This window comes from Dermacentor andersoni, chromosome 9 (genome assembly GCF_023375885.2).
Source record: "Dermacentor andersoni chromosome 9, qqDerAnde1_hic_scaffold, whole genome shotgun sequence".
Classification (NCBI taxonomy): domain Eukaryota; kingdom Metazoa; phylum Arthropoda; class Arachnida; order Ixodida; family Ixodidae; genus Dermacentor; species Dermacentor andersoni.
The window spans coordinates 137060888-137637603 of record NC_092822.1 but is presented as its reverse complement, the minus strand read 5'-3'; the positions used below and the strand labels follow the sequence as shown (position 1 = coordinate 137637603).

General features: G+C 46.7%; 1 protein-coding gene, 2 long non-coding RNA genes and 2 pseudogenes across 7 annotated transcripts in view; 3 read left to right on the top strand and 2 right to left on the bottom strand.

The window, feature by feature from the left end:
• LOC129384443 (uncharacterized) overlaps window positions 1–41 on the top strand; it is a 3280-nt gene extending 3239 nt beyond the window's left edge. Inside the window, exon 2 of the long non-coding RNA XR_008612163.2 lies at window positions 1–41. This exon is cut by the window's left edge and continues 126 nt beyond it. This is a non-coding gene — a long non-coding RNA (uncharacterized lncRNA).
• An 87690-nt stretch (window positions 42–87731) lies between these two features.
• Window positions 87732–97288, top strand: LOC126529717 (uncharacterized; annotated as a pseudogene).
• A 27249-nt stretch (window positions 97289–124537) lies between these two features.
• LOC129384442 (uncharacterized) lies at window positions 124538–128912 on the bottom strand. Its single transcript, XR_008612162.2, has 3 exons — window positions 128334–128912; window positions 127381–127492; window positions 124538–127173 (listed from the first exon to the last, which is right to left on the bottom strand). It is a non-coding gene; the product is annotated as an uncharacterized lncRNA (long non-coding RNA).
• A 51283-nt stretch (window positions 128913–180195) lies between these two features.
• On the top strand, window positions 180196–573119 carry LOC126529757 (inactive histone-lysine N-methyltransferase 2E-like). Of its 5 annotated transcripts, XR_008612213.2 has the most exons (23): window positions 180196–180700; window positions 241498–241678; window positions 241739–241871; window positions 258313–258721; window positions 289566–289696; window positions 291555–291605; window positions 302288–302461; window positions 352805–353031; window positions 360712–360945; window positions 391469–391546; window positions 408193–408358; window positions 426299–426406; window positions 445506–445756; window positions 461168–461411; window positions 474723–474908; window positions 479936–480056; window positions 493119–493294; window positions 516199–516462; window positions 522648–522737; window positions 529406–529691; window positions 543962–544138; window positions 559115–559185; window positions 572061–572078. XR_008612213.2 is itself a non-coding variant. In XM_050177258.3 (22 exons), exons 2-22 carry the CDS (start codon window positions 241608–241610, stop codon window positions 572139–572141), a joined length of 3552 nt encoding a protein of 1183 aa, XP_050033215.1. In that variant the 5' UTR covers window positions 180200–180700; window positions 241498–241607; the 3' UTR covers window positions 572142–573119. The 5 variants fall into 5 exon arrangements, 4 of the variants coding, with proteins under 4 accessions (XP_054925995.1, XP_054925996.1, XP_054925997.1 ...); XM_050177258.3 differs by lacking the exon at window positions 543962–544138 and having other exon boundaries at window positions 180200–180700; window positions 572061–573119; XM_055070020.2 differs by lacking the exons at window positions 543962–544138; window positions 559115–559185 and having other exon boundaries at window positions 180198–180700; window positions 572061–573119.
• Window positions 485245–488014, bottom strand: LOC140213136 (uncharacterized; annotated as a pseudogene).
• Window positions 573120–576716: the final 3597 nt, after the last annotated feature.

Here is a 576716-nt window from a genome sequence, read left to right as displayed (position 1 = left end):
AAAAAAACATGTGTGCTGAAAATAAAGTGTTCTTACCCACATTCCTCGTTGTCTATTTATTTATTTATTAATACTGTCAACCCTCATAGAGGGTCATAACAGAAAGGACAATACAATTACATAAATCAAATATGGACAATGTCAATGTACGTAAAGTTGCTTAACACTTGTCAATTCACAGTTAATAACATGTTCACTTGAATGCAGTTCAGCACACTTCTGACATTTATCAAAATACGTACAATGAATATCAAGTCGGACATATCACTTGGCACTTCAAAACTAAATCGAAAACTCCCATAAATATGCCTCAGCAGCATTTTCAAAGTCGGTGACATCTTTTAGGCTAACAATAGCGTTTGGCAATTGGTTCCACATTTCTATCGCATCCAGGAAAAATGAGTATCGATATGTATCGCTGTTGGTATGGTCCGGCTTTATGACGTAGTCGTGGTTAGTTCGCGGGTATCTTTTGCCTGGAGCATGTAGATATTTGAGCTTATCAATCTTAAGTTGATCCTGCATTATTTGATAAAGCACCTTCAGCCTATATTTTTTCCTACGTACCTCAAGAAGATCGAAGTTGCAACACTGTAACATAAGCGTGACCGATTCCTTCCTTCGGTATGTCGAACAAATAAAACGCGCCGCCAGACTCTGTATCCTTTCCAACTTCCTCTTAAGCGTCACTTGATGGGGACTCCAAACAACGCTGAATATTCTAGTATCATCCTAATGAAGGCGGTGTACGCAATAAGTTTTACATTACGCGATGCACGTTCCAGTTTTTTTTTATAAGAAAATATAACTTTTGATAGGCAGTCATGCAGACGTTATCTATATGTTGGTTCCATGTCAGTGTTGCTCATATTCCTGTATTCTCTTTAGCAAAACCACTTATATGGGGAACTGATCATGATAAGTGCTCATGAGCATTTTAAAGAACAGCCTTGAACCCTACTCATGCACTGGTAAAATGTATAGATGCAGTGAAATTGAAACAGAAGGCAAAACAGCAAACATGATGCAGTATTTGTCAGACAATTATGTCAGCAATTTTTGCATAAAACGATTTACTTAGAGCATACTAGCACTACAAAGCACCCATCTTTCTTGTTAGGCATACATTACTACAAGGTCTTTAAAGGTGGCCACAAGAGAGATGCTGGCTTTAATGAGGAACTATAGAGGTTAAAGGCAGCCATGAAAATGTATTAAGAAATTATGCAATGTATAGCATTTACTCAGTTCAGAGAGCTTCCAAAGTTGCCATAAGGCCTTGATAGCTGTGGATCAGGGAACAGTTGTAGCCCTATTTGGAGCATGAGAAATGAACATTAAGATCGGAACTTAAGTAACAACTCATAATGCAATAAAAAAATCTTGCTATACTTTTAAAAAGACAGTGAAATGAAATTAGTGACACAAGTTCCTTGTCTTTTTACTTCATTTAGGTTCAATATACTTATTTTAGTAACACAAAAAAGCAGAGTGGTGAAGCACATAAAAAGATGCTAGTCTGTTTTTATATTCTGTTTTCTCTAAATTCAAAGTACAGTAAAGTTAACTTAGAAAGCTACGGTGAAGCCATTGCTTCAGCCTGTATGGTGCATAACAGCAGCAATCGCCAGCCTAACTGCTTGGGTTTACAGTGTCTTATTTGTATTGTATACCTTTTAAGTGCTGAGCTACTGGAAGATTGATTAAGGTGCTGAACCAGTAGTTTACTGAGTAAAATACATGGAGAAGGGTGGAAAGATAGGACAGAGAACAGGGGATGTATTCTGTGTCCACCTAGTGGAAATGTCCATTTCATCCGCTCCTGAAGTTCTGATTGGCTGGGCTGGGGTATGCATGAAAAGGAGACATGCTCCCCCAGCTAATTTGCACTTCAGCAGAAGAGGATATGGACATGTCCACTAGATGAATACTTACAAAGCTATTTAATAGAGTATTTCTGTAACCAACATGCCTGTTATGCCATCCTTGCTTTCAATGTCTGTCTTAGTAAAAGTGTGAAAGAACCAGGTTTGTGCATGAAAAGTTTTCCTGAGGGTGTGTGCCTTGAAGCCCGTAGTGGTAATCACAGGAAACGGGGGTGGATCCAGAGTAGCACCAAAGAGCAAGCCTTCGTCGAAGCAAATATGGAGGGAAGTGACTGCATGCTCAAACTTGTCAGCTCACAAGTTTGCCAAGACCAAGTGATATCAAAAGTTGATGAAGCCTACATGGTTAATGTATAACCGCTTAGGCCAAAATTATTTAGATACTTTTTATGAGGACTACATATTTACTGGAAATCTCAAAATAATTATGTTAGTGCAGAATACCTTCCACTAGTTGTGACGTCCTTGAAAGAATGAAAATGTTTGAGTTGTACTTGTCTGGTGCATGAAGTTACTCAAAAAAAGAAAAAACTCAGCAATGGAAAAAAAATGCGAAGAGTAGTATTCGAAATGAATTGCCACCTCTTTAGGGGAAGATGAATTCAAATAATAATAATAAGCAAATGAAGATCGGGCATACAAGATAGATGTTTCGGCTCCCACTTGAAAGCCTTGTTCACAAAGATTGTGAACAAAGCTCCACTTGAACCAGTTCTCATTTTTCATTTTTATGGTTGGCATCTCATTTTAAACTACTTACCGTGCCTCTTTTGAACAAACCAGACAGGCTGCCATCAAACTCTTCACTACTTCAATGCAGATAATTGGAGGTTGGCAAATACATTTTTCTAATAGGAATAGTAGGTAACGAATAGTCAAACACTGATGCATACAGTTACAGCAGGCATATTTATCTTGGAATTAAGCACCATGCTTATATTGTCTAGTAAAAAAAGGACAGCTATCAAGGAAGATTAGGATTATTTTTAAGCAAAAGTAATTATACCTCATATACTTGAAGCAGATGTAGTGCTTCTGAAGAATCACGTCCAAACTGCACACACTAAAACATTAAGCTGGGATATTCAAAAGGACAAGTACATGTTTTGCTCGCCAAGTGACTTTTAGTGTGCTCAATTATGTAAAGTGTGCTATTATATGATTCATGTAATTTGCTAATGTAAAGAAAGAACAAGCCAGGATCTCTTGCTTCATATATATGCGCTGAATCAAGAAGGTAATTAAGGAAGAAGAACACCAGAAATAAACACGAATATTTGTGTGCTTTCTGGCATAAAATAATTCTCACGTAAGCCACATAACATGCTTTCCAAAGCATCCCCTACCTTAACTTACAGCTGCATCACGTGAAGGCACTTTCTAAGAACACACATGCTTCATGATCATTCACTGTGTTAGTGACTCCCACTGAAGTAGACTGAGAACATATCTGGGCATTGCATTCAATAGCTGATGTAAAGTGAAAAGACTGCTGCTTGTAGGTATGAATGAACCAAGTGAATAAGAAATATAGGTTCTCAAACTTCTAGTAGTAGGTGTGGCAGCACTTAAGAAAAACATATTGCAACTAAAAATTGCAACACATGATGAAATAACTGAAATAGCTAGGGAGAGTTTAATAGACCAATAAACAGGAAACTGCAAATTCGCAACGTTTCTGAATACTTTTATTCACATGTACTCACCTCATAAGTATGACTTCCCTTAATGCTCGAACCTCTGCCTTAATTTCATAATTCCCCATTCTCGCTGCTTTGCTCATGCTAATTGACATATAGCACAAAGGTTGGCAAAAGTAGCTGAGCATGTGCATGTGTTGTGAGGCAAGCTGCCCACATCTGGTAGCCACATGCCAATTTCTCAGAATAGATGAAAGGGAGGCCTTGAGGGTAAACCATAGAGAAGACGGATACCTTGGTTCAATGATAACTGAAAACGCCAACGTGGAAAAATTGGACAGCCCACAAAATCAGCAGAATTGACATAGTTTGGAAAAACTGAAAAGATGCATTATGATATTTATGTTACACAGGTTTCAGTTAAGTTGAAGATTTTCACTGTCTAATAAACTTATAAGACAGTACATGACCAGCAATACTGTATGGAACCTAAGCAAGTTTAATAAAGTCACCTAGAAGTCAGGATGGAGAAGTGACTGAATTGAGGATGCCAAAATGGTGGAGGCAGATTGTGAAGACAGGTCTTAAAAAATTAACATTCAACACACACTTAAGTTGGCAAAGATTGGACTCAACGTTCGAGAAGAAATTGACTAAGATAATTTATTGGTATACGTACATGAGAGAGCAGCAACAATACAGCAGAGATAACTGTCATGCAAGAGGAAAGGACGTCAGTCTAAATATTAACATTTGATCAGAAGAATGGTTAATGCATGGGCTCAGGCTCATGTACAATTCTGTATGGTACGCATGATGTCAGAGCTGCATAGCATAAGGAACTGTGGCCTTACATGCCTCGATTATGAAATGATGTGGGCCAAGAGTGGAACAAGGATAGCATCAAGAGGGGGCCTCCTCCAAAAGGAGAACCGTAGGGAAACGGGGTGAGAGAGGTTTCCTATGCAACAGATACAGAGTCATATGAGTCATAGTCATAGAAACCATGACCCAAGGAGCTGCACAACAAGGTATATAAATTCAAATCTCTATACTAATTAAATCTCAGTATAACGAAATTCTCGATATAACGAAAATTTTAACTTTTCATAACCTCTTCTCCATAGAACACCATGCATTTAGAGCCTCAATATAAAGAAGTGTGTTTGTGTGCAATTTCAATGTAACGAAATTTCGCTTCTGCCGCAGAGTGCCAATTGAGACAATCAATGGTCTCTTCCGCGGACGCAGATAGTCAAATGACTGAATTACAAGCGGCTCCTTGCAAACGCACCTCTCAAACTGCGTGCAGCGCGACAAGAACAACAGCTTGGAGCCGCATCATGTTCCGTATAAATTAAGTCCGAGTGCGATCAGATCCTATCGCACCCCGCGCACTTGTGCTTTAGGTGCGAGTGAAAGTGTGCGAGGGTGAGACAAGAAAGATGGTGGCTTCATAAGTGCGGCCTTTCCACACGAGCAATGGCAAAGTGGGGAAGGAAAGCGAGCTCGCGGTAACGCGATCAAGCGCGCGCGAGGGGGCGGAGTGGGGGGGGGGGGGGGGTAAGTTGGCGCGCGTCTCGGCCATGACTGGCCGAGACGCGGCTGTAAGCGCGGCTGAGTGCATACGCAGCCGTGCACCCTGCTCTAGAGGTAATCTGCTGCGTGTGGAAAGAGCGGGCATGTCAAGACGGCGTGGCACCATGTAAGCTGTTTTTCCGCACGTTTAGAATTGAAGGTTGCGCAATCTCGAGTTTTGATGACCCGTTGGAACGAGAAGTAGACGAAGCATTCGTTCCCAGCTGCCGGAGCTTTTCATGATAGCGTCGTCGCAGTGCGACCGGGCGACGCTTTGGGGGCGGAGTGCACGCGAAAGCATGGAGTCACTCAATTCGTACCGCTGATGTAAAGATATCAACGTGGCATGAAACCGCATCATTCATCGCTGACTCCTATATTCGTCAAAATAAAATGTTTTCTCATTCAACTTGCTTTTTTTTATTGCCCAATATTTCGGAAAATTGCATGGCCCCTTTCCGTTCAACAAGAACGATGAGCGACTGTACTCATTTGCATAACAGATCGAATTTCAATACAAGGAAATTTCTATATAACGAAGCGAATTGACGATTTTACCTACTTTGTTATATCAAGGTTTAAGTGTATAAAGAAATTTCCTGTTCTCTACACGGGGGTGGCAATGTGGGCTTGTTCGTTGATCATCATGGAACGGCATGTAGTGTAGCGCAGCAAAAGCAAGAACATAAGAAGAAATGAAACACAGACACAAGCGCCTAATTATGTCTGTGTTTTCCTTTTTCTTGTGTCCTTGTTTTCGTTGCATGACACTACATGACATTCAATACTTTCACTGTCACATTCATGAGCACTGAAAACCTAGAATCAACTAATATCTTGCCTGATTTGCCATAATTAAAGAAGAAAAATGTGGGTATAGTAGGTCTAATTGAGTTCTGGGGATTTTAGTATCACTGACATATAGCTTTTAAGAATGTTTAATCGTTTCTTCCGTTAAGGCAGAGTACATGCTCAACTGCTACAATAAGTGTGAACGTAGGCAAAAACGACATTTTTGGCCCTTGCATCAATTTTATGGCATGTTGCGTGATCTAATCAAGTGGTTTCAATTTGACGAAGTTCTCGATTTAACAAAATAAAACCTCACATCCCAATAAAATTTATTAACTAGACTTACTGTACTTTATAACTATAAGCAGCTACAGCCGCCATGAGTGGTGAGCAGAATTGAAATGAAATTGCTTTAGTCGAAACACACCGAGCGCTGCTGCTAAAGAATGCGCCACATGCATTGGGCAACTGCGGGAACCACACGCAGTTATTCAAAGCAGCACATAAAAGTGCCGTGGACTCAAATTGGTTAGTAAATGCATTCGGAACCAGTCTTTCGATTACTCAATTAATATATCAGCCACACACTCGCATAGCACGGCCACGTGGCAAACGCGGCCATGCGGACGCTTCACTATGCGCGGATCGGCTGGTTGCAATATTGGGGCACTCTATGGGTGCATGTTTAAAGCACAGCGTTTTTGCCTATCGCATCATCGTTGCGGGTGCTCTATGGCTGAGTGTATTGCATGGTACAGAATTGGCCCCAGTACCAAAAGTACACAGGGAGGGCGGTCCGTGCAGATGAAGCGTGAACGCGAGCTCAACATAACCACGTCGTCATTATTCTGTAGCGATTATTTATGCGAAAGCGTCAAATGGCCCATTGAGCGAAAAAGCTGGCGTCTGCCGTCTCAGCGAAACAGCGCCTCAAATCCCATTGGCTGCGACCACGTCACGAGCGCGCATCGACGAAACACAGCGGGTGAAAGGGTACACCTGCTGTCGCTATAGTGCACCAGGTGTTGCGTGAGGGGAGAGGGCATCGCCGCGATGCCACGTCATTCTTGCTCTCGCAAGCCGCCGCCCGGTCCGTATCTCCCCCCTCCACTGGGCTTAGCTGCTGCGCGTGCCTGCCGGCCTTGGTGGCCACTGCTGTTTCCTGGTCTCTGGTCGTGCAGCACGTCGGTGGCATGCGGTGTTGGCACCGCAGGCTGCTGCTGCTTGCTAGCTCGGGCCCAATCCCAGGTAGCACACAAAGTCTTGAAAACGTCGTATTAAGGGATTCAACGTCTGAAACGGATTTTTGACCAAGATCGACGCATCAAAGACGTTCCAAACAAGATAGCTTAAAAACGAGGGGTGAATACGTTTTGATAACGTTGGAAGCCAGGCAGCTTATAAACGAGGGGTGAATACGTTTTGAAAACGACTCAAGGCGCCACCGCCACGCCACGGCGCGTCAGCCTCTTTAGCGGCTTCTACAATATTCAACAAACCATCAACGCGATCCAACCTTGCGCAAGGTGGCGATACCGTCGTCAAATCATGTGACCAAGGTGGCCACGTGATTCGTGATGCCGGGCGAGCCGGGCATAGTCGCGTCCTCATGGCGTCGTCGCGTCACCGCACTCGCATTGCGCTGTGGTGTGTTTGCGGCTGTTCTGAATGTGCTGCCGCTGCCCTTTGCTATGTAAGTGTTGCAGTGTTTTGCTGTCAAGAAAACGATATTCTGTGATCAGTTGGGGTTGTGCGATATGTTTGTGTGGTTTTAATTTGGAAATCAGTAGTGTTTTCAATTGTTATGTGACCAAGGCGGCCATGTTGTTCGTGAAGCCGGGCATAGTTGCGTTATCGCACTCGCATGGAACTATGATCTGTTTGCGACTGTTCTGAATGTGCTGCCGCTGCCCTTTGTCATGTAAGTGTTGCAGTGCTTTGCTGTCAAGAAAACGACATTCTGTGATTAGTTTGGGTTGTGCGATCTATTTGAGCCGGGCATAATAGCGTTATCGCACTGGCATGATAGCGGCTGTTCTGAATGTGCTGCCGCTGCCCTTTGTCATGTAAGTGTTGCAGGGTTTTGCCGTCAAGAAAACGACGTTCTGTGATTAGTTTGGGTTGTGCGATCTGTTTGTGTAGTTTAATTTGGAAATCAGCAGTGTTTTCAATTGGAGGGCGCAGAGTGGAGGGCACTAATCAGCTCTTCAAGTTCATTGTCATGTTATGTGAGGCGCCTTTTCACTGACGCTGTAATTAAGGCGTTAAGGGCAGTATAAGGACGAAAGTTAGAGGGACGAAATCGTGCCTGTGTGTCCCTAGCGTCGGGATCGGCCGCTATGCGTGATCCTAACAAGAAAGCATTTTGCAGAATGCGAAGAGAGGCGGCAAAATTTCTGTCTGTGCGCACCTTGCCGATCTCCGCAATAGAGCCGTCATCGTGGTATTTTAGTCTCCCGTTTAGCAAGAGTGTTGCAGACAAGGGAACTGGTTCAAACAGGCTTTTTTTATGATTCAGTACTAGTGCGGTATCCCAAAAGGTGAGGTCAAGTGCTCGCCCTATTTTCTTCCCTCGCGCTGCAGCGCACTGACAGAATTTTGCGTGCACCATACCGTGCTTTTATCATTTGCGCTTCAGGTTCTCGATTGTGTTTTCGCCCCCTTTACCCACGTGATGGGTATTTCATGGTATTACCGGGTACCACATGTGTCCATATATTGTGTCCAATATATGAAACGGCCAAATTCGATTTTATTTGATGCCTCAAATGGTAGTAATGTATTGAGTCCCTTGTAGCTTTGTGCGTGTTATCAATTTTACTATTTGGCGAATGGATACAGCATGTACGCTGCATAACTCGCTTGTGGATACTGCATACGTGAGTCGAGTATGCCCTTGGTATAAAATAACTTGTATGCTTTAGGTAGTACGATTGTTTGCAGTTTGGGACATGTGTCGGAATGTACGCTGTGCGCCCTTCGCGCTTTACGGCGGCCTGCCGAGTTCGTGAGGGTGACATGTGTGCGCATGGAGTTCGCGAAGCGCTCTCGCAGTTTTGTTTTTTTTATATATATATACACGTGTTCTGTTCGCGTGATTCGCACAACAGGGCATGTCGCAGTTCTTTGTCCTTGTGCAACACATTTTCCTAGCGTACGTCTGTGCATTATTTGATACCGGTTTCACACGGGGCTCTTTTAGCCGCTTCCAGTCCGTTACAAATCGAATTTCTCGGTCGTGATTGGCTCCTCTGCGCAAGCTACGAGAGTGAGCCAGTCGCATCGATAATTTCGATCCGGATCGGGCGTGATCGCGATCGAGAGTGGTCGTGTGACACCGGTTTTACACATGGCTACCACATAGGGAACACTTTAAGTTCAATGCTACTGAGTGAAGAGCAAGTGCATATATATGCCAGTGGTGGTATGTGGGCAAGTCTCTCTGGTGAAGCCAATACTTGTGCATTCAATACATTTCAATTACTAGCGTAGTGCATCAATGTGTCTACTTCGACAAAATGGAGCACCAGTGCAGATAGCTGAGCATACGTGTCCAGGGCAGCAAGTGTGTCTACATTGAAACCACTACCAGCATGTGCGGCAGTTCTATTTCCAGCATCGGGACTGCACAATAATCAGTAGGGTGCTCTCAAGCTGTTTATCTATGAAGCCTTGCCTGGACTGTTTGCCAAATATTTTTGGACGTGAAAGTGGGGGTGAATTGGTAAACATCAGTGGAACTGTGCCTGGACTTTGTGGCAAATGTTTTTGGATGTGAAAGTGTGAGTGAACTGGCAAAGAATTTGCTCTGGGCTACATGTGTTAAACGTTTTTCTCATTCAGAGTGCTTTTTTTTTTACTTTAGGAGACTGGAGATGTACGCAAAGTGTGACATGTCAGTGTGCTAATTAATGTATTTGCTGGTTTGCAAATTATTCGTTGCAACTTTGTTTTTGCCAGAGAGGTACAACTTTGCCTCTTGTGAAGGGCGTTTTAGATAAAACACATACTATTTATTATGACCATTGCTTCCTTTGTTACACAAATGCAGCTTCCAGTGCATTCCAGTTTATTTCCATGTTTATGTAAGTTTCTAATATGAGGCTTGCATATTCATTTCTCACGTTCTGGAGTGGCAAGATGCAGCATTACTGTCTCATCGTTCGCTGTACTACAGTAGTGTTCACTTGTTGCACTGAATCCCCCGTTTAAGTATTCTGTACTAATTTCACTTTTTGCTTTTTTGTTGTATGGTTATTTTTTCTCGCCATTACCTTCTTTGATATATCCTAAAGGCAATATTTCCAATTTTGCATTGTTCCCATTTTTTTTTATTTCTGTCACAGGAATGGTATGCGGTGGTATTTCTTTTTGTGCTCTTTTCAAGCTTCTAGCTGATAGGTAACATTGCTTGGAGGCAGTTACCATCCGATTCATACTCTAGCATTTTTCAGTCTACTTCTTCCATTCGCTCCGATGTCACTTCTGCATAACTCTAGTCCATCTAATAGCACGTGCACTTTACTATGATAAATTAGACACTTTAGAACACTCCAGGTTTTTCTGTTCATTTTTGTATGTGTACTTGGAATTTTGTTTATGTGCTAGTGAATGTTCACTTTCGAGTTCATTACCAATCTTTCTGCGACTTTTGTCATTGTTGATGTACCTTTACTTCTATTTGCATTTCTCACACAGTTTGTTCGAACCTTGCATAAGCATTACATTTTAATAAAGTGCTTTTGCTTTGTCACAATGTTCTCATTTCGTGCACTCTTTGCATGAAGGGCTTGGTCTGGCCACCTGCCAAGACGTGGCAATTTGTTCTTTGCAGGATGTCATTCCCATTGTGGTTGTAAGCACCGTAGCTTACTAAAGGTGGTATTAAGGATTTATTATTCCTAACAGGCTCATTTTCGTGCGACTTGGTAGAGGATGCGCCGGCCATGCGGGGAACAGTGCTTCGCACAGCGCCGTGGCTCTTAGTCAACACCGACGCTTCCACTCATCTGGGGCGCGATTGGAGATCGATGTTCGAAACGCCCGATCAGTTTCACCTCACGCGATTGGCCTAGGCCGTGCCAACGGGTGCGGCTGACGACGTCTGCGCGGCATAGGCCAGTCGCGTGAGGCGAAACTAAACGCGTGTTTTGAACAACGATGTCTGATCGCGCCCGTCACCCGCGAAAATTAGCTTCAGATGATCGTAAACCTTTCAAGACCACTTCTAGACCAGCTTTCTGATAACGTCCTAAAAACGTTTAGAAATTGGTTACGAATAGTTTTGCCAAAGGGATTACTTGTGTCTTTCCCAATCCTATTTCTAGACCAGCTTTTCGAATACGTCTTGCAGACCTGTTCTAGATCGTCTCAAGAAAGTAATTAAGCCGGACATTAGCAGAGATATACGACGTTTTCCCGCCGAAGTTCTCTCATTCGTGTCTTCTTTAACCCGTTTTTATCGTCTTGGATAAACGCTACGAAAACTTTACGTATCTCTTTTCTGCTACCTGGGATGTAGCTCTACGGTACATCAGTCGCAGCGCAAAACTCGAAGGACTGCTCAGTGGCGTTCAATTGGGCATTAATGCTTTCGCAATCACAACTCAGATAAGACATGCTTAGCTGTCCTCATATGTTGTTCTTTAGTTGCCAAGTGGACGCATCATTGTTCACCATTCACAGTCTTCAATGTGTCGTCATCATTGCATTGTCATTTCAAATTAGTTGTAATATCACGCCGTCGGATGCTGCCGCCTTCACGCTGTGTAGTAGATACGCAGTCATTGCCATGCATGCACTCATCATCCCAAAGTCGTTATGCCTCAATCGTGATGACTCTAAAATTGTCATCCCATCGTTGTCACCGCATCAGCATCATACTGTTGTCGGCATTCGACAGATGCATTACACAGATTAGCATTACCTTTTCAGCTTCTAGAACAGAATGCACGTGGTGATCTGCCGCAGTAATATTATGAGAGACACTTGGGCGGAACAATTGCTGGCCTCAATCGCCAAGCCTCCCCAACATCATTTATTTCAATCTCCATAATAATCCTAAATTGTGTCACAAAACTTCTACAACAAATGTCAACATGGTTGCCATAAGACCTTGTCTCTCATGAAAAACACAACTATATTGTCATGTTCACTAACTTGATCTCCTCCATTGAACTTAGTTCTTGCGTTGAATGGATGCTTTTAGCGTTTTAAATTCTGCTACTTTGTGCCACTGCCTCCTTCTCCTGAATAAGCTAACTTAATATTGATCCACATGCAATTACTAAAATTCACTGAATGCTTCCTTCATGACTAAACACAATTTGTATGTTAAAAACTCCAATTCACAAATCTGTCTTTTGTCACTTCTGGCATGCCACAATGGTGAGTGTTTAGGCCCTTGATTTTTCTCATTTTAGATCTTGCAAAGAACTTAACGTAGAAAACTAAACTTTCTGTTGATGACTGTGTGTTTTGTGGTGAAACAACCAAACTCTGGCAGGTCCGTTTCTGTTCAAACAGACTAAGCAAATGGCCCACTGAGTAAAAAAGCCAGCGTCTGTCGTCTCAGCGAAATGGAACCTCAAATCACATTGGTTGTGACCACATGCGAGCGTGCCTCTACGGAGCAGAGCGGGTGAAAGGGTACATCTGCCATCACTCTAGTGCGCCAGGTGTTGCGTGAGGAGAGAGGGCGCCGCCGCAATGCCACGTCATCCTTGCTCTCGCAAGCCGGCGCCCAGTCCATATCCCCCCCCCCCCCCCCACTGGGCTTAGCTGGTGCACGTGCCCAGTGGGGCAATGTCTCCACTAATGTCTCTTCGAAGTGCCATCGCTAGTTTAAAACCTAATATCAGTACCCTAGCAAAAAAAACTGATAGAAATTTCTACAAGTCTCTTAGGAATATGTATAGGTTGTATGGGTCCTTCTAAGAGTGATATATATTCCTACCTGACCCATAGAACTCTTTACCAGACTGGCAGGCAGCAGATAGATCTCACTGTGCTGCCTACAAGACCAAATAGCATGATGTATCAGTCTTTTAAACCCAGATAGAGATCATCATACCACATGCAGAAATCTAATTGAGGCACTGATAAAGCATGTTAGAAATAGCACACACGCCGGTGCCCACACGCCTGAAGAGACGTTTTTAAAATGAACCGAATATACAACCCTGAATGCATTGCCTGCCACGTGAACAGATTAACAAACACAGTTGGGATATTAGAGTATCAAATAAAAATGAAGTGTGTAAACTGTGCAATTATCAAAACTTTTTACAGCTTGTATGCAGATATATTATCCTAAACATGTTTCAAGATAAATTAAAGCACACGTTTTCAAAGCACAGCAGCGTTACTTAGCCTGTGAAACTACATTGGGGAAGTTGCATGAGAAAAGTATCACTCCATCTTTGTAGCAGGTGTGCTCCAGTTCTTTTAATACAAAATTACATTTACAAATTTTGCGAGACGGATGTGCAACATTTAATGCATATCCAAAACAGGATTACTGTCATCATCATCATCATCATCATATTTATGTCCACTGCAGGACGAAAGCCTCTCCCTTCGATCTCTAATTACCTCTGTCCTGCGCCAACCGATTCCAACTAGCACCCGCAAATTTCCTAATTTTGGCGCACCACCTAGACTTCTGCCATCCTCTACTGCACTTCCCTTCTCTTGGTACCCATTCTGTCACCCTAATGGTCCAACTGTTATCTAATCTGCGCATCACATGACCTGCCCAGCGCCATTTTTTTCTCTTAATGTCTATTAGAATATCATCTATACCCGTTTGCTCTCTTGTCCAAACTGCTCTCTTTCTGTCTCTTAAAGTTATAGTTAGCATTCTTCGTTCCATCACTCTTTGCACGGTCCTTAACTTGTTATCAAGATTCTTTGTCAGCCTCCAAATCTCTGCGCCATATGTCAGCACCCGTAAAATGCACTGATTGTATACTTTCCTTTTCAATGATAATGGTAAGCTCCCAGACAGGAGCTCACAATGTCTGCCGTATGCGATCCAGCCCATTTTTATTCTTCTGTGAATTTCCTTCTCATAGTCAGGGTTTCCTGTGATTAGTTGACCTGGGTAGACGTACACCTTCACAGACTCTAGAGGCTGACTTGCGATCTTGAACTCTTGTTCCTTTGCCCGGTTATTTATCATTATCTTTCTCTTCTTCATATTAATCTTCAGCCCCACTCTTACCCTCTCCCTATTAAGGTCCTCAATCATTTGTTGTAACTCGTCCGCAGTGTTGCTGAATAGAACAATGTCATCGGCAAACCGAATGTTGCTGAGGTGTTCGCCGTCGATCCCTACTCCTAAAACTTCCCAGTTTAATAGCTTGAATACTTCTTCCAAGCACGCAGTGAATAGCATTGCAGAGATTGTGTCTACTTGTCTGACTCCCTTCTTCATAGGTATCTTCCTACTGTTGTAATAAAGTTTATTTACAAAAGCAAAACAAAGCACTTTCAAGACTGTGGATGCTAACTGTAGCTCTAACATGTCAGGCTGAGTTTGTGAATGCCATAAATTACACTACCAACGTGATTTCATTAAAGCTACTTTCTGGGCTAGTTGGTGCATACTTGATTTGGAAATTATAACAACGCTAATGCATCCATCCACAAACGAACAAGGACAAGAAACAAGCAACATGACTACAAACATGACTAGGGTTTATTTTACACTCCATTATCTAAAGAATAAGCAAGCAACTTTAGCCACATTTAAACAAGCACATAAGAGGAAGAACACAGACTGAAGTACCAACTTCACCATGCCCATTTGTGCTCACAGATGCTGGATAGAACGCCAGGTCTAATTGGCACATGCTTTTATAATATTACAACTTCATATGAAGCTATTTTCTTTAGACTATGCACTTTTGCATTCATCCCAAAAGTGTTGTGATATGTGACAGAACACAAGTGAGCTTGCGCAAAAAGAACAAACTGGCATGGCACACTGACAGGATGCAAGGAAACAGGACAAGCATCACTATTGGTACAAGATCTACAGCAATATATCAGAACATGACAATACAGCAATATTATTTAAGCAAAAGTGAGTACAGATCTGAGAACTTATTCAAGTAAGAACATGGATTTACCATTTTTAAGACCACATATTCATGAACAAAAACCGCTAAACATCAGTGCACATATTGCAAAATCAGAAGACACAATTCTTCACTGGGTGCTAGTTCAACCACCGCTCGTCGAAATGTGTAAGAGCAGTTTAACCTGTGTAGCCTTCAGCACGCGGCAGCAAAGAAGACTATCAGCAACAGGCTTCATATATAGTGTTTGGAGTCTTTGGTTCAAACCCTATTACACTGTTAAAATAAAATTTCAGAGTTTGCTTGTTTCGTTCAGAAAAAAGATAGTGTCTTAGTCATGCCGCCACAGTTAACGGATAAACTTGCACCAGCTACATTGAGTCAAAGGAGAAAATAAAGTGAGGAAGACAGATGCATGGTGTGAAAATGATGCTGTTGTATCAAGTAGCATAACTGCTCACTTAACATTCAGCTGCTTTCCATGCCTCTGCATACAGACTGAGAAGCTTTACCTCTTCACAATCTGCTAGTGAAGCACTGTTCACTGTGATCACCCACTCAAGACAGTCACTTGGTTAAGTAGGGCCCTTCGCTACATGTAAGGACACCGACCCGAAACTGTGCATAAGTCCTGTAAAATATTGTCATGTTTTGGCTACTACAACTGTTCATCAGCAGCTGCATCACTACTGCCAACATGCAGACCATGCAATTCCCCAAACACTAAATCAACAAGAGTACAATAATGAAGAGTGGCAAATTGGGCTAGCTGGTTCATTAGGAAAACAAGAAGCTATCGCAAGAAAAAATAAACACTCTAGAATTTTGATGGCTCTGGCTTGTGTAATATATTCAAACATCAAAAAGCTGATTATTACAGAACGCCATAAAGCGTGGTGCACGGTTACCAACTGTTGCTTTTTAAAGCTATAACCTGTTATTACCAGACATTCATGTACCATGGCTGAAGACATACTGTTCATCGTTGCCATGTCTTGAGCACGGGAATTAGTCTCTTTCATAATGGTTTCGTATTTTCCATTCAAAAATATTGTTGTCTATTTCTATAAACACATAAAGGCGCATAACTTCGCTGGGTGTTACGTAAACTAGTGACTCCTCTCTTCTGACGCAGACTGAAAGGTGCTTTGCATGGAGAATTTCAACAGGAAATAGTTTCTTGCCTTTCAGAATTATACAAGAATTCGCTCCAGTAAGAATTCTACAAATGAGAGAAAACGCACCTGAGAAGCTGACAAATGCACTGTTTTTAGTCTTTATAGTTCAAACTGGAGAGAGTGGAATGTTTGTTGGTTGATGACCATTCGGTAATATTCAGTGACACTTGTTGAGTCACCGCCACGGTTGTGGACTACAGCCTGTTTTTCACTTTCATCCATGTTCAAGAACAGCTTTCCAGTGCCTAACAAAACTGTCTGCTGACCAGCTCTCCTCTCCTGTACACCAAAAAAACTCACTGCTTCTGGTGAAAGATTTAAACTAGCTTTAGCTGCCTGTAACTTTCGAGCAAGTACATAACATTCCAATATTTGTAAAGGAACATCATTAGCTCCGCGTACCAATTTCACAAGAAGTTCATTTCCGCCTTCGAATACAAATGAAGAGTGCGACCAATGAGGTCCTAGTTTAGCCGCACTTTTAGGAATATGCAGGTTTTCGTGTACATTGTATGTCATTGCACCCAATCCATACAAAGACTGTGCTCTCACAACAAACTCCGAGAGAAGATCAGATGATCTCATTATGGTCATATGAAGTGACGGTGTCCAGCAGAAGTATATATAGACACCCTCCACAAGCAAGCTGGAATGTCTGACATACTTATCCGGCAAAAAGCCATGAAGGCATGGTAATGAATAATGAAGAACCCACCACTTCAATTCACTAGCTTTCCAGATTGTGAAGTCTGATAATCTTCGTGGTGTACGTGTGAACCAACTCGGTGGCTTGACTGCCAATAACCTCCTGTTTAAAGAGGCTAAACTTTGTTGTGAACCAATGTAAACATCTTTTCTCTTTTAAATGTGATCACATTTTTATTCTTTTTAAGCTGTTGTATGGTGTATAGTTGTTCCAACAATCTTTCCTTTCTGAATCCTGGGCTTCATATTTGATTTGTATGTATTGTCTTTTGTGATAATATAAATGCATTATTTCTGACTCATTTTTTGGGCAAATGAGGAAGCTTGCTTCTCCTTGAAGCACATTACACCTATACAACGCAGATAGATACTGATAGACTATAGATCTGGCAAACTAATATGAATACATTATTACACTAATAAAAAGAATACACTAGAAGACTTGTACAAGCAGAATAGCACAAATACGTCCAGAAAAGAACTAAAAGTAGTTTTATCAGTGTATCAGTTGTATCGTTTCATAATGCAATAGAAAAAAACTGATATAACTTTTATTAGGCTGCCCTATCAGATTTTTTGCTAGTGAGCTTTCAGTGTAAATGCATATAAACTTTTTGACTAATGCTAATAACTGAACACATGGCTTTTTGTGCTGCAAGTTTTCTTTGACTCCTGCTTCCCTTAAACTTATACTGTATAATATGCTTGCAAGATCAAAACTGGAGTATGCTTCATCAATCCGGGATACACCGACAAAAAACACAACTCTCATATTTAGTTGAAGCTATACAAAACCAACCTGTAAATTTTATTGTAGCGGCTTATTCCCATACCACAAGCATATTAACAATTCAACCTTGCCTTGATTGGCCAGGCTTGTCAACAAAAAAACTTACCCATTTATTTCATAAATTCTCAATTGAAACATATGTTATTACCTCCTTGTATCTCATTGAGAATGAACTACAACCTCAAGGTACAGGTGCCAACTTGCCAAACCAATCTTTACTATTCCTGTAAAAGGCAGCCTCAGAAAACACACACGCACACACACGCACACACATATATATCAATGAGCTACAAGGAGATAATAAAAACATGTTTCAATTGAGAATTTGTGAAATAAACAGGTAAGTTTTCTAGTTGCCTAGCCAATCAAGGCAAGTTTTAATTGTTGATATGCTTGCGGTATGGGAATAAGCAGCTACAATAAAATGTACAGGTTGCTTTTGTATGAAAGTTGTATTTTTTGTAGGTATATCCCGGACTGATGAAGCATACTCCAGTTTTGATCTTACAAGCATATTATACAGTATAAGTTTAAGGGAAGCAGGAGTCGAAGAAAACTTGCAGCACAAAAAGCCATGTGTTCAGTTATTAGCATTACTCAAAAAGTTGATATACATTTGCATTGAAAGATTATTAGTAATATGAATACCTATGTACAAGGTGCTTAATAAGAGCAGAGTGTTTAATTTTGTAGGTAAATGTGTTAAAAGGACTAGTCATGATGTGAAAATCTCTTCATTGTACTTTTACCACCCCACCTTACCACCATTTTAGCTTTACACACACACACACACACACACACACATATACATATATACCATGGCATCCATTCCGTAACTCTAATGCAACATACGATAGAAAATACGATAGAAAATTGGGCACGTTGTTGAAGCTTCATGGCAGCTACTGCATGACAGATGCCGACAAAAGTAATAGAACGGGACAGGATACAGCACTATCAAATGAAGTTTATTGAAAGAAAACAACCAATATATAACACACGTCACGTGACCAACACCCGGCCCCCTAGTATATGCAGAAACATACCAAAACAACCTTCACATCACCGAATGCACATGTTTTGACGGCAACACAGATGTCATGGCTGATTAATCAACGTAAAAAAACAATTACTAGGACACAATGCAACTCAGTGGCTTTACTTAAGATCTAACACGGCAACCTCGCTATCTTGCAGCGAGATGGATGGCTGGCTAACACATAGTGAGCCTTTCTTTCTAATGTGATAAGCCTCCATTAATTCATGTCAGAGCTTTGCACAGTGTGTGAACAGCAGAATAGTACTTTCAAAAACTGGATGATGCCCAATGCTGCAACAATGCACAGAAAGGTGTAGATGCGCAAAAACCCTTAAAAAAACTATGGTACTTCCTTAGTTGAATGTTTAAGCACCTTCCAGTCTGACTGATATATTTTGTAGGCTTCAAAAAAAAAGGAATCGAATAAACAACATTTCGTGTGCAAGAGACAAACTGTATGCTAAATTTCACTTTGCAGTCCTCCCTGCTCAGACACCGGTTGTGAAGAATGTGCTTGTTTTTTGCTTCCCATATTCCCTTCAGCTTATCTTTAAATGAAAACCCAATCCTCTCCTGGAACTTGGAAGCCACCTTTTTCTGCCTGTGCGACAATTAATAGAGGGGATAATGGCAACTTTGATCCACTCTTGCTCCTTAAGCTTCTTCCACCCTGGTTGAACCTTAAGTTTCTTAATTAGCATGTTTCAAGATAAAAAAACCACTGAAACTGAATAACCTGCCTCATTAAGCCTTGTCACCAGATTCCTTACACTTTCAAGGATAAGGCGAGAATAGCTCTTGGTTGGGGCATCTCTAATTGTGTGAGTGGCAATACTGTAATTAATAAGTTTTGAATGGCTAGACCTATAATCAAGAAGGGGCTTAGAAGTTCTCGACTGATATCCCCAGCATACGTGATCCCACATAAAAGTAAGCCTGATATAAGAATTGCAGCACATTTTTTTTCTGGAACTTCTAAAGTGAAGTTGAAACCTTGCTATTGTTCTCTAAATAGTTTCAGTACTTCGATGACAGCTCTGCAAAAGTTACCATTTACTCATGAAAAACAAATAATCATCCACATATCGGAAAATTTTAAGAGCAAGCCCACTCAGGTTTTGATTATCTTCTGGTCAACATAACTTAAAATATTACTGAGCACTGGTGCAACACCGGAACCTATGCAGATGCCAGCATTCTGGACACATATTTTACCTTCCCACCAGACCAAAATTGACCTTAAATAGAAATCAAGAAGCTCCAGAAAGTTTGCAACAAGAATTTTACACCGTTCAGCAAATTCCAGCTAACCTATTTGATTGTGTATGCAGTCCTTAACAAACAGCAAGAGACGCACCTGCAGCAAAGAATTGTATAGATCTTCTGCATCTATACTAAAGCCTGTCCATTTTCCCAGATTATGCTCCTGCAGGAAGTGTACACCAGTCTGAGAGCTGACAGCAAGAAATTGGTCGTTGATTCCCAGCCTGTCAAGGTGTGTCTGCAGAAATTATGAAACATGAAGCCATGATTTATATTCCGACACAATGGTTCTGAAATGGATTCCCTAAGCTTGTGTGTTTTGCACTGAAGAAGGCGCATAAAAGAAGACCTTTTTCTACCTTAACATCATTTGAGGCCGTTGTCAAACCAAACTGATTCAACTTTGTGACAGCTCAACATTTTGTCAGCTATATTGGTATAAATTTCATTAAAATTTATGTCAGTGGCTGACACACCCTCCTCCGGAAAAGTGCTTTCCAACATGAAAACACAATGCCCTTTTTTGTCTCCAAGAAACCTCCAAGTTTCTGCCCCATACGTTAGCACAGGTAGAAGGCAATGATTCTATGCTTGATTGTACACAATTATATATATATATATATATATATATATATATATATATATATATATATATATAGATACTTTGTATTCACCATCCAGGGCCAGGGAACAAGAGAAGCCAGACACCACTGACCAATTTCTGACTAAAAGAATTAATTTTTGACCTTATACATCTTGTTTTTACTGTACATGTCCCTCACCTCCATCCAGGTTCCCAACATTTATATCTAAAAAGCTTGTCTATCACCACATACAGGGTCTGTCCTGAAAGTAATGTCAGTAAATTTATTGTGATGTGACTGTATGTCAGAGCGGTCTAACTGGTTGAAACTGGTAGTGACGGAATCCAGCTAAGCAGCGCTCAGTCACTCACTGTGCTCCGAACATCGGAGAGTGTTGGACGGGCCTGTTCGTGAGAGCTGTTTTTTATTCTTGTGCAAGTGAAAATGCAGCGCTCATTAGAACAAAGATTTGCGATCAAGTTTTGCGTGAAACTTGGCAATACCACTGCGGAAACTGTTACTATGCTCAAGACTGCTTATAAAGAACATGCCCTGTCAGATCGGCAAGTGTTTCGGTGGCACAAGGCCTTTTGGAAGGCCGGGAAGAGGGCGACAACAAGTACAGCGCTGGATGGCCATCCACGACCACTACGACTGACAATGTGACACGAGCGAGGGAACTGTTGAACTCAGACCAACGATTAAGTGTTCATTTATGGCCGACATGTCAAACGTTCCGAAAACTCAAGTTCATGAAATTGTTACAAACGATATCGGCATGCAGAAGGCGTGCACAAAAACGGTTCCAAAAGTGCTAACTGAAAACGAAAAGTCACGCCGTGTTGAAACGCGCCAAGAAAATCTCAACATGTGCAAACGTGAGCGAAAATTTTTGGACGTCATTACAGAAGACGAGACTTGGGTATTTGAATATGACCTGGAGACCAAAAGGCAATCATCTGAGCGGCACACACACTCGTCCCCTCCCCAGAAGAAAGCCAGGATGAGCAAATCAAAGATCAAGATCATGCTCATCGTTTTTTTTACATCCACGAACTGGTTCATCATGAGTTTGAAGAACCTGGAACCACTGTGAACTCCAAATTTTATGTGGATGTCCTCGAAAGACTGAAACGCAGGGTTCAACACATCCGGCCGGACATTGCACACAACTGGAAGTTGCACCACGATAATGTGCTGGCCCACAGTGCCTTCATCGTCACCGACTACCTGGTTAAAGCAGGGGTGCCAACGATCCCCCAGCCCCTGTACAGCCCGGGCTTGGCTCCCCCCCCCCCCCCCCCGACTTTTTTCTGTTTCCATGCCTCAACACACCCCTGAAAGGCAATCATTTTGGGACAGCGGACGTGATCAAAGCAGCTAGCACCACAGCATTAAAGGCCATTCCGGAGGAGGACTACCGCAACGCATTCGAGAGCTGCAAGTCTCGCTGGAGCCGATGTATTGACGCAAAAGGAGAGTATTTTGAAGATCTTTAAACTTTTTGTAACAACAAATTCAATAAATGATTTTTAATCGTCTTACTGACACTACTCTCAGGACAGACCCTGTACATGCACCTTGAAGGTACGTATGTGGAAAGCATTTCAACCTATGCTTGCTTTTCTAGCATGGAATAAAACGGCCTTTTGTCTCTAAACCACTTACTTTTAAACTATTCCATTTGGTTCATTGTTCTAACTTCTGCAGAGTTGCATTCACAACTTTCATAGTTAACTGGCTGCGTTTTCATTCTTGCTTCCTAAAATATGCCCTCCTGTCATGCATAATTTGGAAGGCCTTCTGTTAGCAATGGGTATTGTATTTCAAGACTATCAGTGCAATGTTGCATGAAGAAACCTATTCTTGGAGTGAATTATTGTTCAGCTTGATATCATGATACTGCTGCATGGTTGTTATTTAACTCTGCAAGGGAATGGTCCTGCCATCCTACCAAGAGCGCATTTCATGGGTATTACTCTCTTTCTTTTGACATTAGTTTATGAGGCTCACAGATATGTATCTGTGTCAACAATAACACCTGACATTTAATTTTGTGCAACATGCACTACATTTAATCAGATAAAAGTTGCATGTTTTGTCTCTTGGACCAGTCTGGTCAGTGGTAGGAGGTCGAGACCACAAATGAGAATGGCTGGCCAAGATTTGTGGTGTATGTCCCGTGTTATGCATCTGACAAGATTTCATGGTGGCAAGAAGACATGTCAGACATGATGTGATCTTTCTCGTTATTGTGCACAGAGTTATGAGCATGATAATATCCTTAATACTATAAAGAGTACCTCCAGCAAGCAGTCTATATGCTTATGCCTTTTTGTTGCTTATGGCAACAAAATCCAACATCCTTTGAAACATGCTCACTTGCTGTCTGATGCACAAAATGAAGAACGCTGCCTTCTCTAAATTTATTAGCAACAAGAAAGCCACTCTGGAAGCAATTATATACATACACAGCAACACACACTAAAATCTACAAATGGGAGAAAAAACACAAACTAGGCTAACAATAAAAGAAACCTGCCACCCAACAAGTGTTACATGTTACTCAAGTATGCACATTCAACCTGAGTTGGAGAGATAGATGGTTGACTCCCGCACTCCTGTGCATGCATGTGGATATGTTAGGCCTCAGCTACTCTTTCTATATAACTATCCATGTTTGTGAAATCTGGTGTACAACCGCGAGAACAATGATGGCTTGACAGGTGGTTCACCTTTCAATGAGCTCTATAAGGAGAATGCATCAACTCTTCCAGCCAATGTACACATTACCACATGAAAGCAACAGCTTATAAACAGGACAACAGCATACAACACAAATTATATATTTGCCACGTGCTATTAAACTTATTATGCTTTATTATGTTAAACTTATTAAACTTTATTATGCTTCATCAATCCGGGATATACCTACAAAAAATACAACTCTCATACAAAAGCAACCTGTACATTTTATTGTAGCTGCTTATTCCCATACCGCAAGCATATAAACAATTAAAACTTGCCTTGATTGGCTAGGCAACAAGAAAACTTGCTTGTTTATTTCACAAATTCTCAATTGAAACATGTTTTTATTATCTCCTTGTAGCTCATTGATATATATGTGTGTGCGTGTGTGTGCATGTGTGTTTTCTGAGGCTGCCTTTTACAGGAATAGTAAAGATTGGTTTGGCAAGTTGGCACCTGTACCTTGAGGTTGTAGTTCATTCTCAATGAGATACAAGGAGGTAATAACATATGTTTCAATTGAGAATTTGTGAAATAAATGGGTACGTTTTTTTGTTGACAAGCCTGGCCAATCAAGGCAAGGTTGAATTGTTGATATGCTTGCGGTATGGAAATAAGCAGCTACAATAAAATTTACAGGTTGGTTTTGTATGGCTTCAACTAAATATGAGAGTTGTGTTTTTTGTCGGTGTATCCCGGATTGATGAAGCATACACCAGTTTTGCTCTTGCAAGCATATTATACAGTATAAGTTTAAGGGAAGCAGGAGTCCAAGAAAACTTGCAGCACAAAAAGCCATGTGTTCAGTTATTAGCATTAGTCAAAAAGTTGATATGCATTTACATTTAAAGATCACTAGCAAAAAATCTGATAGGGCAGCCTAATAAAAATTATATCAGTTTTTTTTCTATTGTATTATGAAAGGATACAACTGATACACTGATAAAATTACTTTTAGTTCTATTCTGGACGTACTTGTGCTTTTCTGCGTGTACAAGTCTTCTAGTGTATTCTTTTTATTAGTGTAATAATGTATTCATATTAGTTTGCCAGATCTATAGTCTATCAGTATCTATATGTGTTGTATAGGTGTAATGTGCTTCAAGGAGAAGCAAGCTTCCTCATTTGCCCAAAAAATGAGTCAGAAATAATGCACTTATATTATCACAAAAGACAATACATACAAATCAAATATGAAGCCCAGGATTCAGAAAGGAAAGATTGTTGGAACAACTATACACCATACAACAGCTTAAAAAGAATAAAAATGTGATCACATTTAAAAGAGAAAAGATGTTTACATTGGTTCACAACAAAGTTTAGCCTCTTTAAACAAGAGGTTATTGGCAGTCAAGCCACCGAATTGGTTCACACGTACACCACGAAGATTATCAGACTTCACAATCTGGAAAGGTAGTGATGGAAGTGGTGGGTTCTTCATTATTCATTACCATGCCTTCATGGCTTTTTGCCGGATAAGTATGTCAGACATTCCAGTTTGCTTGTGGAGGGTGTCTATATATACTTCTACTGGACACCGTCACTTCAGATGACCATAATGAGATCATCTGATCTTCTCTCGGAGTTTGTTGTGAGAGCACAGTCTTTGTATGGATTGGGTGCAATGACATACAATGTACACGAAAACCTGCATATTCCTAAAAGTGCGGCTAAACAAGGACCTCATTGGTCGCACTCTTCATTTGTATTCGAAGGCGGAAATGAACTTCTTGTGAAATTGGTACGCGGAGCTAATGATGTTCCTTTACAAATATTGGAATGTTATGTACTTGCTCGAAAGTTACAGGCAGCTAAAGCTAGTTTAAATCTTTCACCAGAAGCAGTGAGTTTTTTTGGTGTACAGGAGAGGAGAGCTGGTCTGCAGACAGTTTTGTTAGGCACTGGAAAGCTGTTCTTGAACATGGATGAAAGTGAAAAACAGGCTGTAGTCCACAACCGTGGCGGTGACTCAACAAGTGTCACTGAATATTACCGAATGGTCATCAACCAACAAACATTCCACTCTCTCCAGTTTGAACTATAAAGACTAAAAACAGTGCATTTGTCAGCTTCTCAGGTGCGTTTTCTCTCATTTGTAGAATTCTTACTGGAGCGAATTCTTGTATAATTCTGAAAGGGAAGAAACTATTTCCTGTTGAAATTCTCCATGCAAAGAACCTTTCAGTCGGCGTCAGAAGAGAGGAGTCACTAGTTTACGTAACACCCAGCGAAGTTATGCTCCTTTATGTGTTTATAGAAATAGACAACAATATTTTTGAATGAAAAATATGAAACCATTATGAAAGAGACTAATTCCCGTGCTCAAGACATGGCAACGATGAACAGTATGTCTTCAGCCATGGTACATGAATGTCTGGTAATAACAGGTTATAGCTTTAAAAAACAACAGTTGGTAACAGTGCACCACGCTTTATGGCGTTCTGTAATAATCAGCATTTTGATGTTTGAATATATTACACAAGCCAGAGCCATCAAAATTCTAGAGTGTTTATTTTTTCTTGCGATAGCTTCTTGTTTTCCTAATGAACCAGCTAGCCCAATTTGCCACTCTTCATTATTGTACTCTTGTTGATTAAGTGCTTGGGGAATTGCATGGTCTGCATGTTGGCAGTAGTGATGCAGCTGCTGATGAACAGTTGCAGTAGCCAAAACATGACAATATTTTACAGGACTTATGCACAGTTTCGGGTCGGTGTCCTTACATGTAGCGAAGGGCCCTCCTTCCCCTGCTACACTTCCCCTCTCTTGGAATCCAGTCCAATAACCTTAATAACCATCGGTTATCTTCCCTCCTCATTACATGTCCTGCCCATGCCCATTTTTCTTGATTTCAACTAAGATATCATTAACTTGTGTTTGTTCCCTCACTCAATCTGCTCTCATTTTATTCCCTTAACGTTGCACCCATCATTCTTCTTTTCATAGCTCGTTGTGTCGTCCTCAGTCTAAGTAGAACCCTTTTCGGAAGCCTCCAGGTTTCTGCCCCATCGGTGAGTACTGGTAAGACACACCAGTTATACACTCTTCTCTTGAGGGATAATGACAACCTGGTGTTCAGTATCAGAGAATGCCTGCCAAATGCACCCAAGCATTCTTATTCTTCTGATTATTTCAGCCTCATGATCTGGATGCGCGGTCACTACCTGCCCTAAGTAGATGTATTCCCTTACCACTTCCAGTGCCTCGCTACCTATCGTAAACTGCTGTTCTCTTCCAAGACTGTTAAACATTACTTTAGTTTTCTGCAGATTAGTTTTCAGAACCACCCTTCTGCTTTGCTTCACTAGTTCAGTGAGCATGCATTGCAATTGGTCCCATGAGTTACTAAGCAAGACAATATCATCAGCGAATCGGAAGTTACTAAGGTATTCTCCATTAACTCGTAGCGCCAATTCTTCCCAATCCAGGTCTCTGAATACCTCCTGTAAACGCACTGTGAATAGCATCGGAGAGTTCGTATCTTCCTGTCTGACGCCCTTCTTTATTTGGATTTTGTTGCTTTCTTTATGGAGGACTGCGGTGGCTGTGGAGCCGCTGTAGATGTCTTTCAGTATTTTTACATATGGCTCATCTACACCCCGATTCCATAATGCCTGCATGACTGCTGACGTTTTGACTGAATCAAACGCTTTCTCGTAATCAATGAAAGCTATGCATAAGGATTGGTTTCTTAATTAGATCTTTCGTCTCCTGCGATAGCTTACCGGCATCCTGTCTAAAGAAGTTACAACCGACTTCTATTGCACACTCCTTAATGATGCCCATAAGATTTTCGTTCATTGCTTCAACACTAAGGTTCTCTTCCTGAGTTAAAGCCGAATACCTCTTCTGTAGCTTGATCTGGAATTCTATTTTCTCTCTTACCGCTAACTCATTGATCGGCTTCTTATGTACCAGTTTTTTCCGTTCCCTCCTCAGGTCTAGGCTAATTCGAGTTCTTACCATCCTATGGTCACTGCAGCGCACTTTGCCGAGCACGTCCACATCTTGTATGATGCCAGGGTTAGCGCAGAGTATGAAGTCTATTTCATTTCTAGTCTCGCCGTTCGGGCTCCTCCACGTCCACTTTCGGCTATCTCGCTTGCGGAAGAAGGTATTCATTATCCGCATATTATTCTGTTCTACAAACTCTACTAATAACTCTCCCCTGCTATTCCTATAACCTACGCCACATCCCCCCCTCTCACTGACTTGTCTCCAGCCTGCTTCTTGCCTACCCTGGTATTGAAGTCGCCCATCAGCATAGTGTATATTGTTTCGACTTTAGCCATCGCCAATTCCACATCTTCATAGAAGCTTTCGTCTTCCTGGTCATCATGACTGGATGTAGGCGGCTAGACCGGTACGGCCTTCAATTTGTACCTCTTATTAAGTTTCACAACAAGACCTGCCACCTTCTCGTTAATGCTATACAATTCCTGTATGTTACCAGCTATATCCTTATTAATCAGGAATCCGACTCGTACTTCTTGTCTCTCCACTAAGGCCCGGTGGCACAGGATGTGCCCGCTTTTTAGCACTGTATATGCTTCATTTGTCCTCCCAACCTGACTGAGCTCTATTATATCCCATTTAATGCCCGCTAATTCCTCCAATAGCACTGCTAGACTCACCTCACTAGATAACGTTCTAGCGTTAAACATTGCCAAGTTCACTTGGGAATGTTTAACGCTAGAACGTTATCTAGTGAGGCGATGCCAATGGTGGCCCGTCCGGATCCAGAGATTCTTATCACCCTCTGCTGCGTCACAGGTCTGACCGCCGCCGTGGTCAGTTGCTTCGCAGCTGCTGGGGACTGAGGGCCGGGGTTTGATTGTTCTATTCATATAGGAGGTTGTGGCCAAGTACTGCACCAAGGTGGCCAATCCTGCTCTGGTGAGGAAGTGCATTACCGGTTCTGGTCACCGGGGTCAGGCCACCAGGCCTGTTTATACAACTATATCAACATGTGGCCTTTCTTCATCCGGTGGAAAATTGCGTGGCACCTGGATTTGAACCACAGTCCTACTGCACGTGAGGCGGATGCTCTACCTCTACGCTATCGCTGCATCAGGGCGCAAGTAGTAAGTAATTATACAGGAAGCGTTTAGTTACTGTAATTGGAGGATTGGAGTTGATTAGTTCGACTACTCAGAGAGTGGGAACGGTCCAAGGGTCAGAATTCCGACGATTTATAAGGACTGGAATCGCATAAACCACAACTCTGAAGGAATGGAGTGGGAATAGAATGGAGTGCCCCCACTTTGCAATTCTGCACCATGCCGATACATCCTGTTCTTGGGCGATGCCAGCGCAGCTCTAGAACCACAAACACGACCGCACTATCAGGGCGAAACGCATCGAAGGCCCGTCAGCTGCCGCATGATCGCGTGCTGCCAACGAGCAATCCTGCACAACCTATATATATATATATATATATATATATATATATATATATATATATATATATATATATATATCAGAGAAAAAGCAGTTCTGGGTCCGGGTAAATATTCACAGTGAAGCAGACGCGCGTATGAAGCGGTTTATTGACGTTTCGGCCGGGGTCCGGCCTTCATCAGAAAGGCCGGACCCCGGCCGAAGCGTCAATTAACCGCTTCATACGCACGTCTGCTTCACTGTGAATATATATATATATATACACGTAGTGCACGGACTGGTACCCTAGGTAGGGGCTAGGACTCGCAAAAACTATAGTGTTCTCCACAACTGTGACGAGTACCAGGCCACCAAACTCCTTGCCTTGTGCATGTTGCTGTCTATCTTCATGAGCCTGTGATGTGTGTGGTGCGCGATATGGTGCGGTGGTCGGGACGGAGAGAAGCAGACGACAAGGAGTGCGCGCGCCGAGGCGAATTCCGTGCTGGAAGGAGAAAACGACAACGCCGAAGAGCGTCCGGCACGTGAACGCGCGCCGCAAGAAAAGGAACCAAAAGAAGAAAAGCCAACCAATTAGGAAAGACCACGGGGCGTCAGGCAGCCAATCGGAAGATGACTAATCGGCCAGAGCAGAAGAAAAAGCGTGGTGTGCTGGCAGAAGGGGGGAGACGCCGGGAGAGTTCCAGGAAGCGACGCCAGGAGAAGGTCGGCCACCGGACCGGGAGTTGAAGACGGGCCGTCGGGTTCCGGACCCGAGCCACCAGGATTTCACCCGACCGGGGTCCTCCTGCCAACCTGTTCCTGTGTGTCGCCAGTCTACACGAGCGTGCCGCCAGCTGCTCAAGGCCGGCGAGCTTCTGTGCCCGTGTGCAGGACGAGAGCAGTCGGGCTACGGGCCCGAGTTCTATGCCCAGCTGCCCGGCCAGAACGCCCCCGCCATCTACTCGTGCCGCCTAGCCGCCTGCCTCTATCTTCAAGCCAGAGCAAGGGCGCTCCCGTTGCCCGGTCAACCATCCTATACCCTGACCTTTGGTGAGACCGGCGAAATTCCTTTCGTCAGCTTGTCGCCGCGTCGAGACTGTTATGTGTCCCTGCCATCGTGGCAAGCCCGGACACGCGCACTATTTAACGTCATACTAGCCCCAAGTGTGTTTCTTATTGCTGTGATGTCTATGTGAGTGTTTATTTTATGGTTTCTATTCCCTTCTATTTATTTTAAGCCTCTTTCTAGTTCCATGAAATGTTTGTGTGTGTTTTCGAAACCAACAGCTTTGCCTTCAATTAGGTTCTCGGAGGTGCCGCCTAAGAGAACCGTTAAAACCATTGAGTAGACGAACATTGCATCACAAATTGGCGTCCGCGACAGGACAAAGCCGTTGGTTTGGATTTTCTTTTTTTTATAACGGCTAGGAACTATGGCTAGCACACGAGACCTGTTAGCCTTAGCCGAACGCATGGGGCTAGAAGGTGCGGAGTTGAGGGCATGGTTAAACAAGCAGGAAGCGCGTGCGCGAGAAGAGCGGGCAGCGGAGAGCGAGGCTAGAAAGGAGGAGCTTGCATTGAAGGCGAATAATTTACAATTGCGGCTAAAGGGACCCTGAAACGCTTTTGACGATTTTCTACAAGCGTACTGAGTCGTTAGAGTAGGTCCTTCTGATCATTAATTGACACATCTAAGTGCTCTGCGTAAAGCGTGTAATTTATTATAAGGTTTTAAAAATGCACATCGCTGCCGATCGCAGCGCACTGCTCGGCGGAATTTTAAGCCGCCCCTACCCATATGACCGAAATAACCCATATGACGTCAGTGGGGCGAGCTATCCGATTGGCTGACCAAGGCGCGTGATCGATAATTTTTCCAACTTTATGGTAAACAAATGATCTTCGTAATAGTTGGAATGTTAGTTAATTTGTTTTTATAAAGAGAAAGTAGCAGAAAGAGAATGCACAAGAACAATTTTTCAGTACACTTAAGCACTTCCGGCACACAGCAAGTGTCGTCTGCTTGTGTTACAACGTACTCCATTTTGACGAGAGCTCCGCGGTCAGAGTTGGTCTCAGTCTTTTCGCGAGCACTATGATTCGACTTTGTTGCCTTGTGGACTGCAAACGTAGCGACTGGCAATATGTCAAGCTGTGACATCGTGTCCCTCTGCAGGGCAGCGTACGAGCGAACTGGCTGCTGCGCATCGGACTGCCGCTATCCGATCGGCGTCAGGATTTGCACGTTTGTAGCCGTCACTTTACACCGGAAGATTACTAACGCTCTAGCGTTTCGCGAGTCCCGTATTAAGGCAAACGTAAGCGCAAGGGGACAGGGTCTGGCCGCTTGACTGTGCCGTAACGGGATGCGTATTTCCAACTGCTCGTAGGTACAACGGGGCGTGGAACTTGCGGAGACGACGGACGTTTGCGCGCATGCGCGAGTGAGAGCGGGTGCGAGAGAGGAAATGTGGGGAGTTTTGATTCTTGAAAATACGACTCTGCCTAGGTACTACGGAGGAGTCCCTTGGGGCGCGCTGTATGCGCTTGTCCCTAGGCGCGCCGTGCCGGCAGAAGTCGCGGGGCGCGGTTGTGCTGAACTTAGCATCGCAAGTTGGCGGCTCGACGCAATCATACTTAATCGATCATGTTTTTACTAATGAAAACAACGTGTCATTATTTCGCATTATTGGCGGCGCCTCCAGGACACCAAAGCGGCAACGGGGATATCAAAGCTGTAAGCCGGACTGGTCCGTGGGTTGGGGCTCGCAGAGGCCTGCGCGTGCCAGGGGAGTATAAGATCGGCTGTCCGCTATCGCGGACAGCCAATGTTTTATGCGAACACCCCCAGGCACGCTTCGGCCTCTGCGGCCCCAACCCACGGGCCGCCCGGCTTCCAGCTTTGATCCCCCCGCTACCGCTTGGGTGCCCCGGAGATCCTGCGCCGCCTGCTTTAATATAACCTCAGGTGCTCTCCTGAGGCCTCCGTTTGCCGGTTACATGTGCCCTCCTGGAGCAGTGCTTGTAAAAAATCCGATCTATCGTCGCGACGAAAAATTCGACCCGTGACTTATAAAACACCAATCAGAACATTGTCCCTTCAGACACAGCGATCACCAAGCGGCGTCCGCGCCCACTGCCTCACCGCGCGGGCAGCCAGCGGCGGAGCGTATAAACCAACTCGACCGAACTCCGCAATGCCGGCATGTCAGGGGACAAACGAATACAACGCAATCTAAGAAACCTCCTCCGTAGTGCCTAGGCTGAGTCATATATTCAAGGAGCAAAAGCCCCCAGATTTTCTCTCTCGCGCCCGCTCTTACTCGCGCCTGCGCAGAAACGTCGAGCTCCGTCAAAAGTGGCACGCCCCGTTGTAGCTGCTAGCGGATGAAAATACGCTAACGGGATGAGCCGAGATGAGCAGAAGGGCAAAGGTGAATGGTCTGCATGGTGCAGCCACCTGGTGGCATAGAGCTCAACCATACACAGTAGCAGCAACGAAGCGTATTCTTTTTTGCTGCTCGTGCGTATTTTTCGCAGGAGTGTAATCATCAACACGGTGTTTTTATAAATGTTTAAAATGTTTTACACTTGGCTAGAGCAATATTAGCGCTTTGTTTGGCTGGTTAAGCGCTGCGCCAACAAGTGTCTGGACCGTGCAGACCGATCAGGCCGCTCACGTACGTCTGCGCCAAAGTTCCTTCATCAGCTTGAGTTTATGCCTCCAGTCATTTGCCGACATGACCAGCTTGCCTGTGGCTAACGGAATACCAGACACGTTCGGCGCTACGACAGAATGCTCGCAACGCACGCTGCTTCGATAGCTCTCGCTTGGCGTCGACAGCCAAGCGGCTAGCGGAGAGGTTTCGCGCGGGCGGGGGCGGGCTTCAAAACAACCGGAAGTTGACGATGTGACGTCGCATCGTGACGCAGGACCAGTGAAGGCGGAGCTTAGCCCCACTCGCTCGGCGAACGAGTTGAGGAGGAAAAGCATGGCTGGGGAGGAGGGTAACTTCTAATCGCGTGTAGCTCCATTAATACGTAACGCCTCACTTAAATTGTGGTGCGAATGTTCTACTTAAGCTGTACCCTACGCGTCTACAAAATTTGTCCGAACCGTTTCAGGGGCCCTTTAGCCTTAGCCGAACGCATGGGGCTAGAAGGTGCGGAGTTGAGGGCATGGTTAAACAAGCAGGAAGCGCGTGCGCGAGAAGAGCGGGCAGCGGAGAGCGAGGCTAGAAAGGAGGAGCTTGCATTGGAGGCGAATAATTTACAATTGCGGCTAAATGTCGCAGAGGCTGAGGGCGCATATTTGGACAAGAAACAGCCAGAGGTGGGTTTGATGGACTTGGTCACCGTGGCCCAGCGGTTGGGTTTGCATGGGGCGGACTTGAACAAGTGGGTGCAAGACAGATGGTTGATAATATGCGGGAAAGCTCGGAGGGAGCGCGACAGGCCAGTGGCAGAACAGGCAGCTGAGAGGGAACGCCTGGAGGAAGAGCTTCGCAGGGTGCGCGTTCACATCAAGGCACTCACGGATGCTTGCTCCGAAGGGACGAGTTCCATTGTTGAGGATGCAGCACAGCAGTGCAGGGGCGACCCGAGGGCTCTCTCCGACATGGCGTCAGGCCTTGGCGAGCACAAAGTGTCTCAAGGAAAGACAACTTGTAATCATGCCATTGTAGGCAATGATATTATCTTTTTCAAAGGGTATGTTTGGTCACAAGGCAAGGAGCATATTGCTTCCGTACCTCAACCAGTGCTGCGCGAGCCCATGCAGCGCAGGCGATGACTGGTTCGTGCAGAGTTCAGAGCTGCCGTGCATGGGCCTGGTTGAGAATGTTAGAACTGAGCACCTCCTACAGGCTAAAGATAGCACGTCGGAGGGTTCGCACCGTGGTCAAGATGAACCTGAAGATATCAGGGCTTCTGAGGAACCGTGTTTGGTTTCCACAAAAAGTATTGAGGTGTCTGTACTGCGTTCCTCGAATCCGACAAAAGCAACTGCTATGCGCGCTTGGGAGGGCTCAGGCCTGTGTACCAAATCAACACATGGCTTTGAGAATTCAGAACATCCTTTGTGTGCTCATGCACTCATGTGTGGTTCGACCATTGGCACTGATGCTGCAACCCCACATTACAACGTTGTCTACCTTAGAACGCAGGCAGTGACTTGGTCGACACCATGCAGAGACATTAATGCTTGGAGCGGTATTATCGCGGACTGGCCAGTGGACTCTAAACGAGAAGATAGATGTCTAGTTCGTTTGATGTGGGAAAGGGTCACCTAAAGGAGCCGTAATGTTCCACTTATGGCTTATCTAGGACCTTTCACCTCGGACATGGTGACTTCCACTTGATTGTGTTCTTCAATCGCGTGTTGTGATAGCCTTTGATGCTAGTTTCTTTTAATTCTTTTCAGTTGTCGTGGTTTCTTTGAATTGTGTTTTCCTTCATGGTTATATCGCACTCAGTTTTACACAGACGATATTAAGGAAGGACAGGACGTCGACGGGCGTTGCGCTACGTCCGTCCAGGTCCTGTCCTTCCTTAATATCGTGTGTGTAAAACTGAGCGCAATATCACCATGAACGTTCGCCAACTAGCCCCCTTCATTGCTTTACTAAGTGTTTTCCTTTAATGTTTTTATCTGTGTGCTCAGTGAACTGTGCCATGGAACCATACAGTGCGTTCTCGTGAACGGACCATGACTGTAGTGTTCAGAGCACACGTGAACTATGTCGCGCACTGAGCGGCAGTTGTTCTTCAGAAAAGCTTTGAAAAAAAGGGGCTTATGTGATGTGTGTGGTGCGCGACATGGTGCGGTGGTCGGGACGGAGAGAAGCAGACAAGGAGTGCGCGCGCCGAGGCGAATTCCGTGCTGGAAGGAGAAAACGACAACGCTGAAGAGCGTCCGCCACGTGAACGTGCGGCGCAAGAAAAGGAACTAAAAGAAAAGCCAACCAATTAGCAAAGACCACGGGGCGTCAGGCAGCCAATCGGAAAATGACTAATCGGCCAGGTCAGAAGAAAAAGTGTGGTGTGATGGCAGCAGGGGGGAGACGCCGGGAGAGTTCCAGGAAGCGACGCCAGGAGAAGGTCGGCCACCGGACCGGGAGTTGAAGACGGGCCGTCGGGTTCCGGACCCGAGCCACCAGGACTTCACCCGACCGGTGCCTCCTGCCAACCCGTTCCTGTGCGTCGCCACTCTACCTGAACGTGCCGCCAGTTGCTCAAGGCCGGCGAGCTTCTGTGCCCGTGGGCAGGACGAGAGCGGTCGGGCTACGGGCCCGAGTTCTACACCCAGTTGCCCGGCCAGAACACCCTCGCCGACTGTTGTGCCGCCTAGCCACCTGCCTCTATCCTCAAGCCAGAGCAAGGGCGCTCCCGTTGCCCGGTCAACCATCCTATACCCCGACCTTTGGTGAGACCGGCGCAACTCCTTTCGTCAGCTTGTCGCCGCGTCTCCGCGTCGAGGCTGTTATGTGTCCCTGCCGTCGTGGCAAGCCCGGACACGCGCACTATTTAACGTCATACTAGCCCCAAGTGTGTTTCTTGTTGCCGTGATGTCTATTTGAGCGTTTATTTTATGCTTTCTATTCCCTTCTATTTATATTAAGCCTCTTTCTAGTTCCATTAAAAGTTTGTGTCGTGTTTTCGAAACCAACGGCTTTGTCCTCAATTAGGTTCTCAGAGGCGCCGCCAAAAGAACCGTTAAAACCACTGAGTACACGAACCTTGCATCACAGAGCCTAGATCCTGATGCAACCACTGGTGCCACACTGCTATTTTCAAAGGCCACCACTAGGTGAAGCGCCAGGGGACATCGGCTTGGTCCGATACACAAACGAGAGATCCGGTGTGCCACGAGGCTCTGTATTGGGACTAATTTTATTCCACCAAAAACATGGATGCACACAATAGTTTTGTTTGAAAACATATGTGAGTGCACATGCTTGTATCGGACAGTCAGAATAAGTAAGAATCAGTAAGCAATGTGAAATACATGCAATCTGGCTTACAAAACAAAAGAAACTGGTCACTATTCAGTAATAGTTTTCTTTTGTGTGAATCACTATATAAACCTTTGTAGAATGAGGAACTTTTCAAGGGTGAAGTTGTAATATAGAAATATTTGGATGCATTTCAGTTATCACCTGGCCCATGGAACTTCTAGTGGCAGCCTGTCTCGATCTCGCAATTCCTGGCACTCCCCAATATACAGCATGCCTGACTGCTGCAGTGGTAAAGTGCTCTGCAGCTGTAGGAAACCGAGGGATAAGGGTTGATTGCACAATTTATGGCATTTCCAGATTTTAACTTGGTACCATCTCTACACTTGTCGACACTATGCCACTAGACTATTGCTGTGCTACAGTCATTATAATATTAATTACTCATTGTGTACAACGTTGGAAGCCAGGCAGCTTATAAACGAGGGGTGAATACGTTTTGAAAACGACTTCACATGACTAGCTCTATCTCTTTAGTTATCAAGCGTACCGGGTACATTTTCGACAGCGCCGTTTTTGGCGGGAGAATTCCTCGCTTGTCAAACAGCACTCGTCGTGTCAATTGCTCCTCTATTCGACCTACATTAGAATGAGTGCGGCAAGAAAAAGAAATTCTTTAGTGGTGTCAACCTAACGTCAGAAGAGACGAAGGATTGCAAATTCAATTCAATTTTATTTCCAGAATTACAAGTGTCCTGGTGGATACCAAAGGCTAAAAGCTGTTGGAAAACAGCTTGACTAGGCCGATGGTCCATTACAAGGCATACATAGTGGTTGCATCAAAATTGTAACATTGTTAGACACTCAGAATAAATTAATAAAAAAAACACAATAACAAGACCAAAAATAATATAAAGACTAAGAGAAAAGACATAATTGATACATCAGAAAAATGGAAGTATGTGTGTAAGGGTTACTAACAAAAGTAATACAAGTCGCTCTGATATAGAGAGTAGATAATACAGACTAAAATATGAAAAAAAAATATTCGATACACCAGAAGATAGAAATACATGTGTATGGGTTACAAAATTAGTAATACGTACAGTTGTCTCTGAAAGAACGATAAACAATCACTGATCACATGTTTACAAAATGCATTCGCTGTTCCTTCGATGAAGAGGTATATGTACCTTTATATTTATTTGATATATGTGGTAGATTATGTTGTAATGACTGTAGGCTATATTTATTACGAAATGAAGTTGGCATCCCAAAAGGAAGTGTTTTGGGCCAGGAGAAACTGGTCACCATTCGGTAATAGTTTTCTTTTGTGTGAAACAACTTCACCCTTGAAAAGTTCCTCATTCTAGAAAGGTTTATATAGTGAAATATAGAAATATTTGGATGCATTTTAGTTATCACCTGGCCCAAGGACCTTCTAGTGGAAGCCTGTCTCAATCTCGCAATTCCTGGCACTCCCCAATATACAGCATGCCTGACTGCTGCAGTGGTCAAGTGCTCTGCAGCTGTAGGAAACCGAGGGATAAGAGTTGATTGCACAATTTATGGCATTTCCAGATTTTTAACTTAGTACCATCTCTACACTATGTCGACACTATGCCACTAGACTATTGCGGTGCTACAGTCATTATAATATTAATTACTCATTGTGTACAGAAGCTATACAGCTGGTTAGGCAAAATTTTAAACTCCGCGAGGGAGATGGGACGTGAACTGAAACATAGACGCACACAAAGCACAGGCTTCCAACTGGTTTTATTTCGTGAAAGCAGAGAATATATAAGGTACTTCAAATTAGCAAAACAAGGAGCAATTGCAAATAATTCGTGCACGAGGCAGTGACGAAAAATATCAAGGCCATGTATGCATTGAGAGTGCAGGAGAGTCTTAATGTGCCCATCTAAGACTAATTCTTTCCTTGAGAATCTCCTCTTGAAGTGCAGGAGCTGCGACAGCAAAAGCTGCCTGCCTCATCTGGAACAGAATAAATTCCTTTCGAAGGCAAACTCAGAAACAGAAAGAGAAGTCATCAAGGCATTCCACATCGCTAAAAGGTGTGACAACTAACTTAGCTCACCTTCTTGATCCCTATCAAGGAAAGAAATAGAATTCTTAGATGGGCCCCTTGGGACTCTACTGCACTCTTAATGCACAGGTGGCCTTGCCATTTTTCGTCGCTGCCTCGTGCACAATTTCTTTGCGAATGTTCTTTGTTTTGCCATTTTGAAGAACCTTATAAACTCTCTACCTTCACCAAACAAAGCCAGTCGGAAATCTGCACTTTGTGCATGCATCTATGTTTTTGTTCATGTCCTGTCTTCCTCACACAGTATAATATTTTGCTGAAGCTACGAGCTGACTAGCTCAACAACATGCCTTACTTCAGTGTACAGCTGGGCTTGTTGGTGAAGCTACACAATGCCAGCTCAAGTGACCACCGTGTGTGTCTGCTCTTCCGTGTTCTCATGATGTGGCTCAGCCTTGAGTGCATGAGTAGTTTCAATAGTGGCTACTACATTTTAACTACTAATATAATTTCTATCTTCAACTTCCAGCCAGACATATTACGTCATACTACATTCTGAACATTGCTGCAGTCTAGCAGGATTTCTATCTAGTGCACTGGCCTCTACCACCAAATGCCTGAGAAATTAAGAAAACTTTTGTAGATTCCAAACACATTGGGGATTTATGTTACAGGAGGCATATTGCAGGTAAATGGCTACGTAGTGTTGGTTCGGGTTCTTCAAAACATTGCAGTGTTGACCAATGTGTTTGTGTATGGCGAATGAGTGCATATATGACACAAGCTTTGTGAGGAGATTACGAATGCAGAGGCATGGTTTCTTTGCCTCTTTCCTAACACTTCGTGGTTGCTGCTGTTTTGACGAGTGGAAAACTTTGCTTATGCAGTATGCGCAAATGGGCACGTGCCTATTCTCGGCCCATCTCATAGAACGGGTATGTGTCGCTGCGACACAAGTATACAAGCCTTACATGTAGTATTAAGATAAGTGTCACATGTCTCTGTGCACACACCTCTTGTCAATGTTCTTCACTAAACAAGCACATGTCACCTTCATCCTCACTGCAAAGAGAGCAGCTACAGGTGATAAGGTGGCTTCCCTGCATAACATGCCTGTGACATCTGCTACTGCTAGCTTGCCAAGGCAAATACGCTTTCCATCATTTGGATTGCAACAATGCATTAAATATGAATGTTTCATAGATTCTGATTAACCACCTTTAACATGTACGTTGGATCTACATGATTCCTTTTTATACTCCAATGAAGAAACATTACAGCGTAAAGGTACACTGTCCATGTTGTGCTAGCTGCTACAGTGAGGGGGACTTAGAAATGTGAGCGAATCCCAAAGGTGGTGCATTCTAACAAAGCACCTCGAAGTCTAGCCACAAAGGAAGAATGGGAGAGACTGACATGCTCACAGTTTGATAAGCAACTTGTATATGCACACATGCTCTGACACGTATTATGCACTGTAATACACGTGCCACTATCCCATACACACAGCAATGCTTTGGCGAGCAATAAGTATGTGCACGACAGTGGTCAAATGGTTAGAGCGTCAGGTTGTTATGCTGGGAGACAGGTTCGGACTCACTGTAACATATTTCTGTTTTCAATGCAGAAGACCGAAACGAGTCGGGATGTAAAATTGCCTACTGCAAAGTGCTTGGTTTGAAGAAATAATTATTTGCATTAAAAATGCCCAAATCTAGCACATGCAAGTGTGCATTCCCACATACCTGAAATGTTTTGAGGAGCAGCACATTGCAAATGCAGTGGCTTTGCCACAAGGTTGACGTGTATAATAGTAAAGAGCGTAGCAACAATGGTAGCTTTTCCACATAACCAAGGTACATTGCGGTGCAGCACATTGCAACAGCTGTGGCTTCCACGCAAAGCTAATGTACATAATGCTGCAGCATGATGGAGCATGTTTTTAACAGACACAACATAGAGGCTCTTTACATGCACTTCAATGATTTTATGAGCAGCTAAAGTGGTTGTGAATGCCGCAACGATAATGTTTTTGTTTTCACTTTTCAGACTGCAGAAGGCCCATTTCTACAATATACCCCAGGTAGCACACAAAGTCTTGAAAACGTCGTATTAAGGGATTCAACGTCTGAAACGGATTCTTGACCAAAATCGACGCATCAAAGACGTTCCAAACAAGATAGCTTAAAAACGAGGGGTGAATACGTTTTGATAACGTTGGAAGCCAGGCAGCTTAAGAACGAGGGGTGAATACGTTTTGAAAATGACTCAAGGCGCCACCGCCTCGCCACGGCGCGTCAGCCTCTTTAGCGGCTTCTACAATATTCAACAACCCATCAACGCGATCCAACCTTGCGCAAGGTGGCGATACCGTCGTCAAATCATGTGACCAAGGTAGCCACGTGATTCGTGATGTCGGGCAGCCGGGCGAGCTGGGCATAGTCGCGTCGTCATGGCGTCGTCGCGTCACCGCACTCGCATTGCGCTGTGGTGTGTTTGCGGCTGTTCTGAATGTGCTGCCGCTGCCCTTTGTTATGTAAGTGTTGCAGTGTTTTGCTGTCAAGAAAACGATATTCTGTGATCAGTTTGGGTTGTGCGATATGTTTGTGTGGTTTTAATTTGGAAATCAGTAGTGTTTTCAATTGTTATGTGACCAAGGCGCCAAGTTATTCGTGAAGCCGGGCATAGTTGCGTTATCGCACTCGCATGACACTATGGTCTGTTTGCGACTGTTCTGAATGTGCTGCCGCTGCCCTTTGTCATGTAAGTGTTGCAGTGCTTTGCTGTCAAGAAAACGACATTCTGTGATTAGTTTGGGTTGTGCGATCTGTTTGAGCCGGGCATAATAGCGTTATCGCACTTGCATTGCGCTGTGGTATGATAGCGGCTGTTCTGAATGTGCTGCCGCTGCCCTTTGTCATGTAAGTGATGCAGGGTTTTGCCGTCAAGAAAACGACGTTCTGTGATTAGTTTGGGTTGTGCGATCTGTTTGTGTAGTTTAATTTGGAAATCAGTAGTGTTTTCAATTGGAGGGCGCGGAGTGGAGGGCACTAATCAGCTCTTCAAGTTCATTGTCATGTTATGTGAGGTGCCTTTTCACTGACGCTGTAATTAAGGCGTTAAGGGCAGTATAAGGACGAAAGTTAGAGGGACGAAATCGTGCCTGTGTGTCCCTAGCGTCGGGATCGGCCGCTATGCGTGATCCTAACAAGAAAGCATTTTGGAGAATGCGAAGAAAGGCGGCAAAATTTCTGTCTGTGCGCACCTTGCCGATCTCCGCAGCCGTCATCGTGGCATTTTAGTCTCCCGTTTAGCAAGAGTGTTGCAGACAAGGGAACTGGTTCAAACAGGCTTCTTTTTTAATGATTCAGTACTAGTGCGGTATCCCAAAAGATGAGGTCAAGTGCTCGCCCTATTTTCTTCCCTCGCGCTACAGCGCACTGACGAAATTTCGCGTGCACCATACCGTGCTTTTATCGTTTGCGCTTCAGGTTCTCGATTGTGTTTTCGCCCCCTTTACCCACGTGATGGGTATTTCATGGTATTACCGGGTGCCACATGTGTCCATATTTTGTGTCCAATATATGAAACGGCCAAATTCAATTTTATTTGACGCCTCAAATGGTAGTAATGTATTGAGTGCCTTGTAGCTTTGTGCTTGTTATCAATTTTACTATTTGGCGAATCGATACAGCATGTACGCTGCATAACTCGCTTGTGGATACTGCATACGTGAGTCGAGTATGCCCTTGGTATAAAATAACTTGTATGCTTTAGGTAGTACGATTGTTTGCAGTTTGGGACATGTGTCGGAATGTACGCTGTGCGCCCTTCGCGCTTTACGGCGGCCTGCCGAGTTCGTGCGGGTGCCATGTGTGCGCATGGAGTTCGTGACGCGCTCTCGCAGTTTTTATATATATATATATATATACATGTGTTCTGTTCGCGCGCTTCGCACAACAGGGCATGTCGCCGTTCTTTGTCCTTGTGCAACACATTTTCCTAGCGTACGTCTGTGCATTATTTGATACCGGTTTCACACGGGGCTCTTTTAGCCGCTATCCAGTCCGTTACAAATCGAATTTCTCAGTCGTGATTGGCTCCTTTGCGCAAGCTGCGCGGGTGAGGGAATCGCATCGATAATTTCGATCGGGATCGGGCTTGATCGCGATCAAGAGTGGTTGTGTGACATCGGTATTACACATGGCTCCCACATAGGGAACACTTTAAGTTCAATGCTACTGAATGAAGAGCAAGTGCATATATATGCCAGCAGTGGTATGTGGGCAAGTCTTTCTGGTGAAGCCAGTGCTTGTGCATTCAAAACATTTCAGCTACCAGCGTAGTGCATCAATTTGTCTACTTCGACAAAATGGAGCACCAGTGCAGATATCTGAGCATACCTGTCCACGGCAGCAAGTGTGTCTACATTGAAACCACTACCAGCATGTGCGGCAGTTCTATTTCCAGCAGCGGGACTGCACAATAATCAGTAGGGTGCTCTCAAGCTGTTTATCTATGAAGCTCTGCCTGGACTGTGTGCCAAATATTTTTGGACGTGAAAGTGGGGGCGAATAGGTAAACATCAGTGGAACTGTGCCTGGACTTTCTGGCAAATGTTTTTGGATGTGAAAGTGTGAGTGAACTGGCAAATAATTTGCTCTGGGCTACATGTGTTAAACGTTTTTCTCATTCAGAGTGCTTTTTTTTTTACATTAGGAGACTGGAGATGTGCGCAAAGTGTGACATGTCAATGTGCTAATTAATGTATTTGCTGGTTTGCAAATTATTCGTTGCAACTTTGTTTTTGCCAGAGAGGTACAACTTTGCCTCTTGTAAAGGGCTTTTTAGATAAAACACTTACTATTTATTGTGACCATTGCTTCCTTTGTTACACAAATGCAGCTTCGAGTGTATTCCAGTTTATTTCCATGTTTATGCAAGTTTCTAATATGAGGCTTGCATATTCATTTCTCACGTTCTGGAGTGGCAAGATGCAGCATTACTGTCTCATCGTTCGCTGTACTACAGTAGTGTTCACTTGTTACACTGAATCCCCCGTTTAAGTATTCTGTACTAATTTCACTTTTTGCTTTTTTGTTGTATGCTTATTTTTTCTCACCATTACCTTCTTTGATATATCCTAAAGGCAATATTTCCAATTTTGCATTGTTCCCATTTTTTTTATTTCTGTCACAGCATTGTTTTATGATGGTATGCGGTGGTATTTCTTTTTGTGCTCTTTTCAAGCTTCTAGCTGATTGGTAACATTGCTTGAAGGCAGTTACCATCCGATTCATACTCTTGCATTTTTCAGTCTACTTCTTCCATTCGCTCCGATGTCACTTCTGCATAACTCTAGTCCATCTAAGAGCACGTGCACTTTACTATGATAAATTAGACACTTTAGTACACTCCAGGTTTTTCTGTTCATTTTTGTATGTGTACTTGGAATTTTGTTTATGTGCCAGTGAATGTTCACTTTCGAGTTCATTACGAATCCTTTCTGCGACTTTTGTCATTGTTGATGTAATTTTACTTCTATTTGCATTTATCACACACTTTGTTCGAACCTTGCATAAGCTTTACATTTTAATAAAGTGTTTTTGCTTTGTCACAATGTTCTCATTTCATGCACTCTTGGCATGAAGGGCTTGGTCTGGCCACCTGCCAAGACGTGGCCATTTGTTCTTTGCAGGATGTCATTCCCATTGTGGTTGTAAGCATCGTAGCTTACTAGAGGCGGTATTAAGGATTTATTATTCCTAACAGGCTCATTTTCGTGCGATTTGGTAGAGGATGCGCCGGCCATGCGGGGAACAGTGCTTGGCACTGCGCCATGGCTCTTACAGTCAACACCGACGCTTCTACTCAACTGGGGCGCGATTGGAGATCGTTGTTCGAAACGCCCGATCAGTTTCACCTCACGCGATTGGCCTAGGCCGTGCCAACGGGTGCGGCTGACGACGTCTGCGCGGCATAGGCGAGTCGCGTGAGGCGAAACTAAACGCGTTTTGAACAACGATTTCTGATCGCGCCCGTCACCCGCGAAAATTAGCTTCAGATGATCGTAAACCTTTCAAGACCGCTTCTAGACCAGCTTTTTGATAACGTCCTAAAAACTTTTAGAAATTGGTTACGAATAGTTTTGGCAAAGGGATTACTTGTGTCTTTCCCAATCCTATTTCTAGACCAGCTTTTCGAATACGTCTTGCAGAGTTGTTCTAGATCGTCTCAAGAAAGTAATTAGGCCGGACATTAGCAGAGATATACGACGTTTTCCCGCCGAAGTTCTCTCATTCGTGTCTTCTTTAACCCGTTTTTATCGTCTTGGATAAACGCTACGAAAACGTTACGTATCTCTTTTGTGCTACCTGGGACTAGGCCAAATGACCTAGGTAGCACACAAAGTCTTGAAAACGTCGTATTAAGGGATTCAACGTCTGAAACGGATTTTTGACCAAAATCGACGCATCAAAGACGTTCCAAACAAGATAGCTTAAAAACGAGGGGTGAATACGTTTTGATAACGTTGGAAGCCAGGCAGCTTATAAACGAGGGGTGAATACGTTTTGAAAACGACTTCACATGACTAGCTCTATCTCTTTAGTTATCAAGCGTACCGGGTACATTTTCGGCAGCGCCGTTTTTGGCGGGAGAATTCCTCGCTTGTCAAACAGCACTCGTCGTGTCAATTGCTCCTCTATTCGACCTACATTAGAATGAGTGCGACAAGAAAAAGAAATTCTTTAGTGGTGTCAACCTAACGTCAGAAGAGACGAAGGATTGCAAATGAAGTTGGCATCCCAAAAGGAAGTGTTTTGGGCCAGGAGGAAGTGGAGCGTGAGTACAGAAACATCGAAGCCGCCCTTACGGCAATGGTAGTCGGCCGAGCCTTCAGCAGGAAGAAAGGTCTGTATGACGACCTGGTTCCTTCCAGTGTCTTTGGCATAGCAAAGGTGTCATCAGTAAATGTGACAATGAGCTCCTGGAAAATGAGCAGCGTCGCATGCAAATGCTTCAAAATTCTCGCTGGACAAGGTAGTTTTGCCGTGTTTCCTCTTATTCACAATGCAGGGATGTGAATACCTTACCGCTGAACTAAATTTTTTTTTTACTGCTGAGATTAAAAAATACCTGTTTCTTGCGTCAGTTAGCGAAGTTGAAATATCACTCTGCTACATATAATACGCGAAATTTTGAAACATGGGCAATAGATACTTGTAGGACAACATATGGCTTACAAATGTTAAAAAAACCGGCTGCCAAGGTTATTGAATACACTACAGAAACAAAATATAGAGCCCGACAAAATTACTTTTGTGGACCTTCGAAAATACTTTAGTGCGTAGAAGAAAACAAGAAGGGAAACAAGAATAGTATAGTTGGTGTATAATTTTGCTGCACTTTTACTGCGGAGTTATCTGCGCTTTCTGCGGTGCATTTTGTGTGCGCTGGCCTCTGGTGGCGTTCTTGTATGGATAAACAGTCTTGAAAGCTGAATGTTTGCACTTCATAATTGTATAACTTCAAATTGTATTGTATTAATTGTATTGTAATTGTATTAATTGTATAACATAATTTGTATAACATAATTTGTATAACGATGTCTGAATATGGAATGAGTTTTATCTTTTTGTATGTATGGATTTCAGTGAGTGCTGATCATAACTCACATATATTTTATAATTTGCTGACTGTTACGTGAAGTTGCCAGTGCGGGGGCCTGCGGCCTTGTCAAGCTGCAATGCGACAGCTTTTTCTGTAGGCCTCCGGCATCGTGTATTTCGGATGCAAATAAAGTTATTATTATTATTATTATGTCGGTAAGAGTACGCTTTAACCGCTCTGTCAGGCCATTGGTTTGAGGATGGTATGAGGTAGTCAGCTTGTGTTAAATAGAGCAGGAACGCACAATGTCGGCGATAACTTTCGAGAGGAAGTTACGACCACGGTCAGCAAGCAGCTGTCGCGGGGCGCCATGCACTAAGATAATGTCACGCAAGAGAAAGTCTGCGACGTCAGTGGCGCAACTGGTAGGAGGAGCCCGCGTGATAGCGTATCGGGTGGCGTAATCAGTTGCGACGGCTACCCATTTGTTCCCAGAGGACGACGTGGGAAAGGGACCGAGGAGGTCTAATCCAACACGAAAGAACGGTTCCACAGGGACGGTGATCGGCTGGAGATGACCGGAAGGTAGCACCTAAGGTGTTTTCCGACGCTGGCTGGGATCACAGGCAGCAACATTGCGTCGGACGGAGCGAGCGAGACCAGGCCAATAGAAGCCGCGGCGGACGCGGTCGTACGTGCGGGTTACCCCAAGATATCCTGCAGTGGGTGCGTCATGCATCTCAAAGAGCACAGTCTGTCGTAGATGTTTTGGCACGACAAGAAGAAGATCAGGGCCATCAGGGAGGAAGTTCCTTCGGTACAGAATGCCGCCTTGGAGGACATATCGGCGAACGGATGCGTTGGTAGGTGTAGAGCGCAGACGCTCGATGAGTACTCGGAGCGATAGGTCTCGGTACTGCTCATCGGCGATGTTAGCGAAGGCAGGCACAGAGAAAATGCCGTCGGCGGTACTACTGTCGGCGTCGTCAGGCTCGTCTACCGGGTAGCGAGACAGGCAGTCAGTGTCCTTATGTAGTCGGCCAGATTTGTAGATGACAGAATACAAATATTCTTGGAGGCGTAAGGCCCAGCGACCAAGTCTTCCTGTAGGATCTTTCAGTGAGCATAACCAGCAAAGTGCGTGATGGTCTGTGACAACGGAAAAGGGTCGGCCATATAAGTATGGGCGGAACTTCGCAACCGCCCAAACTATGGCCAGACACTCACGCTCAGTGATGGAATAGTTACGCTCCGCGGGCGAGAGGAGCCTGCTGGCGTAAGCGATATAACACGGTCGTGGCCACGCTGGCGTTGTGCCAGTACTGTGCCAATTCCGTGACCGCTGGCATCAGTACGGACTTCGGTAGGCGCAGAAGGATCGAAATGGGCCAGAACGGGAGGCGTTGTGAGAAGGTCGATTAGAAGCGAAAATGCAGAGGCCTCGTTATCGCCCCACTGGAAACGGGCGTCTTTTTTCAAAAGCCCGGTTAGTGGTCGTGCTATGGCCAAGAAATTTTTGACGAAACGGTGGAAGTACGAGCAAAGGCCGATGAAGCTGCGCACATCCTTGACACACTTTGGAACAGGGAAGTGCATAACAGCATGAATCTTGCCTGGGTCCGGTTGCACTCCGTTCGAGTCAACGAGATGCCTAAGGACGGTAATCTGGCGACGGCCGAATTGGCACTTCGATGCGTTGAGTTGCAGACCGGCTCGCCGAAAAACGTCCAGGACTGCTGAGAGGCGCTCGAGGTGCGTAGCGAATGTTGGGGAGAATACTATAACGTCGTCCAAGTAGCACAGGCACGTGGACCATTTGAAACCGTGAAGAAGAGAGTCCATCATGCGTTCAAAAGTGGCAGGGGCGTTACATAGACCGAACGGCATCACTTTGAATTGATAAAGACCGTCGGGTGTTACAAAGGCAGTCTTCTCGCGGTCGAGATCGTCCACGGCAATCTGCCAATAGCCGGAGCGAAGGTCAATAGAGGAGAAATAGCGAGCGACGTGGAGGTAGTCAAGGGCGTCATCAATCCGAGGTAGGGGATACACGTCCTTTTTGGTAACCCTGTTAAGGTGCCGATAATCCACGCAAAAGCGCCATGAGCCATCCTTCTTTTTTACCAGCACAACAGGTGACGCCCACGGACTACATGACGGTTCAATAATGTTCTTGAGAAGCATTTTGCAAACTTCGGTGTGAATAACTTGACGCTCAGCCGGTGATATTCGATACGGGCGGCGATGAATAGGAAGGGCATCGTCGGTATTAATGCGATGTTTGGCAGCTGTTGTTTGGGCCAAAGGACGATCGTTAAAGTCAAAAATATCGTGGTAGGAAAACAGAACGCGGTAGAGTTCACGAGCGTGCTCGGACGGCAAGTCGGGTGCAATCATTTTCTGTAAGTCAGCGATGGTACAATTTGCCGACTGCGATGGTAGAGGAGCATCGGATGAAGTGTCTACTGCAATGGATGCTACTGAGTGATCCTCGAATGAGCAAAGCTGGACCAGAGACATCCCGCGTGGCAGCACTTGTGTCGTCAAGCCAAAGTTGACCACTGGCAGGCAGACGCAATTCGCCGTAATAGATAAAACTGTGTGAGGTACTGTGATCCCGTGTGTAAGGAGGACGTCTGGCATAGGAGCCGCGATGTAGTGACCGTCGGGGACTGGTGGGGATGACACGAAGTCAACGTAAGTCAGTGCCGAAGGTGGCAAGCGAACGAAGTCGATGGAACTGAGGCGAGTAGGGTGTTGTTCAGCGGGATCCAGAACAGGCAGGTCGAGGCGGAGAGTACTGGCGGAGCAATCGATGAGAGCAGAATGTGCGGAGAGGAAGTCTAAGCCGAGGTTGATGTCATGGGGACAGTGAGCGATGACTGTGAATAGCACGATTGTTGAGCGATCGGCGAAGGAGACGCGGGCGGTACACATCCCAATTACGGGGGCTGTTCCGCCATCGGCGACACGGACAACAGGCGTCGTGGCGGGCGTGATAATTTTCTTGAGCCGGTTACGAAAGTCAGCGCTCATTACGGACAAATGCGCCCCAGTGTCTATGTGTGCAGACACAGAAACACCGTCGACTTGCACGTCAAGAAGGTTCAGATGAGTGGGCAACGTCAGTAGAGGATTTGGCGGCGTAGGGAGCAATGCAGCGTCACCTCGAGGCGCTGCATCGTCTAGTTTTCCGGCTGGGAGCAGCGTCCGAAGGGAGTCGGCGAATAGGAGCGACGGGGCTGGGGAGAGCGAGATTGTAGTCGTTGGGGCGAAGGTGAACGAGAATAGAAGCGGTTCGGTGCAGGAGAATCAGCGGCGGCGTTATCGGAGCGTGCGGCATAGGGACGAGAAGGGCTATCTGGGGGGGCGAGAATAGGCAGTATAAGTAGGCCGGGTCGGGGAACTCCAGCGACTGCGACAGTGCCGAGAAATGTGCCCGATTCGATGTCAGTGGAAACGAATGGGCTTGTCGTCATCAGTGCGCCATTCAGATAGGTTGCGGGAACGTGGTGGGTAAGAAGATGCGGGACGGGGCGGAATCGAAGAAGCCGGGCGGGTATCAGGACGATGGGCCGAGCAGATGGTGTGAATCAATCAATGAATCAATCTTTATTTTCATTCTGTCAATGATACAGAAAGAAGGACTGTGACAAAAAGCTGTTTTTCAGAACAGCTTGACTAGGCCACAGCCCCATGGAAAAATTTCGGAGCGGTAACAGCACTACCGTAAAATAAATCAAACTAACACACACTAACAAAGTAACACACTAAGTAAAGGAAATGCTAAGGTAATACAGAAAGGCAGTTTTTACAGTCGTCAAAAAAAAAATGAATACAGAACAGTTTCTTAGAAAAATGAAATATCTGAAATGCTATCAGATTACAAATGTCTAGAATAAATACACTGAATGTACAGAAAAAAACAAAATAGAAATCAATTTGTTACAAACAGTTACATACAACCAGATGAAACAATTCAATACGGTTATGGATTTGATGAACGAAACAGCTTGTAGTATAACCAGTGTTAAGTAGTAGAAATCCACATCCACAGTAGTAGAAACCTATCCACATGGTCCAGGAAGACCCATGTTTTCGAACTCTTGGCGGACAACTGCCTGGATCAGTGAAACCATGACTGCAGATGTGTTGGTGGGACTGGAGTCGAAGGCAGCCGGATAGGCGGCCTCGATCTCACGCCGGATGGTCCTGGTAACATCAGCAGTGTTGTTGGGACGAGGAGTGTCGGCACAGGAAGATGTCGCTGGGGTGTTGGGCAGACGGGCAAAATGCTGGTCAATACGACGGCTTTTAGCGAGTTCCAGGCGGCGGCACTCTTTTATAACAGCATCCACCGTCACTACGTTGTTGCAAACGAGCAAGTTGAAGGCGTCATCGGCAATGCCTTTGAGGATGTGGGCAACCTTGTCTGACTCAGTCATGTGGGCGTCAACTTTGCCGCACAGAGCCAAGACGTCCTGAATGTACGTGACATAGGGCTCTGTTGACGTCTGCACACGGCCGGAAAGCGCCTTCTGTGCGGCAAGTTGGTGACCGTAGGGGTTGCCGAACAAGTCTCGAAGCTGTGTCTTAAGTGAATCCCAACTGGTGAGCTCATCTTCGTGCGTGCGATACCAAACTCTAGGTGTGCCACCGAGGTAAACGACTACGTTGGCGAGCATAATAGTAGGGTCCCACCGGTTATTGCGGCTGACGTGTTGATACAGGCTGATCCAGTCATCGACGTCTTCCCCATCTTTGCCCGAGAATACGCCAGGATCACGGGGAGCGGGGAGAGTGATGTAGGTTGTCGAGGTGGCAGCAGCTGTCGGAGCCGGCGGAGTCGGGTTGTCGTCGCCGGGAGCCATGAAGGAAGGCTCGACGTACTGTCCACTGCGAAGCTCCGTGACGAGGTACAGGGAACGTCCACCTCCACAAGATATGTTACGTAGGAAGACGCAGACAAAAAGCTATGTACAAGTATATTTACAAGAAAATACGCTGCTCTTGGCCAAGAGGCAACAGCCCGCGCTAGCTTCTAATCGTCGTCGTCGTCTTCTTACTGCTCGGCTCTTCGTCATTGGAAATACTATCCCGTAGCAATATATATATATATATATATATATATATATATATATATATATATATATATATATGGGAGCCCTGTCTAAATATTTCTAAAGGCGCAAAAGCCGACGCATCAAATGTTTTTAGCAGTTACGGTCACTTTTGTAGAAACCTGTACGTTGCAACATAGCATTCTAATAGGCACGCTTCTCGTCCACTTTGTTGTCCCGTGTCTCGCGCTGGTAGCATACTCGGAACTTCTAACAAGAAGAGCCTATCAATACGCGCTATCCATAATGCAGGATCGTAGGCCCACGGCAGGCACACTTGCCGTAGTTTTTCAGCTTTCTGCTCAGCCTCGCACGCCGCTCACGGCTAGCCTGTTTTGTGGAAATAAATATTAGTACTATATTATTAATGCTATTAGATATAGTAGTTTCTTCACTGTAATTTATATAAATCATCCAGATTTCTTAAGCTAGTCATGCATTTAAACTGTATTTGATAAACATGGTTACGACATGCCGATGGGAGTCGTTTCAAACTAGATTGCTCAGCCAGAGAAAGTACAAATGAAAGTCGCAATGTTTATTCGAATTTGGTATTCCTAAACAGATTATATTGGCAGAATTTTATGCCTGCTTGCATCTTCTGCAATTCAATTTTCAGAGCTGGAGAAACTGATTACTTTTCTTGCTGTCGAAAGGCTGCTTCAACGTCGATAGCAAGCTGTAAGTATTCATTTCGAAAGTGTTAAGCAATGACTATATCTCAGCTTATCAATGCGTTTTTGTTCCACAAACACAATTAAGTTTTCTTTCTCCCTCATTGACAGCCATGGAATGAAACTGTTCACTTTCATAAGTATCAGGATGCAAACATTTTGGAGTTTGTCCTGAGCATTTGTCTGCATCATATTGTCACGTGGTAGTGACGTTAAAGAACACAGTCGCAGTACTGTGAAAGACAAAACTAGCTGTTATTGCGCGAACCTGTGCCCACAAAACAGGCTACACTTAAAGCACAACGATAGCGGCGAACACAGTCGGCGATCGTCGAAAATCTGATCAGCAGGTCAAGCGCGTCGGCTTTTCTACAGAATCGTCGAATGTTCCAGACTAATCGTTGGGACCCGCGTGCCTTCCACAAAGTTCTACACCATTCGCGTCAGGCGAATAAATCAGATAACACAAGGTTCGGCGACAACAGACTGCGGATAGAAGCATCGATAACTTTCCAGAAACTTCGGATACATGCAAGCGCGTCCCGCGCTGTGCGATAAGATTTGTTAGGCGGCGAAACGTGGTCGCCCGATAAATATAAGTACACGTGTCAATACCCCCTCTTAAATAGCATCGTCCCGATGCTACAAATATAAGAGAGCGAAACACAAAAGGACACTTATTAAACATAAGTAACAAAACAACGAAAAGAAATCAAGTCCAAAGGTCAGTTATGCGAAGTCCCAAACTTCGTCAACGCTGGTGATACGGCTTGAGTCGCACAACGTGGGCAATTTCAGGTAGTGAGCGACGCCGCTGTGACAGCGAAATGCCGTCTGGCACGACCTCATAGTCCAGTGCGCCAATACGTCGGATGATCTTGTACGGTCCGAAATAGCGACGCAAGAGCTTCTCGCTCAGTCCTCGTCGGCGTATAGGGGTCCAAACCCAAACACGGTCACCGGGCTGGTACTCGACAAAGCGTCGTCGGAGGTTGTAGCGTCGGCTGTCGGTCCTCTGCTGGTTCTTGATCCGCAGGCGGGCGAGCTGTCGGGCTTCTTCGGCGCGCTGGAGATAGCTAGCGACGTCAAGATTTTCCTCGTCAGTGACGTGCGCCAGCATGGCGTCGAGCGTCGTCGTCGGATTCCTGCCGTAAACCAGCTTAAACGGCGTGATCTGTGTTGTTCCTTGCACCGCCGTGTTGTAAGCGAATGTTACGTACGGCAGGACTGCATCCCAGGTCTTGTGTTCGACGTCGACGTACATTGCTAGCATGTCGGCGAGGGTCTTGTTCAGGCGTTCCGTGAGACCATTCGTCTGCGGGTGGTAGGCAGTTGTCCTCCTGTGGCTTGTCTGGCTGTATTGCAGAATGGCTTGGGTGAGCTCTGCTGTAAAAGCCGTTCCTCTGTCGGTGATGAGGACTTCTGGGGCACCATGTCGCAGCAGGATGTAATCGACGAAAAATTTCGCCACTTCGGCTGCGCTGCCTTTTGGTAGAGCTTTAGTTTCAGCGAAGCGGGTGAGGTAGTCCGTCGCCACGACGATCCACTTATTCCCGGATGTTGACGTTGGAAACGGCCCCTACAAATCCATCCCAATCTGCTGGAATGGTCGACGAGGAGGTTAGATCGGCTGTAGTAACCCTGCTGGCCTTGTCGGTGGGGTCTTGCGCCGCTGACAGTCTCGGCATGTCTTGACGTAACGGGCGACGTCGGCGGTCAGACGCGGCCAGTAATACCTTTCCTGTATCCTCGACAGCGTCCGGGAGAATCCAAGGTGCCCAGCGGTTGGATCGTGGTGTAGGGCGTGCAGTACTTCTGGACGCAGCGCTGACGGTACAACAAGAAGGTAGCTGGCGCGGACTGGTGAGAAGTTCTTCTTCACGAGCAGGTTGTTTTGTAGCGTGAACGAAAACAACCCGCGGTTAAATGCCCTAGGGACAACGTCGGTGTTCCCTTCCAAGAACTCGACGAGGCCTTTTAGCTCCGGGTCTGCTCGCTGCTGTTTAGTGAAGTCTTCCGCGCCTATTATTCCAAGGAAGGCGTCGTCGTCCTCGTCGTCGGATCGATGGGGGCGCGTGATAAGCAGTCGGCGTCAGAGCGTTTTCTTCCGGACTTTTATATTACGGTGACGTCATATTCTTGCAATCTGAGGCTCCACCGTGCCAGCCGTCCTGAAGGGTCCTTTAAGTTAGCTAGCCAACACAACGCGTGATGGTCGCTGACGACTTTGAATGGCCTGCCATAGAGGTAAGGGCGGAATTTTGCTGTAGCCCAAATGATGGCGAGGCATTCCTTTTCAGTCGTGGAATAATTGCCTTCCGCTTTTCACAGCGACCGGCTAGCATAAGATATCACCCGTTCAAGTCCGTCTTTCCTCTGGACTAGGACGGCACCGAGGCCTAGGCTACTGGCGTCAGTGTGGATTTCAGTATCGGCGTCCTCGTCGAAGTGTGCAAGTACCGGCGGCGACTGCATGCGTCGTTTGAGTTCTTGAAATGCGTCGGCCTGCGGCGTTTCCCACTTGAACTCGACATCACATTTCGTTAGATGTGTTAGCGGCTCCGCGATGCGTGAAAAGTCCTTGACAAAGCGCCTATAGTAGGCACACATGCCAAGGAATCTGCGCACTGCCTTCTTGTCGATTGGCTGCGGGAACTTTGCGATGGCAGCTGTCTTCTGCGGGTCAGGGCGTACTCCAGATTTGCTGATGACGTGGCCTAGGAATAGAAGCTCATCGTAAGCGAAGCGACACTTTTCCGGCTTCAGAGTGAGCCCTGATGACTTGATGGCCTCTAATACTGTCGCAAGCCGCTTAAGGTGATCGTCGAAATTTCCGGCAAAGACGACGACGTCATCCAAGTAAACAAGACAGGTCTGCCACTTCAATCCTGCTAAAACCGTGTCCATCACGTGCTGGAACGTTGCAGGCGCCGAGCACAGTCCAAATGGCATAACCCTGAATTCATAGAGGCCGTCCGGCGTGATGAAGGCGGTCTTTTCGCGATCCCTTTCGTCGACTTCTATTTGCCAGTAGCCAGACTTGAGGTCCATCGATGAGAAGTATTTAGCATTGCAGAGCCGATCCAATGCGTCGTCTATCCGTGGGAGGGGGTATACGTCTTTCTTCGTGATTTTGTTCAGTCGACGATAATCGACGCAGAAACGTATGGTTCCGTCCTTTTTCTTCACTAAAACAACTGGAGACGCCCACGGGCTTTTCGACGGCTGGATGATGTCGTCGCGCAGCATTTCGTCGACTTGTTGTCTTATAGCTTCGCGTTCTCGCGTCGAAACTCGGTAAGGGCTCTGGCGGAGTGGTCGAGCGCACTCTTCGGTTATTATGCGATGCTTTGTGACTGGTGTTTGTCGAATCCTCGACGACGTCGCAAAACAGTCTTTGTATCGTCGAAGCAGACTTCTGAGCTGTTGCTGCTTAATCACGGGGAGACTTGGATTTATGTCGAAGTCTGGCTCGGGAACTACGGTCGTCGGGGTAGATGCAACAGAATCCGAGAGGACAAAGGCATCGCTGGTTTCCTGAATTTCCTCGATGTATTCGATCGTCGTGCCCTTGTTGATGTTCTTGAACTCCTGGCTGAAGTTTGTCAGCAACACTTTCGTGTTTCCTCCGTGCAGTCGAGCGATCCCTCTTGCGACGCAAATTTCACGATCGAGCAGTAAACGTTGGTCGCCTTCGATGACGCCTTCTACGTCAGCGGGTGTTTCGGTGCCGACCAAAATAACAATGCTGGAGCGAGGCGGGATGCTCACTTGATCTTCGAGCACACTCAAGGCGTGGTGACTACGACAGCTCTCCGGCGGTATCGCTTGATCTTCCGACAGCGTTATTGACTTCGACTTCAGGTCGATGATTGCGCCGTGTTGGTTCAGGAATCCATGCCGAGAATGACGTCTCGTGAACACTGTTGCAGGATAACGAAGGTGGCAGGGTAAGTCCGGTCATGAATGGTAATTCTTGCCGTGCAGATACCACTCGGCGTGATTAGGTGTCCTCCAGCGGTCCGAATTAACGGGCCTTCCCATGCAGTCTTAACTTTCTTCACTTGGGCTGCGATGGGTCCACTCATCACAGAGTAATCGGCTGCTGTGTCTACTAAGGCGGTGACTGCGTGGCCGTCGAGAAGCACGTCGAGGTCGGTGGTTCTTTGTCTTGCGTTGCAGTTAGGCCTCGGCGTAGGATCACGGCTGCGTCGCGTTGACCTGTGGTTGGTACGTGGCGTCGTCAGGTGGTCTTTCGTCAGCGTGTTCTTTCCTGCCAGACTTCGTCGGGACGGCGGTGTGTCGTCGTTGTTATGTCGTCGAGATAGGCTTTTCGGCGTCTTCGTCGGCGACGGAGGATCTTCGTCAGTTCGACGAACAGCAACGGCACCTCCATCGGTTGCTGCTTTTAGTTTTCCGGATATGGGCTGACGGACCGGCCCCGGGCTGGGCCAGTGTATGGTCGGTGCTGTGGCGACAGGTAGCGGCCTGGTGACGGCGAACGGGACGGTCGTCGAGGGCTCCACTGAGTAGCGGCGAGGTAGTCGGCGATGTCACGAGGGCGTTCACCTTCCCTCGGGCGCTGTGCGTTGACGGCGAAGCCTCGCAATCCCATCTCCCGGTATGGGCATCGGCGATACACATGGCCGGCTTCTCCGCAGTGGTAGCAGAGCGGGCGGTGATCAGGAGCGCGCCAAACGTCGGTCTTCCTCGGGTAGCTGCGCTGGGCGATGGGTGGGCGTGCTGGCGGCGGTGGTCGACGGAATTGCGGCATTACAGGGCCCTGGCGCGGAGGAGGACCTTGACGGCGGCGTAGGTCATCGCTTCGGGCTGGGGTTGCGGTAATTTAGGTTGCACGTCCGGAACTCCAAGCGACCGCTGAACCTCATCTTTGACGATGTCAGCGATCGAGGCCACTTGAGGCTGCGACGACGGGAAGATCTTCTGAAGCTCCTCTCGTACGACTGCCCTAATAGCCTCGCGCAGGTCATCGGAGGCCAGTGATTGAACTCCGGCATAGATTGTAGAGTTGGTGCGGCGGTCGAATTGCCGGTTTCGCATCTCGAGTGTCTTCTCGATGCTAGTGGCCTCGCGAAGAAACTCGTCGACGGTCTTCGGTGGGCTTCGTACCATACCGGCGAAAAGTTCCTCCTTTACGCCACGCATTAGCAGCCGGACTTTCTTTTCCTCGGACAGTTCCGGGTCGGCGTGGCGGAATAGGCGGTTCATTTCTTCTGTAAAAATCTAGTAGTGCTTGGGCTCGTTCTCGGCGTACGACGCTTGTGAATGTCTGTAGGAAGCCGCTTCGGAAAAGGTCCCAGGTCGTTAAGGTGGCTTCTCTGTTCTCGAACCACGTCTTGGCAGCGTCTTCCAATGCGAAGAAGACATGTCGCAGTTTGTCGTCGCTGTTCCAGCTGTTAAATGCAGCGACCCTCTCGTACGTCTCGAGCCAGGTTTCCGGGTCCTCGAATGTTGAACCGCGGAACGTCGGAGGCTCCCTGGGCTGCTGCAGCACGACGGGGGATGCTGGGGCTGCCATTGGGGTGGACTTGGTGGCAATCTTTCTGCTCGTCTCAGGTAGAAGTCCGTGCTCTGGGGGCAGTCCCTGCAGTCGGCGGCTAGCACGCTGGTCTTGGGCGACGTTGGTTTTGTCCTCGGGCTTCGGGCTTGCATCGCGGCTTTGCGGGGGCGTTAGGTACATGAACGCACAAGCACCTCCACCAGATGTCACGTGGTAGTGACGTTAAAGAACACAGTCGCAGTACTGTGAAAGACAAAACTAGCTTTTATTGGGCGAACCTGTGCCCACAAAACAGGCTACACTTAAAGCACAACGATAGCGACGAACGCAGTCGGCGATCGTCGAAAATCTGATCAGCGGGTCAAGCGCGTCGGCTTTTATACTGAATCGTCGAATGTTCCAGACTAATCGTTGGAACCCGCGTGCCTTCCACAAAGTTCTACACCATTCGTGTCAGGCGAATAAATCAGATAACACAAGGTTCGGCGACAACAGACTGCGGATAGAAGCATCGATAACTTTCCAGAAACTTCGGATACATGCAAGCGCGTCCCGCGCTGTGCGATAAGATTTGTTAGGCGGCGAAACGTGGTCGCCCGATAAATATAAGTACACGTGTCAATATATATTGTGCATGTTTGCATCAAGTTCTGGTGTTGCAATCGCAGTGATCTACGCATATTTTTATATTGCAACAAACGAATTTATTGAACTTTGTCTTCAAATCTACAATGTGGCCATGCAGTAACGACCACATTAGTATGCAAAAAAAAAAAAAATCTGCAGATTCAGTGCACGTGTTGGAATCTATGCGAAGTGAAGTTTTTGTCAAGGGCTCAATTAAATGCTGTTAAGTAATGATGTTAAGTAACTGCGATATAGACAATTTGTCTTATTTTCAACTATCCAACATGTCATCTTTTACAAGGTTTGCTTATGCACTGCATAGGTCACAACCTTAATGTCATGTAATCTTTATGCACTACACTGTTCACAAACCATACCGAAATGCGAACGGTAGTTAATGTAGATGCAGACTGCGAGACATCAACACAGTGACATTGGTTGAGCAAGGAATGGTGCGAGGTGTATGCAGATGAATGAATGACATGTGCTTATGTACTTATTTATTTACATACCTCGCAGGCTGCAAGGTTGGAGTATTAGGTGAGGGGCAATAAAGCAGTAGTTACGAAAGAAAGAAGGGTACAACATTAAGAAAAAAAACAACAAAAAAAGCAGCACCAATACAATGCACCAACTAGCCCAACGTGTTTTACTGGCACAACATATGCAATACTTAACAAACAATAACAGAAAAAATTACTGCCCATGCAAACTGTACAGATGGTAAACCAGCGAAGCTGAAGTGTGCGGCCCCAGTGTTTATCACTGGGTTAATTCCGACGGTTTATTCAGTCTTTCTGTATTATTGGGTATGTCTGTGTTTCTTAATGATGTTACGCATAAGTTTGGCTTGGGTTTATCGCATTGTTTATTTGGAATGTCACACATCACGCTTCGCAAGATTACCATCATGGAAAGTGCAATGGGAGTGGTTCATAGTGTTAATCCACCGGGTCCATCAAAGTTTTTCTGAATTATGTTACGCATTCGTCTTTGTAATACGTTAATGATAGTATTTATGACTGGGTTATGCACTGTAGTGACTAATTGACACACCGGGGCTGCACATTTTATTTAAATAAATACAGGGACACATTTTCGAACGTATTGGGAAGTCGAAGAGACTGAAGCTCTGCTGCGAGAGAAAAACGACGTCACTGTCGGGGTAGCCGATGGCTCACCACACCTTTGCTGCGAGAAAATTATGACATCATGATCTTGTCTTAACCCCGTCCCACTCTGTGTCTCTTCCTTGATAATGCGTAGATAAATGTATGTTTTAAATGCATAAGCATTTCTATGTCTACCCAACAAGAAATTTCTCCGTCCACCATGTAAGACGAATAATGGCTCACAACCCCCTAAACAATGGCTCATACCCCTACACTAGGGTTTTTGTGATCAGACCACGAGTGTTTCGCCTAGGCATATACAGCTTCACTGTAAAAAGAATAAACCCCTGTCTAACAGAGACCAAGACAATCATGAGGTGTATTAACCAATAAAAGTTTATTGAACATGCCGAGTAAATGCTGGTCGACAAGCAATAAATCGAATTTACACATAAAGCAGAAGCAAAATCTCATGTGTGTCCATACAGATCCCAACAGGAATCGCATCCATCTCTGAAAGTGTAACAGCGGCCATGCTGACACAAGATTGTCCCAGTGTCCTTGCATCTACAGCTTCCATGATTTCTCTAGGCAGCCGATCTCCACAGAATGCTAGCTTCTTCCTCTACAATGCACTCTCCACATCTGAGCGTGCATTGTAGCGGAAGAACCTAGGATTCTGTGCAGATCGGCTGCCTAGAGAAATTATGGATGCTGTAGATCTAAAAATGCTGGGAGAATCTTGTGAGCACGGCCTCCATTAGAAATGGATGCATTTCCTGTCAGGAAACGCACATGAATTTTTGCTTCTCCTTTTTGTGCATGTTCGGTCTATCGCTTGTCAGCGAGCATTTGCTCGGCGTGTACATTAAAATTTTGGTTGTTAGATCATCTCGATTTTCTTGTTCGTCCTATCTGTTCTCTGGTGCCATTTGCAACCAGGCTATTCATTATTTTTTTTAGACTGCAACAAGTCACTTTAATGGCTCTTATGATGCTTGTGTACCTTATGAAATCTTTTATTTGGCCAATGTAGCAAGGATGTATAGTGTGAAGCAGTAAGAACAGGGTACGCTAACTTCTAATTAAAAGGTTTATTGTGAAAATGCAGTGATCTATAAAGGTTACCAGAAAGTAGTACAGCAATAAAACTTGATAAAGACTAGTGCTTGATGAAACCAAACATAAAAGCGGGAAAGATAGAAAATACATATAAATATACAAGTCCAGGGAAAAAGACAGTGTGATCAAGTGTGCATGTGGCTACCTTCCAGGAAACTCTTTTTTTTTTTCCAATGGCATGAAACTGGAAGAATGTGCTTGCATAAGCAAGCTGTCAGTCTGTCTATTGGAATAACAGTGTTTCTTGAAAGGTGCTGGCATGCAGGATCGGCAATTGTAATGATTTTTTTACTGCATTTGGAATTTTTCTGTATTTTTTTTTCTGTAGCATTTTTATTTGTTTGGCTGCATCAAGCACCAATCTTTATCTATCCTTCAAAGATGTCTTTCTTTTTCTGGGGAAAACACGGGGAAGGCGGGAGATGGAAATTCAAGACGATGAGAAAAACGAGAACAAGGTGAAAGTAGGAGCCAACGTTTCCACAAGTGGACCTTGAAGAAGACAAGTCCACTTGTCAAAACGTTGGCTCCTGCTTTCACCTTGTTCTCGTTTTGCTCATCGTCTTTTTTTTTTCTGGTAATTTGTATAACTCGTCACATTTTTACGAATGAACCTCAGTTGAAAGTTAGACCTCATCCATCTCTAGTGTCGTCCTGTTGATACTGCTTCATGCTATGCACTCTTGCAACATTCTTGTGTGTGTGTGTGTGTTTGTGCGTGCGTGCGTGTGTGTGTGCGTGCGTGCGTGTGCGCGTATGGATTGGATGTGAAATCGGGCCCTTGGGCAGAGGTATCATTGTTCTCCTGTGCAGCCTTATGAATTCATTAACTACAGGGCAACAGAAATACGATGGACAAGAACAAAGTGAACACACAGAGCGCTTCGTTCTTGTCTGTTGTCTATCTGTTGCACTTTAGTTAATAATGAATGCACACAAACTCATCCTGTTTTCAGTTATTATGTCGGGCTTATAAGCCCGCTTGTGTCCTGGAATATCTGCATGGCTATGTATCCTGTAATTTAATTTCTGGCCATGTGCTTACAAGTCGCGTGTCAATCTCCTGATTTTCCTGACAATCTTGTGTGATGTGCAGGCCCAGACAGTTTCTGGTGAATCCATGCAGGGTGTTGTGCAGGGTGTAATCTGCACTACAAGCGCTGCTTTGATTGCTTTCAGTTCAGCTTTTCTAGGTGTAGGGTGACCTGGAATGGTACTCACTTATATGGGGTTTAGTTTATGTAGTGTCATACTACTGTTAGACTGCTACTGCCACATCACTGTACTATGTGTGCCTGATGTTTGCTTGCATATTCATGTTTAACAACCTCCTCTGTGTGTTTGGCAGTAGCATAGTCTGCTGGCCTAATTGTTTGCCCCCATATTTCACGGTATGGGCCTGTTGTGTTTCAAGTTCAGGTGCTCCCGAGGTTGTTTCTGAAGGAAGGGGTAGTCGTCCTTGCACCTCAAATGCGACCTGCCATATTATCTTGGGACCAGGTCTGCGCTCTGGAGGCAAAGAATTTGTGCTGCAGGCTGCAACTCTACTATGTCTAGGTGCTTGTACGTTTGCTCTTTCTCATAGAGGTCTTCAAGCATGGCAAAATTGGAAAGACTTGTTATTACTACCCGATGCCTGTATTCGATGAGTTGTCTTCTTTGTGTGCTGCTGGTAATTCATACCGTATCATACCTTGGACACAAGCACGGCATCTGCGATTTTCCATAGTATCCACTCGTCCACCTCCATGATTTCGAGATTATTCTTTCACCAGGTGTGGAAGTTGCGTCCAGGCATTGCATAATTGTTTCACCCACGTGCTGGCTCTGCCGTCATGGGCTTACACTACCTGAGGATTTGTGGATGTTGACTTGCGGGTATATTTGTCCCGCTATGTGGATCACAATGTGCAATCTAGGGTAGTTCTTGATTCTAGTCGTTCTTTTTTTTTTCCGACGTCGATATAAGCTGACTTATCAGAAAGCGAGAGGCCAGATTGGCCAAGAAAGTCTGCAGTATTGTCGAGGGCTTGTTGCATCATTCTTGATTTCTGTATAAGATAGCTTTCCCATAGACTGTAATACACCATAGGCTGTAGTGTTTATTGTAGTATGCCCGTGTTGTTGGTGTGTGTGGGCCAAATGTACCTCCAACTCTCACCTGGAATTTTCTGTCTTTCAGAAAGTTACTGCTTAAGTGCTCTACCAGAAATATTTTTGCACATCGTTCCTCTTACTAGAGTAGCATGAGGTACTGCTGTTAAAAGCCTCTTCACTCTCTTCATCCTTTCATAAGCGGTATTACACAATGTCCTGCAATAAAGTTTCTGCTGCTTATGGCCCACTCATATCTGCCATAAGGGATAACTCTTGAAAAAGGTTTTCTTTGTGCTATGTGTGCAACGTAGTATGAGCATTCATGCCTTGACATTTATACATCTGTAGAACCAGCTTCCTGACAGAGTACTTGCTATACCTAATCATGCTTGTTTGTGCAGTGCTGTTGAACAATACATATTGATGCAATGAATATTTACACGCTCAAATTAGCACGAAAGATGGTTGTTTTGCAATTCTGCCATTTGCTTTCAAATGGTGTTAGATTTTGCATAAGCATGCCCCCCTATGAAATAGTATTTTGAAGTTTAAGGGTTCAATAAAAGGTGATGAACTAAATCTAAGTGCAAGAGCTTTTTTTTTACCTATGACTTCCGTCGAAATGCGACTTCCATGGCTGGCAAATCAAACCCTCGCCTTGTGTTAGCAGATGCTATAGCCACAGTGGCAGGTGAATAAATTGAAGAACAATATTTTTGTCTATAGATTTCTTTTTTTTTCGTGTATGTAAGTAAAATTTGGAATAAGTTTGTCATTGCAAAAAAGCCCAGTTTGTGGTCCTTTATTGAATAAACCACATATTGTGTATAGTTGAAATGCAGAAATTTGTTCTAAAATCCTCGAGTGATATGTTCTTGCAAGTAGCATGGTATTTCATTACTTATAAAGAGTAATCGCAGCAGATATCGTTACATGGGTTTAGACACTAATGTATGTGATCACGAACTTAATAGAAACATGTAAGGCATGAATGTTTCTGCACACTTGATCAGCTGTGAACGTGCAAGAAATGCTTGTACTGGCTGAACTGGCTCAACTGGCTGACTTCATTGCACAGTTCTGATTTACTTTTCTTCAGCGTGTCGTTTTATACTGTTTTATCCCCACGAGAACAGGCCGTTTGCCTGCTTTTCGCATTGTTGTACAAGTTTTCCATGACGGTGCAGGAGGGTACGTTGTGACGGTGCCACTATAACAAGCAAGTAATTTACTTAATCTACTAGCTGTAGAGTTAATTACCTTTCAAAGCAAGTGTTAATACCGATGCAGTAAGGATACAAAGTCCGCAACATAGCCAATGTTTAGTGGTTTTGTGCAAGAAAAAAAAAATTCGCCAGAGAAGAGGTGCAACTTAACGTGCATGTAATATTTTATTCAAGACACGGATTTAATGCTATCGTAGCAAATTCATTACGATAGCCTACACTTTTGCTCTGTTAAATTTATTAATAAATAAGCTTTCAAGATGCATCGGGAAATTCACGCTTGAAAACTGACAAGAAAATGCAACTGAACGGTACCGCGTTCAGCACAACGTTGAAACTTCGGGTACTTTGCTGTCTTGTCATTTGCCCTTACCGAGGTTGAAATAATTCAAGCTGCCCCGTAAGCGCGATTCTTGCATGCTACTGAACGAAAGAAAATTGTGACGACCTCGTCGTCTGGTGGGGATCGAACACCTCCTAGTACTGACAACTCGCAAAGGCGTACGACGCAAACTTGAAAATGCACTTCATTTGCTGCGTAGCGTGTCAACAAACGCATAGAAACGGGAGAATGGAATCTGCAGGACAAGTTTTTTATTCTCCCTTTCCGTACGTACCGAATTCGGCAATCCACGTCTCCGCGCATTGCGAGACGCCATTTTCCAAAACAAACCGGCGAAATAGTTCCGCGATAGCTCTCCGCGCAATTTCGATGGAAAATAGCAGCGATCGCTGCGACGGTGCGACTGTGCGACCAACCGGTTGGTCGCAGCCGAAAATCGGCGGGTCGGCACTGCGACTGCGATTTTCATCTCAAACGACGGAAATCGCACTTCCGGTGCGACGAAAATCGCATCATATGAAACAGGCCTCAGATTTTCATCGCAAATGACGGAAATCGCACTTACGGTGCGACGAAAATCGCATCATGTGAAACAGGCTGGACTCTTTATCTCGCCTCTGCGGCTCGAAAAGAGCCTTGCCGCGCCGACCCTCTGCCCTAGCCCTAACGCCAGCGTGGTCAGAGTCGCCCGTCCGCTCCGTCACGAACCCGAGCGCCGGCGCCGCAGAAGTCCGTCGCGCGGTCCGTTGCACCCAGCCTTCAATAATGGAAGTGGTCGTAGATGGCGAGAATATTACCGAAGACGAGTATCACAGTGGCAGCTGCACGAAGTTGGAGGCGCAGCGCTAGTGCGCACGCCAATCGCCCGGAATCGAGACGGAAACGACACAGACCGATACCGCTACGGGCTCCGTGCATGGTGTTACGAACGGCCGGCAAGGGTACCGACCTTCGAATTTTCGCAGCCAGACGCAGCTGCGGGTTGGCGAGTTCCAGAGAAGCGGGCATGGAACGTTTCCCCACCTGCCACGGTGACTCGTTTTGTAGAGACGACGATGTGCCGCGTCAACACCCCCTCGGGGCCGCTATGACTAAACGCGGTCGGCGGACCAGGTATTGTTCATGGATTCGCCCTGGCCGCTGTTTGAAGTAGGGGAGCCCCTGGAAGATATCTTACGCTGCCGTCTCACGCAGCTTAGAAGACGCAAAAGAATGGAGAACCAAGGCGGCCACTCTACGGAGGTCAGCTCGGGGATTATGTTGCGCCTCCTTAGGGCAAGACCCAGTTCTGCGAAGGCCGTCTCGCTTCGGTAGGGGCAGTGAAACCTGTGCGGAAGTGAGTGTGTACCCCTCTCCCTGAAAGGCGGGTCGGCTACGATGGCGTTGGACGCTCCGAATTGGCGGTGAACTTCCGTTTTTCCCTCACATAGGGATCTAGGGAGGACAGAGTGTTTATAAGCAGCTGTTGTGCGGCTGGTGTGTGTGCTTTTCTCTCGCAGTCATGCTAGACTGATGTACAGCAACGTCCTTATATAGATACTGTAAATAAACCCATATTCCTCGTTCTCGATTAGAACAAGTCTCTCACTTCAACAACGTCCTCTGGGTGGATGAGTTGGACGACGGCATGGGCCAGCTACCATCTAATTCATGCCCGACTCCAATCCTACAACTACAACTGGATGGCAGCGGTGAGATCATCCCTAATACCTTACAACTGGCTGACAGCGGTGAGACGGACTTTGCAACGTGGTGATGTGTCTGTGGTGAGTGCTTGGTTCTTGCTTTGACTCTCTAGGCTTCATTTTGTGGTTTTTCTGTTTAGAACAGTAGGAAAGCTAGATTGTTGATTGTTAGCTAGGTTGTGTTTTCCTAGGTAGGTTTAGCGAGCAGGACCGAGGCAGTAAAGCAGCAATCATGGAGTTAAGAACACTGCTGAGAGACGAATTGTTGATTGTTGGTGAGGAACTGGGTCTAGAAGTACGCAAGGAAATGCTAAAATCGGAATTATTGCACCTGATTTCCGAACGGGCCAGTGAGGAGGATATAGAAATTGGGTTGGAACTTCTTAGGAAAAAAGAGAAACGGGACAGAGAGAGAGAGAGGAACGCGAGCTAAGAAAGATGCAATTTGAACTTGAAAGCAAACGCTTGGAGTTGTCTCAAGAAAGTGTAGGGGCTCTGGGACGATCAAGTGAGGCAGAATCATACTGCATGGAGAGGCTGTTAAAGCCATTTGAGGTCGGGAACGACATAGGCTTGCTCCTAGGAAATTTTTAAAGGACTTGCGAGAAGATGAACTTCGGTTCGAGTACATGGCAACAGCGGTTGCTGTCTATGTTGCCATGTGAGGCTGCGGAAGTTTTCGCCAGACTCAGTGCACAGGATGCATATGATTATGCGAAAGTTAACGCTAGTCTTTTCAAAAGGTACCGCCTTTCAGCCGAAGCTTTTTGGTAGAGGTTTAGAAGCACAGGCAAGAAGAATAGCGAGGGATATCCGGAGTTTGCATATAGCTTAAAGGCCAACCTAGTCGAAAGGTTGGAAATCGCGGTAGCGTACGACAGCAGAGACATGATCATTGAATGCATGTGTCTAGAGCAGTTTTACAAAAGCATCCCTCAATCTGTGAAGCTGTCGGTGCAAGACAGAGGAAATCTAAACACTGTGGAAAGGGCGGCTGAATTAGCCGAAGAGTACCCAACGCGTAGAAAGCTGAACGGCGAGGACGGAAATTGGGACGGTCGAAATGGACCGCGGAAACCATTTCCGTTCAAAAAGGGTTCGTGGGCTAAAGGACCGGAGCCTGTAGACGTGGAGGAGAAGCACTCAGAAAAGAGCGAGGAGAAATGGAACGGGGAAACCGTACAAAAAGAGCATAAAAGAAAATTCGAATCTTTCAGACCAATCCGCTGCTATAAGTGCCACAAACTGGGACATATCGCTGTAAATTGCGGGAAGCCAAGCGCAGTTTTCTCCTACGTGGATGAAAAAGACGAGAATAATATAGAACTTTAAGTCCATATCTTCACGACTTGCAAGTTAATGGCAAACCATGCCGGGTGCTGCGAGATAGGGCTACCAGTATGGACATTATCCATCCGTCTTACGTGACGGTAGATGACTTCACTGGAGAAGTAGCTTGGATCAAACAGGTTGTAGAAGAACACAGCATGTGTCTGCCCATGGCCAAAGTCGAAATCGGTGGACCGTTCTGGAACCTCGTGACCGAGGCTGTAGTTTCCAAAATTTTGTCACTGTAGTACCCTTACATTTTTTTCAAATCGGTCAGATCAGTTTTGTTCTTTGGGTGACAAAGGGCTTAAACTGGGAGAGGGCGTAGTACAGGCATTGACCCGAGGCCAAGCTCGTAAAATCGCGTCACTTTTGTCTGAAAATGTAAAAGCTGCTCCAGCGGAAGTACGAAAAGAGGTAACTTCAGTAACCGAATCCGAGCTAGGCTCGAGGGACGGAAAAACGGTTGAGGAAAGCCTGCCAGCTGACCAGCTCAATGAGCGGGTATTACTAGGGTGTCAAAGTTCACGCCTGCAGGAAGAGCCAGCTGACGCACCCGCAAGCGAGACAGGGTTGTTACTATCACCGGCCTCAAAGAACTTTGATCAGCTCTTACGTGTAGAGAGTGAGTCACTGACAGCCGAGCAAAAGAAGGATGACAGCTTGGCTAAACTGCATCACACAGCTAAAGAAGGCATTGCTAGGCGCAACGTGACGATACAAGAGAGAGGAGGATTGTTGTATCGGCACTACTGAAACCGAAATGGTAGGATTCTACATCAGTTAGTGGTACCTACTAAGTACAGGGAGGACCTTTTGAGTCTCAGTCATGGAAATGGGTGGTCTGGCCACCTAGGCATAAACAAATCAAAGGAAAGATTGCTTATGGAATACTACTGGCCTGGCTGTTTCAAAGACGTAGAAAATTTTGTAAGATCATGTGACGCCTGTCAGCGCTCGGGTAAACCAGGATAAACATGGAAAGCTCCACTAAAGGTAGTGCCCTTAATAACGGAACTTTTCAGACTAGTGGTAGACACGGTGGGGCCTCTACCAAAGACAAAGTCGGGTTACAGGTACTTGTTTACCATGCCGTGACCGGCTACAATGTTTCCAGAAGCAATCCCTCTGAAAGAGCTCAGCTCCACCGAAGTAGTAGACGCGCTTTTGACAGTATTCGCCCGAGTTGGGTTTCAGCCGAAATTCAGGCGAATCAAGGGTCAGTGTTCACTAGCGCACTGACTTCCACATTCTTCCAAAAGTGCGGGGTAAACTTGATACACAGTTCCGTATATCACCCTCAGTCAAATAGTGTAGAGAGGTGGCATTCAGTGCTTAAGTGAGTTTTGTGGGCGCTCTGTTACGAGCACAAGGACTGGAAGAATTGCCTTCCGGCCACTTTGTTTGCTTTGAGAACGGTTCCTCATGAGGCTGCAGGGTTCTCGCTAGCAGAACTAGTGTATGGGAGGACAGTCCGTTCTCCACTGAGAATGTAAGAGAGATGTGGGAGGAAAAAGGAGAAAGTCCAACAGTGGTAGAATACGTGCTAAATCTACTGGAACGGCTAAGTGCAACCCAAGAACTTGTCGAAGAGAACATGGGAATAGCTCAAACGAACGCCAAATTCTATTACGACAAGAATGCGAGGCTTCGTACATTTAATGGCGGAGACCAGGTAATGATCCTCAAACCTTCAAGAAAGAACAAGCTTGAAGTTCATTGGGACGGGCCCGTTAAAGTGTTGCACAAACTTTCAGATACTAACTATGCCCTGAAAATGCCCGGTCGCAAGAAGGAGGTGGGGATATACAACTGCAATTTGATGAAGCCGTACGTAGAGCGGTGCGGGGTCGGTAACTGTACCCTCAAGAAGCAGGATGACACTAGTACCAAGTTTAATGAGTACAATGCAACCTCCAACTCTGAAATCGCCCTAGAAGAATTAGTGAAACATTCGGTAAGCTCGCACGCTCTTAGACCCGAGCAGCTAGATGAGCTAAATGGGGTGTTAGGGGAATATCTCGACAGATTCAGCGATCGGCCAGGTAGAACCAGACTAATAACGCATGAAATAGAGCTGACATCAACCGAACCCGTAAGATCAAGGCCTTACAGGGTGTCTCCAAGACAGAGAGAGATTATGGAGGCAGAGACACACGGCATGCTAGAGTTGGGAGTTATTGAGCCCGCTGAGAGTGACTACACGTCACCGCTAATACTGGTAGAAACCGTTAACAAGGACCCTCGTCCTTGTGCTGACTACAGGAAGTCAAATGCCATCACTAGGGATCAGCTCTACCCGATACCCAACATTGAGGAACGAATTGAAAGAGTTAGCGCTGCTGAATACCTTTCGCCTATAGATCTCGTGCGGGGGTACTGGCAAGTTCCCCTTTCAGAAAGCGCCAGCCGCTATGCCGCATTCATCTCACCTGTAGGCACTTTTCGCCCTCTCGCTCTCAGCTTCGGGCTGAAGAACGCGCCGTTTAGCTTCTCTAAGTTAATGGATATTGTCCTAAAAGACTTGCAGGAGTTCGCTTTACCATATCTTGATGATGTAGCAATTTTTTCGGACAGCCGGGAACAGCACGTATCGCACCTCAAACAGGTGTTCTCATGGTTGAGGGAAGCCGGCTTAACGATGAAGGTGGAAAAGGGTAGGTTTGGCTACTCGCAGGCTACTTATCTGGGCCATGTTGTCGGTCAGGGCACGAGACGGCCGGCCGAGCTGAAAATAGCTACGATTGGAGAATTTTCTCAGCCGCGCACGAAAACAGACATTCTTTCATTTTTGTGACGTGTGGGGTACTATCAACGGTATGTTCCGAATTACTCGCAAATGGCGAGTCCTTTAACGGACGCCCTCCGAAAGGGAGCACCGAAGAGCGTGCACTGGGAGGAGGACAAAGAGAACGCTTTCCAAAATTCGAAAATGCTATTGGTTTCTCGTCCTGTGCTCCGCGCGCCAGGCTACGCAACGGAATTCATAGTTCAGTGCGACGCAAGCGACAGGGGTATGGGCGTGGTACTTAGTCAGGTCGGCGACTATAACGAGGAATATCCTATCCTCTATGCCAGCCGTAAACTAACTGTAAGAGAGGAAGTGTACAGCGCTTCGGAGAAGGAATGTGCTTGTTTAGTTTGGGCAGCCCAGAAGTTGTGTTAATTGTACGGAGCGAAGTTCATCTTCGAGACCGACCACTGTCCTGTGACGTGGCTCAATCAAATGTCACACAAAAATGGCCGCTTGCTCCGATGGAACCTCACTCTCCAAGAGTACAACTTCTCCGTTAGATATAAGAAGGGAAAGTTACATAGCAATGCGGATGGTTTGAGCAGGCTAATTTAAACTCTACGTTTAGGTATCCCGCCGAAATTTTGGGGTGGTTATCGTTAATTTCGTTAGGCCAAGAAGATCCCCTCTCATTTAGCAGCACTCCCTCCATGAGTGCCCAATTTGTCATCACAAAATTCCTTCCAAATTGGCGTAGCGAAATGTAGCATTATTTTTTCTGCATTTATGTTTTCTTTGAAGCCTAGGAGGTCTAAAGCGAGATCCAAGATGCGTCATCGCGGCGCAGAGCTGTATTGTGGAGTTCGTTTTGCGGTTGCCTGTCCTTGTTGGATGTTTTGGGGCGGTGTCATCATTTCACAGCTTGTCGCTGCAAGCCAAGCCATCCCCCCTTGCCACCAGCCATTCTCTTCCTGGCCAGCGGTTATCAGCACTGGCCAGTCGAGATTTTCCGGGCCATGGAGGAGCTGTTACGAACGGCCGGCAAGGGTACCGACCTTCAAATTTTTCTCAGCCAGACGCAGCTGTGAGGTTGGCGAGTTCCCGAGAAGCGACCGTGGAACCCTTCCCCACCTGCTGCGGTGACTCGTTTTGTAGGGACGACGATGCGCCGCGTCAACACCCCATCGGGGCCGCTATGACTAAACGCGGTCGGCGGACCAAGTATTGGTCATGGATTCGCCCTGGCCGCTGTTTGAAGCAGGGGAGCCCGTGGAAGATATTTTGCGCTGCCGTCTCACGCAGCTTAGAAGACGCAAGACAATGGAGAACCAAGGCGGCCACTCTACGGGGGTCAGCTCGGGGATTATGTTGCGCCTCCTTAGGGCAAGACCCAGTTCTGCGAAGGCCGTCTCGCCTCGGTAGGGGCAGTGAAACCTGTGCGGAAGTGTGTACCCCTCTCCCTTAAAGGCAGGTCGGCTACGATGACGTTGGACGCTCCGAATTGATGGTGAACTGCCGTTTTTTCCTCACATACGGATCTAGAGAGGACAGAGTATTTATAAGCAGCTGCTGTGCGGCTGCTGTGTGTGCTTTTCTCTCGCAGTCATGCTAGACTGATGTACTGCAACGTTCTTATGTAGATACTGTAAATAAACCCATATTCCTCGTACTTGATGAGAACAAGTCTCACTTCAACAACGTCCTCAGCGTGGGTGAGTTGGACCACGGCATGGGCCAGCTACCATCTAATTCATGCCTGACTCCAATCCTTACAACGGCGATAGGGGGAGACCTCGGTTCCGCGCCAGGCCGCCACCGCTCCCTAAACGTAAGCCGCTGCCGAGATTTCCGCCCGAAGATTATAAAATCATCCTCCGACCGCAAACAGCTGTCAGTCTGTTAAGCTACGTTGCGACAGAACTATTTAAAGCAGTCTGCGCCGCGACGCAAGTGAATCCCACCGAAGTCGTCACGGAGGATCAGCTCCGGGTGCACCCTACCACCAATACAACGCTGATTAGCAGCCCTTCTCGGGATAGGGCCGACGGATACATCAGATTGCAAGAAATCAAAATCGGGCAGCAAGAAATGCAAGTTTTTGCCTACGCTCCGGCGCCTGAGCACTCTACCAAAGCGATACTGTACCACGCGTGTTCTGACGAAGATGATGCAGCCATCTTTGACGAACTACGAGCCAGAAATAAGGGCAACCAAATCGTCGGAGCCAGGCGACTGGGGAAATCCAAACACATTGTGGCGATATTTGCCGGGGTCGTCTGCCCAGACTACGTAAGGTACTGGGGAGCCACGTACGTCATTTGCCCTTTCCAGGACCTGCTCGAAGCCTGTTTCAACTGTCGGAAAGTAGGCCATCGAACGGACGTGTGTCCCCAAGAACGAAAGGCAAAATGCAAGAGATGTGGTGATGAGACGCATCCCACGAAACACAGAACCTCTTAAAAACTTCTTGAAACGGCTACAAACGGCTATAGACGTCTTGGTCTATGACAAGACTGAAAATAGAATTTATTCTAAACATAACCTCCGCACTTGGAATATGCTAGTATATATTCTATCTGCGGCAAAACCCACTACTGGTGTCACTAGAGTGTGTTTTGGTAAACACATTCAGAATGTCTAACTCAAGAACTTTTCTAGATCTTTTTGTCTAAAAGTGCATAAAATGCCAAACGACGTGTTAAAAGTGCGGTTACCGTCGGCCGTCGGCGTTAGCGAATAAAAGACGCCACAGACAAATCGAACTCGTTGGAAGCAACATAAGTTAATTGGCTTTGATATTAAATAATTTCACATCAGAACTTCAACAATCAAGGGCGTGTTATTGTTTTTCATACGGGGCGCGCACACGACGCCAGGAAGCCATTCTATGCTCGCGCAGCAGGTATACTGATAGCAGCAGGAGCGAAACGCCGGCGTTGCACAGCGGTGTCACAGAGCCACCGCGCTGCGATCACTTCGGCGACACAATCCAAATTTGTCGGACATCTCATTCTGTGCTGGAAACACTGGGAGGCAGGAAGTTTGAAAAAACGGCCACTGCCGCCCCCAATGTCGCGGTCGTGGGTTCGTTATGCCACTTGTGCGTCATTCTAAGCCGTTCTGTACATTTATACTGGATATTAATTGGAGTCATTTAGCTGTGCTGATTCTGCTTGCCGTGTGTTTTGCATCAGTGCTTCGTGACATCGGCTGTAATGCGTGTTTTCGCCGACGGCTTACTACCACAATGGCGTGATCTGCGTTCGCCGCCTTCGTGTCTCGGTGCGTCTTTGTATACGTCGCACGTTCGGACAACACTTCTTCCGGTAAATGAAATACATTGCACTTCGTTTTTCGTCAACAATGTGAATATTTTTAGGTGTTACCCGCGACAATTCTTGATATATGGGCTCTTCTGCCCTGCGAGTTTTCGTCATTACTTTTATACGAGGGTTCTTCTTGTGTTTAGCGGTTCAGCACTACCGCGCTCCACGACTTTCGCAACACCAGTCAGAACTTTGCCCTGCTTGTTAGTCTTTGTGGTTAACGTAGCACGAACCAACCGAAAGGAGTGCATTCGAAGACGACGCGCTGGCTGTAATGCTGAACCAGACTGAACTCGCCCTATTTTGTGTCCTTTTGTTCTTGCGTGTGCGCGCGCGTGCGTCAGTGACTATGCAGTTTGTAGCGTTCCCACTTTATAGCAAAACAAAAATATTACTGCAATGTTTACTTCATCTATACAATTCCAAATTAAATCGTCTGCTGATGTACTAATTTCACTTGTGTTCTAAATAAGCAGCAAAACCTTTAACCTAGTAGGTGCTTCATCTGGGAGTGAAAACACGACAGCTTGGCATTTATTAATGAATGACTGTGACTGGGTCACCTTATTTGTAATTGCAAATCTGCCTTTCAACTGACTTGATGCTATCTTATTTTGTTCCTTTCACTCTATAGACGGCTGGACATCCTTCTTGTACCTTGGCGCTAGCTGGATGACGGGACCTCATCATGATCAGTGTAAGCCAATGTACTGTACCCTCTCTGGTCCTCCCAGTGCTTTTTATATGGGTTAAGGCCAGGTAGCGCTTCGTGGTAAAATAGCTAGTTGGTGTCTCACAAACGGGCATTTTTTTTTTGCACTGGTCCATTATAAACTGCCACTATTATAACCAATTTCTCAGTGCCAGTGTACATACGCAGTTCTAGTAATAATTAGTTTCCCTAAGCCTTACAAAATGTACCTGTAGGTAGTCATTGCTATGTAAGAACTCAAAAATTAAATCTGCTGTGTCATACAAGTATACCATACATAAGTAAAAATTTGCTACAACAGTCTACATTACACCTTGCTTCCCTAATGCACAAATGTATTCAAGCCAGTATTTGATTAGTTTGGTATTCTAAATGTTTTCTGTGTGATATAGTTTCTTTACGGGAATTTACTGTACAGCATCAGCAAGCAGTCTAATTTAAGATTTATGTGTGCTGTAAAAGGTGTGCTTTGCCGCTAGAATTGATAAAACATGGGCCGAGGCTTCCATACAAGGACAAACTTCAATTTCGCTCTACCACCATCAGCACTTGGCTGGCGCTTGCAAAATGCCAGACTGTGCCAGACTGTTTTTAACCTTATTGTGAGGAGATCACAAAGTGATGCGTGGAGGCGCCTGCGTCTGAGATGTAGATTGCGCTGCAACATATGTGCATGTAGAACAGGCATGATGCTGAGGGTTCCAGCAGTTTGCTGAGGTGCTTTTAAAATTTTTTCATAACTGCAATTTTACCTGTGCTGCTTTTTATCACCTATTTCAATAATATCATTGGAGGTGTTATCAGAATTTAGCAATCTATTTGCCCTAGCCCATTAGCCTGCCACATTTGCCTTTTCACTAGGTGGGAAATTATTCAGCATGGACCATTACTTGAATACACCTTTTTGTGTGCAGTGGCTTCTCAATTGCGAGTCAACATAGATTCTCAGAATTACCTGAGGCTATAGATGCACTGATGAATTTGCTACCTATATGAATAACTTTGCACTTTCTTGCGCAAACAGCATGTTAACACTTCCAAGACAGTGGGCAATGTTATCGTTTGATCACATCATGAGATACTTTCAATTTTGTATGACGCATCATCTAAAGTGTTGCATCATTTGTGTGAGGTATTGCCCTAATCCAATTAGGGTCACATGAAAATATATGGAACAATACTTTATCACCAGTCCACCTTTGCACGCTACCTGCTTACTGTGTACTGTGTCATGTTTAAGTTTGAAAGAAAGGCAACAGCTAGGCAGCGCGAAATGCCAAAATTGCTTTTAGTTCAACAATTTAAAACGCTATTTAACTTTTTAATTAAGTTAGTACATCATTTACCTGCAGAGTGAATTACTGTTTTAAACTGATTATATTTTGCAGGAAGCTTCTCAGAATTGTGTGACAGGTTGATAAGTGGCTTTTTAGCCACAAAACACCATAAAATAATTTAAAGGCTGACTCTGCTATGCAACTTAATGACTATATGCGAGGAACAAGGTCTCCGAGTTGTGGCGCTGGCTGACACTCCCAGGGTTCTACTAGAACACATAAATACCCAGGAAAGTGGATGGGAAAACGACGCCGCTGTAGCTCAATTGGTAGAGCATAGCACGCGAAATGCGAAGTTTGTGGGTTCGGTTACCACCTGTAGCAAGGTGTTTTTTCATCCACTTTAGTTTTCATTCATTTATAATTTCTTTATTTCATTTATTAAGCACAAGTAATTTCCCCTATGTTGTCCTTGGTGTCAGTGTTTGTTGGCTTCTTATGATAGGAAATATACTAGTCATTTTAAACATCATCGCATACATACCTTATGATACCCGTAATTTAAGAGAAAGGAGTGCTTAAATTTATTTTTATTGTGAGCCAAACTTCTTACTTAGCACATATTACTAATTGAAGTTCCAATTTCAATATTCCCATTTCCTCCCTCATCTTTTTTTCCCTCTTCTGTGCAGGTATTGCTTGCCTATGTCTGCAAGAACCGTCACGCGTGGCCTGTGACAGCAAGCTTTTGTGGGCAGCAAGTGCTCTCCTACGAAGGCTGGCCTACTCTGGCAGCGGCGGCAATCATCTTCAAGATTTATCCATGATCACCTTTGCTGCTATTTGTCACTCTTGTTGATTAGACTTTCTGCATCTTTTCTAATTTATTAGGTAATAAAGTATGAGTATGTGACATGGTGTGAAGTTTATGTCTTGCTGCATTTTCGCGTGCAATCATCTTTTATGCATGAAAAGCTCATCATACAGTTTATGAAAAAAATAACAGCATATTATGATTTATCTTTCAGTTCTGGTAACATGCAATGTACAAGGAATTCACTAATGGATGGTATGCCGAAGAACGGGCCATTATTTCTGCGTGATGCTGTGCAAGCATGTGGCGTTACTTACAAGAGGCACCCACAAAGTAAGTTACAATTTACTTTTAAATGAAGCATGGACATCAGAAAAAATATATTTATATTGCTAGTTAGAGTGGTTCGCAGAGTGTTTTTCCAGATGTGTACTATCCATTATTTTTTAAATCATTGCAGCACAGTGTTCTGTTTCGTATACTGGTGTAAGGCTATTGTGCCCCCTGTAGCTGAAACCAGGATGTAATTTTTGCCTGAACTGCAGCATCACTGACAAAATTTTTCTTTGCTAGAAGCTATTTCAATTTGGTGGAGACCCAGCAGGGCGAAGTTTTGTCAATATGACGTGTTTCACGCAGAGATGTTCTTGTTTAGATCAAAGGGTGAACATCCGAATGATATCAGCGTACAATACAGATCTTGTTTTATTTGCAAAATAATTCTGACAGGCGGCATTCAATTGATTGGTCTAATTAAAAAGCACTAATTGACCAATGAGACAGTACTACACCATTCCCATGGTACAGATCTGGAAAAACTACCTGTGCATCACTCTATCCGACAACATAAACTTTTTTGCTGATGTCCATGCCTCGTTTGAAATAAATTGTAACTGTGGGCAAACGTCGTGCTACTGTAACAGCTGCCGCAAAAATTTGAGGGAATGTCTAATAAAAGTCTTCAGTTGTTCTTGTCAAGCTGTCCATTAGCCAACTTTTAGCGTAACGTTAGCAGGGCTTACTGAAGTACTTCTAGACATCCATGGCTACAAAATGTCTTGATCAAGACAGCTACTAGGCTTTTGAATTAGCCGTTCAAGACATCTTTTAGACATCAAATAGCTGCTTGCGTGTTTCGTGGGATACCGCACCGGAGTGGGGCACCAAGCCCGCATGCATAGCTCGGTGTATAGTATGTAAGGGTGGCCACCCCAACGGTGGTAGGAACTGTAAGTTTAAGTACTAATCCCAAGTACAACAGCACAGCAGCATGCTGTGCTGTTGCAGCAACAACAAGCAGCAGCAGCATATTCCCAAGCAGCTGTATATTCCCAGCAGCAGTATTCCCAAGCAGCAACAGCACAGTCCACGACAAGCCAGTGACCTGGAGCGCACGGCTCGCATCACCTCGGTGTCCCAGTCCAGCCCGCAGAACACGGGTTACAGGGACGCGGTACGAGGCACACGAGGGACCAAGGTGACGCAAGACCGACAGCAAGACGCGATTCCGGGGCAGCAAGCCCCCTCGAGCTCCCGAGATCAGACTTCCAGCAGAGGGACGGCCGCAGCACGCGGTCGCTCCTCCAGCCACGGCCGCGGGACCAACCGACCGACATCGCTGGCCAGGGTCCAGGACGGACAAACATAGCGATTGGCCTGGCAGTCCCCTGCTGCCAGCACAGACCGGAGGAGAAAGCCTGGCGGAGCAGAAGTCAACGAAACGGTGAGAGGGCAAGCCGCAGAAGTAAAGGAGCTCAGAAAACAGCTGGCAGCCGCTAACAATAAAATCCGAGCGCTAGAAAATCCCACGCCCATCCGGGTAACAGCTACAGCTGGAGAAACTGCCGCATCCGTACACAAGAACGCAGAGGTGAGCATGGAGGTGGATAAGGCACGTAATGCTAAGTGGAAACTAACGGAAGATATAGACACCACTGCACAACCCGCGAACAGCCTCGAACAAAGAGTCGAAGCATTCGAACAAACAATGACAAGCCTAGCGATAAGCATAGAATAAAAATTCAACACAATACAGTGTGTAATACAAGAAACACTCAAAGCCTTCCACGACATGCTTAAAACAGAAATTATTAGCATGCTACCCACCTTAGGCAGCAACACAGAGACTCCGCGATCCTCGCTCCCACCATTGAACACGGCTACGAGTCACGCAGGACGACCTCACGACGGGCACGGCATCCCCACAGATGCGCCCGACGCCAAGTCCATGGTATTCCGCATAGGGGATGGCGGAACAAGGTAGGATATTACAGGTGGAACTGCAGGTCGTTTGCCAAAAAGAGGGCAGCGCTGCAGTTCGCAATGACGGACTTCGACCCCAAGGTCGATGTCATCGCGCTACAGGAAACAGAATCGGCAATCAAAATACCGGGCTATACCTGTTTTAATCAGCTCTCGACAAGCAAGAAACAGAGTGCAAGAACAGCCATTGCTGTGCATCGAAAAATCACCGCAATGCAAATCGACTTAGAAATAAAAAATATACACTATACTTTTGTGCAGCTAATGCCCAAAAACAGGAAGCATAAATGCCTCTATATATACTAAACATATATAGCCCACCAAAGTGCAATGCTATCCCCTTCCCCACAATCATCAGAAAAGCGAGAAACGAGGCGGCGCAAGCCCAACGCGTCGTCCTGGGAGACTTTAATTCAAGCCATACCATGTGGGGCTACCCGCGAAATACTAAGAAGGGAGTGTCGATAGCAAATGGAACCAACAACCACGACTTGACCCTGCTCACAGATCCCACGCAGCCGACACGTATTGGCAACAGTGGAGGGAGCGACGTGGTCCAATAGAGGCCTCAATTTGGGCAGTGATCATTATATCCTGGACATCAGGATACCTGCAGCGGGGTATAATAAAAAGAAACTGCTCATCAAACATGCCAAGTGGGACTAGTTTAGATTCAAACGCAATCGTCAGGCAGCAACAAAAATCAAAGACCTAAACGAGTGGACGGCGCAGCTCCTCCAAGATGCGGAAGAAGCCACGATGGAGGCGCCCACCGAAGAAGATGGCCCCAGGCCCGACTCTAAGCTGATCAGCCATTTGACCGACCCGCCGTCAGGAAACTCCGAGCCGAGCAGCGTTTGCGTACACACGCACAGGACACGGGTGAGACATTCACCAGCTATATAGAAGACGTTCTCGATTTGTGCAGGCGCGTGAACGCTGCCATGACGGAAGCGGAAAAGATCAAGCACGTCATGAAGGGAATCGACGATGACGCGTTCCAAATGCTTCTGGCCAAGGACCCGCGCACTGTTGGCGACGTCATCAGCTTGTGCCAGAGCTATGATGAATTGCGTAAGCAGTGAGCTCTGACAAGGCGACATCCCACACCAAATGCGGCATCACTCTGAAGCCTTACCACCGGCCCAGAACAAGCCTCCCTGATAACGCAAATCAAGGATTTCGTCCGCGAAGAAGTCGCACGACAGCTATCTCTGGTGTCCGTCACTCAGGAGTCTGCCAGCACTTTGCCGTCTCATATCCGTAACGTGATCCATGAAGAGGTCGCGGAAGCGCTGCCGGCTATTCACCAGCAGGATGTCATGGCTACACCAGTCACTTATGCTACGGTTGCTGCAATGGCCCCTCGCACTGTGCCCGTGCGTCGCTTCCAGCAGCCTGTGCACCGCCCTCCACCTCCCGTCCCCTGGACCACCACTGCCGTCGCTAACCCGTGGCGTACGCCGGACAATCGCCCTATATGCTTCGCATGTAGGTGTCCCGGTCATGTCGCAAGGTTCTGCCGCCGCCGCTCGCAGGCGTTCGATTACGATCGCCGAGCGCCCTATGTGCCGCCTGATTCAAATGCGCCTTACGGCCCTTTCGACCCATCACCAGCTCGCTCCCAGACTGATCGCCGTCCTCGCTTCGAACGCCTCCGGTCACCCTCCCCACGTCGTCGATCGCTTTCCCCTATGCGTCGACGACCCGTCTCTAAGGAAGAGGGAAACTAGACGACGCAGTTCCGGAGGCAAGAACTGCGCAACTGTCGACATGCCGAAGTCCTCCTCCTTTACCTGCCAATGTCATTGATGTGCTTATCGAAGATGTCGCTACAGTCGCCTTAGTCGATACCGGTGCCGCTATTTCAGTTATGGATGCCAGGTTTTGCGTTCGCTTCGTAAAGTGACGACGTCTCTGTCTGGATTGTCGCTCCGAACGGCGAGTGCTCAACCCATTTACCCTACCGCGGCTTGTACTGCCCGTGTGATCATACAGGACGTTTTGTACACGATTGAATTCATAGTTCTTTCATCGTGCTCCCACGCCGTTATTCTAGGATGGGATTTTCTGTCACGTCACAATGCCATCATCAATTGCGTTCGGGCTGAGATTGAACTTTTCCACCTTGGTGACCTGGCCTCCGTCGATGCTCATCCTGCCGCTAAAATTGTCGTGAAAGAAGACACCTGTATCCCCCCGTGCTCGTCAGCATTCGTACCAGTCTTCTGTAGTATCATATCCGACGGGACGGTCTTCTTCATGCCCTCTCATCACTTTGCTACCCGAAAAGCGCTTCCTTTGCCCTTTGCAGCTCTTGACCTTGCCGCCGGTGTGAGCACGATGCCCATTTACAATCATCTTTCATCGCCGCTATCACTGCTCCGCCGCGAATGCCTTGGTTACGTCGAGTCGGTCGATTCAACACGAATTGTCTCCGTCCTCAACGAAGTGTCTTCTACTGCCACCCATGAACTGAGTGCCCTCTCCGTACCAGACTCAACATCGACTGGTGTGTTCAGCCCATTCATCGCTGAAGATCTGACGCCTTCGCCGCGATCTCAACTTGTCGCAATCCTTCAGCACTTCTGCCTTTCTTTCGACGTTGCGCAAACCTCTCTTGGCCGTGCATCGACAGTCAAGCATTACATCGACACTGGCACTCACTCACCCCTGCGACAAAGACCATATCGCGTGTCCGCTACGGAACGTCGCGTCATTGCAGACCAGGTCGATGACATGCTCCATCGAGGCGTCATTCAACCTTCCCAAAGCCCATGGGCCTCTCCCGTGGTCCTCGTCACAAAGAAAGACGGTTCCATCCGCTTCTGTGTTGACTTTCGGCGATTGAAGAAGATCACGCTGAAGGACGTCTACCCATTACCACGCATCGATGATGCTCTGGACTCTTTGCAGGGAGCCGAGTTCTTTTCTTCGCTGGATTTGCGGTCAGGCTACTGGCAGGTTCCGATGGCAGAGGCCGATCGCCCGAAAACTGCCTTTGTTACAAGAGACGGCTTGTATGAATTCACCGTCATGCCTTTCGGACTTTGCAACGCACCTGCTACGTTCGAAAGAATGATGGATAATGTTCTGCGTGGCCTCAAATGGAAAATATGTCTTTGCTATCTTGACGACATTGTGGTGTTCGCTCCTGATTTCCCAACACACCTGCTCCGCCTCCAGCGCGTACTCACTTGCTTGACCAACACCGGGTTGCAACTTAACTTGAAGAAGTGTAGATTTGCTGTTCGTCAGCTAACAATTTTAGGCCATGTCGGGTCAAAGGAGGGCATTCGCCCGGATCACGAGAAGCTACGTGCTGTTACTGCGTTCCCAAAACCTACTACTATGAAAGAGCTACGCAGTTTTATCGGCCTCTGCTCTTACTTCCGGCGATTCGTTCGAAACTTAGCGTCAATTATATCGCCTCTCACGCAGCTCCTTGGCGGCGCTAGAGATCTCTCATCATGGTCTCTAGAGTGTGACGACGCCTTCACAACCTTGCGCCGTCTTCTCACGACGCCACCCATTCTTCGCCATTTTGACCCACAAGCGTCAACCGAAATCCATACCGATGCAAGCGGTGTAGGCCTTGGCGCTGTGTTGGCACAGCGTCAGCCTGGCCACCCAGAATACGTCGTCGCATACGCGAGTCGCACGTTAACCAAGGCGGAGACCAATTACAGCGTTACAGAAAAGGAGTGTTTGGCCATTGTGTGGGCGCTTGGCAAGTTTCGCCCATATTTATACGGCCGATCTTTTGACGTAGTGACCGACCACCACGCACTATGTTGGCTGTCGACGCTCAAAGATCCATCGGGCCGCCTTGCCCGCTGGGCATTGCGAATCCAAGAATACGAAATCCGCGTGGTGTACCGTTCCGGGCGAAAGCACTCCGACGCTGACGCGCTATCCCGATCACCGCTTCCCCCGAAGGCCAGTGACGACTCCCCTTGCGAGTGCACATTATCCTCTGTGGACGTTGACACTATCGCTGCTGCACAGCGTAATGATCCCTGGACTGCATCTCTGTTCGACCTTCTCTCGGATACGTCGAAAGTTCCAGCGTCACGTACGCTTCGGCGCCGAGTGCCTCATTTTGCGATTCGCGACCAGCTACTGTATCGACGCAACTATGCCCCAGAGGGACGCACCTGGTTACTCGTCATTCCGAGAATCTTGCGAGCAGAACTCTGCTCCTCGTTCCACGTCGACCCTCAGTGTGGCCATGCGGGAGTCTTCAAGACCTACGAAAGACTTCGCCACCGCTATTACTGGCGGGGAATGTGTAATTTCGTTCGAAAGTTCGTCCGCTCTTGTCATGATGTGCCAACGCCGGAAAGCGCCACCGCACAATACCGCCGGTGAACTCCAGCCTTTACAATGCCCATCCCGACCCTTTGATGGCGTGGGCATAGATCTCTACGGGCCGCTTCCGTTGACTCCTGCCGGCAACAGGTGGATAATGGTTGCGGTAGACCACTTAACCCGTTATTCGGAGACTGCTGCTCTACCAAATGCTACAGCGCAGGAGGTCGCTAATTTCGTACTTCGTCGTTTTCTCCTTCGTCATGGAGGTCCACGTGAACTTTTAAGCGATCGAGGCCGCGCCTTCTTATCTCAAGTCATCGAACAACTGCTTGCTGAATGCGCTATTGTTCATCGTAAATGCACTGCTTATCATCCACAGACTAACGGTACCACGGAACGCTTTAATCGAACTCTTGGTGACATGCTCGCCATGTATGTCTCACCTGATCACTCTAATTGGGACCTAGTTCTTCCGTTTGTCACCTACGCCTACAACACCGCGACTCAGGCCACTACCGGATTCTCACCCTTTTACCTTCTTTACGGCCGTCATCCTTCGCGCACCATCGACACCATTCTGCCCTACCGGCCGGACCCATCTGAATGCCTGCCGATCTCGGAAGCCGCCAGACAAGCAGAGGAATGTCGCCAGCTTGCCCGCCGATTCACCTCGGACGACCAGAACCGCCAAAAAGCCGTTCACAATGCCCAGAACTCGACTCCCACTTTTCTCCCGGGCGCTCTCGTCTCGTTGTTAGTGCCACACCGCACGCCTGGGCTCGCTTCAAAACTCCTTCCGAAGTACGACGGTCCAACCGCGTTCTCGAGAGAACATCACCCGTTAATTATCGGGTTGAGCCGCTAACGCCACCGTCCGACATGCGACGTCGTAACCGCGAAGTCGTTCACGTTCAGCGTCTCAAGCCGTATCACAATTCTACCATCCTTCCAGAAAACTAAGTCGCCAGGATGGCTCCTTTATTTACGCGGGGCCATTGTAAGGAAGATGAGGAACGTGCGCGCAGTCAGCAGCATCGGCAGCATCAAGCGCGCAGCAGAGGCTCGAGCTCGGGGACTGTGCTCGGTGCATCGTAGAACCGGCGGTCGCTACGAACCCCAATAAACCTCCTTTATAATATATATATATATATATATATATATATATATATATATATATATATATATTGTCGCAGTACAACGCGGACGTAGACAGAGAGACGTTCAAGAACCGCAGGGCAACTTGTTCAAATACAAAACAGGACAGAGACACGTCTTCTTCTTCGTCCTCGCCGAATCTCACTGACCTACTAGATGAAGTCCGTTAATGTCCCTATCTTCGTTGTCGTCTGCATGGAAGGATAGACGCATCATTGGTCCCTCCCTAAGAGAACATCGTCCCGATGCTAGACCAGAAGTGTCACTTGTGGAAGTAAGGGCCTCTCGCATAGTTATTCGCTCACATACGGCTTCATGCGGACAACGTGCACAAGTTCAGGACGGGGCGTGCGGCGCCGCGTACAATTTGGACTATCGGGGACGACCTCGTACGTGACGTCACTGAGTCGGCGCAATACTCGATATGGTCCGAAGTATCGCCTTAACAGCTTCTCGGAGAGGCCTCGTTTCCGTATGGGTGTCCAAACCCACACTCTGTCGCCGACGTCATAGATTACTATTCGACGGTGAAGATCACAGCGCCCTGCGTCGTAGTCTTGCTGCTGGCAGATCCGCAAGCGCGCGAGTTGCCGAGCCTCTTCTGCGCGTTGCATAAATACAGCGGCGTCCGTATCAGTGTCGTCAAAGTCATGCGGAAGCATCGCATCCAACATCGTTTGTACATCGCGCTCATGAACAAGGGTGCACGGAGTCATGCCCGTCGTCTCTTCTTTCGCCGTGTTATATGCAAAGGTGATATACGGTAGAATGTCGTCCCAATTTTTATGTTCAACATCCACGTACATGGAGAGCATGTCTTCAATTGTCTTGTTTAGGCGTTCTGTTAATCCGTTGGTTTGTGGATGGTAGGCGGTTGATTTCCGATGCGCCGTTCCACTTAGCAGCAAGACGTGATCTAAAAGCGCAGCCGTGAATGCGGTTCCTCGGTCTGTTATTACGACGGTTGGTGCGCCGAGTCGCAACACAATGTGTTCAATGAAAAAGCGCGCCACCTCTGCCGCTGTGCTTCTCTGGATTGCCTTTGTTTCAGCGTAACGTGTGAGATAGTCGGTTGCTACGATAACAAAGCGATTCCCTGCAGTAGAAGTAGGAAGCGGACCCAATATATCCATTCCGATTTGGTCAAATGGTATTCGAAGAACCTGGACGGGTTGCAGGAGGCCGGCTGGTTTCGACGGAGGCGACTTGCGCCTGTGGTAGTCGAGGCAAGTGCGGACGTGATGTTTCACGGTGGTGTTAAGTCTCGGCTAGTAGTACCCCTGCTGCACTCTGGCCAACGTTCTCGTGTAGCCTAAGTGACCAGAAGTCACCTCGTTGTGACAGGCTTGAAGTACTTCCGTACGAAGAGCTGCAGGAATGACGAGCAGATAGGGGGGGGGGGGGGGGGGGCGGTCGAAGGAAAGTTTCTTTTGTGGAGGATTTTGGCCCGCAAACAAAAGGACAACCGGCCTCTTGCGAAAACTCTAGGCGGTCTCGCAGATCTGCCCTCTAAGTAATTGATGAGTTGAAGCAACTCGGGGTCGTCCCGTTGTTGTTGAGCGATGGTGGATGTGTCCAGAACACAAAGAAATGCCGAGTCTTCTTCTGGTGGAGCAGACAACTCTATCGGCGATCGAGACAGGCAGTCGGCATCCGTATGGCGTTTCCCCGACTTGTACTTGACAGTCATGTCAAACTCTTGCAGCCGTAGGCTCCAACGCGCCAGTCTTCCCGAAGGGTCTTTAAGATTTGTCAACCAAAACAGTGAATGGCGGTCGCTGATAATTGTGAAGTGGCGGCCATACAAATATGGGCGAAATTTCGTAACCGCCCATACTACGGCGGCGCATTCCTTCTCAGTTGTAGAGTGATTAGCCTCTGTGCGTGAGAGTGTTCTGCTTGAATAGGCAAATACTCTTTCTGTGCCGTCCTGCAGCTGCACAAGTACAGCTCCCAAGCCAACATCGCTGGCATCAGTGTGGAGCAATGTAGGAGCGGTCTTATCAAAGTGAGCAAGCACTGGAGGTGTCTGGAGACGTTCCCGCAAGTCATTGAATGCACCTTGCTCTTCGTCGCCGCATACAAAAGCAGTGTCGTTTCTCGTCAGGCAAGTGAACGGCGACGTAATGCGAGAAAAGTCCGCAATAAACCTCCGGTAATAGGCACCGAGGCCGAGGAAGCGCCTGACAGTCTTTTTATCGGATGGTACGGGAAACTGTGCTACGGCGGCAATTAACTCAGGATCTGGGCGAACACCTGCGTGGCTGACGACGTGACCGAGAAACTGTAGTTCCCCGAAGCCAAAGTGGCACTTCTCCGGCTTCAGGGTGAGGCCGGCGGACCGGATGGACTGCAGAACCACTTCAAGCCGTTCGAGGTGTTCTTCAAAAGTTGCGGAGAACACGATGACGTCGTCCAGGTACACTAAGCATGTTTCCCACTTCAGACCCGAAAGCACACTATGCATGAGGCGTTGGAATGTAGCAGGGGCAGAGCACAAGCCGAAAGGCTTGTGCTCGAAGTAACAGCAACTCGAAGTAGGCTCAGGAAAAGGTCCCGTATCTAACAAGCCCTGCGAAGTCGCCTCTTTTCGGATTAGAGCTGCAAGATGGCAGCGGTGAGCGTGGAAGGAGAGGATATAACGAGGGAAGAATATGAGGACGAAGCAGGTTGGCGTGTTTGTGAAGAGAGGAGGATGTGCCAACGAGCAGACAAAACCTCACGTAACCAAGGATCAGGCAGCGCGCTTCTGAAGCGAGAACGCATTCAACAATAAGTCGAGCAAGGGACAGAAAGCAAGACAAATCATGGCGGCCAGCAGGATGCCCAGTTTGCCGAAGGCAGAGTACAATAGTGCGCCCACGTGATGGCTTCAAGGTCCCCGACTATGGGATCAATTGCCTAGAATGCTGCGTCGCCAACGCCGCGGGAACCCCCAGGAAGGAATCGGAAGATGACACGGTGTGTGCCAACTACAAACAGAACATTCTAGTGATCAGCACGCCATCGGGGGAGCGCGCCAAAAAATACAGGACTATCACTCGACTGAGGATGGGAGACAAGGAGTTCGAAGCCTACGCGTACAAGACTGCTCCGGAGGATACATCTAAGGGAGTGATAAGCGGAGTAACGCACGAGGTGTCTCCTAAAGAAATAGTGTAGATGCTTGTAACACCAAGGAATCCGACGGTCCTCATGGCCAAAAGGATCGGAAACACCACAAACGTCATCATCCTTTTCGACGGGCATCACGTCCCAAACTACGTGAGATACGGAAGGGCACTGGTCAAGTGCTCACTATACCGGAAGCAAATAGACGTATGCTACCAGTGCGGACGCCTCGGTCACAGAGCCGATGTCTGCCCGAACCCGAACAGCAGGATATGCAGCGGCTGCGGGATGGAGAACCCGCCACAGGACCACGAGTGCGAAGCGAAGTGCCAGCCTACGACGGATCGCCGATGTAATGCCAGATACAAGTTACCGTACTTGGTAAAGAGGCGCCGCTGGGAGCGAGCCAGACGAGAGGAAGAAGCGATGTACAAAGAAAAAGAAGCTGAAAGGCTTTACAGGCCTGGAGACAACGGTCGAAACATCGGACAAGGGACGGATCTGGACTGGAAGATTTCCCCAAGCTCCAGGCAAGGGAAAGGGGCCGCTTTAGGTACAACAACAGAGCCAGATCGAGATCCAGACCCAAAACCAGTAATACCGGATCTCCCAGAGCACAGGGGGGAGGAGGATCCCAGAGTCCAAAAGGAAAGAGCAACGTCACCGGCGCCGTGGGATAGGTGAGCTGGGCGGACGCGGCTTCCGGGGTGCGTGCGGAGGCAGAGGTTGCTTTTCGAAACAGAGTTAAGACGCTAGAGAAATAATTGGCGCAGATCAGGCAGAGCAATGTCGCGCTTATGGATGAAATTAAAAAACTCAGGGAAGAGAACGACCGTTTGAGAAGCGGGAAAGTGCCATGCAACGAGGAAACCTCGCGAGTTACAAGGGAGGAAAAAGACACAGCAACGGGAGAAGACGTAGCACTCACCCCCATTAAACGTAAAACCGAGAACGCTCCGATTGAAATCCGAGTAAAAAAACCCAAGCCAGGCACGACGCTCCAAGGAAGACAGGAGGAATTTGAACAGAAAATCGAAACCAGCATCAAACAGAACGAAACCAAATTTTAAACTAAACTAGAACAACTGGAAGTGAGGCTTGAGGAAAGGATGGAGGCAAAGATAGAGGCACTAGGAAAGGCGATACTACAGCAAGTGCAACAAATGATGGCTGACTTCGAATCGAAGCTAGCAATATGGGGACCGCAGACAAGTAGGGGGGGGGGGGACCGGTTAAGACGGCCATCAAGCCGTACACTAGGCCCCCGGTGCCCGCCGACGGATTGTAGAACCTGTAACGCCGCCATGGACAGACGAAATAAATGCACGATTTGGCAATGGAATTGTAGAGGATACGATCGAAAACGATACATTTTGCAGCAATACCTTAAACAAAGAAAACCCGGATATTATAATGATGCAGGAAACGCACGGGCTGTCGGGATACAAGTCCTGCAAAAGGGGAGACGAAGGTGCTAACGACGTTGGTAAAGCGAAATCACTCAATCGTGCAACGCGGCACGGAGGTTAAGTCAATCGATCACATTCTTCTAGAACTCATACCCGTGCGGAAAACGAAGGACAGTCTCCTTGTATTAAATATTTATACCAGTCCAAAGTGCAGACACCATAAATTTCCATCGCTCTTTAAATAAACCCTAGCCATAGCGGACAACCGAGCGGTAGTGATCGGAGGCGATTTTAACCCCCGAATGCAGAGATCTAACTTGGCTCGAACTTGAATTCTGGCAATCTCAGGGACAGCCTCGCCGCTCGATCGTGCTCGACCTTGCAGACAACTTGTGAACGACTTGGCTGGGTCCAAGTCCGCTCGAGTTTCAAGTCTGCTCCCAGGCTAGCTTGAAACTAATTTCGTGCGGTATTCCAATATGGCAGCCTCCCGAACGGACGTCGTGCGGAGGTTATCTTCTTTCGAGTTTGCTTGCTACGCCATGGATACAGCATTTTCAGAGGCGCATCCCTTGCCGAAAATTCCGCGACCCGCCCCACGTGACCGAGGGAATCCGATGGAGCTGTACGACGACGAACAATTTCTCTGTCGCTACAGATTCACGAAGAACGCCGCGCGACAGCTTCTCGCTATGTTGCCTATCCGGGAAAGCGGAGACAACAGACAGCCTGTGCCTCCCATGCTGCAGCTGCTGATGGCGCTGAGGTTTTACGGCGCTGGCACGTTTCAAACAGTCACCGGGCATCAGGTACGCATTCCTCAGTCAGCAGTGTGCCGCGCAGTTGGAAAGTTGACACTGCTCATCGCGAAGCACCTGCGCCCGATGGTGGTGCGCTTCCCGCAGTCGTCGAGACTTCCCATGAAGTGATGCGGGATTTTTATGAAGTGGCTGAATTTCCTGGCGTAACCGGATGCGTTGAGTGCACACACGTGCGCATTAAAAGCCCCGGTGGTAAAGACGCGGAGGTCTTCCGTAATAGCAAGGGCTTTTTCTCCATCAACGTACAGGTAAGCAAGGAAAATTGAAACGCTCTGAACAGTTTAGCTCGCCTGCATTTCGTGCACTGCACGTGTTGTGCTTTCTTTTTCTTTTTTATTATTCTTGCAGGACGTACAGTCGTGGACAGAAAATTATGGACCATGAAATCTAAGAAAAAGCTGAATATCTCCGCAACCTCACAACGCAATCTGGTATTTGCATTTTGACCTCGACTAGAATATGCTAACAACATTGTCGTGGGCAGTTTTACTGGTTACGGCTACAGGCTGCTCGGGAATTGAACGTTTTCGGAGATCCCGTGGTCCATTTTATTCTGTCCGCGACTGTACATTCATTAGCTCGCTTGTATCGAGCGCTGGCGGAGTAAATAAGAATAAATATTAATGCAGCTAATATGTAGGGGCCTGGAGCTTATACCTTCATCGCATGTTTCGCTGCGCTGGAGGTCCGTCATTTTATTTTGAACCCAGAGATTGTATCAGAATGTACCTTCGTTTCTTATAAAGTGCATGACTAGAACGTTGTAACACTTTATTATTTTCTTTTTCTGCTTGCCCATTAATGCGGGTTTCGCGGGGGTTTTCGAATAAAGACTACTGTCTGCGGTTTGTGATCGAAAGAATTTCTTGTCGACAGTGATTGAGTGCAACAACATGCATCCGTACTACACGGGTAGTTCTCGTCTAGCTTGCTGTGTGTTGTTTTTTCGGCGCTATAACCCTCTTCTGGAAATAGTTATCCCAATTGTGCTGACTGATATGTTGCTGGTTTGATGCAGGCTGTCGCCGGACCAAAATTGCAATTTTTTGACATCGGTGCCGGCTGGCCAGGCTCGGTGCACGATAGCCGAATTTTTGACAATTCCCGCTTGCGGGTGCTCTACGAGGAGAGCAGGGTGCCTGGAGTGTTGCTGGGAGATGCGGGGTATGCATGTCAGCCATTCTTGCTGACACCGCTCTCAGACCCTGGCCCAGCACACCCACCACAAGGAAGGTAAGTTCACATGTCGGTGACGTTGCATGACGGAAACATGGACCACGTTGTTGAGGTGTGGCATCGAATCGTAAGGCTTGTAGGGTAACTTGTAATAAACATTTATACAAACAGGTACCAGAAAGCCCACATAAGGACACGCAACATTGTTGAAGCGTCTGGAAGCGCCGCTTTCTTTGCCTGGATATGGGGCTGCAGCATAAGGAAGGAAACGTCGTCCTCATTATAACAGCCTATGCAGCACTGCACAACTTGGTGTGTCTGCTGAAGGAGCCGCAGCCTCCTGTTCACAGAGTTCTCCCAAGCCCCTCCAGCATGACAGCGGCAAAGCGAACACTGCAATTGCCACGAGTTGATCGCCTCATTGACAGCTTTTCAGGAGTGCAAGCACGGCAGCTGCTCATCCAGAAGAGCTTCACTTGGGTAAATACTGCAGATATCTTTTGTATCTTTCATACCTGCTTCACTATATGTCTGCATCTGTATTTCAATAAACGTCAGCTGAAAGTTAGCGCCTGTCCTGTGTCTCTGTCACCTCCCTGTCTTTTTGAATTGGTGCTAAAGGCTTTGCGATATCTAGCAGTCCCTTTGGCGAAAGAAACTGCTCGAGAACTTTTTTAACGTGTAACGCAGGTTCCATGTACGCGCAATCTTCGCGATAAGACAACAAACCTTGCGGAAAGCGTGATTACGAGCGTATTTCCTCATCTCCAATGATTACACATGCCATCACTAGTTATTAGCGCTCACGACCATATTTACGCTCAGCATGCCGAACTGTCACGCACTCATCCACCGAATACAAGACATGCGCAAGAGCATAATAAAAAGTAGCCCAAATGAGCCAGTCATGCAGAACATGTGCGCTTACCAGTTTTGTGGCACTCTCGCTTTTCTTTCGCAGCTTCCTCTTTCCACTTTTGCTTAAGGTTGTTCCATCATTTTTTCTGTTGGAAGTGATCGCGCCGCGTAATCCCGTGGTTGGCATTATATTGTTTTGCTATTTCCATGTCTCATTATTCTTGGTCAACGACGCGACATTAGTTTTCTTGCATTCTACAATATGCTTGTAGTCGTTCACGAGCGCGGTCAGTAGGCTCTTTTCGTCTTCTGTAAAACGGAGTGCCGCATTGCGTTGCGGTGCATTCTCTTGGGAGGAGAGCGTACGTGAGTGCGACATTTCAGCATCAAAGCCTGTTGACAGGACAAGTTCGTACCAAATGCAGCGCGCGGCCGTCTCGCGAGCCCCACAACTTGTTTTCCTAACAGACCACACTTTTCTAGCAGACGACACGCGCTGGCGATTTGCAATGTCTATCACTGTGCCACACTCTCCCTCTCGTTGTTCTCGACAAACCCTACATGTGCAGTAGACAAATCGTTTGCACGTGTCATTTTATTTATTTATTCATTTAGTTTTTTATCGGGTGTTCGTCACCCATATGGGTCCGGACAGGGGACTCTACTGCGCTCGGTACTCTTCGTTCGCAGCACATGTTGCTGTTTTTTTTTTTTTTTTTTTTCTTGTTTATGACTCCGGCCTAGCGCGTTCGAATAGGTTGGCCTTTTCTTCAAAGGGTCACGTAGCCCGACCAGAACAAGGGCTGTCCCCTTCCTGCTGGAATGCCTATAAGGGATGCGCGAGCTCCCTCAGAAACCGACCGTATGCGTCGTCTCGGCCTTTTGCATCCGGTTGCCGGCCCAGACGGCGCATGAACGCCTTGCGGCAATCGAGAACAAAAGCCGTTGAAAGCCCGCCATACGAACCAACCATTTTGTTCGCTTCTCTACAGCCATTTATACAAACGCTCCACAAAACCTTTAGGTTGAAATGAAGCTAAAACCGAAATAAATGTGACTATAAAATTATTTTGCACTCAAATACACTGTCGCGTAAAAGTGGAGCACCGACTTGAAATAATGGTGATACCTGCAACTAACAAAACGCGCCAAAAAACCGAAACTTGAGAACCACTTAAACCCACCGGTAACGGCGCCTTCCGCAAGCAACACTGCGCATCGCAGCGGCGGACGTCGCCAGATGAAATAAATTTACTCAAACTACATTTCAGCACTTATGCTCTTATAGAAATCTGGAAAGGTACATACTTTTTTGCTGTACAACGTGCCTTACGCTAATGAATTTATTGTTAACCTCGAACACAGACGAGCAACCTGCTTTTGCATTGAAGCACAGTCTTGACTTGACGAAGCAAATCAGCTTGAGCGTCTATGAAACGCGAAAGCCGACTTGGGCGTTTTAAATCCCGCTTCTTGCTTCGGGCCGACTTCGTCAAGTAAAGTCCAAGACCGATCCAAGTTAGACCTTTGCATTCGGGGGTAACGCCCAACATGCGGCATGGGGCTACAAAATCTAAACTAAAAAAGGCAGGAACCTATGGCTAGACGCGCAGCAGGAAGGCCTGACCCTCGTGACCAACCAATCGCTTCCCACGAAAATAGGTACCAGCGTTTGCGCGGAACTCCGCCAGATTTAACATTCACCAAGAACATACGGGACACGCAGTGGACAAATACGCAACACGACTTTGGGAGCGATGACAATATACTGGAAATAACAGTAAGGGAAGGACCGCGCAAGACAAAGGGTAGACCACTTAAGATTTGTCGACTGGGACAAATTCAGGAAAATAAGGGAAAAGGCCGATAACACGACACAAGGTATTGAGGAATGGACGGAAAAACTGAAGGGAGATGTGGCGGCAGCTACGAAAACGATCCCGCCGGAGGCGCGTTTAGAGAACGTAGACAGTAAGCTTCTACACATGTGGGAAGCTAAGACAGGGTTGCAGCGGAGATGAAAAAGAACAAATACACAACCTGACGCTTCGTAGAAAGATAGCCAAATTGAATAGGGACTTAGAACAGTACGCCCAGCAGCTATGCAGACAACAGTGGGAGGAAAAATTCAACGACATGGACAGTCAGATAGGAATGGCAAAAACGTGGAACATCCTTCGATATTTGTTAGATCCGAATGGGACCAAGTCGGCGTATAGGCAAAATATAAATCGGCTAATACAAACGTACCGAGGGACAGAGCAGGACTTCCTCAAGGAAATCGAGAAAAGACACACCTCGCTAGCGATGCCTGTCATACACCCCGACTACACAGGGCAGGTAAATGACGAATTAGACAACAAAATCGACGAGTCAGAGGTCAGGGCAGCCCTACAGAATCCAATACCAAGTCGGCTCGCGGACAATACGGGGTTTATTTATTTATTCAATTTATTAACATACCACAAAGGCCCGGCAGGCATTACATAGGGGGAGGAACAACAGTAAGTACAAAGCAACGCAGTACTACGATGTGTACAGAAGTCGCTGACCATTAACAGCATGTTGAAAACAAAAAGAAAATATAAAGACACATAGAACAATCATCAACATACATTCAATTGTTACAGAGAGTAGCGTTATTATACACACGTATAATATGGGGAGAGGGGAAGAATGAAGGTTACAGCTCAAGGTAACGTTTCAGGCTGGCTACAAACGCTTCGTAATCAATGACAGATGCAATGGCGCCAGGTAGAAGATTCCATTGACGGATGGCTAGGACGAGCGGCGAATGAAAGAACAGGTTAGTGCGAGCAAAGATGGGTTCGACTTTGAGTTGGTGGTCAATGCGTGGGAATATGCGGTGCGCTGGCGTGAGACGGGACATAGCAAAGGAAGAGTGGCTGTGATATAATTTGTGGAAAAAGGACAGTATGGAAAACGTTCTACGTCTTTCAAGAAGAGGTAACTCGAGAGCTTTCTTTATTTCAGTCACGCTTGCCGTACGCGAGTACTTCTTCGATATGAATCGAGCCGCTTTATTTTGAAGAGACTCCAATTTTGTTATTAAGTATGCTTGGTACGGGTTCTGCCGTATCGCGTCATTACAAGCCAGCCTATCGCATCACGAAGTGCGCATGCACCTACTGACTCGTACGGTCTGAAAGCAGCCACGCTATCTTCAATAAACCATTCCATTGCTTGCACATACTGCGTCTGTTGTTGTTACTCGCGCTACAGCAGTGGCGACGAAGATGGGATTTCATGTGAGCATGGTCAGCGACTGACAGGATCGAATGATGGCATCTCGCCCAGCGGTTTTCGACGAGACGGTGAGCAGCTGGAGCACGTACAGAATACGGCTGGAAGCTTATGCCAAGGATGCCTTCCAACCGTGTCGGTTAACAGCCAGACTTACGATGAAGTCGTTGAATACCTCGAGGAACATTACAATCCTCAAGATAATGAAATAGCGGCGAGTTTCTCGCTCTTCATACGCAAACAAAGGGACGGAGAGAGCGTTCGGGAAAACATTGCCGACCTTCGGAGACTGGCGGAAAGTTGCAACTTCGGCAACTCGCTGCACCGTATGCTGCGAGACCGCATAGTATGCGGAATCAGGGACGACGACGCACGACGCTGCCTATTAACGCGGAAGAAGCTAACTTTTGAGGAAGCAGAAGAATTTGCCATAGCTTCAGAGAAGGCGCTAGGCGACGTTCGTGACATGCGAGAAGCAGACCCAGTGACTACGGGAACCAGCATCAATGTTGTACAGTCGCAGCGAGGACGACGACCCTGGACGAAGTGGAACACGGCAAAGAACAAACATTCATGTGAGCGTTGCGGCGGCCCCCACGCAACACACATGTGCCGTCATCGAAACAAAAGGTCATCTGGCGAAGGTTTGCAGCAGTGGCCGCCCTCGAGAACGTGGTGCCTTTGCCGTCGAGAAAATGGAAGGTGAGAACGAAGAAGAAATGTTACTTGCTCTTGTCACTCACAGCTCCGCCGACAGAGCTACGTTGAAGCCTCTCGAGGAAGAGTTGACATGGCAGGGCCGGAAATTGCGAATGATTCTAGACACGGGTTCTCCGTTCAGCGTCATACCGAAGAACATACTTAAGAAACATCGCAAATGGTGGCCGGCACTGGAAAAAACGTCACTCCGCTTAACATGCTTCCTCGGGCCATTGCCAGTTGTCGGCGAGATAACCATGAGGGTTCAGTCTGGATCGGCTGTTGTGACCAGCACGCTAATCGTGGTGGCATGTAATGGACCACTGCTGTGCGGCCTTAACACGATAGAGGCCTTCCGTAAGGCGGGTGTGTCCTTCTGCGACACTAGAACCACCTCAAGTGTAAATGTTCTTCGGGATAACAAGATGACGCCTCTGCTCGATGAATTTTCGGATCTTTTTGAGAACAAGCTTGGCTGTTGCAAGGGCCCCGCTGTGCAATTACACCTCGAAGAAGGAGCCCGCCCACGTTTCTGTAAGGCACGTACAGTGCCTTATGCCATGCGCTCCAAAGTTTCGGCCGAGATCGACCGTCTTGTGCAAGACGGAGTGCTTTTGCCGATAAGCATTTCAGATTGGGCAACACCGGCGGTTCCGGTAGCAAAAAAGAACGGCGATATACGATTGTGTGGCGACTTCAAGTTAACAGTCAACCCGGCGGAACAGTATCCCCTGCCCAAAGTTGAAGACATATTTGCGGCGCTTTCGGGAGGCGAAGTCTTCAGCACTCTGCACCTACGCAACGCGTACAATCAGCTGCTGCTGGACGACGAAGCTAGAAAGACGGCGGTACTCAACACACACCGGGGCCTTTACTGCTACAATCGCCTAGCATTTGGAACTGCTTCAGCCCCCGCCTTGTTCCAGCGACGCATGGAATCGATTTTGCAAGGTCTGCCGAATGTTCAAGTGTACCTCGACGACATCATTGTGGCGGAAAAGGAAAACGACACATCGGTACTGCGGAAGGTGTTTCATCGGCTTCGTGAACACAACCTGAAGTTGAATAAAGCCAAGTGCCGGTTTAGGGAAGCACAAGTGTCGTTTCTGGGGCACCGCATCGATGACAAAGGTCTTCATCCTCTGCAAGATAACCTCGAAGCGGTACTGGCCGCGCGGAAGCCAACATCGGTAAGCCAGCTGAAATCGTTCTTGGGCTTGGTTACTTATTCTCCACTGCGCGCTGACGTGCGTCCTGCAGGACTTCTATTAAAGTTTTTCCAATCCAATTGGTTACTTATTATGCTAAATTCTTGCCCAACTTGTCAACGACGCTGGCTCCCTTATATCGCTTGCTGGCAAAGGGGGTGTTGTGGCAATGGGGGCCATCCCAGGACAGAGCATTTGGAGAAGCAAAGAGAGCCTTAGGCAAGGCAAAATTTCTGGTCCACTATGACCCGCGAAAACCCCTTCGCCTGGAATGCGATGCCTCATCGGTCGGCTTGGACGCAGTGCTGTCCCACCGCATCAAGGACGAAGACTATCCGATAGCTTTTCGCTCCAGAACCTTGACGCCGGCGGATCGAAATTACTCGCAACTGGAAAAGGAAGCGCTCGCCCTAGTTTTCGGTGTGACAAGGTTCAGAGACTATCTTTTCGGCAATAAATTTTGACTGACAACGGATCATAAGCCGTTGACAGGGCTGTTCCATCCCGAGAAACCAATTCCGCAGATGGCGGCGGCCAGGATACAGCGTTGGGCGCTCCTTTTATCAGCGTATCAGTATGACATAGAATTCCGGAAAGGACCATTACACGCGAATGCCGATGCTTTGAGCCGTTTGCCGCTGCCGGAGCAAGGGCAGCTTGGTGAAGATGATCCCGTCGAATACGTGCTACATGCGCAAGCTTTGACAGATTTTTCTCTTAGCGCAGATCAGTAGGCAGACAGCACGAGCGAGGACATGCTCCTCCGACAGGTGAAGACGTGGATCCTTTGTGGTCGGCCAAACCAACTGGGGCCGGAGCAACAGTGCCTTCAGCCGTACTTCACCCGCAGATACGAACTCACTGTGAGTAAAGGACTAATATACTGGGGTCATCGCGTAGTTTTGCCCGAGACCGTGCGGGCACTTATTCTGAGAGAACTTCACGACACCCACCCAGGCATGACTGCAATGAAGCGCCTGGCCCGTACGATGTTTTGGTACCCCGGATTGGACCACGACATAGACAAGCTGGTACAAAGCTGCCAGCAATGCGTGCAATGTTGGCCCATGCCAGCGGTACAGGTCCCTTCAAGCTGGCCGAAAACCAACAAGCGTTGGTCTCGCCTTCATATCGACTATGCAGGGCCAGTGGAAGGTCACATGATCTTGGTGGTGGTAGATGCAGAAACGAAATGGATAGAGGCAGTACCTCTTAAAACAGCAAGTGCAGAAACTACAGTCGAAGTACTGCGAGAGATCTTCGCGCGTTTTGGTCTGCTCCATACAGTCGTTTCCGACAATGGGCCACAATTTAGCAGTTCAGTGACTGAAAGATTTTTCAAAGATAACCATGTGTGTCATGTTACCTCCGCTCCATACTATCCGCAGTCAAACGGATTGGCGGCGCGTGCAGCGCGCACCGTTAAGGAAGGTATCAAGAAAAATAAGGATGGAAGTCTGCTCAGTCGTATTTCCAAGTTCTTGCTACGCTATAGGGCAACACCAACTCGATATGGCAAGTCGCCCGCGGAGATGTTGCTGGGTTTTCAACCCAGGACCCGCCTAAGTGCACATTTTCCAGAGGAAGAGGCGGCACGGGATCCCACGGTGAGCAGACCCCCGGCACCGTTGCCACAAGTCTTTTCACCGGGAGCGCCTGTTTGGTCGCGGCAGTGCCAGAGATGGTTACCCGGCACGGTGACGTCAACAAGAGGTACGCGTATGGTCACGGTGGACACCACAGGAGGGGTGCAGCGCCGTCACGTAGACCAAGTGCGGCCACGACTCGCAGCGGATGAAGTAAAGCAAGAATTCTACGCAACTCGACCTGGAGACAACCAAGTCACAGAGAGTAATCAACCCTCTACAGTGGAAGACGCTGAACCATCGTCAGACGGATCACTTGGTACATCCCATGCTTCCAGTCAAGCAACCTCAAGCGTACCGGCGGGCTTCGGACTTCCTGCGTTCTACGCGCACAAGGAGACCACCCGACAGGCTAGGCTTCTAAGGGGGAGGAAGTGCCGTATCGCGTCATTCCAAGCCAGCCTATCGCATCACGAAGTGCGCATGCAACTACTGATTCGTACGGAATGAAAGCAGCCACGCTATCTTCAATAAACCATTCCATTGCTTGCAACTACTGCGTCTGTTGTTGTTACTCGCGCTACAGCAGGTTCCAAATCAAGGAGGCGTAATCGAACGGCGAGCGCAGTAATGTGGTGTATGCTAAATACTTAAGGCCCAACCACACGCAGCCCGGGATACGCGTCTCGCTACGCGTACACGTAAGCGTACGCGTCTGCGTGCGCGTACGCGGGTGATGAAGGGAAGGGCATCCATCCTCACGATACGCGCACACGTGCGCGCTTCGCTGCGCGTAGCACAGGGCTGACAGACCAGCGGCCCAGCGATGGCAGAAACGGTCGTCTTTGGCCTTGAGAAAAGTTTATCTTCAATTTCATTGTGGCTAGCCATTTTTATTTAATTTATCAATGCTAGAGCTAGTACATTGTTTTTAAGTTGAGAAACGCACGCTGTTCGTATCAATACATCCTTATGGCAAGAAAAGCTACATCAATTATCAACATCACGCGTGATAGCATCTGCTTGCTCACAACTGCAGCTGACATCTGCGCGCGACCACGCACGACGTTGCTGCCGAGCTCTTGCTTAGCCGCTTGCTTCGCGGGCATCAGCGTTCTCTCCCCGCAATGTACCACATGAGAAAGAAGCTTTTGCTGCTGCTGCTCTTGCAAAGGCGGCGGGAGCGCAGAAAGCGTCTGCGGCCTCTACGGCGACGTTGGTGGGTCCGGCCAGTCTTTCAACTGTGCAAAGAAGGACTTTACGGCTGTGAGTAGCTTCTTTCCTTTCGATGATCTACAGTGGTAGAACTAGGAGCCTGTGTTTGGACATGGGGACTAATCTTCGTTAGGACAGCAATTACTTATCAGTGTTATTAGGTGCGCGCATAATTGAAAGGGTTATGCGGGGATCGTACTCGAAGCGCGCGAACGCCCAATTCGCAGAACAGCATCGCGTCGTCGTGCAAGGTTCGTCCAGGTTGACAGCACCGATCGAAACGATAACGTGACGTACGCGAACAGGGGGAACGACAGGCGCAGGGTGTAGTTCGGAAAGCGCGAAAGCATAGGCGAAGATCGGGCTGATTAGCCGCCGGAAGCATACAGACAGTATATTGGATACGTGGTGACCACACCTCACGACGTTTCAACCGCCGTCAGTCTAACCCGTGTATGCCGTACGACATACGGTCATTAACTGTTCAGCTTCAGAGGGGAAGAAGCGCTTGATTCTATTTAACAGACAATCTGTAATACTAATTTGGAGCTCCCTTCATTATTAACAGTAGACCATACTGTTTACACAGAGCTTGTGTAGCACCCTCTTTTCTTGCACAAAATTTATAAGGATTAAGTTTTGTAATACATTTTCTGCTATTGGATATTTTATTTGATATCCAGATTATTTTTTCTTCATTTGATTCGATTCTAAACCTACTTTTCGGTATTAGCACACCCGTACAAAAAGCTAAGGACTGCTAGTTATATTTGTGCCATTAGTATAGCACATAGATTCAAGAACACCTTTTTACACGTGTTGGTTGTCTTATATGAAGCTTGTGGACGAGATACGATTTCCTATATTTTCTGTCTCTCAGAAGTGTGACTGTAGAATATGAAGTGTAATGTAATTAAATTGTGACCTGGGGGGCAGGTTAAAATTCTGTGCGACTAATTTCTGAAGTTTCTTGGCAGTGGCCGCACGATTTTAATATACCGTTGACTGGCTCTCCTGTTTTGCCGAACCACTGTTTGTATTCAAGCACATAAACAAAGCAGGGGGTAAAATGAATGATGGCTAGTGGCTATACGTGTGTGTCAGTGAAAAGTGTACAGCTCCTGATACCTGCGCGTGTATGTGGGCAGGGCATGGTCTTGCTGCCAGGCAATAATGCAGCATTTTTTACAGATGCAACGGATAGGTCAGGATGACCACGGATTTTTCAACAAGTTCTTTCGCAAGGCGCCGCAGCTCTTGGACAAGCTATTGAGCTTTTTAGCAGAGGACCTCACACGGCAGCACCACATTCGAGAAACCCCTGGAGCCTGGAGAACGACTTGCTGTAGCATTGAGGTTGGTAAAGGACAGTTGCCCCTAGAGTAATAATGTGCGATTGGAGGAATACAGAACACCGTTTCTTTGTCATTTAATGTATAATCTATTTTGTTTTATTTACATATTACTGCCCGCCGCCTTTTGAAAGCCAAATCAGGAAGGAGTCACAAAACATTGAAGCAAAACAAAAGAAAGAAGGAAACGACTGACAATGAGCGTGCATAAAAAATACTAATACAGAATAATAATAATATATTAATAATCACAGAATACAGAATTATAAACAACTAACTATTTATTAACTCATAAACAAATAAAAAAAATGGGACACGAAATGCTGATAGAAAACGAGAAATAGTAATGATGGTACTGACAATGCGCGTGAAAAGAAATACAAGAAAAAAATGATCGCATGATCACAGAAACTGAAAGTTTCCACTTACTGCATCACCAGTGTAACAGTTACGGCTAACTCTAAAGAAAACTGCCATCGACTGGCATCGCACAAAAGCTACCTCAGTGCTTTTGACCTTGCACAACCTGTAAAACATGCACTGAGGTATGCTTGCACATGTAGTATTAAACAAAGGTGGTAGCTAACCTACGCAAATGAATTTTGATCGTATGTCACCCGAAAAGGGCCCCCACAGCCATGTAGATCATTGTCAAGAAAAATCAAGTCATCATATTTAGTATTCAAACAATTGAGACATGCGTACAAATTTTTTTTCAACTTGCATTCAAGCTACTTGGCATCCCGGTAAGACATAAAAGACGTTGCCTTGACTTAGTGTGGGGATTGAGGCGGCTAGACTCTGCAGGGGTGTGTAAGTGATATAGTGGCGATCATGCCTGCAAAGTATTAAACAACTGCAGAACAGCACGACAGCCGCAGAAATTTCTTAAATTTTTTTCAGCTTAAGAAATTTTTTAAAGCTCACATGCTGTTCACGGCTCCCATCAGGTAGCCCTGCTTCCTGCCAGAGAAGCAGGGTCATACGTATAAATGTCTCATTTACACACTGCCTTCAATGTCACTGACTACGTACGAAGACTTTGGCCGAACATCCAATGCAGAACATGTAAAACCAACTCTGGAACTGAGCCACGGAACACAAAGAAAAAAAAATGCAAGGAATGTGGCTTGTGGATGATAGTTGTGGGAGAGGTAGAAGTTGTCTATGTTGGCAGTGAACCTCGCCTCCTGGCTATGTGGTGGCAAGAGTTTTCCCTTTCCGCTATCTCTTCTAATAATAATAAAACAATTTAAAAAATGCTTGCGCTGCTAGAATGCCCCGACAGGCTTTACAACTTGCAGCATATAACCGAAATTTTCAATGGGGTCTGGTTGAAGGTTCATTACATTTCTTTTTATTTACAGGCATGTACAGGCATCTCTAGATGCATGCACAAACTCTACATGCACAGGTGGTGAACTCAAAAAGGTTCATTGCTGCAAGACAAGCTGAATGAGTAAACACAGATAAAAGCGATAAACATCTGTCTTGCAACAACAAACCTTTAGTTGCAAGTCAGTGCTTCTTTATCGTAGGTGTGTTGCTAAAACATGTTCACACATCTCTACAGCAGCCATGGCCGGCCAACCAGGCCCACAGATATCAACTTTATGAAATTCTTGAATACCGCACAAAAATATGGATACAACACAATGTAAAATGAACAAAAAAGAAGAGTTGAGGGGCTTTGACATGACAACAACAGACAAGGAAACGTATATAAAGCATAAAGGAAAATAACTGTCATTTTATTTGTAATGTCAACACCAGAAGGAGAAGGGAAATGAAAGTGGACAAAACATAACTTGCCACTGGTGGGAGCTAAAACCAAAACCAATTGAGCTGGAGGCTATTCCACCGTCAATTTCATACAATGTTTATGTGTACTAGATTAGGCTCTTGGAGTGTTCTTGCACGAGTAGCACTGGCGAACACTACCAGGGTGACATCTAGTACATGCACATACAGGCCCAAGAAAGTTTGCAGAGGGATAGCCATTGCTGCAGCTCTACTGGTAAAGCAATGCAAGCATAATTCAAAGGTTGTGGGTTCGTCTCCCATTAGTGGGAAGCTACCTTTTCATATACTTTCATTTTCCTCCTTATTTTTCCATTTCGATGTAAAGTAATTACATTCATCAATGATTTTTTTTTGTTTCATTGTCTCTTGGCTTTATTATACAAAAAGTATACATTAAAAAACATTAATCTTTGAATTACTCTCCTACTTGCATCAATTTAATTTTCAAGTTGAGATGCGTATCCTCACTGACCTCTCTAATGTGTTTGAGCAGAGAGACGGCAAAAGTTCGAGGTCGTCCCGTGGTTTGCATCTTTTGATTGCACTTGAAACATTGCCTAATTCCTCCAATATTAACTGACTCTAATTTTTCTTTTTCCTTTTCCTCCCCCTTGACTTTGCTTCAGAAGCAATGCTTCCTAACGTATCCAGCCTACGAGTGCCAGCTGAAGCCAGCGATGCTTCTGACTGCGGACTGCTGTGGTGTGCCTCAGAATCCTCAGGAACCAGAACTTCTTGAAACATCGGTGATTCAAGAGATTCCAAAATGTCCTGAGACTCCACAGACTCATGCGACGCCGAAGACAGAGTCGATGCTGGCGCTTGTGACTCTTCACTTGACGGTGATAGCACTTCAAGTGTTGCCAGATCGGAAAACTGGCACATTTTTTGTTAAGATGTCTGCAGCACTTCCCTCCTCACTCGATGGGGGCACTGGTGGAAGGTTGGTGGACATCCTGCATGTGAGCGTAATAAGGTTTGCACATACTGTCAATGTGTAAATAATGTGCCAATCTGGATGCAAAAATATCATCATCATCATCATCAGCTTAGTTACGCCCACTGCAGGGCAAAGGCCTCTCCCATACTTCTCCAACTACCCCGGTCATGTACTAATTGTGGCCATGTTGTCCCTGCAAACGTCTTAATGTCATCCGCCCACCTAACTTTCTGCCGCCCCTGCTACGCTTCCCTTCCCTTGGAATCCAGTCCGTAACTCTTAGTGACCATCGGTTATCTTCCCTCCTCATTACATGTCCGGCCCATGCCCATTTCTTTTTCTTGATTTCAACTAAGATGTCGTTTACCCGCGTTTGTTGCCTCACCCAATCTGCTCTTTTCTTATCCCTTAACGTTACACCCATCATTCTTCTTTCCATAGCTCGTTGCGTCGTCCTCAATTTCAGCAGAACCCTTTTCGTAAGCCTCCAGGTTTCTGCTCAATATGTGAGTACTGGTAACACACAGCTGTTGTACACTTTCCTTTTGAGGGATAGTGGCAACCTGCTGTTCATGATTTGAGAATGCCTGCCAAACGCACCCCAACCCATTCTTATTCTTCTGGTTATTTCAGTCTCATGATCCGGATCCGTGGTCACTACCTGCCCTAAGTAGATGTATTCCCTTACCACTTCCAGTGCTTCGCTACCTATCGTAAACTGCTGTTCTTTTCCGAGACTGTTAAACAATAATTTAGTTTTCTGCAGATTAATTTTCAGACCCACCCTTCTGCTTTGCCTCTCCAGGTCAGTGAGCATGCATTGCAATTGGTCTCCTGAGTTACTAAGCAAGGCAATATCATCAGCGAATCGCAAGTTGCTAAGGTATTCTCCATCAACTTTTATCCCCAATTCTTCCCACTCCAGGCCTCTGAATACCTCCTGTAAACATGCTGTGAATAGCACTGGAGATATCGTATCTCCCTGTCTGACGCCTTTCTTTATAGGGATTTTGTTGCTTTCTTTGTGGAGGACTACGGTGGCTGTGGAGCCGCTATAGATATCTTCCAGTATTTTTACATATGGCTCATCTACACCCTGATTCCGTAATGCCTCCATGACTGCTGAGGTTTCGACTGAATCAAACGCTTTCTCGTAATCAATGAAAGCTATATATAAGGGTTGGTTATATTCTGCGCATTTCTTTATCACTTGATTGATAGTGTGAATATGGTCTATTGTTGAGTAGCCTTTACGGAATCCTGCCTGGTCCTTTGGTTGACAGAAGTCTAAGGTGTTCCTGATTCTATTTGCGATTACCTTAGTAAATACTTTGTAGGCAACCGACAGTAAGCTGATCGGTCTATAATTTTTCAAGTCTTTGGCGTCCCCTTTCTTATGGATTAAGATTATGTTAGCGTTCTTCCAAGATTCCGGTACGCTCGAGGTTATGAGGCATTGCGTATACAGGGTGGCCAGTTTCTCTAGAACAATCTGGCCACCATCCTTCAACAAATCTGCTGTTACCTGATCCTCCCCAGCTGCCTTCCCCCTTTGCATAGCTCCTAAGGCTTTCTTTACTTCTTCTGGCGTTGCCTGTGGGATTTCGAATTCCTCTAGGCTATTCTCTCTTCCACTATCGTCGTAGGTGCCACTGGTACTGTATAAATCTCTATAGAACTCCTCAGCCACTTCAACTATCTCATCCATATTAGTAATGATATTGCCGGCTTTGTCTCTTAACGCATACATCTGATTCTTGCCTATTCCTAGTTTCTTCTTCACTGTTTTTAGGCTTCCTCCGTTCCTGAGAGCCTGTTCAATTCTATCCATATTATAGTTCCTGATGTCCGCTGTCTTACGCTTGTTGATTAACTTAGAAAGTTCTGCCAGTTCTATTCTAGCTGTAGGATTAGAGGCTTCCATACATTGGCGTTTCTTGATCAGATCTTTCGTCTCCTGCGATAGCTTACTGGTTTCCTGTCTAACGGCGTTACCACCGACTTCTATTGCGCACTCCTTAATGATGCCCATGAGATTGTCGTTCATTGCTTCAACACTAAGGTCCTCTTCCTGAGTTAAAGCCGAATACCTGTTCTGTAGTTTGATCCGGAATTCCTCTAGTTTCCCTCTTACCGCTAACTCATTGATTGGCTTCTTGTGTACCAGTTTCTTTCGTTCCCTCTTCAAGTCTAGGCTAATTCGAGTTCTTACCATCCTGTGGTCACTGCAGCGTACCTTGCCGAGCACGTCTACATCTTGAATGATGCCAGGGTTCGCGCAGAGTATGAAGTCGATTTCATTTCTAGTCTCACCATTCGGGCTCCTCCACGTCCACTTTCGACTAACCCGCTTGCGGAAAAACGTATTCATTATCCGCATATTATTCTGTTCTGCAAACTCTACTAATAATTCTCCTCTGCTATTCCTAGAGCCTATGCCATATTCCCCCACTGACTTGTCTCCAGCCTGCTTCTTGCCTACCCTGGCATTGAAGTCGCCCATCAGTATAGTGTATATTGTTTTGACTTTACCCATCGCCGATACTACGTCTTCATAAAAGCTTTCGACTTCCTGGTCATCATGACTAGATGTAGGAGCGTAGACCTGTACAACCTTCATTTTGTACCTCTTATTAAGTTTCACAACAAGACATGCCACCCTCTCGTTAATGCTATAGAATTCCTGTATGTTACCAGCTATTTCTTTATTAATCAGGAATCCGACTCCTAGTTCTCGTCTCTCCGCTAAGCCCCGGTAACACAGTACATGCCCGCTTTTTAGCACTGTATATGTTTCTTTTATCCTCCTAACCTCACTGAGCCCTATTATATCCCATTTACTACCCTCTAATTCCTCCAATAACACTGCTAGACTCGCCTCACTAGATAGCGTTCTAACGTTAAACGTTGCCAGGTTCAGATTCCAATGGCGGCCTGTCCGGAGCCAGGTATTCTTAGCACCCTCTGCAGCGTCACAGATCTGACCGCCGCCGTGGTCAGTTGCTTCGCGGCTGCTGGGGACTGAGGGCCGGGGTTCGATTGTTGTATTCATATAGGAGGTTGTGGCCAAGTACTGCACCAGGGTGGCCAATCCTGCTCTGGTGAGAGAGGGCGTTACCGGTTCTGGTCACCGGGATCAGGCCGCACTCCAGGCCTGTTTGTGCAATTTTCTCAACACACGTTTTTTTTTTGTATTTTCCGGTGGAGAATTGCGCGGCACCGGGATTTGGATCGCGGTCCTCTTGCACTGGAGACGGATACTCTACCGTCCCCGTAGGAGTTAAATAAAAAATTATTTATGGGGTTTTACGTGACAAAACCACTTTCTGATTATGCACGCCGTAGTGGAGGACTCCGAAAATTTCGACCACCTGGGGTTGTTTAACGTGCACCTAATTCTAAGTACACGGGTGTTTTCGCATTTCGCCCCCATCGAAATGCGGCCGCCGTGGTCGGGGTCCGATCCCGCGACCTCGTGCTCAGCAGTCTAACACCATAACCACTGAGCAACCACGGCGGACCCCGCAGGAGTTGTACGCCTCATTTAACCTACAGTGGTGCCCTATTTGATCAGTCAAGGTGGACCAATCTGAGCTCGGTTATACCGCATGGATGGCACTCGGCTAGAGAACCTGGTATTTATGACCTGCACATGTGAGGCCATACATATTTGAAGATATATATCTTTCTTTTTTTTTTTAGGAGGGTTCCCGTACAGTGATAAAATAAAGGAAAAGACATTAAAAGAAACAAAAAAAAAAGAAAGAGAAAGGGGCGAAAAAAAAAGGAACATAACAGGTGATTTGAACTCGTGACCCTTCGATGTTGCCCGGAAACATAGCTCAGTCGGTTGGTTCGTCAGGTCCCAGGCTACTTTCAAGCGCCACAGCTCCTGCTCCGAGCCTCACACTTACGTGGAAAGAGACTCATGTTGTCCGCGATAGTCGGTGGTTGAGTGGTTGGAAGGCATACTTTCTAGGAAAAATGGCCGCTCGAGGAGAAGAGCGAACTCGAGCGGCTTTAGAGGCTAGGAAAACTGCCTTAAAATATTTAGACTTGAGGGAAAGCTTCGTTAACAAACTATAACACGGCAATCAGCACTCGAATACGACGAGAGAAATTACTGAGACGTGGAAAATTCCCTTGAAAAAAATCTGGTTTGCGAGACAAATGCTTGTATGTATTGAACCTCTTAAAAGATGAGGGGGGAAATATGCGCTTACCGAGAGGGCACCGTCAGCAAGAGACCATCACAAGGCACCTTACAGAGATGTGGAGAGCTTCGCGGCCGGAACGAAGCCTCCACTCTCCGCCGGCCAAGAGGGGAAAACGCGCTTTCCGATCGCTCAAGGTTGCGCGGACAAAGCATAACTCTAGCGTCTAGGAAAAGCTTAACCAGGTGCAATGGCGGCACGCATAGCGCGGGAAGCTAGCCGCCAGAATAACTATACCAAGGACTGCTGCTGACGAGGGCGAAATACCTTCGTGTAATTATAATAACCCTAATAGGACTACTTTCGAAAGAAAAAAAAAAGGAAACGGCCCAGAGGGCTATACTACGAGAGCTATGACTGATAGTTTTCTATATATATATATAGATGTATGGGATCGCATGCGCGCGCTGTTGCTTTGTCTCTGCGTGTATTAGTTAAGAGAGCCAGTTTAAGGGTGGAGAAGAAGAAAGGAAAGAAAAGCAAAAACTGAAGCGCCGTGGTTTTAAAGCGCACCCGTGGTAGAGAAACGGAGTGCGATATAAGCGTGCGTAGCCATGATACGCACACGACAATCTGCCTTAAAATATTTAGACTTGAGGGAAAGCTTCGGTAACAAACGATAGCACAGCAATCAGCACTCGAATATAATTATAGCCCTAATACTAATTGTAAATATTCATCTCATCTATAGACCTCAGACTCTGCCCAGGCGGCGCTGCGAAAAAACCCGTCACCAGCGCCCCCATCGGAGCCTTGGCGCGAACTGAGTAGTGCAAGGAGAGCTGTCCGCAAGCGAAGGTGCATAGACCACAATGGACCCTTCTCTTTCGTTTGTGTTGAGGCACGGTTTCCTAAAAATCAAGGACCTGGAAAGCTTCTTCCGCCTATCCACGCTTCGGAAAGGAAGCTCAGCAAAAATATAAAATAAAGTCTCAAGTGTTATTTCGGCGTGCTGCAACTCGCAAGTACAGAGAGTATCAGGTTGATCTATAGGCATATCAGCATAAAAATCTAAGCATTTCAAATTGGTTCAATTGAATATGTCCTGAATACAAGACTTATTAAGTATCTCCTATATTTTTATGTATTTTATCGTAATGTTTTGTCTCGTAATTATTAACAGAGAGTAAATCCTTTCATAGCCTTTTCCAGGGCAGCAAACAGAAAACGTTTTCCAAGGCAGCAAATAGCGTGCGATCATAACGAAAGTAAGCTTCCTACAGTGCCTACGCGCTGCATCTTTCTTTCTCGCAGGAGCTACAGCATCGCTCAGTGCCTTAATTTGAACTTTTTGCAGACGCTTCGAGCAGCAAGCGCGCACACATAAATATAAATAAACGCTACATTTTTTTCTTTACACACGTGCGTTATTTCGCAATTACTCATCCAGTGCTCCTACAGCAACATTATTGCTCACATTTGAAAAACGCAGTTGAGCAGGCTCAGCACATTGCGAAGCGTGCTTGTTGTATGGGCACAGGACATACAAAATACCGAAAGTAGAAATGAGCTCGCGATACAACGATGCTCCAGAAAGGATTTTGAATTCATAAACGAACTAAAATGTTTGGTTAAGCTGACCTGCCAAATCTCTCCGTCCCACTTGTTGAGTCAAGCGGAGGCGGACGTCTGTTAAAAGGCGCAGATATCGATGGCACATAAGCAGGATGGTTCGCAACGTTGTTTTCTGTTACCAACGAAGTGGCGGCTGCAGATTCTCGAGTTTTCGCTTGGTTACCACGGTCCTCCGTCAGGGCTACGCAACACAATTACAGAAGAACAAAATTGTCGCACTTTCTCATGCGAGCCGATGTGTTGTGGGGAATGCAAGTAATCCGATTACCCAACAGGTTGAACGGCCCGTATCCAGCGCTCTCGCCTTTCCCCTTCCTGCGATCGCGGTGGCAATCGGTAAAACTGAACGTTGTTATTCCGTCCTTCACGTTCATGGCAATTTACAACACAACAGTAGCGTCGATTGCGGCGTTTCTTCGTAGCGCGCGGAGCTATCGCGGTTGCCGTCATCAGTCTGATGAGTGAGCAAGCAAGCGCTTTATGGCAGTTCGGCGGCGCGTCCGACTAGAGTAGAAATTCATAGCTCTCTGTCTGGTTGTCAAATGCGCAAAACACTCGCCATATGGACCAAAATCTAGTTAAATCGTTGTTTCGCAGTCACTAGCGGCATAGGCAACTTAGCAAGGGAGTCGGGCTTCGCACTACCACGGCCGCCGTGCGCGCGTGATCGAGGCGGCCGTGGCACTACTCAATTACTCTCTCTTCGCACCGGCAGGTGGCGCTACGTGTCTTGCAAAACTCCAGAGTCTGACGTCCATGGGATCGAATGCGCGCGCTGTTGCTTTGTTCTGTGTGTAGTACTTAAGAGAGCCAGTTTAAGGGCGGAGAAGAAGGAAGAAAAGGAAAGTCTCTGAAGCAAAATTACAGCGCCGTGGTTTTAAAGCGCATCCGTGGTAGAGAAACGGAAGGCGATATAAGCGTGCGTGGCCATGATACGCACACGACAAACTGCCTTAAAATATTTAGACTTGAGGGAAAGCTTCGTTAGCAAACGATAGCACGGCAATCAGCACTCGAATATAATTATAACCCTAATAATAATTGTAAATATTCATCTCATCTATGGGATCTAATGCGCGCGCTGTTGCTTTGTCTCTGCGTGTAGTAGTTGAGAGAGCCAGTTTAAGGGCGGAGAAGTGGGAACGAAAGGAAAGTCTCTGAAGCAAACTTGCAGCGCTGTGGTTTTAAAGCGCAACCGTGGTAGAGAAACGGAAGGCGATATAAGCGTGCGTGGCCATGATACGCACACGACAAACTGCCTTAAAATATTTAGACTTGAGGGAAAGCTTCGTTAACAAACTATAACACGGCAATCAGCACTCGAATACGACGAGAGAAATTACTGGGACGTGGAAAATTCCCTTGAAAAAAATCTGGTTTGCGAGACAAATGCTTGTATGTATTGAACCTCTTAAAAGATGAGGGGGGAAATATGCGCTTACCGAGAGGGCACCGTCAGCACGAGACCATCACAAGGCACCTTACAGAGATGTGGAGAGCTTCGCGGCCGGAACGAAGCCTCCACTCTCCGCCGGCCAAGAGGGGAAAACGCGCTTTCCGATCGCTCAAGGTTGCGCGGAAAGCATAACTCTAGCGTCTAGGAAAAGCTTAACCAGGTGCAATGGCGGCACGCATAGCGTGGGAAGCTAGCCGCCAGAATAACTATACCAAGGACTGCTGCTGACGAGGGCGAAATACCTTCGTGTAATTATAATAACCCTAATAGGACTACTTTCGAAAGAAAAAAAAAAAGGAAACGGCCCAGAGGGCTATACTACGAGAGCTATGACTGATAGTTTTCTATATATATACAGATGTATGGGATCGCATGCGCGCGCTGTTGCTTTGTCTCTGCGTGTATTAGTTAAGAGAGCCAGTTTAAGGGTGGAGAAGAAGAAAGGAAAGAAAAGCAAAAACTGCAGCGCCGTGGTTTTAAAGCGCACCCGTGGTAGAGAAACGGAGTGCGATATAAGCGTGCGTAGCCATGATACGCACACGACAATCTGCCTTAAAATATTTAGACTTGAGGGAAAGCTTCGGTAACAAACGATAGCACAGCAATCAGCACTCGAATATAATTATAGCCCTAATACTAATTGTAAATAATCATCTCATCTATGTGATCTAATGCGCGCGCTGTTGCTTTGTTCTGTGTGTAGTACTTAAGAGAGCCAGTTTAAGGGCGAGAAGAAGGAAGAAAAGGAAAGTGTCTGAAGCAAAATTACAGCGCCGTGGTTTTAAAGCGCATCCGTGGTAGAGAAACGGAAGGCGATATAAGCGTGCGTGGCCATGATACGCACACGACAAACTGCCTTAAAATATTTAGACTTGAGGGAAAGCTTCGTTAGCAAACGATAGCACGGCAATCAGCACTCGAATATAATTATAACCCTAATAATAATTGTAAATATTCATCTCATCTATGGGATCTAATGCGCGCGCTGTTGCTTTGTCTCTCCGTGTAGTAGTTGAGAGAGCCAGTTTAAGGGCGGAGTAGTGGGAACGAAAGGAAAGTCTCTGAAGCAAACTTGCAGCGCTGTGGTTTTAAAGCGCAACCGTGGTAGAGAAACGGAAGGCGATATAAGCGTGCGTGGCCATGATACGCACACGACAAACTGCCTTAAAATATTTAGACTTGAGGGAAAGCTTCGTAAACAAACTATAACACGGCAATCAGCACTCGAATACGACGAGAAAAATTACTGAGACGTGGAAAATTCCCCTGAAAAAAATCTGGAGGCTCAAATCCGTCCACATTTGTTTTAGTGTGTGATTTTATTAGAGTACACTGAAGCTCTGAATCAGTTTTGTAGGGACAAAAGTGGCTTGCCTACACAACCAGAATGAACAGTTTCTGCATGCGCGTAAGTGTAGCTTTTGTATCTTTTTCTGTTTTTGCTTGTGATGCATTTAAGCAGTTCTTACGAGATCAGCATGCCTAAAGCCTCGTGATTACTTCTACTCAAAACAGTTTATGATATTTGGAATGTTTCAGTTTTGAAATAATTAGCAGGAAGCATTCCACTACATTTACTCAGTAAAACCACTTAATAAATTTCATGTTGAAAGACCTATGCTTGCACTTTCTAAACATAGAGTAGTAGTACTGTTAGGTCTTGCTTTAGCATAAGGCTCTCTCCTGTTCTAGTTCTTCTACTTGAAACGTTGTTGTTGTTGTTGTCCTATGTGGCCGTGGCACATACCCACAGTGGGGGATTGGCCAAGAATCGGGCGGTTTAATTAGGTGCCTAAAAATAATAATGATAACAAGGGAGTTAACAATTTGGGCGTGTGAGCTTAAAAGTAAACGTTTTGTGTCTGGAGAAAAAAAAATAGATAATCAGATGAAAACCGGGTATAAGAAAATAATAATAATAATAATAATAATTAATAATAGATAAGAAATAAAAGAAAGCTATGGTAGGGAGGGAGAACGATCAATCTAACATGGAAAACGATTGGTTTCAATTAGGTAATTTTGGATCGCCAAGCAAACATTTCTGTGGCTGAACCCAACAATGGAGGCTCCAAAAGATAGGATCACAGGCACTGATAAAGTTAGACCAATAGAGCGAAGCGGCATTTCGAGTAGTCGTTTTCTTATAATAGAAAAACGTCTGCAAAACAACAAGAAATGGTCGATTGTCTCCGCTTCACCACAGAATGAGCATAATGGTGAGGGGACCAGACCAGACCTATGGAGGTAGAAGTTCAATGCAGGTATACGGCAGCGCAGCTTCGGGATGGACACTTCAATTTTCCTTGTTCGGCAAAAATCTCTGTTCCAAGGGTGCAGATGTCCGTAATCCTCAGAGTTAGTAATTGCGGGGCCTGATACGGACTGTATAATGATACTCCTGCGAAATCTAGCTGCAGTAACATAAGCAGTCAAAGGGCAACAAGGAAGAATCGGGCCACTTATCGATGCCTTGGCTAGAGAGTCTGCAATTTCATTAATGATTAGTCCTTTATGGTCAGGCACCCAAATCAAACGCACGCTTCTCAAGTAACCAGGTACCAATGATTGAAATGTCCTCATCACGCGAGAATCACTAGAAGCAGTAAGGGATGAGCACAATGATAAAGAATCAGTGACTATCACGGCTGACCAAAAACAAGAAAGGGGCTGACAGATGGAATAGCACACTGTGGTATAAAGTTTCTAAACAGGGATGAAGTGCCTCAGACAGGCTGGCCAACGTTTCGATAGGAGGACCAATCTTCGTCAAAGGTGGCCTCGTCATCCTCGGCGTGTTAGTTTTAAAGGGTTAGTGCAGTGACGTCACGTGCGGGTGTTGTCGCTGGCGGCTGGTTTTAAAGAGAGAGATTACAAGAGGAAACAGGCGCTGTCGTCCGACGTCTGTGAGCTTCATTCTCAAGACGAGGGGACAAGAGCGTGAGAGTGGGCACGCGGGAGAAAAGAAAAGAAATAGAAGCAGAAAAAAAGGGAAAAAAATAAAAAATAAAAAAAGGGGGGGGGGAAACAAGGGCGGCACCAAGACAGACAAAAAAAGGGGGAGTGAAAGAAAAAGAAGGAGAAAAGGGAAATCTTTAAGAGATACGGGGGCTTGGGAGCGTGTTGGGGATGCGAAAGGTTAGGAGGTATTCAGGGGGAGTCGTTGGCGGCATGTTTTTGAGGAATTAAAACGGCCGGTCAAGGGGTCAGCGCGCGAGTAACACAAAAGACAAAAAAAAAGAAAAAAGGAGAAAGGAGAAAACCCAGACGAAAAAAAAACATGAGTTGAAAGTGACTTGAGTAGCATAGTAGTAATACGTCGAGTAATTTTGAAATAGTTAAGGTGGCGACGAGGAGTCTGCGGTGCAATGTATGGGGTGACTGAAAGGCAGCGGCATGGTCTTTCAAGGGGCACTGCCCCACGCGCTTAACGTAGGTGTCGTTACGGCGGCATCCAGAGATGGCGATACTCTGGGTTGAGGCGCCGAAAAAGGCATATTGACTTCGGAATGTGTTGTCGAGGGGATTTCAAGAAAAAAAAAAGGATAGAAAAAAAAGGAGGGGTGGGGAGGGAAGGGAGAGGGGGAGGGGGGCCGAAACCGGTATAACAAACAGGAGGGTGACGCACGCAGAAGGGGGCAAGTGTACATGGAAGAAGGGGATCGCACAGTTGGTATAGACGTAAAAACCTGAAAGAGTACGTTAAATTAAGTAGTAGGCAGGGAAAAAAAATTTTTTTTCCTTTTTTCCCTCTCTCTTCCCGAAATGGAAGAGTAGGTGAGGTTAAGAATTAAAGTTGGCTGGTGGCCTAATGTGTTTTGTGTATTGGTTGATGACATGAGAGTTTCAGATTTAAGTTACAGCTTTTAAAGATTCTAAGTTGCCGCGTGCCAAATTAATTCCTGTCGGGTGTAGGCAATTAAACTTGTGTATGAGGTATGATTCCGTATACTTCCTTTCGCGAGGGGAACGGAAATTTGTTTGTAGTATATAGAGCCTTGCTTTGTCAAACATGTGTCCATGTTCATTAAAGTGGCTGGCTACTGCTTTGGGTAAATTGTGTTTTGTGTCCGCGCGGTGACCATTGAGTCTTGTATTAATTTGTTGTCCAGTCTCACCTATGTATTGTTTGCTACAAGCGGCGCATTCTAGACAGTAGACTACGTTGCTTGATGTGCAGCTGAAAGCCGAAGTTACCTTGTGTGTGTAATTCGACGCTGTACTTTTTATTGTAGTAGTAGATTGAATGTGTTTGCATGTAGAGCACCTGGGGCGGCCACAGGGATTGGTTCCCAACTTCTTCTTTTTCTGTAGTTTGGCGTGCACAAGAACATCTTTAAAATTAGTGTTGCGTCTGTAGGCCACTCTGGGAGGGTCGGGGAAAATCTTCTTAAGTTTCTGGTTGCTGGTGAGAATCGGGTAGTATTTACTTAGGATGTTATTCACGTTTGGGAGTGCGTTTGAGAATTTAGTAGTAAGAAGAGGCGTTGTTGTTCTTGTGATCCTCGGGCGGGGCTTGAGGTCCTCGGTTCGATCAAGTTTGGTTGCAGCGATGTAAGCTGTTTCAAGGTCACTGTTTGGGTGGTTCCTGTTTGATAGCGTTTCTTTAAGGTGATCGAGTCTATCTATGTAGTCTTGGTTTTCAACGCAAATGCGACGTAGTCGTGTGGCTTGTCCTTTAAAGATGCCTTGTTTGCAATGTCTGGGATGGTGGCTGGTATATTCTAGGTACTGTTGTTTGTCGAAATGTTTCCTATACAGCGTAGTCTTTAGTTCACCATTGTCAATGTATATTGTTGTGTCCAGAAAGTTTATGCGCTCAGTTGAGGATTCTGATGTGAATTTTATTGTTGGGTGAACAGAATTTAGAAAGGCTACATATTTATCTAGACTGTCTTGACCATGTCCCCAGATTATGAGTATGTCGTCTATGTATCGTAGGTATGTGTGGGGCTTGGTAGTGCAGCGCGACAGGAAATCTGTTTCTAGAATCCCCATAAATATGTTCGCGTAGGTTGGTGCAAAAGGCGTACCCATGCTTGTACCATGTATCTGTAGGTAGTAACTCTCTTCGAATTCGAAGTAGTTATGTGTGAGAACTAATTCAAGGAGAGACAGGTAGACTTCAGTAGAGTGTTGTGCACTGTGTTTAGACAGCGTTTGTTTTATCGAAGATAAACCATCAGGGATTGGAATGTTGGTGTACAGCGCCGTGACGTCTAGTGTTGCGAGAATTGTGTTGTGGGGTAGTGTGCCTTTAGTATTAATGTCTTCTATAATTCTCAGCAGGTGGGGCGTATCTTGTACAAATGACGGAAGTGCTTTTGGCAAGTCACCAAGGTAGTGGTTAAGGAATGTGGAGATGCTCTCTGTCGGGGTGTTGTTGTTTGATACTATCGGACGGCCTGGGATAATAGCAGTGTATAGTTCAGCGGATGGAATTTTATGAATTTTCGGAAGGAGGTAAAAACGTCCGGCAGTTTTGTTGCTTGGTTTAAGAAATTTGTATTCTGATGGTGTTATCAATTCATCAGCCAAAAGTGATTTCAGCCTGTTGGTAATTGTCACTGTGTAGGAAAATGTCGGATCGTTATCTAGTTTGCGGTAATGTTCTGGGTTGTTTAGTTGTCTGTAAGCCTCGTGCTTGTATTTTTCTATTGGCCAAATAACTATACTTCCACCCTTATCTGCTTCCTTAATAACAATGTCATTCCGGCAGCTCAGATTTTTGTTATTAAGGAAGCAGATAAGGGTGGAAGTATAGTTATTTGGCCAATAGAAAAATACAAGCACGAGGCTTACAGACAACTAAACAACCCAGAACATTACCGCAAACTAGATAACGATCCGACATTTTCCTACACAGTGACAATTACCAACAGGCTGAAATCACTTTTGGCTGATGAATTGATAACACCATCAGAATACAAATTTCTTAAACCAAGCAACAAAACTGCCGGACGTTTTTACCTCCTTCCGAAAATTCATAAAATTCCATCCGCTGAACTATACACTGCTATTATCCCAGGCCGTCCGATAGTATCAAACAACAACACCCCGACAGAGAGCATCTCCACATTCCTTAACCACTACCTTGGTGACTTGCCAAAAGCACTTCCGTCATTTGTACAAGATACGCCCCACCTGCTGAGAATTATAGAAGACATTAATACTAAAGGCACACTACCCCACAACACAATTCTCGCAACACTAGACGTCACGGCGCTGTACACCAACATTCCAATCCCTGATGGTTTATCTTCGATAAAACAAACGCTGTCTAAACACAGTGCACAACACTCTACTGAAGTCTACCTGTCTCTCCTTGAATTAGTTCTCACACATAACTACTTCGAATTCGAAGAGAGTTACTACCTACAGATACATGGTACAAGCATGGGTACGCCTTTTGCACCAACCTACGCGAACATATTTATGGGGATTCTAGAAACAGATTTCCTGTCGCGCTGCACTACCAAGCCCCACACATACCTACGATACATAGACGACATACTCATAATCTGGGGACATGGTCAAGACAGTCTAGATAAATATGTAGCCTTTCTAAATTCTGTTCACCCAACAATAAAATTCACATCAGAATCCTCAACTGAGCGCATAAACTTTCTGGACACAACAATATACATTGACAATGGTGAACTAAAGACAACGCTGTATAGGAAACCTTTCGACAAACAACAGTACCTAGAATATACCAGCCACCATCCCAGACATTGCAAACAAGGCATCTTTAAAGGCCAAGCCACACGACTACGTCGCATTTGCGTTGAAAACCAAGACTACATAGATAGACTCGATCACCTTAAAGAAACGCTATCAAACAGGAACCACCCAAACAGTGACCTTGAAACAGCTTACATCGCTGCAACCAAACTTGATCGAACCGAGGTCCTCAAGCCCCGCCCGAGGATCACAAGAACAACAACGCCTCTTCTTACTACTAAATTCTCAAACGCACTCCCAAACGTGAATAACATCCTAAGTAAATACTACCCGATTCTAGTAAATACTACCCGATTCTCACCAGCAACCAGAAACTTAAGAAGATTTTCCCCGACCCTCCCAGAGTGGCCTACAGACGCAACACTAATTTTAAAGATGTTCTTGTGCACGCCAAACTACAGAAAAAGAAGAAGTTGGGAACCAATCCCTGTGGCCGCCCCAGGTGCTCTACATGCAAACACATTCAATCTACTACTACAATAAAAAGTACAGCGTCGAATTACACACACAAGGTAACTTCGGCTTTCAGCTGCACATCAAGCAACGTAGTCTACTGTCTAGAATGCGCCGCTTGTAGCAAACAATACATAGGTGAGACTGGACAACAAATTAATACAAGACTCAATGGTCACCGCGCGGACACAAAACACAATTTACCCAAAGCAGTAGCCAGCCACTTTAATGAACATGGACACATGTTTGACAAAGCAAGGCTCTATATACTACAAACAAATTTCCGTTCCCCTCGCGAAAGGAAGTATACGGAATCATACCTCATACACAAGTTTAATTGCCTACACCCGACAGGAATTAATTTGGCACGCGGCAACTTAGAATCTTTAAAAGCTGTAACTTAAATCTGAAACTCTCATGTCATCAACCAATACACAAAACACATTAGGCCACCAGCCAACTTTAATTCTTAACCTCACCTACTCTTCCATTTCGGGAAGAGAGAGGGAAAAAAGGAAAAAAAAATTTTTTCCCTGCCTACTACTTAATTTAATGTACTCTTTCAGGTTTTTACGTCTATACCAGCTGTGCGATCCCCTTCTTCCATTACACTTGCCCCCTTCTGCGTGCGTCACCCTCCTGTTTGTTATACCGGTTTCGGCCCCCCTCCCCCTCTCCCTTCCCTCCCCACCCCTCCTTTTTTTTTTCTATCCTTTTTTTTTCTTGAAATCCCCTCGACAACACATTCCGAAGTCAATATGCCTTTTTCGGCGCCTCAACCCAGAGTATCGCCATCTCTGGATGCCGCCGTAACGACACCTACGTTAAGCGCGTGGGGCAGTGCCCCTTGAAAGACCATGCCGCTGCCTTTCAGTCACCCCATACATTGCACCGCAGACTCCTCGTCGCCACCTTAACTATTTCAAAATTACTCGACGTATTACTACTATGCTACTCAAGTCACTTTCAACTCATGTTTTTTTTTCGTCTGGGTTTTCTCCTTTCTCCTTTTTTCTTTTTTTTGTCTTTTGTGTTACTCGCGCGCTGACCGCTTGACCGGCCGTTTTAATTCCTCAAAAACATGCCGCCAACGACTCCCCCTGAATACCTCCTAACCTTTCGCATCCCCAACACGCTCCCAAGCCCCCGTATCTCTTAAAGATTTCCCTTTTCTCCTTCTTTTTCTTTCACTCCCCCTTTTTTTGTCTGTCTTGGTGCCGCCCTTGTTTCCCCCCCCCCTTTTTTTTATTTTTTTTCTTTTTTTCTGCTTCTATTTCTTTTCTTTTCTCCCGCGTGCCCACTCTCACGCTCTTGTCCCCTCGTCTTGAGAATGAAGCTCACAGACGTCGGACGACAGCGCTTGTTTCCTCTTGTAATCTCTCTCTTTAAAACCAGCCGCCAGCGACAACACCCGCACGTGACGTCACTGCACTAACCCTTTAAAACTAACACGCCGAGGATGACGAGGCCGCCTTTGACGAAGATAGGTCCTCCTATCGAAACGTTGGCCAGCCTGTCTGAGGCACTTCATCACGGCTGACGTAATTGATGGTCCTAATTTGCGTAATGCCAGCACCACGGCCATGAATTCAGCTAAAAAAATCGGTATGAAATCTGGCAGCCGAAGAGAAAATGTCCAATCGAGAATCGGGGAAAATATTCCTACACCTGACTTTTCTTCACATTGTGAAGCATCTGTAGCAATTACAACGTTTGTTTGAAGGTATTTCAGGTGATCTTGTAATATACCGTCGAGAATACGGTGTGGAAGTAATTTTGCATTATTAGGAAAGATGTCATCAAATTGAATATCCGTGGCAACAGCTCTGTCGGTAATAGGAAGTACATCGCATCTTGGCTTGTAACTTCGTTTTCCTTTCACTTGTTTATAAACTTCATCTCATTCTAAACTGTTTTTCTTAACTGAATGTACGTCTAAAGACAGTGTGAAGCTGTGTACGTAGTAGTCAGTGCATTTGTTGTTTGTATTTAGGAAGTTACGTCTAATAATGTTTGTCTTCTTGCCATCTGCCTTGTAAAGGGTGATTTGGCCCAGCAAAGCTGACCTTAGTGAGCAAACCCTTCCAGAAGGTTTCTTACAGCCAAGCTTTTTTTTGCCTCTTCTCTGGACTTTCCTACCGCTGCTCCTACTGTCTTGCCAAATAGCTCGCCTCATACTGATATTAATGTAGTCGTTGAACCAACCAAAAAACCAAAACCAACCAAAAAACCAACAAGCTCAAGTTCGGCACTCGCGTGGTTACTGTGGAGGATACATAATAAAAAGCACAAGGACAGAAAACTCCAGGGAAAGAATAAAGCACCATTTAACACTTAGTATTGCTGCAGCTCACCACCTTTTTTTATTTTGTCTGGTCGTGCTATATTTTATTTTACTTATATAGACATGAACTTCTCCTGTGCACAGCTTACTGTAGAGAGCATAGGTGATGTTCCCAAGCTCAATCAGCGTCTGATTTTTATATACACTATGTGCTGGCTCACAAAGAGGCTTGAAACACTTTAATGGAAGCTTCTAGTAGAAGAGGTGCCTGGAAGAAAAAAAAATGCTGTGCTGTGACTGTCTTGGCAACATCTTGTCCCCTTAATAAAAATTGTGCTTCCATATCAACTTCAGGCCTCCAGTTTAGATTAAGTACCAGTGCATTTATGAACAACGAATCAATTTTCAAAGAGTATGTGCAGTCCAGCCAAAAGCATGGGCATGAATCCGCATTGTGCTCCTGCGTTGAAGGTGAATAATCCATTCCATGATGGTGAATGTGTTTTAGTAAGCTTCTCTGCAATATGAATTTGTAATGTAGAAAGAATTGTCAATGAATTACCATGAGCACAGACAGATGCACTTCAATATTATATCACAATTGAAAATAATGAGCATAGTGCAAACCTATGTGAACTTCCACTCTTAGTATGCTTTACTGCACGATGCTTATTTCCAACTATGTATTGCGGTGTAGCAAGCCACAAAATAAACGTTGCATAACTGGGCTTTTTAAGATGACCTTTCTCGCAACACACCAATGTTTCGCGGTGAAGCCTAAGCAATGTACTGGGGTGAAGCATACTAAAAGTGAAGAGTGGCCCACTTGACATTTAATTATACACTCGCGCACCCGCCGCCTCTCAGGTCGCCTAAGTGGACATACTATGCTGGGTGATAACGGCCCCCTCCCGCTTTTAGTATGCTTCACCGCGTAACTAAAATGTACTGCGGCGAAGAAGCAGTGAATAAATAAATGGTTTTTACAATAGTACAGAATTAAACGCGCACCATGCATTAGTCTACCAAGCGGAAGAGCGTCGCAACAAAAGGTAGCTGATTCACACAGGCTGTGCAGCCCACTTATCAGCCGTATTATGGTTAATTCAATATTTCAGACACAGAGAAATATGTTTATATGTTTACGTTCGTACTCCTTGCGTAATAAGACTGCCAGGAGTTCCACAATAGAAAGTAACTTACAACACACAAACGCAAAGAACACAGACATATGCCTCGTTTTCAACTCGGTCGTCACGCAAATGACACATAGCACGGAAAAGCATCAACATGCTGCGTGTTAGCATCGTAAATTTCATACTAGGCAAGGAGTACACCACAATCCCGCGACAGCCGCTAATGAGACCAAAACGGGAGCACATGTCTGTGAACGCACCAATGGAGCACCAAACCACTTAGCTCCTCCACCACTGCACGGCTGCACCACTCGTTTCAAGCACAGCACACCAAACACACATTCAGCGCTGAACAGTGCGCAGTTGACGCAGTCGCATTTACATGACTTGTAGCGAGCAGCACATCCCTCGATGTCCGTTAAGCAAAGTCGGACACGGCGACGCCACATCGCGGTTCGCAGAACTTCGCTGCCGAGGCGCTAGGCCACTTCGACATTTCAATTGTCACCACCACCGGGTTCCCAAGGAAGCACGAGTCACACAACGCTGATTCTGCACAGCCAGAGCTCACCGAGGCCAAAGCCGCACTGCCGCACCACCACTGATCACGGCTTTCCGCCAAGTAACACAGAACCTACAACCAACACACAAGCAACGCACGTACAATCACATGAGCAATGTTGAACAACGCGTGATCATAGAATAAAGAGCGGTCAGGAGAACGATGACATAGAATGACCTTTATTCTATGGAATGACGAGAAGGGAAACTGTACCTTCCGCAGTGGTTCGAAAATAAGCAGCGGCAGCGCATGGAACTTACCTAGGTGGACGCCAGATGACGCTGCTAAAACAGGAAGCGGAAATGCGCATTTTTTTTAGAGCAGCATTCAATATGGCCGCTTTCTGCCGGTCGTGTACGCTTGTATCCGCTCGTACGCGCCGTACTCGCCTCGGCTGCCGCGTAGCCGGCGCGTTCTAATTGCCAGGAGACCAAAGAGCCTCTACTGACGCCCATACAAACAAGCCACAAGTGAGTGAACAGAACGTGCGACTTTATTGGCAGAAGACAAGCAGTGTATGTACATTCTCGTGCAATAGCAGAAATAAAATGTGTATGTCGAGATACACTGGAATCTTTGACGCGAGCTCGTAAACGGCTCACCGTCGTCGTCACACATGGCGGTCTAGTAACGAGCGACAACCAGCGGCTCATGCAGATTGGTCAGTGTCCCGATGCAGCGGCAGTCGCCGTTAAAGATGAGCAACTTGCACTGCGAAACAATCGGGTGAACCAGGCATCTGCTGCCGCAGCCAACACAGCGACATGGACTACCCGGCATTTTAGCCTTAACTCCTTTCCAACCTGCACGTTACTTTTCTTTCGGAGGCCGCTAATGTGTGGCTCGCACTTGGTGTCCCACATTGTCTCAATATGGACAAGTCGCTTTCGTGGGCATCACTTTCATCAACCATTTCTGCGGGCCTTTGCACCCAACTTCACACACGTCGGACCATGTAAGCACGTATGCCGGTCTCCGTTCGTGCTTAATCGCGGCCGAGAAAGGCAACAGGCACAATTTGCCCATGGCTGCAGCAGGAAAGGCTGAACGTGAACGGGGAGCACGAATCACGGTGTGTAAATTGGGAGTCTATGTCGCTGTGCAGATTGCAGGAGCAAATGCTTACTTCGAGAAACTGCTTTCCAGTGCAACTGACCAGGCCGCCACATCCGATAAGCATAACACGGCGACCGTAACCAAGTGAGATAACAGCAAAAATAAACGGCAATCATTCACCACATAGTGTTCAGAGAATACGTTATACATTGGCTACAAACCATATGGCAACAGTGAGCATTCACATACACGGGTCTCTTAGGATACATTCAGCCGCCTACTTACAGGCATAATGCTTGCCTTCGTCGCATGTGGTGGTCTCGTAACGAGCGACAAACAGCAGTGCAAACAGATTGGACAGAGCGTCGTACCTGTTCGAACCGACAGTTGCCGTTGAAGATGAGCAACTTCCATTGTGAAGAAATCAGGTGATGCAGGCATCTGCTGCCACAACCAACACAGCGAAATGGACTATTCGGCATTTTAGCGTTAACTCCTTTCCAACCTGCATGTTTCTTTTCTGTCGAGGGCCACTAATGTGTGGCTCACATTTGGCGTCCCACTTTGTCTCAATATGGACAAGTTGCTCTCGTGGGCATCACCTTCGGCAGCCATTTATGCGGGCCTTTCCACCCATGTGGCTATGAACTTCAAACACGTTGGACCATGTAAGCACGTATGCTTGTCTCCGTTCGTGCTTAATTGCGACTGAGAAAGGCCGCAGGCACAATTTGCACATGGCTGCAGCAGGAAAGGCTGAATGGGGAGCACGAATCATGGTGTGTAAATTGGGAGTCTATGTCGCTGTGCAGATTGCAGGAGCAAATGCTTACTTCGAGAAACTGCTTTCCAGTGCAACTGACCAGGCCGCCACATCCGATAAGCATAACACGGCGACCGTAACCAAGTGAGATAACAGCAAAAATAAACGGCAATCATTCACCACATAGTGTTCAGAGAATACGTTATACATTGGCTACAAACCATATGGCAACAGTGAGCATTCACATACACGGGTCTCTTAGGATACATTCAGCCGCCTACTTACAGGCATAATGCTTGCCTTCGTCGCATGTGGTGGTTTTGTAACGAGCGACAAACAGCAGTGCAAACAGATTGGACAGAGCGTCGTACCTGTTCGAACCGACAGTTGCCGTTGAAGATGAGCAACTTCCATTGTGAAGAAATCAGGTGATGCAGGCATCTGCTGCCACAACCAACACAGCGAAATGGACTATCCGGCATTTTAGCGTTAACTCCTTTCCAACCTGCATGTTTCTTTTCTGTCGAGGGCCACTAATGTGTGGCTCACATTTGGCGTCCCACTTTGTCTCAATATGGACAAGTTGCTTTCGTGGGCATCACCTTCGGTAGCCATTTATGCGGGCCTTTCCACCCATGTGGCTATGAACTTCAAACACGTTGGACCATGTAAGCACGTATGCTTGTCTCCGTTCGTGCTTAATTGCGACTGAGAAAGGCCGCAGGCACAATTTGCACATGGCTGCAGCAGGAAAGGCTGAATGGGGAGCACGAATCATGGTGTGTAAATTGGGAGTCTATGTCGCTGTGCAGATTGCAGGAGCAAATGCTTACTTCGAGAAACTGCTTTCCAGTGCAACTGACCAGGCCGCCACATCCGATAGCATAACACGGCGACCGTAACCAAGTGAGATAACAGCAAAAATAAACGGCAATCATTCACCACATAGTGTTCAGAGAATACGTTATACATTGGCTACAAACCATATGGCAACAGTGAGCATTCACATACACGGGTCTCTTAGGATACATTCAGCCGCCTACTTACAGGCATAATGCTTGCCTTCGTCGCATGTGGTGGTCTCGTAACGAGCGACAAACAGCAGTGCAAACAGATTGGACAGAGCGTCGTACCTGTTCGAACCGACAGTTGCCGTTGAAGATGAGCAACTTCCATTGTGAAGAAATCAGGTGATGCAGGCATCTGCTGCCACAACCAACACAGCGAAATGGACTATCCGGCATTTTAGCGTTAACTCCTTTCCAACCTGCATGTTTCTTTTCTGTCGAGGGCCACTAATGTGTGGCTCACATTTGGCGTCCCACTTTGTCTCAATATGGACAAGTTGCTTTCGTGGGCATCACCTTCGGCAGCCATTTATGCGGGCCTTTCCACCCATGTGGCTATGAACTTCAAACACGTTGGACCATGTAAGCACGTATGCTTGTCTCCGTTCGTGCTTAATTGCGACTGAGAAAGGCCGCAGGCACAATTTGCACAAGGCTGCAGCAGGAAAGGCTGAATGGGGAGCACGAATCATGGTGTGTAAATTGGGAGTCTATGTCACTGTGCAGATTGCAGGAGCAAATGCTTACTTCGAGAAACTGCTTTCCAGTGCAACTGACCAGGCCGCCACATCCGATAAGCATAACACGGCGACCGTAACCAAGTGAGATAACAGCAAAAATAAACGGCAATCATTCACCACATAGTGTTCAGAGAATACGTTATACATTGGCTACAAACCATATGGCAACAGTGAGAATTCACATACACGGGTCTCTTAGGATACATTCAGCCGCCTACTTACAGGCATAATGCTTGCCTTCGTCGCATGTGGTGGTCTCGTAACGAGCGACAAACAGCAGTGCAAACAGATTGGACAGAGCGTCGTACCTGTTCGAACCGACAGTTGCCGTTGAAGATGAGCAACTTCCATTGTGAAGAAATCAGGTGATGCAGGCATCTGCTGCCACAACCAACACAGCGAAATGGACTATCCGGCATTTTAGCGTTAACTCCTTTCCAACCTGCATGTTTCTTTTCTGTCGAGGGCCACTAATATGTGGCTCACATTTGGCGTCCCACTTTGTCTCAATATGGACAAGTTGCTCTCGTGGGCATCACCTTCGGCAGCCATTTATGCGGGCCTTTCCACCCATGTGGCTATGAACTTCAAACACGTTGGACCATGTAAGCACGTATGCTTGTCTCCGTTCGTGCTTAATTGCGACTGAGAAAGGCCGCAGGCACAATTTGCACATGGCTGCAGCAGGAAAGGCTGAATGGGGAGCACGAATCATGGTGTGTAAATTGGGAGTCGATGTCGCTGTGCGGACTGCAGGAGCAAATGCTTACCTCGAGAGACTGTTTTCCAATGCAACTGACCAGGCCCCCACATCCGATAAGCATAATACGGCGACCGTAACCAAGTGAGATAACAGCAAAAATAAACGGCAATCATTCACCACATAGTGTTCAGAGAATACGTTATACATTGGCTACAAACCATATGGCAACAGTGAGCATTCACATACACGGGTCTCTTAGGATACATTCAGCCGCCTACTTACAGGCATAATGCTTGCCTTCATCGCATGTGGTGGTCTCGTAACGAGCGACAAACAGCAGTGCAAACAGATTGGACAGAGCGTCGTACCTGTTCGAACTGACAGTTGCCGTTGAAGATGAGCAACTTCCATTGTGAAGAAATCAGGTGATGCAGGCATCTGCTGCCACAACCAACACAGCGAAATGGACTATCCGGCATTTTAGCGTTAACTCCTTTCCAACCTGCATGTTTCTTTTCTGTCGAGGGCCACTAATGTGTGGCTCACATTTGGCGTCCCACTTTGTCTCAATATGGACAAGTTGCTTTCGTGGGCATCACCTTCGGCAGCCATTTATGCGGGCCTTTCCACCCATGTGGCTATGAACTTCAAACACGTTGGACCATGTAAGCACGTATGCTTGTCTCCGTTCGTGCTTAATTGCGACTGAGAAAGGCCGCAGGCACAATTTGCACATGGCTGCAGCAGGAAAGGCTGAATGGGGAGCACGAATCATGGTGTGTAAATTGGGAGTCTATGTCGCTGTGCGGACTGCAGGAGCAAATGCTTACCTCGAGAGACTGTTTTCCAATGCAACTGACCAGGCCCCCACATCCGATAAGCATAATACGGCGACCGTAACCAAGTGAGATAACAGCAAAAATAAACGGCAATCATTCACAACATAGTGTTCAGAGAATACATTATACATTGGCTACAAACCATATGGCAACAGTGAGCATTCACATACACGGGTCTCTTAGGATACATTCAGCCGCCTACTTACAGGCATAATGCTTGCCTTCATCACATGTGGTGGTCTGGTAACGAGTGACAAACAGCAGTACAAACAGATTGGACAGAGCGTCGTACCTGTTCGAACCGACAGTTGCCGTTGAAGATGAGCAACTTCCATTGCGAAGAAATCAGGTGATGCAGGCATCTGCTGCCACAACCAACACAGCGAAATGGACTATCCGGCATTTTAGCATTAACTCCTTTCCAACCTGCATGTTTCTTTTCTGTCGAGGGCCACTAATGTGTGGCTCACATTTGGTGTCCCACTTTGTCTCAATATGGACAAGTCGCTTTCGTGGGCATCACCTTTGGCAGCCATTTGTGCAGGCATTTCCCCCCGTACGGCTATCAACTTCATACACTTCGAACCATGTAAGCACATATGCTGGTCTCAGTTTTGAGCAAATCATGGCCGAGGTAGGCCACAAGCACAATTTGCCCATGGCTGCAGCAGGAAAAAATGAACGGGGAGCACCAGTTATGGTGTGTGTACACTGGGAGTCCATGTCGCTGTGCGGACTGCAGGAGCAAATGCTTACCTCGAGAGACTGCTTGCCAATGTAACTGAGCAGGCCCCCACATCCGAGAAATGTAACACGGCGACCACAACCAAGTGGGGCAGCAAAACCAGATTCTGCAATCTATCATTCAGTGTAGCTTGCGCAAAGACCCAGGCTACCGAGGAAGAAGAGCAACCATCAACGAGACTAGGAATATGGAAAATGAGAAAGCTTGCATTCAAGAGAGAAGCCACCCTGCTCTGCAAGCATTGAAGGCCAAAAACATCAAGAAAAGTAAAATGGTGCATAGCAAACAGTGCGTAGGCTAATGCAAGAAACATGTCGATGTTGCATCAGCTATTTCAGGAGAGGAATTGTGCATGACAACATGCACTAAAAGGTACTGCTACAGATATGTTATGCTACTAGACAGTGACTGGTATTAAGTATCAGCGAAGAATCGGTTGACCTTTATGTTTGGATGAGGATGAATGATCTCTAACGAGAATGGGCAATGAAAAAGCTTGCATTTATAGAAGAAAAATTACACTTGGCACAAATGGAATTGACATGGCCAGGAAGCTGATTAAGGGCAAACTGATGGAACCTTTTGGCCAGCGTCGTCCGTGCTTGATCAGAAGTTGCAGGCGCATCTGAAGACGAAGAATTTCCATAAAGTCCTTTTTGAGTTACCTGGATGACTCAGCCAATTTGTCCGCGCTGGTGGAATGGTGGCTGAAGCTCTTTTCAGTCTTGACACAGTGCTCTGCAGACTTGATATCTCATGTAAATTCTTCTGCATGCGCTTCTTTGTTCGTGGTGTAAAAGCCTTGCAAATTCAGCTCCAGCCCCTTTCTGTTGGTGTGGATAGGAGCTCCTGTGATGACCAAGGTATGCTTGGCATGGACTCTGTTGGGGCAGAACGGTGACACATGAGATACAGCACAGATTAGCCAAACTCATGTGTGTTTTCTTTTATGTTCGAACCAATTATGCTGAACCATAAACATGAGCAAACATTCATTTCTGCTGCAAACAAATGACATGTATCTCAAGACTAGCAAGACAATACAGCATATATCAGGCATACTTATTTCTGAACCACATGTTGTTTACCTTGTAGTAGCAGCCAATGTCCACACAATGGCCTTGTTGTAGCAGGCAGCAGCTTCTGTTTAGTGTGTGGAGTGTGTTGCTTTATACTGGTGCCATCCTCATTACTGCATGTCTGGAACAGAAATTTCGACTGAATCAGAAATTGAAAAAAGCACAATTTTGCAATATGAAATGCAAAAAGGTGTGACATATATATTGTAATGGTTTGCGACTACAGAACACATGCAAATATACCCTGTCTGTTCTACGGCGCTTAAGCAGCACGTTAAATAAATATTGCTATTGTCCATAAATTTATGCCTGCCTAACTATACAATGCATGTAAACAGTTTAAGTATTATTAAGATCACAAATGAGAACATTTGTGCGTTCATTTATACACTGGAAGAGATCACACTGCTGGTTCCACAAGCAAATACATGAAAGTCATGAAGCTATTAGAACTGATGCATTATTTTTCTGCACGAACGTGATGCAATGCTGCACTACTGCAAAAATAAATGCCCTACGGTAAACCAAACTGAACAGCAAGAACATTTGGAACCAACAAGTACGAAATATGAGTGAATTATCACGCTTGCAACTGTTTTAATACATTAAATTCTGTTCTTTCACATCATTTTACCAAAGGATTATTCGATTTTGTGGGCGAAAAAAGTTGCCGGCGGACTCGAAAATAAGTTTTATATGTATATTGTTAAGGCTAACCAGTCACCTATGGCCACGGCTACAATAAGATGAAAAATGAGGCGCGCGTTCCGATATCGCTCTTTCTTTCCCGATTGTGTGTGTATAACGACAGCCTCGCAAGTAACAGTTTATTTAGGAAACAGCAACGGAGGATCCCGACTGCCATATGCTGTGCAGGATCTAGTTCGTTAACTTGTCTCCGCCTGTAAGTTAATGAGACGAATATTATATAACGATTCAAGCAGCGGTGTTAAACGACTCACCGTTATTGCCGTTGTCAGCTGCACCAGAATCCAGCTCCCGTTTCGATGCAGACGTGTTCCGAATGGCTCACGACTGATACCCAACTTTCAGGCTTACATGTCCGCTTGCAAACACGTCACTTCACCCCAGGTTAAATAACGCGTGACATCGAAGCGCAATAAACTAGTTTTAGCGAAAAAGAAGCAACCAGCCTGAGCGCACGAACGAATGAATCCGTGCCGCCATGCACTCGAAAGTACCGGTAAAAATTTTAAATCCAGGCCAGAGGTCACGTGAAAGATCGATGATGCTGAACGCTATTTGCGTTTATAATGACAAAGAAACAATAAACTTACTTACAAAGAATACAATATCAAATTAGCAATGATAATTTCGCCCTCTTTTTCATGTAACAAACGTGCTTCGGTAATTGTAGGAGAAAGTTTGCAAAAAAAAATTGCGCTTATTACGGCGCCTCCAGCGGAAAATGTTCAAACTAACGTAAGCATCACGAAGTGATATTACTTTGCTGGTTTTGTTAGCAGCAGCGCGCGGTCGATTTTTTCGCCCTCTGTGGCCATTTGTTGAACTTGAGAGTGTGCGGGGCCTACGATGATCACGCCGAGGACGAACACGCCACGGCGTCGTCCGGCGCCACTATCGCGCTTTCTCAAAAATCCCTAAACGGTTATGTCCCTAGGCACCTAGGATCAGGTCACGTGAGGGATTTTTGTACGACATTAATATCGTCCTCGATCACCTTGCCCCGGAGTTGCCCCGAAACCAGAATGGTCCACTTTACACCGTCGTGGTGGCGCACTGCGGAGGGTCAACATAGGGTGTCTCGATGCGCACCCGCGCTCCGCTTAGGGTGAGGACAACCACGTCGTCTGCTAGCGCGGCCGCCATTTTCATGCATACGCTGGTCGCGGTGCACGCGTTGGCAGCGTGACGTGCCTTGATAGTGCTGGCCCCGCTAGCAGTAGGGGCTTGAATGGGCCTTTACGTTTGATAATTATTCCTTTTATATTTTAGATGAAAAGTAGGAGTAAAGATTCGGTGACGCATTCGCTATTTCGAGACGATTAGAGAAGGTATATCGGATATCCTTTTTTTTACGTTAGCTGAGCACGGCGGGCAACTTCTCGCCGTCGTGAACTTGCTGTCGTTGCGCTTACATGTGGACATAGCAGTAAGTAGGCGAAGGAATTGAACTGCTGCATATTCAAGTACGGATGCACGGCAAGTTTACGTCCACGAGCAATATTCTTCGCCGTGGGGACATAGGATTACCTGGCTGCAAACTGCCATGCGTACACCATGCAATCAAAACATGAAGGCTTAGGCGCACGAAAAAACAATGATTTAATAGCTTGATGCACAAATATTGATGCACAATACCTTGAAGCACAAATGATGTTTAAAATGATAACGAACACACTTAACTGCAGTTCTAATGCTGCTTATGGTTACTACGCTTAACATTTTCTCATGCTTATATGGGCATGTATACAAAAAGTTCACACTTATTACAGCGTCTTTAAGTTACGCCAGCACAAGTTTTGCTTCCGTGACCTCCGGCACGTGTGGCTGGGTACTGACGTAAATAGCTACGTAACCGCAGTCTTGTGTAGGTGGCTATCAGCGTTTTACTTTTTGCTTCCCTGTGGCCTGCACATGTGTTCAGGCATGGCCGGTCTACCTTCGCAAGGTATTCCGTAAGCGATTTCAGCGGGGACTTCATCGTGTGTATATTGTTTGTACACCGCGCGATAACACCCGTGAAGTGCTCCTCGTAGTTCTTTAGAGTGCGGATCACGTCACTGCTCGGATAGATCAAGTTCCGTCCATCACTTACACACCCCTTGACAACTGCCAAAGAGGCATATTCATTGCTTGCTGCTCCAAGGAGGGCATCCTTGCATTGGGAACAGGATACGTGCTTTACGACGCTTTTCAGGATGAAGCCACCAAGGTAGTATAAAATACAACATTCCGTTGCGTCAGCTCCTCAATGAACAAACTCTCAGAGTCGTCGATTTCTTCGGACAAATTTTCTGAGCACTGCTTCTTTGCTTGAGAAAGGAGGTCGACGAGGTACTCTCGATCATCAACCTAATAGTTTGTTGTTCGCGGTGTGTGGAGAAACTGGCTCACGCTCACAAGCCTCAGAGCACATTTTAAGTCATATGCCATTGGCACTGGCTTCATTAGGCGTACTACAGAAAAAAGATTTTCGAGGCAGTCTTGAAGTAGCCTGCTCGTTAGGAAAATTTCTGTGGCTCGAAAACCCGAATTCTCGTCACATTGCTCGATTTGCTGATCCCATGTCACATGTCACTGCACGGAATATTAGGGAAATCTGGCTACAGCGCCGGGTGATGGCGAGCACATAGTCTTTGAGCAGGGCACCTTCCACGTGTCGGCCAGTGAATTCATATCCGATGGCCTGCTTCCACCGCTGATTAATTCCGCCCAACATGAACACCAACGCGTGATTGGCACGCTCCTCTGGCTTTGAAGGAAATGTTGTACCTCCAAGGAGAACGTCTTCAGTTCTATCCAATTCAAACGCTGTAGCTATTTCCATCTCGTCTAGAAACAGCACGCAGTCTTTCTCCACGTTTTCCATAGTCTCAGCCTTGCACTTCATGACATCAAAAACTTCTTGAATTCCTGGCAGGAACCTCAGTCCCTGGATACTCCGTGCCAACATCCTGCTGGACGGAAGAGGGTAACCCAACTTCCTCAGTGTCTCATAGCTAGTCGTTCCGCAAGCGAACTTAATTTGCAAACCTTGTTTAACTGTCTCCGCAGACCATGCGCGACCCTGGGTGCTATTTTAAGAAAGAGCGTAAATCTGATTTGAATTCAAAAACCGCGTATATTTTGCGAAATTATCCGCCTTACTTTCAAGCTTTTGCACTAGGTTTTTGAGGTTTTGGATTGCGTTCTCAGTAGTTGCGTAATCGTACGTCTGGTTTTTAGAAACAGTTGCACAGACAAGCTGTGCGTAAGCCCAAAAATGGATTTGGCGCTACTGAGAAATTGGGTACTTGCACTGCAGATACATGAGTAGTTCGTCGGCTGCCACTTGTCCCGCTTGATTTTCACAGTGCACAGAAGTCGTCTTTCTTGGTCTCTAGGAAACGAAAACATTCTCCAGTCATTCTTAGCGCTGTTAGTGCACTGGGGAACGCAGCAGACGGGCATTCCGTAAAGAGACTGCGTGAAGAATGCCGCTTTCCGTGTAGCGAAGGAGTCGGCGGGACGGCGGGAACGGAATACAAGAAAATGGCCGCGGCGCCTCCCGAAAAACGGTCTTGGCGGCGACGACCCCTTCCAAGAGGCGTGCGTCTATTTGGCGTGCGTCTATTTGTAGTACAAAAATTTCTCGCGTGACCTGATCCTAGGTGCCTGTGACAGCATCGTTTAGGGATTTTTGAGAAGGCGCGATGCTGGTGCCGAGCGTTCTCTTCACCGCGCGTTGTTCAACATTGCTCATGTGATTGTACGTGCGTTGCTTGTGTGTTGGTTGTAGGTTCTGTGTTACTTGGCGGAAAGCCGTGAGTAGTGGCGGTGCGGCAGTGCGGCTTTGGCTTCGGTGAGCTCTGGCAGTACAGAATCTGCGTTGTGTGACCCGTGCTTTCTTGAGAACCTGGCGGTGGTGACAATTGAAATAATGAAGTGGCCTAGCGCCTTGGCAGCGAAGGCAGCGAACCGCGATGTGGCGTCGCCGTGTCCGACTTTGCTTAACGGACATCGAGGGATGTGCTGCTCGCTGCAAGTCATGTAAGTGCAATTGCGTCGACCGCCCACTGTTCAGGGCTGAATGTGTATTTGGTGTGCTGTGCTTTAAACGAGTGGTGCAGCCGTACAGATGAGGTGGCGGAGGAGCAGAGTGGCTTATGGGGCTCCGTTTACGTGTTCACAGACATGTGCTCCCGTCTTCGTCTCATTAGCAGCTGTCACGGGATTGTGCTGTGCTAGCTCCTTGCCTAGTATAAAGTTTACGACGCTAACACACAGCATGTTCACGTTTTTCCGCGCTAAATGTCATTTGCGTGACGGCCGAGTTGAAAACAAGACATATGTCTGTGTTCTTCGCGTTTGTGTGTTGTAAATTACTTTCTATTGTGGAAGTTCTGGGAGTCTTATTACGCAGGGAGTGCGAACGTAAACAAACACATATGTGTGTCTGAAATTTTGAATTACCCATAATACCCTTTACGACTGATAAGTGGGCTACACGGCCTGTGTGAATCAGCTACCGTATGTTGCGACGCTCATCCGTGTGGTAGACTGATGCATGGTGCGCGTTTATTGCTGTACTGTTGTAAAAACCATTTGTTTATTCACTCAATACAAATGTACGGATATGTACGGCTTCTTCGTCGCAGCACATTTTAGTTACGCGGTGAAGCATACTAAAAGTGGGAGGGGGCTTCTATCAGCCAGCATAGTATGTCCACTTAGGCGACCTGAGAGGCGGCGGGTGGGCGAGTGTATAATTAAAGAACTGTTATTATGTCCAGTGAGAGTGGCCCCTTTTCACTTTTAGTATGCTTCACCGCAGTACATTGTTTAGGCTTCACCGCGAAATATTAGTGTATTGCGAGAAAGATAATCGTAAAAAGCCTAATTATGCAACGTTTCCTTTGTAGCTTGCTACACCGCAATACAGGGGTGTAAATAGCCATCGTGCACTAAAGCATACTAAGAGTGGAAAGGGCACTGTGCTCGTTATTTTCAATTGTGACATCATTTGCAAGTGCATCTGTGCGCGTGGTAAGCTTCATTGACAATTCTTTGTACATTACAAATTAATATTGCAGGGAAGCTTACTAAAGCACATTCGCCATAATGGTGCGTGTTATTCACCTTCAATGCAGGAGCAGAATGCGGATTCTTGCCCCTGCTTTTGGCTGGACTGCACAAGCTCTTTGAGAAATGATTAATTTCATTGATTCATTCTTTGATTAAGCGCGAGACCTAGCAATGGGTAGCCCAAATATAGATTTGAGAAAACCAAAATGAATTCAGCAGTAAGAAGCTAAAGGGTTGTTTCGGTGTAGACCAGTGGCAAGGTCTGGATATGAAAGAGGAAGAAGAAAAGCCGAGTCTTTCCACTTCAACACTGGGAGGCACAACTCCCACAAATAAATACGACTCTTACTTATTTTACTTTTTTAAGGAGGTTACGGACTTGCATTGGCAGGTGTTCAACAAACACTGGATGAAGTAAGCTTCCAGCGTATATTTCACCACCTACTGCATCATTGTTTCACATTATGAGTGAAACTGCAATTTTCTTTATGCCACAACTTGCCCAATTTTGTGTTTTGCAGTAGGGTGTTAGCAGTGCTATTAAGGCAATTAAATACTCATTAATAGTAGTAGAGAGAAAAAAATAAAAGTAAGAAAGCAGTGGCTTTTCGTCCATAGACTATGCATACACCTGGTGCTCTTATGGTCATTCTTTCCCTATCCGCTAAACCATTCTAAACAAGAAAAGTTTATACACAATTAGTTTATACACAGATCACAACTAAACCACAGGTGTCGTTGGTAAGCATAGTATATTTATTCGGTGACATTTTCTGCAGCCCTGCTATTAGGCTTTCCTTCCTTCCTTTTCAGCTGTGCTGGTTCATTAGGAAGTGATGAGAAAGTTTGACAATTTTAATCGTTGAAAGCCTTAGCGAAGCCTTTTTCGGGTTGTTCATTCTTGGTTTCAGACTCTGCACATTGCATTTAAGGCGTGTTTTCTGTGTTTGTTGCTTTTTCTTTAAGGGTAGGGCATGTCAACATTTTTTACACCATGTCAAGTATGTGGTGCCATAGACTGTTCTTAGATGGAGTCTTGCCCTTTCATTCTGTATAATATGATGTCGTTTTTTTTTTGTCCAAGGCCGTTTTACAGCGTGATTGTAGCATTTTGCTAAGTTCTGCCTCTGTCACCCAAGCTTGAAAGATTGCTACCTACTGCTGGTGGCATGACACATGTGAAATTTCTTTTTCAATAAAAGGAAGTTTGTCAGGAAGTTATCCTGTGCACTGGTTCTCTCTTTGAATTTCAATTTGTTGCCTATATTTGCTCTTTTGTTGCATTTCAGATAAGGAATGGCTATCCTAATTGACATTTAACCATATTGCACACAATGTGGATGATATGTAATTGCAATATATGGCCACCATAAATATAATAGAAGTTAATAATTCAAGAATAGTGCCTTTGCATGGAGATGCAGCCATGAATTGTGGCTATAAGGTACCAGCTCTGCAGGTAGCACTGCTTGTGCAGAATATAGTTCAACTCTACTACTTTCAAACATCGTTGTTTTTATGTGCATTTCTACAGCTCCAGTTTCTGTGAACAACACACATCTGGTGGAAGAGTGGCTTGCACCTGCAGTTGGGTCCAATGAATAGCCAAATTTCTGCCCGTTTTCATGTTATTAGCACATTAGTAAAGGCAGTCGTTTTTATAGTAGCCTGTTTGCCCAGTGTAGAAGCCGCTGCAGGGTGTCAGGATCTCATACACATCTTCAGCTTTGCAGGGGACACAGAATCTGGCACATAGTTTGCCACAGGCCATGTATTCGGGGCAAGTTGAGTTCACTCACATGCAAAGGGAGAACCAAGCTTGTTGGATTTGAAGCCGCCTGTATACTCAGTGGCCTTCTTCATTTCGTGTGACACATGTGGTTATAGCGACCCTTGTTTTAAGCACTTCTTGTCCAGCAGCGGTCGTTTGCTTTTGAAACACTCAGGATAGCCTTCAGCAAGCTGGACAGGAATAACACTGAAAAACCAGCAGATGTTAATTCTCGCACTTATCATGCAAAGCTTCGTACAGTATGATGAGGGCGTAAATAAATGAGGGTGTTCCTCAAGGCCTTGTAGCACATGTCACGAGTTTGGAGCAACATGATGTATAGCACTTTTTTGATCGCATGCTATAGGTTTAGCAGGTGTGGCCATGGTTGAAGTGCAGTGCAAGGTCAAGAAAACAGATATTTATGAGCAGCACCCTGGTAAAGGAGACTCTGGGAAAACTAGTGGGAAGCCTGTTGAACATCTGGTTGACCCACTTGCTGGCTCCATCAGACAAAGTATGATAAAGAGAAGGAAGTCAACACATCAGAAGGTCTTACATATAAACACTGTGCTAAGGTCATAACATGCCAACAAGTCTTAGTGTGCAGGCTATGCACGACCAACTACATATGCCTTCTGTTCGGACATTGCTCATTGTAACTAACAAGGATGGAGTGGACAAAAAAAAAAGAACAGCAGCTCCATTAATTTGGTTTCACTGGTATCAACAGTGTTTTGTAAGTGTACATTGCCATACTCCCCAATGCCTTCTTGGGTGACATCAGCAAGGAAGGACCAGCTTGAGGCAAGGGGTAATAGACGTCTTTACAAGCTAAACATGCATGCATGCATGGAGAGCACATTGTGTCCAAAAAGTAGGCACTTCACAGGGGCACTGGAGAAGGAAGAGATTATTAACAGTGGGCAAAGACAAGCTACTAAACACCCAACACTGTTGCCATGTAACAACCCCTGAAACAATCCCTCTTAAACAGGAAATCATCTTTGTGTATCCATAAAGAGGGCAGATGGGCAAAGCCCCTTCAGTGATGCTGCCAGCTTCAAAAGCCCACTTTGCACATCCTGAATGCTTCCTTCTTACGACTTTGCTGGGTGCAAGCATTCTATTCTCCAAAAGCTGTCATTGAGAGCACTGTTGGTTTGGTGGCAATATAGTTCAGAAGCGATTGCAACAAACCTCCCTTCCTAGTTGGCCTAGCTACTCACGGTGCTTATGAAGCAGCACCATGAGGCAAGCAAGGCGAACGGATGCCTCCAAGCCCTTGTTTGTTTATCACACTGTTCTGTTAGTAACAACCATGAGACTTGAAACCAACAAGCTCAAATTCGGTGCTCGCGTGGTTACTGCGGAGGATCCATAAAAAGCACACAAACAGAAAACTCAAGGGAAAGGATAAAGCACCATTTAACACTTAGTATTGCTGCAGCCCACCCCTTTCTTTTATTTTGTCTGGTCGTGCTACATCTCTTTTAATATAGATAGGCATGAACTTAGGTGATGTTCCCAATCAGTGTCCAATTTTATATACACTACGTGCTGGTTCAAAGAGTCTCGAAACACTGCAATGGAATCTTCAAGTAGAAAAGGTGCCTGGAAGAAAAAAAAAATGCTGTGCTGCAACCATCTCGGCAACATCTTGTCCCTTTAATAAAAATTGTGCTTCCATATCACCTTGAGCCCTCCAGTTTAGAGTAAAGTACCAGGGCACTTATGAACAATGAATCAATTCTCAAAGAGTATGTGCAGTCCAGCCAAAAGCAGGGACAAGAATCCGCATTGTGCTCCTCCATTGAAGGTGAATAACACGTACCATAATGGCGAATGTGCTTTAGTAGGCTTCCCTGCAATATTAAATTGTAATGTACGAAGAATTGTCAATGAAGCTTACCACGAGCACAGATGCACTTGCAAATTATGTCACAATTGAAAATAATGAGCACAGTGTAAACCTATGTGCCCTTTCCACTCTTAGTATGCTTTACTGCACGATGCTCATTTACACCCCTGTATTGCGGTGCAGCAAGCTACAAAAGAAACGTTGCATAATTAGGCTTTCTACGACTATCTTTCTCGCAATAGACTATTATTTCGCGGTGAAGCCTATGCAGTGTACTGCGGTGAAGCATACTAAAAGTGAAAAGGGGGCACTGTCATTGGACATAATAAGAGTTCTTTAATTATACACTCGCGGACCCACCGCCTCTCAGGTCGCCTAAATGGATATACAACGCTGGCTGATAGCGGCCCCCTCCCACTTTTAGTATGCTTCACCGCGTTACTAAAATGTACTGCGACGAAGAAGCCGTACATAGCCGTACATTTGTATTGAGTGAATAAACAAATGGTTTTTACAACAGTACAGCAATAAACGCGCATCATGCATCAGTCTACCACACGGATGAGCGTCGCAACATACGGTAGCTGATTCACACAGGACGTGTAGCCCACTTATCAGTCGTAAAGGGTATTATGGGTAATTCAAAATTTCAGACACACGTATGTGGTTATGTTTACGTTCGCACTAACTGCGTAATAAGACTCCCAGAGCTTCCACAATAGAAAGTAATTTACAACACACAAACGCGAAGAACACAGACATATGTCTCGTTTTCAACTCGGCCGTCACGCAAATGGCATATAGCGCGGAAAAACGTGAACATGCTGTGTGTTAGAGTCGTAAACTTCATACTAGGCAAGGAGCTAGCACACCACAATCCCGCGACAGCCGCTAATGAGACCAAGACGAGAGCACATGTCTGTGAACGCGCAAACGGAGCCCGTAAGCCACTCTGCTCCTCCGCCACCCCCGCTGCACGGCTGCCCCATTCGTTTCAAGCACAGCACACCAAACACACATTCAGCGCTCAACAGTGGGCGGTCGACGCAGTTGCATTTACATGACTTGCAGCGAGCAGCACATCTCTCGATGTCCATTAAGCAAAGTCGGACACGGCGACGCCACATCGCGGTTCGTAGAACTTCGCTGCCGAGGTGCTAGGCCACTTCGATATTTCAATTGTCACCACCGCCGGGTTCTCAAGAAAGCACGGGTCACACAACGCAGATTCTGTACTGCCAGAGCTCACCTAGGCCAAAGCCGCACTGCCGCACCACCACTACTTACGGCTTTCCGCCAAGTAACACAGAACTTACAACCAACACACAAGCAACGCACGTACAATCACATGAACAATGTTGAACAACGCACGGTCCAGAGAACGATCACGCCGAGGACGAACACGCCACGCCGTCGCTCGGCGCCAGTATCGCGCCTTCTCACAAGCTAACCCCAAGGAATGAGCTCGTAGCCATTGATATGCATAACCTGGAAGTTAGGAGGGAGGGAAAGAATGCCCTAGTACTTATCGGTGGTGATTCGAATATGAGGAGGTGCAAAAGAGCTATAATGAAGCGTGCAAAGGGTGATAAGCGGGTAGCAGTCGGGACGCTCCCAGGCAGGACAATGGACGCAGTACTGAGAGAAACAAAAAGCGAACTTTCTGATAACGTTGCAGAGCGCAATTTGGTAGTGGTAGCGGCGGGGCTAAATGATGTCTTGAATGGTGAAGCCGCAAAAGTAGTGGAAAGATTAGCGGAGGGAGTTGACGATTTAAGGGCGATAGCACAGCAAGTCCAGATCGTGGTATGCACTGTGCCGGAGGTGCAAGGAAGGAACGGAGCAATTGCCAAGGACGTTGTGGCTGTTAATCGTGAGATAAGAAAGCTAAGCCAGGAGAAAGGATTTGAAGTGGCAGACATAAACAGAGAAGCGCATAGAGCAGGCTTTGGCGGAGGCTTTACACGAGATGGCATCCACTTTAATGGAAGGCTAGGAGCCGAGATCGGCTGGCCCCTGGCAGGTCGGGCAGTAGCTTTTTTATGGGGTCCACTGGGCCTCGGGGCGTAGGAGTAGGTAGAAACAGTGTAGAAAGTGCAACAATAGAGGCTGACGCCAATAAAATGGCCACTAGGAGGCCCTGGAAGAAAACTACAAAGAAATTTAACACCAGGATCAGGTACATAAACATGCAAGGCGGTAGAAAGAGAGCGAGGTGGTTAGAAATAGAACAGCAGTTAAAGGACGAAGAAGTAGGTGTATACGCGCTATGCGAAACACATCTCAGGGATCTAGAAGACACACCGTTTATTGGTGGCTACGTCTGAGAAGGAAGCAATTGAACAACAACGGAGAGGAAGGGAGGAGGAGTAGGTATGCTCATACACCAAGGAACAAATTGGCAAAGAATAAAGTTAACTTGCAAAGAACATTTGGGTGGCAGGTACAATTGTCGGTAAAAAGGCATGGCTAGGAGTGGTTTATTTAGTGACAGGGGACAAATGCAGGCAAGAGAACAAAGATCTAGGGAAGTGTCTCGATGACGATATAAAGCAGTTTGGAGAAGGTGCCGATATTTGTCTGCTGGGTGACATGAATGGCCACATCGAGGATCTGGATGGATAGATAGATTGTAATGGGAAGTTGATGCTAGACTTCTGTGAGCGACACAACCTAGTTATAGTAAATAGAGAAACTAAGTTGAGGGAGAAATCACGTGGGAGTCCCGTAACAAACGACCAATGACTACTGCTTAATGTCGCAGGGATTGTATAGCAAGCTCGCAATAATGGAAATAGACGAAGAGGGGAAGTACAGCCTCGGAAGTGATCATAAGCGTATTAGTCTACAGTTGGGAGCCCTACTCAAAAGAGAAATGCAGGGAAGTAAAAAAGAGTACGCAAAATTAAATGACGAACAAATAGCACAAATAGCGGCTGGCATGAGGAAGCAATATAGAAACATCCCATGGAAAGGTGGGATGTTTCTATATAGGTGATCAGTTAGAACTGCTCATTAGTACAAAAATAAAAGAAGTAAAAGGAGTAAACTGCTGGAGAGGAAAGAGGAAGCCACGAAGTTTGTGGAATAAGGAAATTAGACAGACCATCGAACAACGATGGTGGGCATCTCGGGAACACAGAGAAGCAAAGAGGGCGCAGTTATCTGAAGAGGAAATAAGCCAAAAATGGGAATATTATCGACAAAAGAAACAACAAGTGCAGGTCCTCGTCCAGGCTAAAATAAAGCAGTCCTCTGACCGCTGGCTGGCTGAAGTTCGCGATGCAACTAAAGGGGGGTCAAGAAAATTCTGGAACCATATAAGCTGGCTGGGTAAAGCTAATCACAGAAAACAGGAACAGATTCACGATGCTGAAGGAAATTGTTTAGAGGGAGATGACGCTGTGAACTACATTGGTTCAGTTATAGCAGAGTCATTTAGGAAAGACGATAGGGTAATCGGCCCAAATGAAGGAGCAGCACAGAATAGCATAATAGAAAACAGCTTAGAACTGACCAATCTTGACTGGAAAAAGGCGGAAGCAAATGTTCCAAAATGCACGTCCGCGGGTATAGACGAAATTCCAATCAAGCTACTTAATGAACTTGGCCCAAGAAGCAAGGAAACGCTGATAAAAGCACTGGAGGCAGTCATAACAAATAAGCAAATTCCGCATAGCTGGAAACAGAGTAAAATGAATTTGATTTATAAAGGGAAAGGTGATAAGAAGAACATAAGATCCTTCCGACCAATTACGATAACATCAGTTATATATAGGCTGACGATGCAGGCGGTGAAATTAAAAATGCAGTCATGGGTAGAAAGTAATAGAATACTCGGAGAACTTCTGAATGGGCTCAGAAGTCGTAGGCGCTTAGATGATAACCTGTTCGTGCTTACCCAGTGCATAGAAATAGCTAAGGCGGAAAATAGACCTCTGTATTTAGCCTTCCTGGACATAAGTGGTGCATATGACAACGTGAATAGGGTACTCCTGTGGAACATATTAAAAGCTGAAGGTATCGGTCATGAGGTAATTGATTTTCTACAGGAAATATATCGAGAAAGTAATGTTGAAACAACATGGGAAGGAATTAAGAGTACGACAACTGCCGAGGTTCACAAAGGATTAAGGCAAGGTTGTCCTCTATCACCGCTGCTGTTCATGCTTTATATGATAAGCATGGAAAGAAGGTTACAACGAAGCAATCTAGGGTATAATCTGTCGTACAGATTATGCGAAAAGGTTGTTGAGCAACGACTACCGGGTTTAATGTATGCGGACAATATTGTACTGTTAGCAGATAGCCAGGAATATTTGCAAACTCTGGTTAATTACTGTGGAGATGAAGGAGACAGTTTAGGTTTAAGTTTTAATGCAGCTAAGTCCGGTGGGGTGTTTTTCAACGATAACACTCATCAGGAGCTTACACTACAAGGCCATGAAATACCCCGAGTGGCCGAATACAAATATCTCGGGGTATGGATAAACAAAGGGCAGATGTACACGGAAAAGCATGAACAGTCTCTCATAGCAAAAGGGCGAAGAGATGCCGGAATAATGAAACATAGGGCATTGTGGGGGTACAACAGGTATGAGGTACTGAGAGGTATCTGGAAGGGAGTAATGGTGCCGGGGCTTACTTTCGGGAATGCGGTCCTGTGTTTAAGGGCAGAGGTTCAGTCGAGACTAGAAGTAAATCAGAGAGCTGTGGCAAGGTTAGCATTAGGTGCCCACTGGAAAACCACAATCGAAGCAGTACAGGGAGATATGGACTGGGCATCGTTCGAAGCACGGGAAGCTCAGAGTAAAATCCTATACAAAAAACGTCTGAGGAAATTGGACGATAACAGGTGGGCAGCTAAGGTGTTTAAATACCTATACAGAAAGAGCGTTGACTCACAATGGCGGAAAAGAACTAGGAAGCTAACCAGTAAGTATGCCAGACACGAGGACGAAGAAAGACAGAGCATTAAACGACAGGTCAAAAACGCGGAAGGTAAAAATTTGATAAATTCAATGGAAAAGAAGCATAGTGTGGAATTATATCGATACTGGAAACAGCAGATCAGGAAGGAAGCGTTTTATGATAACTCAAGAGGCAGTGCCCTACTCTTTGAAGCTAGATCAGGATGTCTTAGAACGCGGAGCTATAAAATGAAATTTAACGAAGAAGAAGACACATGTACTGTGTGTGGTAAATATGTAGAAACAATGGAACACCTCGTACTAAAATGTGATGGTATCAAGCCCGATGTCGATGCGGCCACGGTCACCCTTCCTGAGGCCCTAGGGTTCAGAGATAATAATAGCCATGTAAATAAATATGCGGTGGAAATTAGCAAAAGGCGATTGGAGGATTGGTGGCTCAAAGGCAGAGAGGTGACATAAGGTTAAAAGGGTATATAGAAGACGTATTTAAAGAAAATCGAGAAATTCAATAACACAGAACACAGATAAAAATAAAAGGCAAAATAAGAATCTGAGCATGGTGGCAGCTGCCATCGCCCCGTTTCAAAGGGGACGCTCCTACCTTCCATCCACCATCCACGAGATGGTGCTGTAGGAACATGGGCTGTACGGAACGGACGGCACAGCGGCAGCGCTGCATGTTGATATTTTGATAATCATATTCTGTCGCAGTCAAATAGACGTGCAAATGCTCGGCGTATGTTAAGATGCATCCCCGAAACGCCTTTCATATAACAGATGAATTATATGTGCACTCCTAGCGCATCTCAACGCCCGTTAGACGGATTTATTAACCTGACAGCAAATGTTTTGCAGACACCGAAGTAGTGGCGTAAAGCCGTTAAATTTGTTTTGAGCCACGCTGCCACGTAACCAGAAATTATTCGGACGGAAAACTCGGCTGCAAATAACGCCTTAGTAAAGGAAATCGAATTGATTACAACCAACTCGGATTCCAGGTACACACATTTTCTTTTGCGGTTCGCATTCATAAAAAAGCTGCCGCGGCATCCGCGACCCAACGTCAAGCGCTTATGTAGTTCCTCAGCCGCTGTTGTAGAAGAGAAGGCAAAACAATATGTATGTACATAGCCCAAAGCCAAAGAGCTTACCTGCTTGGCATTTACCTTCTTTCGCGATAAACATTTGTCACTCGTTCTTTCATTCTGTTTCGAGAACCTCCCGTAACTACATTTGCACAGTTTATTCATGAATTTTTTATTTACATCATGAAGCGCTCCCGAACGTCAGGCTCATGTGCGAGTATGAGACACTCCGACATCCTACATTTCTATGAAAGGACAAAACAGGTAGAAAAGACGCCAAGTAAAAGGGATCTCTGGAAAACTACACGCCATAACACAGAAAAGCAGTGCGAGTACATTCCATCCCAAACAATGGAGACCTACAGCGGAATTAATATGCGCAAATGAATTCCTTAATTCATTTCTTAATTATATTCACAAAATTACCTTTTTGAATGCACCAGAAAAAGTTGCGCATTCTAGTTGAGTTTTTGTTTTTTGAGTTGAGCTTTTTGTTGCACCAGCCAAATTTAAAGTGCAATTTCTTTTTTGCATGTAATTTGCAGTCTATGGCAGAGCCAATTAAATTTCAAGCGTTCACTAGAATCATGACATCAACTATGATGTCGCTGCAGAGCTCCTCTTTGCTGAAGAAGGTTGCAAATATATTCCCTCAAGTTTTTTTAGTGCTTCAAAAAGCAACTTGGAGGTATACAGCAATCCTCCCCCAGCTGTAACAAATTTGTGAATTTTGAGACTCTGCTACTGACATTAGAGTTCTGCAAAAGAAGAGAGCGGCAGTCCTCACATTTGTTGCGAGCAAAAATGTCTGCGCGACGTACCCTGCCATATATATCATGGATGAGGCGGTCACCGCTCCTTTTCTCCGCATAAGCCCGGTGCTCTGCCGGAGTACTGTTTAGCTCTGCTCTACCAGCGTTAGATTTGCAGCTTCACTAACTCAAGTGACGCAACGTCCCCTTCCTTGTCATAATTATGAGGTGAGTGAAGTAGCGATACCAAATCTTTACTGACCTCTTGCGTTCCCCGTTTGCATTGCCTTCGCCAATTTATAAAAAGACAGGCAATTCACATGCAACAATCAAAAATTGAGACGGCGCTGGGTGACCGTTGGATCCTCATGACTACCTCCCAAGAAGTTCTACAACTTATATTGGCTTATTCTAGATATCAATAGGTATTTAAAACCCTCTCCTTCCAAGTATTCTAACAGAGCCAAAGTGCTGCACAATGTCACACGGAGCCCATCTGCCGTCGACTGGCTCAAGAAGCCGCAAAGTCCTTTTGGACTGGAAAGCATATTTAGCGCCAGCGAACAAGCACAGAGGGGAGACGACACCACAATGCGCTAACTTCAACAACTTGGTTTTCAGGAAACACCCACCTATTTAACCCATGCACAGTTAAATAGGCGGGTGTTTCCCGTAAATCAAGTTGTTGAAGTTAGCGCATTGTGGTGTCGTCTCCCTTCTGTGCTTGTTCGCTGGCGCTAAATATACTTTCCAAGTCAGTTTACCAACACGCCCAACAAGTGGCAATCCTTTTTCATGTGACTCCCAACGAGACAGAAACTCGAGGAATTCCTTCAGAGTCCTTCAGAGCAAGCACGCTGCAACCGGCCGCAACACACGGAGAACGCGTCCGTACAGCCCGTGCGACTGCAGCGCCGCCGCATACATCCGGGACCTGTCTACGCTCCCGGCTTCAAAGCAGTGCGTGGCGCGCTCCGCCGTCTGAAGACACCGAAGTAGGTATTCCGAATGTGGTATTCTAGTACACTGTAACCCTAGGTCAGCATGGAGGACAAAACTGCACCCCGTGCAGGGTGCTTATATGCAGCGCTACTTTGCCCCTGGCGCGCAAAACGTGTGCGAACCCATTTTATTCTTTGCAGGTGCTGAGCATCCGTAGCAAGCGCTCGAACCTTGTCAAAGTGCCTGCTCCGACATACCTGGTTGCAAGCAAACACCAATGGATTTTATAATTAATCCTGACGACCCGTTCAACGAACCTGTCCACTTTCGGCCGCTCTTCACCACATTGTTTCTGTACGAGGTCGATCGGCATGTCGTCTTCGCTCTAAGACGAACTTGAAAAAAGCTCATCGATTGCGGCAATTAGCAGCGCTTCCTTTCTCATTGCCGACATTTGCACTAGCTAACTCCGTCAACTCCGTTGCAACCGCAGCTATCGGGCCAGAGCGTCCACGGTTCTGCAGTCGGCAGAGCGCGCGCGCATGGCGCATCCTGCAGTGCTTGCTGGGATTGCACCCCAGCGCACCGCCGATTTTCTCCGTGCGAGACGGGGCAACGGAAAACCGCTCCAACAGGGTGCGCTTCCGGTGATCGAGGATGGTCGGTGCGCACCGGTGCGGTTGATTGAGGATGAAAGCATAGAGAAAGATTCTGTAAAGCAGTGATTTGGGCTTGTTGGTAAGACATCGTGAGGCTTATAGAGCGTTAAAAAGACAAGGACGAAAGTGAGACGTGACACACACAGGCGCTAACTTGCAACAATCTTTATTTCGAGCAAGGGACCCATACATATATACAACTTTTTCGCGTACATCATACATGCGCTGTTAGCAAGAAAACCCTTACACACTATTGCGCAGGTACGATAACTCTTTGCGGGAAAGGGCAATTGATGGTTTAGAGACACAGTTATCGCCAAGCCTATCAATCATTTCTGCTTCTATAATTTCGCGAGTTATCCTACCTCGGGCTTTTCCCACAATGGAGCAGTCTCTGTATGCGGTAGCACACGTCGAGTGGTCGCCATCATCCACCCCGGCGACAGTGTAGCTGCAATGCCTGCAGTGGGCGTCAAGGAACCCACCCCGCTTTTCTGCTACATTGTACCGGTGTTCCTTGTCTTTTTAACGCGCTATAAGCCTCACGATAGAGAAGGGAAAAAAAAGTTAAGAGTGGACACTCCCATACACCCCCAGCGGCCCAATCGACCCTAGCGCGCCTGGCGGTTGATGAGAGCAACTGGCCTGCACTTCCTGTTTCGGTTTCGCTGGCGCGAAATTTGGTTTACCCCTCGTAACCGACGTTGGGCTGTGGCGGAAGCTTGTCATTTCAGACAACTCTTCTTCACCCAAATGGCAACGCTTTTATTTGTCGCTTTGATTTAGCGATTCACTATTTTGTCTAGTTCAATATTTGGTGTGAATTGAGGTCGTGACGCAATTTTTATTTCGATTAAGTTGTAACAGGTGGAGATAGAAGTAATCATAATTCACTACGGCTTTATCTATCGCGCTTGTCTTCAGTGTTTTGGTACAAGCGCTCATATGTATCAAAGAGACAGAGTTTCCGCAATGTTTTTATTCCAAGGCAAGATAGGCTTCTTCTGGGTTCTGCCGTTGTCAAAGCAGCACGACACACAGCAGTAGCTGCCGTAGCTTGGACCGCCGGACGGCATGGTATCAGCACGGTCTGAAAATGTCAATAGTGCACGCTTCGTTAATTACCAAAAACATATGTACACGTCATAACTGTACCAGGAAACCGCTTTGAGTGAATAGCGAGCCGATGCACCATATAAAACCACCGACACATCCTGACATCTGACCCATATGGACAAGAACGGCACCGAGAGCGGCGCTGCTGCGCCGGCGTTGAGAGCGCCGCATGCGACGCAAAATTCTATTAGCGGGCGGTACCCCTCTCCCATCTCTCGTTCGCGCCGCCTTGATTGCTTCCTGCACTGCGCGTGTTTGGGCACGTTTCGCGCCGCGCGCGTTGGGTGCCTACGTGTGTGCGCGTGGAGATTTCGTTCGAAGGGCGGTGTACAGTCTGTTTCATTTAGGGGAAAACTCGGAGCGCATTGCATCGCGATGCGGCGAGCGCTTGAGTCAGGCGGCGGCAGCAGCTCGCGCAGGTGCTCGAGGGGCGGGATCTTGAACGGCATCGTCTGCTACGGCGGCGCGCGCTGGCCGCATTGTCGGGAAACGTTCTATCAGTTGCAGGGCGCCGATCTCATCGTTACGGCGTGAAATGAGCCGGTATTCTTTACTATGCGTTGTGCGACGCCAACTGATACGCCTAGAAGGTAAGTTCATCGCTGCAGGGCAGTCATAGACGACGTACTGATTCCATACATTATTGACGGCCCGTTTCTGGAAGGCGACTGTATATTCTAACGCGATAGGTCGCCGATCCACACTGCACGTGTGGTGCAACAACAGCTAGAAGAGCGCGCCAGTCACTCTCTTGGAGTGGCCGCCTCAATCCCCGGGCGCCAACATCATTTAAAAAGTCTGGGGCTCGTTGAAAGTATCGCTGGTGCACCATCCCCTCAACCAGTCGCCCGAGGATAGGCTTCGATCCACCATCGTCAGCGACTGAGACGTGCTGCGAATGAACACATCCCTGATCAAGTCATTCTGCACTTCACTGCCTTCCAGGATGAGCGCTGTCATCGCTGCCGCTGGGGACATGACGAGATACTAACTGAAGTTCCGAGCGTGACGTGTCCAATTCCCCGCCAGCGGGCAGAGTCTGTCTGGTGTAGCGAATGATTGTCGAGAAAAATCATTTCCAGCTCATTGTCTGAACCTAAAACATTCATTTAATCGTATCCGTTTGTTTCATCGTGTTCGACTCCCATAGTTATCATTGTTGAGTGCTTTGTTTTCCTTTCGAGTCAAACAAAGACTGAACACGTTGCGCGCACATCTTGGTGCGTTTTGTCGCTGCTTATTACGGTAGCACACAGTGAAGAAATATACGTGCACTGCCCCTGACAGTAGCACGCTTCCCGACAAATGCGGCCAGCGCGCGCCGCCGTAGCAGACGGCGCAGATCACGACTCCGCCCCTCGAGCGTCTGCGCCTGCTCGAGCTGCTACCACCGCACGACTCCATTGCTTGCCGCATCGCGATGCAATACGTTCCGAGTTTTCCCCTAAGTGTGAAACAGACTGTACACGCTTCTATTTGCGTTTAAGAAGATCGGTACGCTTGACGATTATTTTTATGGCTGCAACGCGGCCAAAGGGCAGCGTCTGCTTAACCATGTAAGTGACGCTGAGCAGGTGATTGGAAACGACATCGTATGTACCGCCGGAAAAATCGTCAGCACATATGATGCGGCACATACATGCGGCACATACGAGCTAAAGTAATTTTTGCAGTTTCTCAAAATATGTTTGCTACAAATCCGTGTTGTCTCTGATGGCGACAACGGTCTTCCATCGACACTGTGCGGAAATAAACAAAATATATCGCTGCATAGCACAAGTACGACATGCGCACACAACTTTAACTAGTGCGTCCCCTACAATATGGAATAGAAGCAGCAATGTAGACAGCTTGGCCATTCTTTAACAGTGCTCAAGAGACGGAAGCTGAAAGTATTAGTAATCATTCCTGCTTCAGCAATGTCGGCGCGGCCAAGACGCGGGCGTGTATCGTCCAGTAATTCGATCGATCGGTGCAGTGGTGAAGCGGGAATGAATTCCGGTCATGTTCAATGCATCGTGCACATATTCAATTTCTCGGCACGCGTGAACTTCGGCCACTGCTAGCGCATACAACAAAAGTGGTTTCCATTCTTGGGCAGCGCACACATAAACGAAACACGAGAAAGAAGACAGGACAAGCGCTCGTCGAAAAACTTAGTTTTTATATGAATAAAAGGATTATGTACCGAGTAATTATTAAATTCATGTGGGTTACATATAAAAACCGTCATACACTCAGGTGTGATCAATGAACGAGCTCGCTTCGTTTGCCAGTTGTTTACTTCGCTCGGCGCACCGCAGTAATCCATGTGTGTCGTCTGCTTTTTTCGTACCATTTTCTTGTGAATCGGCAGAATTTCACTGGTGGCATCAATCCTTTCGTGTTTACATTGCTGTCGTGACAGTTAACAACAAAATAATAATTTCCGGTCATCCGAAGTGGCGCCGTCGCAGACAAGAGACGTTTGGCGCGCAGCGCGAACTGAACGCGGGCGCGACCGCTAAGGGAAGCGGCGGCGGAAACCTACACCCGTTGGAGATGAAATCGTTCCGCCAGGGGAGAAACGAGCGCTGGCGTCTAGGATGAAACTTGGCGTGCGGTCGTCCATAATTCGGACTTACAAGGATAAATGTTAAGACCCCTGTGCGTACTCAGTATAAGGAGCACATTGGTAGGCAAAATAGCAGTTCACATAAGCGTGATAAAGATACATTCGAAACGTCCAAATACGAGGCCTTTGTTCAACTGCGCGCCACGCCACGCCTACGCGACAATACGTTGTGCAATGTCTTCTGCCACGAAACAATTATGATCAGGAACCGAAAATTACTAGAATGCGCAGTACTTCCCAACACGGCCGCCGCAATAAGTACATGCAGTAGTCATTGGCGACTTTTCCCCACCGTTACTTTTCTGTATAAATAATCCGCACGGACGTATACACCAGCGTCCGTCCGTGCGCCGTAGATACACACCTCGCTGAAGTACCAAACGCAATAAGCTATACTCGCTGTTTATGTCACATGCCATTGTTTGCGGGCAATATAATTAAAATATTCAGGAGCCCTTACTCTATAAGGGAAACGAGCAAACAAAGCTTGGCTACAGCGTGCCTAACGTGCTGCTTTTCTTTATTTAGGCAGCGCCCGTCCCCGGAACGCCGTTTTCGGTCTGAATCGGCGTGGCGTCTTTCATGTTCTTTCCAGCGTTCGTCGGCCTCTAGAACGGGCCAACGAAAAGACCGTCAACCGTGACGCGATCATATAAACGCGGGTTAGGAATTCAATTTTCTCGAAACCGGAATTTTCCTGAAATGTGCAATTCATGATATTGACCTTAAGCGTTGTCCAGCAGATCGTTTTTAGTCCGCCAACACGAACTATTTCAATGGAACGCCGATACCGTGGTTATCGCAAACAGCGCTGGGCAAGAACGGTTTACCCTCGCAAACCGAGACGCTGCGTCTCGATGGCGTCTGACAAGCTGAGAGTCGGTGCAGTGCACAGCCGTGAACCGGTGCAAGTTAATGGCAGCTTCGCGTTGTAATGATTTTTCACGGAACGCAACCAACAAAGATTATTCCGTTCTCGGTGGGGGTGGCAAGAAAGTACGTGGTACAGCCCTCTCGCTACGCGTTTCTTGAGGGGCATGCTTTTCGCATTGTTCGCGTCTAGCCGCCTCATATATATAGAGCCGCAAACTGGTTTTTTTAGCGAATCTCATCGCCCTCAGTTACTCCAAGCTTCGCTTGAAAACGTGGCTCACCTGTCTCACACATGAAAACATCGCCGCAGCCGACGTTCACGAAACCTTCCCGCTGGCACGCCGCTGGTACACGAATCGTTGATTTTTTCTTGATGGACGAATGGTGATTGGTGTTGATGACAGTACGAATGAAGGAGAAAAAGCACGGAAAATGCCTTGGATAAATTCTGTTTTTACGCATCAGAAACACGCCAAATTTGGGAGTATAATTACTATTTTGTAAAACGATTGAGCGGAATTCATTACAACATTTTCTTTTTTTGCGCCTGTCTTCTCTGGCGTTTGGTGAGAGCACTAGTTCGTTACGTAGCCGCGTGACGTAGTTCCTGGGGCTAGATTTCTCGAAGTGTCCGCTCATAGTATTTTTGTTTCTCTGTGATGAAAGTGCGCTCCAAGGCGCCCCGGTGCACACCGGTGCGGGTGAGAGGACGCTATTAGACGCGCGCATAGTTAAGGTACAGTGAACTAAAAAGTATTCTAGTACACTGTAGTTAAGGGCATAGCGTTTCTAAATAAATACTATGGTCAGTGTAGAGTGTGCTAGACAATGGTCGAGTGTGCTGAGCGGCGCTTTCCCGCTGAGGCGCCGAGTGTAGAAAAATTTTGCGAGGGCGCTGCGAGCAAACTGGATTGGGGCGGAGACGCGCTTCGCGGTATAATAAACGAAATTTCGCTGCGGGCGCTAAGACCGATTACGCACGTACTCTCTTATTTCATTTATTTTCACCTTAAAGACCCGGAAGCATTACATAAGAGATGGCTTTAATCCTTGTGAGAATCTTAGAACATATGTAAAGAGCAGTAAAGAAACAACAATAAACAAAAACAAGCCACGAACAATTGTGAAAAGTGGGAACATCGTGTTGGAGTAAGGGTGGGTAACGGTAATTAAGCAGTGTGATTATTTAACATTTCGCGGTACGTTTTACGTCAGTGCGTGACACAATATCTTCTGGGAGACTGTTCCAATGGGTTTCAGGGAAGAATGAAGTGTTCATGGCAGATGATCGGGTGTTAATGTGTGACGACTGTGGCTTAAACGAGAAGTACCTAAGGGTGGATTTAAGGAGGATATATATAATTCTATATATCCTCCTTGGGTGGATTCAAGGAGGTTATATTAACTTCCTTGGGTGGAATTAACAGGGAATGCATGGAGTGTGGATGGTAATAAAAGGTGTGAAGCAAGCACAGACGAGAGATGATCGAGCGGGAAGAAATTAAGTGATGGTAATTCAAGTGTACGTTTTATTGCGGTTATGCTGGTTTCACGAGAGTAATTCGAAGTTATAAACCGAGCAGCGCGATTTTGTATTGCTTCTAGCCATAGGTAAGATATGATACGGAAGGGTGCCAGATAGATGACACATATATATTCTAAGTGCGGACGTTCGAATGTTAGATATGCTAGCTTTTTTATTTCTGGTGATGCGGCTTTCAGGTTACGTTTTAAATATCCAAGGGCACGTGAAGCATTGGAACAGGTGGTGTTAATATGAGTTGATCATGATAGTGTCGATGTCATGTTAACGCCGAGGTATAAACATGATTGATAGGAGCTGAATTTATAAGTTTCACTGGAATCGAGATCCTGCTGTAGTGCGGTGATGTCATTCGAGCCTTTGATAGGGGAATATAGGACACAGTCGTCCGCGAAAAGACGTAATTTATTCTTATTGTTAGCAAGTAAGTCATTAATGTAAATGGGGAAAAGTAGAGGCGATAAACCAGCGCCTTGTGGCACACCCAATGTTACGCTGCTAAGGGACGAATTATGGTTATTTGCAGAGGTAAGCTATCTGTGTACGCCCTTTTAAAAAGCGTTCAAGCCAGGTAGGCAAGCTATTTGGGATTCCGATAGATGCGAGTTTTTGATGTAGGTGATTGTGGGAAACGCGGTCCTTTGCTTTCGAGTAATCCAAGAAAATGGCATCAATCTGCAATTAAGGTCCATGAATTGCAGAATGTCATGGGTGAAATCGGCGAGTTGGGTCTCGCATGAAAAGAGCTTTCTGAAGCCGTGCTGGCGAGGGTAAAAGAAGTTGATAAATTCCAGGTGAGCCAATAGGTTGGATGAAATTATATGTTCTAGTAGTTTGGAAGGAATGCTGGTCAAAGAAATTAGGCGATAATTTATAGCGCTGGAGCGGTCGCCAGTCTTAAAGATTGGTACGATATGGGCCTTTTTCCAGCCGTCGGGCAAGTTCTCCGTCTTTAAGGATTGCGTAAATAATAGGTGTAGTACCTGGCTAGAAATGTTACTGGTGTTAACATGTATTTTGGCGTTAATGTCATCCCACCCAGATGAGGTGGTTAGTTTCAGTGAATAAATGAGGCTACATATGCCATCAGGGTTGATCCTGATGTATGGCATTAATTTTACTGAAAGCGGTGGTATTGGTTTAATGGGAACGTCATTAGTGTGGGAGAAAACTGAGGTGAAGTATAGTCGTTAAAAGCTGACGCACGTTTCTCAGAATTAATAATGGTGCTTTATTCGAACTGCAGATATATATTGACACCTTTTTGCCACGTATATATATTTCAGGCATGTGTTATACAACACGACGTCTTCAATTTTGCTGTCGTTTTCTAGTGCGTCGTCTGCTAGCGAGAGCGTGTTCGTTGCGCGGACGCTGGAGGACCAGTGGCGTAGCTAGGTCGTCTGGCACTCGGGGCCCATAGATATTCTGTCACCCCGCCCCCCCCACCCCACCTGGTGTAGTCGAGGAATGCGAGGATATCAACAAGTTCCGGGTTTCAGCACCAGTACAGCCGCCTTGGATACCACGCACGTCCCCCGGGTCCCCCTCTCCTTCGATTTCTTTCCCAGAGATGGCGATTGAAGCAGGTATACACGTTGTTTTTTTCTGCGCCAAATAACACAGGGTGACTACGAAGGGTTTGGGTGCTGCACTGATAATTTGTGATAATTATATATATAAGCGCATGTGCGCATCTCCTGTGAGACTGTAAGGCTTGGCAGCCAATACAAATGCGGCATCGTGGCAAATACGGCTGACGTCACGAGTAACAAAAAATATCTTTATAACGTTTTAATTACCAATTTTAGCGGCAACATTGCATTTGCAAACTTGAAGGCCGACCTTCATATCTTGCCCAACAACAACTTCACAAAAATCCTCGTAGGCACTATATGGCGCGCAGTATTTTGTCTGTGGACAGCCCTGAACGAAAACGAAAATTAAATTGTGTGTCAGTGACGCTGATCTCCCCACCATATTAGAAAAACGGAAAACGCCACCTGCCTCGCTAATACGTGGGCGTCACTGCTATGACAATTGCGAGTTCTCTTCATTGTGATCAATAAAGCCTTGTTTTTCATCATCATCATCATCATCATCATCATCATCAGCCTGGTTACGCCCACTGCAGGGCAAAGGCCTCTCCCATACTTCTCCAACATCCCCGGTCATGTACTAATTGTGCCCATGTCGTCCCTGCAAACTTCTTAATCTCATCCGCCCACCTAACTTTCTGCCGCCCCCGGCTACGCTTCCCTTCCCTTGGAATCCAGGCCGTAACCCTTAATGACCATCGGTTATCTTCCCTCCTCATTACATGTCCTGACCATGCCCATTTCTTTTCCTTGATTTCAACTAAGATGTCATTAACTCGCCTTTGTTCCCTCACCCAATCTGCTCTTTTCTTATCCCTTAACGTTACACCCATCATTCTTCTTTCCATAGCTCGTTGCGTCGTCCTCAATTTGAGTAGAACCCTTTTCGTAAGCCTCCAGGTTTCTGCCCCGTAGGTGAGTACTGGTAAGACACAGCTATTATACACTTTTCTCTTGAGGGATAATGGCAACCTGCTGTTCATGATCTGAGAATACCTGCCAAACGCACCCCAGCCCATTCTTATTCTTCTGATTATTTCCGTCTCATGATCCGGATCCGCCGTCACTACCTGCCCTAAGTAGATGTATTCCCTTACCACTTCCAGTGCCTCGCTACCTATTGTAAATTGCTGTTCTCGTCCAAGACTGTTAACCATTACTTTAGTTTTCTGCAGATTAATTTTTAGACCCACTCTTCCGCTTTGCCTCTCCAGGTCAGTGAGCATGCATTGCTGTTGGTCCCCTGAGTTACTAAGCAAGGCAATATCATCAGCGAATCGCAAGGTACTAAGGTATTCTCCATTAACTTTTATCCCCAATTCTTCCCAATCGATGTCTCTGAATGCCTCCTGTAAACACGCTGTGAATAGCATTGGAGAGATCGTATCTCCCTGCCTGACGCCTTTCTTTATTGGGATTTCGTTGCTTTCTTTACGGAGGACTACGGTGGCAGTGGAGCCGCTATAGATATCTTTCAGTATTTTTACATACGGCTCGTCTACACCCTGATTCCGTAATGCATCCAAGACTGCTGAGGTTTCGACAGAATCAAACGCTTTCTCGTAATCAATGAAAGCTATATATAAGGGCTGGATATATTCCGCACATTTCTCTATCACCTGATTGATAGTGTGAATATGGTCTATTGTTGAGTAGCCTTTACGGAATCCTGCCTGGCCCTTTGCTTGACAGAAGTCTAAGGTGTTCCTGATTCTATTTGCGATTACCTTAGTAAATAGTTTGTAGGCAACTGACAGTAAGCTGATCGGTCTATAATTTTTCGTCTTTGGCGTCCCCTTCCTTATGGCTTAGGATTATGTTAGCGTTCTTCTAAGATTCTGGTACGCTCGAGGTCATGAGGCATTGCGTATACAGGGTGGCCAGTTTCTCTTGAACAATCTGCCCACCATCCTTCAACAAATCTGCTGTTACCTGATCCTCCCCAGCTGCCTTCCCCCTTTGTATATCTCGCAAGGGTTTCTTTACTTCTTCCGGCGTTACCTGTGGGATTTCGAATTCCTCTAGACTATTTTCTCGTCCATTATCGTCGTGGGTGCCACTGGTACTGTTTAAATCTCTATAGAACTCCTCAGCCACTTGAACTATCTTATCTATATCAGTAATGATATTGCCGGCTTTGGCTCCTAACGCATACATCTGATTCTTGCCAATTCCTAGTTTCTTCTTCACTGCTTTTAGGCTTCCTCCATTCCTGAGAGCATGTTCAATTCTATCCATATTATACTTCCTTATGTCAGCTGTCTTACGCTTGTTGATTAACTTCGAAAGTTCTGCCAATTCTATTCTAGCTGTAGGATTAGAGGCTTTCATACATTGGCGTTTCTTGATCAGATCTTTCGTCTCCTGCGATAGTTTACTGGTACCCTGCCTAACGGAGTTACTACCGACTTCCATTGCACAGTCCTTAATGATGCCCACGAGATTGTCGTTCATTGCTTCAACACTAAGGTTCTCTTCCTGAGTTAAAGCCGAATACCTGTTCTGTAGCTTTATCTGGAATTCCTCTATTTTCCCTCTTACCGCTAACTCATTGATCGGCTTCTTATGTACCAGTTTCTTCCGTTCCCTCCTCAGGTCTAGGCTAATTCGAGTTCTTACCATCCTATGGTCACTGTAGCGCACCTTGCTGAGCACGTGCACATCTATTATGATGCCAGGGTTAGCGCAGAGTATGAAGTCTATTTCATTTCCAGTCTCGCCGTTCGGGTTCCTCTACGTCCACTTTCGTCTATCTCGCTTGCGGAAGAAGGTATTCATTATCCGCATATTATTCTGTTCCGCAAACTCTACTAATAACTCTCCCCTGCTATTCCTGGTGCCTATGCCATATTCCCCCTTGTTTTTATTTGTTGTTATACGGACAAACGTGATTATCCGAGCTGCGGTATCACCAAAGGATTGGAAACAGAATAGAGCACGCTTCGTGGTGATTCTTGGCGTCACTATAAAAAAAAAAAGGCCGCGATGAAGCCCGTGCCAGCGAAAGCTTGCGCTACTGTTGGTCTTCACTCGCAATGGAGAGGATTAAGGGATCAAAGTCACTGGTCCACTATCTCATATTTCTTTCGCTGGTGCCGTATACTGGGCGCCGCCCGCAGTGCCAAAGTACTGTAGGTTGTAGAAACCAAAACGATATTGTTTAAGAAGCTTTTGTTGAGTTAATAATATGACTTTGAGTCCTCAATTCTCGAATTGAAGTGCTTCCTGTATAAGTACTAATTAATGGATTGTTAAGGATATGGTTATTACTTATCTGCCATATTTTTCGCGCTACCGAGTTCCTAGTAATCACAAAAACACATAACTTCATAGAATCTCGATCGGGAATTATCCTTACAAAATTCACCTTTCTTTAATAAAATTCTGCGCAGCTGATACAGACACTGTACTTGTAACATGAAGTCACGCAACAACAAAAGTTTTCTGAAAGTTTCGAGGGTAAGAAGGAAAGCGCGAAACATAACGGCAGGTTTCGCCAACGTTACTAGGGGTTTCGCAGCGGCTTCTCGGAGCGAGCGGGAGAGGGGAAGTAAAAGCGAGCCGAACATCGCGGCGGGCCCATATGGCGGGCCCGCGACTACAGCCTGTCGAGTCATATGCCGAAAACTCTTCGGCCGAACCAAGTCTGAAGACGATCCAGAGAATGCCTCGCGACTTTTGACGGCCGCACTTATGCAACATCGCTCTCAACGAACGCTTCGCCGTAAACGCGAGCGCCGGGCGCGCTGGTTGAACGCCCTCTTGCGCTGTCTTTGTTCGCTGCGCGTTCTGAACGGAAGAGGGACCCAAGAGTCTCCATGCCTTACAGCGCCTGACTACGTTTAGCGACGCCTGCCCCAGCATGAACGCACGGCACGAGCGCACCCCACACGAAACGTTCCGCTAAGGCGAGTAGTTTAGCGACCATTTCGCGAATTAAATTTTTTTAGCCCGCACATTCGTGCAATTATTTCGTGGGGTGCACATGTTGATAGAGCTGCAGCCGACAATTCTGCGGTGCAACGCATCGGGTGCATGAGCTCGGGCTACTGGATACTGGAGCATTCTTTGCCATTTGAGCCCAGTCAAGCCGGCGGAAAGAAGGGTGTCTTCAGGCGTATATGACACCTCCCCCCCCCCCCCCCACTGGCCCCTTGCACCCGGGGCCCCCGGCGCCCCCTGTTGCTACGCCACTGTTGAGGACGCCCAGTTTTTCTCGCAGAAAGTCTGTGCAGTAAATTTATTTATGGTTTTACTTGCTTTGGTGCGCCCTTGTCGGCCGGTACAACTGTAGTTTTAGGCAGGTAAACGGCTACTTTTAAGATTGTTTCCTAAAAGTAACACGTAATTTTTGCCACAGAAGTGGCCTATTTGCAACATGAAGCTACGTAAGAAAATTTTATTGATATTGTTGCAAATGGGTCGCAAGCCCCAAGGGCAGCGTTGGCCTGGCGGCCTAGGGAACAGCTGGAAGCATCCGAAGGTCCTGGCAAAGGATGAGTCGACTGCTAACAGAACAACTTGTTTATTCTAGCATCGCAAAAGAGCGGCCGGTAAGGTCGACCGAAGTGGAGAAACGGGAGAGCACGTTACTCGACTGAATAAATCGAAGCTTCTCTTTCGGCGTCCGGGGGCAGCTGCTTTTATACTCTCGGAGTCGAGGGCAAGCAGGAACGGCTCGGATGAGGCGTACGTGACGGCGGCGCACGGACACGTTGTGACAAGAAGTGACGTATCCGCCGGGCCGGCGCCGGTCAGACCTCCTCGCTTCACCGTTGGGGAGCTCCTCTCCCCGGCTGCCGCGCTTTGACAAGCGTGGGAACCAACATGCACACACACACACACGCACACACGAAGACACGTGGCATTGAAACATGCCTGGACGCGCTTGGCAGAAGGCGCTTGGCAGTAGGCAGCGCTGAACTGGCCAAAATGTCCGCCGCTTTGAACGAAGCCCCGGCGTCCGTTGCATCCGCGCCGGCTATACCGCACGTCGGAGGCGAAACGTAACAGTATCGTGTCATTTTACGCGCGTTTCTTGTTGACAGAATATCGACAACGAAGATCGAATATCGACTATGATGACAGAAAACAATATTATAGTGGAATAAATTAAGTTTATTAACTGCACGGCGCGAAGAGATGCAGTGACCGATGCACTTCTAGGTAAAGCTAAGGATACACAAGCATATATATCCACGACATATATGTAAGAGAAAAATTGTAAAATAATATAAGCGCGCTGATTTAAAAAGGGAAAACTACCGTCAGGATAAGCGTGTTTCTTTTAAAAGCTGCAGTCCTGCAGGTGAACCAATCTACTTTCCGAGAAAAGGAATCAAGGCAATTATTGGACGTTGATGTGAACGACAGTGTTATGGAGAAGATATTGCTTATGTGCTCAGATTGAATCGGGGATACCGGAAAGTTTTTGCCAATGTGAGCTCCGTGGCTTGTCTGGCGATCTCCTTCAACCTGCCAGCAGGTGAAGTAGAAACATACAGTCTAATCGAATGGTATTTGCTATTCAAATCGTATTTGACTTCAAAATTCACTATTAAAAAAGATCTAATAACCGTTTCCGTTCGAATGTAACGCTTAACAGCATTCGAAGGTGAAGGGTCGAAGCTCCGAATGATTGTGCTGCTGGAGCGTCGTGGCTGTCAATTGCGCAGAGGCGCACCGGTTTCCGAGAGAGAGCACGGCTGCTAACATGGCTTCTGCCTTCCTAGCTGTCATTCAATATGTTTTGGGGCAGCCTGGAAATCTGCGAACTTGATTCTGGCAAGGAAACCAATTTTCTGACAGTCTCACTATATATGCAACCCACTAAAACTGGGTGCCCGGTGTGGTACCACATTTATCTTCTTCAACAAACGCAGCAAATCTACAAATATATCTACGTGTGTGTGAGGCATACCGTTCCTTTAATTTCTTACTTATTTTTCTTGTAATGCTGCGCACCGGATCAATGAAAGCAGCCGTATTTAAAGGGCCTCTGAAACGGTTCGGACAAATTTTGTAGACGCGTAGGGTACAGCTTAAGTAGAACATTCGCACCTAAATTTAAGTGAAGCGTTACATATTAATGGGGGCTACAAGCGATTACAAGTTACCCTCCTCCCTAGCCATGCTTTTCCTCCTCAACTCGTTCGCCGAGCGATCGGGGCTAAGCTCCGCCTTGACTGGTTTGCGTCACGATGCGACGTCACATCGTCCACTTCCGGTTGTTTTGGAGCCCGCCCGCGCGAAACCTCTCCGCTAGCCATTTGGCCATCGACCCCAAGCGAGAGCTATCGAAGCAGCGCGCTTTGCGAGCATTCTGTCGTAGCGCTGAACGTGTCTGGTATTCCGGTAATCACACAATAGCTGAAGTTTCGACGGAACGGTGGGGCATAAACTCAAGCTGATGAAGGAACTTTAGCGTAGACGTACGTGAGCTGCCTGATCGGTCTCCACGGTCCAGCCACCCGTTCGCGCAGAGCTTAACCAGCCAAACAAAGAGCTAGTATTGCTCTAACCAAGTGTAAAGCATTTTAAACATTTAAGTATAAACCCCATGCAAGCGATCTTGCACGCGACAGCGACAAGCGACGCGATGGAGATGGCTGTCGCGTTCGCTCGTCGCCTACAAGTTGCACCCCATGCGAGCGATGACTTCGAGCGACGTCTCCCCAGTGTTGCCGGTATGAGGGCAGCAATATAGGCGCCGAAACTAGCGTGACGCGTGCTTTATTAACTTAAGTTGATGTATTTTACTGTAAAAAGCAGGATAAAATATTTCTGAAAGTCTTGCAGTAGGTTCTTATCCTTGCACGTATAAAAATTCAGTCGTTTGCTCGTTCCGTGCGACAATCGGAAGTATTGGAGTTATGTACATCCAGTTCCGGCTTTGCGCTATTGGCTAGTCGCTCATAGCACTTCCGGGCGACGAGCGACGAATTCTAGATTTGCAGAACCGAGCGATCGCGCGTCAACACCAAGCGATCTGTTCACGCGACGGCCCGATCCGTCGCTCGAAGCCGTCGCTCGTCGCTGTCGCGCACAAAATCGCGCTCATGGGGTTTAGCCTTTACAAAAACAAAGTGTTAACGATTACACTCCTGCGGAAAATTTACACCAGCAGCAAAGAAGAATACGTTTTGTTACTGCTACGGTGTGTGGTTGAGCTCTATGTCACCAGGTGGCTGCACCATGCAGACCATTCACATTTGCGCTTCTGTTCATCCCCTGAAACGACACGCAAGGGGAGACAGCCTTGCGCTTGCGTTTACCCTAATACCGGACTCGCGAAACGCTAATACGTTAGTAATCTTCCGGTGTAAAGTGACGGCCGCAATCGCGCAAATCCTGGCGCCGATCGGATAGCGGAAGCCCGATGCGCTGCAGCCAGTGCGCTCGTCTACTGGCTTGCAGATGGACACAATGTCGCAGCTTGACATATTGCCAGTCGCTACGTTTGCAGTCCACAACGCAAAAAGTCGAATCATAGCGCTCGCGAAAAGACAGACCGACACTGACGGCGGAGCTCTCGTCAAAGACGGAGCACGTTGTAACAAGCAGATGACACTTGCTGTGTGCCGGAAGTGCTTAAGTGTACTGAAAAATTGTTCTTGTCCATTCTCTTTATGTTACGTTCTTTTTATAAAGACAAATTAACTAACATTCCAACTATTACGAACATCATTTGTTTACCATAAAGTCGGAAAAATTATCGATCACGCGCCCTGGTCAGCCAATCGGATAGATCGCCCCACTGACGTCACATGGGTGAATTGCGTCATATGGGTAGGGGGGGGGCTTAAAATTCCGCCGAGCAGTGTGCTGCGATCGGCAGCGATGTGCATTTTTAAAACCTTACAATAAATTACACGCTTTACGCGGAGCACTTAGATGTGTCAATTAATGATCAGAAGGACCTACTCTAACGACTCAGTACGTTTGTAGGGAATCGTCAAAATCGTTTCAGGGTCCCTTTAATGCAGAAGCTGTTCAGTTGAGCGGACGTATGTTTGGGAACGGCATTACATTTAGGCACGGAATATGAGATAAGCGCAACATGTTTTTCTCAGAAAGCAAACTTGAGAATAATTTCTTTCGTTTACACCCCCAGGGAAAAAGCCGAAGGACGCAGCTACCTTCTATTGTTTTTCTTTAATTGAACAGTTCGGGCGTGTTAGGTCTGGCGATACGATGCGGGCGAAATGCGAAAACGCCCGTGTACTTAGATTTAGGTGCACGTTAAAGAACCCCAGGCAGTCGAAATTTCCGGAGTCCTCCACTACGGCGTGCCTCATAATCAGAAAGTGGTTTTGGCACGTAAAACCCCATAATTTAATTTTAATTAAGGTCTGGCGATACGATTATATGAGACAGCCACCCTTCAGTTCTCACCACTTGGGGTTCTTTAACGTGCACCTTAACAATAGTACGTTTTTTTTTTTTTTTTTTTTCATTTCATCCCCATAGTATTTCGCGACCTGGTTTGAACTTGTGAGCTCGAGTTTAGCTGCGCAACGCCATATGCTCTATGTAGCCAATTATTAGGCTACCGTGCCGCTTTTTTCCTTTTTTATTTTTGTTAAAAGCATGGACTGGACAAAAATTTTACGCGGCTTACGAACCAACGGTTACCATATATAATGGCTTCCTAAAACAGTTTTCAGCGCCCGAGGTCCGACCCCAACAAAAGAACCTGTACCAATTACTCCGCATTCTGTTATGCGAGGAACACGGAAACATGAACGGAATGTTGCACTGTAGTTTTTTCTTATGGGCGTCTTGCGCTGGAGTTTGAGGTATAGTAGCGGCGCCTGGTGGCCGCGCGGGAAACGACCTCTGGGTCGTACCAGCTTGGGTCGTATGGGGCTCTTGCATTGCCCAGGGGGTGCTGCGAAAAAGGTGCCTAAAAGCGCCCTCTGTCCTAAAATGGGTCGTACCAAGCTCGGTCGTCTGCTTCGGAAAGCACGTTTACAATATGGACCCGCCACTTTCGGTTGTGTTGTATCACGGCGTGCAGCGAATATCGGGCGCCGAAGATTTTTTCAGGAGTGGCACGCTGCGTAAAGGCAAGAAATTATGCAGTGCCGAATACGTGTATGCCGTTCAAGAATTAAGCGGCGAAGTTTTAGCGCGGTGTCAATCGGAAACTAAGCGAGTCGCGTACGAAGTGGAACTTCAGGTAAGGTTTGCACGCTGCTTGATTCAGGCGCACAAACGCGAGGAAATGCTTGCTATAAATGAATCCACAGCAGCGATAAGCAGACATCATGTGTACGGAACTGCTCGAGCACACGACGGTACGCGCCGCGACGGCAGCGGTCTTTCAGCATGCCGCGATGTACGAAGTGCTCGAGCGCACGATCGTACGCGCCGCGACGGCAGCGGTCTTTCGACATGCCGCGAAACGGCGGGTCTCCTGCAATCTTTGTTGACTGCATGCCGCTAAACAAGTAGTTAGGCCTGCGTTGTAGTAGCGGCATCTGTCCCTTTTAGTAACTGGTAATAACTGATGCAATGCATATGAGCTCGCACGTACGTGCGAATCGCGCAGCGCGAGCTCGTGCGCTGCTCGCTTGATGTAGCTTTTAATGACAACGCTCGAAAATCGATCTGCTGTAATCAATACTATCTTGCTGCGCTGCCTCAACATGCTGGCTTGAGGTCAAGTATGAGCACATTTAACTCTCTAACCTGTGCTGCTCGTAGTGGGGTAGTGAATTATCACCGAATCAACCCGGCCATTTGTGGTCATTTGCACACACCTGGGCACTTCACCACTTCGCACCGGTCGAATTGTTAATTGTTGCTGTGGCCGGGTTTCGAATCGTGAATCACCAGCAATGCCTGCTGCTATGTCGGTCTGCCGTCGGGACTGTAGGTGCAAAAGACCTAATTTTAGAACGCAGATCTATAATCAAGCAAGCTTCAAGACAGGTGAAGCAGCCAGCATGGCGCGAAGTTTCGCTTACCCAGCGCGACGAACTGCAGTTATACAGCGCGCCCGACGCTCCGCTTCGTGAGGCCTCGAAGGGAAACGATAGAATTGGATGTTGGGATTCAGGCCTTGTTCATGGGAGCCCACGACGCAGCAGTATCGACGGTGACGCTTTTTTCGATGCTGAGCTAGGTCCCTCCAGATCGGCGTCGCCGATTCCTTCTGCTTCCAGCATTACGTCCCACGACACACGGAGAGTCCGTTTTCGTTAAACTATAGGCTGCGACCAGCTCGCAGCGTGATCGATGTGGTCTGTGAGAAGTGACGAGCCTTTTCGCACTCGCAACAGGGCAGAAAAAAGTGCGAATCGACGCAAAACTCGGCCTAGAAACGTGCTTCGCCACAGCCAGGGCTCAATACGACCCAAGCTGGTACGACCCAAATGTCGTTTCCCGCGCCGCCACCAGGCGCCGCAACTATACCTCAAACTCCAGCGCAAGACGCCCATTGAGCCCTGGCTGTGGCGAAGCACGTTTCTAGGCCGAGTTTTGCGTCGATTCGCACTTTTTTCTGCCCTGTTGCGAGTGCGAAAAAACTCGTCACTTCTCACAGACCACGCCGACCACGCTGCGAGCTAGCCGCAGCCTATAGTTTCACGAAAACGGACTCTCCGTGAGACGTAATGCTGGAAGCAGAAGGAATCGGCGACGCCGATCCGGAGGGACCTAGCTCAGCATCGAAAAAGCGTCACCATCGATACTGCTGCGTCGTGGGCTGCCATGAACAAGAAGGCCTGAATCCCGACATCCGATTCTATCGTTTCTCTTCAAGGCCTCACGAAGCGGAGCGTCGGGCGCGCTGGATAACTGCAGTTCGTCGCGCTGGGTAAGCGAAACTTCGCGCCATGCTGACTGCTTCACCTGTCTTGAAGCTTCCTTGATTATAGATCTGCGTTCTAAAATTCGGTCTTTTGCACCTACAGTCCCGACGGCAGACCGACATAGCAGCAGGCATGGCTGGTGATTCACGATTAGAAACCCGGCCACAGTGACAATTAACAATTCGACCGGTGCGAAGTGCCCAGGTGTGTGCAAATGACCACTGTTGTGTCGGCAGCGGCAGGCAAGCGGGGGGCCCCGACGGGCGAACGCGCGGCTAGCGCCGGCGCAGTGAAGGAGACACGGAGCTAACTGCTCCCGATGAAAACCGGAACGAAGACTCGACCGACCCACGGCCGTTTATTACTTATAAAGGCTTCACATGCTAGATGACACCTCCCGATTGGTCCAAGCTTGTCACATGACAGAAGGGGGGTACGCCATCTAGCTAAGCAATTACAAAACATACATGTGCGATGACACAGAAATCTGACAGGGGGCGACACTATACTACATCATCCCCCCCTGGAAACAAAGCAAGCATACAGTGAAACGCGCACACAAGACGCGCACTTAAGGCCAAAGGCAATTTCAGTTCGTTTCCCCCCACGTTCACACACGCGCACCAGTCGCACACAAAGCACGCACTTAAGTCCACAACAAATTCAATCCGTCCCTGCCCAAGTTCACATATACGTGCACCAGTCTTGGGCACCAACACACAGGCAGTCACTCAAACAAAATCTGACAAGGAACACGGCACAAAACTCACTGCACCGCAACAAGGAGCACATTTTATACCTGTGTTAATGAAACATGTGGACTGTCTCAACGAGGCCCCTAGCCGTGGCATTTCGAAGACGGAAATACACTCTACACTACAGAAACAAAATCATCGAGCCACGGAAGCCGTTTTCTGTCACGATGAGGACGCGTGCGTACCTCAGAAGAACTTTGGGGGTTGCGACGCGTATCGGTCGACTTTAAAGACCCAGTCGTCCCACTACTATTTACCTCCCCCTGGTTGGACAATTGAATGTGGTTATCGCTCAAAGCTGGAGAGGGTTGCCCAGGAGGCTCCTCTCGAAGTCCCAACAAGTCCTGGGAGGCTACCAATTCCCCAACGGAATCGGAGACGACTGCTGACTGTGTAGACTCGAAAGTGATACAGTCAGACGCACAACTTAACTGAAGCTTATGACTATGAGAAGACGCTGTCACTACAGACAAGTCATCGGAATGACTATCCAAGTTTGAATATGAGTACAAAAAGTCCCTATTACTTGTACACAATGTACTACCTGCTGGATCCTTCATCACTACGGTTAACTTAGACACATGCCACGTTTTCCCATCACTGAGTAGAAAAGTAGATGGTCCTATCTGGGCCTTGACTTTACGAGGTTTACTGTACTTAAAGAATCCTTTCCTGTTAAATCTTATTCTGACGGTGTCTCCCACCTTGATACGAGTTGCCTGAGCACCTCTACGTTTGTCTACGTACTGTTTAGTCTGCCACTGTTTCTGCAAGACCCTTTCTTGAACTTGAGACACAAGACTGTCCTGTTCTCGCAGGTCAACACAGAGCCGCATGGTTCCATCCTTCTTGTGCACCACCACGAGTGGAGACACCCACTCGGAAGCCTCGACGCGCTCGATGACGTCGCAGTCCTCGAGACGTTGCAATTCATTTGTTACCTGGTCACGGAGAGCCAGGGGTAGTCGGCGCAACTTTGAAGATACTGGTTTCGCATCTTGCTGCCGATGAATTCGGTGCACAAAGTTGTTGACGAGGCCCAACTCGTCACTGGAAAGGTGATCAAAATCCGGAGGCACACCTGTGGGGCTCTGCACTGAAGGAAGCGATGGTAGACGACATGTCAACGATGTACCGTCGATCTGTATGCCCAAGCGTTGGATGGCGTCTAAACCCAGCAGTGATGTTCCTGTAGTCGTTACGTGGAACGTGACGGAGCGTGACCTTTGGAAAAACTGGACAGTGGCTTGAAACAGGCCTTGAATGTCGATGTGTTGCCTGGAGAAATTCCTCAAGTCCACTGCTCTTTTTGACAGTCTGTGCTGTCGCCCAAAGTGCTTTCCAAAATCTTCGGCAGTCATCATTGAGACAGACGCTCCCGTATCCACCGGCAGTCGCATGGAGACGCCGTTCACTACGACCGGAACTTCCAAATCTTTTTTAGTTTCGAAAGCGCTTACCGTCAAGACAGACGCGGACGGCTGCCCTGCGGAAGTTGAAGACAGCGTCTCTGCGGAAGAGACGTGTTGAACAGTACGGGTTTTTCGGCATACTGATGCAAAATGGCCCAACGTGTGGCAGGCGTTGCACCGCCGGTTCCTTGCTGGACAATTCCTATACGTTGCAATATGTTTCGTGCTGCCACACCGATCGCATGCACCACGGTTCCCGGAGGAGCCCTGTGCGAAATGTCGGCCCTCTCGGCGGCTTCCCGGAAGAAGTCGATCGTCTTGGCGGCTCCCCGGAAGAAGTCGGTCGTCTTGGCGGCTCCTCGGAAGAAGTCGGTCGTCTCGGCGGCTCCTCGGAAGAAGGCGGTCGTCTCGGCGGCCATCTTGGCTCGTCGATGGAGCGCCAAGTTGAGCTGCCTCAATTCTTTGTATTTTCTCCGAGTCGAACGCGCGGTTCGCTCGATGTAGGGCTTCTAACGAGCGTCCAATTTCTTCTGCCTTGTCCAAGGTCAGGGTTTCGCCATGAGCCAGCAACTTTTCGCGAACGCTGACGTTCGCTACCCCATGTATGATTTGGTCTCGGACGCGTTCGCCATAGGTTGTGCCGAAGTTGCACTGTACCGCCTTCTCCTTCAATGCGGTCACGAATTCCAGGAATCCTTCTCCGTCGTGATGTATCGCCAACTTCATCGTCATCTTCATCGTGCCTTCATCGGCACTGCCATGGTCATGAGGACACGTGAGCAGCGGAACACAGGGACGCAGGCTGCAATAAAGCTGTGGTGCTTGCGGCGTTATGTCTGGCTGATGTCAGTGTTTTTAAGCCTAGTGCGACATATCAGTGGCGACGAGGCCTAGCGTCGCTAGGTGAGAAGACCCGCGTCAGCATGAGTGCTGGACGGCCACCGGAATTTGCCGATGCCGAAGGTACGTGGCCTACGTATCGCGTTCGCCTGGAGGCGTACTTTGAGGCTCATAGCATCGTGGACCCAACGAAGAAGCGAGCGCTGCTCATCGCTTCGCTCACGGACAGTGCTGTGCGTGTGGTGCAGGGCCGGTGTCAACCAAAAAAGGTGAATGAACTGAGCTATGAGGAAGTCGTCGGGTATCTGGAAGATCATTATGCTCCGGAGGTCAACGAGATCGCTGCAAGTTATGCTTTCTTCATGCGTTCGCAACAAGACGGGGAAGCTGCTCAGGACTTCATTGCGGACATTCGACGCCTAGCTGAGAAGTGTAACTTCGGCACGTCATTGGAGCGCATGTTGAGGGATCGAATCGTTTGCGGAGTGCTGGATGAAGACGTTCGGCGCCATTTACTGACGCGACGGAAGCTCACCTTAGAAGAGGCTGAAGACTTTGCTGTCTCGGCACAGAGAGCTGTTGAAAATGCCAGGAGCATGAACTCGGCACACTCAGAAGTACATTTTGCCCGACAAAAGAGCCATTCCTCGAAGCGACGTCCCAAGCCGGAACAACGCGACGTGTGTGGAAGGTGTGGAGAAGCGCATGCTGAGGACGAGTGCAAACACCTTCGCGCGGTGTGCCACCGGTGTGGAAAACGAGGACATCTACGTCGGATGTGCCTGTCTAGCACAAATAGTGACCGTCGGCAGGGATCTTATCCAGCAAGACAACGGCGCCAGGGTTCGTACGCCATGGCAGCCGGAGAGGACACAAGCTCGGACGACAACGACGCCTTGCACACGATTACAGCGGTTCTCCATCACGCAGCCAGTATCCGCAAGGTTAGGCCTATTTACAAGGACATCAGTTGGAATAACGTTCCGCTCCCTATGTTGGTGGACACGGGGTCACCGGTAAGCGTCATTCCCGTAACGGTGCACCGCAAGTACAAGCAGCTCTGGCCTCCGTTGGAGAGTTCACAGCTCAAGCTCTCTTGTCTCTTGGGAGAACTTCCAGTTGTCGGCCAGCTTAGCATGACCGCTACGTGCGACGGGAAAGATATTCCTGGTACTGTCATAGTGGTCGACAGCTCCGGACCATCTTTGTGCGGCAGAGACACCATCAAGGGATTTAATGAAGTTGGAGTGGCAATGTTGTCGAATGTGGTAGCGAATCTACAACCGGTTGGAATACAGGCTGTCAGCACAGGTCTGCAACAGCTGCTTGACGAATATGCCGACGTGTTTGCTCCGGGACTCGGCCTGTGCAAAGGACCACCGGTCACATTTCAATTGAAAGAAAACGCGTGTCCACGGTTCTTTAAGGCCCGTACTGTACCCTACGCTCTCAGAGATAAGATGTCTGAATCGGTGGATCAGCTGGTCGCGGAAGGCGTTTTGACGCCGGTAAAAACCGCTGAATGGGCAACCCCTGTGGTACCCGTTTTGAAGGGCGATGGGTCCCTCCGACTGTGTGGAGACTTCCGTATGACTGTGAATGCGGCCACTGTGGTAGAACAATACCCGTTGCCTCGAGTGGACGACATTTTTGCTAGGTTAAACGGTGGCGAAGTATTCACGACCTTGGATTTGCGTCAAGCCTACAACCAGTTGCCATTGGATGAGGAAGCAAAGAAGATAACAGTCCTCAACACCCAGAAGGGTCTCTTTTGTTTTAACAGATTACCGTTTGGCGTAAGTTCTGCTCCAGCCATATTCCAAAGGCGAATGGACGGACTGCTGGGGGATATTCCTGGAGTGCAGGTGTACCTGGATGACATTATCATCGCCGAGAAAAAACATAATTCATCTAGGCTCAAAACCGTGCTGCAGCGGCTGCGGGAGTATGGTCTCCGACTGAACAAGGGAAAGTGCAAGTTTCGGCAAGACGAAGTCACATTTCTCGGTCATCGTATCGACGCGAAGGGTCTGCGACCGAAGGACGACAATATCAAAGCCGTTGTTGAAGCCCCAAAGCCCACCTCGGTGAGTGAGCTGAAAGCTTTTCTCGGTCTCATAAATTACTATGGCAAGTTCCTGCCCAATCTGGCCACCATGCTAGCTCCGCTACATGCTCTCTTATCCAAAGGAGTCAAGTGGCAATGGAGCCAGGAACAGGAGAAAGCATTTCAGCAAGTTAAGCAGGCAATTGTGGCTTCCAAGTTTCTGGCTCACTTTGACCCGGATAAGCCACTGCGGCTGGAGTGTGATGCATCATCAGTAGGCATTGGGGCCGTTTTGTCGCACCGCGTGAATGGTGTTGACTACCCCATCGGATTCCGGTCCAGGACACTTACCAAGAGCGAGCGCAATTACTCGCAGTTAGAAAAAGAAGCTTTGGCACTGGTATTCGGCGTCGCCCGGTTTAAAGACTACCTGTACGGACATCAGTTCGTCTTAGTAACAGACCACAAGCCTCTTACTGGTTTATTCAATCCAGGTAAAGCCATACCACCGATGGCGGCCGCAAGAATACAGCGTTGGGCCTTGTTTCTTGGCAACTACAACTACACATTGCAGTACCGGAAGGGCAGTGACCATTCCAATGCTGATGCCCTCAGTCGGTTGCCCTTGCCAGTAATGGAGGAGCCGCGGGACTCTGCTGCCGACGAGTACGTTTTGTATGCCCACTCTCTGGAGGAAACAGCACTTTGCGCCCGCGAGGTTGAACATCTGACTAATCGAGACACCAGCCTTCTGCAGGTTAAAAAATGGATTTCCCAGGGATGGCCGTCATATCTTCCGCAGGGCCATGAGCATCTCCGGCCGTACTTCAACAGAAGAACAGAGCTTACAGTCAGCCATAATTTGGTGTACTGGGGACATCGCATTGTTCTACCCCTGGCGGCGGCAAGGCGTGTGTTGCGTCTTTTGCACGAGACACACCCCGGCATGACAGCCATGAAAACCACAGCGAGAACGTTGTTTTGGTATCCGGGACTGGATTCCGACATAGAGCGACTGGTGAACTCATGTTCCACATGTGCGCAGGCTTCAGCGATGCCACCAGCACAGATACCTTTGGCCTGGCCAGCCACCGGGGAAAGGTGGAGCCGGCTGCACGCAGATTTCGCAGGCCCGTTGGACGGACAAATGGTCTTAGTCGTCGTCGACTCGGAAACGAAATGGATGGAAGCCATTCCAATGAAAACTGCCACTTCGCAAACCACGGCCAACGCGCTAAGATCAATATTTGCACGGTTCGGCCTTCCAAAAACCTTTGTTTCTGATAACGGACCACAATTTGTGGGCAAAGTTTTTCGGGAGTTTCTGGCACGGAACAATGTGCAACAACTCACAACAGCCCCTTATCATCCACAGTCGAATGGGTTAGCCGAACGAGCTGTGCGTACGCTCAAGGAAGGACTAAAGAAGAACCCCGGAATAGACCTCAAAATACGCATAGCGCGGGTTTTATGTCGATATCGCCGAACGCCCGTCAAGGATGGAAAGTCGCCGGCGGAACTCTTATTGGGGTACCAAATAAGAACAAAGCTGGACTGTATCGCTCCCGATGAAAGGTCACCAGAAATCCAACCACGAGTTGGAGGGTCTCCAGTTCAGGCAGGTGACCCAGTCTGGATGCGCGATTTCCGAACAAGTCGTCGCAGGTGGATACCAGGAGTAGTGAGAGATCAACTGGGGTCCAGAATGGTCACTGTTGATTCCGGGAAAGGAATTCAGCGGCGACACTTGGACCAGGTGAGACGTCGAACTGTCTCAGACTCTTTCTCGACACAGAGGGTAGCCGTAAACCCTGCAGATAGCACTCCAATCACGTCGCGACATAGTCCGGAAGTGGCCCAGACGGATAGCCCGCCACCGTTACGAAGATCGACCCGACAGCGACGGCCTCCTGAACGCTTGGACCTGTAAGAGGGGGAGAAGTGATGTATCGCCAACTTCATCGTCATCTTCATCGTGCCTTCATCGGCACTGCCATGGTCATGAGGACACGTGAGCAGCGGAACACAGGGACGCAGGCTGCAATAAAGCTGTGGTGCTTGCGGCGTTATGTCTGGCTGATGTCAGTGTTTTTAAGCCTAGTGCGACATATCACGTCGAACTGCTTCCGACTGGTGAATTCGTGCCGTTCCGCCAGGACATTTGTTGACGCGGCGAAAAGCCGGTCAAGCCGCTCCAAGAGTCTCGGAAACTGACGCTGGTGGGACCGCATCACTTGACGCTGCGCCGGTTGACTGCCTTGCTGCTTCGCTTGAAGCTGACGCTGCGCTGGTTAACTGCCTTGCTGCTTCCTGCTCCTCGTCTGCAAAGTACTTCCGTTGTCCCTCACGCCCGAGAGCGCTGACGAGCGCGGACGCTCGTCGCGCGTCCGTCCAGTCGCCACCGCCGGCCGCTTCGAGGTGGGCCTGAAAAATTTTTTTCCAGCGATACCAAGGGATTAACGGTGGGCCGGGCACTTCAAGAAAAACGGGAAGGTTCGCCGTAAAAGCCATGGCGGGTAGCGTGCAGGAGACAGTGCAGGAGGTAAGCCGGAGCTCGCCGCAGGAATGGGCAAGGAAGAACAAAGGGGGCGAGAAGGCCTAGGCTCGGAAGCCTCGCGACGCCAAGTGCGTCGGCGGCGTTTGCTTGCCGTGCGGACACGGGAAGGGTCGCTTCACTTACGAAGCTCGTTGGTTTCCCGGGGCTTCGGTCGGAACCGCTGCGGGAATCCCATCCTCGTCGCCAAAAGATGTTGTGTCGGCAGCGGCAGGCAAGCGGGGGGCCCCGACGGGCGAACGCGCAGCTAGCGCCGGCGCAGTGAAGGAGACACGGAGCTAACTGCTCCCGATGAAAACCGGAACGAAGACTCGACCGACCCACGGCCGTTTATTACTTATAAAGGCTTCACATGCTAGATGACACCTCCCGATTGGTCCAAGCTTGTCACATGACAGAAGGGGGGTACGCCATCTAGCTAAGCAATTACAAAACATACATGTGCGATGACACAGAGATCTGACAGGGGGCGACACTATACTACAACCAAAAATGGCCGGGCTGATTAGGCGACAGTTCACTACCCCACTACGAGCAGCGCAGGTTAGAGAGTTAAATGTGCTCATTTTTGACCTCAAGCCAGCATGTTGAGGCAGTGCAGCTAGACAGTATTGAGTACAGCAGATCGATGTTCGAGCGTTGTCATTAAAAGCTACATCAAGCGAGCAGCGCACAAGCTCGCGCTGCAGCGCGATTCGCACGTACGTGCGAGCTCATATGCATTGCATCAGTTATTACCAGTTACTAAAAGGGACAGATGGCCGCTACTACAACGCAGGCATAACTACTTGTTTAGCGACATGCAGTCAACAAAGATTGCAGGAGACCCGCCGTTTCGCGGCATGTCGAAAGACCGCTGCCGTCGCGGCGCGTACCGTCGTGTGCTCGAGCAGTTCCGTACACATGATGTCTGCTTATCGCTGCTGTGGATTAATTTATAGCAAGCATTTCCTCGCGTTTGTGCGCCTGAATCTAGCAGCGTGCAAACCTTACCTGAAGTTCCACTTCGTACGCGACTCGCTTCACTTGCGATTGACACGTACCGCGCTAAAACTTCGCCGCTTAATTCTTGAACGGCATACACGTATTCGGCACTGCATAATTTCTTGCCTTTACGCAGCGTGCCACTCCTGAAAAATATCTCCGGCGCCCGATATTCGCTGCAGGCCGTGATACAACACAACCGAAAGTGGCGGGTCCATATTGTAAACGTGCTTTCCGAAGCAGACGACCGAGCTTGGTACGACCCATTTTAGAACAGAGGGCGCTTTTTAGCACCTTTTTCGCAGCGTCCCCTGGGCAATGCAAGAGCCCCATTTTCCTGTAAATCTGAGTACAGCGTGCCGGATGGGGCATATAAGTACAGTGGCTACAAGGGGGAAGTGTGAGGAGCGCGCCCGGGCAGGCGAAGCGCTTTGGAAGGAAAGGGGCAGATGGCGCTGCAGCGCGCATACACGTCAGATTCTTCGGCTGCAGCGTTGGTAAACGCGTGTTTTATACGCGGCGGACGCAGTTTTTCTTTCGTCATGTTTCCATGGCTCTCACTATATTACAGAAATCGGTTCTGCTGGACACTTGGTTGTACAAGAGAGCCGGAAATATTACTGAGTTAATTCCAAATTGAGCAGAATGTCAAGAGAAAGCAGACTTACCGTTTCCATGTTGGATCGCCCAACAGCGTAGATTATTTCGCGACGGGTTGATTTCTGCTGTACTCGGACAAAGCACCACATGTTCAAATGCGCAAAATTTCTGAATAAAGCTTTATTTTGCTAAGCTGCTCTGGTAGCGGCAAAATAAAATGATTTCCTGGTACTTGGGAGTGAAACCTCTTCCAAACAGTCCTTAGGTAACCCGCCTCAGTTTCAAGTGCTTCTTTTTTTCCCGCGATGATTCCCTCTCTTTGTTAAGGGATTTCATGTAGAAATGAAGGCGTGTTAGCAGGAAAAACTTGGTGATGTGGTTGGTAATACTCAGCCCATGAAGTTCACAGCCAATCAAGACATTGTTCTTCCTGAGACAGCATGTCAGCTGATCAAGGCTGTCATAGTGCAGTTGGTTGTTGCTAAACCACATAGAAAAGGTGAGTTCTAACGCCTCTACAAACGAGAAAAGTTCGTGGGATGGGTAGAGCAGACCACCTTTGTCACAAAATTTGGTAAATGTCGAGAGTTCTTTGTTAGCATTCTCCGGATTCACGAGAAGCTGATCAAAACAGTCTTTGCAGTGAGTTTTCAGGATGGTCTTTCGTGCAACATACCCTGCAATGTAAAACACCAGGCGGCTGTCGCTCGTTTTTTCATTGTACACATGGTCAGAGAGAAGCTCAGATTTCTGGAGCCTTTGTGAAGCATCTTCTATCTGTCCTCTGTCAAGAAGTTCATCCACTTCACCGCCTGCTTCCTTCTCACCCAGCAAAAACTGCAGGGTGCCTCCTTCACAGTTTCCGCTGCTCGGCGCTTTCACTAAGTTATAAAAACTTAGGCAATTAACAGTGATGAGGAACTGGGTTGCGTTGGGGTGGTCATTACAGCCGGAAAACTGACGTATGACGCCAAACAGTTTTTCCAGGCTATCCTGACAAAGGCGGCTTGTCAGCAAGTACTTGTACCCAAGCTTGTCATGGACATACTTTAACAGATCTAATGTTGCATGGAGGGTAACCCTCAGTCCTTCAGCTGTGCTTGCTGACAAAAAACCTACTCTGGAAGGTGCCAAGGATCTTTCCCATTTGTTAAGGTACTCGATGAAATCTTTGATGTTTTTCTCTTGAATGGACCCAAGTCTTAGAGCTTCGGATGGAATACGTGCTGTCATCGCCTCTATTAGCTTGGCCATTGTGCTGACAAATGCCTCAGTTGCTGCTGGGTCACCCCAATTCCTTTGAATTTCATTCTTGTAAAAGAAAAGGCCACGAACGACTTCTGAGCTGAAAAGTTGGAATGCTAAGTTCACCCTCATTTTCTCAAAATTATTGGGCTTCACGTGGCATGCACTAATTTTTGGCATGACCTTGAGGGTGACTGCACATTTATCTTCCTCGTGTGCCACCCTGATGTGCTCAATGTAGGCAGCACCATCCGGAGTTTTGTAGAAGCACTTCAGGAAACCGTTCCTTACGCATTTTATCAAGTGGGGAAAATCTGACATAAAAAAAAGACGTCTTTCTTTATCAACAGGATGAGCAACCGACGACTTCACACAGCTCGAGGAACCAGATATTCCAAATATGCGCCACATAGAGCGGTTCCATGAAGCGCCATCAGCTGTCACAAAATCAACCTTCAGGCCAGCTTTTTCGGCAAGAATCACAGCTTCTAGGACGATTTTCGACAACAGAGCTGCCTTCACATTGCCCCTTGAGGCAAAAACACCAAGTATTTGATGCCAAGAACCGCTTAGAGGTTGAAACATGACCACTAGACCGTGATCACAAGGCACATGTTTCTCACTTTCGGGGGTGAATTTTCCTAAGTCCACAAGTCCCTCAATCTTTCCCCCTCCAACTACACTGAAACACTCCGACAGTTTCATCTCATCTATTATCAGGCCACCGTGGCACCTGAATTCATCCATGGTCTTCGTTTTCTTGCCAATCCCTGCAAGCACAAGGGAGTTGAAGCCAAACCCGCTCTTATACTTCCGCATATATGTCTTCAAGCAGGTTCTGTTCGGGAGTGTTAGTATTCCCTCTCTTCTGACGTGCTCGTAGAGTCTTGGACTCTTCATGCGCATTATAATGCACTCGAGTAGCCAATCTGGGTTGTATTTCATCCCTCTCAGTGATTTGCGACGAGCTGCCTGAAAACACTGCAGTACCGCGAGCCTTTGCTTAGGTGGAAGAGCTTTTAATCTGTCTTCCAGGACGCTCTCTTCCAGTTCTACACTCTGCCTCTCAAGATCCTTGATGGTTTGTGTGTAGACTGACAACTTGGCCTTGAGTCGCCGAACAGTTTGCGTTTGAAGTTTTTTCTTCCTTGAGAGTCTGGGAGCTGAATTCTGGCTACGACGCTTTTTTGATCGCTGGTTCAAAAGAGCTTTTCTTAGATGCTTGCACATCACACATGGCCTACTGTCATGCGCTACACCACGACACTTTATGCTTGAAATGATTGCGTCAAAAAAGTGAAATTTCTTGCTTCCCAACGCAAACGGAAATTCATCGACTGTGCCGGCTCCAACACAGACTTCCATGCTGTCGACCTCTTTCAAAAGAGATGTAGGATCGGTGGATGACAGCCCCGACTGGCGCACTCCCTTTAAAAAAACATCTTGTTTCACACAGTTCGCTTCTTGTGAAAACACAACCAGCTTGCTTGCATATAGGACCCGTTTATCCTTCCCTGGTTTGCACACACTGTAAGCCACAGTCAACGGCGAAGGGTTCAACGTGTGCATGCCCCACGAACACGACGGTAAAGTGAGGTCCTGAAACGAAGCTGTGCAGTACGGAACCTCCTCGAAGCCCACACTCACAGAAACGGCACTGTCTTCTGCACATTTCTTCTTGGCTGGAGCTGTGGGTTCAGGCTTTGCGGGCCGCTTCCTGTCAGGCGGCAGTTGCTTCGATAAATACTTTGGTAGGTTTGGGAAAAGCGTGGGCACAGCTCCAGGAAGCAACAGAGGCCTGCTTCTTTCGATTCGGACGAGCTCTCCATTCACTGTGTGCTCAAAGTACCTTGAAATGTACCTTGTGTCGAAATGAAGCTCGCACACCGCAGAGTTCTTCTCGAGTTGTTTGTCAGCACGCGGTATAGCCCGCTGCCACTGCGCCAACGCCAGTTCATTCTTGGGTACACCAAACAGCGACAGTTTCATCTTGCACGATTTGTAGCCAGTAGTGCACCCAGGCACAAAACAGTGGCTCTGTTTTCTGGGCATCACCACACATACAGCGCACAAGAAATAACTCACACAACTGCCGGCAAAGCCGAGAGAAACACGTGCAGCACAGCTCACGCCAGCGTATGCCACCGCGCCTTGCCCATCGACTGACGTGGATGGATGGATGTTATGAGCGTCCCCTTTGGAACGGGGCGGTGGCTTGCGCCACCAAGCTCTTACTACTATGCTGCCTAATATCCTACCTATGTTCACCAATGAAAAAAAAAAAAAAAAAAAAAACACTATGAACTACCACGTCCAAATTTTCTGATACCCTATTGCGAACTGTGCTTTTGTACGTCTCCGTCTTTTGTCGTTTCCCTACTTTTCTTCCACCAATCCTCCAATCGCCTCTTACTGATGTCTATTGCGGACCTGTTTGCTTTACCACTGCTCCCGCTGAACCCAAGGGCTTCAAGGAGGCCAGTGGTGCCTAAATCGACCGCTGGGTAGACGTCCTCACATTCTAATAAAATATGTTCCGTCGTTTCCCTAGCTTTACCGCAGCAAGCACATGTTTCTTCTTCATTCTTATATCTCGCTTTATAGGTGCGTGTTCTAAGGCATCCCGATCTCGCTTCGAAAAGTAATGAGCTTCCCTTTGAGTTATCATAAATGGTTTCTTTCCTAATTTCGTTTTTTCCCCTTAAGTAGTTACTCATGGCAGGTTTCTTTTCCATTGCCGCCACCCATGAGATTAATTCAGCCTCTCTGACTTTCCGCTTGACCTTCTTTGTTGCTGTGTTGCCCACCCCACAGGCCGCATACTTGCTGGTAAGCTTCCTAGTTCTTTTCCTCCACTGTGAATCAATGTTTTGCCTGTACAGATACCTGAACACTCTCCCAGCCCATTTACTTTCCTCCATATTCCTCAGCCGTTCTTCGTACTCAATTTTACTGCGGGCTTCCCTCACTTCAAAACTAGTCCAGCCCATATCCCCTTGCACAGCTTCATTTGTAGTCTTCCCGTGAGCGCCCAATGCGAGGCGACCCACTGACCTTTGGTTCCCGTCGAGTCCTGATTGTACCCCTGATTTAAAGCAAACAACCGCATTTCCAAAAGTAAGTCCTGGAACCATTACCCCTTTCCACATACCTCGGAGGACCTCGTACCTATTGTATCCCCATAGCGCTCTGTGCTTCATTATGGCTGCATTTCTCTTCCCCTTGACTGTTATGGTTTTTTCCTGTGTTTCCATATATCCGTTGCCTTCGTTTATCCATATACCAAGGTATTTATATTCTGTTACCCGAGGTATTTCTTGGCCCTGTATCTCCACTGTCTGTTCACTGTTTTCATTGAATACAATAACACCTGATTTTCTAACACTAAATTTCAAACCTAACTTGTTGCCCTCCTGTCCACAGATATTAGCCAGACGTTGCAAATCACTTTGCTTGTTTGCGAGCAACACAATGTCGTCCGCATAAAATAAACCTGGGAGTTGCTGCTCTATTACTGTACCTGCCTGTTTGTATGAGAGATTAAACCCGATATTACTTCCTTCTAGCGCCCTCTCCATCCTCACCATGTACATCATAAACAGCAGCGGGGATAAAGGGCACCCCTGCCTCAGTCCCTTGTTGATATGAACTTTCTCCGCGCTCCTCATCCCTTCCCATTCAACGCAAACAGTATTTTCTAGGTAAATCTCTCTCAAGAGCTGTATACAATCGTTACCTAAGCCTTCCCCTTCCAGAATATCCCACAAAATGCTGCGGTCTACGTTGTCGTATGCTCCTGTAATGTCCAAAAAGGCTACATACAACGGTCTGCTTTCTGCTTTTGATATTTCAATACACTGAGTAAGAACAAACAAGTTATCATCCAAACGCCTACCTATTCTAAAGCCATTCTGAAGCTCTCCCAAAATGCCATTATTTTCTGCCCATGCTTGAAGCTTTAATTTCACTGCCTGCATTGCTAGCCTGTATATTACCGATGTAATGGTCAACGGTCTATACGAGTGAATTCTGTCTTTCTCCCCCTTACCTTTATAAATTAAATTCATTCTACTTTGTCGCCAACTGTCTGGTATTCGTCTATCTTTTAAAGTTTTTTCAACTGCTTTCACGAGAGCTTCCTTACTTTTTGGTCCCAGTTCATTTATCAGCCTAACGGGAACCTCGTCTAGCCCTGTGGCTGTGCGCTTAGGAATTTTCTCTTCCGCTTTCTTCCAGTTTAAATTTGTAAGCACTAGCTCCTTTCCCCCTTGGGTCTCTTTCATGCTCTTTTTTTCTTCAAATACAACCTTGTCCTTGCCTTGGAAAGATTCGGCTGTTACTTTTTGGATGTAATTTATTGCTGCTTCTCCTTCCAGTCTGTTTTCATCTTCGTCTAGGATATGTTGTTGTATTGTTGTTGCCTTCCTGCCTAATAATTTTATGTGATTCCAAAATATTCTAGGTGCAGCCTTCTTTTTCTCACGTATTTCTGACAACCAACGTTCACTTTCACCTTTTAATTTTGCTTGCACCAGTATTTGAACCATGGACTTTTTCTCCCGGTATATTTCCCATTTACTGGTTACTTCATCCTGTGGCAACTGCGCCTTCTTTGCCTGCCTGTGCTCTCGAGATGCTTTCTGTCGTTCGGCGATGGCTTCTCGTATCTCCTTGTTCCACCAGCTTTTCGGTTTCTTTTTTCCTTTCCAATAAACATGTTGTTTCTCTTTCCGTATTTCTGTCGTTACTACACTTAGAAGCTCACCATATTCCCACCCCTTACTTGGCAACTTGCCAATTTCTTCCTCCACTCTAGTGACTATATTTGCTATTTGTTCAGCGTTCAAATTTGGACTGGCCATTTTGCTTTCGTTGCTCTCTTTCCCAACTACATATCCCATTTTCAAAATGATGCGTTTATGGTCACTCCCTATGCTGCTAAACCCTTCCTCATCGATGACCATTTCTCTCAACTTATCATGAATTCCTTCTGTCATCAGACAGTAATCAATGGTCGATTGCCGGTTTCCCACTTCCCACGTGATCTGTCCTTCACACTTAGGCCCTGTATTCACGATCACGAGATTATGTTGCTCGCAAAGGTCTAGCATTGACTTCCCGTTATTGTCGGTATAGCCGTCTAAATCCTGTATGTGGGCATTCATGTCACCTAATAGGACTATCTCAGCACCATTCCCGAAACCCCTGATATCAGCGCTTATGCATTCCACTAACTCTTTATTCTTCTCTGTGCAATTGATTCCGGTCCACAAATACGTAACTCCAAGCCAAGTTTCTTTCCCACTCATTGTACCTGATAACCAAAGATGCTCTTGACATTGTGAATTTACTCTTTTCCATTTGGCTCCCTGATGTGCAAACGTGCAAACGTCGTCGAGCGCCGCCTGTCGGATCCTCCTCAAAGGCCTCAGTGGACCGCATACGGCGAGCGGCGCGCTCCTCACACTTCCCCCTTGTAGCCACTGTAATATAAGCTTTATTTGTTTGAAGCGGCAAGGAGGAAGTTTGCATATGTCTTTCCGTCTCGCACGAGCTACTGATGGAAAACTATATGCAGAAAAATACACACGAGAGGTGCATACTGCTTGAAGAACAAGAAAAATATTTGTTCTCCAAAGGGAACCATCGATAACATAGTAGAACGAAAGCTGGCACTGCGGTTGCAATGCACGCTCAATCACAGAGCGGCACTTAAAAAAAAACGAAACAAAGAAACCAAAGAAAAGGCACCTATCCCTAAGGCATAAATACATGTCATATCCAATTATAAACGCCGTTTGAATTGTCTGAATGCATATACCAGCGCGCGAAGTAATACGAATGACCCTTCTGAGAAGGATCACCAGCAGTTTCAGTTTCCAACGGCACGACTTTGTCGACATAGAGTTACTATACTTTGTTGAGGCCCAATCCAGTTCGATCGCAGCGCCGCCACAGTATTTTTCGTCGTCGCGTGCACAAAGCATGCGCCACCCCAGCCGCTCGTTCCACTCGACCATATTCTTGAACACTCTGTGTTACGGACATCGAAACTGAATATTTATGTATCGGTACTTTCGTTCTTGTTTTAAGAAAAGTGTGTACATAGATACAAAACTTATCTTATTTCTATTGCACTACATTTAAAATAACTATTGCAATATAACAAGCCGTATAGATGTACGTGTTAGGCAGCGCAGCGTCCTTGCAAGTAGATAAGGGGGCCCCGCGCAGTTAAACACAGAATGGCCGCCATTTGTGTAGTACGAGTATTTGAATGTGTGTCTCCCAAGTGCCTGGAGAGCTTGGAGCGCTAAAGTGTTCCTAAGTGCGTGACTTTGGAAGTGTGCGTTCGCAATCTTTCAGCTAAAGAAGACATCCGGAGACCATTCAAGTGATTCGGCTCGGCGAGCAAGTCGTAAGCATCGGTGGTGTAGCCGAGTGGGCGCTCGCTAATCAAAAGAACAGCCGATTGCGTCTGAGGGAGCGATTTTTGCTCACAACTTCGTGCACAAGGCATGTATGCTCGACCGTAGGCTGCGGCTCTTCAGTGCTCAGGTGAGCAGACTTGTACGATGCCTGCGTTTTGAGCCTTGACGCTTCGCTCGCTACAACCATTTAGCTCAAGCGAAAATGTCAAGCATTGACGAATGGAGATAGTTTTGCTTATGCTGCACGTTTAGATTCTTTTTTCAGTTGTCTGTCGGCGTCATTGAGTGTCTAAACTGCTCTGCTGGTTGTAGCGACAGCACTGAATTAGGTGATGGATCCATGCACAAGTGCCTCTGCTGTGCTGTCATGAAAGCAGTTTCACTTGCGATTACACACTGCGTAAGCACGTCTGACAACGTCTGACACACCCGTGAACCTGCTTGAAAGACAGCGCAGTCGACGGCCTTGCGATTCGTGTTTCTCTGTCTTAGGCTTAAGGGGCCAAATGCAGCATAGTGATCGCATCATGCTGTCGAGACGAACGTTGGAATGCACTTTTTCACATTGACATATCATGTAATATGCGCTTTCAGACATCGCATTCGGCGTGCATGTTCGCCACATACAGCAGCACCTGTTCAGAGTATGTTCGTAGACGTTACCATTTGTACTCCTGTAGCTTTCGGAAACGCTTTCCCACTTGGCTGCAAAAGGGAGTCGCGGTGTGTAAGCAGCTGAGACGTACTTCACAGACATCGTTTTTTCGCGAGTCTTTCTACTGGCAGGAGAAAACAGTCTTGAGCGCTTGCTCCATAGTCGGGATAGACATTCTTTGCACTGCGACCGCCATTGTTGTCGCATCATTACGGGATCCATGGTAGCAGCTGCGTTATCGTTGTATGCATAGTAAACACTACTGTTGCTGCGTGCCTACATTCACTCGCGCATCTGCGGCCACGGGTCTCCACTGTCTTACCACAATGTCACCGCTTGGGTTCGATTCGACCCACGTCACCTGTTAGTTGCAACCCTTTAATGGGTGATATTGCCTTCCGCGACACGAACCCAGCTCTTTCGCTCGCTTGTTCCCGGAAACGCTGACTGAGGCCCAAAAAAGTTGAAGCGTGGGAATGTCTGTGGCGCCATCTCTCCACTGTTGCTGCAATTACTGTCGTCTGCTCGTTTCGGGCAGCCGCTTCACACACGGCGCCAGTGCGTGCGACATGGACGCGCTGCGGGAAACAAAAAAGCGTTTCACGCAAATTGCATTCTGTTCTAATTGTGCATTTCTAAGCGCTGCCCACATTTTGCATCCGTGTGGTCATTTTCCGTGGCGGCGGGCTTGACGGCAGTCTTGCCCCCTCTGTGAGCCCGGCCCATCGTGAGGGGATAGCCGCCATTGTGTTCCGAACAGTGGCTGCCCCCTTTACGTATGGACGCCCCCGAAAGCCGGCTTTTGTCTGTTACCGCCTGTTCGATTCGTCCCTGCGCCTTTCCACGCTCGCGTTGTTGGTTTCACTTTGTCGGATCGATGTCCGCTTGCGTTGATGCTGTGTTATCTCGAGGGATAAATGGCTCATTGGTACCTCACGGTTGCTCGTGCCCCAGGGTGGGCCCCGAGATTCTTGCGCGCATTCATGATGCTGGCGAATCTGCGTGTTAAACAAATGAAAGGCGCTGCTGACGAGCCAAAAGTAAGCTCGTCAACAGCCACAGAGTTGAACTTGCATAGCCCTGTGCTCTCTGTACATGGCTTCATTTATAAAGTACGCTGGGGCTTTTTTTGTGTTTCTTGATGCTTGCTTCGCAACTTTTTTTTCTTCTTTTTTTGAGGAGGAGAGGCGCTACAGCTTCTCCTGAACAACAGAAAGTGATCTCGAATGCTATTCTTTTGCAAGGTTTCACGCCCCAGATGTGATAGGTGATATCTAAAATATTGTGACCATGATGTGTTTCAGGCTCCTGCAATCGCTTCCAGTGCGTGCAGTACACAAAAATATGGCCTTAGACATTGGCTGCTGTTCATGGAGGCCATAGTATGAAGCGTAAAGTGGCAATTTGGAAGCCCATTCATAATAAAAAAGTGCGGATACATTGCAGTGTTGGAATCTGCATGATGCGAAGTTTGCTTGAGTTAGCGAGGTAGCAGCAGTGGTAGTTGTCACAAGGTTGGAGGCATTGTATGATACTCTATGGGGGAACGTTGATGAGTGTGACTATGTCGCACATAGTCACGCCAAAGCCATCCCCGAGAGCCTGTGCAATGGAGCTGCACTTCGGAGTGTGCACGCTGATGTGAGCGCACCATGTCACTGCCTGGATCACTTGACTGGATGCCATAGTCCTCCTCTACCTCGGCCTACTTAAGACCAGCTAGCCATCAACACATTAGTGGGCATGTCAGCTGGCCATCTGTCAACGTCATGACAAACCCCCTTGCGTTTTCATGCAGCTTAGTAACATGTATTCAACCATAAAATCTAGCAACTGATTTTTGGTCCAGCTGACATCCCCCAACTATGTTTGCTGCTTTCTGACGTGCATATGAAACATTGTACTGTCCTTGCTTATGCTTTGTGGAGACATAGTCTAATCCTGGTCTGAATGCTGTACCGGTTTTACAACAGCTACTTGACGGTCAAAAAAGCATGCAGCAAATATTTTACGCAATAGAGAGAAAACTTAAGGACGTCTCTGGCTGTGGTGAAAGAAGTTCATGAAAAAATAACCTACATGGAAATAAATTTAGTTGACCTCGAGGACCGAGGCAGAAGAAATAATACCCAATTTTACCAAATACGAAGTACCAAATTTTTTCTTCAACTTCGAGGCTTTTCTTTCGAGGAACCTGTATGGGTTTTCTTTGTAGCAATTGTTATGTTTGGGTGGATGTCTCATTTCCCGTTTATTAATTACTTCTCTCCACCTTGCGGGTTTCCGCAGAACTATTACGCCAAACTCTTGCCTTTGCTTCGAGTTGTCGATAAATTTGACTTCACCCTGCCATCTTCTAGCCACCTGGTTAGCTGAGATGGTAGAGCGGCTGCCCCGGAAAGGCGGTGGTCCTGGGTTCGAGTCCCGGACCAGGCCGAATTTTTCTTCAGCTACGAGGCTTTTCTTTCGAGGAACCTGTATGAGTTTCCTTTGTAGCAATTGCTATGATTGGGTGGATGTCTCATTTTCGGTTTATTAAGAAATAATCTAATCATATTTGGTATTCCAGAAAACGCTCGGAAAACGGCTGAATCTTTCACAGAGAGCGTGGTTGACCATCTATTCTGGAACAAACTGGGCTTGCAAGTGCTATATGTCAAAAAAATTCACATATTGGGAACGAGGAAATCGAATAGACTGTAACTTTTGATACTGAAATTGTTCAATCATTGCGAAAAAATTATGGTGCTAAAAGATAGCTTTAAGCTCAAAGAAATCAGTGTATTGATCCCTAAAGATTTTTCAGCCGCAACCAGACAGCTTAGGAAACACCTTTGGGATAACACTGGTGACGGGAGACGTAAGGGCAAGAAAGAGGTTGGTTCACAATAAAGTCAAAATTGACAATGAATTATTTGAATGAAACACTGCTGAAAATAAAATTGTCCCTCTTCATAAACACAGAAAGGTGTGTGCACAGCCAAAATGACAAGGAAGTTGCAATGAAAGAAAACTTTGTTGTGTGAACGTAAATACCCACAGCAATGTCAACAAATTGGCAGACCTTGAAACTATTGTGCTTACTCATAACCCTGCGACATTAACGACTCGGGAATTGCACCAGTTAGGTACAGAATTTACAGGAAAGATAGGGGCTGCTGTGGCGGTGGTGTAGCAATTACGTTTCGCAAATCTGTGACGAGGTTACCAGATATCGCGCATGTAGAATGTGGCATAGTACAATTTCTTTCAGGAGATTATCACCCACTGAGTTCAACCAGTGTTTTCTGGTTGAATTCCTGTGTGTACGTAGAAATGATAAAAGTAATTTATTGTTAGTCGGAGATTTCTACTTCCACATGCCAGCTGGCCAGACGAGTTCCCTGATGCACTTTGTTTCCCCTGAGCCACTCCTTGACATCAACTGCTGTTGTCATTGTCAACTGCGATGTTGACATCGTCAACATTGCCATGCTTTAACCTAACTCATAAAACTGCCAAAGCGCATCGACGGAAACAGTGCCTCAGTTTTAGATTTATTCCCCGTTAATGATACACTGTTCAAGCAAAACCCGACAGGCCTCTTTTTGAGGGAATATCGGATCGTAGGCGCCGACTATGATCTAGGTGCCCGGGGAGGTGGGGACTGAGCCCCCCCTGTTTCGCCATTTCTCTACATGAGTAGTCGCTTCGTGGTCTGTTTCGCTTTTTATTTTTTGACATGAACCTGTTTTTGCACCATGTATAGACTTTTATGAAAAATAAAACGCTCCCTTTAATTGGGCTTTGGTACGAAGCAAGTTTCTGGTGCGAAATATAACTTTGCGCGCACTCTTACGATGTGGTGCGAGCAAAGCTGGGATTTTGAAACATTCTTTGCCTATTACATTGCTTTTTGGCAAGGTGCGCTGCGGTGACCATAGGATGATAAGATCTCGTATTAGCCTAGACTTGAGGAGGGAATGGAAGAAACTGGTACATCAGAAGCCGATCAGTGAGTTGGCGGTAAGAGGGAAAATAGAGGAATTCCGGATCAAGCTACAGAACAGGTATTCGGCTTTAACTCGGGAAAAGGACCTCAATGTTGAAGCAATTGATTATGGCCATCATTAACGAGTGTGCAATAGAAGTCGGTGGTAACTTCGTTAGACAGGATACCGGTAAGCTAACGCAGAAGACAAAAGATCTGATTAAGAAACGCCAATATATGAAAGCCTCTAACCCTACAGCTAGAATAGAACTGGCAGATCTTTCCAAGTTAATCAGCAAGCGTAAGATAGCTGACATAAGGAAGTATAATATGAATAGAATTGAGCATGCTCTCAGGAATAGAGGAAGCCTAAAAGCAGTGAAGAAACTAGGAATAGGCAAGAATCAGATGTATGCGTTAAGAGACAAAGCCGGCAATGTCATTACTAATATAGATAGGATAGTTCAAGTGGCTGAGGAGTTCTATAGAGATTTAAACAGTACCAGTGGCACCCACGAAGATAATGGAAGAGAAAATAGTCTAGAGGAATCCGAAATCTCACAGGTAACGCCGGAAGAAGTAAAGAAACCCTTGCGAGATATACATAGGGGGAAGGCAGCTGGGGAGGATCAGGTAACAGCAGATTTGTTGAAGGATGGTGGGCAGATTGTTCTAGAGAAACTGGCCACCCTGTATACGCAATGCCTCATGACCTCGAGCGTACCGGCATCTTGGAAGAACGCCAACATAATCCTAATCCATAAGAAAGGGGACGCCAAAGACTTGAAAAATTATACTGATCAGCTTACTGTCCATTGCTTACAAAGTATTTACTAAATGACTAAATTTACTAATTCGTAATGGCTACTCAACAATAGGCCATATTCACACTATCAATCATGCGATAGAGAAATGTGCGGAGTATAACCAACCCTTATATATAGCTTTCATTGATTACGAGAAATCATTTGATTAAGTCGCAACCTCAGCAGTCATGCAGGCATTACAGAATCGGGGCGCAGACGAGCCGTATGTAAAAATACTGAAAGATATCTATTGTGGCTCCACAGCCACCATAGCCCTCCATAAAGAAAGCAACAATATCCCAATAAAGAAGGGCATCAAGCAGGGAGACACGATTTCTCCAATGCTATTCACAGCGTGTTTACAGGAGAGTTAATGGAAAATATTCTAGTAACTTGCGATTCGCTGATGATATTGCCTTGCTTAGTAACTCAGGGGACCAATTGCAATGCATGCTCACTGACCTGGACAGGCAAAGCAGAAGGGTGGGTCTAAAAATTAATCTGCAGAAAGTAAAAGTAATGTTTAACAGTCTCGCAGCAATTTACGATAGGTAGCGAGGCACTGGAAGTGGTAAGGGAATACATCTACTTAGAGCAGGTAGTGACCGCAAATCCAGATCATGAACTGAAATAATCAGAAGAATGGGCTGTGGTCCGTTTGGCAGGCATTCTCAGATCATGAACAGCAGGTTGCCGTTATCCCTCAAGAGAAAAGTGTATAACAGCTGTGTCTTACCAGTACTCGCTTCTGGGGCAGAAACCTGGAGGCTTACGAAAAAGGTTCTATTTAAATTGAGGACGACGCAACGAGCTATGGAAAGAAGAATGATGGGTGCAACATTAAGGGGATAAAAAGAGAGCAGATTGGGTGAGGGAACAAATGTGAGTTAGTGACATCTTAGTTGAAATCAAGAAAAGGAAAGGGGCATGGACAGGGCATGTAATGGGGAGGATAACCGATGGTCATTAAGGGTTACGGTCTGGATTCCAAGAGAAGGGAAGTGTAGCAGGGGGTGGCAGAAAGTCAGGTGGGCAGATGAGGTTAAGAAGCTTGCAAGGACAACATGGCCACGATTAGCACTTGTCAGGAGTAGTTGGAAAAGTATAGGAGAGGCCTTTGCCCTGCAGTGGGTGTAGCCAGGCAGATGATGATAATGACGTCGCTTTTCACATGACCAGATGAGCCAAGGCAGCACCGAACTCCGTCTTGTGGAGGTGGTTCAAAATGTTGGGCATCTATTTCGCACACAATGGCCGATAACCAAGGTGTTCATGTATTATGGTGTGAACCGAACCGTGACTGATGTTCACACACTGTGCCAGTTCATCAGTGTTTATCCTCCTTTCTTGTCTAATCAGCTCATGCACCTTTGCAATTGTGTTGGGGATGATTGCACGGTGGCTTTGGCCGGTCTTGGATCGTCTTTCCAAATTTCACATCTGTTTTTGAACCGTTTGCTCCAACCCTTCACAGTGGCCAATGAAATGCAATGTTCAATGTAAAAGGCAGCCATACAGCTACTAATTTTTTCAGAAACACCTTTACATGTCAAAAGCCTCACAACACCATGCTGTTAAAATTTTTATAAATGAGAGATGCCTGGTTGCTATGCGCATGCCTCGCAGATAAATGAACTGAACAATTATTGGGCGGGGTGGGTTGTGTCACTTTCATTGCCCACGTTCATTAGAAATGCGAAGATACAATGGAATGTACAAATGCGAAGGTACAGCTTGATAAAAGGCAAATGAGTGTCACTGGAAACAAAGTTCACTGCATGTATACACAAAACCTTGCACGATGAAAATGGAATATACGTATAAGTCTCCGATAGATCTAGGTATCTAAGAAAAAGTCACTATATATGATGCGTCAAACAAGGCAAGTAAACATGTTGGGAAATCAGATTCACAGATCACAGAATCCTAAGCCCCCCCGCCCCGCCCTCCACTCTCCCTGATAATTGCGTGTGACGGAAGGCGATGCGCTTCCTCCCCACTTTTCTCCCTTGCGCACACAAGACTGAGCCACTATCGTCTGCTCACCCATGCCACCTCCCCCCTCCCCACCCGCCGTGGTTGCTCAGTGGCTATGGTGTTGGGCTGCTGAGCATGAGGTCGCGCGATTGAATCCCGGCGATGGCGGCCGCATATCGATGGGGGTGAAATGCGAAAACAACCGTGTACTTAGGTTTAGGTGCACGTTAAAGAACCCCAGGTGGTTGAAATTTCCGGAGTCCTCCACTACAGCGTGCCTCATAATCATAAAGTGGTTTTGGCACGTAAAACCCCATTATTTAATTTTTTTTTAACCTCCCCCACTTTCAGTTGCACATGCAGCATGCAGCGCATGGTCACGATGTTATCATCCTTGGACTTTATACGGACCATGAGGGCGATGGCAGGTATGCACCTGGAGTGTCCATATAATTGCTGTCACAATAATATAATAAGAGTATCCGGCAACTGAAGTGTCCCGTGGCCCATTATTTTCCGCAAGAGAAGTAACAAAATTGAACTTTCACCATGAGACAATTCGCTTTGCTGCAACAATGCCTTTTTTTTTTCTTTTGTGGGGCGGGGCACCGAAATTAAAAAAACAAAGGAAAGTATGTTGGCCACAATCAAATGCCTACATTGGGCACCTGATGTGGCTACTGAAGAGATGTCGAAGAAAACTGGAGACGCTTGGTCCACGGAGAACCATATGCATATGCTTGGTATCCTACACTGGCAAGACGAAGACTTTCCAGAGAGGTGGCGCTCAAGTGAGCACGTTACAATCCGTTGAGTCCCCACAGTGATGGTGGTGAGTGACCATTGTTGGTTTCACTCGTCTGCTAGCCAGAAAGCGTCCCAAACTCTGCCAGGGGAAAATCGACTCAGCCAGAGAAAAACGAAAGCGCACCGAAGTGTTCCCCGCGGTGGTTGAGGCAACACAAGAAAAATGCATGCGCTCTAGCGGGCTCTGGCAGCCTGCGGGTAGTGAGAACAAGCAAATTGAAAAGGCTCAATGTGTCCTCACGAATAAAAGTCAAATTAGAAATATAAATGAGAACCTAGTTACCTTTGTTGGCTTTAGTGCCTTCACATGGATGCTTTGGAGCAGGTGAAAAAAAATGTTGATATTCTTTTCTGTGACATGACGGCACAAATGAACCACCACAGTGCTTTGTCTCGTGAAACCTCACTGTGTACTTTGTCAACTTTGGATTAGTACACTCTTGTCAACTTGTCTGATAGTGTGTTGATTTGGCTTGTCTCGTTGTATGGCCTGATGTACGACTTCAGAAAAGTCAATGCACGTTTGGCGTCATGTGTTCATAACAACATTAAACACACAAAGTTCCCGAACTGAAAATTTAAACCATGACTTTGGAAATGTCAATGCACCTTTTGCATCAAGAGTTTATAAAAACTTTACCTCCATAAAGTTTCGGAATTGAAATGCAATGTCTCTGTATATTCCGTGGCCTCCGCGAGATGCCGCGACAAGCCCGCTCGCCATCGAAATGTCCTTGAAATTTCGTACTTGGATGGGGGCTCCTTGCTTTATGTGACTCCTGGTCTATACGCATTGCCACAAAATCCAGAGTTCGCAGTGATCGCGCCAAAATGTCTTTTTGAGCATAAAAAGACATTCTAGACAAAATCTGGAATGATTTCCGGCCACAGGGGCTGTTTTGGTCGGCGGTGAATGACAGCATGAAAAAAATTTGTAGGGGGGTGGGGCTGAAGCCCCCCTCTGGCTGCGCCCCAGGTGAGAACACTGCGCACGCAAAGATACGCGCCATCGGCCCACCTACACTGTGACCCCAAAGCAGATCGCTTTGGGGGTCACATTGGCCCACACGACTGTGTGCAGCTGAAGTACGCCTCCCTCCCTTCCCTCGCTGCCGTGCGTACCACAGAATAGGGTGTGCTTCCTCCTCCTTTGTAATGCGAGGTTGAGCGACTATCATAGGCTCACTGTGGTACGCTTTCACTGGCATACACAGCGTATGGTTCGCAAGGATGATGTTATCACGAGATAAAGCCGGTACATCCTGCCTTTGCGCCTTTGCTTACCTTCCTCCTCTGCGATGCTTCGCCTCGTTTTTCGTTTTTCTATTCAGTTTTCTATTTACTTCAGCTAAATAAATGCTTTTTATGTCATTTTCCCCCCTTTGTAAGTCTACTTCATTTACTGTTTTGAAGTCAGATATTGGGATGCACCTGGTCATATTGCCAATTATTCTTCTGATAAGACGAACAAATTTCATATTCAAGTTCGTCTACTGTAGATACGTTAGATTTTTAATTTTCTCTTTTTGTGTCGCTGTGTGAATCAAGCATATTGTTGCAGGAAGAAAGCAGGCCCACGTGTGTAAACTAGTGTATATTTACAACTGGTGTATAGGCGTTCAGGCAACTACCTGACTTCGTCTTCCTCTAGTCCATGTCACCTTCTTCTTTCCCTTCACCGTAACATCACCCTCCCGGCGGGGTTAGCGCAGTCCCGGTTTGGCAACGTGAACAACATCGCTGGTGACGTTGGGAGTCACTGAAGGCTGACCGACTGGAGCGATCTCGTATGTCACGTCGGACAGTTGACGTAAGATCTGGTACGGACCAGAATAACGGGAAAGTAGTTTTTCCGACAGGCCGACGTGACGTAAAGACGTCCAGAGAAGGACAAGGGAACCAGGTGAAAAATGGTGGTCTCGGTGCTGAAGGTCGTAGCGTCGCTTTTGTGAAGCTTGCGAGACTGTGAGGTGATGATCGGCGACATCCCGGGCCTGGATGGCTAAGGCAATAGCATCGCGAGCGTAACCTGTGCTGGGTGACTGTACTGCGGAAGGTAGCAACAGGTCGAAGGGCAAGGTGGGGTCGGGGCCATACAATAGGTAAAATGGTGAAAATCCGGCAGTGACGTGACGGGATGAGTTGTATGCGAAAGTGATGTACGGTAAAGCGTCATCCCAGTCGCGGTGATCGTCGGAAACGTACATGGCCAGCATTTCAGTTAGTGTGTGCTTGAGTCGCTCAGTGAGGCCGTTCGTTTGAGGGTGGTACGCGGTAGCAAGCTGGTGTTCTGTAGAACAGGAGTGGAGCAGTTTATCGATGACCTTCGACAAAGTAGCGGCCGTGATCCGTGAGTAACTGGTGAGGGGCGCCGTGGTGCAGGATGACGTATAGTAAGAAGTCGACGACATCTGTAGCATAGCTGGTTGGCAGTGCTCGTACGATGGCATATCTCGTGGCATAATCTGTTGCTACAGCAATCCATTTGTTTCCTTTGATGGAAATTGGAAAGGGGCCAAGGAAGTCAAGGCCCACACGGAAGAAGGTCTCTGTAGGGATATCAATTGGTTGAAGCAAACCAGCAGGAGGCCTAGCAGGCGTCTTCCGGCACTGACACAGGCCACAAGAAGCGACATAACGGCGCATGGAGCGATAAATGCCAGGCCAGAAGAAGCGGCACCGCAGTACGAGGAATGTATGTACGAGTGATACCAAGATGTCCAGCAGTAGGAGCGTCGTGAAGTTGCTGAAGCATGGCCAGTCGAAAGCGCTTGAGAATGACTAGGAGGAGCTCCGGGCCATCAGGACGAACGCTACGACTGTATAAAGTTCCATCGCGCAAGGTGAACATCCGGAGGGATGGGTCATTGGGCGAGGAGCTTAGGCATTCCATAAATGTTCGAAGAACATGATCTTGGCATTGCTCATCACCAATATGGAGGAAGCAGAAGAGGGATAGAACACTGATGTCCGAGTCTGCGTCGATATTGACACGTGTACTTATCTTTATCGGGCGACCACGTTTCGCCGCTTAACAACTGTAATCGCACAGCGACGGACGCGCCTGCATGTATCCGACGTTTCTGGAAAGTTATCGATGATTCTACCCGGCTGTCTGTTGTCGCCGAACCTTATGTTATCTGATTTCATCGCCTGACGCGAATGGCGTAGAACGTTGTGGAATACGAGCGGGTCCCAGCGATTAGTCTGGAACATTCGACGACTGCTGTATAAAAGCTGACGCGTTTGACCCGCTGAGCAGATTTCCGACGATCGCCGACTGTGTTCGCCGCTTTCATTGTGCTATAAGTGTAGCCTGTTTTGTGGGCACAAGTTCGCCCAATAAAGTTAGTTTTCTCGTTCTCGGATTCCGCCGCATCTACCCCGACGACCATGGTTGCCGAACCAGACTACGACATTAATCCAAGTCTCCCCGTGATTAAGCAACAGCAGCTCAGAAGTCTGCTCCGGCGATACAAAGGCTGCTTTTCGACGTCATCGAGGATTCGACAAACACCAGTCGCCAAGCATCGCATAATCGCCGAGGAGTACGCTCGACCACTTCGCCAGAGCCCTTACCGAGTTTCGCCGCGAGAACGTGAAGCTATAAGAGAACAAGTCGACGAAATGCTGCGCGACGACATCATCCAGCCGTCGAAAAGCCCGTGGGCATCTCCTGTTGTGCTGGTGAAGAAAAAGGACGGAACCCTTCGTTTCTGCGTCGATTATCGTCGTCTGAACAAGATCACGAAGAAGGACGTATACCCTCTCCCACGGATAGACGACGCATTGGATCGGCTCTGCAACGCTAAATACTTCTCCTCGATGGACCTCAAGTCTGGCTATTGGCAAATAGAAGTCGACGAAAGAGATCGTGAAAAGACCGCCTTCATCACCCCAGACGGCCTCTACGAGTTCAAGGTTATGCCATTTGGACTGTGCTCGGCGCCTGCAACGTTCCAGCGCGTGATGGACACGGTTTTAGCAGGATTGAAGTGGCAGACCTGTCTCGTTTACTTGGATGACGTCGTTGTATTCGCCGAAAATTTTGACGATCACCTTAGGCGGCTTGCCACAGTACTAGAGGCCATCAAGTCATCAGGGCTCACTCTGAAGCCAGAAAAGTGCCGCTTCGCTTACGATGAGCTTCTATTCCTAGGCCACGTCATCAGCAAATCCGGAGTACGCCCCGACCCGCAGAAAACAGCTGCCATCGCAAAGTTCCCGCAGCCCACCGACAAGAAGGCAGTGCGTAGATTTCTTGGCATGTGTGCCTACTACAGGCGATTTGTCAAGAACTTTTCACGCATCGCTGAGCCGCTAACACAGCTAACTAAATGTGACGTCGAGTTCAAGTGGGAAACGCCACAGGGCGACGCATTTCAAGAACTCAAACGACGCATGCAGTCGCCGCCCGTACTTGCGCACTTCGACGAGCACGCCGATACCGAAATACACACTGACGCCAGTAGCCTAGGCCTCGGTGCCGTCCTAGTCCAGAGAAAAGATGGACATGAACACGTGATAGCTTACGCTAGCCGATCATTGTCAAAAGCAGAAGGCAATTATTCTACAACCGAAAAGGAATGCCTCGCCATCGTTTGGGCCACAGCGAAATTTCGCCCTTACCTATACGGCAGGCCATTCAAGGTGGTCAGCGATCATCACGCGTTGTGTTGGCTAGCTAACCTAAAAGACCCCTCAGGACGGCTGGCACGGTGGAGCCTCAGGCTACAAGAATACGACATAACTGTAACCTACAAGTCCGGACGAAAACACTCAGATGCCGATTGCCTATCCCGCGCCCCCATTGACCCGCCGCCGCAAGATGACGAGGATGACGACGCCTTCCTTGGAATAATAAGCGCGGAAGACTTCGCCGAACAGCAACGAGGAGACTCGGAGCTAAAAGCCCTAATCGAGTATTTGGAATGGCACACCGACGTTGTCCCAAGGGCATTTAAGCGTGGATTATCTTCGTTCACGCTTCAAAACAACCTACTCGTGAAGAAGAACTTCTCACCAGTCCGCGCCAACTACCTTCTTGTTGTTCCGTCGGCGCTACGTCCAGAAGTACTGCACGCCCTACATGACGATCCGACCGCTGGGCACCTCGGTTTCTCCCGGACGCTATCGAGGATACAAGAAAGGTATTACTGGCCGCGCCTAACCACCGATGTCGCCCGTTACGTCAAGACATGCCGCGACTGTCAGCGACGCAAGACACCACCGACAAGACCAGCGGGATTACTACAGCCGATCCAGCCTCCTTACCGACCTTTTCAGCAGATCGGGATGGACTTGTTGGGACCGTTTCCGACATCAGCTTCCGGAAATAGGTGGATTGTCGTGGCGACGGACTATCTCACCCGCTTCGCTGAAACTAAAGCTCTACCGAAAGGCAGCGCAGCCGAAGTGGCTAAATTTTTCGTCGAGAACATCCTGTTGCGACATGGTGCTCCAGAAGTCCTCATCACCGACAGAGGAACGGCCTTTACAGCGGAGCTCACTCAAGCCATTCTGAACTACAGTCAGACAAGGCACAGGAGGACAACGGCCTACCATCCGCAGACGAATGGTCTTACGGAACGGCTGAATAAGACCCTCGCCGACATGCTAGCGATGTACGTCGACGTCGAACACAAGACGTGGGATGCCGTCCTGCCGTACGTAACATTCGCTTACAACACGGCGGTGCAAGAAACAACACAGATCACGCCGTTCAAGCTGGTCTACGGCAGGAACCCGACGACGACGCTTGACGCCATGCTGCCGCACGTAACTGACGAAGAGAATGTTGACGTCGCTAGCTATCTCCAGCGCGCCGAAGAAGCCCGACAGCTCGCCCGCCTGCGAATCAAGAGCCAGCAGAGGACCGACAGCCGACACTACAACCTCCGACGACGCTTCGTCGAGTACCAGCCTGGCGCCCGTGTTTGGGTCTGGACCCCGATACGCCGACGAGGACTCAGTGAGAAGCTACTCCGACGCTATTTCGGACCCTACAAGGTCATCCGACGTATTGGCGCTCTGGACTATGAGGTCGTGCCAGACGGCATTTCGCATTCACAGCGGCGCCGCGCACGATCTGAAGTGGTCCACGTGGTGCGCCTTAAACCCTTTTACGGACGCTGACGAACTTCGTCATTTTTGTTCTTTTCTTTGCTACGAGTGCTTTTGTTTATTAACTTCGTTTGTTTGCAGCATCGGGTCGATGCTTTTTAAGAGGGGGGTATTGACACGTGTACTTATCTTTATCGGGCGACCACGTTTCGCCGCTTAACAACTGTAATCGCACAGCGACGGACGCGCCTGCATGTATCCGACGTTTCTGGAAAGTTATCGATGATTCTACCCGGCTGTCTGTTGTCGCCGAACCTTATGTTATCTGATTTCATCGCCTGACGCGAATGGCGTAGAACGTTGTGGAATACGAGCGGGTCCCAGCGATTAGTCTGGAACATTCGACGACTGCTGTATAAAAGCTGACGCGTTTGACCCGCTGAGCAGATTTCCGACGATCGCCGACTGTGTTCGCCGCTTTCATTGTGCTATAAGTGTAGCCTGTTTTGTGGGCACAAGTTCGCCCAATAAAGTTAGTTTTCTCGTTCACAGTATTGCTACTGTGTTCTTCTACGTCACCACCACGTGACAATATCGACTGGCTGATCCATGGGATTGCTGGACAGGCAGTCAGTGTCTTTATGCAGGCACCCTAACTTATACATAATAGAATATGTATATTCTTGTAGATGCAATGTCCAACGTGCAAGTCGTCCAGTTGGGTCCTTCAAACAAGAGAGCCAGCAGAAGGCGTAATGATCGGTTACGATGCAGAAGCTCCGGCCAAAACGGTGCGGTCAAAATTTTGCGACCGCCCATACAAACATGAGACATTCTCTCTCAGTAATGGAGTAATTTTGCTCGGGCATGGAAAGAAGGCGGCTGGCATAAGCGGTGACACGGTCTTGGCCCTGTTGATGCTCAGCAAGGACAGCGCCGATGCCATGACCACTCACATCAGTTCGTACTTCATGGGCGCAGAAGGGTCAAAGTGTGACAGAATCGGGGAAGTTGTAAGCCACTCAATCAGGGTAGAGAAGGCTTTCTCCTGCAGTGGTCCCCAAGAGAAAGAGACATCTTTCTTAAAAAGGTCAGTGAGAGGGTGAGCGATGTCGGCAAAAATTTTAACAAACCGCCGGAAATAAGAGCATAAGCCCAGAAAACTACGGACATTGTTTGTTGAACAAGGTACAGAAAAATTTCGCACGGCGTGTACTTTCTGTGGATCAGGTTGGATGCCGGTGGCGTTTTGGATTTCATGGCGACCGAAATAGCACTTGGAGGAGTTTAGCTGAAGGTCAGCCCTGCGAAAAACGGAGAGTATGGTTGTGAGGCACTGCAGGTGGCTCTCAACGTTCGGTGAAAACACAATCGCATCGTTGAGGTAACAGAGGCATGTAGACCACTTTATGCCATGCAAGAGAGAGTCCATCATGCACTCGAATGTAGCTGGCGCATTGCATAATCCAAAGGGCATGACTTTAAATTGGTACAGATTGTCTGGTGTGACGAAGGCGGTTTTCTTGTGGTCCATCTCATCGACGCTAATCTGCCAATAGCCGGAGTGGAGGTCAATTGATGAAAAGTATTGGGATCCGTGAATGCAGTCAAGAGCGTCATCAATGCAAGGCAGGGGATAAACATCTCTCTTTGTTATCCTGTTGAGGTGACAGTAGTCAACGCAGAAGCGCAACGAGTTGTCTTTTTTCTTCACTAAGACAACTGGTGATGCCCACGGGCTACTGGAAGGTTCAATGATGTCCTTGTCCATCATCCTGTCTACCTCTTTCTGTATGATGGCCCTTTCTGTTGTGGAGACAAGATATGGCTGCCTATGAATGGGGCTGGCATCACCAGTGTTGATGCGATGCGTGACAACAGATGCCTGGCCCAGTGGACGGTCGTCCAAATCAGATATCCCGATAAGATGACAGGAAGTGACGAAGAGCAGTTATTTGCTCGGAAGGAAGGTCAGGGGCAATCATCTGCCAGTAAGAAGAGATCGTGAAAGAGAAGAGATCGTGATCGTTTCACGATAAAGGAAGGAAGGAAGGTGGCTGCCAGCCACCATCTGGCTGGCAGCCAGATGGTGCTTCTTATTTTGACCCTAAGGAGCTGGGGTCGCGGCTGCCACATGAAAATGCGTGCAGCCTGTGACCAGCGTAATGTTTCACACGAAAAACAATATTGGTTGTGATCATGAGAGCAATAAGCCAATGTACGTGTGTCTAATGTACTTGTGCCTATTACTCAACCAGTGCATTTTCACATCAACAGCCTGCAGTTCGAACACATATCGGTTTCCAGCTGCCACCCAAAGATACGACAGAAAGAGGGAGTGAACACGGGCTAGCTGCAATGCCTTCGCTAAGTGCAGAGAAAGGAGATATCTTCGCATACATATGCGAGATATGTGAAAAGGAACACCACTAGAGAAAGACAAACCGAACATGTACCGCAATATGTGTGAATGAGCATCTACAACTTGCATAGAACACGATGCAGATAACATGCACGCCTGAGAGCGTGGCGTGCTGATCACTGCTACGAAGAAGCCTTGGGGACACACACACATACTGTGGGGATGCGCGATTTTCACGCTTCCCTGCTATGTTGTTTTCCCGCATAGCTCCTGTCTCCTGTAATCCGGCTTCGCCGCGTGGTCTGGTGCCCGCGGCAGTCGGTATGATTGAAGCGCCGTGCGAGAGATGGCGCGAGTGTTGCGCTGCTAACGCCACCTAACGGCGGGATTACTTCGACGTGGAAAGGAGAAGGCTCTTCCTCTTTGGTCCGGGTTCGGAAAGCAGTGCGGACGTTTCGCGCTTGCCCCGATCCATGCTTCTGCAAGATCGTCTTGTGAGGGCTCGTTTGAATGCGCCGCCGTTCACGTGACTGCGTACGCGCGAGCGACCAACCGTTGGTGTCCAGCATGGGGCGAACATATTTGCTCGCTATCCGGTTGCGGTGAGTCGGACTTCCGCGATTGGTCGCGGTCCCATCGGAATGTTTTGTGGATAGCAACTCGGCTAGCAGGCATTGATCTATGAAAGGTGCAATAAATGCCCTTGTGATTGTTTGCACTACTGTGTTGTCGTTCCTTTGTCCCAAGAGCACAGGTGAAGACCCCACAATACACACAAAAGCTTCAAACAGTTCACCACTGCTCGTATCACACCGCTTCGCAATGTGGAACAGTGCGTTAGCATCAGAAAGATAATGCTAGAAGTAAGGAAATCCGAAGATGACCGTAGACAGTTGGCTGAGCGAGGTAAATTTGTCCTCAAGCGCCCGCATTGCAATCCGTGAAGTCCCTGCAAAGATGGTGGCAAGCGCCCATCGCCTCTTTTGGTCGTCTGCTAGCCAGAGAACTTCCACAGAGCAGCCAGACCAAATCGTCCTGGCAGGTTCTGGCAGCGCGCAGGTAGCCAGAACCGTCCAGCCCAAGCAAAACGAACGCCCGGCGGAAGTGCGTGGCGCAGTGGGCTGAGCAACCCGACAAAAACGAAGACGCTCTGGCTGGCTCTGGCAACCCACGGGTAGCCAGAATTGAAAAATTGAAGAAGCCCGCTATTAGGCTGCAACCCAACGCTACGCCTTTCTCCTTGAGCGTACCCCAGCGCCTTCCACTCCCTCTCCGTGATGTCAAGACTGAGCTAGACAAGCTAGAAGCAGAGGGCGTGATTGGTTGGGTGAACACACCCACTGACTGGTTTGCTGGACTGGTTGTCATCCCCAATGTCTCTGCATCGGCCGGCTATCGGCTCTGCGTGGACCTGACTGGCCTCAACAAAGTCATTCTCAGAGAATGTCGGGTCCTTCCTACTGTAGAGCAATGCCTCAGGTTTCTCGGAAAAGCCACAGTTTTCTCCAGGTTAGATGCCATGTCGAGCTTCCACCAGGTCAAGCTGTCCCCTGAGGCCCAAGAATACACCATATTCATAACCCCGTTTGGACCGCCACTGCTTCCTCCAGCTGCGGTTTGGGATCGTGTCAAAATCCTTTGTTCCAGCTCTCTCAGGTCTTCCAGAGACGACATCGGAAATCGGAAGTGCATGCTTGGCTACAGCAACACGAACCCTGTATCACGTGTAAATGCGTAATTTCATTTTCGATGCGCTTGGTTTCATTTTGACTAGTCAAATAAATACCAAAGCAGTTGGACAGGAAACCACACAAAAACGTGTAGCCATTTTCGCAGAAATACTTTAACACTTTGGAAAACATGAATCCCAGAAACATCGACTTGATAAACAAAACCTACGGCTGCACTTGTCTGTCTCCCACTAGTGCCGGCCTATAATCGCTATCGCGCTCACCTATCTCAGTTTTCAGCATGCTTTGAGTGAACATCATCCTCACTGCATATCGAAAAATTCTGATAAATGTTCCACGGTGTTTTTCACTTTACTGCTTCATGATTAGACGCTCAGGCTAGTAAGCTTTCCATTGCACTAAAAAATGTGCCTACCACGAAAATTGGTTGTCGGTCCCTTTAAGTCGAAGCAGGGGAGTGGTATGTTGCACAGGCCATAACTGCCCTTTACTTTTATCGCTGAGTAAAATGGCACTTGTTGGATGACACTTCGGTTTCGGGGGGGAAATGGAAACGCTCGGCCATGGAGAAACCAAGCCAAGGCAGAGCGTCGAATTCACCGCTGCAGCTGCTCTTGGTCAAGTGGCGTGGACCGTTCGGCCAACCCGTGGCATTACATGGACCACATTCTCTACTGCTTGCAGTTTGTGTGGGTTTCATGAGCCAGCAAAACCAGTGCAGCACTATGTGATAACAAAACTACTGAAGCACGAAAGCAAGGGCAGCGCTGAGCCGAGCGAAAATGAAACCTTTTGACCGATTGTGTCGTTGTCAACTGTAATGTCAATGAACCATTACAAAAAAATTTTGTAGAACTAGAGAAGTAAGATTTTCTTCCATCCTATTATAATAAAACGGAATGATCGTTTGGTCATGAGCGGTTCAGTACTTTTGACACAATTATAGTTAGGAGTGCCTTTGTCATCGGGCTAGTACTTGAATGTCCCGGGAGAGTCTGAAATCGTGTCCTGTATTTAACTCGATTTCTCAATAAAGCTCTTTTCTAGATAATTTTGACGCCTTAGATGTTCTCTAGCATTATTCTATCACTTTAGCATGACTTAATATTTGCCTTTAGTGCAGCTTTAAAGCCTCTATTCTTGTGTTTACTGCTGCACATAACCTCGCATTGGCTCGGTCAGGGTGTCTACCTACCGGGAAAACCGGGAATTCTCAGGGATATTGAGTAGTCTGGAAAAAGTCAGGGAAAACTCAGGGAATTTGGGCCTCTATCAGGGAAAATTAGCGGCAATATATTGAAAGGGTCGAAAGTCGCGGTAATGCTGGCTCGAGCAACAGAAAGGAGTCGTAATGAATAGTCTTTGACGCGCTGTCGTCGGCTGGAGGAGTTGCCAGTGTGCAGTCAACGACCGACTTTCCGGATTCCCGATAATTTGGACGGCTTCGCACCACCGCCACGTAACCCATAGAGTCAACGTATTAGACCGTGTGAAATTTTGGATGCAAGAACTCTTCGCCGTCCGATTTTCCGGACGTTTTGCAGTGACCGCAGGTCCGAAACGGCAATAATCAAAGGCACCACCGCTGCCGTTTTCATTACTTCGCCACCTCAAACCGGCACTCTCGCACGCAGATCCGCTGGCAGCAGTTGCCACCACTGCGGCAACGCTAGGCCTAGCTCTTTCGACGTTCGCTATGAAGCTTTGTGCCGTTGGGTGCCGAGTTTTTTATTGAAAGAATTAGCTGCTGTCAGCAATGGCACGGACTCCGCATTTGTGGCCCTCGCGATTGGCTTAGGAACTTAGAAAACACGGTGCGTTGCATAATGTCTGTTCCCGAAAGTTAGCTTGGCCTTTGTACAGGAATCTTACATGGTGAAGCATGCGCAAAAGTATTGCAGTGAAGCATAACAAGCGTGGGAAGGGGCTATTGCCACGGAACACAGTATGCATTCCTTAATTATACACACGTGCACCCGGTATTTCCTGTCACAGTACGAGCGCCGATATGCCTAATATGTGTACCGACAGGCCTTCACAGCGTTTTCAAACGTGCCTGTCGCTGTTTGAGCCCCTAAGGGCAGTAAATGATACGCATTTATTTTTTTTCCAACTGGCCTATTTTTCGAACGTTTTCCCGACCCCTAGGGAGTTCTAAAAATCGGTCGTGGTCTCTGCAACTGACCAAGATGCTTCAAATGGTCCTTGGGGCGAACGAGTGGCAGAAGGAGGACAAGAACAGAAATGATGTACGCATTGAGGAATAAACGGGAAAGGAAGCTTTCTGCCGCCGTTTTGAAGAAGCATGAGCTCAAAAAACAAAATTTTGGCTGATACCGAGATGCAGGTGTCCCTCATCCAAACCAGAATAAACTCTTTAAAGCTGTGAAGCACAACACTCAGGCATCGTGCGCGGGCTGAGAGTATGTCAGGACAGTTGAGGTTGACTTACGAGCGGTTGAGAGAGAATCTCAATGGTTACAGAGTTCGGGCCTCATACCACTGAGCTTGCTATCAGTTGATAGAAATAGCTCATATTCGAATATTTGCTTCTATGTGCATCTCCTTTTTATTCGTATTCGTGAATGTCCGACTTCATTTGCAATTTTTTTTCGAAGACACTTTATTTGCTGTGCATTTTACTAACCCCTGCCTTCTATTCTCTTTTTGAATAACATAAACACTACTCCTTAGTATTCAAATTGAATTAAGTCGCTTTTTTTATTTTTTTTCATGTGCTTAATAGAGAGTGACAGCATCAGGCGATATGGTTTCAGCCCGTCTTGACATAAAACATAGTTCTGCATCACTCAGGGAAATGGGCAAAGGCACTCAGGGAAAACCTGGAAAACTCAGGGAATTTGGAAATGTCAACTTGGTAGACACCCTGTGGGTGCCTTCATAACTGCATAGTCGTCATCCATGATTGCATCGATAGCCACCACGGTTTTGTCCACAGTAGTTGCGGCAAACAGTAGGTACATATTGACTCCGTGTGCGAGTAAGCAAAACCGCGAGGCCACCGCCGTCCATGATTGCGTCGATAGCGGCTGTAGCTTCTTCCACAGCGGTTGCGGTAAACAGTTGTTTTGGACTCTGTGCAAAGCTGTTGAGGATGAAGAGCACCAGTTACATTGCAATGGATGGATGATATGTTGGCGGCAGCTCAGTGGAGAAAAAAAATGGTTGGGATGTGCACACAGTGGTTAAAACCGTGTCTCGGATAAAGGAAGCGTCTCTCACTGCGAAGGAATTCGCAAGGGCTTTGCCACAGCGAGAGCCAAATAGTCGCAAGACGATGAGCATTGCAGCTTCTGCATTGCTTTTGTGGAAAATTGAAACAGGGTCTGCTCATTAATTCAGTAAATAAAAGCTAATTCAGTAAACCCTCGTTAATTTGACATGCGGTTAATTCTGAAATTTTTTTAAGCCCCTTGAAACCTGAAGTAAGAAGGTTTTACAGTATGTCTAACCTCTTTCTCGCCAGCTTGGGTCATTGGGTAGCCTGTGGCCAAATGGGTAGAACATCGGCTGCTGTGTTGAGGGAATCAGGTTCAAAAGGAACCCTTGGACCAACTTGGTTTGCTGGATATATTCCACTATAGTCGGATGCAACTTTAGAAAAAAGGGGGCGTTTACTCTTCCGAGGCGGAGGCACACGAGCATCCACCTATGGGCGCGCATTCTGGATAAACGTCATGAGCCAGACGGCTGGTGACCCCGCTGACGGAGATGGCCGCCCGCGCTTCGAACAGGGCGAGGTCGCGTCAGCTGTGTGCTTCAGCCCCTCGTCAGAGTGAATTCCAGAATTGTTTGTGATGGTCTATCATGCCGGAAGTATTACTGCGAGCTTACGATGCGCCATTTCTGCCACGTTCATTTAATCTGAGCCGCGATCCGCCTAAGGAACATTGCAGCGAGCATCGCTGGCGCTGCGCCACGCTTTGCCTGTAAACAGGATCCCGCGGCGACCGCTACGAACACACATCCTGCGTGCTTGTTCCATGTTGTTTTATTTTGCTCCCGAGTGAAGTTAGGGTGAGAGTTCCAAAGACTGGTGCCTACGGTAGCGGCGGGTGTGTTCGTATACTGTGTCGCTGCGTTTTTCGTCGGACGGGGTGAAGTGATGGAGCAAAACCATTTTCAGGAGAAATCAGAAAAGTGTGCGCGCAACAGAAACTATTTGCAGAAGAAGCCTTCAACGCAAAGATTCGTCGCCGTCAACTTATCGTGAACTATCAATAGAGAGGTTTAGCTTTCCCGGTATTCCAGTAAAACGCATGGTACGGTAGCTAGGGTACGCTGGCTATCATGGTACGGTGGCTAGGGTTGGGGCGGAGGCGTAAATGTGAGCGGTCTGCATGGTGCAGCCACCTGGTGGCGCAGTGCTCAAACAGACAAACAGTTAATATTGCGTTAACCGAGCGCATTCTTCTTCGCTGCTGGTGTAAATTTTCGGCACTGGCGTAATCATGTTGCTGCCCCAACGCCTCGTCCGCCTGTGTTTTACCGGTACACCGGACAAGCTAAACCTCTCTATTGTGAGCAGTGAGATAACCGAGTGCCTAGCGACGGTGTTCGAGCATTGTGTAGCACCGTCGATTGATTGCTGTCCACCAGTTCTCACTGCACGCGCAAGCTGTAGAATGCGTGCTACGAAATTGTGAAAACACGAAACCAAAAAAATATATATTTTATGCTATTTAAAAGGAAGAGTATTTATTTAAAACGATGAATGAAGCATTTTTGTACCTTCCTGCCTCGACCTTATTCTCGCCCCAGGTTTGTAATGCTTGCGATAAATGCATTGTTTTATATAAGTACTTTTTCAATAGCAACTGATTCATTTTAAGCTTGAAAAATGAGTAGTAGATACGCCGCGTACACGTGAACAAGCACAAAAGCATTTCAGAGCTGCTCTTTCTACTTTTGTCACTTGCAATGAACCTAAAGAGCAGATGATGGGCAGTGTTGTGGAAGGCACGGGGTTATTTTTCTGCCGCTATCTGGCATGTGCTGTAGCACATGAGAGCTCTAATAAACCAGCCATCAAAATAGAAAAGTCTTTATTTATGTCGAATTACGCGTTTCAGGAGCATGATGTTTCGAGCGGGACTAATTTAGTCGCGGAAGCAATCGGCTGTCGCGCTTCGGTCATCTGGGCAGGGCCTCCCCTTTTTTCTAAAGTTGTATCCGACTGTAGGTACGTGCTGCTCTTCAGTGACCTTCTTTCATGGTAAGGCTAGTGTACACAGAGAACAAAACAACAGGTAGTTTACAAACTAGTGCTGACTTGCAGATGAGTTTACTTCGGGAAAAAATTTTACGTACTCCCGCTAACTGCAATGAGTATGTGCACCATATTCACAGCCCCGGCTACATTCCAGCGAATGATGGACACTGTCCTCACTGGACGGAAATGGCAGACTTGTGTACCTCGATGATGTGGTCGAATTTCCTGAAACGTTCGAGCAGCATCTTCACTGCCTGTGGAGTGTGCTAGAAGCCATCCGATTGGCAGACCTCACGCTTAAGTCTGAAAAGTGCCACTTCGGTTATGAAGAGCTGAAGTTCCTCTGGCGCAAAAGATGTTCGACCCGATCCAGACAAGCTTGCCGCTGTGGCCTCATTTCAAACTCCTGCTGATAAGAAGGCCTTCCGGCACTTCCTGGGTTTATGCGCCTACTATCGTCGGTTTATTAAGGGCTTTTTGAAGGTAGCGGAAAGCCTGACTCGCCTTACAAGGGACGACACACCATTTGTCTGGCATAATGAGCAACAGGCAGCTTTTGCTGAAATACGACACTGCCTACAGTCAGCACCGATTTTGACGATGATGCCGATACAGAGGTGCATACTGACGCCAGTAGTATTGGCCTTGGCAAAGTGCTTGTCCAGAGCCAAGATGGATTGGAAAGAGTTACAGCCTATGCCAGCTACTCACTGTCCCACGCTGAGGTAAGTTATTAGACTATGGAGAAAGAGTGCCTCGTAGTCATGTGGGAAATTATCAAGTTTCGCCCCACCTCTATGGTCATCTCTTCAAAGTAGTGACTGACCACCATGCCCTCTGTTGGTTGGCAAGCATGCACGACCCTTCAGGGCGACTTGCACGGTGGAGCTTGTGGCTACAGGCATTTGACATCACCATCGTTTATAAGTCTAACTGCAAGCGCGAAGGCGCTGATACACTGTCCCACACACCCATTGATCCTGTCAGTCCGGAAACAGAGGACGATCACAGCTTCCTGGGCTCCATTAGTTCGTCGGCCATGATCAGACGGCAGCGTGACGACACTGAGATTCAGTCGATCATCAATTGTCTAAAGGGCCGTGGCACAGCCGCACCATGTCACCTGTCCCGCTATTTGACATCCCGCTCTTTGACATTCTGTCTAGGAGACAATGTGCTGTATAAGAAGAATGCCCGTTCAAACTGCTATGCTTACCTACTCGTGGTTTCAGAAGACATGCAAAACAATGTCCTCCTTGCTTGCCATGGCGAACCCACATATGGCTATTTAGGCTTCTCACGAACACTCGCTAGAGTAACTGAGATGTACTATTGGCCTGGGCTTTTGGCAAATGTGAAACAATGCATTAAAGGCTGTTGTCAATGCCAGCAACAAAAAACACCGTCCGTTAAGCCGGCTGGCTTACTCCAGCCAATTGAAGCATCTGACACACATTTCGATCAAATTGGCATGGTCATTATCGGCCCGTTTCTTCTGTCTGCCAACACCAACAAATGGGTGATCATCGCGACTATTTAACACGCTATGCTGAAATGCAGGCGATCCCATGAGCCATGGCTTCAAAGGTAGCGCAATTCATGCACCACATCTTATTGCATCACGGTGCGCCTGCCACTGTCATGAGAGAGGGACAGCATTTGTCCACAGCGCAGCATATGGACAAAGTTTTTGAATTAAGCAACACCAGGCATCTAACGACGACTGCATGTCATCCACAGACCAACGGACTTATAGAGCGACTGGATAAGATGGTCACAGACATGATCTCAATGTACATCGACGTCCAACACAAGATATGGGATTGGATCTTGCGTGACCTTCGCATATAACCCCTCACTGCAAGAGATGACGCGATTCACACCATTTCGCCTTCTCTGTGGTTGTGAAGTCCAGACGATGCTGGAAGCTATGCGGCCCTGTCAAGACACTGACCCTATGGCAACTGACACCAAAGAATTTGCTGACCGTGCCGAGGAAGCTCGGCAGCTCGTGTGGCTGCACGTCAGCCAGCAACAGCAGACAGATGCACGACGCTACATCTGCCACAGGGACATATCCTACAACCCCGGAGACCAAACTTGGGTCCCCTGTTCGCTGCCGTGGCCCTGAAAAGTCGCTGAGGTGGTATTTTCGTCTCTATAAAGTACTCTGCCAAGTCACTGACGTTAACTACGAAGTGGTCCCAGACACACCATCGCAGACGCGGACCAGTACATAAAGACAACTGAGCTCAGACATAGTTCATTTTATGCGCATGAAACTGCAAATTGTGCATTTGTTATTTTTTTCTATCATTCACTCTTCTTTGTTACTCCTTTTCATTTATCTTCGTGAGCTTGCCTCTTTGTTCATTGACTGAGTCAGTGAGATAATAATTTTTTTTTTTTACTTTCGCTTTGTCTGCATTTACTTCGTTTACTTACGTGTATTTTACTGCATGGAGACTATGCTTTTGTTCAGAAGAGAGGATAATGCCACATGTAGGTAGTGTGTCAAGGGCAAGAGTGAGTCGAGCCCAAAAGAACAAAGATCACGTGGCTCCTTTCTGCTCGTGAGCCAGCCCCAACAAACGCGCTTTTCAGGAGCCAGCGGTTCTACGGTTTATTAAACCCCCAAGAGTACTTCTGAAGGCTCGTTACAATATGTGTCACTAGGTATATGTGCCGCTAGGTATTTGCTGCTCTTCAGTGACCTTCTTTCATGCTAAAACTAGTGCGCACAAAAAAATGAAGGAGCAGGTAGTTTACAAACAAGTGCTGACTCGCAAATCAGTTCACTTCAGGAAAAGATTATATGTACGTATTCCCACTAACTGCAATGAGCATGTGCACAATATTCACAGCAATAAAATTAAAATGCCACATTCAAGGTGTTTTTTGTTAATGAGTAGAACGCATGGATCACTCACGCTCAAGGGCGTCCGCAGAATTTTTTGCAGGGGGGGGGGGGGGGGCATTGGTTGTTGGCGCCGGAGGGGGAGGGGGCAGCGGTATTTTTGCAGCAAAAAGGCACTATTTGCAGAGTAAATGTATTTATTTATTTATTTATAAATAAATTAGTAAAATACACACATGAAAGCAAAATTACAAACAGCAAATTAATGCGTGGTTTGGAGAGATACATTAGAGTTTATTAATGAACAAACAATTAAAACTAATAAAGAAATGCAAAAAGATACTAGATACTCCTCGAGTGCTTTTACTATGGCCACGTAATGCTGAGAGAAGATTTTAATAGACTTTTATTTTGCAGACCATCTTGTCTCACACAGCATCGAAATGTTGGGCTCCAATTTTTCCCGGAGCATGCTCTTGCGGAAGAAGTTTGTAATTTGTTTGATTATACCAAATTGTGTTTCGAATTTCAGAGACGTCATTCAAATCGTTGATGACGAGATTTAGTTTGTGATTTGTGCATTGGAAAAATAGTGCCTTCGGGAACTGTTTCTGTATTATTTTGTTCACTCCAGCTTCTTTTCCAGCCATTGTAGAGCATCCATCGTACCCCTGTCCAATGAGGTTCCAAAGAATCAGCTTGGCATTCGTCAAAAGCTTCAACGTTGCTGTGGCGATGCAAGCGGAGTTTAATTGCTCCAGCTCTGCAAATCCCAAAAACTGCTCTCAAACGCACACTTCGGCTCCCACCTTGTCAATAAAGCGAACACCTATGGACATCTGCTTTTTCCTGAAATATCTGCAGTTTCGTAAGCAAGAACGGAAAAAGTAAACACTGTGTTAGCTTCGGCAACTATCTGCTCGCTCAGGATGTCACCACAGATTGTGATGATCTCGTTCTGGATGCAGACAGAAGTGTACTTAGCATTGCCAGCAGAAGAAGCGAAGTGCTCCTGAAGTCTAGTATCTCCAGCTTCTACCCGAAATCAAGGACATCATCTAAGACTCCACTATCGGATTGCTTGCCGTGAATTGGCAAGTCATGCGTCGCGCAAAAGACAATGGTGGAAACTATTGGAATTAGTTTCTTGCGATTCCTCTCAACTTGCTCGTGCAGTACTCTGTTCAGCTGCTGTACAACGGGTAGCTGCTTGCCTTTTATTACATCCATAAAGTTCTGTGAGGCTGTCATTGCCTCCTGGTGCCATTGGGATTTTACGTGATCCCTGCATGCCTTGTGCATTTTTCTGTAGTTACTGAAAGCGCGCATGATAAAACTACCTTGAGTACCCCGGTGAACACGCAGAGGAAAAGTGAAGCAAAAACGACAAAGGGCGCCTTTCGCTGTTGCTGAGTACGCAAGCCAAGGGGCGTAATCTCCCAGCCATCGGTGGCGAAAAGGCCTCTTTCCAGTGTCACATCCTTCTTAATGTCGTATGTAACATTTGGTGACCATGGCTTAGTAAGAAGACGTAACTTCAAAAAGTCTGGGATGCCAGTGAGTTTAGCTTTGCCTAGACACTCTCCTAAGTCATATTCTTGAGGCAAGTTTTCTTGCTGTTTTCTTGCTGTTGTCTCTGGACTTCAATCCCAAGAAAGGAGAAAGGGAGTCATCTCCGCTTACTGCGTGACTGGCGCTTGCTGTTGGTAGAGTGTTGGTGGAATTGTTGGTGGTGTTGGTGGAGCTCGCTGTTGGTGGAGTCGACATCAGCTACTGTCCTGTGATGAAAGCGTGCGTCACTCTGGTCAAATGCTACACCGTTGTCACATGTTACACCAGAATCTTCAGGGGCGCAGTTGGATAACGCTTCGTCAGACAACTGCTGATCCTTGAAGAAGCGTCGGATGTCGATAATTCGGGATCGTGCGAGACAAAGCTGGCTATGGAGTTCGTCGTGGTTGATAGTGTTAGAAAATATACACACATTGATTGGAAAAACAGTTGAATGCTCACTTTGAAAACAAAAAATGGCTATATATACAATGAAAACTTATTTACAGGATAAATGCACGCCCACAGCTTCATACACCTCGCTCGATCTTGCTTACACATCCGCACAGTCGAGCAACCGCACACACACTGCACGCCGCTTGTCGCTCTCTCGTACACTGTCTTGGTTGTTCTCAGCTCTGTTGACAACCGGCCACTTAATAAGACCGAAGCACAAACACAGAGGCATGCATACATGCAAGGGCTTACTTGCCGCAATGTCCCCGAGTGCGCACTTTGAGGGTATGTCTGCAACAGGTCGCCTTTCAGCAGAGCTAACGATGACGTCGTTTGAAAACAGCGGAACGATGCGTGCCTGGACCCGGCATTTCGCAGGTGTGACCCAAAGCATGGAAGTGGGGCTGCTTTTACCCTTTTGGCTGAGTGCACCGCCACCCCTGGCGTGCGGCGCTTTCCCCTACGTTTTCGCCATTGACGCAGCCATCACTCACGGTTCGAGTGAGGAGGCGCGTCGCAGTAGCACTCAACGCGAGGATGACATTGGCGATGTGCGGGGGGGCGAAAGAGAAGGCTCCCGACAGGAGAGGGCTCAGATGCCTTTTCAGGAAAGTGGGATCTTGTATTTAGTCATGGTGTACAAACATAATGCACCATGTATTTGGTTTTACTTTGATTTGTGTTATTGGCCAGGCGCTGGGTTTGAGGCTGTAGTGTGGCGGCCGCTTCGAAAGCAGGATCTGCTCATTGTCAGTCCCCTCAGCTCCCTGTTAAGTCACTGACTCGGTGGTCATCAAGAGCGTCCTGCCATTTGCCAGCGCCCGTTCTCGAAGAGTGCCGGCTATGTTCTATGGCCATCATTTCCCCTCTTTCGCCATTTCATATGCTTTTACTTGTTCTCTCCGAAGCCTAGCTGCGGCGTTCCTTTATACCAGTTTTCATTACAGTACGGAAAAAGCACGCGGGCCTCCATTTTTGGTGTTTCTCTCGAACACTTATATATGAGAAAAAATGTTGCCTCCTTCCCTTTTCTCCGGCAAATCATACCGCAGACGCACTGCAGCCGTTTCCATGGCAGTGTGGCTCTCTGGGTGTTTACACTGTATAAATTCGTCCAAAGCACCTGACAATCGTTTTCATAACCAGAAAATGAAGCAAAGCATAGACTCCTACAAATTACACTTTTCCATTAATAAAAAAGCTTATTTAATTGACTATCCTATTTTGATAGTAGCCATACACAAAATTTAGTTGCGGTTGCATTTATCTGGGACCAAAATAATAATGTGTTCCTATCTTAATTCATTGAAATGGATCGCATAATGACACTACTGGCCTCGGCTTGCAGTGCACTACAAGCGTTCAAGCTTTTTGAGGGGCGGATTTATATAGGCTTGGTTTGGGTGACGGGGTGGTTGAAATTTCGTCATTTCGGCAAGGAGTGTTTACAAGCAAATGTGATGCCACGGGAAGGTGTCACACTTTTCTTACTAAGTATGGCGGTCTAGACTTTTTCCTTAATTTAGCCGGCAATTTATGAGAAAGCGGAAGTTCTTGCGATAATACAGTGTAGATCTCGAAGTTCAAGATAGAAAAGCTCAAGCGTTCCTCTCAGAATTGTTCACTATATTCAGCCTGTCATTCTTTCACTGCCGTGCCATCACTAGCAAGATTATGTCATAGTGTGCAGAGTGCAAAGTTTGCTTGCAATCCTTAATGGTGCTTCTACGAATAGGAGGAACCTGAGTGTGCTAATCAACTTTTTAGCTTGAGCAAAAAAAATTATTGTCCAAATTTCCAGGGGGGTGCAGCCGCGCCCCCTCTTGCCCCCCCCCCCCCCCATCTGGACGCCCATGCTCACGCTTATATCTGCATACATTTGGTATGGGAGGCCTCTGTTATTTCAGGTGCTAGTTTATTTTTAGGTACAAACAGAACCGTTGTCTCACAGATAACCAGATTGCAATGACGGCATTTGTAGTGGTTGGCTAAGTGTCAATGGTTATCTTTTCCAAGTGATTGAAGATGCTAAGGCATGAATTAATACACTGGCCAGTTTGCCCTCTGCAAACATAGCTGTAAGGTTAAGGCAACAAGTACACCACACCTGTTTTACATTTAGTGAACTTTGAATATTTTTTTTTTTTCAGAGCACATACACATTGACTTTCCGTTTTGCAAATATTTTTGCCACAACTTGGGAGAGCTGTAGCTTGTTAGAGGCGCTGAAAAAATCAACACCAAGCCGGTTAGCTACGCTCAATATGCCACGAGAAAAGCAGTGGACATAAGGCATGACTGCGACATGCTTTTGCTCTGTGCCTTCTCTGCGCTTTCCTGACCTTCTTAGTCCCACACCTTTGACCATTTTAACTACTTTCTTTGCTGTTCTACAAATAATGTGCTGTGGGAAACCTGCCGATTTTAGTTTGGTTACTTGATTCTAAAAGCTTTTTGCTGTCCCGATACGAATTGAGCAAGGCCGCAATTCCGCTTTTTACAATTTTCGAATGACTGGAGTTGTAGAGGCTGGGCGGCCGTTGTAAGGTGCCAGCAGTGCTGCCAAACAGTGCCGTGAATGGCAGCAGTAAGAGCACTGGCATATGAAGCAGAAAATACAGCGAAGGTATACATAGCGCTTCCAGTGATTTTGCACTTTAAATTTTAGGGTCTGACGCACAGGAAAATCCATATTCCTATGTCCGCTCATGAGAAAGAGCGCCGCTTTTACGAGGCCGGTCACATTTTTGGCATCATGTAGTATATAAAGTTGAAAGAGCTAATTGCGATGCAAGTATACCCCTTAAACAGCTCACTATAGCAACCGAAGATGCAGAAGTGCGGCAGTTATATTCCAGATAGTATATCTCTGTGCACGTGAACATTGTCACGCATTTAATCATGTTCATTGGGGAAGCAGCACAGAAATTATGGACTAATTAAAAGACCGATGTCTCCCTTTTTTATTTTTTACTTTGCTTCACTTATTGCACATTTGTCGGTAAGTTCCCATTCTGTGTCCATAGAAAATTTTTTTTTTGAAGCTTCTACCAGTTTTCATGTCATAAAATCTAACTCACTCTTAGTCTTGGTCTATTTCACACAGCTTAGCATGACGAGAGCTGTTGGTGGCAGCCAGTGCACGCAAAAACACAGTGTTGTTGGCAAAGGTGAACACGCTCCTGCGTTTGCGTTTGCCATCTATGCAGAGCAAACAGTCATGCGCCAGACGTAGCCAGAGCTGCGAAGTGTGAGGAAGTATGCCATAAAATAAAAAGACTGAGCCACTGAAAGGACGTCAAATTGACGACTACAAATCTGAGTGTTCGCCTTTGGTGCCCAAGCTTCAGGTCTGTCACTCCTGTGGAGGTGAAGGTACACAATTCACATGGAACACAAAGCTTTTGCTTATGCATGACTTCTTTATTAAGGTTGGAGCAGCTATCCAAAAGCAAATCAGTGTCGGAAATGTACAGTGCTCAGCGATTGAAACGCGATACTCTGGGCGCGGGGCTGCTACTGCTTTTTTTTTTTGCACCACCGGTGAGTGCAGAATGATTACCATAAGAACAAATTCAGTCACAGTGTGTCAAAAAAGGCTCTCGCTTTCATTGTATACCGCGACGCATAAGCTTGGTATCCCCAGCACTCGCAGTTGGCACAAGAAACGCCCGTGGCCATGTGCTCTGCGTATTGTGTTTCGATTGCTGATCACTGTACGTAACGTTGCCTATAGGCCGTGCATAGCCAGGCTTTCCACTGTTCCAACTGGTGAGGCTTCGATGAAAACCCATTGAACTGAATGGTGTTTACAGCTTCAGTCACATTTCAATAACTGGTCGTGCGCCCAATAATGCAACGTTTTTGTTCGGATTGGTTGCACGGGATATGTTGTCAGTGCAAAATGGAAGAACCGACGGAAAAACACCTATGATGGTTGCTTAGTGGCTTTGGCATGGCACTGCTAAGCACAAAGTTGTGGGATTGAATCCCGGCCACATAGGCCGCATTTCAATGAAGGAAAAATGCAAAAATGCCTGTGTACTGTGCATTGGGTGCACAATGAAGAACCCCAGGTAGTCAAAATTAATATGGAGTCCCTCACTATGGGCACTCCATATTGTGGTTTTGGCACATAAAACCCCAGAATATAATTTAACGATGCATCACATTCAACCAATGTAGCAGGCAGCACCGCCTGCTGTGCCCGGCCCTGCCGTCACATGCAATTACGTTTGTGGCACCGCCGCATCAAAGTGGCACCAGTCCAAACTCATCCTACGCCTGATGCCTATAGTGAAGAATAAATGATCTAGCGCTATACATCAAGCAAGGGTGGTCTGAGCGTAATTGCAGTGTCAAGTTCAGAAATTGAGAAATATGAGAACAAGATGAACGAAGGAGCCAACGTTTCTACAAGTGGATGTGTGTTTTTCAAGCTGACATATGCTCTCCTCGGCACAGTATATAAGGGGGGTTATTCTAAAAGGGAGAGAGTAAGGCACGTGGGCGATGCAATGATCAAGGGTATGTTAGCGACAAGGATGTAGAATTGAAAAGAAGGATGTGCTACTCAATGTCGTTGGAGGAAAGTGGAGTAGCACCGTGTGTCAGCCGGTTGGCGAGTCACTGGAGGCAAGCCTGTGGCATGTGACGTGTTTCGCATCCAAGCCTTGAAGTGTCGCCACCATTGAAACGACGACAGTGCATTGCTGGCATTGGTAATCGAAGCGCCAGCTAAGCCTTTATATTGTAAATTTTATTCATAACACTTCAAACCAATACGTACACAAAAACATATTTTTAAATTTTAAGGTGTTTGAAGCTAATTCAGTTTAAATGCTTAAAATTTTTATATCATGACAACCTCTTGAATGGGTAATGGCAAGAGACAGAGTAGTAGTCTGGACTAGAAGACGAACAGTCACGACAGAATTCGCCCTTGTGAAAGCTATGCGTTTATGGTCAAATCGAACTGCAGTATGTTGAATATTGTGAACGAAGTGGTGCGATGTCTTCAGCTACAAAAGTGGAGGAACTGTACTAACATTAGCAACCAGCCTGCGATGGTTCTATGTGGTCGAATGTATTTGTTCATTGGGTGGCGGGCAGCTTGTGTTCTCCATAAATGTGTGGCGAGACTGTACATAGTATATTTCTGCACATAAACACTTATGCATGTTACACTCCAGTATATCTTCTGAAACGCTATTCACGTGCCTTTTATTTCATTCAAACATCGATGCTATTATAATAAAGATGTTTATTTGCAGCAAGTTGATGTAATTAGCACTTTGATTTCACTTGGCCCATGCAGCAGTGCCACTATTCAAAGGTAAATGTACAAGCTAATTCTGAGTGCCAAACGAGAAAATACATTTATGTGAACAAGATAAACTTGGGATATACCTGGCCAAAGCAAGCGGCCAGTGCAACAGCAATAGCAGAAGTAGATGAGGCCGGTGTCGGTTGTCTGCTGTGCGGTACTCCTCAGAACCGTCATTGCACTTTTGATACTTTTCACTTTTGAAGCAACTAGAACTTATTTGGACATTGCCCATCATATTTAAATTTAGATTGTAAGTGAATAATATTCAGAACATCGTCTATTATTAGTAAGTAAACATTTTTCTGGTATCAGTGCAACTACCATTAGAATCCAGGTGGCGCTAGCATCGCCTGCGAAAATCGGCCCCATTCGCCCTATAGGAACATCACGGGCTTGCTAGAAATTCGCTGATGCGTGGTGACGCTTCGCTGGCGTGCACCAATCGGAGGCTGTGACCCGTCGCCGGCGTCAACCAATCGGAGGCTGCGAGGCCTCCAGCTGCTATGCCTATGATGGCCACCGCTGCGAAGGTGCCAACACCAACGATCGTCCGAGTTCTTTGGACGCACCACGCACGCAACAGTATTCCTGAAAGACAGTGTTGTGATAGTGTGCCAACAACGATACGACTGATGACCATGGGTTGTGGCAGTGCGACGTGGATCCGAACCAACTTCGAAGGACGCTGACTGATACAACCTGCCCACTGGGTTCCGCCAGTCTCAGTGCGATCACCTGCTAAAACAGCCAACCAAATCACGATTGCTGCAACGTCTGTGCTTGGTGTATGTGTATTTTGCTGTGCTCAAAACGGATGGAAATGTGCTTCCGAACACTGAAGTCTGGATAATCGGCACTCACCTACCGCCGATGTTGTTTACGTTATGCGTAGGCCTAGCGCATCCATAGAGTTTGAAGTGGCAAGTGAATGAGCCCAGCTGAGAAACTCTGTCGAAGCAAATGAATTTTCAATTCCGTTCCGTGCAGCGGTGTAAAATATGGCACTGCTGACTTCGTGTGGTGTGTGATGCGGTGAATGAACCGTGTGGAACTTCGGGTGGTCAACCGTGGTGTGTTTCATCTGGTCTCGAGTGACTCAAGTTTAACTCTTTGAAGGTTTTTGCCGTACATGTACGGCGGCGGTTTTCTGTCCCGCAAGGTCTTTGCCGTACGGGTACGGTTCCGACCCTACATTTGAAATTTCGCGCCATAATGATGATGCGTGCTCACCGGGAGGTGTTGCCACCTCTTAGCACTTACAAGATGCGTTTCAAATTGGTGCTACTTTCTTGGGGAGATAAACAGAACCGATTGCTAGCTTCAGCACGTCGCTCAGACTGTGGCAACGCCCCTTTGGCGGTTTCGGTTTCGCCGCGTGATCGCAACGGAGGCGCGCAAAACGTCATTTTTTTCTTTGTTGGCACTCTCTTGCAGGGTGGTGGAAGTTGATTTCTATCTTGATTGGCGCTGCTCTTAGCTTGTTTATCACCGCCGCTCACGAGGTATTCTCGCTCTGCGGCAACGCGCTTACGCGAGAGGGTGCCTGAGACCTCTGCCCAAGGCAGCCGCGCGCAAAGATGTCATGTGTGCGCCAACACAACTCCTCGCTTCGAGAGAACAGACACGCATTTTAGGTGTGCAGACTGCGATAAGGCGCTGTGCGTAGACCCGTGTTTCAAGGAGTACCACGTTTGGAAATACTATTGAACATTTTGCAGCTCTGAGTGATGCCGAAACCAAAATACTCTTCCTAATTATTTTTTACTATTTATTCCTGTCTTTATACATTTTGTACCTTCAAGATCCGTAATAAAGTAATTTGACCACCTGGAAAAGCTTTTTTCATAATAATTCTACCCTCAAAGGGTTAATGGGCGAGCTCTGCGCTGTTTCGAGAGGTAAAGATAACTTTCGAAAGCAAAAGACACTAGTAGCTGAACAATGGGAAGTACGTATGAATCATCCGCCATGCCGTCCGTTTCGACTGACAGTGCACTCTTCTATTTGGCGTATGAATCCAGTTCAGTACAAGTTCGCTGTACTCCTTCACTCACTTCTTTCAAGTGAATGTGTCTTTTTTGGCTAGTTGGGGATAAATCGCTCGTGCAGCCCTCGGGAACACTGACGCATTGAAGCATATGTGACACCGCGCAGTCATGTTTGAGTTGTGTCCTTGTATTTGAGCACTGCAAAAAGCAATTATCTGTTTGCAACGTGTGCACCGTGTGCAGTGCATAGCAGGACCCGCATCATGCAAGACCTATGCATGTAGCAGCATATACCAGGATTGCTTTGATGCCTGCTTCAGAAGCAGCAAGTACTGGGTCAATGAAACTGTAATTGATTTTTTATCTCACTTTTTGTTAATGGAAAGTGCAGAAGGTGTGTGTATTGCGGGGAAGGTGAAAAGGTGTCATCACTGCTATGTGCAGTTGGTATGCTTAACCTGCCCAAATCTCTTCAGCTTCTACAAAAAATTTTCTTGCTGCGATACTATAAACTGTATTCAGGAGAAAGAGCAACTCAATAACAAGTTCCTAATGCACCTTTGCAGAATGTGTTTGCAGGGTGTCTACCAACCGGAAAAACCGGGAATTCTCAGGGATCTTGAGTAGTCTGGAAAAACTCAGGGAAAATTCTGGCAATTTGTGCCTCTACCAGGGAAAATTAGCTGTAATTTTATTGAAAGGGTCGAAAGTCGCGGTAATGCTGGCTCGAGTAACAGACAGGAATCGCAATGAATCGTCTTTGACGTCCTGTCATCGGCTGGAGGAGTTGCCAGCGTACAGTCAATGATTGACTTTCCAGATTCCCGACAGATTCCCGATAATTTGGACGGCTTCGCGGCACCACCATGTACCCCATAGAGTCAATGTATCGGAACGTCTGAAATTTGGGACGCAAGAACTGTTCGCCGTCCAAGTTTCTGGACGTTTTGCCGTGACTGCAGGTTCAAGACGGCATTAATCATAATCACCACTGCTGCAAGACGGCATTAATCATAATCACCACTGCTGCCACTTAGATTACCGTGCCGCCTCGAACCAGTGCTCTCGCACGCAGATCCGCTCACAGCCGTATCCACCACTGCGGCAACGCTAGGCTTAGCTGCTTCGAAGTTCGCTATGAAGCTTCCTGGCGTTGGGTGCCGCTTTTTTTATTGAAAGAATTCGCTGCTGTCAGCAATGGCAGGGACTCCGCCTTTGTGGTCCTTGCGATTGGCTTAGAAGCTTGGAAAGCATGGTGCGTTGCATAATGCTGGTCCCCAAAAGTCAGCTTTGCCTCTGTACAGAAAGGTTACTTGGTGAAGCATATGCAAAAGTATTGCAGTGAAGCATAACAAGCGTGGGAAGGAGCTATTGCCATGGGACACAGTATGTATTCCTTAATTACACGTGTGCACCTGGTATCTCCTGTCACAGTACGATCACCAATATGCCTAATACGTGTGCCGACAGGCCTGCAGTGCGTTTTGGAATGTGCCTGTGGCGGATTGAGCCCTAAAGGGCAGTAAATGCGTAAATGCAGTAAATGCGGTTATTTGCGGACGACTGCGTCCTCTATAGAGTAGTCACTTGTGACCGTGATGCTGAGATGTTTCAGGAAGAATTGAACAGAATCTCAGAGTGGTGCGTCAAATGGAATATGAATTTGAATTTGTCTAAAACTGTTCATATGAAATTTACAAAAAAGAGAAACTGATATGCAACCATATGTTATTAGGAATGTAATGTTGGAACTGGTATTCGAATTTAAATATTTACATGTTTATTTTACACCTGCTTTGAATTGGCACCATCAAGTCGATTATGTTGCTACTAAAGCATGCAAAACCCTGGGATTTCTTCGCCGAAATGCAAACACTTTTCCACAGTCATGTCGGGACATTTTGTACAAGACTTATGTGAGGTAAATTCTGTAATACGTGTGAACGGTTTGGGGCCCGCCTACTCGTAGAGATAAAGATAAGCTGGAGCGGGTTCAGAACATTGCCGCTCGTTTCGTATCTGGCATACGCGGGGCTCAGTACAGTGCATCACGTACGAAGGAAGCACTCGACTGGGAATTGCTAGGCACGCGCCATAAGAAATTGAGTCTGAAGTTTTTTCATGCTATTTATTATTCAGCTGTTCGGGTTGATCCCGAAAAGTTTGTGCAAGAGCCTTTTTGTAGATCCAATCATGTTGACCATAATTTTAAGGTCCATGAATTTGCGACAAAAATTGAATTGTTTAGAATGTCTTTCTTTCCTAAAACCATTAGGGAATGGAATATACTGCGAAGTGATGTTGTGAGGGTTGAACCAAATGCTGCTTTCTTTTTGATGTTGTAGATTGTAGATGTGCATTGCTAAGGGCTTTGCCTTTTTTTCGTTTTTCCTCTTTTGTTATCACTTTTAACACTGTCCAGGAGCAGAGGTGTCGTATGTATTTCTTCTTGTACCCCCCCCCCCCCCCCCCCCACTGTGATGCCTTGGCGCTGTGGGTCCCTTAATAAATAAATAAATAAATAAATTACATGCATTTATTTTTTTCCAACCGGCCGATATTTCGGACGTCCTTACGGCCCCCTAGGGAGTTTTAAAAAATCGGACGGCGACTGTGCAACTGACCAAAAAGATGCTTCAAATGCTCCATGGGGCAAATGAGTGGTGGAAGGTGGACAAGAGCAGAAAGGACCTACGCATTGGGGAATGAACGGGAAAGGAAGCATGCTGCCGCCGCTTTGAGCTCAAAAAACAGTGTTGGCTGATGCTAAGATGCAGGTGTCCCTCATCCAAACCAAAATAAACTCTTTAAAGCAGTGAAACACAACATTGAGGCGTCGTGTGTGGGCTGCGAGTATGTCAGGACAGTTGAGGTTGACTTACGAGCAGTTGAGAGAGAATCTCAATTGTGACAAAGTTCGGGCCTCATACCACTGAGCTTGCTATCAGTTGATGGAAATAGCTCATATTCGAAAATATTTTGCTTTTGTATGCATCTCCTTTTTATTTGTATTTGAGAATGTCCGACTCGTTTGCAATTTTTTCGAAGACATTTTATTTGCTGTGCATTTTACTAACCCCTCCTTTCTATTCTTTTTTTGAATAGCATAAACACTACTCCTTAGTATTCATTTTTTTCATGTGCTTACTAGAGAGTGATATCATCGGGCGATATGGTTTCAGCCCGTCTTGACATAAAAAATAGTTCATCACTCAGGGAATTTGGAAATGCCAACTTGGTAGACACCCTGGTTAGATTAACAAGTTAACATTTCCACTGCAATATTATGCCGATGTACAGCATATATGCTTAAATAAATATATTCTGTAAAGGTGAACGACTGGGTCTACAATAACAAACTTTGTAGTAGTACTGCAAAAAGCGCTGCCATGCATATCAGCCACAACAAAACCATTGCATGTCCAACCTACTTCCTCGGAGGCACCTCTATAAAGACTGTTCAGGTCCTTCCCATTCTGGGTGTAACATTCAGCTTTTCTCTTGAATTTTCCCCATATGTCACCAGCACTCTATCTAAGAATCGGGTTTCTGTCCTGTGTCTCCCTTCCCTTATGACATGAGGTTTTCTGAGCACTGTACACTTCTACCATTCTGCCACGGCTTGCGTACTGCTCATCACTATAGTTCTCGTACGAAACTCGCGTCGCTGACAAACTTGAGCTTGTTCAGTGCCGGACAACACGCACCCTATACTGTCTTTTCTGTCGTCACAAGCTCATGCCAGCCTACGAGGATTGACCCAAAGCACTCAAGTGGCACAGCCTGCAATACCAGTGCTACATAGCAGTAGCATCTATTCTGCAGGGTGCTTAATGGCTCTTTGGAAGCACTCGTCTTTCTTATTCAGTTCGTCTGAACAAGTGGTCAGCACAGCCTAAGCCCCATCACGCCTGTATGGACCGACACCACAACTCCATGATTATACCTGGCATACAGAACTTTCTCCCCACCCCCTCGGCCATTTGGACTTCCCTTCCTTGTGACCAGACTGAATTGGCACTCCTGCATACTGTGCACCTGTCGACTGTGTGCGTGTATGCCGTTCTTTGCGATTGAGCAAATGTACGTCTGTGTGCGCGAGCATATGGAGGGGAAGGGGGTGTCTTCTGCACCCTGCAAATTCGTGCTCTAGATGGCTGGCTATCAGATGCTCTAGCATACAGGCATCAGCCTTTTCTTTATTCTGGAGTGCCATGTTACCACTAAGATTATTATTATCATTAGAATCGTCACTACAACCACATTGATTTTGTTGAAGCCAGTGTGACACATAATTCAAAATATTTCTGGAGCTTCGTGCACTCTCACTCTTCTAAAATGAGTGCCAAATATGTATGTCTTCTTGATGAAAATGGTGATGTACTGTTGATGCCTTTGCATAACATTTCTGTTCGCATATGGTGTGAAATATGCTTCAAGTAACCTTCCTTCGCAGTCTTGCATGGTGTGTGCGCTATCAGTCATTGAAAACCTTGTTTTCAAGTCTATGAAGTGACTCAAACCTTCCCTTCTTTGTGGTGCTGGCAGTATTCCTCCCATACTGCTTAAGATGTGCAGAACCTTACTTGTTCTCTGTTCTGACAAGCATCTTCAATAGTTCCCTGAAGTATAGTACATTTTCTAGCACTCGGAAGGTAGCATGACTATTGCCCGTGCACAAATAGGGTGCTAGATGTGCAGTTACCGTATTTATTCAAATGTAGGCCGATAGTCTTTTTCAAATAATTATATTCCAAACTCTAGGGTCTGCCTAGATTCGAGGATTTAAAAAAAACGCGCCAGTTTTTCATTGAAACTGCTAAACATGCTGTTAAATATGGTGCATAGCTAGCGCCATCTAGAAAATTCAGTATCGCAGCCGCTACTAGCCGTGCCAGTAGCCAACCGTACAAAAGCGAGGTCGCCATTTTGACCTGTGTCGCCGTATCGGTGTGCGGCGTGGTGTTATCGTGATGGCACCAAGCTGGAGATGCCACTGCAGTGCCGCTTTCAAGCGAAAAGTTGTGATAGCTGCAGAGGCATCGTCGACCCTTCAAGCCGGGCGAGACTTAGGCGTCGACGAGAAAAACGTCCGTCGTCGGAGGGGACAATGGCAGCAGCTTTTTGCGTGCGCCGCAACGAGGATGGCATTTAGCGAACCAAAGAAAGGCTGTCACTGCGAAGTGGAAACAGTTTTGGCCGAGTTTGTTCGGGCGCAGAGAGCAGCTGCCCTTCCAGTGACAAGGGAAGTGCTCCAAGCGAAAGCTAGGGAACTTTCGAGGGAGCTAGGCCTAACGCCAAAGGATTCCAAAGCCAGCCGGTGCTGGCTTCAGAAATTCATGAAGCGCTTCAGCATCAGCCTCCGACGTCGCACTTCAGTCACCCAGAAGCTGCCAAGCGATTTCAAGGAAAAGCTGATAGCTTTTCAGCGCTACATGCTGCGAAAGAGAGAAGTGGCAGGCTCCAACCTTGAGCAAATTGGCAATGCCAACCAGACTGCTGTGTATTTTGATATGCCAGTGGCGTACACCGTGAATGAAAAGGGTGCCAAGGAGGTGAAGGTGCGCTCTTCGGGCTACGAGAAGCAGCGCGCAACTGTGATGCTGTGCTGCACAGCTGTGGACATAAACTCCCTCCTTATATGATATTTAAAAGGAAGACACTGCCTGCTCAAGAAACTTTCCCAAGAAATGTCATTGTGCGGGCAAATGGGAACTGGTAGATGACGGGTGAGATGGTAGAAGAGTAGGTTAAGATTGTGCGGCGACGGCGTCCAGGAGCCCTTTTGACAAAGAACTCGCTTCTTGTCGTCGACTCTTACCGTGGGCACTTGACCGCAACGTAAAGGCTGCGCTCGCCCAAGCAAACACAGACCTCGCTGTCATACTGGGCGGCATGACGGGCCAGTTGCAGCTACTTGATGTCTGCATCAACAAACCTTTCAAGGATCGTTTTGCGGAAATATTACACGGACTGGCTGACTGATGAAGACCACATGCTAACGGCAACCGGCTGCATGAAATGTGCATAGCTATCGCAGCTGGCGGGCTGGGTAGCTGCAGCGTGGGACGACATCCCAGGTACTTTGATCGTGCGCGCCTTTAAATAGTGCATCATGTCTAATGCGCTTGACGGTACCGAAGATAGTGCACTGTTTGAAGGTGACAGTGACAAGGAACACAGCGACGAGCCTAGCAGTGACAACGACATTGAATGAGCTCTGCACGTTCAGATTCAATAAATGCTGTTTGCATTTTGTGAACATTATCCTCGCCTTTTTGTTCGGCCTACATTCGAGGTAATATGTTTTTTTGTTGGCTTCGGACTTTAGTGGGTCGGCTTAAAATCGGGGTTGGCCTAGATTCGAGTAGATACGATGCTAACTGCCGGCCTATATCTATCCTCTGCCCTTTAACAAAAGTCTTTAAATTGGTATTGCACTCCTTGCTTTCTCTTAGTGCTAGGAACCTTTTAATAAATGAGCAGCATGGTGTTGTGTGCCGACAACTTAAAGCCGTTTGGGGCGGTCAACAGTGTTTCACCACTATATCGACCTCCAAAAATAAATTTTTTGAATGCATCCAGAATAAATTGACATCCATCTTCAAGCACCACTTTTGCCATTCTGGCAACCATAGGCCAACCTTTTCGAATATACCTCAGCTCGCACCTCTAGACTAAAGTCTTACATTTTGCACCCGTATAAGGTGGTCCATGGCATTACACATTCCCCAAAGCTTCTTGATCATATGCATTTGTTTGTGCCGCAACAGTACATCAGGCAGCATTCCACATTGTTTGCCTGGCCTTATTGCAAGACTGTGCTATATATGACTCGACTCTAAAACACATGTAATAACTGTGCCTGTATTGACATACTTCAGAGCTCATTTCCTGTGTTTTGTGTATCTGTAGATAATCCTGTGTAACTCCCTTTTCCTCTTCCTCGTTTTATTTTTTGCCTATTTGTTTCTCTATCGCATTTTTTTTGTCTACCACATTCATGGTTTCTATACGTTTTGTCTCGCATATTACAAATATTATTTGTCCCATCTTGTCTCACTTTAAGTGCATCAGTACAAAGCCTCTGTAGCTGTTCCTGGGCACATTAAGAAAAATTTGATCAATTGATTATTATTGTAGTATAAAATCATGCTTTTTAAGTATGTACTAGTATACTATTCCAGTGCAGTAGCTTTCTTGCAATTAAAAAAGAAGGCATGAATTAAGAAAGTCCAGTAAAATGCTATGTGCCTGATCATATGCATTGTGCTATTAATTTCTTCCGAGTTTTAATAATGGTGGGCTACTGTATCCAGTGTTGTGCAATAAAATAATATGCCACAGCAATTATTGCGTGCTTCACAGACAAATTGAATGTCTTTCTCAGTGAAAAAGGTCATAGTAGGCTGAAAACAATAAACTGGTATTTTTTTTTGTGTGTGTGGTGACGAAGTGTATAAATTGTGAAAGAAAACTGTTTATATATATATTTCTTATATTTGCAAATGAGCTGCCCCATAAATTAGAATAAGCACTTCAATAGTACGTATGTACTATTGAAGTGCTTAGCCGCCTGTAGTTGTACTTCTTGTGCTTTATTGAGTGCTTTTTATGACACGTGTACTTATCTTTATCGGGCGACCACGTTTCGCCTCCTAACAAACATTATCGCACAGCGCGGGACGCGCCTGCCTGTATCCGAAGTTTCTGGAAAGTTATCGATGCTTCTATCCGCTGTCTGTTGTCGCCGAACCTTGTGTTATCTGATTTCATCGCCTGGCGCGAATGGTATTGAACTCTGTAGAAGGCACGCGGGTTCCAACGATTAGTCTGGAACATTCGGCGACTACTGTATAAAAGCCGACGCGCTTAACCCGCTGATAAGATTTTCGCCGATCGCCGACTGTGTTCGCCGCTATCGCCGTTCTTTGAGTGTAGCCTGTTTTTTAGGGCACAAGTTCGCCCAATAAAACGCTCGTTTCGTCTTTCCCCGTTTCGCTGCTTTCTTCACCGTCACTACCCCGCACCTCCACCAGATGTCACGTGGTAGTGACCGTGAAGAAAGCAGCCCAACTGGGAAAGACGAAACTAGCGTTTTATTGGGCGAACTTGTGCCCTCAAAAACAGGCTACACTGAAAGTACGGTGATAGCGGCGAACAGTCGGCGATTGGCGAAAATCTGATCAGTGGGTCAAGCGCGTCAGCTTTTATACAGCAGTCGTCGAATGTTCCAGACTAATCGTGGGGACCCGCGTGCCTTCTACAGAGTTCTACACCATTCGCGTCAGGCGAAGAAATCGGATAACACAAGGTTCGGCGACAACAGACAGCGGATAGAAGCATCGATAACTTTCCAGAAACTTCGGATACGTGCAGGCGCGTCCCGCGCTGTGCGATAACATTTGTTCGATAACATGGTTCTCTTGACCAACTTATAAATCTGATGGTATGTCCTTTCATTAATGTCCAGAAAAACAAACCTGACATAGTGAAACCAGTTACAATAGAACATGGCCTTTACACTGTGAAATTTTTTTCTAGCAATACACTCAATATGAAGGCCTCCCAATGTGGTGTTGATGCATCAAAACAACCTAGAATAATATTGAGGTGCTCCATGGGCAAGATTTGACAGAATCAAGCATCTGATACACGGGTACTTTATCTGTATCCATGTATCTGTATCTGTATCTGTTTTCACCATGCCTGGCACATGTGTATGGTTCGATATGCAACACTTAATGTTTGTTTTTTGCTGTCACGTTTGTTTCCGCTCATACAGTATACATACATCGATGCGTGTGAAAATAAAATCTATAGTTAAAAGTGAAGCGCTGTCTCTATGTATCTGTTTCTTTCTACACCCTCGTTCAGTCGTACTTATACACTCTATCATGTATCCGGCGACCGTGTTTCACCTGCTAAAAAATGTTGAACGTTACCGCTTGGTGCAGGACGCGCTTCCATGTATAGGAAATTTCATGAATGTTATCGATGGTTCTGTCGGTTGTCTGTTATTGACGAACCTTGTATAATCTGATTGCATACGCGACATGAATTGTGTAGTAGTCTGGAAGGTGCAACAGCACCAGCGAATATGCTGGAACTTTCTACGACTGATATATAAAAACTGACGTGCTTGACCCACAGCTGAAATTTTTGACGATCACCGACTTTGCTCGCCGCTACCGTTGCGACTGAGTGTTGCTTTTGCTGTGCACAAATTAGCCTAATAAGGACTTAAATTTGTAACTCCCAGTTATGACTCTGCATCATTTTCACCGTCACTACTATGTGGCCATATTTCTAACCCACATTGTTTCAGTGTTACTTTGCACGCCTAATTTTTACATAGTTGGCTGTGCAATGAGGTACATAAAGATAAAACGGTACAACAGCTTTTGATGTGATATGGCATCATTGTGCAGGTGTTTGTAAAGCGATCTTGTAGACAGATGGGGGAGGACGCGCGAGCGTTGGTGTCAATATTTTGTGCACTATTGTTACTTCAAAGATACAAAGAAACTGTTGCGGCAGGCGTACATTCATTAATCAGATGTGTTTTTATATCTAAAAGAGCATGCAGATCACTAACTTATTGTTTCAAGTGTAGTTTACAGTAGGCTGTTTAGGCCGGACTTGGACGGTTGAAGACAATAGTCCAGCAACAGTGCGCCGCAGCCGAGAAGCGAGCATCGGCGCGCGTCAGCACTTGTGTTCAGTTCTTGTGGGCCCTCTTCCTTCGACCAACGCGAAGCGAAGCGTTCGCTTGTCGACGCGCGCCAGAGCTTGCCAATGCGTGCCAGTGGTTGGGCCTTTAGGTATGCCAGCATGTGAGCAGGTTTCCATGCCAACACTTGAATTGAGCACGATGTGTGCAGGATGTTGCTTTTTCAGAATTGAGCTTGCATTAAAAGAAATATGCCATCAAATTGACTGCCTATTTAATTGTGAGGTCATGGAGTGCATGCTCGGCTAGCGTCACCCCCAGCAAAACTTTGGTAGCCCTAATAAGGTCCGTTTCTTCATCAATAAGAAGGTGTTATGCTTTGAGCGGCTCAATGCCAGACGGCTCGCAGTCAGAGTGGCTTTCTTCAGCGTCATCTCCACCCAGAGGATGGGTTGGATTTGGTCATTCCCAGACATATCAAGTCTGAATGTTACTTCTAGACCCATTATATGCTGAATGTTCTTCCTCCACTCTTCCTCCGTTGCATGCTTTTCTCCCTCAAGATGTCTTTGACCATGGACAGCTGAAGTCTTTGTTGTTCACAGCCATGCCATTTCTGACCTTTGTCTACATGAGCTCGATGGGATTAAATGCACAGTGGTATGGCGGGAGTCGGAGTACAGTGCAACAGGGCCCCAGCAGGGGTGTCTGCGTGAGCAGGTGTTAAGTGTGTGCGACACCACGTACCCAAGCACATGAGGGTCGGACCCTCCCGCGGGTAGCCTTCCGTGGCTTAGCCGTGTCTGGGAAGTGTGTGTGTGTGAGCTGATGCTGGGTGTTCGGACCTTTATGGCCCCCTGGTGGAGGCAACGCACCTCTTTGACCTCTGCTTCACATATACTCACTTCCTTTTATTTCTGATTTTCTGGGCGGCAAGGGTTACCTTTGTGTAGGTAGCCAACCTTGGGTATACCATATTTGGTTATAGCAATAACACGGCTGGTGCTTGCAGGTCCTGTTTTACACATTCTGTAGCGTCCTCTTGGGCTCGATTGTGGGTGGCCGCCAAAAACTCAACATATCCTTATGGCTAGTCACTTTCCACTACTCTCTGATCGCTTTAAAAAAGAGGGCACACCGAAGATGTGTTCCAGTTCATTGAACGTAAAAAACAATTTCCACGATTCTGTCATTCACTAAAAAAAAAATCGTACAGAAATACAAGTACCAACCATCTCCACTTTCTTTGTTTTTAAATCTCTGAGGCTCATTTCAAGGAATAGTTTCAAGGAATGTACTTGCTTATTATCATCATCATCATCAGCCTGGTTACGCCCACTGCAGGGCAAAGGCCTCTCCCATACTTCTCCAACAGTCCCGGTCATGTACTAATTGTGGCCATGTCGTCCCTGCAAACTTCTTAATCTCATCCGCCCTCCTAACTTTCTGCCGCCCCCTGCTACGCTTCCCTTCCCTTGGAATCCAGTCCGTAACCCTTAATGACCATCGATTATCTTCCCTCCTCATTACATGTCCTGCCCATGCCCATTTCTTTTTCTTGATTTCAACTGAGATGCCATTAACTCGTGTTTGTTGCCTCACCCAATCTGCTCTTTTCTTATCCTTTAGCGTTACACCCATCATTCTTCTTTCCATAGCTCGTTGCGTCGTCCTCAATTTGAATAGAACCCTTTTCGTAAGCCTCCAGGTTTCTGCCCCGTAGGTGAGTACTGGTAAGACACAGCTATTATACACTTTTCTCTTGACGGATAATGGCAACCTGCTGTTCATGATCTGAGAATGCCTGCCAAACGCACCCCAGCCCATTCTTCTGATTATTTCTGTGTCATGATCCGGATCCGCCGTCACTACCTGCCCTAAGTAGATGTATTCCCTTACCACTTCCAGTGCCTCGCTACCTATTGTAAATTGCTGTTCTCTTCTGAGACTGTTAAACATTACTTTAATTTTCTGCAGATTAATTTTTAGACCGACTCTGCTTTGCCTCTCCAGGTCAGTGAGCATGCATTGCAATTGGTCCCCTGAGTTACTAAGCAAGGCAATATCATCAGCGAATTGTAAGTTACTAAGGTATTCTCCATTAACTTTTATCCCCAATTCTTCCCAGTCCAGGTCTCTGAATACCTCCTGTAAACACGCGGTGAATAGCATTGGAGAGATCGTATCTCCCTGCCTGACGCCTTTCTTTATTGGGATTTCGTTGCTTTCTTTACGAAGGACTACGGTGGCTGTGGAGCCACTATAGATATCTTTCAGTATTTTTACGTATCGCTCGTCTACACCCTGATTCCGTAATGCCTCCATGACTGCTGAGGTTTCGACAGACTCAAACGCTTTCTGGTAATCAGAGAAAGCTATATATAAGGGTTGGTTATATTCTGCACATTTCCCTATCACCTGATTGATAGTGTGAATATGGTCTATTGTTGTGTAGCCTTACGGAATCCCGCCTGCTCCTTTGCTTGACAGAAGTCTAAGGTGTTCCCTGATTCTATTTGCGATGACCTTAGTAAATAGTTTGTAGGCAACTGACAGTAAGCTGATCGGTCTATAATTTTTCATGTCTTTGCCATCCCCTTTCTTATGGATTAGGATTATGTTAGCGTTCTTCCAAGATTCCGGTGCGCTCAAGGTCATGAGGCATTGCGTATACAGGGTGGCCAGTTTGTCTAGAGCAATCTGCCCACCATCCTTCAATAAATCTGCTGTTACCTGATCCTCCCCAGCTGCCTTCCCCCTTTGCATATCTCCCAAGGCTTTCTTTACTTCTTCCGGCGTTACCTGTGGGATTTCGAATTCCTCTAGACTATTTTCTCTTCCATTATCGTCGTGGGTGCCACTGGTACTGTTTAAATCTCTATAGAACTCCTCAGCCACTTGAACTATCTTATCTATATCAGTAATGATATTGCCGGCTTTGTCTCTTAACGCATACATCTGATTCTTGCCAATTCCTAGTTTCTTCTTCACTGCTTTTAGGCTTCCTCCGTTCCTGAGAGCATGTTCAATTCTATCCATGTTATACTTCCTTGTGTCAGCTGTCTTACGCTTGTTGATTAACTTCGAAAGTTCTGCCAGTTCTATTCTAGCTGTAGGGTTAGAGGCTTTCATACATTGGCGTTTCTTGATCAGATCTTTCGTCTCCTGCGATATTTTACTGGTATCCTGCCTAACGGAGCTACCACGGACTTCCATTGCACACTCCTTAATGATGCCCACAAGATTGTCATTCATTGCTTCAACCCTAAGGTCCTCTTCCTGAGTTAAAGCGGAATACCTGTTCTGTAGCTTGATCTGGAATTCCTCTATTTTCCCTCTTACCGCTAACTCATTGATCTGCTTCTTATGTACCAGTTTTCTCCGTTCCCTCCGCAGGTCTAGGCTAATTCGAGGTCTTACCATCCTATGGTCACTGCAGCGCACCTTGCCGAGCACGTCCACATCTTGTATGATGCCAGGGTTAGCGCAGAGTATGAGGTCTATTTCATTTCTAGTCCCGCCGTTCGGGCTCCTTCATGTCCACTTTCGGTTATCCCGCTTGCGGAAGAAGGTATTCATTATCCGCATATTATGTTCTGCAAACTCTACTAATAACTGTCCCCAGCTATTCCTAGAGCCTATGCCATATTCCCCCACTGACTTGTCTCCAGCCTGTTTCTTGCCTACCCTGGTATTGAAGTCGCCCATCAGTTAGTGTATTTTGTTTTGACTTTACCCATTGCCTATTCCACGTCTTCATAGAAGCTTTCGACTTGCTGGTCATCATGACTGGATGTAGAGGCGTAGACCTCCACGACCTTCAATTTGTACCTCTTATTAAGTATTACAACCAGACCTGCCACCCTCTCACTAATGCTATAGAATTCCTCTGTATGTTACCAGCTATATTCTTATTAATCAGAAATCCGACTCCGAGTTCTCGTCTCTCCGCTTAGCCCTGGTGGCACAAGACCTGCCCGCTTTTTAGCACTGTATATGCTTCTTTTGGCCTCCTAACTTCTCTGAGCCCTTCTATATCCCATTTACTGCCCTCTAATTCCTCAAATAGCACTGTTAGACTCGCCTCACTAGATAACGTTCTAGCGTTAAACATGGCCAGGTTCATATTCCAATGGCGACCTGTCATTCAGGTCTGACCGCCGCCGGGGTCAGTTGCTTCGCAGCTGCTGGGGACTGAGGGCCGGCGTTTGATTGTTGGGTTCATGTAGGAGGTTGTGGCCATGTGCTGCAGCAGGGTGGCCAATCCTGCTCTGGTGAGGGAGTGCGTTACCGGTTCTGGTCACCGGGGTCAGGCCACACTCCATGCCTGTTTATGCAATTTTATCAACATGCGGATATTTTTTTTTCTAGTCCGGTGAAAAATTGCCGGCACCGGGATTCGAACCACGGACCTCTTGCACGCGAGGCGGGTGTTCTACCTCTATGCCACCGCTGCACCTATCATAACATTTTATTACCGATATTAGTATTTTAGTAGTAAATATGCAGCAGCATATTTTACTGCTTTTATGATTGGGGCAGCAAAAATTCATTCTACGATCAAGCCGTAGCTGGGGGAAGGATGAGTGCAAGAAGGCACAGAAGAAGCAAAATAAAGCGTGGGGCATACTTTGCCGATCCTCAACTGCAGAAAATTTGATTGAATTTAAAAACATTAAATCACAGGAAAGGCAGCTAGGAGGTCAAGCTAGAAGAGGTTCCTCTCCGGCATTAATACAGACTCACAGGAGGCAAAAGTATGGAACAGGCTAAGGAGCCATAAGAGGCAAAAATACATCCATTGCCCCTGGTGGATGAAGAAGAAAACAAGGTGGAGGACCAGGCCGACGCTCTTGGTGAACACTTCGAGCATCTGTCTAGCTCCACCCACTATTCGGAGAACTTCATGAAACAAAGAAGTGAGCCGCTGAAGCAGAAATGTAGCCCAGATAATCCTTATGAGCATCGTTTTAGCATTGCCGAACTTAAAGCTTCCCTGGCCGCATGTTGTAGCTCTGCACCGGGTCCCTTGACAGGGTCGTGTACAATATGATAAAGCATCCCCACTCTGACACGCAAATCACACAGCTTGCATTTTTCAATACTATCTGTGCTGCTGAGTATCTTCCATACTCGTAGAAGAAACCTATTGTTATTCCAGTTTTAAAGCAGGGTAATGACTCTTCCTTGGCAGCAAGTTACCACCCGATAAACTCTCACAAGTTGTAAGCTCTTTGAAAAATGAATAATCGTCCCCTTATACATTTCCTTAAACTGAACAAAATGCTTGATCTGTATCATTGTGGCTTCAGAGAAGGGTGGCTCACAACTGATTGTGTGCACATCGGAGGAAGTATGTGTTGTGTACAGATGCTGGTTGCTGAGTTCAGCGGATGACGTATCTTCATCAGTCAGCCCTGGTGTTGAAGAGCGCCCTTTTCCGGCCCCAAGAGTGTATATATTCCAGTTGTTATCAAGTTCCCCTGTTCCGTGTTTTGTTTCGTGACGGCAATAAAAGGTTATTGCCGATATGCCTTGTAGTGATGGTGCCTCGCGATATGACTCACATAGCAACATAACACTGGCGGCGAGGGTAGGATTAAATGAGACCGCCGCAATGGGAAGCTAGCTCCATCCAGTACGTACTCGTTCACAATGACGGCCACCACAATGGAGGGGCTCCAGCCTTTCGACATCACTCACCTTGAAGAGTGGGAGGACTATGCAGAACGTTTCCAGTTCTTCCTCGAGGCACAGGATGTTACGGATGCCAGTAAGAAGAGATCGACATTCCTCAGCTGCTGTGGTCCCGCCACTTTTCAATTAGCCTGGGTGCTCGTGGCACAGGCCCAGCTGAAGGATACACCGTTCAAAACAATCCTCGCCATTCTGTGCTACCACCTAGCGCCGAAACCACTGGAGCTTGCCACACGATATGAATTCCATCGCCGCAGCCAGGCACCAAGTGAGTCTGCTGCCGCCTACCTCGCTGCTCTTTGAACGACGTCACAACACTGCAACTTCAACGACCTCGACAGGATCGATTCATGTTCGGACTGCAGAACGACACGGTGAAGCGGTGACTACTGGCGAAAAAAGAGCTGTCTTTTACCAGTGCTGTCGAGGAAGCAGTCGCCACTGAGGCCATTGCCTAGGAAGCCAGCTTACCCTCGTTTCAAACCACAAATATGCCGCCTTTCGAGCCCGTGCATCAAGGGACGACGACTGGCGATGATGGTGAGCAAGACACTGCCGAAGATGTTCTTCGGTTACGTGCAAGCCCCACTCAGCGACGGGACACCGAGAGATTGGTGGGCGGCCCCTGCGCCAGCTGTGGAGGCCCGCACGAACGGCACCTGTGTCGGTTCCATGGTGCCCAGTGCAGGGTATGTGGAAAAACCGGGCACATTGCTAAGGTCTGCCACTCCTGGAGGTAGCTTAGCCCACGTCGAAATTCCAAATACCAAGCCCGGACTCAACAATTCAAGACCACTCCTCGCACAAACATTTCATACTGTGACGACTTGACAGTTACTGCTATCAACGAAGTGTCTAAACCCGCCAAGAGGAAGATACATGTAAGTGTAAAAATCGAAGGCACACAATGTCAGATGGCAGTGGATTCGGAATAAATCTTTTCCATTATCTCCGGTGCCACAGCCAGACGCATTTTTCCAAAGGGGCGTGCCCAAAACCTACAGCCACTTGACGTTATCATGAGGGACTATCAAGCCAACCGTATCGCTGTACGTGGAGTTGGTTCCGTCTGAGTGCAGTTCAAAGATGACCAGGCCCATTGTGCCTGGTCATTGTTAAGGGCGAGCGCCCAAGTCTTCTTGGGCTGGATTGGTTTCCGGCATTTGGTATCAATATCACGCGAGTGCAACGCATCGATCAGCAACCATCCTCACTTGATAACATATTCCGGGACTTTGCCTCTGTGTTCGACGGGAAGCTGGGCTGCTACAAGGGTTCGCCCGGGCAGTTTGCACTTAACCCTGAGTTTGTGCCTATCCACCTGAAAGCAAGAAGGGTTCCTTTCGCACTGCATCCAAAAATCGGCGCCGAACTGGACAAACTGATACAACAAGGAATCCTTGAGCTGGTTGACTACTTCGTTGGGAAATCCTATTGTTACGCCATTGAAGGCAAATGGGGACGTCTGCATCTGTGCAGACTACAAGTGCACCATCAACAAAGCCTTGCAGCAGCACTCGTATCCAGTACCAGCTGTCAACCACCTGCTGACATCCCTCTGTGATGACCCTAATATGGGAGCAAAGGTTCGTGCACTCAAATGTTTTAACGGTTCTCTTAGGCGGAGCCTCCGAGAACCCAATTGAGGAAAAAGCCGTTGGTTTGAACACACACACAAACTTTTAATGGAACAAACAAAAAGCTTAAAATAAATAGAAGAAAATAGAAAACATAAAAGAAACACTCAAATAGACATAATCGCAGAAAGAAACACACTTGGCTAGTATGGAGCTACCTAGTGCGCGAGTCCGGGCTTGCCACGCCCACTCCGGTGGTTGACCTCCTCCTGCCGTCGCTTCCTGGGACTCTCCTGGCGTCTCCCTTGCGTGTCCTCCCGTTCTGCCAGCGCACCGTGCTTTTTCTTCTGATCTGGCTGATTTGGCATTTTCCGATTGGCTGCCTAACTCCCCGTGGTCTTTCCTAATTGGTTGCTTTTCTTATTTTTGTTGTTTTTCATGCGCCGCACGTTCTCGTGCCGTACGCTCTTCGGCGTCGTTGTTTTCCTTCTTCCAGCATGGAATCCGCCTCGGCGCGCGTGCACTCATTGTCATCTGCTCTTGACCGTCCCGATCACCACACCATGTCGCGCACCACACATCACACCCTCTCTAGTGGAACTGTCCTTGCGAAGCTAGACTTAGCACAGACCTACCAACAGCTCCCAGTGACTGATGAATCTGCAGAGGCGCAGACCATTGTGACGCATCGGGGTGCTTTCTGCATTCGACGATTACAATTCGGTGTCAGCATCGCACCTGGCATTTGCAGAGCTTAATGGAGAGCCTACTGCGCAAACTACCAGGCGTCATTCCATATTTTGATGATGTCCTCATTTAAGGTGCATCGCACCATGAATTGCTTATTGCCTTCAAGAGGTCCTTCAGCGGTTCCAAGATGCAGGGCTTAAGGTCAAGAAGGAGAGATGCCAGCTAGGAGTGACTCAAGTGGAATTTTTGGGTTTCCGAGTCGATGCTAAGGGAATGCACCCCACACTAGCCAAGACGCAAGCCATCCTTAATGCACCGCGGCCGTTGAAGCCGAGCTAAAAGCCTTCCTGGGTCTTCTCAATTTCTGTCATGCATTCCTTCCACACAAGGCCACTGTCGCTGAACCCCTTCACCGTTTGTTGGACAAGAAGGTCCCCTGGCTGTGGGGGAACCAACAACAAACTGCGTTCGACAATGTGAAGAAGCTACTGGCATCCAACCAGTTGCTGACGAGAAGAAGCTGGTAATCCTTGCCTGCGATGCGTTCCCGTACGGAATAGGAGCGCTGTTGAGTCACAGAATGCCGGATGACATAGAAGCACCAATCGCTTTTTATTCAAGAACCTTGTCCTCTACGGAGCGGAATTATGCCCAGATTGACAAGGAGGCAGTCGCTGTGATTGCCAGAGTAAAGAAGTTCCACAACTACGTATTTGGCCGCCCATTACAGATCCATACAGACCACAAGCCGCTCCTGGGGCTCTTCACATCAGACCGGCAAACGCCACAGATGCTTTCACTGCAAATGTTGCGTTGGTCCATTTTTCTGAATGGATAGCAGCTTACTCTCCACCACCGACCAGGAAAACAGGCCACGCAGATGGTCTCGGCAGACTGCCTCAAATGGACCAGTGCCAGGATGAATGACCCTTTGCCAGCAGAGGTCGTCATGCTTCTGTACGTACTTCCAGAATTTCCTGTCCATGCAGACGATGTGGCTAAGTACTCCACCAAGGAAGCTATCCTCCCATGTCCTCAACTGGGTGTGGAAGGGGTGGCCAAGGTGTGCTCTGAGTTTCGAATTCACACCATTCGTGTCCAGGCAACATGAGCTGTCCGCCCACAAGGGATGCTTACTGTGGGGTGACCGTGTGGTGATTCCACAGAAGTTCCGTTTCCGGGTCCTCGAAGCTCTACATGTCGGACACCCCGACATCGTCAGAATGAAAGCACTTGTCCGCAGTTATGTATGGTGGCCTGGCATAGACACAGCCATTGAGGAATGGGTGCGGCGGTGCTTTCCTTGCCAGGAAACACTGCCCGAGATGCCTCGGGCACCTGTGCACCCATGGGAGACGACCCAGACTCCATGGTCACGCCTGCACTTTGATTTCGCTGGTCCATTCCAAGGACAGACCTTCTTGATTGTAGTGGATTCTTATTCCAAATGGCTGGACGTCGTACCAATGTCGTCGATGACATCGAGTGCTGTAATCACTACCTTGTGAAGATTGTTCGCAACTCATGGCCTGCCAGATACCCTCGTCTCAGACAATGGCCTGCTATTCACATCCACAGAATTTCAAGGGTTCCTGGATGCCAACCTCATCCCCCAAGTGACATCTGCACCGTTCCATCCATCCACGAACGGGCAGGCTGAGAGGATGGTGCGGACCACCAAAGAGGCATTATCTTGGATAATCCAAGGAAGCTGGGCACAGCGCCTGGCAGACTTCACTCTAAAACAGCATGTAACTTCACACACAGTCACGGGATGCTCCCTGTGCGAGTTGTCGATGGGCCGCCGACTGTCTACCATGCTGGACCGGCTGCACCCTGGGCCCCTCACAAGTCCTCTCAGTTGGCAGAAGCTCTGCCTACACACCACACACCACACACATTCCAGCCCGACGACCCTGTATTTGTACGTAACTACAGCCAGGGCCCACCATGGGTATCTGCTGTGATTTCCAGAGCAACTGGCTCGATCTCTTATGTGGTTGCTCTTCTGGATGGCTGTGTGTGTCTCCGGCCCGATGGCCGGAGTTCAGCGGATGACGTATCTTTGTCAGTCAATCCTGGTGTTGAAGAGCGCCCTCTTCTGACCCCAAGAGTGTATATATTCCAGTTGTTATCAAGTTCCTCTGTTCTGTATTTGTTTCGTGATGGCAATAAAAGGTTATTGCCAATAGGCCTTGTAGCGATGGGGCCTTGCGATATGACCCACGTAGCAACATAACAGTATCTGTGACACATTTGTTGATGAATAGTTTTTTTATCGGTATTGCTCGATTTGGAGAAGGTGTATGACGCAACGTGGTGTTACAGAATCTTGAGAGACTTGTGGGAATGGGCATCCATGGAAATATGCTAAATGTAATAGAGAACTATTTGTTAATAGTACCTTCCATGTCGAAATTGGTAATGTATAGCCGGTGTCTATTTATACAGGAAATTGGTGTAACCCAGGGGGGGGGGGGGCATGCTCAGCTGCACACTGTTTTTCTTTAAGATGAACATGCTCCATTCTTCATTACCACCAGTTATTTTTTGTTCCATCTACGTAGACATACAAATAGTTTTCAATGCCTATAACCTTGGAGTGTTTGAGAGGCAAGTACAGCAGGGCTTGAACAAGGTGTTAAATGGGCAGACAAAAATGGGTTTAAAGCTACCCCCACAAAAGCTATTGTATTCTTTTTACAAAAAAGAGAGCCCTAGTTCCAGATCCTAGTGTACAACTGTATGGACAACAAATACCTGTGAACAAAAAGTGCAAACCATTTGGCAAAATAATTGGCACTAAACTTACTTTCATTCCACACATAAAATATCTCAAGGTGAAATGCTTGAAACCTATGAACTTACTGTAAATGTTATGTTGCACAACATGGGGCAGTGACAGGAAGTGTTTCATGAACCTTTACGAGAGCCTCATTCAGTCACGATTGGATTATGGTGCCGTGGTATATCACTCTGCCGCCCCGAGTATGCTAAATATGCTTGACAAAAGAGGCCCCATTGAAAGTTTGTACGTTGAATCAAATGAGTGGTCACTCCATCTGCAGAGTATATACATCAGCTTCATATATTTTCTCAAAGTGCACTCTAATAATGAACATTCATGTTCTACAACCATTAATTATTAACGCGACAGCGTTAAGGCGCTCGTGTCGCAGAAAAGCCGGTGTTGGTGTTGGCGGCGTTGGCCGTGAGCGAAAAATCCCGGAAGGCAATTCATAAATGAAAAACAACTTGCAAGATGGGCTGGGTGAGAATCCAACCAGGGTCTCCGGAGTGCGAGACGGAAACGCTACCACTCAGCCACGAGTTTGATAGTTCAAAGCAAGACAAAAGCGCCTCTAGTGAATGCGGTGTTGCCTTAGAAACGTGCTGTAGAAAGTTATACTGCGGTGTATATCGGTAATTATGAGAATGTAAATTACAGAAGTCGCAGTTACACGAGTAGCGAAGTAAGTTTCCACTATATTTCTTCTGCGCTCTGCGCACATGCAGAGCCATCTTGCGGCAAACACAGAAGACCCCCTCCTCGCAATGTACGGCGCTGCCCTGACACGTTGTGTGCCACTCGCCCCATGACCGCGTCCGCCTTCATGACGCGTTGCGGCCCTGCTGTCCGTGACGATCATGACGTTTGGCTCGCGTAGGTCGTTTTGAGTAGGCGGTGCGAACGGGGTGCGATAACGCTATCGCGTTCCACTCTTGAAGGTGAAGCTTAAGGGTCCTCCAATTTTTCGACATACGCTACACTTTTCATAATCAACATTCTGTGAGACAGCCTTTCTCACTGCGTGAGGGGGAGCTTCGCGAAGAAATGGATGTTCCACTCCTCAAAGATTTCTTAATGCCTCCACCTAAGCTGTTACTGCCTGGGGAGTGGCAGGTGATAGAATGTGGTCCGTCTCAAAGTTGTAAAGCATGCTCTAGAGCTAGAAATTCGGATGCATTTCTTTGAGCTGGAGTTGAAGTATTCTTGCTTTGAATTCTACACCAACACATCAGAGTCGCATGGCAGCGTAGCTTACGTGGCTGTTGGTCCCTCTTTCTCTATATCTGGCATATTGAACCCCCAAACAAGTATCTGTACTGCAGAAGCCTATGCAGTCCTGTCTGTGGTGAAATGCACAAATAAAACTAGAGAAGGCAATAATATTCACAGACTGGTTAAACGTTGTAAAAGCGGTAATAACTTTACAAAAACATAAAAATACAGTTTTTATTGAGCTTTGTTCACTCTTGTCTGCATTGTACGTACATGAGATTCTTACCCTTGTGCAACATTTATTCATCTCGTAGTATGTAATAGGATGTTGGGTTCCTGGGCACAGAGGAATTGAGGTACTAGTGTGCTTGCCGATGAAATCGCCACAGCAGTAGCATTGCATGGTATTAATCTTCCCACTGCTACTCTCGTTGCAGATATAAAGCCTTTTCTACAAACAAAACTGCAAAGCCACTAACAACGCTTGTGGGACGTTGAAATGAACAATAAGCTTCACGGGATTAAGCCGCAGTTAGGTTCCTAGCTCTCCACAATGAAAACATGACAAACTGATGTCCTATTCTGTCGTCTCAGAATAGGAGACACATATGGCATCCACAGTTTTTGGCTGTTTGGTAATGAACCTCCAACTTGCGGTAGATGTGCTGAGAGGCTGATCGTCCTCCACGTCATCCTGGAGTGTCAGGAAGCAGAAGCTGAGTGAAAGACTTTCCTGTAGCATACCGGCAGCACATCCCTTTTCATCTATTAATGTTTCTTGAATAGCAACCAATAGCACGTAGAGGACGCGACAGCGAAAATCAGACACACACGAACAGTATGAGCGCTTGTATTGTTCTTGTGTGTCAGGTTTTTACTGTCTCGTCCTCTGCGCACTACTTGTTGCCATTCAAATCATGCACCAACAAGCCCAAAATGTTCTGCTGAGTGCTTTTTGGTCGAGAACTTTTTTTTGACACCAGAGCAGGCCAAATGCCTAGGTTTCTTAAACAATGTTGTCTTACATGTTATTATACATAATTATTACACACAGTCAGCACTAAAAAACGCGGACGAAGAATAAACACGAGCGCTGACTCACGACTAAAAGTTTATGGCATTTAAACACCCATATATATAGGAAAACTCAACACGCGTACACCCGCACACCAACATTCCCCAAACCAAAAGCAAAGCAAGAAGTCCGATAATTTTAACGATTATATGCTCCTAAAAAACATTTTTCTTTGTTGTGTAGTGTGAATGACGCCCTGCTTACACACGTGTTGCCACATTTATTGATTGGGTAGGCCTCTGAAATGAGGTGGCCCTTTTCATTTTTGTTTGTCGAGACTACGTGTGTGCATTCAAAAATGGGCTTGCAACTGCAAGCTGCGCAATGGGTGGCCAAATTTGATAGACCAGCATTCTTTAATCTGGAGGAACGTTCATGCATCACATTTGGCCACTCATTGTGCAGGTTGCAGTTGCAAGCCCATTTTTGAATGCACACACGTAATCTGGAAGAACAAAAATGAAAAGGGCCGCCTCATTTCAGAGGCCTACATAATCAATAAATGTGGTGACGGGTGCGTAAGTCAGGCGTCACTCACACCACAGAACAATGACAAATGTTGTTTAGAAGCATCTAATCATTAAAATTATCGGACTTCTTGCTTTAGTGCTGCCTTTGTTGCTTCGCTTTTGGTTTGGGGAATGTTGATGCACGGGTGTATGCATGTGTGAATTTTCCTATATATATGGGTGTTCAAACTGAAAGACTGAAAGTCTGAAAGCCTATATAAAAGAAAGCCAATGGCACAGAGTTTAAACATTCATAATATTGCACCAAAAGCAGTTGCTATCATCTGTTCGAGCTTCTGCAGTGGACAAGTGTGTGTGCATATGAATTGATAGCTCATGTGAAGTTGTTTACGAGAGTTCCTTGCTATTCTAAAATTATAGATGCATACCACATCAGTTTTGTCGCCTTAAATGTAAATTAGGTGCACTGTACAGAATTGTGATGTCTTTCCCATTTATGAGTTACATTTGTAATTTGATAGCTCCATTTTTTAAATTTAGCAATTTTTTAACAGTTTTAATAAATTAATCGGTAGTTTAAATGCAAAGTTCAGCAGCATGCCACGCTCCTGTAACGCATGAAGGCGGAAGCCTGCTGTACACTTGGTAATGCGCAGTCTCGCATCGTTGTGTTGCTGCTTTTGCAGTTCGGCATCTTCGGCTCATTTTCTACGCTTAGCTGCGCCTTCGGGCGCCCGTGTAGCGGGGTCAGACTTGCACCAACGATGTTTCTCTTCGACCTTATGTTGCATCCTCTCAGCAGGGTATTGAAACGTATGCTGTTCTGTGTGTTATATAGGTGATTTCAATGAATGCACTTGCACTGTTCGCTTCACTTTGTTGAGCGCTTGTAGCCTTTGCATTACTAGAGGGATGAGCCATTGCATTTTTTGTTTGCCTGTTGGGTATGAGCCATTGCTGATAGCAGTTTTTGTACCATTGGACCAGACAATGCATTTTTCTCAAGGCCATTGGGGTATGAGCCACTTGAGGCTTTCGCCTTAAAAAAATTTGCTTCCTACTGTCACTAGATGTAACTTTTTCTTTTAAATATAACAAGCCTCATAAATATTGGCACAGTGGCTGCTGAGAAAAGCAATTTCTCTGTTCCCATGTATTTAGATAGGTGCCTCCAAGCTAAAGCTTCCTCTTAAAACTCTTCGGTGGCCCTTGTGGCAAAAATTAAGAAAGCGCTGCCGCATAAACCATTAAAGCTTTCTGGACTTTTTTTTTTTAATGGAAGAAATGAGTAGTCGCTGTCAAGGCCAGCAATGCTATCGTGAAAATGTGTGCAGCCACTTTTCATGTTGTGCAGTTATGGTGGCCATTCCAGTATGAAGAGAATTAAGCTAGGTATGGCGCTTCAATTGTTAAGTACTCATAGGTCTGTTACTCATTTATGCCTAATACAGAAATACATTCGTAGCATAATGCTGTTCCCATTGCCACATGAAAAAACATTTTAGGCACAGGCAGGCATCTTAATAATCAGCTTTGCATCAGACTTATATCTGGCAAATGTTTTCACTTGTTTAGCGTAGCCATCAACAATTACACTTTGGAATGATCTTCCAGATAACATTGTTTCAATACCAACCATGGTCTTTTCTGTGAACATTTGTAGGCACATTTCTGCCCTTAAACACCTATGCCTGTGCCCTTGTTTTGCTGCTAATAATTATTTTTCTTTGCCTTGTGGTCATATGTGTTTAATTTTATTACCAGTAGCTTAATGCTTTGACCATGTCTAAAGCTGCACAGCCGTGTACATTTGCACCAGTCAGGTCTGGGTGGGTTCACAGTGCCACATGACCGACAGTGGCAGTCCGTGTGTTTTCTGGCGAGCGGGTCTGGCGTGGTGGTTCAGTGCCAACAGAATGTCTACTCCACCCTGGTATGAATAATGTAATGCCTTTGCTTAGGCTTTGCTAAAACAGCTGTGTTTTTCCTTGCAGACCACCATGGTGGTGCGACCACCCTTGAGGCCTGGGCAGGCCCGCTGGAGCGTGGCGGCAGCAGCAGCGGGCTGCTGGCTGCGGTGGCGGCGGCCGAGGAGCTGGGCAGCATGAGCCTGGCCCTGACGCAGCAGCTCCGGTGCCTGGGGGGGCCCGACTTCCTGCTCGACACGGTGGCGAGGTGAGCTCTTGCATCAATGTCATGAAACATGTCAACATCTGTTTATGTGTTTTGTTTCAGCGTGGTGGACGGTGTTCCAGCGGCCATGGGTGCAGAGGAGGAGGCCTCGTCAGTGGAACCAGTGGCCTCGCCCCCTCCACCTGCTGCCAAAAGCCGCACTTCACACCACAACTGCTTTGGCCTGCCCTATCAGGTGTGTGTAGTGCCGATCTTCACATTGCATTGAAGATGCATGTGGCAAGCAGGACTCCAGTAGTGGCCTGTGTGCACCTAGTAGAGTCGAAGAGTTGCCAGGGAAAAGGATCGATTAATGCCCACATGCTTACAAATTCATGTGGGTTGGTTACCTCACAAATCTTTTAGGTTCCTTGCAGCACAAGAATTTTGTTTTCAGTCTTCGTAATAAAGGCATTGATTAGCAAATTATAGGTGCAGCACTGGCTTCCATCTTAACACAAGTGCTCACTTAGCCTCTGCATGCGCCTGCAAGACTGCACGACCTTCTACCGCAGTAAAGTTGCTTGTGTGCAGAGCTTGCTGTACGTAAAGTATATTGTATGTCGTGGTGAACCATATTGAGAGTGGCAGGGGTGAACGTGCCATTTGGGTTCCCAGGATGAACTGAAGGTTTTAGTTTCTTTAGAAGCGGTTTCCCTATTTTTTGGGGAGTTGGGGCCGTATAGCAGCTACATCGTAGCCAATAATATGCACTGTTATTACAGACAGTTCTTGTTAGATCCAGTGGGGTCAAACTGAGCATTGGAATGGTAATGGGGAGCCGTGCCTCGTGGCACATCGACTCTGGGTCGTGTTAGAGAGGTCAGGATGGAGACTGGCGCAGAGGAGGCGTGTCAGTACGGTGGTGGAATACTTGAGGTTCAGGCTGATTGCATTCAAAGGTTGCATAGCCATGGTGTTAGTCTTATTTGCATAGAACAAAAAAATGGTAAGCATGGTCTCTGATCCCACATAGTAGCACATTGGGCATCGCAGTCACCAAGCAGATGAGTAAGGTGGTCCAGACGCTTGGACCCTCAAGGGCTCATTCACACTGGAGGTTCGCGATTAAGTGCTTTGCAAATGGCCGCTTAGGTAGGAAAGCAACTATTTTGAATGAGTTGCGCACTGTGCAGTTTTCAGTGGTGCAGTTGTTGCAAACCCTTATGAACAAATTAGCAGCACAGGAACAGGGTGTTTGTGTACGCTGATGTTACTTTTATGTGGCAATGGCAGTGCAGCATCAATCTGAAGACATTTCAGCATCAGTTGCGAGACATTTCGTTATGACAATGAGCAGGTTGTACTAGCTGGTGTGCATACTGGTCACCCAACAGTCACTCCTTGGTTACCAGTTGTGGTCGGCCGAGCAACCTCTGTCAATTGCTAGTGGTGAACAGGCACAGGTGACGTGACTGGAAGGCAGGCAGATGGCATTGAAGTTGTCTGGGTGTACAAAGCTTGTACAAGGCAAGGGGAAGTGTCCGACTTATTGGTGCTGGTCACAGAAGCCGATTCCTCTGTAGTTACGCCACGTACACCTGCAGCAGCAAATTCAAAAGGAGCGCCGACGAGAATGGTCACGTCGAGTGCTCACAATTTTTTATGAATTTGAGCTTGAATCAAAGTTGAGAGCTTTGAACTACTGACGAAGTGGGCACCAGCCATTTCGTATTGTAAACAGAGAACTATAGCGTATTGGGGTACTGGCACATAAAAGCGATGTTGGTGACAATAGTTAGATTTTGCGCTGCAAGGGCATTGAAAGCAATAGACCCAATGCCTATGAGAAAGATGCTGCACTAGATGAGTTTTCAAGGTAGTACTGTCAACACAGTGGCAAAGTGCGAGAACATCTTGCACAATGTGTATGATTCACTGTAATACTTGGTGTACTCGGACAGCTTCCTTTTTGGGATCTCTGAACGGACAATGGGCACTCCAAAGATTATGTGGAGATTCTCCTCGATAGAAGGCATATTACAAAGTCCCACTCGTGGTTGAGAAACCAGGTTGTCTGTGAGGAAGAAGGCAGCGTTAAGTAATTTTGTAGCATCATCCCATTGGTTGTAGTTGTCCAGCCAATCTTCCATGTCATTGCCAAGAAGCCCCTTCAAGGTTGGGGTGGCTGGGACTTGATATTGTGGCTTCTCAAATGCAGGGAAGAAATGAGGTTTCTCATTTCATTTATTGAAGCCTTAAAGGCCCGGAGGCATTACATAAGGCGGGGGCAAACAAAGTGTGAGGAACTGTTCATCACGCAAAGGAGGGAAAAGAGGAAGAAAAGATAGATGAAGAATAGAAAAGGAAACAGCGCTGAGGAGGGAACCGAGCAAGCGGTACTATCATCAAGATCACTCTAAAAAACTATATAATACAACAAAATACATACCACATAAATACTACTAAATACATACTATGCATGAGAACGAATCACTATCATTTAATTACTTAAAAGGGGTCAAGTAGCAAAAGCATTTTTAACAAACATTTCTAGGTGCAGTGGATTGTTAGTTTCTCACGGAAAGTCGTGTGGTCGGCGGAAGAGACACTACAGTCGGGCAGAGTGTTCCGCAGCGCTATTGCGTTTGGAAAAAAAGAATCCTTCATCGAAGACGTACGGCACTGAATGTGCGCGATTGGACAGCTGTGGTTGAGGTGGGGAGAGATTCTAGGCGGGGGTTGTTGTCGAGGGTGTCTGGCTATTGGGTGATAGTAGAAAGAGTGAAGCATGCGGAGACGCGAGATGATACGACTTGATTGGAGACAGGGAAGATCGAGTGTGCGTTTTAGTTCAGTTATGCTGGTTTTACTTGAGTAGTTTGACATGATGAAGCGTGCAGCACGATTCTGAATGGCTTCTAATTCGTAGCATAAGAAGCCAGCAAACACTGACACCAGTGTCAGTGTTTGCTGGCGTCTTGTCTAATGAAAATCGGGCCCCTCGGTTAACCCCCTTTCTGCTTGTTCTAATTCGTAGGTGAGATGCTTGCGAGGGGTGCCAGATAGATGATGCATACTCCAGTTTCGGCCGAACCTATGTCTGATATGCAAGTTTTTTAATAGCAGGCGATGCAGATTTCAGGTTGCAACTTAAAAAACCAAGTGTGCGCAAGGCGTTTGCGCATATTGTTTCAATGTGAGTAACCCATGATAATGACGATGTTAAGTGAACACCTAGATACTTATACCAGTCTGTTCGTGGTATTGTAGTTGAGCTTATGTGGTACGCGTAATTTCTAATGCTGCGCTTACATGAAAAGGACATACATTGGCACTTATTAAGGTTAAGAGGTATGAACCACTTTTCACACCATGAAACAATAGTGTCTGTCTTTTTGTAGGTCAATGGAATCACCAGAGTTATGGATGGCGTTGTACATGACACAGTCAGCAAAAAGTCGAACTCTGGTTACATGGCAGGTCATTGATATAGATTAAAAATAACAGGGGGGATAAGCCTGCTCCCTGGGGGACACTGGATGTAACATCAGAAAGGTGCGAATCGTGAGAGTTAGCGGATGTGTATTGTACGCATCCTTTTAAGAAATGTTCGATCCAAGTAATCAGTGATGGGGGGATTCCAACAGTAGATAATTTAGCAAGTAGGTGATTGTGGGGGACGCGGTTGAAGGCCTTCGAAAAGTCTAAGAAGATGGCGTCAATTTGTAGGTGATCGTCCATGTGTTGCAAGATTTCATCGGTGAATTTAGAGAGCAGAGTTTCACACGATAATAGTTTTCTAAAACCATGCTGGTATGAATACAAGAAGTTAATTGATTCAAGGTAGTGCATTAGATTGGTTGCTGTGATATGTTCCAGCAGTTTAGAGGGGATACTGGTTAGAGAAATTGGACGATAGTTACATGCTTTTGTTAGATCACCAGATTTATGGATGGGAATGACTTGACCCTTTTTCTCGTGGATAACATCACCAGTACTGATTGATTGCTGGAAAAGTAAGCAAAGGACTGCACTTGACAGGGAACTGGTGTTTTTAAGTAATTTGCTGCTGATTTGATCGCAACCAGCCGAGGAGGATAATGTTAGAGTCTGTATTAGCCCAGCTACTCCATCAGCGTTAATCTGGATATCGGGCATTGTGGTCAGCGAGTGGTATGGTAATTCGTCGGAACTAAATACTGATGTGAAGTTGTTAAGGGCTGTAGCACATTTTTCAGTTTCAGTTAGTATGTTGTCGTCGTTTGATAGCTGGAGCCGAGTTTGGCGCTTAGGCAGGGAGATAATCTGAAAGAATTTATGAGGGTTAGACTGAAGGATTGACAAGAGGTCAGATGAAAAAAATGTGTTTTTGGAAGCTTTCAATTCCTTCATGTATTTTTTGACACTTAGTTCATACCTATCCCAAGCTCTGTGGTTATTAGTTAACTTTCCTTTCCGATAATGGAGTTCTTTCTTATTAAGTAGACGTTTTAGTCATTGCAAAAATCACTGGTTATTTTTGTTGATATTTATAAGGATAGTAGGGATATATATGTCTTTTAAGTTTAGCGTAGTGTTTTTATATAATTCCCAATTTGCGTTGACCGAGTGAGCATAGTATGACTGTCGAAAATCTTCGTAGAAGAGTGCAAGTTCACAGTTAAATGTGTCGAAGTTAGCTTTCTTGTAATCAGTGATTAATTTTTGCATGGGGGCTTTCTTTTTTAATGGCAATGAAATGCCGATATGAAGTACGTTGTGGTCGCTAAAGCCAGGGAGTGAAGTCACATTTTTTGTTTTCCAGGCTAGATGTTAATAAAGAGATCCAGGGTGTTCTCGCCCCTAGTTGGGCATATTATTGCTTGGTGGAGGTTAAAGTCTAGTGTAGAAACTGTTTAGGTTCACTATAGGGTGTTCTGTTGGGTACTGAAAGTAGTGGCCAATTGATGCTGGGATGATTAAAGTCTCCAAAAAGGAAGATAGGTGCAGCGGGCATATCTTTTTTTATTTGTTCTAAAGAGAGGCGTAAGAAATTACAAAATGAGGGATTATTATCTGGTGGACGGTAAAGATTCCAAACACTATTTTGCCAATTGTACTGTGCAGGCTTACCCATGTTAGTTCGATGTTGTCGTCATGATTTATCAGGGATGATGGCAAGCTGTCTTTAACGGCGATTAGTACACCTCCCCCTCGCCTATCAAGCCGATCGCGTCTGTAAACTGTAAAGTTAGGGTAGAATAGAAAAACTTCCTGGTCACCGACGTCCTTATTTAACCACGTTTCCGTTAGTAAAATCATATCGTCTGTGGTGTTGTCTATGAAGCTTTCGAGTTCGTCACGTTTTGGAATTAGACTGCGGATGTTAATGAAAGCCACGCTAATGTTAAAAAATGAATCAGGCCGGTTTTTGAATGAAGCAGGCACGGAATTTCTTGTTTGTCACTGGGGCTGGTCAGATAAGGTATCACTTGCCGACTCAGAAGATCCGTTGCCATCTACTGCAGGGCTAGACCAGTTAATGTTCGGGAAATTGAAGTCACCAAAAATAAAAATAGGACGATCAGGAAACTTTGTTTCAATTATGTTCAGAGTATCATGAAGGTGGTTAGAAAAGCTGACGGGCGTAGATGGTGTGTGGTAGCATGCACAAAATAAAAGAGCTTTATTGTTAATTGTAACCTGTACACATTTGAACTCCAGTGCAGTATCAACACTAACCTCAAAGCATTCTAGATTGGCGGACACAGCAATTAATACACCACCGCCGCGATCAAAAGAACGGTCACAGTCAAATACACGGTAACACTTTTCTGTTGAAAATATTTCATTGTTATGCACAGTTTCTTTGAGCCAAGTTTCTGTTCGTACAATGTCAGCTGCTGTAGTATCGGCCGTGCAAGATAAGCTATCACGATTGCCAATGACACTGCGTATATAAGTAAAAAGAACTGAGACGTTACGAGGTGCCTGTGCAGGTTGGTGCTCATGTTCATTGAGCTATCTCGGAGACCAAGGATCAGAGTTAGTTACAGCACATTTTTCATCTTTTTCTTGAACGCTATCAGTTATGGGGCAGTAGGCATAGCATTTTTTCTTCAGAATAAGCTTGTTAAAATAAAGACTAAACGATTTACCAGGCTCAGTTTCCTTTGCGAATTCAGCAAGCTTTTTTCCGTGCATGCCTCGTGTCCGGGGCAAATCTTCACTAATCGAGAAATCGGACTCTTTCAGCTTGTTTTTTGCGCCCATGACCCGTTCTTTAATTTTCTAGTGTGTGAACTTCACAATTATTGGTTGCATTTTCCCAGTTACAGCCTTACCGATCCTGTGCTTTAGTTTTCTGCAGATTAATTTTTAGACCCACCCTTCTGCTTTGCCTCTCCAGGTCAGTGAGCATTGTGGAGCTCTCATCCCGGGCTCTTGGGACAAAGGAACGATAACACAGTAGTGCAAACAATCACAAGGGCATTTATTGCACCTTTCATAGATCAGTGTCTGCTAGCCGAGTTGCTATCCACAAAACATGCCAATAGGCGCGCGACAAATCTAGAAGTCCAACTCACCGCGACCGGATAACGAGTGAATATGTTCGCCCCATGCTGGATCCAAATGCCTGGTCGTTCGCTCGCACGGTCACGCGAACGGTGGTGCATTCAAAGGAGGCCACGCGAGAGGGTCTCGCAGAAGCATGGATCGGTGCATGCGCGGAACGTCTGCGGCGCTCGCCGACCCGCAGCCAAAGCGGAAGCACCTTGTCCTTTCCGCGCCCAAGTAGGCGGCGTTAACAGCGCAACACTCGCGCCATCTCTCGTGCTGCGCCTCAACCAAACCAACTGCCGCGGGCATCACGCAGGCCACGCGGCGAAGCCGAATTGCAGGAGACAGGAGCTATGCGGGAAAACAGCATATCAGGGGACCAATTGCATTACTGCAATTGGTTCCCTGAGTTACTAAGCAAGTAATGTTTTAACAGTCTCGGAAGAGAACAGCAGTTTACGATAGGTAGCGAGGCACTGGAAGTGGTAAGGGAATACATCTATTTAGGACAGGTAGTGACTGCGGATCCAGATCATGAAACTGAAATAATCAGAAGAATAAGAATGGGCTGGGGTGCGCTTGGCAGGCATTCTTAGATAATGAACAGCAGGTTGCCATTATCCCTCAAGAGAAAAGTGTATAACAGCTGTGTCTTACCAGTACTCACGTACGGGGCAGAAACCTGGAGGCTTATGAAAAGGGCTCTACTTAAATTGAGGATGACGCAACGAGCTATGGAAAGAAGAATGATGGGTGTAACGTTAAGGGATAAAAAAAGAGCAGATTGGGTGAGGGAACAAACGCGAGTTAATGACATCTTAGTTGAAATTAGGAAGAAGAAATGGGCATGGGCAGGACATGTAATGAGGAGGAGAGATAACCAATGGTCATTAAGGGTTATGGACTGGATTCCAAGGGAAGGGAAGCGTAGCAGGGGGCGGCAGTAAGTTAGGTGGACGGATGAGATTAAGAAGTTTGCAGGGACAACATGACCTCAATTAGCACATGACCGGGGTAGTTGGAGAAGTATGGGAGAGGCCTTTGCCCTGTGTGGCCATAACCAGGCTGATGGTGATGATGACGACGATCCTGTGCGCGTGTTCAATGTCGAGTTCGGCTAAGGTTAAGGACATGTTCTTTTGAATAATACCTCTTATTTTCCCCATGGATTCTGCCCATGTTTCATTGGGTCCCTCTGGAACATTATAAAACACAATATTGTTTGTACGAGACCTATCCTCAAGGTCATTTAAACGGATTTTGAGTATCTCATTTTGAGGTAGTGCTCTTTCAGCGTTTTCCCTCACTGTGGTCATGTCATCCCGAACTGCGTCGAGCAACTGCAGTTTATTTTCAACAGCGTTAAGGCGGGCTGAGATGTATGTAATATTTTTACTCAGTTCCTTCTGATTTGCTGTAAGGCTTTACAGGGAATCAAATATGCGCACCTGTCCTTGTTCAGTGTTGGCGGCATGGTCCCGAAGATCATGAAGCAATGTCAAAACTTGACTATCATCACCTTAAGCTTTCGCGGATTTAGTATTAGAATTCGGTCCGGGATTCAGCTCGACATCCCCGCACAGCAACATTTTCATCACGCAGAAACACTCATGCACGTGGTTCAAGAACAGCTGTGGGCATGGGAACACGACAAGGAACGCGTTATCTGAGCGTTTAGAACATGTGTAACAAACCTTAAACAGGCAGAAGCGGAAGATATTTGTCAGCCGCATTGTAGCATTGTTCCCATGCCCACTGAACTGCTGCGGACGGTGCCAGTCGTTTAAGTAGAGCGGGTGCGTTGATGTCGATGATGATAGAGTAAACCATCCAGGGAGAGTCACAGGAACTGGCGCTGGTGTGGCAACTCGTGGGTCAACGGAGGATGTGTCTCATGGCGCTAGATTTTCAATCTGCGACACGTGTGGCAAAGCGCCATTGCAGCACCGATAAGGCGCTGCAGCGGTGCTTGGGCTGGATACTATCACGAGCTAAAACATGCAGAAGCGGAAGATATTTGTCAGCCACATTGTAACGTTGTTCCCATGCCCACTGCATCTGTAGATGCTCTCATTGAATTTTTCAGCATAATCTGGGAATCTGCTATAATGCAGTCCTGAAATTGAATGATGCCATACAGCTGGTCAAACTAAATTATAAGTTTTTAAGAGTAATCTTTGACACCTAACTAAACTTCCTAGCCTATATAAGAAGACGCAAGATTAAAGCAAATAAAGCATTGAATATCCTCAGAAGTTTCATCTTATAAGCCCTGGGCTTCTGACCAAACCTGTCTTTTATGTATTTACCAGTCTCTTGTGTGTAGCGTTCTAGACTACGCCTGCATGGTTTATAGCTCAGCCAGACAGTCTCACATTCGCTAAGTGCATCCAGTGCATAACCTTGGACTGCAACTGGTAAGTGGTGCCTACAGAACATCACATGTCCCAAGTTTATACGTTGAGTGTGATGAGTCTTCTTATAGCAGCGCAGAGCATTACTCACTTTTTCCTACACACTCAAAATTCAGTCCTCATCGCAGCACATATTTTGTTATTTTATTTCACTTTACTTTACAGGCCCCACGAGGAGCTTTGAGTAAGGGGGGCATCACTGCAAGAAAGTTGTACATGAGGATACCGTCAAGATGAGTGGAAATAATCTCTGCAAAACAGGGTTACAAATGCAGAGCTGTGGTAGTAAACGAACATCGCATAAATTTTATCCCACACATTGCTTACACACGTAATCAAACATTCTGTAAAAAAAGTGTAGTTTAAAGCATCATCACACAACATCATCACACAATGCAACTTGCGCTTGCACTATACAAACGAACATAACATAATTAGGCTGCTTGTCCTGCAATATGAGGAATATTGTCGAGATTATGACACTCCTCATGAAGTCCTCCAGGTTGCCAAAAAGCTACAACAATTGCCCCCGGGGTGCGATTTCACACAGTTATGTGACTGAACATAACACATCTAAAGAGACACCGTGCATGAACATATACAAGAGTTCCGTGTTCTTCAAGATAAATATCAAAATCGCATCTAATTTTACACTGATGGCATAAAACAAAAGAACGTGTAGGTGTGTGGGGGGAGGGGGGGCTTAACGGGAAATTGGGAAACAAGTATTTGACAATCATCAGCCTGGTTACGCCCACTGCAGGGCAAAGGCCTCTCCCATACTTCTCCAACAACCCCGGTCATGTACTAATTGTGGCCATGTCGTCCCTGCAAACTTCTTAATCTCATCTGCCCACCTAACTTTCTGCCGCCCCCTGCTCCGCTTCCCTTTGCTTGGAATCCAGTCCGTAACCCTTAATGACCATCGGTTATCTTCCCTCCTCATTACATGTCCTGCCCATGCCCATTTCTTTTTCTTGATTTCAACTAAGATGTCATTAACTCACGTTTGTTCCCTCACCCAATCTGCTCTTTTCTTATCCCTTAACGTTACACCCATCATTCTTCTTTCCATAGCTCGTTGCGTCATCCTCAATTTAAGTAGAGCCCGTTTCATAAGCCTAGAGGTTTCTGCCCCGTACGTGAGTACTGGTAAGACACAGCTGCTATACACTTTTCTCTTGAGGGATAATGGCAACCTGCTGTTCATGATCTGAGAATGCCTGCCGAACACACCCCAGCCCATTCTTATTCTTCTGGTTATTTCCGTCTCATGATCTGGATCTGCCGTCACTACCTGCCCTGAGTAGATGTATTCCCTTACCACTTCCAGTGCTTCGCTACCTATTGTAAATTACTGTTCTCTTCCGAGACTGTTAAACATTACTTTAGTTTTCTGCAGATTAATTTTTAGACCCACAATTCTGCTTTGCCTCTCCAGGTCAGTGAGCATGTATTGCAATTGTTCCTCTGAGTTACTAAGCAAGGCAATATCATCAGCGAATCGCAAGTTACTAAGGTATTCTCTGTTAACTTTTATCCCCAATTCTTCCCAATCCTTGTCTCTGAATACATCCTGTAGACACCCTGTGAATAGCATTGGAGTGATCGTATCTCCCTGCCTGACGCCTTTCTTTATTGGGATTTTGTTGCTTTCTTTATGGAGGACTACGATGGCTGTGGAGCCGCTATAGATATCTTACAGTGTTTTTACATACGGCTCGTCTACACCCTGATTCCGTAATGCCTCCATGACTGCCGAGGTTTCGACAGAATGAAACCCTTTCTCGTAATCAATGAGAGCTATATATAAGGGTTGGTTATATTCCGCACATTTCTCTATCGCCTGATTGATAGTGTGGATATGGTGTATTGTTGAGTAGCCTTTACGGAATCCTGCCTGGTCCTTTGCTTGACAGAAGTCTAAGGTGTTCCCGATTCTATTTGCGATTACCTTAGTAAATAGTTTGTAGGTGACTGACAGTAACCTGATCGGTCTATAATTATTCAAGTCTTTGGCGTTCCCTTTCTTATGGATTAGGATTATGTTAGCATTCTTCCAAGATTCTGGTATGCTCCAGATCATGAGGCATTCCGTATACAGGGTGGCCAGTTTCTGTAGAACAATCTGCCCACCATCCTTCAACAAATCTGCTGTTACCTGATCCTCCCCAGCTGCCTTCCCCCTTTGCATAGCTCCCAAGGCTTTCTTTACTTCTTTCGGCGTTACCTGTGGGATTTCGAATTCCTCTAGACTATTCTCTCTTCCCTTATCGTCGTGGGTGCCACTGCTACTGTATAAATCTCTAAAGAACTCCTCAGCCACTTGAACTATCTCATCCATATTAGTAATGATATTGCTGGCTTTGTCTGTTAACGCATACACCTGATTCTTGCCAATTCCTAGTTTCTTCTTCACTGCTTTTAGGCTTCCTCCATTCCTGAGAGCATGTTCAATTCTATCCATGTTATACTTCCTTATGTTAGCTGTCTTACGCTTGTTGATTAACTTCGAAAGTTCTGCCAGTTATGTTCTAGCTGTAGGGTTAGAGGCTTTCATACATTAGTGTTTCTTGATCAGATCTTTCGTCTCTTGCGGTAGCTTACTCGTATCCTGTCTAACGGAGTTACCACCAACTTCTATTGCACACTCCTTATGATGCCCACAAGATTGTCGTTCTTTGCTTCGACACTAAGCTCCTCTTCCTGAGTTAAAGCCGAATACCTGTTCTGTAGCTTGATCTGGAATTCCTCTATTTTCCCTCTTACCGCTAACTCATTGATCGGCTTCTTATGTACCAGTTTCTTCCGTTCCCTCCTCAGGTCTAGGCTAATTCGAGTTCTTACCATCCTATGGTGACTGCAGCGCACCTTGCCGAGCACGTCCACATCTTGTATGATGCCAGGGTTAGCGCAGAGTATATAGTCTATTTTATTTCTAGTCTCGCCGTTCGGGCTCCTCCACGTCCACTTTCGGCAATCGCCGCTTGTGGAAGAAAGTATTCATTATCTGCATATTATTCTGTTCCGCAAACTTTACTAATAACTCTCCTCTGCTATTCTTAGTGCCTATGCCATATTCTCCCACTGCCTTGTCTCCAGCCTGCTTCTTGCCTACCTTGGCATTGAAGTCGCCCAGCAGTATAGTGTATTTTGTTCTCGTCTCTCCGCTAAGCCCTGGTAGCACAGGACGTGCCCGCTTTTTAGCACTGTACAGTCGACTCCCGTTAATACGAAGTTCTCGGGCACCGCAAAAAACTTCGAATTAAACGAACCTCCAATTAAGCACAAAGCACAAAAACAGCACTTTATTGGTAGCGAAATCGAGTACTTTCCCTAAGAAAAATAGTCGGTCATCTTGCTCTGTTTCTTCTTGCCGAATCGCGCTGCTGAAAGCAAGTTCTGCAGGCTGTAGATGTGGCGGAACGCTTCTTCCGCGTTACCTTCAGCGGCAAGGAAGCGCTCCGCGAGACCAAGGCCCGGCCCGCAGCTACATCGGCAGCCTTAGGTGGCAGCTCGTCTTCAACGTCATAGTTGCTTTCCTGGGGCCGAATAATCTCCACAATCTCTTTATCCGTTAGTGCACCGCACGTTTCGACCGCCTTGTCTACGGCGACGTAATCTTCAAAATTGACGTCCCCGAGAGCATCACCAAAATCAGTGCTGTCAAGCTCGCTTGTTGACGCTTCCTCCGAAGAAGCTTTCACAAAACCGTAAGCCCTGAAGCAGTTTGCGATTGTTTCTTGCTTCACACGATCCCATGCTCGCGCTAACATTTGAATGGCACTGAGCAGGCTCACCTCGTATTTTGCGGAATTATTCATGCGCTTGAGGAGGTGCCACCTGTACAGGACCTTAACATTCTTGATGATGCCTTGGTCCATTGGCTGCAATACAGCTGTTGTGTTTGCAGGCACAAATGCGAGGCGTATTGCACTTAAGGCTGGCACATTCACGTGAGCACTGCAGTGATCGACAAGGAACAACACCTTGCGGTTCGAAGAAGCAAACTTGCGGTCCAATTTCGTTACCCAGTTCTTGAAGATTTCGGCCGTCATCCACGCTCTCTTGTTCGACTCGCAGTCCACAGGCACCGTCTTTATGCCTTTAAAAACACCTCGGCTTGGCGGCTTTCCCTATCACAAGTAAGCGACATCGTTCCGTGCCAGTCATGTATGCCGCGATCAGCACCGACACCCTCCTTGGGGGGGGGGGGCGAATAGTTCCCTAGCCTGCTAGATTTTATTAGGCTTCACTACATCTTGAAGAAGTTGCAGCCACTGACCAAGTCAAGGTGAAAAAATATGCAGACATTTTGGAACACGTATGGGTTGCTTGGTCCGACTAAATTGGGCAAGCAGCATGTGTAGTTTTTTAAGCCAATATGCCTAAATTTGCTTAAATGTGTGTATAGCCCTATTTGAACATATTCGGCTTAAAAATTGACTCACGGCTCTTGCCTGCTTTGTGTGATCAAGGAATCCATATGAGTTCCGTATTGTCTCAGCCCCACTAGAAGAAAAACGTGTGCGGCGCGCTGGCAGAGGCAAAACGTGCACCGAAAAAGCTGCATCATGTCAGCTTTCTTGTGCTGTGGGAGGGATCAGTTCGGGGGTCGATTTTTTGTAGCTTGCCATGGTGGTGAGTGAGCCATTATCGAAGGATACAAATGAGAGCGCCCCCTTCAGCGATGGGCGTGCAGGAAACCGGTATCGTGCAGATCCGTCCGAACGCTCGATTGTGGCTTGTGTCCGGAGTCAGCCAGATTGCATGTTTCTCACCATCGTCTGCTTGCATAATCTCTCGCTCCCACTTGTTTTGTCTGGCTTGGTGTAGTCTCGTTCGTGCTTGCTTTGAGTGCTTTCTTTACAATGATGAGTTTAAACCGAGGTGTACAGGTGGAAAGGTTTTCATATCCGATTCTGTACGACCACACGGACCCTGAATACAAGTATGCGGAGGCGACACCGAGTATGTCATTCTCCTTGTCTTTTGAATGTGGCGACACTACTACAGAAGGGAGCACACCAACAGGATTATGATCAGTGGAAACGACGTCTGCACTTTCATAGGACATGACTCGCGTTAAGAACGGAGGACGTAAACAGAGTGCTGATCTGTCAGCAGATAAAGCATGCGACATCTCGCACCTACGCGCAGAGGCGAGAATTTTATGCTGTCCTGCCGCAGCGCCTCACCACCAGTCGGTGTGGCTGTGCTGCTGCAGCTGAGTTTTAACGCCGCTAGTATGGATGGGTCCTTGCATGGTTTTTTCACCTTGACCTGATCAGTGACCCTATCTTCTTCTTCATCATATTACCTGACCAGACAAACTTTTGTCGAACTCTTGACTGTATCTAGCATTTTGCCTACCTGATCTCGATCTTAACTTTCATATTTAAAACCTCTATCACTGTGCTGTACCATTACCTGCACTTAGAGTGATTCTGGTTCTGTCAATCTCTCATGCTTTTCTTGCACCAATACTCTAATCATCTCTAATAGTCTCGACTGCTGACCAGTTAAATCTTCCATCTTTGAACAGCAGCGCTTCTGGAAGATGGTACACTTCCTGTGCATCTTGCTGAGTCAATATCTTGACATTCCATTACGATGTGCCGAGTCAGTCCCAGGCATTTTCCTTTTTTTGTAGCACGCACATGCTTCATCCTGTGGTGTATATTTGCTCCAGTATGTTTTTGTCTGCGGGCAGCCAGCTTGGGCCTCAAATTGTTTTTAATTTGTGGGCGCCATGCGATGACGGCTGTGAGCGTTAGGCATGGTCAGCCATGGTTCCAAATCTCGGACACTGTGCACCATGCCGATGCATTGCTCTTGTCAGGATTTGTACCGCACGTGCTGGTGCTATTATAGCCCGACCTTCTTGCAGTTTGTTGACAAGTTTTTGCGGACAAGACACTATCCAGCAGGAATGTTCAGTTGTTTTTACTGCTGAAACTTTAAAACCTCGAAATAATGAAAGTTGCTATTTAACCAAGTTTTTCGCTGCAAGTACAAGTTTTATTATATCGAGGTTTGACTGTATTGCATAAAATTTGGAATGCAATAGTTCCTTCAGAAAAAGAAATCTAGCCCTGTGAAATATGGCCATTTTCCCCACGTCAAAAAAAGAATTAACCATTTCAAAGTTATACTGAACCATGGGAACTGTGTACGAGTTTAGTAGCATTTCAGATTTAAACATCTGCGAGTTTGACTCGATGGAGTGTAAGTGAAAAAAAGACATAATATGGCTCCAGAACTTGCAATTCATTATTTGTGCTCGCATAGTCTCCTTTGTTATAAAGAGTAAGCATTTTCTTAGTTGTTTTGCTGGAAAGCAGATTACAAGGAAAAGTATTATGGACGACATTGTAATTGTAAATTTTTGCTAAGTATGTGAGATAGAATTTATCTGGGTGTGCTGCTTAAAGCAGGCTGCTGCGAGTGTTGGAGAATGGGTAGTCATGCATGTTGATTCACTGAACGATTGGGATAAGCCAAAGTTTATACATGGGCTCAAGAACTCATTAGCCAAGTTGTTCCTTGATAGTGTAGACATTAGATGAGACCAGTCTATTGAAGGGAAATCAAAATGGCCAAAAAGCATAACAGGCAAATTTGGGTATGTAGTAGAAATAGTGTCATGGAACAATGACATTAACGGCAAGTCATGCGTAGAAGGGTAGCTTTGCAACATACCCAGACCATTTCCAAAGGTTTTGATAAGTTAACAGGCATTGTGCAGCGATGGGTACACCATTATCAGCCCATAGACTGCTGTCTCTATCTCTACGAAAGATGGCATAATTATAGAAGTCTGATAGGATCATTCATGAATCAGTTGAGCCATTATTCTGTTAGAACTAGATGAATGGATGAGATCACATAAGGAGCCATGCTTAGGAATGATGCTGCATATATTAATAAAAAAAGTAGGGACTGGGTCTGGTTGGGAGTGATGTTTGTGCGACAGTTGGTTGAGAGTTGCAGGCTGGGTTCTTTTTGTAATGGTTCTTTTTTTAGGTAGCAAGGTCAAACACATAAGTTTTGTTACCGCATAAGAGTTTGTCAAACCGGAGTGTAAATGGGACTTGCATGTATTTACTCAACTTAAATGAGTGTTTTCAAGCAAGGCGTATACGAGGCCAGAAACATTAGCTGATGCTGAACCACTTAGCTTACTTCCTAAAGACATTAAGTGATTTTTGGGCTTGAAAAGGGGCAAATTTGGCAACGATTGGCCTTGACGTACCCTGGCGAAACGACCCTAGATGGTGAGCATGCTCAGGGTTATGAGGTGCACTTTGCCATGTTCAATTAGGTGTTTTTCAGAATACATCCATGTTTTGTTTTGTGTGTCCTTCAGGCTATAAAGCATAGGATTGCACCGCCGAAATCTGCAGGGACTGCCAATATTCAGACTGGGAGCATGCAGTCTTTATTCACTTGCCTCTTCAAACAGTGCATGTTCACTTGTCTTTGTAATACTGTTAAAGACACGCAATCCAATTCAATTTTAGTCAGTACAGTTTCAAGTCGCTGAATCCCTTTCATGGTCGTTGAACGTCTACTTGATTTAATTGATTGATCAAGTTTTGCACGTTTGGCCACACGGCAGTTTTTTCAATATATTAAACAGTTCATAAGGGTTGGGTCCAGGGTTTACTATTACTGCATGAGTTAGTCCTCTTATCAAGGTACATTTGGCCTTTTTGAGATAAAGCCTACACTGTGCAGGATCACAACTATGGTGCTCCACCGCCTGTGACGCCCCCCCAGAGCCCACCACCATCACCACTGTCTCCACCCAGCGAAGGACAGCCAGCCCTCAATGGCACGCCCCCCCCGGGACTTCTGCTTGAGGTGGGCAGTCCTCCCCCGCTGACTAATGGCGGGTCGCCTGCCGACAGGAAAGAGGAGTGCGCCCCAAATGAGGAAAGTGTGACGCGCTGCATCTGTGGCTTCAACCAGGACGACGAGTACATGATCTGTTGTGACCAGTGCCTGGTTTGGCAGCATGTGGACTGCATGGGCCTGGACCGCAGCCGCATACCTGAGACATACCTGTGTGAGCGCTGCTGCCCAAGACGTGTGGATCGGCAGCGGGCCCGCTCTCTCCAGACACGCAAAAAGCACCAGATGGCCCGTGAGTGTGATCGCTAAAACATTGGCAGTTGTTTCTTAAATACACTGGAAGCATAGCGCGCAAAGGACCATCCACAAAGACTAGACAGGACAAGCGCTAACTTTCAACACAGCGTTTATTGCGAACCAGGAGTATATATACGCAACTGATTCTGCTAAGGGAAAGAAGGACATAAAAGCTTGACAAAAAATGCCATGTCGTCGTGCCATGAACTCAAGCTCTATAGGTGATAATGCAACAGATGGCTTGCTGACGCATAGATCACCTGCCCGTGCAATCTTGGATGCTTCCTTGATTTCCCTTGTCAGGTCATTGCGGTGCCAATACAAAATGACTGTCTTATCGAGCGAAGGATGGCAAGGTGGTTGTGCAATACACTTATTACAATGGGCTGACAGTTGACCGTCTGTGGAAATATTGCCCACTTTATTACTGTGCTCTTGGAGACGCACATTCAAACATCTGAGCGTTTGGCCAGTGTAGTACCTTCCACACGAGAGTGGAATTTTGTACACAACCCCCCTCCTGCAAGGCACGTAGGCATCTCTGTGTTTAATTATGCATTCAGGCATCCGCATTCGACTAGGGCAGCTCTTTTTGCAGACACTCAACAGCTTTCTGGGCGCTGTGAAAACCCCTTTTATGTCAGAACGTTGCCCTACCTTCCATAGATTGCGTACACCTTATGCAGGTAAGGTATCATGGCTACTTTTTCTTTCTTCCTTTTTCTTCCATTTTCTTTTTCTCTTCCACTCTCTGCTCGTCTTTCATGCGTGATGCAATTTTCTTTCTGCGATGCAAGCCTTTGGCGACAGAAACATTAATATGTTTGGGATAACCCGCTGCCTCCAAACGCTCTACCTGCTTTTGTACACTTTCTTCGACGGCATGTTTGCATGACTTGCAGAGTGCACTCTACAAGAAGGAAAGAACGATGGTTCTCCCTTACGAGCTTCGAGGGAGCAGAAATAAACGGCAAAGGAGGCTTGTTAGCCCTGGGCTCATACACCCAGCAAGCATGATCGTTGTTAAAACGGAGCCACATATCTAAAACCTAATGCTGTCCTGCCCGGGCAACTCATGAGTAAACGTAAGCGGTCTAAAGCACGCGATAAGTTAGTCTAAAGTACGAGCGACAATAGGGTCTGAAAAAAAAAAACGGTCCATTTAAAACAATTAAAAAGTCATGAACATAACGAAATATTTTTAAAACCCTCAGATCATCTAGTCGCTCAAAAAGAGCCTTGCCATAATGAGCTAAAAACAAATCGCTTAAAACCGGTGCAATACATGATACTATGCAAACACCCTGCTTTTGCAGGTAAATGTTATTGTCAAAGGCACCAAAAGTTGATGTCAAATACAAGGATAAAAGCTCTAAGAAGCCTGCCGTACTCATATCACAGGCATTCTGGAAATCGACGGCACCACATTCATCAATTGCGGCCTCAACACAGGACAGCAGACCATCGTGCGGCAATGAATAAAACAAGTCCTTGATATCAACAGAAAAAGCTTTGATATTTTTGTGGTCACTAGATCTGATAAGTCAATAATGGCTGAAGAATCTTTTGTGAAGAAAGGATCAACCACACTAAGCAATTTAAGGTGCTCTTGCAAAAAACTTGCAACACACTTCTGCCATGTACCTGACTCTGACACGATGACGCGAAACGGGCGTTCCACTTTGTGAGTCTTGACCGAAAAACATGTCTAGACAGTCATAGTCGCCACCCTTCATTTGCTTCAGAACGTTCATCAGGTTGAGCTGCTCGCACAAATTCTTCACTGTGTGGAGTTGCCTTAAGTGGGGAGGCTACCCTGAAGACAGAACTTTCTTATTTTTTAGGATATCCGGATGGAACTTTCAGGGTATGTTCACACCACTGAACTAATAGGAACTGCAAAGTTTCATGAAGACGAGTTTATTAGTTCCACAGTTATTGAGGTCTAACTAGGTGGTTCATGTATATGCCTGAGGAAGAGCCTGGAGAAATGCCAGGACATTGTAGGAAGCTGAAATTCTCTGTGATGATCCCTTGATAGATATCCAAGAGGGCTTCAGAGCCCCTTTTCTTCAATTTCCCCTCCAAAAAATTTTTAGACAACATTGAATTTGGTGTCGCCAGTAACGACCACATTCATCAAAATTTAATTGCTTACTATGAATTAACTGCACGAGCTTTAAAAAAAAGAAGCCTGTTACCCCCTGGCAAAGTCATTCAGGGACAGAATAAAAAAATGGCATAGAAATCTGAAGAGCGATTCTTGAGATATCATCTTCCCCAGCACCACTACTAGTGAAAAAATCCATTCTGAGAAAACAGGCCTTAAAGTTGAACACGTGGGTTTTTTATTATAAAGCTGCCTGTATAAGCTACCTGTTTATTATAAAGCTCCTGTATAGCGAATGTGACGTTGTGGAGGGCATCTCCGATCACAAGGCGGTAATTGTCCACCTAGATATTGCTCTACAGCCCAATAAACCAACATATAGTACTGTCCATGACTTTTCCCGAGCTGACGACAATTCTATTGTCGCCTTGCTTGCATCACACTTTGATGAGTTTATGTTTTGGAGTGATGCCTTAGGTGTTGACTTGTTAGTTGAAATGTTTCACAACATTGTCAAAGAGTGCATAGCTAATTTCGTACCAAAAAAATGTGTAAAGCGAAACCCGAAGCACCCTTGGTACACTAGGGAGATTATACAGTTGATTCGCCGGATAAAGCGCTTCCGCCGTGGCTCTCGCACTCGGAATGTCCGAGAAAACTCAATGCTCACATCACTCAAACAAAGTCTTAAGACTAAAATGCAGCACGCTAGAGACTACTACTATAACAACACTCTGACGACATTCCTAAAAGACAACCCATCCAAATTCTGGAAAACGGTTGTTCCTCCTGTGTCCAACTCAACTTCTATGGTCATTAACGGACAGTCGTGTTCAAATGCTGTCATGATCTCTGAAGCGTTCAATACATATTTTAAATCTGTTTTTATTGAAGATAACGGCATTATCCCTACGTTTCACTGTGGTAGTGCTTCGGCATGTTTTCCAAAACTTCAGATAAAGCTTAGCGGAGTTCACGGCCTCTTGTTAAACATTGATACTAGTAAAAGTGCAGGACCAGATAACGTTCCAAACACGTTTTTAAAGACATACTCAGAATACTGTGCACGGTATCTCACTATCATCTTTCAAAAATCTGTCGAATCGCAAACTGTTCCCAGTGTCTGGAAGGTTGCTCAAGTTGTACCGATACACAAATCTGGCATTAGGCAAACAATTTCTAATTATAGACCAATTTCATTATTATCTACTTGTTGTAAACTACTAGAACACATAATTCATAAGCATATTATACAGTACCTCAACGATAACAACATTCTTTCACATCATCAGCATGGTTTTAGATCGGGATTTTCCTCGGTTACGCAACTAATTGAATTCACTCACGACGTCGCTACTACACTTAACAATCGTGGCCAGATTGACGCCATATTTGTTGACTACTCCAAAGCATTTGACAAGGTATGTCATGCTAAGTTACTTATGAAGCTTGACTCTTTATTTAGAGGCATACACGGCAATCACTTGCTTGGCTGGATAAGAGACTACTTGCATCTGCAGTCCCAGTTTGTCTCATTTAATCAGGCGCACTCATCTTCAGTCGGTATTTCTTCCGGCGTACCACAGGGCTCCGTATTGGGACCACTTTTATTCATTATTTACCTTAATGATGTCGAGAGTGTTGTTAATAACACTGCTGTTAAGCTCCGTTTGTATGCAGACGACTGTGTCTTGTACTCTAACATCGTCAGTGTCAATGCCCAGGAGATGCTGAATAACACGTTCAATGCCTTCTGCAACTGGAGCAAGACCTGGCAAATGGAAATCAACTTCGATAAAATGGTATCGATGACCTTTTCGAACAAAAAGGAACCCCTGAAATTTGCCTACAGTAATGACGAGAAGATTTTGACTTCTGTCACAGAGTTCAAATATCTTGGCGTAATTTTTTCTTCCAACTTAAAATGGCACAAACACGTCGACTTCATTTGTTCCAGGGCTCTAAAACGACTTGGATATTTAAAAATAACAATAAAACCAGCAACCAAGGAATGCAAACTAGCAGCTTACAGATCCCTCGTGAGGCCCACTCTAGAATATGCATCTGTTGTCTGGTCACCCCACTGCGTATCTGATGTATCAAAGCTTGAGGCTGTGCAGAAAAAAGCTATTAGATTTATTTATAATCGATACGATCGCAATTTCTCCCCTTCTCTGCATGCTGGCCTGCTATCGCTTGAGCCGTTGGCACATAGGCGCACGTGTGAATGGATTATAATGTTGCACAAAATTGTATATGCTTCTGTCATTGTAGACGTACCTGTGACATTTGTTGGCTCCTCAGCGCGTGTAACGCGAAGAGCCAATCCCTTGAATATTGTTCCCTTTCGAGCTCACTTAGATAGCTTCAAATTTTCTTTCTTGCCATTTACCATTGAATTGTGGAACACGCTACATACTAATCTCCGAGCATTGCCACTTGAGCGTTTTGTTGACGAAGTTCGTTTACATGTGACATGTTGATTGTATGTTATCTTGATGTACTTACCCACTCCTGCTATGTCTCAATTTTGAGACAGCAGTATTTGTAAATAAATAAAATAATAAATTATTATAAAGCTCCTGCATAGCTTCTAATTAGCTCTTGCGGCTCCAGGCACACTCAATGTGTCGGATTTTTGACTGGCGACAGCCGACAGCACAGTTCCGCCGCTAAAAAGCGTCTACACAGTCGGCACTCACTACGGAAGATCGGACGTTCGATGCTCGTACGGTAAAAACTCGTTAGTTCTGACTTCTAGGGACTGTAAGTTATGTCCAAATTAACCGAATATCCGAATTATCGAACGGACAACAAAAACAATAAATGCACGACTTTCATCAACATACCTTTACTGCGCAAAGTAATCGAAGATGCTCGTCTGCTTTTGCGCAGAAACCCGTGTGGATACTATTTTTCGAAGTCCTTCCAGGTGCTTAGCAGCTCGCATGCTGTCTGCAACGTCCCAACAAAACTCTCCCAACACAGCGAGTGCTTGCGCTGCTTCCTTCGCAGTGCGAGGGGGCCGAGGCTGCTCCTCTCGCGGCTCCTCTTCCTCCTCAGGATCTTCGCCGTGCAGCACGTCCCTGACAATTTCTTCTTCGGTAAGCGAGCCGGCTGTAGCAACGCCGCCATCACTGCCGACGCAATCAACGAGTGTCACCGCATCTGGCAGAACTCCTCCGAAATTCTCGCAGTCATCTCCATTGTCGTCTAGCGACACTTCGGCCACTGCATCATCGCCAGGCTCACACACAACGAAGCCACTGTGTCTAAAACAGTTGGTGACGACGTGCGCGGGCGTGTTGTGCCAAGCGTGGGCAAGAATATTGACCGCACTCAAAAGATTCACGTCGTACCGCTTGCCGACTTCATGGCACAGGGGCATACGTTCCAGCACATGCCTGCGGTATTTGGTCTTGACATACTGAATTATGCCTTGGTCCATTGCTTGGAGGGCCGATGTTGTGTTCGGCGGCAAGAAAACAACTTCTATGTTGTCCAGTCCGGTGACATTGTTATGCGCAATACAGTTGTCCAGCACCATTAACACTGCGGTTCTTTGCAGAAAAATGTCGGTCTAACTTCTGCATCCAGCCTTGAAAAATTTCCGACGTCATCCAGGCCTTTCTATTCGCTTGGTATTCCATCGGAAGAGCAGGCATGTTCTTAAAGCACCATGGCTTTTGTGCCTTTCCAATGACGACAAGTGGCAAGCGCTCTGTTCCTGTCATGTTGGTGGCTAAAAGAATGGTGACGCGTTCCTTGGATCTTTTGCCACCGATGCACGGATCTCCTTTCATGGTCACAGTCTTGTCTGGCAAAGCCTTAAAGAAAAGTGCTGTTTCATCAGCATTAAATATGTCATTTGAATCGTAGGCGGCGATGTGTTCGAGCAGCTGAGCGTTCTTCCAGTTGTTGGCAACGTCTTCGTTGACAGCACCTCTTTCACCGCACACAGTCTTAAAAATGAGGCCATGTTGCTCTCTGAAGCATGCACACCACCCTTCCAATGCTTTGAATTCATCAATATGCATCATCAGTGCAAACCTCTTGGCTTGCGCCATGATGAGGGGTCCACTCAATGGCAGGCTTTCATTACGCGAGTCAACCACCCACCGAAGCAAAGCCTCTTCCAACTCTGGATGAGCTGCTGTTCGCAGACGCCTTCGTGACGCTCGGAACTTCTCGCTTTCGAACGCTTGAAGATTTCGTTCATTTTTCACATACTTGCTCAAGGTACTTCTTTTCACGTCGTACTTCTTCATGGCTTCTTGTCGAGAGAGCCTGTTCTTCAGGGCCCGCAAAATTTCCACCTTGGTAGCCAAGTCCTTGCCTCGTATTTGGGCCGCTTCGCCAGCGTTGCCATCGGCGGAGAATGCAGTGACACGGGCGCACAACAGAAACGCTTCGCTATTTCCCGGACACAGGTAAGAAGTTCCGCTGCATCTGTTCTTGGTTGGACAACGAAGTAGCGAAGCGTACGCCAACGGCCGAAAGTGATTCCTGCGTGTCCCAGGGAGTGAATGTTCTCTTAAAATGTGGACAGGAGCGTCCTGATGTGCAACTGAAACAAGTGGCTTCTTCCCTTCAGGAGAACTGCCTGTGTTCTGCCAGCGGATAAAGAGGGTGTTTTTGCAGTCCTGAGGCACTAGGTGTTCCGTTCAAAGGCATACGAAGCCGTCCATGCTGTCTTTAAGGCAACTCCACGCGTTTCGCTGAGGGAGGTCAAGTCACCAGCGAAGAAGTTGTGCGAGCAGCTCAACCTGATGAGCGTTCTGAAGCAAATGGAGGGTAGCGACTATGACTGTCTGGGCGTGTTTTTTTCGGCCAAGACACGCAAAGTAGAATGCCTGTTTCGCGTCATCGTGTCAGAGTCAGGTACATGGCAGAAGTGTGTCGCAAGTTTTTTGCAAGAGCACCTTAAATTGCATAGTGTGGTTGATCCTTTCTTCACAAAAGATTCTTCAGTCACTATTGACTTTGTCAAGTCTAGTGACCGCAAAAATATCAAATCCTTTTCTGTTGACATCAAAGACTTGTTTTATTCATTGCCGCATGGTGGTCTGCTGTCCTGTGTTGAGGCAGCAATTGATGAATGCAGTACCGTCGATTTCCAGAATGCCTGTGATATGAGTACGGCAGGCTTCTTAGAGCTTTTATCCTTGCATTTGACATCAACTTTTGGTGCCTTTGACAATAACATTTACCTGCAAAAGCAGGGCGTTTGCATATTATCATGTATTGCACCGGTTTTAAGCGATTTGTTTTTAGCTCATTATGGCAAGGCTCTTTTTGAGTGACTAGATGATCTGAGGGTTTTAAAAATATTTCGGTATGTTCATGACTTTTTAATTGTTTTAAATGGACCGTTTTTTTTTCAGACCCTATTGTCGCTCGTATTTTAGACTAACTTATCGCGTGCTTTAGACCGCTTACGTTTACTCATGAGTTGCCCGGGCAGGACAGCATTAGGTTTTAGATATGTGGCTCCGTTTTAACAACGATCATGCTTGCTGGGTGTATGAGCCCAGGGCTAACAAGCCTCCTTTGCCGTTTATTTCTGCTCCCTCGAAGCTCGTAAGGGAGAACCATCGTTCTTTCCTTCTTGTAGAGTGCACTCTGCAAGTCATGCGAACATGCCGTCGAAGAAAGTGTACAAAAGCAGGTAGAGCGTTTGGAGGCAGCGGGTTATCCCAAACATATTAATGTTTCTGTCGCCAAAGGCTTGCATCGCAGAAAGAAAATTGCATCACGCATGAAAGACGAGCAGAGAGTGGAAGAGAAAAAGAAAATGGAAGAAAAAGGAAGAAAGAAAAAGTAGCCATGATACCTTACCTGCATAAGGTGTACGCAATCTATGGAAGGTAGGGCAACGTTCTGACATAAAAGGGGTTTTCACAGCGCCCAGAAAGCTGTTGAGTGTCTGCAAAAAGAGCTGCCCTAGTCGAATGCGGATGCCTGAATGCACAATTAAACACAGAGATGCCTACGTGCCTTGCAGGAGGGGGGTTGTGTACAAAATTCCACTCTCGTGTGGAAGGTACTACACTGGCCAAACGCTCAGATGTTTGAATGTGCGTCTCCAAGAGCACAGTAATAAAGTGGGCAATATTTCCACAGACGGTCATCTGGCAGCCCATTGTAATAAGTGTGTTGCACAACCACCTTTCCATCCTTTGCTTGATAAGACGGTCATTTTGTATTGGCACCGCAATGAGCTGGCAAGGGAAATCAAGGAAGCATCCAGGATTGCACGGGCAGGTGACCTATGCATCAGCAGGCCGTCTGTTGCATTATCACCTTTAGAGCTTGAATTCATGGCATGACGACATGGCATTTTTTGTCAAGCTCTTATGTCCTTCTTTCCCTTAGCAGAATCAGTTGCGTATATACGCTCCTGTTCCACAATAAAATGCTGTGTTGAAAGTTAGCACTTCTCCTGTCTTGTCTTTGTGGATCGTCCTTTGCGCACTATGCTTCCAGTGTAACTATGTTTTACCAACCAACCCAAGCCTGTACTCTTCTGCTTCTTGAAGTGGATGTGTATATGGTGAAATTATATTGTAGGTCACGTATTGGCATATTGGGGCCGGGTTTTGGCTCGCTCACTTTCAGTGAATTTAGGTAAGGTAGGACCGCTCCGTAACATTTGCATCAAGGTGTGCCAATCTGAAAAACCAGCCACACTCCACTAAAACACAAAGCACTGAAATTGAGGATTTCTGTTTAGGCTAATGTTGGTGGAAAGTGCAGTAGCCATGTAAATATCCTTCGCTCTTGCTTTTTTTTTACTTCTTTTATTATTTCATTTCCCCCCCAAAAAATGGGAGTTGTCGTAGTCGTCCTAGAGCCACGTGTGATTGCGGCCTTTGTTACGCTGCATTTACAATGCCATGTGCAGCACTCCGTTACGGTGCCTGTGAACCCATCGCCATTTTTTGTTGAGGATCGAAAATCTTCTCTTGATGAATGCTAAATGTCATTGGCCCACACTGAATAACATGCAGCATGTATAATTTGTTCGTTCGAGCATGAACACAGGACGAGGTGGAAGTAGTTTGGCATGCAACTTACTTTTTTTGAAAGCGTGGATAGAGGAGACAGATCGATGCAAGATCTCTAGCAGCAGTGCAACACACATGATCTAAAGCAAATGAAATGTGCATCTAAGGTTCACATATGATGAGAGCTGATGGTAAAAATTCCAAACAAAGCCATAGGTGTCTTGGAGTGAAGCCCACTTCCGGTTTTCTGCTCTGGGGCTTCCCCCCTATTGCAAAAAAGTTTCCACAATATACATTTTTCTTTTTTTTTTGATTAGGTCTATTCTCAATGTGTTGTGCACATTTAGAAAAACGTTCTTTCCAGGTATTTATATGCATCGTCATTGTAGGGTTAAGGGCATATTTTTACACTTATCATTCAAATGCGTGTATAATGTTATACTTCGTGTCCTGCCAGTGGTCTTGTCCTGCCATGTCATGTAGGCCAAATGGGCTTTATTGGGTCAGCCAGCATGCTTCAAAATATTTAGTCTGTTTTTTAAATTTGTGTATGGTTTTGCTTACACGGTTGCAAATGCGCTGTGCACATGTATTAAGGCGGCCTTGAAACACCCCTTGGGCTTGGTGAAAATTCCGCCTGCTGATGACATACGCTGCTCTGAACATCTTAGCCAAATTTCACAGTCTTGCGCAGCACGTGGATCTCAAGCGGAGTGCGAAAATCCTCTCTTCTCAACAGAAGCCTGCTCCTCACTCTTTTCTGGATGCTTTATTTCCTAGTACAGCAGATTCCCATACGAGGCTGCTATTGGCCAATTGCTGACATCAGTCAAGAGCGGTGTATGGATCAGTGCACTGGTTCCTACTGTTATTGTGTATATTGTTATGGTGGGAAAAGAGGACAAGGTCGTCGATGGTGAAGACGACGAAGTGGCAACTGTCTCTCAGGATTCTCGGCTGCTGTTTATATATGCCTTGTAGATACATCTTGTAAATAGTTTTATACCCGTGACATTTTGGTGGAGATAAGGGTACGAGTCTTCGCCACGGAACTCTGCAGCGGATGTCTCACCCAGCCTGTGACCATGCTTCCAGTGGAAAGCACCGCATCTGCAGCTGCAATGCTGACTATGCACACCCAGTACGTTGCTCTACCTCAGCTGCAAGACCCCGGCAAGTTCACCGGCCTCGATGGTGTTGACGTTGAAGAATAGTTGAAGATGTGTGAGTGCTTCAGCAAGGTGAGGAGGTGGGATCCGACCATAATGCTGGCCAATGTCGTGTTCTACCTCGACGGAACACCGCGAACGTGGTTTTAAACACACGAGGAAGATCTAACCAGCTGGGACTTGTTCAAAGAAAAGCTCTCCGACGTTTTTGGTAATCCGACCGGTCGACAACTAGCTGCCAAGCAACAACTCGCCACGCATGCCCAAACTGCTACCGAGTCCTATGTCTTCTACCTTCAGGACGTCCTAGCCTTCTGTCATAAAATCGACACGTCCATGCCAGAGGCGGACAAGGTTGGACACATTATCAAAGGCATTGCGGATAACGCATTCAACCTTCTGGTCTTCAAAAACTTATCGACTGTCGACCCATCATGAAGGAATGCCGCCGCTTCGCGCAGGCGAAGAGTCGCCGTATATACAATCAGTTTACACGGCTTCCAAATACTGCAGCGACCTCTTCCTGTACCGACCCCACTGACCAATCTAGCTCTCCACCACCAAGTGAAAACGTGACCCGAATTGTACACCGGGAACTCGAAGTAGCATTTCCTGCCTCGCCTCAACAGACATCATGGAACAACAGCGCTGAGACGATATCGCTCATCCAGTCTGTGGTTTGCCAGGAAATCGCTAATATGGGTTTTCCCAGCACCTGCTCCTTGAGTCGCCCTGACACCCGCCCTGCTCCTACGCCTCGGTCCTATCGCACTCCACCTCACAGTGTCCGTTATTCCTACACCACCAGGAATTCATCGGACTGGCATACACCTGACGACAGGCCGATCTGTTTCTGCTGCGGCCGAATCAGTCATGTTTCGCATCACTGCCGGAGCCGTTGGCCGTCCCCTCCTCGAAACACCTTCCGGAATTCAAGTTCGCCCCGAAGTTCCTCACCCCATCGCTTCTACGACGTTCCCGACGCCACTATCTCAACTCGCCGCCATGCTCGCTCGCACTCGCCTCAATGCCGCCAGCCACGTCCGCCCCAGCTTCACCGCTCGCCGTCACTGACCTACCCAGGACCATCCCAGCAGGAAAACTAGGCAATGCGGCACCTCGAGGTGGTGCTGCAATGTCAGATTCGCTGCAAAATCCTCCTTCGACACTATCTACGAGAAGTAACCTTCTTGACGTCCAAGTTGATGGCACACCCACCACAGCCCTCGTAGATACCGGAGAACACATATCGATTATGACCAGCCGCCTACACTGCCATTTAAAGAGAATTGTTACGCCTGTCATGAGTACTCGGTTTGTAGGAACGCCGACGGTGGCACGGTAACCATGGTCGAAATGTGTACCGCACATGTGAGTATTTCCGGCCGCCATACTGTCGTCCTTTTCACTGTGCTTGACCAATGCCCCCATGACCCCATCCTAGGCCTAGACTTCCTTTCCGCCCATTCAGCGCTCATTGATTGTTCCTCAAGTACTGTGCATCTTGACCAGCCTCTACTGGACGTTCCTCCAACACAGCACGAAATTCGCCTAAGACCGACTGATTTTGTTCACGTTCCACCACAGGTCTTGACATACATCGAAATGTCGCCTTCTGTGTCAGTTCCCGATGGTGATTACATTTCCGCTCCCATAACTGCCATCAATCTCACCCACAGCGTTACTGTCCCGCATACAATACTAAGGGTCATAGACAATCACACACACCTCCCTGTGGTGAATTTCAGGCTTGCTAAGCAAATTCTGCCTAAAGATATCACCCTGGCTACAATCGCTGCTTTAGACGTTAGTTGCGTTGAGGCTTTTGCCGTCGACGCTTCCTGTGAGCCTTTTCGGTCTGCCAAATGTACTGACAACGACATTAGGAAAATGATCGCCCCAAATCTCACTCCTGCAGAGACTGAACAACTGTGCAGTCTATTATTTTCCTACAAGGATATATTCGACCTGAACAATCATCCCTTAGGCCAGATGTCACTTGTCAGACATCGTATACATACAGGTGATAATCCACCCAACCATCGGAGACCCTACTGAGTTTCAGCTTCGGAGCGTCACATCATCAAAACAGAAGTAGACAAGATGCTAGCGAAAGACATCATAGAGCCATCTTCAAGTCCCTGGGCATCCCCTATTGTACTGATCAAAAAGAAGAACGGCTCGTGGAGATTCTGCATCAACTACTGCCACCTGAACTGCATCACGAAGAAAGACGTTTACCCACTACCTCGTATCGATGACGCCCTAGATTGCCTATACGGTGCACAGTACTTTTCGTCCGTCGACCTATGGTCCGGATATTGGCAAATCGTTGCCGATGATCTGGATGGTGAAAAGACTGCCTTTATAACGCCTGAGGGTCTTTACCACTTTAGAGTTATGCCTTTTGGACTATGCAATGCTCCGGTTTCCTTTGAGCGTATGATGGACTCATTACTTCAAGGATTCAAATGGTCGACTTGTCTCTGCTACCTAGATGTTATTGTGTTCTCATCCTCATTCAGCACACACATTGAGCGCCTTTCAGCTGTACTTGCCGTTTTTTGCAAGGCCGGTCTACAGCTAAACTCCAAGAAATGTAACTTCGGCCATCGTGAGATTACTGTTTTTGGACATGTCGTCAATGCAACTGGCATCCGACCAGACCCAGAGAAAATTCGCGCCATGAAGAGTTTCCTGTTTCACGGTCCGCAAAAGATGTCCGAAGTTTCGTGGGCCTTTGCTCTTACTTCCGCCGTTTTGTTAAAAATTTTGCCACCATAGCACGCCCTCTCACAGATCGCCTGAAGAAAAGTGTGCCATTTTCATGGGGATCCTCTTAGGCCACCGCCTTTTTTCGCCTTACCTCCACGCTCACTACCCTACCAATTCATGGACACTTCGTTACTTCAGCCCCTACAGAGATGCGCAGCGATGCCAGTGGCCACGAAATCGGTGCCATCTTGGCACAAGTTAAACACAGCCATGAACGTGTCATCATGTACGATATCCGTCTTTTGTCACCTGCAGAGCGAGTTCCGCTCCACAGGTGACACCGAGCGCGAATGTTTGTCCGTTGTGTGGGCAGTGGTGAAATTTCGCCCCTATTTATACGGCAGGCTCTTTTCTATTGTCACGGACCACCACGACCTCTGTTGGCTTTCGTCCTTAAAAGATCCCACAGGGAGGCTTGGACAATGGGCTTTGCGGCTACAAGACTATTTGGTGGTGTATAGGTCTGGTCGCCTACACATAGACGCCGACTGTTCGTCCCGTTACTCTGTACACACGCCCGCCAACGCCGACATGAATGCTTTCGCAAGTGTTATTTCCATTTCCCAGCTTTTGGACATGGCCAACGAGCAACACCATGACGCTACTTTGAGGACCCCTCATTGACAGACTGGAATCTGCTCCTACTGATCCATCGTACGGTGGTATGATCTCAACGATGGGATATTGTACCGACACAGTTTTCATTTGTCGGTCAAGCTGGTGCAGGACATAGCCAGTCTGCACCACGTAGCACAGCCAGCTAGACAGGTCGAGCCTTTCACATCAGACCAGACAGGAGTGACAAAGGCAGCATACATTTCGGAAAGCGCGAAAGCAGGTGTGGTGATCGTGCTGATTAGCCACTAGAAGGCTTGCATATATCGAATACCTGCGTGGTCCCGGGTTCGAGTCCCGGACCAGGATGAATTTTTCTTCAACTGTGAGGCTTTTCTTTCAAGGAACCCGTATGAGTTTCCTTTGTAGCAATTGCTACGATTGGGTGGATGTCTCATTTTCCCTTATTTAATTACTTTTCTCCACCTTGCGGCTTTGCGCAGAACTATTACGTCAAGTTGTACTTTTGTCGCACTTAAGTATCAATAATTTGAGTCACCACAAAGGTAGCATTGTAGCTATGTTACCTGTACCATCGCCCGTACTTACTGCCAGCAGAACTACAACAATATATTTGCCCAGTGCACAGAGTTTTGTACAACGAAGACGCAGTTTACGAGCACAACACGTACAGATATGTGGGGTGCTTGCGTAGAACCCGACGGGCATGTGGAGTGCACTGCAAGGTATCAATTTTTGAAATGTGCCATGTTACGGCTGCTCGAAAAGCTTGCCCTGCGTCCCAGTGATGAAAAACGCAGCCCACCTGTGCCGCCGTTGCTACAGCCGCTCGTCGCTCACCTGTGAAAAAGAATTCTCATTTGTCTCGAGTCTTTCCCTTCCCCCGCTTTTCCTTCAAGTATTCCCAGCATGTTCTTTAGTTGCTGCCATGTCCTCAGAGGCATTGTGTGTTGGCTGTTGAACTCAGTTGCCAATTCTTCCCACTTCTCTTTCTTTCTGGCAAGTGACACCGTGTCAGTTCTCTTGTTTTCCAGAATGTCCTGGTATTTCCACTCCAGGTCAATGAGCAGAGCATAATCTTCTTTGGAAGAGTTTACTTTCTTTTAATCCATTGAGACGATATGCCGCACACGCATCGCACACAAACACCCGCAATGCTCACAAAGCTGCTCAAAGGATAATGGAAAGGCAGGAAGCATGTGGCAGTCAAAAAAGAAGAAAGAAACAAGAAACAAAATGCAGGCGTGAGCATGAGCCACTCAAAGAAGAAACGAAGCACATGCAGTGCACAGGAGGCTTTCACAAATACTAATAATAAACAAACAAAACACACTTGAAGCACATGAGACTCCTAAAAGAAAAATAACCAGGAGCAAAACGCATACAACGCACTCAAGGTTGGATAGGCACAAGTGACGCCAACAAAATGACCACTATAGTGACGGCCAAAGTCAATTCACATGGTCGCAAAAGCAAGGCTGAAATATGGTTCCAAACCAATGAGTGGCCACATCAATAATGGTCGTGCAATTGAAGCGTAATTATGTCTTACGGGGCAAAACACATGCTGATGAAAATTACACATCCAATACATCGCCAATAGAAACATTTGAAAAAAGTACAGACAATGTGATTGGAATAGGAAAATATGTAGTCACAGGCTGTTTTCCTCCATCCACGAATACTTATCAGTATGAAACTGTGCAGGCATGCTCAAGTTTGCTCATGGTGACGTTTGTTGAGTTAAGCCACATTGTACAGTAAAACCTCGTTAATGCGTTCCCATCCCGTACGTTTTCCCGCCGCGAACTTTGCAATCGTGAACACAAGAACGATCCAATAAAGTTATGCTCATTTTTAGCGGTTCATATGTTCCCCGAAATGCAATTTTTCGGCACCAGAGGTGCGATCGGAGATCTTTGTTTGATACACATTCTGTTCGGTCTGCAACGTCACAAAGGGGACAGTATGCAAAATTTGTGAGAACGGTAGGTATAGAGCAGCCAATCGACAAGCGGTGAACTCTCTGGAAGTTTACTTCACTTGTTTGTCGTCCGGTTGCAGACAATATACTACAACATGAAATATTTCTTGTCTTCCATATAAAAAATTTATTTTTTTCTTCTCAAGCTTAAACACATTCTCAAATAGTAATATGTATGACTACTACAAATTATAGCTATTAGTTTCCCAGCGTGATCCTTAGGTGGCGTCGTGCACAGTCAGGGGGGGAAAAAAAAGAACAAATGACTGGAACAGTGACACAAATTTCAAGAAGCAACAGCAACATTCCACTGGCTCGCTGGCACCTGATGATGGGGTTGAATTCCCCATGCAATCAACACACTGTTTGTTTCGAGAAGCGAAAGCGGCGCCGGAAATCGCTTTCTGTCATCTCTTCAAATGCATTTCACACCTCCAACCACTCTCCTTCACCTTCGAGCAGCGCCAACGCAACAACCGAAGTTCCCATCGCAAACACCATTTTCTCGAATTCGACTATGGATTTGATCCAAACGTGCCATTCCGTGCCTGCAGCTGCCGTTTGGATCCAATCTAATCCACCAGACGCACCATGCGAAGCCAGTCTCGTAACGAGCATATGATTATGGTCCCTTGTATATTCTAAGAACCATAGTATGATCACTCCAACTTCACGACTCCCGTCACGTTTGGCTACTAGCAGACGACGTGCTCAGTTGACAAGAGCGTATTGCCATTTTGATGTCGCCAAAAACGTGGCCGCGCCGGCAGCCGAGCAAACGTGCTGAACAACGCTCTTTGATCATGCCCCAACGTTAAGTACGTTGTCAAGCTGCGATCGTATGATACATTTTTTGGCCACTAGATCCCATATAAGAAAGAGAATGCATGAGGCACTTGCGATCGAGAACAGTATATTGTCGCTTGGTAGTAACGGTCAAAAACACTGCCAAAATTGAATTACGAAATGAAATTTTTATTGGGTGAACCTGTGCCCACAAAAGCAAGTTACACTCAAAGCACAACGATAGCAGTGAAAACAGTCGACGATCACCGAAAATATGATCTGCTGAAGATATGCATGAGTCATTGAAGTTTCCAGAGTAATCGCTGGTGCCCACATGTCTTTCAGAAAGTACTACACAATTCACGTCGCTCGTACAATCAGATTACACAAGTTTTGGTGACAACAGACACTGGGTAGAGCCATCGATAACATTCGAGGAACTTCCGATACATGCAGGTGCGTCCTGTGTTGAACGATATGACGTTCTACATTTGTTGGCCGGTGAAAAGCAGTCACTGGGGAGAGATAAACAAGTAAATGTGCCAATATTCCCTTAGAAATCATCGTCCCGATGCTGCAAACACAAAGTGAAAAACAAAAACAGCTGTATAGTAAAGAAAGAAAGAAACGAAAACAAGCGAACGCGGAGTGCAGCGGGGAATGTAAGACGGCGATAGTGAAGAGAGCACAAGGAGGAATTCAGAGGAGGAGGGTGCAGCGGAACCATAGCTGATTCTAGTAACGTTGAGCGGAACCATGAGGTGGAAAGCGGAGGAGAAAAGTACGGCGAAAGCGTGAGAAGAAATTACCGTATTTACACGATTGTAAATCGACCCCCCATATCGCATGACAGGAAAAAAAAGAAAGCATACCCGAGGGTGCATTCTATAGCGAAAATTTATTAGTAGCTGGCATGGTCAGTATACTCGTCTTCGCTTGTGCAATCGTCCTCACTAGTGCTGCCATCGTCATCGCTGCTACGATCCCACAGCGCGTCGTCATCTAGCGAAATTCCACATTTGGCAAATGACTACATCTTGTCGAACAGCAGCCCATGCTGAATGCAGCCAACCACACACAGCAGCCAGGGAGGCTCTTTTGACAGGTCCGGTTGGCGTAAGTTTGCAGTCTTCTGCCGCCAGCCACTCGTACTCATGGCGGAGCAGGTCCTTAAAAGGCTACAGCTCCTACAGGTCCTACAGCTCCGGAAAGCGTCCTGACTACGGCTCATGGGAAATGCTTCGCTTGCCGTCACAGGCGAGCATTTTGCTTCGCTGCAGTCGCCACTCTCGCACCACCCTTTCAGAAACATTGAACTTGCGGCCCGCTGCGCAGTGATTTGTTTCTTCGGCATAAAGGATGACAGCCCTCTAGAACGCTGCTGGGAATGAGGGCCGAATGTTTAGTGGGCCTGGAGCACTCATGACAACTGAGGAAGCATGGAAGTAGCACGTAGCTGGCAGTCGAGTCGAATGCGTCTCTATGCTAAGACAATGGCTAAGAGCTACAGGGAAATTGAAGCACGTGAGCAGCGTCTGCTCTTCCATGAACTATCGATACTCCCTGCAAGTGCTGCCGTTCTGGGTGTGCTGCCACGAATGGACCAGCGTCACTTCCATCGACTATCGACACCCCCCATGAGTGTTGTGTGTGCTATAAAACTCTAAAAAATTTTAAAAACCCTTCCGAAAAGCGAACAAACGCACGGGATAGCAAAAACTACGGGTAGGGCCATAGAGCAAACATAAAATTGTAACTACGTTGTAGCTCCCCTGATATCTCGTTTGTCTCGCTTCTTTGGCGGTGCAATGTTTTGGTTTCGATTGTAAGTTGACCCCTCCCTCCCACTTCAGATTTCCAAATTTAATAAAATAGGTGGACGAATCGTGTAAATACGGTATGCAGATTTCACGCACGTGTTGTTTGCTTTGGTTGACGATACTTAGTGATGATGTTGACAGCGAAAGTTAAATTTTTCAATGTTTTGTTCAACACGAGAGTGGCGAGTTGACGTTAAACATTGCCTTGCATGCACCACTGCTGTTTGTCTGCATAGTTGCTTGAGGCGTTGTGGTGCGTCATAAGTCATGGCCTCTGAGAGGGTTGAGCATTGTCATTGCCTCACATGGCACATAGCATTGTCGCAGAAGCATTAAACTTGAATTGGATTATGGAGCTGTAGATGCCATAACTACAATCGGATTATGAGGCAGGCCGTAGTGGTGCACTCCGGATTAATTTTGGTACTGTGGTGTTCTTTAATGTGTCTGTAAATCAAAATGCACAAGCGTTTTTTGTTTCGCCCCTGTCGAAATGCGGCTGTCTCAGTCAAATTTGCGACCTCAAACAATGCCAGAGGTGCAAAGCTATCGCGGCGGGCACCGACGTGTTGATGTGACGTGCGGCCGCTTCCGTTGTGTTGCCTAGACCCTGCGATGCGCTTTAATTAATGCGGCTCTACTTCTGCTTGCCCAGCATGAGTTGTCCGCTACACATATTTCCATGGTTTTATTTTTCAGAAATAGCACAAATGCACCGTACCGTATGTTGAACCTAAGTTTATCCAGCATTTCCTTGCCTTCTCACATCACATTTTCCTTATTCCCCCCCTGTCTCTGTATTTGCATGGGAACTGTAGCGAAGAGTGGCAAGGCTGCTATTCACTCGTTTCACGACTGTGTCGGTTCTACGGTTCTACCCATTCTTTGCCTCCTCTCCCCTCTCCTAGCTTTCAATCTGTGTAGCTTCCCTCTTGACTTGCGTGTTGGTAGAAAGGTAAGTGCTTGTGGGGGGAGGGGGGGGAGGTCACGGATAGTTATACCTGTCAAGAGGCTAATGTGGTGACGACCCGGGAGCTCCAGAGGGACCACTTGAGGTCGTGCACGGTGTCGCTGTGATAGCGAAATGCCCTCTAGCACCACTTCATAGTCCAGTGTGCCAATATGTCGGATGATCTTGTAGGGCCCGAAATAGTGCCGTAATAGTTCCTTGCTCATATTCCAATGGCGTTTAACGATAGAACGTTATCTAGTGAGGCAAGTCTACGAGTGCTATTGGAGGAATTGGAGGGCAGTAAATAAGATATAATAGGGCTCAGTGAAGTTAGGAGGCCAAAAGAAGCATATACAGTGCTAAAAAGCGGGCACGTCCTGTGCTACCGGGGCGTAGCAGAGAGACGAGAACTAGGAGTCGGATTCCTGATTAATAAGAATATAGCTAGTAGCATACGGGAATTCTATAGCATTAACGAGAGGGTGGCAGGTCTTGTTGTAACACTTAATAAGAGGTACAAAATGAAGGTTGTACAGGTCTGCGCCCCTACATCCAGTCGTGATGACCAGGAAGTCGAAGGCTTCTATGAAGACGTGGAATCGGCGATGGGTAGAGTGAAAACAAAATACACTATACTGATGGGTGACTTCAATGCCAAGGTAGGCAAGAAGCAGGCTGGAGACAAGGCAGTGGGGGAATATCGCATAGGCACTAGGAATAGCAGGGGAGAGTTATGAAATAAGTAGAGTTTGCGGAACAGAATAATATGTGGATAATGAATACCTTCTTCTGCAAGCGGGATAGCCGAAAGTGGACGTGGAGGAGCCTGAACGGCGAGACTAGAAATGAAATAGACTTCATCCTCTGCGCTAACCCTGGCATCATACAAGATGTGGACGTGCTCGGCAAGGTGCGCTGCAGTGACCATAGGATGGTAAGAACTCGAATTAGCCTAGACCTGAGGAGGGAATGGAAGAAACTGGTACATAAAAAGCCGATCAATGAGTTAGCGGTAAGAGGGAAAATAGAGGAATTCGAGATCAAGCTACAGAACAGGTATTCGGCTTCAACTCAGGAAGAAGACCTTAGTGTTGAAGCGAAGAACGGCAATCTTGTGGGCATCATTAAGGAGTGTGCAATAGAAGTTGGTGGTAACTCCGTTAGACAGGATACCAGTAAGCTATCACAGGAGACGAAAGATCTGATCAAGAAACGCCAATGTATGAAAGCTTGTAACCCTACAGCTAGAATAAAACTGGCAGAACTTTCGAAGTTAATCAACAAGCGTAAGACAGCTGACATAAGGAAGTATAATATGGATAGAATTTAACATGCTCTCAGGAACGGAGGAAGCCTAAAAGCAGTGAAGAAGAAACTAGGAATTGGCAAGAATCAGATGTATGCGTTAAGAGACAAAGCCAGCAATATCATTACATATGCATGAGATAGTTCAAGTGGCTGAGGAGATCTATAGAGATTTATACAGTACCAGTGGCACCCACGGCGATAAGGGAAGAGAGAATAGTCTAGAGGAATTCGAAATCCCACAGGTAACGTCGGACGAAGAAAGCCTTGGGAGCTATGCAAAGGGGGAAGGCAGCTGGGGAGGATCAGGTAACAGCAGATTTGTTGAAGGATGGTGGGCAGATTGTTCAAGAGAAACTGGCCACCCTGTATACGCAATGCCTCATGACCTCGAGCGTACCAGAATCTTAGAAGAACGCTAACATAATCCTAAGCCATAAGGAAGGGGACGCCAAAGACGAAAAATTATAGACCGATCAGCTTACTGTCAGTTGCCTACAAACTATTTACTAAGGTAATCGCAAATAGAATCAGGAACACCTTAGACTTCTGTCAAGCAAAGGACGAGGCAGGATTCCGTAAAGGCTACTCAACAATAGACCATATTCACACTATCAATCAGGTGATAGAGAAATGTGCGGAATATAACCAGCACTTATATATAGCTTTCATTGATTACGAGAAAGCGTTTGATTCTGTCGAAACCTCAGCAGTCTTGGAGGCATTACGGAATCAGGGTGTAGAGGAGCCGTATGTAAAAATAGTGAAAGATATCTATAGCGGCTCCACTGCCACCGTAGTCCTCCGTAAAGAAAGCAACGAAATCCCAATAAAGAAAGGCGTCAGGCAGGGAGATACGATCTCTCCAATGCTATTCACAGTGTGTTTACAGGAGGCATTCAGAGACCTCGATTGGGAAGAATTGGGGATAAAAGTTAATGGAGAATACCTTAGTAACTTGCGATTCGCTGATGATATTGCCTTGCTTAGTAACTCAGGGGACCAACAGCAATGCATGCTCACGGACCTGGAGAGGCAAAGCGGAAGAGTGGGTCTAAAAATTAATCTGCAGAAAACTAAAGTAATGGTTAACAGTCTTGCACGAGAACAGCAATTTACAATAGGTAGCGAGGCACTGGAAGTGGTAAGGAAATACATCTACTTAAGGCAGGTAGTGACGGCGGATCGGGATCATGAGACGGAAATAATCAGAAGAATAAGAATGGGCTGGGGTGCGTTTGGCAGGTATTCTCAGATCATGAACAGCAGGTTGCCATTATCCCTCAAGAGAAAAGTGTATAATAGCTGTGTCTTACCAGTACTCACCTACGGGGCAGAAACCTGGAGGCTTACGGAAAGGGTTCTACTCAAATTGAGGACGACGCAACGAGCTATGGAAAGAAGAATGATAGGTGTAACGTTAAGTGATAAGAAAAGAGCAGATTGGGGGAGGGAACAAACACGAGTTAATGACAGTTGAAATCAAGAAAAGGAAATGGACATGGGCAGGACATGTAATGAGGAGGGAAGATAAACGATGGTCATTAAGGGTTACGGACTGGATTCTAAGGGAAGGGAAGCGTAGCAGGGGGCAGCAGAAAGTTAGGCGGGCGGATGAGATTAAGAAGTTTGCAGGGACGACATGGCCACAATTAGTACATGACCGGGGTTTTTGTAGAGAGAGAGAGAGAGAGATAGCAAAGAGAGGGAAGGCAGAGAGGTCAACCAGACGAGCGTCCGGTTTGCTACCCTACTCCGGGGGAAGGGAAAGGGGGAAGAGAAAGAGGAAAGCGGGATAGAGGGAACACTGTCTGTGCACGCAGCAAAATGCGTGGAAATCAGTCAAGTCAAAGCAACTGCTCCGTCGATACTTTAGGCTGCCGTCAATCTTGGTGGCTCATAGCTGGTGATGCACGTTGAAGTCACCACTGAAGACCAAGGATCCGGTGGGCGTCAGCAGTACGTTGCAGTGCGTGGCAGTATATTTTTTTTTAAAGCAAAGCCCCAGCCGTTCTGACTTCAGTGCGAATATAATGATGCGGGTGAGCCATGATGCTTACTCAAGCGTTGCAAGTACTGAATTGAGAGCATCCAGCACTTGCATTGCACTTCGCGCTGACAGAGTGTGGAGGTTATTTAAGAGCATTCGAAAGGTATTCATCAGAGACTGGAGCATCGTAACCACGTACCGGTCTTCTTCGGGCAATTTGTCAGGAACATGCGCTGTTCGCTCTACATGCGTGCGCAGCTGTATCACTTGACGTGGCTCCGACTCTGGCTGTGGCATCAGCTCCGGCATCGCCTCTGGTTGTGGCATCGGCTGCGGTATCGCCTCTGGCTGTGGCATCTCCTCCGGCTGTGGCATCGAGTGCGGCATAAGCTATGGCTTCGGTTGTGACTTCCACTGTTGTTCTGGCTTTGGCTGTTGCTTTAGTAGTAAGGACCAAGTTATATTGTTCTCTGCCATGGCCTTGTCAGATTTAGATTGAATTGCCCCAGGCCTAGGGGGCAGAGGACGAGGTGTTGTCGGATGGGGCGTACTTTTCACAGAGGCATCAGCGTTCTTTGAAGTCCGGCGACGTCGGGAGCATCGCTTTCTAACGGCCGCAACAGCTTCCCGACGAGTGGGTTTTTTGGAGAAGTATGGGAGATGCCTTTGCCCTGCAGTGGGTGTAACCAGGCTGATGATGATGATGAGTTTCTTGCTAGGTCCTCATCGGCATATCGGAGTCCAGACCCAAAGACGGTCGCCAGTCTGGTATTCCACGTATCGTCGTCGAAGTTTGTGGTGCTGGCTGTCGGTCCTCAGCTGATTCTTGGTGCGGAGGCAGGTGAGCTGTCTGGCTTTGGTGCACTGGAAATAGGCAGTGACGTTGACATTTTCTTCGGCAGTGACATGCTGCAGCATGGCCTCGAGAGTTGTCGTTGGGTTCCTTCCATAAACCAGCTTGAACAGCGTCATTTGAGTTGTTGTCTTGTGCTCGACGTCGATGTACATTGCTAGCATGTTGGCGAAGGTCTTGTTCAGCCACTCTGTAAGACTTCCTGTGGCTTGTCCGGCTATATTGCAGAATCATTTGGGTGAGCTCTGCTGTAAAGGCCGTTCCTCTCTCGGTGATGAGGACATCTGGGGCACCTTGTGACAGCAGGATGTGCTCGACGAATTTCGCCACTTCGGCTGCACGACCTTTCGGCCGAGCTTCCGTTTCAGTGGAGCAGCTAAGGTAGTCTATCGTCACGATGATTCACTTATTTCCGGTTGTTGACGTCCGAAAGGGTCCCAACAAATCCATCCTGATCTGCTGAAATGGTCGGCAAGCAGGCTCGATCTGCATGTCATATTGACCGCAAATAAAGGTGGGGACAGTGGAAGAGAATGCAAGAAAGAGGCGTCTTTATTTGCAGTGAATAATGATGAGCAGCAAACACCAGCTACGCCAAACTGAAGTTCTTCTGAGGCTCGATCGGCTCTAGTAATCTTTCTGGCCTTCTCAGATTGTCCTATATTGGCCAGACAGGTCGTTGCATTATGACCGCATGCGTGAGCATCGCTGTTTGCTATCTACAGGTACAGGAGGTAACTTTCCATTGCATTGCAAAAAACACGATTGCCAATCAGTTTTTGATAGTGTATGGATAGTGGGAAGAGAGTGCAGTAAACTGGAAAGAGAAATTAGCGAAGCGTTCCACATGAAAAAGTTGGGCGCGCATACATGTGTGAGTGAACCTTCGGTTCCTATCAATGATAAAGAACTTGAATTTCTAAATTTATCATGTTAATCCAAGTGTTGTTGCCTTTGTCGGGAAGGGGTGTGAATTGGCTTTTGTGTATGTGTATATCTTTTGACTACAAACCTTGTTATTGTTCATGGGTATATATGCATGTGTGGCGGAGATTTGTGGAATGTATTCACAATAAATTTCAGTTGTAAGTCCAGCGTGGTCCTGTTCGTTTCCACTTCTTGTGCTCGTGTCCATACTTGCTGGAAACCGTTATGTATGTGTTTATCATGCACCAACTGGCCCTGCAAACTACTCTACTAAACGCTTTTGAGAAAACGTCACGCAAAGTTCTTGGTGCAGTTCACATCTAACAAAAGGCACCAGGATTGTAGTTTTTGCTGTATTTGCTTACAGGTGACTTTTTGCGTCGCTACCCTTTTATTCGCACAGTTCGAGGTGCCGACGTGTGAAGTACCTAGCCGCGCAGTCCGAGGGGCCGATGCGGGAAATGCCTAGTCGCGGGGTCGAGGAGTCGACACTTGATGTGCTTAGTCGCGCAGTCCGAGGTGCCGATGCGCGAAATGCCTAGTATCAGGCTCGAGGAGTCAACACTAGTCGCGCAGTCCGAGGTGCCGACGCACGAAATTAGTAGCCGCGGGCTCGAGGAGTTTACATTTCATGTGCTTAGTCGCGCGGTCCGAGGTGCTGATGTGCGAAATACCTAGTCATGGGCTCGAGGAGTCAACACTTGATGTGCATAGTCGCGCAGTGCGAGGTGCCGACACGCGAAATGCCTAGACGCGGGCTCGAGGAGTCGAAGCTCGATGTACGTAGTCGCGCAGTCGGAGGCGCCGATGCACAAAATGCTTAGGCGAGGGTCCGAGATGACCGCGCGCGATGTGCTTAATCGCCGAGTTTGAGACACTTATGCGTGAAATGCTTAGCGGCGGGTCCGAGGATTGCGAGCGCGATGTGCTTGGTCACGAATTCCGAAACACCAAGCGCTGAAAGGCTTAGCCGTGTGTCCGGATTCCGCGCGCGAATCTTGGTCGCAATGTCCGCGTCGCCGATGCTCAGTATGCTTAGCCGCGGGTCTGAGACGTCCACAAACGTAGGGATCAGCCACGCTACTACCATGTCCGCGCAGTGTCCATTTTTACACGTCGACATTACGGCGAGTAAAGACTTCCAGTCCAGACTCGCGAGGTGCAAAGAGCCGAGCGGACGACGCAAGCGCCAATGGCGAACCGCGCTGGAGTCACGTGGTGCGGCCAATTGCAGACTCCGGCACGACTTTCAATCATTTGCTTTTTGTATGCTTGTTTCAGTATGGTCCTAGGGTGTAGCTGAAACGGCAGATTTGAAGACAGAGAAATGCGCTTTCCAACGAGACCAAGATGGCGGCGCTCGGTTGCGCCGTTCCGGAGATATTGTGGCTCGAAAAATGCAGTTTTTTCTTTATTTCCGCCAAATTTTTTGCCACCTTGGCTGATAAAACAAATTTTTTAGATCACTTCGTGGTTTACAGTGATGATATTCCGGAATAAGATAGAAAAAGAGTAATAGAAATTGAAAATCTGATTTTCACAAATTTGTTTTGCTTGGCCATTTTTTGCGATGCGAAAGCCGCGTCCCCCCTTGTTAAAGCTTAGTGGGCCTTCCTAATTTGGTTGTACCTGGATTAGTATAATCACACTCGCTCTCGGCATCTTTTGCCGGTGACAGGTGTCAGCCCAAGCCTGCAGATGTTGTGCACTGGAGGAGGTGAATTTTCAAGCTCACTATTGCACCATTGCAAAAAAAAACAAAGAAAACCTTTATGGAGGGCTTCAAGCTTCCGACTATGGCAACCGAGCATTCGACATAGCTCGTCAGATAAATCCATAGGCAGCGAGGCTATCCCATCATCGACAAGTACAGCCCAGAGGGCCCTTCTTTGATTCATCCGCGATAAAAGTTTTCCTTGGGTAACTCAATATAGAACGACTTCTAAATGGTTCTGGCCTCATAGTTCCGAAATTCCACATGCGCAGACTGCCGTGAACTTGGCTAGGCAAACCCTACAGGCGTACCGACAACCATTCACAGTTGCGAATACATGCTCGTGATCTACAGGAGTACAAACGGAAACCCGCGAGAACGAATGTAAGTGCAAATGTAGAAGAAATAACTGGATGTAAACTACGACGTTTTTTTGGTACTTGATGAAAATCTGTATGTGAGCTTTGCAACTGTTGACATTACATTATTCATTTCTTACTGTTTGCGAGCTACTGCAAGCCTTCTCATCACTTTTTCTCTTCCCTTAGTGCTCCAATTTTTTTGGGGGGGGGGTTCTTGTTAGAAAGCGTGAGACATGTAGGTAGAATCAGTTTAAGTCCATTTAGTATATCAAGTGCCTGAGAAGATCTGCGGTATGGAGTTTTTGATGATCGCGGCAGGTGGCATGGCATAGTATTTGTCAGTGGTTCTAACATCGTGGTTTTGGAGTCCCTCGTGTGCAAGCGGCCATGAACGCAGCTAGATACACAATATATTTTCAGCGGAATTGGACATCACTTAACAGTAGTGTGTAAAAAAAAAGAAAATTTGAAAATGAAAAAGTTTTCGGCGCTTACCGCGAATTCACTAGTTCTTGTCTGGAGGAACGTACACCAAAGAGCGGCTGCCTGTCTCATGCATCGGAGAAGTCTTTCTGAACGAGACGGAACTGGTACTGTTCTCCGCGCAAGGCTGAGACATCAGATGTGTGGAGGGTGCATTGACAGAGACTTTCGCTCTAAGGCGAATTCTCAGTGGCGAGACGGGCCGCCAAACAATAGTTCTGAGCTGCGCGTAAGATAGGTGACCTTGGAAGTGGCCTATACGATGCCTCTGTTAAGCTACGATATAAGCTTCTGCCTGCGATCAGTTAGACATTGTTTGTACACTTCACGCGGGAAACCTATTGACGTCCCGTTTGCCGCTGAACTTGAAATACATACAATTTAGCAGTTGCTCGTGATCTACAGGAGTACAAACGTAAACCATGAAAACGAATGTATGTACATATATATGTGGTATATATATGTACACATATATACACTGTGGGATTGTCACACCCATCCTCTTGGGACAAAGGAAAGACAACACAGTAGCACAAACAGTCACAAGGGTATTTACTGCACCTTTCATAGATCAATGCCTGCTAGCCGAGTTGCTATCCACAAAACATGCCGATGGGCGCGCGACAAATCTAGAAGTCCAACTCACCACGACCGGATAACGAGCGAATATGTTCGCCCCATGCTGGACACCAATGCCTGGTTGTTTGCACGTACGGTCACACGAACGGTGGCGCGTTCGCACGAGGCCTCACGAGACGGTCTCGCAGAAGCATGGATCGGCACATGCGCAGCACGTTTGCGCTGCTTGCCATCCCGAACCAAAGAGGAAGAGCCTTCTCCTTTCCGCGTCCAAGTAACCCTGCCGTGAGGCGGCGTTAGCAGCGCAACACTCGTGCCATCTCTCGTACTGCGCTTCAACCACACCGACCGCCGCGGGCCCCAGGCCACGCGGTGAAGCCAGATTGCAGGAGACGGGAGCTATGCAGCGAAAACAACATATCAGGGGACACGTGAGAGTCGCGCATCCCCACAACACACACGTATATGTACAGGGAAACTTTCGCTCATGAACGAATCGGAAGACTCCGCCACCATCTAGGTGGGCTTGCATCAGCAATGCAAGCCCAACTAGCCCAACCATCGGTTCTTGGGTAGGGTGTGCATGTGCTGAGAACTTGACTTTTGCATTACAAAAAGAAATGAACAACAGTTGTTTTCCTAATCTTGTCCTATTTTTCGTGCAGTTTTCAAGAAGTCCTTTGTACCAACAAGCTTGATTTAAAATTAAAGTTTGATGTTCGCCTGGCATCCAATCTGTTCATGGTTATATTGCGCTCAGTTTTACACAGACGATATAAGTGAAGGACGGGACGTGGACGGATGTAGCGCAAGCTACCAACTCAATGGTAGTTTGCGCTACGTCCGTCCGCGTCCCGTCCTTCACTTATATCGTCTGTGTAAAACTGAGTGCAATATAACCTTTAATGTTCACCAACCAGCCCCCTTCATTGCTTTACTAAATGCAATCTGTTGACACATCCATCGGAACGTGTTGGAAGTCGCTGGTGTCGGTATGACTAATCAGATGCCAGATTGGACGCCACATCGTATCATGCATGTCCTATTTGTTGTGGCAATCAGCAAAATGAATACATGTTTGAAGCAGGTACTTTCCATACACCAATAATTTTGCTGGCATCGTTAAAAGCACTGAATTTGATTTTACTGGTCAGGTTGCTACCCAATTATGTGGAAGTTTTTGTTGCCCCCTGCAGGAATACAAAAGTTTGGATGACAACATTGCATTCTAATAAGTTTTCACATGTGTGCCTTTCTTGATGCTTATAGCAAACTTAAAAGAGCGTATATAGGACATGGGCAAGACAAAATAACACAAGCGCGTCTGTCGTTCTGGATTGTCCAAGTCATTTTCTGTGCTCTTTCAATTTTGCTATATGTCACCATAAACCAACAGCTATCCTAGCAGTGAGCCTATTTTGCCGTTGTTGCTTTTGCAGCGACATAGTTTCTTGCGCAAAAAATGGGAGTGCAAACATCAATACCCAGACCTTAATCCCGTGACCCTCCCGTCGAGATGGCACGCCGCCCTGAGCAGCTCCCATCTCGACGACCAACCCTGGGCGACCCAGCAGGCCTACGAAGCGGCGAAGAGGCAAGACCTCGACGTCCCATCGTGGGAGGCCTAGGCCCAGCCGACTGAACTGCTTGTGCTCATTAAAGTTCACTCTCTCTCTCTCTTTTAGTGGAAGAAAGACAGAGCAGCGCTTGTCTTAAGCTTACAAATTTTAGTGAATAAATAAAAAGACCAACTTGCTGCACCGGTGTGGGCCCATGTGTGTACTTTTCTGCTGTTACTAGTGTTGGGCTTTGGAAGAGTTGATTGCTGGTCTAGTTGGTTTTCCATAGTTGAAATAGTAACTTCGTGCGATAAAAATCACAGAGACAAGAAAGGTGGGCAAAGACAAGCACTTGTCTTTGTCCACCTTTCTTGTTTCCGTGGTTTTTATTGCGCTAAGTTACTACTTCAATTATTGGGCTTTGGCAATGGCTGCCTGTTGATTCATAGCCAACATGTTTGGGAAGGAAAAGTGTTAAGCTCGAAAATTGGTTCATTCCTTGGTAAAAGCAGCACAACAGTGACAGTTCTTACCTGTTCTGTGATAGTCAACATGGCTTGGTGTACGACACCCGTGTCTGTAAGGGAGTAATTTGACTTGACAAGTGTGAAAGCGTTTTGCTCTTGCTCAAGAGTGCTGGGCAAATACTGATGAAGAACAAACAAGGGACGAGAAAGGAACACGACACGACTGCAGTTGTCATTCTGCATTCGTGTCATGTTCCCTTCGCGTCTCTTGTTTTCTCATGCTATTTTTTCGGCAGTTTACTGTTACTGTGCCTTATTCGTTGCTAGATTACAAATGTGAAGTTTAAACATAGCCCCAAACAATAGTTCTTTATTTAAGGTCAGACCTGCTTTTTTCGAAAGATAAGCACTTAGACAGCTTAAAGGGCCTCTAACCAGGTCTGGCCATTTTGAGCTGACAAGTGTAATGCATACAATGTGTGTCCATGATCATGTCTGCTTAGAATTACCTCACTACTTGTTGTGGAAAGAGCTGCAATTTAAAACTAAATGTCGTTTGCCCTTCTTCTCGAGGGCGCTGTGTTCCAAGAGGGTGGGGTGACGTATATAGGCAAGTGTGCCTACGTACATGTATATGCTGTGATGTCACTCATAGTGACCTGTGACTCTTCGAGAATTATTCGAGGCAACATCTGTTATTTGTGTAATCTGTTGGACAAATTAAAGTTTAGAGAAATAATAAACTACACAAACCAAATATCTGCACATTTTTGTTTTACTTTGCCCTGCAGCAGGACTGTTTCCGTTTTGTCTGCTTGTTCCCACGTGATGCAGTCATGTGCTCGGACAACGAAACATTTTTTACCATGTTCCAGCATGCAGTCATGCTCTGTAATTCGGCTGCGTTTACCTCAGTGTTCGTATAGCACTGATTTATACCACTAGTCTAGTGTTCTCATGCACAGCACACAAGATCGTGTGCTGTGCAAAAGAGACAAACACAACAGCTTGCATGCGCAACCGTGAGTGAAAGTTCGCCACACAGCAAAAAAGTGTGGGAAAAAAGAAAAGCAAGAAGAAGGCAGGACCCATGATGTCTGTATCACACGATCTTCGAGCTGTGGTATGAGAGAATGTGGGGAACGAATTTCGCTTCTGGAGGCCAGATGGGGGCAAGTAGTTAGTGTCTGTGTTGGCAGTGACACTCACCCCCTGAAATCGGGGGTTCGCGGCACTGAAATATGCATATCTTGACTATGAATGAACCAGTTTGAAAAATTCTGGCAGAACGCTCCCGAGAGGGCACGTAATAACTTCCAGCGTATAAACAAAATTTGCTATGTGGCTTGGTGAGGGGCCCTTTAATGCTCTGAGTCTTGTAAGAAACACAATGCTGATGACTGCATTTGGCTGTGATGCAGGGCTGCTGAGCCGACTTGAGTCAGCTCCCGAAGAGGACCCCAAGGGGGCCGAGCCTGCCACCAAATCGCGAGTGGTGCGACGCAAGCGGCAGCGCTCAGAGTCATCGCCTGACCCGCCAGTGGTGCACAAGGTGCATGCTGTTTCTCTCACCATTATTGTGCATTTATGGGCAAAGTGAGCTGTCTTTCTTTTGTCAAGTGTGAAAGCAGTTATGAGCTCTTCAAGTCTCATACTAGCATTGACTTGAGTTGGAAGGGCAGTGCAACTTTTGTACTTTCTTGCCTGATTGCTACTTCGAGTGATTTTAAACACACTTTGTAAAAGCCATCATGAGGATATCTCCTCAGTATTTAACTAAAGAAGCATATCTTAAAGGGGGCATTACACACATTTTTCGGTCATAATTTATTTTGTGCGAGGTAATGCTTGTGTGTTCAAGAACACGTTGGCAAAATTTTAGCGCACTTGAGCCAGCACGCAATTTGTGATTAAACTTTTTATGTTACGCTCAAACGGCATGACAGTCGAGCAACACCGGCATGCTCATGTTACGTCACTAGCTGCATGCTTGCCGAGTGAGCATGTGTATTCCTGCGAAGTATCGGCGTTTCAGCCAGGAAACTTCTGGTTTGTTCAGCCACCATGGTACCTATGCTGTGGGGTGCCAGAGCTAACGGAGAAAGGAGTGCTGCATTTCGTTCTTCAGTTTCCCCAAGGAGCCCGTCAAGCATAAGGCTTGCGAGATGAATGTGGGCATGAAGGACTGGCGCTCTTCTGATGTTTTTATTTTGTTCTGGAAACACTTTATGCCAGACAGCTACAATGACGATTTGCACCTGCCCGCCAAGTTTTGGATACCTGTCAAAAAGCTGAGGCCACGGTCAGTTGCGATGCCTACCGTGCTCACGCACTGACCCATCCGGCAGGCAGTGGCCTGGCAAACATCAGCCTTGCTATATTTTTTTTACCGATATTGGGTGCAATAAAGCAAGTTGAAGTAAAGGTTCAGCCAAAGCATACATTATGCAAAATTCTTGCGTTGCGGACACATTTGCTTGGGCATTTGTTTACGTATGCTGCACGCAACTACAGAGTGGGAAAAAAAAAATGTTTGCAATGCGTGGCAGCTTAACAAAATTGTAGTTTTGTTGAGTACAGATCCGAGAGACGCATGCATGGAATGCATACCAGCAAACAATCTGCGGGCATAACAATTTGCATTGTGCAAAGCAGCACCAGACCTCATCTCCCGTAAATGGCTGACTAAGCAGTGCCGCGTGCATGAAATATGACGAAATAAAGCTGTAGTGCTCAAGAGTGTGGAAAGACATAAACAGCATTTCGCGCAACACCTATGTCGCCATCTATGTTAAGTACGTTTACTATGCTGTCTTCATCCATTCCTCCAAGATTTGCATGTGCCAATCTCGGAGGCCGTGTTTCATCACTTGAGCTGGGGGCTATAGGGTTGAAGTCAAAATGCACGTCGTTTACGACGTCATCGCTGCTTTTGCTCCTCAAAGATTTGTCGCTTGGTCCTTTGCGCAAAGTTGGCAGCATTGAAGACATGGCACGCGTTATCTGGAGCAAATATGGAAACAAACGACCGCCGTGGTCCAACCTTGCGTGGTGTGGTGGCTGATTTTGTAGCGGATGATAGCTCGGTTACATGCAGCACACGATGTCGCACATGGCATGGCAATAGGCCGGTTGGCATTGGAGGGCGGGGCTTAGAGTCTGCGAGTTCTGGCTCATATTTTGGACCGAAATGTGCTTTTACTGCCCAGTTTTGACATGTGTATAGCCATGATAGACCCTCTATTACAATTCCTTGTGGTAAACCGCAAATTGTTGGGTGAAACATTTCGCGCCCCCTTTAAGTGCTCGGTAAAACCCAGGTGTGCATCATGTTCACAGTTATGCTTTAATGAATACTAACCCTTGATGCGAAGAGTGCCCGACTGTAACAGTGGTGTTTCTTTTTACAGAAGGCCATGAAAGAGAAGATTGAACGCAAAAGGGTCAAGTTAAAAGGCATGGTGAGTGGCCTGTGGCTGGGTTTTCCAGCAGTATGTATAGGATGAATACATACAGTGAAAGCTAAATAATTTGCACCTCCTCAGTTCTGATTATCGGATGATGGGTAACAATGGGAACTGTGCTTCCAGCTGTCAGGCAGCAGCCGCTTTTCAATTCGATTGACATGTTCTAACCACCGTGAAGTCTGAAGGAGCAGATGGTGCCTACCAGGTGCTTTTTAATTCTACAGTGAAACATCGTTAAACTGTAGTTGGCCAACATAAAAATTGTAACAGTGCAAACACATGCAACCACAAAGTAACGACGTAGTTGGCTGGAGCTCGGAAAAAGTATGTGCTATACATTAGTACTGTTTAACCGAAAATAGCATGAGACCGACCACTTACCCATCAAAAACGGAACTCACAGAGGGTGCGATGAAAGGGGGAAAAAACATGCAGTATTTATTAACTTTGCGCGATAAGCGTTATTTTCGTTGGATGCCGCGGTGGCCTAGCAGCGACAGCGGCCTCGAACTTACTGAAGCTGCGAGGCAGCTTTTTAGCCAGCCCCTTCTTCTCGGCAAATACTCGCATGGCAGATTCCTCGTTGGCGTTACGTATTCCCCGTGCACGCGCACGGTAGCACTGCAGAAGTCGCGGGGCGCCTTTTTTATTGTGGGGTGCTGTTCTCGTCGCGCCGATTGCATTCATGAGGCTGACGTAACGTGCAGCTTCTGCCACTGTCGGGCCTGAATCACCCGTGCTGTCGCTTTCTGTGTCGTCCTCATCACTGTTGCTAGCTGACACTTCGGCAACAACAGAGGCAACGATGGCGAAAAGTCAAACCTCGCAGCCAGCATCTCTTCACGGTCGCAGCAGCGCTGCCGCGCAACTTCTTTGCATTACAAATGCCACACACCGTAGTCAAGTGCAGTCCAAGCGCACGCGTCTGCCGGCCGTGAAGACGAACCGTGCATCAGCAACGGTCGCACCATACAGTCACATCTTGAGCCAGAGTTAATCTTGTCTGAGGAGTTGACTGTGACCACCGCACCGCCACTGTCCGCGCGTCACTTGCTTCAGTGCCGGCAACCAAACCGAAGATAGGGTTGATGGCTGGAGGAGCATGCTCGGTGGCGATGGACTCAAGTGAGCTTTTGCTTGTGCAAGTTGCCGCAGTGAGTGCACTTCTCAGCAAAACACCGTGCCATCAGTGCTTCCAGTCAGGGATAGCGGTAGTGCCAAAAACCAGGCTTGGCCTTGCCGTGAAAATGGTTTTACATTGCTCAGCATGCGGTGCTTTGGAAGCACAGTGGTCTTCACTAAGAGAACAAGGAAGCCGGGCCTTTGAGGTGAACCTGAGGTCTGTGCAAGCAATAACGAGCATAGGGAAGGGTGCCACTGCCCTTACAGACCTTTGGTCTGTGATGAATGTTTCGTACAGGGGGCTTCATCAAAAGACATTTCAGGGGCACCTGAAAGCTAAATCAGGCCTGCTGCAAGCACATCTGCAACAAACGTCTGCGCTGATGCTGTTGCAGCTGTGAAGAGAGTCTACACCGAAATGGACCCAACATTCCATAAGAACACCACAGTCATTTATGATGGCACGTGGGTGACCTGGGGTCACAGTAGCCACATTGGTGTAGGGGCTGTAATTGAATTTTACACTGGCTTGGTACTGGACTTCGTAGTCCTCCCAAACTACTGTCATGGGTGCACGTTGGGGCCAAAGCCAGCTGACAGTGATTATGATGTGTGGAGGCAGGTGCATCAATGTCAGAAGAACGCGAACGTGAAATCCGGCAGAATGGAGGTGGAGGCCGCACTTGAGCTCTTTCATCGTTCCTTGACAAAGAACAGTCTGCATTACACCAACATCGTGTGCAATGGGGACAGCCGGATGTACTTGGCGCTGTCTGAGGGCCAAACCTACGAGTTTATCCAGTCCTCTAAAGAGGAGTGTGTAAATCACGTTGAGAAAAGGATGGGGACCAACTTATGCACTTTGGTCACCAAGAGCAGTAGAGACCAACCACTTGGTGGCCGAGGGGGCCTGACACAAGACCTCATAAAGAGGCTGACAAGCTACTATGGAATGGCCTTGAGAGGGAGCGAGAATGTGAAGGATATAAAGAGAGCAGTCATGGCAACATTTTATCACATCACCTCTACAGATAAGGAACCGCACCACGAGCTCTGTCCTCTGGGGCCGTCAAGTTGGTGTAGGCATCGAGCAGCAGAAGCAAAAGAGGAACCGCAGCCTGCTCACAAGTACAGGTTGAAAGTGCATGTAGCTGAAGCCATGTAGTCAGTTTTCCAGTGTCTCTCTGAGCCTCAGATGCTGGAGCATTGCAATGGGAAAAAAAAAACTCAAAACGCAGCAGGAAGCCTGCACTCCGTGATTTGATCAATCATGCCAAAGGATAAAAATGCTTCCCTGATTGCTGTACAGACAGCTGTAAGTGAGGCAGTGTGTCGCCTCAACAGTGGCACCCTTCGAGCTTGCACAGAGTTTTGCACCTTGCTTGGCATAAAACCTGCAGGACATGGTCTCCGTCGAGCGGCTGAGAAAGATGCCTTGCGCAAGAAGAAGGCATACAAAGCACATGAAGGCTGGCATAAAAGATCCAAGAAGCCAAGAGATCAATCAACTTGACGCCTGCAACTACAAGGCCGGTGGTTTCTAGCCTAATAAATATGGCCCAAAACTTCGTACATATTTTTCTCAATACTTTTTTCTACCACCAAGGTCAACTTGCAAAGCCAATATCTCAGCCACCGTTATGAATATTTTTACAGCATTTGTTTTTTACACTCGTTGTGCATCACGGCACACAATGACATGCTTTGTTTTCAAAATGGTTGCTTCAATATAATTCGTTATCTTTTGTTTTCACGGTCGAGATTTTCATGTAATTGGAGTAGCTGCCAAAGAATGAGAATATAAAAAAATGCTGTTAGGTTAAATATATTGCGGGAATCTCATTGTGTGGAGAATACATACAGGAGTGCTATCAATGTTTGCTTGAACTCCTAGCATCAATTTACAGGTGTGTAGGCATTTTGCAAAAATGGAAGCAGAAAAATTTTGTAAGCAAGAAAGCACTTGAGATATTACAGCCATATATTCAGTTTTGTTTATGTGATATTACTAACACCTGTGCAAAACTTCATCAAAATCGGCTGGTAAATAAAAAAGTTAGCTTTAATCCCCATGTCCCTCCGTAAAGAACCGTATTGGTATTCAGTAGAAAAGAATGTCACTAATTCATTGGTTTCAGAGGAACAAATGCACTTGATTCTGTTAAACAAAAATTCTATTGAAGAAAAAAAAATGTTCCATATACTATTATTGAGCTGTCATCAGTGCTAACATACTAATTTGGTGTTCCCTTTAATAAGTGTAGACTGTACTATATATCTTGATTTCTATGTACCTAAGTTACTCGTGGCTTGCTAAATTCTTGTTATGCAATGCATTCTTATTATGCAATGCTAAGAGACTTCCAAGCATGTACAGCACCTTGTTTTCTTGCCCAAAATTTGTAACTATTAAATTTTGTAAAAGAATTTTCTGATATTGGGGATATTTGATTTCATGTTTGGATATTTTTTAAAATTCAATTCGGTGTTCGATTTGAAACCTACTATTCGGTCTGCACTGTTACGAACGGCCTGCAAGGGTACTGACCTACAAAACTTTCCCAGCCAGCCACAGCATCGAGCATGGTGAGCTTCCCAGAAGCGACCATGGAAGCCTTCCCCACCTACTGCGGCGACATGACAGTGTGCTCATGAACACCCCCTCGGCGCCGCTATGACTAAATGCAGTCGGCGGACCAAGTATTGTTAATGAAATCGCCAACGCCTTCACGGTTCGATTGAAGCAGGGGGAATTCCCGGAACGAGATACTTTGCGGTGCCTTCTCATGGGCCTTTGAAGACGCCAGACAATGGACAGCCACAGTGGCCACTGCGAGGTCAGCTCGGGGATTAAAGGGAAGCTGAAGAGTCTGTCGAATTCAATAAGACGCTCATATGCGAATGCGGGAACCTTATAAACCATGTAGGTAAAATTTGGTTTTCTTTTTTCAATTAGGAGCGACGTAATCATCGGTTGAAATTGCGCGGTAGCTCCGCCCCCCGTCGAATGCCGCGCGCTGCTGCTGACGCTGACGATGCGAGCGAAGACCGGAAACCGCGGTGTTGTGACGTCAACTCTAGTGTTTCGTTCCTTCGCAGCATCCGCGACCGTGCCTGACCGCGCTTGTTTCTGCGTGCGTGCCATCGTAATCTGCTTCGATCGACCCTGCATTCCTTTGTTGGTGCGTCTGCGTGTATGTAGAGTGGTAGTCAACGTGCGTGGGAGCCAACGTGAGTGGTAATCAACGTGAGTGGTAGTCAACGTGGTAGTCAACAGATGAAGGTCACTACACGTACCGCATAAACCGGGAAGCTTTTCACGCGTTTAAACCGTCTTTGTAGATTGCCGACAGCTTTGAACAGCGCACAAATGCCGACGACCGCATCCCCGCTTACGTTCCACGAGGAGGCATGCAGGAACACAACACTACAGTTGTTTGACCGGAAACGAGCTCACTAGATCGGCGAAAGATCGGCGAGATCACTAGATCGCTTTGCAAAAAACATACTCACCAAAGAGCATTTCCAACACGAGGAGATCCCAAGACTTTGCTTTCGTTCGCGTCGAAAGCACTGCTCGCACCAGCATCGTTTGCTTCTTCGAGAGGCCGGCTCTTCGCAATCGGCTTGTACATGTAGGGAGTAACGCTGAACTCCTCAGAAAAACGCAGTCTCTCTAAATTTTCCATTACCGTCTCAGAAAAACAGCACCAAACTACCTGGCACCGCGCTTCATGTGTAGCGGCAGCGGTCGGTTCCTAGAGTTGACGTCACGAGGCGCCCGACCAATCACAGGCGGAAACGAGACGCGCGAGCTGGGTGTGTCCGCTGCTGCACTTTTCGTCGAAATAAAATATATTTGCGCTTTCTTTCGCTCAATTTCGATACGATATTCGAATTCGGAGGGTTGAAAACCATTATGTACAGATGTTCACTCATTTTTCTGGAAAACCTTTCAGCTTCCCTTTAAGAGGCACCTGCTTGGGTCAGGCACCGTGTTTGTGAGAACCCACTCACCTCAGCGTGGTCAGTGAAACCTGTGCGGAAGTGTGTGTGTACCCCCCCCCCCCCCCTTCTGAAAAGGCGGGTTGGCTACGATGACTTTGAATGCTCCGAATTGGTAGCAGGTTGAACGGCCGTTTTTCCCTCATCTAGGGAGGACAGAGTGTTTATAAGCAGCTGTTGTGCGGCTGCTGAGTGCGCATTCCTCTTTCAGTCATGTTAGACTCATGAACTGTAACGTTCTCATGTAGATACTGTAAATAAACCCATATTCCTCGTTCTCGAGAACAAGTCCCTCCTTTCAACAATATCCTCAGCGTGGATAAGTTGGACGACGGCATTGGCCAGCTACTATCTATTTCATGCCCAACTCCAAACACAACAGCACGCACCCCTGATTCAGACAATTGTGGGGATTCACACACGGACTTAGTTAAGACAGCACTGCTAGACGGTGCGCTATAAAGTCCAAGGTAAAGTTGGAAGCATGATGCCCAGCTGCATACCCGTCTCATACTTGACTCGTTTAGGCGTTGGCAATATGATGCGTCGTTACACTTATTCAGTGCTAATCGCATTAAGCTTGATAATCATCGGGGGAATGGGTTGTGCAAATTTCTTTTCTTTTCTTCGGATCTTTGCTATTTTTAGGCATGTGTGATTATTTTAATTTTAAATTTCAGTTCATTTCAAGCAACAATTGTCCAGGAGTCCAGTACTAAAGGCAGCATACCATATTTACACGATTGTAAGTCGACCTCCCTTTTAAAATTTGAAAATCTGAAGTGGGGGGGTCGACTTACAATCGAAACCAAAACGTGGCACCGAAAAAGAAAAAAGTGAGACCAACAGGATATCAGGGGAGCTACAACGTAGTTCCAATTTTATGTTTGCTCAATGGCTTCACCCCGTCGCTTTCCACTATCCCATGGGTTTGTTTGCTTTTTGGAAGCGTTTTTCAACATTTTTGCGAGTTTTACAGTGCACACAACACTCATGGGGTGCGGGGTTGATAGTTGATGGAAGCGCTGCTGTTCCATTCGCGGCGGTGCCCTCAGAACGGCGGTGCTGGCGCGGAGTATCGGTAGTACATGGAAGGGCAGACACCACTCGCGGCTTGCATGTTTCTCTTCCCCTGTAGCTCTTTAGTTTCATGCGTTCAATTTGACTGCCAGCCACGTGCTACTTCCATGCTTCCTCAGTCATCATGAGTGTTCCGAGTCCACTAAACATTCGGCGCTCGTTCACGGCAACGCTGCTGGGAACGGGCTGCCATCCTTTATGCTGAAGAAACAAATAACTGCGCAGAGGGCCGCAAGTTTGATGTTTCTTAATGGGTGGTGCGAGAGTGGCGACGGCAGCAAAGCTAAATTTTCACCTGTGATGGCAAGCGAAGAGGTTTCTGCGGGCCGAAGTCGGGACACTTTCTGGAGCTGAAGGCTATTCTTGCGGCGTACATCGCCGAAATGCGTGATCGGTCCCTGTCAGTGGCGTGCGACATGGTCACGAGACAAGCCTGGGTCTTCGCCTTTTAAGGACCCGCTCCGCCGTGAGTACGAGTGGCTGGCGGCAGAAGGCACCGAACTTATTCCAACCGCACCTGTCAAAAGAGCCTCCCTGACGGCTGCGTGTGGTTGGGCGCTTTCGCCGTGGACTTATGTATGTATGTATGCGAATGCGGAATTTCGCTGGACGGCGATGTGCTTCGGGACCGTAGCAGCAATGACGATGGCAGCACTAGTGAGGAGGACTAGTCCAGGGACCATGCCATCTAGTACTAATAAATTTTCATTATGGAATGCGCCCACGCGATATGGGGGGGTTGACTTACAATCGTGTAAATACCATATGTGCCTGATGTGCATTCGCCATTGTGTGGCTGAAAAAATATTACTCTATGAAGTGTCGAAAGGACAGTGAACCCTAGTTGTTTATTCAACGTGCACTTTACATACTTGCAGATAAAAGACAAGATGCATGGTTAGTGAGATTACTGTATGATTACTTATTCATTGATAGCTGGTGGGCTCTCAGCCTGTGCACATAATTGCGACACATCCTGTTCATTTGCAAAATAATAAAAGTGCACCTTTCATTATCTTCAACTGCACCCCCAATATGAAATTGTTTTAATCCTTTCAGGGTCACTTTGTTTTTTAATGTGTCCCCCAGAGTCACATGTCTTCAATGCAGGTTTAAATGCTTCAGAGTGACTTATTTCGAAAAAAGGAGAGCAATTAATATTTTTGAGGTCTCAAAGTGACAAGCATTTTTTTAGTGTCTGCAGTTTATACGTTGTTTATTGTTGAACAAATGGGTAAATGGTTAAACTAGCATAATTATTTTTACATGTGTAATAAAATTCACAGGACATTGATAAGCTGAGCTAGTGAGTAATCCTTGATAAACTGCTTCAGAGTGCAAGAGAACACACATACAGAATGCACAAACACCTGGAAAAAAATGAAACCTACCCTATTACAGCACAGCTCTTAGTGCCCATTCCTGTGTTGAGCGTCGACAGCGTCCGTCGGTGTAACCGAGAGAAAGCGCACAGCAAAAAATTAAAGAGCGAATGGGGAGCCCTGCGCTCCCCATTCGCTCGGAATAAAGACCGCAAGAGCAAAGAGAGCGCAAGGAGGAAAATTGAGGAGGAGAGTATGGCAAAAGGGGGAGGAGGAAAGCGAAGTGCTGCATGAAACGTGGTTCATGGTGCCGCCCAGCCATGTGGCGAATGTGTCCACCGCTACCATACATGAAAACAAAGGGCTGGCTTGGGCTTCGGACCCACTGCGCCAGGGCCAGTTCGCCTGTGTTGCAGCCGCCGCCACTAGAGAATGTGCTCCACACCAGCCACACATTCATGCTTTCTTTCTGAACACTGAGAGTCGCAACCGCTTGAAATGCTTTCGCTGCCGCTGCTACTAAATGAGCTGCTTGAGCAGAGAGTATCCCGTCTCTCAGACTAAAATTCTTTGCCACAATATATTGCGAACTCAAAACACCTAAACAGCTAGGCTCAAAATTAGCATTAAGGATTATTGTAATTGTCGCTAAATTTTTATCTTGCAAATACTGCTGAAGTAAAAATTCACATGATAAGCTAATGCCATTTATTTTTTCTGGCAAGCACTCGCACAGGACTTATTTGTATGTTTTGAATAGGTTTCACTGTCCATATGTCGAGGTATTTCATCTCATTTTCCACTTTCATCATATGTTGTGCCGAGCATAGCGTTTCCAACTTAAACCACTAGAGGGAGCTCTGGCACTGCGATTGGAAATGCAGTTGTTTGCTTTAAATCAAAGGTACAATCAGGACTCGACGGGAACCAAAGGTCAGTGGGTCGCCTCGCTTTGGGCGCTCATGGGAAGACTACAAATGAAGCTGTGCAGGATGATATGGGCTGGACAAGTTTTGAAGTGAGGGAAGCGCGCAGTAAAATTGAGTATGAAGAACGACTGAGGAGTATGGAAGAAAGTAAATGGGCTGGGAGAGTGTTGAGGTGTCCGTACAAGAAAAACATTGATTCACAGTGGAGGAAATGAACTAGGAAGCTTACCAGCAAGTATGTGGCCTGTAGGGTGGACAACACAGGAACAAAGAACGTCAAGCAGAAAATCAGAGAGCCTGAAATAATCTCATGGGTGGCGGCAATGGAAAAGAAACCGGCCATGAGTAACTACTTAAGAGGAAAAAACGAAATCAGGAAAGAAACAATTTATGATAACTCAAAGGGAAGCTCATTACTTTTCGAAGCGAGATCGGGATGCCTTAGAACACGCACCTAAAAGTGAGATATAAGAAGGAAGAAAAAGCGTGTGCTTTCTGCGGTAAAGCTAGGGAAACTATGGAGCATGTTTTATTAGAATGTGAAGACGTCTACCCAGTGGTCGATTTAGGCATCACTGGCCTCCTTGAAGCCCTTGGGTTCAACGAGAGCAGTTGAAAAGTAAACATGTCCGCATTAAGGATTAGTCAGAGGCGATTGGAGGATTGGTAGATGAAACGTAGGGAAACGACAGAAAATGGAGACGTACAAAAGCAAAGTTCGCAATAGGTGGTCAGAAAATTTGGTTGTGGGAGTTCATATTGTTTTTTTTTTCTTTATTTCTTTTTTAACCTAGGTAGGACATTAGGCATTCCTCCTAGTTATACCATCAAACTTGCACTCGACTGTTCTTCATGAGCTTCATGACACCCCAACTGCTGGCCACCTTGAGGCTACTCGGACACACGACTGCATGCGCTGCCTCTGCTATTGGCCTAGATTAGCCTGCTCAGTGCGGTATTATGCCAGTGCCTGCGAGCTCTGTCAACAGCGAAAGAAACCGTGTATGCTTCCTCCTAAGTATCTCCAGTTCATCGACGTCTCACCTTCGACGTCCCAGTCCCAGCACCCATGTTTGTCATTTCTTTCTTTCTCATCTACGTCTTTCTCACGCACTTTTTCGTTAAGGTGTTCCCGCCTTAGCCCTTCTATGTCGGTTTGGACCTTCTCGGACCGTTTTCTACATCTACTTCTGGAAACAAATGGGTTGCCATCACTGCTGATTATGCGATGCGCTACGCAATGACATAAGCGCTGGTGACCAGCTGTCTGACCACTGTCTGACAATTGCTGACTAACCGTGGCCGTACCTTCCATCCCTAGACGAACAGGCTCACTGAGCACTTGAATCGGACCTTAACAGACGTGCCTTCAAAGTACATGTCCGCTGACCACTGTGATGGGGACCTAGTATTTGCATACGCGACATTCGCATATAATTCCTCAGCATGACATTGCGGTATACTTCCCCTTTTACCTTTTGTTCCAATAGGAATCAACTTTACCGTTGGACACATTTCTTCCTTCCGCTGTTACTTCGACTAGGGAATATGCACGCAGGGCCATTGCAGGGGCTGATTACGTGCGGCAGATAGCCCGTAATAGACTTGCTGCTTCCCAAAAGAATCAGAAGCGCCTTTACGACCAGTGACACTTAGACAAATGTTTTGCTCTGAGTGCCCTTGTGCTGCTTTGGATCCCGTCCCGACATGTGGGCGTTTCTCAAAAGCTTCATCCTTGCTACACCGGCCCATACCGCATCCTTCGACAATGACTGACGTCACATAGTTTGAGGTTGTGTGCCAGTTGCACAACATTTGTTCTGTTGTCTATCGATGTCATTCACATTTCAAGACTTAAGCATTACCACCCGTCCTCTGCTGTGGATACTTAGTGGCGCCGGGGGTCATGCTACATGTTATTCAAACAAGATGTTGTAGACACTTGGATTTAGTGGGACATACCCATAAGTGGGCTTTGGCTGGTCTGAGGATGACAACTTGTTTTGCTGGATGTTGGCTGGCTTCCATGTTGGCCAGTGCTTCTACCCCTTGTAAATACACCGTGTAAATAGCTTACTTACTGTGCTTCCACATAACAATTTTGTTCCAGGTTGTGTGCACTGTAGAATCTTGACTCATTTTGATGATTGTTTGTGGTTGTCTGATATCATAGCCGCAGCTTGACATTGACACCCTCAGTGGCATTTGTTGTGTGCAGGTGAAGCGAGCTGCCAGCCGGCGTTTGGCGCCTTCAGCCGAGGAGGAGGAGGCAGCAGTGGGAGACCCATGGCGGGGGGGAAGCGGAGGTAGCGAGGGACCCCCCAGCTACGAGCAGGCTCCCGCCAACCAGTACAGCCCCGAGGTGCAGCTGCTTGCATCCAGCCTGTCCCAGGTGAGAATGCAGTGGCACATCAAGCCAGCTGTGCTCATTCATTTCCATAACATCGTAGCACAGGCTGCATTTGGGAGCATGGAGGGCATGTGCTGTGCAGTTCTTTTTTTTTCATAGTCCCACCCAATTTGTAAATTCCAAATACAGTGAAAAAATACACATACACTTAAAGAAGACATGACAGATACGGATGTGTATGTGTATTTTTTTGCTTTGTACTTGAAATTATTGAAATGGTAGATCAAGTAGCCCAACTGACAGTCCTTCCATCCAAGTTCATATCCCATTGCTGTTACACCGAAAAAGTGATTGTATCTCTCCAGGAAATACCTTGGTGCAACAGACTGGATTCTAATGGATTAACATTCTTGGGGTGTTTCACGTATATACGTATGTACGGGTGTGTGTGTATGTATGTATTGTTCAGATAGGTTTCCACAAGGCTTACACTACGAGCAACGGTTGGGAAAAGGCACAATGCTCCTCAACACTGCAACGCACAAAAGCGCTACGGCAGGGTTCATCGACTCTCCAACGCGACGCAGAGATGGCTCCCGAGTCAGATCGCCAACAAGTGCGGCTTTATCCACCCAAGATACAGCACAGTGCAACAGTCGCAGAGCTTACGGGAAAGGCTCACTGCAAGAATGATTGAATATGCGCGTCTGCTGTGCTAGGGCTAACCAAACAAGGAGTAGCGGGAGCAAAAGTCCCATGTAGCGAACTCGTTGCTGGCCTGTGTGCATCTGCCGCGGCGATGAAGCGCTCCGCGGAAGAGAGCTCGGGTGGAGAGGGCGCCCGGGGGCTGCCACTCGGGAGGCCAATGAGGGCACGTCTTGGTGACACTTACTCGCCCAATGATTCGTGCGAAGGAGTCAGAAGCACAGTTTGTGCGGGAAATTACCTCCGGCGTGCTCGCCATGTCCGCCATGTTGCCGTGACGGCGGCAGTTCCTAGAGATCGAACTAAGTGTAACGCACGAGCTGGGGGAACGAGGCCAGCCTGCAAAGGAGGCTGACCGAGGCCAAGTGGCAAGGCTGACTCAGCAAAAGTAGGCTAAGCCACCAGGGCAATATCCAAAAGGGTGCCGCCGTCATCATCAGAACCAGGTCCTGGAGAAAGTGCCACAGTACAAAGAGGCGAAGGTGTCGCTCCTCTTGATGCGAAGCCAGGGGAGCTAGCCTTGGTCACGAAAGTTCCACACCCCAGTAAGCGCCCACAGCCAGAAGGAAGGGTTGCCAGCCCAGGAAGCACAGGGTGGGGCAGCACCGTGGGGCAGCCAGCAATGCTTAAGGTCCGCTGAACAGGAGCTGCCAACGATGCGCGAGGTGTGGCTGCCATTTTGACGCAGTGGCCACAACGAGTCACTGGGCTCCTCTGATTGCGTGCTAATAGGAACGGCAGACCGGGATGACGGGCAGGCAGGCTAGGAACTGCAACCAGAGTAACCACCCTCGGCCAGGGGCTAGCGCTTGACTGGGCACACCAGCCGAAGTGAGCGGCGGCCTAGGCACCAGGAATCAAGGCTGGCACAAGTTCGTAGCCCCCCAAGGTAGGAGTCAGTCAAGGCGGCAAGACCAGGGACAGCAGGCCTCGTGGTCAGCAAGACTGGTGGCACAGTTTGACCAGGCACAGGGAGAAGACTCGATGACACTGGGAAAAGGACAGAAAAGAGCTTGCCAAAAAAGTGCCCGGCCGGCTGATTTCCCAAGAAGGGACGTTTGCCAGGCTGAGACTTGGGCAACACATAAGACGGTATACTAGGCCACAAGGGTCTGTCACTGCCTCGATGTGTTCCCTCGCACTGTAGCTGCATTTCTCTGTTCACCTGCCTGGTAGGGAATGAAGTCCAGCTGCGAGATGGTGGGAGAAAATTTGTCTAGGTGCGTTTCCGCAGGTTGTACCGGTGGCGTGGCTCGGGGCCAGCCATTTCATGGTTTGCCTGTGATTCGTTGACCGCCTCCCCCTCTCCCCAGTCGCTTCTTCTGGCAACGAAAGGTTTCAGGTTTGAGACGTGAACTGCACCACCGACAGTGACTCCCTTGGAAGTCAGCCAGCTTGTATACCAGAGGGGACATTTTGGTCTCCACTCGGTACCTGCCCGACCATCTGGCCGACAGGGAATTGGAGATGCCTTTGGCAGCGTCACTCAAGACATGGTTGCATCTGAGGACAAGATTGACAACATCGTAGTGCACGTTCCTATATGACCAGTTGTATTCAGCCTTCTGTGCAGCTCGCGCTTTTGCCAGGTTGGAACGGGCCAGGTCAAGGGCCGCGTCCATCCGTGAGCGCAGTTCTGCCGCACAGCCGGAAAAGCCGGCTTTCGTGGCGCCCACCCTGCTGCCGGTCCGCAAAACATGGTCCATGGAATTTGGCAGCTCTCTCCCGAAGTTGAGGAAAGCGGGCGTGTGCACAGCCGAACAGTTCACCGTAGACTGCAAGGGGAAGCCTGTCTCATTAAGATAGACATCCCAATCCCTGTGTTGCTGGGCAAAGGCCGCGAGCAAGGGCTTGAGGTTCCGTTTAATTCGCTCTGTCGGGTTGGCCTGTGGGTGATAGGTGGTTGTCTTGCGGAGCCTAATGCCAAAGGCAGTGCACGCATCCAGGAACACCTTGACCGTGAAGTAGGACGCGTTCGATATCAGCTCCGCCAGAAAGCCGAAGCGGTTAAAGACCTCGGTCAGCTTGTCCCAGATTGCACGTGCCATTAACTTCCGAACTTGTTATTTTTATATGATATTGACTATCCCAGTGCATTTTTCTGATAGTGTGAATATCGTCCTTTGCAATACAAAAAAGCCAACTTGTTCCTTTTTTTCTTTTGCTCTCTTCCTTTACCTGTTTCATATGTCTAGCACAAGAGCACATATTATTCTTGTCCTACATGAGTGTTTGCAGAAATATGCCCACCTGCTTTGTTCGTATTGACTGCAGTATGTACAAATAAATAATAAATAAAGAAGTCTCCCCTTCCTTATCAAGCAGGCAGGTGATAGCACAGCCAGTGGAGGTGGTGGTGGCAACTTCCTTCACAAATCCGGCGTGCTCAAAACACCGTCAAATAACCGTGGCCTCCACTTTCCCCCACACGATGAAGCATATCGCACCAAGGAGGTCAGTGACATACTCCTTGCCATTATCGTAGCAAAGGAGCATTCGCTTCAACAAATTGTAGCGATAGATCTTCCTCGTGTGAAGTATAATGCCTTGATCCATCGGCTGCAATAGTGACATTGTGTTAGCAGGCAGAAATACCAGCTTAATTGCTTGCAGGTTCTGAATGTCGCTATGCGGTGGGCAATTATCAATGACAAACAGAACATTATGCCCCGTGGCTGCAAACTTGCAGTCAAAGTGCCGCACGTATTCTTCGAAAATTGTCGCTGTCACCCAAGCTTTCTTATTGTTCTTGTAAATTAGGTCGGCCTTGGGTGGCAGTCGTGCATTTTTAAAACAACAAGGCTTCTCCATCTTGCCAGCAACAAACAGCGGCCGTTTGTCCTTGCCGCATATGTTTGCATCGAACAAAACTGTGATTCTGTCATTGTTTTGTTACTGCCTCCTTCACAGCAAGCGTCTTCGTAGGCAGCGTTTTGTATAAGAGAGCAGCCTCATTAAGATTGTACAAATCTGCTGCATCGTACTTGGCGAGTAGTGGAATCAAGGTGTGCTGCTTCCAGCCATCGACAACACTCTTGTCCGCGCTGCCACTCTCACCACAAATAGTAACGACCGTTAAATTGTTGCCGTCCTTGAAGCGACAGAACCACCTATTGCTGCCTTTGAGCTCTTTATGGCCAAGTTGCAGTGTGAGCTGGCTAGCTTTCTCTCTGAAAATGGTCCAGGTGATGGGTAGGTGGGCTGCATTCTCTTTCTGCAGCCAAGCAGTTGAGGCAGCTTCGACGTCAGCGTATGTATGAGCGCGTACTTGTGTACGCTTTGCCGAGTGCGTCTTGCTATATGCGTCAATGTATTTTCTGCTTGTTTTTGAAGATGTTACACAACGTTGACAAGGGCATGTGGTGCTTTTCAGCGAGAGCAGTTTTTGATGCCGTTGACTTGCTGGCCTCTTCAATCAAACAAACCTTTTCTTGTGGGGACAAACTCTTGTACTTGGGCATCTTCTGAGCACACCACAGTTGAACAATTCATAATGAAAAATGCGCAGGCGCTGACAAACGCAGCAGTTGCACAACATTTGCCAACTGAGATCCAACCAACAAGACCAATTAAGGCCCACAAAGCTGGAAAAGCACGGCCTTTGTGATCCGTTCTTCAGAAACTGTAGATTCAAATTTAGTTGAAGCCTTTAAGATTGGTAACTGCTATTGCATAACTCGGAAGTCACATCCAAGTATGCAAATTAAAACGGTGAGCGGCAGACTGGCCGCACCAGTTATCCGGTTAAATATGCATGTAAAAGTTCAGGACAGCACATATAATACAGATTATCTGGGATTCCCAATTAACTAAGTATGAATTACCAAGACTCTGCTCTATATATTAGGCTATAGAAGCGATGCGTGGCTGACATCTACGGGTATTCTTCCAACCAGTAGCGTCTTGTTGGGCTCGGTGGTACGCAGCTAGCATTGCCGCTGAATGTTTCAAGGCTTACATAGCAAATGCTTTTTGCCCCCTTCAAGCTTGCCCCCTAACAAGTAGGGGCTGTGGTGTTCTCACCTATGCTCTTGGGACAAAGAAACGACAACACAGTAGTGCAAACAATCACAAGGGCATTTATTGCACCTTTCATAGACTAATACCTGCTAGCCGAGTGGCTATCCACAAAACATGCCGATGGGCGAAACAAATCTAGGAAGTTTGACTCACCGTGACCAGTTAACAAGCGAATATGTTCGCCCCATGGTGGATCCCAATGCCTGGTCGTTCGTGCGTACGGTCATGCGAACGGTGGCGCGTTCGAATGAGCCTTGCGAGACAGTCTTGCAGAAGCATCGATCGGCGCACTCGCGCAACGTCCGCGCAGCTTGCCAACCCCGAACCAAAGAGGAAGAGCCTTCTCCTTTCCGCGCCCAAGTAACCCCGCCGTTAGGTGGCATTAGCAGCACAACGCTCGAATAAATTTAATTTATAAAGGTAAGGGGGAGAAAGATAGAATTCACTCGTATAAACCGTTGACCATTACATTGGTAATATACAGGCTAGCAATGCAGGCAATCAAATTAAAGCTTCTAGCATGGGCAGAGAATAATAGCATTTTGGGAGAACTTCAGAATGGCTTCAGAATAGGTAGGCTTTTAGATGATAACTTATTTGTTCCTACTCAGTGTATTGAAATATCAAAAGTAGAAAGCAGACGGTTATATGTGGCCTTTTTAGACATTACAGGAGCCTATGACAACATAGACCGCAACATTTTGTGGGATATTCTGGAAGAGGAAGGCTTAGGTGACGATTGTCTACAGATTTTGAGAGAGATTTACCTAGAAAATACCATTTGCATTGAATGGGAAGGGATGAGGAGCGAGGAGAAAGTTCATATCAACAAGGGACTGAGCCAGGGATGCCCTTTATCCCCACTACTGTTTACGATGTACATGGTGAGGATGGAGAGGGCGCTAGAAGGAAGTAATATTGGTTTTAATCTCTCATACAAACAGGCAGGTACAGTAATAGAGCAGCAACTCCCAGGTTTATTTTATGCGGACGACATTGTGTTGCTCGCTAACAAGCAAATCGATTTGCAACGTCTGGCTAATATCTGTGGACAGGAAGGCAACAATTAAGGTTTGAAATTTAGTGTTAGAAAATCAGGTGTTATGGTATTCAATGAAAACAGTGAACAGACAGTGGAGATACAGGGCCAAGAAATATCTCGGGTACAGAATATAAATACCTTGGTATATGGATAAACGAAGGCAATGGATATATGGAAACACAGGAAAAAACCATAACAGTCAAGGGGAAGAGAAATGCAGCCATAATGAAGCACAGAGCGCTATGGGGATACAATAGGTACGAGGTCCTCCGAGGTATGTGGAAGCCTCAAAGCCTCAAAGATGGCAAGTGGAGACCTCCCCAACTGATAAAGAAAGAAAAGTTGAAAAGCTTGCTGAACTCGCCAGTATCAGTGACATTAATCAGCGAATCTCTGCACATTGTTCGCTCAACACAAGCAGGGGCGGAATATGAGAAGCTTACTGAACCTCAGTGACAAAGAGCTCCCTGAAGGATTCCAGGAACGAAACATTATTAAGGTACAAAGAATTACGCTCTAGTGAAATGACCAACAGATCCCCACGAAACATGCAGGTTGTATACCAACCAGAAAAACAGGGAATTCTCAGGGATGTTGAGTAGTCTGAAAGAACTCAGGGAAAACTCAGGGAATTTGTGCTTCCGTCAGGAAAAATTGGCTGTAATTGTATTGAAAGGGAACGAAAGTCGCAGTAATGCTGGCCCGAGTAACAGAGAGGAAATGTAACGGATGGTCACTGACGCTTCGTCGTCGGCTGGAGGAGTTGCCAGAGTACAGCCAACGAGTGACTTTCCGGATGCCAGATAATTTAGGCGGCTTCGCGGCACCACTACGTACCCCATACGGTCAATGTATAAGAACGTCTGAAATTTCGGACGCAAGATCCCTTCGCCATCCGATTTTCCGGACTTCTTTGCTGTGACCGCCGGTCCGAAACGGCATTAATAAAAGCCACAACCGCTGCCATTTTGACAACCCCACTGCCTCTAACCGGCGCACTCGCACGCCGATGTGTTGGCAGCCGTAGCCACCACCGCGGCAATGCTAGGACTAGCTGCTTCGAGGTTCGGTATTAAGCTTCTTGCCGTTCGGTGCCGTGTTTTTAATTGAAAGAATTTGCTGCTGTCTGCAATGGCACCGACACCACCTTTGTGGTCATCGCGATTGGCTTCGAAGTTCGGAAAGCACAGCGTGTTGCATAATTCCGGTTCCCGAAAGTCAGCTTCACCTCACTACACCAGTGATACGCTGTGAAGCAAAACAAGTGTGGGAAGGGGTAACTGTCATGGGACCCTGTATGTATTTCTTAATTATACACGTGTGCATCTGCCATTTTCTGTCACAGTACGAGCGCCGATATGCTAATAAGTGTGCTGGCAGGCCTTCAGAGCTTTTTCGGGTGTGCCTGTGGCGATTTGAGCCCTTAAGGGCTGTAAAAGAGATGCATTGAATTTTTTGGACGTTTTCGCGGTCCCTAGGGAGTGTGAAAAATTGGGAGCTGACTGTACAACTGTCCAAGAGTATGCTTCAAATAGTCTGTGTGGCGAACGCGCAGCCAAAGGAGAACAAGAAGACAAAGGACCTACACATTGAGAAATAAACGGGAAAGGAAGCAGGCCGCTACTTTTTTGAAGGAGCTTGCACTCTGAAAGCAAAGTGTTGGCTAACACCGAGATGCAAGTGTCCCTCACTCAAGCAAAAGCACTCTTTAAAACAGTGAAAGGCAACACTGAGGCGTTGTCCGTGGGCTGAATGTATGTCAGAACAGTTGAGGTTGACTTACCAGCTGTTGAGAGAATCACACTTGTCATAAAGTTCGGGCCTCATACCATTTAGCTTGCTATCAGTTGATAGAAATAGCTCATATTCGAAACTATTTTGTATGCATCTCTTTTTTATTCATATTTGAGAATGTTCAACTCAATTCGCAATGGGTTTTACTATTTCTTTCATCATCATCATCATCAGCCTATTCATGCCCACTGCAGGATGAAGGCCTCTCCCTGATTTCTTTCGAAGATATCTTATTCGTTATGCATTTTACTAACCCCTCCCTTCTGGTTTCTTTTTGAATAAAATAAACACTACTCCTTACTATTCAAACTGGATTAAGTTGTTTTAATTTTTTAACATGGTTACTTGAGAGGCACCATTGGGCGACATGATGTAGGGAGCTCGTCTTGGCATAAAACAAAGTTCTGTGTCACTCAGAGAATATTGCAAAGGCACTCAGGGAAAACCTGTAAAACTTGGGGAATTTGGAAATGTGAACTTGGTAGACACCCAGACATGTGATACCGTATTTACTCAAAGGTAACGCGACGGCTGCAATTGTAACGTGAGGGTCTACTTTCTAGTCACATGAAAAAAGAACTGTGAATGTAATGCAAGATGAACGGAAGAAGAAATGGTACCTTTATTCAAGAACTCGCAATTCTGAAACAAGTTCTCTTCACTTGTCATAGTTTTAGGTTGAGACAGCTTTCCTTGGGCGGCATTCTTGGGCGATCCCTTTGGGAGATGCACTCAAACCTTGTTACAACGAAATTGAAGCGGGAGCCGTAATTACTTCGTTATATCTGTCACTTCTTTATATCCATTATTGCCATTTAATGCAATACATGCCAAATAGGGTGCACAGTTGTAAACAATGAAATAAGACTGCTTTGCGGCCCGTGGAACCGCTACACGGCCACACTTGTGATGAAGTTTCAATAAAACAAACAAAAGAATCTTCGACGGGATCAATGCACAACTTCCAGCTGACACAACAGCCTTTAGATAGGTGCCTTCTGTCCATTGGGATGGTCTTTCACATCCGCTTTCCTTTTCACTCGTCGCGGTCGAGCAGCACGTGGCGCACAACGGAGCGCTACGCTCGCTTGGCTTGGCCGGCTCATGGCCTTCGAGATTGCACCGAATCCAGTGCGATCTCGGAGGCCATGGGCGTGACCCCCGATGTTGCGGCAGGAGGTTTCTGAGGCCAGGCCCAGCTATGGCTGCCTGAACGGTGTGCTGTGGACAAAAAAGGAATTGAATGCACTAATCTTTCGCACCACTGCACGTAGCCATGCAGTATGGCATGACTCGTGCAAAGTAGTGCGTCTGCAGTAGAAGCGAATGCACTATATTTCACAGTGCTGCGCGTCACGCAGCCAGGCACGCGCAAGAGAGAGAGAGAGAGAGGTCACTTGAGAAGTACGATAGTGCGCTGCTGCTTGTGCACAAGTGCGCAGCTATGCGCGGTGGCTAGAAAGACCACTCTTGCTTGAAGACGTAAGATGTGGCGATGCTGGAGTTTTGAACCGCCACCACGAACCCTGCGGAAAGTGATGTACTCGGCATGCAACGGTCGGCTATTCTTTAGAGGCGAATCTAGTTCGTTATATCCATTGGCAGGACAATTTCAGCTCATTAAAATGAGGTTTTACAGTCCAACCCGGCTAAATCGAACTCGCCAAAAAACACCTATCAGTTCTATATAGATCATAATTCGATATAAGCCTGCTAAATAATTGGAAGTCATAAAAGCACATACCATTTATAAAATCACTTTATTGATGAAACTAGCTTTGTTTCGCACGAAATAGTCCAGAATTTTCTTCTGCGTGGGCTATTTCGCTGCTTGCGACGCACGCACTTTTTCACTTTGCTTAAGGAGTCGGAGCGGCCGCAACATTCCGCATTCACGCAGAAGCACCGGACTAGTGCGAGCGCATCAATCACTTCGGAGGATGTGGGCCAAAGATGGTCATTGCTTTTCTCATTGTGCCCACTTTCACTTGTGGTCGGCACGATGTTGGCAATGTAGTCTTCGTTTCAGGGCTCTCCCGTGCTCGTGACACCATCGTTTGCGCTCACAAACTCGTCCATTGTTGATTTGTCAACAGCTTCCGGAAATTCTGACAGCTCGCTCCAAACTTTGGCAACACCGGGAATGGCTTCGTCGCATTAATCAGAATTTACAGTCATCACCGAGCACGCGGAAGTCGGTACGGCTGAAGCTATTTTGGATGAACCCGTCGTACATGGCCGTGCGTACGTGTCGGGCGCCACGGGCACTACGGGCACTGGGTCGCGAGTTAGGCCCCTTTATCCCTAATTTCCCCCTTCAAGATCCTGCCGAGAGTGCACCTCGGAATCTTGTACGTTGCGGGGACATCCGACTTCTCACCGCGTTCGACCCGATTTATGATTTCGAGCTTCACGACGAAAGGCGAATGCTGCCGCTTCATCACGGCAACACTGCGAGGGAAGGTGCACAAGGCGCACACAATGAACCGGAAAAGCAGCGAGACAACTCGCACTTTCGCCATCTTGCACGACGAGGGCACAAGAGCCTCTGATTGGCTGTTTGAGCAAGCGCTGCGCGCGGGCCAGGATCATTTTTTGCAGGGGGTGTCAGCGGCTCCGAGGTAGCGCGGTCATGTAGGGAGAGCGGTTGGATGGAGCCGTGCCGCCGGGTTTTCCCGTCATCCCGAGGGACAGCCAACTTCCGAGGGCACTTTCCGCCGCTTGACGTTCGATACATCGGGAGCCGCTACTAGTTTTGTTCGATGTAAGCGTAAGTTTTGCTATATATACTCATTTTAACTCTGCCGTGTCCAGAGATTGTTCGACATATGGAATAATTCGATGTAAACGGGTTCGATATAGTCGGGTTCGACTGTGTATACATGGATCTCTATGGGGATTTAAAGAGAATTCCATTTACTTTGCTGTATCCATTATTTCGTTATATCGTGTTTAGTTATAATGAGGTTTGAATGTAGTTTCACTGTTGCTGCATTCCATGTGACTCAGCATTAAAAGAATCCCCAACAAGTGTGTTTGGAATTGTGCCAACCTCTTCATTAGTGCAAAGAGCAGTATTAGCCATATACTTCGAGGGGTTCAGTGCCGGGACGAGTTAAGTCTCATGAAAGTTAAACTACCTTCATAAGTAATTGAGTGAGATCATGTCATCTTCGAGCTTGTTTAAGATTAAGTACTTCTTAAGAGGGTGCACAACCATTTCATTCAGGGATGGCACAAGGCCACTACGAGGTCCACAGAGCCCTTCCAATTGGCCTTGCATTTAAGGAGGACCTCTCGTTGGTCCTGCCGTCCGCAAATCGTTGACATCAAGTCATCGCGCCAGGGCGGAGTTTCGCTTTTCTTCGCCCATCAAAATCGCTCGTCTCTCAAAGTGGGCATCGTATTCTTGTAAGCTATTCTTGTAATGTCCTCTTGTGTGGCAACTTCATTATGCCTTCAATCGACTGGAGTACCGATTTTCCTGAGCCCCTTTCTTGTGCTGCTGAACCTTTTGTTGACTTCGTAGTATTCCGTGATTTAGCTCAGTTGGTAAAAGAGCCCATGTGCATTCAGAACGATACAGCTTCAATTTTAGATTTATTCCTTGTGCAGTGCTCAATCGGCATTCCGAAGTGCATATTTTTGACGGAATCATCATCATCATCATCAGCCTGGTTACGCCCACTGCAGGGCAAAGGCCTCTCCTATACTTCTCCAACTACCCCGGTCATGTACTAATAGTGGCCATGTCGTCCCTGCAAACTTCTTAATCTCATCCGCCCACCTAACCTCCTGCCGCCCCTTGCTACGCTTCCTGTCCCTTGGAATCCAGTCCGTAACCTTTAATGACCATCGGTTATCTTCCCTCCTCATTACATGTCCTGCCCATTTTCTTGATTTTCTTTTTTCTTGATTTCAACTAAGCTGTCATTAACTCGAGTTTGTTCCCTCACCGAATCTGCTCTTTTCTTATCCCTTAACGTTACACCTATTATTCTTCTTTCCATAGCTCGTTGCGTCGTCCTCAACTTAAGTAGAACCCTTTTCGTAAGCCTCCAGGTTTCTGCCCCGTACGTGAGTACTGGTAAGACACAGCTGTTATACACTTTTCTCTTGAGGGATAATGGCAACCTGCTGTTCATGATCTGAGAATGCCTGCCAAACGCACCCCAGCCCATTCTTATTCTTCTGATTATTTCAGTCTCATGATCCGGGTCCGTGGTCACTACCTGCCCTAAGTAGATGTATTCTCTGACCACTTCCAGTGCCTCGCTACATATCGTAATCTGTTGTTCTCTTCCGAGATTGTTAAACATTACTTTAGTTTCCTGCGGATTAATTTTTAGTCCCACTATTCTGCTTTGCCTCTCCAGGTCACTGAGCATGCATTGCAATTGGTCCCCTGAGTTACTAAACAAGGCAATATCATCAGGGAATCTCAAGTTACTAAGGTATTCTCCATTATCTCTTATCCCCACTTCTTCCCAATCCAGGTTTCTGAATACCTCCTGTAAACACGCTGTGAATAGCATTGGAGAGATCATATCTCCCTGCCTGACTCCTTTCTTTATTGGGATTTTGTTGCTTTCTTTATGGAGGACTACAGTGGCTGTGGAGCCGCTATAGATATCTTTCAGTATTTTTACATACGGCTCGTCTACACCCTGATTCCGTAATGCCTCCATGACTGCCGAGGTTTCGACAGAATGAAACCCTTTCTCGTAATCAATGAGAGCTATATATAAGGGTTGGTTATATTCCGCACATTTCTCTATCGCCTGATTGATAGTGTGAATATGGTCTATTGTTGAGCAGCCTTTACGGAATCCTGCCTGGTCTTTTGCTTGACAGAAGTCTAAGGTGTTCCTGATTCTTTTTGCGATTACCTTAGTAAATATTTTGTAGGCAACGGACAGTAAGCTGATCGGTCTATAATTTTTCAAGTTTTTGGCGTCCGCTTTCTTATGGATTAGGATTATGTTAGCGTTCTTCCAAGATTCCGGTACGCTCGAGGTCATGAGGCATTGCGTATACAGGGTGGCCAGTTTCTCTAGAACAATCTGCCCACCATCCTTCAACAAATCTGCTGTTACCTGATCCTCGCCAGCTGCCTTCCCCCTTTGAATAGCTCCCAAGTCTTTCTTTACTTCTTCCGGCATTACTTGTGGGATTTCAAATTCCTCTAGACTATTCTCTCCTCCATTATCGTTGTGGATACACTGGTACTGTATAAATCTCTATAGAACTCCTCGGCCACTTGAACTATCTCATCCGTATTATAATGATATTGCCGGATTTGTCTCTTAACGCATACATCTGGTTCTTGCCAATTCCTGACAATGACAATATAATTGATCCCAGGCAGCATGGGTTTCGGAAGGGACTCTCTGCAACAACACAGCTACTTGAAACTATCCACGAACTCGCAGCAGTTCTAGACAGACAGGGCCAAACTGATATAATATTCATATACAGTCGAGCCCACTTATAACGGCCCCACTTAAGACGAACGCTCGCTTATCACGAACAAGTCCGGCGTGACCGTCAAAATATACGTTTAGGCTATGGCGCTCGGTCTCAGCTACAACGAACGCCTGCGAGCCTAGCCGATCGGCTACAGCGAACGCCTTGGTGTCGCGGACCACTTTCCACGTGGCAAGATCCGCCGACCCTGTGCTGTGCGCGCTCCGAGAATTGGCTTTCCCGCAGCGTCTCGCCGGAGGCAAGGAGGAGCGGCGATGCGGTGAGGGGATCACCGCGATAACGAGAGAGAGAGAGAAAAAAAAATGACGGCCCAACACGCATCAGCAACGTGAACACACAAGTCGAAAGTGCCAGCTCATTCGCCACGGGACCCCACTCGCCATCGTCGACGTCAGGGCAGCGGCGAAGTTTTCCACCAATTGACAACGTAGCACGTGATCACATGCTTTCGTACCCCCTCTTCTCCCTTCCCCCCCCTTAGCGCCGTGCCTCACACCTCGCACGACTGCGGGACTGTCTTTTTCTTACTTGTGGTTGTGCTAGCGTTGTCGGCGTTGTTTCCTACTGGTGTGCTCCCGTGCCTATCCGAGATGGCAGATTCGCCGGCGTCTACTTCGACAGTGAAGCGAAAAGCTTTGGACTTGGCCACGAAACTGTTGATCTTGAAAGACCTTTCCCAAGGCGCAAAAAACCACGAACTGGTGAAAAAGTATGTTTTGTCGAAATAGACAATATCCACGATACTAAAAGAGAAGGACAAAATCTACAAGAGTGCCGCCACGGACTCCGCGACGAGGAATCGCCTACGGAAAGCCACATATGCAGACGTTGAAGACGCGCTTCTAAAGTGGTTCCTTGATACTCGAGCACGCAATGTTCCCATCAGCGGGCCGCTGATGTTGTCCAAAGCAAAGGACATAGCGTTCCTCCTGGACTTCCCAGATTTTTCTCCTGGCAATGGCTGGCTCCATCGCTTCAAGCTCCGCCACGGAATTATTTTCAAGACCATGAATGGCGAATCGGCATCGGTAAGCGACGAAGACATCAACACGTGGATGTCTAAAAACTTGGCCCGTGTATCAAGTTATGCTGAAAGGGATGTGTATAACGGCGATGAAACGGCGCTATTGTATCAAATTCTGCCTGGCAAAACGCACGCTATGAAGGGTGACAAATGTGCTGGCGGCAAGCACAGCAAAGTTCGCATAACTGTGCTTTTGTGCACCAACATGGATGGAAGCGATCGATGCTTGCCATTTGTCATCGGTAAATCAAAGAGGCCACGTTGCTTCCGCACATATGTACCAGTGCGTTACAGGCATAACTCGAAGTCGTGGATGACACGCGAGTTGTTCGCGGAATGGCTTATTGACTTTGACAGCAACATGGCGAAGAAAGGGCGCAAAGTTCTTCTGATTCTCAACAACTGTACCGCCCACCATGTCCAAGCTGTCTTAACGGCAGTTGAGTTGCTTTTTCTGCCGCCAAATGTAACTTCAAAAGCGCAACCGCTGGACATGGGTGTAATAACGGTCGTTTAAAGCGGCCTACAGGCGCCGTGTTGTGCAGCGGATGCTGATTGCAGTTGATCGCCCCGCTGCCAATGTGCCTCTGCAGGTCTCGCTGTACTCGGCGATAGAAATGATCAAAGCGGTGTGGATGGAAGTGACACCCGAATGCATCCGGAATTGTTTTCGCAAGGCCGGCTTCGCTGACGCACCTGAAGCAGGCATTGAAGACATTGAACAAAGCCAGCCTGACGACGACTTGTGGCGACGCGTTGTTGACGCTAACCTGGCTGGCTGCGATCTTGATTGGCAAGGTTTTGTTGATGTGGACGACGCTGCTGAACTTGCGGAGTCGTTTTGCAACGAGACCGCCGTCCGGAAAGTGCGGGCATCAAGCGACGCCGCAGCATCGGACGATGACAACGATCCGTCGGAGCCAGCACCCGTAAGCGCGACCACAGTAGTGAGCCATATTGAGGCACTTAGAAATCTTGTGTATTTTAAGGCCTTGGGTGACGAACACATCACAGCTTTGAACAAGCTTGAAACCGCCGTCATTGAGTGTGCTCTGATGAGGCAGACAACGATCACCGATTTTTTTTCTCAATAAATTTTTGTTTTTATTGATGTCAATTTTTGTGTGTGGCCCACATACCACGAACTTCTGGATAGAACGAATGAATTCCGCGTGATGCTCGGGTTCGTTATAAGCGGGCTCAACTGTATTTCAAAAAAAGCATTCGACCGTATGTCTCACACTAAACTGCTATTAGAACTATAAACCATACTTAAAAATGATTCTTTGAGTTCATGGATTTCTGCATATCTGTCGTTAAGGCGGCAAAGCGTGTTTATCGACGGTGCGCATTCTGGATCAGCACCGGTTCGGTCGGGCATTCCACAGGGGTCCGTCCTTGGGCTTCTTCTTTCTAATCTTTGTCAATGACTTAATAAAAGAAGTGAACGTGAAAATACAATAATTTGCAGATGACTGTATACTATATCAAGAGGTTAGTAGCGTAAATGATCAGGTCTATTTGAATTCTTCACTAGGCAAGGTAGTGCGCTACATGGCAAATGAATAATAATGCAGAGAAAATGGTAGCTATGTTAGTAACACAAAAACACCACCCCTTAAAATTTTCTTACAGTTCCAGTGGTAATAATCTATCTACGGTTATTAGCTACAACTGCTTAGGCCTCGTAATTTCATCTGACCTTAAATGGAACAAACATATATCTCACATTACAAAAAAAGGTAATGCACCAACTTGTTTACTTGTGAAGGTCTCTACGACAGTCCACACAAGAAATCCATCTTTTAGCATACAAAACGTATATTAGATACGCCTCAGTAGTGTGGGACCCGTACACCCTAAAGAACATTACACAATTGCAAAACATTCAAAGAAAATCTGTTAGATTTGTATTTAACTGTTATAGCTGGCACGTATCTCCAAGTGTTCTTATTAACAAAACCAACATGGAAACAATAAAATTAAGGTGATATAAGGACCGACTGAAATACATGTATTTACTTTATTATGATATGCTGGGGATATATAAGGATATGTATATTACTTTAGTCACCAGTTGTGTAACACGATCTAATCATCCGGAAAAAAAACATTAAGGAATTTTCTTGCAGAACAAACATATTTAAAATCGTGTTTTTTCCTCGGACGATAGGTGAGTGAAATGCGCTTTCCACCAGTACGGTGGAATGTCTTACTGCCCAGTCATTCTGCAACATGCTGAATAGCATTTAAACGTGATATTATATGTATGTGTATGCATGTGTATATATATGTATTTGCTACATGTATATGTATGTATAAGTGTAATTTTTCTTTTTTCTTTTTGATTTACATTATATGCAAGTGCTTTTTTCGCTTGCTTGTCATTCTTTGTAGATTCTTGCTGCTCAACCAACCGAGAATGCGCAACGTCTTTCAGCATACCAGTATGAATGCTACTCTTTCTTTTTTACTCCTTCTTTTTCTCCATGTTATCAGTACCGCGTTGTCATCAATATGCTCTGTACAGCTCGTGCTGTTCAGTGAATATGTGTATTATAATATATATTGAAATTTTGTAAAGCTTTTTCGTTGGAATGCTCTGTACTCTTCGTGTGGATCAGGGAATATGTCTATTGCAATGTATTGAATTCTTGTAATGATTTTTTGCTGATCGTTTTTTTTTTTTTCATCTGTATCTAGCGCTGTCCACTCCTGCCTGATGCCTAAGACTAAGGCCGGCAATATCCTTTAAATAAATAAATAAATAAATAAATAAATATTGAATGCACTACGAAGCCATAATGTCACATATGAGTGAAGTCAAACAATGGAAGACCACAGGGAACTGCAGGACCTTTAACACCAGTCACAAGTACAGTGAAAAGTGGTGTCGGTTCCCCCCAAAAAAACAATAAAAAATCACTTTGATTGACTTTTCTACGGATTGGATCAAGACATAAAGGTACAGGTTGTCAACGTAATGCTAAAAAACGTGGAATTTAGGATATTTCTCTTAAAATTGAGAATTTTTCTCTTATTCAAATGTGAGCATCGAGTTCGTGCAACGAAAATCATGAAAAAAATAAAAACTCTCATTGCGATCGAGTAAATACGGTACTCGTATTTCTTAGAAGTACTGTGCTCAGTCCACTTGATGCAGGATATTTGAAAACCAATGTCAAACCGTACATACTGAATCCAAGGCAGTGCTCAAAGTGCCCAAAGTTCAGGCATGCATCACAATCATGTGGAGGCAAAGATACATGTACAAAGTGCAGTGCCAACAATCATCTTGCTGACGATGCGATGCTCCTGCACAATGTGTCAATTGCAAGGGAGACCATCCACCTTAATCACGGAACCTCCCTTGCTGGAATAGAGAAAAATATATCATCGCAATCACCATAAAGGTAAAGCTGCAGCGAGGAAAAGGCTAGGACACTTGCCTCGAATAAGCTATGCCAGTGCGATGCAGCAGGGGGCAGCGCCACACCAGTTTCCGGGGTCTACGAGGGGTCGACACATGATGTTCCTGTAGAAACTCCATTTGCTCCCTTGGTGGCAGCAGCCAGTGCTGTTCAGTCATCATCGAAGATGGGCTGGTAGACTGCAGTGTCACAGGGCCAGAAGCAGAACCAAACTCCATTGTCCGAGATATGCCTCTCAGCACCTGGCTCTAATCAACCAGCGCCTCAGAGAAGGTGATGAAGGTTGATCCAAAAACCTCAGCATCACTGATGCCAAAAGCGCTCCTTGGAGCTTGCCAAGAAGGGCAACCTTCTTGTAACTGCGTCAAAAACGGGACAGGTGACCTAAGTGGTCACCATCTTTGTATACATATATAGGGTGTCCCATGTAACTTGAATCGAAGGCATACTATTTGCTATAGCCTATAGTAACTTGGGCAATTTTTTTTTGTTTTTCCCATAATTCACTAGTTAAGTTTAAGTACTGAACTTTGTAATTATTGGCTGATGACCCCAGGAATGGTATACAGATTTTCAGAGCACCTTCAGGAACCACCGATCGAGTTGCTTCCTCTACGATACGTCTCACATAGTTTTTTTTTCCAGGTTGCAAAAGATACCTGTGAAATATGAAAAAAGCCACAATGGAGCGCTTGCGCAGTGGTATCTTGCTGCTCTCAAGCGTGCGTACGGTGAACAAGGTTTGCTTCATCATGACTGGTGACGGGGAAGTGGCAGGGTGTTATGATTGTTATACGCTGCTGGGCTGGCGGCCCCTGTCGGATGACGGCGCAAGAACGTGTTGCTGGCCGAGCGCTGCCGAGGAGATAAAGAATGCCTTGTTGCTTCCCCATCGCCAATCACAATACAGCCGACAATAATTTATGAGTAGTAACTGGGTACATTCTTACCTCTTTGAGGGACGCTATTATAATTCCTATCCTTAAGGAGGGAAAGGACCTGTCCTTATCAAGCTGCTACAGACCTTGACTAGCTGCGTCTGTAACGTCCGAGAAAATGATAGACCGGTGCCTAATACATTTCTTAGAAATGAACAAGTGATTAGATCCATTCCAGTTCGGTTACAAGGAAGGTGGGTGAACAGCTAACCACCTTGTCTGCACGGAGTCAAGCAATGGAGACTTGTTCATACACAAACAACCTTATCACTCAGTGTTTGTTGACATAGAAAAGGCCTATGATACAACTTGGCGCTATGGAAACCTGCAAGATTTCTCTGCCATGGGTATCCGGGGAAACTGGGCTAACTGTAACAGAGAGCTACCTCTCAAACTGAATATTTTGTGTAAGAATTGGCAATACTCTTTCTCGGACCTTTTTTCGGGAGACTGGAGTGCTACAGGGAGGTGTATTCAGCTGCATCCTCTTCGTGGTTAACATGGATTATTTGCATACACCATTACTACCAATAGTGTTTTACTGTGTGTACATATATTATGTTCAGTTGGGTTTTAAGTACTGTAATCTTGCCACCTGAGATACAGGTTCAGCTCGGTCTGAACAAAGTATGAAAATGGGCAAATGAGAATGTGCTTAAGCTGAATCTGAGTAAAAGCTCCTGCATTTTCTTCCTGCCTGGTCCCAGATCCCAATGTAAAGCGTTATGGACAGCAGTTATCTCTAAACACACAACACAATATTTTAGGTATCATATTAGACTCGAAACTAACCTTCATTCTGCACATAAAACACCTTAAAGAAAAATGTCTAAAAACAATGAACCTTCCTAAAATTATATCACATAGGACACGGGAAGTGATAGGAAATGCCTAACGGAGCTGCACAAGAGCCTTGTATGTTCACATTTGGACTATGGTGCTGTAGTGTATCAGTCTGCTACACTGAGCACCTTAAACATGATTGGTTCTGTTCACCACTTTGGCATCCGACTGGCCACAGGTGCCTTCAGGACAAGTCCTCTGCAAAGTCTTTATGTAGAATCGAATGAGTGGTCACTTTATCTGCAAAGATGTTATGTCAGTTTCATATATTTGTTAAAGGTACATGTCAACTCGGAACATCCTTGTTATCCAACTGTGAGCGAACTGACCTGTAGTGATTCAACCCTGTTCAGGGAGGCGCCGAATGATGACACCAGCCACTCTGCCCGTAACAGCAAGCAGAACCTTTATTGCTGCCTGCCCGATAGATACTGACCGTAAGGAGAATACGTAACTTGTTGTGAGGTGGCACCCCTTGCTCTCAGCGCCATCTTGTAGCTGCAGACTCAAGCAGAAGGTGGTGACCACTAAATCTTCCTTCCTGAGATAGCTACTGATTCAACTTGTGTGGTAGTCTCACTGCACGGCCGTATTGTGTTCGCTTCCATCCATCATGTTGAGGCAAACTTGTTTCCTTAGGCAGCCCCTGTATTATTCGGGCGAACGCGTCCGGGTCTACCTCGGCAACATAAGCGCACGTGCCAGCCCGTTCCCGGTACGTCACGCACACCTTACACGTGTTGGCGTCCAGGTCGAGGCCTTAGTTCCTATCGTTTAGCACTTTAACAAACTCATCCGGCGCTGTGTCAGGGGCCACTTGGGCCACCCGCGCCATACTCGGCCTTGACCTGGAGAAGGCGTTCGATAACATCGGGCACTCGGCAATACTTAAGGCGATTGCGGTTTAACAGGCCTGGAGTGCGGCCTGATCCCGGTGACCAGAACCGGTAATGCACTCCCTCACCAGAGCAGGATTGGCCACCCCGGTGCAGTACTTGGCCACAACCACCTATATGAATACAACAATCAAACCCTGGCCCTCAGTCCCCAGCAGCTGCGAAGCAACTGCTGGGGACTGCGCCGGCGGTCAGACCTGCGACGCAGCAGAGGATGCTAAGAATCCCTGGTTCCGGAGAGGCCGCCATTGGAATCTGAACCTGGCAACGTTTAACGCTAGAACGTTATCTAGTGAGGCGAGTCTTGCAGTCCTATTGGAGGAATTAGAGGGCAGTAAATGGGATATAATAGGGCTCAGTGAAGTTAGAAGGACAAATGAAGCATATACAGTGCTAAAAAGCGGGCACGTCCTGTGCTACTGGGGCTTAGCAGAGAGACGAGAACTAGGAGTCGGATTCCTGATTAATAAGGATATAGCTGGTAACATACAGGAATTCTATAGCATTAATGAGAGGGTGGCAGGTCTTGTTGTGAAACTTAATAAGAGGTACAAATTGAAGGTCGTACAGGTCTACGCCCCTACATCTAGTCATGATGACCAGGAAGCCAAAAGCTTCTATGAAGACGTGGAATCGGCAATGGGTAAAGTCAAAATAAAATACACTATACTGATGGGTGACTTCAATGCCAGGGTAGTCAAGAAGCAGGCTGCAGACAAGTCAGTAGGGGAATATGGCATAGGCTCTAGGAATGGCAAAGGAGGGTTATTGGTAGAGTTTGCAGAACAGAATAATATGCGGATAATGAATACCTTCTTCCGCAAGCGGGATAGCCAAAAGTGTACGTGGAGGAGCCCGAATGGCGAGACTAGAAATGAAATAGACTTTACACTCTGTACTAACCCTGGCATCATACAAGATGTGGACGTGCTCGGCAAAGTGCGCTGCAGTGACCATAGGATGGTAAGAACTCAAATTAGCCTAGACTTGAGGAGGGAATGGAAGAAACTGGTATATAAGAAGCCGATCAATGAATTAGCGGTAAGAGGGAAAATAGAGGTATTCCGGATCAAGCTACAGAACAGGTATTCGGCTTTAACTGAGGAAGAGGGCCTCAGTGTTGAAGCAATGAACGACAGTCTCATGAGCATCATCAAGGAGTGTGCAATAAAAGTCGGTGGTAACTTCGTTAGACAGGATGCCAGTCAGCTATCGCAGGAAACGAAAGATCTGATCAAGAAACGCCAATGTATGAAAGTTTCTAACCCTACAGCTAGAATAGAACTGTCAGAACTTTCCAAGTTAATCAAGCATAAGACAGCTGACATAAGGAAGTATAATATGGATAGAATTGAACATGCTCTCAGGAACGGAGGAAGCCTAAAAGCAGTGAAGAAGAAACTAGGAGTAGGCAAGAATCAGATGTATGCGTTAAGAGACAAAGCCGGCAATATCATTACTAATATGGATGAGATAGTTCAAGTGGCTGAGGAGTTCTATAGAGATTTGTACAGTACCAATGGCACCCACGACAATTCTACTTAAATTGAGAACGCCGCAACAAGCTATGGAAAAAAGAATGATAGGTGTAATGTTAAGGGATAAGAAAAGAGCAGATTGGGTGAGGGAACAAATGCGAGTTAATGACATCTTATTTGAAATCAAGAAAAATAAATGGGCATGGGCAGGACATGTAATGAAGAGTGAAGGTAACTGATGGTCATTAAGGGTTACAGACTGGATTCCAAGGGAAGGGAAGCGTAGCAGGTGACGGCATAAAGTTAGGTGGATGGATGAGATTAAGAAGTTTGCTGGGACAACATGGCCACAATTAGTACACGACCAGGGTAGTTGGAGAAGTATGGGAGAGGCCTTTGCCCTACAGTGGGCGTAACCAGGCTGATGATGATGATGATGATGAAGAAGGCGTTCGCGGACCTAGGGCTCGGACGCCGGTTCTACGAGTTCGTCTGCTCCTTCCTAACCCGTCGCAAGGCTGTGCTCTGTGCCAGAGACCTCATGTCAGAAAAAGTCGAGCTCGGACAGCATGGCACCCCCCAGAGCTTGCTACTTCTCGCCGATGCTGTTCAACCTGGGCTCTCCGAACGCTTCTCGAAGATACAAGGCCTCAACCATACGGTATATGTGGACGACATCACCGTCTGGTGGTCGACGAGGTCGGACGGCTTTATCAAATCTGCTCTGCATGAGGCAGTTGAAACCGCCGAGTCTTACCTCGACCACACGGGCCTCAAGTGCTCCTCAGTCAAATCTGATCTTTTGCTGTACTTTCCAAAACGACAAGGCGAAAGGCCTAAAGGGCGGAAACCCCCGACCCAGCCCAACATCACTGCACGCACCAGAGACATTCGCCCAATCCCCAGGGTCGACTCCATCCGAGTACTGGGAATTATAATTGAGACGGGCGAATCAAACATCCAAGCGGTCCACAACCTGACGACAAAGACGGATAATGCGATACGACTCGTACGCAGATTGGCCAACCATCACCACGGCCTTAAAGAAGACAATCTGCTGCGTCTCGTACACGCGTTTGTCCTCTGCCACTTAACCTACATCGCAGCAATGCGGAAGTGGAAACAATCGGAGCGTGACAAGCTCAATACACTCATCCGAAAGGTAGTGAAGCGGGCCCTTGGACTCCCGATCACCATGCCGACGTATCGACTCCTCGAGCTCAGGGTGCACAATACGGTCAAAGAGATCGCTGAGGCTCAGGAGAAAGCGCAGATGATATGACTGACGACGACCAAGACGGGCTGTCGCGTCTTGTGTGAGCTCAGCTACTTCCCACCGAACACCCAGGATCCACCGAAGTTACGCCAGTTCCCTGCAAGCTCCGCGACCTGATCACGATCGCACCCATTCTGTAAAACATACATCCGGAAATCAAGGCAGGCACCTAGCCTAGGCGACCACATTCCTCAAACGCATGAACAAGAAAACGGACGACGTCGCTTTTGTGGACGCTGCCGGCTACTGATGCAAGCGAGACTTCGCCGTGGTAGCGGTCTCGTCCTCGCAGTGGACCCTAAACGCAGCCACGGTACTCACACGCGACCCCGAGGTGGTGGAGCAAGTGGCCATAGCCCTGGCAATGCTCGACGACAAGCAAAAGAACTTCAAGCAAAAGCAATATTCAGCGGCTCAAGACCGACCACCAAAGCATTTGAGAGAGGAGTCGTCTCCGACCAGGCATTACGCGTCCCCTGCAACGCTGATCTGAGCACCCTCAAGCACCACACCGTCATCTGGTTTCTCGCCCACCTGGGTCGGATCCCAGGCGCCCTGCCCAACCTCAACGAGACAGCCCACGACACTGTGCGCGTGCTTACCGACCGCGCCGTCACCCCCGGGCAACCGTGTCTCGATGAGTTGGAGGCAAACAGGGACACCCCAGTAACGTACAACGGAATCACTAAACACTTTTACTTGGGACGACGTCTCTTTCCACCCCCGCACCCCAAACTAAGAAGGCCGCAAGCACTAACGCTATGCTTGTTACAAACACACACCTATCCCAACCCCGCCACACTACACATCATCTACCTGACATCTACCTCGATGATGCGTGCCCCTCGTGCGGGGCCACAGCGACACTCGTACACCTGCTCTGGGAGCGTAGAAACGCATCGCTCGACTCAACCTCCAACAAGTGGGAGAAGACCCTACAGAGCTCCTACAAGACCAGCAATGGGCCATCCAGCAGGCTCACGCTGTGGCTTCCAGGTACTGCCTGTCGGTCCCTGCGTAGGAGACGCCCACTGTGCACTGACGTGCGTCCTGCAGGACCTTTATTAAAGTTTGTGTAATCCAATCCCTGTATTTCAGGCAAGGAAGGTGAGGCCGCAGGTCGCACAGGCAAGTGCAGGAAGAACTTTGTCGCGATGTTCCAGGAGTTGATGGCGAGGCTGCTGCCTGTACTTGGATATTCTGCTCTGCTGAGAAAGGCACCAGATGGTAACGATTTCTCTGCAGAACGCTGCTAGGAGTCTCAACTAGATACGATTGAAGTCACCGAGCAGGATTGGGGACACAACCGCTGCAACCAATGTCCTTGATCTGCACATCATCTCCTGGTTTTAGAGGACTTGGAAGGCCTGCACTGTGACGGCGATTGTAGTTTCTTGGCTGTTCCACCCTGGCCGTAGAATCCTGTGCTCTGAACTCCCCGTGACCCAACAAAGCCAGGAGAAGTCGTTCTGGCAGTCTCGGATATCGAGTTTGCAGTTTTTGTCCCATAAGTAATTGTGCTGGAGAGATGCCTGAAACTCCAGATGCATCTCGGTAAGCGAGTAGGACCAGGTACATATTGGAGCTTTTCTCAAGCAGGTCCTTCATGGTCCACACCATCTGCTCTTCTTCTTCATTACTTTGAAGGTATCGAGGGCAGCTTGTCTCATGGTGGAATCTGTAAGATTGAGCGAACACGGTGAAATCTTTGGTCGCGAACTGAGGTCCGTCGTCTCTCCGCATGGCGTCTGGAATCCCAAAGCGAGCAAACAACTCCTTACCGCAGCAATGACCTCCGGTGCTGACCTCATTCCCAGTGTGGCTACTACAGGGAACCTGGAGTAGTAATCAACGATCAGGACATAGTCGCATCCTTTCAACTGGAACAGGTCGATTCCCAGGCGTGTCCATGATCTTTGTGGTGTGGGAATTCGTATCAGTGGCTCGGAAAGCACGGCTCGAGTCTCGGCACACTTGGCACATAAATCCACAAAGTGTTCAACATGCAGATTGCAATTTGGCCACCAAATGCACTCTCTGGCACATTCTTGACAGCAGCGTACCCCTTGATGCCCTTCAGGCAGCAGTGCAAGGATGTCCTGGGTTTGAGCAGATTGAATGATGATACGGCGATTCGACAAAAGCAAGCCATCGTACACACTCAGTCTGTCTGTCTCTTTCCAGTACGGTGTATGTGGATGAGTACTCTATTCTTGCATGGCCAGCCTCTCTCACAATATGTCAGAACTGAGGAACATCCTGAACATCCTCCATCCTGAGCTTGAAGATGATGGACATCGTCTAGTCGACTTGCCACTAGTGGAGGTAGACCCTTGAGTATCTCACCTACGTAGGTTTCCAAGCTGTTAATGGCTTTTCTGTTTGGTGAGTTGCAGGGTGCTCGTGATAGTGTACTGGCTGTAGCTAAGAGTTTCCCAGGTGCACATTTGACATTGTACTGATACCGCACAAGCTTGATCCACATTCGCTGTACTACTTGAGGTGGCAAGACTTGCAGGTCCATGCTCAAAAGGAGGGCTACAAGCGGCAGATGATCTGACTCAACCTCAAAGCTTAGACCACAAAGACACTGGTTGAACCTAGTCATGGTCCACGTGCCAACCAGAGACCCCTTTTCCGTTTGACTGTAGCGTTTTCTGTGGGAGTGAGGGATCTAAAAGCATAAGCCACAGCACGTTGAATTCCACAAGGTTGGTCCTGCAGGAAGACGGCTCCTAAGCCATTAGAGCTCACACCAGCCGATACTATAGTTGGGTAATGTGGGTGGTACTTTGCTACACATGTATTAGAGCTGTACAATGACTTGATGAGGGTGATAGCTTGCTCTTGGCTGTAACCACAATCCCAGGCATTGTTCTTGTTTAAGAGTGAATGAATGGGTGCAGAGACATCGGACAGCTATGGAATGAAGCGAGCCACATGCTTGGCCATTCCAAGCAATCAGCAAACACTGCTGGCATCAACTGGCAGCGGGAGGTGCATGATAGCCTTGACCTTATCTAGATCTGGCGAAATTCCCTTCGCGTTCACAACAGCATCTAGGAACGTGACTGAAGACGCTCGGAACTGACATATTATTATCGTTGAGAGTAACGCCTGCTTAATTTAGGCAAACCAGGACGTCGGCTAGGTGTTGGTGTGCTCTTGGTGGTCCCTACCGAAGTCTAGTATATTGTCTACCATATTGATGACTCCAATGGTGCCTTCTAGTGGTCGTCACATGACACCTTTAACCCTTTGAAGGTTTTTGCCGTACATGTACGGCGGCGGTTTTCTGTCCCGCAAGGTCTTTGCCGTACGGGTACGGTTCCGACCCTCCCTTTGAAATTTCGCGCCATAATGACGATGCGTGCTCACAGAGAGGTGCTGGCACCTCTTAGCACTTACAAGATGCGTTTGAAATTGGTGCTACCTTCTTGGGGAGATAAACAGAACTGATTGCTAGCTTCAGCGTGTCGCTCAGACTGCAGCAACGCCCCTTTGGCGGTTTCGGTTTCGCCGCGTGATCGCAACGGAGGCGCGCGACACATCATTTTTTTCTTTGTTGGCACTCTCTTGCAGGGCGGTGGAAGTTGATTTCTATCTTGATTGGAGCTGCTCTTAGCTTGTTTATCAGCGGCATTCGTGAGGTATTCTCGCTCTCAGTGGCAATGCCCTTTCGCGGTTTTGGTTCCGCCGCGTGATCGCAACGGAGGCGCGTGAAATGGGGTTTTTCTCTTTGTCGGCACGCTCTCGCAGGGGCTGTGGAAGTTTATTTCCATCTTGATTGGCACTGCTCTTAGCTTGTTTATCACCACCGCTCGCGAGGTATTCTCGCTCTCTGCGGCAATGCGCTTATGCGAGAGGGTGCCTCAGACCTCTGCCTAAGGCAGCCGCACGCAAAGATGTCATGTGTGCGCCAACACAACTCCTCGCTCCAAGAGAACAGACACGCATTTTAGGTGTGCAGACTGCGATAAGGCGCTGTGCGTAGACCCGTGTTTCAAGGAGTACCACGCTCAAAAATACTATTGAACATTTTGCAGTTCTGAGTGATGCAGACACCAAAATACTGTTCCTAAATATTTTTTACTATTTATTCCCGACTTTATACATTTTGTACATTCAAGATCCGCAATAAAGTAATTTGACCACCTGGCAAAGTTTTTTTCAAAATAATTCGACCCTCAAAGAGTTAATATATTCGGGCACTGTCGCAATGCCGAAGGGAACATGTCTGTAGCAATTGCAGCCAAAAGGAGTAATGAACGTTGTCAGTTTTTCGCCCTCGCAACTTAATATGATTTGGTGGAAGCTGGATCTTGCACCGAGCTTGAAAAAGACTTATGCGTCACCAAGCTGGCCCAAGATGTCTTCAACTGTTGGTAGAATGTAGTGTCTGTGCTGGATGGCCTTGTTAAGCTTCGTTGACACCGAGCCCGACGGCTTTTCAGATTACCCTTTGGGTTTCCATGTCATCCAGTTCCTTCTTCACATGTTCGAGCAGAGGGAGGGGTATTCATCTTGGAACACTCTGTGAAAAGGGACGAGCACCAGGAGAAAGGCTGATGCGGTATTCAATTCAAGTCTTCAATTGCTGGTAGTCCGAAAAGATTCTTGACAACATACAGCGTCTGCACAGTCACCCAGTTATGCCACTCCAATGTTGCAGGGAAAGTTCCCAGCATGTGCTATCTTAGATTTTGGGGACTGGATACTTTGGCTTCCACTTCATTCCACAGGGCAGGGAATCCCAGGAAAAAAGGCAAAACTACCGTTGCTTCTGGTCCCAAATCTATTTCGCACTGTGCAAGGTGGCCATTCACATGTATGTCAGTGTATCTTGCCTGATGTGTACTGAGCGCATGAAGTTCTACAGAACCCAACAGCTCTTTCCGCTTCTTGGCCTTGCAAACGTCAGCGAAATGACCTTGCTTCTTACAGAAATTGCATGTAGCCTTACTAGCGGGGCACTTGTTCTGTGGGTGGAGACAACGGCCACAGTAGCCGCAAGTTGACTGAGTTGGCTGCGCTGACTTGCTGCAGTGTGATAATGCGCCTGGCGCCATCTTCTTGCGGTGCGCGGCGTCGAGGTTTAAGCTGTCTAAAGCTGCACTCTCGCAGAAGTTTGTGCAGGGGAGACGCTCTTTCTTGGCTTCCTCATGCACAAGCACTTGGCACAGTGCCTCTTTTGCCGAAAGTTTCATACATCGGCACAACTAGTCAGATAGCTTTTTGTCTCGCAATCCTACAATGAACTTGTCGTGAACAAAGCAGTCTTGCACCTCGATGTTTTTGTACCCAGAACACTTGACAAGATGCCGTAAAAAAATTGACTGGCTCCTATTGCTGTTGTATTCAGCAGTGAAATCGGCAACTTTCATAAATTTTATTGTTTGGATGGACAAAATGCAATGCTAGCTTAGCCTTGACATCTGCAAACAAGGGTATTTCTGGAGTTGACGTTCCCATTGACAACATCCTGCGTGCTTTAGGCCCTATAGAATACAAAAGCGTGCACACCTGCACCTCGTGGGTGGCTGTGTTGAGACCGGCAGTGAAGGCGTAGTGTTCGTACGTCACTATCCATGTTGGCCACTCCCCCAGGCTTGTGAAGGTAAACGGTGGTGGGGGTTGAAGTCCGGGTGTTCCAACACGCAGGATGTTGACCTTGGTATCCCCGGTGTCCACACCGGCTGCCTCATTCATAACCACCGCGTTATGTGGCTTGCACTTCTGACACCATGTTCAGGGAGGCGCCGAAACATGGCATGAGTGACTCTGCCCGTAACAAAAACGTTTATTGCTGTCTGCCCATTAGATATGTACTTGTTGCACGGCGCCAATCCTTTCTCTGAGCGCCATATCATAGCTTCAAACTCAAGCACAAGGCAGCAATCACTACAAACCCTTCTCACTGCGTCTGAGGAAACGTGGTCAAGAAAATGGGTGTTTCACTCTTCGAATATACTCTAACGGTTCCGGCCAAGCTGTTGCCACCGTGGAAGTGGCAACTTGTCGAACGTGATACATTGTTTAAGTGACGAAGCAGGTGTGAGAGGCATACATCCAAATTCACTTTTTAGAGCTTTCAGTTGAAGTGTTATGTCCTGAATTCTACTGATGCATCAAAGTCAAGCCTGGTTGTATTTTCTGCAGCAGTCTGACCATCTTTTTCAGAATATGATGTCCTGCACCCACAAACAAGTATCTTCAAAGCAGAGGCCTGCGCTGTGCTGTCGGCGATTAAACACATAAACAAATTCAAACTACAAAAAGCAATCATATTTACAGACTCCTTAAAGGGACACTAAAGGTTACTATGAAGTCAAGTTAAGGTGATAAAGCAATGCTCTAGAACGTCTAAGGCATCAATATAATCGCAAACAGAGCTTTAGTAATCGAGAAATTGAGGTAAATGTATGACACGATTTGAGACCCCCCAGCAACATTCCGGTACTAGCCCGATGACGAAGGCACTCCTCATCATGATTTATGTCACTAGTACTCAACTACTCGTATTAAAAAGATAATTTCATAAGGTTATAAGACGGAAGAAAATGCTACTTGTCTACTCCTGTTTGATTCTAAGAAAAAATAACATTTTGACGTTACCCTGACTCTGCGCGCTCGACTCTGCACCGCGCATGCTTTGGAGTTTCAGCTGTTTCGTTATCGCGTCATGCTACGCTGGTTCTGCTGGCTCGCGAAACTTGCATTTGGAACAAGCAGCGAGAATGCTACGTCCATGTGATGTCGTGGGATGCACGAACGGTCCGCAAAACTTGGCCAAGGGCAGTTGCAGCGGCGAATCCAACGTTACTTATCACTGTGCGCCAATGAGTGAACCTCTCCATTCGAAGTAGTTAAGTGCCGTACCTCTGCCACAGCGTGTTGGCAAAGAGCCAAAAAATCACATAGTGGGCTTGCTGCACTTTCGTCCAGAGAATTAAGAGTTCAACGCCGACTTACTGAAGTCGTGTGGAGTGCCTTTCAAAGCAATGCTTTCCCGTAGCGCTGTTCCGTCAGTCTTGCCTGCATTTTCCAAAGCGCAAGAACAACTGCAGGTCGAAGACGGGGCAGTGAGTGTGGAATTTGGTTTTCACGAAGGAGAAGCTACAAATGTGCGAATATGTACAGCCATGACATACAGTTGCCGTCGTAGTAGTACGCAACGATGCCGGCAGCGCGAGCACTTAGCAGCAGTTCACATTCATCAGTGCTTAAATCGCTGAAGTTGAGCCCAGCATCGCGAGCCAATATGTCATTGTCAGGGTCATCCATTGCAACGAGCATCGAAGTTGGCGTCATAAAATAAAGAACCAGCTTATCGTCGCGCGCTCTCCCTTCCGCTAACCACCATAGTTGTGCTCTCACGCTGCTGTCTGCTCCTTCTTGGCTCTGTTTCCGACCGCGCGTTTGCATTTTGCGCCGAAAAGCCGTAGCGCCATCTGCGGGCACTGTTTTACTCACCAACGGCGCAACATGACTATGACTCATGTTGCGCCACCAACTGTGAGATCATGACGTCGTCAATCCTCAGTCGGAGGGCGGGCGATTTGAACTGCGCTGGAGGTACGCGGATGCTTCATAACACATTTTTTCTTAAAATAAGTCTCTTCTTTGCATGAAGCAAGCGTTTTGAGGCTTCTGGAAGAGTATTTCAACAGTGCACGTTGAAATAATATTAACCTTTAGTGTCCCTTTAAGCGTTGTGAAAGCTTTAGTGTATTACAGAAAACATAAGAATTCTGTAATTATTGATCTTTATTTGCTACTGTGTGCAACCTATGTGTCAGACCAGCATGTCATAATATGCTGTGTGTCTCGCCGTCGAGGGATTAAAAGTGACATGCTCGCAGATGAAATCACCACATCCATAGCAAGGAAAGCTAGCAACTGCTCAGTGGCTATCTCTACCCCAGACTTAAAAATGGTCTTGCGCAAAAAACTTGGAAGTTATTGGCAACAGATGTAGCATAGTTTAACATCAAACACACTCCATTTAATTAAGCAGTGTTTAGGAAACTGGCCACCAAAAACAAAAATATGGCGAACTGAGGTCATTTCCTACATACCTCAGATAGGCCATACATATGGTACACACTCCTATCGTTTGACTGGGGATGAATCTCCTATTTGTGGTAAATGTGGCGATATGGTAACTGTCCTTCATGTCCTGTTTGAGTGTTGGGAGGAAGTTGAAAGGAAAAAGCACTTTCCACTAGCATACCGATGGCACATTCCCCTTCATCCAGGATTGTTTCTTGTATCAGAGTCGTTTTGCGACAATAAATCAGTTTAAGCATTTTACATGACATTGACTTAATGCATGTTATAAGTTGACAAGATTTGTAGCACACCCTCTCACCAGAGGCTGCTGCTGCAATATTAGCTTCTTGTATGACACAGTCCTTCTGCTTAAGGGCCCTGTTAAGGCAGTAGTGCTACTTACACTGACATACCTTAGTGTGTCACCTTTCCGTAATATGTACTTTGTTCATAGGACATATATTTTACCTGCACAAAAAAACGACACATGAAAGAAGCACACACCAGACTACAAGCGCAGTGGTGTGTGTTTCAATCATGTGTCCTCGTTTTTTCGCGCAGGTAAAAGAAACGACTAAAGCTATGAACCAACTAGCCTGCCAAAACGTCCTATTCATAGGACATGTCATATGTTATTGTCATTAGCATATACATGTACAGTCGAAACCTGCGATAAAGCCTACGACAACAAAATTCTCATGACAACGAAATATTTTTCTTTCCTCGGCGAATGCCTATAGGATCCAGTGCAAATTGTACCTGTCGACAATGAGATGTCACTGCTACAATCCCCCATTAACGAAATTTGCCTGAACGTAACCCAGAGGTGGGCCTCCTGCGCCAATTGTGCTATTCTGATGCAAATGCCAATTCCTGCCCCAAACTGCACCAAACTTAGAAAATTGACTGAAATTGCGCCACACTGCACCAGAACGGCTTCTGAATGTGTGCTCCAGCAGTGGCCGCGTACAGCGAGCAGATTCGTTCTCTGAAAAAGAGTGCAGTCGTTCACATTCCGCACACCACGCGATGGCGCCTCCCACACAGTTTCCAGGTAATTTTCGTGCTTGTAACGCTAGATTTTCAGCGCTTCCAGCAAGTGGCTGGCACATGCACAGCCACTCCCGGCTGTCACTGTCGGAATGGCCAGGGTGGCTGTGTTGAGTTGAGCGGGCCGAGCGGTCGCGGTGCTCCCTACCTGAGGTGCAAAGCAATGAAAAGTAGGCTGAGGGCATTGCGAACGATCTAGGTATTAGAGAGGCGTGTACTGCAGCAGGTTCAGCAGGGCTGGTATTATGTAAAACTATTCCAATCTGTTTTTATTCCCCCGTATGGGCATGGCCTGAGCCATTTTGACCTATCACGAATGATTAATGGCGGATTTGGAATCGTTTCACATCACATCACTTTTCTTTCCTTGAGGACCCCTTTTGGGGTGTTGCATAAGGGGTGTGGTTTACAAAATGCAGGAGTTTACAGTGGCTGAAAATGTTGATGGGGAGGTTATGGCAGTGACGGGATGGGGAAGGCTGTTCCAGTCAGTTGCCACTCATGAAAAAAATGAATTCATGAAGCTGGTGGGTACGAGCTTGTGGATGCGATGGAATCTGCGTGGTGGGGGTGCGTGGATGTATGGTTTTTGTCTTAGTGATGAATAAAAGAACTTGTGATACAAGACAACACTGGCAATGCGGCGGCAAGCAGAAGGATTACACAAACCTGATTGCAATTTTAAAGGTGATATGCTAGTGTTATATGAGTATGAAGAGGGAATGAACCTGGTAGCCCGGTTTTGTATAGCTTCGATGGCATTTGTTAAATATGCTTGATGAGGATTCCAGATGGCCGATGCGTATTCCATTTTAGTTCTGATGAGTGAAATGTAAGCTTGTAGTCTGACACATTGTGGAGCTTCCCGCAGGTGACGTTTTAGGAAACCTAGTGTTCTATTAGCTGATGATATCAGGTTAGTCGTGTAGCCACCAAGATAAATCTTCAGAAATGGTGATACCTAAGTATCTGTAAGACTGGATGAGGTCAACAGGGGAGCTAGAAACAGTATATTCGAAAACAAATGGTTTGCGACTGTGGTGAAAAGACATGTACTTGTATTTGTTAGGGTTGAGTGTCATCATCCACTGCGAACACCAGTTTAGCACATGGTTTAAATCTACCTGAAGGGATTCTTGGTCGGAAGGGTTGGTAACTGAGCAATAAATAATGCAGTCAATGGCGAACAAGCTGATCCGAGAAGATACCTGCTGGGGTAAGTCGCTAATGTAAGTGAGTAATAATAGGGACCGAGTGACTTCTGGCAACCTTGCGGGATGTCGGAAGTCACTGGCAGCGGGTTCAAGCGTTGGTTATTAATGAAGACAGACTGAAAGCAATGCGCGAGCAACTCGTTAATCCATGTGGTGATGTTTGGATGTAGGTTCAGCTGGTAAAGTTTAGCCCTGTGGGTCGATTTTTTTCACCATATGCGACTGCCCAGAATAGATTTTTTTTATTGCAGACTCCAATTCTTCTTAGAGACTTATTTTGAAAAAAATTTACCGCAATTTTTCTAGGGTGACCAAAGGTGAGAAAAAAATATTTTGCATTGGTATTGGGGGCGTGGACTTATGGAGTCGCCATCTGTCGGAAGTGCCTCCCTTGTGTAGTATGAAGGATCACACGGCGCACTCCTCATAGGTTTCGCTTACGGTGCTCAATAAGAATGCCACGAGGCAGCCCTCCTGGACATTAGAGAGTTTTAGTTTAGTGGACGCAAGCGACTTGCGTACGCAAGAACTAGGGGCGGCGGCACTGCGCACGCGCAGACCCAGACGTAGAGGTTGCGCATGCGCGTTACCATGGCCCCTAGTTCTTGCGTGCGCAAGCCGCTTGCGTCCCCTAAACCAAAGCTCTCTATTTATGTAAATAATCTCAAAACGAGGGAAGTTTTTGACTATCGATATAATAATAGCTTGGGCAAACTGAAAGCACAAAATCGTTTACCAGCGCTATCTCTTTACCGAATACGTACTGTGAATGCCATTGTGCGAGGTCGCCGCGATGGAGTCTCCCGAATTGGCTTCTTGTGTGAAAAGTAGACATGTGAAATATGTTCTTATAGTGGGCTGTCTGTATAACCAAATGGAGCATAACAGAATTAAGCCTCAATGCAGCGATCGCTCAGGTTCGCGGCAGCCGACTGCACGTCTACATGCATGTCCACGCACAATGTTTCGCTTTCGCTGTGAATGCGTTTTCGCACCGTGCCGTGAGCTTTAGGCCGCAGCATATGAACATTTGACAGTACACTAGCAACCATTGTTGTGTGGATGCTATCAGAACTGTTCCAAAATATTTCTTTATAGAGACTTCGACGCCTACGGCGACTGTGATGTGCCGTCGCGATGATTCAATATTTTTATTCTTCTAAATTCTTGGACGTTTCAATGTTATTTCTAAAGTTGCATTGCACTGTACGCAGTCAGCGGGTGATTTCGCACTGCTTCTTTTTCATAATCCAGTGCGTTAATTCGTAACACAAACATGACCATATGCCATGCCTTTATTTAATTAGCTTCTTACCACTCCTTTTCCATTCCAGTGAACTTGCCAGTGTCTAGCATCAACAAGTTCATAGACCAAACCATCGTGACATTAGCCGGGCAGGAAGCGCGGGCGCACGTCTCAGTGCGCGTTTTCTGCTACTCACTGAACATCGCGCAGTCCCGGCGCCATAGCACAAATCTTCCTCGCATCTGTGCTTGCTACATACCCGAGTTGTAGCCAATGGCTGTCTGCCGGTTCTAAGTTTTGTGAGCCAAGCTTCACGCAGCTTCTTGTCCTGTGGCTAAGTGTGAATAAGGCTGACAGCGGGCTCGGTTGCGTACGTCCGGCACAGCGGCACCGAACAGTAGCCTACCATGCTGCATGCCTCCAAGGCAGCCACTACCTATCATAGTGATTTCAAATGTCAAGCAGACACCCAAGGCGGGAAAGCTTCACCACTTAATCAGAACCGCAGTGCCTTTCGTTTTCAACTCACAAATGTTTTTATTTTATCTATTATGCACAAAATTCCACTACTTATAACATAGCTACTAATAACAATACTAATCACTAATAAAAACAGATTGGAATAGTTTAATTTATACCAGAAATTTACGCATTAGGTTTTATGAAATCGCCCTAGTCTAATATGTAAAAATGGCTTTCAAGAAAAGTCGTAGTTTTGCCCTAAAGGCGAAGCATTGATTGCGATAGCAAATTAGTAGACAGCTATACGAAGTAAGGATAGTAATCTTAGCGTCGTATAAACATTGTGGGGTTCTCAAACCTGCTCTTGGGACAAGGGAACGATAACACAATAGTGCAGACACACAAGGGTATTTATTGCACTTATTGTACACTAATGCCTGCTAGCTGATTTAATATCCGCAGAACATTCTGATGGGGGCATGAGAAATCGATGAAGTGCAACTCACCAGCGAATGTGTTCACCCCTACGCTGGACACCAATGCCTATTCACGTGACAGTGGCATGTTGATTGTGTTTGTCCATTATGGTGTCTCGAGAAGTAGATCGGTGCATGCGCAGAGCGTCCCTGCCACTCGCCGACCCTCTAAGCCCAAGAAGAGCAGCACAACACTTGCACCATCTCTCGTACCACTCTGCAACCACACCGACCACCTCCGTAAAGCCATGTGGCAAAGTCAGACTACAGGAGGAGGAGATATGTGGGGAAAATATCGGGCAACGCGTGCGAGTCGCGCATCCCTAAACTTGGAATTGTTCACTTAAATTAACAAGCATTGTGTCACGTGCACAAAAGCAAATGTGAAGACATCTCACTCGATCACCACGTGCACTTGCTATCAAAACACTGGAGTGAGGAGGCGCGACAGCAACAGTGGATGAATTGATCTTCGTGCTGCCTCTCGCTTCAATGCGAACTAAGCGACGAAAACACTACACACATGAAGCCATCAGCACTCCGTGCACGTGCTCTGTCCCCATCGCAGATCGCTTTCGAGATGACGTTTGTGCCATGCGCAGCAGTCGCCGGAGCATAACGCCTCCCCTCTCCTTCCCTCGGTTCCTTGGGCACGACTGAAGACGGTGCGCTATCTCCTTGCTTTCCCCCCTTGCAAGTGTGAGATTGAGCCGCCATTGATGGCTCACGCTTGCACGCTTTCAATCGCACATGCAGATACGGTGTGTGGCGACAATGTTATAACCCTTGGACTTTATATTGCCACGGCCTCGACACAGCTGACAGCCACTCGGTGCGATTCGGTGCCACATGCTAGGCATGTTGGGTGGCTCCGAGAAGAAGAGAACGACGAGGGTGCCAGGACAGCGATATATATAAAAAGATCTTTAGCGTCGACCGAAGTCTTTTGTGGCTTTGTCTGTGACAAATTGGTGGAGGTGCTGGGTACACGTCTATGTACTCTGACCCCCAGGAACAGAGCTCGGACAACCTACGCAAAAGCCGACGGCTTCAAAGACTGCCTCCGGAATACGGCCTCCAAGATCTGCCGAGGATGTCCACCACAACCGCAAGCCAGACACAGGAGACGTACGGTACGGGACAGCCTCCTGCGTCGCTGGTTCTCCACACCCCACGCTGGCCGCGGCCGTTCCATGGTGAGCCTTTTGAGGACGTGGAAGACTGGCTCGACGAATTCGATCGTGTGGCTGACGTCAATAATTGGGACGAGCAGAAAAAGTTAAGGAACGTGTACTTCGCCCTAGAGGACTCTGCCCGAACATGGTTCGCTAACCACGAGCCATCCATCACCACCTGGCAAGAATTTCAAAGGCAGATACGCGACACGTACAGCAGCCCCGCAAGAAAAGAGCGAGCAGAGCAAGACCTTCAGAATAGGGTTCAAAGGCCGAACTAAAGCGTAGCCATGTTCGTAGAAGACATGACGCGGCTTTTCAAGCGTGCTGACCCTGGCATGACAGAAGCGAAGAAAGTACGCCTACTGATGCGTGCAGTTAAAGAGCAGCTGTTTGCTGGACTGATGCGAAGGCCTCCAGCTACAGTAGCTGAGTTCGTCAGTGAGGCGACAACAATGGAGCGAGCCCTTCAACAACGCTCCTCGGTCTACGATCGCCAAATCAACCTGGGATCAGCATCTTCTGTCTCGTTACCCTATGACACCGATGCGCTTCGAGAGCTTGTGCGTAGTGTCGTGCGTGAGGAGCTCGACCGGCTACAGGGAGTGCGATTTCAACCGACCCTAACATCCCTCACAGATATCGTCCGCGAAGAAGTTCGCCAGGCAGCACAGCCATTCGTGCAAACCAGACCTGAAGCCGCCCCCGTACTGACTTATGCGCAAGCAGTGAGGCTACCTGCGCAACCCGGGAACCACCGTAACCCGCCTTCTTCTGAAGAACCGCTGTGTCACTTCCAGGGCCAAGGTTCACGTACAAATATGTACGGGTCCACGAGCCCCCGAATCAATACGCGAAAGTCAGACGTGTGGCGTACACCTGACTACCAGCCACTCTGCTTCCACTGTGGCGAAGCGGGCCACGTGTACCGTGCCTGCTACTACCGAAGAATTGGACTCCAGGGCTATCACCCCGGCGCTCGTCGCCCACGTGAGGGAGAGCGCCCGAGAGAAATCCAGCAATATCTGGCCAGTCAACCTTCGTTGCCGTACGCGCAGTTCCCACCGGTTGAACAGTCCCTGCCAACGACCCGATCTCCGTCTCCGCAGAGGCGCCAGTCACGATCACCACCTCCTCGACGATCGGCGTCACCTAGCCGCTACACTACGTTCTCCGCTTCCGTGGGCAATCGGCCCACGAGCCCAAGTCGGGGAAACTGAGAACAGCGACCTCCGGAGGTGGGGCCGCTGTCCAACGCACTTCGAAAGATCCTCCGCTGCGACACCCCGACGACGACGATAACGACGACGACAACGACGACTGCGCACCTTCGACACCTTTCTTCGAAAACCCTGAACCTGTTTCAGCCGACATACTCGTTTCTGTAGATAACCACCCGGTCACCGCTCTTGTCGATACTCATTCGGACGACTACCACCCACAGTCCACGGTGTTGCGCGTTTCGGGTGACTGGGCTACTTTACCACCCCGGAGTACTGCGTTGATCACCGTAGAAACAGACGATGATCCTCCCCATCTCGGAATCGCTGAAGGCAATCTGTCAGTCTTGTTGGCTCGACAGGTTTGCGTAGCCCGCGGCATCTTGCAGCTGTCGTCACGGACTGCTCAGATTTTAGTGACCAATTTCAGTCGTGAATACCAGCACTTCGCCCCACGAACTGCCATCGCCTATTTGGAGCCAGTCAGTGATTTTCCCGCTTGTTTAACTGTAGGGCAAAATGATGGAGATTCTAACTGTGACGTACCAGCCAACAGCAATATTGATGTGAATTCTAAATTATCAGGTGAACAACAGGCTAGCATTCGAAGCCTTTTACAGTCTTTTGCGGACTGTTTCGCTTCAACATCGAAGGTCAACCAAACGCCTACTGCGAAACACAGAATTATTACAAATCCCAATGAAAGACCCGTGCGCCAACGTGCCTACCGTGTTTCTCGTAAAGAGCAAGACGCCATCCGGAATCAAGTCAAACAAATGCTTACCGACGACATCATACAGCCCTCCACCAGTCCATGGGCGTCACCTGTGGTTCTGGTGAAAAAGAAAGACGGCACACTGCGTTTTTGCGTTGACTATCGCAAGCTTAACAACGTTACGAAGAAGGACGTTTATCCCCTTCCCCGCATCGACGACTCTTTGGACCGCCTTCGAAATGCTCGATACTTCTCATCGATGGACCTTCGCAGCGGCTACTGGCAAATAGAGGTTGATGAGCGTGACCGTGAGAAAACGGCATTTATTACGCCTGACGGACTCTACGAATTCAAGGTCCTTCCTTTCGGATTGTGCTCTGCGCCTGCCACTTTTCAGCGCATGATGGACACGGTTCTATCAGGTCTCAAGTGGCAGTCATGCCTTGTCTATTTAGATGATATCGTTGTCTTTTCGGAAACTTTTGAGCAGCACCTCCAGCGCTTACAAGCAGTTCTTGACGCAATTCGTACTGCTGGCCTGTCTTTAAAGCCTGAAAAATGCCATTTCGGGTATGACGAACTCAAATTTTTAGGCCATGTCGTCAGCTACGAGGGCATTCGACCAGACCCCGACAAAACCATTGCTGTTGCTTCGTTTCCAACACCTTCGAACAAACACGAACTCCGCCGTTTTCTAGGGCTTTGCGCTTATTATCGACGTTTCGTGGCAAACTTTTCACGGATAGCCGAACCTTTGCAGCGGCTGACTAAAGATAATGTTCCGTTTGTCTGGGAGCAGGAACAACAAGAGGCCTTCTGTGAACTCCAGAATCGTCTGCGCACACCTCCTGTTCTAGGACACTTTGACGAAGACAGTGACACCGAGTTGCACACGGATGCCAGCAACGTTGGCCTTGGTGCCGTCCTCGTACAGTGGCAAGATGGAGCCGAACGCGTCATTGCGTACGCAAGCCGCACTTTGTCTCCAGCTGAAAGTAACTATTCCACTACGGAGAAGGAATGCTTGGCCGTTGTGTGGGCAATTGCTAAGTTCCGACCATATTTGTACGGCCGATCGTTTCGAGTTTTGACAGATCACCATTCATTGTGCTGGCTAGCCAATCTGAAGGATCCATCTGGCCGTCTTGCACGCTGGAGTCTTCGCTTGCAAGAATACGATATGACAATAGTGTTCAAGTCCGGGCGTAAACACACCGACGCCGACTGCCTGTCACGTGCTCCACTTCAACCGTCGCCATGCGAGTTTGATGAAGAGGACGCATTTCTGTCCATTATCTCAGTATCAGACATCAGCAAGCAACAGCGCGATGATTCAGAACTCCGGCCTCTCATCGACTACCTTGAGAACCGTCTACCGGAGCCGCCTCGTATGTTCATCCGCAAGTTCTCCTCGTTTTTTCTCCGCGATGGCGTTCTCTACAAATTGGGTTTTCACTCGACCGCAACCGCCTGCCTCCTTGTAGTGCCTTCTTCACTACGTGACGACATCCTGCGGGCATCTCACGACGATCCATCTTCGGGCCACTTGGGATTCGCACGGACGTTTTCACGCATACGCCAAAAGTACTTCTGGCCTAACCTTCGCCGTGACGTCAAGCAATACGTGAAGACATGCCGCGACTGCCAGAGACGCAAGACACCACCCGTGCGTCCCGCTGGTCTTCTCCATCCCGTGGATCCTCCGCGGATCCCTTTTCAGCAGGTTGGAATAGATTTGCTTGGACCATTCCCCACGTCGAGGGCTGGTAACCGTTGGATTGCTGTTGCCACAGACTACCTAACACGTTACATTGAAACCCGAGCTCTCCCACGAGGCACTGCAAATGATATTGCGACCTTCTTTGTACATGGTATCGTACTCCGCCACGGTGCTCCAAGAGTGGTTATAACCGACCGGGGCACAGCATTTACAGCGCAGCTCACAGAAGATATCATGCTTCTCAGTGGTACCGTTCACCGCAAAGCCACTGCTTACCATCCCCAGACGAACGGGCTCACAGAAAGACTAAACAAAACGATCGCTGATATGATTTCCATGTATGTTGACGTCGACCACAAAAACTGGGACGACGTTCTCCCATATGTTACGTTTGCATATAATACTGCCGTTCAAGAAACTACCGGCTTCACCCCTTTTCGCTTGGTGCACGGCCGGGAAGCTGTCACAACGTTGGACGCAATGCTCTTACCCACCTACTGTTCTAATGTTGTCAATGATGCTGCCGAATTCGCTCGATGCGCCGAAGAGGCACGCCAGCTCGCACGAATGCGTATCCGCTACCAACAACACAACGACGCCGACCGATACAATCTTCGTCACCGCGACGTCACTTATCAACCCGGTGACAAAGTATGGGTGTGGACACCGATTCGCCAGCGTGGTCGGTCGGAGAAACTTTTGCGCCGCTACTTTGGACCTTATCGGATCGTTCAACGACTCAGCGACGTCACATACGAAGTGATTCCTGAAGGAGGAGGCACCGCTCGCCGTTCCCGACGCCCAAGCCTGTCCGATGTCGTTCACGTCTCTAGATTGAAGTTATACCACTCCCGCTGAACGCAAAGTCCCACGCCTCTCTCACCATCTACGTCCCTCTTAACAGCATCCCCGTGGCAATCTCCAGTGCCTCAATGTTCCGCATCGAGACGATGCTTCTAGGGAGGGGGGTAATGCCACGGCCTCGACACAGCTGACAGCCACTCGGTGCGATTCGGTGCCACATGCTAGGCATGTTGGGTGGCTCCGAGAAGAAGAGAACGACGAGGGTGCCAGGACAGCGATATATATAAAAAGATCTTTAGCGTCGACCGAAGTCTTTTGTGGCTTTGTCTGTGACAATATGGAACATCGCTCCGACACCTATGCCGCTGGTATAAATGCGCCCGGAGGAACCATATAATTGCTTTCGCAATAATAAACCACAGTAGTTCATAACTCTGGCTTCTCCTTACGGTCTGTTCGTGAAGCAAATTTCCAGGCACTTCACCCACACTTTTGTAAAAACATAAAAAAATGCACTTATAAAAAAAATGTCTTGGACATTTTGAAATTTTGGACTCACTATTGCAGAATGTGTATTTTGTGATTGCTATCACTATTTAAAAATCTACAGGCACTATTACCAAAATTTGGATGCACTAGGCGGTTTCAGTATCGGAGTAATCTGCCTCAAAATGTTGCTTGGACATTGCTTAACTCTTTCCCTACCATGTGGAAAATCGCTATTTTTTGTAGCTCACGCCTCATTTTTTTTGCTGAAGATATACTGCACTAGATATTTTATGTAATACATATACAAAAAGCAATATGACTGCAGTTTTCACACATAAAGCTTTTATTAACACTTTGAGGGTCTATTTATTTCGCCATGTGCGACCGCCCAGGGTCGATTTTTTTATTGCAGATTCTAATTCTTCTTAGGGACTTATTTCGAAAAAAATGTACCATAGTTTTCTAGGGTGACTGTAAAGTGAGAAAAAAGATATCTTGGGTTGGTATATATGTACTCTTCATTCATGAATAACAGCAATAAAAAAAGAAATGATCTTATAGGAACTCAAAATTTTATGCATTGTTATACACATAGTTCAAGGCTCTGAAAATGCACAAACGAATTATTTCACAAGACTTAAATGTTCCTGCTCTTACACTAATAAGTAAATCCATAGCGTAATCAAACTGCTTAGGTGCGCGCGCTCAGGAAAACTGTGTGTAGTGTGCCCGTCAAAAAGGCAAAACATGCGACAAACTTATGCTAATCTTAATCTTATCACCAACCAAAGGCAATTAGTTTTCTCGACTGTCAAAAAAAAAAAAAAAAAGCACTGGAAATTCATGCACGGCGACATCCTTCCTATGCACACCCCTGTGAGCACTAAACGAGTGAGAAACAAGCGGTTGCCCTTTGAGCAATTAGTAACAAGATAGCCATCAGTTTTGCAAGCGCAAGAAGCCAAAACTGCCCGCTGAACAAAACCCAAATTGCCGCCTGCTCACGCGTGCGCCAATGCGCGAGCGGTACTATATGGATGCGCGGGAGCAAACTAGCTTTAAAACAAACCATGCAACGAAAACAGAGAGAGGGAGTTCATTCATTCATTCAAATAACTTTATTCAGTGCCCTCTGATTTGGTGGGGTGGGCCTGGACCCCGCCTAGGTTTCAGCCAAGGGTTGTTGGCCCTTGGCAGCTTCCTCGGCTCACTGGACGGCCCAGAGTTGGTGCTGTAGGTCCGAGCTGAGCAACAGACTCCCAGCGCGCGCGGAGGCTGTCGCTGTGTGAGGCTGCATCACCGTTACCCTTGATTACAGCCATACATTCCCATAGGATATGCTCCAGGGTGGCTCTAGAGTTGCAATGTACACTTGTCCGTTGGGTATAAATCTGGGTATATTAGGTGCGTAATAGCTGGACTTGGATAGGATCTGGTCTGTAACTGCCGCCGTTCTACAGACTGGTTTTTGCTTAATTTTGGGTGCGGAGGCGGGAATGTACGCTTCTGCAATCTATGGTGTTGTGTAATTTCGTGAAATCTGGTCATTCAATCTTTCCACTCCCACTCATCGGTAGTCGGTGAGGCGGGGCTAACTGAGGCTCAGTCGGTAACCTCTCAAGCCATGCTGTGCGCCACCTCATTGCTACTGTCTGGTAGTGTGTGAGCGGGTGTCCAGATGAGATCGACACTTTTGTCGCGGTTATTAGCTAATTTTAGGAGTCGTAGTGCCTCTGGGAATATTTGACCGTTGGCGAAGTTTCGTATGGCCATTTGGGAATCACTGATGATTACGCCCGCTAGTGTTTGTGCTATGGCTAGCGCAATAGCTATTTCCTCTGCGGTTTCTGCATGTGGCGTTTTGACTGTAGCGCTCATTGTGCATTTTCTCTCGTAATTTATCACCACTGCTGTGTAGGCGTGCTTGTGTCTGTATCTAGCTGCATCTACAAATGTGGTGTCCTTGCTGTTGCTGAATTTCTTCTGTATATTGCGTGCTCTGCTTTCCCGTCTACCCTGATGGTGGGTAGGATGCATATTCTTGGGTATTGGAGGGATAGTTATCATGTCTCTGATGTGTCTGGGCATATCTACTTTGGCACCATGTTGGGTATAAAACCTTATACCTAGGCGATGCAATATTTGCCTACCTGTTTTAGTTTTGGACAGGCGTTTGTATTGTGCTATTTGTTGTGCCTCAATTAGCTCATCCAGTGTATTGTGGAGACCTAGCTGCAGTAGTCTTATCGTTGCTGGTGGTGATGGAGAGTCCGATTGCTTGCTTGTAGATTTTTCTGATTAAGCAGTCTAATTTGTATTTTTCTGACGAGTACCATCGTAGGTACGGTGCCACGTATACTATTCTGCTTATTACGAACGCTTGAAAACTAGTTGAATCAGATTGCCTTCTTTCATTCCACTATGTTTGTTGGCTATTCGTTTAAGTAGCCGCATGATTTGAGATGTTATAGCGTCTAATTTGCACATGGTCTCCATTGTAGCCGTTACTTTCAATGATGAGGCCCAATACTCTGATCTTGTCAAGCTTGTGTATGGGCGTACCTTCTGCCGTAGTTAGGTGAATTTCCGGATTGTTTCGTTTCTCGTAGTTGCGTGGTTTTCGGCCACGTCGCGAGAGTACATAAATGAGGAGCTCAGATTTCTCTGCTGAACACGCCAATCCGGTTCCTGCTAGGTATTGTTCAACTGCTTCTATGGCATGTTGTAATGTGTTTTCAACCTGTCCATTGTTGCCATCACTCACCCAGAGGGTGATATCATCAGCGTAGATGGTATGATTGAGGCCATAGATTTCCTGTAGCCTTGCTGGTAATCCAATAAGAGCCAGGTTAAACAGCATCGGGGATATTACTGAACCTTGGGGCGTACCTGCGCTTCCGATCTGTAGTTCTTTGGAGTTAAGGTTTCCTATCTTAATGTGTGCCTTTCTGTTGGTAAGGAAGTCTCGTATATAACTGTATACTCGCTGGCCTAGGCCTAACTCATTTATTCTGTTTAATATTGGTCTCTTGAGGAGATGAAAAATTCAAGAGACACAACAGGACGCTCCGACGCAGGCTGGCCCGGCTTAACAGAGATATAGAAGCATATGCACAACAGCTCTGTAACCAGCAATGGGAAGCAACATGCAGCAATATGGATAATCAATTAGGATTGTCCAACACGTGGAACTTCCTCAGGCACCTTTTGAATCCTGAGGAAAGTAAAGCCACGTACAGACAAAACAAACAAAATCTTACATGCATATGACAAAACTGAAGCAGCTTTTATCGATGAGATAGCCGCAAGGTATTTATCTCGGGCTAAGCCAACAATTCACCTAGATTACACAGGCACCAAAAACAGACAATTGGACGAAGAGATTAGCAAGGCGGAATTGAGAGCTCTACAAAAGCTTAACACTACATCCACGCCGGGACTGGATGGAATAACAAACAAGACGATCCAAAATCTCGATGATGCCTCTCTAGAACAATTTAACAAGTATATGAATGAATGCTGGAAATCCGGTACAATACCACAACAATGGAAAACGGCCCAAATTATTCTAATACCTAAACCAGGCAAGCGGCTACAGTTGGAGAACCTGAGACCCATTTCACTCACATCCTGTGTGGGCAAGCTCATGGAGCTCGTTGTCCTAACGAGACTGACCAACTATTTCGAGGATAATAACGTTCTCCCCCCTACAGTGTTGGGCTTCCGGAGAAATTTGTCAACACAGGATGCAATGCTCCAACTTAAGCATCAAATTATAGATAAGACAAGTCGGAACACCAAAGCTATCCTAGGATTGGACCTAAAGAGAGAGGGAGTTGCGCGAAAAAAATTTGCTGTATTCCCATATAGTGGCAGCTCATGAAAGAAAAGAAAAAGTTTGGAAATTGGCGCACTTTTTAAACGTACAGACGGCGCCGTGAATATACGGCATCGACCATTTTCGGACTTGTTCCCTGCGCCGTATATTTACGTCATTGACCCTGAAAGGGTTAATGAAATGTATGTCATAAAAAAGACATTAATTGCCAGAATCAAGATTGTAAGATAAAATTGAACAATGTTTGTAAAGACGTGCTTATATCTACTAAGAAAAATATGTAACAAAGGTTATGAGATATACAAAATGTATTACCGTCCAATAGGCGTTATCTCCAAAAAAAATCAATTTTTCATTGAACCACCTTTGTTCCACTATTCCACTACAAAAATTCCACTATAAAAAATTTAACTGCAAGCACAACAGTAGGGCGTGCCAGGCTGCGGCTGCGGATTTTCTGGGCTGGTTTCCATTGTCGTTGCTCTCAGAGTCAAAGTCCGAGGAATAGGCAGCATTCTGAGACTTGCTGCTGCTTGATCCATCGATTAAATCAGCCGTAAACCCACAGGCATAGCGACATCAGCAATCTTTAGAACCGCATGCGCCACTCCTGGAGATAGCCATCTTTGCTTTCTTTGACGATCACAGAACTTCGGAGCGCATTCAAAAATTACCACCTGCTGCGAAAGAAACCTAATCGCTCAGAAAACTAAAATGTAGTTCTCCTTTTTCATGTCCAATGGCGCAGTGTGTCCGTGAGCGGTGCCTGAGGTATCTAAAGTGGCGTTTCAAACAATTGATAATGGGTGGCCATTCTTGCTTTCTACTTTGACGATCGCGAAACATCAAAGCACATTCAAAAATCACTTCCTGGTCAGAAAAAAGCGAACTGCTTAGAAAACAAAGATATAGTTCTCCTCCTTCATGTACGATAGCGCAGTGTCCGTGAGCAGCGCGGAAAGTCTTGAAAGTGGCGTTTCAAGCTATCGTTAGCTGGCTAACTATGTCCAATGGGCACGGTACGGGAAGAGTTTAAGGGGCTGACAACCGATTTTTAAGGACCTAATTTTCTATGGTACAACGCAAAGGTCACCCTCGATAGTGTTTACACCTGCAGTAGCTACTTCCAAAAGGGCGTATATATTTTGTAAGCAGAATTTTTCGATCTGTGCAGCCTCTGAAAAAGTAAGAATCCCTCCTCCAGCAACACGGAAAAGTGAGAGCACTGTCGATAGACCGCCTCGCAAGTTGTGGAAGTCGTCCACTGTTCTGCTTTCACAGGAGTGAGTGTAACTGTGATTGACCACCTACATTATGCCCTTTTCAACCACTTTTGAAAATAAAAAGCTAATACAATAAGTATGTGTTGCTGTATACAGAACTTTCCTATATTTGTACGGTATTTCCCCAAGTACACGTTATGGCTGGCTGGCCCCTGTCGCCACTATACTGCCGATAGACTAGTTCCAGCTGGTCCTTCTTCGCCTCTCTCTTTGCAGCTTGTTCCTCACGCGCTCGCGCCTCTCGCTCATAGAACCATGCTTGCAGTGCCGCTCCTTCCAACCCCATGCGTTTTGCCAGCGCCATTAACTCCCGTGTGCAATTTTTTTTTTCTTTCTTATGAAAAACAACAACTGTATGAAACGCTCAAGTCCTGTCACTGACGCCAATTTGTCATGGTTCACTTATGGAAAGCGACTTAAAATAATATCGCTATCATGTTTTCTGTTCAAATAAAGGATGAGAGCGTTTGATTTCAGAAGGGAAAGGAGAATTTATATTTACATATAAAAAGCGGAAAGAAAACATACATAAACAAAGGATATATAAAAAAGAACAAAAGGCTACAGAGCACTCTACACTGCTTATAACAAACACAGTTCTCATTAATCAAAGTTACTGCTATTCTAATCCTATAGTCCTGCTAAGCTAGCCTCACTCGAGAGGGTTCGGGTGCAACGTTTTAACACCTGAACCCTCTCGAGTGAGGCTAGCTTAGCAGGACTCATCAAAGAACTATCAGACATTGTTTGGGATATTATTGGCCTTAGTGAGATTACAAAAACTGGTGAAGCTTACACATTGCTGAATAACGGCCATGTCCTCTGCTATAGAGGTCTCCCAGATAAGAAGCAATACGGGGTAGGATTCCTAATCCATAAGGACATAGCAGACAACATTAACGAATTCTACAGCATCAACTAGAGGGTAGCAGTAGTCGTAATCAAACTCAATAAGAGGTATAGATTAAAGGTAGTACAAACCTACGCTCCAACGTCCAGTCACGACGATGAGGAAGTAGATCAGTTTTATGATGATGCTGAATTAGTGATGAGAAAAGTGCAAACTCGGTATACAGTAGTAATGGGTGACTTCAATGCAAAAGTGGGGAAAAAGCAGGCAGATGAACAGGCAATGGGCAACTACGATGTCGGTTTTAGAAATGCTAGAGAAGAGATGTTGGTAGAATTCGCAGAAAGAAATAAGCTGAGAATAATGAACACCTCTTTCAGGAAACGTAGCAGCAGAAAATGGGCCCGGAAAAGCCCTAATGGTGAAACAAGAAATGAAATTGATTTTATACTTTCTGCCAATCCCAGCATAGTTCAGGATGTAGAAGTAATAGGTAGGATAAAGTGCAGTGATCATAGGTTAGTGAGGGCCAGGATTCACCTCAATTTGAACAGAGAAATAGTAAAATTGGTCAAAAAAAAAATTGGTCAAAAAGAAACAGGCAGTAAGGGTAAAATGAGACAAATTTAGGCTGGTACTTGCAAACAAATATGCAGCTTTAGAACAGAGAGATGAAGATGATGACAGAGGTAATGAATGAAACCGTAACGAGGCTGGCTTCAGAGGCAGCAATTCAAATGGGAGGCAAGGCACCAAGACAACCAGTAGGCAAGCTCTCCCAAGTAACAAAGGACCTAATAAAGAAACGATAAAGAATAAAAGTGTCCAACTCAAGAGATAAGATAGAATTCGCGGAACTGTCAAAACTGATCAGCAACAAAACGAAAATAAGCGATATTAGAAATTTTAATGTGAGAAAGACTGAAGAAGCTGTAAAAAATGGACGCAGCCTGAAATCAGTGAGAAAGAAACTTGGCATAGGACAAACCAAGATGTATGCACTGAAAGATAAGCAGGGTAACACCATCAGCAATCTCGAAGGTATAATAAAAGCAGCGTAAGTATTCTATACTGACCTGTACAGCACCCAGAGGACTCGGGAGTACTCTATTCGAAACAATAAGGAACAATATACAGAAACTTCTCCTGTAACTAGAAATGAGGTCAGAAGGGCCTTGCAAGGCATGAAACGGGGAAAAGCGGCAGGAGAGGACGGAATAACAGTCGATTTAATCAAAGATGGAGGAGACTCGTTAAAACAGACGTTTGGGCGAGTTGGTAAGACATATTTGAAACGGAACAGTGCGTTATTCACGGGGACAAGCAGGGAGACAAGGACAAGCAGCGCTCGTCCGTGTCGTTTCTCCCTGCTTGTCCCCGTGCATACTGTGCTGTTCCGTTTCAAATGGAGGAGACATAATGCTAGGAAAACTGGCGGCTCTCTGTACGAAGTGTCTATAGACTGCAAGGGCCCCAGAAAACTGGAAGAATGCAAACATTATACTAATCCACAAAAAGGGCAACATTAAAGAATCGAAAAATTGTAGGCCCATTAGCTTACTCCCGGTATTATCTCCAACAAAATAATCTCCAACAGAATAAGGGCAACATTGGACTTTAGTCAATCAAGGGAGCAGGTTGGCTTCAGGAAAAGATACTCTACAATGGGTCACATCCATGTCATTAATCAGGTTATCGAGAAATCCGCAGAGTACAATAAGCCTCTCTATATGGCTTTCATAGATTACGAAAAAGCATTTGATTCAGTAGAGATACCAGCAGTCATAGAGGCATTGCATAATCAAGGAGTACAGAACGCTTACGTAAATACCTTGGAAAATATCTACAGTGGTTCCACAGCTACCTTAATTCTACACAAAAAAAAGGAGGAAGATACCTATAAAGAAATGGGTCAGACAGGGAGACAGAATCTCTCCAATGCTATTCACTGCGCGCTTGGAAGAAGTATTAAAGCTATTAAACTGGGAAGGCTTAGGAGTAAAGATTGACAGCGAATATCTCCGCGGTGCTTCAGCAGCCGGGGGTCATGTTACGGTAATATTTCTATAGAGGAGCGTCAATGAAGAAGACGCTTTTGATCTGGCGCACACATTCGACCATATAGCTCATTTTTCACTCTCCTTGTAAATATACTGTAAATATTGCTGCCAAACTGACCCGACGCAATAATCCTCTTCTGACCTTGCCCACACATCGAAAGCTCGTTGAAGTGAACGTGGATGATGTACCTGCTAGGGCTCTGATTGACACTGGCGCGCACATATCTGTGATCGTCTCAAGAAAGTCCTCACTCCTGCTCCGTCGCCTGTGGTTTGAGTCGCCGACGGTGGAACACCAGCCATTACTGGCATGTGTCCGGCTCACGTGAGTGTCGCCGGACATCATACTTCTGTTTTATTTTATGTTCTAGAGCACTGCCCTCACGACCTCATCCTGGGCCTTGACTTTCTGTCTACACATTCCGCTTTGATAGACTGTTCTGCTGGTGTTGTGCAACTCGTTCTACCTGCTGCTATTGACACTCCCAATAGTGCTCCGATTTCCCTGTTGTGTTCCCTGTTGTGTCAGCCTCCATGTAGCAATATATACTAGTACATTAATTTAGGCTTGTGTATTCTGTGAACTGCTTCGCCAGTCGCTCTTTGTTTTGCAACGCACAACATTAAAGTTTGTTCGCAAACAACCTCACGTGGCCACTTGTGCCTGCAGTAGTTTTCCATTTATTCCCTAAAAGTTCATTCACAACAGCAGTTGCAAGCCATTGCACTCTTTTATAATGAGGATACATGATGTTCAGTGGACTTTGGTGTGTCAATGCGCGTTGCACTTTCTCCAGGTCAAAGGTGGGCAGGAGCAGCAGCTGGCCGAAGAGGAGCTGTTGCGGGGTGGCTGGGAGGGCGCCTGGCAACTGGACGAGTGTGCCCCCCCTCGGGGCCGCCAGGAGGGCCGCCACCGCCTGGTGACTACCCGTACAGTACCTGCCCAGCAGCCACTGCTTGAGGTGCGCGGGAAGTTTTTGTCGGCCAGCCAGTTCCGCCTGCAGAACCCTGTGTTCCAGAAGAGGTAATTATTGCACTGCACATGCCCCCCACACAATATCTCACTGTTCGGGTCAGGTCGGAAAAATCATCCACTATAATCCAGTAATACAAAGCTTAATTTCAGATAACATTGCAAAAAATCATCTTAAAAGCAACACCACAGTGCAACCGTGTCTTGACCTCCCGACTTAAACATTTTTGAGAGGTGGCAGTGCATGTTGAACCCAACAATGGAAAGGAGCCTGTTGTCTGTGCCGACTGTGGTCGACCAGCACAGCACTAACAATGGCTGATCGAGTCGCTTGGTGGGCAGTCTGCGCTTTCATGGAGGCGGGCCTTACAGTAATCCAGCTGCCAGAAAGATGGGACAGCCCTTCAGTATTTTGGAGAAAAACTGGAAAGCAAAATTTTCTGTGCAATAAAAGATTGAAATAAAACTCTGGCCCGCTATTAACCCGAGAATATCATTTATATTCAGTACGGTATAACCTCACTAATTCTTTAGCTGCAGAAGGAAAAAAGGAGCGCTTGATTCTATGCAATGGCCAATCTAATGATAAAAAATATTTTCCAAAGCTTCGTCTGCTGGAACTGAGCTGTAATCAATGCTGGTACACTAATTTGGAGTTCCCTAAAGAGTACACCCTACTGTTATGGGACCTTGAACCTGCTTTGGGACAAAGGAACACAGTACTGCAAACAGTCCAAGGGGCATTTATTGCGCCTTCTATTCAGCAATGCCAGCTACCCGAATGTCAGCTAATGGAACATGATGGGTGCTGACGAATCTCAGAAGGCTGACTGACCGTCACAGATTATTGAGTGAATATGTTCGCCCCATTCCGGACATCGACACCTAACCACGCAAATGGTGGCGCATTTGAACGAACGAGTTCATCCATCCCTGCACCCAGCTCCAAAGCTTTTTGCAGGACGGTCCCACAAAGTGCGCAACACGTCTGTGTGCGCTGCTGACCCCAAGTTTAAGAAGTAGTTGCCCTTTCCCTATGCGCCCGAGTATTCGCATAGTCAGGTGGCACCAGCTTTGATACACTAGTGCCATCAGTCGGCGCACAGCTACACAGGGAAACCGGATTATACGCGTCATGAGAGCCATGCAGGAAAAGCAGCACCAGGGAATGCAGAAGAGTCGAGCCTCGCTACACCGTACATTTTGACTTCTATGCACCCAAGAGGCCTGCTACATTCATGTGGTGCAATGCTAGGAGACTCCCGAGCATGTACAGCACCATGTTTTCATGCCAAGAATTTTTTAGCAATAAGCTTTGGGATAAATATTCTGATATTTGATTCAACATTTGAACTTTTCCTGCACCCTATGTGACTGCAGTAATGAATCACGACGCAAGGTGAGATCACGCATGTGTCTGCCTTTCCAAAAGCTTGCTTTCCCTCCTATGTCACGGAATAGACACTGTTCTATTGGTGATCCCACCTAGCCATGGGGACAACTGCTGACAAAAGTACAGTGCCAGCAAATCAAAAGTGCACAAACAAATGTTCCAAAAGCAACATGCTTGTGCGATCTCGCCCCTAGTTTTCTATTTACTTCTTTTATTATTTGTCCGCATTCGCCTTTTTTTCTTCTATTTTCGCATAGATAAATACGCATTTATACGAAGCTCCGATCTCTCATGTTTATGGCGGTACCAGGATGGCAGTGCTGCGTCAATGAAAAGCCACATTATCAGCGGTGCAGTATAAGTATGATAGCACACCCGTACTTATAGTTATTGAATAGACGTGCCAGAAACTATTAAAAAAAAAAACTGCAGTCATCTCATCTTTTTCAACTATAACTGGAAATTAAGCAGTCTTTCGCTACACACATTAACATTTGCCATGGGTAGCACTCGTGTCTTTGCCTCATAAATCAGTGGTGGAACAGTTTGGTGTCAATTGTGCCAAACTGCGCTGTGCGCAATTCTTTGTGCCATCCTGCCAAAACAACGGCATTTTAGCGGAAAATTACACCAAACACTCCTTCTGTCGACGCTTCGCAGCTAGCAAAAAAAAAAAAAAATCAAAACCAGCAGCACGCTATCATCATTTTCATGGAAAGAAGTAGTGGCCTGTCCATAGAGTTTCTCACTATATAGGGAGAAACTGTATGCCCCTGTCGGAGTTGGCCGGCTCATCATTCTCGCATTTTTGTCCAACGGACGTACAATTCAGTGCCCTGCTGTCACTTTATTTCGGTGTTCGTCAAACCCGCCCATGTGGTACCGCAGAGTTTGCCAAATAAGGATGTCATATTTTAGGATTAAAGGTAAGCTTTTTCAATGTTTATAGTTGATAGCGGGGCTTTGCAAAAGAGCCACTGCGATCAGAATCACACGTGGTGCATAGTTAAAACTGGTATTAGCGAATGAGGTCGAATGTGGCACACACCAATAGCCAGTGCTTCGATGTGTGCCGTCATGTTCGTTGATACAAAACTTTTGCGTTGAGCTCGGGTTGCTGCACTATTTCACTGAAATTTGTGTATCACGCATGCACAGTGGCACTGACGCTATCTTTTTAAAAGTTTTTTTTTTGTGGCCCCTATTCGAGAATTCCCTGATGTGCATGGCATTGCATGAGTATATATTGCATGATGTCATCTTCAGTGCAGGCACGCATACTCGATCGGTCTTGAGGTGAGCCTTCGCCCACAAGCTGTGACTGTCACACTGTGTTGCATAATGGGTTAATAAACACGAGTTTGTTGACGATCTGTCTGGTGCCTCCTCTACGCCACATCGATGAACCCGCCCTTACTGCCCTTTGCGTCGCACTTGGAGGAGCATCGCATCCTTTCCTGACCACACTTGCAGGGCAAGCCTCACGCAAACCGTCTCCACAACATATTGACTATATCACTTAAAATTTGCATGGTATATGGTAAGCAGATGTGCATTGAAGCACCAAAAGTGCTTGCTGCTCGCTGAATCGGCATTATCCCTGCGAGGCGACCTGTACCATAAGCTGAAATGGCTGTTCCACCACTAATAAATAGGTTGGCCATACTAAGCCTTACCACTTTAGTGTGTATCTCATCGTCGTTTAAAACCCACCTCAGCTTTACTCGCCTATAGTAAGTACACCGCATTTCCATGTGCACTTGTGGATCGTCAAACAGGTGTACAAAACAAAAGTTCCACCAACTCATTGAGATGCAAACTTTATTTTAGCCCCTCCCTCGGCCCCCTATCATCTACACCTACCACATCCTTGTGGAACTTTTTGGTTGCTGCTTTGATATGGTCTTTCCTTAATACTATTGAATCTCAATACATGTAACATGCATCTTTCGGGACAGCGCAAAAAATTTGTATTGCCCAAAAACGTAAAAGAAAAGAAAAAAGGAATCTTTAGTGGGGATGTGGCAATGAAATGGCCGACTGTCAAAATTTTCTATTTCTTAATTAATCTTTTTTCTCCGCAATCCTAATGCTTCTCATTATCTCATGGCAATATATATTTGCAAAAGTTGCAGTTCTTTGGTGTGTTATCTTTGAAATTGGGAGGAAAATCAGGCTTCTGGAAGTGCTGATTACATTGATTACATGGCTTTCCGTTAACACAGCGCAGCCATCTTGGTATCGCTGGCACCGTGCTTTCGTCAGTGGTCTTCAGCACAATGGGGGAGTGCCACTCGGACAGTGCCTACTCAGTGACGTAGCAGGCGAAGCAAACATTGTGCGCAATCTTACCCTAGCGTCACAAATCATTACTGCAGTCACATTCCACTCAGGGAGCGCTCCTATTGGCTGACGCTGATTTGAATTATGGGTGCCCTTGTTTGGCGCAAATTTTGACAGTAGTGAGCTGTGCATTTTACATGTTCTGGTGTCAACATTTTAAGATCTGCCTGGTTATCATGAGTTTCTTTTGTTGCCGTGTCCAAGCTGCTACCTCATGGGTGCTAGCGACATGATTTGCGCAAGATAAAGGAATCTTCTGACGTTTCTTTTGCAGTGATATCACACGTGCTTAGAATTAAAATCAGCTGCTGAAGAGGATCAAAGTGTGTAGTATAGATATACCGTATTTACTCGCATAATGATCGCACATTATTGTAAAATAAAATTGATGCAAATTCAGGGGTGCGATCATTACACTGGCTAAATTTTCCGCGAAAAAAAAAAAAATTGTTTTTCATCTCACATTTACTGCGGGATGACAACAGGACAACAAACAGGCAGCTGCCGCTGTAACAGTGCGGGACACCAAAACAAACATGGCGGCCGGTGGAGCAAGCCGAACACACCAAACGCAATCTTTTTCTTCTTGTGTGTCTATTACGTGCATTTAAACAGTTTCTTCCGTGTCAGTAATGAAGAATATCGTTAATATCGGCAAGTTTACGGCAATAACGTAGCCATGTCCACTTTGAGGTTACAGAAATGGAGATGGGCGCGCTTAGCTGCCAGTAACATAGAAACACATGGCAGGCATGTTGTAAAAACTGCGGCATTTGTCTTCACTGCTATCCTAATACAGCATGCTTCCACTAAGGGTGGGCAAATATCTTAGCTGTGTTACAAGCGTCCGCATATGAATAGGGTACACTTCTAACGTATTGACACGTGTACTTATCTTTATTTGGCAACCACGTTTCGCCGCCTAACAAATGTAATTGCACAGCACGGGACGCGCTTGCATGTATCCGAAGTTTCTGGAAAGTTATCGATGCTTCTATCCGCTGTCTGTTGTCGCCGAACCTTGTGTTATCTGATTTCATCGCGTGACGCGAATGGTGTAGAACTTTGTGGAAGGCACGCGGGTCCCAACGATTTGTCTGGAACATTCGATGACTGCTGTATAAAAGCCGACGCGCTGGACCCGCTGATCAGATTTTCGACGATCGCCGACCGTGTTCACCGCTATTGTTGTACTATAAGTCTAGCCTGTTTTTGTGGGCACAGGCTCGCCCAATAAAAGCTAGTTTTGTATTCCACCGTATTGCTGCTTTCTTCTCCGTCACTACCACGTGACAGTATCAGTGTAAACGTGGCTACTATCATTGCCGCTCGCGATTTGTTGCGTGCCCACGAGTGCAGACGAGAGGAATCGAAAGGCGCCTTTTTTGTTGTTGTTGACCACAACCATTATAAAGCCTACAAGTAATAAAGCGAAGGCAAGCTTGGTTGTAAATTTTTATTTTTTTTTTCATGGTAGCACGGAAAGTGATTAAAGAAGAAAGTGATTAAAGAAATGAAATGGGGCATCTGCTTTGAATCTTTTGGTGAGTGCAGAATGCTTGGTATGTCTTGAGTCGTTCGCATAGCATTTGACAACATTCGGCAGATGGTAAGCGCAATCATCATTAGCTAGACTTGGCACACGATACATCACTACGGCAAGTTCGGGGTGTGATCATTACGCAGCAAGAAAACATACTCTAATTTTCACGACAAAATTCAGGTGTGCGGTCATTATGCAAGTAAATACGGTAAGACAACCTACGGAAGCCAATGCAGCTCATCTTGCTGATGTGGCAAGACTCGGTTACTACACTCAGCAAGCTGTGTGATACTGCTAAACAAACAAAAAATTGCATAGAAATGTGAACAAAAAAGGTCCTCACTGGCAAAAAACTACTGTCCTAGCAGGTTCCAATTGCTCTCTTGCGATACAGTTTTTGTAAAAGTTATTTATGATGCAGTGCGCAAAATAAAGCTGAAATTTTTTTTCTTGAGCTTACTATACAGTTGAAAATAAAGCAATAACTTTGTAGCACCAAATAACGCTTTATAAAGATTAGAGACTGTAGAGAGTGTGCAAAAAGCATTTTGGGGGGACGAGCGAAGGTGGACTCAAGGAGCAGTGATGCAACGAAATTTCTATATAACCATGCAAATTGCTGATTTTACCGACTTCACAATAGTGAGGTTCAAGTGTATGGTACGCTAGTTTTATAGGAGGTTTTCCCAACAGCTTTTACTATGGGGTGTATTTTGCTAATTTTTTCATGTAGTTTTTGTAATGTGATATTGATCAATAAACCGAAAGAGCAAGAATCTGTCGAGCTCCTGTTGTTTTAATCAACCGGCACCTCACTTGTAGCTATCCTTGCCTTTTTCTTCCAGGGAATGTTGGTGGGAGACTTCCATGCCTGGCTGCAGAGTCTTGAGGGTTTTGTTGTCTCAGGTTTGCTGTTTGTAGGTGTGCCAACTCACTCATCTTTGTGCTTCACTTGTGGCTGCTTTGTAAGGGACCATTTAGTCTACTGGTTTCCACGCACAAAAGACTACACTGGGAAGGGCAAATGACTGTTCTTCAACTCACAGAGGGTCACAATTGGGAAGAAAAAGAGAACCCAATATGACCCCTCTCATTTTAAAGGGTGTCCCGGCTAACTTTAGCCAGAGTTTAAAAATATGCCAATGCACTCTAAGGCAACGCCACCAAATGCATGTTGCTGATTATTGTATGGAGTAAGTCACACTATCTTTTGTGTTCTGCTTAATTACATAATTAGTTGATATTAATTAACCAAGTTCTGAAGCAATGAAATTAGGCAAAAAATTCCAATTAGAAAGTTGTAGAGCGCTTTGCAAAACGTCCGATTAGACAGTTTCTCACGTTCTGTCTATTAGGTAATAGTGTTTTTCTGTATACTGCACATGCCCACGAAATAAAAAAAAATACCATGTGACATGCTGCAGCGCTCCCAGCGTTTCTCGTACCAACGAGCATAGCATCTAGCAGGGTGTGTGGGGCAGTGATGCAGGCACTGGCAGTGCGATTTCCGCCCGCTTCCATCGCGGTGGTTCGTGATAGCGGGAAGCAGGTGCAGTGGTAGCACACCCAGCTAGATGCTATGTTCGTTTGTGTGCGGAGCATTTGGGAGTGCTACAATCCTGCCGCGCAAGCAGACATGTCACGTGGTATTTCCTTGTATTTCGCAGGCATCTTCAGTAAGCAGAAAAACACTAATTCTTAACAGATAGTAAGTGAATGAATGAATGAAACCACGTTTTCTCCACATTAAAATGCGCCTAAGACGCTGCTTTGGAAAGGGGAAGGGTGTTATTGCAAAAGGGGAACGATAAGGCTGCCTCCGTTTTATTAACGAACGTCCTGGAGGCAGCTTAATGGGGGCCGCATGATGCTTGTGGCTGTCGCGGAGCCGATCGCCGACGAGTGGTGCCGCCGGGTCCTGGAGGAACAACAGCAGTGCTCGCCAGAGCTCGATGGCATGGTCTGGAGACATGGTATCCGGGCAAGCCCAAGTCCGGAGAGAAGAACGCCCGCTGTATGGTGGCCAGGGCACGAAGCCTTGGTGGGATGTAGAGGGGGCACTCCCAACAAAATTGGTTGAGATCAGCACGACATGTGCACATGGAACAGAACCCACTTACCGGTGGTGGTGTGCCACCCTGTGGTGCCACCCCTGTGGTGCCACCCCTCCACACAATAGTGAGCAACATGCATTTGTTCGCATTGCCTTAAAGTGCATCGGCATAATTTTAAACTCTGGCTAAAGTTAGCTGGGACACCCTGTACATTTGACATGCGCTCACAAATGATAAGCAATTATTCTTGTCATTCGATTTTCTGTGGAGACCAGTGAAGATAAATCGAATGATGTCTACCAGCTTAGGTTTCAAGGGCGTACATATATAGGATTCTGGCTATGTGAAATTTGCACTATTCGTACCAGGTGCAGCAGTGCCTAGCCTTCTTCTTGCAGGCTGTACCCATGTGTGCTCTTCTACAAGGGCTGGGCGGATAACGAAGATGGGGTTTGTGTGGATGCCCGAGTGTATGGGAACGAGGCACGGTTTGTGCGCCGTTCGTGCCGTCCCAGTGCGCGGGTGCGACACACCTTCCAAGAGGGCCTGCTGCGGCTCTACCTGGTGGCTGACCGAGACCTGGCACCTGCCGAGGAGATCACCATCCCCTTCGACTTTGACTACCGACACTGGTGAGGACCACTTGTGACGCTTGCACCTTGATTGCTCTCAGTTTAAGTGGTTTTCTGCAGATATAGTTCAGAGCTTTTAGGCCTTATGTCCACATGCCAGCTTCTGCTGTTCCTACCACTACGCGCACTTGGAAGCTTGGTAGGCATTCACAGTCGTTGCAGCTGCTGATCACCCGAAAAAGCAGACTCGGTTTCACACGTGCCGCTGTCAGTTCAGCCTATGTGCGTAGTCGCATGCCCGACCTCTGTGTTGATGTCTACAAGTACGAACGTACCAAGGGCAAGCTTTCCGCAATGGCCTGCTGCCCAACACCCTTGCTGGCTAAGTCTAACCACCTCGCCTTTTCGCGAGTTGGCAACCAAAGTTGTGGTTTGATGCCGATTTACAGTCAACGACCTATTTTACGGACCCTCTAGGGAACGTAAAAACGTCCGAAAATTCAAGCAGTCCGGAAAAAATGAATGCATGCAAAAAAACGCACCCTTTTTATTTTTTTCTCAGATCTAGAGCTAAAGGGCGAAGTAACAGGCTTCCGAAACCCTGCCACAGCATCAGTGAAGTGGCCATAAAAAGAGGCGTTCAAAAACTTTGTATGCAGCCGACTGTCGGTTTATTATGTACATGTGCATCGTCGGGCAGCCGGTGTTATTGCTGCAGTGGCTTGAAGAACTTATTGATTGTTGTTTTGACGGCGTTCTGGTTGCATGCGATCATATTCGCCTCGATCTGAGCAAGGGTCATGTGAGCACTGTACACCAATGAAAGAGTCAACAGTGCTCGCGTCAACTCGGCGCTTGTAGGTGGCGCAGGCATTGGCTCCTCATTTTCAACATCGGAGTCTTCTGAATCCCCCACAACCGGACGGACTATTTCCTCGTCAGTCAGTTCTGCGCGGAAGTCGAGCTCGTTGTCAGCGTCAACAAACTGTTCAAAAGTTATTTCCGTGGGTATGGAAACCCCAGCAGAGCGGAGGTCGTTGATCACGTCGTCCGACGGTACTGCTTTCCCCGCTTCGATGCCATCGGCGAGGACGACGAAGACGGAGTGGGTGCCATCGAAGGCAAGCGAAATCCTCAAGTTGCGAACAGTGGAGTTCGCTGACGAGCGTCGAAGCACCTAGGCCTAGCGTCGCAGAGCACACTTGACACAACAGACAACCACACACCACGCTAGCCAAAACGTGGCCTGCACAAACAAACAAACAAAATGGCGCCGCTCCGGAAACTTCGCCGGAGGCGGAAGTGCGGCGATGAACATAGCCAGCGTGGCCAGACCAAATCGGTGTGTGACGACTAGATTCGGCTAATTGTGGTTCAAAGTGGTGATATGCTTCGGCTGCAAGTGGATTTCCTTCTCAAGGCCGCTGCGCGAGGAGCCAAAAGACCTTCCGTCCGCCAAAAAGTCCGGAAAATTGGACGGCGGGGGTTCGAGCGTCCGAAACTTCAGATGTCCTTATACATTGATTCTATGGGGCTCGTGGCGGTGCTGCGAAGACGTCCGAAATATCAGGCATGTCCGAAAATTTGGGCGTCCGAAAATTCAGTCGTTGGCTGTAATAAAGATGCATCACAGTGGCTGTACGGCACTTGGATTGTGGAGAAACCACCTCAAGAACGAGAAGGAGGGCACAGATGGCACGAGCAACATTCGTGTGTCAGGAACTTGGTTTGCGGTCGCCATGTTTCCGACATTGCATGCACGTGAATTAGTCCAAGCAGTGGAATGAGACTCTGTACAGATTCGAAATTTCGGTCACCATTCTACAGTTAAACCTGGATGTAATGAACCTCTATGTATCAAATTCCTCGATTGAATGAAATTTTTAACACGAAAGTGTTTTAGGCTGGCATCCACGCTTGACTTCCTGTAATGGATGTGGCGTCAGGATCAAAAAGTAAAGTAGCTGGCTGGTTGCAGCACTGTGGAAGCTACATGAATTCCTAGCCAATAGGAAGGCCGAATGACCCTTGAGATGTGCTCATCTGCGATACGTCATCTGCTCAGCGTCTGCTTGTCATCCTGTTTGTCACGGTCTCAGGGTGGTAAACACGACGCAAGGAACGCTTGAGTTAGGAAAAGCCTTTATGGGGCATGAGCATAAGAAAAATATATATATCCAGAAAGCATGCGTTGCCAACCTAATGGCAAAACACTAACATACGACAAACTATATACAAAGCTAGTTAATTGAAAATATTGTCTTAAGTCCTCGCACACGACGTATTATGAAGTTGGAAATATTTACATAAAGTCTATCAACGTGGCGACGTCACCTCATCGTCGCTGTTTTCCGGCAACACGTCGTTGGGCCCGCCGATGCGTTGTAGACTCGACGTCACTGTGTCCGACGTTCGGACACTGGACACGCCCCCTGGTCAGGAGGTCAGGAGAGTGGAGTGACCTAGGCGCCTGCATCGCCTGGTCAACTCCGCAAGCTGCAGATCATAGCTGCAGGGAATCGGGGAAGCAGCGCCGTCAGCCTGTAGCTGCGGCTTCTGGTGGGAGGTCCACTCAGCTCGCGGGTCGTGGCCGTGGCAGCTGAAGAACTGCTTCCACTGGGTTGCTGCTGTCTCCGCGATCCACCCGTCCTGTTCGGCCTCCAGCCCCTTCTCCCCCCCTTCGGCTACGTGTCCCTTCTCCCATTGGCCACGTAGCTGCGCGTGCACTTTTGTGCTTCTTCTGCTTTCATATTGTATTCTTTTTATTCGTACGCTCTTATTTTCTATCTTGTTTTTTTTCTTTATTTCTGCCATCAACTCCTCGTGTCTTCTTGTTTTCTTTTTACCTTCTGCTTTTTCTTCTTTCTTTCTTCCTTTATTGGCTCATGACACTGTTACATGCTCTAAAGTTGGTGAACTGGCGAAAAAAAAATGTTTTGACACCGTAACCATAAAGCTGTGTTTACATGCATGCAAGAACAGGGCTTCGCTTTCCCTGCACTTATCTTGCACCCTCCTTCGCAAGTAGTGCGGGTGAATGCCCTAACAAATGTTCAGCTGCGCCACAGCATCTGCTCAGCATCTACTTGGCATTTGCTCGCTACCGTAGTCACGTACCATGATAGAGCGTGGCAGTAAATTAATGATACCATGAACAATTGTGCTTTTATGGCATTGAGCATTGTCATTGCATCACTGCTAATGCTGTGGCGTCATCCGCTAAGTAGATATCAAACCAATTTTATGGCTCGGTACCGTGTCTGTAGTAGTTGCAGCTGAAAGCAAACAGCCGATCTGAATAATTACGACAAAACATACCTAATGTTTTAACCTCAGCTTGAGATGAGACTTAGTGGTGACAGATTTTACCGCGTGTTTCTTGCTGACGGCGGAGAGCAAGTAACAAGCGTGAATTTGGATTGAAGCAGGCGGTCTGGGCTGTATGGGTACTGTCATGTTGGTTGCGTAATCACGGTTAGAGTGGCTACTGTGCTTAACGGCGGTAACTGCCACAGTAATTCTTGGTATACAATGTGCATTTGTACACGTGCATGTGCATTTGCATAACATGTCACTTGTCGCTGTACCGTTTCATGTAACAATCAGAAATGAAACTTTCTAGTGTATACCCAATAATCAGCCACTTGCACCTGGAACTATATACTGCTGCACAAGGATATTGCCTGTGTACGCCTTGTACCTTCGGCAGCGCTGCAACCACCTTGTGAGATGGAGGTAGCAGTGGTGAAGCGTAACTGCATCGTGACATTAGCAAGCGCTAACAGGGAGCACTTTGGTAGTCACAGCCATAGAGTTTATAGAGGTATTTCTCAAGCATGCGCGTGCGCACCTGACCCATCTCTGGATCGCACCGCAACGGCGGAGCAGCAGTCGCTAACACTTTCGCAGCAGCCCTAACAGTCAGAGCTGTGACCCCCTAAGGCGCGGCTCGCAGCGAGTTGCGGCCTTGGCGAGTTCAGGCCAAGGGGGCCAGGGTGAGCCTTTGACTTAAGGTGTTTATTCACCTTAAGTGTTTAAATGTCACTTAAGTGACATTAAAACATTTAAATGTCACTTAAGTGTTTACTTAGAGGGGTACACGGCCCTTGAAAACCGGTAAATTGCGAAAAAGTCTATTTTTGAAAAAATAAAGTTATTTTTAGTTCGTATGTCTCTTAAACTACCTGTTCTTTTATTATCAGAACCTAATTCAACTGCAAAGTACAAAAGAAAACAGCTTTTTAGGCCACCACGTCCTACAAAACACGCGCAAATGCTGAAATGAAGACAAACTTAGCGCTCGGGCCATTCCTGGCCCATGCGGCCTGCCTGCGCCATCTTAGTGTCCTTTCGACCGTGAATTCTTTGTCTCTGTTTTGCCGCTTTACAAAATCGCATTGGCGGCGTGGTTGAGGCGCCATTGGCATTTTCCCGTGATGTGATGAGGAGTGCGCCTGCCATTGGCTGCCGCGCAGGCGGCGGTGGCGGCTGCTCCCTTCGCAGCCCCCTCCCGCTGCGCTCGCGTTGTTGTTGTCCCCCCCGCTCTGTCCGCCTGAACAGATGTCTGCTTGGGAGCAGCTCATTGCCTTGCGTGATCTTTTAGATTATTTTCTCAGCTTCTTTTTCTTTTTTTTCCCTAGTTTTGGGGCCTTCATCTTCATTGTTGCACGCGATGCCGGCAGTAAAGCCCAAGACAGTGCGGATGTTTGGTGTACGGTAGCGCGATACCCAACTTGTACGAGCATCGAACATCTGATCTTCCGCTGCGAGTACCAACTGTGTAGACTGCGTAGACAGCGGTGTAACTGTGCTCTCGGCTATCGCCAGTCAAGAATCCGACACATTGAGCGTGCCTGGAGCCACAAGGGCTAATTAGAAACTAGCTTTCTAATAAAAGCATGTGTTCAACTTTAAGGGCTGTTTTCTCGGAATGGATTTTTTCGCTAGTAGTGGTGCTGGGGAAGGCGATATCTCAAGAACCACTCTTCAGATTTGTGTGGCGTTTTCTTTATTCTGTTCCTGAATGACTTTGCCAGTGTGTAACAAGCTTCTTTTTTTGAAAGCTGGTGTAGTTAATTTATAATGAGCAATTAATTTTTGATGAACATGGTCATTGCTGGCTACATCAAATTCAAAGTTGAGTTAAAATATTTTGTAGGGGAAATAAAAAGAAAGGGCTTTGTAGCCCCCTGGGATATCTCAAGGGATCATCACAGAGAATTTCAGCTTCCTACGATGTCCTGGGATTTCTCCAGGCTCTTCCTCGGGCATAGACATGAACCACCTAGTTAGACCTCAATAACTCTGTAACTAATTAACGCATCTTCATGAAACTTTGCAGGTCCTCATAGTTTGATGTTGCGAACGTAACCTGAAAGTTTCATCCGAATATCTTGAAATATAAAAAAGTTCGGTCTCCAGGGTAACCTCCCCCCTAAAATGTGTTTGTTTGCTGTTGCTGCTTTGTTGGTACATGTAACTGCATGTACCAACAAAGCAACAACAGCAAACAAACACATTTACAAAACCACAGTGGCGGAGCGTTCCGCACATACGAGACAAAAAACCGCACAATGTTGGAACCAGAAAAGAGGCCGACAAGAGTTCAGCTCACCCAGAGTGCTCGGGCCCTGGGGCAGTCAGTCGCTCGCGAAGGCCATGCGCTGCAGGGGACGGCGGTCTCGCAGCCGCATGGAGAGGCGGTCAGTTGCAAGCATCTCAGCTGAATGATGACGCATTGGGGGAATGACACTTCTGCCCGTGCGACGGAGAGGGAGTGCCCCTGGTTCCAAGAAAGGGAAAAGGAGGGAACGGGGTGCCTTGGCTGCGGCACCGCGGCCAGGTACGAAGAGCAGTGGGAGTGACGTAACATGGCCTTTCCCTGCTACCCTCAGCGAGTGAGCACGTGATCATCGCCTGATAACCGCGGTGCCACTCCGGAGATAACGGGCTGCGCGTGTGATCCCACAAGTTTCATGCATTAATTACTAAAGGGAACTCTGGCGCTAGTATCTACGAGAGCTGCAATGGGAGCGGTTGTTGAGCCAGCATGGAAAGTGGATGGATTTGCCTAAACTTTGTCCGTCTGTCTTCAAACGGCTTCGTGACTTTGTGAACTCGTCATTTTCAAGAATGTACCGAGTAATGAGGAATTAAATTAACATTATTAAAATACTCACACGGTACGATTCAAACATGGGACTGCTAGCACAAAAGCCCGATATTGAAACCATTACACCACGGAGGCGTGCATCAACAAGCGATGTGAAATGTCCTTATGAATTTATCACAGGCCAACAGGACGCCGCGCACCAAGAAAATCTGCAACACGGTCACCAAATCTTTATCGTGCACCTTTCGCTGTAGCGGACCGTGAGTCCACGAAGTAATCATGGAACAGCTTCTGTGAAGACATGTTTCACTTTCGTGTTCTACCGATTCCTGTAAAAGAGGAATTAGCCCTATTTTTTAAAGCGAAGCTTTCTTTTCTTGTTCGACTTTCCCACTGCTGCTGCTGCTGCTGTCCGGCACACCGTGTAGGTGCGGGTGGGGGGGCGGGGGCGCTTCAGAGGGTGCATATACATGACAGGACCAGTCAGAGCGGAAAGGCGACACAAGAAACTCGTTTTCACCCCACCGCGTCGAATGTGTACAATACCCTCCTCAGCTCCCTGGTCATTGCCACATTAGCCTCTTGACAGTTGTAATTATCCGTGACTCCCCTCAGAAGCATTTGCAGAAACTGCAGTGCTTCCCTTTCTGGGAAGCGCTGGTCTTCCTAGAAATTCTGGGCTGTCCAGCAGGCTCATGACGTGGCCGTGAGGCTTGGCCTTCTGGTCCCGATGTGGGAGCGGCCCGCTTAGTGGTTAATTTATCACTACTTGCAGGACCAAATAAAGTTTTCCATCCATCCCTTTCTACTAAGGTGTGAGTCCAGAGGGGACTTAGATAGAACTGCAGAGAGCAGTGAGGAGAAGGGGCAGCTCCCATACCAAGGGAAGAAAACCGTACTACAATATGACAGCGGTTGCAGGGAAATTGGATAAGGTAAAGTTCAAGGTACAGTGCAGTACGTTGCTGCTATTTCTTAAGGTTACCACCATGCAAATATGTCCAGCGGACAAACTACACAGGGCGTGTAGAAGCAGAGCCGTATTAATTAAAGCACACCGCAGGGTCCTGGCGACACTATGACACTATTGAAGCGGTCGACCGTCAAATCAACACTTCTGTACCCGCTGCAGTAGCTTTGCAGGTATGGCATTGCTAGAGGTGGCAGATTTGATCCCAACCGCAGCAGCCGCATTTTGACGGGGGTGAAATAGAAAATGCACATGCATTTAGATTTTGTAACACCTTAAAGAACGTCACAGTGTCAAATGTAATCCAGAGTCTGCCACTACGGCATGTCTCATAATCCAATTGTGGCTTGGGCACGTACAGTCCAATAATTCAAGTTTAATACTTCTGCCACGGTGGGATGTGCCATGTGAAGCAATGACAATGCTCAACCCTCTCACAGGTTATGAAATATGGAGCACAACAACGCCTCAAGAAAACACCTCTCCCTATGTGTTCTATGTACTACGCAGACAAACAGCAGTGTTGCATGCAAGCTAACGTTTAACATCAACTCACCACTCTCGTGTTAGACTAAACGTTGAGGAAATTAAGCTTTAGCCGTCGACATCACCGCTAATTATCGTCAATCAAAGCATCCAACACGAAAAGCTTTGCTTACATCGATTCCCACTGTGCGTGGGATCTGCGTAACATTTTTTTTTTTTTAATTCCTCAACACTGCCCCCATATAAGCCCGTGTATTTCTGACCTCCAAGTAATGTAGGTATTGTGGCAATTGACCTTATTTTAACGAATTTTCGATGCTTGTCATATATAATCGCGAGCACTTGCTCTACCGAAAATTTTGGTAAATAATGCGTAGCTTTAGTTATTAATAAATGAAGCGGCCGATCGCGAGAGGATCGCAGCAAGCCAAAGTAATCGATCCAGTGTGCCGCAATGATGATGATAGAAGCTGCTAGCTCCCCTAGCGCTGCTCTGTGACAGGTGCATCAGCCTCTGCATTTTTTGCTTATCCTTTGGGACAGCAGGTGTCGCTAATGTGCCTGTTTTTTAGTTTATTTAGGCTTATGTATGTTGGCGTGGCACAGCGGCAGGTGTGTGAATGTGAGAGCAGACGCGACGCAAGTGTTAACTTGAGCAGTGTATTGCACGTTTCTTACAGTGTATGTTTGCTTCGAAAATGAGTTCAGTGTGGAAGCACAAAGCTTTCTCTTTTGAGGACAAGCTTTCAATTTCAAATGTGGTTGCTGAGGGTGAGAAGAAGGATGTCACTGCCCTATTCAACATGCACCCTGTTGACTATCCTAAATGCGAAAGGAAGCCTTCACAGTGCAGTGGAATCGTGCACGAGTTCGAAGAAAGAAAGGATAAAGTAGTCGACTTACGCCGATGTAGGCAAAGGCCGTGTTTACGTGGTTTTTGGACACACTGTCATGAAACATGCCCACAAGTTGTGCGATCTTGCACCAGAAAGTGAAGGATTTTGCATGCATCCTGGGCCACGAGGGCTTCAAACCTAGCAATGGCTGATTGCAAGGATTGAAGAGGCGAAACGGAGTTGTCGTGTTAATCAGCGGCGAGTCTGCCTCTGCCTACAGCGATGCTTCTGCATCGATGATTCCCGAGAAGCTGCCTGGCATTTTCAGCCATTATGAGATGGCTGACATCTACAATACTGATGAGATGGCTCTGTTTTATCAGGTGTTGCCAAATTGCACGCTGGTGCTTAACCCTTTCAGGATCAGTGACGTAAATATACGGCACTGCGAACAAGTCCAAAATGGTCGATGCCGTATGTTTACAGCGCCGTCTGTACGTTTAAAAAGCACGCCAATTTCCAAATTTTGTTTTTTCCTGGCATGTGCTGCCACTATGTGGGAATACAGGGAATTTTTTTTCGCGCCTCCCTCTCTCGGTTTTCGTTGCATGGTTTGCTCTAGAGCTAGTTTGCTCCACCACATCTATATACTACCGCTTGCGCGGGCAAGCAGCGGTTTGGGTTTTGTTCCGTGGGGGGTTTCGGCTTCTTGTGCTCGCAAAATGATGGCTATCTCAATACTAATCGCTCAAAGGGTGGCCGCCTCTTTCTCGCTTGTTTATTGCTCACAGGGATGAGCATAGGACCTTTGCTTTTTTTTATTTACATCAATGATCTGAACAATAACATCTCATCCTGCATGCGTGTTTTCGCTGATGATTGCATATTATATCGACCAATTTGCAGCCTTGATGACTATCGCATTCTTCAAGAGGACCTTCATCTCGTTACCAAATGGTGTGAAGACTGACAAAGGAAACTTAACTCATCTAAATGTCAGCTGATGACATTCACGCGAAAAACATCAATTCATAGCTTTTCCTATTATATAAACACAAATATAGTACCTCAGGCATTCAGGTGTAAATCTTACACCGAGCCTTTCCTGGGCCTTTCAAATTGCAACCATATGTGCAAACGCTTCCGAATCTCTTGGGTATATTCGTCACAACTTGCGTTAACCGCTCGTCTAACATCAGTAAATTAGCATTCCTATCATTTGTATGCCCTCAGCTTGAGTTCGTGTCTCCTATATGGTCTCCCTACCATGAATACTTAATCCACATGTTAGAAGCCATCTAGAACCTAGCTAGTCGATTTATTTCCCGAAATTACAGCTACCAGTCAAACATTACTCAAATAAAACTCGACCTTTCCCTTCAATCACTGAGTAGCCGACGTGACATAGCACTCCTGTCCTTGCTCCTTAGCTATGTTCACACCAAATGAAGCCATCAAACTTGCCACTGGAACACGCATCTTGCACATCACGACGACTTTATTATGATTTAAGCCTCACTCGCATTTATGGCAACACTAACGCATTTAACTTCTCGGCTCTACCACGAGCAATTCGGTTATGGAATTCGCTTCCTAACAGCACTGTCGTTCAAATGAGCAATGATAAATTCAGACAACTACTGAACCTGCAGTCTTCATCATAACAAGTATATTCATCCGTACATATGTCATGTCATCTAATACGTGTCAATATGGGCCATATCTTTCATTTTTTTTTTCAGTTTTGTTTGCTTTATATGCTCGCGCCATGTACATTATTTTGTGCGAGTGTTACATCTCTTTTTATGTTACCGTGAATTGTACATTTCATTCCTTTCCCGACAACTCTTTGCATTGATATAGCGTTTTTATTTTTTACACTGTTTTGCAAGCACGTGATCATTATAAACATTTTCACCTCTTTTTTCAGTGCTCATATATCTGTTTTCTCTTGTCATTTGTTCAATGACGCCCACCTTACTCAATGCGCCCCTTGGGGCCTGTAAGGTACATTAAAATAAAGTAAAAATAAACCTTTTCTTTTCTTTTTTTGGGGGAGACTCGTGATATCTAATTGCCTCTGGTTGGCGATAAGATCAAGATTAGCGGAAGTTTGCCACACGTTTTGCTTTTTTGACGCGCACACAACCACACAGTTTTCTTGAGTGCACTCACCTACGCAGTTCGATTACGCTATGGACGTAAATATTAGTGTAAGAGCAGGAACATTTGAGACTTGCGAAATATTCTCGTGTGCTTCTAAGCCTTAAACTATAACAATGCATCAAATTTTTAATTCTTATTTGTTTATTTTCTTTTTTATTGTTGTTATTCAATAATGAAGAGCACATACATACCAACGCAAAATATTTTTCACCTTATGGTCACCTAGAAAAATTATGCTAAATTTTTTTCGAAATAGGTCTCTCAGAGGAATTGAAACCTGCAAAAAAAAAATTTACCCTGAAAAGGTTAAGGGAGAATAGTGCTGTGGTGGCAAGCAAAGCAAGCTCCGCATGACGTTTTTGCTTTACACCAGCAGCGATGGCATATAACAAATGAATCATGTTAATTAACTTAAAAAAAAAATTGCTGCAAATTCAGGGGTGCGATCAATGCGGGTTAAATTTCCCGCAAAAAGACAAATTTTTTTTTTTCAGTATGACAACAGGTCAACAAAGAGGCAGCTGCCGCTGTAACAGTGCAGGACACCAAAAGAAAAATGGCAGCCAATGGAGCAAGCCAAACACGCCGAACGCGATTTTTTTTCTTTTCGTGAGTACATCACACACATTGAAACAGTTTCTTCCACATCAGCAATGAATAATATTGTTAATATCGGCAAGTCTGCGGCAATAACGTAGCCATGTCCACTTTGAGGGGACATAAACAGAGATGAGCGCGCTTAGCTGCCAGTGACAGAAACACATGGCGGGTATGCTGGGAAAACTGCAGCATTTGTCTTCACTACTATTCTAATACGGCACGTTGCCGCTAAGAGTGGGCAAATATCTTAGCTGTGTTACAAGCGTCGGCATATGAATAGGGTACACTTCTAACGTATCAGTGTAAAAGTGGCTACTATCATTGCTGCTTGTGATTTGTTGCGTGCACACAAGTGCAGACGAGAGGAATCGAAAGGCGCCTTTTTTGTTGTTGTTGTTGTTGACCACAACCATTATAAAGCCTACAAGTAATAAAGCCAAGGCAAGTTTGGTTGTAACTTTTTTTTTTTTTTTTTCATGAAAGCGCGGAAAGTGATTAGAAGAATGAAATCTGCTTAAGAATCTGGTTGGTGCGTGCAGACCGCTTGGTATGTCTTGAGTCATTCGCATAGCATTTGACAACATTCGACAGATGGTAAGCGCGATCATCATTAGCTAGATTGGCACACGATACATCACTAGGGCAAGTTCGGGGTGCGATCATTACACAGGAAACAAAAAAAACAACAAATTTTGACGTCAAAATTTAGGGTTGCGATCATTACGTGAGAGCGATGATTATGCAAGTAAATACGGTATGCGGCCAATTCTAAAGCATGAAGGTCATGGGTGATCTTTTCCAACTGGTTGAAAGAGTGCAGAAGATATCAAGCGATGAGGCCGCCAAATCTGCTTACTGCTCGACAATTGCTCCGCGCACCACGTCGACGGCCTTCAGCTATCAATCAAGTTGATATATTTTCCTTCCAATTGCACATCCCTGATACAGGCATTGGACAAAAGAATCAACAGCTTCAAATGCTGCTACCGCTGTCGGGTGATAGATAAAATCCTGCTGGACATCCATTTTGAATGGCAGATAAAGGTAAACACATATCACGCGATCGAAATGCTTGCTGCGTTGTGGCAGAAAGTTTTAACCAATATGGTTTCAAATTGCTTCACCAAAGTCCAAATAAAGGTTGTTCAAGCTGGAATCTGCCACGTCAAAGCATGGCCTGAAAACTACCTGATGTCACCGAAGCATGAGATGCACTACAAGCGAATGGTGGAGTTCCCGACGACGTTGAACTCGGCATGCTTTTGTATGCTGACAATTGCGCTGCATGTACTGAAGAAATGTCAGATGCAGTGCTTGTTGAAATCATGCAAGATCGTGGTGACGAGGAAAGTGCGTCACTGGCAGATCCGCTGTTTGCTGTCCTGACTGGGAGAGAGGTGATGGACGCGTTAGATGTCTTGTGTCGTTCCATCAGCACTCAGAATGATGAAGCAGCATTGCATGATTTAGATTCTTTGTAGCGCCACTTGATGTCATCAGTCATGCAGAATAAAGAAGCTAAAATCAGTTTTTTTCTCCTGAATAAACGTTTGAGAGGTGAGCCCACTTGAAATGTAATCCGTCTCATTTTGTTTTTGTTTTTTCATGATACTTGCCCTTTTTCACAAGAAACTGCATCTAAGCAAAACCTGTATATTGTCATTTAGTGACGATGAAGAACAGAAAACTGTGAATGGTCAAAACTAGCATTTTATTGGGTGATCTTGTGCCCTCAAAAGCAAGTTACACTCAAAGCACAGCAAGAGCGGCAAACACGGGCGGCGGTTGGCAAAATCTTATCTGCCGGTCAAGCATGTCGGCTTTTATGCATTAGTTAAAAGTTCCAGAGTAATCGCTGGTGCACACGTGTCTTCTAGAAAGTTCTACACCATCCGCATTGTGCATACATGAAATCAGATTGCATGAGGTTCGGTGACAACACGCAGCGGATAGAACCATCAATCACACTCAAGAAACTTCCAATACATGAAGGTGCATCCTGCGCTGTGCAATAACATAAATGGTCACCCAAAAAAGATAAAGAAGTACACTTGTCAATGCCCCCTCTCAAAAAACATCCTCCCGATGCTACAAACACAACAGGAGAATGAAAAACAAGGACAGCTATTAAACAACAAGAAGGACAGTTATTAAACAAAACTAACAAAAAACAATGAAATGAAGTCCAATGTAACACAGTAAAAAGAAAGTCCAAAGTTCAGCTATGCAAAGTCCCAAAGTTTGTTAGCACTGGTAAAACGGCTTAAGTCGCATAACATGGACTACTCCAGGCCGTTAGCCGTGATAGTGAAATGCTGTGTGGAACGACCTCATAGTTGAGTGTGCCAATGCATCGGATGATCTTGTAGGGCCCGAAATTGCAGCATGAATGCTTCTCGCTAAGTCCTCGTCGGCGTATTGGGGTCAAAGCCCAAACATGGTTGCCGGGATGGTACTCAACGTAACGTCGTCGAAGGTTGTAGTGTCGGCTGTCAGTCCTCTGCTGGTTCTTGATCCGCAGGCGGGTGAGCAGTCGGGCTTCATCGGCACGCTAGAGGTAGGTGGCGACGTCAAGATTCCCTTTGTCGGTGATGTGCGGCAGCATGGCATCGAGAGTCATCGTCGGGTACCTACCGTAAACCAGGTTGAATGGTGTGATCTGTGTTGTTTCTTGCACCGCCGTGTTGTAAGCAAAGGTTACATACGGCAGGACGGCATCCCAAATCTTGGGTTCAATGTCGACGTACATTGCTAGCATGTTGGTGAGGCTCTTATTCAGGCGCTTTAAGACCATTTGTCTGCAGGTGGTAGGCCGTTGTCCTCCTTTGGCTTGTCTGGCTGTATTGCAGAATGGTTTGGGTGAGCTCGGCTGTAAAGGCCGTTTCGTTGTCGGTGACGAGGACTTCTGGGGCACCATGCCACAGCAGGATGTTCTTGATGAAGAATTTCGCCACTAATGGTTCACTACTTTTCGGCAGAGCTTTCCATTCGTAAAGCAGTGTAAATGGAACAGCAGCGCTTTCATCAACTATCAACACCCCCCCCATGAGTGTTGTGGGCACTGTAAAACTCAAAAATGTTGTAAAACCCTTGCGAAAAGCAAACAAGCACGCGAGATAGCAAAAAGCTACGGGTAGGGCCATAGAGCAAACATAATATTGTAACTACGTTGTAACTCCCGTTGGTCTCACTTTTTGGCGGTGCCATGTTTTGGTTTCGATTGTAAATCGACCTCCCCACTTTAGATTATTAAATTTACAAAAATAGGTGGACTTACAATCGTGTAAATACGGTGCTTCTCACTGGCTTGCACAAAAAAAGCCTATGTTCGTCGGCCGTGCATGCTTTATGTGAAGCTTGCCGACATCCTTCTCCAAGGCATCCAAGTGCTCCACGTAGTACAGTGGAAGGGTTGTCGTGAAAAGGAAGCCCGGAGGTACTGAAACATCTGCGGGGCCTCCTGTGAGGACAACGTTGAGGCAGCCTGCTCTACCGCATCATCGTTGCTGTCGCTATCCAATGCAAGCACATTCACGACAATCGCCTCATCGGTTTGAAGCACTAAGTTTCCAAATATATAGCCGTGTGCTTTCTTTTCACCGGCAATGTCGTGCAGCATCGATGATCAGCGGGCAGATCAGCCATCTTCCATTTTGGCGGTGAGTCAAACGAGGCTGAGAAACCATGTGGCCAGGAACGAATTAGACGCAACCAAACAAAGACGAACGCAAGCAATTCAGCTGTTTGCAGAACTGCGCTGAATGAGGAGCCAGCAAGCATGGCCAGGAACGAATTAGACGCAACTAAACAAAGACGAATGCAAGCAATTAAGCTGTTTGCAGAACTGCGCTGAATGAGGAGCCAGCAAACAATCTGGGAGCAGCGCAGTTCCATTGAGCGGTCCATTCGTGTTTCGGAGGATGGTGCAGCATAGGGCTATGGGCGATCCGTGTTCAGAGAGGTGGATGGGCGACTGGAGATAGGCACACGGAGAAGGCTGAAAAATGAGCACAGGGCGGCTGTTGGGGAAACGGGCCATCGTGCAGCCGCTCGAATTTCTTGTTTTGTTTTTTCTTTTCAAGGATTTCACGTTTAACTACCTTTCGGCATGGACACACAGCAGCCACACTTGATCGTTGTAACCGATAATGCAGCATTGGGGCATTGTAGTTAGCGGGTTATTTCACCATGGAAAACATACAAAACTTGACGGTGCAGCAGCTTCTTATTGTTATAAACGATATATTGTCAGAACCGGTATCGTGACAAGTGGGTTCTACTGTACAAAAGCCAACATGTTTGACCCGCTGACAATATTTTCTACGATTGCCATCTGTGCTCGCCGGTATCATTGTACTTGACTGTTGCTTGTATTTTTTCTGGACGCAGGTTTGCCCAATAAAGAGTTTCTTTCATGATACACAGTTTTCGCTACGGTGTTCTTCTCTATCACTACAACATGACAATGTGCACTCCCTGGAAATGCATCCTGTAATGAGGATGCACTTTTTTTACATTGCTGTAACAATAATTTACTTAACTTCTTGCAAAAGTTTTTCATTGCTAAGCCACGCAGCTACTTCACATCAAATTATGCTGTCATCCTTATGCTATTTTTAGATATAAATTTAAAAAAGGGACTATAACATTTCATTTACAGATTGACGCATTTATAAAGGTATGTTAATGATTTAGTTGGTACATGACTTGCAAAAACTAACCGGACCAAAAAAGACAATAGAGCACACTGTCTTGTGTCTTCTTGTTTAGCCCCGTTTTTAGTGCTCTTTCCTTTTCTAAGCATTTATATAAGCACCAGTGTTTACACACACATAGTAAACAACGTAATGCATTCTGGCCCAACTTTTGCAAATGTATTCTGTGCCTGCGTGAGAGATGCATTTTCTGACCACATTATTCCTCTACACAGACTACTAGTGAAACAACTTATTCTTACTGCACAGCTTCACTTTTACCACTTCAAACCCCACTGCTCTATCCTTTAGGTGTCATTGATGGCAAGAGCACTTGAATTGAAAGGATACATCTCTTGGCGGCTAGGTGTGAGGTCGAGAACCATGAGAACCACAAATTCTTCTAGGAAGTCTTAAGCCTTTGAGCTTTTTCTTTTGAGAGACCGCATTTAGATGGAGGGATAGTGTCTGTAGAGAAGAGTTAAAATCCCCGTCAAGATTGGCAGTACGTATTAAAGGGCCAAAGAGCCACCCATTACAGCAAACTTGGGTTTTTGCAAGTGGTAATTCGCCGTCGATCTCTGCTCTGTGAACAGAAAAAATGATTAATGTTTCCTGTAATCATTACATGACGAAAAAAAATCTGAGGTGAAAGAAAGGTACTGGAAAGAAAGGAAAAGCGCAAGAGGCTGATTGCAGCCCATGTAGCAGTGCAGATAAGCGTTGTTTTCCAACCAGGTCTGCTAGTGAGTGGTTCGGCCATGGCTACGTATGGAAGAGATCAGGCACTATTTTGCAAGTCGCCTGTTACTTGGTTGCGCTTCCGGAATTGTGAGCATATACACAAACGAATCTGCGCTAGAACTTCGATATTGTGCATCTTTTATTTATTTATTTATTTATTCATACCTCAAATACTCCATTTGAGGTTTTACATTAGCAGTGGGCATTTAGAGGTCATATTTTCAATGAATGCCTTGAACGATGAATGACTGGAGTGGTTCACCGCTTCAGCAGGTTCCAGTCTTTCACTGTTTTTGAGAGAGTTGAGAGAGTTCTTTATTTGCATAATAATAAGGTTACAAATGGGGATTATACATACACACAGAGGGATGTCCCATAGTCAACAGACTGTACACGGGACCTCCCATTACAAATGAATAGGATATATAAATACAAAACAGCTATATGCAAACGCAAAAGACACCATATTAAGCTAGTCACTAGCTTACGCTGTAAAATATTTAACGACACAAAGCACTTATTAATATAATGATAATGATCAAATTGTTATATTGAGTGCAAAAATTTACTAAGGTTTGATTTGAATGTGTCAAAATGAGAGAATATCTTAATATGACACGGTAATGAGTTCCAAAGTAGTGTGGCTGAAAAATTAGTAGTAAATTTACCATAATTAGTTCGAGGTTTTGGTAGTAAATAGCTGTTGGTAGAAGCGAAACGGGTAGACGTGGAATATGGATACTGGCTGGTAGTAATTATAGAGAACGAGAGCTTTCCGTTAACAGATTTATAAACAAGTATTCCAAGTGAGTATTTATTTAGTTTCTGTAACGATAAAATGCCGTTAGATCTGAGCAATGGAGATGCTTCCGATGTGTAGCAACTACGTGTAATGATGCGAATTGCTTGATTTTGGGTATGCTGTAGTGGGGATAAATGTGTGGCATACGTGTTTCCCCATGATGATATGCAATAATTAATATGCGTGTGAATAAAAGCATAGTAGAAGGAGACGAGTGTCTTCATATTAAAGAAATTGTGATTAATATTGTAATTCCATATGCTGCCTTCTTTGTTAAGGATAAAACATGCTCGTCAAATTTTAGGTGTTTATCTAATATGACGCCAAGAAACAGTACACTATCAGTAGGATAAAGTACACTGGAAGCAAAGGTTAGTGATGGATACACTGAGATATGTTTTTGTTTAGCTGAGAAGATGACGAAGTTAGATTTGGCAGTATTAATGTGTAGTCTGTTTAGTTGGCACCAGGTTACAATAATTGCCGCGTCGTGATTAAGCTTACGCATCAATGAATCAAGACTTTTGTCTGAGGAGAAGATGGTAGTGTTGTCAGCGTAAAGGATACAGTCAGAGGACTTTAGGTACTTTGGGAGGTCATTAATGTATATTAAAAACAAGAGAGGCCCTGATATAGATCCTTGTGGTACACCAATGTTAGTTGTTTCAGGGTGCGAGTAAGTGCTGGAGATTCATACAGTGTATTCGCTATCTTTCAAATAGTTACGTAGTAATTGCAGTGCCGGGACAGTTATACCAGTAGAGTCTAATTTAGCAAAAAGGATGTTATGAACAAGTGAACCGAATGCTTTAGAAAGGTCAATAAATAATGCGACAGCGAAATTTCCTGTGTCAATTGCCTGCGGAACCTTGTCTGTTAGAAATATTAATGCCAAATCAATTGAGTAACCTTCCCGAAACCCAAATTGATTTGGTGATAGGATGCAAAATTTTGATAAATAGCTTGATAAGCGTGTTACGATTAGTTTTTCGATAATTTTATTGAAGAATGAAAGTATAGCTATAGGGCAGTAATTAGATGTTAGACGCTTATCTCCCTTCTTGAAAACGGGGATTATTTTGGCTTTCTTCAAAGAACTTGGATAGATTCCTGTTTTAAAGATAACGTTCACTATGTGACAGAATATTTCAGATATTAGGTAAGCTATCATTTTTATGAGAGATGGGCTGAAGTAATCGAGACCAGGTCCTGTATATTTTAGACTGGAAATGACTGTGACTGTCTTCAGGTGTTGCGGGATGAAGGAAAAAGCTATGGGGCACACAGGGGTAAGTCTCTGTCAATGAATCTTCGCACTCTTCATTATCTGTGCAGAAGGAATTCATGAAGGAGTTTGCAATGTCCAAGGGGTTATCAAGGAGGAGATCCCCCGATTGTATCATAGTTATTTCGGAATTATGATTCGACCGACCTAAAGAAGAGTTTAATACTTTCCATTGCTTTCTGACATCATTACCTGCAGACTTAATTTCATTTTTCATAATACGTCGTTTTAGCCTGTTTGAGTAGTTTTCCTAGTAAGTTAGAATATTTATTATACCTTTCCTAAAGTGGTGTGTTAAATGGCTGTTTTTTTTTTTGTTTTTCTGTAAAGGTTATCTTTTTTCCTTAAGCAATTTAGCAAACTGGTGGATAACCATGGGTTACGAGGAGCTGAAAACGTGTTTTTTTTTTTTTTTTTTTTTTTTACAATTCATTAGTACCGTGGAATCTGAAATAGCTTTAGAAATTATTTGTGAGCATGTATTATAGGCAGTTTCAGGATTATCACATACCACAACTGGGGACCAGTCTGAAGCGGCAAATAATTCAATAAAAATTGACAAATTAAACTTCTTTCTGGTGAAGCTTGCATCGGTAATGCGAGCAGTAGAAGTTAAGCGCACAAATGTTGGGTAATGATCGGTTATTGAAGCTTCGACAACACCACAGTCAGGGTTAGTAAGAAGATTGGATTCTATGTGGTCAAAAAGCGTGCCCTGTTTATCCGTGGGACGAGTTGGAAGAGTAATTAGGTTTTCATATCCGAACCCATTGAGGCAGCTAACGTAATCATTAAGTAGTGTGTTGGATGTATCTAAAAGGTTAATATTAATATCGCCCATGATAATAATGACATTTTTCTGTTCGAATGTTAAATTATGTAGCAAATTACCTAGGGCTAAGCAAAACGCACTTCCACATGATGAGGGTGAACGATAGATGCAGCCAACTATTAGGTTCATCTTATCTTGTGAAAAGAATGTATCATCAAATTCGACCCAGACAGATTCACAGTTCGCCACGTTGAGTGTCAAGTCAGATCGCCTGTGAAAACGCAACTCTGAGGACACAAGAATAGCAGCACCACCATGATTACTGTTATCACAGTGGCAGTATTCGGCTGAGTACGAAGGAAAGCAATACAAGTTATTGTGGGATGCGGAGAGCCAGGTTTTACTAACGCAAATAACAGAGAAATTATGACAGGTAGATGTTAAAAAATTTGGAATGCCATCCGGGTTTTTTTTTTTTTGCAGACTTCGCGCATTGAAATGGATTAGTGAACGGCAGTGCGATGAAAAATAAGCCTCAAGTTCTTCAGGTAAAAAGTACATAGCCATTGGACAGAATTTAAAAATTGAAAGTTGGAAGGCTTATGCAAAGTTAGGTAATGATAGATACATCAGAATCAGAAGCGATGCGAAATACCCGACTATCGGGAGATTTCCGCACTTTGATTTGACAGTTTTCTGTCCAGATGAACTGCCAACCTTTTTCCTTCTTTAAGGCAAGCGTCCTGGAGAACAACCGCTTATTGTCTGGCGATAGATGCTCATTGATGAATATCGCCTGTGAGTGTTCTCCTGAAAGCCCTATACTTCGGGTATTCAGTCGGGCCTTCCGCGCCTTCTTCGTGAATTCAGTTCTTTTTTATCGAGAGCAAAACCGCACGATTATATTCTTTTGGCCAGACTTTGCTGGTACGCAATGAACTGTGTCGACATCTGTGGCTGAGACTGTGCAGTTGATTTTGTCGGCAATGGCAGTCAGGATTGCGGTACAATCCTCCCCCTGGGTACGGGGCACCCCCTTTATTTCTAAGTTATTTAATCATGAGTATTGCTCAAGGTCAGCGACTTTCCTTTGAAAGGCCTCATTTTCTGCTTTCAGCACGCGGTTTGCCGCAGATAACTCAAGCTGTTGAGATCGGGTTGACTCGACTACTTCGTTTAGAAGCTTTAGGCTGTCATCCACGCGACCAACTTCACTTCTCATTGCACCGTCATCTAATCCTGTGTCCTGAAGCTTATTGTATGCTAATAACAAGCCGGTCGACTAATTCATTCAACCAATGTTTGAATATAGCTTCTAGCTCGTCTATTCGCTTCCAAAGTTCAGCATTTGTCGGCATTATGAGGATGGCTAAATAGTGAACACAATGTGAGCACAGAAGCAGAGAAAAACGATAGCAACAACAACAGTAGCAGCAGCAGTTGCAGGACTTGAGAAATTCTTAAAAAATATTGAGAGGAATAAAAGCAACCGACCTGTGAAACCAAGGAAGTTTGCTTAGATGCGTGCTTGAGAATGCAACTGCTGCTGCTACAACAGTGATGCTCTCGTCGGGACGGCTTTTAAGGCCGGACTGCGCAGAGTGCAGCTTGGGGGTGGCTTCAGCGGAGTGTGCACCGAGATCAGCAGGGCAGTCAGCGCCGCGCAGGCACGTGTACAATGTAAGGATGACCAGCCAGGTAGTCACCGCACCTATCCAAGGGACAGCCGATGCAGCTAGCCTGTGAAACCAAGGAAATTTGCTTAGATGCGTGCTTGAGAATGCAACTGCTGCTGCTACAATGAAGAAAGAGTTCGGATGAGTGGCGGTGCCAGCTGGAGAGGGATGAACAGCCTTCGAATGGCTACGATGGAATGAAGTGCGATGTGATGTTGGTCTGGTGAAGCAGCGAGTGATAAATCTTGTAAAAGAGACACAGTCTTGCTGGTTTGCAGTGGTGCTTGAGGGCTGGAAGGTTCAGAGTTTAGTGACGCTAGTGGGACAAGAGTTGTCGGAGCAAATAAACCTTGCTGCACGATTCTGTATGGATTCCAGTGTTGTTGCCAGGTTAGATTGGTACAGGTGCCACACTGAGCATGCGTATTCCAGTTTGGGTTGAACAAGTATTAAATATGCTAGTAGTTTTATTGAAGGAGGAACAAAACGTAATTTACAGTGCAGGTAGCATAGAACACAATTGGCATCTTTGCTAATGCTGCAAATGTGTGAGGACCAACTGCGGTTACTGGACAAGTTAATACTCAAGTACTTATAAGAAATCACAGCATATATTTCACCGCCAGCAATAACATAATTAGCTGGAATAAATTATTGGCAGCAGTGTAAAGTAGCATCACGGTTTTTTTTACGTTGAGGGGACATTAGCCAGTTATTACACTAGACAATGAATACAGTATACGGAATACAGAATACTGACACATGGACTTGTTTATCTTTTTCGGGTGAGCGCTTTTCACCGTCTAACAAACGTTATACCTCAGCGTGGAACATGCCTCTATGTATCAGAAGTTTATAGAAAGTTATCGATGGTTCTATCCGCTGTCTGCTGTCACCGAACCTCATGTAATCCTATTGCATGTATGCACGATGCAAATGGTGTAGAACTTTCTGGAAGACACGTGTGCACCAGCGATTACTCTGGAATGTTCAATGGATCATGTATATAAGCCAACGAGCTTGACCGGCAGATCAGATTTTGCTGCTATCGTTGTGCTTTAAGTGTGGCCTGTTTTTGTGGGCACAGGTTTGCCCAAAAAAAGTTTGTTTCGTCATTCACAGTATTGCTACTGTGTTCTCTACCATCACTACTACATGACAATGCAGTATACAATGTATACTGTATTGTATACTGTATACTGTAAGCTCATCAGTTCATATTCCACCGCGTAACTTCAATAAAGTGCACGATGCTTTCATTTTTTTTTCCAGTTATCTGCTCTCTTGTTTATGAGCTCATTTCGCTTATCATTCTTGTATTTTTAGTATTGTTTAGTATTTGTACTGGAGTGGCAACATTATTTTTTGTTTATTAAAGGAACTGTATCGTTTGTCTTTTTCTAATACGTACATTCCAGACCTTGTTATTTTGTACAATGCTTTTAATACTTGTATAAGATATGTATACATTTTTCCACTGTCAATTAATAATGTATGTCTATTATGTTTTTTATATGCTCTATATGCTCTATATACTCTTTTAATCTTATTGTAACGCCCCCCTTACCCAATGCTTCATACGAGGTCTGTAAGGACATTGTTAAATAAATAAATAAATACAGGATGAATAAGGTTAGTGACATTAAGGTTGGACTGGAGAGCATGAGAATCAGCGTCGTTAGTTAAAAAAAATCATCGGCAAATAAATGAATTTTTGTAAAAGAACCTCTCAGTAAGCGGTTAATGTATATTAAAGAGAGGAGTCATCCCAGGACAGTGCCTTGTGGCACGCTGGAGATAACAGGCGATAAATAATACGAGCATTGGTTAGCGTAAACGAACTGCTCACGGCTAGTGAGAAAGTTGCGTATCCCTTGGAGAACTCAAGATTTAAGATTAAGACGCGATAGCTTTAGGAAGAGAAAGAGGGCATTTATAGGTACGTCTTGATCAAGATGTGAGCTGATGTCATTAATGAAGAGAGATAGCCGAGTCTCGCAGGACATGCCTTTCTGAAAACCATGTTGATTAGGATTAAAGAAATCAGCAGATGTTGGATACTTGACAACATGAGAATAAATTATATATGCTCGATTAGTTTGGAACAAACACTGGTGAGGGTATATCAGACGGTAATTCTGGCACTATGACAATTATCCTTTTTTTGGTACTGGAAATATTATACCTATTTTCCAGTCTTGTGGCACCACTCCAGATAATGATTGCTGAAAGATATGACAACAATGCACTAAAGATGTGTGCAGTGTTCTTAAACATTTTGGAATCGATTCTATCAATGCCGGCCTACGTTAATTTCAGGCATTCTATTAGTTTGGTGTGATACCGTATGCCTCAAATGTTATGTCTGGCATGGTTGTAAGGACAGTCTGGGAGGTCAGTGTTAGGTTCAGAAGTGAACACAGAAGAGAAGACAGAGTTTAGTACTTCAGATGCTTTATGGCCAGGAACACTGTTATTGTCATCATAATATAATAATAATGGTTTATAGTTATTTAGGTTAATGTACTGTATTTTCGCGATTCTAAGCACCCCCCCCCCTCTATTTTCGCGAAAAGGTTAGGAAAAAGGTTTGCATGCGAATCTAAGCACCCCCCTTTTGTTAGGAAGAGCGCGTAGCCAAGGTCGCCAAACGCGCTTGCTCACTGAAATCATTGCTCGGCGAACCTGAAGGCACGCGGTCGATGCTTCTGTTGAACGCGTTTCGCGGCCATCTGACCCCGGAGCTAAAGACAAAGCTTCAGAAACATCAATAGCGACATGGTTGTAATTCCGGGTCGCATTACGCCAGTGCTGCAACCCCTCGACGTTTCAGTCAACAAGCCCTTTAAAGCCAATCTCCGACAGGAGTACGAAGAGTGGGTGCGAAACCCTGACCGGAAGAAGACGCCGACGGGAAAGCTGCAGAAAGCGTCCCCATCAACCATCGCAAAGTGGATTTCGGACGCGTGGAAGAGGGTCCAAGTGGACGTTGTGGTCAAATCATTGAAGGAGTGCTCGATCACAAACAACTTTGACGGAACGGAAGACGACCTGCTGTGGGATACTGAGAGCAGCGATTCAAGCGGTGCGACGAACTCGAGTGGCAGTGATGGTGACTAAGCATCCTACACAAGCGGTGGGTTCACTGTCTGCACCGATTTTTCTTTTGCAAAATAAAAGGTTATTTCTCGCACCTGTCTCGTCGTGATGTTGCAGCGACAAGAGGGAGGGGGTCATTATAAATTTTTCGAATCTACCCTCACTTTGGGCATCGCGATCGTGAAAAAAAGGGGGTGCTTAGAATCGAGTAAATACGGTATTTCCAGAATAGTTTGGGATTGTTTTGTAGCATGCTAGTGAGTGTTGTTGAGTAAAAGGTCCGTTTAGCTGTTGCGGCCATAAATCAAGAACCTTTTCACTGGCATGATATTTTTCCCAGGCAGGAGTGGTATCGGAATGTTTGGCTTTGCAAAATAATCTTTTATTTTTATTGTTTAATTATTTTAATGTGCTGGTGAACCTTGGGGATGAAGGTTGCTCGGTTAAGGTGATAGTGTGCAAGTTTCAGCAAGATTGGTCATTTTATTTTTAAAAAGCGTCCAGTTAGCGTCTACTGTGCTTTTTGGGAAATCTATAATATACGAGCTGTAAAATTTTTTTAATGCATTGTTAATACTGATGTAATCACCTTTATCGTAAAGTGTTATTTATTAATTTTTTTGCTCTGAGGTAGTTGCCAGGATAATTCTGCATGCAGTACTGAGTGATCACTTAGTTCTGGTAGACGTGTTAAAGAAGAAACACTGCTGAGATGGGATGTTAAGATAAGGTCAAGTATGTTAGAGCACTGTTTGTTTTTTCACGTTGGGCAGATACTAGCTGCGTCAAACGAAAGGTGAGGCATGCATTAAGAAAATTGCCTTCGAGGTTATTTTAGACAGCGTTATGGCTTGTAAGAGTCGAGGAGGACGTCGGGATGAAAACTTGGGAGGTTTATTTTCATTATTTACAGTGAGAGTCAATTAACAGTCGTAGAGTCATTACGGGCCGGCAGCAACTCAGATGCTGCGGCCCGTGGCAAGAAGCTCGAAAGAGATGAATCAAGGAATGCTCTAGGAATGCTCCTGGTCTGTGTCTTTTTAAGCCCTTCGGTGTCTCGAAGACACGTCACGTTCGGCCAATGGTAGGCGCCCGTGCGATTGTGTCACACCCGGCGAAGAGAGTCGCTGCTTGGTCCCCAATTGTCCGAGGGCTTACTTCTCTCTGCGGTCTTGCCTTGCTGACTTGCAATGCGCCGTCACAATAGGCGGATGCGGGCGACGCTGCCAGGGTTTCACGGTGCATTACCCGTCTTGCCTCTTGGACCCAAGTTACCTGGAACAGTGCCAGGCTCTCGCTTCACTTTCGGGAAGAGTCAAGCAGTGAATAGCTCCACCTGCGGCATACGAGGTGGCGGCCGCCAACTTGTTTGCACGTGCTGCGTCTCGGGAATGTGGTAGCCGTGCTTCTGCGCTTCTAGCTGTGGCGCGATTCGATGTGGTCTGGTGAACTCGAAGGAGGCTCAGGAAAGGTCCCGTAAACAGGCTCGTGTGGATCATGTTATACCAGGAAGTTTAATGTCACCTAAGAGGAAATGCGAAGGTTGTGGGTTTGGTTCCCACCTGCGGCAAGTTGCTTTTTCATCCACTTTAATTTCCAATAATTTATCGTTTCTTTATCTCATTTATTAAGCACAAGTAATTTCCCCTATGTTGTCCTTGGTGTCAGTGTTTGTTGGCTTCTTATGATATGACTTAAGAGGAATAGTGGCATATGATTGAATGACATAACAGATTGCAGTGTCTCGTGAAAGTGAATAGTGAAGGAAGCTTTTGCGTTGGGGAGTCGATAACATACACCGACAATAATTTGTTGGTATGAAGAACTGCACAATACGAATAAAATTTCTAGAAGTGAATCGACAATGGAGCAACAAAGGCTGCAGTGGGCAGCTATCAGAACACCTCCTTCACCTTTGCCTACATGATCCCACCTAAAAATGTCAAAATCAGGGAGGAATGAATTGAACTCTTGTGTTATTGACAGTGGAATTGAGCGATGTTTTTGTTAGTACAAGATGCTTACGATAAGAAGGATCAATGAGGCTACAGAGTGTTTCACGTTTGGGCAGCAAGCTTCTTATGTTCTACAAAAAAATGATACAGGGATGTTATTTGGTTTTGCGGTAGTCTATGATGGTAGGTATGAAGTTTATACAAGTCTATTTACAGTGTTATCGTACTTGTAAGTTCTGTTCTGCATGATTAGTTTATTGAACCGAAGTTTATAAAGGTTTCTATTGGGTCTTGCCAAACTCGGTTAGTTGTTTGTGTGCACGCCGAGTGTTAGATGAATAGTCTTCTGATATGATGCGGTTGGACCCTCTTAATTGTTTAGCATTTGAAAGAATATGTTGTTTTACTTTGAAATGTGCTAATTTGACAATTATAGGTCTGTTTCTGTTATTGCTGTATTTGCTAATTCTATGAGCACGCTCGGTATCGAAGGGTTCTAAATTGATGTTAAGGTTAGAAGTGCAAAGCTCCGCAATCTTATTTTCTAACTCTTGCCATGTTTCCCGCTCAATGTCAGCTACGCCAAAAAACACAAGGTTAGAACAATGAGCCCTATCTTCTGAATCATTTAGTCGTGATGATATGTCAGAAATGGCTTTTGTGCTTTTATCACCTACTGGTTTGATGCAACTACAGTCTTCAGGGCAGTTATGGAGGAAACATAGTGTTCAAGTTTTGTCAGCCGCCTTTTAATCTCATCAAAAATTTTATCATTCTGTGATAGTTTCGTTCGAATTGATTTCATTTCGCTTAGGAGAGATGCCTGGCCTGATCTTATTTCGTCAATGCTGCAATTATGTCGCAGGATGCCTGCGTAGAACCGGAATGGGTTTTGAGGCCGGGATTCCATTATATGTCGCCAGACAGTGCAAGAAGTTGTAGGATGACAGACGTGCAGTTGTGAACAATGTTAATGCACAAGCCTGGACTTGGCAACGCTAGCAAAGTGGCGTAGCGGGAACAACGCGCATAGATAGTGTAATGGGTTGTTACCTGTAAGGCGAAAAGGCGTCTGGCGTTAATTAAGTGCATTGTCGGAGTACTGCCAGGCCCACTGATGAGAGCGAGGGGCTGATGTGTTTTATGCGCGAACATTGATGTCTGTGCCCAGCTGATGCAGAGTAGCATGAAGAGGATCAAGGGCCGTGCGGCGCAGTAGTCAGGGGCGCTTGTTTCGATTTAGGTGAACTGGAGGGCAGACGAGCTCGGCCCGTCCGGCTGTGGTTGTCTACATTGTTGCGGTCAAACGTCGTTGAACAAAGGAAGGGCTGGTCCTTCTCCAGAAAATGATCAAATCATTATTCTTTCAACAAAGTAATATGCATGGTTGCTTCAGACAGCTTTTTGCATGCTTGTCAATTTTCCCTTCAATAAAGTTTTTCTCTCTTTGCGCTCCCATAATCACTATTTGCCTGTCATAAGCATACACACCTAGGGGGAATGGCAATATGGATGAAGTTGTGTGTTTACTTCGAAGACGCCTCGACACTAGCCGTGAATGAAGGTAAAGCCCCTAAACATTTCTGGAATCTTACTAGATACAACAGCGCATAGGCTTGTGCAATTCTCTTGAAATAAGGCTCTCTTAATTATCTACTCACCCTACTGATATCTACGAACTAGTGTGTCCCCTGCATGGGAGGTGAAATGTCTGAGCAAATTCTTTTAAAGGGCTCTGCAGCAGTTCGGACAAATTTTGTAGATGCGTAGGGTATATCCACAGTAAAACATACATGTGCACCACACTTTGTGTGAAGCATCTCATATTAAGGGAGCTGCAGACGATTACAAGTTACCCTCCTTAATAGCCATGCTTTTTCTCAACTCGTTAACTGAGTGATTGGGGCTTAGCTCCACCTTCACTGGCTCTGCAGTGTGATGGGAAATCGTGTCGCCTGCTTCCAGTTGTAGTGGAGCCAGCGTGCGATGCCTCCTCAATCTAAAAGGGCTCTTCTCGGGCAAGTTGTTGCTTATATTTCCTAGGGAGGTAGGTAGAGCGGAAGTTGTCTTTTCTTCTATACGTTTGTTCAGGCATTCATTAAACAGTTGGTAGTTTGGCGCTTCACTGTCTTCCTTTCTTCTGTCCCTTTTCAAGAAATGTATTTTGCGCCACAATGTATACCTAGGAAACCTCCCCAATCTCTCCGCCAGCCACTTAGCAGTCGATCCCAAGCGAGAGCTATCGAAGCAGCTTGCATTGCAAGCATTCTCTCGCAGCGCCGAACGTGTCCGGTATTAACGCACGAAGTGTAGCCTCTCGATACTACTAGTGCTGTGATGAAAGAGCTTTAGCGTAGACGTACGTTAGCATACTGATTGGTATGCACGGTCCAGCCACATGGTGGTGCAGAGTTTAACCATCGAAACAAAGAGCTAGTATTGCTGTAACAAAATGTAAAACACTTTAAACACTTAGAAAAACAATGTGTTGATGATTACGCTCCTGCCAAAAATCTACACCAGCAGCAAAGTAGAATACACTTGGTTGCTTCTATATTAGTTCTGTGTTTGGTTGAGTTCTGTGCCACCAGGTGGCTGCACCGTGCAGTCCTTTCACATTTGCGCCTCCACTCATCCCGTAAAACGCCCAGGCCCTGTTCGCTTGCGCTTGCATTTACCCAAATACCGGACACTCGACACACTGTTGTGATTTATAGTATTCTTTCGGTGTGAAGTGATGGCCGCAAATGCGTACAGGCTGATGCCGATCGGATGCCGACAGCCTAATGCACTGCAACCACTACGCTCGCATGTTGCCTTTTAGAGGGACACGATGTCGTAGCTTGACATGTTGCCGATTCTTATGTTTGCAGCCGACAACGCAAGAGTGAATCATGGTGCTCGCAAAAAGACATATCGAGACTAACACAGACTGCGCAGCTCACATCAACACGGAGCACATTGTAACACAAGCAGACAGCGCTTGCTGTGTGCCGGGAGTGCTTGATTGTAGTGATAAACTGTCCTTGTGCATTCTCTTTCTGTTACTTTCATTTTTATAGAAAGAGATTAACTAACATTCCGACTATTATGAACAACTTTTATTCACCCTAATGTTGGAAGAGTTATCGATAATACACCCTGGGCTGCCAATCGGATAGCTCGCCCTACTGGCATCATATGGTCACCTCGCATCACTTGGTCACGGGCGGCTGAAAACTTGGCGAAGTGGCATGCTGCATTTGGTAGCTATGTACATTTTGAAAACCTTGTAATATTATAAGTTACTCGCTTCACACGGAGTGCTTAAATGCGTCACCTAAAGATCGGAAAGTCCAACACTAACAGCTCAGTATGTTTGTACAGTATTGTCAAAATTGTTTCAGGGTCCCTATTATAATCCCTTTTTTTAAATGCTGTAATTATTGTAAATAGGCCCTCTGCACTTTCTTGCTCCCCACTCTGTGCTGTCTCCAATTCTCTTCCCTCTGCCTTGCACCATCCCCTTTTCTGTTAGCCATCAACAGTGGGACCAGCAAAATCCTCTTTTTTTTCTTCCACCAAGCCACAAATGCAGCCGCTTTTTCCACAATCGGGCATGAGCTGACGCGGGCATGTAGTAGGCCACACCCTTCGGCTGTTCTTGGCGTGACAGTGAAGACGTTCTGTGTGTGTGCACAAGAAAGGCCTTCCTGTGTAAGCACTGTCCTGTTTACTTCCTCTCTGTGTCTGCATCTCGGGTGTAACTCAAATGTGAACGTCAGCCAACTAGCCCAACTCGCCAATCTTGTCGCAAGAGGGGGAGGAGAGTTTTGACCACCCATCCATGTTTACACCAATGCCCTTGATATGATGTTTCGGCTGCAGAACACGCTTGGCATAGCTGTGTTCAGAAATGCAAGTGTTTCATGCCGAGGTGGCCATATAGTAACCAGCATGTACCTTTCATTTGTCCTGATTCTCGTAGATAATGCAACTCATGAGTCGTAATGTTCTTCTCGTTGGGTGCGCCGACTGAAAAACCGCTTATCTATTGAGCACCTATTTGCACCATATAAGCTTCAACTGTTTTGTGCCGAAATGGTAACCCTTATTTGTTTATTTATTTATTTATTTTTATTTTTTTATTTTTTTTCACTTCAGGGTTGGTTCAGGTTCAGGCACATCCTAAGAACATTCAGGTTCGGGTTCAGTTCTAGCTAGAATTCTGGCTTGGGTATGGTTTTCTGTTCGAGTTCGATTCAATACCCTGGTTGACCTTCTATTCTTCACCAACGTAGACAGCAAAAGTATCATTTCGCCATCTATTATTGGGGAGAGCATGTCTTTGTTGTAAGTGAACACCATAATGAGCCAGAAGTTGACAAGAGTTTTTCCTCTGTGCAGCATCCACCGTGTGACCTGTGCCTGTGGTCAGGATGACTGCCTACTCCACCGGAGAAAGACCAGCACAGCTGCATCACCGTGAGCATTGTCGTTTGCTAGAAGCTCTTGATGTGGTGCTCACTTGCACAGGACTTCACTTTGGCTATGTGTGTTACAAGAATGTCACGACTTCCCAATCACCATCAGTAGCAGTGAGGTTTCTGGTAAAGAAAAGGCCTACTCCATCAGAGGCAATATATTTTTAGTGGTTGTTACAATCAATTCTTGTGATAATCCTATGTGAACAACTTGAGGTTAATTTTATGCTTGAACCTCATTTAGCTCTTGAGGTGCAGCATCCATAACACTGCAGAAGCAGTGTTAGCAACATTCGGGTCGATAGGTAGGTTCATTGCTGGTGCAGAAACAGCGCAAGACATGCCCCTTTTTGTTCCTCCTGCCAAGAATGCTGGAGATTTCTAGTTGGGGTGTTTGTCAAAATCATGCCACTAGAGCAGGGCGATAGCTATCGTCCTAGAGCCAAGAAAGGTTTTTCGCCTTTTGATTTGGCCCAATCAAAAACTGTCAAGAGGGCTGTTGCGACTCTTTCTCTTTAATCTGCGCTCTTCAAGTAATGCCCTCACATTATGCAGCCGAGCTTTAAGGTAGAGGTAGCTAGACTACGAAAACTAGGGTTCCCTGACCACATTTTGGCAGCCGTGACTAAGGCACTGAAAATCAAGGGGAGTCCGAAGAATCTACAGACAACAACGTAGCAGCGCCAAACCAGTGGTGATCCCATACATCCAGGGTGTCCCACAATCTGAATAGGGCTGGCAACAATAGGGTGGTCAATTTACGAGGTAAATTGGCCAAGATCTGCCCAAAGTCAGCAGTGGCGGCCCTGCGACCTCCGGCTGTGTAGGAACCTTTAGCAGACCAACTAAGGCCTAGTCATTCTCGACTTCAATAAAGTGCTATCTTGGGCCAGTTAGTACACATCTGCAAAAAAAAATTTTAAGAATATGAATAACAGTGCAAAAAAAACGAAATGTGCAGACTGAGATAATGCACTGACTATCAACCAATATTTTATTGCACATGCAGCAACATACACAAAAGCTTGAATAGGCAGGAGAAAGAGGAGGACATACCAAAGTAGGAATACCATGTGAGAAAGATAGCCATGATGAAGACAATTAAATGGTTGCCATCATCCACGTACACGATAAGCGAGTTCATTGGTGAGGAGCAATGTCAAAGGCACACACATGCACATACAGTAAAAGCTCGTTAATTCACTACTCGTTAATTCGAAATTTCGGATAATTCGAATTAGTTGCCGCGGTCCGTCCCACAATGTATTGAAAGCAATATGTGACACATCCCGCTAATTCACACTGAAATCCGCACCGCCACCGATAATTCGAACTCCGCATCATCGTGGATGGGGAGAGTGCTAGTGCGCGGGAGCACGCTGGCGTCGCCGCGCGGGTCGCGCAGCTTTTGCTTTTTCGATCAGCGGCAAGGACGATAACGCACTCGCCGCGCGCCATGTTCTTTGCGTACGAGCGTGCGAGGGTGAGCCGGCGAACGCGGCTCAATCTCGCGTGCGCGAGAGGGGAAGGTGGGGAGGAGAGGGTGTTGGAGGAGCGCGCCCTCTCTTGTCGTGCGCGAGGCAGAGGGGTGAGGCGAGGGAGGGACCGGGGGACGATCTTCGGCGGCTGAGGTGGCTGCTGCTTACGGCGCGGCCGCGCGACCATGCGGTCGCTGCATATTGAAAGCGATCTGCGACGTGGCCAAAGTGCGCGCCCGCGTGGGCCTGTCTTCAAAGCGATCTGCGATATTTGCAGAGTGCGCGTATTGCCGGTAGCTTCATATGCGATGTGCTTTCTACGTTTCGTTTGCGTTAAAGCGAGGGCTGTACGAATGTCAATTCGCTCGCTGCTACTGCTGCGTGCCCTCACTCCAGCGTTTTTCAGTGAGTTTCCGCGGTAATCGAGCGAGATGCGTTCATGCTCACCTTTGCGCGCGTGACACAGTGCTTGTTAATTTAGTAAGCGAATGCTTACAAGTTTATACGGCCGATAAAACTATTATCCTTACTTCGTATAGCTATCTACTAATTTTGTATCGCAATCGGTGCTTCGCTTTTCGCGCGAGACGGAGACTTCTTTTTTTTTTTTTCTCCGCCCCAGTCAGCGCGACAAACGCGCGGATGGAGCAAGAGCCATCTCGACGTCGGGCGCGTCGGACCGCGCTGGCCGCGTCCGGTTACGTTGGCTGCGCCAGAGCTTCGAAGTATAGACGTTGTTCACGCCAACGTGACGTAGCGTGTGCGCGCGTGCGCACGCCACATCAGACTATATACGCGCCTTAACCGAGCGATTTTTTTCTCTGACTTTCATTAGTTCGAATTTTGTATAATTCGAATTTTCATAGCATCCCCGCGGAATTCGAATTAACGAGCTTTTACTGTACAGTCAAAACCCACAATAACGAAATTGCCGGGGAAAGCAAAAAAATTTTACTTCTGCGGAAATTTTGTTAGCGTGAGAATGAGACAGAAAAGGCAGAGAATTGGCCTGCAGACAGATAGATGGACGGACGGACAGACAGGCAGAGAGAGAGAGAACTTTTTTTACAAGGTCTTGAGAAGCTTTGCCCTAGGGCAGGCTGCATCGACAAAGCATGCCCAGGGTGTCTACCAACCGGGAAAACTGGGAATTCTCAAGGATTTTGAGTAGTCTGGAAAAACTCGGGGAAAACTCGGGGAATTTGTGCTTCTATCAGGGAAAATTGGCTGTAACTTTATTGAAAGGGTTGAAAGTCGAGGTGATGCTGGCTTACGTAACAGACAGGAATCGTAATGAATCTTCTTTGATGCCCTGTCGTCGGCTGGAGGAGTAGCCAGTGTACAGCCAACGAGCGACTTTCCGGATTCCCGATAATTTGGACGGCTTCGTGGCACCACCACGTACCCCGATAGAGTGAATGCATCAGAACGTCTGAAATTTCGGACATAAGAACTCTTCACCTTCCGATTTTCCGAAAGTTTTGCCGTGACCGCAGGTCCGAAACGGCATTAATCAAAGGCACCACCGCTGCCATTTTGATTACCTAGCTGCCTCGAACCGGCGCTCTCGCATGTAGATCTGCTGGCAGCCGTATCCACCACGATGGCAACGCTAGGCATAGCTGCTTCGACGTTCGCTATGAAGCTTCTTGCCGTTGGATGCCATGTTTTTTATTGAAAGAATTTGCTGCTGTCAGCAATGGCACGGACTCCGCCTTTGTGGTTCTCGCGATTGGCTTAGAAGCTTGGAGAGCACAATGCGTTGCATAATGTCGGTTCCCGAAAGTCAGCTTCGGCTCCGTACAGAAGTGTTACTTGGTGAAGCATACGCAAAAGTATTGCAGTGAAGCATAAAAAGCGTGAGACGGGGCTATTGCCATGGGACACAGTATGTATTCCTTAATTATACGCGCTTGCACCCGGTATTCCCTGTCACAGTACGAGCACCGATATGCCTAATACGTGTACCGGCAGGCCTTCAGAGCGTTTTCGAATGTGCCTGTGACAGTTTGAGCCCTTAAGTGCAGTAAATGACATGCATGTATTTTCTCAACTGGCCGATTTTTCTGATGTTTTCGCGGCCCCTAGGGAGTTCGAAAAATCGGACGTGGACTCGGCAACTGACCAAGAAAATGCTTCAAATGGTCTGTGGGGCGAACAAGTGGCAGAAGGAGGACAAGAACTGAAAAGACCTACTCATTGAGGAATGAAAGGGGAAAGAAGCGTGCGGCCGCTGTTTTGAAGAAGCTTTTGCTCAAAAAACAGTGTTGGCTGATACCGAGATGCAGGGGTCCCTCATCCAAATCAAAATAAACTCTTTAAAGCAGTGAAACACAACATTGAGGCGTCGTGCGCGGACTGAGAGTATGTCAGGACAGTTGAGGTTGACTTACGAGCTGTTGAGAGAGAATCTCAATTGTGACAACATTCGGGCCTCATACCACTGAGCTTGCTATCAGTTGGTAAAAATAGCTTATATTCGAAAATATTTGCTTCTCTCTGCATCTCCTTCTTATTCGTATTTGAGAATGTCCGACACGATTTGCAATTTTTTTCGAAGACATTTTATTTGCTGTGTATTTTACTAACCCTTCCCTTCTATTCTCTTTTTGAATAACATAAACACTACTCCTTAGTATTCAAATTGGACTAAGTCGTTTTTCTTTAAATTTTTCGTATGCTTACTGTATCGGGCGATATGGTTTCAGCCCGTCTTGAGATAAAATATAATTCTACATCACTCTGGGAACTTTGCAAAGGCACTCAGGGAAAACCTGGAAAACTCAGGGAATTTGGAAATGCCAACTTGGTAGACACCTTGATGCAGAGTATGCATCGTCTTTGGTACCCTTGAGGAGGGCAAGGGCTCTTACGTCTGCCTACGTTGTGTTCAAGATGAACATTACGGGGAAACGGTGCAACTCGTATGTTGTTCCTTTGATCTTTTGCAAAAAAAAAATTATTGCCAAAAGTCGGTAAGCCTTGCAGCAATTTGACAGCTCTGAATTCGCACTGGAAAAAGTGGTCCATTGCAACATCATCGTTGCACTCACTGAAAAACGAACAAATTGTGTTGAAGGTGTTCAACACATCCCGCAGGTTCGTCTTCTCATGATTTGGTTTTTGGTGGCCGTCGGCGTCACCAGCTACACGCTACTTATGACGGCGTCATTGGCCATCTCTTTGTGCACAACGTATTCATCTGTGCGAACAAACTCATTGATGCTGAGGCCATCTGGAACTCCCATTTTCCACAGGACGAAGTTCACTGCATGCTTTGGTCAGCGATGGCTGCACTCCACCATCAGCACTGTCATCGAGTGCACCTTGGGGCAAGTATTCCTCCGGTCCTGCTGGATCAGCACAGGATGCCTGTTCAGTGAAGCCGGCGTGTTTGAAACCATTTGCTGTCGCGACTGGACACCTTGCAAACCATGTGGCGGCTACTATCTCAAGCATCGGTGGGACACTTGAGCTGGAGGTTCAGCAGCAGACGCTGAATCAGCCTCTCTCTGTAGGTGCACTTGATGCAAATGATCCAGCGGCTGCAGCATGGAAGTGCAGTTTGGTCGGGAAAAAACCAAGCACTCTTTTCCGAGCTCCACATCATCAACATGATGGGCGGCACTGCAATTATCCAAAGCAGGGCTGACCATCCTGCTTGCCTTCCGCATGTTGGCATCGAAAGCCTCGAGCCAGCCATCAAATGTGGCCCTGGTCATCCATGACTTCAGCTCCATGGCGTATTGTATGGGCAGCCTACAATTTCCCTTGAAGCAGCAGAGCTTCTTGCTTCTGCAGATTACAAGCAGTGGCCATTTGCCTGTGTCGTCCTTGTTAGCGCACAACAAAATTGTTGCATGCCACTCTTCATTTATTTATTTGTTTATTCATACTGCAGGCCAACATATATAAAAATGCTGTGCCAAGAACAATTGGCCACTAAACATAACAAAACACAGGAACTTTCACATAAGAAAACGAGAAAAATTGTGAGAAATACTGCTTATGGTTGTGTTATTGTATGTGACAAATAGTTTTCCAACACATTTGTGAAGTTTCCTGATTGAAGTACATCAACAGGGAGAGAATTCCATTTGTTTATACAGTGCAGTCCACTTATAACGATATCGAGAAAGACGAAAAATATGATCGTTATAACCGATGATCGCTATATCTGGACTGTAGTTACCAAAAAAAAAAAGAAATTTAAACGCGTTTGCGCGCTTTACCTTTGCAGCTCTGAACTAGAATTCGCTACTTGCTCTAAAGAATAGATGATGTATACAGTAGGCCGTGAAAAACAAACTTTATTTCTAGCGCCAATGACCGTGTCAAGGATTAGGCGCGCCGAAATAGTCCGAAATCTGCACTTGCTCTTGCGGCAGCTTCAGCTTCACAATCGCGGTGTGCATGGATTCCAGCTGCTGCGCGAACACTGGCAGCAATCCTTTAGCATGCATAAAATCAATTAAGGAGTCGATCGACGACAGTGCACTTTGCGTGGACATCGTGGTCGGGGTCAAGGAGCCACTGTCGATCTCGTTGTCACTGTCGCTGATGCCGTCGCCACCGTCGCACAACTTTGCGCCTGTCGAGACAGCACATCTTCGGCGATCGCCTCGTCGGTGACCTCATCGCAGAACGAGGCAGCACTGTCTGCAGTCAAAAACTCCTCCTTCGACACACCACCTGTGTCACCAGTAGGAACGAGCTCCCAGAGCTCGGTTATGTCAGCGAATTCCACCGGGTCGGTCTCAGCGGGTTGGGGAAGTTCGTCCTTACGCACAAAGCCCGCCTTCTTGAAGCAATTGGTGATGAACCACTGGTAAAGCGCCTCTTCAACATCGGCGTACAAAGGGTCTCTAACCCCTTTTCCGCTGATCGGAATGGCCGCTGATAGCTCCTGCCTTCACAATCGCGGTGCTCCCGGTTTTCAAGATGGTTGATATCGTTAACTGAACGAGCTCATACTTCTTCACGAGGGCGCTCACCTTGAAGCCGCATCGAGAGTCCTGCAAAATATCAATCTTCGTGTCAAGCGACACAGCTTTGCGCTTTGTCGGCGCCATCTTCGAACTGGGTTGAACCGTTTGTTGCACGCTGCTTCGGTGGTGTCAGCCTGCTATCGCGAGAGAGACGCGGGACGGGCGCCACCGCGCCGCTTTGCTTGTCGCTTCTTTTTTTCTTTCTCTCTCTATCGGAGCGACTGTGGCCGATGCGCATGAAGCAGCTAGCGCCATCTTGTGGCGCGCTGCGCCAACGTTGGCTGCGCCTACTCGTGCGCGGGCGGGGCGAGACGCGCTGCGCGGTAATGGCGGCAGATACGAACTTACGGAGGTAAACATCGCCTCGTCTCGACATCGTTCGTTTCAGGGAACTAAGCAACGCAAACGTTACGATTATTTGGCACGGAAAACGCCGTCCAGACTGCAAAATTTTGATCGTTATATCCGATATGCGGTGAATAAGCTATCGTTATAAATGGGTTTTTTCCCCATAGACCTAATGCATAAAATGACACTCTCATGTCGACCCATCGTTATAACCGATATATCGTTATATGTGGTATCGTTATAAGTGGACTGCACTGTAGTACAAATATAGTAGTGGTAACATACAGGAATTCTATAGCATTAACGAGAGGGTGGCAGGTCTTGTTGTTAAACTTAATAAGAGGTACAAAATGAAGATTGTACAGGTCTACGCCCCTACATCCAGTCATGATGACCAGGAAGTCGAAAGCTTCTATGAAGACGTGCAGTCGGCGATGGGTAGAGTGAAAACTAAATACACTATACTAATGGGCGACTTTAATGCCAAGGTAGGCAAGAAGCAGGCTGGAGACAAGGCAGTGGGGGAATATGGCATAGGATCTAGGAATAGCAGGGGGGAATTATCAGTAGAGTTTGCGGAACAGAATAATATGAGGATAATGAATACTTTCTTCCGCAAGCGGGATAGCCGAAAGTGGACGTGGAGGAGCCCGAACGGCAAGACTTGAAATGAAATAGACTTCATACTCTGCACTAACCCTGGCATCATACAAGATGTGGACGTGCTCGGCAAGGTGCGCTGCAGTGACCACAGGATGGTAAGAACTCGAATTAGCCTAGGCCTGAGGAGGGAACGGAAGAAACTGGTACATAAGAAGCCGATCAATGAGTTAGCGGTAAGAGGGAAAATAGAGGAATTCCAGATCAAGCTACAGAACAGGTATTCGGCTTTAACTCAGGAAGAGGACCTTAGTGTTGAAGCAATGAACGACAATCTTGTGGGCATCATTAAGGAGTGTGCAATGGAAGTCGGTGGTAACTCCATTAGACAGGATACCAGTAAGCTATCGCAGGAGACGAAAGATCTGATCAAGAAACACCAATGTATGAAAGCCTCTAACCCTACAGCTAGAATATAACTGGCAGAACTTTCGAAGTTAATCAACAAGCGTAAGACAGCTGACATAAGGAAGTATAATATGGATAGAATTGAACATGCTCTCAGGAACGGCGGAAGCCTAAAAACAGTGAAGAAGAAACTAGGAATTGGCAAGAATCAGATGTATGCGTTAAGAGACAAAGCCGGCAATATCATTACTAATATAGATGAAATAGTTCAAGTGGCTGAGGAGTTCTATAGAGATTTATACAGTACCAGTGGCACCCATGGCGATAATGGAAGAGAAAATAGTCTAGAGGAATTCGAAGTCCCAAAGGTAACGCCGGAAGAAGTAAAGAAAGCCTTGGGAGATATGCAAAGGGGGAAGGCAGCTGGGGAGGATCAGGTAACAGCAGATTTGTTGAAGGATGGTGGGCAGATTGTTCTAGAGAAACTGGCCACCCTGTATACGCAATGCCTCATGACCTCGAGCGTACCAGAATCTTGGAAGAACGCTAACATAATCCTAATCCATAAGAAAGGTTACACCAAAGACTTGAAAAATTATAGACCGATCAGTTTACTGTCCGTTGCCTACAAAATATTTACTAAGGTAATCGCAAATAGAATCAGGAACACCTTAGACTTCTCTCAAGCAAAGGACCAGGCAGCATTCCGTAAAGGCTACTCAACAATAGATCATATTCACACTATCAATCAGGTGATAGAGAAATGTGCGGAATATAACCAACCCGTATATATAGCTTTCATTGATTACGAGAAAGCGTTTGATTCTGTCGAAACCTCAGCAGTCATGGAGGCATTACGGAATCAAGGTGTAGGCGAGCTGTATGTAAAAATACTGAAAGATATCTATAGCGGCTCCACAGCCACCGTAGTCCTCCATAAAGAAAGCAACAAAATCCCAATAAAGAAAGGCGTCAGGCAGGGAGATACGATCTCTCCAATGCTATTCACAGCATGTTTACAGGAGGTATTTAGAGACCTGGATTGGGAAGAATTGGGGATAAAAATTAATGGAGAATACCTTAGTAACTTGCGATTCGCTCATGATATTGCCTTGCTTAGTAACTCAGGGGACCAATTGCAATGCATGCTCACTGACCTGGAGAGGCAAAGCAGAAGAGTGGGTCTAAAAATTAATCTGCAGAAAACTAAAGTAATGTTTAACAGTCTCGGAAGAGAACAGCAATTTACAATAGGCAGCGAGGCACTGGAAGTCGTAAGGGAATACATCTACTTGGGGCAGGTAGTGACGGCAGATCCGGATCATGAGGCGGAAATAATCAGAAGAATAAGAATGGGCTGGGGTGCGTTTGGCAGGCATTCTCAGATCATGAACAGCAGGTTGCCATTATCCCTCAAGAAAAAAGTATATAATAGCTGTGTCTTACCAGTACAACCTACGGGGAAGAAACCTGGAGACTTACAAAAAGGGTTCTACTCAAATTGAGGACGACGCAACGAGCTATGGAAAGAAGAATGATAGGTGTAACGTTAAGGGATAAGAAAAGAGCAGATTGGGTGAGGGAACAAACGCGAGTTAATGACATCTTAGTTGAAATCAAGAAAAAGAAATGGGCATGGGCAGGACATGTAATGAGGAGGGAAGATAACCGATGGTCATTAAGGGTTACGGACTGGATCCCAAGGGAAGGGAAGCGTAGCAGGGGGCGGCAAAAAGTTAGGTGGGCGGATGAGATTAAGAAGTTTGCAGGGACGGCATGGCCGCAATTAGTACATGACTGGGGTTTTTGGAGAAGTATGGGAGAGGCCTTTGCCCTGCAGTGGGCGTAACCAGGCTGATGATGATGATGATGATGATGATGATAGTACATGGATAAAAAGTATTCATGTGAGATTTTGTTTTAGCAAATAATGGTTGTGCCTATGTCTTGTTTATCGTGCATTAAGAGGCGTTACAGAATGAGGCATTTGAAGCCAGATTTTTCCATGTTGATTCCATGCAAAACTGGAGACGACTAACTTTACGCCTGTGTTCTAGTGAACAGATTTTATTTCTAAGCATTAGTAAGGATGGGGAATCCTCTATTTTATATTTTCCAAAGATATATCTAACGGCTTTCCTTTGTACACGTTCCAAATTCATTATGTCCTTTCTGGTAGGGGGATCCCATACAACCGCTGCGTATTCAAGTTTCAATTGCACAAATGTGTTATGTGCTAAAATTTTGGTGTTTACCGGTGCCTTTTTATGTTTCCTTTTTAAGAACCATAATTTGTGCTAAGCTGCTGAACATGTAAGGCAAATGTGGTCTGACCAGGAGAATCTGTTAGGGAATGTGACGCCTAAGTATTTGTATTGTTCAACATCAGTTATTTTCTTGTCGTTTAGAACATAAGAAAATATACTATGTTCCTTTTTTCATGTTACTCGCAGCAAGGCTGTTTTATGTACATTTAATTCCATGCCCCAAAGTTTACACCAACTGGAAATTGCAATAACTGACTCCTGCAAGCATGCGTGATCGTTTCGTGAAGCTATTTTTTTAAATATGACACAGTCATCCACAAATAAATTAACATGCACATCATCGGGGATTTCCTCTATTATATCAATAATATAGTTCAAAAATAAAAGGGGTCCTAATACGCTGCCTTGCGGTACGCCGGAAGTTACCTGACGGACACTTGAGGAACATTTATTAATATCTACAAACTGCTGCCTGTGTCAGAGATAGGCTTGGATTCATGATATATTTGATGGAAGACCAGTGCACTCGAGCTTGTAGATTAATTTTCTATGAGTTACCTTATCGAAAGCTTCGCTAAAATCTAAAAAGAGCATGTCAACTTGTCCGGACGAGTCAAGTACTTCAGAGATTTCATGACCAACTGACACAAGCTGAGTTGAAGTCGATAATCTCTTTCTGAACCCATGCTGTAGTGGAGATATGACATTGTGATCTGTCAAATACTGACGAACAAAGCCTGCGACAATGTGCTCTAATAATTTGCTGCATGTGCTTGTAATAGAAACAGGACGATAATTTGAATTTGACACTGTGAGGTGATTGCCCTTTTTATGAATTGGGACAACTCTTGCCTTACGCCAGTCTGATGGTATCTCTGCTAAATGTAAGGATAATTTGAAAAAATCTGTTAAGAATACAGTCGCCGACCATTTATTCGGACCTCACGAGGACTGCAGAAATGTCCGAATAAACAGGTGTCCGGAAAAGCAGATTAAGAAAAAAAAAGGAAACCTTTTACTTGCACACACTTATTTGGGCTCGGCAGTAGGCTTGAAGAAATCGTGAATGCACCATTGCACGCTGTTTCGTTTACACGCAATCAGACAAGCTTGAATCTCTGAGAAGGTCCTACGGTCACTATAGGCAGCTGAAAGCACAGTCACTACTTGTACATGCTCCGCATGCGACGGCAGCGTAGTACATGGTGCGTCATCTTCTGACTCAGAGTCATCGCCCGGCGGCGCAGCAGAAACCAGACGAATGATCTCGCCATCGTTGAGTTCTGTGCATGTCAGTACAGCAGTATCAGTACCTGTGAAACTGTCAAATGAGACTGTGTCCGGAATCGCAATGCAACCACTGCGCAGGTCTCGACAGAACATTTTTGGCGTCAGTAGGGAGCACATTGAAAGGCGACAAATCCTAGGCCTCCCGGCACCCGCTTGCCGGCATTCCTTAGCGCACTCTGCGCGGGCACTGTCGGCGGCTTTAGACACTTGACGCAATGTTTCCGTATGCCGCGTTGCATCACCGCAACCTCAACATAGCACACAAAGCAAACATCACCTCGCCGTCACGCCGACACCAGTCGCACAAACGAAAAACGTGGCCTACTTGCAGCGTCACAACAAATCAGCTGCTGGATTGTCTTGACATGGCTTACTAAGCTGAGACTGAAACTGCTGTAGCTACGAACCAGGCAGAAACGATTATGATGATGAGCGTGGATTTGCGGTAGCGCCACTTCGTGGGGAAGCAAGGAGGCTCCCTTCAAAACAAAAATGGCGTTCAGTTAGTCGAGCCGTGCACCGATCAGAGTCAGTGCATGGTGCTCTCGGTCGAGTTGGCTCAAGGAATGTCCGAAGAATCGGACGAGAGGTTGCAAGGTGTCCGAACTTTCGGCAGTTGTTATACAATGGTCTATGGGGAGAAGGGCGGTGCCGCGAAGCAGACCGAATAATCGAGCATGTCCGAATTTTTGGAGTCCGAAAAATCAGTCGGTGACTATACACATATCTGTTCCACATACCTTCGTAAATACGCATTCGGAAGCTTGTCAGGTCCTGCAAATTTCCTAACGTTGATATTAAGGAGCATTTCCAAGACACCTTCTCCGAAAATCGTAATATCACGTAAAACAGACCTATTTGTATTGCATTGTTTGAATTCATCTAGGTCTGAGAATACACTACTGAAGTAATCATTAAAATGCTCAGCAATTATGCGGGTGTCTTCAATAATTTTACCATTAATGTTTATTTTATGTGCTGCCTCTTTTGATTGACCTAAATAGCGCCAAAACTTCTGCGGAGAATTTGAAATAAAATCAGCAAAGCTATAACTGAAGAGTCTTCCTCACGCAGCTTTAACTTTTCACAGTAATTCTTTGACATGCGAACTCATTTTTTTGTTTTCGTTTCATTCTTTTCAGCTTCCGCCTAGTTTGGATGATATCTCTGTTGATCCAAGGGTTTGATGGAGGTTTCTTGACTGCCTTCAATGGAATAAATCTTTCAATGTAATAAGTAACAGTGTCCTTGAACCTTTGCCATGAAAGCTCGACATCATCTTGGACAATGTTAAGGTGCAGGTCCAAGTAATCAATAATCGATTTATCATCTGCTTTAGCATAATCCCTCATCTGAATGTTTTTTCGGCGTAGTCCGACATTATTTACAGCCATCGATGACGAAAAGGAAATCAGTTTATGGTCAGAAATGCCATTTTCAATTTCGAGGGTTCCTTCACCAAAAACTTCGCTGAGGAATAAGAGGTCAAGAATATTCCCTCCCCGAGTACATACACTGACAACCTGCCAAAGACTGAAAGTTAGCATGATATCAATGAGTAAGTCAGAGGAAAGACTGTGTCCATAACTCCAATTTTACCATTCTATTTGTGGGAGATCAAAATCACCAGTAATTAAGCTTTTTCCTCTATATTTCAAAAGGTGATAATATAACTTCTGCATAAAGTGATCATCAGCATTTGGTGTCCCATACGCACAACATAATATGCATGGCATACCCCAAACAGAGACACTCAAAAACAAACTTTCATGATTATCTATCTGATCTAGTTCCCTTACAACAACACTATTCTTTGCAGTAACTGCGACGCCACCGCCTTGGGATGACCTATCTTTTCTAAACAGCTGGTGATTTGGCAAAATGACCTCATCATCATGCACCCCGTCGTGCAACCAAGTCTCGGATATAACACACATATGAGAATCGTATACTAGTAAGATATCTTGCAGTTTCTCCGTTTTGTTGACTATACTTTGGGCATTTAGTGAAAGCAGCCGAAACTGCTGCGACTGTGACTGCTAGTCGGTGTGGCTTGGTTGCAATTCTGTGCTCTTTTTTTTCTTTGCATTGAGTTTCCGCGTGTGCTGTACGTCATCCCAAAAGAACAAGTCGTCATCAACGCGAATCGTATCATGAATAAGCCTAAGTTTCCTGCCGATGTCTTTTTCTTCTTTCTCACTGCTCCAAAGCAGACAGCGCTTGCGCAGAGTGTCTGCACAAAAATCGTTTTGCAACGATATGCCTGTTCCCTTCAATTTGCGTGCGTTTTTCAAGAGAGCTTGCTTTTCAGAATAATCCTGTAAGAATGCAATGACTGGCCTTCATGTGGGTGCTTTCCCAAGTTTGTGAATTCGTGCTACAGATGTACAGTTTATTCCTAACTTATATTCAAAGACATCCCGGACAACCTTATCCTGCAGTACCGCTTCTGTTTCATTCGGATCCTTCTGTTTCATCGGAGCACAGAGCCGTTGACTCTGTGCCATTAACTGATCACAATACTGTATCTCTTTGATCAGTGCTGCCTTCTCTCTCTCATACTTTTGCTCACGCTCACGCTTATGTTCCTGATACTCACGTTCGCGTTCATTCTCACGTTCGTGACGCTCACACTTAAGAGTAAGTTCTTGAAGCTCACGCTTCCGTTTATTCTCGCGTTCTTCACGCTTACGCTCACTCTTACGTTCACGACGCTCTCGCTCACGTTCACGACGCTCACGCTCCCGTGGTTCCTGTATCACCTCCCAAGCAAGCTCAATGCTTTTATCATCATTGCCACTATCTTCAGTCGCCTTTATGATAGCTGGCGTTTTCATCTGTTCGTCCGCCTCAACTCCCAAATCGTCGCACACCAACAAGTCTAACCTCGTCAACCTTCTAAGATCCATGGCAGCTGCCCACACAGGTGGTTAGAACTGTTTTCCTTAATTAATTTGTGCAAATACACAATGCATCAAATTCCTGATTCCCAGAACTAACAAAATGAACACACAACATTTGAGTCTGGCGAATCAAAAGGAAAAAAACCACGCGCTGACTTACGGTTGCAGCACCCTGCCATCCGGTTCATTTGTCCGCTGTTCCCGGTTCCTCCGGACTCCCTGGGTCGAAGGCTTGCTCTTCTTCGCTACTCCCAGTTTCTTCGGACCTCTTTCGACGAAGGCTCTCTCTTCTTCGCTCTTCCCGGTTCCTTAGGATCTCTCTCGACGAAGGTTGATCCGTAGCGCTGCCACCAGCTGATGCATTCGGAGGCGATCCCACCGCTGCCACCAGATGTAGGGGTTGAGGACGGACTTCTGGATGAAAACAAAACTTGGGAGGGTTTATTTTACATTATATACAGAGAGGTGAGAGTCAAGTAACAGTCGTACAGTCATTACGGGCCGGCAGCAACTCGGATGCTGCGGCCCGCGGCAAGAAGTTCGAGAGAGGTGAATCAGGGAATGCTCTGGTCTCTCTGGAATGCTTCTTTGAAACCCTTCGAGGACTGGAAGTCGCGTCATGTTTGGCCAATGGGAGAGTCTGCTCAGATGACGCCATTTTCGGCCAATGGTAGGCGCCCGTGCGATGGTGTCATACCCGGCGAAGAGAGTCGCCGCTTGGTCCCCCTTGTTTGATCGCTCGATCCCCCCTTGCCTTGCTGACTAGCAACTCGCCGTCACAAAAGCCAGGTGGGGGCGACGCTGCCAGGCCTTCCCGGTACATCGCAGCCGTCTTGTTTCGGGACCCACTTTCCTTGCAACAATGCCGGGCTATCCCTTCGTTTTCTGGAAAACTCAAGCATTGAATAGCTCCACCGGCAGCGTACGAACTTGTTTGCACGTGAACTTGTGGCCTTCAACTTGTTTGCTCGGGCGCTCCTCTGGAATGTGCTTTCCGTGTTTTCTGCGCTTCTCAATTAGCTGTGCGATTCGATGTGGTCTGGGGAACTCGAAGTAGGCACAGGAAACAGCCCCATATCTAACAGCGCTGTGCCGCTAGTTTACGCAATTGAAAGGCACGAGTGTTTTTTTTAGACAATGTTTAGTGTTATGTGAGTAGATTATTGGCCGAATGTCCTTTCAGAAAATTTTGGTAATGTGAGATTGCTGTAAAAAAAAAGTTTTATTGTCGCGAGATATGAAACACACCGACTCCATGGGCGTTCGCCGGGGATCCGAAAATATTTCGTTGCGGCAAGAACTTTGTTGCCTTGGGATTTCATTATTGTGGTTTTCGAGTGTATCACCTTTTTTGTCGATGCAAAAGGCCTCGTGTATCTCACGTGAACACTGGTCACCATAGCCGATGTAGCATTGACAGCACAGGAGGGGAACCTCGTACTCTACAATGTGGCTGCAATCAACAAAAATTTATGTGTGTTTCTTATACCACTTACAAGGCTCTTTGTCTTTCCTATTCACTTTCCTATCCTCTCGTCCGATCGATGCTACATCGGCCAAAGTGTGTAGATGGCTGCCTCAGTTACAATTTAATGAAGGGGCGTGCTGGCAGCCACTAACCTTGCATGGCTCCTGTTGTGATTGTCGTGCATAATTTAATCAATGTAAACTACTAAGGCACTTTGGTGAGCAGCATGCACATGAGAAATATGAGGCCTTTTGCATCAACAAAAACGGCAGTGTGTGTGTGTGCGTGTGTCTTCGATATTGCTCCTCACCAAGGAACTTTCATATGTAGCATGTGGATCATGGCAACCATTTTGTTGTGTTTGTCGCCGTGGCTATCTTCCTGGTGATTAATTCCTACTTTGGTATTTTCTCCTCTTCCTCCTGCACATTAATGTTCTTTGTCTGTCTGTCTGTCTGTCTGTCCGTCCGTCCGTCCGTCCTGTCTAATGAAGCTCCTGTATATACTGCTGTATGTACAGTGAAATATTGGTTGATAGTCAGCGCTTTGTCTGTCTCAGTCTGCGCATGTCATTCTTTGTGTTGTTACTTTCGACTTGATTCTCATAATCCTCCGCCATGGTTGCTTAGTGGTTTTGGTGTTACATTGCCAAGCACAAGGTCGCGGGATCAAATCTCTGCCACGGCGGCCCCATTTCGATGGCAGCAACATCGAAAAAACACGCAGGTACTTAGATTAAATGCCGAGTCCCCCACTACGGCACGCCTCATAATCAGATCATAGGTTTTCACGTAAAACCGCATCAATTAATTTTAATTTAATTCTCGTAATCAAAGGAACGGCATTACAATGTTTGGCACAGCAGTAAGTGTGAATGGTGTGCTTTTTGCCGTGCAGGATGGAGCGCAAGCAACGTGGCCGTCGCCGCAGCAGCAGCAGCCATGTGGAGGCTGAAGTGAAAGAGGAGGGCAGTGCCCCCCAGGAAGAGGACGGGACCAGCAGTGGGCCCTCTCTGGATGACAGGCCACCACCTGTCACAGATGCCTCATCCAACGAGCACCAGGTTGGTGAGCACAGAAACTGCAGACGGAATGATGGGGTATTTTTTAAACAACTTTTATAACACTTCTGAGCCCATCTATGCCAGTGGCAGAAGCATTATAGGCACAATTGACAATTGACAAGAACTTAATTGAAGTGTCTTGAGGAACTTGACAATCAAGTTTGTGGCTCCACCTATAACGGGACCGGGAGGTGGTGAGTCTGCGCGACGTCGCGGGCCCTCTGGATGGCCTGTACTTAATGCATGAATTCCATGCTCTTCAGCAAGGCATCGCACTTGCACTTCTTTGTTAGTTCGGAGCCCGTGTTGTACAGGCACAGCCAGAGCATGTGGCAAGTTGGGGTCTATCCAACTAAGCACTCTGGGGGTGAGGTACGATCTCATCTGTAAGAGCCTGAAAGTTGCAGCCTGAGCCCTGGTCAGTTTCGGGCTGGGGGGAGGGAATTTTCTCCTGCTTTGTCTGAAATGTGATGTAATTTCGTGATAGGAGGATCTTTGAAGGGGCGCTCCTGTGGGAGAGGCGGACCATTAGCTTGGGTGCGATTCGTGAATTAACATGCCAGGCAGTTGGCTCGTTCGTTAGAATTGCAATCCGCTTGGTTATTTCATTCACGTGAGCCAGAGACCACGCTATGCCATGACCTCCAGTTTCTTCGCCCATAGTACTACGAAAGGTTCTATTGATGATGCCAACTGCGTCTTTAGAAACTAGAGCAGACAGATGAGAAAGCCCTGACCACCTTGCGCAATTCTTTTGGCCTTGCTTTTCCGTTTCTTTTTCCCATTTGGGACAAAACATAGTTGTGGACAAAACACCCCTGCCAAGTAGCATTGTCAGCAGCTCGATGTTCTTGTCTGCTACTTTTCAGACGTCGAGAAGGAAGTCATTTCCAACATTTGTGATCATTTCGCTTTTGAAGTGCAATTGCAGATATACTTCTCAACAGAATAAATGAGGTGCTTAAAAAAATTCCTCACAGTGGCTTTTTTCTTTTCTTTCTTCCATGACAATCCAAATGTCACAATACCATTGAAAGAGAAACTTGTTGATGATAATCCTTCACTTGTGGATGTTGGGAAATGCTGATTGCACAAAGTGCACAATGCCTTTTCGTACGTGTTGCACTTTATTAGTGTTTAACCCTTTGAGGGTCGAATTATTTTGAAAAAACTTTCCCAGGTGGTCAAATTACTTTATTGCGGATCTTGAATGTACAAAATCTATAAAGTCGGGAATAAATAGTAAAAAATAATTAGGAACAGTATTTTGGTGTCGGCATCACTCGGAACTGCATAATGTTCAGTAGTATTTCCGAGCGTGGTACTCCTTGAAACACTGGTCTATGCACAGCGCCTTATCGCAGTCTGCACACCTAAAATGCGTCTCTGTTCTCTTGAAGCGAGGAGTTGTGTTGGCGCACATGACATCTTCTCTGCGTGCGGCTGCCTTGGGCAAAGGTTTGAGGCACCCTCTCGCGTAAGTGCGTTGCCGCAGAGAGGGAGAATACCTCATGAGCAGCGGTGATAAACAAGCTAAGAGCAGTGCCAATCAAGATAAAAATCAACTTCCGCCGCCCCTGCGATAGCGTGCCGACAAAGAGAAAAATCACGTTTCGCACCTCCGTTGCGATCACGCCGCGGAACCGAAACCGCGAAAGCGCGTTGCCACTGAGAGCGAGAATACCTCGCGAACGGCGCTGATAAGCAAGCTAAGAGCAGCGCCAATCAAGTTAGAAATCACCTTCCACCGCCCTGCAAGAGAGTGCCGACAAAGAAAAAAATGACGTTTCGTGCGTCTCCGTTGCGATCACGCGGCTAAACCGAAACCGCCAAAGGGGCGTTGCCGCAGTGTGAGCGATGTGCTGAAGCAAGCAATCAGCTCTGTTTATCTCCCCAAGAAGGTAGCACCAATTTCAAACGCATCTTGTAAGTGCTAAGAGGTGGCAGCACCTCCCGGTGAGCACGCATCGTCGTTATGGCACGAAATTTCAAACGGAGGGTCGGAACCGTACCCGTACGGCGAAGACCTTGCGGGACAGAAAACCGCCACCGTGCATGTACAGCTAAAACCTTCAAAGGGTTAAGTTGAAGCCGTGGTGGTTGATAACCTATTTCTTTAAGGGGGATGAGGGTCACGAAAACATTTTTTTTAAATTTTTCAACATATGTTGCTTAAATTTTGTGTGTAGATATATCATAGAATGCTGATTTCAAATAGGTATAGATTTCAAATATCTCACTTGGAAGAAAAGATATGACTGAATACTATAGTCTTAATTAGGTCATTTCTTACAGGCCGTTGTGGCAATTTCTTAATCAAATAAAGTGTTTTTAAGAATATGCAGACATTTCCAAAGGCCCACTGCATATCCTAAAGCTAAGCAAATACCGATAAAGTAATTGTGATTATCACAAATAAATACCAAAGTTGGGAAGAAAAAACAATCTGGCAGTAATTAGCCTACATTTGATCTAATTAATAATCTATCACATCTAAGATAAAATGGAAAGCTTTAGGATGTAGCTGTGACATTACTAAAAAAATGATACCTAGTTCACCGAAATCAGTTGATGAAAACATTATCAAGACTTCCATAAGGCAAAAGCACTTAACGAAAAAAAAAAAGTTGAGAAAATTGCGTTTAATGATTTACTGGCACTACCTCTTTTGTCTTTGAACATATGGAAAACCTTTAGGCTCTAGCGTGTTGCCCAGGTGTTACTGAGCACAAGAACACCAAATTTAGTGAAATCGATTCATGAAAACTGTATCAAAGCCTTTCTTAAGGCAAAGGCACTCAAAGAAAAAACACATCCAGAAAGTCACCTTCAAGTTTTCACTTTCAAGTGCCACCCCTTAAACGGAAGTGCTGCTTAAACGGAACACCAGCCTTATGATTGGTTGGTTTTGTATTCATGCAATGCTCTTGAAACATTAAACTTTCAGGACACATCTAATCTTGTGTGCTGCTTACAAATATGCTAGTGTTTTCTAATGTCAATAAAAAAAAGTAGTTGCAATTTTCTAGTCATCAAAATTTGGCATGTGACTTGCAAAAAATGTACTGCATTTGTACTAATCTTGTGTGCTGCTTACAAATATGCTAGTGTTTTCTAAAGTCAATAAAAAAAAGTAGTTGCAATTTTTCTAGTCATCAAAATTTGGCATGTGACTAAGCAAAAAATGTACTGCAGCAGGATAGCTGAAAGTAGGCAGGTATGTTCCTGGATGTTCAAATACTGCAAGTTAGCGCTTGGATATTTGTATCTGTACTTTAGCCAATGTTATGAAATTCTATATTTGCATGCAGCTTTACAAACGTGAATTCTTGTTGGTAATTTCTACAGGATTTCAAAATATTTCAGTGTCCCAACACGCTATATCATAGTTTTTGTGCACTCTCTGACTCGCCTGCTTTCAAGGGGGAAAAAATTGCCATAATTGAATGAGTAGAAGGGACACAGTTCTGAACCCAAAATTTGGGACTTTAAAAATAGCTATACTTGAGAAAAACAACAAAAAAAATAGGAAGAAAAATTAGGGAAATATAAATTTAAAGCTTCAAAACTATAATTAAAAATGCAAAATTCTTCCTCTGATGTGGACATTAGGTGCACGTATAGGCTCCTAACAGAATCTGGAATGCACTAGCACGAACCCGTGTACGTACGAAAGGCACGTGATTAGGCGTTTGCACATCGTATGCGGTCTCCAAAGTAAACTTACATGCGGGGATAAAGTGCAGTGGTTGGCTTCGCCGGCAGCATTATTGCCGGTGTGGTATGAGATGTGGTATGGTATGTTGCGCGCGATGCAGTGACTTATCTCCGGCGCGATCTTGTCTGCTTGTCTTAAACTTGGAATAACTGCCTCCTCTTTCTTGGCGCTTTGCTTTTCAAGGACGTGCATTTAGTTTCAATGTTTTTTTTTTAGTGAGGGTCGATTTTCCGCTTACGTTTGTAATACGATCAACCAAGAAACAGTGTATCGGCGGTTTTCAAAGCAACCCACTGCTATGCCTAGCAGACAAGCTTGTCTGCTAGGCCTAGTTACCACAGCCAATCAGAAGGCGCTTCTCAGCGCTATAGCGCACTTAGCCAATACGAGGGCCGCATGCATCACGAGCTTCAGTCAGAGCGGCCCCTGATTGTTTTATGTTTGAACTTTTTTTTATGCAACCACTGTCGGCTAAGATGTGAAAGGGGACCTGAAAGGCAGAACTTTGAGCTGTCGAATGATACCGAGATGGCAGCACTCAGTGGTGGAAAAGACGAGAAATAGCTCCGTGAACTCCAGTGTTTCGGCGCAATTTCGGGGTCGTTTCTCGCCATCCGGGCTGACAAAATAATTTTTGGCGGACACTTAGGGTGCGTTTTGAGGCAAATCGTTTTGATAAGGTGTAAATTAGGCATTACAGATGCCAAAACAAGTAGTTACGAAAAATTGATTTTTCTTTTTTCGCAATTTTCGACTTTTGAGACTCCCGTCCCCCCTTAAACACTCAGCTGTGCAGCGCGGTCACGTGAAAGAACAGCAGGGCCCCTCTTGGATTACGTGATACTGTGTTTCTGTACCACGTCAGCAGGCATTGGTCGTCACTTATGCCAGATCCGGAGTGTCTGCTTTGAAGAGCGTACTTACTGCCCAAACACCAGTGCGCAGTGGTCGCAGCATGAAAGATAGCTTAACGAGGAACATAAATGACAAAGCTTTTTATGCGAACGCTCTGTTCATAAAAATGCAGCTGAGCTCTCTACAAAGTTCCTTACATGGTTTCAGGAAAGTGAGCCCCTTATCAGAGTCTGTGACGCTCATAAAAAAATTTTTAAAGATGTCTCCGACTAAATGCCTTTCATAGTGTCAAGTAGTACTGACAGGGAATAATACAGCAACAAAACTGTGAATTACAAAACTTGTGCCCACAGAAACAGGCTACACTCAAAGAACAGCGATAGCGGTGAGCACGGTCGGCGATCGTCGAAATCTGATCTGCGGGTCAAGTGCATCGGCTGTCATGCGTGAGCAGGGGCGGTTTTCCTGCGCCATCCTGCTCCGTCACCTGCCAATAGCACGAAAAATGAAACGCGCTGTTTAATGCAGGACATTTTACCACAAATAAGGGCACTTGGGTTAGTTTCTATTTCAGTTACTAGTCAAGCTCACCATCTAGCTGTCTTCACTAGCTCAATTTAGTCTGGCTAAAATTTGGCTGTAGTCATAATTTTTTCATATATGGTGGTTGAAGTTGGGGGCGACTATCATTGTGCATTGGGAAGTTCCAGGACAGAAAAATGGCCAAAAGTAAGTACTATCCTCCTCGTATTTTTTATAACCACAACTTGGCGTGCAGTCGCGAAAGGGTAACGGTCATTCTGAGCACCCCAGCTAACGTGTAGGCAGCTATGCGGCGTCGGAAGCACTCAGAAGCAGGCAGTACGCCTTAAGCCTTTTTGGCATGCTTGCACGTTTTCATAACTTTGTCGCAATCATGAAGTACAATAAACAGGTGAAGTGGCTCTGCTTGTAGGCTGTGCACGTAAGAATCACGGCATTCTAGGGTTTAATATATCATGCTGACAGCAACGTTTGACAGGTTATTGCCAGAAGGCTCGCTGTCTGAACATACCATATTTGCTCTACTCCAGAAGGAACTGCGAATGGCACGGCCACGCGGGCCCTGTCTTGAAAGCGATCTGTGAGTCTAGATTAGCCGACGACTCATAGCTTCCTGTGCACTGTGTTCTCACTGCTCAGTTTGTGGGGAAGCGACGAGTGGCATCACTGCGCTCACTGCCACGCTGTTTCATGCCAGTGTTTTGACAGCGAGGGTTCGCAGTCATCGAGTGTAGTGTGTTCGTGTGCGCTTGTGACACCATGCTTGTTAATTTAGTTACCGAATGTTTACAAATTTATACAGCCGATAAAACTATATTGCTACTTCGTATAGCTGTCTACTTATTTCCTATCGCAATCGATGCTTCTCACCTCACAGGCAAAACTGCGTCTTTTTGATAATATTGCATGTATTCACTGTGTTGTTACGCAGTTTTCAATTTGAAATAGTGCAAAGAATTTTTTACTGCAGTTCCCCATTTTTTTTTTTGTAAACTTACTCATGTACCGCGCTGCTAAGATATTGTTTAAGATAGCAGTATGTATAAATTAAATAAATACAGCAAAACCTTGTTAAACCATACCTGCTTAAACAGTACTTTCATTTTAAATGTACTAAAGTGAAATCCCCGATTCAGCGGCCATTAAACATAATGTGTTTTGTATCCGCATAAACTGTACCAGCTTATTGCGCACGTATCAGTTAACACGTACCATATTTACACGATTGTAAGTCGACCTATTGTTTTAAATTTGAAAATCTGAAATGGGGCAGTCAACTTACAACTGAAACCAAAACATGGCACCACCAAAAAAGCGAGCCCAACGATATTTCAGGGGAGCCACATACAACATAGTTACAATTTTATGTTTGCTCTATGGCCCTACCCATAGTTTTCGCTATCCCGCGCATTTGTTTGCTTCTCGGAAGGGTTTTTCAACATTTTTCAGAGTTTTACAACGTACACAACACTTATGGAGGGTGTTGATAGTTGATGGAAGTTCCGCTGTTCCATTCGTGGTGGCACTCCCAGAATGGTGACGCTTGCAGGGAGTATCAATAGTTCATGGAAGAGCAGACACTGCTCACGTGTTTCTCTTTCCCGGTAACGCGTTCGACTCGACCGCCGGCAACGTGCAACCCGTGGTGCAACTTCCATGCTTCCTCAGTCGTCATGAGTGCTCCAGGCCCACTAAACAAACGGTGGTTCTGCGAGAGTCAGTAACTCAAGGCGAAGGGTACTGGCAGAGCTATCAATAAGAGCAGAATGCACGGAGAGAAAATCAAGGCTCAGAATTAGGTCATGGGGCAAAGAGCAATCGCGGTGAAGAGCACAGGAGTGTGGCGGCCGGTGATGCTGACACGTGCCGTACACATTCCGATGATAAGCACAGTACCGCCATACGCAACGTGAACGACGCGGGCCAATGCTGGGGTGAGGAGCTTGTTCAGTCATCGTCGGAGGGCAGCACTCATAATAGAAAGATGTGCTCCTGTTTCGATGAGTGCCGTGACAGGATAGCCGTTGTGGGGACTGCGTAGTCCATTTCGTTGCAGCGCCATAGCGCAGCACGTTTTGCGCATAGGAGCCGCAGCGCGGCGAGGTCGCTTTCAAACTTCGCGCACGCGGTCCACCGCTTTACCTCTCTTCATTCCTCCGAGGGCGCCGAACAGCAGCGGGACCGTAAAACACTTGCTGCTGTCCGCCCCCGAACGGTCCAGGGGCTCACCCGATTGGTCTGTTTGGGTGGGAACCCGCATTCCCTTTCTCCTGACGACCGGCCGAGGAGCAGCAACGCGGGGAGAAGCTCTCGGACAGCGAAACGGTGCGTACTGACTTTCAATTCTCCCAGTCACCCCTTTGGTTGGCCAGTCTTGCCGAAGGTCCTCGACCCAAGGCAGTTGCGTACCTATTCGCTGCTCCTGTTCTGAAGGCTACGCCAAAGAGACGCGGCTCACTTGACATGCGCGGTCGTACTGCGCCGAGTCGCCCTCGGAGGCTACTCCGAGCTGAAAGAATGTTGCCCTGGTAGCATGGTTGTTGGGAGCCATCCTCCCATATAGCAACGTGTTACTGCGTTTTGAGATACTGAGTGTCACCCTTGACTTGCGGGAGCTTCGGCTCACGGGCCCCACGCCGATACGGGTGTAACAGATATCCTTAACGCCAAGGTGGTCGTATAATAAACGCCTTCCTTGTATTCTGGGCCTTCTCCTTGCGGCGCTCTGTTTCGCTCCCAGAGGAGACCGAATGAGCGTCCGCTTCGGGCGCACGCTACACACGCTGCTGAGCTGATTGTCCCCCTGAGGGGCTCGGATCCTCGGACCCGCCGCGCAGTGGTCTAGGTGACTCCCGGCGGAGCACCGCTATAGACGGAGACCACACCGTCATTGTCAAGAAGGTTTTGGTTTGTAGGTAACGTGAGCAGAGGATTTGAGGGCAGGGTCGACAACGCAGCTTCACCTCCAGAAGCTGCAGTGCCTAGTTTTGCGGCTGGATCCGGGAGGCGATAGGCGGCGAAGAGAAGCGACGGGGTTGGGGCGAACGAGACTGATGGTGTCGAGGTGAGGGCGAGCGGCTGTAGCGAAGGTTCGGAGCAGGAGCATCAGTGGTAGTGGGTTCATGGCGGGTAGTATAGGGAACAGAAGGTCCAAAGATGCGGGAGTAAGTGGCGGCGTATGTCCGAGGAGGCGGAGGCCATCAGTTGTGGCAGTGACGAGCGACGTGGCCGATGCGACAGCAGTGAAAGCAGATCGGCCTGTCATCAGGGGTGCGCCATTCGGACGGGTTGTGGTGAGATGTGGCAGAAAAAGACTGCCGGGGAGGAGGAGGGCCGCTAGAGAACGCGGGAACGCTGGGTTTCTTTGAAACTGTCCCAACTGGTTATCTCGATCGTTGTCATGCGTTTGGTGCCACATGCGTGGGGTGCCGCCGAGATAATAGATGACATTGGCGAGCATAAGGGTTAGCTCCCACCTGTTATTAGCGCTGGCATGTTCATAAAGCTTGATCCATTCGTCAACATCCTGTCCCTCCAGGCCAGAGAACACACCAGGGTCGCGATGTTGGGCAACTGTGACGACTGGAGCAGTTGGACAAGCTCAAGCCGTTGCAGAGGCGGTCTCGTCACCGGGAGGCATGGTGACAAGCTCCATGTACCGACTACTTCGGAGTTCCGTGGCGAGGACGGGGACCACTAACCTCCACCAGAATGTTACGTGTGGAAAGACACAGACGAAAGAGGCTACTAACAGGCTATTTACCGTATAGTGCGGAATATAGGTCGAGGTTTTTTCCAAAATATATTACTAAAATTTCACCCCTCGACTTATATACCGGCTCTTGGCACAACATGAATAGTCGTCTGGCAACATGTAGGAGTGCAGACCTTTCGGCATCCGCATCGTTATCGCCCCCTTGGTGACCGACGCGGACCAACTCGCGGGCGCCGTGCTATAGTGCCTAGAATATACTGGCTAGTGTGCCGTCCGCGGCCTCCCGGGTGGCACCGGATGCAATGAATGCCGGCGGCTGCCGCTAGGAGTGCTGCAGTGCAGGTGGGTGCACTGCAGCGGGTGCAATGGGTGAACTGCAATATTTTGGAATCACATAAAATTATTAGGCAGGAAGTCAACGACAATACAACAACATATCCTAGACGAAGATGAAAACAGACTGGAAGGAGAAGCGGCAATACATTACATCCAAGAAGTAACAGCCAAATCTTTCCAAGGCAAGGACGAGGTTGTATTTGAAGAAAAAAAAGAGCATAAAAGAGACCCATGTGGAAAAGGAGCTGGTGCTGACAAATTTAGACTGGAAGAAAGCGGAAGAGAAAATTCCTAAGCGCACAGCCACAGAGCTAGACGAGGTTCCCGTTAGGCTGATAAATGAACTGGGACCAAAAAGTAAGGAAGCTCTGGTGAAAGCAGTGGGAAAAACTTTAAAAGATAGGCGAATACCAGACAGTTGGCGACAAAGTAAATGAAATTAATTTGTAAAGGTGAGGGGGAGAAAGACAGATTTCACTCGTATAGACCGTTGACCATTACATCGGTAATATACAGGCTAGCAATGCAGGCAATCAAATTAAAGCTTCAAGCATGGGCAGAGAATAATGGCATTTTGGGAGAGCTTCAGAACGGCTTTAGAATAGGTAGGCGTTTGGATGATAACTTGTTTGTTCTTACTCAGTGTATTGAAATATCAAAAGCAGAAAGCAGACCGTTGTATGTGGCCTTTTTGGACATTACAGGAGCCTACGACAACGTAGACTGCAACATTCTGTGGGATATTCTGGAAGGGGAAGGCTTAGGTAACGATTGTCTACAGCTTTTGAGAGAGATTTATCTAGAAAATACCGTTTGCGTTGAATGGGAAGGGATGAGGAGCGCGGAGAAAGTTCATATCAACAAGGGACTGAGGCAGGGGTGCCCTTTATCCCCGCTGCTGTTTATGATGTATATGGTGAGGATGGAGAGGGCGCTAGAAGGAAGTAATATCGGGTTTAATCTCTCATACAAACAGGCAGGTAGTAATAGAGCAGCAACTCCCAGGTTTATTTTATGCGGACGACATTGTGTTGCTCGCTAACAAGCAAGGCGATTTGCAACGTCTGGCTAATATCTGTGGACAGGAAGGCAACTATTTAGGTTTGAAATTTAGTGTTAGAAAATCAGGTGTTATGGTATTCAATGAAAACAGTGAACAGACAGTGGAGATACAGGGCCAAGAAATACCTCAGGTAACAGAATATAAATACCTTGGTATATGGATAAACGAAGGCAATGGATATATGGAAACACAGGAAAAAACCATAACAGTCAAGGGGAAGAGAAATGCAGCCATAACGAAGCACAGAGCGCTATGGGGATACAATAGGTACGAGGTCCTCCAAGGTATGTGGAAAGGGGTAATGGTACCAGGACTTACTTTTGGAAATGCGGTTGTTTGCTTTAAATCAGGGGTACAATCAAGACTCGACAGGAACCAAAGGTCAGTGGGTCGCCTCGCATTGGGCGCTCACGGGAAGACTACAAATGGAGCTGCGCAGGGGGATATGGGCTGGACTTGTTCTGAAGGGAGGGAAGCTCGCAGTAAAATTGAGTATGAAAAACGGCTGAGGAATATGGAAGAAAGTAGATGGGCTGGGAGAGTGTTCAGGTATCTGTACATGCAAAACATTGATTCACAGTGGAGGAAAAGAACTAGGAAGCTTACCAGCAATTATGCGGCCTGTGGGGTGGGCAACACAGTAACAAAGAAGGTCAAGCGGAAAGTCAGAGAGGCTGAATTAATCTCATGGGTGGCGGCAATGGAAAAGAAACCTGGCATGAGTAACTACTTAAGAGGAAAAAACAAAATCTGGAAAGAAACCATTTATGATAACTCAAAGGGAAGCTCATTACTTTTCGAAGCGAGATCGGGATGCCTTAGAACACGCACCTATAAAGCGAGATATAAGAACGAAGAAGAAGCATGTGCTTGCTGCGGTAAAGCTAGGGAAACGACGGAGCATATTTTATTAGAATGTGAAGACGTCTACCCAGCGGTCAATTTAGACACCACTGGCCTCCTTGAAGCCCTTGGGTTCAGCGGGAGCAGTGGTAAAGCAAACAGGTCTGCAATAGAAATTTGTAAGAGGCGATTGGAGGATTGGTGGAAGAAAAGTAGGGAAACGACAAAAGACGGAGATGTACAAAAGCACAGTTCGCAATAGGGGATCAGAAAATTGTGACGTGGTAGTTCATAGTGTTTCTTTTTTATTTTTTCATTAGTTAACCTAGGTAGGATATTAGGCAGCATAGTAGCTAGAGCTTGGTGGCGCAACCCACCGCCCCGTTCTAAAGGGGACACTCATAATATCCATCCATCCATCCATGTGCCGCGGCACCATCCGGTCTTCGTAGCCCGCCGTGTTTCCACAGCATTGGCAAGCGAGCTGCTGCGCTTTTTGTTTTTATTAGGCCGTAGCAGCAGCACAGTTCAAATGTGGGCAGCTGATTTATAAATCAGGGCTTGTTTTGATTACAACAGGCTTCTCTACCGCTTGTCGCTTGCTAGAAAAGCGTGCGCTATCTCAGCTCGGCTTCGAGCGGGGAACCTGATGTGTTTTTATGCTGGCGAAGAGAAAACGTAATTTTTAAGGCAAATGCCTTAGTGTCCATGTTCCACGGCCGTGTTGCGAGGTACAGAACATATCACACGATCCAAGGAAGGCCAGAAACGAACGAAAGCATGTCCAGCCGTGTATAAGAGGTGCTAAATGATTAGCAAATTTAATTATTGATTATAGTGATTGGGTTAAGGGGGATTAGGTTCAATTAGGGGGATTAAGGTGTATTAATTAAGGAGGATTAGGGTGCATTAAGGTGAATTACAGTAGGCTTCACAAGGCGTTCGCCTTCGTGTCTCTTCGGCGATAGCTAAGGACACATGTGTTTTATTCTAGCCATGATGGCAGTGTAATTTTTTAAGGGTAAGTTTTAGGTTACATTTTTCATTCTAATAAAGTACAGTCGGAACCCACGATAACGATATACCGCAACAACGAAATTCCCGCGACAACGAAACATATTCGTATCCCCGGCGAACGCCCATAGGATTCAATGCATTTCGTACCTCTCGGCAACGAAATGTAGCTGTACTGCAATCCCGCATCAACGAAATTTGCCGGAACGTAACTCCGCATATTGCGTAAGGCTAGCAGGCTCCAAAATGTGCTCAAATGCGATTGTTTTGCATTAAAATTGCGTAAAATACCACCACATTACACTTGTGTGGGCGCCGCCATTTTTGTTCACAAGAACAACCAAGCGCCGGAAGCGATCAGTGCGCTGGAAACACGTCGTGGCTGCGATCTTGTTTGTTGATCGCCCGTTTGAAGCGGCACCATGAGCAGCACGCACGTTGCTACTGACATGTGACGACGGTGTTTGCACGCCTACCAGGCGAGATCGTTGTTCGAAACGCGCGTTCATTTTTCGTTCCCCGCGGTTGACGACTCGGCGAGGCTTAGGCCAATCGCGTGAGGCGAGACTGAACGCAAACTGGCCGCGCGTTTCGAACAACAATCCCCGATCGCGGCAGTGCACTGCGTAATGTGTGCCTGGGTGAGAAAAATGCAGCAAGAACAAAGAAATCCACGTCCCACCTACGTGGAATTGTTTATGGCGCTTGAGATGGCGGTCGCGGCATATGGAGTGTCACGCATGGGGCCGTGATTGACCGATCATCCGGGAATACGCATCCCCTGCTTCAAGAACGCTGGTTTTGATGCCACCCGACAGGCATTGTGTGCGGATTCTAAGCCGGATGTAGATTTGCGCGAAAGGGCCGTTATCTCGATCGTTTGCCTTCGCGTACACGTGATACGATCACTTTTGCAATCGGCACCGGCCGCGATGGCGCCTACAGGCAACAGCGTGCGCTGAAGAAATGCTGCTGCATGCGCTGTTGCTCTGCGTCCGGTGCCGAGTTACGCAAAATCTCGGCAAGTGATCGCATCTCCGGAGGCAGTTGACCGAGAATTCGGCGCTACGGCAATACTGCCACTGCTGGTCGACGCATGCGGCACACTTTGTACTGTCAACAATGTGGTTCTATATCCTCGAGCAAAGGTTGCAAAGTAGGCTAACGGAATTTGGACAGTAAAGTTTTGTTCTGCGATGCATTACCTATCTGTGCTGTCTATTTTCGCAGCAACGAAATTCTCGCGACAGCGAATTTTTTCGCGTTTCCCGCAGATTTCGTTATTGCGAGGTTCAACTGTAAAGGAATTCTAAGGTTACATTACTGTTCTCTTGATGTTACAATAATGCATAACCATTGAGAACCGCTGTAACCGACGATCTTTTGAAATGACTTGAATTTCGCTGTACTTTCTTTTTATTTTATTTGCTGCTATTTCTGCCTATTATCTTATTGTTGTCCTCATAGGTTTGAATGTTTTTGATTGTTTGTAAACCATGTACCCATCTCCTCATAATGCCCATTGGGCCACGAGGATAAGATAACAAGTAAAAAAATTTGCCTGTAAAATGGACTGCACGCGGTGTTCCGTGTACTATACATTTTTTAATACCTGCAGTACACACGTGCAGATTTCTTTATATGTCTGATATAAGTGAACGAAAATGGGAAACATATCTTTCATTTAAGCGTAACAAATATTTTATTCTCGCGTAACAACAGTCAAACGCGGGCATATAAGACAGGCCTAGATGAGATAATGCACACATACATGAAGAAGATAGATCTAGTGGCAGTGACGCAGTTTAAAGAGCTTCTGTCGTTGCCTTTGCGCTTCCCTCTCTTTGTTGATGCCTTTTACAAAAGAAACGAAACCTCAAGAAAACGTAGAACTTCACAAGTGTTTTCAAAGCTGGTTTTTCATGCTCTGGGCACCCTAGTTGGGGAAAGGCCAGTGTCTGCAGCTGACCTGAATAATCAGCTAGACTCGCTACATGTAACTTGCTTTTGCTAAAGAACACAGTAAAAGCATCTTCCACGGCCTTCACAGCGGTTGACAAGGTCTGACTAAGATAGACAAGGCCTCCATTGTCAAAATGCGCAATGCAATAGTGAAGCAGCGTCGTCACTAGCTTCAGCTTTACTTACGCAAAGGAAGCCTGCACACTGTGGTCAAGAATTTCGGGCAGTGATCTTTTGTGCAACATAACAGTATTGTAGATTAAAGCACTACTGCTCCTTTTTTCTTGTTTTTCTTTTCCCTGGTACTCACGAAAAGTAAGGTGCATGCTTAGGATACTCAGGAAATATAGTGGGTATAGCGTAGGGTTTCAGGCGTGGTTTATCGCGGTGAATCTCGTGGACAACGCCGTTCACGGTGATAGAGAACGCGCGTTCGACTAAGCTGTTTTCGAAATGTTTTTTCACAAACCACAGCAGTTGGTGCCGGCCTTCTGTCCGCTCTCCTGATCATTCTTGCCCATTCTGCTGCCGCTTCGTATCAGTGTTGGAGTGAACAAGGATGCACGCCCTTTGTTCGAGCGGTAACCGCTTCGACACAACGGCACAAAGCAGGTCCTCTTCTTGCACTGTCTCTTCGGCATTTTTTCACCGCCGCCGCATAGTTCTTGTAATGACAGGCGCACGAACACAGCAGCGACGCACTCACTCTTTGACAACACCAAGAACAAACACGCAACGCTGTAATAACATTGAAAACACCAACATAGAAACCGACGCAACAGCTGCGAAACTGATATGTGAAGCAGACGACACGCGCAGTCTGCACTCACCCGTGTGGCAGCGACCTCTGTCGGCCACCGTGGGCATTTATTGCAGGCGGCGCCACGCTCCTCCATTGAAAAGAGCAGGTGCACGGCACACTAGCCAGTATATTCTAGGCACTATAGCCGCGCGGTTCTTTATTCTATGGCGCAGTGCACCCGGAGCTCGAAGACAGGGTGGCGGATTTCATCCACAAGCATCGTGCCAGATCTTTGCCAGTGACAGCAGAACTCATCTGCATCAAAGCTATTGAAATCGCCCGAGAATCTGGACTGCCCAAGGAATAATTCAAGGGCTCCATTTATTGGGTTCGTCGCTTCATGCGATGCAAGGGATTCGCACTTCGACGGCACACATCAATCTGCCAGAAGCTGCCAGAGGCATACGAGGACAAGCTGGTCGAATTCCAGTGCTATGTTATCCGTCTCCTGCAGCAGCATGGCTACTTGTGGGGACAGATCGGCAATGCCGATGAAACGCCGGTGTGGTTCGACATGCCGTCGCCCGCCACAGTGTGCGAACGCGGCGCAAAAGAAGTCAAGCTTCTTTCTACGGGGAACGAGCATTCGCGCTTCACGGTGATGCTCGCGTGTACTGCAGACGGCAGAAAGCTGCTCCCATACATAATATTCAAGAGAAAGACGCTGCCGAAAGAGGCTTTCCTGCGGGATGTCGTTTGCGTGAATGAAAAGGGCTATATGGACAAGGCCCTCATGCTCAATTGGATTAAGACCGTCTGGAATCGGCGAACCGGCTCACTCCTGCGGTGTCCGAGCATGCTCGTCTTGGATGCCTTTCGCGGGCACTTGACCGCAGGTGTGAAGCAGGCACTCCGCGACGGAACTCGCCGTCATTCCGGTAGGCATGACGACAACACTTCAGCCATTGGACGTCGTGCTCAAAAAGCCCTTTAAAGACCGTGTCCGTGAACAATATAATCAGTGGATGGCCGGCGACAACCCGACGACCCCAACCGGCCGGCTGCGCAGGCCGCCTCTCGCCACTGTGGCCACATGGGTGTCGCAGGCTTGGCGCTCGCAGCCCGACGATATGGTGGTGCAGGCACTCAAGAAGTGTTGCATTAGCAACTCCTTGGAGAGCACCGAGGATGACATGTTGTGGGACGCAGCCAGTGAAAAGCAGTCATCTTCGGACGAGAGTTCAGACAGCTCAAACGAATGAGCAGGTGACTAGTCTGGCGGCACCACTAAATAAAACGAAGTTTTGTGGAATTTTTATGTTGAGTTCTTTGCTTCAATGTAAGGGGGTCGACCTATAAACCGCATTATACGGTACACTGGAGCCAGAGAGCCAGGCCAACTTCATCCCTTGAGCATCTCGCGGATAATATCGTAATAATAGATATAATGGGGGTGATAACTTTGAGGCTAAGGATCCTGGGGAAAAAAAAAACTCGGCTTACGTTCAAATGAATACAATTAGCATTTTGTAATCTACAAAATGCCACTTTTCAAGAAAACTATTTATAGATTACAAGTACACAGATAAACATAATTAGTAACATTACAAAGTAAGCATTGTTATGAAATTTGAGATGTAGCATTTGAAATGAACCGAGTCCCGTACATCTATTTAGAATTGAACATTCTTTCTAGAAGCTTTATTTATTTTATTTATTTATTTATTTATTTATTTTATTTATCAATCATATGTTCAAGGCCAGAGGCGTTATAGAGTGGAGTGGCTCAAAAGAAAATGTGGAGCATAGAAAGTAAACAAAATGCAGAGGTTAATATGAACAAAACACAATGCTAAAATACAAGAGGTTCTTTCTATACAATGTTAGCTGCTGTGTCACAAAAAAAGAAGTTTCTGGTTATACAATGTTAGCTAAAGTTTCACAAAAAAAGCTGTTATCGGTAGTATTTACGATATCAGCGGGAAGGTGGTTCCAATCTATACATGTGTGAAGGAAAAAAGACTGGGAAAAATGCTTTGTGTGGCATAGATAGGTCCCAACTTTAGGACAGTGATCAACATGCTGCGATACATAAAGGGTTCTTGTAAAGAATTGCGCGTGCAGTGTAGGTTGATGATAAATTCTATGAAAGAGTGCTAGACGTGCAATTCTACGTTGAACAGACAGCAAAGGAAGACTAAGATTATGTTTCACTGAAGAAATGCTCACGGTTCTATTAGAAAAGATAAATTAGAAAAGATAAATCAAACTGAGTTATTTTGGACAAGTTCTAAAGCCGTTTTCAGCGTATCTTTGCCAGCATCCCATACAGAAGTAGCATATTGTAACTTAGGACGTATTAGTGTTTTATAGAGTAGGCGTTTTAGGTTACAAGGTTAGCTAGCAAAGTTACGGCGCAAGTAGCCTAAGATAAGGTTAGCGTTGTTAATAACGTATTCAGTGTGAATTTACCATGACAGGTTTGTAGTAACATGGACACCTAAGTACTTGTAAGAGTTAACTGTTTCTAAAGGAACGCTGTTTAAGTGGTAAGTGGCATGTTGGCGAAAAACACGGGATACATGTAGTACTTTACATTTGTTAATATTTTGTTTCATTAACCAAGAGTTACACAAGTTAGATATTGCATCAAGGTTAAGTTGCAACCTGTTAACGTCGGTTTCGTTGGTTATTTCACGAAAAATAACACAGTCATCAGCAAACAAGTGTACGTTAGAAGGCAGTGTAGCAAGAAGGTTGTTGATATAAATGAGAAAAAGGAGAGGGCCCAGAACTGAGCTTTGGGGTATCCCAAAATGTACATCGCTGAAAGAAGAATTAAAACCATTAACTGTAACAAACTGAGTTCAGTTTTTTGAGAAGAGCTTGATCCACGTGAGAAGGTTAGGATAAGTTGAACATTTAACACGTGAGAATGTTAGTTTAATAAGATAACAATTATAAGTTTCATTGCAGTTAGTCACTCCGCATCATTTTTGCATGAATTTCAGGGCTCCTAGCATTGTGATTCAAAATCTTTTCATCTGCACAATTGCCTCGAGACACACTGCGGATGGTCATCGGTCCCTTCTAGACAGAGACATCTGAGAAGCCATTGATGTCGTGAACTACGGACATGCTGTGTGCAGGAAGGAAGCCCACCGCTGGCGTCTCCCGACTCCGGTGGTCAGGAACCTGGAACAGGAGACGATGGGGACCTGCCAGACTCTGGTCACAGCAGCCGCAGGCGAAAGATGGTGAGCCAAGTTTCCCTCACATTGCTAGCAAAACCAGGTCCCATGATATGCCCACCCAAGGGAAAATCTATAATTTGGCTTGTCTGAGTTCGAATCTGACACCACCATAAAGAATTTGCTTTTGATGAATGCGCAAGACGTAGAAGATGACAGGAGAGTGCATTTCGTGTTCTCTGGATGCCAACTGGCTAGTATAGAATGAATAGTTTCTTAATAAGGATGACTCATCATGGCATACTAAATGAATACAGTAGAACCTCGTTGATATGTTTCCACTGTGTACAGTGCCAACGTTTGCAATCGAGAACACAAAGAATTATCCAATAGAGTTACGCTCATCATTTACCTGTTTTACCAGTTGTCGGCACCAACGTTCAGTACGTCGCCAAACTGCAATCGTATAATATGTTTTGTGGCTGCGAGATCCCGTGTAAACAAGAAAATGCGCAAGGTGTGCGCGGCCAAGAACAGTATATAGCTGCCCGCGTGGCAGCTTCACGGCAATACTCACCCGCCCGTCTCTTAGTTTCTTATTCCGGTAAATCTTTGCCTGCATCATTATACACAGCATTCACAGCTATCACTGCCAATCCTATTGCAGTAAGCATCTTCGCCTATCTGTTTCATAGCACGTGATTCCATCGGAAACATAGCGCATGCTTTTAATAGGCAATATCTGAAACGTGCCGCCGTTCCTTGCTGCAGACTGCGATCATATACGTTTTCTGCATGCTAGATTCCGTGTGTACAAGAAAAGGCGCGAGATAGGGTGTCTCTCCATGCCATCTCGTCATGCCGCAAGGCATGCTTGAAGATAATGCCCAACAAGCCATTCTAAGGCACTTCAAGGCTCTGGATTTCTGTGCCAAGTTTCAAAAGAAACAAGCCATCAAGACGCTGAGGAATCATGATGCTGTCGTATTATCTGTCTCTTAAGCAAACAGATTCTTTAGAAATCTTTACTGACAAAATAGACAAGGTGGATTGGCCACTCCACGCGATTGTTTCGAAGAGGGACAGCTGGCAGCATGCCGCGGCTTTGTTTCTGAAGCAACACCTCTACCAAATTAAGGGACATGATCTGTGTCTCATTCGCAGCTCTAGGAAGTTGTGCAAGCCCTTTTTGTCCACTTCCATTTTCCTTTTTGTTATTTTCTGCATTTCAGTTTCCACTAGAGCTAGTTTCCCTGATGTTTTCCGTGGCTTCCTTGTCTATTGGCCTTGCGTGGTCCTTCTCTGTTAGCGAGGCCATGCTTACTCACTTGTTGTTCGATGTGGAATGTCTCGACTTTCCGCGCATATTTTCATAGCACATGTAGCTGTAAGTTCAGGAGTGCACCTATTTGCACCTTCACAGATGCGCAATGTTCTCTAAGCCCATGATTGAGGCAGCGCCCCCGTCTGTCCAATATAAGCCTTTTGCACATGTGACGAACTTCGTGGCAGGCCTATTTTCTTTCCCTGTTATTTACTTTTGGGCACATTTTGACAGCAGAGAGGGAGAAAGGCAAAAGATGGCCAGGGCTGAGAATCTAGGCAGCATAAATGTCTACTGAACCAACATCCAAAAATAAGACCAGGGTTTGTGTGTAGGAGTAAGGAAGAAAACTGGGCAGTCAAAGGGCAAGAGGTCTTCCCTTCGATGGTAGGTTATCCGAAGATCATTGATGGATATCAATAAAAGCAGAGGATCAAGGACGACACTGCTTACCAGAACTGACCTTAGAAAGATTCAATAAAACGTTATTCACGACTGGACTGCTGACGTAGGAAGAGGAAGTTCTGAAGCCAAGACAATGTTAGTTGAGCAATCAGAGTGCAGATAGTTTGGTGATTAAGCAGCAAAGAGCCACACAATCAAAAGGTTCTGAAAAGTCTTTAAAGGGACACTAAATGCAAATACAGTAAAACCTTTCTAAAACCATACCCGCTTAAACAGTAGTTTAATTTTAAAAATAGTAAAGTCAAATCCCCGACTCAGCGACCATTGAACATAATGCATTTTGTATCAGCATAAACCGTACCAGCTTATTGCGTACGTGTCTGTTAACACGTGGTGTTTCCACTTTTCGTCGTGCAAACTCCGCGGTGCGTCGTCCACATCGAGCGGCCCGGCAGAACAACAAGCCTCAGAGATCGGAACAACAGCCTCCAAGCACCCTGTGCGTTTGCACGTGAAGCCAGATCAACATCAGCATAATTTCGGCGCCGTGCCAGAGAGCGTTGTGGCATCGTGCAAGTGAGGACTCGTGTCATGCCGAAGCTTGTATAAAAAAGACGCCGGGTGCTCAGCATGGAAGAAAAACTAGACATTGTTCGTGCTGTCGAACATGACACAAAGAAGTCGGCGCAGGCACGCAACAGGGATCTGCTGTTGACTACGGTGTGTGGCATTTGGAATGCGAAGAAGTTGCTCGACAGCGCTGCTGCGACCATGAAGAGATATCGGCTTCGAGGTTCGACTTTTCGTCATCGTTGCCTCTGTTGTTGCCAAAGTGTGGACTAGTGACAGGGAGGAGGACGACACGGAAAGCGATAGCACGGGTGATTCAGGCCCAACAGTGGCAGAAGCTGCACGTTACCTCAGCCTCATGAATGCAATCATTGCGACAAGAACAGCACCCCGCAACTTCTGTAACACTACCGCACGCATGCACGGAGAATACGTAACGCGAACGAGGAATCTGCCATGCGACTGTTTGCCGAGAAGAGGGGGCTGGCTGAAAAGCTGGCACGCAGCTTCGATAAGTTTAAGGCCGCTGTCGTCGCTACTAGGCCGCGGTGGCATCAAACGAAAATAACACTTTTGTTGCGCGAAGTTAATAAATACTGCATGTTTTTTTACCCTTTCATCGCACTGTCTCTTGGTTCCGTGTTCCATTTTTGACAGGTAAGTGGGCGATCTTGTGCTATTTCGGTTAAACAGTACTACGTACGGTCTAGTACGCAATTTTTCCGAGCTCCGGCCAACTACGGTTTAACAAGGTTTCACTGTAGTAGGTCTGGCTAAATTGATAGATTAGTGCTCGAGAATCTCTTAAGACGTCTATATTACCGCAAACAGAGCCTTAGTAATCGAGAAATTGAGGCAAATGCAGGACAAGGTTAGAAACTCTCCTGGGACATTCATGTACTTGCCCAGTGACGAATGCACTCCTCACTTATGTCACTAGTACTCCACCACTCGTTATAAAAACATTATATTGCATTATAAGACAAAAGAAAATGCTACTTGTCCGGTTCTTTCATTTTGAGAAAGAAAAACTCGTCGGCTTTACCCTTAACAATGATGTGGGCGATCGAAAGGTTTCATTTTCACTCGACTCTGCGCCGCCCGCGCTTACGCTTTTCAGTAGCTTCGTTATCGTGCAATGCTGCGCTGGTTTTGCTGGCTCGCGAAGCTCGTACAAACTGCAAGTGGCTGAGAATTCCACTTTCATGTATTGTCGCAGTACGCCTGAACGGTCCACGCCACTTGACTAAAAGAAGCTGCAGCGGCGAATCCACCGCTCTTTTTTGGTGTGTTTCTCCATGGCGGCGTGTTCGCGTTTCGTGCAAAAAAAAACGTACCGCCGTCTGTCGGGTGTCTTCTTACTCACCGACGGCAGCAAAGGGCTGTGATGGCGCATGCAACGTCACCACTCCCCCTGTTTGGTGGCGGGAGATTTGAATTGCGGCAAAGGTATTTGCACCCTTCAGATGCAATTTTATCGTAAACTAAGTCTTTTCTTGTCACGAAAGAAGAGTTGCGAGGTTTCCGGAATTATATTTAAACAGTCCACGTCGACTTAGTATTTACCTTTGGTGTCCCTTTAAAGATATTATCTTCATGCTTCATCAAAGTCTCATTGCTCGTTGTTATTCATGTTAGAGTGCAGCTCAGTTATTTCCTATAACTACTCGTCCTATACAATGCCCTTACTTACAATTTCAAGCACCCAGGAAGCACTACAGAAACAAGTCAATATACAGTGGAACCCCGGTATACATGCCCCGGTTTTGCAACGATCCAGGTTTTACGACGACTTAGCGAAGTCCCCATAAAAGAAATGCATTAAAAACCGAGGTTATCCGACGCAATTTTACGCCTGCCCGCGTTATACGACGACCCATGCGAAGTGCGGGACAGAATGGTGGACGAAAGCAGCCACCCACAACACTCGCTGAGCTGAAACAGTAGCACCTTTTCTTCTCCACAATCACCTTCTCCCTCTCTTCTCGGTGGCGTCGCGTTGGGGAAGCGTTTCTCTCCCCCCACTAGCAGCCGCCCGCGACGCCCACTGTGCTGGAATAGCGCCTTTTCTTCTCCACAATCACTTTCTCCCTCTCTTCTCAATGGCATCGCCTCTCATCGCATTGGGGAAGGGTTTCTCTCCTTGCAGTTTGCCTGCTGCAGATCACTGACAAGGTAGCCTGGAAAGGTCTAGGTTTATCACACGTGTTCGTCGTAATCCTAGCGACCAGCATTCAGCAGAGGTTTTGAGTTGTGTGGAGCAACGCAACGCACGATGTCCCGAAAGCGGACAGTTCTGTCTCTCAGCGATAAGCTTAATATTATCGAGGAAGCAGAAAAAGCGGCATGGAGCCACGAAAGCCAGCATTTCCCGGGACCTTAAGATACCCAAATCTTCGCTTAAGACGATCCTGGCAAACAAAGCGGTGATATTGCAGAATGCCAACAAGTTCAAGCTCAAGCGGAAAGCGGCAAAAGAAGGACAGCATGAGAAGTTAGAAAAGGTTCTCGTCAAGTGGCTGCTTCAAACACGGAGCTCTGCGATCAACGTTGACGGCGCCATTCTAAAAAAAAAAAGGCGCACCTTGTGGCATTGCGTCTGGGCATTGACGACTTTCAGGCATCAAACGGGTGGTGGCTGGATCACTTTAAAAAACGAAACAGGATTGTGTACAGCCGCTCCTATGGAGAAAGTCCACTTACGTGGACGTTTTGACGGTGAACGAGTGGATGGAGTCGCTGCCAGAGATGATTGCTGCATACAAGCCCTGCAGCGTTTTCAACGCCGATGAGAGCGGTATTTTTTACCATATGCAGCCCGAGCAAACCCTTGCATTTAAGGGTGACAGCTGTCATGGTGGCAAGCGTAGTAAAGAGCCTGTGCCGGCACGATTCAGTGCTAACAACAGTTCCGAGAGGCTGCCCGTGCTCATTGTTGGAAAGTTTGCAAAGCCATGGTGCTTTAAGAACTTGAAGACGCTGCCGTGCAGCTGCAACTTCAACAACAAGGCGTGGATCACGTCTTCGCTCTTCAGCAATGTTTTGCACTAGCTGGATAACAAAATCTGTGCTAAGGCAAGGAAAATATTGCTTTTCGTGGACAACGCACCGTGCCACCCGCCTGATACATCCAGCCTGAGGAACATAAAGGTTGTTTTTTTTTCCCGCCCAACTGCACAAGCCGGCTGCAGCTGCTGGATGCCAGCATCATTAAGTGCATCAAGCAAGAGTACCGGAAGCAGTTAGTGCAGCATCGGCTGGCGGCTATGGAGCACAGCGAGTCGGAAGAAAAGATCACTGTGCTCGACGCCATGGATTTTATTGCCAGTTCGTGGAACGCAGTGTCATGAAGCACAATCGCTAACTCGTTCAAGCACTGTGGCTTTAAGCGAGAGACTGCCTTCTCTGCTTGGGACGCAACAACCTCGATGCCACTCGAGGCCGATGCAGGCTTCGCCGATGACGATTTCGAGGGTTTAAGCCTTACCACGACCTTCGCCGAGTATGTGGAGGTCGACAACAACATTGCGATCTGCGGCGAGGTGTCACTGGATGACGTCATCGAGGAGGCTATGCCTAGTGCCGACATCGCTGCGATATTGGACGAGGATGACGTCGACGCCACGGATGCCATGCCTGTGCCTACTACATTCGCCGAGGTGCTACAGCACATAGCATCCGGAACTTCATCTGTTCACGCGACGCTGCAGAGGACCTCCTTTTGGACATTGCCCAACTCGAGCGAAAGCTCTTGGTTCACGGATCAAACAAGGTCCGAAAGAAACTGACAGACTTTTTTAATGTTCGTACCGGCTGGCGGGAATCACTGAAGTGGGGAGTGGAGTGCCGTAAAGGTTTGTTTGAATAAAGCATGATTAGTACCTGTACTACAGCATTAATTCTTATTGCACTTACTTTTTTGGTAATTAGGGTTTCCAAGCCCTGCAGAGTATGTTAGTAGTTTACATTGAAGTTTCTTGTAAATCCGTCGCGCGAAATTAGCATTTTTATAGGCATAAGTTATGTTTGTATATTACGACGCTTTTTTGCGGTCCCAAGAAAGTCGTATAATCAGGGTTCCACTGTACTTGGGGAGCACTTTTATAACATCCCGAGCTCAGTGAACTGTTCAGAGACGTTTCTAACACAGTGATTAGAAAAGGAGGATTTACCAACTTGTGTGTCAAAGGAAAAATGCAGTAGAACCTCGGTCATATATGTTAGAAAAAACAAGAGAAAAAATGTACTAAACAGGAAAACGTACAATCTGAAGTCACCAAAATAGTTGACGGACTCAGCTGTAGTTGACATCTATGTAATCTGTTGCGGCATGGGATGCCGATGCGTGCCGAGCTGTGGTGAGGCCCCAAGATCCACGTTGTCATTTCTGCAGCTCTTCAGCAAGCTGACGTTTGTGCGCCTCGAATTTGGCCTGAGTTGATTTAATTAATTAAATTCTTGAGTTTTACGTGCCAAAACCACGACACGACTATGAGGCACGTCGTAGTGAGGGGCTCCGACTTAGTTTTGACCACCTGGGATTCTCTAACGTGCGCTCAATGCACTGCTTTTCCCCCCCATTGAAATGTGGCAGCATTTGATCTCGTGCCCCTCTGGCTTAGCAGCGCAATGCCAAACCCATGGCAGGTAATTCGGCCTGGGTTAGGAGCTTCCGTGGACAGAGCGCCTTGGCGGTAAGTTATGACATGCTCGCTCGGTGTGAATCGTTGCAGCGCAAGGTGCCGATGCCCATTGAGCTAAGGAGCTAGCCCAAGGGGACAGGGACGTGCATTGTCGTTTTTTTATTGCAAAACTGAAACTAAATTGAGCTAATGAGTGAAACCTGAATACGATTACGCCAGAGCAAAACATGATTCTCATGCGTCGCCACCTGCTGCAGGGAACAATGATGCATTTGGGTTATTGCCTATTAAAAGTGTGCAGTACGCTGGTACTGGAGATTTGCTGGTACCAGAAGAGGAAACTGAGTGCATGCCGGAATTTTCACGTGACATGGATGGGTGATTTGTCCTAATGGGCGCATCGTGTGTGCTTTTTTTTTTTGTTGTTTGTGTGAGATCTAGTGGCTGGAAAACATATCATATGATTGCAGTTTCGGGAATGTATCAGCCAGTAAAAAAAAGGAGTGTAACTTAACTGTGTTGCGTCATTTATTGTGTTCTCAATCACAAATGTTGGCACTGGGAAATTGTACAAAACAGGATGATATCAATTAGGTTCTGCTGTATAATGCTCCATTTGCTTTGAAGGAACTAAACAGGATACTCTGTGTTGGTAGAAAGGACAGCAGTAGGACCTCAATATCCATAATTCAATGCTGGCACACCTGTCCCCCAAGCATCGGTAGATACTTTCCTTGAATCTCTCAAAATATATGGAAATCTAGAATAATGCTAAAAGATGAGAAAAACGCAATAGTAGGGCCTTTTCTAAAAGTAGGTAAATCACTTACATCTCTGAGCAGCTACAGACTGTGGTGTTCTCACCCGTGCTCTTGGGACAAAGGAACGACAACACAGTAGTGCAAGCAATCACAAGGGAATTTATTGCACGTTTCATAGACTAATGCCTGCTAGCCGAGTTGCTATCCACAAAACATGCCGATAGGCGCGCGAAAAATCTAGGAAGTCCCACTCACCGCGATTGGATAACGAGCGAATATGTTCGCCCCATGCTAGATCCCAACGCCTGGTCGTTACAGCGTACGGTCACGCAAACGGTGTCACGTTCGAACGAGCCCTCTCGAGACGGTCTCGCAGAAGCATGGATCGGCGCACTCGTGGAACATCCGTGCAGCCTGCCAACCCCAAACCAAAGAGGAAGAGCCTTTTTTCCATGCCCAAGTAACCCCGCCGTTAGGTGGCATTAGCAGCACATCACTCGCGCCACCTCTTGTACTTCGCTTTAACCACACCGACTGCCGCGGGCATCAAGCCACGCGGCGAAGCCAGATTACAGGAGATGGGAGCTATGCGGGAAAACAACATATCAGGGGATGCGTGAAAGTCGCGCATCCCCACAGGACGTATTGCCTTGGCAAACTGTTTGGAATAATCACATGAAAGCACTGTCAATGCAAGCACTCTCGACCCCTCACTTTGACAATTCCAGTGCAATGGTCAATAAGATAGAAAATAGGGCGAATTGGTGTAGCTCCATGGTAGCTGCAGCATGAAAGATGTGGACGAAAGGAATAGAAGGGGATGCAATACGGCACTGACTAACAACTGAAGTTTATTGAAAGAAAACACGGAATATATACCATGCATAACATGGCGAACACCCGGCACATATGCAGATACACACTATCAAAAACAACCTTCACCTCAAGGAAGGCACGTGTTTCGATGCTGGTACAAAGGTAAGGGCTGATTAGCCACCATAACAACGAAATTGCTATGGCACAAGGCAACTCAGTGTCTTTAATCGATGCAAGGTTACCTAAAATCCTGCGAAAGTGATAGTGGTGTTTCTGAAAATGATCGTTTGAGAATACTACCCTTGGGTGCTTGGTATCTTGGCCGGTAAAGCATAAATGGTAACGATTGTGCACCAGTATCATTATAAAAGCTCATTAAAAAAAGTTATCATTTTGTAAATTCTGCATGTCTAGTTTTATCAGATTGTGATCGTTTAGATTTTGCTGTATTTTTCCTTTAATAATGGGGGGAGCGGTAAATTCAGGTGCACATTTATTGTCAATAAACCCATAAAAATTTGGTGTACATGAAATTGGAGAATGCATTTCAATTGGTGAATACTGCGTAAGTTGCACCGGTATGTAATACGCACCTATTTTAAGTCGGTCCACCCATGTACACTCAATGCAAAATGCCAAACTTGCCCATTTCAGAACAGTAAATTCGCATAAACAAAATTTGTGTAAGCCAAAAATTCTACCTCTGCTCCTCTTAGGTGTAGTAAACCAACATTTATTGTATTGCACATGGAGGCCTCATCCCCTGATGCAGCTTCAACCACTTCAGCCCTCAGCATTGCTAGGTGACCGTTGTCGGCCTCTGAATAACCTTCATGCAATGTTGTAGGTACGCCATTATCATTGCCTCTGTGGCACAGCGTGCTCGAAATTGACATGTGAACAATAACACGCACAACCAAGCCAGCCTGAGCTCCAGCATAAAAGAAAAATTGCAGGGTTTCTCAAGATCTCTTTACAAAGTGAACGGTGAAAGCCTACTCTTCCTCCTCTTATCATTCGCTTCTTTCTCTTTGCCTCTTCTCTTTCTCTTCTTTCTTTTAGTCATTACTGCTCACTACTAAGCATTTTTAGTCATTTGTAATCAATTTTGGTCATTACAAGCCGTTGTTAGACATGTTGGCCATGTCATAGTCATTAGTAGTCATTACAAGCCATTTCAGTCATTATTAGTAATTACTGGTCATTACTAAGCGTTTTTAGTCATCTATAATCAATTGTAGTCATTACAATTCATCATTAGACATATTGGTAATTTCGTAGTCATTACTTGTCATTACTAAGCATTTTTAGTCATTTCTAATCCATCGTAGTCATTTCAAGTTGTCGTTAGACATATTGGTCATTTCATAGTCATTACTAGTCATTTCAGTCATTACTCATACGGCTGCTGACACGTTCTTTTAAATCAATTTTCTTTTCGGTATTTTTTACTTGCAGCCCGTCGCGGCAGCTTCACGTGCATGCTCGCGCGAGCAAACGCCGCTGGCCCGCTGCGAAGCATAGACGAAAACGCGCGCAGTAATAAATTTTGGTGACCAGACTTCGTGGGTAGCTTCCACAGCGTTGCACCTGAGGTATGAAATGGAGTATAGGCTTGCCTAGTGGCATTCGACGTACGGTTGCAGTTATCGTGTTTACCACACGGCGGTGCTAAAACTGCCTATATCTTTATGTCAACACTAGCATGGAGCACACATACCGATTCTTGATCGAGCCACAGTCACAAAGTCGTCGAACCATAGTATGAATATTGCACATATAATACCTCTGGCCATCTCTGGAATTGTATGATAAGCAACTTCCATGACTGTACCCCGCAGCACTGCATGTGCGCGCTTTGAAACGCAGCACTTATGTTCGCGATCGTGTATCAACACTCAAAAAACCACGGGACTACTTTAGACAAGCAGCGGCAAGGTGCTTGTCATCGCAGAATTGCACCCGTGTTTACAATCTAATGAGAAGTTAGTGCTTCGGCATTCTTCCAGCAGCAAGTTCCCAGTGACACTTTAGCGCATTTTTCTCCCGGCATTGGAACCTGCAGCTACATAAAAAAAAAAAAAAAGAAGTACCAGCTAAGATTTCCAACGCGCGAGAAGGTGCACACATCGCTGCCGCCGTTGCCGCCATCGTTTTCCGTATCGGCTGTCGGTTCGAACATGTGCGGCGAAAATACAAGCTGTCCGAGACAGCGAGAACGTTCCATAATGCTTACAACTTAGCTATGAAGCCAGAACAGAACAGCGTGCTACGCTCTGAAACGGCGGCGCCGACCGGAGACTGCAGCGATAGACGTCACTGCGGCCCCGACCAATCACGGGCAACAGCGGCATTCGCGCGATGCCCTGAGGCGCTGGTGCGCGTTTTCTTGGAAAAACAGCCGCTTGCGTTTGTTTCCACCCTTTTTGAACCAGATATTCGTGTTCAGGGGACTCAAAACTGTAGAATGCCGCAGAGAACTCATTTTTTTCGAAAAGTGTTTCAGCTTCCCTTTAAGATCTTGGAAAAACGCTAACATAATCCTAATCCATAAGAAAGGGGACGCCAAAGACTTGAAAAATTATGGACCGATCAGTTTACTGTCCCTTGCCTACAAAGTATTTACTAAAGTAATTGCAAATAGAATCAGGAACACCTTAGACTTCCGTCAACCAAAGGACCAGGCAGGATTCCGTAAAGGCTACTCAACAATAGACCATATTCACACTATCAATCAGATGATAGAAAAATGTGCGAAATATAAACAACCTTTATATATAGCTTTCATTGATTACGAGAAAGCGTTTGATTCAGTCGAAATCTCAGCAGTCATGGAGGCATTGCGGAATCAGGGTGTAGACGAGCCGTATGTAAAAATACTGAAAGATATCTATAGCGGCTCCACAGCCACCGTAGTCCTTCATAAAGAAAGCAACAAAATCCCAATAAAGAAAGGCGTCAGGCAGGGAGATACGATCTCTCTGATGCTATTCATAGCGTGTTTACAGGAGGTATTCAGAGACCTGGATTGGGAAGAATTGGGGCTAAGAGTTAATGGAGAATACCTTAGTAACTTGCGATTCGCTGATGATATTGCCTTGCTTAGTAACTCAGGGGACCAATTGCAATGCATGCTCACTGACCTGGAGAGGCAAAGCAGAAGAGTGGGTCTAAAAATTAATCTGCAGAAAACTAAAGTAATGTTTAACAGTCTCGGAAGAGAACAGCAATTTACAATAGGCAGCGAGGCACTGGAAGTCGTAAGGGAATACATCTACTTGGGGCAGGTAGTGACGGCGGATCCGGATCATGAGGCGGAAATAATCAGAAAAATAAGAATGGGCTGGGGTGCGTTTGGCAGGCATTCTCAGATCATGAACAGCAGGTTGCCATTATCCCTCAAGAGAAAAGTTTGTAACAGCTGTGTCTTACCAGTACTCACGTACGGGGTAGAAACCTGGAGGCTTATGAAAAGGGTTCTACTTAAATTGAGGACGACGCAACGAGCTATGGAAAGAAGAATGATAGGTGTAACGTTAAGGGATAAGAAAAGAGCAGATTGGGAGAGGGAACCAACGTGAGTTAATGATATCTTAATTGAAATCAAGAAAAAGAAATGGGCATGGGCAGGACATGTAATGAGGTGGGAAGATTACCGATGGTCTTGAAGAGTTACGGAATGGATTCCAAGGGAAGGAAAGCGTAGTAGAGGGCGGCAGAAAGTTAGGTGGGCGGATGAGGTTAAGAAGTTTGCAGGGACAACATGGCCACAATTAGTGCATGACCGGGGTAGTTGGAGAAGTATGGGAGAGGCTTTTGCCCTGCAGTGGGCATAACTATGCTGATGATGATGATTAACCTCTACCAATCTCTATTATAATGTTATCATTCACTGTCCCTATCAATCATTTTTCATTTTTAATATGTCTCTAATTTGTCTTCATATGGCGTGATGACGCTTCGGCGGACACTCCGGTGGTCTTCATCATGAGCCTAGAAAGGCTTTCACCTTAAAAAGTGAAATGGTGAGCATAAGCTGGAAACACTGAGTTCTGCTCCGGGCAACTGATGATGAGGATAAGCATGTCGTGGTTTTTGTACGGGGTATATCATGGGTGTCACAAAGTAATAATAAAAGACTTGTGGCACCCTTTAGTTACTCATTGTGTCAGTTCCGTGGGTTTAACCTTTCCAGAAAAACTAAACTATAACAGCAAGCTATAGCATGACCTATAACCACGGAGGCCTCACTATAGTGGCCTTCACAGCTTCTGCTGCATCACCTGCATGGCGAGCCCTAGAAGCTCACAGTCGTACTAGCTAATACAAGATTTGACCTCTCATATGCTGCATCGGGGCGCGTGGTTCCTTGTGCTGTCAACTTACGTTATTTCGACTCTGAAAAAATTGATCGAGTTATCTGGAAAGTCGAATTGAACAAGATGTAGAAAAAATGCCAAAGCACCCGGGTGGTTCATTTGCGAATATTTGTCTGAGCCTAACACACCCTCGAATCAAATGTGTGCCCACTTTCTATGTGCTGAAAGCAGAAGACTAACATAGATATACAGTTAAGCTCCTAAAGAAAGCTTAACGCGCACTCGATTTTTTAGCAGGGGTCGAATATGTGTCGCACAATGGTGGCTGGTTTCCTAAAATTAGCTTTGCCACACAGTTATTTATAATCAGCTTCCCCGCAATACATTTGTTTATTGGTGAAGCATCCAAATGCCGCAAAGGCAGCTTTGGTATTGTGTCCGATTGCACCACGCAGGCAATTATAAGCCCAATTTTCCTGAAAAAAAAAATATGTATATGTATATATGCATTAGAACTGGGTAAATATAGTATTCAGAGATTCTGAACTACTGTGCTTGCTTGAGAAGCTTCCCAGGCAGGCTGCAAATAGGTGTTTTCGAGAGCACATGACATTTGTCCAACGCATTCACTGTCCACTGAGCTCTGCCGATACAAACGCTGCCACTAAAGGGGCTGCTGTTGATGTCACCATAGGGGTCAAGTGTTTGCGTGCTGGCTGGTGAAGTTAAAATTATCCAGTGAAGGCCAATTTTAGAAATGAAATAACGACTGTTTCAGTCTATAAGGAATGCATGTTCACCAGCCGGGACCTTCGGTAGGGATTTAATAAACTGTAGTTAAATTAACAGAAGTCTACTGTACCTGCAAAAAAAAATGCAGATGATGGTTGCTCCAGCACATCTTGTGTCATACATATATGTCGCACTGTTGTATAAGACGCATTGGCAAAAATTTTGGGGAGAAGAAATGTGGCTTATACACTGAGAAGTACGGTAATAACAATCCTGCATCAATAATAAAATACACTTGCTCCAGACCAGAGTGTCAAAGCTAAACAAAACTTTCATCTCGGTTTAGTGAAAACAGTTCATTTCCAGTTAAACTCTGGAGCAAAAATTAGTGGTTCATGCATAACATGAAAAGAATTGCAGGAAAACAATGTTAAATTTATTTTTTGCAAATGTCTACCTGCGTTGCGTTTTCTTGATGCCTCTAATAGTTGCAACAATAACTTATTGTGGAAGTGCACCTCACAAAAGCAATACATCATTTCTATCCACCTACCTAAGTTTCAGTAGCAGTTAGTGAACGTCCCCCATCATTGGACGGTCACTCATTTAAAACAGTCGTAAGTGCATAGCTAACTCCCCTGCCTCCTGATGAGCCACCACAATGGCGCTTCCACTTGTAAAATGACAATGTGCAGCCAGAAGTGCAGGAGTTGACCTGGAGTGAAAGAATACTCGGTTTCCATTCCATGCAAAAACAGTGAAAAATGGGCGTTTTTCACGTCTGTGTCAGACTTATCCAGAATCACAATTTAGCAACTCCCAAGTGCTCTGAATGGAAAGTTAAACTGCTAACAAAGAATTTCTCCCAAATGAATTTGGGCTGTGACACAGGTGTTCGTACATCTCCTCGAAATCCTTGAAAACTGTCGAATTTGTGAAAACAGATTTAAGTGCCCTTAGTGCCCCTTGAAAATAAATGTGCTTCTTGAATTTCTTGAAAACTGGGCTTAGGGACAAGTTTTGAGCATTCAAAATAACAAACTCCTTGTAGGGGCTTAGCCATAGACTGAAGCAAGGTTTGGGTACAGGCTAGTTGGTATTCCATGGTATCAATCATCACTTACAGTGCATACATAGACAAGGAGCAAAAAGGACGACGAAGACAAGCGCTTGTCTTCATCGTCCTTTTTGTCCCTCGTCTATGTATGCACTGTAAGTGACGATTGTTAGCCATTGTGGGAGATACGTGGTTCTCCTCCGTACTCTTGGGACAAAGGAACGACAACACAGTAGTGCAAACAGTCACAAGGGCATTTATTGCACCTTTCATAGATCCATGCCTGCTAGCCGAGTTCATATCCCCAAAACATGCCGATAGGCGCGCGACAAATCTAGAAGTCCGACTCACCGCGTCCTCGCGAGCGAATATGTTCGCTCCATGCTGGATCCCAACGCCTGGTCGTTCGCGTGTATAGTCACGCGAATCGTGGCCCGTTCCAAGGCGGCCACGCGAGGCGGTCTCGCAGATGCATCGGTCGCCGCGCGCTCGCGGGAGACGTCCTCCGCCGCGCGCCGACCCGCCGGGAAAGAGGGTCGCTCCACCCGCGGCACGGCACGTCCGTGCTGCTTGCTGTCTCCAACCCAAGAGGCCAAGCGCCTTCCCTTTCGGCGCCCGAGTAACCCCGCCGCGACAGTCGCGCCATCTCTCGCACCGCGCTTGTACCACGCCGCGGGCGCCAGGCCACGCGAGCCGTGCGGGAAAACAGCATATCAGGGGATGCGCTATGCGGGAAAAACATCAGGGGACGTGCGAGAGTCGCGCATCCCCACATCCCCCCAACCTTAAATCACTTCTTATTCCGGCGAAACATGTCACACGGTCTAACATTAACCCGTGCTTCGCGAACAAGGTGGTACATGCAACAGTGGCCGCGCCGGGGAAATGTCCACACGCTGTCCGTAACATGCGAGCCGACTGTCCTTGGGGTACACCGCTGGCGTCCGCCGGTCACAGCAGCAGCTTTGCAGACTCGACGGCATCATCCCAGGCCAGGACTCCGGAGACGACGACGCAGTAGTCGGTACGAGCAAGCGTCGCTCGCGCCGACGCGCCCTGCTGGCAAGAGCCGCCGTAGCTGTCGGTGACCGCTGGCTCCTTTGTCCGCCGCCGAGGGTTGTGAGCTGGATGCAGGAGGCCGCCGAAGTCGCTGCGCCGAACTGGCCACAGCATCACCATCGCCCGGGGTGACTCGATCGTAGTCCGGGGCAGCAGCGCAGACGATGTGCAGGTGGCCGCAAGCCAGGGGTGACTCCAATCACGCTGCGTACACTCAAAACACTCGGCAAACACTAAAGTAGTGCAAGGGAGAGGAATTCTGCATGCGCATCGCCCACGTGGTACGATGTTCAACTCTGCTAGCAAAAGATCGGGCAGCTACTCAGATGCTAAGTTCACGTGAACGAAGCTCGCTTCCTTGAGCCGAACGAGTAATTTCAATTCGTGCGAGGCTAAATAGAATGAGGGAAGCAAATTGCAACGCCTCAACGCCACGGTCCACCAGGTTGTGTCCCTCCACGTGCGACAGGCAGCTTCGTAAAGCCTTAGGCCTAAAGCGTCGTTACTCTGACAACAACCGGCATCCAAAAACAACACGCAAAATGAGCGCAAAACAGGCAGCCGCGAGGAGACGTTAGCTCTGTGAGGTGGTCCTACTCCGCTCGGTGCACACAGCATCCGAGTTGACGGCGCCCACCGTCCCAGACGGTGTCGGAGCGCCCGGTGCCAGGCCGCAATACCAGTCAGCCCGTCGTGGCACCCGTAGCCCGCGGCCACCCGGCTCCCAGAGCCGCGACTTCATTCGAGTCAAAGAGATAGAAGAAGCTATTTACATAAGAAATTCGGACCACCCACGAGGCTTCCGTACTCAATCGCTTCAGGCTTGCCACTGCTCCGCGGGCACTCAGCCTCGCTCTCCCAGGATGCAGACCACGTGGCTCTCGTACTGACGAATTTCATTTAAAAAAAACACTTGCGAAAAGGCTTAGCATGTTGACATGTTCAAACACACTACAGCCACCGCCGCCTCGCTCAAGAAAGCACGCCGCCGACGCTAGCGATCAAAATCCACGCTAGGCCTACGCTTCGGTTCAAACAAAGGTCTTGAACGAAGCAACACTTAAAATTATCGTCCGATGCCCCAAGAGGTCCACGTTGGGCAGCCAGATGTGGGAGATACGGGGTTCTCCTCCGTACTCTTGGGACAAAGGAACGACAACACAGTAGTGCAAACAGTCACAAGGGCATTTATTGCACCTTTCATAGATCCATGCCTGCTAGCCGAGTTCATATCCCCAAAACATGCCGATAGGCGCGCGACAAATCTAGAAGTCCGACTCACCGCGTCCTCGCGAGCGAATATGTTCGCTCCATGCTGGATCCCAACGCCTGGTCGTTCGCGTGTATAGTCACGCGAATCGTGGCGCGTTCCAAGGCGGCCACGCGAGGCGGTCTCGCAGATGCATCGGTCGCCGCGCGCTCGCGGGAGACGTCCTCCGCCGCGCGCCGACCCGCCGGGAAAGAGGGTCGCTCCACCCGCGGCACGGCACGTCCGTGCTGCTTGCTGTCTCCAACCCAAGAGGCCAAGCGCCTTCCCTTTCGGCGCCCGAGTAACCCCGCCGCGACAGTCGCGCCATCTCTCGCACCGCGCTTGTACCACGCCGCGGGCGCCAGGCCACGCGAGCCGTGCGGGAAAACAGCATATCAGGGGATGCGCTATGCGGGAAAAACATCAGGGGACGCGCGAGAGTCGCGCATCCCCACACCATAGACACTGATTCTCGGGGAACAATTCTAGATGTTTTCTTTAGAATGTGTCACTAAATAATTGTGATGTGGCATTTCCAATGCCACCAATGACAGGTTTGTTTAAATTACTGTTGCCCTTGGTGAGCTAGACAAAGCCAGGCCAAGCCGTGCCACCATTGTTTCTTGTTTTGTTCGTTTGTTTACACCACAGCCACTATTATGGCCTTGGGCCTGGCAGAAAGTAGGTTTCAGCTATTTGGATTTAGCAGGATGAGTGACTTAATTTGGCCCAAGTCAGGCTTTACGCACCACTGTTCCAGAAGGACAACAGGAAAGTCAACTTGGAAAAGGGACCTGAAGAGCTTAAAGCAAGCGTCCAGCTTAGCAGCTGCTTGCCTACAAGAAATTTCAGCTGAGAAGGAGGTTTCGGTGTTTTTCAGTGTATCTGTGAATATGATTTGTACCCCCTCCTTGAATTTTGGTCATGGGCATCCTTGAATTCTTGTTGAATTTGGAGCTCGAACATGCTATATGAACCCTGGGGATGTCTCACTCTTTTCACGGCAGCACTTGTTCTGGGGTGTGTTGGTTTGTTTGTGGTTGTTTAGTTGGTTAGTTGCAGGATGTGTTGAAAAATATTACACTGGACCTGCCAGCTATAACTACCACAAAAATTTGAATGTAGAAAAGTAGTCCATCACTAGACAAGCCAAGAGGCCCATGCTTTTGTAAAAATAGGAGCAAATGCTCTGCTTTTGTGAAAGCATGCATAGTTTTCAATTCTGAGTCCAGTGAAGGAGCGAAAATTTAATTGTTGATATGTGTTTGTGCAGTGCCAACTCAACATGCAGCAGAGTCGTGCTGTGTGTTCATTTATGTTTGAGTTGGACATGGAGGTCAACAGCAATAGTTGCTGCCTAGATGGAGACTAGTGTAGGCATAGAGTCGCTTTTGTGCAAAATTCTACACTTGAAATACAAGTGGATGCGTCACAAGGGTCACAGAAGTAGGCATTTTTGATTGCAAAACTGGGAACAAAAAAAAGTTGTCATTATTACTTGCCAGAACATGACCTCTTAGATTAGTGGCAACCCACGGTGCTAATCCCAGCATATTGTATGCTAGCACTCTTATCATATCTACTTATCACCAAGTGTGTCTGCTTAGGTGCTATTGAAAGGCTGCTAATGGGGGACAAAGAAAAGGCAGCTTTGCCACTTACCAAGATCACTTGAGTAGTATTCAGGACTCATTTATTATCAATTTGGTCCGTGTGAAATTTTATCGCAGTTGTCTTTTAAGTTCCTGTTCCAAGTCCTTTCCTACAAGTTGGTTCTTCATAGCCTAATAAGCGTTATCTCCCTCAGCCATAAGGTTTAATGTAATCCATTATATTTGGAGTGTTCAAATGGTAAAGAGTAGCTGTTGAATCCAGGCAGTGAAAAAGTGCCAATATGGAGTGGAATATTTTATATCGAAATGTAATGCATTTCTTGTGCTTGGAAGTTTTGTGTATGAAAACCAGCTGCTGCACTCCAGTGGCCATCTAATACTCATCTCCCTGAAATTTGCATCTTGCGTGAAATGGTCACCCTCATTGACACTGCGAGGGAAGTAATGCGGCTCCTTCACAAATGATGGCACTCCCCTAGCAACTGGAGTTTATCCACTTGAGTTGTATGCCACCAGAAAGATGTGCATGGCAGTCACCACAGTAACGAAACTAGGTGCGAGAATGCACCTCGTGTCAAGGATAGAACTGCAGTCTCTTCTCGTCGTGGTTTTCACAGACCCGGGAGGAGCGCAAGATCGATGCCATCATGCGTGCCTTTGAAAAAATGGAGCGCACCGAGAAGCGGCGCCAACAGGCCCTGGAGCGGCTGCAGCATCGAGGAGGGAGGGCTTCGATGGATGAGGGCAGGGGGGACGAGCGCTCCAACGAGGACCACCCAGCGGCCGGCGACGCCGACCACCCCGCGGCCGCCCTGCCCCCCGAGGAAGCGGAACGCTTGCGCTCGCTTCGAGGGCCCACTCGCAAAGGGTCAGTGGCTGCACCAAGTCGAGACCACTCTTTCGCTTTTTGTTGCTGAAAGGTGGTAGTGCTGGTACATCACTGTGGTGTGGTGTTGGAAGCTGCTCGGATTTGTGTTTGTTTGTTTGTTTGTTTCATTTCTGCCGGTCTATGTTCAGAACTTAAGCAGGAGTGGGTTACAATTGTTTTTATACTTACAACAGATATACAGTAAACACATATGAAGAGATACAGCAATGAACGTCAACATGCCTGCCAACTGTATTTGTTGTAAACAAACCTAGCTGATGTCCTCTGTATTTTTCCAATATTGAAATGTTTCTTTTTGTGTATGGATCACATACAGTGGCAGAGTATTCTAGTGGGCGCCAAATAAATGTTTTGTGCGCTAGAAGCCTAATTTCTTGTGTAGACATACCCAAACACCTCCTTAACCCTTTCGCTGTCAGACGTTTCTGGCCGTGACGCACCCCCAGTGTCGGCTTGGTTTCAGGGAACGAGCATAACAGGGAATGAACAAAGCAATTTATTTTTGATTATGATTGGTATACAAATAACATAGTCAATGCAATATGCACATTTCAGTGTTCTGCAGCTGTTGTTAGTAAACATCATCATCATCATCCGCCTGACTATAATATCCGTTCAACATCCGAATCTGACGATGCCGAACCCTCTTCCTCTCATGCGACTTTGTCCGAGTCCGAATACGAGCTCGGCTCGTATTCTGAATCGGAATTCAGCCACCGCTCCCATGAGCAGACGAAGGTCCCGCGCGCCGAGCCATCCGAAAGTAACCGCGCGCAGGGAGGATGCGCTTTCAGTCGCCCGCGCAACGGAGAGAAATGGGACGTTGCGTGATCAAGAAGACAGAGGGAGATGGAAAAAGGCTAAACAAAGTTCGAAGGGCTTTACGTTTACTGCTGCAAGTCGGAAGCGAGGGTGCGGCGAGAGAGCGAAAGCAGCAATCGAGTCACCCTTTTTGGAGAGGCAACGGCACGTGCGCCTGAACTTGACGCGCCGTAGCAGGCACACAAACGGAAGAAAAATAAAAACCTTCAAACCAGCGGCGATTACAGAACAACCCTTGAACCCATAACCACACGCGCGCGACGCATGATCCAGCGAACGCGGAGCCACCGCGCCACTCAGCAAGGAGAAAATGGGGAGTGGCAGTCGCACCGTACTCTTCAGTACATGGACTAACACAGGTCAGAGCGAATATACGAACTTGTAGAAAGAGTCAACAGATGGCGTGGCCAATTCAGGAGCGCCTGCTTTGCGCTCAGGCGCGAAATTTTGAACACACGATAGAGACTGTACCGGTACGTCAGTGACACCGTGGGGGGGGAAGCGCGATGACGTACCGGTACGTCTGTGACAGCGAAAGGGTTAAGTGTCCAAGCTTTTTCATCGCCTTCTTTTGGATATAGTCAGCGTAGTCGTTCCATCTAAGGTCGTTAGAAATGACGACTCCTAAGTACTTATGCTTAGTTACCGCTGCTAAGGGTTCGTTATCAAATTTGTACGAGAAATTTATGAGGTACTTCTTGCAAATAATAGACATTGCCACGGTTTTCTTTTTTTGTTAATCTGAACGCCATGTATGCATTCGGTCCAGAGATGGATTTAGTAAAACCTGGTCTGGGTGAAGTAACTTCGTGGTATATAATGCAATCGTTGGCAAAGAGCCGTATCTTGACAGGAATGTTCTGAACAATGTCATTAATATACAATAGAAAAAAGAGAGGACGAAGGACAGATCCTTTAGAATGCCTGAAAGTACTGAAATGACATGTGAATTTATCCGTCAATGGACACAACTTGACGTCTACATGAAAGGTAGGCTTCAATCCAAACTAGTAATGTGGTGTTTTTTAGTGTCGGCTTCAGCTTCAGTAATAGTTTTCTGTAGGAAACACGGTCAAATGCCTTTTCAAAATCTAGAAATATAATGTCAATCTGGTTATGTCTGTCTAGCGCAGCTGCTATATCATGGATAGTCTCGATGAGCTGAGTTATTGTTGAATAACCATGGCAAAAACCATGCTGGAAGGAACCTATTAGGCTTTCATTTTCAAGAAAAGTAGATATATGTTTAAAAATTATGTGCTCTAAGAGCTTTGCACATGTGCATAATAAGCAAATCTGTCTATATGATCATGCATCTGAAGGCCCACTTGTTTTAGGAATTGGGGTAATTTTCATGTATTTCCAGTTGCTCGGAAGTTCCACATTAAACAGTGATTTCTTAAATAATGAATATAAATATTTTGAGCACCATTTCGCAAAGTGTGTTAGAAATCTATTAGGTATACCATCTATACCTGGCGATTTCTCTACATCTAATTTTAACAACAGCATAAGTATGCCTTCTTCTGAGATACATAAATCAATAATAGCTTCTGAAATTCTGGGGTGTAACCACCATCAACAGAAAATACAGAACTAAAATAATTATTAAGTGCTTAGGCAATTACTGCACCATCGCAAGGATACCTTTAACAGAAAGAGTAGGTGTAGATCTTTATTTTTTTTCGCCGAAATGTGTCACCAAAGCTTGTCTAGTGATGATGTCAGAAAATTTTTGAGGCGAATGCTTTCATAAGAACCTTTGGCCTTTTTAATGCTATCCTTTAGTTGTTCCTGTAGCTCCGATATCTTATCTGAACCACTGGAACACTGATGCAATCAGAGCTGTGTCATTATGTTGTTTAGTTTGTGTCGCTAGTGTGTAACCTCCTTCGTCATCCATGGGTTATGTGTATGCTGTAATTTACATTTATGTGGAGCAAAGCTTTCTACACAGTTTAATACAAGATTTCTAAAAAAAAACACCACATATATTCAGCAGAATATGCATCCGATTCATATAATGAGGTAAACAAAGAAAATGAATTATCCAAGGCATGCAATATATCAAAGTCACTATCACACGAGTACACAGGAACAATACATTCCTTTTTTACCAGTCTCGATCGGAATTTTACTTTCATATTTAAGCTTAACAGTTTATGGTCCGAGATGCCTTTGAATATACGAGTGTTCAGGTCGCGGCCAAGTATACTGTCGCTTATAAGAAAAAGATTCAAAATTGATTGACTGTCATTTTGTATTCATGTAGGTGCCTTTCTTATTAGGTGTGTTAAGCCATGTAACAAGACAATGTCTATAAGCAGTTCAGCAGAACCAGAAAGTGCTTCAGGAAGATCATCGTCCCAGTTCACTGATAAAAAGTCACCAGTTGGCAGCACCAGGTTAGAAGTGCAGTTCTTGCGCACAACAATTCATTGAGCGCTTCAAAAAATGTGCTGTCACTGTTCGGGGCATGGTAACATCCGGCAATTATCAAATAGAATTCATCAAACTGAATTTTCACAAAATTGCATTCTACGTCGGCAATATCCGGTAGTCTTGTAATGCGTCACAACTCCAATAGTACCGCTGCCGCCAAGGGAGCCCCTGTTCTTGGAATGAATACAACAACCATGCGGTACGATTTCCGAGTCACTTATGTCGCCATGCAGCACCAGGTTTCTGTAATGACTATTACACGGGGTTTATGGGCAATAACTATACTTTCCAAATTGGCTCTTTCTTTACTGTACTATACATTGAAAAGTGTTTTTGCGGCCATTGGTTCATTTCCCCCCTCGTATATGGGCGATGCTGGCGATCCACCACCTGCTTGTTTCCATGGTGTTGATTGTTCGGTACTCGTATCTTCCTTGCTCTGTCCCAATTATATAATTCAGCGCCAATCTTTTATTTTATCGTAGACCAGTTTTATCTCTGTTCCATCTTTCTTCGTGTCTATTGTGCTGTCCCAAATACACTTTCGAACTTCTCTAGTGCTTAGTGGCTATGGTGTTGGGCTGCTAAGCACGAGGTCGCAGTATCAAATCCCAGCCACGGTGCCTGCATTTTGATGGGGACAAAATGTTAGAACGCCAGTGTACTTAGATTTAGGTGCAGGTTAACCCTTTCAGGGTCGAATTATTTTGAAAAAAACTTTCCCAGGTGGTCAAATTACTTTATTGCGGACCTTGAATGTACAAGATGTATAAAGTCGGGAATAAATAGTAAAAAATAATTAGGAACAGTATCTTGGTGTCGGCATCACTCAGAACTGCAAAATGTTAAATAGCATTTCAGAGTGGGGTACTCCTTGAAACACGGGTCTCCGCACAGCGCCTTATCGCAGTCTGCACACCTAAAATGCATGTATGTTCTTCTCTTGGAGCGACGAGTTGTGTTGGCGCACATGACATCTCTGCGTGCGGCTGCCTTGGGCAAAGGTTTGAGGCACCCTCTCGCGTAAGTGCGTTGCCGCAGAGAGGGAGAATACCTCATGAGCAGCGGTGATAAACAAGCTAAGAGCAGTGCCAATCAAGATAAAAATCAACTTCCGCCGCCCCTGCGATAGCGTGCCGACAAAGAGAAAAATCACGTTTCGCGTGCCTCCGTTGCGATCACGCGGAGGAACCGAAACCGCAAAAGCACGTTGCCGCTGAGAGCAAGAATACCTCGCTAGCGGCGGTTATAAACAAGCTAAGAGCAGCGTCAATCAAGATAGAAATCAACTTCCACCGCCTCCGCAAGAGAGTGCCAACAAAGAGAAAAATGACGTTTCCCGCGCCTCCGTTGCTATCACGCGGCGAAACCGAAACCGCAAAAGGGGTGTAGACTTTTTTCCCGTCTGCGTTTTCCCGTTGAGTCTGCGCGACGCGCTGAAGCTAGAAATCAGTTCTGTTTATCTCCCCAAGAAGACAGCACAAATTTCAAACGCTTGTATGTCCTAAGAGGTGGCAGCACCTCCCAGTGAGCACACATCGTCATTATGGCGCGAAATTTCAAACGGAGGGTCGAAACCGTACCCGTACGGCAAAGACCTTGCAGGACAGAAAACCGCCATCGTACATGTACGGCAAAAACCTTCAAAGGGTTAAAGAACCCCAGAGTCCCACACTGTGGTGTGACTCGTAATCAGATGTAAAACACCACAATTAAAGTAACTTCTCTAGTGAGGGCCGAGAAATCTTCCAAGACCGAAACAATCTTTCCCTTTAATTTGTAGCAGTTTCCCAAGACAGCAGCTTTCGTATGATGGTCAAACAGCTTTAAAATTACAGGACATCATTCATTAGTATTGTCATCATCACCACCCTATTCTATGTCCATGGCACAACGAAGGCCTCTCCTTTAGATCTCCAAATACCCCGGTCCTGCACCAACTGATTCTAACTCCTGCCTGCGAATTTCCTAATTTCATCACCTCACCTAATTTTCTGCAGTGCTCTCTTGGCACCAATTCTGCAACTATAATAGTCCACCTGTCCTACGCATTACATGGCCTACCACGCTCCATTTTGCTTTTCATTTGTTAGCATGCCATTGGCCAATTCTATGAATACACTTTACGGAGAATACCTTCACTCCTAGTGTATCTCAAAATAAGCCGTCCGCCACTGTCTGTGCCAGTAATTCTGCCGTTTCTCCAGCAGGCTCCGAAACACCGAACACAAGAATGTTCCGCCTGCTCCCATCCTCAAGCTCATTCAATTTCTTGTCTCTTGTTGAGACGAGAGGAATGATTCAACCTTCGGCTTAGCCGGCAACAAACGAAATGCGCCGGCGCTGTTTATTGACATGATATATATACACGAATGCCTGGAACCACTTCAGTGGCGCCCTCTGTTAGATGGGTAAGCAGCGTTAGTATTAGTGGTGTTAATGGTGCCACCGTGGATTGAATGTAACAAAACACAACACAACTGTTTCACAGTTTGTTGCAATTTCACAATCTTGGTCCCAAGGTCTTTAAAAAATTTCCATTGATTCTCCAACATTCTTAAGCCTATTCTTTGGCTTCAATGAGTAAAGGCAAGGCGCAAAAGACAAGAACTGAAGAAGGAGACAAACGACAGGACCGGCGCCACTCACAACTAAGTTTATTTTCGCAACGAGCCTGCCTTGTGCGGGTAAATCAAGCCGAATCACACACGAAACGTTAGAAGTACAATACAGCAATAGATCGACCACTCGGGAATCATATCTGGCACAAAAGATCAAACGAGCAAACAAGAACCACACGGGGAGCAACACGGGAAGCAATTCATCGAGCACACTCTTTACCAAACCAACGGTGAGAAAAAAAAGGAGACATAGAAAATACCATCTACGCTTCACTATCAACTATCCAAAACGTAACACCATTCAAACGCATAAGGCCCAGTCAGTGATAAAACCCACACGACTATGGGAATGATGACCAACGAATAACACGGAAAAACATGAAGAAAAGGGTGTCTAAATACAGTATCTGCGTGAAAACTAAAATCTCTAATAATCACTCACCTAACAAAACTGATAAAATGTGTGACCGTGTGAAAAATGAACCATGTGACAAGCAATGAGGTAATATATAAAGTTGTCAAGTATGTTCTTTATTTTGGGAAATCCTCGGCACACTGCTCCAGCTTGCTCCACCGCATGCCGACCGTGCGCACACTCGCCTCCTCCCCGCTGCACACACCGTTGCCTACCGTCCCGTGCCTGCGACTGGCGTCAGCCCGGTACCCTCACAAAGTAGTAAACTAGCGCAAATTGTGATGCAAATTCACCCTGCGAACTGAGCTCATCGCAGCAGGCTAAGATGTGGAACTACAGTAGTTATATTCCAGATCTCGCTGTGCACGTAAACATTGTTGCGTATTTAATCATGTAAATAGGTGAAGAGCCCAGAAATTGTAGACAAAAAAAAGGATGACATCTTTCTTTTTTTTTTGTTCCTTGAGCTGCTTCCCCGATCGCACATGTGTCGGTTCCCGTTCTGTGTGTTGCGATTCCTGTTATCTCTTCAATGCTTCACTACTCTTGATGTCTCAGAAAGTAACCCAATCTTTAGTCATGTCGTATTTCGCACAGTTTAGCGTGACATCAGCGAGAGCGCACGGCTGCTGCCCTTTTTTTTTACGTCTTAGGTGATCGCCGTGAGACCAAAAGCAGTCACAGTGTGTCGCACAGGTTCTCGCTTTCACTGCATACCACGTTACATCAGCTCGGTGACACCAGCACTTACAGTTGGTGCAGAAAGCGCCAGCGATCATGCGCTTCAAGTATCGCGTTTCAGTTCCTGAGCACTGTATGTACTGTTGCCTACAGACCGCTCATATCCAGTCTTTCTGCTCTTCTATCTGGTGAGGTGGCGATGAAAAACGATTGTAGTAAATGGCCTAACCAGCTCAAGCCATGTTTCTGTAACTGTTTGCGCACCCAATAATGCAACATGTTTGGTCAGATTTGGTTTCACATGGTATTTCAGCAACGCCAAACAGAAAAGCAACGAAACATATTAAGGGAAGACGTAGCAATGAAAACCCTTTTTGTTTATGGGAATAAAATGATGAAATTTGGCATGCAGGCGTGATTTGTTATGCTATCATAAGTGAAATCAGTTTTGTGCTATCTATTATAGTTTTCGAATAACGGCACTTGACAGCCTCTAATGGTCATCCCCAAATTAATTAATTACACATGAGTTCGCCAAGGTTTCCACATTGGCATGTTCACAAAGGCCCATTCTGTGCAATAAGGCTATTGGTTTATTTTTCAATGCCGAAATGAGCGTACATTTTGTTGAAAACTTTCTTATGCATATTGTCTTACTAATTACTTTTGGAAAAGAACTCATTATAAATTTTTAATGAAGTGCAGATAAAAATAAATAGCTTTATTGCACTCATCAATGTTTCAGGATCTACAACCTTTGTCTACACAGTTCCAAGACTGAGTCCATTAAGAAAAAATGCATTTAACATGAAATTATTTGTGCAGCACTCCTTCGAAATAGCCTCCCTTGCAGTCTGTACACAGCTACCAACGCTTGAGGTCTTGAGAACAGTTGGAAAACGCTTTTTTTGGGCAGAGCTGTCAGCTCCTTTGTTGTGGTGTCTTGAATGGCCTCCACGCTCCCCGTCCAGTAACCTTTTAGGGCTCTCTTCACGCGAGGAAACAGGAAAAAATCGCATGGGGAGAGGTCAGGCGAGTATGGCGAATGGGGAAGTACAGTAATGCTGTGCTTGGCGAGAAATTTTGTCACGCTGAGAGCAGTGTGCGGCCTTGCGTTATCGTGGAGAAGGCTCCATTTTCCAAATGCCCATAAGTCAGGGTGACGGCGTCGCAGTGCATCATGCAAGTGTTGGAGCACGCGGATATAAAACTGCTGATTCACCGTCTGCCCTTGTGGGACAAACTCATGGTGTATGACACCGCTGGCATCGAAAAAAACTGGCAGCATCGTCTTTGTTTTGGTCTTCTGTCGCCACACCTTTCTCGATTCTGGAGAGCTTGCGGACCGCCATTCGGCGCTCTGCCTCTTTGTTTGAGGATCGTATTGAAAACGCCATGTTTCATCTTCAGCAATGATGCTGTCGACGAATGCAGCATCCTTCTCTGCACTCACTGATGCCCGCGTGTCCTTCTGGTCCTGTGTGAGGGAGTGCGGCACAAGTCTGGCATTCAGCTTTCGTTTCCCCAAGTTCTCATGCAAAATTTAGTGGCATGTTGTCTTACTAATGTCAAGAGCATCCGATAGCATGTGGACTGTAATGGTGCGGTCTTGCTGTACAATCTCCCTGATCCGAGCCACGTTGTTTTCAGTCCGTCAGGTTGCAGGGCGCCTCTACCTTTTGTCGTCTTCCACCGACGTTCTCCCCGAAACGAACTTCTCGTGCCACTCGAAAACTCGCACCCCCAATAATGTCTCGTTGCTGTAAGCGTCACGAAGGAGCTCATTCGTCTGTGTGGCTGTCTTGCCAAGCCTCACACAGAATTTTATGTTTACACGCTGTTCGAGGTGGATGTCCATCTCTCCACATTCACTCACAGTAGAATATGCAGACGACTAGTGACAACGTATTTTTCTACATGTAGTTTCATCTAGCGGCTGCCACAGCAATTAACATAAATAGCTCAGGTTAGCCCGAAAAGATGGCGCTACACATATGCATCAACATTTGTTTTTGGGGAATCATTTCTAGAGAAGAAAATAAATCAGTCTCGAAACTTTATGGACAAAGGTTGTAAGTGCAAAAGACAGAATGATTCTGTGTTCATTCGTTGTGAAATGGTACTGGGGATGACTGAAAGCAACTGCATAAAAAATGAAAGCTGGGAAAACGGAGCTCACAGTTTCATTTGCTGTAAACATTTAAACCTTTACTTTGAGCACCTAAAACCTGCCTGGGATGTAGTCCTTTGCCTGTGAGGGCACATTTTCTTAACATTTTGATGTAGTTTTTCGCTTCTTTGCGGTAGTTTCGTGCACCTTAGTTGCCTTTTTGATGCATCATACAGAGGTAGATGACAGCGCAGTCAAAACGTCCGCTATTATTCTCCTCTCGTTGTGCAACCTCTTCATTAGGGAGAGTTGGAGCTAAAATTCGCAGCTGAACATGTTACGCGAAAACTTCTGCTCTCGCCGATGTCACGTTGCCGTCTCGACCACACGCGGACTCACCGTCACCCACGGTCACATTGTCACGATAGCCCACGGTTGCATCATCAGCGCCGCACGCAGACGCGCTTTTTCAGTCACTCACGAGCGCCGATCGGGCGTCGTCAACAAGGTCAGCGGCATCCGCTTCTACGAGTAGTTTTCTGCCTCTATTCCATGCCTTTCGTGGTCTTCCGTACGCGTGGGCCGTTCAGAACTTGCTTCCTTTGGGGCTCATCACAGAAACACGTCTGTTAAGCTGTCACGATCATCAATCACATTGATTGGAACGCACAGCTCGCTGCTGTGCTGTTGCGCGCGAGAGAGGTTCGTCAGCAATAGAAATCCACAACAGCCTTTAGGAGTGCACCCTGTGCACCATGTGACTACTGCGCCCAATCGCAACGCCGCATTTTCCTTTTTTTCGCTCGAATTTGCTGGTTTATTTTTCAGTGGAGAAACACATCCCTGCGGCTATCTTGAGCTTCGATCTCTCCTCTTTACGATACCAGGATAGTGGTACTGCGTCAACGGGAGAGCGGAGGGATCTGCGGTGCGACGGCGCCTTCGAAGGCCGGATCTTTTTGTAATTTTTGATGACAGCACTCTAGGAAAGGGCTATTTTCTTTATTTCTACCACATATTTTGTTGTAATATTTCACCTAGAGGTAAACAAAAGTTTGTGGATAGAGAAAAAAAAATGGAAAATTTTGGTAATTTGACTACTTCAATCCCCCTTAAGTCAGCGTAACTGGTGGCAGCACCTACTTCACCCGGCCCTTTTGTTGTGTTCGTTCAGTCAGATGGCGCTGCATCACGCCATTGTAATGTGTGCCTAAGGCCAGCAGGAACTGGAATAATTATTTTAGGATCTACTAACTCCTTAATGCCACAATTATTATAGGCACATCAGAAAAAATTGTTGCAGGAGATATTAACTTCATTTACTCCTTGTAATCAAATGTCACCAAAAATGTTGTGTGAAGGTGAAATTTTGTATTATCTTTGGGAAAAAATGTTTTACATATATCAGAAAAAAAAATAAATTAGTTGGCGGCAGTTCCCAGCTTAACTTGTGTAAAATTGAGTAGAATATCTTGCCGGCCAAGTGGGTTCGTATAAAATTGTGTATTTTAAGCTAATGGCCTTACAACAACGAATGGGGGACCAGTGGCCGGTGCAGTTGCTGAAAGCGTTTGACATTTTTGTTCAGACAGCGGCGCACATTACCTTTGCACACCTAGAACTCTGTTGAGCCTTTGCATGCTAGTTGCTTGCATGGCTGACGTCTGCTCCCGAATCCTCCATAAGAGGAGCATCCCACCGTATGTGGACCCCAAACCCCTGTCAAAGGGGTTTGGGGGTTTTTGGTTTGGGCACATTCTAGGGCAACATGTCGCTATAGCTAACGAGTGCCACAAATGCTGAATGTCATGGCATGCCATAAGCAAAGTGCTAATGCAAAAATTAACTGCATCCTGAAGCTCATACATACCCGTTATAATCATTGGAACCTAAACAATCCGAAGAATACTTTACAAGCATGAGCTCACTTTGTTTTCAAGAAACCTGTAGAAAATAGTTGACGTCTCACATGGCAACACTTGGTCGATCACGACTCCAAACAAGGCTTTGCCAATTTTCTGCTTCCAGATGGCGTCACATGTCAGTACTGGAAAACATGGCATGGTGACGGGCACTCGTGCCAGAACACGTAATGCCAGGGCTGCACTTATTCGGCATGTCGTGAATATGCGACAACTGACATTCAAGAGTCAAGTGCAGAATATAGTAAAGCGAGCTTGAATGAGCTGGCAGCACAGCTCTAATAAAAATAGAAATACCTTGATTTAACAAATCACGTGGGACCACCGAAAAGTGTTCGCTATTCTGAAAGGTCATTATAGTGATAGCCCCAAAATGAACTATTCCGCCCATTGTTCATAAGTTGTCACCGTTTGAGCTATTCACGAAAATGTCGCTGTTGGCTCTCGCTCTGCGCTGTTGCTATTTGGAATTCCATAGATTCCACGCACCACCGAAGCACTGGGTAGTAAGAGCGGTGCATAGCAGACAAAGCAAAAAGTCAAGTAGAACTTGTTGCTGGGGCAAGTTGGTTGAGATCTAACATTGTTGCGCTAGCAGCAAAATAAAGACTTAGGAGGGCAAGTAAGAAATGATAAGTCGAGCACTGAACTTCAACTGATTTTATTCTTACAGCAGAGCAGGGAGAATCAACAAATGCGCATGCACCACAAATGCGCAAGACACCACTGATGCAAGCATGCCCATTTGTTGATTCTTCCTGCTCTCCTGTAAGAATAAGGTCAGTTGAAGTTCAGCGCTCGACCTATTGTTTCTTACTTGCTCTCCTTAGTCTTTATTTTCCTGTTAGCGCAACAATGTATTCATTACTGGCAAAAAGGAAGCTCCGTCTCATCTCAAAAGCCCAATGTTTCTTGTTGTTTGCTTGTGTCTCATATTCCTTGCCATGGACACTGCAACTGTCTCACTCGAAGCGGACCCCTGAACTATTCCAAAGCGCAAGCGCGCGTAAACGACAATGTACGGAAAGTGCAAAGTGCGACCGTGTGGCATCCCGACAAGTATGGAGGTTTCATTTCTCCACACGTGTAGCTAGTACGACCCCAGAAAGAAGCACGAAAGGTAAGAGGCATGCACACAAAGGGCAAAAGAAGGAAGAGATGTGCCTTCGTTGTTGGGCAACTCTCACCTGAGTGGAGCATGCACTCGCAAAACCTGATGCATCATCGCCTGCGCAGCAATAGAGACTGTTCTCTCCCGCGTTTTTTAATGAGCACCGTCTTACGTTTTTCGAACCAGTGCGGCATGGCGTCCGCTTTCTGTGCCTTTCCGTCTGCTAGCCTACTGTTTCAGCTGCCATGAAGGATACGCCGAAATCTAAGAATCCCCAGATTTCAGAATATTAGTTTGTAGTACTGAGGCACTGTTAACCTGACAAGGAAACTGAATAATGATTGTCATTCTGAAATGTTCGGTATTCTGAAGTTCGTAGTACTGAAATATTTTTGCATGGAAATCATGAGAAGTCGGCAAGGGATTTCTGAAAAGTTTGCTAATATGAAAAGTACGCTAATGTGGTGTTCATGGTAATGAGGTTTCACCCTATATTGTACGATTAATGTTTTTGAAGTGCAATGCATATTGTCACGTAGTAGTGACGGTAAAGGAAGCAGCAAGACTTGGAATGATGAGACTTATTGGTCGAGCTTGTGCCCTCTAAACAGGCTACAATTAAAGAACGGTGACAGCAGCATGCACAGTCCGCGATTGTCGAAAATCTGATCAGCTGGTCAAGCACCTCAGCTTTTATGCATGAGCCAGCGAAGATACCAGAGTAATCACTGGTGCCCGGTTGGCTTCCAGAAAGTTCTGCACAATTCGCGAAGCACTTGCAATCAGATTACACAAGGTTAGGTGACAACAGACAGTGGATAAAACCATGGATAACATTCCAGAAACTTCGCATACATGCAGGCATGTCCTGCACGTAGTGATAACATTTGTTAGGCGATGAAAAGCGCTCACCCAAGAAGAAATAGTCCACGGGTCACTATAGATTAAAAAAATATGTTTTGTATTCGTGTCCTAATATTGCTTCACATATTATGTTTGGGCTTTTATGGTATTTCTTTACTTTGACTATTAAAATTGAGCGTGCATTACATTAAGGAGCATGTTAGGACCAGTTAGATGTAAGTACAGTAAACCTTTGTTATAACCAAGTGAATAGGACGGTGAAAAAGTTTGATATAAGTTGTAATTAGGTAAACGAGCCTACCCCATAAAAGCTAAGAAAGTAAAGCTGAAATAGCACAGCAGCTATGCAGAATTCTAATATGGGTGTCGCACGGCACATTTTTTATTGCTATCGAGCCATATTGGGACTGAGTTTTTTTATTTATGTCGTCTTTAGGTGGCGTTGCGTTACGGAAGCATCACAGGTTTTCCTCTTTCCTCAGTATCGGCAAAGGAAGCATGTCCTCGGTGGTCGCACGTGTAGCGAGCAGCACGCTGACAACACTGTGCTGCTCACATTGTGTGCCTCCGGACGAGGATCCTCCCAATATGCAGTGCACTTTGGAAACAATTCCTTAACATGAATGCAGCCTTGTATAGGTTGTAAATGTCTTTCTCTTTGTATTGCTGAAGTAGTGAGCTCAATCAATGCTCGCTCCATCCCTCCTCATTATCACGGTCCACGGCTGTCTTTTCGCCAACGAACGATTTTGAGCTGCAATTTTCAACTACAGACCACAAAAGCACATGCCAAGGCCCACGTACTACAGCAGTCCACAAACCATGTGTTCCCAAAGCCTGTGCCAGCCAAGGCATGTGTGCACACAAGCTCTGTGGACGTAGTGTGCCTTGGTTTGGGCGACCCTGGGCACGCTGGGCAAGGCAGCAGCAAGTAGTGTCTGCTGGTTCCGTTGCGCACTACTTCGATAGCGCTGCTGACAACGCTGAGGCGCAGCATGGAGGCTGCGCCACAGAGAGGTCACTCGCTTCTTAAGGTAATGCACACGCTCAGCATGGAGGCAGTGCAATGGCACAGCTGGTGACAGATGCTTACTCGCCTGTCACAAGTGGGTGTACCGTACACGACCCTTTACAGTCCGCTCCAAGTGGATCAGCTTATCGGCATGCTTCGAGTAATCTGGGTTCAAATGCATGTCTTGTGGCCAGGTCTGGGAGAAATTTGGAACAATGCAATAATTAAAGTAATGCAGCTTCGTTATAACGAGTGCTTGCTGTACTTGAATCTTCTCATTTGTTGTATAATTGGCATCTGCTAGGGGATTGTACTGATTTTCAGCATATTCTGAGTGAATAGCCCAATAAAACCCCGAACATAGGTTCTTCCAACTAAGTTATTTGGGAAATAAATGAAATAATATTTAAATAATTAATACAAAGTTTGAGCTGTGCGACTAGCATAGTGATGATCAACACTGTTGCAAAGTGCAGAACTGCAAGCAGTAAGAAATTGCAAGAAAGAACGATGATAAATAAAACACCTACAGAATGTGGTTAACCACATGAAGCATCCCTTTAAAAAGCAAGTATTGCATCAAAAACCAATGGCCAGAAAAGAAATAACTCGTAACCTAAAAGCAACAAGCTCATTGTAAATCCCAAAACTAGAAAATAAAATGTAATAGCTGCATCTAAAGACACTATCCTTTGAGAAAGGCAATTTCATTGACAGTTAAATTGCCTTTCTGAAAGAATAGTGTCTTTAGATGCAGTTATTACGAAAAGAGAAGGCATGCATTAGGCATTTTGATAAGTCTTTCGTGTCTCCATGTCTGTCAGCTGTTATGCTGGCATCTCACACTGTTGATCTGGTTGTGGTCAGCATCAGTGGCTGCCATATGTGATGTGGTCAGTAGTTGTTCTGCACTCATTCTGTGGCCCTTGGCAACGGCACTGTCAGAATCCAAGTGCTACCAGAGTCGGAAAAAATGGAAAGATGTACAGTATTTGGTGGTGGCGGGCCTGGCTGCATGTTGCTGGGTGATGAAAAGGATGACAGATTTGCCTCGTAATAGATGCATCATGCCACCCTAAATATAAAAGTTCCCCTTAACGAGCATCAACAATGTTCAGTAGAAGTTGTACTGCTTTAGTGGGATCTTGCACACTAAAGAAGTGCCACAAACTGTTTTCAGTTAAGCATATTCTGATTATATGTCAAAATGGGAGTCGCACTCAAGATATGCTGATTTACCAACTACCATTTCGTTGGTCTGTGAAGTTACTCGTGTCCCACGCGACTGTTTCCAAGTTTTGTTGAGAGGAGTGCAGCTTTTGCGCAAACTCGTGTGGCCAGCTGTTGTGTAGCAGCTGCCTGAACGTCATTGATGTGTGTGCCGATGCAGCAAGCGACGAAGGAGCACGCTGTCTCGGCGCCGCACGCGCAGCAACAGTGGTGGGCCCGACCTGCTGCTGGCGGCTGCTGCCACGGTGGGTGCCCTGGAGTGCCCCGAAGGGGTGTCCTTCCCACCCCCGGCCTCCTCCTCGCCCGAGGAGGAAGAGGAGGAGCCACCGCCACCACCACCAGAGCTGTCCCCCCCGCCGGGCTCTCCTCCTCCGTGCCAGCCACCCCTGCCCAAGTCCAAGAGGGTGTGTACCCGTAGGTCAGACTGAATGCCTGGCCCAGTGCCTCTGAGCATTCGCTGCAACACGTGCAGCAGTTGCTGAAACTGGTTGTGACCGCAGCCCCTAAAATGCAACTGCTGGAAAAATTAGTAGTTGTAAAGATGTCACTCTAGGTAAAAATTCGGCAGAGCCCGTCTGACAACTGTGGATGGTAATGCGGTTAGGATCGAATCAGTGTAGTGACATTATGTATTGGCACCGTCAAGAAACGAGTCGTGGATGAGGCATTTGTACTGCAGCAGGACTCCCCTTTCGTGCTTCCCTCGGAACACTCGGTGCCATTTGGTGCCTGGAAATATAAATAGCATGAAATACAAATAAGGAAAATATGCAACCTCGGTAATTTTGTTGATCTGCCAGGGTAGGGAGCAGGAAGCTGGTGAACTGACATTGTTCATCTGATCCTGCTTTTGGAGCGAACAAAACAGTTCTTTCTGCTGTTTAGGTACAGAAAAGGTTGCACTTAGCACACTTGAATCCGTATATGCTCGAACGGTGTCATAACAAGATGGAATATAACATGAGATATATAATATGTATGCCGCGAGGTTCGGCACTCGTTTGAAACTTTTGCGTCATATGCAATATCATGCCCATTGGGCATGATATTGCTGTTTGTGACAGTAATGGATGTAATGAAGTAACCGCGTAATTGCAGCTTGCCCCTTCAACTTCATTGTGGCAAGGTTTGAGCGTGCACCCTTGTGGCAGAGCGCCCTCTCACCCCAGCGACGACTGGCCTCACATTCTCATGCCTCGAGTCGACTGTTGGCATAGCATGCTTTCGTGCCGAAACGTGGGTCGTCTGGAGTTGGCGTAGAGGTGGTCGTTCAAAAGGACAGGGGCTGACAACTTGGTCTTGAGTGCATTTCCCACAGATACCGGGAAAGGTTTCAATGGCCTTGCTTTCCCCCCAGTGCTTCACAGCCCACTTCTAAATAAGCCAACCATTTGTGATGCAGACAGCGCATCCAAGCAGAGGAAGATGCCATCTGTGAGATTTGGCTGGGGTCTTTTACAGGTGGACAAGCATATCAGAAAGGTCTATTCCACCTATGTGCTGTTTGTAGGCCTTCACTACTGCAGGACATTTCACAGGCACTCTTGATTTTTTGTGCGCTGCTGTACCTTTGCACTGTGTTGACTAGCTCTACGCCATGGGCATTGCTCCAAAGTGTTTCGCACTTGCTATCATGCCACAGCTATTGCTATGTCTCTGGAGGGGTACAAGGCTATTGAGCTTCCTCTGGAAGTGCTTTGTCATTCTTTAGGCTGCTGTTGGCACTGCCTGTTCTGTTTGCACATACTGTACTGAGGCAGTGGATTCCAAGCTTATCCTTTGTGATGTCTAACAGGTCATAGTTGGTGAAGTTGTCACAAAACACAACTGTGGTCTGGGGTTCCTTGGTGGTGCTGGATAGTGCCATCGCGACTTTCTCACCAAGAAGTAGTCCTTCGTCAGTCATACTCGGAAGCACATCGTAAAAAGTGTTTGAACCCTGGTAGAGAATGAGGTCGTAAATTATTCCATTTGAGCTGGATCAATAGAATAACTTGAATCCCCATTTGGCAAGCTCATTGGCGACATCCTGGAGCATGCTTCTGCCGCGTGTGCCCTTGTAGGCTATCGTGACTTCATTAGTGCTTTGCTTACTTTCTGTCGGAATTTGCTGGAATTGCTCTCTGATATATCGAAAAAGTGACCTCGCCTTGATGAAGTGGTCACCATCATCTACGGGGGCGAGGTTATCAGCAAAGTGGATGTATTGTCGCAGAGCCTGGAACCTTTTCAAAGGCATAACAGCGGCTACTGGAGGCAATCGTGTGTCTAGTGGCCTCAAGTGATGGGAACGTATTAGCACAAGAATGCCCAGGAATCGTCGGAAGGTGTATCCAGGCTCTGTCCTTGCTGCTGAGAGCTCTACATATTTGTTTGAAAGCTCACGTGCTCAACAAGCTCATCTGTGAACGACTGAAATTAAGCGTACGGGGAAAGCACCACTTCTGGAGGATCTACATTCACTTATTCAGAAACTTTTATGTTCAGTATATCTTTTTCTCCCACCCTCTTTGCTTCTTCTGATGCCTGTTTCCTTTCAAAACCTCCGTGTCATCTGGCTCATCAAGCACCGGAACTAGGACTCAGTTGCGTTTCTTTTCTTTTTTTTTTTTTAAGGAACGCCGGCATACAGCATTGAAGAGTGCCTTCAGTGCCCACTACTGAAACCCAGAGCATAACTCAGAACAGCTGACATTCTAGTTCTCTCATGAGCACTATTTGGCCCTGAATTGCTGAGCATGTCACAGAGATTGTCGTTACTGGTTTCGAGTCGCTGGGGGTAGTGGAACCAGTGCAATGCTCTTGGTTGACCGATCTGCTTTGTGGGATAGCGCTGTGTTCATTCCTAAGAGAAAATGAAAATTCCCTACATTGCTTCAAAATGCACTCAGCGAGCTCTATGTCGTACAGGTTGAACACTGCATAAATACGATACATCAGAATTCACAGAAAATAGGTAGGCGGCAGCAAATCGGGCACAAGGAACCAGGTGCGCCTTTTTCCAGTAAACTGGCAGTTCAATAATGTTGCTGACCATTGTGACGCACCACTTGTAAATAGTCTAACATAAAAAAAGCCTTCGGAAACCTCAATATTGCTTACTGAAGTGCACTTCTACACAGAGAAAAATTAGCAACTTGCGTACCTGCAATAAAATTCTTTTTACAGCGACAAAAACAATGGCAGCGCAGCAATCCGATGAAATTTGCTCGTTTAGTCGTATATAGAACTGCTAACGCCACCTGCTCCCAATTTTGGGAACAAAACTGAAGGGCTGGAGACTAAACAAAGCTAAACTTAGTGTGGAAGGTCTGATGTTCAAATCTGTATTGTTTTGGCAGGCCTTTTTGTTAGGTCCACAATTTTGTTCATCTGCCAGTTAATACAGTACGACCCATGACATGCTTTTTTTTAAAGAGATAGGCAGAAAGAACTTCACCAACGATTATTATACTCCCTATTGCAAATTTTGAACGCAGCTGTTTATGTGTTTTAAATTTGCGATATATTATGGCAAAGAATTTTATACTGAAGGACAAGGTGCTCTCGGCGGATCTGAGCCTCTGCTCGGGCAGCTCATTTAGCAGCAGCGGCAGACAAAGCATTTCCACCGGTTGTGTCACTCATTGTTCAGAAAAAAAAAATGAGAACATGGGAATGCGTGGCTCGCACAGAGTGCATTCTCTGGCAGTGCCGCAGGCAAAGTTGCGCAGTGTGTCCCATGCCAGCACTTTGTTTCTGGTCGTGCCAGCACTCCGCTTTCCTCCTCACCCTTTTTTGCCATACCTTCCTTTGCTTTCCGCCTCCTGGTTGTGCTGCACCCTCCTCTCTGCTTTCCTGCCTTTCTTCCGCATTTGCTTTAATCTTTTGCTGGGCTTGTTCGCTCGGTTACGCCGAGGCCAACACCGACCCTCGCCTCTGGAACGGGCGCTCGAGTGCTGCGCTCTACAAAATAAGGCAACAATTAATTGCCCCAGCAAAGGCAGAAACTGCTCTGAGTAGCTGCCAGTTCAGTTATGCTGCGTCTCGGCACTCTTACCGCGATTGGAGACGGCGCACTTGGTGTGGCATAAATAAATGTGGCGGCACAATGCTGACGGTTTGCTGGCTTGGCTAAACAGAGTGAAAGTTAGTGTTGCCAGACTCGATGAGCATGTTTTTCTAAAACAAAAAGACGATAAAAATAGTTATCGTTCTTTTATCTCTTGTAATGGCTAAGCAATTTAAGAAAGAGCTTTATAGATGCATTTACAAACTATGTCTATGCATTCTATTGAGCCGTAAGCATTTTAGCAGGCTCGCATTGCACCGTCCGGCTACGTTGCGATGTGGTACAAGCTTGCTGTCTGCCCAGTGTAATCCGTGGTTGCCTCCCGTTTCACACATAAGCTTGCAAGCAACTGTGCGGTATCTAGTACTGCAGCCAGAGACGATAGCATTATTGAAATTTGGTGTGCAACGTCGACGTTCCGCGGCGGCTCTCGTTATATATGCCGCCAACCATTCCGTGCACCATCTGGGCCACACAGATGCGCACTGCCTGGCATAGTTTATCTGTTATCTCTCGTGCCTTTTTAGGCACTCGAGCACCTAAGACTCTTGAAGCCAACATAAAGCACTTGCTCATGACCAGCTGCCGGAAGTTTAAGGCAGATGGCTCATCGCGATGCCTGGCGAGTATGCAAGGCATGCTTCTGGCAGTGAAGTTTCCAGTGGACCTCTAATTTTTGGGTGCCGAGAGTCGAGCATTCGCCACTCGGCGAATTTCAATGTTCTGAATTCCGCTCCACGTTGAGGGCCCCTCACCAGGTCTGGCCATTTTGAGCTGACAAGCCCCAAGCGTACAGTGCGCAATAACGATTACTTGCTACGCACCATGGAAAGGTCTGAAATTTCAAATCGAACGCCATTTGCCCTTCTCGCGGCCGCCACGCTCCAAGCAAGAGGATGACATACATGTGCTAGTGCACCTATGTACACGTGTTTGCGCAGTCACATCGCTCGTGGGGACATGGGACTTCAAGAATTACTCGAGGCAACATCTGTTATTTGTGTAATATTGTCACGTGGTCGTGACGTCAAAGAACACAGTAGCCATACTATGAAAGGCAAAACTAGCTTTTATTGGGCGAACTTGTGCCCGCAAAACAGGCTACACTTAAAGCAGAACGAGAGCGGCGAACACAGTCGATCGGCGAAAATCCGATCAATGGGTCAAGCGCGTCGGCTTTTATACATCAATCTCATCAATCGGCTTTTATACATCAATAGACTAATCGTTGGGACCCGCGCGCCTTCCACAAAGTTCTACACCATTCGCGTCAGGTGATGAAATCAGATAACATAAGGTTCAGCGGCAACAGACAGCGGACTGAAGCATCGATAACTTTCCAGAAACTTCGGATACATGCAGGCGCGTCCTGCGCTGTGCGATAACATTTGTTAGGCGGCGAAACGTGGGCGCCCGATAAAGATAAGTACACGTGTCAATATGTTGCTTGAATAGACGAATTAAAGCTTAGAGAAATAATAAAACACACAAACTGAATGTCCGCATGCTTTTGTTTAATTTGCACTGCAACAAGAGAGATGTATTTCTGTTTCGTGCAGTCGCCTGCGCTGGCACCGAAACTATGTTATTTTCTACCGTGTTCCAGCGCGGGATCGTGCTCTGTGATCTGCTTGTGTCTGCCTCAGTATTTGTGTAGCACTGACTTATGCCGCTAGTCGGGTGCCCTCGTACATGGCACGCAAAATCATCTGCTGCGCGAAACGAGACAATTGCAACAGCTTGCACGTGGCACCGTCAGCAGAAGTGCACCGCATCCAAAAAAGTGTGGGAAAAAGAATGAAGGTGGGGCCTGTGACACATGCATCACGCAATTCTCGACTCGCTTCCAAATCTCGCCTCTGGCCCAGGGTCTCTCGTATGGCTAGCTGTTCCTTGCAACACTCCTGGGCTTTCCTCGAAACTTGTCACGAAGTATGAAGGGCCTTACCGCTTCTTGGAGCAAACGTGGCCGATGAATTTTCTCATTTAGCCACTTTCTTCATCTGATTATGTGTGTCAGCGTGGAAGTCATCCACATGGTGCATCTCAAGCCCTACCATAGCCCTCTGCCCCCAACCTTTTAGGTTGCCAGGATGGCTGTGGGCTTGATTGTGAAGAAGATGCACCTTCGTCCAGCAGCATCGCCAATGCTCGTCTTGCTCTGTTCAGGCTGCAAGTTGTCGTTGTCATTTGAGACGGGTGTCTCGCGCTGCCTCGCCATTCCTACTTGTAGTGTCCTGAGGAACGCATCTCCAATAAACCTCTTATCGGGACAAACGATCACATAATTCCGGAACTTTGAGGCGGGGTTACAGGTGGAGCTTGAAAAGCGTAGCCATGAGTATGCATTTATTGTCTTCGCAGCAGCGAGCAAAAGCAAATTTGCCTCTGCATTTCTAAGCTTATGTGCATTCCACATGCAAACGCAACATAAAATGCGGGAAGGAATGGCGACGCATAAAACGGGTGCATAATATTAATGGCCTCTAGGTCGTGACTGAGGGAATGCATCATCAGAGTTTCACTGCAGTGCATTTTATTGTAAAAAAGTTCGGCAGAGGCACTTAAGGGGAGACATGGGTAAAAACACGGCGATTTTCATTAAAAAAAGTCAGTTTTATGTTTTCGACTGTTTCAGCAAGGTTGATCCCTGCGCTTTCACATACAAGGAAATCAGAGCCGTAAACGATCGGGAAATTATAAACAAACTTGGTGAAAGCACTCGAGGTGGCAAGAAAAGGTGCAAATCGGGCGCATGTTGGGTCAAATTGTGGCGTCGCAAGCCATTGGGAAGGCAGTAGGCCTACGCTTTTTCTCTCCCTAGGTCGGCTTTGTCGCATCACAATCTCCCAGGGAAGTAACAATAAAAACATTTCTCCACCAAAACCAAGCGCTTTCACTGGATTCTTAAATTATGTGGTGCGGCTCTGGCCACGCCGTTGGCTGCTGGCGCGCGACGCAGCCACAGCTCCTCTGCTCTTCCTGCAACGCGCAGCTGTCTCGATGTGTTCCCAGGTTTTACGCATTTTTATGCTCCTTGTTTCGATGGATCCCGTGAAGAAACGCAACGGCGATGGTTTTGATGGTTCAGAGCCGACCAGCCACTCAAGGTTCGTAGACAGCGTATGCAAATTCGTCAGCGCATTGGAAAGAAAGTTCAGAATCTTCGAGAATCAATATAGTAGCGACAAGGAGACAGCAAGCACCTTTATCTGCGAGAGCGGCGTCGTGAACACACTGGCGAGCACCGCAGCATGTCAGGCGTGCGGACGGTGCGACCTTCTTATCTGTGAGTTGGCCAAACAATGGAAAGGACTTGTGTCGTTTATTGAGTTGTGTTGCAACAATGCAGCGTGTACCATGTACGTTATCTCGTCAACGTATTCGTCGCGGCATGCATCTCTGGCAGACGACGCTAACGGTGGAGCGCGCCCTTCGGCCAGCCCAAGAGAGTTTTGCTGTGAATATCAAGGCAGTGGTTGCGGCGCGCGCAATTGGAGCTGGACACAATCAATTCCTCCGATTTTGTGCAGTTCTTGGTTTGCCAAAACTGATGCACCATAAATCGTTCACCGCCATAACAAAGAAAGGGCACCTCCCTGCTGCAAAAGCAGCGGCTGATAACTTGGAGTTGGCTCGGAAAGTGACAGCACAGGAAGTAGGATCTGCCAATCTAGCTGTTATGTTTGATGGTACTTGGCAGAAACGAGGCCACAGGAGTCTTTATGGCATAGGCACAGGCATTTCTGTGGAAACAGGGCTTTGCTTAGACTTCTGTCCAACTATTGCCAGAGTTGCAGTGCACGCAATAGATGCAGTACGCAGTTGTGCAGATGGCAACAGCAATAGCTGTCTTGTGGCATCACCAGGCTCACAAAGGCTATGAACAAGTTCTGCACGAACTAGGAGGGCTTCCCTCCAGGGAATTAGTTGTGCTGAGCAAAGATTGTGACAGAAGAAGGATCTCCAGCATGTCAGTGAAGCTGAGAGCGGAGGCAAGGTCTCACCGTTGCCGTCTGGCCAAGAAGGCTCATCTTGAGCATGAGGCTCACAAAGACTGAGGAAACGACATATGGCGCAGGTGAATACGAAAGTTGTGCACTGGATCTAGATACCCTGGCCTGCATTATGTGCAATTTTTATATAGATTCCAGTGCTACAACACAAATAAAGAACTTTTATAACTTTCAATTGCATTTTTCTCAGTTTAATATTTTCAGCCAAACATAGCTTTTGTGCGCGACATTTGATATACTTATCGTGGTCCAATCAAGAGCAAATTTGGTGTGCATAATCTTTAAGATGTGTAGAATGCACTTGTCTAGGTTTTAATGCAATTGGTTTATTTTTAAGAATGGAAATGTTTCGTACACTTGGGTACCAGGCACTGAAAACGAAGCACCAGATATGAAATTCTCTCAAAATGTTGCCTGTCAAGGGAAACACATTATATTGGTTATCAGCACTCAGTGGAGTGTTCGGGACAAGAAAAGCCATTTTGCACGGCTACGTCATGCCAACTGCTAGCTACGTCCAGCAGCTGCACAAACATGCACTGTTTCTCACTTATGCATGGCCCTTGGGTCATGAAAGCATCGAGCTATCCTAAAACTAAAAACAGATTTGGAGTGAGGATGTCAAGCTATATAAGTGGTACAATTTTCATTTGCCTACCGTTAATATTTAAAGAAAAAAAAGGTTTCCGAGGAGCGTCTCCCCTTAAAGGGAAGCTGAAACACTTTTCGAAAAAAATGAGTTCCCTGCGGCATTCTACAGTTTTGAGTCCACTGAACGCAAATTTCTTGTTTAAAAAAGGCGGAAACAAACGCAAGCGGCTGTTTTTTGCAAGAAAACGCCACCAGTGCCTCAGGGAATCGCGCGAACGTCGCTGTTGCCAGTGATTGGTCGGGACCGCTGTGACGTCATTCACAGGGATTGCCGGTCGGCGCCGCCGCTTCAGAGCGTAGCACGCTGTTCTGTTCTGGCTTCACAACTGAGTTGTAAGCATTATGGAACGTTCTCGCTGTCTCGGAGAGCTTGTATTTTCACCGTGCATGTTCGAACCGACAGCTGATACAGAAAACGATGGCGGCAAGGGGGGCAGCGACGATGTTCAATGTGCCAACAGCGAGAGCGATGTGTGCACCTTCTCGCGCATTGTAAATCTCAGCTGGTACGTATGTCTTTTCATGTAGCTGCATGTTCCAATGACGGGAGAAAAAACGCGCTAAAGTGTCACTGGGAACTTGCTGCTGGAAGAATGCAGAAGCACTAACATCTCATCAGATTGTAAACACGGGTGCAATTCCGCGATGTCAAGCACCTTGCTGCTGCTTGTCTAAAGTACCGTGGTTTTATTTTCGTGTTGATACACGATCGCAAACGTAAGTGCCGCGTTTGGCTACTTCAAACTCTTCACCATTATCTGCCTGTTGTCACACTGGCTGCTTCAAACTCAATTGGTGATGGTAGTGGAACAGGTTCATCAGGGGCTCAATTCTCCAGGTGCTCTGCTAGAACCTGAAAGAGTGCAAGGCATGGATGTCATGAATTTCAACATATCATGCATATCAGCAAACATGACAACAGTTGGATTACTTACAGTAACTGAAATTCTTTTTCAGTAATTTATGTGATGGATTAGTTGTCTAGTGATATAGTAATGTGAATTATTTGGCGTCTGTAATTTCATGGCTAAAGTAATTTAATTATTGCGTTAAATATGCACCAGTAAGCTGTGTACGGCGCCAGAACATTCGTAGTGTCGTGAGGTGTCGTGGAGGAACATGGGGGAGAGGGCATGAAATGTTCGCAAGTGTATGTTACCTTGAAGAAAGGTTGGCGTCCCTTTATACTTTGCTTTTTGCTCCTTGTATGCATGAAAACTTTTTGGAAGCAATCGTAAAGTAATACCATTACTTTTTTGAAAGCGGTAATTGGTAATGTAATTCAAATCGGTGAGCGTAATAAGAAAGTAATGAGTAATGTATTATATTTACTTTCAAATAATAATTTTGCCATGCGTGATGCATAGCTAGTTAAAGGCAAGAAAACATTTTTTGTCCAGCAGCGATGCCTGTATTGGGCTAGACCACATCGAACGCTGACAAGTTCAATACCTCACAACGTTACTTCATTATTTGAGCCCGTTCGCCTTGCCATGGGCGCGGCTGTGCCGACACTAGATTTTTGTGGCATTTCGCTGCTGGTAGCAAGTTGTGAGTGCGAAATCTATGGAACGAAGTTTTTACATGCCGAGTTCAACTACTCTAACGCGAGCATGAAAATATTGCCGTAACGCCTCATGTCGTGCGATTTAAACACGAATGCTGAACAGCTAAACCTGCGGGCACCGCAGGGTAGGACGAATAGCAAATATCACTGAATGCGCAAGCGTACCCCCGGTCAGTTATTTCACCGTATCAAAACAGCACCGAACAAACAGCCGTAGTACAGTGTTCCGTGACAAAGCGGAGTGGAAAAACAGGACGAAAACATCAAGCACTTTGCACGCATGTGCATATTCCCGGCTGTGCCTCCACCTCGCTTCGTCATAGGCCACTGTAAGGCCGTTTGTTCGACACTCAGGTGATCACCTGTTTAAAAAATTGCCTGTGTGCACATTAAAACCCTTACCTCACCCTTTCTCCTCTTGGCGAAGGCCGCTCTTGGAAGTGGCGAGGTGTTTCTCTTGTGGAAGAATATAGACGAAACAACGCCGGGCGTCAGTCGTGCCGATTTGATTGGAATACCGATTGCCCGCATCGTTGTCAAGCTCCGATGATAATCACTGTCGCGGAAATGGTCCGAACACAGCACAGTTGATTTCGTCGGCAAGAAATTATCTCTCCTCACCGCACGGACCCACTGCGTTGCAAGTTTCTTGTACTTCGGGAACATGTGAAACACCACATCGTCTCGCCCGCCTGTGTTCGCACAGCCGAATGCTGCACAGAACGAGGGCATGTTGGGCGCCCTTGGCTGTAGGCACTCACGCAGCACAGAAAGCAAGCACAGTCCATGAAAATTGCAAAAGAAAACAAACGTGAGCGGCGGCAGATCACTCGTAGCGTCGTTTAGTAAAGCACAGAACGGAAAGAAACATGCCAGCACATGCCAGCACGCCGGTCGGGCAGTGCGGTCCCCGGGAATGACGTCACTCTCGCCGGTTCTCTCCCCTGGCTGCCTCCTCACCCGGCGCTCCGGGAAGTGACGGGGGCATGTCCACAAGGGGGATTTAGAAAGCGATTTCTGCGCCTTATATTAAGAAAACAAAGAAAAAATTTCAGAACCGTAAATTAATAGGTCTGTTCTTCCCAACCCCAGCAATTCGTGGAAATTGAAAACGGTTTCAGCTTCCCTTTAAGATTCCTTACGTGTGGGAATGTGAAAGCATTCTAGTCGCTTTGGGGAAATGTTCTTGCTTAGATATTAATCCGTATGTCGTCTTACATGTTTGAAATTTGCACGGCATTCCTTTTTGTGTTCCCTTGCCTCGTCTTCTGCGGCGTGCTTCTGTGGGCGACCACATTTCACAGATGCCGCTGAGGTAGACGCTTCGAAGTTCATCCCAGTAGACACTGCACCAATAATACCTGAAGGGCAAATGTCGTGCGGGAAGCAGTGATGGGACTTGTTCAATGAGGCATGCAGTAGGCATACTTCAGAAGACACAGCGCAACTGGGACGGAGACAATCAAACACAAACCACATCACAAGCGCTGATTAGCAATCAATCAAGTTTTATTTTCACCGCAGACAGTACATTGTTACTGTGAAAATAGGGGGCCAGAGACAAAAGCTGCATCTGTGCAGCTTGGCTAAGCTCTAGCCACCCGTACAGCAGCAGTGACACGACGATTTGTTATATGGATACAGTTATGTAAACATATCAGCAAATAAAGAAACCATCAGACAATCCCATCACAAATGGCAGTTACAAGAACAATTACGCAGCATACATATTTCAATGAACAATTAGACAGGTAAGCAGTTTCAATACATTCAAACAAACAAGTCAAATAAGCTTTTGTTAGTAAGGGCCAGGACGTCCACATTTTTCGGTCTAGCTCATTTAGTGTAGTTGCCAGTGCGTAGTCAAGTCTTTCTTTCCCATAATGGGTGCGCGAGAAGGAAACGTAGTATGGCGGTTGATATCTGAATGGGTAGGAAATTGTATTTTTCCTGAGATTTGATGATTCTTGGAATAGTTCCGCCCTACCTAATGTGGTGTTTTTATAGGTTCTTAATAATTTGTATTTGTATATATTGGGGCTTTTCGTAATTTTATGTTTGTGAAAGAGTTGTTCTCTGTGTTCTAAGAACGAGGAATTTTCTATTGATCCAAGTGCTTTTTTCCGAATGAGGAAGAGTTTCTGTAAGTTCGATGCTGTCGTGTTTCCCCATACAGTCAACGACTGAATTTTTGGACGCCCAAATTTTCGGACATGCCTGATATTTCGGACATCTTCGCGGCACTGCCACGAGCCCCATAGAATCAATGTATAAGGACATCTGAGCTTTCGGACGCTCGAACCCCCCGCCGTCCAATTTTCCGGACTTTTTGATGCGACGGAAGGTGCTTTGGCTCCTCGCACAGTGCCCTTGCGAAGGAAATCGACTTGCAGCCGAAGCATATCACCGCTTTGAACCACAACTAGCCGAATCTAGCCGTCACACACGGATTTGGTCTGGCCACGCTGGCTATGTTCATCGCCTCCGGCGGAGTTTCTGGAGCGGCGCTATTTCATTTGTTTGCGCAGGCCATATTTTGGCTAACGTGGTGTGTGGTTGTGCTGTTGTGTCAAGTGTGCTCTGCGACGCTAGGCCTAGGTGCTTCGACGCTCGTCAGCGAACTCCACTGTTCTCCACTCCAGTCCACTGAACTCTACTCGGGGAAAACCTGGAAAACTCAGGGAATTTGGAAATGTCAACTTGGTAGACACCCTGCATGTGGTGTGCGCATCGCTATTGGCGATATTTCGGGGCTTGTTGGCCAGTGTCACCTGTGTTTTCTCTCTCTCTCTTTGTGATAGCGATAACATGGCCACAAATGTGTGCTCTTCACCACTGGTTGGTTGCTTATGCTGCCTCAAAGTATAAGAAAAATTGTGATGGCTCCCATGTACAATGGGTCACTCAGCTTCCTGGAGAGACATATATTCTTGTAGGCTAGACTGTTGCAGTTAATGACGGATAGTAGGGGTGTTTTCAGCAGAATAGTCTTACGCTTTAAGCTGGATGGTTCTTTACTTTTTTTCTGAGGGGAAAGGTTTTTTGTTTTTCAGGTATGTTAGCTTCTTTGCTTCTATTTCATTTTCTTAGCAAAACATCAGCATTGTGCCACATTATGAGAGCGAACTTGGAGCTTTGGTGCACTATTAGTGTGGTTACGTATGCATCACGCTTACGTCGCAACCTAAAGACAGTGGCAGAATGTCCAGGATAGCACCTTAGAACAGTGCAGACAGCACGAATGCGATAGGGCACATATGAGTGCTGATCGTGTGTGCGCAAAATGGAAGCTTGCATTATGTTACAAGGGTGTGATTGTAACTTAATAGAACCCGCCGTCGTCTCACGTGAGGAAGAGTGTAGTGAAGTACGGCCCCAACCAAAGGCCCCCTGTGGTGCAGCAGGTGTTAATGCTTGCCCGTGTGCACAGTTCCTGATGCAGGGCTGGCTGCATGAGAAGCAGCACGAGGGAGCCGGCCCCTCGTCTGGCGAGGGCCCCCCCGTGTATGTGCGCTGCACCCGGGACACGGCCGGTGGGGGCATTTCGGCTGCCCACCTTCGCCGCCACAGTGGCTCAGCTGGCACCAACTGCAATGCTGCCGGCTCGGCAAAGAAGGTATTGTGTTTGTGTTGTTTATGTACAATACAGGACAGACGACCGGTAACGTAACTAATTATAGTGCACGATTCTGGCTCCTCCATTTGCCCTCCCATAGAACTTCAGCTACAGTTGATTTCCATTAATTCGACCCTGATGGGACCAAAATTGATTGAATTATCTGGCCGTTGAATTAATGGTGTTAAACAAGATGCAGAAAGAATACCAAAACAGGTCGCTAATTCAAGTGACTGTAATTGCCATATTCTAATGCACCCCCGAGTGAAACGCACACCAACTCTCTGTTTCCAAAGTAGAAAACTAACGTAGAAATGGCATTAAAGCTCCTAAACAAAGCAGAAATCTAATGCGAACTGAATTTTTTAACCAGAAAAATAGGCAAGGGTCTGATATGGGTTTTACAGAAGCGGCCGCTTTCTAAAGTCATTGTTGTTCAATATGTTGCTGTTACGCGGTAAAGCATACAGATGTCTCAAGAGCGATTTTGGCTTCGTTTCCTATTGTACAGCACAGGCTATTTTTGTGCCGAGTGTCTTGACAGAAAGAAGACAAGGATAGAATCGGATAAATACCGTAATCAGACATTTTGAGTTACAGTTATTGCTTGAAATTCTTCATAGGACAGGCAGAAAACGGGCATTTTTGACTGGAGGTGACGCCTGTTCAATGCATCCCTCTAAGCTCTACCGAGACATACACGGCTACTACAGAGGGGTCGCTATTGGGGCCAACATGTGGGTCGGGCCACATGCATGCTCAAGTTCAAACCGTGCAGCGAAGGCTAATTTTAGGATCGAAATAATGAACATTTGGGCCCATATATATGCATGGGCGGCCGGCCAGGACCTTCAGTCTGGATCAAATTTACCGAAAAATCTAATTAACCAGACTTGAATTAATGAAAGTGCTCTATAATAAGCATACCGCTTTAGTGCAGCCACGCAAAACGAAATACCAGTAGCTGTCAGAAAAGACCAGGATGACAGCAAGCGGAGGTTGAGAAGCCGAATGAAGAAACAAAAAGCAGGGGACCAAAAAATGCAACAGTGGCACATTGTATGTCTGCAGGCTTCCTAGATGGCATTCGCTCTGGCCTTTTGCCAGCATTGTGTAATCTGCATCGAACGCGTGTGCATCTGTGCTTTTTGGCTTTTCGAAATATAAATAGTGTTTTACAACTCCAGCGTTGTGGAAAATGGTTTCTAGAATTTTGCTCTATGCTATGCTTTACTGAAATTATATCTGTTTGAAACAGTCAAGCCTAAGGGATGACACTCAGGCCTGTGGATGTGTTTCGTGTTCGCCCATGTGGATGTGCACTGTCGCGCAAAGTGCAAAGCGCACCTTGACTTCGGCAACTTGCATTATAAGCAGTGTAGCACACGGTGCACTGCGATTGCACCAAGCATTCATTATATTCAATATTTGATAAGCATACATGCTGATATCAGCCAAAAAAGAATCGCACTCACGGCGATGGGCCAGCAGAGCATTTCTTGCAGAATTCCGTAGGCAGCTTGCTGTGCCAATTATAAGGTACACCTATTTTCATCTTTGCTAATATACAACCGTGTGATTGGTGTGTTCGCCCAGGACTGGCTTGCTGGTCGACTGGCCAAATTGCCCGTCCCGAATGTGCCATTTAAAGTTGCTGAATTCAGTTGCAATTTTTCTATGGCAAGAAGAGAGCCGCATGCAGATCCTTATTCTCCTGCTACGGCCATCTTTCGCAAGCTCAGCACAGAAACCGTAGGCCTGCCAACAACAAAGTGATGAATCTTATGTGCTGCTGCCATGTGGGTCTCTCTCACAGACTATACCAGATCGCAGGTGTGGCGTGCTTTGCTAAATATAAAATGCAATGCGAAATTTCTTCTCTAAATTAAAGAATTGTGAAATGCATTAGGCAAAACGGGACGGGGTCGGATTTGTTGTGATCACTCGCAGAACCCCAAAATGTTGTTGGAGGAAACCAGTTTGAAAACTCAGTGGTAAATAGCGCTGCCACTGTTTGACATTTTTGCTAGGGGTGTACTTGAATATCACAAAAATGAATCGAATTGTGAACAATCTAATAATTCAATTTGCGAACTTGCGCCAAACTCATCATCATCATCATCAGCCTGGTTACGCCCACTGCAGGGCAAAGGCCTCTCCCATACTTCTCCAACAACCCCGGTCATGTACTAATTGTGGCCATGTTGTCCCTGCAAACTTCTTAATCTCATCCGCCCACCTAAGTTTTTGCCGCCCTGTGCTACGCTTTCCTTCCCTTGGAATCCATTCCGTAACTCTTAATGACCATCGGTTATCTTCCCTCCTCATTACGTGTCCTGCCCATGCCCATTTCTTTTTCTTGATTTCAATTAAGATATCATTAACTCGCGTTTGTTCCCTCTCCCAATCTGCTCTTTTCTTATCCCTTAACGTTACACCTGTCATTCTTCTTTCAATAGCTCGTTGCGTTGTCCTCAATTTAAGTAGAACTCTTTTCGTAAGCCTCCAGGTTTCTGCCCCGTACGTGAGTACTCGCAAGACACAGCTGTTATGAACTTTTCTCTTGAGGGATAATGGCAACCTGCTGTTCATGATCTGAGAATGCCTGCCAAATGCACCCCAGCCCATTCTTATTCTTCTGATTATATCCGTCTCATGATCCGGATCCGCGGTCACTACCTGTCCTAAGTAGATGTATTCCCTTACCACTTCCAGTGCCTCACTACCTATTGTAAACTGCTGTTCCCTTCCGAGACTGTTAAACATTACTTTAGTTTTCTGCAGATTAATTTTTAGACCCACCCTTCGGCTTTGCCTCTCCAGGTCAGTGAGCATGCATTGCAGTTGGTCCCCTGAGTTACTAAGCAAGGCAATAGCATCAGCGAATCGCAAGTTACTAAGGTATTCTCCATTAATTTTTATCCCCAATTCTTCCCAATCCAGGTCTCTGAATACCTCCTGTAAACACGCTGTGAATAGCATTGGAGAGATCGTATCTCCCTGCCTGACGCCTTTCTTTATTGGGATTTTGTTGCTTTCTTTATGGAGGACTACGGTGGCTGTGGAGCCGCTATAGATATCTTTCAGTATTTTTACATACGGCTCGTCTACACCCTGATTCCGCAATGCCCCCATGACTGCTGAGATTTCGACTGAATCAAACGCTTTCTCGTAATCAATGAAAGCTATATATAAGGGCAGTTTATATTCCCCACGTTTCTCTATCACCTGATTGATAGTGTGTATATGGTGTATTGTTGAGTAGCCTTTACGGAATCCTGCCTGGTCCTTTGCTTGACAGAAGTCTAAGGTGTTCCTGATTCTATTTGCGATTACCTTAGTAAATAGTTTGTAGGCAACGGACAGTAAGCTGATCGGTCTATAATTTTTCAAGTTTTTGGCGTCCGCTTTCTTATGGATTAGGATTTCATAAGTAACTAAATAACCCACAAAGGCCACTTGCGATGACGATGGAAAAATTTTTGTGCTTTCTTGAGGGAAACTGGCAAGCACTACTTCCTACAATGCGGGAACAGGGCTAGAAGCACACATGGATGGAAAACATGCTGCAGTGACTAACAACTGATTTATTGACCCAGTGGATGAGGGTTAAAATTTAAGAAGAATGCATCGTCAGAGGCATAAAAGACATCAGAAAAGGAAAACTATGTGTTTATCACCCTTACATGTCCATAATGAAAGGCAAATGCATCTAGTCCTGGGTGGGCCAATAGAAATGCAATTTCTTTTGTCAGATGTGGCAGAGATGTCTATGAACCTGGGTATCTGAGATTTTGAAAATGCTCATGCTTACAGTGGCTGCATGTATTCTTGGGGGCCTGAGGTACTGAGGTATGCATAACCTTGAAATTTTTGTTTAACTAGCTTTTAATCAGCACTATAAAATGACAAGATTGTGTTGTATTGATACTATGAACCACGCAATAAGGAACGAAAATGGCTGCTAAGAGCTAGTGGACGTTATGGGCGGTCACAGCAGCCAGCCCTTTCGTACCGTATTTACTCGCACAATAATCACACTTCTTTCCTTAAAAAAAAAATGACGCAAATTCAGGGGTGCGATCATTATGCGGTTACACTTCCAGCAAAAAAAAAGAATTTTTTTCATCCCGCATTTGCTGCTGGATGACAACAGGTCAACAAATAGGTGGCTGCCGGTGTATGTAGTGCGGGACAGCAAAACAAAAATGGCGGCCGGCGGAGCAAGCAGAACGCGCCGAACAAGATTTTTTATTTTTTTTCTTCTCGTGAGTACATTACGTGCATTGAAACAGTTTCTTCCGTATCAGTAATGAATAATACCGTTAATATGAGTAAGTTTGCGGCAATAACGTAGCCATGTCCTCTTTGAGGAGACAAAAACAGATGGGCGTGCTTAGCTGCCAGTGACATAGGAACACATGGTGGGCATGCTGCGGAAACTGTGGCATTTGTCTTCACTACTATTTTAATGCGCCACGTTTCCGCTAAGGGTGGGTGAATAACTTAGCTGTGTTACAAGCATCGGTGTATGAATAGGATACACTTCTAACGTATCAGTGTAAACGTGGCTGCAGCTATCGTTGCCGCTCGCGATTTGTTGCGTGCCCACAAGTGCAGACGAGAAGAATCGAAAGGTGCCTTTTTTTTGTTGTTCTTGTTGACCACAACCATTATAAAGCCTACACATAATAAAGGCAAGTTTAGTTGTAGCTTTTTTTTTTTTTTCATGGAAGTGTGGAAAGTGATGAAAGTAATGAAATGAGGCATCTACTTAAGAATCATTGGTGCGTGCAGACCACTTGGTTTGCCTTGAAGAGTCGTTCGCGTAGCATTTGACCGATGGTAAGCGCGATTATATTAGCTAGACTTGGCACACGACATATCGCTGCGGCAAGTTCGGGGTGCGATCATTACTCGGGAAATAAAAAAAAGTAAATTTCGACGACAAAATTTACGGGTGCAATCATTACGCGAGTGCGATCATTATGTGAGTAAAAACAGTGAATGTGCTTGTGTGCGTGCAGCGCTGGTTGCGGCAGGCCATGTTTGAGTCGAGCGAAGACGTCCCAGACGACGGGCTCCTCCTGGAAGGTGCCGAGCTGCCAGTGAGTCCACTGCTCGAGGACAGCATCTCACCGCCACCCGGTATGCACCAGCACACTTCTTCGTGAAATTTTGTGCTAGCACCGTATTTATGCGAATATAAGGTAAAGACCCGTCCTTACCTAGCAGCTACAAACCTATTGCTTTGACCTATTGTCTCTGTAAGCTCTTTGGAAAGATCATGAACAGTCGCCTTGTCCATCTCTTAGAAAGCAATTCCAGCTGGAACACCAAATTCCACTGTAAACAGCTGTATGCTGTATGCTGTTTACAGTGGAATCTTCTTGATGCGATCTTCGTGGAAACCGGAAAATAAAACATTGCATCCGAAAATCATATTATCCAAAGCAAGCTCCAAAATGTATGAAAATAGCCGTACTCAGTTACAAACTCAATAGCAAAGGTTCGTGTGGTGTCGAGTGATACTGCTCTGATAACGTGTTATGTGGAGCAGCAATTCTCGACTCCACGCGAACCGCAGCCAACGCACTTTTATTGGGCAACATTCAAATAGCTTGTCAGTTGAAGTTCCTTATTTTTAATGTTCGTGAAAAACTTCCTCTGGAAGTTAAGGGGGACGCGGGTTTTGCATCCCAATAAATGGCAAAAGAAAAATAGATTTCTTTAAAATCGCATTTTCAGTTTCTATAACTCTTTTTCTATCTGATTCTCGAATATCATCACTGTAAACCACATGGAAGTGCTCTAAAAAATTTGTTTTATCAGCCAAGGTGGCGAAAAATCTCGCGGAAATCAAGAAAGAACAGCGTTCTTCAAGCCGCAATATTTCCGAAACGCCGCAACCAAGTGCCACCATCTTCGTCTCGGAAAGCGCATTTCTCCGTCTTCAAATTTACTGCTTCAGCTGTCTCCTCTATACAGAAACAAGCAAACAAAAAGCAAATGATTGAAGGTCATGCCGGAGTCTGCGATTGGCCGCGCCCGCCACATGACTCCAGCACAGTTCAGCGCTCGCGTTGTCTGCTTGGCTCTTTGCATCTCGCAAGTCTGGACGTCTCCACTCACCGTAATCTCGACGTGTCAAAACGGGTGCTACGTGGACATCACAGTAGCGTGGCAAATCCCTATGCTTGTAGACATCTCAGACTCGCCGCTAAGCATTGCAAGCATTGGCGATGCGGCCTTCGCAACCAAGATTCACTCGCGGAATCCTCGACATGTGGCTAAGCCTTTGAGCACTCGGTGCTTCAAAATTTGTGACCAAGCACATCACGCACGCAATCCTCGGACTTGCAGCTAAGCATTTCGCGCATAGGGAGTCTCCAACTTGGCGATCAAGCACACCACGCGCGGACTTCTCAGGCCCTCACCTGAGCATTTTGTGCATCGGCGCCTCCGCTGCGCGATTAAGTAAATCTAGGGGGGACTCCTCGAGCTCACGGCTAGGAATTTCGCGTGTCGGCACCTCAGACTGCACGAATAAGCGCATCGAATGTCGACTCCTCGAGCACGCGTCAGGCATTTCGCGCATTGGCACCTCGGACTACACAAATAAGTGCATTGAGGGTAGACTTCTTGAGCTCGCGGCTCGGAATTTCGCACATCAGCACCTCGCACTGCGCAAATAAGCGCATCGAGTGTCAGCTCCTCGAGCCCGCGTCTAGGCATTTCGCACAACGGCACCTCCGACTGCGCGGCTTTATTCATCGAGTGTCTACTCCTTGAGCCCGCATCAGGCATTTTGCGCATCGGCCCCTCGAACTGCATGAATAAGCACATCGAGTGTAGACTCCTCGAGCCCACATCAGGCATTTTGCGCACCGGCCCCTCGGACTGCGCAAATAAGCGCATCTGGTGTTGACTCCTCGAGCCCGCAACAGGCATTTTGCGCATCGGCCCCTCGGACTGCGTGAATAAGCGCATCAAGTGTAGACTCCTCGAGCCCGCGTCTAGGTGTCACACTGATCTAGTGGGCCGTGCGGATGTTGGGAGAGATGGAGTCGGGAGACGCAGGCGAGCACAGCAAACAGATTTTAATTTACCCAAACTCTAAATAGAAAAGTCAAAACTCGATAAGGAAAAGTCAAAACTCAATTGGCAAAAAATAAAACTCCACACTTGCATAGCCAAAACAATGTCCTTATCCTCACCTACGTGCATCCTTAGCGCTTCTTGCGGAGGTCCGGAAACCCTGGCCTATGGCTGCACGCTAGCAAAAAGGAACGCTCTTGCAAAGTTCCGTTGTCGCACGTAACTCCAAGTCCGATGTGCGTCGGCTCTTGATCCCAGTCGGTGCTCCTGCTGACTTCGCAAGCTTTGTTGCCTTGGTATCGACCGGCCAGCTCCTCCTACTCGGATGTCGGTGTCCCGAACTATGTCTGTGACGTTGCACTCCGGCCTCCCTGGTTAGGCCTACTGCTGGGCTCCGCCGCTACCTCTCCGAGTGTCGGCAAGAAGCCCCGGGACTACTGTTCGTGCTGGTCTGCCGAAGAAGGGGGATCCAATTCCTGGAGTACCCGGCAGCGCCGTGGGAGGCAGGTCCAGAATGTCGCCGAGGTCGATGGCCACACCCTGGATAACCAGCACCACAGGCCAGTCCGAACCTCTATGGCTCCCGTCACCAGTGCAAAGCTGGCGCTCCAACCTTCTTGGCCCAGAGCCACGTTGATAATCCCAGCTTGGCGCCGCTTCTCCCCCGATCACACCTCAGGTCATGCGCCTCGAGGGCTCGTGCCGTTCGAACCGGTCAGCGCACATTGTCCTCTTTTTTTTTTTTTTTTTTTTTTTGTGTGTGTGTGCCCCATGCCTCTTACATATGACATAGGCCCCCATTCCAGTTTTTTTTTTTTTTTTTTTCAAAAAACTGCCTTCTGTCGGTCTTCGTGGTGGCGAATTTGACTCTCCCACTGTGACTTGGGTGCTTTTTCTTGCCTCGTCGTGGCTTACAACACATCGCCACACTGTCACACACGTTTCACGACATGCACAGTTCACAACGTTTGCGAGTTCATTGTTCTCACCACTTTACACATGTGCACTTAATCGTCCGTGTTACACTCGACATTTCATCACTCCAGCGCCCTACTCATGAAATCCGCCCCACTACTACTATAGCTCACATCGCACTACTTCTGTCCGCCCTGGGAGGTCTGCAAACACTTCCTCGAACTTATGAATCAACTTCCTCAACTTATCTACTTGTGTTGCTGCTAGGGCTTGGTTCAACCTAACCCTCTCTGCTCCCAAGGTCTTCTCACCAATATAAGTGTGCACTTCCCCGTGGTCTTTCTCTTTGGCAATCGCCGTGCAAATTCTAGTCTTCTCGTCGTTCTTCCCCCTTTCTATCTCCTTTCTCTCTTCACAGTTTTTTACACATTTCGCGATTTTCTTTTGGCATGTATCACATGATTTCACATACCGCTTCACGTCACTCTGCACCCCGATCCAAAAGAACTCTTCTGTGATCCTTTCTAATGCATCCTTTACTCCTTTGTGACCTGCGGTTACACTACCGTGCCCTATCTTCAGTACAACATGGCCACAATTAGCACATGACCGGGGCAGTTGGAGAAGTATGGGAGAGGCCTTTGCCCTGCAGTGGGCGTAACCAGGCTGATGATGATGATGATGATGATGATCTTCAGTACTGTGTCCCTCAGCTCCTTCGGGACCATCAACTGTAGTACTTCCCTACCTGAATTAAACATACACTTCCAGTATAATAGGTTATTCTTCTTTATGAACTCCACCACTGTCCTGCTCCTTTTCCTTCGCGCCAGTTCTCCTACCTTTAGTTCACACTTTCGTAATGATTCATCCCTGTTATGAAGTTCTTTAAGGGGGGACGCGGCTTTCGCATCGTGAAAAATTGACAAAAAATAAATTTTTTGAAAATCACATTTTCAGTTTCAATAACCTTTTTTCTTTCTGATACCCAAATATCATCACTGTAAACCACTTAGAAGTGCTTTAAAAAATTCTTTTTATCAGCCAAGGTGGCGAAAAAATCTCGCGGAAATCAAGAAAGAACAGCGTTTTTCAAGCCACAATATCTCCGGAATGGCGCGACCGAACGCCGCCATCTTGGTCTCGTTGGAAAGCGCTTTTCTCCGTCTTCAAATTTGCTGTTTCAGCTATCTCCTCTATACAGAAACAAGCGCACAAAAAGCAAATGATTGAAGGTCGTGCCGGTGTCTGCAATTGGCCGCGCCCGCCATGTGACTCTAGCGCGGTTTGCCATTGGTCCGGCGTTCACGTCGTCTGCTCGGCTCTTTGCACCTCGCGAGTCTGGACCTCTCCACTTGCCATAATCTCGAAGTGTCAAAGCCGGCGCTACGCGGACATACATCGCACTATCGTGGCCGATCCCTATGCTTGTGGACGTTTCAGACTCGCGGCTAAGCATTCCAAGCATCGGCGACGCGGATTTCGCGACCAAGATTCACGCACGGAATCTTCGGACATGTGGCTAAGCCTTTCAGCACTCAGTGTTTCGGAATTCTTGACGAATCACATCGCGCACGGAGTCTTCGGACGCGCGGCTAAGCAATTCGCACCTAGGAAGTATCCGACTCGGTGATCAAGCACATCACGTGCAAGCTTCTCGGACCCTCGCCTAAGCATTTCGCGCATCGGCACCTCGGTCTGCGCTGCTAGGTACTTCGCACGTCGGCTCCTTGTATCTGCGGCTAGGCATTTCGCACATCAGCACCTCGGACCCGCAGTTAAGGATATTTCGCGTTCCCTCTATTATCATATTGTCACGATAGCTCGTAACAATATCTATCATACTACTCCTTCATAAAGAGAACCTCATCATGAGCTCTGTTCACTAGGCCCCTTGGGCTGGCATAGACACCTGGCTGCAGAAGTCATTGAGACATCATACAAAAGTACAATTCTGGAAAGCACCTAGCAGCTGCAAATCTATCGCTGGCTTTCTGATCTTGAGTTCTACAGCCATTGTCAAGTAAAGATGACATGAGAGGCTGCTGACACTCGGAGCCTTCATTCAGAAACATAGTCAATTCTACCAAAAGAAAAGCCTCACTGATTGTACTGGAGATTGCTATTAATCAGGCAGCCTGTGGGTACAGGCTGCCTGAATGTACACTGGAACTATATTCATGCCCACACAGAGTTCTGCACATCACTTGGTTTGAAACTTAGGCACCATGCTCTTTATAGAGCAGCAGCAGCAAAGAATTACCTCTAAAAAGAAAATGAAGGGGGGGGGGGGGAAGCGCACCAGACCAGAGGCCTGGTGCGCTTCCCCCCTTTGAAAATCAACTTCCTTATTTCTTCATGGATTTTGATGAAAATTGGCACAAATGTTTAGAATGTCTCCCTGATGCTTCCATAAAAGTTTCAGAGTTATACCTTGAGAACATTTTATTAAATTTGATTCAGCAGAATGTTTCAACCTTGAACATTGTGAAGAGCCTGGGGAACTTAAAAAATGTGATAGAAGGCTTGTTAAGTACTGACTGCATAGCTAAATGCACGCTGAAGGTTGTGACATTCTCGTTTTTATTTTTATTTTTTTTCAACACAAATATTTTGGAGTGTCATTTTTTATGTTACCTTCGTATCAAGCACACTTTCGGGGTGAACGAATAGCCACATCATAAATTTATAATACGTCCAGGCCTAAAAGCAAGAATGTCACGACCTGCACTGTAGCCCAAGGAACAAGACAAAAAAAAACAAAACAGAGTCAGAATAGGCCAAACGGTAACAAAGCAATCAGCTCCTCAAACTGAGCAGAAAGGCAAAAACACAGTTTTGAGAAAAAGGCCTTCAAAGTTTTGCCTTGCCTCCACTCTTCTAAAATGCACCAGGATTGTATTCCTTGGTGTCCTTAGCACAGCGGGGCTTCTTGGGCATGTGGCCTATCATCTGGTGTTTTTTAAATGCCTTTTTTTTTTTCGTAGGGCATCCTTTTCTGCAGCTCTTTGAAGGGAATGCTTTACTGGCTTCAAGCCAAGTGAGGCACAAAACTGTCTGTATGCACGAAGCGTTCTGGCATTGTACTTGCAGACTGCCTCACTGACAGCTGTCTCCGCTGCGATCAATGAAGCATTTTGCTCTTTTGGTAGAATTGACCAAATGACAGAGTGGAGACTCTCGGCTGCATTCTGAGTCTTCTTGCCTTGGCAACGGCTGAGTAGCTGAGGATTCGAGATGCATTGATACACAGGCAGTAATGCAGCTGAAACCTGTGTTGCCAATTTGTACTTATGTTCTGGCGGAGCTTTACCTTCAGCTTCTGCAGCCTGGTGTCTGCACCAGCTCAGGGCTACTGGAGGGCAGAGCTCATGATGAGGGTCTTTTTCTGTTGAAGTGATATGATAGAAGGTTGCCATTATGGCCCTTTGCATATCATCTACTTCAATATTGTCACGTATGGCCATGCCATAATAATTGGTGAGCTTTTTGATTAGGTCTTGGGTCAGGCCACCCTTCCCTCGAATTGGTTTACTTCTGCTTTTTGAGACAAGTGTTCGCAGGGCTGTACTCATCCTCTTTTTCACATGATTGATACAGTCCTCTTTGTTTAATGTAATGAAGCCATAAGCCTTGTCTTCACAAAGGGCCTGGAAAGTACGGCTATCCCCATCACAAACAATAAATGTGTAGCAGAGGTCATTCCTTTCCAGTGACCTTCTGAACAAGATCGACGCTTCCTCGACCTCCATTCGGCTTGAGTTTGCATCGGTGTTCTTTTGGCACACGTGATTCTCTTTCCATTCACTGTAGCCTTCGTTTTCTTTCGGCCCAAGCGTGCATCCATGGCATCTGTTCGAGAGCACAATGCAGTCAAGCACCAGACCAGTGTAAAATTCAGTTATTGTGCCCACACCAATATGGGATGCATGACCACGTGTCATCCAAGTCCCGTCGTAGACTACCGTCACATTTTTTGTGAATGCCAGGTCCATCCCGCTGTAAACTTTCCGCACAGCTGCCACAGCATCAGAAAAGAGACTTGCCGCAGCCATCTCACCAGCAGGCCTGAATTTTGATTTCAGATGTCTTTGGAATGTCTTATGGTGCAAGCCTCTGTGTGAAACGTTCATTACTGACCAAAAGTCAGTCAGTGCAGTTGCCCCCCTGCCGGTGGTTTTAATTGCTTGCATTGCACGCATATTCACGTCAAAAGCCTTACCACCCTCTACTCACGGCGATGACCATTCACTTGCAGCAATGCCGCAGGCATTGCAGGTCAGTAGCATTTGTGCAGCCAATCCATGCCTTGTTCCCAAATGAACAGTCAGTCCCGGCTGAGAGCATTCTTGGCACAAGGCATTCTTGTACAAAGCATTCAATGCTGTGACCTGCACAACCAAAAACTCATTGGCCAGCTCCACATCGGCACAACTTCCACTCCCACCTGTGAGCTTCATTTTTCTCTCGGTCACCAAAACAGAACTGAGTGATGCTTGCATTGTCTCGGCTCGCCCACGAGAAGCTTCTATCGATATGTAGTGCGGTTCCAAGTGAACCTGAATTGTACTGCCGAATCTCGACTGCGTTTCATCCACGCGCGAGGTGCTTGGTCGCGGGTCCGAGACGTTGGCGCCTGAAGTGCTTGGTCGCGGGTCCGAGACGTCGGCGCCTGAGGTGCTTGGTCGCGGGTCCGAGTCGTCGGCACCTGAAGTGCTTGGTCGCGGGTCCGAGTCATCGGGGCGTGAAGTGCTTGGTTGCGGGTCCGAGTCGTCAGCGCCTGAAGTGCTTGATCGCGGGTCCGAGACGTCGGTGCCCGAGGTGCTTGGTCGCAGGTCCGAGACGTCCGCGCGCGAGGCGCTTGGTTGCGGGTCCGAGTCGTCGGCGTGCGAGGTGCTTGGTTGCGGGTCCGAGGCATCCATACATTGACGGAACTGCTGCTGTGTGTCCACGATGTCCGCGCCGCACTGAGCATCAGCAGAATCAGCACTGGAAGCTGTTGACGACGCTTTACTTTTGGGCATCGGGGACTTGCGCTTACGGCTGCCAAATTGATGCGTTTTGTATTTCTTCTTGCGCCGTCGCCGATCCATGATCACAGCCGAGATCCAACGCGAAACTACGCCACGGAGCTTCGAAGCCGCTACCGAAACTATGGAGAGGCTCGTGATACGGGCGATGGAGAACATAGCTGCGGGAAGAGCAGATGACGCACAGCACTTCGCCCACCGTTGCTAGGGGCAACCGCTTCGGAGACCAATGGGGCCGCGCACCGCTGTCACGTGGCGCGCGCCGCAATCGGGAACCTCCGCGAGACCTCGAAACTTGCTTTTTCTGCGTTTGTTTTCGCTCAGAGGAGGCCGGGAAGGCGGCAGATTTAAAGTTGAAGAAATGCTCTTTCTGTTGCGATCAAGATGGCGGCGCTCAGTTGCGACGTTACGGAGAGGTCGTGGCTTGAAAAACACCGTCTTTTTGCGATTTCCGCAAAACTTCTCGTCACCGTGGCTGATACGACAATTTTTTTAAAGCACTTCTAAGCGGTTTTCAGGGAAGATATTTTGGAATCAGGGAGAGAAAAGGTTATAAAAACTGAAAAGGATTTTTGAAAAATTGGTTTTTCCATCATTTTCCGCGATGCGAAAGCCGCATCCCCTCTTGGTAGCTTGGGTGAAGAGCGCCGAGCCGTTGTCGACGGAAGGCACCGTTCGCTCCTTGAGCAAACTCCAGGTTGTCTCGCAATGGGGCCTTGTACTGGCTCAGGAGGTTAGACAGTGCAGGTTCTGCCTGTGGGAATCTGGAAGCTTGAGACCCTGGCCCGACAGCTCACTCCAGTCATGTGCTGGGTGGGACCTTGTCCTAGCTCTGGAGGCTAGGCAGTCCAGGTTCTGCCGGTAGGAATCTGGGAGCTCAGGCCCATGGCTCGATGGCTTACTTCCGCTCCCAGCGGACGCTGACTTCTTCGGCGCTCACTTGCGTCCCAACACCACCACGCCGTTCCAGGGTCTCTCCCTCATCTCCTCTTCTTCCTTAATTTACTTCTACGTCACCCATCATATACGGCCCTTAATGGTTCCTTTCTTCATAGTATTTTGTTCTGGCAACACTTACATATCACGCGCGTCGCTTCTTTGTCGTCGGCTTGTTGCGCTCACCCATTCGCTCTCGATGTTAAGTTGTCTTCACCGCACTGCTCCCTTTATCTACAACACTGGCTTCGCACACTGTCATTCCCTCACACACAACAGCAGGCACGTCCTGCACTGAGCGATAACATGTGTTAGGTGGTGAAACGCGGTCAACCCGATAAAGATAAACAAGTACATGTGTCAGCATTAACCGGTAAAATATAAGCGTAACTCAGTTTGGGCATTTTTTTTCATTCTCGACCACAAACATTGGTGCCAGGAAATCGTACGTAACAACACTGAGCACGTGCTGGTTGGCAAGTTTGTTACGCACGATTACAACGAAGGCGCCAAATAAAACAACGGACGAAGGAAACAGACACGAGACAACCACGTAGGCGCACTAACAACTGAGAGTTTTATTTCTTGACACAGGAATAAATACCTGTCAAGAAATAAAATGCTCAGTTGTTAGTGCGCCTACGTGGTTGTCTCATGTCTCCTTCCTTCGGCCGTTGTTTTATTTGGCGCCTTCATTGTAATCGTGCGTAACAAGATCGTATCAAAGAGGTTCTACTGTATATGTGTTTTGCACTGCCATAGAGGCACCACTGATGGCCACCTAGTGGGTGCTTTCAAAAGTGCACTCAAGATGCACACAATCATATTTTGCAGCAAGGATGACTGAAGTTCACAACTGCGGTTTTCCCTTCATTCAGGTAGGCCCTGCTCAAATTCATTACTCAGCCTTGTAAGCATCATTGAGTGCAGCAAACATCGAGGTGGCAAAAGAAAGCGTAAGAACGAGAAATATTCCACCAAATGGCAGCGATCCATTGCTGCTCTTGCTCTGGCTCGTGCGGCTTTGTGGCAAATGATTAGAACCGTGTCGCCAGCAAGCTTTTGCAAGTATTTGAGCACCCCTCCGCACAACACTTGTTCTTTGACATGCTTTGAAGATTTTGCTCTGAAATTATGCATCGGAGAAGCCTAAGCAACTTTGTCGGAAACTATGATGGTTGGCTGCCTCATTTGCCCTCGTGCACTTGGCAGTTGCACACTGGCGAGCTCTACGTGTATTGTTCAGTCAGTCATACTTTTATTTTCCGCCTTTTTTGTTTTGTCCTTTTTTCATGTTCTGCACAAAGTTGTCTGTGCATGGTTAGACTTCCCTTGGTTAGATCTCATCTGCTCTTACGAAATAAGTCGGTTGCTAGAATTGCTGCCTCATTCATGACCGTGTTCTAGCAATCATGTTCTAGCCCAGCAATTACCTACAGTAGGTAATTGCTGGACTAGTTGGTGCATACCTAATGACGGGATTTAGCGCAAGGACACAACCACAAAAAGAGACACACATGCCTGGGACGTGTTCTGTGTACATGTCATTTATTTACTCTCGGGGCCGTTCGGTGCTACAGAGGGGAGTGGGTAATAGACATGTGCAGAAGGCAGATTAATGAAGGTAATCACGTGCAGCAGGTTTGAAGGCACTACGATGGACACGACGGAAGGTGGTTCCAGTCGGCACTAGTCTTCAGAACAAACAAATCAAAATAAAGTTAGTCCTGCAGTTGGTACGTCAACTTTGAACCGGTGGTCCATGCGGGATGAAAAGTGATTGCTTTAAAGTTTCATTGGTGAAGTATATCTTGTGAAAGAGGCATAAACGAGAAATGTGACAGTGTAAGGAAAGTCAGAAGGATCTAATGCTTTCTTCGTAAGCTTTACACTGGCTAACGAGAACACCTGCTGTGGTTGCTTAGTGGCTATAATGTTGGGTTGCTAAACACGAGGTTGCGGGATAGGACAAACACTACCACGGCAGGCTCCTATGGCTCGCAGTCATGCCCACCTCTCATGGTCACACCTTTTCTTGTTTGCATGGGAGCTAGCCGCCAAAAAATGTTCCATGCAATCACAGTTTGGCAATCTACTAAAAGCCGTTGCCAAAAAAAAAGTTCACTTTCAGGAAACGTATTAACCGGTCGTCATTCACAACGTTGTCATGAGGGGGGATGTCTTCTCTCTGTATTGCACATATTATGAAGCACCCATCACGACAACACAAGCTTTACAGATGGTCCTAGAGTTCACATAATAAGGCCTTCTGAAACGCTGCTTTATTGAGTAGCCCAAAGGTGTTCTCAGTGGTAACCCTCTGCTGGCTGTGCACCTACTGCCTTTGTCAGGCATTAGCAGCCAGGGCTTTAGTGTCTGTGCAGAATATGTAGCCATCACCACAGGAAAGGATATTCTGCAATGGATCACTTCCATCTCATTAATCAGGTTATCAAGAAATCCGCAGTGTACAATAAGCTTCTCTATATGGCTTTCATTGATTACGAGAAAGTGTTTTATTCAGTAGAGATACCAGCAGTCATGGAGGCATCGCGTAATCAAGGAGTACAGACCGCTTACGTCAATACCTTGGAAAATATCTACAGAGATTGAACAGCCACCTTTATTCTACACAAGAAAAGTAGGAAGATACCTATGAAGAAAGGGGTCAGACAAGGAGATACAATCTGTAGCAAGTATGTGACGCCCCCTCGGACATAATCTTGGTTCGCCCGCCAAGCTCGGCGGCCTGCTAAAGGTCGGCAGGCAACATTGGTCGCCGAGCCACAAAAAACACCGACGAGCACGGCGGCTCGCCGGTCAGTAATCATTCAGCACCACCACGCTGCGGGGCGTCCGTCTATCGGAGGGTGCCAGAAGCCCTCCCTTGTTCACGACCCGGGGTGGATCGTGACACAATCTTTCCAATGCCATTCACTGCGTGCTTGGAAGAAGTATTCAAGCTGTTAAACTGGGAAGGTTTAGGAGTAAGGATCGACGGCGAATACCTCTGCAACCTTCAGTTTGCCGATGACATTGTTCTATTCAGCAACACTGTGGGCGAGTTACAACAGATGATTGAGGACCTTAACAGGGAGAGTGAAAGAGTGGGATTGAAGATTAATATGCAGAAGACAAAGATAATGATAAATAACCGGGCAAAGGAACAAGAGTTCAGGATCACATATCAGCCTCTAGAGTCTGTGAAAGAGTACGTTTACCTAGGTCAACTAATCACAGGGAACCCTGACCATGAGAAGGAAATTCACAGAAGAATAAAAATGGGTTGGATCGCATACGGCAGGCATCGTGAGCTACTGACTGGGAGCTTACCATTATCATTGAAAAGGAAATTATACAATCAATGCATTTCACCGGTACTGACATATGGGACAAAGACTTGGAGACTGACAAAGAAGCTTGAGAACAAGTTAAGGACCACGCAAAGAGCGATGAAACAAAGAATGCTAAGCATAAGAGACATAAGAGACAGAAAGAGAGTGGTTTGGATCAGGGAGCAAACAGGGTATAGACGACATTCTAATAGACATTAAGAGAAAAAGATGGCACTGGTCAGGTCATGTAATGTGCAAATTAAATAACCGTTGGACCATTAGGGTGACAGAATGGGTACCAGGAGAAGGGAAGCGCAGTAGAGGATGGCAGAAGACTAGGTGGTGCGACGAAATTATGATGATGATGATGACATCTGGTTGCACCCACTTGGAACAAAGGGGCCTTCTCGCGACACGTGACCGAATCCTATAAATGCATCTATGAATCTGTTTTGGTCACTACACACAGATTGAACTGTGTTGCCCATTAAGGAATACTGGACAACAAGTGGCATCTTGTTCATCCAGTTCATGGCCATTGTCGTTAAAAAAATTACCACTGAAGCTTTATGCCTGCAGCTTGTTGGAATGATGCACCTCAAGATGATGCCTCCAATCTTGGTTATCCATGAAGCTCTCAATTTAGTTCACCCTGCACAACCAGCTTCAGTGCACGGCATAAACTGCACCTTTATTGTGAACCTTCTCACAAGTTGGTAGCCCCATTGGATGCAGGATATTTGCAGCTTTCACGTCTTAAGTCCTCTTGGTCTCCTATTTCTGACATGTCTCAATTGTCGGCCTTTGCGTTGCTATGAGAGCATGCAATGCACAGCAATTGAACAGAAAATGCTTATTGGGGCAGAACAATGAGATTGTTGCGGTTTGTGGTGCAGCCGACCTGGTGACACCCCTGAAGAAGCGGCGGCTGATGCGTGGCTCCCTGGATTCAGTGGGCGGGCTGTCTCCAGCCACGGGGGAGGCAGCTGCCACCCTGCTTTCCTTTCAGACGCCGCTGCTGCTGCACCGCTATCCAGACGAGGAGCACCAGCCGCGTTCGCAGCACGGTCAGGTGAGCCACAGCGTGCACCGGCTGGCCTTTTCAAGCACACTCGAACCTCGTTATAATGAAGTTGGAGGGGGAGCCAAAATTACTTTGTTATATTCATTGTAGCCATTTACTGCAATGTATGTCCAAAAAAAGGGGACGCCAAAGACTTGAAAAATTATAGACCGATCAGCTTATTGTCAGTTGCCTACAAACTATTTACTAAGGTAATTGCAAATAGAATCAAGAATACCTTAGACTTCTGTCAAGCAAAGGACCAGGCAGGATTCCGTAAAGGCTGCTCAACAATAGACCATATTCACACTATCAATCAGGTGATAGAGAAATGTGCGGAATATAACCAACCCTTATATATAGCTTTCATTGATTACGAGAAAGCGTTTGATTCTGTCGAAACCTCAGCAGTCATGGAGGCATTACGGAATCAGGGCGTAGACGAGCCGTATGTAAAAATACTGAAAGATATCTATAGCGGCTCTACTGCCACCGTAGTCCTCCGTAAAGAAAGCAACGAAATCCCAATAAAGAAAGGCGTCAGGCAGGGAGATATGATCTCTCCAATGCTATTCACAGCGTGTTTACAGGAGGCATTCAGAGACCTGGATTGGGAAGAATTGGGGATAAAAGTTAATGGAGAATACCTTAGTACCTTGCGATTCGCTGATGATATTGCCTTGCTTAGTAACTCAAGGGACCAACAGCAATCCATGCTCACTGACCTGGAGAGGCAAAGCGGAAGAGTGGGTCTAAAAATTAATCTGCAGAAAACTAAAGTAATGTTCAACAGTCTCGGAAGAGAACAGCAATTTACAATAGGTAGCGAGGCACTGGAAGTGGTAAGGGAATACATCTACTTAAGGCAGGTAGTGACCGCGGATCCGGATCATGAGACTGAAATAATCAGAAGGATAAGAATGGGCTGGGGTGCGTTTGGCAGGCATTCTCAGATCATGAACAGCAGGTTGCCATTATCCCTCAAGAGAAAAGTGTATAATAGCTGTGTCTTACCAGTACTCACCTACGGGGCAGAAACCTGGACGCTTACGAAAAGGGTTCTACTCAAATTGAGGACGACGCAACGAGCTATGGAAAGAGGAATGATGGGTGTAACATTAAGGGATAAGGAAAGAGCAGATTGGGTGAGGGAACAAACGCGAGTTAATGACATCTTTGTTGAAATCAAGAAAAAGAAATGGGCATGGGCAGGACATGTAATTATGAGGGAAGATAACCGTTGGTCATTAAGGGTTACAGACTGGATTCCAAGGGAAGAGAAGCGTAGCAGGGGGCGGCAGAAAGTTAGATGGGCGGATGAGATTAAGAAGTTTGCAAGGATGACATGGTCACAATTAGTACATGACCGGGGTTGTTGGAGATGTATGGGAGAGGCCTTTGCCCTGCAGTGGGCGTAACCAGGCTGATGATGATGATGATGATGATGATGATGTTCAATGGGTTGCACAATCTTAAACATGTAAATAAAGAAACGGCCCTGCGGCCCATGGAGCCGCTAGCTACACGGCCCCTCGTGCGATGAAATTGGAACAAATCAACAAAGTAACCTTCGGCGTGCTACACAACTTCTCAACACCCAATGCACCTTCCTTCTGTCTCATGTGAGGGTCGTTTTCCACTTGGCTCATCGGTGTCGAGCAGCACGTGGCACGCAATGCGGCGCTCCCCTGTGCGATCGAAGAGGGGAGCGCATATGAGCCCCGCCTGCTTGACCCTAACTGGCTCACGTTCTCCAAGGTGGCACTGATGCCAATGCGATCGCAGAGGCCCAGCTGCCAGCCAGCGGCGGGCCGCAGGCTGAGGGGGAGAACTGACGGCATGGCCTGGGCGTGACCCCCCAAGGTTGCACCGGGGTACTTTTTGAGGCCAGCTGCAGCTGCCTGCGCGGCGCGTCATAGAGAAATATACAAGTGAATGCACTAATGTTTCGCACTGCTACGCATAGCTGTGCCGCATGGCAAAACTCGCACAGGCTTGCGCGTGATCCTCGTAATTGCGCCCGGGAGACCTCGGGGGCCACGCCCAGCTGCACATGCCTTTGCGGCGCGCTGCACAGGAATGAATGCACTAATCTTTGTCAGTGGAAAAGTGCGATAGTGAGCTGACGCTTATGCGTAGGTGTGCAGCTACACGTGACCGTGAAAAATACCATTGTTGCTCAACGACATATTTGACGCTCGGGCATGGGAGTTTTGTACTGCTGCGTCAAATGAGTGCCGAATCTCATGGAAAGCGATGTACTCCGTGTGCAACAGTCAGGTATTTTTTGGTGTCAAAGACGGATCTAGTTCATTACATCCATTGGCCAGACAATTTCACTTCGTTAAATGAGGTTTTAAATACATGGATCTCTATGGAGATTTCAGGGAGAATTTCATTTACTTTGTTATATCCATTATTTAGATATATCCCATTTTGTTATAACGAGGTTCGAGTGTAGTAGGGTCAGGAGACATAGTAACGAAAGCTTCCTTCCATTACTGCTGGCTCAGTCGTAAAAGTAAATCTACATAACTTCAACCGTCAGCATCACCTTGAAAGTCAATTGGGGTGGCCATAACGAGAACGTAGCCAGTGCCATTTGCGGTTTTCACTCTTTTGTTGCATTTCTCACCAGTGGATGTTGCAATGTCCTGCTATCTGTCTGTGCTGCAGTTTGGTATGCCTCGTACCAGCGTGGCGTGGAGCTTGCTCACGGATCTTGTCGGATCAACAGGAAGCCTCGAATAATATACAGTTGCACATTGTTTGGCATAGAAAAGATGTGCACCCTTTGGGGCATATCTTTTTCAGAGCAATGATCTTTTTAACATTTCTTGAAAACTGTTCGCTTTCTGGTCAAGAATGCTAGGTCATGCTGATAACATGCATGCCATTTATGACCAGGAAGTACTGGTGCAATCACAATTATTGTTTGGGGAGACAAGATGAGCCCCAGAGGGTGCAAATATTTTTTACAGTGTTGCCAGGGCCACTTCAAAAATGCCAAATTTGGTGTTTCACATGCCAAAACCAAAATATGATTATGAGGCACGCCTTAGGGGGGGATTCCAGATTATTTGAACAGCTGAGGTTCTTTAAACCCTTAACTGCCGATGACGAGTTAATGCATCATGACAAACATTGCACTACCTTCTAATTGACACATTATTATATTATACAGCAGGGCCACTAAATTGTATGCATCCAAAAAGCTGATGTTCGGTTTCACCTCACGCGATTGGCCTAGATCGGCCTAGGCCGTGATATCGGCATGGCCTAGGGCAATCGCGAGAGACAAAACCGAACGTTGGCTTTTCAAACGTATACAAGATAGTGGCCCGTGTCTTTTACTATTTTTTTTTTCCATCAAGAACAGTAAAAGCATAACAGTTGCACCCACTTATACCGATAATGGTTTTAACAATATATCCGTTATAACAATGAAAACCTGCCTCACCGTCAACTTTTGTATGTTTTCTATAGGGAAGTAACCCACTTACTACAAGGTCCCAATGCCGCATTATCGGTTATAACGATGAAGCTGCTGGGTGTCCGTGCCGAAAGGTAATGGAATGCGAAATCCTTGAAAAGAAAAACTAAAATGCAAGCTGCTGCACGATCGCCCACCACCCCAACTGCCGCCGTGTGCTTCTCTCCCGTCGCCCTTCTGCCCCTCTGAACACAAATGAGCTGCGCCCATAGCTCTGCACCGAAACGGGAATATACTGCGCCAACTGTACTGACAATGCTGCCAGTGCAGCTCCCAGATTGCTGGCACTCGCAATTGGTTCTTTATTCTGTGGCCCTCATGCTGCGCAATTCTGCTAACGGATTAAGCCCTCGAGCTTGTCTTTATTTGTTGTGTCGAAGTCGTTCTTGGCTACGTAGTATATTGACACGTGCACTTCCCTATTTTTATCGGGCGACCACGTTTCACCGCCCAACAAATGTTATTGCACAGCGTGGGGCGCGCCTGCATGTATCGGAAGTTTCTGGAATGTTATCGATGCTTCTATCCGCTGTCTGTTGTCGCCGAACCTTGTGTTATCTGATTTCATCGCCTGACGCGAATGGTGTAGAACTTTGTGGAAGACACGCCGGTCCCAGCGATTAGTCTGCAACATTCGACGACTGCTGTATAAAAGCCAACGTGCTTGACCCGCTGATCAGATTTTCGCCGATCACCGAGTGTGTTCGCCGCTATCGTTGTTCTTTTGAGTGTAGCCTGCTTTTTAGGGCACAAGTTCGCCCAATAAAACGCTAGTTTCTATATTCACAGTTTTGCTGCCTTCTTCACCGTCACTACTAAGTGACAATATCAGCTTCGTTCATCTCACCGCCAAAACAAAATATGGCTGATCCGCCCAAATCATCGGCAATGCACGACGTTGCCGGTGAAAAGAAAGCGCACTGCTGTACATTTAGAAGCGAAGTGCTTCTAACCGATTAGGTGATCTTCGCTTACGTGCTTGCATTGGATAGCGACAGTGACGACCACGACGGCAGTGCTGATGCGATAGGGCAGGCTGCCTCAAGATTGTCCCCGCGGGAGGTCCCGTGGATGATTCAGTCCCTCGTGGGTTCGTTTTCGCGAGGGCCCCTCCGCTTCACTTCATCCATTTCGTCTGCCTGTTCCCACGGTTGTGCAGTCATGTGCGCATGTACCATAGCTGTGCCAGATTCTACCGTGTTTCACCACGGGATCATGCTCTGCGGTCCGCTTATTTTGCCTCACTGTTCTTGTAGCACTGAATGTCAGGTGCATTTGTCTCCGCACGCGTTCCACTTTTTCAGCATCTGGAGCAGGCTCCACTATACGGTCATAGTATTCGGCAGTGACTTGAATGAACTGCTTGAGGTTTTCTGCCGGATGCTGAGTGCACTGATTATACTGATAGTCTTATTTCCTTGTGCACGGCACACAAAATCGTGCACTGCACGAACGAAACAGCAGCTAGCACGCAACACCGTCAACAGAAATGTGTAGCGCTGGGAAAAAAAATGCGAGGAGGAAGAAATATTGAATGGTGTTGGGCTGCTGAGCACGAGGTCGCGGGATCGCATCCCGGCCACGGCGGCCGCATTTCGATGGGGGCGAAATGTGAAAGCACACGTGTACTTAGATTTAGGTGCACATTAACCCTTTGAGGGTCGAATTATTTTGAAAAAAACTTTCCCAGGTGGTCAAATTATTTTATTGCGGATCCTGAATGTGCAAAATGTATAAAGTCGGGAATAAATGGTAAAAAATAATTAGGAACAGTATTTTGGTGTCGGCATCACTCAGAACTGCAAAATGTTCAATAGTATTTCCGTGCGTGGTACTCCTTTAAACACAGGTCTACGCTAAGCGCCTTATCGCAGTCTGCACACCTAAAATGCGTGTCTGTTCTCTTGGAGCGTGTCTTGTCATGTGTTCGCGCACACATGACATATCTGTGTGCGGCTGCCTTGGGCAGAGGTCTGAGGCAACCTCTCGCGAATGGCGCTGATAAGCAAGTGGTGATAAACAAGCTAAGAACAGTGCCAATCAAGATAGAAATCAACTTCCGCCGCCCCTGTGAGAGCGTGCCGACAAAGAGAAAAACCACGTTTCGCGCGCCTCCGTTGCGATCACGCGGCGGAACCGAAACCGCGAAAGCGCGTTGCCACTGAGAGCAAGAATACCTCGCGAACGCCGCTGATAAGCAAGCTAAGAGCAGCGCCAATCAAGATAGAAATCAACTTCCACCGCCCTGCAAGAGAGTGCCGACAAAGAAAAAAATGACCTTTCGCGCGCCTCCGTTGCGATCACGCGGCGAAACCGAAACCGCCAAAGGGGCGTTGCCGCAGTGTGAGCGATGCGCTGAAGCAAGCAATCAGCTCTGTTTATCTCCCCAAGAAGGTAGCACCAATTTCAAACGCATCTTGTAAGTGCTAAGAGGTGGCAGCACCTTCCGGTGAGCACGCATCGTCATTATGGCACGAAATTTTAAACGGATGGTCGGAACCGTACCCGTACGGCAAAGACCTTGCGGGACAGAAAACCGCCGCCGTACATGTACGGCAAAAACCTTCAAAGGGTTAAAGAACCCCAGCTGGTCAAAATTTTCGGAGTCCTCCACTACGGCGCACCTCGTAACCAGAAAGTGGTTTTGGCACGTAAAACCCCATAATTTAAAGAAATATTGAAGGCGGGGTCTGTGACGTATGTGTTACGCGATCCTCGAGGTCTGGTATGGGAGAACGCAGGGAAGGAATTTCGCTTGTGAAAGCTAGACGGGGCGAGTGGAGAGAGCGTCATGCTTGGCACTGGAGCCCACCTGCTGAAATCATGGGTTCGCAGCACTGAAATATTTCTATCTCGGCTATTAATGAGCCGATTTGAAAATTCTTGTGGCAGAACGCTTCCTAGAAGACACATAACTTCAATCATATAACCAAAATTTGGTATGGGGCCTGGTGAGGGGCCCTCTAAGGGGGGACGCAGGCTTCGCATCGAAAAAGATGGCCCAAAAATAATTTTTTTTTTTTAAATCACATTTTCAGTTTCTATAACTCTTTTTCTATCTGATTCCGAAATATCATCCCTAGAAACCATGTAGGAGTGCTCTAAAAAATTTTTTTATCAGCCAAGGTGGTGAAAAATTTTGCGGAAATCAAGAAAGAACAGCGTTTTTCAAGCCACACTATCTCGATAACGACGCAACCGAGCGCCGCCATCTTGGTCTCGTTGGAAAGCGCATTTCTCCGTCTTTAAATTTGCCATTTCAGCTATCTCCTCTGTACAGAAACAAGCCCACAAAAAAAGCAAATGATTGAAGGTCGTGCCAGAGTCTGCGATTAGCCGCGCCCGCCACGTGACTCCAGCGCGGTTCGCCATTGGTCCAACGCTCGCATCGTCTGCTCGGCTCTTTGCACCTCGCGAGCCTGGAAGTCTCCACTCGCCGTAATCTCGACGTGTCAAAACTGACGTTGCGTGGACATTGCAATAGCGTGGCCAATCCCTGCGTTTGTGGACTTCTCAGACCCGCGGCTAAGCATTCCGAGCATCGGCGACGCAGACTTCGCTACCAAGATTCGCGTGCGGAATCCTCGGACAGGCGGCTAGGCCTTTCAGCACTCGGTGTTTCGGAATTTGTGACCAAGCACATCACACACGCAATCCTCGTACCGCAGCTAAGCATTTTGCGCATAGGAGTCTCCGACTCGTTGATCAAGCACATCGCGCGCGGACATCTTGGGCCCTCGCCTAAGCATTTTGTGCATCGGCACCTCCGACTGGTACATTGAGCATCGACTCCTCGAGCCCGCGTCTAGGCATTTCGTGCGTCGGCACTTCAGACTGCGCAACTCAGCACATCGAGTGTCGACTCCTCGAGCCCACGTCTAGGCACCTCGCACATCGGCCCCTCGGACTGCGCGAATAAGCGCATCGAGTGTCGACTCCTCGAGTCCATCCTCGAGCCCGTCATCAGACGAAAGAAAAAAGCACGCAACATGTCACACCTACACGCAGAGCTTTAAGAGAAGAGGCAAGATTTTCATGCTGTCATGTTACTGCTGCCATGGTGCGCCGCGCGCATTTTTCCACTAGTGTGTAGGCGCCTTTAGGCTTAGCATTGCAAAATACTATTCCGCAGCGCAAGCGACTTGCAGCATTCGTAAGCAAAAGATAAGCCTACTTTTTTCAAACGACGTGATCTTGGGGAAGCAAATTGGTAAGTTCTGAATTTTCACGATCTCGGGAAACTGGCGGAGGCATGCAGAGATCCAACATGAACTGCTTGCCTATAGGCGGCTAATTAGCCAGGTCTTCGCACTTTACAAAATATGCATTGCTTATGTTGTCATTCCCTCTGTCCCTGTCGCATAACATTTCGATCAGTCTGGTCGACCTAGACGAATCTTATACCAACAAAGGCGCCTTGGCCGACAAACTACCGTTCTGCGAATTGCTGTGTTTGGGCATTGCATGGGCAATCCCTGCACCGAGCCGGCCTCAGGAAGCGCTCACATTGACAAACTCACGTTTGTGGGGTCTCAAATGGGCCTTGGAGACAAAGGAATGATAACACACTAGTGCAAACATTCGAAAGGGCATTTATTGCACTTTTAATATGCTCATAATGGCTGCTAGCTGAATTACTACCCTCACAGCATGCCGATGGGTGCACGACAAATCGAGAAAGTCCGACTCAGCGTGACCGGATAGTGAGCAAATATGTTTGCCCCCATGCTGGGCACCAACGCCTATTTGTTTGTGTCATGCAAATGGTGTCGTGCTAGAACGATCAGGTTCATCCATCCCAGTGTCTTGCTTCTAAGCCTTTAGCAGGACGGTACCGCTCACAGTGGACAAGCAAGTAGAACACCCACGCAGCTCGCCGACCCCAAGCCAAAGAGGAACACTCTACTCCCTTTCGCGCTTGAGTAACCCCACCATTGGGTCACATTAGCAGCACAACACTTGTGCTATTTCTCATAATGTGCTGTAACCACACCGACCGCCGCTGGCGCATAGCTACATAGAGAAGGATTACAGGAGACGTGAGAGCCATGTGGCAAAAACAACATCAGGGGAGGTGTGGGAGTCAAGCATCCCCACATGTGTCAGTCAGGGTGACCTGTCTGTGGCGTGCTCAGTGGTCCAGAAAAAGCAAAGCTCACTTGGCCGGCATCGAGCGCGAGGGACTCCGTGGCACACGCAACACTGTTCTGGTCTCTAAGCAGACTGTATTGAATATTCGAGAAATCGAATAGTAAATATTCAATTCGCAAAGTTACACTAAAAGCATGCCACACGCTTTGCACATTGTCAGACAAGCATGGTGGACTGCATTCTTCTTTCCTGCGTTCCTATTTCCTAGCTGACCACGATAAGAGGACTACCGTAAAAACCGGACTATAGGTCGGACCGGAATATAGGTCGATCCCCCAACTAACGAATCCTCAAAATGAAAAAAAAAAATATCCTTTTCAATGGCAAAAGTACCGAAAGACATGACACCCTTACCTTGAAACAAATGCGACTCGGGGGGTTGCACAATGGTGACAGTATTTATTTAAATGCTGCTCGCATGTGCACCCGGCCAAGTTTTTAGCGGTTTCGCGCGATCATCGACACGCGTGCTTGTCAACACCTTATTAATGGCGCTGAGCAGCGAAACAAACGAGATACGCGCATGTGTACACATGCCCTTACTTTCGCTATTTCGCCGCTCCGTGCCGTGATGATAAGGTGCTGACAAACACGCGGGTCGATGGTCGCGCGATACTGTTAAAAGTTCGTCGGGTGTACAGTACACAGAAGGGCACGAAGTGCGCAAGCGCTACTCCGAATCAGAGCAACGCCTTTGATCAGAGTCGGATGACGAGTGCTTCTCGCTGCCCAGTCCATAGGCGCATGCGATCTCTACCGCTTTCAAACGGATGCATTCGGCAGTCACAGGCAGCGATCTTACACGCAGCTCGCGGACGGACTCCGCAACCTTGCCTTCCACTTCTGCAGTCCACTGCGATCCGGCACGAAATGACGTTTTCTTTTGGTTGCTGAAAGTTGTAATACGTTGCTTTTGCCTCCGCCACTACCGAATGCTCTTTTCGGATACTTCAAGTTCGCGCTGTGCCGCCAGGTTGCCGTGGGCTTCCGCGTACTCAATCGCCTTTTTCTTGAAGGCGACGGTGAATTGACGTCGGCTTCCGCTCCCGCTCATTTTGCAACAAAATGAAAGTGCAGCCTTTAATTAATATAACTTCGCGACAATGGAAACGCAAAATGCCGGTGTCACAGGTGCCACAGCGTCGCCACGCCGCCATGCTGCTGATGGCGATGGCGAAGGCGGCTGTTTACTTTATCCGCCCATTGTTGCAAGACTTCCGTAGTTTTTCCGCCAATGTCCGGTATATAAGTCGAGGGTCGACTTTTCGCGATGGGTTTTTGAAAAAAAGTTCGACCTATATTCCGGTTTTTACGGTATTTGAGGCTTACTGCACAAAACGCCTTTTGCATTAGCACTGCATCCATAGCCCTGTCGAAAAAATACGACCCCTTATCTGTACAGAATGATGCTGAGTGTGCATGTGTTATGTAATGTGCGCAGTGGCATTGTTTTCCTTGCACATTTTCTTCACCCCGTACAGCAACTGCTTCTGTATCGTTCTGCAGTGTACATCAGTTAAGGGGGGAAGCGGGGATCAGATCGCGATTTTCGCGAAAAAAATCGATTTTTGAAAAGTACGCTTTTCAGAATCTACAGCATCATTTCTATCTTGTACTGAAATATTTCACCGAAAAACAAACTCTAAGCACTTAAAATAAATATATTTGTCGGTGCCGGCGTCCACAAATCCGCCCGAAATCGCGAAAAAGCCGCGAAGTTCAACGCGCGACTGCTCGGCTTTCCCGCCACGGAGCGCCGCCATTTTGGTATCGTTGGAAAGCCCGACTCTTTGACTCTTTGTCCCAGCCCTTCCCTTCCTTCCCTGCCAGCCAGCAAGCGCACAAAAAAAGAAAAACAGGAGAGTGGCAGCACGGAGCAGCCAATGGCTGCCGCGCCCTGATTGGCTCTGCGCCGCGGCTCGTTGTAAGGCGCCTCCTCATTGGTCGACGCCGCGCCATAATGGCGGCCGAGGCAAGGAGCGCAAGGAGCGTCTGCTTTTGTCCGCTGCTGGGAAGCCTTTCTGGACTTTCCTTCTCTTGTGTTTCGAGGACGTCGGCCACGTGCAATGGATCCGCGCACGTTCGAAAAGAAGTACCGGACGAAGCATGCCTACGGGAAGCGGAAACGCAAGCCCGGCACAGCAAGGAAGAAGCGGCGATTGTCAGCAGGTGGTTCGGCCGAGCCGAGCGTCCGTTCAGAATCGGCGGAGTACGCGCCCAACGTGCTGTGCGATCTCTCGCCCAACGTGCTGCGGGATCTTGCGCCGAGTCGAGCACCAGCCAGCGATAGTGAGACGAACCATGATCTTTTGCCGTCGAAGCGCGGGCGCAGTGTTACTTCACCGGTGACGATCGACATGCCAGTGAGTCTCGCCGTACGCGAGCGTCCCGTCGCAAGTTCGTCCAGCACAGATTACGGAGTGAGCTTGCAGCGGTCATCGCCGCCCGACTGCAGAGCATCGGAGACGCGCTTCCGCGGTGTGTCGTTCAACGCCGAGATGTCTCCGCAGCCAACAACCGCCAGTGAAGGCAGTCCCATGCCATCGACGAGTTCCGGCGCTTCGACGGAGCTGCAACGCGGGCGCACGCTCGCTGCCGCGGATGCGCCGGCGGCCGACCTTGCCGCTCATCGCAGTGTTGACTGTTCGCCCAGTGAACGTCGCACTATTCAAGCTCACCTGGAAACACGATTTGTGTCCGCGGAAACTGCAGAACTGCAAGCGTCGAGAGTTCGCGAATCGCTTCGCGCGGTTTCAGCAACGGAGCGCAAGTTCGGGCTGACTGGCTCACAGGAAAATGCCATTCCCGCACCTCCAGAAGAGGAGTTTATGCTTGTTCAAGTTGCTGCTTTGAACTCGCTGATTGGTTCCCCGCTTTGCCCAACTTGTCAGCAGCCCGGCCTAGCAGTGCACCGCGAGACTGAACTGGGACTAGCTGTGAAGATGGTACTTTCATGCATTTCCTGTGGTAGTACCCTACAGTCTGAGTGGTCCTCACAAAGGAAGAGCGGCTCTAGAGCTTTCGAGGTCAACATCAGAGCTATGCAAGCAATAAAGAGCATTGGGAAAGGACCAACTGCTCTTAATGACTTCTGGGCCACCATGAATGTCTCGCATCGTGGGTTACACCACAAAACATATGATGGGCACCTCAAAAAGACTTTCAAGCCTGCCGCAGCGGCAGCTGCACACAACATCTTCACAGATGCTGTAGAGGCAGTGAAAAAGGTGTACACTGAAATGGAGACAACATTTTCAAAGAACATTACAGTAGTGTATGATGGCACATGGTTGACACGCGGCCACAGCTCCCATACCGGCGTAGGCTGTATAATTGATTTCCATACAGGGCTTGTGTTGGACTGCATAGTTCTGTCCAACTTCTGCCTTGGGTGCAGCCGACAGCCAGCAGAAAGTGACCCCAACTATGCTGAATGGAAGCAGCAACACCAGTGCCAGAAAAACACTGATGTGAATTCTGGAAGAATGGAGGTTGAGGCTGCACTACAGCTCTTCAGGCGCTCCTTGAGCAGAAATGATCTACGTTACACAAACATAGTTTGTGACGGGGACAGCCGCATGTTTCGCACTCTATGTGATGAAGAAGTTTATGGTTTTGTGCAGCTATCTAAAGAGGACTGCATAAATCATGTTAAAAAACGAATGGGGGCTGCACTTCGCTCTTTGGTGGCCAAGGCAAAGAAAGGAGAGCCACTAGGTGGAAAGGGGGGCCTGACACAGCAGCTCATCAAAAAACTGACAAACTACTATGGCCTTGCTCTGCGGAACCACTCGGAAGTCGAGGAAATGCAAAGGGCAGTAATGGCAACGTACTACCACATCACATCAACAGATGATGAGCCCCATCATGAGCTGTGTCCCCCTGGCCCCCTTAGCTGGTGCAACCACCGGTCAGCTGAGGCAGAAGGGCAGCCAGCACCAGCTCACAAGTACAAGCTTTCAGCTAAAGTTGCTGAAGCACTCCTGCCTGTGTACCAGCGCCTCTCAGACCCTCAGTTGCTGGCCCGGTGCAGAGGAGGCAAAACTCAAAACGCGGCTGAGAGTCTCCATTCAGTGATATGGTCACTAGTATCAAAAGACCAGCATGCCTCACTGTTTGCTGTGGAAACAGCAGTGCACGAGGCAATTTCAAAGTACAACTCGGGCAGTCTGAAAGCTTATTCAGACCTGTGCACAACATTGGGCCTGCGCCCTGGTGCCCTCTCTCTTCAGCGGGCTGTCGAGAAAGACTCCCAGCGAATGAAGAAGGCACACAAAGTCCATCTCCTGAAAGGACAGAGGGCTAAGAAGTCACCTGCTGCCAAGGACACCAAATTCTACAATGCAGGAGCATTCTAGACAGTGTGTGCCAGTATGGAACTTTGAGGCTTGTTTTCTCAAAAGTTTGTTTTGAGCTTATCACCTCGCTCGTGGAAAGCATAGCACGGCAATGGGAGCACGGATTTTAATCCTGTTTGTTTTGCTGCAATTGGTGAAGTGTGCCTTATGTCAAGACAGTCTCAGATTTACCATTTAGGCTCACCATTTTTTTATTACACAATAATTGGAGCATGATACATTCTAAACATAAAGAGAAGGTGCATACTATATCGTTTAGAAGAAGAGCAGAGAAATTTAAAAAGAAATTAAGAGAATCTTGACTTAGACTATACTTCTTAGTAACTATTAAAAACATTTACAGACCCATAACCCATTTTGCTGTCACGCTAGGCTTTCCACGAGCAAGCAACATGTGAGCAATATATAAATAATGATAAAATAAAAACTACTGAAGATATGATTGTGAAACTTTGCAGCTGTCTGTTTGATGCTATTTCGAACCTGTATGCCAAATTTCATCACTCTAAGATAAAAAATGAAAAAGTTAGTTCCGATCCCCTCATCCCCCCTTAAGTTCCGCATCTGTCCTGTGTACCCTGCTGTGCCCCATCTGAAATTACGCTGTGAAACCATGTTTCATAATGTCCGTTGGTTCCACTTGTAACTCTATTGCACTGTTCCCTGAGGCAATGACTGGTTTGCCCGATATATGCACTTCCGTGGGAAAGGGGAATTCTATGAACTGCCATTTTCTGACAATGAACAAATTCTTCTTTAATGTTCACAATGCAGCCCCATAGCTGACACGTTGCACTGTGAATAGTGTCAAACACCCCGACCACGAGGCACCAACGTCACGCCAAATTCCAAAGCTGACTTATCAGCTTCAGAACATAACCCCATGAAAGCAAGGACAATTAATAAGGGGCCTTCTAGTGTGCCAGCGAACGCCGGTTGGGATCCAAAGACCGAGTCAGAGCCCAGAGTTGTCAAAACTCAACAAAATATATTCTTCAAATAAGGCAGTTACATACACACATGCACACTTCTGCTAGACGCATCACAATGCAGTTGAGATAGGTATTAACAAAAACTCTGGAAAATAATTAACAACAAGCCCTAAGACCTCAACACGTACAGTACAGAATGAATAGGAACACAAAGTGTCCACTCACATTCACCTGCGTTGGTCTTGAGCCAGAAGTCCTCGGCTTAGCTCGAGGAACTCGTCGGCCAGCTTGTTGGGCAGCCCCCCCTCTTCCTGCAGTCTACGCGTCGCATCTCTTCACCGGTGCAGTCTCCGATCCCCTCCAATTCCAGCATGGTGCTCTGATCGCCTCCACTGGTGTTTGTCGAACTTTCTGACGGAGTCGTGCTCCTATGGCGTGTACAGAGCCCTGGAATCTCCTAGACATTTCTCGCATTTTCGGCTGTGGCCGCAGCGACTCATCCGTCGGCAGAGCTCGGGCCGTCTCTCTCCCCTGTCGCTATGCTCGCTATGTGTCGAGATCTGGGAGGATGTTTCAACATGCGCTCTCTCTCTCCTCTTCTTCCAGCATCTTGTAGACATTTCTAGTCGCCATTGATTGCGTCGGTTGTCTGTGGCATGTGCACTCTCTCCTTCTGTTAAAGCTGTCGAGCGGCCGACACTCCTTTTCTTGCTTGGGTGATATGCGAGGCGCGCTTTGATTACGTGCACTCTTGTGACAAATAGTAATGAAAAATTTGTTCACTGGGCAGACTAGGACATTGACAGCAGTGAAATACTTCAAGACAGAATGGCCCGAGAAGGTGCCCTACAGTGTACAAGCTCAGTTGTGCAGCATTCTGTGGACGGAACGCAGCACATTTGTGTACTAGTACAGTACTGTCCACCTATAACGATACCACATATAACGATATATCGATTATAACGATGGGTCGACATGAGAGTGTCATTTTATGCATTAGGTCTATCGGGAAAAAGACCATTTATAACGAAAGGTTATTTACCGCGTATCGGATATAACGATCAAAATTTTGCCGTCCGGATGGCTTTCTCCATGCAAAATAATCGTAACATTTGCGTTGCTTAGTTCCCTGAAACGAACGATGTCGAGACAAGGCAATGTTTACCTCCGAAGTTCGTATCTGCCACCATTACTGCGCAGCGCTTCCCGCCCCGCCTGCGCACTGGAGAGTACCTGAGTAGGCGCAGCGCGCCACAAGATGGCGCTAGCTGCTTCATGCGTGTCGGCCACAGTCGCTCCGAAAGAGAGAGAACGAAAAAAAAAAGGCGACAAGCAAAGCGGCGCGGTGGCGCCCGTCCCGCACTCAGTCTCGCTCTCTCGCGATAGCAGGCTGACGCCACCCGAAGCAGCGTGCAACCAACGGTACAACCCAGTTCGAAGATGGCGCCGACAAGGCGCAAAGCTGTGTCGCTTGACACGAAGATGGATATATTGCAGGACTCTCAACGTGGCTTCAAGGTGAGCGCCCTCATGAAGAAGTATGAGCTCGCCCAGTCGACGATATCAACCATTTTGAAAACCGGGAGCACCGGATTGTGAAGGCAGGAGCTATCAGCGGCCATGCCGATCAGCAGAAAAGGGTTAGAGACCCTTTGTACGCCGATGTTGAAGAGGCGCTTTACCAGTGGTTCATCACAACCCGCGCGCATAATGTGCCTATTAGTGGGCCAATACTTGCCACCAAAGCGAAAAACTTCGCTTTTCTTCTGGGACGGCCAAACTTAGAGCCTGGGGAGGCAGGATTCAGCGCTTTAAAGAGCGGCACAGAATCGTTTACAAAAGCGTGGTAGGGGAAGCGGCATCTTTGGACACGGAGGCAAAGCAGCAGTGGCTGCAGACAAAGCTGCCCGGCGTGCTGGAGTGCTACGCGGAGAAGGACATATATAATTGCGACGAAACTGCTCTGTTTTTTCAAATGTTGCCGTCGAAGACTCACTCTCTCAAAGGAGATCGATGCCCCGGCAGGAAGCACTCGAAACTTAGGGTGACCGTGTTGCTGTGCGTTACCATGGACAGGAGCCATCGTCTCAAGCCTTTCATGATCGGGCGATCAAAGAAGCCAACGTGCTTTAAGAATCAGCACATCCCAGTCTGCTATCGCAGCAATAAGAAGGCATGGATGACCCACGACCTGTTCGAAGAATGGCTGCTCGAGTTCGACAGTATAATTGAAGGCCAAGGAAGAAAGGTAGTGTTGCTACTTGACAACTGTAGCGCACACAGTGTTAACCCAAAGCTAACATCTGTCGAATTGATGTTTCTGCCTCCGAATACTATGGCAGGCCTGCAGCTGTTGGACGCCGGCGTGATCGCTAACTTTAAAGTCCTGTGTCAGCGGCGCATGCTGGAGTGGCTAATTTTAGCCATTGACCGCGCAGCTCCTGGCACGTCGGGCCATGCAGACGGGCCCCCTGACCTGAAGATCAGTCTTTTGAAAGCCGTGCGCTTTGTTTATGGTGCATGGTATGAAGTAAAGCAGTGAACAATATACAATTGCTTCAAGAAGGCGGGCTTTGTGCATCAGGACGAGCTTCCCCAATCCACTGAGACCAACACGGTGGAAGCCCCTGACATAACCGAGCTCTGGGAGCTCGTTCCTACTGGTGACACAGGTGGTGCATCGATGGAGGAGTTTTTGACTGCAGACAGTGCTGCCTCGTTCTGCGATGAGGTCACCGACGAGGCAACCGCCGAAGATGTGCTGTCTCGACAGACGGCAAAGTTGTGCGACGGTGGCGACGGCGGCAGCGACAGTGACAACGAGATTGACAGTGGCTCCTTGACCCCGACCTCGATGTCCACGCAAAGTACACTGTTGTCGATCGACTCCTTAATTGATTTTATGCATGCTAAAGGATTGCCGCCAGTGCTTGCGCAGCAGCTGGAATCCATGCACACCGCGGTTGTGAAGCTGAAGCTGATGCAAAAGCAAGTGCAGATTTCGGACTATTTCGGCGTGCCTAACGCTTGGCACGTTCATTGGCGCTAGAAATAAAGTTTGTTTTTCACAGCCTACTTTCTACATCATCTATTCGTTGCGCAAGTAGCGAATTCGAGTTCGGAGCTGCAAAGGTATGTTCCGCCTTTTTTTTTTTTTTTTTTAATAACTGCAGTCCAGATATAGCGAGCATCGGTTAGTATAACGATCATATTGTTACGTGTGGAAAGACACAGACGAGAGATGCTATTTACACGCTATTTACACTGGAGCCAGGCAGCCAGGCTGACACTCGCTCGTGCCGAGGGCACCGACCAACTTCTTCGTCGTTCTCGCGGCTGCTCGTCTCTCGCGGAATCATATCATAATATTACCCCCCGGCGGCAAAAGCACCGTCACGGTGCTGTTAAATATCCAAGGGGCATAGAGAGTTGTAGGGCTTGAGTCGGGCAACGTGGACAATGTCACTGGGTGTCACAGCGGAGGACGTCGTGGGCGTGGCTAGAACGATTTCATAGGTGACATCGGTCACTTTGCGTATCACGCGATATGGGCCTGTGTAACAGAAAAGCAGTTTTTCACAAAGGCCAACTTTACGCGATGGTGACCAAAGCAACACGAGGGCTCCGGGCACAAAATGGACATCACGGTGACGGAGGTCATAGCGTTGTTTCTGCTTGTCTTGAGACACTTGTAGACGAGCGCGCGCAAGTTGGCGAGCATGGTCAGCATGGGCGATTGCATCACGGGCATAATCGCTAGTTGAAGCTGTGGCGGACGGAAGCACAGTGTCCAGTGGTAGCGTCGGTTCGCGGCCATACAAGAGGTAAAACGGGGAAAAGCCAGCAGTTTCGAGACGGGAAGAGTTATATGCAAAGGTAATGTAAGGTAGAGCCAGGTCCCAGTCACGGTGGTCGTCTGAAACGTATTTGGATAGCATGTCAGTAAGGGTGCGGTTCAAATGCTCAGTGAAGCCGTTCGTTAGGGGGTGGTAGGAGGTGGTAAATTTATGCTGTATTGAGCAGGCACGCATGATGTCGTCAATGACTTTGGCCAAAAAGGTGCGGCCGCGGTCTGTAAGCAATTGACGCGGAGCACCATGCATCAATATGATATCATGTAGCAGGAAGTCCGCAACATCAGTTGCACAACTGGTCGGAAGAGCACAGGTTACGGCGTAGTGGGTCGCGTAGTCCACCGCGACTGCAACCCACTTGTTTCCTGATGTAGATTCCGGGAATGGGCCTAGAAGGTCCAAGCCGACACGATAGAAGGGCTCTGCAGGGATGTCGAGCGGCTGCAGGTAACCAGCGGGGAGCTGGGAAGGCTTCTTGCGTCGTTGGCAAAGTTCACAAGCGGCGACGTAACGTCGTACAGAACGGGCAAGGCCCGGCCAGAAAAAACGGCGACGTACACGGTCATAGGTTCGAGATACGCCGAGGTGTCCTGCCATTGGTGCGTCGTGAAGCTCTTCTAAAACGGTGGAGCGGAGTTGTTTAGGTACTACAAGCAGGAACTCGGAGCCGTCTGGATGAAGGTTACGACGGTACAGAGTACCGTCGCGGAGGACGAAGAGGCGTAGAGTAGCATCGGCCGGAGAGTGTTCAAAACGGTCGATGAGTGCTCTGATGTAGGCGTCGCGGCGTTGCTCGTCGGCGAAATGAAGCAGCTGGGATACCGAGAATACGCAAGAAGCACTGGCAATATTGGAGGAGTCAGAGTCGTCAACAGGGTAACGCGACAAACTGTCAGTGTCTTAGTGCAGGCGGCCAGACTTGTACACCACGGAATATGAAAATTCCTGTAGCCTCAAAGGCCATCGACCAAGCCGGCCTGTAGGATCCTTTAGCGATGAGAGCCAGCAAAGAGCGTGATGGTCAGTGACCACGGAAAAAGGGCGACCGTAAAGGTAAGGACGAAACTTTGCAACCGCCCCGACAACAGCAAGGCATTCGCGTTCCGTAATGGAATAGTTGCGCTCAGATGGTGCTAGGAGGCGGCTCGCATAAGCAATAACGCGATCCTTGCCACGCTGACGCTGGGCTAAGACGGCACCTACGCCATGACTGCTGGCATCTGTACGTAATTCTGTAGGGGCATCAGGGTCGAAATGGGCGAGAATGGGTGGTGAGGTTAGAAGAATGATGAGACGAGAGAAGGCGGCGGCTTCTGCAGTACCCCACGAGAATTGTACGCCTTTCTTCAAAAGAGTAGTTAGGGGCCTAGCAATTGTCGCAAAATCTGGAACAAAACGACGAAAGTACGAGCACAGCCCTACAAAACTTCGAACGTCTGCGGCTGTCTTCGGAACCGGAAACTCTCGGACAGCGCGAATTTCGTCGGGGTCAGGCTGTACTCCGGAAGCGTCAACTAGATGGCCCAGAAGAGTAATTTGTCGGTGGCCAAAACGACATTTCGATGAGTTAAGTTGCAGCTTCGCCTTTCGAAATACATCAAGTATAGTTGTGAGACGCTCAAGGTGAGTGTCGAACGTTGGCGAGAAGGCGATGACGTCGTCGAGGTAGCAGAGGCATGTGGACCATTTGAAACCTTGGAGCAAGGAGTCCATCATACGCTCAAAGGTGGCAGGGGCGTTGCATAATCCAAACGGCATTACTTTAAATTGGTATAGGCCATCAGGTGTGATGAACGCGGTTTTTTCTTTGTCCATATCGTCAACAGCAATCTGCCAATATCCCGAACGAAGATCAATAGACGAGAAATATCTGGAACCGTGCAGGCAATCAAGGGCGTCGTCTATATGTGGGAGCGGGTAGACGTCCTTTCTTGTAATGCGGTTCAGGTGACGGTAATCAACACAGAAGCGCCACGTGCCGTCCTTCTTCTTAACCAACACCACAGGTGACGCCCAGGGACTCGATGAAGGCTCAATGATGTTTTTATCGAGCATTTTGTTCACTTCATCTTGAATTACTCGGCGTTCCGACACAGAAACTCGATACGGTCGTCGGTGAATAGGCACAGCATCGCCAGTAAGAATGCGATGCTTGACCGCGAGCGTCTGGCCTAAAGGGCGATCGTCAAAGTCGAAAATATCGCGGTAGGACGATAATACTTCGCAAAGGTCTTCAGCCTGCGTAGAGGACAGGTCCGTCGCAACCATTTTCTTTATGTTGGGATCGACGCCCGAGGCTGGCGCGATGGGCATGCTAAGGTCGCGAGAACCATCGGTCGATAACGCTGCCACGTATTGGTTGCCGAGACAATCAATGGTGGCAAGGCAAATATCTTGCGGTAGAATTTGCTTGGCCAATCCAAAGTTACTGACAGTTATGCGAGTGTGGTTCGCAGTAATAGTAACTATACTGTGAGGCACGGTGACGTCATACTGTACTGGGATGTGGGGCAGAGGAGTGACGAGGTACTCGCCATCAGGAACTGGTGGGAAAGACAACAGTTCAATGTAGGCTATGGACTTTGGCGGCAGGCGAAGAAAGCCGGTGGAGCGTAAGCGGCAGTGGGGTGCGTCAGAAGGTTCTGCGAGCATCGGCAACTCGAGGCGAAGGGTACTGGAAGAGCAGTCAATTAGGGCAGAATGGGCGGAGAGAAAATCGAGGCCGAGAATAAGGTTGTGGGGGCAATGAGCAATTACAGTGAAGAGTACAGGGGTGTGGCGGCCGGCGATGCTGACACGTGCCGTACACATGCCGATGATAGGCACAGTACCGCCATCCGCAACGCGGACGACGCGTGCCGACGCTGGGGTGAGGAGCTTGTTCAGTCGTCGTCGGAAGGCAGCACTCATAATAGAAAGATGTGCTCCTGTATCGATGAGTGCCGTGACAGGATAGCCGTCAACGTCAACGTCAAGAAGGTTGCGGTTAGTAGGTAACGTGAGCAGAGGATTTGAGGGCAGGGTCGACAACGCAGCTTCACCTCCAGAAGCTGCAGCGCCTAGTTTGCCGGCTGGGTGCGGGAGGCGACAGGCGGCGAAGAAAAGCGGCGGGGTTGGGGCGAACGAGACTGGTGGCGTCGAGGTGAGGGCGAGCGGCTGTAGCGAAGGTTCGGAGCAGGGACATCAGCAGTAGTAGGTTCATGGCGGGTGGCATAGGGTACAGAAGGTCCAAAGGTGCGGGAATAAGTGGGGGCGTAAGTCCGAGGAGGTGGTGGCCATCGGTTGCGGCAGTGACGGGCGACGTGGCCGATGCGACAGCAGTGGAAGCAGATCGGCCTGTCATCAGGTGTACGCCATTCGGACGGGTTGCGGCGAGATGTGGCAGAAAAGGACTGCCGGGGACGAAGAGGGCCGCTAGATAACTGGGGAACGCTGGGTCGAGACGTGGAACACACGGTGTTCAGACCCATGTTTTCAAATTCCTGTCTGACGACAGCCTGAATCATCGCAATGGTGGTTGCTGGCGGATCGGGATGCGGCGTGGAGAAGGCTGGCAAAGAGGCGGCCTCGAGTTCGCGGCGAACAATGCGGGTGACGTCGTCACAGGTGGTGGTCTGACGTGGTCGACCCTCACATGTCGACGTAGCAGCAGTGTTGGGTAGGCGCGCAATGTGGTTTGAGATACGGCGGCTCTTAGCCTGTTCAAGGCGACGGCATTCTTTTATAATGGCATCGATAGTCGACACGTTGCCGAAAACAAGCAAATTGAAAGCGTCGTTGGCGATGCCTTTTAGCACATGTGCCACTTTATCTCCTTCGGACATATGATCGTCAGCTTTACGGCATAGAGCCAAGACGTCGAGGATGTAGGAAACGTATGGCTCTGTAGGTGACTGAACACGAGATGCAAGAGCCTTTCTCGCCGCAGCCTTGCGCGCAATGGGGTCGCCGAACAGTTCCCGTAGTTTTTCTTTGAAACTGTCCCAACTGGTTATTTCGTCATCATGTGTTTGGTGCCACACGCGAGGGGTGCCACCGAGATAAAAGATGACATTGGCGAGCATAATCGTTGGGTCCCACCTGTTATTAGCGCTGGCATGTTCATAGAGCTTGATCCAGTCGTCGACATCCTGTCCCTCCAGGCCAGAGAACACACGTTGGTCACGATGTGGGGCAACCGTGACGACTGGAGCAGTCGGACAAGCCGAAGCCGTTGCAGAGGCGGGTTCGTCACCGGGAGGCATGGTGACAAGCTCGGTGTGCCGACCACTTCGGAGTTCCGTGTTGAGGACGGGGATCGCTGACCTCCACCAGAAATGTTACGTGTGGAAAGACACAGACGAGAGATGCTATTTACACGCTATTTACACTGGAGCCAGGCTGACACTCGCTCGTGCCGAGGGCACCGACCAACTTCTTCGTCGTTCTCGCGGCTGCTCGTCTCTCGCGGAATCATATCGTAATAATATTTTTCGTCTTTATCAATATCGTTATAAGTGGACTGCACTGTATGCACTAGCAGGCAAACTCAAATTTGTGTCTCTTTTCAGGTGGAAATAATAATGCAACACCATCCAAAATGAAAGTTTTTTGCACTTCGATGGCCCTGCGCTATGAAGCATCCATTCCTCATGCTGCCACATGATCCAGTGTCTTGCTAAGCTATTCTTGTGCTGGCATGCTGCGCCTGGTCATTTGTTTAGCCAACATGGGTTGCTTTCATTTCTGCCAGCAAGGCACACGGCTTGCCTCCTGTTACTGCTTGTATTGCCTAATAAATGTATGCTTCTAGTGGCACCACGTGCTGACACGAGGAAGTGATAGGGTTGTCCATATATGCTTGGCCATATAGGCATCCTCGCCGAAGCCATTGGTACTTTTGAACCACAGCGTGGCTTCAGCTATGCCGCGAATCTAGGCTGTGCAGCTAGCCGCTGTGCAACAAGGGCAGGCGCTGAACAGCAGGGACGAATCGTTGCAGGTTTCCGTGGTCAGTCAGTATTAGGCTTTTTGGTGGAGACTGGGTCAGATATTCATTCCTTAACCGTTAGTATGCACCACCCACGTGCTGACAAAGTTTCATAGTATTTTGGGAGGGTGTGAAGGAGTCTAGTTTTGCCGGCAGGGGGAGCCCAGCAGTGCAGGCAGCCCCCCACTGGACGACCCCCCAACCCCCTTGGACGACGAAGGGTCGGTGGACTGGGAGGAAGGGCCATCCCCGCCAGCAGCTCTGGGACCGCGGCTGCTGCCCCCCTTGACCAGCGGCCAGCCGTCACCCCTGGAGCTGGCAGGCCGCACCCTGGAGGGCGGTCGACGACCCACGTCCGCACCTCGCCTGCCCGAGCCTCTGCCAGGTCCACACGATGAGGATGAGGGTACACCAAAACCGGTGGGTGCACGACATTCCAAAACAATGACGGCTGTAAACTAAACTCAAAGCTGTAAAAACCGGCAATAATTCTTACTGGCTTTGTGCCAAGAGGTAATTCATCCTAAAGCAGCACTCGGAAGTCTATCATACACGTTCACACAAACTACAAAGCACAAAATGTTGATGCAAAATGTTGATGCTACTAATTTCTGCAACGTAATGAATTCTGGACAGTTTCACTTAGAAAGCCGGACTTGAACTGCAGAAAAGCTCAGCTGTCATGCTTTTAGCATATGCCCACTTGTGACAATTTGTTTGTAGCTCACAGGTTGCAAACAGGAAGCGAGCGGCTTTATCAAGTCATGAAGGAAAAATTGCTAATTAAATCGTTCAAATCCGCAGTAGACAGAGAAGCACACATAAAAGAGTCCACAATACACTAAAGATAATTCAATAAGAAACCTGTTGCTGGGCTAGTTGGTCCAGAAATGTGGTGCAGCAGAAGACGAGGGACGATAGGAGCAGCACAGACAGGTGCACACCCAACTGGAATGCTGCAGGAGGCTGACTATTTGTGCCTTGGACCTCTCGAGGTGTCTGCTTCTCCTCCTGGGGCATGACTCGCCATCGGTGGGGGAAACACCCCTTCGGGATTTTTTTTAAAAGCCCGGAGCTGTGGCTATGCCTGCTGCACAACTGTTGACATGTAGTTTGCTTTTCTGGCAGTATTCTATTTGCACCTGTCTATGTTGCTGCTCTTGTTCCTCATCTTCTGCTGTGCCACAGTTCTGGTAAATACTTCACTGAGGTAGCTGCTTGGTGGTATGCCATAAGTATGTACAGTGTTGCGCATAGAGGACACGGACACCAGAAAAAGCGATGCGGCACACAAGGCGCAATTTATTTTATTTCAGAAAGATTGTGACCCTTTTTATATGCTTGCTACAACACAGCACATGTGCCGAAAAATATCTTTGCACACGTGTGCATCCACGCAAAAAAGCTATCTTGTTTGCTGACAGGGCATTTGATGCCTCGCTGATGCACCCATCTTTTAATTTAGAGATGTTATATGCTTCTACAGTTAAACCTCGATATAATGAAGGGTCTCTGTATGTGATTTCAATATAACGAAATTTCACTCCCACTGCGAAGGATTGCCGAGACAATAAAATGAAGCCTCTGCGGACACAGATGGTCAAATGATTGAATTACGAGCGGCTGCTTGCAAGCGCACCTCTCAAATCACCTGCCGCACTGCGCCCCGAGCACTGCGTGCTTTAGTGTGCGGGGATGAGACAAGAAAAATGGTGGCCTCGCAAGTGCCGCCTTCCCGCACAAGCAAAGGGAAAGGTGGTGAGGGGAGCGAGCTCGTGGTAACACGATTGAGGGAGCCTGTCTCAATTTCTGGCACGCGTCTTCGCGGTAGCTGCGCACGGCCCTAAGCACGGCCGAGCGCATGCGCAGCCGCACACCCTGCTTTGGAGGTGATCAGCCGTGTGTGCAAAGAGTGGGCATGCCGAGACAGCGTGGCATCGTGTAAGCCGTCTTCCTGCCCGTTTTGTATTGGAGATGGCGTAATCGAGTCGTGGTTAGCAGTTGGAGCAAGAGGCAGACGAATCATTTGGCAGCACTTTTCGAGATGGCGTCGCCCCAGTGCGGGCGGCGCTGTCTGCCTCTGAGGCAGAGTGCACACGAGAGCGTGTCTCGCTTCGCTTAATTCAATCATCAATAAATCAAAAAGGAAACTTTATTAGATGATTAGGGAAAGTTAATACAGAAATATTTGGACTGATAGCCTAAATTGCTTGCGACCGGTTCAATACAAAAATGATTAGCAGTGTTGTACAACTGTTACTGGTGGTAAATACAGATAATTGCTATACATAGGTACTAATTAGCAACCAGCTCTAATTTTACGAGGTACACAACCACTTAATAATCTACGTTAATGACAATACATCCGCACCAGAGAAAGAAAATATAAACTAACTAAGGATAGTATACAAAATGAAAAATATATCAACAAAAGGCCGAGACAATACTTGGTTAGAGAGGAAGTATCGCTTACATATTCTGTCGAAATTTGTTGCAAGTTTTATTTCGAGAGGTAAGTCGTTCCACATCTTAGCACCAGAAAACATCAATTAGCCTTTCACTGTACACATTGAAGCATACAGGTAGATTAAGATTGCCTTTACTTGCATGTCGAGTGTTTAGAAATGGGAAAATGAGGACGTTACGATGCAGAGCTGTGCTAGTGTTTATTATCTTGTTTACTAGCCAAAAGATCATGTGGTTCCACGTAGTAATAAACAACTCTCAGTACTCTCAAAGTACTCTCAAAGCGAGTACTTCTGGAATGGTGCACTTGCGAAAAAGTAATGATATGCACAGCCCGCTTGGTATCACCGAGAAGATATTGTCGAAATAAGTGGCATGAAATGGTACCATTCATCGCCGACTCCTAAATTTATCAAAATGAATTGTTTTCTCATTCAAATTTTCTTTTTCAATTGCCCGATAACTAGGAAAATTCTGCAGACCCTTTCTGTGTAAGAAAAATCGATCGGCGACTGTATTTATTTGCATAAAAAGTCAAATTTCAATACCATAAAATTTCATTATAATGAAGCAAATTCCCAATTTTACTGACTTCGTTATATTGAGATTGAACTATTATCAAACTAGTCTCTCCATTTTTGCTTCTTGCTATTATTGTGCACTGGTCAAGCCAAGGTTTGCATCCGCAATCTCTGCTGTGAATGGCTCATAACCAGCTACCTGTCTTATTTTTAACATTATTTGCCCACTCGTGGAGCCTCTCATTAATTCAACGACCTGATTGTTCCACGTAAAAGCATTTGCACGACAGTGGTATGCGGTAGACTATGCTTTCATTACATGCTACAAATGTGGTGCTACATACGTGGTGCTACGTACGGCAGAAGACTAGGTGGGGCGATGGAATTGGGAAATTCGCAGGCACTAGTTGGAATCTATTGGCGCACGACAGGGGTAATTAGAGATCGCAGGAAGAGGCCTTCGTCCTGCAGTGGACATAAAAGATGATGATTGTGATGATGATGATGTGGTGCAATGTTGCATACAATGTAATGAAGGCATAGTCTACATGCCATTGTTGTGCAAGTGCTTTAACGTAGGACAATCAGGTCGTTGCATTAATGACGGGCTGCACAAGCGTGCGAATAATGTTAAAAATAAGACAGGTGGCTGGTTAGCCATCCACTGCAGAGATTGCAGATGCAAACCTAGGCTCGACCAGTGCACAATAATAGCAAGAAGCGAAAATGAAATGACTCGTTTTATAATAGAAGCACATAATATCTTTAAATTAGAAGATTGGTGCATCAGTGAGCCGTCAACTAGACTGTGAGCAAAAGAGATAGCTTTTTTGAGTGGATGCACATATGTAAAGATATTTCTTGGGACATGCGTTGTGTTGTTGTAAGTGTATAAAAGAGTAACAATCTTCCTGAAATAAAATTTTGTACCTTGTGTGTCCCATCATTCTTTCTTGTGTCCTTTACGTGCCACACTGTACGTCCATACTTCTGGTGCTACACCAACTAGCCCAGCCATGTGTTTCGTTGAGCCTGTTCATTCCCTGCTTCAGACTGTCATCTGTCAGTGCCTCTGTTTTGTGGCAGTAGCTGTATCAAACAAACTGGAAGAATGTGTGAACGTCAGAACTAGAGAGCATTAAAATGAAAATTAAAAACAAGGACTGATTTTTAGACCTTGTCCTACAATATGCAAAGCATGAATGCAAGCCCGTAGCATGCTAAGCTTGAAATGTTGCGTTCGGATCAATCATTGCCTGGTAGACAGTTTTGGCACGGTGTTGCCCATGGACACTGGCATGTCCGGTGCTGTCAAAGGTGTCGACAGCATCGCTGGTGCCATTTTGGAAAGGCTCCGTGTGGTGTGTACGTCTTCTATCTATCTACGGCTTCTATCTTTTGTGGCACCAGGGCACAACCACCAAGAAGGCACACACACATCACAGGCACTGCTAGCAACTTTGTTAAAAAAGCAGTGAAGTAATGCTATACTTTCTTCCACTGCTCAGGTGCATCAGCCACAACCTACAGAGGGTGTTCATTGCAGCCAGCAATATCATTTGAAAGATCTTGGGAAGCTACGCTCCGCGTTATACAATGCAACAAATGTTCTAAACTGAACTTTTCGCAAGTGCAGTTCATGTGCCACCCAGATGGCAGCTGTGTCCAAACTGTGTCCCCGTATCTGGTGCAGCTCTACAGCACACTGCCACGTGAAGTGCACAATTTGGACATGCACTGCGCCAGCGGGATGGCATGTCCCCAACTTGTGGAAAGTCTGCGAGAAACTGGCTGCTGTTTTGATCAAATGGAGGAGAACAATAAGGACTTGACTGCACATCTTTCTGCATACTGTATATCCTGTTCTTGTCAACCAAGGTTTCACGATGTGAAGATCCCGGGCAAAACCAAAGGCAAAACAGTATGTGAACTTCTGGGAGGATTTTGCACAAAAGAAAAATGTAATGCATATGTGAGTCAGACTTGTGTTGTATAATGCGAAGCACAATTTTTTAATATCTTTCAAATAATATTGCCAGCTGTGATAAATACTTCTGTAGTCTGTATGTTGTGGCTGATGGGCCTGCACGTTGGGAAAAGTATTTACAGTTGAACCCACTTATAATGATACCAGTTTTAACAATATGTCGGTTATAACAACGAAAACCTGCTGCGCCCTCAACTTTTCTATGTTTTCTATGGGGAAATAACCTGCTTACTGCAATGTCCCAATGCCGCATTATCGGTTAAAACGATCAAGTCTGGCTGCTGGGTGTCCGTGCCGAGAGGTAATGGAATGCGAAATCCTTGAAAAGAAAAAGTGAAATGCGAGCTGCTGCACGATTGCCCACCATCACCACTGCCGCCACGCGCATCTCTCCCGTCGCCCTTCCCAACACGAATGGGCTGTGCTCACAGCTCTCTGTGCCGAAACGTGAATGTAGCGCGCCAACTGCGCTGACAACACTGCTCCCAGATTGCTCTCTGGGCCCTCACAGTTGGTTTTTTATTCTGTGGCCCTCATTCTGTGCAAATCTGCTAACGGATTAAGTCACTCTTGCTTGTCTTTGTTCGTTGCATTGAAGTAATGCTTGGCTGCTTGGTATGTCAGGTTCGTTCAACTCACCGCCAAAACAAAATATGGCTGATCCGCCCGCTGATCATCGGCAATGCACGACGTTGCAGGTGAAAAGAAAGTGCACTGCTGTACATTTGGAAACAAAGTGCTTCTAACCAATTAGGCGACGGCAGCGCTGACGCGATAGGCCAGGCTGCCTCAACATTGTCCCCGCGGGAGGTCCCGTGGATGATTCAGTCCCTCATGGGCTTGTTTTTGTGAGGGCCCTTCCGCTTCACTACGTGGAGCACCTGGATGCCTTGGAGAAGGATGTCGGCAAGCTTAGAGTAAAGCAAGCAAGGCTGACGGACATGCGGTCTTCTTGGGCAAGCCAGTGGGAAGTATGTGGCGAGATGCTTGTGGCGATCTCGTCCCAGCGTTTCTTCTGGATATCTCAAGCTGAGCTGCTGCCACGGCAACCTTCTCGCATTCTTTAAAAGGCGCCTTTTGGGGCGACCAAAGCGATGCCTCGGCGAAGCTCGTATGTCACTTGCCGCCCATGACTCCTCTGTGCAGTTATAGCAGTGCCATTCTTGAACACAGACAGCCGCGGCTTGCTAACAACACGCGATCACAGCGTGCAGGAACCACAGTTAAACGAGTCAACACATTTAGAATGGAGGAACGTGGTGTGGAGAACTGGCCTCCCTGCTATTATAGTTTTCTCTGAACAGCTATGCCATCCCCCATTTTGATTTCTTTTTTCATGCAACCCGGTTATAACAGTTATCGGCTATAACAACTGAATTTTTGTGGCACATGAATATTGTTATAAGTGGGTTAGATTCTACAGCGTACCACCTCGCTCGTATAAAATCGTTAGTGGCATCTGTGATCTTAGTGCCTTCCTTGTGGTTGTGCCCTTGTGCTACACAAGCCCAATAAATAAGTACCAACTAGCCCAACATGTCCTTCTGCAATCTGTCTTGCTTATCTCAAAATTTGTTTTGGGTTTTTAAGGTTTTGAGTTGATTTGCTGTAGCCATAATGGACTCCTGCAGGCAGAGACCGAGGTGAGACCACCGCCATCGTGCTGGGGACCCGAGGCCTCGGACTCCTCGTCCTCTTCCCCCAGAGGAGGCAAACGCAAGGTTTGTTTGTGGCAACTCCAATCAATCTGAGGCATCCCTCTGATGATCATGTGATCAGTACGGATGAGCACAATGCATGTGAATGATCGTAACTGATCTTACGGTAGTGAAACGTACCACTTGCAATCAGCTGCCCTCCAATGTCACATAATTGCATGATTTGGGCCAAACCATCCTGTTACACATCAAAGAACTGCAAATTGTCGACCACACAAGCTGTATTTCGCCACTGCAGTGAAACCGCATTAAACCATAGTTGGCCGGAGCTCGGAAAAAGTATGTACTAAACAATAGTACTGTTTAACCGAAATAGCATGAGATCACCCACTTACCTGTCAAAAACGGAACTCAGAGAGAGTGCGATGAAAGGGGGAAAAAAGCATGCACATTTAACCCTTTCGCTGTTGGACGTTTCTGGCCGTGACGCACCCCCAGTGTCGGCTTGGTTTCAGGGAACGAGCATAACAGGGAATGAACATAGCAATTTATTTTTGATTATGATTGGTATACAAATAACATAGTCAATGCAATATGCAAATTTCAGTGTTCTGCAGCTGTTGTTAGTAAACATCATCATCAGCCTGAGTATAAAATCCGTTCAACATCCGAATCTGACGATGCGGAACCCTCTTCCTCTCATGCGACTTTGTCCGAGTCGGAATCCGAGCTCGGCTCGTATTCTGAATCGGAATTCAGCCACCGCTCCCATGAGCAGACGAAGGTCCCGCGCGCCGAGCCATCCGAAAGTAACCGCGCGCAGGGAGGATGCGCTTTCAGTCGCCCGCGCAACGGAGAGAAATGGGACGTTGCGTGATCAAGAAGACAGAGGGAGATGAAAAAAGGCTAAACAAAGTTCGAAGGGCTTTACGTTTACTGCTGCAAGTCAGAAGCGAGGGTGCGGCGAGAGAGCGAGAGCAGCAATCGAGTCACCCTTTTTGGAGAGGCAACGGCACGTGCGCCTGAACTTGACGCACCGTAGCAGGCACACCAACAGAAGAAAAATAAAAACCTTCAAACCAGCGGAGATGGCAGAACAACCCTTGAACCCATAACCACACGCGCGCGACGCATGATCCAGCGAACGCGGAGCCACCGCGCCACTCAGCAAAGAGAAAGTGGGGAGTGGCTGTCGCACCGTACTCTTCAATACATGGACTAACACAGGTCGGGGCGAATATAGGAACTTGTAGAAAGAGTCAACAGATGGCGTGGCCAATCCAGGAGCACCTGCTTTGCGCTCAGGCGCGAAATTTTGAACGCACGATAGAGAACGTACCGGTACGTCAGTGACACCGTGGGGGGGAAGCGCGATGACGTACTGGTACGTCCGTGACAGCAAAAGGGTTAAGCATGCTTTTTTGCACTTTCAAGCATGCGTAAAGCAAAAGCATGCAAGTGTTATTTTCGTTCGATGTCGCGGCGGCCTAGCAATGATAACAGCAGCCTCAAACTTGCGGAAGCTGTGAGCCAGCTTTTCAGCCAGCCCTCTCTTCTCGCCAAACACTCGCATGGCAGATTCCTCGTTGGCGTTGCGTATTCTCCGTGCACGTGCACGGTAGCGCTGCAGAAGTCGTGGGGCACCTTTTTCATTGCGAGGTGTTGTTCTCGTCGTGACGATTGCATTCATGAGGCTGACGTAACACGCAGCTTCTGCCACTGTCGGGCCTGAATCTCCCGTGCTGTCGCTTTCCGTGTCGTCCTCATCACTGTCGCTAGCCGATACTTTGGCAACGACGGAGGCAACGATGACGAAAAGTCGAACCTCGTAGCTGACATCCCTTCGCAGTCACAGCAGTGCTGCCGAGCAACTTCTTTGCCTTCCAAATGCCACACACCGTAGTTAGCAGATCCCTGTCGCGTGCCAGCGGCGCCTTCTTTGTGTCACATTTGATAGCACGAACGATGTCTAATTTTTCTTCTATGCTGAGCATCCGGTGTCTTTTTTATCCGAGCTTCGGCATGACGCGAGTGCTCGCTTGCACGATGCCACAATGCTCTCTGGCACGCCGCTAAAATTATGTTGATGTTGATGTGGCTTCATGCGCAAACGCACAGGGTGCTTGGAGGCCGTTGTGCTGATCTCTGAGGCTTGTTGTTCTGCCGGGCTGCCCGATGAAGACGATGCACCGCCACGTTTACGCGACAAAAAGTGGAACCACGACGTGTTAACCGATACGTACTCGATAAGCTGGTACGGTTTATGCTGACATAAAACACATTATGTTCAATGGCCGCTGAGTTGGGGATTTGACTTTACTACTTTTAAAACGAAACTACTGTATAAGCAGGTATGGTTTAACGAGGTTTTACTGTAGTACATGCTCCGCTTGTGTTCTACCCATAGTTTACTCATTCAGACTTGGACCAACCCATGAGTCTTGGGGAGCCCCGCAGAGTAGAGTTTGAGTCCAAGTGAGCCCGGCTGAGTAAAATGTTATTTATGAGTGAGTCGGAATTAGTTCCACTCATTTGGCCGACCTATGATTCCACTTAATCCATTGTTGTCGAGCAGCTTAACTGATGCCACATTCTATGTGCTAGTTAGCACTGGTGCACATAATTTTGTATTGCTGTTCAAGGCAGCTAAAGGTAGCGGAAGGTTTCAGGCTATTTGGTACCTCATTGAATGGTTTACAGAGGAGGGTTCTCTCAAGCCGCCATGACACGTAAGGCTAAGGCTTGACTCTACCAACTCCCTGTTGCTCGCCTTGTACGGCCGGGCTTCGGCAGTACCAGGATAAGCAGATACGCAACAACACACGGTTGAATAACAAGTGCATCAACGTTTATAGGTAGTGGTAATGTTTCTGTGATATTATCTTAGAAATCTTAAAGTTATATGTCAACAACTTTATTTGCAAATTTCTCCTCCTTTTGGGCTTGTCCCAAGCCTGAACAACTTGCAAAATGTGACAGAAGTCTTGTTTGAAGCACTGTGCATTCCAGAATGAATGGTTGAGGGCATGAAATTCTTAGAAATATTTAATTACAACATGATTTCTTTTAGTTCTTATGTGTTATGAGGTGGCTTACAGCAGGCACCTAGACTGGTAACAACTAGTTAAATCATACTGTGAATTGACGCTCCGATAAGACGAAGGAGATAGTTTGTTGTCCTGAGCTTTTACCAGCTGGCAGGAAACAGAAGACTGGCAGATGATCACTGATATCTAGAGTCAGCAGACCAGCAGTAGCTTCCTGGCAGAACATATTTGCGATACAAACATCAAGTAACGTTGCACTATCTGCCGTGATCCTCATCGACAAGTTGATAAGGTTTTCAAATGTGTATAATTTGATTATATCTTTGAATTCCCTTGTGCTTATGTCGTTTCCAAGCATAATAATATTCAGATCACCAGTAATTAAAAACATAGCACCACTATTACTTAAATAATTTAAGAGATCTTGTGCAAAATTAAGAAAATCTCTCTTGCTACCGTAGGGCAGCCTGTAGATAACACCGAAATACCCGCATTTTGTACGAATAACAAGGCATTCTAGATTTTCATTCATGACGGTATATTCACATAATACTCCATACTGGATACACCTTTTGACATACATAGCAAGACCGCTGCCACGACTACAGTTTGTTATTAGTCCTTCATACGTATACCCATCAAACTGTGGCGGACTATCCCGTTCTGTGAACCACGTTTCTAAAAAACACAGAATGTCAAATTTGCATTTCGTGTTCTCAAGCACCTCTTGCGCTTTTTCCCGCTTATTTCTCATACTTAGTGCATTCAGGTGAAACACGGATATCCATCTTTTATAAGTTATATTGCCATAATATGCATTAAAAGAGGCTTGTTGGCATTGCGTATTCTCCGTGCACGCGCACGGTAGCGCTGCAGAAGTCGTGGGGCGCCTTTTTCATTGCGAGCTGTTGTTCTCGTCGTGACGATTGCATTCATGAGGCTGACGTAATGTGCAGCTTCTGCTACTGTCGGGCCTTACCATCCTATGGTCACTGCGCTGCAGTGACCATAGGATGGTAAGAACTTGAATTAGCCTAGACTTGAGGAGGGAACAGAAGAAACTAGTACATAAGAAGCCGATCAATGAGTTAGCGGCAAGAGGGAAAATAGAGGAATTCCGGATCAAGCTACAGAACAGGCATTCGGCTTTAACTCAGGAAGAGGACCTTAGTATTGAAGATAAGAATGACAATCTTATGGGCATCATTAAGGGGGGATGCGGCTTTCGCATCGCGAAAAATTGCCAAAAAATCGATTTCTTGATAACCACATTTTCAGTTTCTATAACCCTTTTTCTATCTGATACCCAAATATCATCACTGTAAACCACTTAGAAGTGCTCTAAAAAAATCGTTTTATCAGCCAAGGTGGCGAAAAGTGTCGCGGAAATCAAGAAACAACAGCGTTTTTCAAGCCACAATATCTCCGGAACGGCGCCACCGAGCGCCGCCATCTTGGTCTCGTTGGAAAGCGCGTTTCTCCGTCTTCAAATCTGTTATTTCAGCTATCTCCTCCATACAGAAACAAGTGCACATAAAGCAAATGATTGAAGGTCGTGCCGGAGTCTACGGTTAGCCACGCCCGCCACAGGACTCCAGCGTGCTTCGCCATTGGTTCGGCGCTCGTGTCGTCTGCTCGTTCCTTGCACCTCGCGAGTCTGGACCTCTCCACTCGCTGTAATCTCGACGTGTCAAAACGGGGGCTACGCGGACGTTGCAATAGCGTGGCCGATCCCTACACTTGTGGACGTTTCAGACTCACGACTAAGCATTCCGAGCATCAGTGACGTGGACTTCGCGACCAAGATTCACGCGCAGAATCCTCGGACATGCTGCTAAGCCTTTCAGCACTCGGTGTTTCGGAATTCGTGACGAAGCACATGGCGCACGCAGTCCTCGGGCACACGGCTAAACATTTCGCGCATAGGGAGTCTCCGACTCGGCGATCATGCACATCGTGCACGGACCTCTGGGACCCTCACCTAAGCATATTGTGCATCGGTGCCTCCGACTGCGCGAATAAGTGCATCGAGTGTCGACTCCTCGAGCCCGCGACTAGGCATTTTGCACCTAGGCACCTCAAACTGCATGACTAAGCACATCGCGCGTTGGCTCCTTGTATCTGCGGCTAGGCATTTTGCGTGTCGACTCCTTGAGCCCACGACTAGGCATTTTGCGCGTAGGCACCTCGAACTGCGCGACGAAGCACGTCGCGCGTTGGCTTTTTGTATCTGCGGCTAGGCATTTTGCACGTCGTCATCTCGGACCCGCAACCAAGCATATTGCGCGTTCACTCTATTGTCACGATAGCTCGTAGCAATATCTGACATACCACCCCTTCATAAAGAGAACCTCATCATGAGCTCTGTTCACTAGGCCCCTTGGGCTGGCATAGACACCTGGCTGCAGAAGTGATTGAGGCCCAGACTGCATACAAGTTTCGCTGTTTGTATCCGGGACATCAAAAAAGATATATCGTTTCGACAGAGCCGGTTTTCTGCATCATTGCATTTTTCTGTCAGAATTTTTATTTGAGAAGACGGGTGTTCAAGCTCGGAATTAGTAGTGGCAGAAGCGTACGGCATTTGAGCTCGTTGGTTCATGATTACGAGCAGAAAACATCACTAAGTGACAGAACGAAGGAACACACGGTAGTAGCACAAGCATGCAGTAGTGGAACAAAAGTAGTCATGTGTCCTTCTCTTCGTCCTGTCGTTTAGCGTTGTTTTCTGCTCATAGCAGTGGCAGTGAGTGGATGCAGTAGGTGAGCAGTATGCATGAGTGACACCGTGACAGTGTGGAGGCAAACGCAAACAAGCCATCCACTTGGACGATTGCCTCAACGCGAGAAGAGAAACCACTAACCAGGATTTCAATGTTAGATTGAGTGCACAAGAGAGCTGGGGTTTAACTACTAGCAAAAGGAGCAGAAATGAAACAGCGTAAGAAGTCTGTTAGAATTAACATAACGCATAGAGCAAACTTTGGCAACAATCAAGCAATGGTGGAAAGATAATATAAACTATGGAACAAGCAGAATACATTAGGCTTTTTGGAGACTGGATCCTGAATTTGTTACAACTATTGTTTTAACCATTAGCACTACCCAGTTAGCGTTAAGATTGCAAGATTTAAAAAGGAATAGCCAGACCTTTCTCCAGAATGAGCATGCAAAGGTTACTCTGCATGCCTGCGTGTTGCTCCAAAAAATTTTGCTTTTCACGTATGCCAAGCACATGAAGTTGCAATTTGAAATTTGTTTTGATCAACTCATAATCGACAAAAAACAGTTTATTCGCACTGCTGAGTCTGATACATCTGTCACATGTTGTCGCATCTGCACATCAACAGAAAACTTAAAGAACGAAAAGATGGCCAGCAACAGAAATGAAATGGACTGCATTATATCAGGCGGATGAATTCAATACAACTTGCAAACAATAAAGAACTAACAAGGTAACAGACAGCAATCCTTATATGGCTACCAGCTGGAAAGACTAACTGCAACAAAAGTAAAGGTGGTACAGTAAAAATGCGTAAACACATACATGCTTGAAAAGTGCTAATGGTTAAAACGATAGTTGCAATTCACGATCCAGTCACCAAAGAGCTTAGTGTATTCTCCTTTCACCATAATTCCTGTGACATGACACGGTCCTTGAGGAACACCCCCTTATTTCCCTAGGTGAGCCTGTCCGAGTACCGGCAGCGGATGCGAGACACTGCCCGGGCCCCCGCCGCTGCCGTAGCAGCAGTGCCCCCTGCCCGAATGGCAGCCAACGAGAGCCCGGACAACAAGCAGCTCGGTTTGCTCGGCCGGCCACAAGACGTCCCCTGCGGTGCACCCGATGCCAGAGCCTTGGACGACGACGAGGCCTGGCCCCAGCGGGAGCGGCTCAGCCAGCGGCTGCGCCGGGAGTTTGGGCTGCTCGACGACGATTCCGACACGGAGAGGGGCACCACCCCGTCAGGTGAGGAGCAAGTGCCTCCTGCAAGGTGGTGGGGGAAATTACTTGAAAGTGAGAGGTGGATGACGATTTTTCCCTTTCGTGCAGCTCGCGTAGTACTTTTATTCTGTCAGACTTGTCATCTTGTACCTCTGTCACACGGCACGTGTGATGTTATTCACACTAAATCACATTCATGTTGAGTGTCATTGCGGTCTTGCCTTCCCTGTCTACACTACACGGGTATGCAAAATGGCATTCACAATGGATGGCGATGTTTATTGGCACCTCGCCCTGCGCCAATCCCTGTGGGTTGGTCCTCCCACACTCGGCGATGCACGCGCCTTGTCTGGTGCGCTTCTCATTCCCCACCGACGAAGCTGCAGAGTTGGCTGTTGGCTTCTGTGGTTGGTGGATAGGCGGCACCAGTCTGAAAACAGTATGCAGCAAAGGGAAAAAAGACAGGCAAGCGTTTCTAAACATGGCCGACATAGAGTGGTATCACGGCCTATGGGCCGGCGAGGAAGAGAGCCAACCAGCCATAAACCAACGAAGGATCCCCTTTATTTTCTGACACCCAATTATATACATGGGCACAACAGCACCACAATCGTTCACAGGGTTTCCAGACGGGGTATCGAAACCAAAACTAACGACATAACATATTCCCCCCCCCCCCCTCCCCCTTAACACTATCAGTGGTTTAGTAAGCTGTTAGTGGGTTAGTACTGGAAGGTGCTTTGTACATTAACAACTCACGCTCATAAGGGAAATTTATTTATTTATTTATTTATTTATTTATTTACATACACTGCAGCCCAATATAGGGCTATAGCAGGGGGGGAACAGTATGCATTGCTATACATTACACATTAAGAATAGATTTTTTTGGATTACTCACGTCACACCAGCGTCACTTCATTGAAGAATCATGCTGAACTGCAAGTTTTATCATGTTGCTGTAAGATCGTTCGCTTATCACTTCTTCATAAGCTTTACCATCACGCATCAATTCGCGAGGAATTCTTTAGGCCACCCCCTGCCATCTTTCCCCGCCGTGATCATCCTTTTAAAATCGAATGCTTCACGTGTCGCACACTAACTTATGCTACATTGTTCATACCGCACACAATAACCAAGTGGAATAACTTGCCATCAGACATCGCAACCGTCACCAACATTAATGAATTTCAGAATCTTCTAATCATGAATGAAATTGTATAAACCTTTTATGTTTCGTGTGTCCCCCCCCCCCCTTCTTTTTACACTACAAACGGTGTTAAAAAATGATCTTGGCTTCTGTGTAACATACATATTTTTATGGTTATTGTTCCTGTTTTTATTGCGGTGATTTTCCCTTTCCTTTTAAGTTCACGTATTATGTTGTTTTCTGATTTGTTATACACTAATGGCACGTGTGCTTTTTACGAATCAGATTACCCTCCATTTTTGTGTGCTTGGGATTCGTATTCTTTTTGTACACGTCTGATTATTATTAATACTACGGCAATCTTATTAGCTTTGTATTATTTTTTTTTTTTTTTTGTTATAATAGTTTATCAGTTCCCACCTTTGTTTTGACTTATTACTCATTTGTTACATGTGTATGTGTTACTGCCCCCCCCCCCCCCATGTAATACCGTCCTGCGAGAGGGCCTTTAGCGGTATTCTGAATAAATAAATAAAATAAATACACAAAAATATGAATGATCAAAAAGAAGCACTTTACATGTTAGTGAAGTGCTTACCAGTGGTAGCTATAAAATCTTTTAGTGATAGTGAACGAATGTTACCGGGTAGAGAATTCTAAAGCTATATTGTACATGGAAAAGACCTGTACTTGAATGCGTTCGTACGGGCATAAATAGGTCTTACGTTCAAGGCGTGAAAGCTAATGGTACAACTTTCGTTAGTAAATTGACATTTTATATTGTCACGTACGAGTTTGTGCTGCTATAGACAAAAGGACGGGAGGTGAAGAGGAGGTTGAAGTGTCTCGACAATCAGTAGATGGTGTTACCCTGGCCACTGAGCTACAACCTTGTCACTGTATATATTGTAAATACCGTATTTACTCGCATAATGATAGCAGATTCTTGTTAAAAAAATTTACGCAAATTCAGGGGTGCAATCATTGCGTGGGTTAAATTTCCCACAAAATGAAAAATTTTCTTTTTCATCCCGCATTTGCTGCGGGATGACAAGCAGGCGGCTGCCGCTGTCAGTGCGGGACACGAAAAAAAAAATAATGGCCGGCACAGCAAGCCGAACGCACCGAACGCAATTATTTTTCTTCTCGTGAGTACATTACGCGCATTGAAACAGTTTCTTCCGCATCAGCAATGAATAATATTGTTAATATCGGCAAGTTTGCGACAATAACGTTGCCATGTCCACTTTGAGGGAACAGAAACAGAGATGGGCGCACTTAGCTGCCAGTGACATAGAAACGCATGGCAGGCATGCTGCGGAAACTGCGGCATTTGTCTTCACTGCTATCCTAATATGGCACGTTTCTGCTAAGGGTGAGCAAATATCTTAGCTGCATTACAAGCGTCGGCGTATGAATAGGGTACACTTCTAATGTATCAGTGTAAACGTGGCCACTATCATTGCCGATTGCGATTTATTGCGTGCCCATGAGTGCAGACGAAAAGAATCGAAAGGCGCCCTTTATGTTTTTGTTGTTGACCAAAACCATTATGAAGCCTACAAATAATAAAGCCGCAGCAAGTTTGGTTGTACCTTCTTTTTTTTTTTTTTTTTTTTCATGGAAGTGTGGCAAGTGATGAAAGGAATGAAATGGGGCATCTGCTTAAGAATGTTAGGTGTGTGCAGACTGCTTGGTATGTCTTCAAGAGTCGTTCGCGTAGCATTCGACAGGTGGTAAGCACGATCATCATTAGCGAGACTTGGCACACAACATATCGCTGCGACAAGTTCAGGGTGCGATCATTACACGAGAAAGAAAAATAAATCGAATTTTGACGACAAAATTCAGGGGTGCAATCATTATGCGAGTAAATATGGTACATATATTTTCTCCCCTATAACATTTTGGTGGAGGTGCTGGGTACTCTTGCCACAAGCCGGCCCTGGATGTTTGCAACGGGCGTCGCATCGGTTCCGCTGTTATGGCTACTGAAGCTGCCTCCGCCACTCAGACACCAGCAAAAGTAGTGCTTACCCAGCTACGTCACCCGGGAATCTTCATCGCCACTGGCAAGGTCAACGTCGACGACTGGCTGACGTCGTATGAATGCGTCGGTAAGCACAACAAGTGGGATGCCACACTTTTGCTGGCTAACGTGATCTTTTACTTGGGAGGAACCACGAAGTTATGGTTCGAGACGCATGAAGCCGACATTAGAAGCTGGGACTCCTGCAAGGAAAAGCTACATGATCTTTTCGGAAGACCTGTGGGACATCAAATGGAGGCCAAGCAAGAGCTAGCGTCTCATGCCCAGACATCAGCCGAATCGTACATCGCTTACATTCAAGACGTTCTGGCTCTCTGCCGTAAAACGCATGCGGACATGCTGGAGGTCGATAAGGTTGCACACATCTTGAAGGGCATCGTGGACAATGCGTTCAACCTCCTGCTTTGCAAGAACTGCTCAACGGTTTTGAGCCGGAATTTTGAGCAAGCGAGGAGCAAACGCATCATACAACGCTTGGACCGACTTCCAAATAGGCTGCCACTTCCTCCTGCAATGACCCTCCAGCGTCATATCCGCCTACAGCGCCAAGCTTGAAACAGGTCATCCGTCGCGAACTTGAGGCTATGGCTCCAAGTTTTCACTGCTCCGATACGCATGACAACATGACCATCTCGCTCATTCAAGCTGTTGTCCGCCAAGAAATTGCAAACATGGACGTCCAGTCTGCCGTCCACCCACGTCCCAGCCCTACTGCTCCTGTCATTGCCTCTGCTGCACCTCGACGCTCGTTCCCGAATCGATATTGGAATCCTTCTGAGTGGCGAACACCGGATGAAAGGCCAATTTGCTTTGCTTGCTCCCGGGTCGGTCACATTTTCCGCCACTGCTGGAGTAGCCGCTGGTACTCCTTGCCTCGACGATATGTTGATCACCACTTCGACCGAGACCTTCGGCCTCTCTCGCCCCTCTCTGAACCACCATACCATGCTGGCCTTCCCTCTCGGGGGCACACCACTAGCCGCTCGCCCTCGCCGCAACGCCGTCAGTCCCGTTCGCCTACACCTCGACGTCCCTCGTCCCCATCCTATGCAGGCCGCTCCTTGGGAAACTAAGCAGTGCAGCCCCCAAAGGTGAGACTGCGTTGACGACTCAGACTGCAAAATCTCTGCTGACCCCTGCTGCTCGACCGAACCTTGTTTAAAATTTTGTTGGGGATGTGTCCGTTCAAGCCCTCATTGATACTGGCGCTCAGGTGTCGGTTATGCGATGAGATCTTCGTAGCCATCTCTGTAAAGTCCTGACACCTGCCAAGTCGCCTGCCGTCCAAATAGCTAATGGCAGTACAACAGCCGTGATGGGAATGTGCGCCACCCATGTTACCATTGCCGGCAGTCCAGTGTTAGTCCTGTTCACTGTACTGGCCGAGTGTCCACACGAAGTGATTCTTGGAATCGACTTTCTGACTGCCCATTCAGCACTTATTGACTGTGCATCTGGCACCCTTCGTCTTGAACTGCCCCATTACTTTGCCGACCTGACCGTTGGCCACAAGCCCTGACCTCGTTCTACTGAATTTGTTCGACTGCAACCTGATGCTTCGACTTACGTCCTCATGTCGCCTTCTCCACCACTTCGAGATGGTCCTTAGCTGGTGTCCCCACTTTGCGACGTCCTCCTGGCACTTCAGATAGCACTGCCATGCTCAATTGCAACTCTTGTCAACATTCAAGCGTGTTCTAACCTTTAGTTTGTGTCTGCAAGTGCTACTTGAGGGTGTATCTCTCTCTGTGCTGGCCCCTTTGGAATACTGTGGAGTAGCTGCTCTTACACCCGAACCACTATTCGACACTGCTGCAGGTTCTGCCCGTCCTACTTCACGCAACGATAAGTTTACACCGATGACAGCTGCTGATTTATGACCTGCTTACGCCGACGCCCTTCGCCTATGAAGACGCCCTTCGCCTTCCTATGAAGACATTTTTTATTTTGGCAATCACCCGCTAGGTGGAATCCGTGTCGTCACCCATCCAATGCACACTGGTGACGCTCCTCTACACCGGAGGCCCTACCGTGCGTCTGCAGCTGAACGCCAGGTCATCCAAACGGAGGTGGACAAAATGCTCTCCAAAGATATTATCGAGCCTTCCTGCAGTCCGTGGGTGTCATCTGTCATTTTGGTTAAAGAGGAGGACAATACCTGGAGATTTTGTATCGATTATCGTTACCACCATAAGATTACCAAAAAGGACGTGTATCCGCTTCCGCATATTGATGACGCGCTGGACTGCTTACAGGGTGCCAGTTATTTTTCGTTGACTGATTTACGCTCTGGCTACTGGCAAACCGCAGTGGATGACTGAGATCGCGAAAAGACTGTCTTTGTCACCCCAGATGGTCTCTACCAATTTAAAGTGCTGCCTTTCAAACTGTGTAATGCGCCTGCTACCTTTGAGCACATGATTGACTCTCTTCTGCGCAGATTCAAATGGACCACATGCCTTTGCTACCTTGATGACGTCATTGTTTTTTCACCGACATTTGAGAGCCACCTCTACCGACTCTCAGCTATCCTTGCTGTTTTTCGACGAGCTGGCCTACAACTCCATTCTGCAAAATGCCATTTTGGCCACCGCCAAATACGAATACTTGATCACTTGGTTGACGCTGCTTGCATCCAGCCTGATCCTGATAAAGTTTGTGCCGTTGGTGAGTTTCCACTTCCTCGTTCTTCTACTGATGTCCGAAGTTTCCTAGGGCTGTGTTCCTATTTTCAGCGATTTATCCAGAACTTCGCCGAAATCGCTCGTCCTCTCACAGACCTCCTCAAAAAGAACACCACTTTTCGTTGGGGACCTGACCAGGCTGCAGCATTTTCAACGCTTATCACTCTTATTAACACTTATTACCATTTTTGGTAATTGTGATCCGCTTGCCTACACAGAAGTTCGCACTGATGCCAGTGGCCGTGGCATTGGCACTATCTTGTCCCAACAACAGCTGGACACTAATGGTATGATTGCGTATGCTAGCCGTCTTCTTTCAACACCAGAGCGCAACTACTCCGTAACAGAACATGAAGGCTTGGCCCTTGTTTGGTCCATTGCTAAGTTCCGCTCTTACCTGTTCAGTCGGCATTTCATCGTCGTGACAGATCATCGCACCTTATGTTTGCTCTCCTCACTGGGAGACCCAACAGGCCATCTTGGCCGCTGGGCTTTACGCCTGCAAGAGTACACCTTTTCCGTGTCCTACAAACCTGGGTGGCTACATAAGAACGCTGACTGCCTCTCCCACCCTCCCGATGGCACCGAAACCGATACAGATACCTGCGTTTTGTCGATCTCCGAATTCTCGTGCATCGCCGACAAGCAGCGTCGTGACCAATATTCGCGATCCATCATCGAACACCTTACTTCGGAGCAACAGGATGTTTCCTTCCGTATGTTTGTTCTCCAGTACAGGACCTTGTACCAAACGCAATATGAATCCGTATGGGCCTGAACTGCTTCTCATCGTTCCCCAGCATCTGCGCTCGACAATTCTCTCACAGTTACACGATGTGCCCACCGCTGGTCATTTGGGTGTCTCCCGTACGTATGACCGTGTGCACAGGCAATTTTTCTGGCCTGGGCTATATCGCTCTGTTCAAAGCTATGTTGCTGCCTGCGAACTTTGCCAATGCCGCAAGAAGCCTCCATTGTCTCCCGTTGGGCACCTTCGGCCTATAGATATCCCCAGTGAGCCATTTTACTGCATCGGCCTGGACCTCCTTGGCCCATTTACAATTTCCTGCTTAGGTAACAAGTGGGTGGCCGTTACGACGAACTATACCACACGTCATGACATAACGCGGGCCATCCCTACGAGCTCCCCAACTGATGTGGCTGATTTGCTCCTTCATGAAGTGATCCTACATCATGGTGCCCCACGTCAGCTACTCACTCATAGAAGCCGCTGTTTTCTTTCTAAGGTTGTCAACGACGTTCTTCACTCTTGCTCCACGTTCCACAAGTTCACGACAGCTTACCACCCACAGACAAACGGACTTACCGAGCATCTCAACCGTACGCTCACAGACATGCTCTGCATGTACGTGTCTGATGATCACCGGGATTGGGACTGCCCCTTTGTGACGTTTGCACACAATTCGTCGTGTCACAATATTACTGGTTAGTCTTCGTTCTACCTACAGTGAAACCGCGTTAAACCGTAGTTGGCCAGAGCTCGTAAAAAGTACGTACTAAACAGTACTACTGCTTAACCGAAATAGCATGAGATCGCCCACTTACCTGTCAAAAACGCAACTCTGAGAGAGTGGGATGAAAGGGGAAGAAACATGCAGTATTTATTTACTTCGCGCAACAAACATGTTATTTTCGTTTGATGCTGCGGCGGCCTAGCAGCGACGACAACGGCCTCAAACTTGCGGAAGCTGTGAGCCAGCTTTTCAGCCAGCCCTCTCTTCTCGCCAAACACTCGCATTCCTCATTGGCGTTGCATATTCTCCGTGCACAGGCACGGTAGCGCTGAAGAAGTCGGAGGGCACATTTTCATTGCGTTGTGCTGTTCTTGTTGCGACGATTGCATTCATGAGGCTGACGTACAGCTTCTGCCTCTGTCAGGCCTGAATCGCCCGTGCTGTCGCTTTTCGTGTTGTCCTTATCACTGTCACTAGACGACACTTCGGCAACAATAGAGGCAACGATGGCGAAAAGTCGAAGCTCGTAGCCTACATCTGTTCGATGTTGCAGCAGAGCTGCCGAGTGACGGTAGCATTTAGTTTTCCAAATGCCACACACCGTAGTCAACTGCAAATCCCTGTCGTGTGCCAGTGCCGACTTCTTCGTGTCACGTTCAATAGCACAAACAATGTCTAATTTTTCTTCTATACTGAGCACTGGGCGTCTCTTTTATTCGAGCTTCGGCACGACACATGTCCTTGATTGCACGAGGCCACAACACTCTCTCATAGAATAAAGAACGCTCTCTGGCACGGCTCTGAAATGATGTTGATGTTGATGAGGCTTCACACGCAAATGCACAGGACGCTTGGAGGTTGTTGTGCTGATCTCTGAGGCTTGTGGTTCTGCCGGGCCGCCCGATGGAGACGACGCATCGCCGTGTTTGCACGCCGAAAAGTGGAAACACTACATGTTAACCGATACGTACGCAATAAGCTGGTACGGTTTATGCGGATACAAAACACATTATGTTCAATGGCGGCTGAGTCGGGGATTTGACTTTACTACTTTTAAAACGAAACTACTGTTTAACCGGGTACGGTTAACGAGGTTTTACTGTACTATAGGCCGTGACCCACTCCTGTCTCTTGACTCGCTGCTCCCTTCCGATACCAACACTACCATGTTCTATGCTCACGACGCCATTGTTCGCCCGGCCACAGCACGTTGCATTGCCCATGACTGTCTTCTGGCGTCTGAGACTATCCAAAAGCACCGTTACGACAGTCGTCGTCGGGACGTTCATTTCAGCCCTGGGTCACTTGTCCTGCTTTGGTTACCCTCCTGTCGCGTCAGCCTTTGCGAAAAACTGCTGCCCCGATATGTCGGGCCATACCGAGTTCTTCGCCAAGTCACCAGCCTCACATATGAGATATCGCCTGTGACTTCGACGTCTTCTACCCCACCAAGAACTGATATGCACGTTTCGTGACTAAAGCCTGTGGGATTCTCACCCGTGCTCTTGGGACAAAGGAACGACAACACAGTAGGGCAAACAATCACAAGGGCATTATTGCACCTTTCATAGACTAATGCCTGCTAGCCGAGTTGGTATCCACAAAATATGCCGATGGGTGCGCGACAAATCATGAAAGTCCGACTCACCGCGACCGAATAATGAGCGAATATGTTCGCCCCATGCTGGACACCAACTCCTGGTCGTTCGCGCGTATGGTCACGCGAACGGTGGTGCATTCGAACGATCGTGTTCATCCATTCCCGGGGTCGGCCTCACGAGACGGTCTCGCAGAAGCATGGATCGGCGCACGTGCAGAACAACCGCGCCGCTTGCCGACCTCGAGCCAAAGAGGAAGAGCCTTCTCCTTCCCGCGCCCAAGTAACCCCACTGTTAGGCGGTGTTAGCAGCACAACAATCGTGCCATCTCTCATACTGCGCCTCAACCAGACAGACTGCCGCGGGCATCAGGCCACGCAGCGAAGCCGGATTACAGAAGACTGGAGCTATGCGGGAAAACAACATATCAGGGGACGCGTAAGAGTCACGCATCCCCACAAGCCCTATAACACACAGACTGATTCGACACCCTAGGAAGCATCGAGATGATGCTTCTGCTGCTGGGGGTTAATGTCACTTACGGGTTTGTGCCGCTGTAGACAAAAGGGCATTGGGAAGTGAAGAGGAGGCTGAAGTGTCTCGACAGTAGGTAGATAGTGTTACTCTGGCTACTAAGCTACAACCTTGTTACTCTATATATTGTAAATACATATATTTTCTCCCCCGTAACAATATAATCGCAGTTTAGTATCGCGGGGAGTCTTAGCTAAAGTGCGACGCCAATAACCATATTTTTTTTAGGGCCTCCCTGTTTACATATTAAATATGTTTAAACCATGAAAGATGTTCTGTTAAAACGACACCTAATTATTTATATTGAGACACTCTTTTTCTTTAAGTTGGATGCCATCCAGAGAATAATTGAACAAGAGGGGGCTCTGTCTATTGGCAAATGACATCACGACTGTTTTACAGTGCAGTCCACTTATAATGATACCACATATAACAATATATTGGTTATAACGATGGGTCGACATGAGAGTGTCATATTATGCATCAGGTCTATGGGGAAAAAAACATTTTTAATGATAGGTTATTCACCGCATGTCGGATATAACGATCAACATTTTGCCGTCTGGACGGCGTTTTCCGTGCCAAATAATCGTAACATTTGCGTTGCTTAGTTCCCTGAAATGAACGATGTCGAGACGAGGCGATGTTTACCTCCGAAGTTCATATCTGCCGCCATTACCGCGCAGCGCGTCCCACCCCACCCGCGCACCGGAGAGTACCTGAGTAGGCGCAGCGCACCACAAGATGGCGCTAGCTGCTTCATGCGTGTCGGCCACAGTCGCTCCGAAAGAGACAGAAAGACAAAAAAAAGTGACAAGCAAAGCGGCGCGGTGGCGCCCGTCCCGCACTCAGTCTCTCTCTCTCTCTCGCGATAGCAGGCTGACGCCCCCTAAGCAGCGTGCAACCAACAGTACAACCCAGTTCGAAGATGGCGCCGACAAGACGCAAAGCTGTGTCGCTTGACACCAAGATGGATATATTGCAGGACTCTCGACGCGGCTTCAAGGTGAGCGCCCTCATGAAGAAGTATGAGCTCGCCCAGTCGACGACATCAACCATCTTGAAAACCGGGAGCACCGGATTGTGAAGGCAGGAGCTATCAGCGGCCATGCCGATCAGCGGAAAAGGGTTAGAGACCCTTTGTACGCCGATGTTGAAGAGGCGCTTTACCAGTGGTTCATCACAACCCGCGCGCATAATGTGCCCATTAGTGGGCCAATACTTGCCACCAAAGCGAAAAACTTCGCTTTTCTTCAGGGACGCCCAAACTTTGAGCCTGGGGTAGGCTGGATTCAGCGCTTTAAAGAGCGGCACGAAATCGTTTACAAGAGCGTGGTAGGGGAAGCGGCTTCTTTGGACACAGAGGCAAAGCAGCAGTGGCTGCAGACAAAGCTGCCCGGCGTGCTGGAGTGCTACACGGAGAAGGACATATATAATTGCGACAAAACTGCTCTGTTTTTTCAAATGTTGCCGTCGAAGACTCGCGCTCTTAAAGGAGATCGATGTCCCGGCGGGAAGCACTCGAAACTTAGGGTGACCATGTTGCTGTGCGTTAGCATGGACAGTAGCCATCGTCTCAAGCCTCTCATGATCGGGCGATCAAAGAAGCCAACGTGCTTTAAGAATCAGCACATCCCAGTCTGCTATCGCAGCAATAAGAAGGCGTGGATGACCCGCGACCTGTTCGAAGAATGGCTGCTTGAGTTCGACAGTATAATTTAAGGCCAAGGAAGAAAGGTAGTGTTGCTACTTGACAACTGTAGCGCACACAGTGTTAACCCTAAGCTAACATTTGTCGAATTGATGTTTCTGCCTCCGAATACTACGGCAGGCCTGCAGCTGTTGGACGCCGGCGTGATCGCGAACTTTAAAGTCCTGTGTCAGCGGCGCATGCTGGAGTGGCTAATTTTAGCCATTGACCGCGCAGCTCCTGGCACGTCGAGCTGCAGACGGGCCCCCTGACCTGAAGATCAGTCTTTTGAAAGCCGTGCGCTTTGTTTATGGTGCATGGTATGAAGTAAAGCAGTGAACCATATACAATTGCTTCAAGAAGGCGAGCTTTGTGTGTCAGGACGAGCTTCCCCAATCCACTGAGACCAACACGGTGGAAGCCCCTAACATAACCAAGCTCTGGTAGCTCGTTCCTACTGGTGACACAGGTGGTGCGTCGATGGAGGAGTTTTTGACTGCAGACAGTGCTGCCTCGTTCTGCGATGAGGTCACAACAGACGGCAAAGTTGTGCGACGGTGGCGACGGCGGCAGCGACAGTGACAACAAGATTGACAGTGGCTCCTTGAGCCCGACCTCGATGTCCACGCAAAGTACACTGTTGTCGATCGACTCCTTAATTGATTTTATGCATGCGAAAGGATTGCCGCCACTGTTCGCGCAGCAACTGGAATCCATGCACACCGTGGTTGTGAAGCTGAAGCTGTTGCTAAAGCAAGGGCAGATTTTGGACTATTTCGGCGTGCCTAACGCTTGGCACGGTCATTGGCGCTAGAAATAAAGTTTGTTTTTCACAGCCTACTTTCTACATCATCTATTCGTTGAGCAAGTAGCGAATGCGAGTTCGGAGCTGCAAAGGTATGTTCCGCCCTCTCTTTTTTTTTTTACTAACTGCAGTCCAGATATAGCGAGCATCGGTTAGTACAACGATCATATTTCTCGTCTTTATCAATATCGTTATATGTGGACTGCACTGTACTACAATTGATTTTAATTTGCCACGTTTTGCACCAAGCACAGAAAGACATGAAGGGATTGGGCAAGACAGTGGTGGTCATGAATTGGAGATAATAGATTCGTTTAATACGCAGACATCTGCATAAATCTGCACGCCAACTAAAAGACTTTAGTTGTGGTGCTACAAGGTAAATCTTTGATGTATGTTAGAAATGATAAAAGGCCTAATACGGATCCCTGAGGAACGCCTGAGGTAACATCGACAGGAGTGCTTCCACTGAGTTAAAGGAAACAAATTGTGAGCGATAGCGAAGAAAACTGACTATCCAAGAAACAAGACAGGGATTATTGAATATGGCGTTTTAATTTTGCGAGTAGTTTAGGATGAATCACAGAGTCAAAAGCTTTAGAGAAGTCAGTAAAGATGGCATCCACTTCATTACCTATGTCTATGTTAGAAACGATATCACGAACAAAATTGACTTATTGCATTACAGTGATATAAACACGATGGAAACCATGCTGGGCAGATGTTAGTTAATCATTAGGGTTAAGGAATTCAATGATATGTTTGTGAATAATGTGCTCTAACATCTTGCATGACTGAGGTGTGAGAGATATCGGCCTGTAGTTAGAATTTGTTTATCACCTGATTTATACAAAGGCAGGACAAAAAGAATGATCCTACACAATGTTCAAAACAACATAGACTATACAAGAAGAACACAAAAAACTATTAGAGTTGTCACACATAGTCACCGTAACGTTTTGGAGGTTGTCTTGTCCGTGGCAGAGGACGCGAACAGGAGCCGGCCCCGGTTGCGGTTCAGGGGGGTCCGGGTCGGGAGTAGCCCGGTCGGCCACAACAGTTCAGTTCAGTTCAGCTTTATTACCTTAAAGGCCCCTTTCTGTGGGGCATTACAAAAGCAGTGGATTTTTTACATATATAATGAACAAGCAAGGAAGATGTTGAAGCGATGATGGTGATGTCCCAGGGAAGGCCGTTCGAATCTGTAGCTGCTCGATAAAAGAACAAGGTGAAAGAAGTAGTAGTACGCAGTGATGGGACGGGCAACCTGAAATTGATGACTGGTGCGGCGAGATGTGCGTGTTGCAGCTGTTGCACAAGGTGGCTGATTGAGTGAAGAATATTTCATGACAAAAGGCGAGACTACCCGTGCGGCAACGCAACGAAAAGGGCTGTAATTCGGATTTAGCTTTCAAAGGTGAAATGCTGAGGTCGTACGAGTATGAAGAGTGAATTAATATAGCGGCGCGATATTGAACTGCTTCTAATGCATTTCCTTAAATACGCTAGGTGCGGGCCCTAGACGACAGATGAATATTGTAATTTTGGTCCGATGAGTGACTTATACACGAGCAGTTTTACATTTGGGGGGGCAAGGAGGAGATGGATGGGTGGATGGATGAAAAACTTTATTGAGGTTCCTCGGTGCACGTGATTAGCGCGCAGCAGGCCGCTCCCATATCGGGACAGAGAGACCATGCCCCTCCGCCGTGTCGCGGGCGCGATGGACCGCCCAGAGCTGTGCATCAAGGTCCGAGCTGCGTAGAGCTTGGTCCCACTCTTCCTTGGTGGTCCTGGCCCCCGGCGCCAGGGGGCAACCCCAGAGCATGTGAGCAAGGCTAGCTATATCTTTACAAAAGCGACACACATTGTGAGGGTGCGCATCCAGAAAGATATTGTGCAGGAAGGCCGGGCATGGGTAGGTGCCCGTCAGAAGCTGCCTGTACGTGACTTCTTGTGCTTTATTGAGTGCTTTATGCGGTAGCGGCATAGTTCTCTTGAATAACTTATAGTGCTGGGTGACGTCGTTGTAAGTGACAAGGGGGTCGGACTCGCTCCCTCATCCTGCCGAGAGGGAGTCCGGACTCGCACGGTGAGTTAGGTCTCGTGCGGCCTCGTGTGTCGTCTCGTTGAGGTTAGGGAGCGGCCCCTCCAATGGTCCCATGTGTGCTGGGAACCAATTAATGTAGTGTGGGGTGAGGTGTTGTCTACTAAGTATTCTGCCGACGGTCAGGGATATGCTTCCTGTTCCGAAGGACAGAATTGCCCTCTTGGAGCCGCAGTATACTCACCTTTTACCGTCTTCTAGGAGTGCAAGGCTGATGGCCGCCTGCTCGGCCACCTCGGGACTATCAGTGCAGACCGTGCATGCATTGATGACCGTGCCATCTTTGTTGACCACCGCTGCTACATAGGCTCGTCTGCCAGGATATTTGGCTGCGTCCGTAAAGCAGCATGCTTTCCCGGAAGCGGCTACCTGTCGAAGGTGTGTTTTGGCTCAAGCAAGTTTTGTGTCAATGTTGTGCTCGGGGTTCATATTCCTGGGCAGGGGGGGCTACCCTGATCTTTTTCCTCTGGTCGGGTGTTAGCCCATGGCTGTTACACTCAATCTCCCGAGACGCGAGGCCGATTTCTCGTAGGATCCATCTGCCTGCAGGTGTGTCGGATAGCCTGGTGGTCTGTGCCCATTCCTGTGCCTCCGCGATCTCACTCAGCGTGTTGTACATGCCTAATGCATCCAGTGCCTCCGTTAACATTGGGAATAAAAGAGGACCGAGGGCAGTTCCTTGCCTGATGTGACCGGAAAGGTATTAGACAGGTGGCTATTAACAAAGACTGATTGCGAACGATTCTCTAGAAATTGTTCAATCCATTGAAGAATGTTAGGATGTAGGTTTAGCTGGGAAAGCTTTAGTAAAAGACCGTGGTGCGGAACTTTATCGAAAGCTTTCGCGTAATCTGAAAAGATGGCATTAGTCTGCATGTTACGGTCAAGGTTAGTGTGCACATTGTGAAGGAAAAGCACTGATTGTGTTTCACAGGAGAGGCCCTTACGAATCCCAATGTGAGGGATGGAAGAAATTGCACGAGTTCAAAAAGCTCATAATTTGTGACTATATGACGTGTTCCATAATTTTACAGGGCACACTAGTTAAGGGGGGACACGGGTAAAAAAATCGTGAGAAAAATGGGTTTCTTGAAAGTGGTATTTTCATAATATGCAAACATTGCCGCATGTTCTGACCAAGTTTCCCGCATCATGGATCAATATTTTAGCCGCAATATCAATTTATGTAACCGCCACAAACTATATTTTGACAGAAAGAAGCATAGAAAGGGGGCTTTTTTCATGCCACGCCGCTGCCGAACGACGTATGCTGTTGCGGCCATCTTGGTCGTGTTGGAATAAACTACTTCTCTTCTTCAATTTCCCGCCACATTTTTGTTTGTCCGCCTATTTGCTATTTAGAAATACCGCACCAAAAAAAAGTCTCTGCGTGTGACCCCATTCGCCCATTCAGTGCACTTGCATAAATAAAGTCCTAAAATTGGCTTAGGCAGCTGGTGGCGTCTACTACAGCGCGTGGACATGCTTGAAAAATGAACCGGGACACCAATTTGAAAGCCGCTAGCGTAGCGTGTAGTGATGTCAGAATGTCAGAAGTTTGCCACTCGAAACAAGTTGGGCAAAAAAAGAAAGTGTGCCTGCTACAACTTCGAAAAGTGCTCCGACCATGCCGAAAAACACAGCAACGACCACCCACCAGCGGTTTCAAGCGACAGCCGCGACGCGGGATGCAACGGACCTGACGAGAGCAAGCTAGGCCTAACGACGTCGCCAGCCGATAGTGATCGCAGGAGCAGCGTTCGGCACGACACAAAGATGGTGCAGCCAGCGAAATTTCTCCAATGGCAGAAGCAAGCAGGGGAAAACGTCCAACAACTGGCGGGAACTTCGACAACGAAGCGGAAATTAGACGTGTACGAGCAACAACGACGGTGCGGACGGGCCGGCGGAGATGGAGTCACGCTTTTATGTTATCAGTGCGGAAGCTATAAGTGCTTTGGTCTTGCGTTTTATAAAGGCTGTTTCACATGGCGCAATTGGGGCTAAAAAATCGTTCTGCCGCGCACATCACAGATTGATTTTTGCTGACAGCTTTCACATGCGTCTGCGGCAGCGCGATTTCCGTCGCAGCGATTCGCAAGGTTGCTCCCTGCTCACGAAGTATCCATGCCTGCATCGTTAAATAAAAACAACATGCAAACTACTCAAATATTCGAATTTTCCTATTATTATTCGATAATAGAATAAGTACACCATTTTTTAACGTTTAAAGGTGTTGACTGCAGATGCGGTGAGTGAGACGCTGCACAACACCGCAAGTATGAGCGTATGGCTTGTGCGGTGTCGGTGGGGTGGTTCCGTTTAGTACACTCTAGTTTTGTTATTACTATGGAAGCCACAACTTTCTTCCTGGATGAGTATTTGCTTTTGCAGAAGAACAAGCTACTATTGAGTGTGCATGTATAAGCAGCTGGCACAATTTGTAGCGATAAAGAGATTGACGACAGTGGCGATCAAGTTGGTGCGTGCTTGATGTTGAGGCGGCATCCTTCTCTTGACCTGGATAGCGTGCAGCTTCTCCTTTTAAACGAATTGTGTAAGTAGAAGAAAAAAAAAATTTTATGAACGAGGAGGTCCACCGCGTAGCGCGAGGTCTCACGTTCCGCGCCCGTGAAGAAGGCTCCTCTCTTGGGGTCGGAAATCCAACGGAGGCATGGAGTGAGAGGGACAGAATGACCAGATACTGTGATATTACAAAATTTTATCAAAACTCAAGGCGGGTTTATCCGCCCCCTAACCCCAAACTCGACAGAGCCCAAGCGGTAGACTGGAGGCAGCTACAAACAAAGACCTTCCCCAACCCCGTCCATCTCAGAAGGATATATCCGGACATCTACTCAGATGATAACTGCAAATTATGCAGCAGGGCTCACGCATCTCTTAGACACATTCTCTGGGAATGTGAAATTATATGCAAAGAAAATGCAGTTTCCCCAGATGAAGCTGCGGCGCGATGGACGGCCGCGTTGCGCAGCTCAAACCTCGAAAATCAACTATGGGCCATCCAGCAAGCCCGTGAGGCGGCGAGGAGACAGGATCTCCGGACCTCCTCGGGGGCGGCCTAGGCCCATGCCACGAATTTGCCGGATTGTTAATAAAGTTGTCACCACCACCATGAAGCTCCTAAACCTCAGGCGCTGGTGGGTACGCCCTATTAAACCATAACTAAAACTGGCGCGCAACATTGCTTTGCAGAGCTACCACCGCGTGGTAAAACAGGAAAGCACCTATTTTGACGGTGCTTTGTTTCAGCGCACATCACGCAGATCGCTGCGACTTAGCGACGGTGCAACCAACTTGTTGGAATCCAATCGCGGAGAGCCCACGATGTCGCGGCGGTCGCTGAGCGATGGAATTCGCTATGTTACTGACTGAAAATCACGCCATGTGAAACAGCCTTAAAGTGCAGTCTCTGTGGCAGATCCCTGACTTCCGACTCAGAGGAGCGAGAATACGGCCTTGCCATCAAGCTTCTCACCATTTGTGAAAACTGCGGCGATGTTGTTTCCAAGTGGAGCTCACCACGCGTGAAAAACAGCAAAACGGTCAGCCCCTTCGTAGTGAACATTCTCGCCACTCATGCAATGATTACCACTGGAAATCGACAAACAGCGATGAATGATGTTTTGCTGCAATGAATATCTCGCACCGTAGCCTTCATAACAAAACGTGGCAAGGCTATCTCAAGCAAAAGCTGGCACCGGCGTTGTCTGCTGCCCAAAAGCTGATAGGCGCGTGTGGGCTATGAGTGAAGTCATTGTATAATGACTTGAAACTTGCGAACTCTGGGAATATAGTGGCATCCTATGATGGCTCGTGAATGACGCGCGGCCATTCGTTGTGCTCCGGACTTGTGCTCGGCTACATTGTCCTGACCAACTTCTGTGCTGGGTGCGTGCCCGGCCCGAAACCTGGTGACCCGGACTGCCGAGATTGGAAGGCAAGACATATGCACACAAAAAAAATACCGAAAAAAAAGCAGAGGAGATGGAAGTTGAAGTGGTGCCTGGTTCCAGAGGTCACTTCAGCTGCACAAACTGAGATACACCACAGTACTCTCAGATGGTGATAGTCGCACATTTCTTGCTCTCAGACAAGCCAAAGTGTATGGCTTTGTGCCAGTCGAGAAGGAAGATTGTGTGAATCACGCCCAATAAAGGATGGGGACTGATTTGCGCACTCTCGTTGCCAAACACAAGGGCTCTGCTTCTGAAACACTTGGTGGCAAAGGAAAATTGACGGGTGACCTGATCACCAAACTCGGTGCCTACTATGGATGGCATTAAAATCCAACAAAGGGGATGTGGAGGCTATGCATAAGGCTGTGATGGCAACATATCACCACATCACGTCAAGCGACAAAGTTTCAAAGCACAGTCTTTGCCCATCTGGTCCAGACTCATGGTGCCGTCAGAATGCTGCGCAAGCAAAAAATTGGCCCATCCCAAAGCATCGATATAATTTGCTTGTCCATGTTTGTCAAGCCCTTCTACCAGTGTATGAGCGCATCTCAGAAGAAAAATTGCTTCAAAGGTTCCAGCGCAGCATGACCCAAAACATTGATGAACACTTGCATTCCATAATTTAGGCGTTGGCACCTAAGGAACAGCATGCCTCGCTCTTTGCTGTTGAAGCTGCTGTGGTTGAGGCAGTAATGAAATTTAATTGGAGGAACGAGAGAGCTTCATCTGCCGTACTCCAGGAGCTTCATTTGAACCCTAGCTACCTAACAGCGTGAGAATGGCCAAGAAAGATAACCAGCAAGCAGCAGCATCCGCTCGCAAGCTTGCATCTGTAGAAAATCTGCAACAAGCCTTCAAAAAACGCCATTTGGGCAGCTGTAGGCAGACAGATTACATCCCTGATGGCTACTGACCATTTAGGTATGGGGATATATCCATAGTTCTTGTTATGTTCGAATGAAAATGAGCTTGTCCGTTCTTCTTTTTTTTTTTGTTTCCTTAAAACATGAATTTTTGAATATTTGCATCCTTGTAGGAGCGATTTTGCAGTAATCGGGGCACCTAGAATTGTAATTTTTGTTGCAGTACTGAGCTACATGAATAATGCACACAATGGTTGGACCAGATTTTTGTATCTCCGTTTTAATATTTTTTTATTGTCCGTATATTAAGCAGCAACTTTGAACCCATTTTGAACAGAAAGCTTTGATGTGCTGTACAATTGTTAATGATTGTTATACCAAAAAACTATTCCTACTATTTTGAAGCTTATGGTCCCTAGTATCCAGCTGTGTGCCTAAAGCAAGACTTTGATGAGTAGCTTTTGCTCCATTGTTCCCATAAACAATGCTAATTAATTTTAGTCAACCTTAAAAGTAATTGGCATAGTTTAAAAACAATTGCATATTTGGAATCAGCATAAGAAACTGAACAGGACTGCACAGTTTCATTAAATTTGGTAATGGGGCTCTTAATGAAGGTCAGGATACCCACTTCCCCCCTTAATAGATGGTAGGTTCTCAGGGCCATTAGTTAGTATCAAATCTAGGGTGTTTGCGGTTTCTTGCACAACGCAGGTTGGTTCTGAGACAAACTGACTGAGGTTAAAATTTAAACATACATCAATAAAATTCTTGACCTCCACATGACATATTATTGAAGAAGTACCTAGACTCTGCCATTCAATGTCCGGATAGTTAGTCACCGAAGAGAATGCGCTATTTGGGTAAGTGGCAACAAGTTGTGTTAGGCTGTTGTTCAGATGCCGACAAAAATCGCCTGTAACAAACGCCAAGAAGCACTGTTATGGGGGCAGCATGACAAATAAGCCATAATTATTCGATTTCTGATGTGGTGTGTACAACAGAGCATGATACACCTCGGTTAACTGTGATAAGACACCCCCCCCTCCCCCCCCTCCCCCCCCCCCCCCCCCCCCGCAAGCCCTTTAATTGTTATGGTACACGTGGAATTTGGGTAAGTCGGTTAAGATTTCGCCGTCTGCAACATTGGTGTTCAACCAAGTTTCAGCTAGTATCAGTATGTTGCTCTCAGATGATGAAACTAAGTTCAGTGTGAGTTCACACTTTGAAAGAAAGCTGCGGGTGTTGGTGAATATCACGGAAAACGAGCGAAGATTGTTTAGTGCCACGCACTGACGTTTTGCTGGTGCATGGTAATGGAACGACTGCTATGCGATTTCTTTAACGGCATTGGGTGAAAAATAATATCGAAGGTGTAACCTTTTGAGCCGATGTGAAGGGTTTTAAATCTCAAGGAAAACTTGCCAGTTCTAGCTTTTGCAAATGCAATTAGTTGTTTTGGTGCCTGTCGAACACAATGCGAAAAGCCCTCACCAATGCCAAAGTTAGTATTTTTTAGTTTATGGCCATTTGCTTCTTTAGTTTTGAAATGCGTGCAATTACTGATTATGGGATGATTCTTACCAACAGAATGACGACCGAGGCAATGAGCTCTTTCTAAGTCGCGAGGTTCCACGGTTATTTCCAAATTATTTCGGCAAAAGTTAATGATTGCTTCTTCAGATTCGGCTCATGTTTCTCTGTCATTAGAGTCAGGTATACCATAGAAAATTATGTTATTTCGACATGATCTGTTTTTGGCGTCATTTAGGCAGGTTTCTAATTCTTCAGTTGTTCGAGTCATGCTGCTGGTGTCGATTTGAATCTTTTCAATATTATTTCGGAGGGGAAGGAGAGCTTGGTAGTGTGTTTATGGATCAGCCATTCGTTTGCATAAGTCTGTTATTGCTTTATCAGTGGTACTTAGCTGGGCCTTGAGGCTCTGCACTTCACTGATTAGCTGGGTTTGGCCTGTGGTTATTTTTTGAAGTTCTGCCAGTACAGCATCATTTCCGTCAGGACCAGGGTTAGTTTCAATGTCTCCCAACGACATGAGCAAAGAATGAATTACACAAGCACACTCAGCGGCAATGGCAAAACAGCACTGCAGGCTGGGGAACAGCATCAGAACATAGTTCTTTGCAAGGTCTGACTACGGGCTAGTTGGAATTCCATGGTATAACTCGTCACTTACAGCGCAAACATAGACGGAGGACAAAAAGGACGACGTAGACAAGCGCTGTCTGCCAACAGTTGGCAGACAGCGCTTGTCTACGTCGTCCTTTTTGTCCTCCGTCTATGTTTGCGCTGTAAGTGACGAGTTATACCATAGTTCTTTGATTTTTTAGCAAACAGGGTATATGATTTACCAACCTGCATCGCGAAGATTAGCAGGCTAGATGGCTGCGTTGAGATGCAGTCATCGATCCCACGGAGTGGTGTTGGTGGCGGGTGCACTTTTATATTGGACGAGGTGGTTTATGTCAATGATGAAGCTGCCGTCCTTGTAACTGTTGTCAGCGGCAGCCACTGTTCCCCTTGCGGCACGGTCACCAGCGGCAGGTAGAGGCATCCCGACGCTGCTTAGGAGCACGGCAGAAATGCTAGCCAAGGTCGGTGGCAGCAGGCTGGCGAACAAACGGAGCATCGCCTGCATCGCAAAGATTAGCTGGTTACATGATTTTGGCTTCTAGCGCGAAGTGAAACACGGACACAGAAAGGAGCAGACAGGACGAGCGCTAACTCTCAACTAAATTTTTATTGAAACGAAGAACATATATATAGGTGATTGCAAAAACCGTAGCAAGAGAAGATGACAAGGTAAAAGCATCAGTTTAACATATCAGGGGGTATCGAAGTCAAAGAACAAAAATTACTTCAGATTAGTACACGTATTGCGAAGGTACTGAAATTCGCAATCTAACAGAGACAACGAAGCATGACTGACGCAAGTGTCTCCTAATCTTTTTATGTGGAATGCCTCGATAATTTCCCGCGTGGTTTGGCATCTGTGTCTAGAAAGAATTTTCGTGTCTTCAAAGAAAGGTTTGCAACCACAATCGAAACAATGTGCCGCTAAATGTGATGCATTGGGGTTGTTTAGTGAACGTTTGTGTTCTTTTAGTCTAATGTTAATGCACCTGCCACTCTGTCCAATGTAAGCTTTCCCACACTCGAGTGGAATCTGATAAACTATACCCGTGTTGCGAGGCACTAAAGGGGACACATGTTTAACTCCGCAATCATTTTTTCTTTTTTTGCCTTCCTGTTCAAGTCTCCTATTTATCAAAGGGCACATGTTAGACAACTTGCGTGGGGCCGAGAAAACGGTACTGACGTCATACCTATTGCCCACATTCCTTAAACCATGGGATAATCTATGTATGTAGGGTACTACAGCAAACTTTGTTTCTTTTTTCTGTTTTTCTTGTTTTTTACCGGGGCTTTTTACCCATTCTACAAGTTTTTCGCAGGTTAGTGATAATAGATGCACTGGATAGCTAGCCTTTCCAAGCCTTTCTATCTGTTGTGAAAAACTTTGTTGCAAATTGTGCGGACATGACTTAGTAATGGCAGACCTAAGAGTTGAATAAGCTATCCCCTGTTTAACAAGTTTAGAATGGCAAGAAGAATATTCTAGCAGTGGCTTCTTGGCCCTAGGCGAATAATGCCAACAGACATGCTCATCCTGGAACGTTAAGCACAGATCTAGAAACTGTAATTTGTTGCCCTGGATAATCTCTAGCGTGAAACCTAGACCCCCACCACATTCCCTAAAAACTTTTAAAATATCCGTAGCTTTCTTGGTGTAGTTATCGCGAGAACAAAATACCAGATAGTCGTCTACGTATCTATACGCATGCACCGCCAATTCCTTAAGATTGTTTTGTAGTTTTCTATTAACGCGACTTAGATAAAGGTCACTCGAAACTGGCGCAACTTTAGAACCAATACAAACTCCCGATTTTTGTACATACATAGAACTACCCTATTTTACAACTCCCAGCTAACATCGAAAGCACTATGCGCAAGGGACCAAAGTTTGCCTGTGAACCTGATTTGTCACCTCCGGAAAAGGTCAGCTTGTCTAGATCCATTTCTCGTTGGGTCACTGAAGACTTTCGACCAAGGTGTGTGACTGAGTGCGTTGATGTGATCGCGAGGACTGTACCTCAGTCCAGTAAGTCAGACAACCTAACTGGTGTGTCGCGTTTTTTCGTCAAACATGAGCTTAGGTTGGTTACTGCGGACAAAGAAGGTTTCTTTGTTGTTGTTCCTCAAGAATTGCACGCACAAAAGCTAAAACCGCTATTGACAGAAATTTTGTTCCAAGAATTACCAATTTAAAGAAAGTGAAAAAAAAAAACTGCAATTGATTTGCTTGCGAAATTTGGCCTGGAGCACCTCGCGTCGGGAGTTAAACATACCAAGGGTCTGCACCTCGACATATTTTTTAGTGCTAAGACACATAAGCCGGAAGTTCCTTTTCGAGCCATTATTTCTGAAAAAGGAACGTGGCAGTACACAGTCTCAACTTTTTTGCATAATGTATTGTCTTCAGTTCGTCTTAATGACCCCTTCCTAATAAGACATTCGGAAGAAATTGTAGCGTTCCTAACAGAAAATAATCCAGGAAAATGCTCAGTGATCAGTGTTGATGTTAAATACCTTTTTTATTCGCTTCCGCAATCGGAACTACTGTGAAGTGTCAAAGAAGCACTGATGCTCAACAATGATGAGTTCCGGTTTACTCAGGACTGTGGGATGCCCGTGGAATTTTTTTTAGAACTTTTGTTGTTTTACTTAGGGAATACCATTGCAAAATGGGGTAGTTCTATGTATGTACAAAAATCGGGAGTTTGTATTGGTTCTAAAGTTGCGCCAGTTTCGAGTGACCTTTAAGTCGCGTTAATAGAAAACTACAAAACAATCTTAAGGAATTGGCGGTGCATGCGTATAGATACGTAGACGACTATCTGGTATTTTGTTCTCGCGATAACTACACCAAGAAAGCTACGGATATTTTAAAAGTTTTTAGGGAATGTGGTGGGGGCCTAGGTTTCACGCTAGAGATTATCCAGGGCAACAAATTACAGTTTCTAGATCTTTGCTTAACGTTCCAGGATGAGCATGTCTGTTGGCATTATTCGCCTAGGGCCAAGAAGCCACTGCTAGAATATTCTTCTTGCCATTCTAAACTTGTTAAACAGGGGATAGCTTATTCAACTCTTAGGTCTGCCATTACTAAGTCATGTCCGCACAATTTGCAACAAAGTTTTTCACAACAGATAGAAAGGCTTGGAAAGGCTAGCTATCCAGTGCATCTATTATCACTAACCTGCGAAAAACTTGTAGAATGGGTAAAAAGCCCCGGTAAAAAACAAGAAAAACAGAAAAAAGAAACAAAGTTTGCTGTAGTACCCTACATACATAGATTATCCCATGGTTTAAGGAATGTGGGCAATAGGTATGACGTCAGTACCGTTTTCTCGGCCCCACGCAAGTTGTCTAACATGTGCCCTTTGATAAATAGGAGACTTGAACAGGAAGGCAAAAAAAGAAAAGATGATTGCGGAGTTAAACATGTGTCCCCTTTAGTGCCTCGCAACACGGGTATAGTTTATCAGATTCCACTCGAGTGTGGGAAAGCTTACATTGGACAGAGTGGCAGGTGCATTAACATTAGACTAAAAGAACACAAACGTTCACTAAACAACCCCAATGCATCACATTTAGCGGCACATTGTTTCGATTGTGGTTGCAAACCTTTCTTTGAAGACACGAAAATTCTTTCTAGACACAGATGCCAAACCACGCGGGAAATTATCGAGGCATTCCACATAAAAAGATTAGGAGACACTTGCGTCAGTCATGCTTCGTTGTCTCTGTTAGATTGCGAATTTCAGTACCTTCGCAATACGTGTACTAATCTGAAGTAATTTTTGTTCTTTGACTTCGATACCCCCTGATATGTTAAACTGATGCTTTTACCTTGTCATCTTCTCTTGCTACGGTTTTTGCAATCACCTATATATATGTTCTTCGTTTTAATAAAAATTTAGTTGAGAGCGCTCGTCCTGTCTGCTCCTTTCTGTGTCCGTGTTTCACTTCGCGCTAGAAGCCAAAATCATGTTACCGTACCAACTCGCCCAACTGTCTATCCTTTTGCATTAGCTGGTTAGATGGCTGCATTGAGGTGCATCTGCTTGCGGCTCAAGCGTGTCTGGATCGAGAGCAGCCCGGGTGGCCACAGGAGCAGGCAGGGACACAGCCGCCACTTGAGATGCCTCACGAGCAGCTGTTGGCCCAGGGTTCCCCGATAACGGCAACCTCGGTGTGGTAGCCCCTTGCATGTTCCAGGTTTCCTGCGGACACAGAGTACAGGGACCCAAAGGGACTTTGGCAAGCTTGGATACATTTCGGGTCCTGCCATCATCGAGGCAGAGAGAGGGCTATCCGCTTGCTCCAGCACTTTGCAGGGACTGCGCAACGAAGAGTCTCCCTTGAAGGTGATGGAGTGTTTCGTCACCCGGACAAACTCGACAACTGCGATGTTAGTCTTGTTCGCCACTCGGCGAAAGTCTTTCCGCTTCTTGCTGCTCTCTTGCTTATGCTTCACCCAACGACGCAGCTGACAGAGCTTAGTAACTGGGTGCTCGAAGAAGGAAGACGACGGGTGCACGACAACATCCAGGCGTGTCCTCGGCAGCCTTCTATGCAGCAACAGAGCCGGGGCAACTCCTGTGGTAACGTGTGATGTACAGCGGTAGATGCCAAGGTATTCGATGACCGCTGGGCGATGTTCCAGCAAACCTGTCTGCACGAAGTTCTTGAAAACACGATTGAATGGTTCTACAAGTCCATTCGCCTGGGGGTAGTACACCGAAAAATGCGAGAGGTGAATGGCGCGATCCTTCAGGAACTGGTTGAATTCACGGTAACAAAACTGAGGCCCATTGTCATACACAATCTCGTCGGGGTAGCCCTCTCAAGAAAATACTGATAGCAGAAAGATTTCCACTGCATGTCGACACCTCACTGCAAAACTGTACTTCAGGCCGCTTGGAAAAGTAGTCTATGAGGGTGATAGCGAACCTGCAATCATGCAGCGCTCTTTCCATGGGACCGAAGATGCTGATGGTGACCTTCTGCCATGGACGCTCTGGCAGAGGCACAGGTTTCAACAGAGTTACTGCTGTCTTGGCCTGGGAGGCTACGCAGTTTTGTATGGCAATTTCCACATGCTTGTCCATGCTAGGCCACCAAAACCACTCTCATAGTCATGCCTTCGTGCACGGTGGAAATGACCTGTGGGGTAAGGGAACGAGGAATTATGATGCCGTTTCTCATGTAAAAGCAGGTCGTTGACTACAGACAGTTCTTCACGCATGGCGAAGAATGGTTGAAGTTCACCCGATAGACTTGTGGAGAGACCAACATGATATGACATAAGCCTTGACTTGCTTCAAGGTAGCATCTTCACGCAGGGATTGCTAGAACTGTTCTTTGGTGAGGCCGAGTGGAGCAATGAGAAACACGACCTCTTCGTTGAATGAAGCATCTTCTTGCGAAACATACACTGGAAGGAGGGACAATGCATCCGCAACTTGATTTTCTGACCCTTTGCGGTATTCCATCGTATATTTGTAGCACAGAAGATGCCCTGGCCAGTGTTTGATGCAAAAGGGGTGTCTTCCTGAGTCTTGAGACGACAGAAGGGAGACCAAGGCTTGGTGGTTCGTACGAAGTGTGAAGCGCCGTCCCCAGAGGTATGTGTGCCAACGCTCGCCGGCCCACCCACACGTGAGTGCTTCTTGTTCACCAACTTCATACTTCCTCTCTGCTGGGGAGAGTGTGCAAGATACGAAGGCGACCGTGCGTAGCTGGCGCTTATCCATTTGTTGGAGAATGGCTCCAAAGCCGCAGTCGGAAGCATCCGTGGAGACAACCACCGGAAGAGTGGGATCAAACATCGGAAGCACTTTGGTGGACAACAGGAACTTGACCTTCCGAAAACTAGCGTAGATGACATCGCTCCAGATGAAGGTATGATTCTTGCGGAGCAGAGCACGCATTGGATGCACGACGCCAGCGAGGCAGGGAAAAAACTTGCCGTAGTACTCGACTAGGCCAAGAAACAAATGCAAACCAGTGGCGTCAGTAGGAGCGGGAGTGTTCAGGATAGAATTCACTCTCTCTGGCAGCGGTGAGATGCCTTGAGCAGTGACCCTCTGGCCTAAGAAAGACAATTCTTCGATGCAAAAGGTGCACTTTTGATTGAGCTCGAGTCCAACTGCCTCGATGCGGTGCAGAACAGTGGCGAAGTTCGTTAGGGGCTCTTGTTCGGTCTTGCCGAACACAGTGATATCTTCAATGTAGAACACAACGCTGGAGCACCCTTTGAGAATCTGCGACACTAACTGCTGGAAGGCTGTGGGGGCAGATGCCAGCCCAAAGCATACCCCCCTTGAAACGGAACAGTCTGTCGTGAGTCACGAATGCAGTCAAGTCTCGACTCTCAGGATGCAGCAGAACCTGGTGGTAGGTGGATGCAAGATCCATCTTGGAGAAGGTAGTGGCACCAATGAGGCTGTTCAGGAGCTCTTCAGTGTGAGGAGGCAGGAAGCTGTCGACGATGACTACTCTGTTAGGTTCCCGGAGGTAAACACAGAGTCGAATGCCGCCGTCCTTCTTCCTTACCATGACGATGGGGGACACCCACTCCGAGGCATTAACAACGCGCTCGATGACATCCAGTTCTTTCAACCAACGGAGCTCTTCCGAAACTTGAGGTTGGAGTGTCAGCGGGAGGCGCCATAGTTTCGATGCCACAGGAGGCACCGCGAGTCAGATCTTGATCCGATGGATGAAACCCTTGGCGAGACCAAGGCCTGGGGCAAAGAGGGAGCCAAGCTCACTAGCCAGGGTCTTCGGAAGAGGTTACGAGGGGCGGTGCTGGTGGAACCGCAATTAAAACAGTGCGGTGACGCCTTGTTCGAGTTGCGAGAGCGCTCAGGGGAAGTAAATCGACAGGGAGATGAGCGCAGCCACGTTGTATTCCCTGAATGCCAAATGCCTCATGAATAACTGCTGAACGTTTCCAGGTGCAAGCTCACAAACTTTCTGAGTGGCCTGCTCCAGTTGCTGTGCTGTGATGCGATGCCTTCAAAGAACTGATCGCGGTGGGAGTCGTCAAAGGCGACGATGAAGCAGCAAGCTCTTGTAAAGCAGCGACGTGTATCTTTGCCTGGTTGCTGGGTACGGCGACGGAAGCGATGGCGTTCTACGATGACATTGCTTGCCGAGGCAAAATAGTGCGTTAACGCAGCGACGGTTTGGTCGTATGATGATGGGGCAGTGTTCAACTTTTTGTCCTCAACAGGAGCTGTCGCGGTAGAAGCCGGCGGGGTGGGATCAGAGACGTAGGATGGCAGAGCAAAGAAAATATGCTGACCTTCAATTCCCAGGCTGTGTAACAGGAGGGCTTTGCATCCTTCGGGTGGGAAGTCAGACGCTCCGGATGCCAAAAGAAAGGTGTCAAACATGTGCAACCATTGCTGCCACGGAACCGGTGGGTGGCCCTGCGCAGACAGAAATGGTGGTGGTGGAGCGAGGCTGGAAAAACCAATGACGTGGCCGGCGGGGCTTCAGGGGAGATTTCGCCTGCAGAAAAAAAAAATTGAATGATCTAGAACCCTCGTTGCCAATGTGGTATCGTGGCCTACGAGATGACAAAGAAGAGATCCAGCCAGCTATAAGCCAACAAATGGTCCCCTTTATTTTCTACGCCCAATTATATACATGGAGACAACAGTGCCACAGTCGTTCACAGGGTGTCCAGATGGGGTATCGAAACCAAAACTAATGACACAACTAGGAGGTGCTAGCATCTAGTTAAGACTGGGAACAAGAATATAGTTGCACAAACTACATCAACTATCGTGCTGCACATCATAAAATTGTTAAAATGTTCATTAAAACATTTTCGCCGCAGCCAAGGCCCTTCTGTCTTCGAACTAGCGGGACTCGCTCTCCACCGCTCGGGAGATGTGAGGTTCACCCTTGTGACATGAGCTTGCGACTGACTGCCCAAGGGCCCGAGAGTGGATCCACGCTAGTTGAGCTGAATCACTATCAGCCTCTTGTGTGTTTCCCCCATTTTCCGGTTTTTGCCTCAGTAGTGCGGAACGCTCTGCCACTCTGGTTTTGTAGGTGTCTGTTGTCGGTGCCATTGTCGGTGTGTATAAACACCTTAAGACCCACCGTGGTCACAACTCGCTGCAAACAGTGGGTTAGGGGTCACAGCTTTAACTGTTAAGGCTACAGCGAACGTGCTAGTAAGTGACTGGCGCAGTGTGATCCAGAGAAGGGTCAGGTATGCACGTGCAAACTTGAGTGACGCCCTTATAAATTTCATGTGCCGTTGGGTGCCCCCAGTACACTAATTACGCCTTCTCTAGCTGTGGCTGATAGCTCGAGCAGTCATGATTACTGTGCTTTGGTTGCAGGTCCCGAAGATGCCCTGCTGCCCCTTGGCCCCCCCCACATGTATGGAGGATACCTGCCACCACCCTTGCAGGTGCGGGCTGAAACCTTATGCCATTTGGCCAGGGCCTCTCACCAGGTTGAGCCATGGAAGAGAAATTGCACTGCACAGGTCCTGTGTGCAAAATATTACTCTGATAAAGAAGGGACATGGAATGTCGCTAACAACCAAATGTTTATTTTTCCTGCAGCATTAGTCATGTTATGTGCCAATACAGTCAAACCCGACTATATCAAATCCGTTTACATCTAATTATTCTGTATATCGAACAATTTATGAACACGGTATAGTTACAATGAGTATATATAGCAAAAATTACACTTGGATCGAACAGAAATAGCTGTGACTCCCGATATATCGAACGTTAAGCGCACAAAAGTGCCCCCAGAAGTTGGCTTCCCCTCACGACAGAGGGGAAACTCGGTGGCGCGGCTCCATCCAACCGCTCTCTCTACCGTGACCATGCCGTGTCGGACGAGCCGTCAACACTCCCCCTGCAAATGATGGTCCTGGCCTGTCCGCAGCGCTTGCTCAGGCAGCCAATCAGAGGCTCTTGTGCCCTCATCGTGCAAGGTGGCGCAAGTGCAAGTTGTCTCGCTGCTTTTCTGGTTCATTGTGTTCGCGCCTTGTGGGCCTTCTCCCGCAGTGTTGCTGTGTAAAGCGGCAGAATTTGAGTTTTGTCGTGAAGCTCGAAATTATAAATCGAGTCGAACGCGGTGAGAAGTCGGATGTCACCACAGCGTGCAAGATTCTGAGAAGCACTCTCAGCACAATATTGAAGAATAAGGGGGAGATTAGGGCTAAAGTGGACAAACATCCCAGCATCCATGGCGCCCGACACATGCGCACGGCTGTGTGCGAGGGGTTCCTCTGAAATTGCTTCAGACGGGCTTCCATGCCCAGTGGGGACTGAAAATTTTGATGAGTGTGGCGAAGCCGTGGCCAGTTTTGCCGAAATTTGGAGCGAGCTGTCAGACTTTCCGGAAGCTGTTGACAAATCAACTATCGTCGAGTTTGTGAGTGCAGATGATGGTGTTGCGACCACAGGAGAGCCCAAAAACAAAGACTACATTGCTGACATCATATCGAGCACAAGTGAAAGTAGGCACAATAAGGAAAGCAGTGACGATCCTTTGCTCACATCCTCCGAGGTGACTGGTGCACTCGCACTAGTCCGGCGCCTCTGCACGAATGTGGAAAAGTGCGTGCGTCGTAGGCTGTGAAATTGCCCTAGCAGAAGGAAATACAGGACTATTTCATGTGAAACTAAGCTAGTTTCATCAGTGAAGTGATTTTATAAATGGTATGCGCTTTTATGACATCCATTTCTTTAGCAGGCTTGTATCGAATTATGCCATATATCGAACTGATAGGCGTTTTTTGGGCGTTCAGTATACCCAGGTTCGGCGGTATAATGTTACTGCATGGCTTTGCCTGCAGGTGTTACCCTGGCATTCTAACGAAGCATTGTGCGAGAGTCTGCATGCACAAGCACTCAGATGGAACATGAACCTGACGTTATTGTCAAAACGGAGACATGGTTACAGGCAATATCAGAGACGCCAAGGTCGTGCCAATTGGTTACAAAGCATTTAGAAGGGATCGAGGAGCAAGAGGTGGAGGAGTAGCCATATTGGTTAAGCAAAGCATATTGTGTACTACCCTTGAACAATCGGATAGTATCGAAGCTGTATGGATTAAAACTAAGCTTGCTGATCGAACAGTTTACATTGGAGGTGTATATAGGGCCCCAAATACTTCACCTGATGGAATGAACAGCCTAAGGGAATTTATGGAAAGAAATTTTCGAGAAGGAGACAATATCATTCTTCTGGGCGGCTTAATTTACCAGGAATTAATTGGAGCTCATACTCACCCGGGGAGGGAGATGTGGCTAGTTGCGAACAGCTTTTGGACTTGGCGTTCTCTTATGATTTAAAGCAAATTGTAGGAGAACCCACCAGTGTGTGTGGTACAACCTCATCCATTTTGGATTTTATTTTAGTGTCGCATGGGTTGGTAGGACTTTTGACGGATTGCCACGTAGAGGACGGAATATCAGACCACAAGATTCCAATAGCTACTTTCAGTATGTCTCCATCCCCCTCACTGGGTAACCCCAAGAAAAGAGTTTGGAATTTCAAATCCGCAGATGATGTGAGTGTCTTAGACTATCTCGAAAACTTCTTTGATGCATTTACCTACTTGTATCAATCGGATGTGAGCATTGATGATTTGTGGAATTTCTTCTACAGTGTAGTAACTCATTGCATGGATAAATTTGTTCCTAAGAAGAATAAAAAATGCAGAAAGACAAATCCTTGGATGAACCGAAAAATCATTCAGGCAAAATGGAAAATTAAACGAAAACGGGAAGCATGTTCCCAAAATAAGTATACAGATGACGAAACTTCGATTAGGGAAATGAGGCAAGAATTGAAGCGGCTAATTAAGGTGGCGAAAGATAAATTTTACAATGTAACATTGACGAAGTTCCTCTCAGAAGCACCGGCTAAGTTTTGGCGATATGTCAATCCGCCCAATAAGCAGTGCTGTTCTAATCCCGAAATTAATGATGCTGAAAGGGCTGATCAATTTAATCTTTTCTTTTCGTCGGTTTATACAAAGGATGATGAAGCAGTGCCTAGTGTATGTGAATTCTCTGTCCGCCCTCCCATTTCGAATATTAAGATAACTGAGAAAGGTGTTCTAAACCTTTTACTCAATATAAAGACTAAAAAGAGCCCTGGACCAGACGATATTCATAACGAATTCTTAGTGAGGTTGTGGGGTTCTCCTCCGTGCTCTTGGGACAGAGGAACGACAACACAGTAGTGCAAACAATCACAAGGGCATTTATTGCACCTTTCATAGATCAATGCCTGCTAGCCGAGTTGCTATCCACAAAACATGCCGATGGGCGCGCGACAAATCTAGAAGTCCGACTCACCGCGACCGCATAGCGAGCGAATATGTTCGCCCCATGCTGGATCCCAACGCCTGGTCGTTCACGCGTACTGTCACGCAAACGGTGGCGCATTCCAAGGCGGCCACGCGAGACGGTCTCGCAGAAGCATGGGTCAGCACACGCGCGGCACGGCACGTCCGTCCCGCTTGCTGTCCCGTCCCAAAGAGGCAGCCTGTTCTCCCCTGCGCCCCCAAGTAACCCTGCCGTGAGGCGGCGTTAACAGCGCAACACTCGCACCATCTCTCGCACTGCGTCTCAACCACTCCGACCGCCGCGGGCGCCAGGCCACGCCGCAAAGCCGGATTACAGGAGACGCGCTATGCGGGAAAAACATCAGGGGACGCGCGAGAGTCGCGGATCCCCACATCCCCCCAACCTTAAATCACTACATCTTCCGGCGAAACATGTCACACGCTCTAACATCAACGCGTGCTTCGCGAACAGGGTAGTACATGCAACATTGGCCGCGCCGAGGAAATGTCCACACGCTGTCCATAACATGCGAGCCGACATTGTCCCTGGGTACACCGCTGGCGTCCGCCGGTCACCGCAGCAGCTTTGCAGACTCGACAGCACGATTACAGGCCAGGACTCCGGAAACGACGACGCAGTAGTCGGTACGAGCAAGCGTCGCGCCGACGCACCCTGCTGGCAAGAGCCACCGTAGCTGTCGGTGACCGCTGGCTCCTTTGTCCGCCGCCGAGGGTTGTGAGCTGGATGCAGGAGGCTGCCGAAGTCGCTGCGCCGAACTGGCCACAGCATCACCATTGCCCGGTGGCTCGATCGTAGACGATGTGCAGGTGACAGCAAGCCAGGGGTGACTCCAATGACACTCATCGCACTCGGCAAACACTAAAGTAGTGCAAGGGAGAGGAAGTCTGCATGCGCATTGCCCACGTGGTACGATGTTCAACTCGGCTAGCAAAAGATCGGGCAGTTACTCAGATGCTAAGTTCAAGTGAACGAAGCTCGCTTCCTTGAGCCGAACGAGTAATTTCAATTCGTGCGAGGCTAAATAGAATGAGGGAAGCAAATTGCAATGCCTCAATGCCACGGTCCACCAGGTTCTGTCCCTCCACGTGCGACAGGCAGCTTCGTAAAGCCGTAGGCCTAAATCATCACTACCCTGACAACAACCGGCATCCAAAAACAACACCCAAAATGAGCGCAAAACAGGCAGCCGCGAGGAGACGTCAGCTCTGTGAGGTGGTCCTACCCCACTCGGTGCACACAGCATCCGATTTGACGGCGCCCACCGTCCCAGACAGTGTCGGAGCGCCCGGTGCCAGGCCGCAGTACCAGTCAGCCCGTAGTACGTGGCACCCGTGGCCCGCGGCCACCTGGCTCCCAGAGCCACGACTTCATCAGAGTCAAAGAGATAGAAGAAGCTATTTACATAAGAAATTCGGACCACCCACAAGGCTTCCGTACTCACTCGCTTCAGGCTTGCCACTGCTCCGCGGGCGCTCAGCCTCGCTCTCCCAGGATGCAGACCATGTGGCTCTCGTACTGACGAATGTCATTAAAAAAAAAAACACTTGCGAAAAGGCTTAGCATCTTGACAAGTTCAAACACACTACAGCCACCTCTCTCAAGCCACCTCTCTCTCTGAAGAAAGCACGCCGCCAACGCTAGCGATCAAAATCCACACTAGCCCTACGCTTCGATTCAAACAAAGGTCTCGAACGAAGCAAAACTGTTAAATCTATCGTCCGATGCCCCAAGAGCCCCACGTTGGGCAGCCAGATGTGGGGTTCTCACCCGTGCTCTTGGGACAAAGGAACGACAACACAGTACTGCAAACAATCACAAGGGCATTGATCTATGAAAGGTGCAATAAATGCCCTTGTGATTGTTTGCAGTACTGTGTTGTCGTTCCTTTGTCCCAAGAGCACGGGTGAGAACCCCACAAGGTATGCTGAATGGGTGTCTAAGTTCCTTACAAAAATATTTAATTCCTCAGTATTGAATGGGTCTTTCCCTACCGCATGGAAACTAGCAAGAATAATACCAGTTCATAAAACTGGGAACACTTCAGACATTAGCAATTACCAACCAATTTCCCTCACAAGTACATGCTCTAAACTTCTGGAACATATCATATCCAAACACTTGACACAATACCTTGAAATGCATACTTGTTATCCTCTGTGCAGCATGGATTCCGTAAAGGACTATCTATGATCACTCAATTAGTTGAATTGGTTCATGACACTTCACAAACGATAAATTCCCGTGGACAGATGGACCTCATTTATTTGGATTTTGCCAAAGCATTCGATAAAGTTTCCCACTCCAAACTTTTGTTCAAAATTAATACTGTGTTTAAGAATCCTAACCTCACAAAGTGGTTTACATCGTACTTACAGTGCCGTAAGCAGTACGTTCAAATAAACGCGCATAGGTCCAGTCTTCAACCGGTGTTATCCAGAGTACCTCAGGGAAGTGTCCTAGGTCCTCTTCTCTTTCTTATTTTCATTAATGACTTGGCACATCACATTTATGTTCCAATAAGACTGTTCGCTGACGACTGTGTTGTTTATAATCTTCCAGTGACCAAATTAAATTGCAATGCAACCTTGATAACATTATGAAATGGTGTTCTGACTGGCAAATGGTTATAAATCCAACTAAATCAGTAAGCATGTCTATTACAAGAAAAAAGAAGATCCTGCTATTTCCTTATAGTATACATGGCAACAAGCTTAAAAAGGTAGAGGAGCACAAATATTTGGGTTTATTATTTAGAAGTGACTTAAGCTGGAATAGGCATGTAGATGAAGTTAGTAAGAAGGCGAATAATGCGCTTTGGAGCCTAAGACGAAATTTACACACAGCAACCTCTGAAGTTAAAAACTTGGCCTATAGAACACTGATCAGACCAATCATTGAGTACGCGAAAATTGTCTGAGATCCTTACACAGAGAAAAACCGCAAGAAACTGGAAAGGATTCAGAGGTTAGCTTCTCGATTCATCTTCAACAAATATGGTCGACTTCACTCCCCTTCAAAACTGTGTCAGCTTGCAAATCTTGCCAGTTTAGAATTAAGGGCTAAGTATGATAGGCTGAAGTTCCTGTTCCTTATTATTCATAATGAAATAAAAATTAATAGGACAAACTATTTTGAAATTTCTAATAACAAATCTTCTAGACATCGCCACAGCATGTATATTCCCCCTCCAGTAACCCATAATGACACATTTAAATATAGCTTTTTTCCAAGAACGATAAAAGAGTGGAACATGCTCCCCGATTTCGTAGTTCAGTCTACCTCTTTAAATAGTTTTCTGAGTAATTTGCATGCCATTATTTATTCTGAGAGCGTGGTCCGTTAATGATCTGACTTTCTGAATCATCTTACTTTATGATTTTGTTATTATCTGTGTATGTTGTTAATTATTTTACATGCCTCAAGGTACATTGACTGGTTTTTTTCTGCTTGCCCTATTACAATGTATATGTAATGTAATTTCTTTTTGTACGTTGTATTCAGATGTATTGTACGCACTGCCTGAATCAGATGTGTTGACGTTGCTTGTTTTATTATTTTTCTCCACTCCTGTAATGGCCCTAAAGAAAGGGCTGACAGTATCAGTAAAGAAAGAAAAAGAAAGATAAGGTCATTAATCAAGCAAGGGATAGCCATTTGGTACTGCATTGCATTGAATATTGCTTTTAGCCACTTTTGAAAGATTGCATCTTTGTGTGAAATTACCATGATAGTATGCATAACTGTCATCCGAAGCCCTCCACATCTATGCTCAGGGTGCGCTTAGGTCCTTGAAGGTCCTGGATTTTTTTTTTTTTTTTTCAACTGCTTCAAAAAATTCCGCAGGATCTTCGTACACATGGCACCTGGCTCGAGCGCAGGTAGCATGCGAGAATCAGAGGCACAACGACCATCACGGCATTACGAACGGGACGATATACCCATTGGCCCAAGTTAATAGAAAATTTGGTCCACTGCATCAGCATAAGTTCTTTTCATGGTAATAATTTCATGCTGTGCGTGCATGCATGTGTCGTGAATATATGTTCTTGTCGTGCATGACATAACATTCATGGAAGTTATGTCGTGGTTTGACTTGTGTCGTGCCATGATATGTGTTAATGCCAATTATGTTATAACTGGCATATCAGTCATTCATGTCACACATGCATGTCATGACACGCATATCCACAATATATCTAGTTAAATAAATGCATGTCATGTCATCCAAGTTATGACACGATTGTCATTCGTGTCAGGTCCATTTTTTAACAACTTGTGTATCAGGATATCCATGACATGAATGAAATGACATACATTACATGAATGACCTGTATGTCACAAAGTAATTGTCATGAATTGCATAAGTGATTATAAGTAATGGAATTGTGGTCGTATCTTTGACTGGATATGTATCAGGATATATGTGACAAGACAGGTGTGCAAGACATGACAAGAATTACATGTCATTACATGCTCATTCATGTCATCGCACTTATGTCATCCGTGTCAGGTCATGCATGCATGCCATTGACATCCTGATATGCTATACAGGTTGTCCCACATAACCTGAGCCATAGTTACTGATACTGATACTATTACTGATACGGAAGAAACTGTTTCAATACATGTAATGTACTCACGAGAAGAAAACAATATCGCATTCGGCCTGCTCCACCGGCCGCCATTTTTGTTTTGTTGTCCCGCCCTACATACAGCGGTGGCTCCTATTTGTTGACCTGTTGTTATCCCGCAGCAAATCTAAGATGAAAAAGAAAATTTCTTTTTGTGGGAGATTTAACCCGCGTATGATCACACCCCTGAATTTGCATCAATTATTTTTTACAAGAAATTGCAATAATTATGCAAGTAAACACGGTACTTTTTCCAAGCTCCAACCAACTATGGTTTAACGAGGTTTCATTGTAATATCTGCTCAAAAAACGACAGCCTTATGGCAACACTGGGTCAAATATGCTGTACTAAGCGACTCGTTCTGCGATGTCACTCCTCAAACGGCCTGTGTACTACCCACACTCCTCCCCTACACACCATGCACTCAGCCCCCTTCTGCCAGTCACTTCATGCATATCTTGTTCACACTTCATTGACCTGAAACACACATCTCAACAAAGCGTTAGTTGCTGTGTGTGATGGTTTCAATAGCCCAGCATTGTAGAGTGGCAATTCAGGAATTGGAATGATTCCAGAAGTATTACGCATTTTTAGAAACCCAAAATGCAATGTGAATGGAATGGGAGCTCGAGATTCGGTAATAGAATTAAAATGGAATGGCACATAATCCGAGAGTGCTAAATGTTGGCGAGCCTACAAAGCTGATAGATTTGCCAATTAGACTATGCTAGAATTGGTCAATTTATTACATTTCGAAATTTTTACTCACTACTAGAGGTGGGCAAATATGAATCGAATAGGAATAGGAAGTATAGAATATTAAATCGAAAAATTTTGAGGACGCTTAAGCTTCACCTTTAAGAGTGGAATGCGATAGTGTCATGTGGTAGTCACAGTCAAGAACACAGTAGCAAAACTGTGAATGGCAAAACTAACTCTTTATTGGGTGACCCTGTGCCCAGAAAAACAGGCTACACTCAAAGCAGAATGATAGCGGCGAACACAGTCGGCGATCGACAAAAATCTGATCAGTGAGTCAAGTGCGTCAGCTTTTATACATTAGTCATCAAATGTTCCAGAGCAATCGCTAGTGCCCGCATGTCTTCCAGAAAGTACTACACAAGGTTCAGTGAAAACAGACAGCGGATAGAACCATCGATGCCATTTGAGAAACTTCTGATACGTGCGGGCGCTGAGCGATAATATTTGTTAGACTGTGAATGGCGGTCAGCCAAGAAAGATAAACAAGTACACATGTCAGTACCTTCCCCTTAAAAAGCATCGTCCCAATGCTATAAACACGAAAATGTAAGCAAAACCATGCATAATAAAGAAAACACAACAACAACAAAGGATGTCCCTAAGTTCGCCATCGGGCATAAAAATGCTTAAGATGCACCACATGGATGACATCTACCATGTCACTGCGAGACGTGTCTGGGAAACTAAAACTGGGCCTGCGTCTTGATATGGCAAATTATTCATAACTTGCTGTGTGTTGGTGTGGCGTAGTGGTAACGTAGTGGGCTTAGGATCTGTAAGTCAGATGATCGAATCCTAGTGGAAACGTTCTTATTTTTACTTGTTTACTCTTTTTTTTTATTGAACTAAAACGCTCTCTGTTGTATTCAAATATATATATATATATATATATATATATATATATATATATATATATATATATATATATATATACGGTGGCCAGGGACTGTGTATTTCACGCAGCTAAGCTGCTTTTCGCATCAGTATGCCGCGCCTACCCAGTGTCCCAGCATCCAGCACGCAACACTGAGCCCATAATCCAGCATGGAAATGGATACGAGATGCTGGGTTTCGCAGTACGGCATCCAATCTGATCTTGATTCTATATAAGTTTTATAAGACAAAAAATTAAGAAAATAAATGACTTGTATATTGGAAAGCACAGCAATCGAATAACACATTCCACTTCGTCGCCTGTCTTGCTTCAAGTAGTCACCGTGGTTTAACATATCCCTGAATCGCATCTTTCCAGAGTAGAAATTGCGTAAAACAGTTCATAGCTCACCTGGCAATTGCTGCTGACTGCAAATGTGTGCTCAGCAGTACACTTTTTTTTCATGAACACTACCTTCTTTACTCTCCACTAATCTGCGAATATCTTGGCCCACAGAGCAAGCTAAACCTCAAATCTAACAATGGCAACATTGTTCTATCATCATCATCATCAGCCTGGTTATGCCCACTGCAGGGCAAAGGCCTCTCCCATACTTCTCCAACTGCCCCGGTCATGTACTAATTGTGGCCATGCTGTCCCTGCAAACTTCTTAATCTCATCCGCCCACCTAACTTTCTGCCGCCCTCTGCTACGCTTCCCTTCCCTTGGAATCCAGTCCGTAACCCTTAATGGCCATCGGTTATCTTCCCTCCTCATTACATGTCCTGCCCATGCCCATTTCTTTTTCTTGATTTCAACTAAGATGTCATTAACTCGCGTTTGTTCCCTCACCCAATCTGCTCTTTTCTTATCCCTTAACGTTACACCTATCATGCTTCTTTCCATAGCTCGTTGCATCGTTCTCAATTTCAGTAGAACCCTTTTCGCAAGCCTCCAGGTTTCTGCCCCGTACATGAGTACTGGTAAGACACAGCTGTTATATAGATTTCTCTTGAGGGATAATGGCAACCTGCTGTTCATGATCTGAGAATGCCTGCGAAACGCACCCCAGCCCATTCTTATTCTTCTGATTATTTCAGTGTCATGATCCGGATCCGCAGTCACTACCTGTCCTAAGTAGATGTATTCCCTTACCACTTCCACTGCCTCGCTACCTATCGTAAACTGCTGTTCTCTTCCGAGACTGTTAAACATTACTTTAGTTTTCTGTAGATTAATTTTTAGACCCACCCTTCGGCTTTGCCTCTCCAGGTCAGTGAGCATGCATTGCAGTTGGTCCACTGAGTTACTAAACAAGGCAATATCATCAGTGAATCGCAAGTTACTAAGGTATTCTCCATTAACTATTATCTCCAATTCTTCCCAATCCAGGTCTCTGAATACCTCCTGCAAACACGCTGTGAATAGCATTGGAGAAATGACGCCTTTCTTTATTGGGATTTTGTTGCTTTCTTTATGGAGGACTACGGGGGCTGTGGAGCCGCTATAGATATCTTTCAGTATTTTTACATACGGCTCGTCTACACCCCGATTCCGCAATGCCTCCATTACTGCTGAGGTTTCGACAGAATCAAACGCTTTCTCGTAATCAATGAAAGCTATATATAAAGGTTGGTTATATAAGGGTTGGCTTATTCAGGTGACGTGGGACATTGTTCCACGTCACCTGAATTGCGTACCCGCCACGATGGCTAGATGGCTATGGTGTTATCTTCACCAAAGCTTTTCTCGTGTTCCTGTGATACGAAAGCTTCTTCTCTATAAGACCAAGCTCTATGGTCCAAGTTGGAGGACGCTTCATCCGTTTGGGACCTGCATACGCAATTACTCATTAAAACCATCGAAGCCATTCAGAATTAGTCTGTTCGCTTTGTCACAGCTGAATATTCTCGCATGTCTTGTGTTACAAGTATGAAAAGAACATTAAGCCTTTCTAATCTTTGCACTCGTCATGTCATGAATTGTCTTTTTCACAAGCTTAATGTTTTACAGAAACCTAAAACATAGTCTTTTTAATGCTCCTAACTGTGTGTGTCAATCTACATGTGTCGATCACCATATTAAATTTTGTATATTTCATCGTGCTAGAACAAGAACTACTCTGCCTCGTTTATCCCAAAAGCTAGTCCAGACTGGAACCACCTGCCATCACCATCGTCTCCATTCTGGACTGTGGTGATTTTAAGTCTTAAATTCCTGCTCATTTTTTTGTAGTGTGTATTTTGTGAATATATATGTGTTTTTCCCACTCCCCTCAGTAAAGTTCAAGTGGCCCTGAGAGTAACCAAACATATAAAATAAATAAAAAAGTCACTGAAGGACTTGCGTGCTGTTGACACATCTAAAACGACCTGCTGCAAGGAAAACATCATTTGTTGTAGCGTAAAAGATAAAACTGCGACATGACTGGACTGCAAGAAACCGTAAAATGCAGGCTGCTAGCAAAAGTCACAGGTTGTCAGTATGGTTCCACCTCAAAACTGAAAACAAAGCTAGGAATGCTAATTTTGTTTCTGCATTGCTTTGGAAATGTTTGCACATTGTTTTACCTGTGATAATTTGCGATACTTTACTTATCAGAAGGAGACAAAGTAAGGCGACTTTAACAGTTAGTTATATGTTTAGTTAGTTTCGGTATTCAAAAATATGGAATAGATCATTTCCGAATACAAATAGTTAATGCCTAATATTTAATTTGAAACTTCTAATCAAATATTACATACTCCTACTCAATACGACTCTTTCAGTATCTGCCTGTAAGTGACTATGTCTGCTGCGGTAATTGTAAACAACACAGTATTCTACATATTCTGCAATTATGATGGCTTGGAAACCTTTCTGTGGAATGAGAGCAGCATTCCGGGCAAGTTGGTAATCCATTGCTTAAATGATATTGCACGACATAAAAACGACACGGACGTGAGAGAAGACGACACACCAAGCCCAAACTTTCAACTAGGTTTATTGTGCCACTGCGTCATTTTATACATGGCAGGCAGCGTAGATTGCGCATGCACTTACAAGGAAATGAAGTGCGAATTCATGTAACATGGTTACGAGTCATGTGATGCCGCGTCCAAGTACCTTAATTCTTTTTCTGTGAGAGCCAGAGACGGGAAGCTAACACGCGCGGAAAATGTGGAAGTGCATTGAAATATAGTAATGTTTAGTTAAGAGTTAAGTTATTTGCTTAGCTTAGCTTTAGTGAGTTCGCTAACATTTAATTAAGGAGTTAAGTTGTGAAGAGTTATAGGATTTAGCAAGAGCATACTTGACCTGAGACAAAGGGATGGAGACCAAAAACAGCCGTGTCACAAGCATTTTCACCCTGCGCAACTCCACTGTGATTTGGGAAGCGCGTCATGTTTTTTTGCACTATCAAGTATCCAGAATGCATGATAACAGGCCGTCAGAGCTGGCAAACAGTGCCCATTAATGTGCCAGTAAATGTGAAACAAGAAAAGGCAGCTGCCATTCTTTCTGCTCGGAACTCGTTTACTGTTACGACAGTATTATGCAACTGTAAAGACCAATGTCTTAATTTACCTTGCCTGCTTTTTCCTCAAATAATTGCACTCACTCAATATTGGGGACACAGTGTAAAGTTATTTTGTACTTTGCTTTAGTCAAATGATTACAGTATATTGGTGTGTGCAGGTTCCCTTTGGCACAACCCCTCACTCTGCAGCAACAAGCTTGCCATCATCGCACCGGCCAGGTTACTTCCACCACAGCTAGACCACGGTCTGCAGAAGACTTGTACATATAAGAAGGCCTGGGACCGCTCTCATTGTTTTTTGCGCCTTTGAGTTGGGTGGCCCTCGAATGCCAGTTGATGACAGCAGGACTGGGCACGGCATCAAGGTGGTGCTGTCAGACATGCCAGACCATTCCAAGGCACCCTTGTTGACACATCCTCCTGTGTTTTGCGCAGTGCTCTCATATGAGGTGCAGTCGCATCCATTGTGTACATAGCTATACATAGCCTCCCAGCGTCTCTTGTCATGTCACAATTTTCAGTGGGTTGACCAGTGAATGTTTTATCTGGTTCCCTTACTGGCCATCTTTTGAGGCTTGCGTTGCTGCAGTGTGGCTGCACCATGCCTGTGTGTTGAGCAGACTGCGTTTGTACATAGTGTACATAAGAAGGCCTATTTATCACCACTGATTCCGACATGTACAGGTGTTTTTAGTTACGCTGAACGAGACCAGAGCAGATGTGGAAATTTGGAATTCTGTGTTGTATATTTTATCTGACTGCTGCTGCATGTGCCTGCCCAAGGTGACTTGTGTGAGCTTTATTAAAGTGCTGTTTTGATGTGTTACTTGGTGGTGCAGAGCACTGGTGGCTTGGGTCACGTGTGGGTTGCCCCTAGGACGATGTGTGCAACCTCTACTCATGCTAATGTTGCCATTTATCAAACTGTGCTGCTCTGGTGTTGGCGATGCCAGATTTTATCCTCTTTTTGATGTTGCCATGTGCTTTGTAATCCTGTTGCACTCAGGATTTGATTGATGTGGTAGAGCCTGCCTCTCACCTCTTTTAATTTTCCTGTGTGTCTGGCAAAAACAAAATTGACAACAGCCTGCGTGATAACTTATTTTATATACCCTGGGCTCAACATGTGTGTCCTTATGCGAGCAGTGCGGGGAGCCACATGCCGGCTGCGAAGCACCTCCCAACGCTGTAAATAATAAACAAGGCTGCCTTCTTGAGTCATGCGTTTTCTGACACCTGTCAACATGGATGCTTTCACCGAGCACATCAGTGCGCATGTGCCCACAAAATGCTGCTATGTGGCCCGCACTCTCGGCATTTGCATTTCTTGCTTGGCCTACGTACAGCGGAGGCGATCTGTGCCTTTTGTCAGTCTCGAGCGAAACCACCTTCATACGATTTTGACATGTTGATAAACTGAGCACACAAACCTACGCCACAAAGGAAAACCATGGACCCACTGTCCTTGTTTTGTTTACTCGTGCTGTTGATCATAACAGAAATGCAACAGCAGAATGTAAACACAGCACAGAACCACAGGACAGAGCGTTCTGTCCAAGATGTACCAACCAGCCCAAATTAACATACCGTTAAACACAACCACTAACCTACCAAGATGCCATTGAAGCGCTTGTTAAATAGCAGTTACAGATGCTTACTGTCAACCACATAAACTTGCTGCTGAAAATTTGTTCAATTTGTTTTGAACTGCAAGGTTACCCACAAACTTTGTCACTTTAAGTTTACAGTTGCCTCCTACATAAAACATTGTTGTATGATGTTTCTTGAACACTTCTGAAAATAACTTTTTCAGAAAACGCAAACATTGCAGAGAAGGAACACAAGTTTTGGTCAGCATTTAAGCTTAAAAGGCAGCAAAGGTGCATTCACAAGGCTCTCTTTAGAATAAATTTTTATTGTAACTAATGTTTAAAAATACTATTACGATATTATCGGTAGATACCCGAGACACGAGCCGCCGCGAGAACGACGACGAAGTGGGTCTGTGCCCTTGGCACGAGTGAATGTCGGCCTGGCGCTCTGGCTCCAGTCCAGTGTAAATAGCCTGTAAATAGCCTCTTTCGTCTGTGTCTTTCTACACGTAACATTCTGGTGGAGGTCAGCGATCCCCGTCCTCGCCACGGAACTCCGGAGTGGTCGGTACATCGAGCTTGTCACCATGCCTCCCGGTGACGAGCCCGCCTCTGCAACGGCTTTGGCTGGTTCGACTGCTCCAATCGTCATGGTTGCCCAACATCGCGACCCTGGTGTGTTCTCTGGCCTGGAGGAACAGGACCTTGACGAATGGATCAAGCTATATGAACATTCCAGCGCTAATAACAGGTGGGATCCAACAATTATGCTCGCCAATGTCATCTTTTATCTTGGCGGCACCCCGCGCGTGTGGTACCAGACGCATGACGACGAGATAAGCAGTTGGGACACTTTCAAAGAAAAGCTACGGGAACTGTTTGGCGACCCCATTGGCCGCAAGGTTGCCGCCAGAAAGGCTCTTGCGTCTCGTGTTCAGACATCTACAGAGCCGTACGTTTCATACATCTTCGACGTCTTGGCTCTATGTCACAAAGCTGACGATGCTATGTCTGAATCAGATAAAGTGTCCCATGTTCTAAAAGGCATCGCCGACGACGCTTTCAATTTGCTTGTTTTTGGCAACATCTCAACAATCGACGCCATCATTAAAGAATGCCGTCGCCTTGAACAAGTCAAGAGCCGCCGTATCACACACCACATCACGCGGCTACCCAACACCGCTGCTACGTCGACATGTGAGGGTCGACCGCGTCAGGCCACCACCTGTGACGACGTCGCCCGTATTGTTCGCCTCGAGCTCGATGCCGCCTGTTCGCCAACTTTCTCCACGACGCCTCCCGATCCGCCAGCAACCACGATTACCATGATTCAGGCCATAGTCAGGCAGGAATTTGAGAACATGGATCTGAACTCCGTGTGTTCAACATCTACACCCAGCTTTCCCCAGTTCACTACCGGCCCTCCTCGTCCCCGACAGTCCTTTTCTAACACATCTCACCGCAACCCGTCCGAATGGCGTATCCCTGATGACAGACCAATCTGCTTCCACTGCTGTCGCATCGGCCACATCGCTCGTCACTACCGCAATCGATGGCCACCGCCTCCTCGGACATACGCCGCCACTTATTTCCGCACCTTTGGACCCTCTGTTCCCTATGCCACCCGCCATGAACCCACTGCCGCTGATGCCCCTGCTCCGAACCTCCGCTACAGCCGCTCGCCCTCACCTCAACGCCGTCAGTCTCGTTCGCCCCAACCCCGCCGCTTCTCTTCGCCACTTATCGCCTCCCAGGCCCAGCCGGAAAACTAGGCACTGCAGCTTCTGGAGGTGAAGCTGCATTGTCGACACTGCCCTGAAATCCTCTGCTCACGTTAAACACGAACCAAAACCTTCTTGACGTTGACGTTGATGGCTATCCTGTCACGGCACTCATCAATACAGGGGCACATCTTTCTATTATGAGTGCTGCCTTCCAACGACGACTAAACAAGCTCCTCACACCAGCGTCGGCACGCGTCGTCCGCGTTGCGGATGGCGGTACTGTGCCTATCATCGGCATGTGTATGGCACGTGTTAGCATCGCCGGCCACCACACTCCTGTCCTCTTCACCGTGATTGCTCATTGCCCCCACGACCTCATTCTCGGCCTCGATTTTCTCTCCGCGCATTCTGCTCTTACTGACTGCTCTGCCAGTACCCTTCACCTTGAGTTGCCGATTCTCGCAGAACCTTCTGACGCGCCCCAGTGCCGCCTACGCCCCACCGGCTTTATTTGCCTGCCGCCAAAATCAATAGCCTATATTGAACTCTTGTCTTCCCCACCAGTCCCTGATGGCGAGTACCTCGTCACTCCTCTGCCCGACATTCCACTACAGTATGACGTTACTGTGCCTCACAGTATACTTACTATTACTGCGAACCGCACTCGCACACCTATCTTTAACTTTGGATTGGCAAAGCAAATTCTACCGCAAGGTATTTGCCTTGCCAATATTGATTGTCTCGGCGACCATCACGTGGCAGCATTATCAACCGATGCTTCTTGCGAGTTTAGCAGGCCCATCGTGCCAGCCTCGGCCGCCGATCCCAAGATACAGAAAATGGTTGCAACGGACCTGTCTTCTGCGCAGGCTGAAGACCTTTACCAAGTATTATCGTCCTACAGAGATATTTTCGACTTCGACGATCGCCCTTTAGGCCAGACGCTCGCGGTCAAGCATCGGATTCTTACTGGCGATGCTACTCCTATTCACAGACGACCGTATCGAGTTTCTGCGTCGGAATGCCGAGTAATTCAAAGCGAAGTCAACAAAATGCTAGACAAAAACATCATTGAGCCTTCTTCGAGTCCCTGGGCGTCACCTGTAGTGTTGGTTAAGATGAAGGATGGCACGTAGCGCTTCTGTGTAGACTACCGCCATCTGAACAACATTACTAAGAAGGACGTCTACCCGCTCCCACGTATAGACGACGCCCTTGACTGCCTCCACGGTTCCAGCTATTTCTCTTCTATCGATCTTCGTTCTGGATACTGGCAGATTGCTGTTGACGATATGGACAGAGAAAAAACCGTGTTCATCACACCTGATGGCCTATACCAACTTAAAGTAATGCCGTTTGGATTATGCAACGCCCCTGCCACCTTTGAGCGTATGATGGACTTTTTGCTCCGTGGTTTCAAATGGTCCACTTGTCTCTGCTTTCTCGACGACGTCATCGTCTTCTCGCCCACGTTCGACACTCACCTTCAGCGTCAAAC

Excerpts from the sequence above, each read along its gene's own strand:
- LOC126529757 (XM_055070020.2), top strand. The coding sequence starts at position 241,608 with ATGAGCCTGGCCCTGACGCAGCAGCTCCGGTGCCTGGGGGGGCCCGAC. Across the intron at positions 241,872-258,312 it reads GCTTTGGCCTGCCCTATCAG|GATCACAACTATGGTGCTCC; the intron begins GTGTGTGTAGTG and ends TACACTGTGCAG. Across the intron at positions 353,032-360,711 it reads AACCCTGTGTTCCAGAAGAG|GCTGTACCCATGTGTGCTCT; the intron begins GTAATTATTGCA and ends TTCTTCTTGCAG.